The sequence below is a fragment of the Bos taurus genome, chromosome 15 (assembly GCF_002263795.3).
Source record: "Bos taurus isolate L1 Dominette 01449 registration number 42190680 breed Hereford chromosome 15, ARS-UCD2.0, whole genome shotgun sequence".
Lineage (NCBI taxonomy): Eukaryota > Metazoa > Chordata > Mammalia > Artiodactyla > Bovidae > Bos > Bos taurus.
Window position 1 is genome coordinate 27,463,527 of NC_037342.1, and position 407,687 is coordinate 27,871,213.

Consider the following 407,687-nt stretch of genomic DNA (forward strand, 5'->3'; position numbering starts at 1 on the left):
ACTACTTCTGGATTTAAAGTCATAATTAGTGTGTCACTACTCTCAAGGTATAAAGTGAATCACTTGTATTTTCTCTTTAGTACTTGTATGTACTTGTATGTATCTCTCATGCATTTGAAGTTTATTCATCTCATTTATCTTTCATGCTTTGGGAGTATATGGTATGAGGAATGAATCCAACTTTATCTTTTCCCAAATAGCTATTTAGTTGTTTCAATGCTGTCTCCCCATTAATCAAGATCTAATGTTTCTCACATACTACATTTCCATTTGTTCTTGGACCTACTTCTGGACTCATCAGTCTGTTCTATTTGTTTGCCTCTTCATATGCCAATACCAGACTGTTTGACTTTAGAACTTTGTAGTATGTTCTATGAGCTCTGTAAGAGTTTCCCACTTACAAGCAGACCATCAAGAATCATAGTACATCTAAAGAGAGTCTCTCATATGAAAAACGTGGGCCAAAATAAAAAGTAGAAAACAGCAATGTACAGAAAGAGAGTCTTTACAGGGAGAAGAAAAGAAAAAAGGAAAAATGCAGAGAGATGTAAGAAGAGATATTTTAACCATAAAACCAGAAAAGAGTTTTTCTTTAAATGACAACATGGATGGTCAGGGGGAAAAAATAGCTCTTGGAAATTTAAAAAATTACAGAAATAAAATAAATCAAAATAAACAAGCCAAAACACAATAGGAGGATTACAACATAAATAAAGTTGGTAAAGATGAAAATTTAGAATGTGAGAGAACCAATCCTGGAGCTGCAACTTTCAGACAATAAGAGTTCCAGTAAGAGACGGATTAAGGGAAACTATCAAAGAAGTTACTCAGGAAACTTTCTCTGAACCGCAGGAAATGAGTTGCTAAATGGAAAGGGCCCATTGAGTACTCTCATGCCTAGTGCAGGAATTGCAAACAGACCCACACCAGAGCATGACCACAAAAAGAAAGAGAAGATGTTATGGGACGCAAGTTCCTGGGCCTGACTCACAGTGAGGCCAAACAGATGGAAACGATGGAGTCTGGAGCAGCGGAAGATTTATCGCAAGAGCCAAGCTGAGAGAATGTGTGGCTCATGCTCAGAAACCTCAAAATCCCCAATGCTTTGGGGGGACAAGCTTTTAAAAGCAAAATAAGAGTTAGGGGCTGCAGGGTGTGACTTTCTTCTGATTGGTTGGTGGCAGGGTAACAAGGGCAGTGTTCCAGGAATCTCATGCTCCGCCTGAAGTTACCATCCTCCACCTGGGAGCTGACTGTGGCTCAGATCATGAACTCCTTATTGCCAAATTCAGACTTAAATTGAAGAAAGTAGGGAAAGCCACTAAACCATTCAGGTATGATCTAAATCAAATCCCTTATGACTATACAGTGGAAGTGACAAACAGATTCAAGGAATTAGATCTGATAGACAGAGTCCCTGAAGAACTATGGATGGAGGTTCATGACATGGTACAGGAGGCAGTGCTCAAGACCATCCCCAAGAAAAAGAAATTCAAAAAAGCAAAATGGTTGTCTGAGGAGGCCTTACAAATAGCTGAGAAGAGAAGCTAAAGGCAAAGGAGAAAAGGAAAGATATATCCATTTGAATGCAGATTTCCAGAGAATAGCAAGGAAAGATAAGAAAGCTTCCTCCATAATCAGTGCAAAGAAAAAGAGGGAAACAATAGAATGGAAAAGACTAGAGATGTCTTCAAGAAAATTAGAGATACCAAGGGAACATTTCATGCAAAGATGGGCACAGTAAAGGACAGAAACGGTATGGACCTAACAGAAGCAGAAGATATTAAGAAGAGGTAGCAAGAATACACAGAAGAACTATACAAAAAAGATCTTCATGACCCAGATAATCATGATGGTGTGATCACTCACCTAGAGCCAGACCTCCTGGAATGTGAAGTCAAGTGGGCCTTAGGAAGCATCACTACGAACAAAGCTAGTGGAGGTGATGGAATTCCAGTTGAGCTATTCCAAATCCTGAAAGATGATGCTGTGAAAGTGCTGCACTCAATATGCCAGCAAATTTGGAAAACTCAGCAGTGGCCACAGGATGGAAAAGGTCAGTTTTCATTCCAATCCCAAAGAAAGGCCATGCCAAAGGATGTTCAAACTACCACACAATTGCACTCATCTCACATGCTAGTAAAGTAATGCTCAAAATTCTCCAAGCCAGGCTTCAACAGTACATGAACTTCCAGATGTTCAAGCTGGATTTAGAAAAGGCAGAGGAACCAGAGATCAAATTGCCAATATCTGTTGGATTTTCAAAAAAGCAAGAGAGTTCCAGAAAAACATCTATTTCTGCTTTATTGACTATGCCAAAGCCTTTGACTGTGTGGATCACAACAAAGTGTGGAAAATTCTTCAAGAGATAGGAATACCAGACCACCTGACCTGCCTCCTGAGAAATCTGTATGCAGGTCAGGAAGCAACAGTTTGAACTGAACATGGAACAACAGACTGGTTCCAAATAGGGAAAGGAATACATCAAGGCTGTATATTGTCACCCTGCTTATTTCACTTCTGTGCAGAGTACATCATGCAAAATGCTGGGCTGGATGAAGCACAAGCTGGAATCAATATTGCCAGGAGAAATATCAATAACCTCAGATATGCAGATGATACCACCCTTATGGCAGAAAATGAAGAAGAAGTAACGAGCCTCTTGATGAAAGTGAAAGAGGAGAGAGAAAAAGTTGGCTTAAAACTCAACATTCAGAAAACTAAGATTATGGCATCTGGTCCCATCACTTCATGGCAGATAGATGGGGAAACAATGGAAACAGTGAGAGACTTTATTTTCTCAGGCTCCAAAATCACTGCAGTTGGTGACTGCAGCCTTGAAATTAAAAGACGCTTGCTCCTTGGAAGAAAAGCTATGACCAGCATATTAAAGCATATTAAAAAGCTGAGACATTACTTTGCCAACAAAGATCCGCCTAGTCAAAGCTATAGTTTTTCCAGTAGTCATGTATGAATGTGAGAGTTGGACTATAAAAAAAGCTGAGCACCAAAGAATTGATGATTTTAAACTGTGGTGTTGGAGAAAAACTCTTGGGAGTCCCTTGGACTGCAAAGAGATTAAACCAGTCCATCCTAAAGGAAATCAGTCCTGAATATTCATTGGAAGGACTGATGCTGAAGCTGAAACTCCAATACTTTGGCCACCTGATGCGAAGAACTGACTCACTAGAAAAGACCCTGATGCTGGGAAAGATTGAAGGCAGAAGGAGAAGGGGATGACAGAGGATGAGATGGTTGGATGGCATCACCAACTCAATGGACATGAGTTTGAATAAGCTCAGGGAGTTGGTGATGGACAGGGAAACCTGGTGTGCTGCAGTCCGTGGGGTCGCAAAGAGTCAGACACTACTGAGCAACTGAACTGAACTGAACTGAACTGAACTTGGAACTCAGGAAAGGTCTAGAAAGCTGAAACCTTTTTCCTACAAAAAAGAAACAGGAGACAAAGAAAGGATTTGAACCCAGGAGGGCCCCACAGAGTTCTGCTTGGTTTCAGAAAAGCAGGGATAGAAAGTATGTGTGTGTACAAGATATGTATATATGGAAAAGAACCCAATTTCCATTAACAATTAATGGATAATCATAAACCTGTAGCTAAAATAAACCCAAAACTGAAAGGTCAAGAGTAATAACAGGATTTTCTAAGAGCCAAAATTTATTTTTGCACAGTAGAAAATGGAGATAAGCTTGAGAGACTTCTGTCATTTCACATTAACTTGTAGACTTGTTGGACATTTAAAACTCTGGTGAAGTAAAAACATTTTAAAGTCCATAAAAAAATGTTTTAAAGAAATACAATACAACCAGGAGAAGTACATGCAGAAAGATAAAAGAAACAAAGTAGTACCATGGTAAATAAAAATATAAAATAATATGATAGAAATCAGTCAATAATCACAATAAAAGGAAACAGATTAAACCAGCCCATGAAGTATCAAATCTAGAACTAGACTGACTGGGTTAAAATGCTGACATAGATTAGCTCTGGGACCTTGGGCAAGTTAACTTCTCTGTGCATCAGTTTCCTTATAAATAAAATGGAGACAACTATAGTATATAGTATAGTTGATAGATTCTGTGGGAAATAAATGCTTTAATACATTAAAAAATAAAGGCACATATAGCAATCCTTGGCATGTAGTAAGTTCTGTGTAAGAATTTATTATGGTAATTATTATTATTTTCACATCAGATTTTACCAAAATTCCAGTCATTTGCTATTTAAATAGGCAAACTTACATCACAGAAGGGCTTCCCTTGTAGCTCAGTTGGTAAAGAATCTGCCTGCAGTTCAGGGACCCGGGTTCGATCCCTGGGTCAGGAAGATCCTCTGCAGAAGGAAAGGGCAACCCACTCCAGTATCCTTGTCTGGAAAACCTCATGGACACAGGAGCCTGGTGAGCTGCAGTACATGGGGTTGCAAAGAGTCAGGCACAACTAAGCAACTAACACTTACTTACTGTATCAGAGAAAGTAACCTTTAGCAAAGGGGAGGAGGAGGGTGGTAGGCTTTAAAAAGACATTACAGACAAAAATTAATCAAAAGAAAGCAGGTGTAACAATATAATATCCGAACACATAAGCTTTGGAGCAACAAGGATTAGTTGAAAGAAAAAATCACCAGGAAAAAATGTAATCTAACAGTATAGCCTCAAAGGACAGAAGCAAAAAACTGCCAAGTCTCATGGGGAGCTTGACAAATTTGATAGGTGATTTTAGTTCCATTTTCTCAAAATTGATAGACTCATGGTAAAAAGATGTGAACAGCAGTCAAAAAACTTGATGTTTAGGGACTTCCCCAGCCATCTAGGGTTAAGACTCTGCCTTCCAATGCAGAGGGCTCAGGTTTGATCTTTGGTCAAGGAACCAAGGTCCCACATGCTGTAGGGTGTGGCCAAAAATTAAAAACAAAAACAGCAATATATAAAGAACCCTGGACACCCCAGAAAACAGAGAATCTTTATCATCACAAGTACACACCTCAAGGGAAATCCAAGCATTATTTGTAATAGCAATAAAGAAAAAATTTTAAAAAACATGTACAAGATCTTGGTGAAGACAGCCATTGACACTGAGACCAATGTGGTTGGGAGCTGGAAGGGTGGGATCACTTCCTGTGTTCCAGACACTCTGCTAGTTCCTGGAGGCGAACTCGGCACCACCTGAAACTCACCTGCATAACACTGTGGGCCCCGGGATGTTCCAGGTGCTACACAGCAAAGGACAAGTGCTCTGGGTGACGAAGGGAGGAGGCGCAACGCCCAGCGTGAGAGCGGGCATGGAAGCCAGAAGCCATGCAACCCATGACTTGTTGGGAAAACAGCGGAGTGCTCAGTATGGCCAGAGCGTGGTGGTAGGAAGCAACCCTTGAGGGTAGCCTGGGCACATCTGCACATCTCAGTGCCCCTCAGAGTCTGGCCCAGTAGGATCTGAAAAGCCTTGATAACAATAATCCCTCTATTGAGAACTTCCCGTGGGCCTGGTGTTTCCCTTTACTGCCTGTAATGCTCAAGTCAACATTCTGAAATAGGTATTGTTATCCTCATTTTACTTACAGAAAAACTGAGGCTCCAAGAGATTTAGGAACTTGCTCGGGGTCTTGCCCTGGGCCCATCCTCAATCTGTCTGACTCTGAAGTCCATGCCGAATACATCATCTCACGTTCAGGGATAAGACACAACCTTGCTCTTGGGACCAGAACCACACAGAGCCTCTATATACCTTACTGGGGGGCCCAGGCACCTATGAACTTAGTAGATGGTCAACTAGGTGTCAGGGATTTATGATTCAGTTGAAAGAGGGCTGTTGACATGCAGGGAAGCCAGGCTCCACGTGTAAGCTGATGTGGGCACAGGAACAGTAGCTCAGGGCCAGCCAGGAGAGGGACAGCCAAGCCTAGGGACAGCTGTCAAGTCACCACAGGGAGAGGAGTCCCCCCTCCCTGCTTGTTCCATCCCACACTTAAATATGCCGCCTTCAGTGCCCCCTGCTTTCCTGTCTCCTCCAGAGGTAGAAGCAGCTCTGGTTATGGCTAGAACAGCAGGTTCTTGGGTCTTTAGTCTTGTCACCATGGTCTCCACAGGCTGTGATCCATCGTGCCTGAGAAATGCCCTGCTAAATGTTTGTGTCAGGAAAGCCTGCTGGTGATGCAACAGATAGGTGGGGGCAGTGACGAGGACTCTGATACCACAAAATGTACTCAGCACATTTTGAGTCAACACAGAGATGGGAGCCAAGAAAGATAAGGATTTTAGTTGTTTGAGTGTTGTTTATGTAAACCCTCCTTCATCACCAAAGATTTGAGGCTGCTGGCAATGCAAACTGAAATGATGATGATGGTGAGAGAGGGAGAAGACTCTTAGGATCAGAAAATAAAAATTGTGGAAGAAAAGCATGACGTGATAAAGCACAAGACCTGAAGACACAGGCATGGGCAATAAGGGATGACAAAGCTGCAACAGTTGACTTTCACGCTGGCTTTGGGTTTCCTGGAAATCCATGCAGAGGGAAACTCAGCCAGTTACATAAAATTGTGGTAAGCAGAAGAAGGAAACAGGTCAGAATCACAGGGAAAATAAAGCTTTTCCAAACAGTGAGCAGCAAAATAAACATCTCGATGAAACTTTATACACGCAGACTTGGAATCATATTAAAAAGTCACTGAGAAATGGCAATTTTGCATAACGTCAAGGTGAGGTAGTTCAAATATCTAAGCATCTGGTGACAAGATCTATGGATAGAATAAAAAGTGCCTTAAAATTTTTCGTAGGAATTCTTATCTTTTAAAATATTAGCTAACATTAATACATAGCTTTTTATTAATATTTAAGAGTATATTATAGAGAAAGCATGCATTATAGAAAAGTAAATATATCATCTTGGACTCCCTGGTGGCTCAGTGGTAAAGAATTCACCTGTAATGCAGGAGCTGCAGGAAATGCAGTTTTGATCCTTGAGTCAGGAAGATCCCCTGAAGGAGGGAATGGCATCTGCTCCAGTATTCTTGCCTGGAGAATTCCATGGACAGAGAAGCCTGGCGGGCTACAGTCCATAGGGTTGCAGAGTGGGACGTGACTGAAATGACTTAGCATGCACATATGTATAATCACCTGTATTCCCACCATGAGCGTGTGTATATTTTCCAATTTTTTATCTAGGCATATTTTTAGATATTTTTTACAAATTTATTTTTATGCAGCCAGACTGTTTAGTAACCTGATTTATTGTTTAACGAGTACATCTTACTTATAATCCATGTCAATGAATGTTCATTCACAATGTGATTTTTAATGGAAATTAATGTGGATGTATCATAATTTATATGGTTCAGATGGTAAAGAATCCACCTGTAATACAGGAGACCTGGGTTCGATCCCTGGGTTGGGAAGATCCCCTGGAGGAGGGCATGGCAACCCACTCCAGTATTCTTACCTGGAGAATCCCCATGAACAGAGGAGCCTGGTGGGCTACTGTCTATGGGTCGCAAAGAATCGGACACGACTGAGCGACTAAGCACAGCACAGCATATTATAATTTAACAATCTCGCCTTGTACATTGTGTTTTTCTTTAATTTCTAAAATTATAACCACTGTAATGAACATCTTTATAGCAAAATGCATGCATTCTATAGTTATTTGTTTTATGTTAAATTTTAAATGGAATAAAATTTTCTGAACAGGTACATCCCTATTCACAAATCCTTTGTTGTAATACTGAGACCTCCCAGTATTAGGACCAGGTTAAAACCAGTGGTTTAGACTGTAAAGGAAAGATGTACAACAAAGCCTTCAGCCATTTTCTGTCTCTGTCATGGACTTCCAGATATACATGGCAAATTGAGTGCATACATCTAATATATTTTTCTCTGAAATTTTCCTCAAAATATGGTAAAGAGAGTTTTTTTTCTTTTTTAGAAAAAAAAAATCCATGAGGACAAAAAGAATGAGGAAAAAAAAAGACCATAGCAAAATTTTAAAAGCTAGAAATCAGGCAGACAAGTTGCAACTAATTTAGTAGGACTGAGCAAACTGATCTGAAGTTGGCAATGGGGAAAGATAAGTGCCAACCTGATTTATTGCACTGAATTCTCAAAGGCTGCTGCTGCTGCTGCTGCTAAGTCACTTCAGTTGTGTCCAACTCTGTGCAACCCCATGGACTGCAGCCTACCAGGCTTCCATCCATGGGATTCTCCAGGCAAGAACACTGGAGTGGGTTGCCATTTCCTTCTCCATCTCAAAGGCTAAGGAATTGTAATAAATCTGCTGTTAACCAATGTTACACCCATGTATGAACTAGTAATAGCCCCCCTTTTTTCAAGACACTCTACAGCCATCTACCAGAAGTTTGTCATAATAAATATACAATTCCATTATGCCTACAGTGTGGGAAAGGTGCTCTCAGAATTGTGCAGTACACAGCTTGCCCAGCTGTACATACCAGCCCTGACATGGAGGCACCAGGGAGCACTAAAAATAGAATGAATGAAGAGACTGATGTACAATATGGAAGAATGGTTAAAACTACTTCAAAAGAAAAGTTAGCATTTCTTTCTAACCTTGGCAGAAGCCTGGAGTTTTATCCTCTGAAAAGGGGAAGACTGAATATTTGTGGAAGGAGAATGCCAGGCAGTGTTGAGGACAGAGGTTATTGTACCAGAAATATAAAGTGTGCCCTGTAAATGCTGAGTCCTATCCTGCTCCTTCCACTTGGCCACAGGAACACTGGAACCCAGGCCTTTACTTTGCAGGCAGGAGAGAAGAGGAAACTGCCTAGGAAAACAAAACCAGCTCAAAGGAAAATACGTAAATATTTTTACATTGGGGGGTCCCCCAACTAAACATTCCAGTGGATCACCCAACAGAGAAGCTCATAGTACATGGAGCTCCAAATCAGCTTTTAAATCCCCACTTTGCAGTAAGCAGACAAGCAAAAATTACCAGTCATTTGAGGAACAAGCCTAACATGAAAGATAGAGACCAAAACAAACAGATGTTAAAAAAGAAACTTGAGGGGACTTGCCTGGTGGTCCAGTGGTTAAGAATCCACCTGCCCGTGTAGGAGACACAGGTTTAATCCCTGGTCCAGGAAGATTCCAGATGCTTGGGGCACCTAAGCCTGTGCTCCACCACTACTGAAGCCCCTGAGCCCTGGAGCCCAGGCTCCACAACAGAAGCCATTGCAATGAGAAATGCCCGCACCTCAACTAGAGAATAGCCCCTGTTTGCTGCAACTAGAGAAAGTCTGCATGTAGCAATGAAGACCCAGCACAGCCAAAAATAAATAAATAAATACAGGTTTAAAAAAAAGGAACTTGGGGAAAAGGAGACTATACAGGCAGAAGAATTTTTAAATATACCATTCATATCATTAGAGAGTTAAAAGAATATATTACATTGATGAAACAAGAACATACCATAAAAAATTCACAGAATTGAAAAATAAAAGTAACTCTTGCAAATTAAAAACACAGTTGCATAAACGGAAAACTGAATAAAGAGTGAAGCTGTCTCCCAGAAAGGAGAGCATGCAGAGATGGAAGAAATGAAAGAAAAGAAAATTAGAAGACCTTGTTCAAGAAGTTCCTATTATTAAAAGGATAGGGAAAAAAGTGGCATAATCACCTTAGAAAACAATTCAGCATGATAAAGATGAACATACACATGCTGGACAATTGAACACGAACAAATAGTTGTTAAATTCATTCATTTATTCAACAAGTGTTTACTAAGCACCTACTAATTGGGGAGGGATTGGGGGCAGGAGGAGAAGGGGACGACAGAGGATGAGATGGCTGGATGGCATCACTGACTCGATGGATGTGAGTTTGAATGAACTCCGGGAGTTGGTGATGGACAGGGAGGCCTGGTGTGCTGCAATTCATGGGGTTGCAAAGAGTCAGACACGACTGAGCAACTGAACTGAACTGAACTGAACTAAGTCATTGTGCTGGGCACTGACTATACAAGAATAATAAACAGACAAGATATAAATAAAGACAAGGTATAAGACAGATTATAAATAAAGACAAGATATAAAATCAGACAAGACCTCTGCTGTCTCAGAAACTAACCAAGATTCTTCATCCCAAGGCAGCTGTGGATTATGGCAGATCTCAGACTCAATTTTGTCTACAAAGTTTGATGTTTCATGCAAGGAGTCTCTGGATAGATAATCTGTAGGCAGAACATGTGTTTGAAGGAATTATAATCATTCTGTAACTCAAAAGAGGAGTAAAAATTAGAACAAAGCTGTGTTTAGGAAGAACCAATTTAATTTTGGTAGTCTTGAACAGAGTTGTCCAAAGATAGAATCAATTGTTTCACGAGGTGGTAAGTTGGCTATCAGTGGAGGTGTTTGGTGCTAAGCAGCAGGGACTTCCCTGGTGGTCCAATGGTTGGGAGTCTGCCTGCCAATGCAGAAGATACAGGTTGGATCCCTGGCCCAGGAAAATCCCATATGCCTCAGAGCAACAAAGCCAATGAGCCACAGCTACTGATTGCACACTCTAGACCCCATGAGCTGCAACTACTGAGCCCTCTAGAGTCCATGCTCTGTAACAAGAGAAGCCACCACAACGAGAAGCCCATGCACGCAACAAAAAGAAGCCTTCATTCACCACAACTGGAGAAAGCCCACTAGCAGCAACAAAGACTCAGCGCAGCCATAAATAAATAAAAATTAAAAAATTACGAAGCAGCATTCATTCACTCAACGATTGCATGATGGCCTTGTTCCAGGCACTGGGGTATGCACTGTGTATTCATTAGCTATTGCTGCAAAGCAAATCACCCCCAAATCTAGTGTCTTATGATGTCTCACGATTTCTGCAAGCCAGTGGCTTGACTGTGTGGTTCTGACTCAGGATGCGTCATGAGTTGCAGGCAGGACGTTGTCTGGGTCTGTGGTCATCTGAAGGCTCCACCAAGGCTGGAGGATCTCTTCCAAGGAGGCTCACCCACACAGCTGGCAAGTCGGTGCTGGCTGTTGAGGAGGGGCGGTAGTACCTTCCTATGTGGACCCTCCATGGGGCTTCCTATGATGTCCCTCATCACAACATTACAACGTGGTGACTGCCTCCCCTCAGAGTCCAAGAGAAAGCAGGATGGAAGCTGCTGTGGCCTTTATGCTCCACATTTGGGAGTTACGTACCATGACTTTCGCAATAACCTGTTGATCACGTTGGTCAGCCCTCTTTAATATGAGAGGGACCACATGAGGTTATGAGTGTCAGAGATGAGGATCAATCTCAGAGGCTGGCTACCACACTGTAGACACAATAACAAATGAACAAGTGGGGTGCCTAACCTCAAGAGACTGTTAGTGTAGAGTTAGGATACTTGTTATAGATGATGTCAAAGGAACTAGACTGAGAGGTGGATTCCTTCAATCTTAACATCCTGTGATTTTGTTCTTCTAGGTCTTAATCCTTTCCTCACTGTATCACTAGGCAACCATCTCAGAACCAGCAGTCCATGTCCTCATGCCTCTGACATGGGCAGCTCTGAGGTCTCCATTATTAGCTGCTTGTCACTACACAGCAAGATAACCAGGGTCCCACCCTTGGGCTCCCAGATACAAAAGTTCCCAGATAACCCCACGCTTGTTGTTTCTGTCCGCAGAATCTGTCACTGTCTGTGTCCCTCCTCCCAGAGCACAGCATGTCCTATGATGATGCCTGGAGGACAATGTGTCCTTATGTGGGAGCTGCTTTTGACCAGCCCAGCCAGCCCTCAACAGCAGCTACGCCCTGTGGTTTCAAGAGGAGAGAGCCCCACCCACCTTTCCCCTGTTGTGCTCTTTTCTCACCAATCAGAGCCATGCCAGCCACCAGACAGTGGCATGTGACCCCTTGGACGTTCTCAGAGTACTTTTGACCTTTGCGCTTTGGGAATGGACGCAGGGGTATGGTTAAAATGTCTCAGCCTGGTCCACACCAGTCCTGGCTGCTGCTCCTTTCTGGGGCACTGACCCATGTGCACAGAGTAGTCTATTATCTTTAGGTCACCCAAGGAGCCAGAGGTAGCTGGGGGGGCTTCAGTCCTAAAAGTCTGGGGGTACTGCTGGGATATATTCATGTAGGCTGCACCAGAATCCAGAAAACGTCCTTCCATGATACTTGCAGGGGACTCTAAGTACACAGTTTGCCTGTGTATAAGTGCTGCAGTCTCACCAGGTGGTCAAAACTGGATTCTAGAGAAACGCTGGCGAATATTTATTAATATTTGTTTCTAGATAGCTAGTGGAAGTTGCTGTAACACAGCAAGTTCAACTTGGTGCTCTGTGACAACCTAGAGGGGTGGGATGGGCTGGGGGTGAGAGTGAGGTTCAAGAGAGATAGACATATGCGTACCTATGACTGATCCACATTGCTGTATGGCAGAAACCAACAGTGCAAAGCAATTATCCCCCAAATAAAAATAAAAAAGAAATGAAATGCTGATATATACCGTACAACACAGGAGTACCCTGAGAACGTTATGCCAAGTGGAAGAAGCCAGATACAAAAGTAAAACTATTGTATGATTTCACTTACATGGATTACCTAGAATAGGCAAAGTCTAAGAGACAGGAGAAGCCATCAGCAGAAACTGGAGTGGAGGAGTGGTAATGGGTAATTGCTTTACGGACACAGGGTTTCTGTTTGGGTCACAAAGAAATTTTGGAGATAGTGGTGGTGGTTGTACAATATTGTGAATGTAATTAATGCCTTTAAATTGTACACTTAAAATGGCAAATTTTGTGTTGTATATATATTATACCACAATAAAAATAATACTAAAACATCATAAAGTCCCAACACTACATAAATCTATGAAGTAGAAAGCAAAATCCCATTCTCCCGAAAACAGGCCTGTTGAATTTACCATCTAGGCCCAGTGATTTCTTTCTTCTGTGACAGCCCCTTGTTCAGAGTGCATCCCCCCTTCTCTCTGGGGTTCCGGGCAGAGCTCACTGTTCTCCTTATGCTGGGCTCCACACCTGGTACTTAAAAGCCAAACTCTCTAGCTGGATGGCGCAGGCTCCAATCTCATTCCCACCACTGCTAGATCACGTGCTTCACCATCCTGAACTTTTTCCTCACCTGCTTCATCTTTGAAGTCTCTGTCTGTTGTGAGGATTATATGAGTCGATGTGGTACAACAAATTTTTTTTTTTTGGTACGATTTTTAAAGGCACCTAGCATTAATGCCACTCCAGTGTTCTTGCCTGGAGAATCCCAGGGACGGGGGAGCCTGGTGGGCCCCCGTCTATGGGGTTGCACAGAGTCGGACACAACTGAAGCGACTTAGCAACAGCAGCAGCAGCATTAATGCATGTCAACTTTAGGGCCATCTCTGTATTTTAACGTTCTAGAAGCTTCTACCTTTGGTTGCTCCTCATTGGCCCCCATTTTGGGGGGTGGGGCAGGGCATAGCTTCCTCTTTCATTCCTTGATGTCCCTTGGTGTTGTTCCCTTGAAAGGCCTAAACTCCATTCTGGGAAGGAAAGAGCAGATGTCAGGTCATTTGGGACTAAAGGCTTGAACTGGCTGTTCTCTGGGGTTCCCTCCTGGGACAGCCCACCTCAGTCCACAGCTGGCTGTGCTGGTAAGACTGCTTGGGGCCTAATTCTTCTCTTCCCCTGCCTCCTGCCCCATTTATATTTTTTTACATTTAAAATCTCTCAGTCATGTCCGACTCTTTGAAACCCCATGGACTCTACAGTCCATGGACTTCTCCAGACCAAAATATTGGAGTGGGTAGCCTTTGCCTTCTCCAGGGGATCTTCCCAACCCAGTGGTTGGCAACTCCAGCCCCAGACCAACAGGCCCCTTTGCAGGAGGCTCCTGGGCAGAGTTCACCAGGGCCCCCAGGCACCTCCTCCTCCCCACCTCCCAGGACTCTGACACGTCTCTGGGCCCCATTCCTCGACTCTGGAGACCATGGGTTTAGTAGTCAAAAAAAACCAACCCTCTGAAATAAGCATGAATCAATTTTATAATAGAAGTGAGGTGGGGTGGGTGGAATAAACCAAAATTCACCCAAATAAGTCAGATTAAAGGCACAGAAGATCTTAGACAAGGAGGGACAGTCTTCCCCACTGTGTCGTGAGCTCCCCAGAGCCCAGGACCGCATCCTGACCACATTGGTGGCACCCTCAGGGTGAAGCCTGGTGTCAGATTCTTTACCACTGAGCCCCCTGGGAAGCCCACCGGACCACCAGGGAAGTCCAAAGCGTGACATCTTTATCCACCTCCCCTTAGGACTCTCTCCACACCTCTCAGCACATGCTGCCCCCCTAGTCTCTCCCAGCCCCCCAGTCCCTCTAAGCATCCCCTGCTGACCCATCTAAGCTTTGCTAATTGTGCTCCCTGCAGCCCTCAAGTCCCACAAAACCAAGAAGCCCCGCTGTAACCACACTGGGCTAGTTTCTCAGCAGCTTTATTGAGAAGTGAGAGGTAGCATCACTTTCCACTGGACATGTATCCACAGGTCTGTACAAGAACTGCTTTGGGACAGACAGAAAGACAGGGGGCAGGGCAGGGCAGGTGTCAGTGGTAGGGCGGGGGCACCAGGGGCAACTCAGCCCCCCAATGGGACGGGCATCTCCTCCTGCGCGGGGAGGGCGGGGGCCTGGCTCTCTTTCTCCTTGAGGGTGTTGAAGAAGCTGCTGACCTTGTCCCTCAGATCCTTCTCCAGGAAACTCAGGTGATCTTCCACGTCCCCCGCCAGGGGGCCCAGCTTCTGCCTGAGCGTGTCCAGCTGCTGCACCATGGCTTTGTTGAAGGTCTCGCCGTAGGGCCCCACGGTGCGGCGGAAGTCCTCCACCTGCTGGTCCAGGCGGCTGCTCAGCTCGGCCAGTGACTTCTGCAAGTCCTCGGCATTGCCCAGCTGACTTCCATGCACGCTGTTGACCAGGGGCACCAGCCCCTGCCGCAGCTCCTCGGCTTTGGCTGAGATCTTGGCCTTTAGCTCCTCGGCATGCTTCTTCATCTGAAAGGCCAGGCCCTCCAGCTGGTGGTTGAGCTTCCCCTGGACGTCCTGAGCATAAGGGGCCAGGCTGCGGCGCAGTTCCTCCACGTTCTCCTCGATCTTGGTCTGGAGCTGGTCCGCGTAGGGCGTCAGGCGCCCCTTGAGCTCTTCCACGCGCTGGTTGACCGTGGCCTGGAGCTCCTCGGCGTAGGGCGCCAGCGAGGCCTGCAGCTGGTCCAGGTTCTGCCGCATCACCTTCTCCATGCGCTCCGCATAGGGCGTCAGCTGGCGCCGCAGCTGCTGCGCCTGGGTGTCGACCTGGGTGCGCAGCTCCTCTGCGTATGGTCCCAGGCGCTGCTGTAGCTCGCGCACGTTGTCCCCGATCTTCTGGCTCACCTCCGTGGCGTGGGGCAGCAGCCGGGCCCGCAGGTCCTCCAGCTCCTTCCGAATCTCCTCCTTCAGCTTCTCGGAGTCCTTGGTCAGCCGTTCATGCAGTTCCGTGGCAAAGGGCACCAGCTTCTTCTGCAGGTCGTCCGTGTAGGTGCTCACTTCCCCAAGTTTATCTTGGAAGAGGGTGCTGCGGGGAAAGGACGCAAGGGGGCCACCGTGAGGCTTGGCATTCCTGCCTGCGTGCTAAGTCGCTTCGGTCCTGTCCGACTCTGCGACCCCGGGACTGTAAGCCCGCCAGGCTCCTCCACTGCGACCTTAGCTCCTTACATACCACTCACCTTCCACACACCTGCCTAAGACAGGTGAGCGTGCAGGGTACTGAATTCACCCATCTTATCCCCATGACTTTCCCTATGGTGGATGGTGATTTAAGCAAATGGATGTAATCGACTAAGGTAATACGTTGACCTTGTACCTCTGGATCTCCCCTGGAGCTTGAGTCACAGTATCAATTAATACCTATCATGTGAGCTGGAGCAGTGGGCTTGCCTCTCCTTATCTGTAAAGTAGAAAGACTGAACTTTGAGGTCCTTCTCAGCCCAGGTGTGCTGTGACAGAGATCACTTGTGATGTTCTGGACCTCTTTTAGCATCTTCTAGTCACATGGGATGCTGGTTTCCCTGCCGTGTGGACACCCCCAGAGGCTTCCCAAATATCCTCACCCCTCCCCTTCCCATGATTTCACAGAGGCCTGTCCTGAAATGTATTAGAAGCCAGCTCACATGACATTCTTTCCCTCCCTTTCGTCTGGGAGCCTCAGTACTAAGATGTGGCCATTTATTACACTCTGGAAAGTTAAAGTGGGAAATTCCCTGGTGGCCCAGTGTTTAGGACTCAGCAGTTTCAGGGCGGGGGTTTGATCCCTGGTCAGGGAACAAGATCCCACAAGCCACAGGGCATAACAAAAAGAAAAAAAGAAAAGTTAGAGCAGGGATTATTCAGTCCAGCCTTCCTTATTTGCAAACATGGATCCCAGGATCCAAGTCTGGAGAGCTCTGGTCACCCAGTGACTTGATGGCAGGGCAGTGGGTATCCTAAGCTCAGGTTTCCTGCCTCCGAGTCCAGCCCTTGCCCACACGTTGCATGGTCTTTAAGAAGCCCTTCCTGCAAGCTCTGCCCCTCTTACTTGAGCTGCTGGGTGAGCTCAGACTTCTGGATATGTTCCACCGCCTTCTTGGCATTGTTGCCCAGCTGGCTGAAGTAGTCCCAAATCACGGTGGCCACCTGGTCGGCATTGACCTCCGCCTCGGCTCCTGGGTGGGAAACAGCAAATTCATGAACACCGTCTCCTTCCTTGCCCCCCTGCCCCAGCCCTGAGCTGCAGACTGGATGTCGGGGGCGGGGCACAGCCACTGATTTTTCTCTCTGCGCTTGGCTAGTTAGAAGCCACAGGGGTAGGTAAAGCTGGGGTAGCACCCATGCCAGGGAGCCCAGCACTGTGAATGGACAGCACTCCTAAGAGCTGAGTGGCAGCTGGGGAACCACCTGCCTCCAGCTGTGGGCTGACAGGCACTCGGAACTGTCCTCTTGCCCTGGCCCCAGACTCGCCACCCTTCCTGCCTGACGCAGCAGATGGGTCCTGCCTAACAGTGCCATCTGAAGGCAGCTCCTACTCACCGGTGACAGCCACCAGGGCCAGGCTCAGGACCACAGCCTTCAGAAACATCCTGGGCTCCTCGCTGGGCTGGGAGAGTCTCTTACTGCACCAGATCCTTCCTGGATTCAGAGGGGCCAGAGGAGAGGGTCTCAGGCAGCTCACTGTACTGCTGTGGAACTGACTGAAGCTCAGAACCAGTCAGACATTTAAATCCTCACTGGGCTGCCCTCCCCACCTTCCTCCCCAGTGTGACTCCACGCTGGAAGGTGACACATTCCCAGGAGGCCTCTTGGACTTTTGTGACCCTTGGACAACGTGGAAGCTGATGGCAGACTGGGGCTCAGGCAGCGTTCAGAAGCAGCTGTTCTGATCGTGTGCCCCACCCATCGTGGAAGGGGCCGTGAGCCAAGGGAGGAATGAGGCTGAGGGAACACCTGAGCTCGGGACTGATAAACAGAAGCCCTGTGGCCGCTCCGGGTCTATGCTCGGCTTGGGGAGGGGGGCAAAGTTCACAGTTCCTCTGTCTGCCCCAGTGAGGAGGGGCCCCCACTCCCACATCCCCCAACCCTGACTCCATCTCAGAGCACCAGGCTCTGGACTGGGACACCCAGGGCCACAGATGGGATAATGAGACAAGATCTAGGGTTCTGGTCAAGGTGAGCCCGGGAGGAGGTGACCCCTGCAAGCCTGGGTGGAGTGGAGGGAGATCCTGTGCTAAAGGTATTAATTGTAAGTGTGCTGCATGTCCCACCATTGCCAAATGTGTCACCTTGGTCTAGTGATTCAACTTGGCCCAGCTCTGGCCTCATTTTCTCCTTTAAAAATGGGATTGTTGGGTGTATTAAATGAGATATTACTGGTGAAATGAGCAGTATCGTGCCTGGCAGAGTAAGCACTAAAAAATAGCCATTACTGTTGTTAATAAGAATATTAACTATTTTCTGGATTTGGACCAAGCAAGGAGTACAGTAGCATGCTTGCTGCTCCAATGAGAGTGGCAGAGGGAGACCCCACCCTCTGGGGGGCATCAGGCAGGCACAATGCAGGGTGAGGGGCAGACTGGCCCGAGGTCTGATTCCTGCCCACCTCCTCCCTGGACGGGAGCAGTCAGCTTGTGATGAATCACAAGACCTGAGGCTCTCAGGGAGCCTCTCATCAGGAGACAGGGAAGGGGGGTGGTGGTGGCATCCACATCTTCTACTGGGACTTCCAACGTCCTCTGCAAGTGAGGTCATACACAGAAAGACATCCACCAAGAAGGCGGTGCATCCTGACCAGTTTGTGCCCCTCCGCTGGACCACACAGATCACCTTGAGTGACAAGGAGACGACATCCATCATATTGCACTGTTGGCTGCCCTCCATGAATGCCATGCCCCGCACGTGGATGGGCTTCTGTAATCTGCCACTGGAAGAGTCCACAGCTGGGCTGATCCTGACTTCCCGTGTCTCCACTGTTTCATAGACCAGGAGTGACTTGATGTCTCTTGGGGTTGAAGATAGCTAAAAGGCCTTCCAGTGCTTGTATCCCTTCTGTAGAATCCCCACTACCTGGCAGTGTCCCACCCCACCGATCGCCACCCCCAGTGTCAGGGAGCTCCTCCTTCCAGGAGCAGCCTGGGCCATCTTGCAGTAGTTTATGAAGGCTTCTGATGCTGGAGTTGGACTCCTTGGCTTTGCATGTGGGCTCCGCACATGCTGACTGGGTGACCTCGGCCAAGTCTCTTAACCTCTCTGAGCCCCGTGTGCCTCAGTAGGGCATAAAACAGTGCATGCCTTCTGGGCTTCAGGGGGTCAGGGAGATAATCTGAGTAATGCTGGGAGACATGCCTAGTCCACAGTCAGCACTCATCAAGCACGAGCCATGTTTTGCCCCTGAAGACTTCACTGCACTGCGACACTCCCAAATCAGGCAGAGTCCTGCCTAGGTTGGGAGCAAAGGTAGTCCGCTCACCTCTGGCCTCATCCCTTTCCCCCTCAATGGGCCAGAGGTGAGCAGGCAACGAGTCACCAAGGACTCTCAGTTGAGTTTGCCCTCACTGAATGGGAGCATGTGTTTTTGTTTTTTGGCCACAATGTGTGGCATGCAGGATCTTAATTCCCCAACCAGAGCTCAAACTTGCGCCCCCTGCAGTGGAAGTGTGCAGTCTTATCCACAGGACAGCTGGGAAAGTACCAGAGAGCATGCTGTGTATCAGTCTGTGAACAGATTAGTTCTGGGCGGTGGGAGAGAATGAGAGGCCCCTGTGCCCTGTCTTAGATTGTTTGAACTGCTGATGGAAAGGACGTGAGTGCCAGCAGCTCCAGCAGACCCTGGCCCTATGAGTCAGGGCACGGCCACATGGGTGGGCGCAAAGGGCTGTGTGACGTTGGGTGAACCATATCCCTTTCTGAGCCTCCATCTCCTTATCTGTACAACAGACAGACCTAATGGTCAATGAGGTAATGAGGCTGAGAGTCTAGCATCACTTATGGCCACCCTCCTGCCCCATCAACAGAGATCAAACCGGTGGGCAGCCCGAGCCCAGAAGCAGGAGGGAAGGACTCAGGCCCAGCCAGGGACGGGCAAATCACACGGACACAGGTGCCCATGTTTGCTCCACACTGGCCGTCCACCCAGGGCAGAGCTCAAAGGGGGTGGCTCCTGGGTGGGAAGATCTGGGTGAGACACTAGGAGGAACTTCCAGTGCAGAAGGCCATGGTGAACCAGGGCCTCTGGCTGGAAGGGCTGAGTCAGCGCTGCCCAGTCCAGCCTTGTGGCAGGGGCATGGGTCACAGAGGCTCATAAGCTAAGCCTCACTCGCACACAAGTGGAAGCAGAGAGATTTAGTTTAACCCTAGAGGACCATTTTTGGCCCCAGCTGGTCAGACGTTCTCCTTCCCGCCCCTCCTCCCTGCCCGTTACCAGGTATGGGGGCCACGGCTGGAGCAGCGTCCTCATCCCAGGGGAGCTATGCTGGGGGGAGGGAGAGAAGAAGGGAAGGAGAGGCAGCTTAGGCTGGGCCACTGATCAGACCCTTCCTCAGATTGCCCTACTGAGACCCACCTGGAGCTCCTGGAAGGGGCACAGGCACACAGAGGCCAAACCCTTGGAATGAGATAAGGTCCCAGGCCCCAGGGCATGTCTCAACCCAGCTGCAGAGGCCCACACTCTCCGGTTCTCTACCCAGCTTGACACCATACCACTGGGTCTCTCTGCCTACATCTTCTGACCTCCCTGGGCTCACCGGCCCATTGCCACGCAGGAGAGAGAGGGCGGCCTCCTCCAGAGGCTCCACACACATGGAAGGAGAGTTGGAGGAACCAGGGCCAAGGGCTCCAGCCAGTCCAACCCAGCACGCCCCAGCCTAACCTGGAATCTGGATTCCCACTGTGACCCTCACTTCTGGGGAGAAGGAACAGATCAGAACGAAGAGGGAAGTGGACACAGCTGCCCTCTACCTTCCCCAAAGTCCAAATTCTTCAGGACCTCCCAATCACCTTCCTCTCCTCCCCACCCCATCACCACAGTCTGTGCTCAGGAAGAGACTGAAACGGATGCACTCTGAGTGCCTGATAAACCTCCAAGGGTCTCATCTCTGCCTGCGGTTTGGTCTCAGTGTGCGTATTAGAAGACCTGGATTCTGGCTCCCAACTCTGCCGTGGATAGAATATGAGCACCTGGGTATGTCTCCTGCCCTGCCTTAGGTTTCTACCGATAATGGGGTTAATAATGTCTGTGGTGGGCTGTGCTTAGTTGCTCAGTCATGTCTGACTCTTTGCAACCCCATGAACTGCAACTTGCCAGGCTCCTTTGTCCATGGGGATTTTCCAGGCAAGAATACTAGAGTGGGTTGCCATGCCCTCCTCCAGGGGATCTCCTCAACCCAGGCATCAAATCCAGGTCTCCCACATTGCAGGCAGACTATTTACCATCTGAGCCACCAGGGAAGCCTGTGAATACTAGAGCAGATAGCCTATCTCCTCAAGGGAATCTTTCCAACCCAGGAATCAAACTGAGGTCTCCTGTATTGCAGGCAGATTTTTTACCAGCTGAACTACCAGCGGAGCCCTAATAATGTCTACTTCGCAGGAATCATTTGCATTTTAACAGATAACCATGTCTAAGTGAAAGGAATAAATCTCTAAGGAGAAATTTCAAGTTTCAGCCACAGATAAAGAATTCTGAAGGTAGAGCTAGGTCACTTTCTTGGGCCTCTGACTTCCCATGGTGGGTTTAGTTGCTTCTTCCTGGTAAGATGGCCACCTGCCAAAAGCCCTAAGTCTACATTGGAGGCTCCTCCTGCCTTCAGACTATGCTGTCTAAGGAAAGACAAGTGTTTGGGAGAAAGGAGGAGAGATTTATCTAGCCCCCTTCATGGACCAGCTGCTTTTACATATCTCTTATATTTCACCACAATTCTGGAGTATCAGTGTTCTAGCCCCATTTTACAGAGGAGAATATTGAGGCACTGAGATGTTAGATCTGTGGCTCTGGGTCATATCTGTAGGTGCCAAAGGCACCATTTAAATCTAGAATTTCCTGGCTCTGAGACCTCACTGGAAGACAGAGCTCCCTAATGCTGCCTCCAGGCTGCAGCTCCTGGTGTGAGCCCAAAGGACACTTCACCACAGGAAGAGGCCGGACATCTCCTGGACAGCTGACTGGCCCCTCTCTCCACTACACCAGCCTCACCACAGCCTTGGTTGCCTCCCCAGCCACAGGACTATGAGGCCTGGTATTTCTAAGCTGAGGAAGTTGAGGTCTGAGATCGAGAGGTACTCAGCGCTGGCCTCAGTCCCAGCTGCACAGTCTGCCCCCTGGGGACGTTATCAGTGAGTCCAGAGGGCAAGATGAGGAGACGGTGTGGTAAAACAAAGGCCTTGCGCTCAGCAGCCTTTGACCATCTCCCACCATCTCCTGTAAGAGAGGGATCAGCTCAGGAAAATTTCTGGGTCAGCAGCACTCAGGACTGAAGCCCAGAGACGGAGATCCTGGGGAGGGGGCTGTGGGCACTCAACTGTGTCCCACCTCTGCACAAGCCCCTGCCCACATGCCTTCTGTGACTTCACTCTAGACACCCCAGCCCAGCCAGCTGAGTTGTGTCCAGTCTGAAGAAGCCAATCCCCCTCTCACATTACCCCCACTTTGCAAGCTATTGTCAGGGCTTAAAGTAGGGAAGGACCTGGAAACCAAGGGCAAAGGGATGGATGAGGTTTGTCCCCCAATCTGTTCACCCAACTCACCAGCCTCTCCCTGGGGAACCAGGCTGCTCAGAAGGAATGGGGTAACCCCAGGTCCAAGCCATAGGGGTAGCAGAGAGCCAGGTGGGCACCCTCAGCTTTCTAGAGATTTCCCAACTCCTAGCGGGCCTGGGTGCCTCTGGCTACCCTCTGTCAGGGCCTGGTCTAGATTGATCAGCAGGTGACCTTTGCCCGGCTGCCTGGGCCCTCACGCTGCCCTGTGTCCTGGGGATAATATAAAACAGGTCTGAACCCTCTTGCTTGCGTACACAGTTCATCCCAAGAAGCAGCCGCTCCAGGTAAGGCTCCCTGGGGGTTTGAGGGATAAGGAGAGCAGGATGGGGAGGGGCCGGTGGGGTTCTGTGCCCAGCCCAGCCAGCGAAGCCTGGAGAAGCACTTGTAGAGCTGAGGAAGCCTTAAGGCTTGATGGATGGGGAGACCGAGGTCCCTAGGGGAAGGTCACTTGCCCACGGCTACACAGAGCCTAGTGGTGGAGCTGGGACTACCACTGGCTCCATTTTCTGCTCACTCTGCATGTTTAGGATTAGAAGAAGACTCAGACACCCCAGTCGTGCCCCAGACAGAAAACCTGAGCCCTGGAGAGGGCAGAGAGAGTCACCCAGAGTCACTCAGCATGTTAGTGGCAGAAACCTGGCCAGAATCCACATGTCTTGATTCCTGGTCTGGGGGGTTCCTGCTCCATGCCCCGCCTCACTCTCTCTGCCCTGGGTCCCCCAGTCCCCTGTCTGAAAGCCCATAGCCTCCCCCATATTAGCCCTCTCTCCTCCCAACTTGAGCCGGCTCAGGCCCTGCTTTAGGGGCCACCGCATCTCCCCAGGGAGGGCCACCTGGTGGTGGTGGAAGGGGTGGGGACTTGAGGAACGGCTCACAGGACCCTTCCCTGCAGGAACCAAGGCGCCATGCAGCCCCGGCTGCTCCTTCTTGCTGCCTTCCTGGCGCTCCTGGTCTTGCCTGGTAAGCAGCCAGTGGGAACTGGGCTGGGCGTGGGAAGGGGATGGCTTGGCAAGTGGCTGGGGGATACCAAACCACAATGGGGGGCTGAGCAGGAGCCAAGGGCTCCCCAGAAGCTGATCCACGCCACTCAGTCCTGCTCTCCTCATAGAAGCTACCAAGGCCGAGGAGGGATCCCTTCTGGACAAGATGCAGGGCTATGTGAAGGAGGCCACCAAGACCGCCAAGGATGCCCTGAGCAGCGTTCAGGAGTCCCAGGTGGCCCAGCAGGCCAGGTAAACCCTCACTTTCCTGCCTTTGGTTGCTACCTGCCTGGGACTTGGTAAGAGCCCCCACAGGGGTCCCGTGTCTCTCCCACGCCCACCTAGGACCTGCACCTCGTTGAACCTGCTTTCTCTCTGTAAAACAGGCTCCCTCGCAGGGAGAGATGACGGAGAGGCACCGCATCCCACCACGCCTCTCTTTGTCATCCTCCTTTCTTCCTCCTTGCCCTCATTTCCATTTTCCTTTTCTGATAATCTGGAGGTTTGGATCCACCCAACGCAATTTCTGGGGCTTCTACCAACTGATAGCTCAGTTGGTAAAGAATCCACCTGCAATGCAGGAGACCCCAGTTTGATTCCTGGGTTAGAAAGATCTGCTGGAGAAGAGATAGGCCACCCACTCCAGTGTTCTTGGGCTTCCCTTGTGGCTCAGCTGGTAAAGAATCTGCCTGCAATGCAGGAGACCGGGGATCGATCCCTGGGTTGGGAAGATTCCCTGGAGAAGGGAAAGGCTACCCACTCCAGTATTCTGGCCTGGAGAATGCTATGGTCTGTACAGTCCATGGGGTCGCAAAGAGTTGGACACGACTGAGCAACTTTCACTTTCAAAGCAATTTCAGCCCAATGTGTGTGTGTCTGTGTTTCTGACTCGTTTCATGTCCTCGGGCGCATGTGAACAGACGTCAGTCCTTCTTCTCCCGCCTCGCCTCTGCCCACCGGTCCTCTGCTATCTCCACCCACCTTCCCCACCTCCACTCCACCCGCATTGGCATTTCCATAGCAGAGGTGATCACAAACACTTTTAGTCCTCAGGACCCACTTTAGAGTGGATATTATTTCCCCGTTTTGCAGATAAGAAAACCAAGGCTCACTTAACCAAGTGACCTGCCCCAGATCACACAGCTATCAACCCTCTGATGACTGTCCAAATGAGAGACTGCCTCGCTCTGCCCCCCACCACCTGGAGCCACCAGGATGTACAATTCTAGGGGGCATCACTCGCCTCCACTAGAATGGCAGTCCTGACCTTACACATCTCCCAAATCAGTCACTCCTCTCCAGCTTGCTTCAGATCCACCATCTGCCCGCACCTGGAGAAACTCGGGTTGACCTTGGTTGGGTTCCCATCATTACCCTTGGCATCCTTTCCTGGGGTGCAGCTATCAGGGGTCCCAGCCTGAGGTCTTAGGGCATTGCTGGGTGGGGTTGAGAGGGTGGGAGGAGTGCCAGTGGGGGGAGGGTGGGAGCCCCATAGTTGTCACTGCCCAGAGACAACTCTCACCCCCACCCCATCTGCTCCCCTCACTTTTTTGACCTCCAGAGACTGGATGACTGAGAGCTTCAGCTCCCTGAAAGACTACTGGAGCTCGTTCAAGGGCAAGTTCACTGACTTCTGGGAATCTGCCACCAGTCCCACACAGTCTCCACCCTGAGGCCATCTGAGATCTCAGTACCCCAAGTCCACCTGCCTGTCCATCCTACTAGCTCCTTGGGTCCAGCAGCCTCCCAGGGCTGCCCCCAAAGGTCACTTACAAGAACAGCATTCTCAGTGCCCTCCCACCCCACCCCAGACCTGGCCCACCCCAATGTGCTGGCCTTCCAATAAAGCTGGATGAGAAAATGCCATGAGTGGGGTGTCCTGCACGGGCCATGTATGTTTGGGCCGAGAATGCGCTGGGGTTCTTCTGTGGGCGGGCTCGGGACTGCCTCCAGCTCAAGCGGGCCTGGGGCTGGTGCCCCAGCCACCTCTTAGCAGCTGGGTGGAGCAAGGTAGGAATGACCATCCCTAGCCTGCCTGGTGGACAGTCTGGCGTGGGAGCAAAGGGATGCTAGGTCTGGCGAGACTTTGATAAAGCGTCGAGTGCTGTGTAGCACGATTGAGTGTGTGCTCTGTGCCAGGCCTTGCACCTGGCATTTTACGTCACTATCGGAGTTGAGACTGTGTGTGTTCATCAAAATTCTGGAGTGGACGGGCACTGCCTGGGCTGCATGCCCCCACCCCCACCGCAACCGCCCTTGGGGGAAGGAGGCCGAGGGTGGTGGTTAAACTAAGATACACCTGGGCTCTAGTCTTGGCTCTGTCGCTTCATACAGCCTCAGTTTCTTACCTGTAAAGTGGGCACAATGATACATGATCCATCGTAGGTCTGCTGAAAATGAAGGAAGGAATTGAGAGCGTGCACAGCACCTGGCACCTCCAAGGCACCTGGCAAATGGGTGCCCTTGTCACCACAGGCTGAGCTGACTGTCCCCTTGGGGCCAGGATTGGAGTGGGGGCCCGTATCCTGAGAATTGAGGAGGAGCCCGAGGTCACCCAACACAGGCTGCAGCCCTTGTGTCCCCACCACCCGTCAGATGTTCATGCAGGAGAGTTCCAGAACCACAGACTACCTGAGCAGCTCCCCTCCCTGCTCTTCCAGTGATAAGACTGAGGCTCCCAAGTGTGAAGGCACTTGCCCAGTGTCACTGAGTCAGTAAATTGCTTGACCTCAAGCCCAGGTGAGCTGCCATATTCTGCTCAACTGACTCAGAAAAAGGCGTAGTTACTCCTACTGTTGTTTAGCCGCTAAGTTGTGTCTAACTCTTGTGACCCCATGGACTGTAGCCTGCCAGGCTCCTTTGTCCATGGGGATTCTCTAGGCAAGAATACTGCAGTGGGTTGCCATGCCCACCTCCAGGGGATCTTCCTGTCCCAGGGATCAAACCTGTGTCTCCTACATTGGCAGGAGGATTCTTTACTGCTGAGACACCAGGGAAGCCTAGTTACTTCCATGCCTGACGTCAAAGGCTCCTTGACAGATCTTGGTGGCATCAGGACATCCAGCTGCCTCAGGAGACCTCTGCTCTCTTTTTGGAAATCCACCTGGACTTCTCTTTAGACCCAACATGGCCAGGGATCCCTGCACCCTTACCTGAAAAATGTCCTCACCCAAATATCTGGGCTTGACGTAGCTCAAATGGTTAGGAACTAAAAAAGCCCACTTCTTTATGCAGTTAAGATACACCGGAGATGGAGGAGGGGTAGATTATCCAGTACCAAGGACTAAAGGCCTTGAGAGGAGAGGGAAAGGGAAGCCCCTTGAGTGCACTGCCCAGATCTTTGCAGATCTTGAAGCCACAAGCATGCACATGGGGAGGGGGGCCGGGGGCAGGGCGGTGCGTACCTGAGTGTGAAAAGGGGCTGGCTGGGAACACTCAAGTCCATACAAACTAGAATGGATAGCAACGGTTTTCTAAAGAAAAATAATTACGGATGCTCAGGAGTACATAGGTCTAGAAAGGGCAACCTAGCCCATCCTGCTGTTCAATCATGGAAATGACCTTACATTTTCATGCTCTAACTCCTTCATCCATACCATTCATTTAATCTACCCAGGATCTGGGAAAGGATGCAGTGAAATGATGCATATAAAAGCCTCTTGGCGACTGGGATATGCTAGTTACTGCAAGAGGTGGTGATTGTTTTTCTGACTCAGGTCAGAAAAAAGGGGGCTGACAGGTCTGGAGCCCCAGGAATGGGGCTGGCACAGCAGGGCCTAAGGAAACTGCAGCTTTTCCTGAGCAGAGTGGGAGGGTGAATAGTGGCAAGAGGCCCTGGTGAAAAAGGAAAAGGTATGAGTTTTGTAAAGTGTATTTTGAATTAGTAAGGGAGGAAGGAGCAAGCACCAAGCCCTTCATTTGAACCTGCCCTAATCTTTCAAGTCCACAGGCTTACTGAAGTCCCTTCAACCTCAGCTGCCCTTGAGCAGGAGGGCTGGGGAGCGATGTCCTCTACCGGAGGGAAACGCTGGGGATAGGAAGCCCACTTCTCCCAGCAAAGCCAGTACTTCCTGCTTGAAGCTCTATCAGGGCACCTGCATTGGATCATCCGTCACTTGGCCTGGTTCTCTATTTCCTTCCTGTTTGAACCTTCCTGGCGGAGGTCCTCCAGCGCCGGCTTGGCCTTCTCGCCCAGCGCCTTCAGCTGCTCGCTGGCCTTGGCGTGGTACTCGGCTAGGCTGCCGCCGCCCTCCTTGAGCGCCTCCAGGCGCGCGGTCAGCCGGGGGCGCAGGTCGTCGCTGTAGGGCGCCAGCTGCTGCCGCAGCGTCTCCGCGTGGGCGCGCGCGCGGTCGCGGAGCTCCTGGGCCAGCGGGCTCAGCTTGTCCTGCAGCTCCTGCACCTTCTGGCGCGCGCCCTCGCGAAACTCCTCGCCCAGCGGCGCCACCTTCTGGCGGTAGATCTCCACCTCCTCGTGCCACTTCTGGAACTCGTCCAGGTAGGGCTGCACCTTCTGCTTCACCTCCTCCAGGTCCTTGTGCATCTCCTGCCTCAGCGACGCGGTCTCCTTTTCCAGATTGTCCCAGAACTCCTGGGTCACCGGGCCCAGCTGTTCACGCACTTTGGACAACGTGCTGGCCAGGGTGTCCCAGTTGTCCAGGAGTTTCAGGCTGAAAGGGGAGAGAGAGGAGGGCTCAGGCTAAACCTCCTGGGCCCCCTGGCTACCCCCAGAGCTGCAGCCCAGCGCCTGTGCTCGCCCCGTGTGAGACCTGGGCACACCTGTGCCTGAACGTGGGGTAGCTGGGGACAGATCCTTAGCCTGGCGTCTCCCATCCACGGTCTCCCCCCCCCCCCCCCCACTCCCCACTGCATCCCATTGACCAGATGGATGGAGGAGTTGGAAGGAGACAGAGCTGGTTTTGGTGCCTGATCCTGTCTGTCCCCAAAGGTGGGCCTTCTAAGGACCTAGTCTCTACTCTTCCAGCCCATTCTCCTCTCTGAAGACAGCCTCTCTTGCTGGCTGGAGCTGAGGAGGAAGTTAAGAATAGGAAGGGGAGGAGTGCATTGCAGAAAATACCGACCAGACAGCACTGGTCTGCCCCTGCCATCTCACAGTAGTTATTCAGGCTTCCAATGCTGGGATCAGACTCCTTGGGTTTGTGTGTGGGCTCCATACATACTGACTGTGTGACTTTAGGCAAGTTTCTAAACCTCTCTGAGCCCTGTGTGTGCCTCAGTAGGGGATAAACTAGTGCATGCCTCTTGACTACAGTGTCAGGAAGGTAATCTGAGTAATGCCAGGAGCCATACCTGGCCCACAGTCAGCGTTCATCAAGCATGAGCCATGTTTTGCCCCTGAAAACTCCACCGCCTTGTGACACTCCCAAATCAGGCACAGTGCAGTGTGGGCTGGGTGCAAGATAGGTGCTCACCTCTGGCCCCACACCTTCCCCACAACCAGGCCAGAGGTGAAGAGGGCAGTGAGTCACCAAGGACTCTCCGAGTTTGACCTCCTTGGTGGTGATCATGGGTTTTTTTGCTTGTGTTTTGGACACATTGTCCGGCATGCGGGCTCTTAGTTCCACAACCAGAGATGGAACCTGTGCTCCCTGGAGTGAAAGTGCAGAGTCTTGACCACTGGACAGCCGAGGAAGTCCCGGGGGGCATGCTGTGTATCAGTCTGTGAACAGGTTAGTTCTGGGGTGTGGCAGAGAATGAGAGGCCCCCGTGCCCCTTCATTTGAAAAGACCCTGATGCCGGGAAAGCTTTGAAGGTGGGAAGAGAAGGGGACAACGGAGGATGAGATGGTTGGATGGCATCACCGACTCAATGGACATGAGTTTGGGTAAACACCGGGAGTTGGTGGTGGACATGGAGGCCTGGCGTGCTGCAGTCCATGGGGTTGCAAAGAGTCAGACACGACTGAGTGACTGAATTGAACTGTGCCCTGTCTTAGATTGTTTGAGCTGCTGATGGAAAGGACGTGAGTGCCAGCAGCTCCAGCAGACCCTGGCCCTATGAGTCAGGGCACGGCCACATGGGTGGGCGCAAAGGGCTGTGTGACGTTGGGTGAACCATATCCCTTTCTGAGCCTCCATCTCCTTATCTGTATAACAGACAGCCCTAATGGTCAATGAGGTAATGAGGCTGAGAGTCTAGCATCACTTATGGCCACCCTCCTGCCCCATCAACAGAGATCAAACCGGTGGGCAGCCCGAGCCCAGAAGCAGGAGGGAAGGACTCAGGCCCAGCCAGGGACGGGCAAATCACATGGACACAGGTGCCCATGTTTGCTCCACGCTGGCCATCCACCCAGGGCAGAGCTCAAAGGGGGTGGCTCCTGGGTGGGAAGATCTGGGTGAGACACTAGGAGGAACTTCCAGCGCAGAAGGCCATGGTGAACCAGGGCCTCTGGCTGGCAGGGCTGAGTCAGTGCTGCCCAGTCCAGCCTTGTGGCAGGCGCATGGGCCACAGAGGCTCGTGAGCGAAGCCTCAGTCGCACACAAGTGGAAGCAGAGAGATTTAGTCTAACCCTGCTGCTAAGTCGCTTCAGTCGTGTCCGACTCTGTGCGACCCCATGGATGGCAGCCCACGAGGCTCCCCCGTCCCTGGGATTCTCCAGGCAAGAACACTGGAGTGGGTTGCCATTCCCTTCTCCAGAAGTTACCTCCTAGCATGGCTCAAAGGTTCACGGGCTGGGACACAGAGGAAGCACTTCAAAGCTACACAAATTCAGCTGGTCCAGAGGCCTGGTCACCTTCACCGTCAGCTGAAAAACCAAGAAAACTCATTCCAAGCATGCTCGCTCACAGCTCGCCTGTTTGGCAAGTTTGAGGACTCAATTTTAACATAAACTAAATCAGAACTAGAATGCAGCATTACAAAATGTTTTCACAACTAAACACACACACAAGTTAGAATATTGCATAGAAAAATGTCGTGTAATATGCTTTGTAAACCTAGGTCTTTAGTAACTTCAGAATAAAAAACAAAAACTTCCCTTCGTAGTGTAGAAGTCCATGATTACACACAGAATTATCAAGTCTCCAGATTTAACCCTAGAGGACCACTTTTGGCCCCAGCTGGTAAGACCTTCTCCTCCCTGCCCCTCCTCCCTGCCGGTTACCAGGTATGGGGGCCACGGCTGGAGCAGCATTCTCATCCCAGGGGAGCTATGCTGGAGGGAGGGAGAGAAGAAGGAAAGGAGAGGCAGCTTAGGCTGGGCCACTGATCAGACCCTTCCTCAGATTGCCCTACTGAGACCCACCTGGAGCTGCTGGGAGGGGCACAGGCACACAGAGGTCAAGCCCTTGGAATGAGATAAGGTCCCAGGCCCCAAGGCATGTCTCAACCCAGCTGCAGAGGCCCACACTCTCCTGTTCTCTACCCAGCTTGACACCACACCGCTGGGTCTCTCTGCCCACATCTTCTTACCTCCCTGGGCTCACTGGCCCATTGCCACCCAGGAGAGAGAGGGCGGCCTCCTCCAGAGGCTCCACACACATGGAAGGAGAGTTGGAGGAACCAGGGCCAAGGGCTCCAGCCAGTCCAACCCAGCATGCCCCAGCCCAGCCTGGAATCTGGATTCCCACTGTGACCCTCACTTCTGGGGAGAAGGAACAGATCAAAACGAAAAGGGAAGTGGACACAGCTGCCCTCTACCTTCCCCAAAGTCCAAATCCTTCAGTTCAGTTCAGTTCAGTCGTTCAGTCGTGTCTGACTCTTTGCGACCCCGTGAATCACAGCACGCCAGGCCTCCCTGTCCATCACCAACTCCCGGAGTTCACTCAGACTCATGTCCATCGAGTCAGTGATGCCATCCAGCCATCTCATCCTCTGTTGTCCCCTTCTCCTCCTGCCCCCAATCCCTCCCAGCATCAGGGTCTTTTCCAATGAGTCAACTCTTCACATGAGGTGGCCAAAGTACTGGAGTTTCAGCTTTAGCATCATTCCTTCCAGAGAAATCCCAGGGCTGATCTCCTTCAGAATGGACTGGTTGGATCTCCTTGCAGCCCAAGGGACTCTCAAGAGTCTTCTCCAACACCACAGTTCAAAAGCATCAATTCTTCAGTGCTCAGCCTTCTTCACAGTCCAACTCTCACATCCATACATGACCATAGGAAAAACCATAGCCTTGACTAGACAAACCTTTGTTGGCAAAGTAATGTCTCTGCTTTTGAATATGCTATCTAGGTTGGTTATAACTTTCCTTCCAAGGAGTAAGCATCTTTTAATTTCATGGCTGCAGTCACCATCTGCAGTGATTTTGGAGCCCCCAAAAATAAAGTCTGACACTGTTCCCACTGTTTCCCATCTATTTCCCATGAAGTGATGGAACCGGATGCCATGATCTTCGTTTTCTGAATGTTGGGCTTTAAGCCAACTTTTTCACTCTCCTCTTTCACTTTCAAGAGGCTTTTTAGTTCCTCTTCACTTTCTGCCATAAGGGTGGTGTCATCTGCATATCTGAGGTTATTGATATTTCTCCCGGCAATCTTGATTCCAGCTTGTGTTTCTTCCAGTCCAATGTTTCTCATGATGTACTCTGCATATAAGTTAAATAAGCAGGGTGAAAATATACAGCCTTGACGTACTCTGTTTCCTATCCATGTCCAGTTCTAACTGTTGCTTCCTGACCTGCATACAGATTTCTCAAGAGGCAGGTCAGGTGGTCTGGTATTCCCATCTCTTTAAGAATTTCCCACAGTTTATTGTGATCCACACAGTCAAAGGCTTTGGCATAAAGCAGAAATAAAGCAGAAATAGATGTTTTTCTGGAACTGTCTTGCTTTTTCCGTGATCCAGCGGATGTTGGCAATTTGATCTCTGGTTCCTCTGCCTTTTCTAAAACCAGCTTGAACATCAGGAATTTCACAGTTCACATATTGCTGAAGCCTGGCTTGGAGAATTTTGAGCATTACTTTACTAGCGTGTGAGATGACTGCAATTGTGCAGTAGTTTGAGCATTCTTTGGCATTGCCTTTCTTTGGGATTGGAATGAAAACTGACCTTTTCCAGTCCTGTGGCCACTGCTGAGTTTTCCAAATTTGCTGGCATATTGAGTGCAGCACTTTCACAGCATCATCTTTCAGGATTTGAAATAGCTCCACTGGAATTCCATCACCTCCACTAGCTTTGTTCGTAGTGATGCTTCCTAAGGCCCACTTGACTTTACATTCCAGGAGGTCTGGCTCTAGGTCAGTGATCACACCATCGTGATTATCTGGGACATGAAGATCTTTTTTGTACAGTTCTTCTGTGTATTCTTGCCACCTCTTCTTGATATCTTCTGCTTCTGTTAGCTCCGTACATTTTCTGTCCTTTATTGAGCCCATCTTTGCATGAAATGTTCCCTTGGTATCTCTAATTTTCTTGAAGAGATCTCTAGTCTTTCCCATTCTGTTGTTTCCCTCTATTTCTTTGCATTGATCACTGAGGAAGGCTTTCTTATCTCTTCTTGCTATTCTTTGGAACTCTGCATTCAGATGCTTATATCTTTCCTTTTCTCCTTTGCTTTTCGTGTCTCTTCTTTTCACATCTATTTGTAAGGCCTCCCCAGAGAGCCATTTTGCTTTTTTGCATTTCTTTTCCATGGGGATGGTCTTGATCCCTGTCTCCTGTACAGTGTCACGAACCTCATTCCATAGTTCATCAGGCACTCTATCTATCAGATCTAGGCCCTTAAATCTATTTCTCACTTCCACTGTATAATCATAAGGGATTTGATTTAGGTCATACCTGAATGGTCTAGTAGTTTTCCCTACTTTCTTCAATTTAAGTCTGAATTTGGCAATAAGGAGTTCATGATCTGAGCCACAGTCAGCTCCTGGTCTTGTTTTTGTTGACTGTATAGAGCTTCTCCATCTTTGGCTGCAAAGAATATAATCAATCTGATTTCCCCAAATCCTTCAGGACCTCCCAATCACCTTCCTCTCCTCCCCACCCCATCACCACAGTCTGTGCTCAGAGAGGCTGAAACGGATGCACTCTGAGTGCCTGATAAACCTCCAAGGGTCTCATCTCTGCCTGCGGTTTGGTCCAGTGTGCGTATTAGAAGACCTGGATTCTGGCTTCCCAACTCTGCCGTGGATGGAATATGAGCACCTGGGTATGTCTCCTGCCCTGCCTTAGGTTTCTACCTATAATGGGGTTAATAATATCTACTCACAGGAATCTATTCGCAGTTTTACAGATAATCAGGTCTCAGTCAAAGGAACAAATCTCTAAGGAGAAATTTCAAGTTCCAGCCACAGATAAAGAATTCTGAAGGTAGGGCCAGGTCACTTTATTGGGCCTCTGGTTTCACATGATGTGTTTAGTTCCTTCTTCTTGAGAAGAAGGCCACCTGCCAGAAGCCCTATTTCTACATTGGAGGCTTATCCTGACTTTAGACTATGCTGTCTGAGGAAGGAACAGGTGTTTGTAAGAAAGGAGAGATTTATTCAGTTCCCTTCATGGACTTTGTACCTATTTCATGTATATTTCACAAGAATTCTGGCCTTCCCTCTGGCTCGGCTGGTAAAGAATCCACCTACAATACAAGAGACCTGGATTCTATCTTCGGGTCGGGAAGATCCCCTGGAGGAGGAAATGGCCAACCATTCCAGTATTCTGCCTGGAGAATCTCATAGACAGAGAAGCCTGGTGATTTACAATCCACGTGGTCATAAAGAGTTGGACATGAGTGGCCGACTAACCCTTTCACTTTTACAATACTGGCATATCAGAGGTCTAAGCCCCATTTTACAGAGGAGAACATCAAGGCACTGAGATGTTAGCTTTCTGGCCCTGGGTCATATGAATAAGTGCCAAAAGCATCATTTAAACTGAGATTTTCTTGACTCTGAAGTCTTTACATCCAGAAGACAGAGCCCCCTGATCCTGCCATCCAGGCGACAGCTCCCAGTGTGGGCCCAGGGGACACTTCACCCTGGGAAGGACCCAGACCTATGCTGGACAGCCGACTGCTCCTTAGAGCTTGTCTGGCCCCTCTCTCCACTAGACCGGCCACACCACAAACTTGGTTGCTTCCAGTTGTCTGCCCAGCCAGGGCACTACGGGGACTGGTATCTCCAATCTGAGGAGGTTGAGGCCTGAGGTCGAGAGGTACTCAGTGCTGGCCTCAGGCCCAGCGGCACAGTTAGGGTAGGGCCTCAACCAGGAGCACAGATCCTGCCCCCTGGGGATGTTATCAGTGGGTCCAGAGGGCAAGGTGAGGAGATGGGGTGGTAGGATAAAGGCCTGGGGCTCAGCAGCCTTTGACCTTCCTCCACCACCCCCTGCTCTGGGATCAAACAGTTCAAGGAGGCTTCCGGGTCAGCTGCACTCAGGACTGAAGCCCAGAGACGGAGATCCTGGGGAGGGGGCTGTGGGCACTCAACTGTGTCCCACCTCTGCACAAGCCCCTGCCCACAGGCCTCAGCCAGCTGAGTTGTGCCTAGCCTGAAGAAGCCAATCCCTCTCTCACATCACCCCCACTTTGCAGGCTGTTGGCAGGGCTTAAAGTGGGGAAGGACCTGGAAACCAAGGGCAAAGGGATGGATGAGGTTTGTCCCCAATCCCTTCTCCCAACTCACCAGCCTTTCCCTGGGGAACCAGGCTGCTCAGAAGGAATGGGGTAACCCCAGTTCCAAGCCATAGGTGTAGTGGAGAGCAGGGTGGGCACCCTCAGCTTTCTAGAGATTTCCCAACTCCTAGCGGGCCTGGGTGCCTCTGGCTACCCTCTGTCAGGGCCTGGTCTAGATTGATCAGCAGGTGACCTTTGCCCAGCTGCCTGGGCCCTCACGCTGCCCTGTGTCCTGGGGATAATATAAAACAGGTCCGAACCCTCTTGCCTGCATACGCAGTTCGTCCCAAGAAGCAGCCACTCCAGGTAAGGCTCCCTGGGGGGCTAGGGGGAGAAGGAGAGCAGGATGGGGAGGGGCCGGTGGGGTTCTGTGCCCAGCCCAGCCAGCGAAGCCTGGAGAAGCACTTGTAGAGCTGAGGAAGCCTTAAGGCTTGATGAGTGCCTCTCCCCAGGCATTCTGGGGAGACCGAGGTCCCTAGGGGAAGGTCACTTGCCCACGGCTACACAGAGCCTAGTGGTGGAGCTGGGATTGCCACTGGCTCCATTTCCTGCTCACTCTGCATGTTTAGGATTAGAAGAAGACTCAGACACCCCAGTCGTGCCCCAGACAGAAAATCTGAGCCCTGGAGAGGGCAGAGAGTCACTCAGAGTCACTCAGCATGTTAGTGGCAGAAACCTGGCCAGAATCCACATGTCTTGATTCCTGGTCTGGGGGGTTCCTGCTCCATGCCCCGCCTCACTCTCTCTGCCCTGGGTCCCCCAGTCCCCTGTCTGAAAGCCCATAGCCTCCCCCATATCAGCCCTCTCTCCTCCCGACTTGACCCGGCTCAGGCCCTGCTTTAGGGGCCACCGCATCTCCCCAGGGAGGGCCGCCTGGTGGTGGTGGAAGGGGTGGGACTTGAGGAACGGCTCACAGGACCCTTCCCTGCAGGAACCAAGGTGCCATGCAGCCCCGGCTGCTCCTTGTGGCTGCCTTTCTGGCGCTCCTGGTCTTGCCTGGTAAGCAGCTGGAGGGGACGGGGCTGGGGGCAGGGACGGGGCAGTTTGGCAGGTGGCTGGGGAATGCAGGGCCCTGATGGGAGCTGGGCAGGAGCCAAAGGTTCCCCAGAGGCTGATCCACCCCACTCAGTCCTGCTCTCCTCATAGAAGCTACCAAGGCTGAGGAGGGATCCCTTCTGGACAAAATGAAGGGCTACATGAAGGAGGCCACCACAACTGCCAAGGATGTGGTTCAGAAGACCAGGTATGCCCTCACCAGGTATACCCCACCCCCAGCCCTACCTGCCCCGGCTTGGTGAGATGCTTGGCAGGGGGCTGTGCCTCTCTGAGCCTCCTTTCTCTCGTAAAGCAGGCTCCCTCGCAGGGAGAGATGACGGAGGGGCACTGCATCCTGCCTCTCCTCCCTCTGTCGTCCCTCTTTCTCCCTCTTTGCCCTCACTTCCATTTCCTTTCCTGATAATCTGGTTGGAGGTTAGGCCCCACCCAACTCAATTTCCAGAGAAGGCAATGGCACCCCACTCCAGTACTCTTGCCTGGAAAATCCATGGACGGAGGAGCCTGGTATGCAGTCCATGGGGTCGCTAAGAGTCAGGCACAACTGAGCGACTTCACTTTCACTTTTCACTTTCATGCATTGGAGAAGGAAATGGCAACCACTCCAGTGTTCTTGCCTGGAGAACCCCAGGGACGGGGGAGCCTGGTGGGTTGCAGTCTATGGGGTCGCACAGAGTCAGACACGACTGAAGTGACTTAGCAGAAACTCAATTTCAGCCCTGTGTGTGTGTGTGTGTGTGTGCGTGCGTGCCTGTGTGTGCGTGTGCGTGTGTGCCTGTGTGCATGTGTGTGCCTGTGTGTATGTGCGTTTCTGTGCCTGTGTGTGTGCGTGTGTGTGCCTGTGTGTGCGTATGCGTGCCTGTGTGTGCGTGTGCGTGTGTGCATGTGTGTGCCTGTGTGTGTGTGTGCCTGTGTGTGTATGTGTGTTTCTGTGCCTGTGTGTATGTGCCTGTGTGTGCGCGTGTGCATGCCTGTGTGTGCGTGTGCGTGTGTGCATGTGCCTGTGTGTGCCTGTGTATGTGCGTTTCTGTGCCTGTGTGTGTGTGCCTGTGTGCGTGTGTGTGTCTGACTTGTTTCAAGTCCTCGGGAACATGTGAGCAAAAGTCGGTCCTTCTTCTCCCGCCTTGCCCCTGCCCACCAGTCCTCTGCTATCCCCACCCACCTTCCCTGCCTCCACTCCACCCGCATTGGCATTTCCATAGCAGAGGTGATCACAAACACTTTTAGTCCTCTAGACCCACTGTGGAGTAGATATTATTTTCACCATTTTGCAGACAAGAAAACCAAGGCTCACTTAACCAAGTGACCTGCCCCAGATCACACAGCCATCAACCCTCTGATGACTGTCCAAATGAGAGACTGCCTCGCTCTGCCCCCCACCACCTGGAGCCACCAGGATGTACAATTCTAGGGGGCATCACTCGCCTCCACTAGAATGGCAGTCCTGACCTTACACATCTCCCAGATCAGTCACTCCTCTCCAGCTTGCTTCAGATCCACCATCTGCCCGCACCTGGAGAAAGTCCAGGTGACCTTGGTTGGGTTCTCATCATTACCCTTGGCATCCTTTCCTGGGGTGCAGTTATCGGGGGTCCCAGCCTGAGGTCTTAGGGCATTGCCGGGTAGGGTTGAGAGGGTGGGGGGAGTGCCAGTGGGGGAAGGGTGGGAGACCCATAGTTGTCACTGTCCAGAGACAACTCTCACCCCCACCCCACCTGCTCCCCTCACTTTTTTGACCTCCAGAGACTGGATGACTGAGAGCTTCAGCTCCCTGAAAGACTACTGGAGCTCGTTCAAGGGCAAGTTCACGTGACTTCTGGGAATCTGCCACCAGTCCCACACAGTCTCCACCCTGAGGCCGTCTGAGATCTCAGTACCCCAAGTCCACCTGTCTATCCATCCTACTAGCTTCTTGGGTCCAGCAGCCTCCCAGGGCTGCCCCCAAAGGTCACTTACAAGAACAGCATTCTCAGTGCCCTCCCACCCCACCCCAGACCTGGCCCACCCCAATGTGCTGGCCTTCCAATAAAGCTGGATGAGAAAATGCCATGAGTGGGGTGTCCTGCACGGGCCATGTATGTTTGGGCCGAGAATGCGCTGGGGTTCTTCTGTGGGCGGGCTCGGGACTGCCTCCAGCTCAAGCGGGCCTGGGGCTGGTGCCCCAGCCACCTCTTAGCAGCTGGGTGGAGCAAGGTAGGAATGACCATCCCTAGCCTGCCTGGTGGACAGTCTGGCGTGGGAGCAAAGGGATGCTAGGTCTGGCGAGACTTTGATAAAGCGTCGAGTGCTGTGTAGCACGATTGAGTGTGTGCTCTGTGCCAGGCCTTGCACCTGGCATTTTACGTCACTATCGGAGTTGAGACTGTGTGTGTTCATCAAAATTCTGGAGTGGACGGGCACTGCCTGGGCTGCATGCCCCCACCCCCACCGCAACCGCCCTTGGGGGAAGGAGGCCGAGGGTGGTGGTTAAACTAAGATACACCTGGGCTCTAGTCTTGGCTCTGTCGCTTCATACAGCCTCAGTTTCTTACCTGTAAAGTGGGCACAATGATACATGATCCATCGTAGGTCTGCTGAAAATGAAGGAAGGAATTGAGAGCGTGCACAGCACCTGGCACCTCCAAGGCACCTGGCAAATGGGTGCCCTTGTCACCACAGGCTGAGCTGACTGTCCCCTTGGGGCCAGGATTGGAGTGGGGGCCCGTATCCTGAGAATTGAGGAGGAGCCCGAGGTCACCCAACACAGGCTGCAGCCCTTGTGTCCTCACCACCCGTCAGATGTTCATGCAGGAGAGTTCCAGAACCACAGACTACCTGAGCAGCTCCCCTCCCTGCTCTTCCAGTAATAAGACTGAGGCTCCCAAGTGTGAAGGCACTTGCCCAGTGTCACTGAGTCAGCAAATAGCAGAGCTTGACCTCAAGCCCAGGTGAGCTGCCATATTCTGCTCAACTGACTCAGAAAAAGGCTTAGTTACTCCTATTGTTGTTACAACATAGCTCAAATGGTTAGGAACTAAAAAAGCCCACTCCTTTTGGCAGTTAAGATACACTAGAGATGGAGGAGGGGTAGATTATCCAGCATCAAGGGCAAAAGGCCCTGAGAAGAGAGAGAAAGAGAAGCCCCCTGAGTGCACTGCCCAGACCTTTGCAGATCTTAAAGGCACAAGCTGCTGGGAACACTCAATTACATACAAACTTGAATGCCTGGCCAAATTTTTTTTTTTATATAATCACGGATGCTCAGGAGCACATAGCTTTAGAAAGGGCAACCTAGCCCATCCTGCTGTTCAGTCTTCGAAATGAGTTTACATGTCCAAGCTCCAGCTTCTGCATCCATACCACCCATTTAATCTACCCAGGATCTGGGAAAGCATACAGTGAGATGATGGATATGAAAGCAACTTGGAGATTAGAATGGGCTTGTTACTTGCAAAAGGTGGTGATTATTTTTCTTAGGTCAGAAAATAGGGGCTGGCAGGCTTGGAGCCCCGAGGATGGGGCTAGCACTGCTGGGCCTGAGGAAACAGCAGCTGTTCCGGAGCTGGGTGGGGGTGGAGTGGCAAGAGGCCCTGGTGAAAAAGGATGTGTTTGTTAAAGTACATTTTGAATTAATAAGGGAGGAAGGAGCAAGCACCAAGCCCTTCATTTGAACCTGCCCTAGGAAGGAACCACAGGAAGGTTACTGTGGGAACCTTCAAGTCCATAGACTCATTGAGGTCCCTCCAACCTCAGCTGCCCTTGAGCAGGAGGGCCACGGAACTATGTCCCCTGCGGGGGAAACGCTGGGGACAGGGAGCCCACTTCTCCCAGCAAAGCCACGACTTCCTGCTTGAAGCTCTTTCAGGGTGCCTGCATTGGATCATCTGTCACTTTGCCTGGTCCTCTATTTCCTTCCTGTTTGGGCCTCCTAATGAAAGAGCATCTCCTAGCCCACTCTTCAGACCCCAGACAAGCAGGCCCTGTAACATCAAGGCCCCGAGAGGCCAGTGTTTGGAGCTCAGGACTCCACTGGGACATCATCAGGTGTCCCTGACCACCGCCCCCTGGAGGCCCCTCCAGGATCCCCCCATACCCATTCTCCCCAAACAGAATTTTTGGCTTTTGGAAAACTTATTGTTTAAAAATCATCATCGAATCTTCAAAAAAAAAAAAAAAATTACAACCCATCACACGCGTTCCACTCCGGAAATGTTTATTCTAAGAAACCGAAGTGATGGCCAGCGGGGCAGCCCGAGGCATCTCACTGGGCGTTCAGCTTCTTGGAGGCCTCGTCTATGGCGGCCAGGATGCTGACCTTGAGGCTCTCCAGCACGGGCAGCAGGCCCTGGCGGAGGTCCTCCAGCACCGGCTTGGCCTTCTCGCCCAGCGCCTTCAGCTGCTCGCTGGCCTTGGCGTGGTACTCGGCCAGGCTGCCGCCGCCCTCCTTGAGCGCCTCCAGGCGCGCGGTCAGCCGCTGGCGCAGGTCGTCGCTGTAGGGCGCCAGCTGCTGCCGCAGCGTCTCCACGTGGGCGCGCGCGCGGTCGCGGAGCTCCTGGGCCAGAGGGCTCAGCTTGTCCTGCAGCTCCTGCACCTTCTGGCGCGCGCCCTCGCGAAACTCCTCGCCCAGCGGCGCCACCTTCTGGCGGTAGATCTCCACCTCCTCGTGCCACTTCTTCTGGAACTCGTCCAGGTAGGGCTGCACCTTCTGCTTCACCTCCTCCAGGTCCTTGTGCATCTCCTGCCTCAGCGACGCGGTCTCCTTTTCCAGGTTGTCCCAGAACTCCTGGGTCACTGGGCCCAGCTGTTCACGCACTTTGGACAACGTGCTGGCCAGGGTGTCCCAGTTGTCCAGGAGTTTCAGGCTGAAAGGGGAGAGAGAGGAGGGCTCAGGCTAAACCTCCCAGGCCCCCGGCTACCCCCAGAGCTGCAGCCCAGCGCCTGTGCTTGCCCCGTGTGAGACCTGGGCACACCTGTGCCTGAACGTGGGGTAGCTGGAGACAGATCCTTAGCCTGGCGTCTCCCATCCACGGTCTCCGCCCCCCGCCCCCACTCCCCACTGCATCCCATTGACCAGATGGATGGAGGAGTTAGAAGGAGACAGAGCTGGAGCTGGTTTTGGTGCCCGATCCTGTCTGTCCCCAAAGGTGGGCCTTTTAAGGACCTAGTCTCTACTCTTCCAGCCCATTCTCCTCTCTGAAGACAGCCATCTCTGTTGCTGGCTGGAGCTGAGAAGGGAGTTAAGAACAGGCAGGGGCGGAGTGCAGCGCGGAAAATACTGACCAGACAGCGCTGGTCTGCCCCTTGCTGGGGGGCCCTGATCCTGCTTGTGGATCCCACTCCTTGCTTCTATGGGGCCCATCAGATAGGAGGTGGGGATTGGGCCAATCTGGCTGCTTCTTCCCACAGGCTTCTCCATCCCCCAGCACCGACACCCCCGACCCCTGCCCCAGGCACAAGCGGGTTCTTACTTGAGCTGTTTTCCCAAAGCGGAGGCTTCGAATTGGGCCACATAGTCTCTGCCACTATCCTTGATTGCTTCCACATACACGGTGGCAAAATCCTTCACCCGATCCCAGGATGACTGGGGGTCATCTTGCTGCCAGAAATGCCGAGCCTGGCTCCCTGGGAGGGAGAGGGGAGACCCAGATCAGACCCAGCTCTGGGCCAGGATCTGAGCAGAAGTGCTTGGCAGGGGAGAGGGCTGCGAGGGAGTAATTCTGCTCCCTGGGCCCAGGAGGGTGGTCTGCAGGGGTTCAGGGAGAAGGCTCCCCACAATGGTTGGCTCCCTAGGTTAGGGGCACCTACCCGTCAGGAAGAGCACAGCCAAGGTCAGCACCACGGCTTTCATCTTGAAGGGATGTGGGTGACCTGGAGGAGAAGAGGGGCCCAGCTGAGCAGGGCTTGAAGGAGCCCGTGCACCCTCTACTCACTCCATCCGGGGAGGAGGAGGCGGGGCACAGGGTGGGGAGGGCCAGGGGTCTAGAGCCCCCAGCCTGGGGTAGAGGCTCGGGCCAGCATCCCAGAGCCTCAAATGCCTAGAGCTGGGGAGCGGGTAGCAGCACTTACCTCAATGGCCAGCAGTCTAATCAGCCAGCTCTCCCCCGGCCTATTTATGTGTCCAGGCAGGGCTGGGCTCAGAGGCTGATAAGCCCAGCCCAGGCCTTGCCGCTGCTCACTGGTCCTGGCGATGTGGAACTCAGAGTTCAAGGATCAGCTCTGTCCCTGGGGCCAGACAAATAGAGCAGGCAAACAGGAAGCTCCGGGGGCTGCAGGGCCAGGGATCAAGAGTTCCAGCAGGGGTGGGAGGGGGTGTGTACAGGCGCGCAGGTCCCCAGAGTCGGGGGTCAGCGGTACCGGCCCGTCTCCTCCGTGGGGATTGTGTGCCTGCCATTGTCCATTGTGCCATCGCAGCGGGTGAGAGGAAGGAAGGAGGAAAAACACAGAGGCTGCCAAGGACGGCCGGGACTCCTGCACTCAAGAGGTATTCTCCCCTGCTGGCCCCTCGCATTCCAGGGTGATTATCTCACCCCCACCCTGCCCCAACTTCACAAAGGCAGCAGAGGTTGCTCCCATCAAGGCTGTCCCCTCTCTCTCTCATCCCCACCTCGCTCCAGGCCCTCGCAGACCTCCCAGACTGGAAAGCAAAGGGAACCTTGTGCTTGGAGGCTGCCTGGGGAGAGAGAGGACGGTACTCAGGGGCTCCCAGACTTTGAGACGTCTAACATTTCCAAACACATTCTAGAGACCAACACAGAGTTGCCAACTTTTCATTTTGTCATCTTACGCACCGCCACTCCCAGCCTGACCCAAACCCTACCATCAACTGTAACCAGCCGTAATCTCTTCCAAACCGATTTTTTTTCAAGTCTCTATTGAATTTGTTACAATATTGCTTCTGTTTTATGTTTTGGTTTTATGGCCATGAGGCGTGTGGAATCTTAGCTCCCTGACCAGAGATTGGTACACCCCCTACATTGGAAGGCGAAGTCATAACCACTTTTCCTCCCACGGAAATTCCAAGATTATTTTTTAAAGAACTTCCCTGGTGATCCAGTGGTTAGAATTAAGGGCTTTCCCTGCCAAGGGTCTGGATTCCATCTCTGGTTGGGGAACTAAGATCCCTCAAGTGGAGAGGCATGGACAAATAAAAAAGATTTTTTAACACCTAAAAAGGGCATAATCTCAGAATAAAGGACAGTTGCTTAAATAGGATACATAGATCTTTGCATTGTTCATTTTGACCTTGCATCCCACACAAGTGAGAATGGACACCATCCCTGAGGGATGGCTGATGTCGAGGAAGGACCTCTGGACTGCTAGCAGCAGGAGCCTGTTCTCTTATTTCATTCATTTTTGCCTTCAATTTGCAAAATCCTGGAGGAAGCTCATGAGCCCGGTATGCAATCTGAGTTTGGTTTCTTATCAGTAAAACGAAGACAAAAATGGGGGTGGTTGGAGGACAGACCCGGGGAAGTCAGTGCTGTGTGTTCATTGGTGTTTGCAGTGACATTTTCTAAGATTTCTCCTGGAAGGTGTGAGACCCCCAACACCAGGTTGCTGACAGGGCCTGGGTCATAGAACCTGTGAGCATGCAAGCGGAGAGGATTTTGAGATCAGCCTCTCTCCACCCCCATCTCCAGATGAGGAAACCGAAGAGTGGAGGAATTTGCCCAGTGTCCCTGATGTCCCAGGGCATCAGAGGCAGGGCTGCACTTAGAACCCAGGTCTCCGGACTGAGGACCCAGGGCAGAAATGTGCCCTGTGCCACCTACCCAGGAAACTCCCTAAGGTTCCAGAACTCAGCCAGGGGCTACCATCTGCCAGATGCCACAGTGGCGGGGCTCCAGGCCTCTCCCACTCTAGTAGCCTCATGCCTTTCTCCCCAGAGGGGAAAGCTCTGGAGCTGGGCTACCTTCAGTTCGAATCCCAGCTCTCCCACTTGTTAGCTGAACCTCCCCTACACCTCAGTCTCTTACCTGTTAAGCGAAGATAACAATAGTCATCTCCTAGAGTTATAGTAGGCGAAGCAAGTGGGTGGAGAATAATGTCCCTCCACCCCTGCCAACATGTCCATGTCCTGCTCTCTGGAACCTGTGACTGTTCCTTTAAGTTGCAGAAGAGACTTTGCAAAGGTGATTTTAAGTCCCTTGAGAGGGACTTCCCTAGTGGTTCAGTGGTTGAAGAATCTGCCTTCCAATGCAAAGGACGCTGGTTTGATCCCTGGTTACAGAACAAAGATCCCAAATGCCCTGCAACTACTTAGCCTGTGCATTCTGGTGCCACAACTAGAGAGTCTGCGCATGACAGCAAAAGATCCCATATGCCACAACTAATAAATAAATATTAAGGACCTTGAGATTAAGGACCTTGAGATGGGGTGACTCTCCAGGGTTACATAGGTGGCCATGTCATCACAAGGGTCCTTACATACACAAGAGGGAGGCGGGAGGGGCAGAGTCAGAGAAGATGGGAGATCAAAAGCAGAGGTCAGAGGGATGTGATTGTTGGAAGGGGGCCATGAGCCAAAAGATGCAGGCAGGCTCTAGAAGCCGGATGAGACCAAGAAGAGTTTCCTCGGAGCCTCCAGGAGGAATCAGCTCTGCTGATGCCATGCTCTAGACTTGCGTGACCCTTTGTGGACTTTTGACTTCCAGACCTGTGCTGTAAGATTATAGCACTAAATTAGAACATGCATGGCAAAACTGAAAGTGCCTGGCACTGAGTAGACAGTAACTGTTCTGCACCCCAGCACCCCAATTTCTGGCCTTGTGTCCCCTGCTCCCACTGAACACACTCACACCGGCAGACCAGAGCTATGAATGACTTCAGTCTCTGGTGGCAGTAGGGGAGGGGTAGGAATCACATTTTCTCCGTGTGGCCTTGACACGCAAATGCCCAGATGAGGGGGTGACCTACACCCAGGGGACCCAGCAGGGAGGAGGGCTGCCACTTAGCCAGCCTAGTTCCCAGCCTTTGGTTAGAGAGTGGGAGGGAAGCCGGTTCCCTGCTCAGGGCAGCTCAGGGATGTCTGGGGATGAGAGGTTCCTTTCTCAGCCTGCGTACAGAGGACCACAGAAGCTTACCACTTGGGTGCTGTTTTGCCCTGCTTTAACTGAAATGATTGTGGCAAATCTGACAGCTGCCAGTACTTCAGTGGCCAAAGCATTTTCACAATGAACTGAAAGGCCAGCAGGCCAGATATTCTCCTTGTTTGGCCCATGAGAAGCCTGCAGCTGAGAGCTGCTAAGAGTTGCCTTATGACCTTCAGCCATCAGTGTTCAGTGCTGGCAGGAAGGGAGTCAGGGGCCTGGCTTCTAGCTCTATGATGGTTGCCTGTTGGCCAGCAGCAGCTGGGCCTCCGACTCCCAAAGCCCTTTGGGAGTTTGATAATATCTTACCAAGCTGGAAGCTTTCTTTTTATTTATTTTTAAACTTTTTATATTGGAGTATAGCCAGTTAATGTTGTGATAGTTTCAGGTGAATAGCAAAGGGACTCAGCCATATATATACATGTATCGATTCTCTCCTAAACCCCCCTTCTACCCAGGCTGCCACATAACATTGAGAGTTCCCTGTGCTGTACAGTAGATCCTTGTTGGTTATCCATTTTAAATATAGCAGCGTGTACATGTTGGGCTTCCCTTGTGGCTCAGCCGGTAAAGAATCTGCCTGCAATGCAGGAGACCTGGGTTCAATCCCTGGGTTGGGAAGATCCCCTAGAGGAGGGAAAGGCTACCCACTCCAGTATTCTGGCCTGGAGAAGTCCATGGACTCTATAGTCCACGGGGTCGCAAAGAGTCAGACACAACTGAGCGACTTTCACTTCACTTCACCTGTTGATCCCAAACTCTCTCTCTTCCCCCAGTTCTTCCCCCTTCCCCGGCAACCATAAGTTCATTCTCTATGTTTGTTTCTGTGGAAGCTTCCTTTTTAAATATGTGGCTGTATTGTTAGTCACTCAGTCATGTCCGACTCTTTGCAATCCCATGGAGTGTAGCCCTCCAGGCTCTTCTGTCCATGGGATTTCCCAGGCAAGAATCCTGGAGTGGGTAGCCATTTCCTTATCCAAGGGATTTTCCCCACCCAGGGATCAAACCCAGGTCTCCCGTATCACAGGCCGGTTCTTTACCGTCTCAGCTTGTTCACTAGTGTGTCTGCTCCATCTCACTGTAAGGTGTTTGGCTTAAGTCAGCCCATGCCCCTCCGTTACTAATATTTTGGAATAAGAGAGACTTTCTGAAAAAAGGCGATGGGAAAACCACAGCCAACAGCAAATGGAGCACATCTCAGGACCAGACTTGGGGTCCATCCAGTCACTGTCAGAGGCACCAAGTACCTGGACTGGACTAGCTGTTAAGTGGCTGCAGGGCCCACCAGTGTCGGTCCTTAGTCTTACCACCCTGTTCCCCTGATGTGGGGGTCTCCCCAGTTACCTTACTGAAGTGGGTCCCCTGGTGTGTGTGGGAGTGTGGCTGGCTGGCTGCAGGAGTGGATTTTGCTCAGGACTGGCCACTCATTTTACAATTGGTGTCTCAATGCCATACTGGTCGGTCTGCGCTGGAAGGACTCTGTTCCCTGCTGGGTCTGGCACATAGCAGACACTCAGCAAATATTTGCCCAGTGAACTATTCTGCGCCCCAGAATCCGGAGGGTTACTTGAAAGAGCAGGCTTGCAGAGGAGACGCAGGAGTCTTGCACATACAGCCTGGATCGGGGGACCCTGCTCAGAACATTTACTCCGAGTGTTTAAGGTGCAGGTCAGGATGGGAGGCTTGAGGTTGGGAGGTCTGGATCAACTGGGGAGGGAGGAGATCCCCATCACCACCACCCCTGTTCACTGATAATCTTGTTGCAGCTCCTGGTGATAAACAGAGCCCCAGTTTAGACCCCAGCACTGGGCATCGTAACCAGAGAAGAGTCTCTCCTGCCCTCCTGCTTAGGAGACTAAGGTCATGGCAGAGCAGGAATGGAGGTCTAGCTCCTCGGTAGGTACACCAGCCTTCCGAATCCTTGATCTGTGCAGGTGGAGTGGGGTGGGTGTGGTGGGGAAGGAGGATACCTCAAAGTCAGAAAGATGAGCAAGGACCTGTCGGCAAGGCTTCCACCTTCACAACTCAGACCCCTGGGTCCCCATCTAGCAGGCAGGCCCGAGGCCTCTGACCTCATCTCCAAGGCATTTGGGCTGCCTGCGGCAGGGCGTGGCACCTTCCACAGAAGGTTCTTCCAGATTACTTGAAGGCATCTGGTTTATCTGTTTGGTTTCAGAGACACTCTCAGCCTTCCAAGGGAGTGTGTACAGACTAGAAGATTCCCCACCCCCTACCCCCAGCCCTTTTTAAAAAAACACTTTATTTTGTCTTGGGGTAGAGCCCATTGACGGAGAAGGCAATGGCAACCCACTCCAGTACTCTTGCCTGGAAAGTCCCATGGATGGAGGAGCCTGGTAGGCTGCAGTCCATGGGGTCGCTAAGAGTCGGACACGACTGAAGCGACGCAGCAGCAGCAGCAGCAGAACCCGTTGACAATGTTGTGGTAGTTTCAGGTGAACAAGGAAGGGACCCAGCCATACATCAGAAGACCCTTCTTGAGAAGGCTCTTTTCCGCTCTCAACAGTCCCACAGTGACCTTCTAGTCACAGGGACTCAAAATTGATTTTCTAAGTTCCCTCCTTTCCCTTGTCTTTCTATGAAGTGAGGTCGCTCAGTCGTGTCTGACTCTGCGACCCCATGGACTGTAGCCTACCATGCTCCTCCATCCATGGGATTTTCCAGGCAAGAGTATTGGAGTGGATTGCCATTTCCTTCTCCAGAGGACCTTCCTGACCCAGGGATCGAACCCAGGTCTCCTGCATTGTAGGCAGACGCTTTACCGTCTGAACCACAAGGGAAGTCCTTTCTATAAGCTCAGTATTTCCAGCTGCAGTGATCTTTCTTCATAGAAGGCTTCTAGCAGCTATTTGTGAGCCATGGCTGGGACCCTCCAAGAAATTCTACCCTGTCCTCTGGAGTCCAGGTATGGAAAAAGGGGAAAACTATAGCAAAAGTCCCCTTCTATCTTAACACTTAGTTGGTGTCCATATCACTGGGTTGACTGAGGTCACTCCACAGACGCCCCAGCCTCTGCCAGCTCTTTGAAGTTCTCCTTCTACTCCTTCAAAAGTATCTTCTCAAGGAATCTGTTTTCCATCAGACTCAGCAAACTGCAGTGTTCGCTTCTGAGGGGGCAGAGTCCAAGCCAGGTGTCCGATGACCCAGCGTGAGGTCCAGTTCAGGCTTCTGGAGAATGCTCCTCTCTCTAGGCAAGGTGAGATAAAGCAGAGCTCAGGGCCCCACCCTACACGTCCTTAGCCTCCCGCATTCCAGCTTCCAGCCTGAAAGTTTCTCCCAACTAGACTCCAAACACAAGGCGAGTAACATATCAGCGTAAGATCATAGTCAGGTGTTTTATTTTCACAATCCCCTACTGTCCAACCAAGTTACCAAGCTGTAACTGCCCAACAAAAAATGACTAAAGGTCTTACTGCAGCTTGGGTCTGGAGATTTTTTTTTAATCCTTTTTTAGTTCAACATAAATGAGAAAGAAAAAATACTCTGACATTTTCAAAGAACAGAAGTAGGAAAGTATATTCATATACGTTCAACATATACTGCGCATATTGGTTACTACAATACAAAGCAATGATTCTTTTAAAAGTGTAGTTTGCAAGATGGCACGGTTAATAGGCTCACTGGCTTTCGTCTGGGTGCTCGCTGGGGGCGGCAGTCTGCTCGTCCATCAGTTCCGTGAACAAAACAGGCTGAGTGTGTGGTCGTGGCCAGCAGGGGCGTCAGAGCAGCAACGAGCCCAGAGAAGTCAACAGTGGCTGTTCGGGCTCTCTCAGTTGCTTCCAGAAGGTGAGTAGCTGGTGGCTCCCACCAAGTAGAGGGGATGTGGGGACCATGGAAACACGGAGAAGTCCCAAGAACGGCTCTTGCACTGCAGAAACCCACTCGAGGGATACTGGGTCCAGGAGCTGAGCTGCCAACATCAGAGAGAAGGACAAGCTACATGGGGGATCCTGGCAGCAAAACCAGGATGGCCATGCTGGGCACCCGCTTTCTCCTGTGCAAATTCAGGATGAAAGATGAGGAGGGGCCAGGGGACCTGTTACTCTGCCTCCCCAGAAAAATGGATCAAGAGTATTTAATTAACATCTCTTCCTTGTTTTGAAGATCAGAAGGCGATAACCCAGATCTTCTGCCAGCCCCCCAGCCAGCAGAGAAGACTTTGGTTTCTAACGGTGAAGGAAAATAAAGATAATGACACAAACAATAGCTATTGCATATGCACTGCTTCAGCAGGGAGGCGGGGCGCGCAAGGAGGGCACTACATCTGTCACTGGCACGAGTGAGAACCGCCCACAATTACAAGGTCTAAATAAAATACTTTGAACAAAAGGTGCAAGTCACAATTCAAATAGAACAGAATCTGGTTAAACATTTCTCTTTTAAACAAAAATTTCTTTTGTTTGTATTTATTATTAATAATAATAACAATAATAACAATAATATCAACATTTACGAAAAACAATTCCTACATGATCAAGAATTAAAATAAGGGGCTGAGGATGCGCAGAGAGGAGGAGAAGGTTAGCAGGGTGGCAGGACCCAAGACAACCTCCTGTTCTTCTTGCCTGTGACAAAGAGGCTGAAAGGGAAAAGCATTATATATATATAGATATATATATATGTATGTATGTATTATGTATGTGTACAGATACATACATATATACATGGAGAAACAACCCTTGTTATATCACAATATACCATGAGAAGGGAAGGTGACACACACACAGTACCACCGTTGGGTGTTCAGTCCACGGGCAGAACCAGCAGGGTGATAAGGGCAACCAACTTTCTGAGTTACAAGAGGGGAGCCGAGTTACACACCAAAGAGATATTCCAATTGGCAACCCATCAGCGCCAGGCCACTCTCAGCCTCCATGCTGACATTCTTGTGTGATTTTGGCTTGGCCAGACATGTTTGTTAGTGGATCCCAGCAGAAAAGACCTCTCCAGGTTCCAGGCTTGGGGTGTCTCTTTTTGCTCTCCAAGGGCCAAAGGCTGCTGCCCCTTCCCTCTTGTCTCTTTCTCCAGCCACTACATTCCAGAGTATGTTGCCCTCCAGCTTTTGCTTCTGTGTAAAAGCAGTTCAGGCACTGAAGGGCACTCTGCAGACAGGCTGGGGAGGGGAATGGCTCTGGGCCCTGGCCACCATACGCTAACTGCTTTGCTCTTCTGTCTTAAAAGGTAAACAAAAGAAATAAGAAAGAAAATCACCTCCCAAAGAAAACATACCTAAAACCAAAACAACCAAAAATAACCCAAACCAAAAACCAAACCAAACCATCAACTCAAATACACCAAATACACTTTCACAAAAGGTGGCGAACATGGATTTCCTGTTTATTTCCTTGGTGACTTGGTCATACAGGCGAACATGGCAAAACCCCCCTCAGAACCCAAAAGAACAGCACACTGATGAACCAAATGGGAGGAAAGGAGCCGACATTCTGGGTGGAGGGAAAACAATGGCAATTTGGCGCAATGCTGCTAGATACTGTTGGTTTAAAATCAACCTTTTCATTCCCGCACTGTACATAAACCTGCAACAGAGCAGACACAGAGAATTAGTTTGAAAAGACAAAGACTCAAATATTCCATTGAAAACTTTCAAAAAAATGGTTCACTTTACCTCAGATATTTTAGGAGGATTTGCTGTACTGAGGCTCTAATACAGATTTGCCAGATGGCTTAACTTTCATCGAGTCTTGTCTGTCAATGAATTTTCAAAGACAGAACTGATACTACCTGTTGTGTATGTTTAGGCATTACTCCTGCAAAATCGGCCAGTTGACCTGTTTTCTACTGCTGGCCTCTGATCACAAATTTCTGGTATATTTTTCCACTTGCAGCACAGCCTTAGAAAAGATCTGGCTAGACATGTATTCTTGCTGAATTTCATCCTTTAGGACTGAGTTCAAGAACCACCTCCTTTTCCATTACTCTGGCCAGAAGTCCTGTCTGTCCTCTGAAGCTCACTTACTCTTTGAAGGCTATGGCACCTATAACGTGCCTTATCCTCAACAGTTCGACCAAGGGACCATGGCCAGTATTTCTTCTATATGCCCCCATCTACCCCTCAAACAATTAGCATGGTGCTTAATGAAGGAGCAGAAAGATGCAAAAACCTTGGCTGGAGGAGTGGTGTTGTCAAGGTCATTGGCTCAAAGTTCATGTGGAAGGAATCTCCTGATGGGATCAGGAGCTGACACTGAGCCAAAGGGCTGGTTTGGCTCCAGTCAGGGTGATACTCACTTTCCATCTTTTGCTACACGCCTGCCTGTTCCATGCTGAAGGAGACCTCGGGGTGCTTGTAGCTGAGCAGTATGTCTGTGATGCAAGTGGATGGGTAGCAAGAGGAGTTTAAATGCTGGCTGCCATCTGTCAGGTCTGGGTGCTCCTGACCTCCAAGACTCTCCCCACATTCTGCAAGACCAGAGAAAACTTGGGAGGTTTGCAGGGAGATTGGGTGGGGGGTGGGCAAGAGGTAGACAGAGGAAGAGAGCAGTCTGAAACTTCTGCAGCCCTGAGTTCTAGTTCAGAGCAGGCCCTCAGTTTGGTTAGCGACCATGGCTGGGGACCAGGCTTCTTCCTGTTGCCCCCACTGTCCATTTCCCCCTCTTCTTTACTGTCTCCCATTGTCAGGCTGTCAGCTCCGTGGTGTGGGATAAGACAGCCTCGTGCTGGCAGACCCTGACACCTGGGCACACTCTGTGCTCAGGGCATGGGCCTAAGCACTTTAAACTCCCAAGCACAGGCTTCCCAGGTGGTGCTAGTGGTAAAGAACCTGCTTGCCAATGCAGCAGACGTAAGAGACACGGGTTCAACCCCTGGTCAGTAAGATCCCCTGGAGAAGGAAACGGCAACCTGCTGCAGTATTCCTGCCTGGAGAATCTCATGGACAAAGGAGCCTGGTGGGCTATACAGTCCATACGGTCGCAAAGAATCAGACATGACTGAATGACTGGGCACGCATGCAGGAAGCTAGCAACTGCTCCCAGCACAATCGAGGACATGGGCTCTATTGTTTCTGTCACTTTACAGAGGGGGATCTTGGGGGTCAGAAAGGTTAAGTGCCTTAACCTGTGGAGCCAGTACAGAGCAGTCAGGATTAACTGCAGATCCATCCACTCCCGGGTCTGTGCTTTTATCAGCTAAGATCCCCTCCCTCTACTGGTTCTAACGGGAGGCAGACATTAGGACACGGTGCCTTCTCCTCAGAACCAGAACAAGAGTAACTGAAGGAGCATCTGAACATGCATTACAGACAGGACAGTGACGGCCCTGTGCTCAGTCAGGAGCGGGGCTCCTCCGTGCTCTCACACTCAGTGCAAGAGAACTGGGAAAAGGCGGTGTCCAGAAGCCCACGGGGATGCTGTGGCTTCCCATGGGCTCTTCCTACAAGAGGGGAGTGGTCACTGGTGAAGAGGGAAGGGGGGGGTCCCTTTAGAAACTTCTTTGGGGTGCCCATGCATAATGCCCCTTACCCTCATTTTCCCCGTCCTGGAACTGCTGGCTCCCCATGAGCGATGACTGACTGAGAACTGCATCTGACATCCGGGCAGAACTAAGTGCTTTCCCCGCCACGAGACTCATGCCAGGCAAGTTGTCCAGCTGCACCTGCAGAAAACAATTATTAAAAGAAGTAAAGAGAGCCGAGAACGCGCCTTAAGAGACCGCTGTGCCCTTCAAAGGAGCCCAGGCAGAGGGCGGCCTCAAGCACCGTCCCAAGCACCGCTCCCCAGGCCCCCTTCCTCTGCAGGGCTATCCAAAGGGGGATGCTGTGCGGGGAGCCAAGGCTGGGGCGGGGGTGCGCGTGGGGAGGGAGGGGCACAGGGAGTCTCAGCTGGCGCCCCAGACGTCTACATGGCGTTCCAGCACCAGGTTTCTGACCTGGCTCAAGGCCATGAGGAGTCTCTTAGGGCAGCAGTGTCCAACAGCACTCTGTTCAAGGACAGGGATGTTCTCTGTCTGCCCTGTCCAAATCGAAAGCCGCTAGCCACAAGTGGCTACTGAGCCCTGGAATGTGACTAGTCTGACTAAAGAACTGGGTTTTACGTTTTATTCTGTTTTAATTACATTTAAAATTGAAAGGTCGCATGTGGCTGGTTGTGGCTGTATTTGTGCCGCCGAAGAGTCTGCCCTAAGGCAATAAAGCCCTGCCAAGTGGACTAGCTCCCTTGAAGTCTGAATAAATTCAAGGCAGCTGCCAGAGTAATAACTGAGAGTCTGAAGGCGCATCTGCTGGGGCCTGTTTCAACTGTCTGGGGAGAAGTTCAATAACTAAGACTACAGGAAATGGATGCTCTTGATCCTCAGCTTCCAACGTGGAGCTCGGCGTCAGCAGAGATTCTCCTGGAATTTCAGGCTTGTTACAGTGATTCAGAGACATACTCCCTGAGTGCTCAGGGGCGCTGGACTCTGATTGAGAACAAGAGACACCACCCCACATTCCTAAGTTCTGCTTTCAAAGACCCCGCTTCCAAAAAGCAGGAGGGGCCGACGTACATAAGCATCGTCGCTGTTCTGGATGGTGTGATGTCTCTGGAGGGTGCGGGGCCTCTGGTGCTCGCTGACTGAGGGGTGAGCGGGGTACCCAAGTCCATTGTGATCTGGCAGCTCCATCGCTTGTCCAGGAGAACTTCTATCCATGCATTTCCCTAGGACGGACTCTGAGGAGACAGAGCAAAATAGGGTCAGTCAGCAGACCTAGCACTTCCCTCAGTCCACTCTCACCAAAGCAGCATCTTGCAAGGCACAGTGGGCCAGAGCGAGGACCCCCACTGGCGGGCCACTCGGCCAACCTCAGCTGGCTGGTGACGCTCGGAGGAGCCTGGACCAGCCTGCCAACTGTCGTCCTTCCTGGGCCTCTCTCTGCAGGGATCATTCCCTTACGAGAAAAAAATCCATGTATTAGTGGTTGGCTGAACCTTTTCTTTTCTCTTCATTTCTCTGTTGATTTGACAGTGCTATGTTCCCAAACCTAGATGCACAGGAGAATCATTCTTGGACCTTCAGGACCTCTAGCCTGGGAGAATAGCTTCCACCCTGTGGACACCTCTCTCTCTTCCCTTGGCTTCCCCTCCGTACCCTGCCCAGCCCTCTCCTCTCCTCCTCCGACTCCAGCCCCAACTCCTTTCAAGGGTCCTCCTCTCTTTACCTCTATCCTTGACCTTCTCACTCTCCCCACACTTACTTTGGCAATATCATCTATTTTCATGGCTTCAACTACACTGCTTCTATGTAAAGAATTACTAAACGCTCTTTTAAGCTCCAGATCCAAAATTCTAAACTATTTACTAGATATCTTTCCCTGGATGGCTGAACAACATCAAACACTTCACAGGTTCAATTCTGAACTCACCAGCTTCCCCACAACCAACACCTCCTTTCCTAATCTGGGTATGAGCTCATGGAGTCCCTGCTGATTCCTTACTCCTGGTTCCACATCACCTGAAGTCTGAAGAATCTGCCTCTCCAGTGTTGGTCACTTTAATCTCTTTCTTTCCAGTCTCATTGCTTTCATGCAAGTTTGGTTATCTCCTGCCTGGACCACTATAATAGGCTCCGAATCATTCCTCTTCCACGGCCCTACAAAGATGAACCTTTCTATAGTGGAGCCCAAACCCCTCATTTTCACTGGCCCAGCCTCTCTTCCAATGAGCATCCCACACAATTCACCCCTACATTCTAAGCTCCAGTCAAAGGGGACCACTCACGATTCAGTGCATTTGCTTTCACCTTTCTCTCTCCCTGGAAATGCTTAATCTTCTACTTCCATTCCTGCCAGTTCTAATCAATGTATCCTTGTAGGTCCATCTCAAATGTTATCATTTTTATGAACCTTTCCCTTTCAAACAGAAATAAATCATTCTTTCCTTTCATTGTCAGAAGACTTTATTAGACTCTGATTATGCTAACATTATTCCTGGCACCATCTTCAATTGTGTATTTGTGTTAATGTTTCATATTAAACTGTAAATTCTTTGAGGACAAGAATTATTACATGCATGTTTATGAGCCTTCAGTATTCCAGAACACTGTCCGATACCAGTGTTTAATAATATTCTAACTGATATCAATAAACTCTCTTAATATAGGTCAGTCACCTGTCAGAGTCACGATGGTCAAGAAGACAAGGATGGTCAAGAGTACCAAGGCCACACCAAGGTTGACAGGGTCCTCCTGTTGGCACGTCTGGCTCCAGTCCTTAAGAGTCTAGCACTTGAACATGTGTTTTCTTTGGTTGGTTGGTTTTTCTGGGTTAAAGTTCCCTGGCAACCACCGGGCTTATCTCACAATGAACGGTACCTTGGTGAGACCAAGTTTTTAAACAAATTTTAATGGGAAACACAGCCCTAACGCTAACTGCACCAACCCAGTATCTATGTGAATAATGAAAATAACACGGGCTGCTTGAGTGATGTGTAAAGTATTTCAGGTCTCTATATTCAAATGGTCTCCTTAACCATCACGGTGAGGCCAGGGCTTAGGGGCTGGGGCGGGACAGGAAGGGAGAGGAATGAAATGACATGCACCTTGCCGGTAATGCAACGGAGAGGAATGGGAGCTTCCAAATGACCGAGAGGAAGGCAACTGAGACTAAGCTGCTCTGTGGGATGAGGTCACACACCTGCCAACCAGCCCGATCCCCGTCAGTGGGCACAGTGTGTGTGCTGGCTGCAGGTCCAAATGAAGGCCAAGGGCAGGAAGTGGTGCAAGGTTGCCTCTGGTGATATGTAGGCTAAATCTCCCTCCCTACCATCTCTCTCTGTGAAATGTGTTTTTATTCCTGAGAATGGGGTTTCTCCACATCTGAACACCCGCCCTCCTTTTGGCCCTGCCTGCGGGAAGGTCCCATGGATTCCGTCCTCGCCTGCCCTCTTCACAGCCTTCAGGTCTGGTGTGCCACTGAGACAGATGGAATCTTTCTTGACAAATCTCATGACACGCCTTCCTGACTCCCCTGCCTGGGGCTCAGAAGCCCCAGGCCTGGATCCTGGCTTCACCAGAATCCCTGGGCGAGTTACCTGACTTTACTGGATCTCGCTCTCTTCATCTGCAAACAGGACTCACTCCACAGGTCTGTGGAGTGCTTACTTGAGTCTGGTCCTCTGTAAGAGCTCAGTAAAGACTAGTATTATTTATACTCATTTCAGAGATGTTATTTCTGAGAGGATGGGGCACAATGAACCAGTTGACAAAAACAAACAAGAAGATGATTTTATCACAGAATCCTACTTTGAGAATAATGGGGCTAGTTTACCACAGGTAAGTGAACAAGTGAGCCACTGAAAATTTAATTTCCAGAAAAGAAGCCTCTGGTTTAGGAGATATAAATACGAGTTAAAAACTAGATGAAAGGGAGTTCCCTGGTGGTTCAGTGGTTAAGACTTGGCGCTCTGGGGCCCGGGTTCAATCCCTGGTCAGGGAACTAAGATCCTGCAAGCCTCATGGCCGTGTGTGTGCTCAGTCACTCAGTCCTGTGCAACTCTTTGTGACCCCATGGACTGTAGCCACCAGGCTCCTCTGTCCCTGGGATTTTCAGACAAGAAAACTGGAGTGGGTTGCCACTTCCTCCTCCAGGGGATCCTCCTGACCCAGGGATTAAGGCCAGGTTTCCTGCACTGGTGGGTGGATTCTTTACCACTGAGCCACCTGGGAAGCCACACAGCACAGCCAAAAATAAACTTAGACAAAAAAGAAGCGTGTTAATGGGGTTGGGTAGCAAACCAGGGGTCTTTCTGTTCAAATTCAATATAATTCACAGGTCAAAGATCAGGAAGGGCTGGCACCTTTGGCTTGGCAGATATGCTTGGAAGGGGAAGAATGCGAGGCAAGGGGGCATAAAGAGAAGAACATAAGACTAAGAATTCAGGGGATTTGAAGTCAGGTTCCAGCTCCATCACAGTGTATGAAATTGGACAAGTCATTTAACCTAACCTCAATTTCCCTATCTGAAAAATGAGGGTTGTTTGGGGGCTCAAGAGATAACAGGTGTCAAAGGGCCTTTCATAAATTGGAAAGGACTACACAAGCAAAGTAATTATTTTTAGTAAGAATGCTGAGTTTAGAGGGCCCTTGTGGTGATGGACAGGGAGGCCTGGCGTGCTGCGATTCATGGGGTCCCAAAGAGTCGGACACGACTGAGCAACTGAACTGAACTGAATGTGACTCTACAGAGGAGATCCACTGACCAGTTTGGCAAGGGAGGCACTGCGTGTTAAACAGACTAACCCATTGAGCAAGGAACAGGAAATTGAGGCTCAAATCTTTGGCATTCTTTATGCCAATTCAGCAGCTGAAGGAACTGTCAAGCTCACCAAAGGATGCAGAAAGAGGATGCCAAGAGCAGGATTCTCAGGTATTTACCTAAGCAAAGCTGAGAAAGTACAGAGGAGGCGAAGACCATCTGATCAGGCAAGGGGAAAAAATACACAAACGGGCACAATGCACACCGCCCACCTACCTAGGGAACCGTGGGGCAGCTTGCATAACTCTCTGTGGAATCTGTCAATGTTGACTCGTCCTTACTCATTTACTGGGTCTTAAGAGAAAATGAGAGAAGTGCACGTGTGCATATCCCTCTCAAAGGTTCTGGAGGGTGAGCCCTCCCAATCTGCCACCATTTCACCCCTCTATGGGGCCTGAAGTCCTCCAGGGCTGCTGAAGCTGAGCAGGCTCAGGGAAAACGTGGTCTTCTCTGTGAGTTCAAGCTGGTACTCTCACTGCGTAAACTGTTATGCTATCATATTTAATTTCAAAGTTAAAAAAAAAATCAAGTGTATGTAATAACTTTCATAGGGGGAGATAAACCTATTTCTACTCCTGGGGAACAGAAAGGGAGATTACAGGCAGCATGGGGCATGTCTAGCCCTGACCTTCTACATATTTCAAACAGACCTCTGGCAGGCTGCCGGCTCAGCTCTCTGGCAGAGCCTGGCCCCACACTGATTGGTGGCAAGTGGCCATAAAATAAGTAACTATGGCCATTGATAGGATGGCATTTAATTCTCCTTGACTAACATCAGCAATCCCTGATAAGCTACCCTTAAGAAGTTTTAGAAGGACGACACTAGCTCTGCTTCTTATAATTACATCTTTTACAGCATTCATTACGCAGTGCTTCATGTTAAGGCTGTTTATGAGCTTGTCTGCCCCCATCCCCCCAGCATAAGCTCCCTGAGGGCAGGTTCTCTAGCTTTTCATCCCTGCCTTCCCCACTGGACCTAAAATACAGTCTTATGTGACCTAATCATTCAATAAATTTTGTTGACTTTGCTCTGTCATAGAAGCAACAGATGGAATGTTTGGGGGCTAGTGTGTGACTACACAGATAGAAGGGTATCATTAGAGAAAGCAGGAGGCATCCCCGCCACCCACAAAGATAAACAAGGATGAGCTGCCCCCACGTGCCTGCAGGGCGGTAGGGGGAGAGCATCACAACCCTTTCCTGGCAAAAGGAATGGCAAATTATCTGATGATTCTTTGTTGATGTCAAACTGCAAGTTCTCAAGTTCTTAAGAGTAGAAGCATCTGAGGTTAGGGCTTCCCAGGTGGCTCAGTGGTAAAGAACCTGTGTGCCAATGCAGGAGATGTGGGTTTGATCCCTGAGTTGGGATGACCCCCTAGAGGAGAAAATGGCAACCCACTGCAGTATTTCTGCCTGGGAAATCCAATGGACAGAGGAGCCTGGTGGGCTAAGTTCTTGGGGTCGCAGAGAGTTGGACACAACCGAGGGACTGAACAACAAGAGCATGTCAGGTTAAAGCGGGGAGAGGCTGTGGAGTCCGGTTTCTCCTGTAAAAGGGATCATGAAACACATGCCCAGGGTGGTTGTTAAAAATAAACGAGTAACTGACTGGAGCGCACCAAGCCCGGAACAGAGGTACTACAAACACCTTCTTGGAGCGGGCACCTGGCCAACATCCCTCACTACACAGATGAAGACGAAGGGAGGGGTTATGCGCCAGGGGGTCACAGAGGAAGCTCCTGTGCTTAAGGTAAGGACAGTGGGGACGCCTCAGTAGGCATGCAGACATACATTCCCGGAGGGTTTCTAACTCTGGAGCAGCTTTGGGCTTCCCTAGGCCATTTTTTCTCTATTGCATTATCTAACCGTACTGGATCCTAAACCCACGTGGTAATCAACTGGGGGCTTTATTCATTAAAGATAATTGTATATATGGTTCCAAAAGTCTCAAAACATAAGTGGAAAGAGGTTAGAAAGAGGCAAGGTAATAGTATTCAAGAAAAGGCATAAGCTAAGTTAAAGAGTAAACTAGGCAGACACAGGAAGGATTACCTCTAGCACACACTGGCAAGGGGGACAGGAGGTAAGATTATGGCCTCTAGGAAAGGTCTTATCAAAGGTTGGGTAAAGGAGATCTAAGAAAAAGGAGGATTTGGGGGCAAGCAAACCTGATCGTGGTAGTGGAGAATCCACCTGCAGTGCAGGAGACCCCAGTTTGATCTCTGGATCAGGAAGATCCCCTGGAGGAGGGAAAGGCTACCCACTCCAGTATTCTTGCCTGGAGAATCCCATGGACAGAGGAGCCAGGGGGGCTACAGTCCACGAGGTCACAAAGAGTCAGACGTGACAGTGTGACTAAGACTTTCAAACCTGATCATGAGGCAACAAGAACAGGGTATTTTTGAGCTGAAACCTTTAGGGGTGTATTTACAGCTGGATTCTTCCAGAAACCTAAAGAGAAAGAGACGCATGCAGAGAAGAGTGGTGGCGATGGCGGTGGGTCTAAGAAGGCAGGGAGAAGGGACAGGGAGAAGATCGCAGACACTCAGCTTGGGGAACGGTAGGAGGGATCTGTCAAGAGACTCCTGACTCATGTGTTGGTCTGAAGTGAACTGATTTAAAGCTGCTGGATCCAGATCAGACTCTGGGTTTCAGGAAGCCTTTGCCCTTAGCTTCTAATTCCTTCATGTAGACTGCACTTCAAGGAAGGCAGCTTGTCTCCCCCTAAAACATTCCTGAGACACTCTCACCCATGGCCTTTCCTCATGCTTCTCCCCTAAATCCAAACAGCAAAATCCTCTTCATCCACCAAGTCTGTGTGTGGTCAGTGGCTCAGACATGTTTGACTCTGAGACCCCATGGACTGAAGCTCGCCAGGCTTCTCTGTCCATGGGAATTCTCCAGGCGAGAATACTGGAAAGGGTTACAAGCCCTCCTCTAGGGGATCTTCCCGACCCAGGGCCTGAACCTGCATTTCCTTAGTCTCCTGCACTGGCAGGTGGATTCTTTACCACTGGGCCACCTGCGAGGTCACCAAGACCTCACTCAAATGTCACCCACTGGGGGAGACCTGGCTCTGCTCTGAAACAGAACTAGTCTCCCCTGGCTCTGGTGCTCCCACAGCACCTGAACTTGCCACGTTCTGCTTTCCTTTAGGCACTAAACAGACCCGCAAGCCAGCCAAAAGGGGCGGGGCTCCTCTGACAATCGGAGGACACGAGCACGTTCAAGCCTCCTGGTCTCTCTGTATATAGTCGTCACAGAGCAGGGAAAGTGAAAGGAATCAAGAGAGAATCATTTTGAAGAAAAATATTTCAAAAGGTTATTTCCACATACGGCAACGCAGGGTAAAGGGGTGGGGAGTGTGCACTGTGTGCTCACTTGCTCCTTCCTGGAGTCTTGCACACGCGGTGTGTGCTCAGGACACGTCTGCTGGAGTGGAGTGAGCAGCTCTCTGGTTCAGTGCCACTTCCTAGCTGTGGACCTTGGGGGTGAATTACTTAATCTGTGCCTCAGTTGTCTCACCGGTAAAATGGGGATGGGAAGAGCTGTGAGGATTAGGTGAATTTACGTGTGACCGGCCTCTGGTGTGTGGCATGTGAAACGCCCTAGGGAAATGTCAGCTCGCCTCCTTTTCCGATGAAAGCTGCCGTTCACACAGGGAGCTTTCCCAGCCTCCCTGATGCTGTCAAGCTGCCTCTGCTAGTACACTCCCAGCCACAGAAAGCTCCCAGTCTGCTCAGCAGCCTCTTCTGGAAAGTTCTTGTGAAGGCTTCCCTGGGGGTTGAAAGCTGCTGCAACTTCCATCCTGGTCTTGGCTCTGCCTCATAATATGAATCCAGAGAAATCTAATCCTTTTCCATATGACAAGTGTGATGGCTCTCCTGAGTTTTCCCCCCAAGCCTAAACATCCCCAAGTCTGTCAGCCAATCCACTTATGATTTGGTCCCAAAACCTCCCCCTAGCCTACGTCAACTCAAAAATACAGCAACTGCAGGTGGACACAATACGTCTGACTGGTGCAGACCTCAAACTGGATGGTACCCATCTGCTCAAAAGCCCAGATCTAACGGGAGCTTTATGGAACTGCATCCCTATTGGTGATTAATGAGCACCACCTGAAGGCACCACGCCCTCTTCACATAAACTGACTCAGGGTCAGGTCTTCCATCCTGCCCTGTGCCTGGGGACCCGACTGTCCCAGGAGCTGAGTCTGGTGTACTGACTTTAAAGTGCAGGGCAAGACAGGCTTCAAGAAGGGAGGGTGGGAAAAGTGCCCAGTTTCAGGGTTGAATATTTTATGGAGAAACTTGCTTTCAAGATCTGTGATGATGGGATGGATATCAGTCCAGATTTTGGGTAGGGTGAATGCTATGACATTAATGAAATGACATTTCCTGAGCATAACTTACTTATAGTGACTCCAATCTCCTTCCAAAGGAAAATGAATGCCCTCATTAATTATACAGTGATACTAAATGAAACAGCATGGCATCCCTTGTGATGCTGTAACATTCTGTACTTAGCTTATTAATGAAGTGATCAGAATAATAATACCTCAAATTGTTTAAATCATACATTCAGCTATCAAGTATGCCTCTCTCCCCCTGTGTCACACACACAAACATTATGTATCAACATAAACACATATGTGTATGTTTTAATCTTCACAAATACTCTGCAAAGGACTGTTATTCCTCCTGCCGTTTTTCAAGGATGGGGAAATAAGAACCTGAGGGTTAAGTGACAAGGTCACTGCACTCATAACAGAGGCAAATCCAGGACCGAGGGACCCTGACTTACTCCAAAACTGTTTACACTAAACCCTGTTTCCCTAGCACTGGCTGATTTTTTTCTATCACAGAGGTTAAAGCTAGCTATTTTGATGACAGCTGAGAAATTCTGGATTCTAAGGAACCACAGTCTGAATATGGGAAAACAGGTAATACATCCTGCTGACCATCATCTGTGTGTTCATTTTCTATCACTCTCTTTTAATTCTGAAAACAGATTCCCTTCCCCATCAGATACCCATTTCCTACGTGCTTCTCCCGTAAAAGGTCCTGCAGGTCTTCTCAGGAATTCTTTCTCTCTTAGCAACCCAGAGTACCAGCTGAAAAAGGTAAACACCGCTGAGTTCACTGAACGAGGGCAGGCTGGCCCAGAGATCGACCCTGCAGGGCTCTTACCTCGGCTGGACACCTTATTTCTAGTGAAGGCGGCAGCCGGCTGTCGGTACGGATGGATCCCCAACTCCTGTGCGTGATTCACGGTTCCCAGGAGAGATTCAGGGTCCCCGGGGCCGCCTGTACTCAAGAGCAGGGGGCTGTCATGGCAACCTTTGGTCAATGTGTTCCCGCTCTTCCTGTCCGGAAAGCCGTCCTTGGCCCCCTCGCACGAGCACTCCTCCTCCATGCTCTCCGAGTGCACAAGCGCCGCCTGGGGAGCATAACTGTGGGTCGGGGTCGGGGAGGAGACCTGCGAGATACATTCTTGAGCCCTGATCTGCAGAAGGTGCTGGGGGCTGGTGTGGTGGTGGTGGTAAGAGTCAGCGTTCTGATACGGCAAAGCCTGGCGCTCCGTCATGCTCTGTCCCCCAAGGCCAGGAGCCAGACTCCCGGCGTCCCCCTGGTTCATGTGCCGGAACAGCTCTTGGTATTCCTGCTGCTGCTGCTGCCGCTGCCGCCTTTTGATGAGCTGTGCAAACTCCGCCGGGGGCAGCCGCATGTCCGAGTGGCCGGTGAGTGAGTGCCGGGGGGAGAGCAGTCCCTGGAGGATGTGGGGCACCTGCTGGTGTCGCGTGTAGTCTGGCGGCGTGGGGGACAGCAGGGCCTGCTGCAGTGCCGATGTGGTATAGTGCGGTGGCTGCTGATGTGCACTGGGAGGGAAGGTGGGGAACTGGTCAAGCGGAGGGACTTTCAGGGCTTGGGTGGGAGGTAACCCCGCTCCTGATGAAGGGTTGTAGCTGCTGGGGGAACCCCGGGACTGGTCCGAAAACAGGTGGGGGTGTAAATGCGCCTGGTCGTAGTTAGCAGGGGAGAACCGATTCACGTTCAAGCTGCAGACACAAAAGGGAGTGAGTACCAGGCATCCGTGTGACAACTGTGCTAAACTCCCCGGGGAACGGCTACCACTCCTCCTCAGCAGTGAGTCTCTGCTGGTACAGAGAACCACGGGGCCACAGGGAGGATGGGGGTGTAGGCATTACCCCCACCACCCGCTCCGGCTTGAGGGTAGCAACATCACTTGAATTAAGATGTGCCCATCTCTTAGAATATGAGTGATGGAAAGAAACAATCCTAGAAGAACAGACAAGGAGGGTAACTGAAATTTTTACCTACTCCTCTAACTGGCCCTTTTCTTCTTTGCAGACCTATAGTAAGGTGGTAGTGGTGTTTAGTCGCTAAGTCCTGTCTGACTTTTTTGTGACCCTATGGACTACAGGCCACCAGGCTCCTCTGTCCATGGGACTCCCCAGGCAATAGTACTGGAGTGGGTTGCTGTTTCCTCCTCCAGGGAATCTTCCTGACCCAAGATCAAACCCACATCTCTTATATCTCCTGCATTGGCAAGCAGGTTCTTTATCACTGCACCGCCTGGGAAGCTATATAGTAAGGGAGCTGCGTCACTATCCTCCTGCATCTCACTAGCATTTTGATCCTGAGTCAGCATATAGGTTTCAAGTCCATCCCAAGCCCACTGCCTCACTTTTAGTCAGGCTGAAATGAGCACAGCCCAGTCAGAGCCCTTCTGTTCTCCTCTCCTCCTCCTAAGGGGCTTCCTCCCACCTGGGTCCCCCAGAGAGAGAGCCGGGAGACTCCAGGCAGCCTCACCTGTGGGCCTCTGCACTGTCGGCGCTCAGCTGCTTGGACAAAGGCCGGTGCCCATAGCTGAGGGCGGCCATCAGGCTGGTCCGGAGCTGCATCTGAACCTGACTGGTGTTGGGGCTGATGGAGACACCCCGGCCTGCAGAGGCGGCAGCGGCCCCAGGCATGCTGCTGAGCATGTCGACAGGCTCCTGGACTTGGATGGTCACCTGCTGTGACTGGGGAGGCTGCTGTATGCCCAGGCAGGTCAGTGCCACGCTGGGAGGAGGGGAACAGTTCTCAGGCTGCTGCTGGAAGATGGCACTGCGGGAGGGGAAGCCTTGAAACTGGGAGGAAGATGTAGCACCTGGGGAGAAAGGAGCCCCAGAGTGACCACATGCCCGGATTACCTGCGGCCAGAAGTCATGGGAGCCACTGAGGATGCTCAACTTGCATACCACCCAGAGCAGGGCTCCTCCAACTCCAGGGCATGGAAGGTTCCTCTGGGGGATTCGTGAAGACACACACTCCTGGGCCCAACACTCAGAACGCTGACTCAGTAGGTAAGGACGGGGCTCTAAGAATTTGCAATTCCAAGAAATTGCCCGTTGATTACTCTCTAAGTAGCTCTCATTCAGGGCAACACTTCTCAAACTCTAATGCACGTGTGAAGGGCCTGGGGATCTTGCTAAAACAGATTCTCATTCAGCAGGTCTGCGATAGGATCTGAGATTTTATTTTTCCTGCCGATGTTGCTGGTCAGGGACCCTACTCTGAGTAAGAAGGGCTTTGAGACCAACTCAGGCTCTTCAGGGGATCTAGACTGGGTGGCATTACTTAAGAGATTCTCAGTTTTCAGAACGCTAACCCCTCAGAGTGCTGGCCTCTGAAGGACTGTATAAATTAGGGCCCGCTCATCTTTGCCTCCATCTGAACACCCACAAGAGAGGAGCCACGTGCCCAGAGGACCACCAAACTCAGGAGTGACAAGAGGGCAGGTTCTGGTAGTAGCCCATTCGTTTGGTACAGTTGGAGGGGACTTTATGAAAACATCAATATAGTCAACCATTATCGAGAACTATATTGTTCCAGAGGCTATTCTAAGTATTATACCTAACATATATATCTCATAGTATTATTATCCCTGTCTTACATTTGAGAAAGCAGAGATGCCCGGAAGTTAAGTAGTTTACCTGAGATCTCACAGCTAAGGAGCTGGTTGCAGCAGGAGCCAAGCCAAGGCAGCCTGGCACTAGAACCACCCCCTTACACAGCATGTTGCTCCGTCACCGCAACCAGTGGCTTGAGGCAATCAAGACGAAGCCTCACTTCTCCTGTGGCTCACAGTTTGGAGAAAACCTCTCCACTCACCGTGAGACTGCATCATGGCGCTGCTCATGGGGGGAGGGCTGTTACTGGGCTGTCTGAAGAGATGGTTGTTGGGGTGGTTGGGAGGTGGGCTGGAAGGCTGAATCCTTAACCTTCAAAAACAACAGAACCAGATGAGTAAATACACTTCCTGAGGTGACAATATAACCTTGAAGTTAGTTTCAGCCATTTGATACCCACAGGCAGAAACTCCATTTTTAGTTTTCATAAGCTTCCAGGCTAGACACACACACACAGGCCACCCACCACAGTCTACTGAAAGCCTGTTTGCATCTTATTTTCCCAGACGGCCCAAGGAGGCAGGGGTCACTGCATCTGGCCTCCTGTATTAGGTGTCAGATTACATGGTTCATGGGGATAAGAAAATGAAGTGGCACAGGAAGTCAGGATTTTAGGAAGCTGCTGAAATTTAAATTGGTCTTCCTGCCTTTCAGATGGGTTTTTCCAAGATGAATGCTATCGTCAGTCCTGTCTCCCATGTGAGTTAGGCCAACAGCTTAGGCAAAGAACATGTTTCATTACCTCTGGAGCTGGTGGGTGAGGAGGGCGGGCTGATTTTCACATGCAGCCTGAAGAGGTGGAGAAGGTTGAGGAGGACAGATAGAGTCCTAAAATACATGCGGGAAAGGAGAAAAAAATACTCGTGAGCTTGAAGACTAACCAGAGGTATTCTCGGGAAGGGAAGAGACTATCTGTGACTGAGATTTATGCTCCCGTCGTTCATCAAAAGGCTTGATTACCTTGACTCAAACATGGCAACCACACAAATAACTCAACTCCACTCTGCCCTGCATGATCTCTTCCAGCACTGACAGGCCCATCAGCCTGAGAGCAAACTCCAGACAAGTTGGAGAAAGCGGAGAGGGAAGGCCTACTTGAATCTGCTGCTGGAGAATTTGGTGGTGCTGCTCCTGCTGGTATAACATATGCTGCTGCTGGGTCTTCTCCAGGGTTCTTTCATCAATCTGCCCCCCGTACATCTTCTGCAGCTGCTCACACTCCTGAAGGGAAAGCAGTTCATACAGAGGGGATACAGCCAGGCCTACCCCATGCAGTGCCATCAGCAGACGCAGAGCTGCTCTGGGTCTCATGGGCAGAAGGAGCCCACAGAGAACTGTGTCCTTGATGAGCAACTAACCCCTTTAGGTGGGCATTTGTGTACTAAATATATTCACGCTCTGTGCTGGCTGCATGAAGGGAAAAACACCAAGATGGCCTGGGTACGAGCGAAGGTTCCAGTGTGAAATCGGTGTACAAGGCACATGCCACTCGAAGCTTGGTCGTCAGGAAGGCAGAAAGGAAACCGGCCCTTTATAGAAGCCTGGAGGTACACTTCCTTCCTCTGGGAGCACCATTCCATACCAGCTGGAGAGTATGCCAGGTGGTAAGAACGCAGAGCAGGCTCCAACAAGACCCAGTGCCCATAAGTCATGAGGGGAACGCCAGGGTTGCTTCAAAAGACATTTCCGGGTGCTTCCCACTGAAACCCAAGCCCAGAAATTCCTCTCTAAGGAACCACAGAGACAGGAGGAAATTTAGTCCCTTCCTGGGGAAAGCTGGACGTAAGCAGAAGGAAGGAAAGCGTGTAAGGGACTGTCTGCTTTGGCACCTCTAAAACTGCAGTGCTGCTGTGAGGGGGCAGAGAGCTTAACACCCGTGTCCTCCTGCAACACCGGTCTGTTACCCATGCTGCTCTCTGCTACCCATGCTTCTCCAGAGCTGCCTGCCGTCTCTAACATTACCTGCTGCAACTGTTTGATGCTGCTGTTGTTGCCCATTTTTTCCAGGTGAGCTTTGAAGGCCTGGATGCTTGCAGCCCCATCTGAGAACCGGCGCACAGGGGAGAAACGCTCCGTAGGGAGGTGCAGGGTGTTGGAGTCCTTGTAGGTGGAGCTGAATATATGGGAAGAGAAGGTTAGGGGCTAGGACTGAGGGGTTTTGACCAAATCACCTAGGGACGCTGTTCCAGATGAACACAAAGCTGCTGGCTACACGCGCAGCCTGGCATATTATGCCATTTCCATGCCATCTCCAGAGGCCAGTCGTTTCCCTAGCCTGCCTTCCCTTTAGAGGCCTCCAAGTGACCATTTTCCATTTCCACTTACCTTGAGTTGGCTTAATGTCCAAGCCTGGGAAGGTCCTGGGATCATATACATCCAGTTCTTAAAAATACACTGGGTCAGAGAGAGGAGCTTCACAGTAGCCCTCAAGCCCAGCTGTACAGGAACTCCTCCTTTTACAGTCATGTCTCTATCTACTGCCTTTACAAACCTAGAACAAACCTACCCGTGTGACCTAAAGTTTTCCCTGAGTAGTAACCTCTGTATGACCGACCAGAGGGAAACTAGTCAACTTTGGGGTCAAAGGTCTGGCCTGGAATTCATAGGTTTTTTATGCTAGAAAACACAAGGTGGAGCTTAAAGTGGGGAAACTGGGGGTCTCTGATCCCCAGATGGAGACAGCCCATGCTTAAGTAACGTGGGCCTGAAGATCCTGCACATACCTGGTCAACGCAAATAAGGTTATCTGCTGTGAGAGGTAACTTCTCAGAGCAGTGGCACCCTCCCAACCTGCTAATGAAAGAGGAATTGTGTACCTTCAAAATGACCCCCACTGCTCAATAAGAACAAAGCCAGCGTCTTACAGAAAGAAAAGAACGAGCTATCAGTAAGGAATGCCTAAGACGACATGAGAGTTAGAAGCTAAGACCTATACTTGTTTACCTAATCAGAAAGAGATGTTTATGGGTTGAAGTAAGCAGATAAAAGACTGCCAAGGCAGCATTCCAGCAGCTGATGGAAAGGATCAGGGTTTCAGGTCCAGGGCAGAGATGACATCACACTGAGCTGTGGGTGAAATGATGTACCACCTTGCCAGTTACTCATTCTGGACAGAAGCGGAACCAAGGCTAAGAAAGCGGGTGAACAAGCGAATTCAAGTGCAGCAGACACGGAGGGTCTAGGAGGGGCTGATGAGTGTGCAGAGGAGTTAAAAGAGTTCTGGCAGCAGGGAAAAGCCCTCTACCCTCTAATGATGGCTCCTGTTTGAGACTCCACCTGAAGCTTGACACAGCAGTGAGCTGATGAAATGAACACAACGTGTATCTGGGTTCGGTAACACAAAAGACAAATGAGTTTGGAAGACACACTCCAGAAACAGTGATCATGGGAGCTGGTCTCAGGGGTATTTCCTCAATATTTATTTCTGTTTCTACTTCAGGTGTTTGGAGTTAAAGCAAGCAGGTACTATTTTCTCCTAGAATTTGATTCTTATACTTTCAGTATTTTCTGATGGTGGACACATTTCTGATTCACTCAGAAATCTGTGTTCTTCAAGGAGTTAATTATAGTCTGTCTGTACAAAACACATTCTCTCCCACCCCAGATCCAGGTATTTCATGACTTTCCCAGAAGATCGGGTTGTGAACAAACTGACAGCCTGGGCAGCCCAGCACAAGGAGCTTCAGAGGAATAGTTCTCATGTAGCTGCTCATTTTGGAAGCACTGAGAGTATCAATTGTGTTTTATTTTTATTAGCAATCACATTCAAACTCAGGACAGCCTCATGGCAGGCTGATATTCCCACTACACTCTTCAAACAGGGACTTGGCTCCCCACCTAAATAAAATCCATCTCGTATTAGTTAGGTTTTTTTTGGTGAATTACACTTAATTTTTCTTTTAATTTATAAATTACACAATTCCAGGATTACACACTCAGATACCGCTTCTGTCTTCATGTTGGACTTCATCTACAATACCCCAGAAGAATAGACATATCTGCTGTTCTTGTGTCATTTCCTCCAGCAAATGGAAGGAATTCAATAATCTCCCCAGGCCACCCATTCTCAGTGTTGGACAGCCTTGGAAAGTTTCCCTTTCGCCCTGAAGACTTGCTTCAGTCTCTTCTGTCACCATGCTTTTACAGCAACTCCATGGAGACGAGCTGAGTCTGCATAAACACCGCACCTTACACGATCCGTCACTCACAGAGTATTCATTCCAGTTCAAACTGGCTTGACCACAGGGAACCCTTGAAACACTCAACCAAGAGTGTTCACACAGAAACAGACAGTAGACAGATCTCCAGCAGGCAAGGCCTTGACAATGACCAGGCAGCGTGGAAACCACACAAACGGAGCTGTGGGCCAGTGTGGCCTTCCTTTAGTAACAGGACTAAACACAGTATCAGGTCAGCGATAAAGGCAGACTGTGGTGATGTGCTCATCTTCATGCTTGCCCCACAACAACATGGCCTGAGGAGCACCTGAATTAAACAAGGATTAAACCCAAAGGACTGAAACTAAACAACAGAGCCTGGCAAAGGCTGAAAATCCAAGTGTGGGGCTGTCAAGGAAGGAAAGACAGGAACAGGGAGAAATAAAGCAATAAAAGTCTATCAGGTTACAGTAGAGAGCTCAGAGTTATTGAGAAATCATAGAAAACGTACGGGCAGCTAGTGATCACCCAAAGTGGTGGAGAACTGTAACAGTGAGGTTCCTGAGAGATTCTCCTGAGAAAAATACTGTCTGTACCCCAGAGTTTTATTTGAGAAATGTCACTCATGCCACTCCTAACAGACCATTTGTACCATATTATTTATGATCACTTATGAAACCTTATCTTTCTTCTTTCCGAGTTCCAACGTGGCATTAATGTTGGTTCAGTTTGCTCAGAGGTCACCTGTCTCTGCTGATTACCTGTGATGCCCAGTGGGTCACAAGACACAATACAAACACTGTGTCAAGCTTGCCAGTGTGAGTCTGGCTGCAAGACTGAGTAACAGCACATTTATAAACTTAATTTCCTCAGAATCTGCTTTCCCAACTTCCCAAGTAAGGCTGCTCTTCACTGTCCTCCCAAAAAGACTGGGAAAAAAAAAAAACAAACAAGCTCTAGCGACTGGTGGTGGCTTTGAAACTGTGGCCTGTGAGCTTGGGGACAGCTTTGGAAAGGACTAAGCTTAGATTTTTGGTCATCACAGAGTTCACAGAAGATAACCACCTTCTTAATCTAGCAAGGTGTCACTCCCCTCATTCCCAGGCTTACTTGAACTCAATTTTGTGAAGTTCTCTTGGCAAGGAAGGCTACACTTGTTTTTATGTCTTTAAGAGAAAATGAATTATAAATTTACCAGAGACCTACTAGAAGATTTTTCCATCAGAATGCTGCAAGGATGACTTTCAAGCACAACACTCAAGAGGATGCAGTGTCTCCACTCTACCACTCACAAAGGAATGTGTTTTCCCCCATCCAAGCTCCTCATTCAGGGGTCACATGATAAGAAATGCTCATCCTTCTGATGGCGATGGGTTATTAAAAGTCAAGCCTACTGATGTGGTTACAAATCCTATCTCCAGCTGGTCTTCTGAGAGCTTCACCCACTTGCAGGTTTCAAGTTCAATTTCATCTATGAGTCAACGTCTAGAGTCATGAGGAGCAACTGCAGGCAATAAACATGTCTACGAGATAATGGGAAAGAAGCATCTCCTATGGCCCTGGGCACAGCTGAGTCAAGGAGCTGAGAAGATGCAAAGTTCAGGATGCTATTTAAAGCCATGATGCTAGTCACCACGTCTTAAGACTAGCCAGAAGGGGCCTGTCCGATGGGCCTCAAGGAGCTCCCACGGCTCACGTGGCTACTCACCGATGCTGATCAGGTACCAGGTGAGGGGGCCAGACCCGGGAACGGAAAGGCTGCTGTCCTAGCTGCCGCTGTAGGTCCGGTGGGATCTCAGCTGTAGGGTTGGTCATGGCCAGTGTGTGCCTTTTGGACCTATTTGCCAAGTACCTGCAACAAGCAGGAGCACATTTCATAGTAAAAAAGACAGACAGGAGTACTCCTCAGCAAGAAGCATTAGAAGTTAATCCAAAGCACTCAGAATGAAGTGGCGCCAGAGCACAGAAAGGGCTCAATGGCCAACAGACTCCTGACTGGATGGAAGTGAGACATGTCCCAGAAGGCCAACAAAAGCTGGCTTCCCACTGAAGTGGCTCAATGCTGGACCTAAGAGTAGCCGATAAGAGAAGAGAGAAAACAGATGTCGCTCATGAAGTGGATCAATTTTCCTGACTTTATTCCATTCAGGAGAAGAATGTATTTTCTGCTGGTTAATTTTGTTCCTTGGTTTCCCTCCACATTTCCAAAATACAAGTCAGAGGAAATGAGCCCTAAGGACTGTTCCTAGAGATGAGCTGAGAGAGAGATTCAGATGGGCTTTGCGTATGTCTCCTGAGGCCACTGCCCCCAGGGTTTGAGGCTGACCTTGCTACAAATCATGGAAAAAGATCCTTTTGCATGGGGCTAAGTTAGTTCCCACACCAACCCTTTCCTCATGCCCCAAGACTGTAACTCCACTGTCGGAGAAGAAAAACTGATGCTGTCCCCAGGAGACCAACATTCTCTAAAGGATGAAGAAATGAAACCACATGAAATGTTTAGAACTGTTTTTTAGGTGAAAAAAAAGGCAAGGCAAGAAAAGAGAAGTTTCAAAAGCTGAAGAGTTCACAAGCTGATGACTTTTATTCTGAAGGTCTTTCAGATCCACCACTAATACCATAACGCATTGGTCCCCCTTGGTCTGGACGATGACTTCCTTCACCACTGCTGCTCTTCTTGGGCATGAATAAAAGAAGCATCATTCCTTCCATGACATCAAAAGGGATGGGCATTTTACCCTTTAAATGTTGGTCTTTAAAGAAGAAAGGAGGAGCTGGAGGGGTAAAATGTAAGACAAAGAAGAGAAGATGAAATACTGCTATCTAATTCAAGTAGGAAGGCAGTAAGTTTCCTAATTTCTCTTCATGACTCCAGCAGGGCCCATATGCAACTTTATACACCCTGTGATCGGCAACCTATCGAAATAATAACATCAAGAAAGAAACAAAGTCAACGCAATTCTTCTATTGGCTATTCTGTAGAAGGAACTTGCCCACCTGCCAACACCCCTGTTCTCCACTGTTCTTTCCACACGGGACCAGCTTCTTTCTGGACAGCAGCTCTCATGCAGAGCTACTAGCGGGTAGAGAAAGGACACTTGCCAGCAACCATCCGGGTAAGAGGTCTTGTTTCATTCATTCTTAACTACTTTGCCCATTTCAGCTAAAACCAGTTAACAGGCTAGAGAGTAATTAGTGGTATGTAAACTTGCCAGAGGGTAGGTAAGCCATTAGCAGTTTAATATCCATTTGATAAAAACATTCAAAGTTTCCCCAAGAGCCCATGAAAACCATTTTATTTCAACTTCCCTCAAGGGAAAAAACATATAATCTTGAAGAACACCTGTATTTCTGGGAAAATACATGCTGGATTCTGGTCAACCCCCGCCCTCCCCGAAAAATAAGAAAATCAACTCCCACAAGGGATCATGCATGAAGCTGGAGGACCACGGCTAATGGAACTGAGGTCAAATGAACAGTACAGCATGCCTGATGGTCACTGCCGTTTTCTGTGAATTAGGCATCTCTGCAAACAATGGATATTTGCATCTGTCCCTGGACCGAATCCCATATTCTTTTTTCAATATCTCTTTGTTGATACAAGGGGATGGCAGAAACACAGCAAACAGTACAAGAGGTATTCATTCTCCTGGAAAGGAAGAGTCCATGCCAGCGGTCCATGGCCAGACTAGCTAGGATCACTGTCATCCCAAATCTCCAATTCCTTTTCAGTAACAGTTCTTGGCAGGTAGGAGCAGGCTTTGTGCCTTGTGAATACTATCGGAGTTGCAATATGAAGGCAGGGGGCAAGGAAGGAAGGAGGGAGGAGAGAAAAAGTTCTTATGGTTATTGCTGTCACTTAGGGGACTTCCAATGGTGCTTACAGAAATGACATTTTCTGGGTAGTCTTCCGTGACTTCCGTGTGGGGAGGAACATGCCATCTGGCTTGAGCAAAGAGACCACACAAATGTTGAAGCTGCACTGGACCACCTCCTTGGGCAGAGGTGACCTTTCGTTGGTCGCAGGGGGAGCCTGCCCAAGGACGCTCTGCAAGCACTGCCAGATGCCACATTACCTCTGCACAGCTTCCTGATCTGGCTCCCCATCCGAGCTCTCCTCGTCCACAGGGGTGACTGCTGGCACTGCCTGAGGAAAGACAGGAAGGAAAAGCTCAAAGCGGCGCTTCTTCCGCAGCAGTTCTTACTCTGGACACTGGGCTCGGGGCAGGCCTCTCAGGTACTTTATTTTTTTTAATCTGCAAAGCTTTTCTAGGATCCCTGGGTTATACAGAACATTCACAGACCTTTCAATTGTCCCACTTTTACCTTGCTCAGTTGATTTTAATTCCTCTGATTCATCTTCCTTCATTCATTTATTCATCCAATAAATAAGCTGAATGCCCACTATGTTCCAGAATATAATGTGAATTAATAAAGTTTTTGCCCCTGTTTTACAGTCCAGTGGAGGACAGAGATAGGCAAACAGACAAAAGGACAAAATAACATGACCCAGTCATGGGTGTGTGGGGACTGAGCAGGCATCTTAGAGGACGTGGCCCCGTACCCAAGGCCTGAAGGATGAGTAGGAATGAGTCCGGCCAAGAAGGAAAGAGGTTGCAAGCGTCTAAGGTTTCTTGGCCGAGAGAGAAGAGAAGGCCCACGGGTGTTTGAGGACCTGAGAATATAGTAGGAGTTTGTTTACCTGGAATGACTAGGAACTGATTTGTTGTTTCATGTTAAAGTTATTTCCAGATTTTAGATGTCCTTAACGCCAGAAAGTACTCTTGCCTGGAAAATCCCATGGACGGAGGAGCCTGGTGGGCTGCAGTCCATGGGACGGCTAAGAGTCGGACGCGACTGAGCGACTTCACTTTCACTTTTCACTTTCATGCACTGGAGAAGGAAATGGCAACCCACTCCAGTGTTCTTGCCTGGAGAATCCCAGGGACGGGGGAGCCTGGTGGGCTGCCGTCTATGGGGTCCCACAGAGTAGGACGCGACTGAGGCGACTTAGCAGCAGCAGCAGCAGCAACGCCAGAAAAGCATACTGGTTTTCTAAAAGTCCACTGTAGCACATAACATATAACTGTGAAGTTACAATTCAACGCTTTAAAATCACTGTCACTCGCCAAAACATGAGGACCGCCACAATATGCATGCATTATGGTGACTCTTCCCGGCTGCCTGTGGGCTGGGACATCGTACAGCCTTCACAGCTACTCAAACCCTGGGGCTCACGGAACCACCATGCCTCAAGCACTGAAGCAAAAATCACACTTTCATTATTACAAAAGAGCGTTTTTTAATGGCATCACCGACTTGATGGACGTGAGTTTGAGTGAACTCCGGGAGATGGTGATGGACAGGGAGGCCTGGTGTGCTGCGATTCATGGGGTCACAAAGAGTCAGGGAGGCCTGGTGTGCTGCGATTCATGGGGTCACAAAGAGTCGGACACGACTGAACTGAACTGAACTGAATTATAAAACAAAACAAACTTTTGGGATAATTCCACTGTCTGAATGCTTCTAGGGCTTCCAGAACCCTAACTATGGTTCTGTGAGGCTGGCGGGAACAGGGTTATACAGGAAGTGGCTACAGATGAGGCGGGAGAGGAGCCCTGTGGCCAGTTATAAACAGCCTTGAATACCACATGAAGAACTTTATTTTGAGGGAAGGCAGTGGTGAATCACTAAAGATTTTAAGCAGGGACATGATGTTACAAGATTTATATTTTAGAAAGCTGGCCTGCTTTAGTTGCAGCGTGAAAATGTCAGGTGACAAGGATGAGGAGACAAGCCTGGAACCAGGAAGCCCATTTGGCAGCCACTGTGTTAATCCAGGCAGAGGATGACAGTAGCTTGAGTGGGGAAAAAGGCAGTGGAGATGGGACAGAAGATAGACACTTACTTTACAGGCATGGCATAACTGCTTTGATGTGGGAAGTAAGGGACAGGGAAGAATTAAACAGAAAACCCAGGGGAGTGATGGTGCCGTTCCCTATCACCTGGAGGGAGACACAGGTTTCACCGCATCAGGACGTGTTCATCTGAGGACATGCTGAAATAAAATGGTGAGGACTTGCCAAGTAACCAACTGGATCTGTGTAGCTGGTAATCATATAGATAGAAGTGCAGGGCTCAGAAAAGCATTGTGGGCCAGAGAATCTCTCAGTGACAGAAATAGGGAAGTGGACAGGATCACTCAGAGAAAGTCTGTAAAATGAAATGGAAACAGGACCTCAGACAGAACTGTGGGTTTCTAGGAAAAAGAAGAAAGGGAACCTGAAAAGGGGAGCTAGGAGAAAAACACAAAAGAATAGGGTAAAAGAAGACCATTTTTCAAGGAGAAAAATGGTCAGCCATAACTAATACAACTGGGAAGTCCAAAAAGATAAAGATGAAAAATATCCACCAGAAGTTCATTAGTGACCTTGGCAAAAACAGTTACAGTGGACAAAGTCACTGCACCTCCCATAAAGCTGTTCTGGACCTTCCAAATCTACACTGACCTGGCCTTTTCCTAAGTGCCTCTGCCACCTACAGGCCCACGGTCTTCACTCCAGCACTTCATCACGTTGGTCTTTTACTGTTACTCCAATACTTCACATATGTGGATCGCATCTTCCTATTATAGTATAAGCTCAATGAGGCCAGAAACTGTAAATATGAATTCTTCCCTTTTCCCAGCAGCCATGTTACTGGCACAGTAGACCTGCATCAGTCTACAAACTGTTTCATTACTGATCTAAGATAAGGTAGGTAAAGTAACAGAGAGTAATATTTATAAACCTTTATAGCAACTTAACAGAGTAATTTTTTCTGTTGAACCAAATAAAATTTAGCCTTGTAGTTCATATGTTTTAAATTTTTAATTTTTCTGATAATAGGGAAAACAAGGTCCTCAAACTAGAGAGACACCTTAAGAAGCACCGCCCTGAAATACCCAGTGAAGGCTCTGGATATAATTAGCACTCAACCTTAATGTAGTATGAGATTTAATGGATGAATAAATGAATGAAGGAATGAATCTATCTATGGCAGGAAACTAATCAGAAATAAACAGAAACCAGGGGAAGAAAAGAATCTTTGTGACCATCATATTAAAAAACATGGGGTTGAGAGATGCCAACTGTCAGCTTAGAAGCCAAATCATCAAGGGATCCAGCTGGCACCAAAAGTGTGAGGTATGTTAATCAAAGGAGGAAGAGTTGGTGAGAAGGTAAATCTGGAAACCAGTCTAAAAAGCAATTAAGCCCAGAGAAAACTGTTAGTTTCCACTGCCCTCTGGCATGGAAATGTGATCTGCAGGAAGGTCGGGCCTGAGACTATGACTCCCTGACTTGAAGCAGGCAGGGCAGTAGCCGCCCTTTACTCGAGTGTCTACAAGAGGCTCCCCAAAGATGAATCCCTCCAGAAGCAGGATACAGTATGGAAATTATTTGGTTAAGTGAAGAAGCTAACCAAAAATTAAGTCTGGAAAATTCTACTAGCCTGAAAAAAATGGAAATGACACTGAGCATTGCATGTTGAGGGAAAGAAGAAATTCAGACGTTTAGGTTGGAGACCCTGAGTTCCAAAACCTCTTTACAAAAAGCCTCTGAGAAAGCAAGCAGGGCTTCATACTGCCACTCACTGGTGTCATGGTGACAAGAGGGGAGGGTCCCCGTGGGCGCTTCAGCAGCTGCTGGGCGTGAAGTTGGATGTTGGCACCTCCATCTGATGCCCTCCGGCCAAGGGGCCCCATTCCGTTCAGCAGCTGCAGGGTGGGCGGCTGTAACAGGGACTGCTCCTGCAGGAGGAGACGGGGAGGGATAGTTCGGTGAGGTGGGGAGAAAAGAGGAGAGAAGACAGCAGTACTCCAGTCTACTGAAAGGAAGGGATCCCATGATGGTGATGTAGGCGAGAGAAAGCACCCTTCTAAGGACACCCTGAAATCCTGGGGACGGTCTCTGCGTTTCTCAAAGGCAGCTCAGACGAGCTCTCTGGGGGCAAGCCCTCTCCCAGGTCGGATACCTTATATTCCAGCTGCCCGGTTGGCTGCAGATTTTGCATGGGCAACAGGTTGTGCATGAAGTTCACGTTCGGGGCCACCTGCAGGAAGGGAGCCTGCGGGTTGACTCCAGGAAAGCCAGGCAGCAGCTTCTGCAGATCTTCCATGACCTCCGTGCTGATGGGAAACAGGATGATGGAGAAGTCTGGTTACAATTCTCCCTCACAACCTAGAGCCCCAAACTGAGGACACTGCCAAATTCCGCACGGTTTAGTTTATCTTTCTACCTTCCTCTTAAATGTGTATTTCTCTCCAAGGTCCCAGAGCGAGCAGAAGTGTGTGGAGCCAGGTGTGTGGAATCTGGCTCTCTGCCATTTCACTATCTGTGGCTGGGGATCACCATTCTGCACTGACCACTCATGTAAAACCAACAGCTCTGTGCCAACAGGAAACACTGGCCCCCATCCAGTTCAGGTCTCTGAGGCCTGGAGGTGAACAGCAAGTAAGGGAGGACACGGCCATCCACTCAAACAATGGCTGCCCCAAAGTAGCAGCTGATTCACTGGGGAAAGAATGCTGTCAGCGCCATCAGGGCTGATGGGCAGATAAGCCGTGGATGGGCAGGGCTGTGGAGTTCCGACAGAGGGGTTTATAGCACACTTTAAAATAAGAGCTCTTTCCACTAACAGGGTGACACGGGACTCCACCCTCCGAAGCTGACATTGTCTGCGAAGCCAGAATGCTCCCCGATCGCCTGTTTCATTGTAGGCTGATAATGTGGAGCAAGCAAACCAGTAAGCAGGGGAGGCTCTTTTGGAAATGACTCAAAGAAAAAAGAAACCAGCTTTGCTCCGAGCTGAACTCTCAAGAGGACTCTTGCCACAACCTTCTCTTCCCTACTCAGGAGAAGAAATCGCCAGAAAAGTGGCATGGCTATTTTTAATGGTGAGAATCTTCAAGTGTTGAACAAAAACCAAGAGAGCTGGCCTTCAGTCCATTTCTCCAGTGTGCGGGCAAGCAGGGGACACAATGAAGGGCTGTTTTGGGAAAACACTTTGGGAAACCGGTACTTATCTGGCATATTTTTGGACTTTTGTTCACATAATTTTTTTTCACTGAATTTAATTTTTTTACATCTATAAATTCTATCCTGCTGTTTGTCCTCACTTCTTAGATTGAGTCTTCCATTAAAATATATGGCAAAAAGCATCTCTAAAAGTTGTCAAACACAGATGCATTTTCAGGGGTACTTTTATGTGGTACCTGAGGTATCTGAGGTCTTTGTGGGAAAAGACATGCTATGCTCTTCACCAAAGTACTGTCATTGCCTGGCTCGATGGCGGCTTTCAGCCCACCCTCCACTAGTGACAGGTCTGTGATCCTCAAGTCCAAGCAAGTCTGATCTACCAGGGAGCCTGAAGAGGTTAACCACGTGTCTTGGCCACTGTATCAGATCTCATCTGGGAGATACAACGAAGTATGGGAAATGTGCCACAGGAGGAACTCAAAGTCAGATGGGAATTTTCTGCCGGACACTCACCGGGGGTCGGCCACGCCCACTGTGTGCCTCCTCATGGACAGATAGCGGACCAGCGCTTCAGGGGAAGGCTCTTCACCCTCGTCACTGTCCACGTTCACCGCCCCGTCCGGCTGAGGTGAGGGAAGCACGGACAAATCAGAAACAAGAGAGAGTGAGAAACAAGAAAGAAGGGAAGGGGACTTCCCAGGTGGTCCAGTGGCTAAGAATCTGCCTGCCGGTGTAGGGGACACGGGTTAGATCCCTGGTCCAGGAAGATCTCACGTGCTGCGGGGCAACTGAGCCCCGTGTGCAGCACCTCCCGAGCTCGCACTCTAGACCCCGTGCTCCACAACAGAAGAAGCCACCACAACGAGAAGCCTGCCCACTGCCACGAAGAGCTCCCCGACTTGCCGCAACCAGAGAAAGCCCGAGAGGCAACGAAGACCCAGCACGGCCAAAAATAAATGGGGAAATGAATAAATAAGAAAATACATAGAAGTAGTAAAGAAAGGCAACGAGGCTACGGGAAAGAAAGTAGGTTCAGTTGACAGCCACCAGGGGCTGCTACTTGCCTCCACGATTTGATTCTCTGGGTTGATGAGCTGCACCTGGGGGACGCTGATGTTCATAGTGGTACCAGCCTGCTCCGCCTGGAAAGCAGCACACACACATACAGGCTTTTCAACACCAGAGGGAAATCATAGAGGCTTTCAAAACATTCTTGATGGCTAAAGTCTATGTTTCTACTTTTGAGTTTTTGGTTCCTCTGCTCTTAGAAGCTACAAGGAAGTATTCTTTAGCGAAGACAGTCTCTCACAATGATTTACGGTTTCTTAAAAAAAAAAACTCAACTATTGGTGTCCCTTCCAAGTGCTGGAATACTCTTCCACCCACTCTATCAAAGAAAGACTGAGTTCTTTGCTTGGCCTCTGACAAAGGAAGAGATGGCAGGTGGGAGGCGATGGGTAAGAAGAGCAGGTAAGCCGACGGATAAGCATGATCTGGCGTTAGAGAGCGATGGATAACCACCACCCCTCTCCACGTTACTAGTCCTGAATCTGATCACTGGAGTTATCACCCACCTGGAGGTTGACTGGCGGCTGGAAGCCCATGGTTCGGGGCATGCCAGGAGGTACTCCAACACGCAGGGTTTTATGTCTCTTATGCCGGTCACACAGCAGGCTGTAGATTGCACTATAGTGATCATAGGCATCTGATCTTAACGACTACCGAGACAAAAGGGGAAAGAGCAAAAAACCCTGGTGAAACAGCACATCAATGACCAAAACTCTTTTAAAAGTAATAGTAGAATAATAAAGCGCCTTCTTTTCAAGGGGCAGAGGAAGAATGGGAGGAAAATGAAAAGATCCAGGTTCCCAGGAAGAAGGATACATGGGAAAGACAGGGCAGAGGGAGAGCAGCCCCCACCCCGGCCTCTGCTCACTTAGGTACCTGCAGTGTCCGCTCTTTGTCCAGTCCCATGTTTTCCATGGCTAAGAGGACATCCTCATTCAGAGGGTCCATCTGCCTTTCTTCCTTCAGCTGCTGGCATTCGGCTATTAACTGTAACAAAAAAAGGCAAGCTATCAAACTCCCAATTAACTACGTCAAGATGGCAGATCATATATAATGAACAAGCTGTTCCATGCTCCCTAGCTTGTGATATTTTTGGCCTTAGATGAAGCCTAAGCAAGAAAGCCCTGGGTACTCAGCTAGGAGCAGATAAGATGGCTAGGCCACTATTTTCCTGAGCTCCTGGGGTACCTGGGATGGCTACGATGATTTAAATAAAGGAATGCTGCAGGATCTGTTGGACTGTGCACAGCGAGAGATAAGAGTAGGTGAACAATCCCGTGGGAAGAGGCTGTACTGTCCCAAGACCCGGGAAGGGACCCGGATGTGAGGACATGCGGTCAGGAACTGGTATCACTATTCCGCAACAGCTCAGCTGGTTGAGCTTCCTTCTTGCTGGCTTTACTTGCTTCAGGATTACACAACAGCCTGCATCCAGGCCTGCCCTTCTAGGTCCTGGCCTGGTTACAATCTTATGCAAAAGAGCCTGCAGCAGCCCGAACAGGCTTTCCTGGGGGCGAGTGGAGGCCCGCTCACCCTATCGAAGTTGGGGTCCGCATCCCCTAGCTTCATCCACTTGTGCTTGCAGATCTGCTCCATGGAGAGGCGCTTGTTGGGGTCCAACACCAGCATGTGGCGGATCAGGTGCTCACATTCTGCAAGAGACATGGAGCCGGCCATCAGTGCCGGTGGGGGAGGCGCTGCGGGGGCCGAGGAACACGGGCAGGGCGAGCAGGTGGACTTCCTACCTCCTGGCTTCTCATTTGTTTCTCTCACTTCGTGATCCTTACCTCTGCCATGGCTTACACCAGAAGGGGCCAGGCAAAGGCAGGAAGAGGTGGAGGAGAGGGAAATTCAACTCAGGGCTGGGGGTGGGGGGAGTGGGGTCCTGGTTAATACCTTCACTAAAAGTCGGATTAGAAAAAAATCTGGGATAATCCCTGGATTTCATTTACTTATATTTTGTAGGGCCCCATTTGCTGCAATTAAGGAAGAGTTTCAGTGTCTGAAGCTATTCAGTGCCTTACAAGATCCCCAAAATACAGTCAGCTCCTTCCTCCTCTCTGCATTCTGATGTGCACACTAACGCTTTCGGGTGTAGGGTCCCAGGTGTGGGGAGAAGACAGGCATGGAGCCTCCCTACCACACATGGTAACCTTTACTGATAATTTTCTCACATTCGCAGGGGCATACAACTGAGCTCTGAGCTAAAGAGATTCAGATCAGAGAGGTGTCACTCTGGGAGCTCATGTTGCAGAATACACTGCAAAAAGAATGATGGCTCCAAAATCAAGATGCCTATATTCTGATTTCAAAACCACCCTCTATTTCTAAGTGTTCTCATCTGTAACTTGAGGGTACTGATGATGACGTGGGGGTAGCACGTGTGATGGAACTGAACCTAGATACTGATGATAAAAAAACAGCAGCATGGAGACACTCTGCTGACTACTTCACACATATTTTGATATCATTTAATCCTCACAGCAATCCCAGGAGGAAGAAACGATCATTATTCTCACTTTGGAGACGTTAAAATTAGGCACAGAGAAGTCAAAAAACTTGTTGAAGACCACTCAATAGGTTAGATTTCAAACAAGTCTCTGCGGTTGGTGCTCTGAATCACACCCCAGCTCACCCAGAACCCGCAGAATAAAGTCCAAAGTCCTCTGACCTCACCTCCAGCCACGTGCCCTGGGCTCCCTGAGCTCCAGCAGCACAGGCCTTCTTTATAGTCTGTGCATATACTCATCACGTTCCCACCAATGCCATTTACACTCACTGTATCCCTTAGTCAGGACGGCTGCTCCCCAGCCCTCACGTGGCTGGCTCCTTCTCATTCAGGAAAGAACTTAAATGTCAACTTTCTCAGAAAGATCTCTCCTGACCACCTCATCAGCCTCAAGGAGGTGTCCAGTCGTGCCCTATGACATCACACTAATTTCCTTCACACTAATGACTTCTGTGTAAAATCACCTTATTTATTTACTGCTCATTGTCTAACCCCCTGCCCCACCCCCCGCCACGTGAGGCCTTTTTTATTGCTGTTTTCAGTATCAAACATGCAATGCCAAAGATGATGATTATACCTAATAGGAGTTGAATAAATAGCTGCTGAATATATGTGAATAAGTAAACATTTATTGAAACTAATCAAACAAGACTGTATGTGAGCAAATGCTTTTAAAAACTATAAAATTCTCCATAAGATACAAGATTGTTTCCATTTTACTACAGCTGTCCTGAAAAAAAAAAACAAAAAACAAAAACTGGCCAGTGATACTAACAACAGCAATATTAAAGAGACTTTAATAAATGAAAAGACTTTTTATATCCAAGGCACTGTGCTTACCAACTTTATTTCATTTAATCTTAACAACAACCCTATGTTAGATACTGTTATCAGCCCCATTTATAAAAGAATAAACAAGTTAACATGATCAACCATTGCCACATTACAGCAGAGTAAGGACTTGAGAGCTATGCTCTTAGCATATTTTCATGTGGATACAAATCGTCTGATATATTTTCCCTGAATAAATTCAACTCTGAAACCTCACAATTTCTGCACCATTTGGCGAACATCATTCTATGTCACCATCATGAAAGGACTACAAAGAGTAATTAAGACAAATTACTCAATTTTAAAATTTATTCTAACTTGAAAAAGAAATAAAACAAAGCCTCTATATCAAAATGATTTTATGGCAGTCATCAGTTTGTTCCAGCTTTATGATTAAAAGTACAATCAAATGCAGTATGACTCTCGAAGTCTGTAGTTCCTATATTCCTATAAAATGCATGCCATCTACAGCATTAAGCTTTTATGAACATTATGTCTCCAGAGTAAGCAAGGCTAGAATCCACAACTGCAGTATCTGTGTGGAAGACAAGTAGCATGACCACATACCTTTATGGTCTGCAATTACCTGAGAGGAAAAAAATGTTCTTGATTTAGAAAGCTGCTAAAACTAAAGACCCGGGTGTATGGAGAAGGCCTGGGCCTGATTCCAAAGCTGGGAAATTATCATTCGGACCACTAGATGGCACTCTAACTGTTCTGTTTTCTTTTGGTTTTCATATAGTATCTCGTGCATTAGTCCTGAATCAGATGACCAATGCTGAATGATGGCCAGTTATGGGCTTGCTTTAAAACAGAATTTTAAAGGCATTTTCTTAAAAACAAACAAAATTAACACCACTGTAATAAGTCCTGAGTGGAAGATCTATCTGGTTCAATTTCAGGATCTTGAAACCTCTTTTCAGTCATCCTTAACTATTAGTTGGTTTCAGATGCCTTGAAAAATCTCCAGAAAAATGCAAACAAGAATTTGTACACAAAATTTTGCATCTACCTTTTAGTCCATGCAAGGAGCCCACAGACCCTGAGTCACAGATTCCCTAGGTGTTTACAGGTCCCAGGCTGAGGGGCCTGCAGTCATCTTGTTGCAGTGGCAACAACTGAAGGACACAAGCCCACATCTGTGCTCCCGACATGCTGTCCAGCACCCAAAGGAGCAGAAACCTCACACTCTGCACCTGCTGCACAGATGGCGGAATATGACCAAATGCGGAAAGCCAGGGTATTGTTATCAACTCATGCTTCTTAAGCATCACATACAGCTCAGGAAAGGATGTTCAAACTAGAAGGCACCATTCTACATAAAACATGGAAAGAGGGTGAAAGAAAAGGGAATAAATGCTCTCACACCTAATAACACAACTAACCACCGGACAGTACATTAAAGTGAATGGAAAGAAAACAGGGCCCCAGATCAAAGAAGACAAACACCAACTTGCCCAGATGCCAGAGAAAACTGTATTTTAATGTCAAAAACAGCCCCATCGCTTGTTCCTCCTCAAAGGGCAGCCTTTGCTACTGAATGGAATGGAAGCACTGCAGCAGCACAGGCGGCTCCGCCTGTGCCAGGGGGTCTGCTCTCAGCGGCTCCTTGCAAGCTCAGGGCAGCGCCGGCCCCCTGGGAAACCCGATGCCGCCAGAAAGGGGACTCGAGGGCGCCCAGCTCGGGCCGCCCCATGGTGCTGACAGGCGTTTGGGTGGCTTTGTGGACAGCGGACTCCTGTATGGGCAGGGTCCTGAAATGGGAATTCAGTTCAGACCGCTTCCTAAGTTGTAATTCCTTCTGAGGCCGGGTCTTTAACATCTTTTTCCTTTTTTGACCTTGATGATAAACAGCTTTCTCTAAGAGGCTGAAAGTATTCAGTTTGAAGGGGAGAAAAAAATAAAGGATGAAGAAGGGGGAGTTTAAAACCAACTTGAAATTCACCTGAGATATTTAGTAGAGGCTCTGTCTCTATTTCCAAGACAGAAGAAGAGATATTAATAGAATCACGTAAGAGAAAAGTTCCTGATTAAAACTTTGAAAACACGCCAATGAAGGTTAAAAGCCACGAGGCTGATTTATCGGGGAGAAGAGAAGGTGCAGGCAGGAAGGGCACAGGGAGCGCTCATCAGCATCTGAAGGGCACACAGAAGACAGTGCGTTTATACTGCGCTGCTCCAGGGCCCGGAATCTGGAATAATTAGAAGTAACAATTTCAACGCAGGAAAAATCTTTTCAATTATTAGAACTGATCCAAAGTACTAGATTAAGGTCCTAGGGATTTAAGGAGGGGCCCCTGAGGGAAGTGAGGTGGGGGCGGGGGTAGTCAAGTAGGCGAGGCCACACCTGGAGCGCAGCTGATTTTACTCCTTTTATACATTTGTATTCTGAGTAAGGTTTCACTTTAAAAATTAAGTCCAGAAGCAACTGGATACGATAAACTCTTTGGTCCCTTTCAACTCGAAAAAAACCATGTAACTATGAAATGAGAACAATTTGACCTGTGAAATAGTATCTTTATTGTTACTAGAAATTTTCCATTTAATGATTTATTTATATTGTATTTACGTTACCTATGTAAAGTTTTAAAATGTATGGAGTCATCAGGATCCAACTCCTTATTTAATTTTGAATAATTAATGGGCGATGTTAAGCCCTTCTCAAGCCTGGCAAAAAAAACCCGCTTTTTCCCCTTGCTCTTCTAGTATATCCAATCCCAATCTGAGAACACTAGGATTGAGCTCAGAAACGACCATCTCACTGGCTTCTAAGCTGTCAATGCTCAAGAAGTTCCACTGCTCTTAAGAAAATGAATCCTTTCAGCAGACTCCTCTTCTATTTCCATAAAAGGCTGAGAGGTCTTCTTTGTTTTTGATTAGAAATGTCTAATCAGAGGCTGGCGTTTGCGAAGTTGTTAGAAAGGGCCCCCAGTATTGGTTTGAGGAAGACTGGGGGCCCCTGAACGTCTCACTGAGCTCTGCATCACCAGGGCCTGCACTGCACACGGTGTGAAATCAGTTCTCGGTGATGCCAGACGAAAGAAGCACTGGACAAGGCGACTACTACAATTCCTCCTAACAACTTTAATAATCTGACTCCAAGAACCCACAACAGAACAGGCATTCTCCGTGCTTCAAGCTGGAAAAACCAGACAACTGTCATTTTACAGAACATTAAAATGTGGCACTGTCTGGGGGCAAAAGCCTGGATCAGATGATTTCCAAGGTCTCCCATTGTAGCTTTAGAGTCCACTGTCTCATTCACACAGAGGGTACTTACCAATCGTTTCTGAGGCTGCCCAGAGTAATGTGTAAATCAGATTACCGTGTGAGGAGGCAGCTGCATGTGACACAGCCATAGCGTCTAGGTTATGATACAACAAACCCAAACAGCTCTTGGCAGATCAGATCTTCTCCATAAACCCTGTGGATGTGTCTGAGAATAGTATCAATATATGTCTTTACCCTCTTAAGAGAACGAAGTGAGAGAGAAGAGTGAAAAACAACATAAGGAAGGAGGGAATGGAGAAATTCTTTTAAAAATATTATTTAGTAATAATTACTAACATTTCTTGTGCACCATATAAGAGGGAGGCAGAGTGCTAATTAAAATAAATGAACCCTTGAAGTTAGCTTAAGTATGTAATTTACACACTAGTCCTTATTAGTACTATATCTATTATACAAATAGAGAAATGAAAAATCAGATAAGAAACTTGACCAGGTTAATATGAAGCAAAACTAGGATACAAATTCTGGTCAGTCTCAGGCCAAAGCCAGAGCTTTTAACGCATACAGTACCTAAATTAACTGCTGATATTTTAGGTAGCAGCCAGCATATCTTTATAAAAACATATCAGATCAATTTCATTCTTCCTCCAATAAATCAAATGCCATGTACTCTCCATAGTTTCCATCCCAACAGAGTCGCCTATAAGCCAAGTCCATGGAAAGCAGGCCAGGTAATAAATTCAGAAGGCTGTGAACTAGCTGGCGGACAGTGTCATGGCAAACAGCAAGTTGCATTAGGGTGAACTGAGAAGGCAGGGATGACGGTGAGGCTGAGATGCGCTACAGAAGAGCAAGCCTGGCTGACGCGCCCTGGTCGTCACATGGCGGTGGGGGTGGGGATGGAAGGCTGGCAACCACAGGCTTCCCCAGTCAAGGAATCAAGAGACAGGCAGAAGGGGCAGGCAAAACTTCAGGGAACCGGCCCTCAGAATCTTTAGGCTGGTTCTCTGATGGAGGAAATGCCAAGTGTCCCTAAGCCCTTCATGTGCTGCCAAAGAATGGGACATGACAAAGCAATCATTTTCAGCTCTGTGGGCAGAGGAGTGGTCTGAGAGGAACTGAGTCATAGATTCTTTCTGACCACACAAAACTGCTTGGAGCTGGGGGAAAAGAAGACATCTGTGTGCCAGGAGGCGCGGGGAGAATGCATGCAAGAAGCAGTTACCCAGGAAGCCGGTGTTTCTTACAGGTGCTGGAAGAGGGCATGGTGTGGTTTCTCACATCCTCTTTCCAGTCAGTGCTAGACTCCGCTGCTGTGTGCTCAGTCACGCATGACTCTTTAGCGACCCCACGGACTGCATGCAGCCCACCAGACTCCTCTGTCCACGGGATTTTTCTGGCAAAAATACTGGAGTGAGTTGCCATTTCCTCCTCCAGGGGATCTTCCTGACTCAGGGATCAAACCCATGTCTCCCTCGTCTCCTGCACTGGCTTCACCCACCTGGGAGGACCCTAGTCAGTCAACACTAGGTGTGTTCAAAGGTAATGCCAAAACATTTAGCCCGAGAGCTCTTTGTTTTCAATAATTTTAACCAATTTCTTAATAATGTTTAATTCTCCAGAGCAATTCAAATTTCAAAGAGGGCTCTATTTTTCTCAAATCTCAAAAATCCAAAAAAGAAACAAAAGTAAACTAGCTAAAATGTCTGTTTCCATGAAAATGACTTAACTTCATATTTTTTTTTAAAGTTAAATGGCACTAATTTCTTATGCTTTTCAGAACAAGAATACAATGTGATTCACAGCCTGATTCTATTATCCACTCACTTTGGCCAGCTCAAGTACCAGTCTGGGAGAGAACTGATATTATTATAACAAACAGAACAAGACCAATGACTGACCCACAGTGAAAAATTCTGTATGAAGCAACATGGCTGTGATAAGAGTTACATACTGAATTAATAAATTAAGGCTTAAAATTAAAAAGAAAATCATAAGTACTTGCGCCAAGATACATTTTTTTTGGTATGAAGCTGGCCAGAGTTAGGAATCCTCACTCTGCTAGTGGACTGAGTCCTAGAAATAACTTTTTTTAACATGCCCACGGAAACCCTTGCCACGTCTGGGAGTTCAGACGGTAAATAATCCTCCTGAAATGCAGGAGACTCAGGTTTGAACCCAGGGTTGGGAAGATCCCCTGGAGGAGGAAATGGCAACCCACTCCAGTATTCTTGGATGGATGACCCCATGGACAGAGGAGCTTGGCAGGCTGTAGTCCACGGGGTCACAAAGAGTCAGACACGACTGAGTGACTAACACACGCGGAAGGAAGCACCGCCATTGTCAGCTAAGGTCAAATCTATCTAATGAAGTGACTTATTTTAAAATCTAAACAATGTAGACCCATGGTCTTGCAGTAAGGCATTTGTATGTATAAAGAACATATATTCACGATGAATATGCTGTTCTATAGTTGCATTTATGCACTGCATAAATGTTAAGTACAATCATACAAAATACAGGGTTTTTTTGTTATTACAATGAAATTTTGTTATATTGGACAGTGCTAGAACAATGGTGCTGTAGGTATTAGAAGATTTTTAGTCCTTAAAAATTAAATTTTAATACTTTACTATCACAAGAGAAATACATAAACATTTCTAACTTTATTTAAAGTAACAGTCAATACCACAGTTTTACACAACAAAAGAAACTACATAATCTTGGAATTAACTCTAATGGAACTTACTTCACGATAACGTTGGCTGTTGGAAAACAGTTTACTCATAATAAACAAGCACTGAGATCAACTCCTCTAAGAGAAATGACACTGAGGAAAAAAATGTCCTGTTTTGAAACCAAACGTTTTTAGTTCTTTTGGGGAAAGAGAAGTGTGAGTCCCGGTACCAGAGCATTCAGTAAAATTCCTACAAGGATAGCCCACCAGTAAGAGATTAGACAAGGAAGTAGAGAGTCATTTAAATACAAATTCTACCCCAAAACACTGGTTTCTGCAAATTACTGGAATGTTCTGGAATAGAAGGAAACTTCCTTACATCTATATTCTATGATACCCTTTCTGTGGCTGAACAGAGTCAAAGGGAGATGACTTGGCACAATGTAGCAAATACTGGTGGGTGCAGATGGGGAAAGCTTCTGTTGGGAATCAGTAAATAGGCGGTGAGGCTCTCTCTTTGAGTTTAACAAGTTTATCAACCTGAGACAGACTGAGGAGAAAAGAAGTGTTTGACCCAAAGATCTCCATTTGTTAGAAAAATAACATCTATTTCTTGACATTTCCTTATTTTCAACTGTTCTTCTAGGTGGCTGAGACGCTGCCAGAATTAAGATTTAGAAATTAGGAGTCTCTGGCTTAAGGGCTGGGGGAGGCTTACATTTACCTGTAGCCCTGACCTTGAAAAGACCCCAGCATGTTCCACTGTTTACACTAGAGGCTGTCCAATGTGCAGGTCACATCTTTAAAATAAAACCTTGTCATTTATACTATCTTACTATTCAAATATATTTTAAGTCCTAATAGAACCATTATAGTGGAAGAAAACTCCGGCTCACTTATACAGAATCCAATACACAGTACTTGATACTAACACTTTTTTTTCCTCTGTAAGTAATTCAGATGGGCAAAGATATCCATCCCAGAACTCTCTTGATACCTGGAATCACTCGTCAGAAATGTACTCATTGAGGATTAAAATACAATCAAAGCATCTGGGTGGCTTCTGAAGCCAGCTTGCAAGGGCTCCAAGAGCTCTGTCGCTGCCTGACTGGGTGGTTCCGGGGGTGTTACTTAACCTTACCACGCCTCGATGCCTTGTCTGTCGGGTGACAATCGGAGCCTGCCTCATAGGGCTGTTTTAAACATGAGACATTGACAGGCTAACGCAACCGTGTCTAGTACTGGGAAAGTGCTCAGTGGCTGGCTGTTAGCTACTGTCCATCTAGGACATCTTCCCCGACTCTGTTTTCCTGTATCGGGACGCTGAAGCGAGGAGACAGTGTTGCTGAAAGGATAATAATAACAGGGCAGCACCCATATTTACCTCCTGGTTTTCTATTGTCTTAGGTGCAATCACAGGCAAGAATACTGGAGTGGGCTGTCATTTCCTCCTCCAGGGAATCTTCCAGACCCAGGGATCGAACCATGTCTCCTTCACCTCTTGCCTTGCAAGCAGATTCTTTACCTCTGAGCCACTGGGGAAGCCCCCCCTGAGTAGCAGAGTGTTCCTTAAAAAGGTATGGAAGAACCGCTCTGAGGACTCTGAGTCCTTGAGTATATGGAGACTGATGGGTGAGTTACTTTAATCTCCTGTCCCAATCCCTCTAAACAAAGTGCTTTTAGCCAAGCAAGATGTTGTGTGGTTCTTGATGAGTAAGCCCATCAGGGCCAAGCTGTTTGCATCTAAGTGGAAGCTTTTTGGCAGTAGCTGCACGGTAGCCTCCTTCAGAAGCATTATGTAAGCCTGGGTCTTGCGTTCTGAGTGATAAAATGCTTATGCAGTATTACAATTAATTAAGTCACAAATGACGTTTAATCAATACGGACGTAAAAATATTGTCCACAAGAGATCTCTACATACTTGCCGTCAGTACAGTTTATTCCACTGTAAATTAATTTTCCTTCAGCTAAATAAATGACTGATCTTACTATATTTGCTAATAGGTGGTATAACTGGTGAATAAGACAAACTAGGCTTTAATAAGTAGGCCTCTCACTGTTTTTAAAAATATACTGGTAGTGATTGAGCTTGATGCTCAAAATATTTACATTGCTGGCTTCTCTCAGCGGGAGCGGAAATCAGACAAAGAATTTGCAAACACACGTGGCCAGGTCAGGTCTCACCTTCTGCAGAAACTCAAAACAAACAGCAAGTTTTAACTTCTATAATTTAGGCTCAGGGTTTCATCAATACCTAACTGGTCTCTGGAACGCTCTGAGAAGTTTAACCCAAAAACACCAGTCTAGATCAAACATATTTTACTTAAGACACTGAAAGCCAACTCGATTGCAGATCAAATCCTTTTTGAACTAGAAGTCACTTGACCTGGTCATTTATATAATAACCTATATAACAAAAGTACATAAAGCCAGTTAATAATTCAGATCATCAGTGAATTACCTATCACTTTATCAACAATAATAAAATACAAGAGTCTGACAGAAGATTCTACAGGTAAGTGGTGATGATTCGATTTTTCATTAAAGAAAAACTTACTGAATGTTTACACCATGCCAGTCACCTTTAAACTTTATGGAGGATGCTGCTGTACCTGTGAAACACAGTCCTGATACAAAGGAGTCTGCATTCTAGGGGCGAGGAGAGGAAGACAGATACACAGTTACTGAACCGGGTGGTATGAAACCGATCTGCCCCAAATAAATCCTTGTAAATTTATACCCCTGTCATTCCAAATTGAAAGCATGTCTTCAGTATATCTCGAGATGTCCATGAAGGGAAGTTTGTATCAAACAAACAAGACCAGGCCCAGAAATATCCACTAACTGCAAGGGAACTTCATTCCACACATTACTGACAATAAAGAGATGCTTAGAATTCTTGAACTAACTATATCCATTTGTATAGTATGGCCTCCCACACAGCTGTACATATTCTGGAATTCAATTTGGCTAGAAGAAGCTAGACGATGGGGCCTTCCCTACTCTGCCACCCAAGTGCCCATTTAAAAAAATGACACTGGTTCAGCTGCAGTTTCTAGACCCTTTTGGCAGAAAAATGGATAAACTCAGTTCAGGTCTATGACAAACAGCCTGAGGGGAAAAAAAGGGCCCTGTTCTTTAGGACTCCCCCAACTACATAATCTTCCGTAGCACAGTAACAGCAGACCCGACAGGCTGCAAAGTGGCTGGCTCCAGCCTCCAGATAAAGAATTCACTTTGGGTCTAATGAAGTACAATTACGTCCAGAAACTAGAGATGTAAGGAGAAGAAGGACTCAGGGACGGACTCTAGGTTTCCTTTACATGAACTTGAACCTTTTTGGTACCTGAAGGACGTCTAAGCTGAGCAAAGACAAAAGCACCTGACGAGCTCCTTTTCTCCATGGCTTATCCCGCCAGAGGTCTCTGAGGGCCCGGGGTTTGGGCCTCTGGTGGCGGGCAAGGCCAAGCACACGCCTGTCCACGAGGGCAGAGGGAATGCGCTGGCAGCACGGCGATGGTCCGCTCATTTCCCAGACGGCGTTCTTGTTCCTCTCCATACTCAATTTTACCAAAAAATGTTATTCCTATTTAGGGAATTACTTGTCCAGGATTCAAGACTGATCACGTTTAGGATAATTATGTTGGTATTCTCTGAGTCTTTAAACTTTCCTGCTAACTTATACCATGCTATAAATATTAGTTCTTTCTAAGTAGTGAAGATGTTGTGCAGTTTATTTCTAAGCACTAACAGACTACGTGGCTGACGCTATGGTTAGCTATTCACCAGCATCCGCTGTCTGAAGCCACCTCTGGTAAGACTTGAGTGAAAATCTTCTGCCACGCTGTGGGGGTGGAGGGGAGAAGGGATCCAAGCTGCTCACAGGAAACGCTGTGGACATTGGAAAAGCAGAGGAAGCGGTTTGTTTATCTCGCCCTTTCTTTCTAACAGTGTGGTGCAGCAGAACAAACACTGAGTTTGAGAAATGACTTAGTCATTTATCACCTGTGTCTCTTCAGGCCAGTCAACTAAACTTCTTTAAACGCCAGCTTCTCAAACTTCATTGGCAAAATGATAACCACTATGTGCGAAGACCAACTCCAGAGGACAATTACCTAGCTCAAATTAGATCAAGTATAGGAAACACTTTGTAAACCTGAAAGCCCTAAAGCAATGTAAGTTATGGTTACTGATATTATTTGATTTATTTGGTAGTAAGAACCCCATGCATTCATGCCTGTATTCATTTATTTAACAGACATTTACTGAGTGCCTACCAGGACCCATGCACTGTCCTAAGCCCAGGGGATACAGCAGTGAACAAAAACAAAACCTTATTGCAGTCAACAGGCAGTGGGATGAGGGACGGGGACACAGTGAACAATGTCAGGTAGTGGTGAATGCCATGAACAAGCACGAGGCAGAGTAATGGCAAGGGAATGAGGAGGGCGTCAGGAGAGGCTTCTCTAAGGGGACGTTTAAGCAGAAACCTCAAGTGAGGTGAGGAAGCCATGCGAGTATCTGAGGAAACAAGAATGCGCGCGCTTGGCAACTGTGAGAAACAGCAAAGACGCCTCTGTGACTGGAGCTCGGGGCCTAGAGCAAAGAAGAGCAGGAAATGAGATTAAAGACTGGGGCCCACCGCAGTGTGCCTCATGTCGGCCATAATAATAATGACTTTTGGAATGGTTTTCCAAGTGTAAATGAAAGCCACTGGAGGGTTTTAAGCAGAATTCTATTTACTTACTGTTTACTAAATCCTACCACATGCCAGATACTCTGCTAGGCTAGACACAACTGTGAAAAAAAACATGTTTTGTCTTTACTTTCTCTAAGCTCCCAGTCTGGTGTGGAAGACACAGAAAGAAAGAAATTATTATAATGAAATGTTTGGGAAGGCCCATGAGACAAGAAAGAATCGTAGACTAGATTATCTAGATTCTTATTTCTATCACATCTAACTTCTTGCTCTGGAATACAGGAGTGGGTGGCATGGGGTTGGGGGAGAAGAAGCATCCCAGAAGCAAGGAATTGCTCCCGAAAACATAACTTGTTCGGGGAACTGGAAGGAACTTAGGGCGACCAGATATAGAATGGGGTCTGGGGCTGAAGAGACAGGCAGGAGCCAGGTCACAGAGGCATTTCCATGCCATTGTTTTTCAAACAGCACTCATGTGATCAACCTAGTAAGTAATAATCAGCATTTTTCATGTGATAGAATAAAATATGTTAGAGTGCACTGCCTATAGTAAAGACAAATTCTGCTTTTTCTTTTTTAAAAAAAGAAAACTTTGTTCAGTTGTATGTATATATGTATTTTCTAGGTCACAGTATAATATGTATTTTTTACTATGGTCACGGTCAAAAATGAAGCCAATGCTCTAGCCATGTTACGGAGTGAAAGTTAGCCTAGAGGAAATGATAAACTACTGCAAAGTGTAAGCTGGAAAGTGATATAAGCAGATTTGTGTGCAAGTGTGTACGTTGTTTGTTTTGACATATATATTTCAGAAATACTACTTGTGCAGCTGTGTGGAGACTGCATTAGAGAAGGATAAGGCTGGAGTCAGGCATCCATTTAATTGGCTATTATTTAATCCAGGCAAGAGCCACTACAGAAGTGTCTATAGGAATGGAGGGTTGGATGTTCAGGGTTTGGTAAGTGAGCAGCTGTGGTGAGGAGTCAAGGCTAGTTTCTGTCTTGGTCAGACAGTGACACCATTCACTAAGACAGGGAACACAGAATAGAGCAAATCTAAGGAGGAAGTTAGATTCAGTTTCCACTGATGTGAACTGAAGACATGCAAGTGAAGCTGATGGTAGCAACTGATTGCATATATAAGCCCCTCACTCCAGAGGAGAGGTCTGGGCCAGAGAGTTAACTGAGTGTTAACTGGGGACATCATTGCAATGACGAAAGCCATGGGAGTGAATAATATGCTCAGAAAGATGGTGTGAAGAGAAAAGATTTACAGGATGAGCAGAGAGACATCTGGCAGACAAGGTGCAGTCAGGGAGACAGGAGGAAAACGAGAAAGTCGTGTCTGAGAAGCAATGGAAAAAAAGGTATTTTAAAAAGCAAGGAGTGGCTGATTCATTTTGCTGTACAGTAGAAAGTAACAGAACACTGCAAAGCAACCATGCTCCAATAAAAATTAATAATAAAAAAAGGAGTGGCTCAACGATAAGAAAATAAACAACTCAATTAAAAAATAGGGAAAACATTTATACATATGCCAAACAAGACACACAGATGGTAAATATGCATATTAAATGTTAACCATCATACAGCATTAAGGAATTACAAATTAAAATAACAAAGATACCACTTTACACCTGTTAGGACAGCAAAGACCCAAAGCACTGACAACACTTGGCAAGAGGAGCTCTCACTCATCGCTGGTGGAGATGCAAAATGGTACAGGCACTCTGAAAGACAGTTTGGTGGTTTCTTACAAAACTAAACATACCCTTAGCGTATAATCCAGCAATCACACTCCCTGGTATTTATTCAGGTGAGCTGAAAACTTACATCCACACAAAATCCTGCACATGGACATTTACAGCAGTTTTGTTCATAACTGCCAAAACGTGGAAGCAACCAAGATGCTGATCAGTAGGTGAATCATAAATAGACTGTGTATGTCCAGGCAATGGAACATTATTGAACATTAAAAAGAAATGAGCTATTAATCCACGAAAAGACACAGAGGAACTTTATATGCATTACTAAGTGAAAGAAGCCAATCTGAAAAGGTCACGTACTACATGATTCCAACTATATGACATTCTGGAAGAGGTAAAACTGTGGAGACAGCGAAACGATCACTGATGGCCAGGGGTTAAGGGAGCGGGATGGGGTGAACAGGCGCAGAGGATTCTCTGTATGACACCAGAACCATAGTAAACAGTGGACTTCAGTGATAATTCAGTGTAGTGTTACTGCAGGCTGATCAACTGTAACAAACGTTCTACTTTGGTGCCAGATACTGACAGTGGAAGAAAGCTATGACAACCTAGACACCATATTAAAAAGCAAAGACATCATCTTGCCAACAAAAGTATAGTCAAAGCTATGGCTTTTCCAGTAGTCGTGTACAGATGTGAGAGCTAGACCATAAAATAGGCTGAGCATCAAAGAACTGATGCTTTCGAATTATGGTTCTGGAGAAGATTCTTGAGAGTCCCTTGGACTGCAAGGAGATCAAACTAGTCCATCCTAAAGGAAAGCAACCCTGAATATTCATCGGAAGGACTGATGTTAAAACTGAAGCTCCAAAACATTGGCTGCCTGATGCAAAGAGCTGACTCACTGGAAAAGACCCTGATGCTAGGAAAGATTGAAGGCAACGGGAGAAAAGGGCGGCAGAAGATGAGATGTTCAGACTGCATCATTGACTCAATGGACATGAATTTGAGCAAACTCTGGGAGACAGTGGAGGACAGGGAAGCCTGGCGAGCTGCAGTCCATGGAGTTGCAAAGAGCTGGGCTCGGCTTAGCGACTGAACAAGGAGCAAATGACTGTGCAGGAAGCTGAGTGTGAGGGGATGGGGCAGGGCGAACGCGGGCACTCTCTGTACTTTCCGCTTAATTTTGCTATAAACCCAAACTGTTCTCAAAAATAAAGTTTACTTTTAAGAAAGAAAGCAAGCAGTGGTGAATTTTTAGTGTTTAGCTCCAGCACTGCAATGCGGCCATTAAGATGAAGACTGAGGACATCTAGCAGATTAGGACAAGGTCACTGGTGATGCCGGTCGAGCAGTCCATTACGCCCTTCTCTGCTCCCTTGTAGGGTAAATCAGAAAGAGCTGTGCCTATTTCCTTTCTCCCCATTTCCCTTCTATTCTTTTTTGGTTGTATTGACATGAATTAGGGCTTTGCTCCTACTCCACCACCGAGTCTGTACTTCAAGATCATCAATGATCTCCCCATTTCTAAATACGATACTCAGTTCTGTGTGGCTGTTAGCATAACTGATGCTATCTTGGGCCCCTAACCATTCCTCCTGTCCTTCCACTGACTGTGCCCCATGTCTGTGCCGTGTTGCTTCTCTGTGTCAAGGACTGTGTAGTTAATGGACGCTGTTTCATGACCATGAGGTCCAGGTGGCCTCTATGCTCTGATATCTCCCAATAGTGATGAAGAGCTTGGCTGACATATTCCTGGTGCCCATGAGACCAGTCACCCATTCATAAATCTGGACTTAGGAATGTACTTCCTGTTTCTAAGCACATACCCTGATACTCAGGTTAACTAGAAAACTGTCCCCTTCACAGTGCAGAGTACCGCTGCAAATGCTTCTGGATCGCCGTCTGTCTGATCCCATGCTGTGAGTAAGTTACCCTATAAAAAACTGACCCTCTGATCAACACGAGGCTGCCTGCCTTGTCTTCCTGTCTTGATGCTTTCTTAGTATGATGGGCACTTTTCATCCTCTCTGTCCTCCAACAAGTTCTATCATTTGACCCGTCAGGGGCACTCCACACCATTTCTCATTCCCCTCTTGGAAACATCGTCTTCCCTTGTTTTCCAGGACACAAACGCTCTGGCTTACCTTACTAACCATTCCTATGCTGACCCCTGCTCACCTTCCTGATCTCTGAATGTTAGCGTGTCCCAGAGATTAATTCTTGGACCTTTTCTCATCTCTACATTCATGGCCTAAAATGTGATCTTATCTCAGAGCTTTAAATCTTATCTATACACTGATCATTCCCAAATGTGTATCCACAGCCCACCACTCCCAACCAAGTCCTACTAATTTCAACTGCCCATACCATAACTCAACTTAGATGTCTAATGGGCATCTCAAATGAACACAGCTAAAACCTCTCTCCAAAATGGAGGCAGTCTTCTCTAGCCATTCCCACCTCTATTAGCAGTAAATCCATCCTTCCAGTTGCTCAAGCCAAGAACCCAGGAGTTACCTTTAATTACTCTCTTTCTCGCAGATCAAATCCCACATAAATGTTGCTGGAGCCAGACTGCCTAGGTTCAAATTCTAGTTTAGTCACTTACTAGCTGTGTTATCTTGGGAAAATAGCTAAACGTCTCCTGGTTTCAGCTTTATCACCTGTAAAATGGGGGCTAATAGTCTCATGTATCTTATAGGGTTGTTAAAATAATTAAATGAGTTAATGTTTGCAAAACGCTCGGAACGGTGCCACGCAGTACGTATTATCTCTTGAATCTGAAGGCTTCTTACCACCCCAACCTCTACACTCCAGTCTGGGAACTAGCCACCAAAATCTCCTACTAATGGTCTCCTTCCTTCAGCCCTTGAACCTTTCAACCAAGAGAGTTGGCAGAGTGATTTTGTTTTTGAAGAACAAAGGTCACCATAAAATTCTTTCAATACTTTTGCATGCTTGAAACTTTTCATAATAAATAATAAAAGTTAAAGAAAACCCAAAAGTCAGTTAATGCCATTCCTTTGTTAAAATTCTCTGACTTTTCTCATTTCACTCAAGAGTGAAAACTAAGGTCTTTACTCTGACTGCACCTCTCCCGTCCTCTCTCTCATTTCTGTCTAGCACAGAGGCTTCCATCCTGTTCCTTAGATACAAGTGTGTGTTCTCTCCCCAAGGCCTTTGCCCTCTGGCTGTCCCCTCTGCATGCAAAGCCCTTCCTCAGACTGCACAGCTCACACCCTCCCCTCACCTTCTCCAAGTCTTCACCAAAACGTCTGTTTTTCAGGGAAGGGGTTCCCTGCCATACCTTTACAAATAACCACCCAACCACCATCCCTAACCTACCACCTGACTCTATTTTATTTTTCCCATGGGTTTTTTCTAAAATGCATTTTAGAAACAAAATTTCTGATGTTGATTTCAAATGCAATTCTTGTTTTCTTTCTAAAACGTAATTCCCATATGCTTACACTCTGCTCCCAACCCAGTTGACATATACGCTATAGGTTGTACCTTTAACTGAAACCATGATGGGGCAAAACTAAACAGACGGCTTAGAGCACTGCCCCAGAATGTCCCTTTCTTATGTGTGCATACAGATGGTGATGAAAGACTGTAGATTCTAGGTGCCTGTTTTCTTTCTTTTTGTTTTTATTTTTTTTGGGGGGGTGCCTGTTTTCAGTGATACTTTTTTCTAAGAGCTACTGCCCACTCATTCAAAAAGTACTTTTTTATTTGAGTTGGGGGGATAAATGTCACAGAAGCAGGAAATGTAATATCAGCAAGACTAAGATGCAAAGCCTGCTTTCCCCTTGCCATTTATTCCGCATCTCAATGGAGCCCCCAGTAAATCCTGGGTTGGCCAAACAATTTTACCATTTAAGTGTTATGGAAGCACCCAAAAGAACTTTTTGACCAACCCAACAGAAATATTATCCTGAAAAAGGGTGAGAGATAAAACAGAGATGAAACAGGACTATCATCTACTGCCCCGCTACTATGTGCTGGGCCTATTAACTCTCCATACATGATTTAATTTAGTTCTCATAGTAGTGGTCCTCACCAAACTGTCAGTCTTTTATTAATGAGGAGACTTAGTAATCTGCCCACCACACTAGCAGCCCTGTGTAGAGTCCAGAACCAAACTCGGGCAGGGTTATCTGAAGCTAAAACCTAGACACTCTGTTCCTATAGAATCATGCCTCCAGAGGTTCAATTCAGCAAACTGTTAAATGGGTCATTTATACCCCATCACTCAATTCTGGGATAACTTAGCATGTCTACTGTTCCATGAACCCAGTCATAGCCGTGTGCTGGCATTTCCCTTACCTGTGGACATAAAAAATGGGATGCGAAACTTTCCACTCAACACCCGGGCCCGCAGATTCTGCAGTGTGCTCCCATCAAACGGCAGGGCCCCGCACACAAGCACATAGAGGACGACTCCGAGGCTCTGCATTGCAAACAGAGAACGTTTGATTAAAATCGCATCAGAGAAACAAGAGAGGTCATTATAGTATGTGTATGAAGAATTGGTGATGGACCGGGAAGCCAGGCACGCTGTAGTCCATGGGGTCGCAAAGAATCAGACACAACTGAGCGACTGAACTGAACTGATGGAGAGAGTGGTGAGTCATGCACGAGATAATGGGACAAACATTTCCTTTTCTTCTTTTTTTTAATGAGAAATAATATGGGGCATTGTCAAGGCCAATCATCTTTAGAATAGTTAGCATTCTTCTTTGCTTCCAGACATTAGTTTTGGGGAACATATCTAGAATTTCTCTCAGTACTCATCCTAGGGAGAAGGCAAGGGGCAACAACAGAAAGAATTTCTGTTCTTAGCAAGGGCATCTGTCCAAGCTTGCCCTTGGGATTTTTTTTTTTTTTCTTTGCAGATACAAAGTGGGAGATGGAAACCTGTGGCTCAGTCCATATGACAAGGGCTGGAGAGCAGTCTTTGTACAAAGAATTGAAAATTCAAACAGGCGATCAAGATCTCAGTCTCATCCAGGATGAGGACAGCTGCCGTCAGACTAGGGTAACTAACGCTGCAGGGAGAAGAGGCAGCAGTCACATACCCAGATGTCCACCTTGGGTCCGTCATACTCCTTTCCTTCAAAGAGTTCAGGAGCAGCATAGGGAGGGCTGCCACACCAGGTCTTCAGTAGCTGCCCAGGGGTGAAGAGGTTACTGAAGCCAAAATCTAGAAAGACAAATGGACACCACTCATGTGATCTTGACCAGTGAAGACGAGTTTCTAGTCACTAGAATAAAGATTCTGGATCCTTAAGTGTGAATATCAAACACGAAAAGAGAACTTTTAGAAATTATATAACCAGCTGCTTAAATTTAAAATAACACTGAAACAGAGATACAGATGGGCTGGAAAGTAAAAGATATCTGGTTAACCAAAAGTAAACATGATTGGTTTACATCAGTACCAAAATCAGTACCATTTCCTTCACAAATCTGGACTGAGGTGAGTGGTACCTTTAAGAACAAAAACAAAATTGGATAAAGATTGATATCAAGACCACATCAGAATCAGGAAATACATGTTAAGTCTACTCAGCTGGACCCAGGATTTTCAGATTATTTTTACTTCTTGTGACAAACATATTTATGACCACGACAGGCACTGAACTTAAAAATTAGACAAAGTGACTTTATTACCATTAAGATGGCTTATTCAAGATGAAGAATATGCAATTTATTTGCCATCAAACCAAGAATGTTTACACTTTAACTTCAACTTCCTCTTTTTATTTCTCCCCCTCCCACTGTGTGAAGAGAGAGTAGACAGGAGACTGGAGGGGTAGAGAGTGGAGAGGAAGACTAAGAACTTAAATGAGACAAAGGACAGCGTCTCACTGACTCAGAAATACTTCTATGCACATAAATATTTCTATCAACGACTCCAGGTAAGGCAGGCTGAAGCTCCGTCCTTTCCCAGGCCTGCCATTTTCCCACATTCCCAGCACCTCTCAGGAGCTCCTCGCCCGCTCCTGGTTTTACTCCCAATGACAATTCTTCCTCCATTTGCTGTTTGCTCTTCCTCCTCCTCCTCCAGGTGTTTTCTAGTAAGGCATGTGCTGATTTTGACTGTTACTACTTCCTCTATGGTTCCTCAGGACCAGCTCTTCTGGGCCCATAGCTTCCACCATCATCAATCACCTGTTTGGTAATGATTCTCCAAATTTATAGCTCTGACCCTGGTACCACTCTTAAGTTGCTGATGTGGCCTTCCAGTACTTGCCTGGGAAGAAACATCTCAACTTTGCCATTTTCCAAAATCAAACTGCTCTTCCAACGATGTTCCCGTGTTCATTTATGGAGTTACCATCACAGTACTAGGAGCACTGGCTCTTCGTGCCTCGCTACCTCTCATTTCCATTTCAAACCGGGGATAACCTTGTACTGCTTCTACCCTGTGTGTCCTGAACTTACCTCCTTCTTTCCATTTCCATTCCCCCATCTCAGCTCATACTCTCATCTTCTCTCATCTTCTCGACTGGCACTCTTGCTTACTGCCCTCTGCTTGCCGCTAAGCTGCCCATTTAGAGCAGGGAGCAAGACACAAATCACGCCTCGCTCCTCCTCACTCAGAAACACCTGCTGGCTCCTTTCTGCTCACAGAAGAGCCCAGCTCTCTTCGCATTTAGGGTCCTTCACGACAAGCCAGCTCAACCCTCCATCTCCAGCCCAGCCCTGGGCATTCTGGCATGGCCAGACCATCCACATCCTGTATCTCTGTGCTTCTCTTACGCGGCTTCCTTTCTGTGCCATGCCTTTTCCTTTCCTTGCCACTTTAGAAATAGCACTTATTTTCAGTGCCCAGTCAAATATTACTTCCCGTACGAGGCCTTCACTGACTCCCGCCTTGACACCACGTCAGTGGCTTCCTCCTCTGTGCTCCCCTGGCCCTCTGTTTGTGCCTCTACAGCCCAATCACAAGCCTCATGTTATACTGAGTTGTATCGTGTGTTTATATCCTCCACTAGTTAGTAAACTAGGGACATTGTTCTATTTATATTATTCTCCAGACGGTGTTTTCATACATAGCAGGGACTCAAGAGAGGGCCACTAAACTAAACTGCAATACAACTGCAATGGGAGCGCTAGGCCAGTCCTCTTGTCACCTCCTGGCTACTGGAGCCTTATTAGACTGACTGGCAGCTGGCCAGCTCCTATGGCCTCTACCCGCTAGTCAGCCCTCCAAGATCACAAGGGGCTTAGAGGTGGGGCCATCATTAGAATCACTATAGCTACTTCGACAAGAGAAATCAAATACTCTCATTCATTAATGCAAAATAAATGCCTCATCTGTCAAGTCTTCCTGAATCTCCTGTAAGAAATGTCCTCTACCTTCTCTGCATTCCCTTATTACTTTGTATTCCTCCTTTATTTTTGTTAATTCCACATATAAATAACATACTATCCTATCTCTTTAGGCTTCCCAGGTGGCACTAGTGGTAAAGAACCTGCCTGTCAATGCAGGAGATGAAAGAGACATGGGTTCGATCCCTGGGTTGGGAAGATCCCCTGGAGAAGGAAATGGCAACCCATTGCAGTACTCTTGCTTGGGAAATCCCATTGTCAGAGGAGCCTGGTGGGCCACAGTCTGTGGGGTCACAGAGTCGGACAAGGCTGAGCATGCACACACACACACCTTTCTCTAGTAGAGGTCTCAGTTCAGTTCAGTTCAGTTCAGTCGCTCAGTCGTGTCTGACTCTTTGCGACCCCGTGAATCACAGCACGCCAGGCCTCCCTGTCCATCACCAACTCCCGGAGTTCACCCAGACTCACATCCATCGAGTCAGTGATGCCATCCAGCCATCTCATCCTCTGTCGTCCCCTTCTCCTCTTGCCCCCAATCCCTCCCAGCATCAGAGTCTTTTCCAATGAGTCAACTCTTCGCATGAGGTGGCCAAACTGGAGTTTCAGCTTTAGCATCATTCCTTCCAAAGAAATCCCAGGGCTGATCTCCTTCAGAATGGACTGGTGGGATCTCCTTGCAGTCCAAGGGACTCTCAAGAGTCTTCTCCAACACCACAGTTCAAAAGCATCAATTTTTTGGCACTCAGCCTTCTTCACAGTCCAACTCTCACATCCATACATGATGACAGGAAAAACCATAGCCTTGACTAGATGAACCTTTGTTGGCAAAGTAATGTCTTTGCTTTTGAATATGCTATCTAGGTTGGTCATAACTTTCCTTCCAAGGAGTAAGCGTCTTTTAATTTCATGGCTGCAGTCACCATCTACAGTGATTTTGGAGCCCCCCAAAATTACCCCCTCTCTAACTAATTCCTTAAAAATACTTTTTTTCATCTCTGACTCTCATATTACCTAACACACAGTTTAACTTAAACACAATAGGTGCTTAACAAATGTTGAGTTGAATGCAACTGCAATTAAAGCCCTACCAACTAATCTTTGACATTTGAAGCCCAATCATTTTATCAGTTGAAGTCTTTAACCTGTTTTTCTTAAGAGACTGGGGATAGGTTGCTAAAAATCCCAACAAAGGTGATTCAACAGAGCTGGTACTTTGGGGATTATTTAGAAAGAGGACTCTTGATGTATCTTTAATTGGTTGGCAAAGACCTTCACTGATCCTTTCCCCCGACTAGCCTTTCGCTGCACAGTGAGGAAGACATGTTGATGGAGACTGTAATAATTGATGGGCTCTGATGTTGGTGTGACTGGATAGCAAAGTCCAGAAGAGAAAGTCATGGAGTATTCTGCTCATGTTTTGAATGGAGAATGCCACAGGGCAAGCAATGAATTAATACCACTTGATTTTAAAACTTCCCAATAAGCAGCTTAAAGTATATAAGGGAAATTTGTCATTTTGAACTATGAATGCTCTATCTACAATTAATCACCTTTCTACTCTTTTACTCTGCTGAGGAGGAGAAGTTACAGAGCAAGAGCTTGTTTTCTTTTTGTTTTTAATCTACCAAACAGGAAACCTTTACAAAGGAAACAATATCAAAGGAAACCATCTTCAGCAATAGCTACAGGCTTAGATTGCTATTAGGTGTTTATATGAAAAATGAGTGTGCAAGAATGAATGACTGATCAGGGTCTGACATCTAAAGAGGCCATATGGGGGAAGCACCTGCTTCCACAGCAAGTTACAGCCACACAGCTGCTTCAACAGCTAGACCCAAAGACTGACAGCGATTCAAAAACCACCATCCCTCCACCAGCTTGCCTCTCTTTCCTATTAAAGAGCAAACAAAAACCCTTTAGTCTTGTAAATGTGTCATGGGGTCTCCTCTAATCACTCCATATATTACTCTTACTCCTAACCCTAAGGGTTTTGCACTTTTAAGCAAAATCTGCTTCACTGTGCTTGCTATGACACTTTCCCTGCCATGAACACTAGCTTCCTCCAATGAATGATCCTGGCAAAGGCCAATTCATCTTTTTCTTCTTTTTATTATTTTTTGTTGTGCTGGGTCTTCGTCACTGCTCATGGGCTTTCTCTGGTTGCTGTGCACAGGCTCTAGGCACACCGGTTTCAGTAGCTGTGGGTCATGGGCTCAACAGCTGTTGGTTTCAGCAGTTGCAGCACACAGACTCAGTTGTTGTGGCTTGAGGGTTCTAGACTGTGGGCTTGGTAGTTGTGGGTACACGGGTTTCGCTGCTCCATGGCCTGTGCAATCTTCCCAGACCAGGGATAGAACTCATGTCCCCTACATTGGCAGGCAGATTCTTATCCACTGGACCAGCAGGGAAGTCCCAAATCATTCTTTAACGTAACAAACCTAACAGAATCTGACCCACCCTCCCACTTCGATACACATATTATTACTATAAATTCAGTTTTACTGAAAGCATACTGGTGTCGTGTCTTCACTAGTGCCTCATCACAAGTGTTACACATTAATCTTCAATACAGCTATGCAGCCGATAAGTTAAAAATTCTGGCCAGCTCACTGTCCATTCAGCAAAACCATAACTTATTTTCTGAACACTTAACTTACTAAGAGAAATCTCCAATTAGTAACATATATGAAATTTGGAGCTCACTGTGAAAGTTTAATTCCTTCTAATCAACACTGCAGGGACTGAATAACTGAGAAGAAAAGAATTCCTCCTCTATTCTTTCAGTAGCTTACCTTCCTTGAGGGAGAGGGGTTTGCAACCCATAGTTAAGAAGACTGGCAGGGAAAAATGAAAGCACTTAAAATTCAAACCAGTCTATTTGGGGTTTTATTGGTAGTTTAGGGAAGGCTGAAGGGACTACTAGTGGGATGTGGAGGTATACTGGGATAGGCGGGGAACAGACAAGACATGGAACAGAATCATTAAGATTTGTGTTGGTTTTGAGTTATCTACACATGCAGGCAAATGAAAAAAACTGCAAAATGACCCAACCTGGAAGCAGAAATTCTCATGAAAAATTTAAAGCAATGGTTAAAAAAGAATGATGGAGAATTCTTGCTGGCTTGGATCAGAAACGTCAAAGAAGAAAGGAAAGAAAAGCTTTTAGAATTTAAGTTTGATCAGTTACCTTGATCCTAGAAAACCAAATTTCCCTTCAATGGAATGGGCATGTTCATCTTATTTTGGTTCAGTAGCAAGCTGGAATCAAGATTGATGGGAGAAATATCAATAACCTCAGATATGCAGATGACACCACCCTTATGGCAGAAAGCGAAGAAGAACTAAAGAGCCTCTTGATGAAAGTGAAAGAGGAGACTGAAAAAGTTGGCTTAAAGCTCAACATTCAGAAAACGAAGATCATGGCATCCAGTCCCATCACTTTATGGCAAATGATGAGGAAACAGTGGAAACAGTGGCTGACTTTATTTTTGGGGGCTCCAAAATCACTGCAGATGGTGATTGCAGCCATGAAATTAAAAGACGCTTACTTCTTGGAAGGAAAGTTATGACCAGCTAGACAGCATATTAAAAAGCAGAGACACTACTTTGTCAACAAAGGTCTGTCTAGTCAAGGCTATGATTTTTCCAGTGGTCATGTATGGATGTGAGAGTTGGACTATAAAGAAAGCTGAGCGCAGAAGAACTGATGCTTTTGAACTGTGGTATTGGAGAAGATTCTTGAGAGTCCCTTGGACTGCAAGGAGATCCAATCAATCAATCCTAAAGGAAATCAGTCCTGGCTGTTCATTGGAAGGACTGATATTGAAGCTTAAACTCTAATACTTTGGCCACCTCATGCAAAGAGCTGACTCATCTGAAAAGACCCTGATGCTGGGAAAGATTGAGGGCAGAAGAAGGGGACAACAGAGCATGAGATGGTTGAAGTGCATCACTGACTCAATGGACATGAGTTTGAGTAAACTCCACGAGTTGGTGATGGACAGGGAGGCCTGGTGTGCTGCAGTTCATGGGGTCACAAAGAGTCGGACACAACTAAGCAACTGAACTGTACTGAACTGAAAGCTGCTCTTAATCATAATGTCTTTCAGTGTTTCCTAAAGCTTTTTATTCTTAATGTCATCATCAGGGTCTCTAACTAAGTTCTTCCATTTCCTTCACTCATGTATCAGTAGAGCAATGTGTTGGTTCCTATGAAAGAAGCGAATGCAGAAAAGATATGTTCCTACTGAAGGACTCAAAAAAGAAAGCAGAACTTGAGTTGAGTGGACTGGATCTAGAAAAGCACAGGGGGACTATGGAAAGAGATTTTTCTAAGTGGTGGTTGGGGAAAAGCAGAGCAAAAGGCTAATCACTTGGAACTAGTACGCTAAGTTGAAGCAACAATAAAGAAAGTACCCTAGGTATGATGTAAGGTTCACAGAGGTATACGGCAAGAAACAACATTACACAGTAACAACAGGCCAGACTTCTCCGCGGTGCTAGAGAAGACTCTTGAGTCCCTTGGACTGCAAGGAGATCCAACCAGTCAATCTGAAGGAAAATCAACCGTGAATTTTCATTGGAAGGACTGATGGTGAAGCTGAAGCTCCAATTCTTTGGCCACGTGATGTGAAGAGCTGACTCATTGGAAAAGACCCTGATGCTGGGAAAGACTGAAGGCAGGAGGAGAAGGGATGACAGAGGACAAGATGGTTGGATGGGATCACTGACTCAATGGACATGAGTTTGAGCAAGCTCTGGAAGATGGTGAAGGACAGGAAAGCCTTGTGTGCTGCAGTCCATGGCGGTCACAAAGAATCAGACACGACTGAGCGACTGAACAACAAATACAATATGTGGTCTTTTGTGACTGGCTACTTTCAGATATGCAGATGACACCACCCTTATGGCAGAAAGTGAAGAGGAACTAAAAAGCCTCTTGATGAAAGTGAAAGAGGAGAGTGAAAAAGTTGGCTTAAAGCTCAACATTCAGAAAACTAAGATCATGGCATCTGGTCCCATCACTTCATGGCAAATAGATGGGGAAACAGTGGAAGTGTCAGACTTTATTATTTTGGGCTCCAAAATTACTGCAGATGGTGATTGCAGCCATGAAATTAAAAGATGCTTACTCCCTGGAAGCAAAGTTATGACCAACCTAGATAGCATATTGAAAAGCAGAGATACTACTTTGCCAACAAAGGTCTGTCTAGTTAAGGCTATGGTTTTTCCAGTAGTCATGTATGGATGTGAGTTGGACTGTGAAGAAAGCTGAGCGCCGAAGAATTGATGCTTTTGAACTATGGTGCTGGGGAAGACTTGCGAGCCCCTTGGACTGCGAGGAGATCCAACCAGTCCATCCTAAAGGAGATCAGCCCTGGGTGTTCATTGGAAGGACTGATGCTGAGGCTGAAACTCCAATACTTTGGCCACCTCATGCAAAGAGCTGATTCATTGGAGAAGACCCTGATGTTGGGAGGGATTGGAGGCAGGAGGAGAAGGGGATGACAGAGGATGAGATGGCTGGATGGCATCACCGACTAGATGCACATGAGTTTGGGTGAACTCCAGGAGTTGGTGATGGACAGGGAGGCCTGGCGTGCTGCGATTCATGGGGTCGCAAAGAGTCGGACACGACTGAGCGACTGACCTGACTGACTGACTGACTTTCAATTAGCATAATGCTTTCAAGGTTCATCCACATTGTAGCATCTATCAGTAGTTCACTCTTTTTTTTTTTTAATTATGAGTGATATTCTATGGTACGAACATACCACATTATGTATCCATTCATCACTTGATGGATATTTAGACTGATTCTTTTGGTAGGGGGTACCATAAATAATGTCGCTATGAACATTCATGTGACTTTTTTTGTGGATGTATGTTTTCATTTCTCTTACATATATACCTAGGAGTGGAACTGCGGGGTCATATGGTAACTCCATATTTAACCTTTTCAGAAACTGCATGGCTGTAACACTTTACATTCCCACCAACATCGTACAAGAGTTCTAATTTCTCCACATCCTCCCTGACACTTATTACTATCTTTTTATATTTTTTAAATTACAGCTCTTCTGGGGGGTGGGGTACCTTACCACGATTTTAATTTGCATTTTCCCTGATGGCTAATGATGCTGGGCATCATTTCATGTGCTAATTGGCCATTTGTGTATCTTCTTTGGACAAATACCTATTCAAATCTTTTGCCCATTTTTAGATTGCATTATCTTTTTTTTTTCCTGAGCAGCAGGCAACATGTAGGATCTTAGTTCCCTGACCAGGGATTGAACCTTGTCCTCTGCTATGGAAGCATGGAGCCTTAACCACTGGACCACCAGGTTCCCTGGATTATCTTTTTATTATTAAGTTGTAAAAATTATTTATATTCTCTGGATACAACTCCATAGATATGATTTGCAAATATTTTCTCCCATTCTGTGGATTATCTTTTCACTTTCTTGACAGTGTCCTTTGATGCACAGAGGTTTTTAAATTTTAATGTCCAATTTACCCAGATTTTCTTTTGTACTTATACTTTCAGTGTCATAGCTAAGAAATTACTACCTAACCTAAGGTCACACAGATTCACCCCTATGTTTTCTTCTACTTAGTTATGCAATGAGCACCTGTGAACCCACCACCCAAATAAAGTACTGGTATCTGAATAATTATTTATGTCAAATCATAAGCAGTACTCATTCCGTTTCCTATGTCCTCTTCCAACCATTGATTTTCAACCCTGTCAGCACATCAGGATTATCAATGTATTTAGAGTGATCCACAACTTCACCTCAGACCTACTGGATCTCCTGGAAATAATTTAGACATCTGAATGTAAACAAATAAAACAACTCTTCCTGAAAATGTGTGAGAACTCTTATGGCCATGAAATGGTTGGATGGCATCGCCAACTCGATGGACATGAGTTTGAGCCAGCTCCGGGAGTTGGTGATAGGAGGGAAGCCTGGTGTGCTTCAGTCCATGGGGTAGCAAAGGGCCGGACATGACTGAGCAACCGAACTGAAGTGATGGGCAGTGAGGAGTCACTGGGACTTCTGGCACAGGCAGATGTAGTAAAGTTAACCTGAAAGCAAGACTAGATTAAGTATGAGGCAGGACTTCTCTGGTGGTCCAGTGATTAAGACTCCATGCTTCCAATGCAGGGGATGTGGGTGATTCCTGATCAAGGAACTAAGATTTCACATGCCACGTGGCGTAGCCTAAAAACTAAAAAAAATTATAAAAAATGTATGAGGAGAAGTAGAAGGCCTGTGAGAAAGTAAAAACAGTGAAAATGAGACAACTCAGAAATTATTTTGACAAAAGCTAGGACAGTACTTGAGATAATACATAGGATAAAAAGGAGGGGAAGGCACAGAGTATTTGATTTGGGAAGAAAAAGATATGTTTTTATTTAAAAAGGTGCAAAGTTTGGTTTAAGAAGGTGAGAAGAAATTCAAGTGGAGATGTTCTAACAAATCAAGGTGTAGTAATGAATGGATAAAAGTTTTTTGAAAGAATAATGAAAAAGGAATGGCTGGGAGTTATGGCTTAGGACACCCAAAAGTACTTCCTATGCTATAGGTACAGGATCAGAAAGAGGATGGAACAAAAGCAAGAGAGAGATATCTTATCATTATAACAAAGAAGCTGAGAGGAGAAAAGCATGTCAAAGAAGGAAAAGGTAGTCTGCAGCAACCATACGATGTCATCCAAGTACTGTACAGGTACTTCTATCTGAGGGAAAACTGTGACCACATATAAATACTTGAGACTAGAAATCGTATAACTTCCCCTCAGAAGTTTTGTTAGTTAATTTGTCTTAAAAGAAATGCTAAGTCATAGGAATGAACTATGAACATAACTCAGATTCATTCTGAATCATCTAGAATGTCACACTATGAATAAGACAACGCATTTCTTACTAAGTTGGATGACAACCAATTAATAATTTTGTACTCAGAGTAAATTCATTCAGGGTGCTGAGAAATGAGCAATCTGGGCCATGCAGTGGAGCAGCGAGGACTCTGGCGAGTCAGGCATCCTGGGCTGCCCTGGATCTGTCTCTCCCAGTGCTGCAGTTTTCCCATTTGTGCAGCTCCTGGAATTCTATGGAATAAAGTAAACATATTTCTCAAGCGACTCTCCATCAAGTGCTGTTACAGAGTATGTGTGTCTGTGTGTGCTCAGTTGCTTAGTCGAGCCTGACGCTTCGCAACCCTATGGACCGCAGCCCACCAGGCTCCTCTGTCCTTGGGATTTTCCAGGTGAGAATACTGGAGATGGCTGTCATCTCCTCCTGCAGGGGATCTTTCTGACCCAGGGATTGAACCCTCCTCTCCTATGTCTCCTGCAGGCAGATTCTTTACCATTGAGCCACTGGGGATTAGATGAGCATTATTTTTATTTCACTTCTGGGAAAGTGAGGGTCATTAAGTATCATGTTCAAATTCAAAGGTTAAAAAAAAAAGACTTACTAAGAACACGGTTCAGCCTATAATGCCAGCCTGGACACCCTCAAAGCCCACACTGTGCTTTTAGCATCATGCATATGTTTATACTGAGGTAAATGTACATCCCAGAATTATTTTTATACTACTTCTAAATTCCTCAGTTATTATATACTACTGCTTTTCGTTTTATTCTTGACTGCCAATCCTTTGCTATACTTAACATAATTCCCAAAGGCATACAAGCCTTGAAACATATTGTTTCTCAACAAGTTGCTTGAAAAACAGTGCATTGAAAAGACATAGGCACTGTATAAAACTGGGGAAAGGATTAATTTCTCAATAAATGCCATAGGTACATCTGATTTTTCCTATGGGAAAAAATTAAATAGGACACTTTCCTCATATCATATTCTAAAATCAATTCTAGGTAGATCAACTTAATACAAATGGTAAAACTACAAAGTTTTTTTTAAATAAAGTAATAAAGGAAATTATAGCTTCAGGAGATGGAAGGATTTCTTAAACAAGAAACAAAAGGCACACGTCATAAAGGAAAAGATAGTAAATTCGGTTACATTAAAATTATACTAAAAGGTGTATTCATTAAAAGGTATTTTAAAGAGAATGAAATGAGAAATCTCGAAACAAAAGAAGCTATTTGTAACACATAAAACAAAAGACTCATGTTCTTATTATTGAAACAAAAACTCCTATAAATCAGTAAGACAGACAACCCAGTAGAAACATGGGCAGAAGACTTTTTTTTAGCAGACACTTAAAAAAAGCCAAAAGACATAAAAGGAGTTCAATCTCACTATTAAGACGAAATTAAAATCTAAATCCACAATGAGATAACCATTACGCACTCAGTGGCTTGGGAAATATTATAAAGTGTAATAATATCCAGCACTACTAAATATAAAGTAAATAGCTAATAGGGACCAACTGTATACAGCACAAGGAACTTGACTCAGGGTCCTGTAATGGCAAAATATCGGGAAAAAAATTTTAAGAGGAGTGCGTATGTGGATACGTATAGCTGATTCACTTTGCTGCATACCTGAAACTAGTCGAAACAACTAGAGTTGTAAATCAGTCAGTTCAGTCGCTCAGTTGTGTCTGACTCTTTGCGACCCCACAGACTGCAGCACACCAGGCCTCCTTGTCCATCACCAACTCCTGGAGTTTACTCAAACTCATGTCCATTGACTCGGTGATGCCATCCAACCATCTCATCCTCTGTTGTCTCCTTCTCCTTGTGCCTTCTATCTTTCCCAGCATTAGGGTCTTTTCCAATGAGTCAGCTCTTCGCATCAGGTGGCCAAAATACTGGAGTTTCCGCTTCAGAATAAGTCCTTCTAATGAATATTCAGGACTGATTTTCTTTACAATGGACTGGTTGGATCGCCTTTCAGTCCAAGGGACTCTCAAGAGTCTTCTCCAAAACCACAGTTCAAAAGCATCAATTCTTCAGCACTCAGCTTTCTTTATAGTCCAACTCTCACGTCCACACATGACTACAGGAAAAACCACAGCTTTGACTAGATGGAACTTTGTTAGCAAAGTAATGTCTCTGCTTTTTAATATGCTGTCTAGGTTGGTCATAACTTTTCTTCCAAGGAGCAAGCATCTTTTTATTTCATGGCTGCAGTCACCATCTGCAGTGATTTTGGAGCCCCAAAAAATACATTCTGTCACTGTTTCCACTGTTTCCTCATCTAGTTGCCATGAAGTGATGGGGCCAGATGTCATGATCTTAGTTTTCTGAATGTTGAGTTTTAAGCCAACTTTTTCACTCTCCTCTTTCACTTTCATTATGAGGCTCTTTAGTTCCTCTTTGCTTTCTGCCATAAGGATGGTGTCATCTGTATATCTGAGGTTATTGATATTTATCTTGATAATTTTGATTCCAGCTTGTGCTTCCTCCAGCCCAGCATTTCTCATGATGTACTCTGCATAGAAGTTACATAAGCAGGGTTACAATATACCGCCTTGATGTACTCCTTTCCCTATCTGGAACCAGTCTGTTGTTCCATGTCCAGTTCTAAGTATTGCTTCCTGACCTGCATATAGGTTTCTCAGGAGGCAGGTCAGGGGGTCTGGTATTCCCATCTCTTTCAGAATTTTCCAGAGTTTGTTGTAGTCCACAGAGTCAAAGGCTTTGGCATAGTCAACAAAGCAGAAGTAGATGTTTTTCTGGAACCCTCTTGCTTTTTTGATGATCCAATGGATGTTGGCAGTTTGATCTCTGGTTCTTCTGTCTTTTCTAAACCCAGCTTGAACATCTGGAAGTTCATGGTTCATGCACTGTTGAAGCCTGGCTTGGAGAATTCTGAGCATTATTTACCATCATGTGAGAAGAATGCAACTGTGCAGTAGTTTGAGTATTTTTTGGCATTGCCTTTCTTTGGGATTAGAATGAAAACTGACCTTTTCCAGTCCTGTGGCCACTGCTGAGTTTTCCAAATTTGCTGGCATATTGAGTGCAGCACTTTTATAGCATCATCCTTTAGGATTTGAAATCGCTCAATTGGAACTCCATCACCTCCACTAGCTTTGTTCATAGTGATGCTTCCTAAGGCCCACTTGACTTTGCATTCCAGGATGTCTAGCTCTAATTGAGTGATCACACCATTATGATTATCTGGGTCATGAAGATCTTTTTTGTATAGTTCTTCTGTGTATTCTTGCCACCTCTTCTTAATATCTTCTGCTTCTGTTAGGTCCATACCATTTCTGTCCTTTATTGTGCCCACCTTTGCATGAAATGTTCCCTTGGTATTTCTAATTTTCTTGAAGAGATTTCTATGATCACTGAAGAAGGCTTTCTTATCTCTCCTTGCTAGTCTTGGGAACTCTGCATTCTAATGGGTATATCTTTCCTTTTCTCCTTTGCCTTTCGATTCTCTCCTATTCACAACAATTTGTAAGGCCTCCTCAGACAGCCATTTGACCTTTCTGCATTTCTTTTCCTTGGGGATGGTCTTATCCCTGCTTCCTGTACAATGTCACGAACCTCTATCCACAGTTCTTCAGGCACTCTGTCCATCAGATCTAACCCCTTGAATCTATTTGTCACTTCCACTGTATAATCATAAAGGATTTTATTTAGTTCATACCTGAATGGTCTAGTGGTTTTGCCTACTTTCTTCAATTTAAGTCTGAATTTGGCAATAAGGAGTTCATGATCTGAGGCACCGTCAGCTTCTGGTCTTGTTTCTGCTGACTGTATGGAACTTCTCCATCTTTGACTGCAAAGAATTTAATCAGTCTGATTTCAATATTGACCATCTAGTGATGTCCATGTGTAGAGTCTTCTCTTGTGTTGTTGGAAGAAGGTATTTGCTATGACCAGTGTGTTCTCTTGGCAAAACTCTATCAGCCTTTGCCCTGCTTCATTCTGTACTCCAAGGCCAAATATGCCTATTAGTCCAGGTATCTCTTGACTTCTACTTTTGCATTCCAGTTCCCTATAATGAAAAGGATATCTTTCTTGGGTGTTAGTTCTAGAAGGTCTTGTGAATCAACTATGGTTCAATTAAAAAAAAAAAAAAAAAAGGCCTAGCACTGGTGAGGACAAATGCAGCAACGGGAACTCACACAAATTGACAGACTGGTTTAATAACACTCAGTGAAATCTGAAAACATTTATATAGTACAACCTGGAAACATTACTCCTTGGTCTAGACTCTTAGATGTTTAAAAATGCAATGGGATGTTTAAGAGTGCAATATTCATTGCAAGATTGCAACAGTAAGAGTTTCAAACTGAAAGCAATCCAAATATCCATCCAGGGATAAAATGGAAAACTAACTTGTGGTATACTTCTATCATGGAATACTAGATAGAAATAGAAAAGAATAAATCCTAGCTATACAGACATGGGTAAATCTTGCAAACAGTGTTGTGTGAAATAAAACACAAAGTCATATATTCAGCGTGATTCCACTGATACACAGTTCAAAAACAAGCAAACTATATTAAGGATGGGCCCACTGCACATTACATTCAATATAAATGGCACCTCTTGGAACAAAACTTCTGAAAGATATATTGCACAGGTGGTAAAAACTACTTTTAAAAAAACTATCAAGCAAAGAAGTGATTAACATGAATATCAAGACAGAGTTACCCCATGGGGGAAGAATGAGGTTGTGACGGGGTGCCCAGCTAATTACATTATCTATTTTCTGACCTATGTGGTAATTTGCACAGGTGTTTGCTTTATAGAGATTCATTAAAGTGTACACATGTGGTTAATGTACATTTCTGTTTATATACATGATATTTCATAATAAGCAAAGAAAACAATAGGATCCTTTTTTCTCCTCTACTTCTATTTTTTGCCCTTAGGGACCATTTCACTGGCTCTAAGCTCCATTATCCACATGGCTCAGGAGGGGAGGGATCAGGCTGTTTTTCTTACCTGAGTGTGAATCTCCAAGCCTTGAACTGTGAGCAGTAAATTTCTGTTGCTTATAAGCCACTTAGTCTGCAGTATTTTATTACTGCAGCCTAAATGGACTAAGACACATTACTTATAAATAGTTTAAAAATTCATTTTAAACATTTTTATCTATACTGTCACCAACTCCCTAACTGGACAAGAGCTGCCAACAAAGAACAACACTAAGGAGATTTACATTTTCCTTCTTTTCCTTCCATATGGCCAACTTTCCCTCCCCGCTGCATTTTCCCACTGGCAACCATAAATTTGTTTCCTGCATCTATAACTCTATTCTGTTTTGTAAATAGGTTCATTTGTCGCATTCTTTTAGATCCCGCATATAAGCAATATCATATCATGATACACATTCTTTTAGATCCCACATATAAGCAATGTCATGACACTTGGCTCTCCTCTGCCTGACCTACTTCACAATGACAATCTGACAGTCCACCCATGTTGCCGCAAATGACATTACTTCACTGTTTTATGGCTGAGTAATATTCTATTATATATACACACATATATATCATATCTTTTTTATCCATTCCTCTATCAATGGAAATTCAGGTTGCTTCCATGTCCTAGATATTGTAAATAGTGCTGTGTATTTTTTTTCTGAGGAAAAGGGGACAGAGGATGAGATGGCTGGATGGCATCACTGACTCAATGGACATGAGTTTGGGTAAACTCTGGGAGCTGGTGATGGACAGGGAGGCCTGGTGTGTTGCAGTCCATGAGGTTGCAAAGAGATGGACACGACTGAGTGACTAAATTGAACTGATTTTTTTTCTGACGATAACTTTTCAATTACTCAAGTCCCAGAGGTAAGAAGCAGTAGATGTGCAGAGCCTAGGCATTCTTTACCACCTCAGGCACTTTGTATTCAGCCACTACCTTATTTTAGCTTTTCAGAACTATCGTCCAATATGAAGTGCTGTACGGCCCCAGTTCATGTCAGCCTGGGAGTATTCTAACCCAGGGCACAAGTAAAATAAACCACAGCGTTGCAGGCTCTGTTCACACAGTGCAGGATGGAGAGCACGGGTGCGTCAGGCAGGGAGACGCAGCAGTGGGGCAATGTCCACAGGGATAAAAAACAACAACAGCAACAACAAAAGTAACACAGAGACTTAAGGCAAAGAAGAGAACACGTTCAGTGCACGTTCCAAGGTTCGTGAAGTTGTGAAGTCGTGTCCGACTCTTTGTGACCCACCCCATGGACTGTAGCCCACCACGCTCCTCCATCCATGCAATTTTCTAGGCAAGAGTACTGGAGTGGGTTGCCATTTCCTTCTCCAAGGAAAGTATATATACTTTCCTAGGTTAAGTATATATATTTTGCAGTTTTGAAGGTAAAAGTCGCTCAGTTGTGTCCGACTCTTTTCTCCAGGCCAGAATGCTGGAGTGGGTAGCCTTTCCCTTCTCCAGGGGATCTTCCCAACCCAAGGATCGAACCCAGGCCTCCAGTGCACTGACAAATGTCAAAGAAAGGAAGGGGGAGTGGACAAGAAAACCCTATCTGACTTTCTGTGCTGTCACAACAATATGGGAGAAATTAATTACAGAATACCTACTTGATACGCAAGCACTAAAAATGACTATAGGGAGCAGCATAGGGAAAATGTTTGACATAATATGAAAGATAAAAAACACATTTAAAATGGTACATACAGTAATTACAACTATTAAAAAATTCATAGGAAAAAAATGCATTCAAAATGACAATGATATTTTAAGGTAGGATTCTAGTTTGAAAACTTAAAAATCTTTTGTTGCTGTTTAAATTTTCTATAGTATACTTATATTATTGCTTTAGTACTCCACATTAAAAATTTTTTAGGGACTTCCCTGGTGGTTCTGTGGCTAAGACTCTGTGCTCCCAATGCAGGCAGTCCAGGTTCGATCCCTGGTCGGGGAACTAGATCCCACATGCAGCAGCTAAGAGTTTGTGTGCCACAACTAAGACCTGGCCCAGACTAATAAATAAGTAATATATTAAAAAAAATTTTTTTAATATAAAGCCTTTAATAATAAGAACTAAAACACTGAGCAGTTTTAGAAAATTCTCAGGTACAAAGATGCCATAAAGATACTTTTATGTCCTTTACTCTTTATTTACTAGCAACAGGAAGAAAATTATGACCTACAGATTCAATATTAAAATGATGAATATTCTAAAGAGTTACAGAAGGAAAGGGAGAAACAAGAGAAGAAACTGGTTAAATACTCACCCCCTAAATACTCACCCCCAACACAACAGAAGCCATATGGGTGGAGCTGTTCTCTTCATGTGGCCTATGGTCATTTATTTCTCCACTCACAAGTGGCCTCTAACATAATTGGTTAAGTCTCTTTTCCAAGCCCCGAACACCCTGGTTGGTTAGCATTTGTCTGCAGGCTGGAATGGTATCTTACATCCCCTTCTCTTAATACAGAGCAGCAGACTTTAATTTGAACCATATGCCTGTCTTCTAGGGATGGTTTAAATGCCAGAGCTTTACTATCCAGTCTGAGACTTGAAATCCTTTGTTCTAGGCAAGATCAGGAGCCTGGGGCTATATGGGGCAGTGATACTGTGGCCCTAAAAGGAAGTACATCATCAAAGGGGTGTGTCTGTGTGGTAAGGGGAAAGAGGCAACGGGTGGCATGAATTTAAAAATCAGGACAACTGACTGCAACAGGAAATCTTCTTATTTGGTCTACCACCTCAGAGCAATGCCCTTGACTTCTTTTCTGGCTAACCAAGGAGAAACCCAAAGCAGATGGGACAGATTAGGGCTAGCCTGCAGCCAGTCCCACAGGGTGGCAGTGTCTGTGAAGGTGGACGGCAGCACAGCTACAAGCGACAGCCAATGCCTCCCAGACTCACTCGTGCTTCATCTCATTCCCTCGCTGTGGGAAGTAAGTATGGGGCCGAGGAAAAAAGCGAAGTGGGAAAATAACTATGTAGTCTGAATAAACAACCTCACCAGAAAATACTGTGACTAAATCCTTCATGTTCTAAAATCTGAAAGTTTCTGAAAACTTATAACCCCAACGCTGCACTTACAACTAGAGACAAAGATCAAGAATATAAATAATTCTGGCCCTTGATTAACTTCTCAATGGACTAATAAGTGCAGGGTAGGGGCCACAAGCTGTCGAGTGTACAAGCTAAAAATGACTTGAAGAACCAAAGATCAAGAACTGTGAAAGAACACTTTATAAACGGGATTCAGACTGTTACATGGACTACTAAGATAGAAGTAAAGTGAAGTGAAGTCACTCAGTCGTGTCCAACTCTTTGCAACCCTGTGGACTGCAGCCTACCAGGCTCCTCCATCTGTGGGATTCTCCAGGCAAGAGCACTAGCGTGGGCCGCCATTTTCCTTCTGCACATGGCACGAATCACGCTTTTCCTGCACAACATCACTAGCCTAGGAATCATGTGGCCCAAACGCTTTATCTGGAATTGAACACAACAAGAGTCAACTGTGCAGATCTCAGAATATTGGTAGTGACCAAATTCTAAGTTCCCAGGAGTCTCCATATTAGTTTGCTCTTAAAAACGGGTCTTGGGAAGTCCTGTCTTTAGCAATCCCTCCAACCTCTGGCTGAACTTCCTAACTAGGAGCTAATAGGGAAGTAATGCCAAAAACTACTGACTCACAGCCTGAGCATTTATACTCAAGAGAAATTTCTTCATGGGAAAAAAAAAATCAAGTAATCAGCTTCTGGACGGGGGGTGGGCGTTGATTTAGTTTAAGAAACCAGAGAAGGTCAGAATTGAAGGAGGCGAGAGATAATTCTCAGGAGATTGAGAGAATATATGTACCTTCCTGGAACGTTTTAGAGAGCTATTAAAGGGCCATTCTGTGGCCGCTTCTAGATTACACCACATATGAGGCTCCTCTGCACCCATCACTTAACCTTAGGAATCTCCTGACGCTCTGCAACTTCCCAGCACTAGGTGTCTATGCCGTATGCTATCTCTGTGGAAAATTAAAGTTTAAAAACAAAATTGCTGGACCAACATTACATGGGTATTTTCAATGAATGACATGCATTTTCCCTCAAAGCGTTAAAATATCTCAGCAGTTAGGAAAACTGAACTTGGCTATTTTTAAATGAAATAACAAATAAACCCTCTCTACTCTATTATAGATAGCACTACCCTTCTCATGAAAAATAACCCTCCCCAAACAAAACATATGGATGTGAGAGTTGGACCATATGGATGTGAGAGTTGAGAACTGGACCATAAAGAAGGCTGAGTGCTGAAGAATTGATGCTTTTGAACTGTGGTATTGGAGAAGACTCTTGAGAGTCCCTTGGACTGCAAGGAGATCCAATCAATCAATCCTAAAGGAAATCAGTCCTGAATATTCACTGGAAGGACTGACGCTGAAGCTGAGACTCCAATACTTTGGCCACCTGATGCAGAGAACTGAATCATTTGAAAAGACTCTGATGCTGGGAAAGATTGAAGGCAGAAGGAGACAGCTGGATGGCATCACTGACTCAATGGACATTCGTTTGAGCAAGCTCCGGGAGATGGTAAAGGACAGGGAAGCCTGGCGTGCTGTAGTCTATGGGGTCGCAAAGAGTCGGACACAACCAAGTGACTAAACAACAATAACCCCACAAAACATAAGACCTTTTCATCAAACTCTAGTACAGAGTAGGCGTATATAGCAAAGAGTTGTACTAAGACACTTTCTGTAAGACCTACAAACAATATCCATTGGAATTCCTGGAAACATTTACGCATATTATTATAGTCATAATTCTAAATCATATCACTTAGAAAAATAAAAGTCCAATCATTCAATCAAGTAAGTTTCTAACACTGATAGGTGAGTACACTATACAAATTTTTAGCACCTTTTACAGACCATAATGAATTAAGGTCCCCTTAAATTCTCAACAAAAACTAAAGACACCAAATAGAAATATAGTATACAGGTACAAAAACAATATTTTCCAAATTAAAAGTTAAGACATATAATCTGATACACAGAAAGCTACTTTTGGAGAAAAGTTGGTATGATCACCTATAAGACTCTAAATTGTCACCTAGAAACTAAGTAGAATGGATTGGGAGTTTGGGATTCGAATTAGATGCACGCTATTATATACAGGATGGATAAACAATAAACTATGTTGTAAAGTAATCATCTTTCAATAAAAAAATAAAAGTTCACTATAATATTATTCAAGGAAAACTGTTTTGCCCATTTAACAAATGACTCATTAATGTATTTAAATTATGTAAAAAAAGTATTTATCTCAAATTGATACGTGTAGTTTGGAAGTCACCGATACACTGAGGTTGTGCATGCATGTGTGCTCAGTTGTGTCCGACTCTTTGCAACCCCATGGACTACAGCCCACCAGGCTCCTCTGTCCATGGGGTTTCCCAGGCAAGAATCCTGCAGTGGTTTGCCATTTTCTTCTCCAGGGGATCTTTGTGACTCAGGAATCGAAACCGTGTCTCTTGTGACTCCTCCACTGGCAACTGGATTTTACTGCTGAACTACCTGGGAAGCTCCATATGCTGAGATTACAAACTGAGATTACAAATGGTCAAAACTTGTCATGGTCTTGTATTCGGAATTCTTACACTTTTTAACCTAAGAACTAAACCCTATTATTTCCATAGTTTGTTTTTAAATGGTAAAATGGATAAGCAAGTTTAGCACTTCTTTGCAAATAATACACAATAATGTGGGCAGTCTTTATTCCCAATAAAGCAAACTGGATATTATATGTGTCCGTGTGTGTGTATATATATAAAAATTTTAGCTCTTGAATACCTAGAAACATCTGTAAAAGGTCTGTGATCAATGAAGATAATCCATGAATTAGGCAAGGTTTGTCTTGAGACATTGTAGAATTATCATTTCCATCCTCATTAAATTTTTAACATAAATGTTTCTTATACTTTATATACTATCCAATAGTCCATGTAAATCTAACAAAATTTGATGAAAAACCACACACTGGTCAACACTATCAAGGGTGCCCAACCACTCCAACTGAGCAATAATCATGACGGCTGGGTTACAGGCAGGCTCCTTAGCTCTGAGCCAGCAGGTGGACTCACTTGCTTTACTGTCAAAGGCTCTCAAACCATTCCACGTAAGAGTTGGGAGATCTAAACCACTACCCCATTTATTTACCACTAATGGTGGCTCAGTAAAGAATCTGCTTGCAGTGTAGGATATCTGGGTTCGATCCCTGGGTTGGGAAGATTCCCTGGAGAAGGGAATGGCAACCCTTTCCAGTACTTTTCCATGGGCAGAGGAGTCCTAGTGAGCTACAGTCAACAGAGTCCCAAAGAGTTGGACGTGACTGAGCATCTAACACACACACACAATTATCCCCCAAATGAATGATCTGCAATTAATAGGAGTTTGTATAAGAGGAACCTAAAGTTGGGGAAGAAATTCTTTATTCTCCATCTCTCAAACTGGTTCACGTCTGCGTGTTCTAGGCATAATGCTGAAGTATGCCAAGAGTTATGTGAAACTATAAGCCAAATAAAATACATCTTCTAGGAGTATCAATTTTTTCCCTATATTAAATAAAGTTGAATAATTTTAATATTAAAACAAATGTAGATACAACATTGAGGAGGATACAAAATGTGCATGAATTTAAAGATAAAGCATGTGATTTACAAAGTGAGCAATTTCAGACTATGTAACCAGCCCCCAACTTGCCCCCCAGCCTGTGTGAGTTCATTTCTGTGTTAGGAAAACCAGTGGGAAAATCTGAGAGGTAATGCTTTGTACTGGTAGCATAGCTGTTGTTAATAAAACCCCCAAAACAGAAAATTGGTTTTGATCCTAGCAAGGTGCAATCACTTTTCAAGATCAACAAGACCTTATACTTATAACCCAGAACTATGACTGACAAAAATCTGCTCACTTAAATTTTAACTTCACAGAGTTTTTGTCAAAAATCAACTACGTGTACCTGAAACACCTTTTGAATGAAAGTACATTAATATTTCATAGTGAAGTTCCAGTCTTAGGAATATGATTCAGAAGAGAGAATTCCCCCAACTGCATTTTCTCAAGGGTCAATATACATGACTGCTGCTTAGCCCTGCTAGTTGAGAGTCCTCACCACTTCAGGCTGTGAGTACCGGGTGAGGCCTTACGACTCCTAGGCTCCATTAGGACCCAAATTTGGGGAAGTTACATGGCCTGAGTCTCAATTTACTCCCTGTCAACCAGGGAGGTGTACTGAAAGATTACCGAAATAAAGGGTGTTAGTACCATGACATAAAATTTGGGAGTGATATGATGAATATTGCATAACTACTTTTTCTGACCTCTCGGGGATATTCTCAATCACCAGGCTATGGAAGGAGTCTCAGAAACCAAGGTTTCCAACCTTTATTTTTTCTTGTAGGACTATATCTCAGTATATTCATGCTGGGGGTGAAAGGTCAATGAAGTTATTACCAAATGTTTTCATTTCTCACTTTTAAAAAATGAAGTAGTCTAGATCTCACTGCATTAAAGGTCAAAAATTTCCACAGTACCTTAAATCCATGCACTGTGGAAATTCTTTCCAAAATATTGGCTTTGCTGTAGCTGAACTTCAGATCTTTGCTGTCTACTGATTGCCAACTAAAACAATAACACCGGAGTGGAAACCATCTCATGGAGGCCATTCTGGGAGTCGACATTTAAAGAAAAAAGTTTCCAACTTCCTTAGGTTAAAAAAAAAAAAAGTTTCCACAATTTTCAAAACATTCTCATAGCGTCTGAGTATTTCAAATAACTTTGCTTCATGGAATAAGCCAGCTACATTTAGGCAATCTTTTATAAATCTAGAAATTTCTCTTCTTAGTTTCTAGGGACAAGAATTAAAATTACTTTCAAACAGCAGTGCATCAACTGTTAAAAATAAGGCAACAGCAGACTTCTTTGATAGCTTAATATAATCTGTCAATAAGGAAATCTGATTTCTCTACTTCTAAACAAACACTGACTGTAAGCTCCCTCTTCCTGGCCCAGTTGTGACTGGTTACCCAGTCCCAGACTCTTCCTCTCTTGCATCGCTCGTGTTTGCTGCCCTTTTCTTCCTTCCCAGGTCCAGCACCACCACCTGCATGCGGAATCTTAACATTTCACAGGCCTTCCCCACCCCACCCACCCCCATTCAACAAACACTTATTTACTGAGCACCTGCTATGTTAGACCACTGAGGAACACGTAATAGAAACGAGTGTGGGAACTCCCCTGCTTACAGTCTAGGGGAGGAAATACACAAGAGCATGGATCTCTCCAGGAAAAGGCAGATACCTGAAGCGGCACCTTACAGACGAGGGATAATTAGATAAAGCTACATCCCACTGCCCCAGTATGAGCTTTTGCTTCCTCTTTTAAAATTTTATTTCTTTTTTAGAGTCCACTTTTACAGTGCTTTACGATGTTGTGTTAGTTTCTGCTGCACAGCAACATGAATCGGCTGTATGCATTGCACAGGCTTTGAAATGATCTTCCTATTGCCTTTCTGTCCCCTCTCCCTACTCTCACTTTTTTTCCCCTTATCCACCGCAGTCTGATTTATTAAGCCTAGAAGTCAAACAATCTCGCAATCCAGTATAAATACCGCCCCTCCCCACGTTCTCAGGATGCCTCCCCTCCTCAAGTCTTCCCTCTCGCCAAGCTTTTCTGCAGACACGCTGTGTGCGTCCTACTGCTATTCAGGCTGCTCCAGCTCAGGTTCCCACTGTAACCAAATAACCCCCCAATCCTCACCATGTGCACAGCACCCCACGTCAACTGGCCCGTGCCAGCTCTCTCACTTCATCCTTCCACTCCCCACCTTATTTATCATCTCCAGCCATGCAAACCTGTCTCTTATCCCCTAAACATGTTACCGTCACCTCACTCAGGCCTTGGCCTTGCTCTTCCTTCTGTTTGGAAGGCTGTGCCTGTCCTGGTTATCCTCCCACAAGTCATTTTACCACTTTCACAAGTCCTTATGAGAACTTTTTTATTTAATAAAAAAATTTTTTTTTGGCTGGGTCTCATGGTATGTGGTATCTCAGTTCCTAACCAAGGATCAACCAACCCCCACCCCCCTCCGCGCTGCACTGGCATCGTGGAGTCTTAAGCACTGGACCACCAGGGAAGCCCTAGGAGAGCTCATTTGTTCACGTGTTTACTGTCTATCTTCTGCCATCAGAATGTTAGTTCCGAGGGACTATTTTACCTGCTGCTGCATCCCCAAGATCCGCACACAGCATGTGCTCTATTAACATTTGCTGATCCTATTGGCATTCTCTCCTCAACACCTATCCTTAAAGAAGTCTGCTCATCCTTTAAGACTCACCTCAAGGGCTACATTCTCAAAAGGATGATTCTGTCCTCATCACTGCCATATAAAGTTCAGACCCACAGAGTTCTTGAGCACCCACTGCAGGACAGGTACGTGCAAGGCAGTGGGAGTCCAACAGTAAGCAGGAGCTGCTGACAGTCCCGGTGGCAGCTGTTATCTAATGGAATTTTGTAAACTCAAGTGGTTTCTTCATCCTCCGAACTCTGTGGTAATTGGACTATACAATTAACATGATAATGAATCACAACGTGCTATGTAACATCTCTCGCTATTGTATCAAACTGTAATTTGGTAGCTGTTGACCATGCCGTCACCCAGGGATATGAGGATGTGCTGAGGGAGCCATGCTGTGCCTCCCCCATCTGGCATCTGCTCCTCTGTGGTCCTCACACATCTGAGGCAAGAAACAGGAAAGATTAGAGACCAAGAAACCTACTCTTTTCCCAGCGATGAACTCTATACAAGAAAGGGCTTTGCATGAATGCTCTTTAAAAGAAATTCAAAGTTTTAGCAAGTTAAAGGTCTTTTGGAAACTCTAGTTTTCTAAACAAGCTATACTTGTATGCCAAATATGAAATTAAATGATATGTGTGAAAATGCCTTGCAAAGTACTTTTTATATGTGCTTGTCTTCAGTCCCTTAGTTGTGTCCAACTCTGCGACCCCATGGACTGTAGCCTGCCAGGTTCTTCTGTCCGCGGAATTCTCCAGGCAAGAATACTGGAGTGGGTTGCCATTCCCTTCCCCAGGGGATCTTCCCAATCTTCCCAACCCAGGGATCAAACCCACATCTCTTGCATCTCCTGCACTAGCAGGTGGATTCTTTACCACTGAGTCACCGGGAAAGCCCACTTTTTATATACATGAAGCAAAATCTCATTGTAGTCTACGCATTTGCTGCTCAAATAAGACTGTAAATTCTTGAGGGTGGGAGTATGTTCTCAGCCTTCTTTTCTCTGTTCCATGATAGTGGAACATAAAGCCTTTGTTAAGAACCGTGAAGATTTTAGATATCCACTAAAAATTCTTAGACTTGGCAGTTCTGTCTTTCAGAAATAAAATTCTTTATTCTGAAAACAATCAATGCTTATTCTGGATTGCTAATGATAGAAACATCTTTCAAATAATCTTACAGAAGATATAGGTTTGTGACCAGCATTAAGAAGAAGCCTTTTTAAATTCTAAAACCAGAAAGACAACAAAGTATTCACCTGGGCTTCATTCTCTCTAGAACTAGCGTAGAACAAAAATTCACAGCTAAGAATTTAATCACAAAAACTCTTAAACCATGGACTGAAGTTGAATCTTTTAATGCCTGTAACTGAAATTTACCTCTTGTGTCCAGGAAACACATATTCTGTTGAAGAGGGCAAATACGGGCTTTTATACTTACTACATTTTTACAGTAGTACCAAGAGTATTACGTGTAAACTGTCACATTACTTCATAGAAAAAGCAAACACATTCCTGCAAACACAAACAACCCTAGAACAACTTATTCATCTATTTTTGAACAGGATACATGACCTTTTCATCAAAACCACTAGGTATAAATAATGGACATGTGGACACAGGGCGGGAAGGGGAGGGCGGGGCAATCTGGGAGAGCAGCAATGACATACAGACACGGCCATGGACACACAGGCGTCGCCGCGTGCAGAACAGAGAATGGTGGGGAGCAGCGGCGCGGTGCAGGCAGCTCAGCTCTTTGATGACTTAGGGGGTGGAATGAGGGGGTGCGAGGGAGATTCAAGAGGGAGGGGATGTATGTATGCAAATGGCTGCTTCACTTCCTTATATAGCAGTAACTAACATAACATTGTAAAGCAATTATATGCCAATAAAAAAAATAAACCACTACATAAATATTGACATAAGGAAAACACACTCCTTAGATTTCCTAATCTGAACTTTTATTAATTCCATGTTAATTTGCTACTATAACATATATGATTCTTTTTAAATGAGGTGCCTAAGACTAACAATATTTTATATAAAACAAAAAAATCCTCCTTTCTTTCTCATGTACTTCTTTTTATATGGTAGTTCTTTCTTATCAAGACTTACAATAATTTGTCAAAAAGACTATTGAAAAGACCAAGGATCTGAAAGTTACTCTGGGCTTTGAGAATAAAAGCTGATTTCATTACTTACCTGACTGTGTCCTGTCACAACCATCCAACACACCTCTCTGAAACTAGTCATGCTGTGGTCAGCTTCAGTTAGCAGCATTTCTCCCCCTGGTTGACTGAACTCAGAGAAGGCTTGGGAGGTGAGAATGGGCATTCTATCTAACGTGTGTAGGGAGAGAAGCTTGGGCAACGACTGAGAAACTGAGCGGGGACGGCATGAAGGAAAGAACGCAAAGGCAACATCCGAGAGCTGTAAGAGCACAGAACCATCACGCTCATTGATTCTCTGCTTTGCGGCAAAAACAAACAACGAAAACAGAGACTTTAAGTGAACGAAGCAAAAATCCTGCGAAAATATATGGATTAATACACAGCCCAAAGCTGAATGCCAGCGTCCCTAGGAGTCCATAATTACACATCAGCAGGTAGAAACTCATATTGTGACTACATGGGTTTAACAAAGAAAGCTTTAAAAAATCTCCTTATCCAAATATTTGTCAGTAGAGACCCTAAATTCAGTTGTCACCAATCCCTGCTTTAACACCTAGCTTTTCAATGCGAAAATTAAAAACCATGCAAATTGCCCGTGTGTGTGTGTATGTTAGTCACACAGTTGTATCCAACTCTCTGTGATCCCAGGGACTGGGGCTCACCAGGCTCCTCTCTCCATGGAATTCTCCAGGCAAGAACACTGGAGTGGGTTGCCATTTCCTTCTCTAGGGCAAATTGCCCTTAACTAAACCAAAATGGTTCTAAATTCAAAATCAAGAACAAAAAAGCATAACAATTTTTTCTTGGTCTTTGGTCAGTAGAATAAGACTGGAGCACAAAATCTGGGCCTTTTTTTAAACTCACTACCTTAATTACCAATCCAAAGAGCCCTACAATGACATTTGTGGCTGGCTGAATGACAGCCCTTCAAAGATGTCCCTGTCCTAATCCGTGGAACTTGTGAATGTGTTATATATTTTTGCAGACATGATTAGGTCAAGGATCTTAAACTTCATTTATTAAAAAAAGGATCTTTTTTTAAAATTTCATTTATATACTCATTAAAAACTTTATTTATTTATCATTTATTTGGCTGTGCTGGCTCTTGGTTGTGGCGCTTGGGATCTTCCATGTCCGTTGCGACCTGTGGGATCTAGTTTCCCAGCCAGTGGGCCCCTGCACCGGGGTGTGAAGTCCTAGCCACTGGACTACCAGGGCGGTCACCAGGGTAAGGACCTTGAGCAGGAGAGACCATCCTGGAGGGCCCAGTATAGTCACAAGGTCCTTTCAAGAGGGAAAAAGGGGGAACAGTAAAGAGCGAAAGATGTGACAATGGAAACAGGAGGCGGAAGAGTGACGTGAGAAAAGGGCTGGAGCCCAGGAACGCAGAAGGACTCCAGAAGCTGACGAAGGGAAGGACACGAATCCCCCAAAAGCCTCTAGATGGAGCCAGCCCCACCCCACCGTGACTTCAGCCCCACGCGACTCACTCCAGATTTTGGACCTCCAGAGCTGTAAGACAATACACTTATATTGCTTCAAGCCACAAAGTGTGCGGTCATTTGTTACATCAGAATAGATAATTAACACAACATTTTATTATACTTTTAAGGATTGTGAAGCTTAGTAGGTATTGTTATCATTAATTCAACTGAAGCTACAATAATGACAAAAGAGGGTTTGAAACTGTGAGGCCTTTCCCCCTGCCCAGCCTCTGTGAGAAGTGTCAGCATCTAGAGAGCATTACAGAATATAAAACAGACATAAGGGCAAAGGAAAAACTGAATTTCATCTAAGAAAAAGAAAGTATCTAATTCCTGTCTACTGTATATTGAGCAAATCCAGGACTCAAAGAGCTCACAGCTGAAAAGTTCTAATCAGCCCAACTCAGATAAACATAAGGCTAGGTGAATTCCAAGGATGGGAAAGCAGAGCCTGGAATGTGGGCAGTTATGTCAGAAGAATCACCAACCTACACACAGGGACTCTGACCTCTCATGTATAATATAAACTTGAATTCTGAATTACCATCTGGTTAAGGAGGGCAATCTTTAGAACTGCTTCTTACTTAGGTTTTTCAAGACGGTTAAAGTCTAGCTACACTTCTGTTTTCTATATGAGACTCCCTTCCTTTTTCACCTGGGACATGAGGGACATAAAATGTAATGCCAAAAACTGTCAGAAAACAAAAATGGCTTATTTCCATATCTATAGTTTCCATATAGATTGCAGTCACTTTCTTCTATCAATAGGTGGTGAGCTTGCATTGGTTAGGCAAATGCTGGCAGTTTACTAAAACTGAAGTATGAGGAGACTGAGGCAGTGAAAAGTGCTTTTTCAGGCAGTCAGATGAGCAGATGAATGAAATTTGAGGATGAAAAGAGATGGACTGCCTTTAAACCACGATAAGATCTATTCTTAAAACCACAGTCTTAAGAATAAGTATGCTCTGTATCAGCAATGATACAAATCAACCTTCTCAAGTGAGGATGGGCATACAGTTTTATGAGATCTTTTTACTACTTTATTCTATGTTGTATTCCTTATTTAAAAATCACTTTTTCTTTCTTCTCCCCAACCTAGTTGCATCAGAAACTATGTGAAAAATGTACATAAGTGTATTCTGAAAGTTTATTCATTTTCAAGCCATGCACACACAAAATCCTTTTCACAATCCTTCTTTCTGAATAGATAGAAACAAGACAATCCCTCGCTTTAAGAACCTTGAAGGAAAAGCTCCTTTATTCCTATTGCACATCCTCAGCACACTTCTCACCTGCTATCTTGATATTCAGATTGGCGTCCAGGAGCAAATTTTCAGCTTTTAAATCACGATGAACAATGTTCCGACAGTGACAAAAATACACGGCTGCAACGATCTGTTTGAACTTGCGACGGGCCTCCTTTTCTGCCATCCTGCCGTGGGCCACCAGGTGGTCTGTGCCAAAGAAGAGTACCGTCAGTTCTTGTTGGGGACTGGTGTGACTTCAAAAGGTAGACAGGAGGAGGGCTGCTAGTGGGCCCAGCACAAGAGTGAGTCAAAGACGTGAAACAAACAGATGGAACACAATGCACTCACAGCCTTGATTTGTATCTATAAAATTCATTAGTAGTCAGCATCCAAACGCCATTAAGTATAAATCCCATTACATACATGTGCATACGAGTACACTCACCCTACCGTAAGAAAGGGAGAGTAGTGAGGGACACACGCAATGGTTTTCTTCAGGGATTGAAATACTCAACATCTTCCTGTTCATAGCTCCACTGTGAAAGTTTACATATACACAGCAAACGTGCACATGAGATAAGTATCAGTATCAGCAATATTTCCTGTGCTAAAGAGTGAGTCAAAAAGCAGAGTCCCGGTAATCAATCATTTTAGGAGAGAACAGACAGAAATCAGTCACTACTAAGGGGGGAAATCCTGCTTTATATAGGACTCTGTTCAGGCTAATCCCTTTTGCTCTCAAGTTTTACAACTTGACATAAAAATGTATGTATTTGGTGACTATTCTCTGGGATGTACAGCAATATGCCTGCATCTTTACATGTGCATTTATTGTGCTTACCAAATATTTTAAAACTGTGTTATGAAGCTTTACTGATAGAAAACCAAATGAAGTTTCTACCACTTTAAATGAAATAATCCCATTGGCTATGTTGCTAAGGTACAACAAAAGAATTTACATGTGATAAGCTTTGTATATCTCTAAATCAGGCTATCTACTATCTTTAAAAAGGAACTGGTTGATACATATCATAAGTTCTATAACTTTTTTCTAATCATAGCAGTAGGTTTATATTAAACCAATGACATGCATATCCTAACCCAGTTCTTCATCTAACAACAAATACGGGTCATGACAGCTGATAGGATTAGAAACGTTAGTGACACAGTTTGCTCCGTTTGAAATCTGTAATAGCCTCTCAGCACTATCCTTAAACCAACTGATCCAGCTTGGGAAAAGATGCATTTGCCATCATAAGCATCCTGAGATAGTGGGAAAGTGAAAAATTAGACAATATAAGTGACTATATTATTGTTTGTTTTCTAATAGTAGTTTCAGTAACACTACCCGATTGTTCTGGCACCATCTCAAACCCCCATGAGACCAGTCAGATATTTCTTTCTTTCACCACAGAGAAGAATTCTGAAATAAAATATATGCTCTAGTAAAGACTAACAAGATTAAGAGCTTAGGACAAGAAATGGGGGAAGAGGGTGTAAAGAAGAGGAGGAAAAATGATAATTCATCTACACAGCAGATTCTCAAACAATTCGAACAACATTCTGACCACAAAGAAAATAAAACTTTGGAGACCAAATACAACAGTAATTTAAAGAACAATGTTATAAGTAGATTATTTATTAAGAAAGACTCCTCAAAGAAGCTGCTATAATTGTTAAGAGTTATCAATGACCCCCAAACAAAATCTTTGACGCATTTCCCTCAAAAACAATCATTATTATGGCTACGATTACCAATTTGGTAGAAATAAAGAGAAAATAAGAAGACTTTAGCTTAGATATTAATAGGACTAGGATATAGCTTTCCACCAGAGTTTGGAGGTGGTGATAAATGAGCTCACACATTGGTATGTTTAGGCTTCTGGTATGACCTGTCAAATGAACTTCAAACAACATAAAAGCCTCAGAGAGGGACAAGGAGTGAACATAAGCTGCTGAAGAACTGGACATCCATCAGAAGTGGACACCGTGCACCACTGCAAGAGTCCATTCTCGAACAGTACCTGCTCCTTTGACCCACTACTGCTCTTAATCCAAGGCCTAATTATTCTAATAATGTGTTTTAGCTGCTAAACTCTGTCTAATTAAAGAGCTTTGAAGAGACAGCTATTCTTGAGAAACACAAAAATAAGCCCTTATGAAGGTTTACCATCAGAAGCTCATTTGGCCAAGCCACCCATTAATTAAAATGCCCAGGAGACATTCATCTGGCAGTAAATACTAATTACCAGAACACATCAAAGAGCTTCTTAAACACAACAGAATGATTAATTTAGCAATTTCCAAAATAAGTGATTTTCTTTTATTAAAAAAAAAAATCTTTATATTTTCCAAGTACTTTGTTTTCCTAAAATGATTGGAAAGTTCTCAAAAATGTTACACAGGCCAGGAGCTGGTGGAATGCAGACTAGTTCTGTTTTATCTCTAGAATGACACATTGGTTGTCCTTGGATGAATCATTTATACTGCCAATATCTCTATCTCTTGATCTGCTAAACAGAAATAAATTCTGTTACATGCTATGGCCAAAGAAAGGACAGCATATTTGGGAATATACTCGTACTTTGACTAAGAGTTATCATATATGACAAAATTTTAACTTCCAAAGACATTTTTTAAAAAGCTATTTAAAAAAAAAAGTTCCACTCAATACTACATAAATGCTATTTCAGCATTTGGTTAACAGATCGTAAGGCTCTTTGTTCAAGATACTGTAGTGCTCAAAATTGATCTTTATTATTATACACCAACTGTCAATGTTACATGGTTCTGGTTACAAGGTATTTGAGACAGCACACTGGGAAAAACAGCTTAAATTATATAGCACTTTCACAAAAGAAGGCTTCCCTGGCGGCTCAGATGGTAAAGAATCTGTCTGCAATGCAGGAGACCTGGTTCGATCCTTGGGTCGGGAAGATCCCTTGGAGAAGGAACTGGCAACCCACTCCAGTATTCTTACCTGGAGAATTCCATAGACAGAGAAGCCTGGCAGGCTATAGCTCATGGGGTGGCAAAGAGTTGGACACGACTAACCAACTAACACTTTCACTTTCCCTAAAGATATCTACAGTATCCCTATAGCTATGAATATAAAAAAGATACACACAATTTACTTTTTTTAAAATGTGTTAGCTGTAAACATCAGATGTTTTTTCTGAGCCATTGTGTTTGATGTTTAAGTTTTTTTGGGGAGTGTTGTGTTCTTCCCCACATACAGGACCTTCATACTGGCTCAATGTCATTCAGACTCCAGCCTCTGCTTTTATTTTTGCCCATCTTATTACCACCACTCCCCCCACCTACAGCCCACAGTCCTGTTAGTTTGCTTTCGGCGTAAACCTTAGGGTCTGGTGGGTGTGCCAGGAAGCCAACAGCCTGCAGTGGTTTGCAGTCCCTGCTGAAACTGCCTTTCAGCTGCCTGCTGACAAATGGCTGCTTTATGTTCATGAATGCTCCATAGGCAAGTAGCAAAAATTCTTCCAGTTCAAATATGATATTTAACTTCTAGTGAAGAAACCCAGAGCAGGAGGCCAGCCTGGACTTAACACAAAGTCCCAGTGCTGGAAAACACACTGGGGTAATTTCAGAAGGCAAATGATACGAAACAGCTCCTGAACCACTTTAACATTCAAAGTAAAACACATTTTGAAACTTGTCAGGAGACACCCAGTTGCAAGGAACTCTAAAGAGTTGTTCTGCTTCTTCTGGACAGCTTAGTGAGCTAGTTCTCCGAAATACTGGGCAAGATCCCACCCACATCACTAGTCCCAAGCAACCCACCCTGCTCGGACACTAGCTTCCTGTATTCCTAGACTCGTACCCCCACCCACTCACCCGAGTCTAGACAATATGCAATCCGTCACAGTAAACCCCTTTTCACCATCAATTAACTACTAATCTACTTAGTTCCCACTGTACCTGCAAATTTAAAGGTATCCTCTATCATAACTTCAACCATTTCAACCCTGACAAAGATGCAGTGACTCTCAATTAGAAGGAGAAAACAGTTCTCCTGTTTTCTAGCTCTTATTACAAGAAAACTATGAAATAAAAACTATAAAAACAAACAACAAAAAAGTAAGGAGTCCAAGTTCTCTTTCTCACTTTTCAATCACCATAAATCACTTGGCACCGGATTTCTATAATCTTTTTTATCTGTTTTTCCTTACAAAGTAAAAAAAAAAAAAAAAAAAGTTAGTGACACTAAGGGATTTATATATATATACCTCATGAAGAGTATATTATTAGAAGCAGAGGGAATGCATTCTGAAGTTTCAAAAGTATTCAGGCACCAGCATTTATAAAGTTTGCTTCAGAATTCACTGCTTGTAATTTTGTCCCAATCTGACTCAAGAAGAAATATCTTGTGGTACATTTAGATTCTAACCTTTCAAAGAGCAAAAATACACACAAGGCAGTCTTAACATCCTTAGCCCAGCTCACTGGAGTGTCAGAGGCATGCCACTAATGGGGTAGTGGTGGGGAGCCAACGCTTCTTAAAATAAGTCACTTTTCCACTATAAACAGACAGTGTCTCCATTTGTCTGCTAGGTCCACGACTCGTACCTGACCCAAACACGAGCTGAAAATGAACCTTCCCTGACAGCAGGTCAAGCAACAGGGCAGAGACTTTCCATTTTTCATGATGAAGAAATAACTCAGTCTAGAATGGGGAAAAGGCGGCTTGTGTGCTAAGCTAGGTGGCTACCTGCAAGCATCTCTGCCCCTTCCAGGCTAACCACAGCTAGCGGTTCTCTGCTGTGCCACGCGGTTCTATCATTTCGTCTTTCTACACCCATGGAAACAACTTCCTGTTTATCAAACACATGCTTCTTTCCAAAAGAGCCAAGGCGAGGCCAAGATAACCCAGCTGCCTGGTAGCAGGTTAACAAGAGTGCACTCACTTAAATATCACACTGTCCCTAACCCTTGGACGCCCCGAGCTGCCAGGCACTAGAGGAAGAGGGCTTGTTATTTGTTTTTCCTTGACAAGAATCCAACTACCTCATACCAGGCTTCTCTACTTGCTGCTGCTTCTTGTTACCATCTCTTTCTTTCATCCTTCCAGTGGTCCAGGCCCCAAACCCTGCTGTTGTCTTTCCTTCTCTTTCTCCCACATCTCGCATCCAGTCCATCAGCAGATTTTATAAACTCTGCTATCAAGACACATCCAGAACTCAACTATCCCCACCCCTCTCCCCGCCCTACTCCAGTGCCACCGATTTAGTCCAATAGCCATTTATCGGCCTTCTGGATTTCTGCAAAACCTCAGAATACTTCTCCTAACCAGTACCCCTGATTCTGCCCCTGGCCCACCACAATCTACTCTCAAAATGACAGCCAAAGTAGCAAGCTTTTCCCCTAACCTTTTCTTTTGAAATAATTACAGATTCACAGGAAGTTGCAGAGATAGTACAGAGAAATCCCATGTATCCTTCACCCCGTTTCCTCCAAGAGTCCAATCTTACATAATTACAGAACAATATCAAAAGCCAGAATTTGATATGGTTGGAATATGTGTATACTCCTATGTCATTTTATCATATGTATAGATTTGTGGAACTACCACTGCAACCAAGATAAATAATTATTCGGAGTTGCTCATAACTAAGCATTCTTGCAGGTATAAAAACAAAATGCATACTATTTTTTTCTGTCTATCCCAAATACTAAACCTTTTGCTTCAGTGTTCTGAGAAAACACATTTTTTTTGTGACACACAGCCACAAGATAAGCTTTAGTTCTAAAAGCTTTAGGCTAGAACAATTTCTATTTTTTCCTATGCCTCCCTACTGCATAGAAAAGAGACCTTTGCATGTGATGAATGCTCATTAATTATAGATTAACTCTAGGAATAACTATCAGAGGATAGACTATAAACTTTTATAAAAACTTTTTTTTTTTTACTCTTTAATTTACCACTAACAAAGTTTGTAAACTAAGCATAGTTTATGTTAAAAAATAGTTTATATTAAAAACATGCCATTCTTTTGATATGAGGTCTATTCACATTAATGTATAAAGGAGGATTTTTCTTATAGTTTCTTAAAAAAATACTTCTAGACTTAAGTATAAGCCCAGGCAGCCTGTGAAACAGAATCCCATATATCCTAAAATGCCTTTTAAGAATGTCATTCAGACTTCTCAGATGCAGTAAAAATGTTTTTCATGCTATATCAATATACTAGCCAAGGTGGGTTAGCTAATTTTGTCATACAGAGGTTCTTCTCTGATTCCTAGCATAATCTGCAGGCTCCAAGTCTAGCTCATTCTTTAAAATGATTCTTTAAAATCATGTCTCTGAAGCTTTCCCTAACATACTCATCTACCCTAGAAGAAAGTGAAAGTGACGTCGCTCAGTCATGTCCGACTCTTTGCGACCCCACAGACTGCAGCCTACCAAGTTCCTCAGTCCATGGGATTTTCCAGGCAAGAGCATTGGAGTGGGTTGCCATTTCCTTCTCCAGAGGATCTTCCCGACCCAGGGATGGAACCCAGGTCTCCTTCATTGTAGGCAGACGCTTTACCGCCTGAGCTACCAGGGAAGTCCTAGAAGAACTGGTCCATATTTTATATCGAATGGCATTTGGTCCATATACTTTGTAACATCAGTGAGCAACCGCATTGTAGTTGTTTCTCAACATGTATGCCTCTTCCTCTAGACCAGGGGTTCTTCTTTTTTTTTTAATCAGAGTATAATTGCTTTACAATGTTGTGTTAGGGTCTGCTGTACAAAATGTGAATCAGCCATAAGTATACATACCCTCTCTCTTGAGCCTCCCTCCTACCCCACCGCCACCCCTCTAGAGCACTGAGCTGAGTTTCCTGTGCTATACAGCAGCTTCCCACCTGCTACCTATTTTAGTAGTGTGTATATATATATATATATATATATATATATCTCAATGCTACTCTCAATCTGTCCCGTCCTTTCCTTCCCCCACTGTGTCCACAAGTCCCTTCTCTAGCTCTGAATCTCTATTCCTGCCCTGAAAATATGTTCATCAGTACCATTTTTCTAGATTCCATATATATGCATTAATATACAATATCTGTTTTTTTTTATTTCTGACCTACTTCACAGTCTGTATGACAGACTCTCAGTTCAGTTCAGTCGCTCAGTCGTGTCCGACTCTTTGCGACCCCATGAATTGCAGCACGCCAGGCCTCCCTGTCCATCACCAACTCCTGGAGTTCACTCAGACTCATGTCCATCGAGTCAGTGACACCATCCAGCCATCTCATCCTCTGTTGTCCCCTTCTCCTCCTGCCCCCAATCCCTCCCAGCATCAGAGTCTTTTCCAATGAGTCAACTCTTCGCATGAGGTGACATACTCTAGGTTCATCCATATCACTACAAATGATGTAGTTCCATTCCTTTTTATGGCTAAGTAATACTCCATTGTATATACATACCACATCTTCTTTATTCATTCATCTAGACCAGGGATTCTTAGTCCATGGATAGGTTTCCATCCACAATTCCATATAAGGTCTAGGATAATATGTATAGTGTGCTTCCGTTTGTGTGGTAAGGAAGAGGAAATACAAACATGTATAAGGGTATACATGTATATATTTATATTTCTGAAAAGAAGTAATATTAAATGGGAAACTTCTTAAAATGGTTACTTGTAAGGGAATGGTAGTTGCCAAGGGATGGGAGAGGGGTAAATGGGGAGTTGTTATTTAATGGGTACAAAGTTTCAGTTTTAGAAGATGAAAAGAATTCTGTGGATGGATGTTGCTGATGGTAGCACAATAATATCAACATAATTAATGCCACTGAACTATATACTTAAAACATGGTTACAATGGCGCTTCCCTGTTTGGTTCAGTGGTTAAGAATCCACCTCACAATGCCTGGGACACTGGTTCGATCCCTGGTCCAGGAAGATCTCACATGCCGTGGGGCAACTAAGCCTGTGTGACACAGCTACCGAAACCCGCATGCCCAGAGCCTGTGCTCTGCAGGGAGAAGCCACCGCAGAAGAAGCCCAAGCACTGCAGCTGGAGAGCAGCCTCCACTGGCCGCAGCTAGAGAAAGTCCGTGTGCAGCAACGAAGACCCAGGGCGGCCAGATCAAAAAAGTAAATACTTCTTAAAAAATGGTTACGATGAAAAAATGTATATATATTTAAAAAGTAAATATTTCTTAAAAATGGTTACAATGAAAAACTATATATATTTTACCAGGTTTTTTTTTTTTAATCTCTCTCCCCCTCCTTACCCCCATAAATGCGCGCGCACGCACACAGACACACACACACACACACACACACACACACATATCAGAACATCAAAGTTTGAAAGCACACTGAATTACTATGCCTTAATTTTAAAAATGAACTAAAAATCTCTTTATATAACTCAAATATTTTAAATATTATGATTAAAATATCTTTATTTTTCTAGTAGCTTCATTTTGTCAGAAAAAGTTCATTTTCCAAAGAAGGTTAACAATAAACAGTTCAGAAAACCCTCAAAAAATATTAATATAGGAGCCATGTAAAAATATACCTTTTGCTCATTCTCTGGGGCATTTATTTTTACGTCATGATAAAATCAGCAAGATAGCTAGACAACAACTATGAATGGATCTTTAGCAGTAAAGCGAAGTCATCAAACTGTAATTTTTTAAGCATTAAGCACAGGCAGCTCCCTCATATTTTGGGCAGGTTACAAATATAAATGCTAAAAAGTCTGATATTAAGAAAATAAAACAAAAGAATGAAGAACAATGAATAGAAAATTAATTAGAGAAGGAAATAGATTATTTTATGAAGTCAGTAATACTGACTTGTCAGTAAAGCCTTAAAAAACAGCTAGTTTTTCTAACCAAAGGGAGTAAATAATTTATATAACTAATATAAACTATAAACTAATTTATATAACTAAAATAGTATTTTAGTTATAAAAATATATAGAATGCTTTGAAGATTAAATAAGAAAAGCATGTTACAACAGCCACCACCCAGCACATAGCAGTGTATTCAAATAAACAATGTGATAGTGTTCTCAAACATGTGGGAGGCTGCAAGCTAACATATGTAACACCTAGTATCTAGTACATGTTGCTGTTTGGTGTTCAGTCACTAAGTCCTGTCCGACTCTTTATGACCCCATGCAAGCCAGGATTCCTTTTCTTCACTGTCTCTCAGAGTCTGCTCAAACTCATGTCCACTGAGTCGGTGATTGCAACCAACCATCTCATTCTCTGTTATTCCCTTCTCCTCTGGCCTTCAATCTTTCCCAGAATCAGGGTCTTTTCCAATGAGTCAGTTCTTCGCATCAGATGGCCAAAGTATTGCAGCTTCAGCTTCAGCATCAGTCCTTCCAATGAATATTAAGGGTTGATTTCCTATAGGATTGACTGGCTTGATCTCCTTGCAGTCCAAGGAACTCTAAGAGCCTTCTCCAGCACCACAGTTCAAAAGCATCAATTTTTCAGCGCTTAGCCTTCTTTATGGTCTAACTCTCATATCTGAACATAACTACTGGAAAAACCATAGTTTTGACCAGAGGGACCTTTGTCGGCAAAGTGATGTCTCTGCTTCTTAATACGCTGTCTCGCTTTGTCATAGCTTTCCTTCCAAGGAGCAAGCGCCTTTTTACTTCATGGCTTCAGTCACCACCTGCAGTGATTCTGGAGCCCAAGAAAATAAAATCTGCCACTGTTTTCATTTTTTCCCCATCTATTTGCCATGAAGTGATGAGACTGGATGCCATTAGTTTTTTGAATGTTGAAGTTTAAGCCAGTTTTTTCAGTCTCTTCTTTCACCTTCATCAAGAGGCTCTTTAGTTTCTCTTCACTTTCTGCCATAAGGGTGGTATCATCTGCATATCTGAGGTTGTTGATTTTCTTCCAGCAATCTTGATTCCAGCCTGGGACTCATCCAGTGTGGCATTTTGCATGATGTGCTCCGCATATAAGTTAAATAAGCAGGGTGACAATACACAGCATTGCATACTCCTTTCCCAATTCTGAACCAGTCAACAACCATTTTGTTTAATGTCCGGTTCTAACTGTTGCTTCTTAACTTTCATACAGGTTTCTCAGGAGGCAGGTAAAGCAGTCTGCTATTCCCATCTCTTTAAGAACTTTCCAGTTTGTTGTGATCCACACAGTCAAAAGCATTAGTGTAGTCAATGAAGCAGTAGATGTTTTCTAGAATTCTCTTGTTTTTTCAATGATCCAGTGGATGTTGGCAATTTGATCTCTGGTTCCTCTGCCTTTTCAAAACACAGCTTGTACATCTGAAAGTTCTCGGTTCACTTACTGCTGAAACCAAGTTTGAACGATTTTGAGCAATATCTTGCTAGCATATGAGATGAGCACAATTGTGTGGTAGTTTGGACATTCTTTGGCATTGCCCTTCTTTGGGACTGGAATGAGATCTGACCTTTTCCAGTCCTGTAGCCATTGCTGAGTTTTCCAAATTTGCTGGCATAATGAATGCAGCACTTTAACAGCGTCGTCTTTTAGGATTTGAAATAGCTCAACTGTAATTCCATCACCTACACTTGCTTTGTTTGCACTAATGCTTCCTAACACCCACTTGACTTCAAACTCCAGGATGTCTGGCTCTAGGTGAGTGACCACACTATCATGGTTATCCAGGTCATGAAGACCTTTCTTGTACAGTTCTTCTGTGTATTCTTACCACCTCATCTTAATCTCTTACGTCTCTGTTAGGTCCTTACCGTTTCTGTCCTTTATTGTGTCCATCTTTGCATGAAATGTTCCCTTGGTATCTATAATTTTCTTGAAGAGATCTCTAGTCTTTCCCATTGTATTGTTTCCTCTATTTCTTTGCATTGTTCATTTAAGAAGAAAATGAACAATGCATGTTATCTCCCCCTTGCTGCTATTCTTTGGAACTCAGCATTCAGTTGGGTATATCTTTTCCTTTCTTCTCTGCCTTGCACTTCTCTTCTTTTCTCAGCTATTTCTAAAGCCTCTAGTTACACAATTTGGTCTTTTCCATTTCTACTCTGTTGGTGTCTGAGAATCCCATGGCATAAATAAATGGCTGTGTGAGAACTTCTGGGTTCCATACATGTTGGCACCTTTAGGAAATGTTATTTTTAAGGCTCTGAGAATGTCCATAATAAATCATACACACTTCAACACAGTACTGTTAAGTTAATAATTTATTTTAAATGCCTATGAATTCTGCCTGGTATTCAGGAAACTTTTCTTGATAAAGTGCTGGATTTATGACTTCATGGTCTCAAATAGGAAGTCTGGGGATGTATATCTAAAGAAATCATTCTGTGGAAATTTAAAATTATGAGTTTAGTGGTTTACAAAACTAACCAGTTTCTCAGTTCTGTTTGTAAAGTTAAACAGACCCACATTGTCATGGCTGCCCCTTTATAATATAGTGTCAAACAGTATGCAATGATCATTTCAATAAATCAATTGAATGAGCAATAAATGCTCATTCAATAACCATTTATTGAAGAGTATTACATTGCTTCAGCACTTCCCTGTGGCTCAGCGGTAAAGAATCCGCCTGTCAATGCCGGAGACACAGGTTTGATCCCTGGGTCAGGAAGATCCCCTGGAGAAGGAAACGGCAACCCAAGTATTCTTGCCTGGAAAATCCCATAGACAAAGGAGCCTGGAGGGCTACAGTCCTTGGAGTTGCAAGGAGTCGGACCTGACTTAGTGACTGCAATGCAATGCCGATTACATTGCTTAGAATTCATAGTCTTTAATAAGTCTCTCTCTGTTGTTATCCAGAAAACAAAAAAGTATTTTTCCTTCCATGTCAAAAACTCCTTGAGCTAAAATGTGTATGGAATAACATGAAAATTCCATGTCTGACTTGGTTATCTTTGTGAAACAATGAAATAAATTTGTTAGACACTGCATTAAACACTTAACACACAGATAAGATTCAATCGTCACAATGCAATCTAGTGACATTCTTTCATTCACTCTGTCTTTCATTCAGCAGATCAATAAATATTTAATAAGCATATATTCTCTATGGGAACTATTCTAAGTACTGTTTATTAGCCAGGCTCAAAATTTACAAAGTCCTTACTCTTATGAGGCTTATAGTTTATGAGGCTTTATATATGTCTGTTGTCAATAAAAACCAAGAAGAAGAATAAAGCAGAAAAGGAACTAGAGAGTAGTGGGCCAATGGGAAGAGTGAGATTTCAGACAGTACGGCTAGCAAAGTGAAGTGAAGTCACTCAGTCGTGTCTGACTCTTTGCAACCCCATGGACTGACTGTAGCCTATCAGGCTCCTCCGTCCATGGGATTTTCCAGGCAAGAATACTGGAGTGGGTTGCTGTTTCCTTCTCCAGGGGATCTTCCCGACCCAGGGATTGAACCTGGGTCTCCCGCATTGTAGGCAGATGCTTTACCATCTGAGCCACCACGGAAGTCCTCTCTAATAAGGTAACATTTGATAGGAGACCTGAAGGAAATGGACGAGAGAGCCATGTAGATATCTGGGGAGAGTATTTTGGGAAGAAGAAATGGAATATATCAAGACCTTAAAGTGGGAACATATCCAGAGTTTAACAAACAAGAAAGAGATGTCAATATGAAAAGGCAGGAGCGTACTAGGTGCTGAGGTCACAGAGGCTGCTGGAGACCACATAACACAGAGGTTTATAGACTGTGCACTTATTCCCAACAGATGAAAAAGAGTGAAAGTGAAAGGCGCTCATTCATGTCCAACTCTTTGTGACCCCATGAACTATACAGTCCATGGAATTCTCCAGGCCAGCATACTGGCCTAGTATGGAGTGGGTAGCCTATTCCTTCTTCAGCACATCTTCCCAACCCAGGAATTGAACCAGGGTTTCCTGCATTGCAGGCAGATTCTTTACCAGCTGAGCTACCAGGGAAGCCCAAACAGAAGAGAAAGCTGATAGAAGTAGAGAGCTGAGTGGGAACATTCCACTTTTACTTTAAAAGAACCACTCTAGCTGCCATAGAGGAATCAGAGCAGATTCAGAGAGACTGGATAAAGGCTACTGCAGTAATCCTAGCAAGAGATGACTATGACTTCAATCAGGTTGGTATTGGTTGAGGTGATGATAAGTGACCAGATTCAGCAAATATTCTGAAGGCAGAGTCACCACGATTTACTGACGGCTTTGGTCTGAGGTATGAAAGTAAAAGAGAAATTAAGTATGACTCTGTAGAAGCTTCTGGTGTGAGGAGCTAGATGCACAGAGTTGTGGTTATTGAGAGAGGAAAGACTGGTGAAAAGAAAAAGTTGGTGAATGAAACCAAGAGTTCAGTCTGCACATGTTAAGACATATGGTCCATCAGACCAAGGGGAGATATTGAGCAAACAGCTAAGTATATAAACCAGGAATTCAGAGAACAAGTCAGACTGGAGTCTTAAAATTTGGAAGTCAGAAGCTGCATGGTCATAAAAATCAACAAGGGAGTAGATGTGCATAGAAGAAAAGAGGTCCAAGCAACTGAACCAGGCACACTCCAAAATGTAGATGTCAGGAAGATGAGGAGGGTCTGGCAAAAGAACCACCGAGAAAAGTGATCAGTCAAGACAGTACTGTCTGAATTACTCAGTCTAGTGTAAGTCAATGACACAGAAACATAAAAGAAAAAAGAAAAAGAAAAACTTACTGCAAACAGTGCTACAGTAAAGGTGTGCTCAGAGGAAGAAGGAAAAAGGCAATAAATCTCTAGCACAATCAGGGCAGAGTTCACAGAAAGCATAACATTTTGAGAAGGGTTATAAAAGTTGAGTAGCAACTAATGGGGCAAAGAAGCATGGCTGGGCTTTTGTATCTTGTGCTCTGACACCTCCCAAACAATTTCTCTGTGGACAACAAGCCCTTTAGAGACCTTGTGAAGAAAAAAAGGACAGTACTCTATATGGGATTAGGAAATTGAAGTCCCCACTAGCTTCATACTAGGAACATGTGAAGGCATCTGGTAAACCCCTTTCTGTCTCTTTTGCCTTCACATTTATCAATGTGTCTGACTCTTTGTGACCCCATGGACTACACAGTCCATGGAATTCTCCAAACCAGAATACTGGAGTGAGTAGCCATTCCCTTCTTCAGGGGATCTTCCCAACCCAGAAATCAAACCCAAATCTCCCACACTGCAGCTGAGCCACCAGGGAAACCCAAGAATATTGGAGTGGTTAGTCTATCCCTTTTCCAGCAGATCTTCCCCACCCAGGAACCGAACCAGGGTCTCCTGCATTGCAGGAGGATTCTTTACCAGCTGAGCTACCTGGGAACTCCCTTATCAAAGACAATGAAACTCATTTCACAGTCCACAGCTCCACACAGAGTCTGCCAGTTGCTTAGGCAATGTTCATAGCCTCGAGGATAATTTATCTGATAATTTAACCTGTTTGCCTGAACCTTGTCTACAGCGACCTATAACTCCACCAAAATTCAGCAGGTTTCTTACGGCCACACCTTGCACTTGTGTCTGCCTGATAGTTTTATACCTCTGAAATTCTAAACTTCAATAGTATATGCCCCTCTCTCTCAATATAACCTTCTAGATCAGCAATGTTGAATAGAAATAAAATGTGAGCCATTTACATAATTAAAGGTTTTCTAGTAGTCACATTTTAAAAAATGATTCATTTTGAAATTAACTTGAAGGATTTATTTTATTTTAACCAATATATCAAAAATATAATCACTGAAACATGTAAAACACATGCATACTGGCAATGAGAGGTTATCTTCTTTCTTTCATACTAAGTCTTCAAACTCCAGTGTGTATTTTACACTTACAGCATACATTTCAAGCCAGACATTGCTTATAGTCAAGGCAAAATGTAATTTTACAAAAATAAGAATTGGGTTCAATGGGAAAATGTTTTACACTATGTATAATAAAGAACTGGCCTTGCCCAACATGATAGCCTGGCTTTATCCTTTGGCTTCCAGAGGTCTGGGCCTTTGGAGTGTATGCTTCATGGGAGTGTCTCTGCCTGGGGACCTTGGATCATACCAGGTAGTCTAACAAGATGAGTTAGCAAGGGACTGGCCATACCCACATAGTCTTAGGGTGTGAGCCGGCCATACTAGAACAAAAAATGTGACTTAGGGTGGGAGCTTTGGGTCAGCTGGCCTGGAGACAGAGGTCAACCATGTAAGTATTTAATCAGTCAATCAACCTTTCCTATGTAAAACAGAAACTCTGAACACAGAGGCTCAGGTGAGCTTCTCTATGGACAAGACTCTGCATACTATCACATATCAACACCAGGAGAGTAAGACATTCTGTGGGGAGAGGAAAATAAAAGTTCTATGTTTGGTACTTCTCATGGACTCTGTGCTTCTTCCCTTAGATGATTTTAATCTGAATCCTTTCATTGTAATAAACTGTAACTGTGAGTTAAACAGCTTTCAGTGACTTCTATGAGTACTTTTAGCAAATCATCAAAGGTGACGGTGGTACTGGGAAATTCCTGAGCTTGCAGGTGGCGCCAGAAGAGAGGACAGACTTGGGTGCTCAGCTTTGAAGCTGGCTAACTCTCTGAGTTCTCCTAAAACTGCTTCGGTTTTTAAATGTTAATTCAATTCAAAATTCAGCTAGCTCCTCAGCTGCACTATCTATGAATACATTTCAAATGCACACGGTGGCTACAGTACTGGGTACACTTTCAGACTTTCATCTCTTTGATCTTGTTATGCCCAACACACTTGCTTTTTAACTTCATCTAAATCTCTAGCGTTTAAAATTCCTCCTATGTACGATCATTCATCCTGATCTCACTTGCCTTCCTTTGAGCCTAAGCCCAATGACCCACACATTATTTACTTTATTGCTAGTGGTTTGAATTTCTTTGCCAACTGTCTCTCAAATTATTGCACATGATTTTATGTCATGTTAGTTACATCTCATAAAAATGTTTAGAATATTGCCTGGTACATAATGATGCTGTGGACATGCTGTACAAGTCTTTAAACTGACTAGCACTTTACAAACACTCATATAATCCTCACAACAACCTTTGGAGATAAGCGGTGTCTTCATCATCATCATTAGTATTACTATTATTATCTTCATTTTAAAGACAGAGGCAGTGAAGTTAAAAATTTTGCCCACTATTACAAAGGCAGTAAGTAAAGGAACTGGGATTTGAATCAAGCAGTCGGACTCTATCCATACTCTTAACCACTAACAATCCCACTTTAACTCTATCTATAATCCATTTCTCTACCCCCATGGGCATTACTCATCAGACAATTCTCAGTTCTCATCTGTCTTACTGCAGTAGCCTTCTAAGTGCTCTTGCAGACCCCTCTCCTTCAAATATATCCTTATATTGCCATCAAAATACCGTTTCTTAAACAAGTCAAACTGAATTCTGGCCCTTGCTTAAAGCTCTCCCATAGCTCACTATCATCTAATAACAGAAGAAACTTTTAGTGGCCACAGAGTTATTTATTTAAATGAAATCTTATGTGGGAATCAATTTAATTTCTATTTAAATGAAATTTTATGTGGCATATTGGGTATAAAAGCAGAAATGCTCCTGTTGAATATGAGGGAAACATGGGAGTAGGCTGAATATATTTATGGGCACAGCATGACTCTCTAGCTGGGCCTCACATAACCTCTTTCTCAGAGATAGCACATTACACATTTCCAAATAACCCTCAGAACTTTTGGGATAACCTGAAAACCACTAGTCTATCACTTAATCCTCTGAGAAACCAGTTCTAGTTCTGTGAATACACCAACTTGTCACATGCTTTAGGGTCTTTATATATGTTATCCCACTGGAGAGGTCATTTCGACTCGGCAAACTTCTCATACATGAAAACTCTGTTCAAGCTTTACTTCCTTCACAAAGACTTCTCTAACCTACTCTTTACTCCAACAATTGCAAACAGTGCTCCCCATCTTCGTCACATTTCTAAATGAAGATGTCCTGATGACATACAACATAGTACTTGAAACTGAAGAAAATATTCCAGATATGGTGTGACTGCCACTAAAGGTAAGCTCACTACAACTCTTTTAGCAAATCTGAAACTGAACTTGGAATTAGGAGCCAACTACTATTTCAAGCAGTTTGGTGTTTTGATTAGCCAAGGACTCTGGGATAAAGTTCCTCACTAATATTTACACCTAGACCAGAAACTTCCAAGCATCATTATTCATCACTTCAAGCAACCATGCAAAACTCTGGATCAAACCAACCATCTATGTTCTTCACTCCGATATCTAAGCTGCCAAGAACTGCTAACAAACATGGAAGACAAGCCACAGCAGAGTTAATTAAGGTCAACAGCTGCCAGCCTGTTCGAGCTGCCTATAAATCCTTCCACTTGTCTCCTGTAGCTATCTGTTTCATTTCCTTTAGTTGCTGTTTCAAGATCTCATCTCACCATACAAGTGATTTTCTTCGTAAAAATTAGTGATTAGGTATTCAGATTCTAAATCTTAATCTCCCAACTATCGATTTCACACAAATACTTCAGCAAATTTACCAGCCTTCAACTCTATGTCTACCCACTTCCTCTCTTCACACAAAACTAATCCCTCACTGATGCACTAGAAAGTATCCCCTTGTATCTCCTTTGTGGTCATTACCAACTCTCTCTCATTCCTTCCCATTATAGCTGACTTTCTCAAGAGTCATTTGAGAAATGACTTCTAAGTACTAACCTTCAAAGTATGGGACTGATTTTTATCTCAGTAGATGCTCTAGGGATTATAACATGCATCTTAATTTATCACAGTCTACTTCAAATTAATGCTGGCTTGATTTAGGTAAAATACAGAACGTTACTCCAACAGAACTCCATTTCCTCAAACTTCCTCTAGATACTTACATCAATCTCTGCTAGAAATCCAGAAACAGTGTCATAGTTACTTTAAGTCATTTTATGCCTTTTAAAGAAATTAAGAGAATAAAAGAGGGAAAAGTTATATTTATATACTCCTTTATTTCCTATACATTCATCTTTCCTGATTTTCTTCATTTCCTCCTGTGGCTATGAGTTACTGTTTGGCATTACTTGCTTTCAGTCTGAGCATTTCCTTTGGGATGGCTTATAACAGCAGATCTGCTTATACAAGAAACTCTCTGTCTTTATAAATAGTTATTTAGAAATGACTTAATTTTGCCTTCATTTAAAAGGATATTTTTGCTAGATACAAAATTTATGGTTCAGTTTTTTATTTCGGCATTTTAAACATGTCAATCCACCGCCTCCATTTTTTCTGATGAGAATCCAGCTATAAATCATACTGCTTTTACCCCGTATGTGATGAGTCAATTTTCTCTTGCTGCTTCAAGATTCTTTTTGTCTTTTAGCAAACTGACAATGATGTATCTAGATGTAGATCTTTTTGCAATTATCCTACTTGAGATTCAATGAGCTTCTTGAGACTATAAATTGATGTTTTATAATACACTTTAAAAATCTCTGCCCACTATTTCTGCAAATATTCTTTCTGTCCCTTTCTCCTTTCCTTTTGGAATTCCCAATATAAATATGTTGGTAAACTTGATCTTGTTTCACAGATTTCAAAGGTTGTGATTATTTTTCTTCAATGGTCTTCTCTCCGTTCTTCAGATTGGATTATTTCTATTGATAGTTCCTCAGGGTTTTGTTTTTTGTTTTTTTTCCTGCCACCTAAAATCTGCTCTTGAACTCAACTAGTGTATTTTTCATCTCAGTTATTGTGCTTTTCTAGAATTTCCATTTCCTTCTTTTTTAATAGCTTCTAAATCCTTACTGAGATTCCTTATTTGTTAAGTCGTGGTCATCATATTTTCTGTTAGTTATTTAAACATGATTTCTTTGTTTGGACAAATTTAATAACTGCCAGAAGTTTTTGCTAAAAGCAACATCTAAGCTCACTCAGAGAAAATTTCCATTGACTATTTTTCTTTCTGATTTTGGATCACATGATCCCAGGTTTTCTTTTCTCCCTCTTTCAGGTTTTTTTAAGGAAATTATAAAATTCATTTATTTTCAATTGAAGAATAATTGCTCCACAATATTGTGATGGTTTCTGCCATACATTAACAGGAATCAGCCATAGTCTCTTTCAGTTTTATTGCAGTATAACTGACATAGAGCACTATATAAGTTTAAGGTGTGCAGCACCATGATTTGACTTACGTACATCATGAAATGATTACCACAATAATTTTAGTGAACACTCATCATCTCATATAGAGTCATATAGACACAAAGTTAAAAAACTAGAAAATAAAATGTTTTGTGATGAGAACTCAGGATTTACGGTCTTAACAACTTTCATACATAACATATAACAGTGTTATCATATTGCACATTTACATGTCTACTACTCACATACAACTGAAGTCTACTTTTTCATTGCCTTCAGTCAATTCCCACTCCCCTGAAACTTTTTTTAAATAAAAGTGAATATTATAGATAATATATTTAACCAATTCTAGATTATTACTTTTCCCCCTGAGGATTATTGTTCCTGTTGCTCATCCTTGTTTTTTTTAGTAACCCTCTAAGAAATAAGAGGGTTAATTTGAGAATCTGTCTCTCTGTGGTATGTAGCCATTGATACCTCTGCTAGTTTTTAAAGTTCTTGCTTTTATTTTTTAGGATGGCTTCCTAGAGCTCATTCCTATGTCTACATCACTTAGTCGTCAAGACAGCAGACCTTTCACTTTCTGCTGACAAATTTATTGGTGGATTCAGGAGTTCACTTAAAGTTCAGAAAGTTTCAAAGTCAGCCTCAGCTATAAACGTTGCTGGGCTCTCTCAGGACTTGCTAGTAGATGCCAGTCCCCTGGTAAACCAGAGATGAATGGAGAAGGGTATCCTACTCTGTTATGGTTCTCTCAGTAACAAGGTCTCCCTACTAGATTACTGGCTAGTGGACCATACTGCTGCTCACCCCCAGCAAGGCCACAACACTAGCTAGCAAGGCCTGAGCCCCCAACATTCGTTTTCTACCAAAATTACTATTTTCACTGACAACACAACTGAGTGTGCGTTTTTCATCTTTCATTTCAAATCAAGTCAGCTGCCTCTGGCAACAAAAATGCTGGTCTTAAGGCCAGCCCCACCTTGATCACACCGTTTCCCCTAGAGGAAGAGATGAAAGATGTAGGGGCTCAGGCAAGAAAGCCAAGCCTCCCACTGTTCTTATCACAAGCTAAAAGCTTTTCATAAATTAAGCTTCTCAATTTGATGTTTGCTATTCGTTCATTTACAGAACCCTATATGAGTGTTTCTGACAATTTAGTCTAGTTTTATATTTATTCTTTGGAGAGAAGGCATTCTTGACTCTGATACTGTCACTTTTCAGTTAAGTTCAGTTGCTCAGTCGTGCCCGACTCTGTGACCCCGTGGACTGCAATGCACCAGGCCTCCCTGTCCATCACCAAATCCCAAAGCTTGCTCAAACTCATGTCCATCAAGATGGTCATGCCATCCAACCATCTCATCCTGTCATCCCCTTCCCCTCCTGACTTCAGTCTTTCCCAGCATCGGGGTCTTTTCTAATGAGTCAGTTCTTCGCATCAGAAGGCCAAAGTATTGCAGCTTTAGCTTCAGCATCAGTCCCTCCAATGAATATTCAGGACAGATTTCCTTTAGGAGTGACTGGTTTGGTCACCTTGCAGTCCAAGGGCCTCTCAAAGAGTCTCCTCCAACACCACAGTTCAAAAGCATCAATTTTTTGGCATTCAGCTTTCTTTATGCTCCAACTCTCACATTCCATACACAACTACTGGAAAAACCACAGCTTTGGAGAAGGAAAGGCAACCCACTCCAGTACCCTTGCCCGGAAAATCCCATGGATGGAGGAGCCTGGTGGATGGGGTCAAAAAGAGTCAGACACAACTGAGCAACTTCACTCACTTAACTAGATGGACCTTTGTTGGCAAAGTAATGTCTCTGCTTTTGAATACGCTGTCTAGGTTGGTCATACCTTTTCTTCTAAGAAGCAAGCCTCTTTTAATTTCATTGCTGCAGTCACCACCTGCAGAGATTTTGGAGCTCAAGAAAATAAAGTCTGTCACTGTTTCCATTGTTTCCCCATCTATTTGCCATGAAGTGATGGGATGGGATGCCATGATTATAGTTTTTTGAATGTTGTTTTAAGCCAACTTTTTCACTTTCCTCTTTCACTTTCATCAAGAGGCTCTTTAGTTCTCTCTGCTTTCTACCATAAGGGTGGTGTCATCTGCATATCTGAGGTTATTGATATTTCTCCTGGCAATCTTGATTCTAGCTTGTGCTTCATCCAGCTTGGCATTTTGCATGATGTACTCTGCATGGAAGTTAAATAAGCAGGGTGACAATATACGGCCTTGACATACTCCTTTCCCAATTTGGAACCAGTCTGTTGTTCCAATTCTGGTTCTAACTGTTGCCTGCATACAGATTTCTCAAGAGGCAGGTCAGGTAGTCTGGTATTCCCATCTCTTTCAGAATTTTCCACAGTTTATTGTGATCCATATAGTCAAAGGCTTTGGCATAGTCAATAAAGCAGAAGTAGATATTTTTCTGAAACTCTCTTGCTTTCTTGATGATCCAGCAGATGTTGGCAACTTGACTGCACATCTGGAAGTTGTTGGTTCATGTACTGTTGAAGCCTCGCTTGGAGAATTTTGAGCATTACTTTGCTAGCCTGTGAGATGACTCCAATTGTGCAGTAGTTTGAACATTCTTTGGCATTCCCTTTCTTTGGGATTAGAATGAAAACTGACCTTTTCCAGTCCTGTGGCCACTGCTGAGTTTTCCAAATTTGCTGGCACATTGAGTGCAGCATTTTCACAGCATCATCTTTTAGGATTTAAAATAGCTCAACTGGAACTCCATCACCTCCACTAGCTTTGTTCGTAGTGATGCTTCCTAAGGCCCACTTGACTTCACATTCCAGGACATCTGGCTCTAGGTGAGTGATCACACCATCATGGTTATCTGGGTCTTTTTTGTATAGTTCTTCTGTGTATTCCTACCACCTCTTCTTAACATCTTTTGCTTCTGTTAGGTCCATACTGTTTCTGTCCTTTATTGTACCCATCTTTACAAGAAATGTTCGCGTGGTATCTCTAATTTTCTTGAAGAGATCTCTAGTCTTTCCCATTCTATTGTTTTCCTCTATTTTTCTCCATTGATCACTGAGGAAGGCTTAATATCTCTCCTTGCTATTCTTTGGAACTCTGCATTCAGATGGGTATATATTTCCTTTTCCCCTTTGCCTTTAGCTTCTCTTCTTCTCTCAGCTATCTATAAGTCCTCCTTAGACAACCATTTTGCCTTTTTGCATTTCTCTTTCTTGGGGATGGTCTTGATCATCACCTCCTGTACAATGTCATGAATCTCCATCCATAGTTCTTCAGGCACTCTGTCCATCAGATCTAACTCCTTGAATCTATTTGTCACTTCTATTGTATAATCGTAAGGGATTTGATTTAGGTCATACCTGAATGTTCTAGTGGTACTCCCTACTTTCTTCAATTTAAGTCTGAATTTTGCAATAAAGAGTTCATGATCTGAGCCACAGTAAGCTCCTGGTCTTGTTTTTGCTGACTGTATACAGCTTTGGCTGCAAAGAACATAATCAATCTCATTTCGGTATTGACCATATGGTGATGTCCAAGCTTAGAGTTCTCTCTTGTGCTGTTGGAAGAGGCTGTTTGCTATGACCAGTGCGTTCTCTTGGCAAAACTCAGTTAGCCTTTGCCCTGCTTCATTTAGTACTCCAAAGCCAAACTCGCCTGTTACTCCAGGTATTGCTTGACCTCCAACTTTTGCATTCCAGTCCCCTATGATGAAAAGGACATTTTTTTGATGTTAGTTCTAGAAGGTCTTGTAGGTGGTCATAGAACCATTCAACTTCAGCTTCTCTGGCATTAGTGATTGGGGCACAGACTTGAATTACTGTGATATTGAATGGTTTGCCTTGGAAACAAACAGAGTTCCTTCTGTCATTTTTGAGACTGCACCCAAGTACTGCATTTCAGACTCTTCTGTTGACCATCACTTTTATATATTTTCAATGATTATGTCAATATGTATTTTAGAATTGAGTTATTATATAACATTTATGCACTCATAGCTCACCCCATTACATTCTAATTTCTAATCTTACTGCACTGGTAAAACAGCTCTCTTTAAGAATACTGAAAACATCATTACAAAGTCAGAAGTTACTTTTCTGTCCTTATCGTAGTTGACTTTTCTACAGCATTTAACACTACTACTTTTTCAAATTTCTATTTTCCTTAGCTTTTTAAATATTAATTTATTTAAATTGGAGGATAATTACAATATTGTGGTGGTTTTTGCCATACCACAATTGTCTTTCATCAACAGTGGCTTTTTCATATTTTGTGGCCTCATTTTCAACTTAAATACTGATGGTATGAAGGGTTTCAACCTTAAACCTATTCTTTCATCCTTAAACATACTGATGACTAACCATTCATCCATGTTGCTACAAATGGCATTATTTCATTCTTTTTTATGGCTGAGTAATAGTCCACTGTATATGTGTACCACATCTTCTTTATCCACTCCTCCGCTGATGGACATTTATGTTGCTTCCATGTATTGTATTGTAACTAGTGCTGCGATAAGCACTGGGGTGCATGTATCCTTTCAGATTAGTTTTCTCTGGATATATGCCCAGGAGTGGGAGTGCTGGATTATACTGCAATTCTATTTTTAGATTTTTAAGGAACTTCCATCCTGTTCTCCATCGTGTTTGTACCAATTTACATCCCCAGCACATTGTAGGGGTGTTCCCTTTTCTCCACACCCTCTCCAGGTTTTACTGTTTATAGACTTTTTGATGATGGCCATTTTGACCAGTGTGAGGTGACATCTCACTGTAGTCTCAATGTGCATTTCTCTTATAATCAGTAATGTTGAGCATCTTTTCATGTGTTTTTTTGGCCATCTACATGTCTTCCTTGGAGAAATGTCCATTTAGATCTTCTGATCACTTTTTTTTTATTGGGTTGTTTAGTGTTTTTTGACATAGAGCTGCATGAGCTGTTTGTATATTTTGGAGATTAATCTCCTGTTGGTTGCTTTGTTTGCAAACATTTTCTCCCAGCCTGTGGGTTGTCTTTGTGTTTTGTGTATGGTTTCCTTTGCTGTCCAGAAGCTTTTCAATTTAATTAGGTCCTATTTGTTTATTTTTGTTTTTATTCTCATTACTCTAGGAGGGGGATCAAAAAAAAATTGCTATGATTTATGTCACAGAGTATACTGCCTATGTGTTCCTCTAAGAGTTTTATAGTGTATAGCCTTATATTTAGGTCTTTGATCTATTCTGAGTTTATTTTCGTGTAGGTTGTAAGAAGATGTTCTAATTACATTCTTTTACATGTAGCTGTCCAGTTTTCCCCAGCCTGACTTATTAAAAAGACTGTCTTTTCTCCATTGTATACTCTTGCCTCTTTTGACATAGGTTGGGCATAGATGCATGGGAGATGATCATGTTATCTTGTGTTTTCTTTTATTGATATATATTACATTCATGTATATCCAATAGTCGTGTATGGATGTGAGAGTTGGACCATAAAGAAAGTTGAGTGCCGAAGAACTGATGATTTTGACTGTGGTTGTTGAAGACTCTTGAGAGACCCTTGGATTGCAAGGAGATCAAACCAATCAATCCTAAAGAAATCAGTCCTGAATATTCATTTTGAAGGACTGATGTTGAAGCTGAAGCTCCAAAGCTTCGGCGATGTGAAGAACTAACCCTCTGGAAAAGGCCCTGATGCTAGGAAAGACTGAAGGCAGGAGGAGAAGAGGACGACAGAGGACAAGATGCTTGGATGGCATCACTAACTTGATGAACACGAGCTTGAGCAAGCTCCGGGAGTTGGTGATGGACAGGGAAGCCTGGCATGCTTCAGTCTATGGGGTCACAAAGAGTTGGACATGATGAGCAACTGAACTGAACTGATCATATTCATGAATTCTGATATGGTGAACCAACTTTGCATTCTTTGCAAGTAAATAAATTCCACTTGGTCATAGTGTATAATTCTTCTTATATGCTGCCAGATTTTGTTTGTAACTATCCTTTTGAAGAATTTTGCAACGATATTCATAAGAGATACTGGTCTGTAGTGTTGTTTTTCTTCCCCCTTGTGATGTCTTTGTCTGGTATTGGAATCAGGTATGTGTCAAGTATCAAGTATACATACATCACGTACATCTCCTCTTCTATTTTCAAGAAGAGTTTGTCAAAGTTTGCTGTTATTAGTAATTCTTTTTAAATATTTGGTAGAGTTCAGCAGTGATGCCCTCTGGACATGGACTTTTTTATGTGTGGTTTTTGATTACTGCTTCAATCTCTTCACTTGATATAGATATATTCAGATTATGTATCTATTGAGTCAGTTTCAACAGTTTGTATCTATCTAGGAATTTGTCCAGTTTATCTAAGTTAAATGATTTGTGGATATATAATTGCTCAAGTATTCCTTTACAACTGTTATTAATTTAGGATCATTAGTAATATCTCTTCTTTCATTTATGATTCTGGTAATTTGAGTGTTTCATTTTTTGCTTGGTCAATCTAACTAAAGATTTGCCAATTTTATTGACCATTTCAAAGAACCAGCTTTTGTTTTCATTGATTTTCTCTATTTTTTTCTATTCTTTCATTAACTTCTGCTATAATTATTTCCTTCCTTCAGTTTGTTTTAGTTTTGGGGTGCTCTTACTCTTTCATTGTCTTAAGGTAGAAGACTAGGTAATTGATCTTTCTTACTATGCACATTTTATGGTTATAAACTTATAATTTTACTGTTATAAACTTCCCTCTAAGAACCCTGGTAGTTGCAATCCACAGGTTTTGAAATATTGTCCTTACTTTCATTCATCTCAAAGTACTTTCTGAATTTGCTTTTGACTTATTCTTTGACTCATTGCTTACTTTAAAATACACTGTTTAAATTGCACATATTTGTGAGTTCCCCAAATTTTCCTACTATTCATTTCTAATTTCATTTCATTGTGGCTATAAAATATTTTGTATTACTACTAAAACTAAATAAGTTTAAATTTTATGGAGGTTTGTCTTACGGCCTAGTATATGGTCTATCCTTGAGAATGTTCTGTGTTTACTTGATAAGCATGTATGTTGTATTGCTATTAGATGAAGTATTCTATCAGTATCTGTTAGGTATAGTTGGGTATTGGTCGACCAAGTCTTATTTTTTCCTTGTTGATCTTCTGCCTAATTTTTCTATCCATTATTGCAAGAAGGGTGTTGAAGCTTTCAGTTGTTGTCACTGTCTATTTCTTCCTTCATTTCTGCCAGTTGTTGTTTGATATACTTTGGTGCCCTGTTATTAGAAACATATGTTTATAACTGTTACAGCTTACATACTAACGTATTACCTTCTCATCATATCCCTCTTTATCTCTAGACCAAGTGAAGTCGCTCAGTCGTGTCTGACTCTTTGCGACCCCGTGGACTGTAGCCTACTATGCTCTTCCATCCATGGGATTTTCCAGGCAAGAGTACTGGAGTGGGTTGCCATTTCCTTCTCCAGAGGACCTTCCGACCCAGGGATCGAACCCGGGTCCTCCTGCATTGTAGGCAGACGCTTTACTGTCTGAGCCACAAGGGAAGTAAGTAGAAAAAGAAAGTCTTTTGTGTTTAAAGTCTATTTTATCTGATATCAACATAGATATTCTAGCTTTCTTATCACTGCTATTTGCATGATGTAACATTTTCCATCCTTTTACTTTCAGTTTACTGGTATCTTTAAAGTATGTTTCTTGTAGACAGCATACAATCGACCACGTGTTTTTATTCAGTTCAACAATCATTGCCTTTGCATTACATTATCCCACCCATTTGCACTTAATATAATTACTGATAACGGATTTACATCTGCTGTTTCACCTTTTGTTTTCCATACAGTTTGTCTATTTTATTCTATTCTTCATTACTGCTTTCTTCTGCATTAAGTGAATATTTTCTAACAAAGCATTTCAATTTATTTAATGACTTTTGCATTGCAATTCTTGAGGGTATTTTTTTAAGAGACTACTTCAGTGTTTAGCATGTATATTTTATCTTACTCAAATGAGGTTCTGATTTATACCAGCTTAATTTTGATGATTATATAGAAGTGTTTCTCCTTTATAGTATCATTTCTTTTACCCTCTTTTCTAGTGTTTTTATAATAAAATTACATTGATTAATGCTACAAATCCAACAATACACCACTATAATTATTTCTGTATCATCTATAATGACTTCCTTAGCGTAATGCAGTTTTTCTCACACACATACCACCTCCATTGTGCTGCTACTGACAAATACATTATACTATAGCCTTAATAATGTATTTCATATTTATTTTTAAATACATTAAGAGAAAAAAGCAGAAAGTATGTATCACTTCTGTCTTTTATGATTACATGACATTTATTGGTGCCCTTTTTTCTTGCATGAACTCAAATTACCATGTGAAGTCATCTGCTTTTACCTTGAAGAACTTCCTTTAGCATTTCTTATAATGTGGATCTATTAGCAACAAAATCCCTCAGCACTTGATTATCTGAGAAACTACTTTGCCTTCATTTTTGAAATACAGGTTTACTGGATATAGGATTTTGGTTAACAGGTTTTTTTTTTTTTTCTTCTTTTCAGCACCTTACAAATGTTATCCTATTGCCTTCTGGCCTTCATCATTTCTGCTGAAAAGTTTACTACCAAAACTTAAGGAATTGCCTTTAAGTGTCACATCATTTTTCTCTTGATGCTTTCAGTATCTGTCTTTAACTTCCATTATATTTACTATGATATATCTGTTTGTGGACCTCTTTGTGTTTACTGCTAACTGGATTTTGAAGAAATTCCTAGATATGTAGGTTATTGTTTTTCAATGAATTTTTGAAGTTTACAGCCATTACTTTCTTGCATATTTTTTCTGCTCCTTTCTCTCTTCTTTTAGTGCTCCCATTATACATATATTGGAGCATTTGATTGTACCTCTTATTTCTCTGAGGGTCTGTTCATTGTTTTTAATTCAATTTTCTCTTTGTTCTGCAACCTGCATTAACAAGCCTGTGTACGTGCATGCCTGTGTGCGTGCATGCTAGGTCACTTCAGTCATGTCCACCTCTTTGCGACCCTATGGACTGTAGCCCACTAGGCTCCTGTGTCCAGGGGATTCTCCAGGCAAGAATACTGGAGTGGGTTACCACGCCCTCCTCCAGGGCGTCTTCCCGACCCTGGGATTGGGCCCGTGTCTCTTATCTCCTGCACGGCAAGTGGGTTCTTCACCACTAGTGCCACCTGGGAAGCCCCATAACATGCCTGCTGCTGCTGCTGCTAGGGCACTTCAGTCGTGTCCGACTCTGTATGACCCCACAGATGGCAGCCCATCAGGCTCCCCCATCCCTGGGATGCTCCAGGCAAGAACACTGGAGTGGGCTGCCATTTCCTTCTTCAATGCTTGAAAGTGAAAAGTGAAAGGGAAGTCACTCAGTCATGTCCGACTCTTTGGGACCCCATGGACTGCAGCCTACCAGGCTCCTCCGTCCATGGCATTTGTCAGGCAAGAGTACTGGAGTGGGGGTGCCATTGCCTTCTCCTATCTATCTACAAATTCATTTCCTGTTCTGCAAGTTCAAATCTATAGTTAAGTCTCTCTGATACATTTTAGTTATTTTACTGTTCAATTCCATAATTTCTTTCAATTATTTTTTATAATTTCTACCTTTTTACTGATATTCTTATTTGATGTGACCCTGCAATCGTATCCTTTTTCAGCACTTTAATTGTGAGTTCCTTTAAGTCTATGAACATTTCTATTATGGCTACTTTAAAGTCTTTTCTTGATAAATATGGTCACTCTGATAGGCAGTTTCTATGGCCTGCTTTTTTTTCAGTAAATGGGTCATACTTTCCTTTTCAGTATATGGGTCATACTTTCCTGTTTCTTTATATGCTCCACAGTTTGCTGTTGTTGGAATATAGATGTTTTACATAATACGTTCTGTCACCTCTAGGTGCTCCACCCTTCTGGAGCATGTTATTGTTCTCTGTGTATTTGTTTAGAGACGGACTGGACTGTTTTAGTGTTTATTCCCCTATACAAATCAAATCCCCTACATTTAGGGGAAGTTTATTCCCCTAAATCAAATCCCTTACGATTAGACAAGTGGAAGTGAGAAATAGATTTAAGGGACTAGATCTGATAGACAGAGTGCCTGATGAACTATGGACTGAGGTTCGTGACACTGTACAGGAGACAGGGATCAAGACCATCCCCATGGAAAAGAAATGCAGAAAAGCAAAATGGCTGTCTGAGGAGGCCTTACAAATAGCTGTGAAAAGAAGAAAAGCCAAAAGCAGAGGAGAAAAGGAAAGATTACCCATTTGAATGCAGAGTTCCAAAGAACAGCAAGGAGAGATAAGAAAGCCTTCCTCAGCGATCAGCGCAAAGAAAGAGAGGAAAACAGAATAGGAAAGACTAAAGAGAAAGACTTCAAGAAGATTAGAGCTACCAAGGGAACATTTCATGCAAAGATGGGCTCAATAAAGGACAGAAACGGTATGGACCTAACAGAAGCACAAAATATTAAGAAGAGGTGCCAAGAATACACAGAAGAACTGTACAAAAAAGATCTTCATGACCAAGATAATCACGACGGTGTGATCACTCACCTAGAGCCAGACGTCCTGGAATGTGAAGTCTAGTGGGCCTTAGGAAGCATCACTACGAACAAAGCTAGTGGAGGTGATGGAACTCCAGTTATTTCAAATCTTAAAGATGATGCTGTGAAAGTGCTGCACTCAATATGCCAGCAAATTTGGAAAACTCAGCAGTGGCCAAAGGACTGGAAAATGTCAGTTTTCATTCCAATTCCAAAGAAAGGCAATGCCAAAGAATGCTCAAACTACTGCACAATTGCACTCATCTCACATGCTAGTAAAATAATGCTCAAAATTCCCCAAGCCAGGCTCCAGCAATACGTGAACCGTGAACTTCTTGATGTTCAAGCTGGTTTTAGAAAAGGCAGAGGAACCAGAGATCAAATTGCCAACATCCGCTGGATCATGGAAAAAGCAAGAGAGTACCAGAAAAACATCTATTTCTGCTTTATTGACTATGCCAAAGCCTTTGACTATGTGGATCACAATAAACTGTGGAAAATTCTGAAGGAGATGGGAATACCAGACCACCTGACCTTTCTCTTGAGAAACCTATATCCAGGTCAGGAAGCAACAGTTAGAACTGGACATGGAACAACCGACTGGTTCCAAATAGGAAAAGGAGTACGTCAAGGCTGTATATTGTCACCCTACTTATTTAACTTATATGCATAGTACATCATGAGAAACGCTGGGCTGGATGAAGCACAAGCTGGAATCAAGATTGGCCGGAGAAATATCAATAACCTCACATATGCAGATGACACCACCCTTATGGCAGAGAGTGAAGAACTAAAGAGCCTCTTTATGAAAGTGAAAGAGGAGACTGAAAAAGTTGGCTTAAAGCTCAACATTCAGAAAACAAAGATCATGGCATCTGGTCCCATCACTTCATGGGAAATAGCTGGGGAAACAGTAGAAACAGAGGCAGACTTTATTCTGGGGGGCTCCAAAATCACTGCAGATGGTGACTGCAGCTATGAAATAAAAAGACGCTTACTCCTTGGGAGAAAAGTTATGACCAACTTAGACAGCATATTAACAAGCAGAGATGTTACTTTGCCAACAAAGGTCCGTCTAGCCAAGGCTATGGTTTTTCCAGTGGTCATGTATGGATGTGAGAGTGGGACTATAAAGAAAGCTGAGCGCTGAAGAATTGATGCTTTTGAACTGTGGTGTTGGAGAAGACTCAAGAGTCCCTTGGACTGCAAGGGACTCCAACCAGTGCATCCTAAAGGAGATCAGTCCTGAGTGTTCATTGGAAGGACTGATGCTGAAGCTGAAATACTTTGGCCACCTGATGCAAAGAGCGGACTCATTTGAAAAGACCCTGAGAAAGATTGGGAAAGACTGAAGGCAGGAGGAGAATGGGCTGACAGAGGATGAGATGATTGGATGGCATCACCGACTAGATGGACATGAGTTTGAGTAAACTCCGGCAGTTAGTGATGGACAGGGAGGCCTGGCGTGCTGCAGTCCATGGGGTCGCTAAGAGTCGGACACGACTAAGCTACTGAACTGAACTGAACTCCCCTATAAATAGTGATCAACTTCTGATGCTATTCCTCAGGGAGGCACATATCCTTGTTACATCCACAATTACCATCAGATCACTGGATCACCATGGTTTGGGTAGAGCTCTCTTCCTGTCTTTCTTTAACCATGCCCAGGTGTTAAAATCCAAAAATTTTGGCTGGTTGCTCTATTATTTTCAACAATGCCCTACAGCATGAACTGGTCTATAAACAATCTAATCAAATTCTCGTTCCTTTGAAGGAACAGTTTCTGAGATCAGTGTTTGATTTTTTTTCTGACCTTAGAAGGCTCTTGTGATGTTCTATTCCCTGGTTCTTGCCTGCAAACTAGCGGGCTTATATTTAGCCTGCTCAAATCTCCTCTGAAATGCCTTTTACCACAACCTCCACTGTTTTCATGAGTGCCTTCAGGCTTAAACTTCTTCATTCTCTGTTGCAAATGAAGTCAGTTCCTATGGGAAGAAATTAGGAGCTAAATGTGTTGTGGTCTGTTTCTCCCTCTGGACAAATCTCTGAGGCAGGACTCTGAAGCTAGGCGTGGGGACAATGGCAAAGCTTTCTTTGAGTAACGCTCCCTTCTCTAGGAGCAGAGTTCAGTGCAGAGAAAGGGCGCAGATTCTAAATTGTCCCTGCTTGCCTCTCTTGAGATGACCTACTAGTTTATAACATAAAGCAAGAATGAGCTGGGTCCCAGTATTCTCAGTGTGCCTCACTCAAACTCTACAAGTATGAGTTGGGCAGACAAAGGAGTCCTCACTGTTCAACTGCTCTAACCCACGACTTAGCAACAGCAATAGGTAGCTGGAGCAGGATGAGAAATGTTTATGTCCCGTTCCTCCGGGAAGAAATCCATTAGTCTAGGTGAAAAGGGAAGGCCAGAGGGCAGGCCTGTGGTCTTGGCTGGAGTAACCTTGCTGAGTTGGAATCTCCACCTTGCTGAGTTGGCTAGAGGGGAAGAAGGAAGTAGCACTGGCTTAAAGACCACAAGCTCTCTTACTTCTTACCAAATTTTCATAGATGTTCTTGAATAAATGTTTCTTCAGTTGCTGTTCACCCTCAGAACCATTTCCAGAGACTTGAAATGGCTGGAGTTTAGGGGTTTTTTAAAATTACTTTCACCAGTTTCACTGGGGAGGGCAGCACAGTGTCTCACATTCTCCTGCCAGCAGTCGATTGCACTTGTTCTATTACACGGAGGTAAAGGAGGTAAAGGAAGCAAAGTGCTAGGGCTCTCCATGCGCTTTCTCATTTAATCATCACAACTACAAGGGAGATGTTACAGATCTGACTTTATAGGCCATGAATGTGAGTCCTGGAATCCAAGTAAAAAAGCAAATAGGCAGCAACAATGTGATTCAAAACCAGGTATAGCTGCCTCCAAAGCGCATATTCTTGATTAAACCCATCCCTTCATCTTTGATACAGATACTTTTAAAACTAGACCTCATGAGACACTTCTCTCCTTGTGTAGGCACAGTCCTTTCTTTTGGTAACAGCAATTTCTTCCTCCTCCAGATCTTTTATAATAATACCATGAAAAGTACTATTCTATTTCCTCATGCCATGAGCTATATTCCCACAAAGAATCTACGAACAGGGCATTGTTATCTATTCTATACTTTTGAAATCTGTTTTCTAAGGAGCAAGGTAGATCTAATGTGCACTGTGCTTGGTTCTTTGATTGTTATGAATGTTAAGATGACAAGGTCTCTTTGCTCTCAAGATTACCATTATACATAAGTAGATACAAAGCCAAGTGAAAACGTCATTAGGAAATGATACCTCTTTTTAAAAAGACTCACACTTATTTTGAAGATTATTAGATATAAAATTGATCAGCTTTCAGTTTAACATATCAAAAAATCTTCGGTCACAACTCCCCAGTCACTAATTAGAAAATGCCACTTAATGGTGATTTCATGCTTTTTAATATATATTAGGCACTTAGCAAGTGCCAATATTTTAAAAATTAAAAAAGTTCTTACCATCCAGACTTAAACCAAATCAAAATCTAAAAAAACAAACTAGATAAACCTAAAATACATAAGAAACCCTTTTCTATATTCACATGCCAAAAAGAAAATTTAAAAATAAAAAGACATGTCAATCTAGGTTTGAAAGTTTAGTCTTTATTTGGCTCCATTTATCACAGCTACCAAAAGAAAAATTGAGGGGGGCCAGTTTTTACCACCTCAAAATGACATATTTCCTGGTAACAAATTCTCCAGCTTAATTCTAATGTTGTGCTAAGTGTTAGAGGAAAAAAAACCAACACACAGTTACTGAACACAAAACCTCCTAAATTATAAGAATCATCAAAGAAACTGTGAACACATGGTAAGGAATACAGTTACATGTCATATTTAAGTGAATGTTAAAGAATGAGTTAGGGTGAGACTGTTCACTCTGAGAGACTCTTTCATATACAACAGGGGCCCACCCACCACATTTGAAGGGGTTCTGTCACATACTGTCACCCCAACTAGAATCTGGCAATAGGAAAGACCCTCATGTTCACAGAAATGTTTTGTTTGTGAAGATCTTTAATCTCAACTGTCAACACCTGACCGAAACAAATAAACCACCTTTGCTAAGGAAACAAAGATGGTGAGAACTTTAAGAGGTGACTCAAAAATCATTAAAATTGCTTTGCTGGTAGAAGACGACAGCACTGAAGGGCAGCATCAAGTGACAGCTGTTCAAGTGAAAAGGCACTGAACAGCTATTTGAAGTTTGCCATGCTACGCTCAACTGCTGTTTAAAGAATGCAATAAATGTACTTACCAAATATTTCCCCTCCACTAGCATATTCTGTCACCAGATAAATCATCCGCTCTGTCTCCATGACCTGGTGCAAAGGCAGGAAAATGACAGTGACACAAGTGACAGGCTGACGGCACAGGGGCAGAGACTAACAGCTCTTTCTCTTGTCGTGTGAAGTGTTAACAACCATTCTACCTAAAGGAGACTTCAAACTTGCAGAGCTGGGAGGGAACAGATATAAATGCCATGAAGAAGGGGGGAAACAGGTATTCCTCCAAGTTCGTAAAAGTAGGAAATATTTACTACTTGAGGGAGTCAGTCCTTGCATTGTCCCAGCAGGCCTCGGCAATCTTTTAAGCTCCACAAAGAGACACAAAGACACTGCCAAGAACCAAAAAGTTCACATTTGGTCACTTGGAAGTTTTGGATCATTGATCACTTGAAGCTCAAAAATGTCCCTCCCAAAACCCAACCAAAATAAAACTCAGGGAGAACAACTGGAATCACTTAAGAACTACACAGATATTACATATAGCTGTGCTCTTTAAAAAATGGAAATGACAACTTTCCATTCAACAACCTCAAAGATATAAACTACTCATTTGTATTTTAATATTAGTCTTTATTTTACTACTTTTCTAAAAACTTGTGATGTGTTATCAGTTCCTTCCTCCTTTTTACTTTTGTCAAATATTTATTACAGTATTAATGTATAAGTATAAATGTTCATTATAAACATTTTAAATACCTAGTATATAAACAAAAGACCAAAGGGTTTCCTCTGTCTAAGCCCTTCCATTTTATTCCCCAGAGGACACTCTGTTAATAGTTTATTTTATATCATTCTACGGTAGTGGTATCCAACAGAAATACTATGTGAGTCTCACATACAATTTTAACTCTTCTAGTAGCACATTAAAAAAATAAAAAGGTGAAATTAATTCTAATATTATATTTTATTATCAATATTATTTCACACACTTTTAATTGTAAACAGCTCCAGTTTTTATATTTAAATTAATATTAAATAAAAGTAAAAATCCAGTTCCTCATTCACGCGAGCCACATGTTAACACACAACCACGTGTGGCCAGTGACTATCAAAGTGGGCAATACAGTTCTACACTTCACTACACTTGACAGTTAATTATTTCGTCAAATCATTCCCTAGTCATTTTGACATCTCTATACATTAATACCATTATAACAATAGATCTAGCTCTTCTTTTAAATGGTTTCATAGTACTCCAATGTATGTATACAAATTATTTTAATTTTTCAATGTAACAACTGTCATTTTTCTCACTTTAACTTAAAAACTCTCTACAGACTGGTGATACTAGCCCACTGTTACATGTATTGCTTCCAAGCTCTCTATATGTTGGCTCATGTAACAAAAAGTAAGTATCCTGAACATAAGTGTTAAGGAAAAATGAAACAAAAAAAAAATGTCATATTGTATATCTCCTTTGTACCAGGCCTTTTATGGACTTCCCTGGTGGTTCAGACAGTAAAGTGTCTGTCTACAACGCGGGAGACCTGGGTTGGATCCCTGGGTGGGGAAGATTCCCTAGAGAAGGAAGTGGCAACCCACTCCAGTGCTCTTGCCTAGAAAATCCCATGGATGGAGGAGCCTGGTGCAGGCTACTGTCCACGGGGTCACAAAGAGTTGGACATGACTTCACTTTCACTTTATTGACTGTAAATTTTTAAATTTTTTAAAATTTTGTTGAAGTAGAGTTGATTTACAATGTTGTGTTTAACTTTAGACTATTATTTTTTTTATTTTTAAGCTTTTCAGGAGTTCAAAAACTTCCCTATATAGTTATCTAAATTTGGTTCACTCTGGAAGCCCAAGGAGACTGAAGCTTTAGCAAATGACATAAAAACTACCTTAATACACACTCACCTTGGCAGCTCAGAATCTCCCATTAACAATATTAGCTGCCAGACAGCAAAATTAAAGCCTAAAAGAGGGCAATGTTCAAAGCCAGGGTTGAAAGTCTCCAAATCTGAAAGGCTAATGAAATCCTGGGTAATAAAGGTAAACCTGCAGATTTCAGTGATAAGGTTAATACCTGTAAGTCAACCTCTTAAGGAAAGTCAGCCTTTATAATGAGCTCTACAACTATTAAAAGATGACTTATTTTAAAAAGTGAGGTCAAGAAGTTTACTGTCTGTCAGGATAGGAAGGAAGCATCAGCTCTGAACTTGCAGACACAGCTCTTCAGGCAACCCCAGGAAGCTTTCATGGGTTTCCTTCTCAGGCACAACAGAGGTGTTGCTCAATCTAACTTTGTGTGATAAACTTTCAACAATCCTGCTCCTGCTGATCTAATTCATTTCATGATGTGAGCAGGTGACGCCAGACAAGAGCCCTAATGCTATGGTCTTAAACATACATTAATATCACTACATGCTTTCTTTTCCATAAAAGCAGCAGACTGAAAGTTTGCCTGTTGTGCCTCAGATGTACTCTTTCCACTTTTACACATGATCCCAGGTCTGGGCCAGTAACCATTTACTGCAGACTAACAGCAGCAAACGAACTGAGTGGGTGGCCACTTCCTGCAGAACGAGGTGTTGGCTGTTCTGGTAGAGAGCAGTGAGCAGGGCTGGCCTCATACACAGGCAGGGCTCATGGTTGCCAACACACTGCAATTTGAGAAGCATCCCAAAGCCCCACCTCTCCCAAAATATCTCTTCCACCCGCCTGCTAAGGCAAGGTCCTCCTCTCCTATCTGGCTTAAAATTCCAGCCATTAGATACACTGCTTTTGCAGTAAGGCTAGGGAATCACTTTTGATGATGGCATGAAATATGCATGCCTCCTGGGAAGCTAAGTAAAGTAGAATAGAAAATTCTGCCATTACGCGGAGTCAATCTGATGGTTGGGCTTCCGGGGTGGCTCAGATGGTAAAGAATCCGCCTGCAATGTGGGAGACCTGGGTTCAATACCTGGGTTGAGAAGCCCCTGAAGGAGGGCATGGCAACCCACTTCAGTATTCTTGCTTGGAGAATCCCCATGGACAGAGCAGTCTGGCAGGCTACAGTCCACGGGGTTGCAAAGAGTCGGACATGACTGAGGGACTAAGCACACAAACACAATCTCCTGGTTATCAAAGTAATCAAGTGCAACCTTAGAAAAACTATGTCTGGGACCCTATTAGAGTTGAAAGGAGATAGGTTCGACTGGTACAACAAGCCACACTGAAAATATCCTTTGTGATAATTCATAAAATGATCACAGACATTGGTATTTCAATAATGCTGTGAAAGTTAATATTATTTTAGTCTCTTTAAATTCTCTGTTCCTTTTGGGTTTCCCATTCTGCTTTAGGATTCTGATCTAAATAAATAGGTTCTCATCATCTTCTAAATAATCTTTTTGGGTAACTCTAAGAATGGCATCCAAGCTTACCTAGGTAAGCTAGAGCTTACTAGTAAATCCCCAGGGGAAACTGAAGTACTGAGTTGGGGGATAATAGGGTGGGGAAATAGTAGGATGAACATATGAACATAGAAAAAAAAAAGTTGCAGATGTTCACCCACCCACCTTCTCTTCAAAAGTAACCACAGACACAAGTGACCACCCTGGGTTCTTTGTTGCCCTGCACCACACCACTAGGGATCCTACCTGGTAAAGCCTGATAATGTGGGGGTGGCAAAGCATCTTCATAATTTGAACTTCTCGGAAAATCTTCTTCAAGTTTTCTTCATCCAGCTGGGTCTTATCAATGATCTTGATAGCAACCTGACAACAGAGAAAGAAAATTCACTCATGCATTATTAAAAAGCATTTACTAAGGAAAATTAAATCCACTTTAAAACATATTCCACAAAATACAAATTGCCATTATCTTGTTTACAGGATGTCAATGAAGAAAATAAATTTACTCTTTTTAAACAGACAGGAAATGGATTCCTAGCAAGTTGGTCTCAAAGGAACAGACTCCAAAAGCTAATGGGTCTTCTGCCATTTCTTAAATTGCTCCTATAGTAAAACCCCAGAACAAAATACTTCATTACCCTACAGATGCGGTTGCAATCTAGGCAAATCATGCTTTGGTGCAGAGAATGATATGCAGGGCTTCTTATTAAAACAAGAAGCTTATATGATAAGTAAATGATGACTTGGTAAGGTCTGACTAGAAGTTCCACAGGCACATCCCACATCTCAGGAGGTGCTTCTATAATCCAGTAACAGTGAGAGTAGTAAGGGCGGTGGTGGCGATGGCAACAGCAATTACTATACACTGAACTATATACTATATATATACTCTACATTATATATAGACAATTACTATATACTATATAAGTATATACTACATGTATACTCTATATTACATATAGACAATTACTATATACTATATAACTATATACTATATGTATACTCTATATTGCATATAGACAATTACTATATACTATATAACTATATACTATATGTATACTCTATATTACATATAGACAATTACTATAGACTATATAACTATATACTATATGTATACTCTATATTGCATATAGACAATTACTATATACTATATAACTATATACTATATGTATACTCTATATTACATATAGACAATTACTATATACTATTTATTACTATATATATATACACACACACACACTATATACTGAACACTTACTATATGCCAGTATATATATATACTATATAATCTTTAGTGCTTTGTAAATACTAACTCATTCAAACCTTACAACACTCCATATTATTATCAACCCTGTTTTACAAATATGGAACCTGAGACACATAGAGATTCAGTAATTACCCAGGACTAAGTAATGGAAGGACTGATGCTGAAGCTGAAACTCCAATACTTTGGCCACCTCATGCAAAGAGTTGACTCATTGGAAAAGAACCTGATGCTAGGAGGGATTGGGGGCAGGAGGAGAAGGGGACGACAGAGGATAAGATGGCTGGATGGCATCACTGACTTGATGGACCTGAGTCTGAATGAACTCCGGGAGTTGGTGATGGACAGGGAGGCCTGGCGTGCTGCGATTCATGGGGTCGCACAGAGTCGGACACGACTGAGCGACTGAACTGAACTGAAGTAATTTATAGCTAGTATGAGGTAGACCGAAGAATGAAGCCCAGGTAGCTCAGCTTTAGAATCAAATTCTTGATGATAATCCTAAAAAAATCTTTAGGAGATCTTTCTATGCTGTATATATACAGCTTCAGCATAAAACATCTTTCTACTTTGCTCGTAATTCTTAAGTTACTCAGCAGCACACATTTAAAAACAGAATAAATGATGAAAGACATTTTTAATCTACTAAATCTAAACTTCCTCATTATTCTTAAATATTCAAAATATTGGGTTGCCCCCAAATATCTCTATGTCTTTTTCAACTACTCAATCAGGATGTACTCAACAAATATTAGCTGGATGAAGGATAAGGGCTACGCAAATTTAGCACTTTCAATTCCTAAAATTACATGGGTCTATACACTGGGGGAGGAAAAGAAAATTTACACTTATTGAGAAAAAAAAGATAAAGAAAACCAGGGAAGCAAAGATGTCAATAATAAAAAAGTTCAGCCCAAATAAATAAAGACAGAATGGAACCATACATAGTAAGTGATTCAAATGTAAGAAAGACAGCACAACAGTAACTTTGTTTGGGGTTGTTTCTGCTGTTAGGTGAAGGACTAATGGAAGGAAGGCACAAGCAGAGCAATTCCAGCTCAACTCTGAGTTAAGCTCTGCCTTGAACATGGAATGTGATAAAATGAGGTGGATGTCGCTTGAGCTACGAAGATTAACCAGACACAGCCTTCACTTCAGGTACCTCACAATCGAGTAGAGAAGACAGACATATGTGAAACAGCCAACCACACAGCACTGGAAATACAATAAATAAAGCTTTGTACATGGTATAAGTAGAACAGAGGACAAAGTATGACCTTCACCTGGGGGAGAAAAAGTAAACACAGGTAAAGACTTCACAAAGAAGAGAGAACCTGAGAAGACACAGAATTGAGATGGGCAGAAAAGAGGGAAAAGAATTTTATAAGGAGCAATAGCACAAACATTAACAAATCTCACCAGCTAACTGATCTTCTAATAAGTTGTCCTGAATCCTACGGCCCCTAACCACTAGCATTTCTTCTTCCCATCACTGTGCAAGACCACATATAGGACCTTAATGCCAGCAATTAGTCTGGCATCTGCAGCTGGTTCTCTAAGAACAATTCCCAAAACAACAGCAACAAAAATCACAGTAGAGACAGGAGCCTGGCAGGCTACAGGCCATAGGTTCGCAACAGTCAGTCACAACTGAGTGACTAACACATTCACTTTGTTCACAATCTTAGAAGTAAATTCAGAGAGATTTTAATATATAAAAGCATCAAGTCCCTGCCTACTTTATAGTGAGATTTAAGCTTCCACAAGACACAGGGAGGCGAAGTTTTGCCTAGCAGCTAAACATGGTGTCAAGCTGACTGGGATCAAAATCTTGGATTTGTCTGGTAACATATAACCAAGTTATTTAATTTTCCCATGGCTCCTTATCTATAAAGTGTAGGCAACAGTAGAAGCCACTTTAAAGGTTACTGATGATTAACTAAGCTAATGAATGCAACCTTCTTATATAACGCCTGGCATGCAATATACATTCGTTACAGGTACTGCTTTTGTTATTATTTCCTTTTTTTCTGGAATCAAGCCTTAAATGTTAGGCATTTTTTGGCAAGGATTAGATTTGCTTCACTAAGTGACCATAGTCCTGGATCTGCAACACATCAACTCCTTTCTTAAGGGATGAGTTGGGGGACCTAGTAGCAAAATAGCTAACAATTTGTGGGCAGCATTTAGAACAGGCTGCTTCCAGCTGATGTGGGAAGAACATGGAAGAAATAGAACTGGGAAGAAAATGCATTTCATTCAGCAAAGTCAGACTGAGCCACAAGACGGAACCCACAGCAAGACCTGATCCTGAAGGCTATGTCAAAGAGAGGGAGGGAGCTGCTTCCTCAAGGCAGGTTGGGCCCCCTTCCATCCATGCTAAGTAGCTAACACAAGAGAGGAGGCCACAGGACTACTCTGCACGGGCACCTAATGGGACCACTTACTAACAGAGACGGCAACTTCCTCTCACTTAGCTCCTACCTTAGCTGCAAACTGAGGAGTAGAAGTTTTCTACATAGCAATACCTTAAAAAAAAATACCAGTGAAACAGAGAAACTACCAAGTCAGAGAGCAGGTAGCTGGCAAGCAGGTAGTTCTAATTATTTCAAGACTACTTGAAGAGACCAATGACCATAAATTTTCACTGTTACAGATTATTGGAGGCTATATAATAAAGGCTTTAAAAGTAGTACATACTAGTTACTTGAAAAATAAAGTGTGTCAATAACAAAAGGTAAATGGGCAGGTAAACAGAAGATAAGACTCTCAAAGAATGTTTTTAGATCAGTGTTAAAAATCTATGAATCACATACTTGCACATACATATGAAAAGCATAACAAATAAAGAGGGAAACTTCCAACACATTACCAGCAGACCAGATATTTCTTAAGTTTGACTACTCTACACAGAATCCTTTCATCCTGCAAAGAGCATGATCTTGTGAATTGACAATAGTAATTATTAAACATGGTATTATATCAAATATGTTGCTAAAGAGATACAGATTATTGGGAGTCCTTAAGAATTTCCTTACCCAATATATTTCCATTCAACAAATTTCTTTTTTAATACACAGGTGGTATAAGAAAAAGTTAAACTTATAATGTGCCAAATTTAAAGTCCTAGTTCTTTATTCATTCTAGAAGGGGAAAACAGCCATTTCCTCCTGTTCTCACTTCTAAACCACAGTTCCTTTAACTCTTACCTAATTTTTCTAAGTGCAGTAATGCTCTTAGGGAATGAAGTTCAAGAAAACAGTGTTTTCCTCACAACAGGCAATAATTCACTCACATACCCTGATGTCATATTCACAGGCAAGATAAGGTGACAATAAAAGCCAATGAGCCATGAAAAGGTTCAGTGTTAAGGTCAAAACAAATCACCTTTCCTCCTTACCCATCAGAAATAAGCAGGTCTCTTCACTCAGGGACATGCTACAACTAATGAGCAGCTTAAAAAAAAAGAAACTACTTAGGAAGAAAACACAAAGACCACAGTTGCTAAAATTCCTCCAAAAAGAGAAAGAGCACTCTCTCAAACTAGTACACAGACGCACGCGTAATCATTTCACAGGATACAGTAAAAAACTGAACGCTTTTAAGAAGGTAAGAGAAAACATTATAACAGTGCAGAGAAAGATTTTTTTAATTTTTATTTTTTTCTGTATTCTTTTATGAAAAGAAGTCTCCTCTCATTGAAATGCACTAACATTTAGGCATTTTGCCATTGTTAATTATTTTTAAGAGGCTGTCTTTATATTAACTTCTATAGCTAAGTTTGTATTCTCTTATTTACACAACAAAGCTTATCTAGTATCTAGATTACTCTCAGCTCAGGTCTAGAATCATTTTATGGTTTAGATTAGTGCTGTGCAATGGAGTAGACACCAGTCACATGTAACTACTGAGCACTTGAAATGTGGCTAGTTCAAACTGATATGCTATACATGCAAAAATACATATCAGATTTCAAAGTCTTAACAATAAAAAGGGAATGAAACTATCTCACTGATAATTTTTACATTGATTACATGTAGAAAGAATATTTTGGATATACCAGGCTAAATAAAATATATTATTAAACCTAATTTCAATAAAAAGGCAACCCTATGGAATGGGAAATATATTTACAAGTCACATATCTGATAAGGAGTTAATATCCAAAATATAGAAGGAATTCATACAACTCAGGTAAAGAAAAAAAAAATCCAATTTAAAGATAGGCAAAGGACCTAAACAGATATCCTTTCAACGAAGACATACAAATGGCCAACAGGTACATGAAAAGGGATTCAACATCACTAGTCATCAGGGAAATGCAAATCAAAACCACAATGATACCACTTCCTGCCTGTTAGGACGTCTACCATCAAAAAGGACAAGATAACAAACGCCAGCAAGGAAATGGAGAAAAGGGAACACTTATACACTGTTGGTGGGAATATAAACTGGTACAGCCACTATGAAAACAGTATGGAGGTTCCTCAAGAATAAAAAGTAAAACTACCAGCAATCCAACTTCCGAGTATATATCCAAAGAAAACAAAATCATTATTTCAAAGAGATTGTCTTGCAATGTTCACTCAATACCCAAAGTATTAAAATTACCTAAGTGTCCATCAACAGATGAATGATTTAATAAAATCTGGTGTATGTATACCACAGAATATTATCGGGCCTTAGAAAAGAAGAAAATATCTGTCATTTGCAACAAATGGATGAACCTGGGAGGCCATTATGCCAAGTGCCATTATGCCATTTGCCAAAGCCAAACACCACATTATCGCACAGGATCACTTATGTGTAAAATCTTTAAAAAGGAAGAAAGAGCCAAAGTCATAGAAACAGCAAGTAGAAAAGTGGCTGCCAGAGGCTGAGGAGTGAGGAAAATAGGGAGAGGTTGGTAAAAGGGTGCAATCTTTCAGTTATAAAATGAATAAGGTCTGAGGATCTAATGTAAAAAATGGTGACTACAGCTGATACTATGGTATTGTATAACTGAAATTTGTTGAGAGTAGAACTTAAATATTCCCACCTATTAGGAAGAAAAGATAACTATGTCAGATGATAGATATGGTAATTAACTCAACTGGAGTAAATCCTTTCACAATATATACATTTCAAAACATCATATTGTATACTTTGTCAATTATACTTCAATAAAACTGAAGGGAACCTAATTAATATCACAAGTCTTTAGTTTTGAAAATATGATTACTCTAAAATTAAAATTATATAGGTGGCTTTCATTTCATTGGACAGCACTGCTCTAGATAATGCCAATAAGCCATCAGTTAAAGCAGATATTCTACGAAAATGACTTCTGAAATACTTGACCCAATACTGAGACTTGCCAGTCACCCATCTCGAAGAAACTTGGCAGGCTACAAGGAACTCAATGCTCCAACACCACCCTGGGCAGAATCTTAAATAAGGTCTCAAAAGCTGCATTCCAAGAACCCAATTTAATTCCATTAAAAGATGTTTACTGAATAACTGCCTGGCTTAAGGCAACACACTTGCACAGCTCACCAGCAGCTACTGATACTCCCAACTGGGATTCTGTGAGAGAAGGGAAGTCCCACACTCAGCTGCACAGCAGTTCTCAAAGTTTTTGGTCTCAGGATTCCTTCTTTTAAATATTACTGAGAACCTTCAAAGAAGGGTTGTTCATATGTGTAGTATCTATTAATATTTACTTAGAAATTGGGTTAAAATTAAAATCAGAAATTAGAACAGAAAATTTTAAGACAGAAGAATACCCAAACACACATTTCACCAGCCGTCAGGGTAATCAGATCATCAAACATCATGTAGTCTTTTGAAATCTCCACTATGTAACTGTAAGAGAATGACAGTGAAAAATAAAAATAATGTTTGAATATTTATAAAACAGTTTTGACCTTGGGGACTCACTAAAAGAATTTGGGGACTCACTGAAAGAATTTTGGAAACTCTGGGGTCCTTGGATCAAATACTGAGAACAATAAGGCATTGTATGTAATGAATTAACTTCTCTCCTATAAACCTAGAATGGTACCACCTTTGGGAAAACTGAGAAAATCGTCAATTTTTTTTTTTTTCCTGTTGGACTTAATTCTTTCCATAAGGCCTAATTCATTCCCAGTTGAAATGGCTCTAGAAAAGGAATTTATTAAATGTCTTTACAATCAGCCTTGATAAAAAGCTTTTTTTCTTTTAAACTTACTAGAAAATAGAACTGTCATCAGGAAAACAGGTTTAAAGAAACCCCAAACCACCACAGACTACAGAAATCAGACTAAAAGGTTAAACCCACAAGGGGTTCCCTTGTGGCTCAGCTAGTAAAAATCGGCCTGCAATGTGGGAGACCTGGGTTCAGTCCCTGGGTTGGGAAGATTGCCTGGTGAAGGGAAAGGCTACCCATGCCAGTATTCTGGCCTGGAGAATTCCTGGACTGTATAGCCCATGGGGTCTCAAAGAGTCGGACACGACTGAGCAACTTTCACTTCTCTTTATAGTCTAGTGCTAGGCACTAAAGGGCCAGGATTAAAGATGTACCACGTGGCCACATTGAGGATATAGGCTGTTCATATTCTTGGGGAGACCCTCACCTTTACACTGGAACCAATCAAGGATTTCGTATTTTAGTTTATAAGAAAGAAATCAAGTACTAAGGGGCAAAGCAAAGATATGCATTTGAAAAGAACTCGTTACTCTATCCATTTCACACATCATCACAACTGTTTTAGAGAAAATATGCAGCTGTCAAGCCTAAGAATGGTTGAGCCATCAGGATTCCAGCCAACTCCAGATAGGAGGGCTCGACAGGACCACTGAAGATAAGATTTTAGTCAGTTCTCAATGAACTGCAAAGGAAATACAGTTGACCCTCGAACAATGTGGCTTTGAACTGCTCAGGACCACTTATACATGAATTTTTTTTCAACAGTAAAAACTACAGTTCTAAACAATAAACTGTGGGAAATTCTAAAAGAGATGGGAATACCAGACCACCTGACCTGCCTCTTGAGAAACCTATATGGAGGTCAGGAAGCAACAGTTAGAACTGGACATGGAACAACCGACTGGTTCCAAATAGGAAAAGGAGTACGTCAAGGCTGTATATTGTCACCCTGCTTATTTAACTTACATACACAGTACATCATGAGAAACGCTGGGCTGGAAGAAGCACAAGCTGGAATCAAGATTGCCCGGAGAAATATCAATAACCTCAGATATGCAGATGACACCACCGTTATGGCAGAAAGTGAAGAGGAACTAAAAAGCCTCTTGATAAAAGTGAAAGAGGAGAGTGAAAAAGTTGGCTTAAAGCTCAACATTCAGAAAACGAAGATCATGGCATCCGTTCCCATCACTTCATGGGAAATAGATGGGGAAACAGTGGAAACAGTGTCAGACTTTATTTTTCTGGGTTCCAAAATCACTGCAGATGGTGACTGCAGCCATGAAATTAAAAGACACTTACTCCTTGGAAGGAAAGTTATGATCAACCTAGACCAACCAACCATATTCAAAAGCAGAGACATTACTTTGTCAACAAAGGTCCGTCTAGTCAAGGCTATGGTTATTCCTGTGGTCATGTATGGATGTGAGAGTTGGACTGTGAAGAAAGCTGAGTGCTGAAGAATTGATGCTTTTGAACTGTGGTGTTGGAGAAGACGCTTGAGAGTCCCTTGGACTGCAAGGAGATCCAACCAGTCCATCCTACAGGAGATCAGTCCTGGGTGTTCATTGGAAGGACTGATGCTGAAGCTGAAATACTTTGGCCACCTGATGTGAAGAGCTGACTCACTGGAAAAGACCCTGATGCTGGGAAGGATTGGGGGCAGAGAAGGGGACAACAGAGGATGAGATGGCTGCATGGCATCACCAACTCGACAGACATGAGTTTGGGTAAACTCCGGGAGTTGGTAATGGTGCTGTGATTCATGGGGTTGCAAAGAGTCAGACACGACTGAGCAACTGAACTAAACTGAACTGAACAGTTCTAAATGTTCCATGGTTGGTTGACTCCTCAGATGTAGAGGAAACAGGGATGCAGAAAGCCAACTGTTAGTTACATGTGGATTAACCCCCACAATGTTCAAGAGTTGATTAAAGTTTTAATAAAAGAAACAAAAAAGAGTCAATTATAGTTTAAAATATCTAGCAGGTCTTTTAGGTGATTTTTTATTTTTCTATACTTCTTTGTTTGGGCTATACTAAATAGTGAAAATAAAACAGTTCATCGATGCAGAATGTCCGGGAGATACAGAAGTGACAGCTTACCTGAAGAGACAAAACATCCCTGAAGTAAGAAAATGAAACATGCATCCTTCTTGGAAACATTTCTAAGTTAGAACTGCGTGCTTGTATGCTCAGTCATGTCTAACCCTTTGGGACCGTAGCCCACCAGGCTCCTCTATCTATGGAATTTTCCAGACAAGTATACTGGAGTGGTTTGCATTTCCTACTCCAAGAGATCTTCCTGACCCAGAGATAGAACCTGCATCTTCCGCACTGCAGATTCTTTACCACCATGCCACCTGGGAAGCCCCAAAACATGGTGTGTTGGCATAAAAATAATTAATAAGTGGAAATTTTCTGGTGATAACTTGGAATTCAAGGCATAGAAGAAAAAATTTTAAGGCAAAAAGAAAATAATTTCTCAGTTTCAATGACTCCCATCTGGTTAATATTTACCCTCTCAGAAAAAAGAAGTCCTAGGAGTGTCTCTAACACAATGGGCAACCTTCTCAGACTAACTGACATTATTATTACTGTTATTTAAACATTTAACATCGTGCCAAAAACACTTTGTATGTTTTTGTTGTTTGTCGTTCACTCGCCATGTCCAACTCTTTGCAACCCCATGGACTGCAGCACGCCAGGCTTCCCTGTCCTTCACTACCTCCCGGAGTTTGCCCAAGTTCATGTCCATTGAATCAGTAATGCCATCTAACCATCTCATCCTCTGTTACCCTCTTCTCCTGCCTTCAATCGTTCCCAGCATCAGAGTCTTTTCCAATGAATCAGTTCTTTGGATCAGGTGGCCAAAGTATTAGAGCTTCAGCTTCAGCATTAATCCTTCCAATGAGTATTCAGGGCTGATTTCCTTTAAGATTGACTAGTTTGATCTCCCTGGACTATCTCCAGAGTCCTCTCCAGCACCACAGTTCAAAAGCATCAATTCTTTGGCACTCTAGAACAATAAACCAACTTCTGGGCTATAGGTTTACCACTTAAGCGAATGGAATATAAAGATTTTTAAAAATATTTATTTGTTTACTTGGCTGCGTCAGGTCTTATTTCCCCGTGGCATGTGAGAGCTTAGTTCCACAACCAGGGCACCACTTGCACTGGAAGTGCGGAGTCTTGACCACTGAAATGCCAGGAAAGTCCCTAGGAGGGGGATTTAGAATGAGACTGATGATTTAATTCTAAACTAGCTATTTTTTAAAATGCCCTGAAGGCTTATTTAAAGGAAGGGCAGAAAAGAGGGAGAGGCCCAAAGAAGACTGGAGGGCAAACTGGAACTTTGAGAAGAGGGAAGGGGCTGGGCAGTAAGAGCTAAATGGTTGAACAAAGAAGTTCTAATAGTTTAGTGGCTACCAAAAAAGAAGACTGCAGAAAACGGCACAGTGAAACAATAGTAACTGTCACAGAAAAGTTTTGAAATAAAAGAAAAATAGGGAGCAGCAGTTATCCCAAAGAGAAATTTAAAGTTATGGTGAGAAGTTAAGCTACAAAAGACGAAATTTTCATCCCGGAGAAGAAGGATGGGACATGTAGGTAAAGAACTTGGCAATGGCCTGGACTATGAGGTTAGAAGGAAGCAGAAAGCTGAATGGATTTCAAGATGAATTTTCTTAATGGAGTACATGCTACTCTTTCCTGGAGTGCCAGCTCATAGGTAAAAATAACACAGACTCACAGAAGGACTGCGCTCTTCCCAAGAATGGCATTTGTCAAGGAGTCTGTGTACTGTTAGGCACATTCAGATGTAGCACCTAGAACACGCAAATCTTTTTAAAGCACTGGCTGGAAAGAGAGCTAAACTCAACTGGCAGAGCATAACTTTTTAAACTTCCCCAGCGGAGATTTATTAGGTTGAATATCTTGCTAACCTTACAATGAACAGCAGTGTTGTTTCCAGCGCACAAAGTTAGCAACAGTTCATATTTTAAATTGTTTCAAATTATATTAATATGCCCCCAAGGCCTAACAACATAGCCTGCAGTAGCAGGAGGTTGAGTGAACCAAGGGAACACAACAACAGTTGAAAACCACTCTAAATCCTTCATCTCTTTACATGTCCCAATTATTTGGCAAAGAAGACTAAAGGAAAATAGGAAGCAATCTCCATTATCAGGGGGCATTTTACCCTATTTCTGAAACTCTTACCTGTCACATATCCTTAGATGTCGGTACTGTGAACTATTTGTCAAAATGTAGATCTTCGAAAAGCCAGGCATTTCTAGTCTGAATGGTTCTAACTCTGGGCTGTCTGTCTTCCCTGCTGCAGCCCAGAGTTGAAGGGCCAGCTCCCTTGTGCCCATCAGGAATACTGCACCCAGTATCTTCTGAAGGGCTTTCCTAATGCCAGCTGCAAACCATCAGTGCTGGCAGGAAATGCCCTCCTGGGATTCCACCAAAATGGGAATGTTTTGTGTGATGGCTTCTGGCATATATGCTGACTTCAATGAGTTCCTTATATTAAGTAGTCATCACATTTTCAAATCAAACAGATTTTATTTCCATAATGAAGGTTTGTGTTTCATGTGCTGAACAGTGAAGTTCTGGTAACTTAAATCTCTCCCTCTGGATAGTCTAATGGGAACATTGGTAAATTGTCAAATTTCTGATATTTATTTTAAAGGCAGGAGGAGTAATGTTGATAACAATGCCATAAAAAAATTGAAAAACGGTTTCAGCAGAATATAACTCATTATTATACAGGTTATAATTACTATTTGATATATCACATACATGTTAACATCACTGTGCGTGTGTGCGTGCCAAGTAGCTTCAGTCATGTCTGACTCTGTGCAACCCTATTAACTGCAGCCCGCCAGGCTTTTCTGTCCGTGGGATTCTCTAGGAGTGGGTTGCCATGCCCTCCTCCAGGGGATCTTCCAGATCCAAGGAGAAAAACTGCGTCTCTTACGTCTCCTGCATTGGCAGGAGGGTTCTTAACCACTAACGCCACCTGGGAAGCCCAAGATACTGGAGTGGGTTGCCATGCCCTCCTCGAGGGGAATCTGCACCCACATTAAATGTAAAAACACAACTACATGAAGCATGTTACCATTTAATAAGACTGCTCATCCTTTCCCTTAGCAAGAGCATTCATCCTAAATTCTGACTTTCTAAAACAGTCCTAAATTGACATTACAGTATAAGTCTGGAATTCTGAAAAGCTGCTACAAGTAACGGCAAGGATTTTACTATTAAATAAGTTATCATAATTGTGTATTGACTAAAACACTGAGAAGTTAATAACAGTGAGGATTTTTAAAATCATTAAAAGTATCTACAGTTTAAGCAAAAACCAACCTATTTATCACACTGTCTACAAGGCCCTCTTTTGATCTTATGACAACACTGTGTTTAAGCAAATGGAGATGTCTCCTAATTCACTGCCAAAGAGACCCAAAAGAATCTCCAGACACCAGAAATAGTTTCATTTAAGATAGACATATTTGCATAAATACCTTTTTAGAAAAATAACAGACCATGGAAAACTCCATCCAAAAAATCACAAAGAATAAGATCTATGAGATGAGAAAAATGAAGGGAAAATAGAGGGGAGAGGGAATAAAATGTTAACTGATAATAACTTCACTCTAAAAATAATTATCCCTTCCTATTTAGAAGTCTGTTTGAGATCTCTGGGTCACAGATTTCTTTAGACAGCACACTGGCATTCTCTGAAACAAAGTCAAAGAAAGCTCTAATAAGTCAAATTTACTTATCTGAGTAGAAGATAGCACAAAATAAAGAGTTCTATGTAGCAAAGACATAAAACTAACATACAGAAGCAGAATCTTTTCCTCTCTGAACAAAATCTCATAGAAATTCTAATACAGGAAGACAAGGAGTGGGAGAAACGCCTACTCTGGTTAACTCAGGGTAAAAGGTTCAGAGACAGACAAAACTCGTCAGAACCCTAGGGCTCTGGAGAAATATTTAGAAATTTCTGGGACAGCAAAAAGAGCAATGGACTGAGAACTGGGATCTAGAGCTCAATTCCCAACTCCATCTCTAAGAAACGTTTGGGACTTTGGGCAAATTACTTTACCTTTACAGTCCTCAAGGTCCTCAATGACTAAATGAAAGGTGTAACTTGTAACACTGTAAGTGACTTGCAAACAGAGTTATCAAGACAAGGTCTCACCATGCCAATTTCTAATTAGATCTCTGAGAGACTTTGGTATTGCTTCTTTAAAATTTTCATTTTACTGTTTTTAATTTCAAAGTTCATTCACATAAAATAAATCAGAATCACTACACAGTTCTCAATCTTGAACACTCAAGTCATCTAGTTTTATAGTGCTAATACAGTGTAGGACCATATGATAAGCAGGAAGATGCATTTACCACATGGGAGATAACCTCAGTGAGTAAACTCGTATTACCTTTCTCACTTAAATAGCAATTTAATACATTAAATCACAGCACCACTGCCCAACTAGAAAAGTCTTGGCATTTTTGTTGCTAATATTTTCACTATTGGTAAACTCAATATCTCCTACCATTAATACCAGTAACACTGATAATCAGTAATACAATTTCCATTCCACTTATACAACAAATAATGGTAGACTAGATGAAAGGGAATGTGTCACAATTAAGTCAAATTAATTAAACCATAAATTATAGCCAAATTAGGAAGATCCAAATATAGAAACCAAAAATCCAAGTCTAAGAATCTTATCCAAATTTGAATGTTCAAAGGTCACAAAAATAGAAGCACACCAAACAAAGATTGAAAGAAAAACCAGTGTTGTTAGAACAAAGTAAAGAAGGGAGACCAGACAGGAAGGCCTCACAGACCATGGAAAAGACATTGATTTGGAGAACTTTACCCTGAAAGTTACAATTAAAAAGTTTTAAGCAGTGGATAATGTAACACCTGAATGTCCTAGAGACATCTTTAACACATAAAAAAATCTAATTTCATTATCCCTCTTTCTCATTTCCTGATTTCCATAAATGGCACTATCCTTTTTCCAGTTAGGGAATGACAAAGAGGTTACATTATATCACATTCCCACCAGTAAAGCAAGAGAAGGTTCTAATTTGTCCACTTCCTCACCAAGACTTATTATTGTCCATCTTTTTAAATTAAAGCCATCCTAATGGATATGAAGTGATATTTCATTGTGGTTTTAATTCTCATTTTCCTAATGACCAGTAATACTGAGCATCTTTTTAGTGTGTTTTTTGGCTAGTTGTACACCTTTGTTCATTATTTATGTAGCAATTATTAATTATCCATAGTAACTACTAACAAACCAAACCAAAAAGAGTTCTGCTTTAGATTTAGGGGGCACTTTTTTATTATTTACAAAAAACATCAATGGATAAAGCAAATATTAAAAACTGAGATGATAATAAGCTACCAACTTAGCAAAACAACAACAGGAAATAGAACTAAGAACTAGAGTAACAGCTACTGGGCAACCCCAACAACTACTAAAGGGGATGACTAGTCCAAATTTTTGTTCCAGTTGATTCATTCATTAACTTAAGTACATATGTGAGATCCTAGCTACTACTTTTAAAAAGGAATAAAAGGACTGAGGTGTTCACAAAATCAAATATATAAGATAAGACAAATTAAAAACAAATCATACATTCTTTCCTCCTTAGTTCTCAAAGCTATAGCACCCTTAGGAAATGACCAAACATTTCCAGATCAACAGATACACAAAGAATTCATTGGTGTCAATTCCCCTAGTCTACAACCAACACTCATGGGGAAACTTCTAATGTATAAGACAGGCACAAACTGTGTTAGATTTTTCAAAGGATGGATATAGGAAGTTCTGGCCCTCACCTCCCCAAATCTCTGCTTTTTTAACGAAAAAAGGATAAAGAAAAGTGAGGGTTTCTTTGTCCTCTGGTTCCTCCAAAGTAGGTCAGGTCTGTGCATAATTATTGGCTTTCGCATTCCTTTAGAACAGGAAGAGAAGTCAACGAACGCATGGAGATTTTTAAAACTACAGACTCAGGCTTGATGTAGAGGCAAAAGAGTCCCTCTGTTGCTCACCAAAAAAATAAAGAACAGTCACTTGCTTTTAAAAAATAACATGCCAATTTTAAGACAAGTAGGATAAGAGGCCCAATTTCTCATTCTAAGGCTACAACCAACTGAAACTGAACTTGTGGATAAATCCTCCTGGTTTCATCTTCTTCTAGTTATGTTCCCTACTGGGCAAGATTAACATGAAGAAACTTTGAAAAATAAATTCAAAGTGTATTTACTGGGGGATTTTATATGCAAGAACACCTACCAAAGATCAATAGAGAACTAGCACTTGCATTACCAAATATTTCTTAGAAAAATAATCATTCTGGGGTTCTTTTTAACAATATACTCATAAAAATTCTTATTGTGAAATATGTCACACACAAACCACATTTCCTTGTGTGCTCTTCTATTATAGGCCTTATCCCAAGGTAATGACCATCATACAATTTTATTATTCTTCTGCTTTTCTTTACAATTTTACTTTGTATGTATCATGAAACAACATGTTAGATTTGCCTGCCTTTAAATTTTATATGAAGAGCATCATCTTATCATTTTTAACTACCTTCTCTGATCCTTATAATGTATTTACAATATTCCTCTGTGAAGATGCATGCAGTGATACCTAATTAACATTATGCTAAATAGTCATCCTTTGACAAATATACCATGTTTATTTACTACTTTACAGTTGCTGGATGTTTGGGCTGCTTATGTTTTTAGCTATTATGAACGGTACTTTAAATACTCATACTTAAATGCGAAAGTTCACTAGGGTATATATAGATTTAGGAACCATTAAGTAAAGCCTAACTGTTTTCCAAAATGGTCACACCCAACAACAGTGGGACTGTTCCCACTGCTCCATATCATCACCAATAATTCTTATTTCTCATTTTTCCTAGTCTGGTAGGGGGTGGGGAACAAAGAGTTCCTCTTTGTTTTAATTTGCATTTCCTTGATTATTGAAAATGTTGAGGATCTTTTCATATGTTCACAGATCATTTATTTCTGCTTCTGTGAAATACATTTGTTCATGACTTTCCTAATTCCTTTTTTTGAAAATATCTGAAAAGTTCTTTAATACTTCTCTCAAGTTGTGGCTTATTTCTTTATGGTGTCTTTTTTTCAGTAAAATTTTTATTGAACTATGTAACAGGTATACAGAAACGTCTCCACATTACAAGTATAACCCACGCATGAAAAAGCAACTTGGCCCTTTTGGCTCTCTGAGCAGCACCAGAGCTGTCAGCAAGAAGAAGCGCCTTACAAAAGCTGGCAAAACGGGAGTCAAGAAGAAAGTGGTTGATCCATTGGCTAAGGAAGACTGGTATGATGTAAAAGCAGTATGTTCAATATAATATAAACCAGGAAACACTGGTTACAAGGAACTCAAAGAGCACAAATCCCATCTGATGGCCTCAAAGGCAGTGCTTTTGAGGTGAGCCTTACTGATCTGCAGAAGGATGAAGCTAACATTTAGCAAAGTCAAGCTGATTACTGAGGATTTTCAAGGCAAAAACTGCCTAATTTCCATAAAATGGATCTTACCTAACAAAAATGTAATGCCATTACATTGCAAAATGTCATGCCATGGTCAACATGGCAGACCATGACTGAAGCTGGTGTTGATGTCAGGACTACAGATGGTTACTTGCTTCATCTGTTCTGTGCTGGTTTTACTTAAAAACACAAGAATTTGATTCAGAAGACCTCTCACACTCAGCATCAACAGGTCCACCAAATTTGGAAGATGATGGAAATCATGACCGGAGAGGTACAGAAAAATGTCCTTAAGGCTTCTCACAAGGCTGGTAAGCTCGCATTGGCTGACAGCTTAGGCCTCAGTCCATCTCCCCATGGGTCCCTCCATGGACGGCATGGGCTTCTTCATAGCATGGTGAGGGGTTGCAAGAATATGCATCCCAAGAGAGCAAGGGAAAAATGTGTGGCATTTCTAGGACTTAGCCTCAGAATTCACACAGCCACACAGTATCACTTCCGTTGTATGTTTTGTTGACTGACTTTGGTCAAAGCAGTTGGAAAGGCCTGGCTAGGTTTAGGTTTAGTGGAATGAGACAGACACTACTTCTTTTTTTTTTTTTTAACTTTTAGACACTACTTCTTGACGGCAGACTATAAAGGTTCTAGAAGGGCACACTGGTCAGGAAGTGTTGTGGCAGCCATCTTTGGAAAGTATAAACCTGCTATACCTGCCTAACTCACAGTGGTTGTTTTCTTGTGCAAGCTCACACTCTTACAACTTTATCCATTAAAATGTTTTTGAGGTCTACAGAGATTTAAATTTGATTCTCCCAAGGCAAATATTATATAATTAACGCATGCATATGGAATACAGAAAGATGGTGCTGATAAATCTATTTGCAAGGCAGCAAGAGAGATGCAGACAGAAAACAGACCTGTGGACACAGCGGGGAAAGAAGAGGGTGGGGCAAATTGAGAGAATAGCATGGAAACAAACACATTACCATATGTAAAATAGAGAGCAAGTGGGAAAAAACTTCTTGATTTTCCCAGACACAGAGACTCACAGCCAAAGGGGAGTGCTATCAACATGGTTACCAGTTGAGAGATTTTCAGGCCTCACAGACAGTACAAATTCCTGGTTGCAAATCCATGTGAGTGCAAGCTTCCGTTCAGGCGGTTTTTGGGGATACTATTCCCGCTTCTCCATTCAGATCCAAGACATTAACAAGCAAGTCTCTGTATGCAGGTCATTTTCTCTCCTACTTATCTACTGAGAAGTCACCTTTCTGGGGTGACTTTTACACAGTGCTGTCTCCAGTATGACCTCCCATTCTGCCTGGGCACTATTTTTTCCTCTTGTCCCTCCCTTTTGGTCTAATTTTCTAAGAAACCTTCGGCACAAACATCACCGCCAGTCCTCACTCTACATTGTGAAATCATGCTTTCCAGTCCTCTCAGGGATTTCCATTGTTTTTCTCACATGAGCTCCAATATTTTACATATATTTTTCCTTTAAAATGGTCACTTCAAAATGTTCTGGCCAGAAGGCAATTCTCTGCACATCTAATCTACCATGTAACTGTCAAAGAAATCACTCATTGTTCATTTTAAGCTATTTCACTTATTAAAAAATGATAAATAATGTCAGGAATGCATTTCTATTTTTAAAAGACAGCTATGTAAAAATATTGTATTTACTTGGATGGAAATGCTTTGGGAAATGTCCTTAATGAATACACTTCCCATAAAGCAAATCAGAGGGGAACTCACACTTATTAGAAGTGGTAACTTATGTCCCAGATTCTTCATATCTTTTAAATTCTTACTGAGGTTTATGTCCCTGTACATTGTTTTTTATTTTTTCACCACTCTGCAACATGTAGGATCTTAGTTCTCTGACCAGGGACTGAACCCTCTGCATTGGAAGCATGGAATCTTAACCACTGGACCACCATGGAATTTCCCCCGGCCCCGCCCCACACCATACATATTTTAAACATGGTTTAGAACTGTACTACAACCCAAGGTAAATGAAACTGTACTTATTTCAAGGAAAAAACAAACTATTTCTAGAGCCAATGTCCTAAGGTTAAAAAAAAAAAAATGAGGTTCTCTTTGGCAAAATAAATTAACCGAATTTAATATTCACATACATTTTTTGAAACATATTCTTAAAACTAAAAGAAGCAGCTGTTTATGAAACAAAGGAGATGTAAGCCACTGGAATAAAGCCTTAGCATGTTAGATCTCCCTACCATGCTGAAAGCAATGGCTACAAATTACCATATTCCTCCCAAAGATGACAGCCAAACGCTTATATCCCTGAGGAGAAATAGCCATTACAACCCTTAGTCGGCATTGGCAGGAGGCTTAACAGCTAATCGCTGAACAGACCATTTATTGTTCTTCATCTTGTGCAATATGACCTTTCCAGCTCAGCCTGCTAAACATCACAGTGGTCCACAGGAGAAAATCCACATGGAAGCAAATTCCGAAATGCGATTTACCCTATAGGCAGCATGCTTCTCCAAATTCTCCGTCCCACTTTGCTCTACTCCCCTCTGGGTCATAACAGAACTTGGCAAATGTTAGAATTTGCTATGTATAAACTCTGGAGCCCAGATTAGAAAATTCAGCAAAGTATGCATTTGGCACCAGCAAAAATGGGTTGCTTTGTGCACCGCTTCGGATTTGCTAACTTAGGATAGCTACAGTTTCAAAAATGTGTCTACAACTGTTGAAATCAAAAAGAATCACTTAAGAGGCACGTGTCACACACATCCCAACACAGGCTTGCAAGTCTTCTGAGATCATCCTATCCACACCAACAAAATACCAAGGCCGTTACACAATCTGTGGTTTCTTCTCATAGTTGAAGAAATTAATAGCTTTGAATGAAAAACTCAGATAGCTTTACTCTGAGATATTCTCTCAGCCTTGGAGCTCTGTGTATAGAATCCCACATTACCAGTTACCAGACTCCCCAGTAGAGGTCTACAAAAGGTTCTTTTCATTCACTAGCAATCTTTCTTCACAGCAAAACTTCAAAAATGTCTTTTGGAAGAGTTTTCCATTTACAAAAAGAGTCTCCCAACAAACCCCTATTGTATAGTACTTTGTGCTTACCAAGTTGACAAAATCCATCTACACTATATTTTGTCTCATAGTTCATAGTTCTCTTCATTATATTAAAACTAAAGTTAGCATTCTAATAAGGTGGAGAGTACGCAGGATATACTAAGCATATAACATACCAAGTTTAAAAGGGTTAAACTTGGAAGAGATAATTGCTCAGCCTGAATTATAAGTAATCTGACATACTGATCTGGAGAGCAAAACTATATTCTAAAGTTTTAGGCAATGTAAATCTAATCCATAACACAGTAATGAATTTTCCCATCTGAGTATTAAGGGCATTCATATAAACGAATTACAGTCTAGAAATTAATTAACTGATCATATTAGAAGAGTTAATAAGAGCCTGCTTGTCCATCTGCACATGAAAATGCTAGTCGGTAGACATTTGGTTAGAACCTAATCTGTTTTGATTTGTTTCACCATCAAATTATTTGGGCCTCTATTTGTTCACCTTCATCTTTGGACGTTCCTTCACACATGTCACATAAAAACAAACAAGTAAACTTGCACATGTGATTTTAAGGGGCTATCTTTTTAAGAAATGTTGCATTTATTTAGAGCAATAATGTACATGCATAGAGACACTGTTGTTCAAAAAAATAATATTTTTTAATCCAATTCCTTAATGCAAAAAAATCAGTGCCACTAATACCTATTCAGTGAATAGTGTAACTGCAAATAAAAAGGTCTTCATTTACCGCTACATAGCCTGGGTTGGGAAGATCCCCTGGAGAGGATATGGCAATCCACTCCAGTATCCTTGCCTGAGAAAGCCCATGAACAGAGGAGCCCGGCAGGCTACAATACTTGGGGTCACAAAAGAATCAGACACGACTGAGCGACTGAGCAACTGAACAGCAGCAACAACAACAAGAAACCAAAGGACTTCCTAGCATTAACCTCAATCCAGTATTTCAGACACAGGGATTAGGAAGGAAACTGTCAACCAGGTCTGGGTGTCTACAGGGCCATGGCAGCTCACTTCACTGAGTGACGCAATCCACCATTCTGGTGGGTAAAAACAAGCATTGACCTATTTATTATATTTTGGATATACGGTGTTTCTTTTTTTTGCTTCCTCCTTTTTCCAGAGAACAAATTTTTAGTTACACTCTAAACTTCTGGCTTTTGAGGAGACATTCTCAATGTTATTAACGATGTGGAAAGAAGAAAAGAGCCTGGTTTTGAGGCAGGAGACTGCAACTGGAATCTCAACTCTACCACTTATTTCTTATCTGTAGAACAACCACTTGAATAAAGTTGCTATTAAGGTTAAAAAGTAAATCACACAGAACAGTAACTGGTATAGAAGAGATCACTGATATGGTTGAGGTAACTATTATTGTTGTTATTAGTAACAACACCATTACTATTATTCTACTTATCCCTGATTGAGTCCTTACCCTGTATTCCAGCAATTCCAACCTTCCATCACTTTCTTTAAGTCCTCTAGCCAAACTCAAATTCCTAACTTTCAGCAAATGACTCACTTTTGTGCTTGACAGAGAAACAGACACTAAGAATTCCTTCAATCTCTTTTATATCCCTAGACATTCTCATGCACCCAAACTTGCCTTTTCTTTTTCAGTCTAGAAGAAGCAAGTCTTTCCTCTAACCTCAGGCGAGTAATAAGTGCCAATAATTGCCAATCACTATCATCCTCTCTTCCTCAATAAAAGGAATAGGAATTTCCAAACTCTACATTACAGAAATTAGTTGATGCTCCAATTTTAGGGTGAGCAACTACCAACACTCACGTGATTATGGAGAATGGCTATTGGTTTTACAGGAATCGATTACTCTCTTCTTCATCCTCAAAGTCCCTTTAGCTGACATAACGGAGATCAAGCTCTCATAAAATAACTACTGGTTCAAACTCACAGAAACAGGAAGTAGAATGGTGGTTGCCAGAGGCTGAGGGGAAGGGGAAACAGGGAATTTTTTAATGGGTAAAGAGTTTCGATTTTACAAGATAAAAAAGTTTTGGAGTCTGTTTGCACAACGATATGAATATACTCAACAGTACTTAACTGTATACTGAAAAACAGGTAAAATGATGTTTTATGTTATGTGGTAATTTTACCACCACAAATTATATATATACATTGGAGAAGGAAATGGCAATCCACTCCAGTATTCTTGCCTGAAGGATTCCAAGGACAAAAGAGCCTGGCAAACTACAGAGCATGGGGTCACAAAGAGTCGGACACAAATGAGCAACTAATGCTACACTACTATATATACACATACAGACTGGTTCCAGCTCAGGGCCCCCCGACCAGGACCTCTGACAACCACTGCCTTGAATTCATTTTCTGGACCCCTGTTCAAATTAGGGTGAAAGTTCATTTAGCCATTTCAGTTTGTTCAAGCAAATTCCTGGCCAACATCTAGACAGAAACTTATATAACCTGTGTTTTTATGAAACATTAAAAAGATGGCATGTACGGATGCATGAGTTGGATCATCAAGACAACAGCACCTAAGAATTAATGCTTTATGAACTGTGGTGCTGGAGAAGACTCTTGAGGGTCCCTTGGACAGCAAAGAGATCAAATCAGTTAATCCTAAAGGAAATCAACTCTGAATACTCATTCAATACTGAAGGACTGATGCTAAAGCTGAAGCTCCAAAACTCTGGCCACCTGATGCGAAGAGCTGACTGACCCTGATACTGGGAAAGACTGAAGGCAAAACGAGAAAAGGGTGGCAGAGGATGAGATGGTTATAGCATCACTGACTCAATGGACATGAATTTGAGCAAATTTTGGGCAACAGTGAAGGACAGGAAAGCCTGGAGTGCTGCAGTCCACGGGGTCACAAAGAGTCAGACAGGACTTAGCGACTGACTGAACAACAACAAAAAAGATGCCATGTTGTTGAGGTATATTTGGGGTGGGGGGTCAGGATTGGATTCACAGAGATAACAAGTACAACATCTGCATCCATCCACCCAGCAGAAATAAGTATTAAAATAATTCTCCAAGAACACTACTCATACTCCCAGTGGAATGATCCAACGTCGACGTATAGGATGCTTGGGACAGAGGTATGGAAGAGAATAAACCTGTGGTAGAAAGCTCTCTGAGCATACCCTGCTTCAGTGAAACTCATCAAATATGACTCATGTTGTAGGAAAAAACCTGACTTGAGATGCAAATATTTATAAAAACTATGGCTTAAAAGACCATCTATTTTTAGGAGGGAAAATATGCAGTAAATCTAATAGCAACAAACTCAAATACAGGGTGAAAAGATAATAGTAAACCATTCAACCAGGATGAGAACCTGTACTTCTGAGGGCTATTTTTAAAATGTAAAGTATTTGCTCTTTACCTCAAGATGTTCAAGAACCACTATATAGAGAACAGAGAGTGTTAAACACATGCAAACACATACGAACAGAGCTAAGTTTGGCTGTAGTCACAGAACCTACCTGTAGTTTCGGTGGTACATCTCCCACTCACCTCATGAAGTAAGGGACATTCTCTCAACACAGAGCTATGCAATGGTAACACTAGAAAGGTCTTTGGAGATACATTATTCTAACACACACCCCTTGTTTCACAGATGCAGAAACTGAAGCACTGAAAAGATAAGTGAAACCTAAGTACAAAAGAAACTATGAGATCCCAGCATTCAGTAACTTTCTAATATATCAACATCAATTTATAAAAAGATATGATGGTGATACTCTTTAAAAGAACACATTCACAATAGCCACAAACCACCATAAGCCCTGGGGAAAAAATTACAAAACTGTGTGATAATTTTATGGAGAAAACTACAAACGTTAGTAAAGGTCCTAAAAGAAGATACACATTATGTCCTTAGGCCTCAGTGCCTAATTTTGAAAAGACCTCCCTTCTCCCCCTCGCCCCTAAATAAGCCACACTGCAGTCTCCCTTCCAAATACAGTAAACAAAAGAATATTCTTCTACGTTGTGGTGATAATGCCAAGGGCGCACAGGGGAAAAAACATGAGGATAAGCCAGGAAAATAAGTGATCTTACCCAAGCAGTTTAAACTTTAAATGCAAGTTTCTAGTTTATAACGCCTAGACAGCAGCACCCCTCCTTCCACACACATTATTTCTGCAAGTTCAAAGGTCCCTCAGATGATCTGTGTAGTCATGCAATTCTCTATATTTGCTTTTAAAATCAGTAAAGGTTTTTAAAATGGGAAAGTGAACTTTGGAAACAATGAGGGCAGGCCAGTAACTATTTAACATTGTAACTTCACAGCTCACCACATACTTAAAAGTCTGCACAGACCTGCACTTGAGCTTTCCGCCAGGGTGCTTCTTGAAAACACCAGCAATACAAACTCTCCTTCTTAGCCCCTGAAGATCAAGACTAACAAGATCAGCACTGCCCCCCACCCCCACCCCCACCCCCAGAGCCAGGATCAAAAAGATACAGATTATAAAATCCTAATAAAAGTTACATACTAAAAGAAAGGCAACTCAAGTTATTTTCCTTTAGTAGTCTAAAGATAAAGAAGGGACTGAGTAAATTAAAATGAAAATTCAACCTGACCCTGTGGAATTAACTTTAGATTACTGTGGGTTTTCAACGAAAAATTCCATGTACAGATTTTGACATATAAAGAAAGAAGAGGCAGGACCATTAACAACTAAATCTTTAACCTAAGCAAGATAGTATCTGACAGTTTAACTCAAAAAGGTAACTAAACACACACAAAGGGCTTAAGGTTTAAACCTTACTGCAAACTGGGAAGTAAGCAATTGAAACTTCTAATAACTTCCAAGTTTCTTTAATATTTTATTACATCAGATTCAAAGATGCTGAAATTTAAATTTCAGTTTGAAGACGGGGCAAAGGTTTTTTTCACCCCTCACTCAGAAAAACAGAAAAAAATGGAAACAGTAGACGTTCTCTGAGAAGGCAGTTAAGTCTACATTTTAATGGTGCAGTCATGTAAAGAAAAGTCTGTGGCTGGATGCTTGGCAAGCAAGACAACACAGTGTTTACTATTAACAATTCCAATCACTATAGGACTCTGGACCAGCCAAGGAACAACACATCTGCACGGACTCTACGAGTCAGAGGGGAGCTTTCCTGAGTAAAAAACTACTACAGAGGCCAAGTGTCTAGACTTGAGAAGGTGGAAACCTGCCAAAATCAGAGAGCTTCCCCGGATCAAAGAATGAACATTTTCCCCTCTTTGAGAGAGAACTGGAGAAAATGCTATGAATGAGACCCAACAGTCAGAAAGCTAACCAAAGTTGGGTATGTCCTCTATACATGAAAGAGTAGAGCAACAAGTCTAAAACTCATGGGCCTTCAGAATACAGATTTGAATATTTCAGTGTAACAGGACAGATTATTTTACTAAAACAAATATTTAAAAGTACATTAAAAAAAAAAACAACATTATTTCTCTAGTTTCTTCAAGAACATAGGCAAAAGCCCAGTGAACTATATCCCTAGAATCAAATAGGAATAATCTCTTTGACAGGCTCCCAATTCTTAAGCCTTAGTTTTTCCTTAAGGCTCTCTCTGATTAGGTTGCTATTCAATCACTCCTCCCAGACCCAGATATTTCCAATCACACTGTAACAGCTTCCATGTCTGTATCTCCAGGCTTCACATTTCCAACCATTACTCCCTGGATATCACTCTCATGTTCTCCATCATAATGTAAAGTTCAGTCCATCCATAACTGATGACATTTTTTTCTTCCCCTGTCAAACCTCCTCTTCTGCTCTGAATTCCCTTGTCACCTAAAAGCATTGTTTGGATAAAGCAATAATTAATCTACTTACCAAAAGTCTCCTGCTTCACCTCCCCAAACTGTTAATCCCTCACTTCCAAAAATGATAGAAAAGTGTTTCTATCATGAAAACAGTATCACAAAATAATCACTACTATTCAACAGGTAAGTCTTCTGTGTGAAGTACTGGGCTTTATATATATTATCTCATTCAATCTAATCCTCAAATGATTAGTACTCATACTATGCGTACTACTACTACTAGAACATAGTAGGCATTACTATGCTTGTTTTACCAATGAATTATCCAAAGCCAGAGAAACAGCTAATAAGTGGAAGACTAGGAGTTCAATATCAGATACTAACTTAATCACTATATAAAACTACCTCAGTACAGATTTTAAATTGAGGTAAGTGGAAAAACCAAGTATAATTTGACCACCCTAATAACTAATTCATCACTTACCATACAGTTTCAGTCATGAAGTACATATAATTTTATATTATTAGAGATGTACTCTCAAAACACGAATCTAATCTAAAAGACCAAATAAAAAATTATATTTTGGTGACTGCTTATTGCTTAAGTGATAAAGTCAAATAGTAGTTCACAATGTGCCTCCAACCTGCATTTCAATTATATCATCCAATACTCTCAGCTACTTACTGCCCGCTTCTGCACCCCCCATACTTTTTGGCACTAAATAACGTACACAGAAATTCTCAATCTCCTAAGACCAGGTCTGTGATCAGTTTTTAATGCTTTAGTGCCTGACTTCTTCAGGCAAAATTAATTCCTCTCTCTCCTTGCTTCTACAGCAGATCTGTTATTCCTAACTTATAGCACACACATCTATGTACATATCCACGCATACACATACAGCATCAAGTTATTACAGATCCCAAAATAGGGAGTCATCTTATCTTTTCACATATTTAGACACACATACAGAAACTTCATTTATTTTGTACCTATAGGGAGAGGCATTTGTGTAGTAATTTTCACTATTTCTTTCTTTCTTATCCACTCCTTACCTACATACACTCTGTACACTCGTGTTTTTCACTTATATTACATTGAGGCCAAGGTGAAATATTTCCAAATGTAAAAAGTAAATGACAGAGCAACTACCACTACAGTTAGGATCACCCATGTAGCACCTAATACATATTAACTGTACAAACTGTTTTGTTTGTATTTAAAGAAGCAGGGCTCTCCATTGTGTGTTAGGTAGCAGAAATGGACACTTCTGCGCAGGACAGGGAGGTGACAGGGTCAAGGAACTGGGATTCAATAAGTGTCACTAAGAGACCAAATGGGAACAATAGATTTTTAGATCTTTACTTCCTTTCCCTTCCCAACAGTAAAAGAAATGCTTTTCATAGGCACAAGTTGATTATAAACAACAGAATATCCTATAGTAACCAAACTATGCACATTATTTCCACATTATTTTCCCTCCACAACTCCTTGCATTACTAAAAAACTTCATTATAAAATGTCTAGTTTAACTGGAAAACATTTACATTTCTTTATTACTGTTTAACAACACCACAAAGAAGACACTATGGACAAAAGAATAAATGTTGCCTTTTTTGGCAGAAACCCTGAAACCCAAAACACATGTTACTTAGCTTCTATAAGCAATTTCTTTTCTCTCTCTATCCTTCTAGTATATTCTGAGAAGCATCAGGAATGGAGACTTAAGAAAACATATATATTCTTCCAGTGCAGACCTGAAGCAATGGGGAAAAAATAAATAAACCCAAGTGATGGAGGGGATGGGAGAGAAGGGGAGTAGAAGACATCAGCAGGGTGCTTGGGAGGCCAGGTTGCAAAAGAAACCAAACAGTACAGAATAAGAGGGAGAAACCTTTAGTAGGAAAACATCTGAAACGCTTTTACAGGGGCTCAAACCCTTGTCCTAAAAGATGTACTGCAGAGACCAACTGCCATGAAGGACAAAGCGACCTACAGAAAGCACTCCAAACGCCAAGCGACAGCCTCTTGTTAATTACGCAGCAACGTCAACAAGAGTGACTGTGAATGAATTTGGAATCCACCATCAATCTTTCGACTACCAAAACCCAAAATGTGTGTGTGTGTTATTTTTTTAAAGAGCTTCTGTCAGCTTAGCATTTAATTAAGTATAAATGGTATATTTAAATAGATATAAAAACCATTACTGCTCATATAATCTGAGCCAGGTAAAGAAACTCAGCAAACCAGAAACACGAATTTTACGAGCCTCCCCTCTCCCTTAAAGTCCAGTCTACAGTTGTTTTGACTTGTCACAGTTTAGAAGGAAAAAAGTGAAATTACAAAGTATTATTTACAAGCCTCCAGTAATTTACTGGTTTTGAAAGAGTCTTAAATGTGTGAACCTACTTGAAATCTCCAAGCCAAACCTTTGTTCTAAGGCCACTCAATTGTGTTGTAGTTAAGGAGATATGGAATTAATAAGGGAAAAAGTTACACAGAAGAAAAGAATGTTCAGTTTCTTTTCTCTGGAAAACATAACACTTTAGAGAGCATGGTGGCTACGATCATGGTTTCTGAAGCCAGATTGGCTGCTCTGCTCCTTATTAGTTTTGTGACCTTAAGAAAGTTTCCTGCCCTTCCTGTGCTTCCATTTTCTCACCTGTTAAGGTAAAGACAGGAATAATATCTAACTCACAGGATAGCTGTGAGGTTTAAATGTAATACTGATTAAAGCATTTAGGACAAACAGTGGTTGGTAAAGATTCAATAAATGACCACAAATTCCTTTGCGCTTGTCTAATGAAGCTCGTCATCTTGATCATGGTTATGTATACTGGAAACCTGTACTATCACTGTGAAACTACACCTCCTAAAACCCTCCTTTCACAGCGCCTCAGGAACTGTGTTCACTCACAGCCTCAAACTATGGATCTGGCTTTCAATACCCTCTGACACCTGTCCCCACAACTTCTCCAGTTACTGCCCCCAAACACTCAGTTTTAGTCCAAGCTACTCTTCACTTGGCTTCATAGAGAAGACTCCTTTTTGCTTCTGCCTTTGCAGCAACTAGAGTCTTTTTAAAAGATCTACTTTCCAGGCACCTCTTACCACTACTTTCTACTTGTGCAAATATTAACCTTTTTTTTTTTTTCATTTTTGGAAAGCTCTTTAAATGACTGGCTAGAGAAAGGGTGCTGGATTCTCATTTCTGCTTCTGAAAATATTAACTGCTAATACCCTTCCAGAACACAGTTCAAATTCTTTGAGAAGACTACAGTACTTTGACCTCCAAGTGATCATTCCTAACCCTCTCAACAACCTAACTCCTGAGAATACACTGTGACTGCTCTCTACTTGTATCTGGTCAGTTCCAACTATACAAGGTAATAATCTTAAGGGCAGAGACTAGGTCTTCCCTCAAACGTCATCCACAGGATCCAGCAAAATGCTGTGCACCTTGATAAGTCTTTCATTCACTTGTTTTCAAATTGAAAATAAGGAACAAAATCTTGTTCAATAAACAGTAAATCTCCTAATTCCACAGTATAGCTTAACTCTAAGAAATTGGAAAATATTCTTTTAAATACATTTAGGATCAGAAAAAGATCAATTTATATATACAACTTGCCCAAACCCAGTGGCATGAGAAGAGGCAGATTCAATGGGATGAAAATAATGGCATTTCTCTCTTCTGGATTAAAAAAAAAAAAAAAAAAAGGCTCAGAGATCTATTTCACTATTCTTAAGTTGCTAATGGAAGTGTGCAAGTCTGTGTTCTCTGATCAATACCACATTTATTCACAGCTACATCATGGATGATCATTTCACTTTAATTCATTATCAAAATGAAATCCAGGATCTATCCTAATGCAAGCAATCTTATTTCTCCCTGAAGTTAACAACTTGAGGAAACAAGATTCAGAAGAACCACTGGCCACTATTACTAGATCACTTATCCTGAGACTTCTTTGCCACCAGTATTTCTTCGTTTTGCCATGCACTCAACTCCCTGGCATCTAGTCTGGGAATGACATAAATCCATACAAACGAGGAGATGTGCTGAGCAAAACACTGGTGATACACTCATCTGGATCTAATGGAGCAGTCAGTTTACTAGATAAGCAAACCAGATCCAGGCAAAGAAGACCCTAACCAGCAAAGTTTCTCATACTTACATCAATAATTCATTCAACAAACATGCAAGGCACTCAATGCATACTGACTTCAATGTACTATATGTAAGGCACTTTGCTCAGTACTACGGGATGAAAAGTACTTAAATCACAGACTCTATACTGGCTCAAATTTTTAATAAAAGGCATATGACATATACTACTAAAAAGGCAAATATGTCATGTATCAATTTATATTTCACTTTGATTCAGAAAATGTTTAAGGTAGCTTACACAAATTCACATTGGGTAAAACATAAAATGATGAAGGGAAAAAAGAGAAAATGAGATTAGAAAGACAAAATAAAGAAAAAGTAAGAAGTCTGGAATTAAAATGAGAACATTAAGACTTTTAATATTTTTTTCCAGAGTTGGGCAAATGTACAATGTAAAGAAAATAGAATACTATGAGTCTGAAGGAGCAACAGACCTCATCCAGCCAGGTCAGTTAGGGAAGGCTGGCACTCAAAAGAGCATGCAGAGCCACTGCTGACTGAGAATGCTGACTACTTTTTTAAATAACAAAGCAAAATTGTACACTGTTACCCTAAAAAAACGGTTTATGCCAGAGGCTTTTCTAGACAACTCCCAAACAGAACTGATCATCTCCCACATGTACCCTTTAGTACTTTATGTAACTATTCTTCCAGGTTTTTTCACTTTCTTTGTAACGCCAAAGCTTAGACCAATGTACCAAGTGCATAGTAGGTGCTTAATGAATGAATTAATTTAACAAACCAATTACTTTCACGGTTCCACTAACCTCTGGGGTCAATTAAAAGTTCTTCCCCCTTTTACAGTTTTAGAAATGCCCAGGAGACACAGAATAGATTAAGACAGTGGTACCTCATTAGCGTTCAGTGGTAGTATCCTAGGAGGGTACTATATATAATAACCCAAAGATGAGCCCAGGGGCTCAAGGGAAGGAAAGTAAAGACTGACAATAATTGGTTGAAACATATCTGGAATTCTTCCTCTTACCTAGGATCCATTTTGGATGTAAAGAAAAGCAAATGTTTAAAATCTCAATTTCATCATAATGAGAGTCAGGAACTTCAATCATGACCTTATAGATAAAGAAACAAAATGGCAGAACAAAGGTATGGTTTTCATCATTTCCTCAACAAACCTGAGCCTCAGAAAAGCCCCAGCCTGGCACACAGAAGTCTTATAACCTAGGGCTTTGCTCTTCCACAACCCCAAGATCACTAGACTTTTTCAGAAATGGTCACAGAATGATAAACTTTTATGTGTGCAGTTACAAGAAGTTTTTGCTTGATAAATACAGTAAAAAGATAAATTACTGGCCATATAAAAAGAGAAATTTAGCCATAATCCCAAAGTAGTCCAAAAAGTTGCTTTTAATGAAACTAAAAGTGGACAGCTAGAGACCTAATTTTATTACTGATCCATTTTGAACAAATCAAAGAGAATACTGACACCTATATAGACACTACTACCCTCAAGAACAAAGGGAAATGAAATCAAGGAACATTTCAAATCAGATTCCAGATTTATATATCTAACAGTTCTTAGCTTTTACTTCAAAAGATTTATGAAAAAAAAATATATTTTCACAAACATAAGGGAATCAAAATTGCCTGGAGTTTGACCATAGAGATAAAAACGTTAGAAAAGTCCTGCAGTCGTAGGTTCAGATGCAAAGTTTCAAGTGCTTTGGTGTTTGTTCTTTAACTGGTAGATACAGTTGACTTTTAGGGCTATCACTTCTTTTACAGGAAATTGCAATAACAGCACAAGTGTTTGATAATTAAGCCACAGACAGATGTCCGTGTTCCAATTATAGTTCTGAAAAGTGTGTGTCCACAACTTTTTCTGAAACTGCAACTTCAATTCCTCTAAGATTCTTTACAATCTGTACTTCTTCCAACTTCGGGGTAGATCAGCAATCGCAAATAAATTACAGTCCTAACTGCTATCTAGTCAATCCTGATGAACACTTGTTTTTATATCAGTTTGAAGTTCAACATATTTGTAGGTCTTATATTAAACCAGTAAGACTATAATCTTGTGAGACAGAGGAGCCAACTGAATCTCTAAGAAGGTCTCTCTTTGAAAAACATTCTCTTTTTTTGGCTGCTCTGGGTCTTCGTTGCTTTGCGCAGGCTTCCTCTAGTTGTGGTAAATGGGGGCTGCTCTCCATCTGTGGCGCACAGGCTTCTCACTATGGTGCCTTTTCTTGTGGAGCACAGGTTCTAGGCTTGTAGGCTGGGCAGTGGTGGCACGTGGGCCCAGCAGTTGTGGCATGTGGAGTCTTCCTGGACTAGGGATTGAACCCACACCCCCTGAATTGACAGGTAGATTCTTATCCACTGTGCCTCCAGGAAAGTTCCCGAAAAATAATCTTGATCTGAGGAAGCAATTCAGTAACATGCTTCACTTTTCCATGATCTAGTAATCTGGTTTTAAATACAAATCATCTTAGCACACTTTGCTTTAATTTAATGTTTTGCCAAAAGAATCCCATAAACTGGCCATGGCTAAATAAAAATGAGGAAAATTAGTAATCATTTTTATCATTGTCACATCATGCGCCCTTAGCTTGCTTGCTAACTTCACAACATAAACTCTTCTGCCAATTCATCAAAAGCTGAGCATCCAATCTCTTTTCCATGTTTTTTAAAATACTATTTTATTTTTTCATTACAAAGTAATATGGGAAGGAAGGTGAAGTCTTTTAGTTCTGTCCTACTCTTTGCAACCCCATGGACTGTAGCCTACCAGGCTCCTCTGTCCATGGGATTTTCCAGGCAGGAGTATTGGAGTGGGTTGCCATTTCCTTCTCCTGGGGATCGGGGATGTTCCCGACCCAGGGATTGAACTCAGGTCCCCCGCATTGTAGGCAGACACTTTTACTGTCTATGTATATTGTATAAAATTTTAGAAAATGCGTACCAAAAAAGAAGAAAACAATCACTAATGTTACTACTCATGGAATGCAATCACTGGCATTTTTGTGAACAGTAGTCTGTCACCTGCTCAATGTTCTCCACCTCAAGCACAGCTCCAGCATCTCCCCAACTTCTTCCAGGTCCACCTGGATTACCTATACAACACTTCACCCTAAATTCCTTGATTATGCCTGCAGTTTTTTCCTACATGTATAGCTACCAACACAAAAGTGAAACTATATTATACATACTTACCATATGGAATATGCTTTTCCACTTAAGAACACATATTGTTTATCTTTCAATGTCTTTAAATAGTTTTCGACAACATTTGAAAATGTGTCATAATCTAAAATTGTTCTTCCAAGATCAGACTTCTCCAGTTTTGTTTTGTTTCATTTTGTTGCTATTCCAAACAATGTTGCAGTAAATATTCTTATGGGTACATTTTTGTTTTGACCTACAAGTAGTTTTATGGGCTTCTCTGGTGGCTCAGCCTTAGGGAATCCACCTGCAATATAGGAGTTGCAAGAGACAGTTTTGATTCTTGGGTTGGAAAGATCCCTTGGAGGAGGGCATGGCAACCCACTCCAGTATCCTTGTTTGGAGAATCCCATGGACAGAGGAGCCTGGCGGGCTATGGTCCATAGGGTCACAAAGACTCCGACACGACTGAAGGGACTTAGCACACATACACTTAGTTCTATAAGACAAACTTCTAAAAATAAAACTGCTAAATCAAAGAGAAAGCTGAGCGCCAAGAAACTGATGCTTTTGAACTGTGATGTTGGAGAAGACTCTTGAGAGTCCCATGGACTGCTAGGAGATCCAACCAGTCCATCCTAAAGGAAATCAGTCCTGAATATTCATTGGAAGGACTGATGCTGAAGCTGAAACTCCAACACTCTGGCCACCTGATGCAAAAAACTGACTCATTAGAAAAGACCCTGATGCTGGGAAAGATTGAAGGCGGGAGAAGAAGGGGATGACAGAGGATGAGATGGTTGGACGGCATCATGGACTCAATGGACATGAGTTTGGGTAAACTCTGGGAGTTGGTGATGGACAGGGAGGCCTGGTGTGCTGCGATCCATGGGGTTGCAAAGAGTCAGACACGACTGAGAGACTGAACTGAACTGAAAACAAAAAGAATTTACTTTTAAAGTTGTTGACATATTGTGGGTATGTACTATACTGTCCTGTTCCCACAGCAACACTGAGTATGAAGTCTTGCCATTTGGGGAAATAAAAATGAGTATCATTGTAACTGGCATTTCTTTGATTATGGGTGATATGCCTTAGAAAGCATCACTATGAACAAAGCTAGTGGAGGTGATGGAATTCCAGTGGAGCTATTCCGAATCCTGAAAGATGATGCTGTGAAAGTGCTGCACTCAATATGCCAGCAAATTTGGAAAACTCAGCAGTGGCCGCAGGACTGGAAAAGGTCAGTTTTCATTCCAATCCCAAAGAAAGGCAATGCCAAAGAATGCTCAAACTACCACACAATTGCACTCATCTCACACACTAGTAATGCTCAAAATTCTCCAAGCCAGGCTTCAGCAATATGTGAACCGTGAACTTCCTGATGTTCAAGCTGGTTTTAGAAAAGGCAGAGGAACCAGAGATCAAATTGCCAACATCCACTGGATCATGGAAAAAGCAAGAGAGTTCCAGAAAAACATCTATTTCTGCTTTATTGACTATGCCAAAGCCTTTGACTGTGTGGATCACGATAAACTGTGGAAAATTCTCAAAGAGATGGGAATACCAGACCACCTGATCTGCCTCTTGAGAAACCTGTATGCAGGTCAGGAACCAACAGTTAGAACTGGACATGGAACAACAGACTGGTTCTAAATAGGAAAAGGAGTACATCAAGGCTGTATATTGTCACCCTGCTTATTTAACTTCTATGCAGAGTACATCATGAGAAACGCTGGGCTGGCAGAAGCACAAGCTGGAATCAAGACTGCCAGGAGAAATATCAAAAACCTCAGATATGCAGATGACACCACCCTTATGGCAGAAAGTGAAGAGGAACTAAAGAGCCTCTTTATGGAAGTGAAAAAGGAGAGTGAAAAAGTTGGCTTAAAGCTCAACATTCAGAAAATGAAGACCATGGCATCCAGTCCCATCACTTGATGGGAAATAGATGGGGAAACAGTGGAAACAGTGTCAGACTTTATTTTTCTGGGCTCCAAAATCACTGCAGATGGTGATTGCAGCCATGAAATTAAAAGACGCTTACTCCTTGGAAGGAAAGTTATGACCAACCTAGATAGCATATTCAAAAGCAGAGACATTACTTTGCCAACAAAGGTCCGTCTAGCCAAGGCTATGGTTTTTCCTGTGGTTATGTATGGATGTGAGAGTTGGACTGTGAAGAAAGCTGAGAGCCAAAGGATTGATGCTTTTGAACTGTGGTGTTGGAGAAGACTCTTGAGAGTCCCTTGGACTGCAAGGAGATCCAACCAGTCCATCCTAAAGGAGATTGGTCCTGAATATTCATTGGAAGGACTGATGCTGAAGCTGAAACTCCAATACTTTGGCCACCTCATGCAAAGAGTTGACTCATTGGAAAAAACCCTGATGCTGGGAGGGATTGGGGGCAGGAGGAGAAGGGGATGACAGAGGATGACATGGTTGGATGGCATCACCGACTTGATGGACATGAGTGTGAGTAGACTCCGGGAGCTGGTGATGGACAGGGAGGCCTGGCGTGCTGCAATTCATGGGGTCGCAAAGAGTCAGACACGACTGAGCGACTGAACTGAACTGAACTGATATGTATGTAAGGTATTTCTAATATTAGATGATTGTATTTTCTCATTGCTGTTAAAAATTTCTATCAACTCACTTTTAGTTGAAAAGCCTCTTTGCCCGACCTCTGAATTTTAGCAGACTTACACAAAAGGGGAAAGTACAGCATAAAATAACACTTCTGCTATTCTTGTCCTTGAAACTATTTCCTCAAACCTAATGTTGGGAAAGATAATGTCTATGCTCCAATATAGAAGGCATACACAAGAGAGCTGACATAATACCTTAAAAAATAAAATCTATCTGCAATTAGCTACACACTGTTAGAGTTTATAAATCAGATCAAGCCACTTGGGGATTTGTTTTTTAACTACTTTCCTAGACATTCCTTTCAAAATCTTAAGTGCATTTTAATGCATAATCCTGTCATGGAGCCAATAAATAAAAAAACAGAAGTATCAACTCTCTTTAAGGCTGTCAAATTACTAAAACATTAATGACAAAGCATCACATTAAAGTGATATATCTTATAAAAGTAATATCAAACCCCATTACATTACAACTTGTTACTTTGCCCAAACCAACCTGAAAGACAAAGTCATTTTCAGGCTCATGATTTTCTCTAACTTGTCCGACTCATTTAGACACTGAATGAGCTGGCCAAGGCCAACTCCAAAGTGATTGCTTGGTTTTTAATGAATGCATTTCTTAACATTTATTAATGTACTTACTTGATGCCAGCATGGCTGGAGGGAAGATAACAAGTCCAATGAGATCATTAGGCATTGACACCAGATTATAGTAACATTAGGAAATGACAACAGGTTGCTTAGCAGTTTTCCAAATATATTCATATGAAAAAAAAATGACAGTAATCTTCTCCACAGAGAATCACAGACTAAAATCTATTCACAAAACAGCATTCATTGATCTTTCAGCAAAGGAGCTCAACTAAAGAAGTCTACCTTCTTGGCAAATTTTCCTATAAATAGGAACTAGAATATGGGATATCACCATTCCCTCTCCCCAAAGTTCTGCTACCATCAGATGGGTCTGGGAAACAGCAGGGAAACCTTCTTGTCCACATAGGTTCATGTCACTCAAATATACTACTATCTAAGTCCATGTCATAACTCATTTCCAGGTCATCTTTCAGTGTATGGAGAATGCAAAAATTAATCAAGGAAAACCTCACTAAAATGGAGTCAGGAGGCCAGAAGAGGGAGCTCTCATGCACGTCCCGCTTGCTCCCAGTCCTGAAGGCAGCAGAAAGAGATGTATTCTGCATCTCCAACAGGAGGTGCCACGACCACTGCCAGCAGGAGGAAAAAAGATTTTCCGCTCAGCAGGCAACAGCTCAGGCAGTGAGGGACTCACAACTCAGCAAATGAAAAGCCATTATACTGCAAATTCCTAGTTTCCTCCAATGGATTTTTTTGTATATAACCAGCCCCTCCCAACTTCCCCTTCTCCTCTATAAAAGAGTTCCCTCTCCTTTGCTTTACCAGCCTATCATTTGTGGTTCGCCACAGTTGCATGTTCCGAATTGCCGTTCTTTGCTGCTCCCAAATAAACCAGTTTCGCTGGTAAAATAACTGGCTGTTCTATTCTTTTAGGTTAACAAGAAGAATTTGGCGTCTGTCTCTGCCTTTTCCATCCTAGTTACAACCATTCTAGGCAACTTCCCATAACTATGACCATACTGCCAAGGACTTTTATCTCCATTCTGCTTTGTTGCCCAGTCCCATTCCTGGATCAGTCATAATCCATAACTACTCCAAGTCTTGAAATCTGAAAGTCCAATATCTGCATCAAGTTAGGCAGACTTTTCTAATTTCTAACAATCATAATACTTGTCCTGCAAAATTATGAGAAACAACTAACAAGCCTTCAAACAGGTACTCAAAAAACTTAATTATCCTCCCCTACCTCACTGTTCCCCTTACAGATATTCTTCAATCTCATTAGCAACTTCAATCGTTATTTGGCCCTTCCTCTTCCCTTTTCTCCCAACCGCAGTTTATCTTCTCACAGAAAAGTTCCTATGACAAGTGCCACCTCCTCACCTAGCTAACACCCAACTCCCTGGAATCAACCTCCCACCCCAACTACTCCACTGAAATTCTCCTCACAAAGGTCACCAACTAATACCAAATTCAGCAGATACTTCTCAGTCTCTATCTTAATGACTTGCCAGTGTTATCTGACAAAAATGACCACTTCCTTCTTTGAAGTCTTCCTTCTGCTTCAAAAAATCAAACAAACAAACAAACAAAAAAACCTCCCCCACCTCTCTGGCACCTCCTTATTATCTCCTCTATCCCTCCTCCTCTCCCAGTCCTCCACACAGCAGTCAGAGGGATTTTTCTGAAGATCTAATTTGATCATGACACTCTCCAGCTTAAAACAGTTCACTTGCTCTTAAGCAAACTCCTCCACATAATTTATAAGGTGACTGTTTAATTCCCCGGCCTCATTTCTGACAACCCACTTCCTTGCCGTCTACAAATCAGCCACACTAAGTGATCCATAGTTCCCCAAACAAGCTAGTTTTTCCCTCGCCCACTCCAGCCACTTTCAGATACTGTTTCCTCAACTGAAACACTTTGTCTTTCCAACACCCCAAATCACCACTCCTACATCTTGCACAACTTTACTTAGCTTCTACTTAAACTTTCCTAAAAAAGGTTTCCCTGATCCTTGAGGCTGGGTTAAGGTCTCAAGCTATCATAAGCTCCCTGTTACAGGATCTGACAACTGCAATTGCCTGTTATTTGTCAAATCTCCCCCTAGATTGGAAGCTCCCTGAAGGCATTATCTTGTTCACCCTGTTAACCCAAAGTACAACTAACTCTATGTCTGATATACAACAGGGACTTAAGAAACATTTCTCAAGTAATGAAGGAATACAGTGCACCTTTCTCTGCACCCTTAGGACAATTCCCTTATTCAGGTCCTTATTTCTTGTTTGAATGATTACAACAGCCTCCTAATAATGAATGCATCTCCTAATTTATAGTCTCCCTACTTTCAATCTACCTTCCATGTTGCCACATGAATTAATAAAAGCAAATTTGATTCTATCTGCCCACTTCTCAAGAGATATCAGCAGTTTTCCCATCATGCTAGCTTCCAGAACTAGCATGCTTTTGCAAACCTGCCTTTGCATCTATCCTAAATTCCCCTCCCCTCTTTGTAAAGCCTACAGTTTGAACATGATAGTAACATCTAAAAACTTCCTGTCTCCAGAGTAGATGCTGACTGTAAGCTGCAAATATAGGGATGAAGTATTAGTCTCCCAAGGCGGGGGTGTGGTGGGGGGGGGGTGGGAATAGCATCTATCTTAGATCATTTCCCCAGACAGAAGCAGAATCTATTTACACACTTAAGTTACTTTCACTGGGGTCCATCTGGGCAACAACTTTTTCACAATGCACATGCAACTTAGTTCATTACTGAGAAAAAAATGCCACATTCCGGAAGAAGAAAACGAGAACATTTCACAATACTGGCTTCATGATAAATACACTTTAACCTAAAACAGTATGAAGCAGAATTCTCAATATAATAAAATGCTTGTCACTAGCAGTTCTTTTATGGAGAACATGTGGGAGGAAGGCTTGTCATCTGACAGTATCTACCAGGTTAGCATTATGCAAGTATCAGAAATAACAAGCAGAAAGTACCAGCTACTGTCACCAAAAAGTCTGTATCCCTAAGTGAACTCTACTGTGAAATGAGATGGAAGTTGTGTTTGTCCTGTTCTAAAACCCAGCATGTTCACATTCCTCACAGGTAGCCAGTACTGGTAAAGAACAAATTTGCCAGCATGAAAAGCAGTCAGTGTTCTGCCTTAAGTACACATGACTTGTCGAGTAAATGCTGCCTTTGTAGTAGTTGCTAGAGCAATAACCAACAACAACAACCAAAAAAAAAAAAGAAGAAGAAGAAGAATTAATCTGACTACTACATTAACATCTCCTTCCCCATGATATTGATTTTAGGTATAATGAATCTCCCGGAATGATGAGAAATTCACAAAGATTTTATCAAGTCTACACTATTCAAAATATGACAAGATTTACATAGAATCACCAAGTTGTATGTGCCCAAAACTCATTCCTCTGTTTAATGAGTCTTTCATGAATAAGAACATAAAAGAAAGGCTTGACTCAGGGATATCTACTTCAGAACTCAAGCTCTATGACTTAACTAGTTTTACATTTTGTAAAATTTGCTTAATATCTCTAAGCGGTTTCTTTTAACGTAAAATGAATATAACAAAAGTACCCAGCTTATGGGCTTCCCTGGTGGCTCATGTGGTAAAGAATCCAACTGAAATGCAGGCAATCCCAATCAGATTCTTGGGTCAGGAAGATCCCCTGGAGAAGGGATAGGCCACCCACTCCAGTATTCATGGGTTTCCCTGGTGGCTCAGATGGTAAAGAACCTGCCTGCAATGTGGGAGACCTGGGTTTGATCCCTGGGTTGGGAAGATTCCCTGGAGAAGGGAACGTCTACCCACTTCAGTATTCTTGCCTGGAGAATCTCCATAGACAGAGAAGCCTGGCTACAATCCATGGGGTCACAAAGAGTCAGACACAAATGAGCAACTAAGCACAGCACAGCACAGCACCCAGCTTATAGGGTTGTTATTATTAGGATTAAACACATGTCTGACTCTTTGCAAACCCGTGGACTGTAGCCCACCAGGCTCCTCTGTCCATGGAATTCTCCAGGCAAGAATACTGGAGTGGGTTGCTATTTTCTTCTCCAGAGGATCTTCCCGACCCAGGGATCAAATTCAGGTCTCCTGCATGGAAGGCAGATTCTTTTACCATCTGAGCCACCAGGGAAGTCCATATTCAACACAATGCCATGTATAATAGTAAGTACTCTGTGTGTGTGTGCACGGGTGTGTGTTAGTCACTCAGTCATGTCAGACTCTTTGCAACCCCACAGACTATAGCCCGCCAGGCTCCTCTGTCCATGGGCTTTCCCAGGCAAGAATACCAGAGAGGGTAGCCATTCCCTCCTCCAGGGGATATTCTCAAACTAGGGATCAAACCCTGCTCTCCTGCACCACAGGCAGATTCTTTACTGTCTGAGCCACCAGGGAAGGATACAGCTATTCTTAATATTATTTAAATTTTGTCGATATATCTATTCTATTGCTTTAGGTAGGTAAACATCACAGGAGGTTATAAATTTCCTCTTTTTGGAGAATTTATATTTTGGGAAATTGAACTGAAACAATCCAAGCTGAGAGTCTAATGCTCAAAATGATAAATTGTGGTTAAATGTTATATTGTCTTCATCTGGGCATCTAGAGAAATGGTGGAGAAGGAAAAGTAAATGAAGAAATCAGACTAAGGTATTTATTAAATAACAAAATGCTACCATAGGAGTTGTATATATTAAAACTCCTCTCCAAACAACTTCCTATCATCCACTGATTAGAAACAAATTGATGGGCTTCCCTGGTGGCTCAGTGGTAAACAATCTGCCTGCCAATGCAGGGGACATGGGTTTGATCCCTGATCCAGGAAGATGCCACATGTCACGGAGCAACTCAGCCCGTGCACCACAACTATGGAGCCCACGCTCTAAGAGCCCAGAGCCACAGCCACTGAAGCCCTCAAACCTACAGCCCGAGCTCCACAAAAGAAGTCACCCCAATGAGAAGCCTGTGCACCACAAATAGAGTAGCTCCTGCCCGCCAAGACTAGAGAAAAGCTTGAGCAGCAACAAAGACCCAGCAGAGCCATAAATAAATTAAAAAAAAATTTTTTTAAGGAAGAAAATTGATAAAATACAACCTGAATTAAGCTGCTGCTGCTGCTAAGTCACTTCAGTCATGTCCGACTCTGTGCGACCCCATAGACGGCAGCCCACCAGGCTCCCCCGTCCCTGAGATTCTCCAGGCAAGAATACTGGAGTGGGTTGCCATTTCCTTCTCCAATGCATGAAAGTGAAAAATGAAAGTGAAGTCGCTCAGTCGTGTCCGGCTTTTAGCGACCCCATGGACTGAAGCCTACCAGGCTCCTCCATCCCTGGAATTTTCCAGGCAAGAGTACTGGAGTGGGGTGCCATTGCCTTCTCCATGAATTAAGCTAGTCTGAACTAATAAAGACTGGAGCTTGTCCTCAGGTAAGCTTTGACAGGTAAGTTCACTGAATTATGGTTGCCTAGGGTCCAAGGGGAGGGGAGAGGTAAGGGAACAGGCACTGACACACACTGACAAGTGAGAGTGAGGTCATTCAGCCGTGTCCTGCTCTTTGCGGGCCCAGGGACTGTAGCCTGCCAGCCTCCTCTGTCTGTAGATTTCGCCAGGCCAGAATACCGGAGTGGGTAGCTATTCCCTTTTCCAGGGGCTCTTCCCAACCCAGGGACTGAACGAAGGTCTCCCACATCGCAGGCAGATTCTTTACCGTCTGAGCCACACTACTAGATATAAAATAGATAATGAATAAGAACCTGATGTATATAGCACTGGGAACTCCACTCATACTCTGTAATGGCCTAGATGGGAAAAGAATTAAAGAAAAAAAAAAGAATGCATATATGTATAACTGACTCACTTTGCCGTATACCTGAAACTAACACAACACTGTAAATCAACTATGCTCCAATAAAAAAATTTTTTAAAAAGGACACTATCATACAGTCCACGTTTTCTCTCTTCCTTTCCTCTGCTCCATTTGCCTTTCTTTCATTGATGTGTTTCTTGGCCAACAAACATAAAGACTGGTAGAAAGCTAAAACAAACAAGATCATTGAAAAACCTCAAGACTCTCCAAAAACTGTCCAGTTTTTGAGTCTACTCAACTCAGAGAAATGCCTGTTCCATTTAGGAAACTCTCCTTTAAAAGTGGACATTTTCAGATACCACAGCCCAATGGTAAGGAACACAGCCCTCCACACACTAACCTTCATGAGCCAATACTGGAATCCCAGAGAAATGCAACTTCAGCCAGCTAGATAGTGAAATGGGTTTCAAGTTCAAAATACCCTTTAAAATAAAATGCAAGTACTCAATGAAAGGGTGCAAGTTTGCAAGGAAAAAGACATAAATGACTATCATCCCCGCCATATAGAAATCTGCTGTTACTCATACTGGCTTAAAGATCCTATTTTCCAGTCTCATTAAATTAGTGACTTTGAAACCTCATGAAGTTACTACTTCCTCCAGGAAACAGTGAGTACATATCAGGTGAAATATCAATTTCAGAGAAGCAAAACTATGCTCAGTGAAAACAAGGTAGCATCTTCTCAAGACAACAGGAAGAATGAGAAATATTTGAAAGAACAGGGAAACCTCCTTAATTCAGAAAGAGCAATCTTGTAATCTGAGATGAAACTAAGTTTAAAAATCAAGTAAGCTCTGCTTTCTTGTACTAATATTTTTAGAGGATCTCTTAGATATTTGCATTAATAGAGTATTTAATGTTTCTACAATAGCATCTTTGGAGCAAGTTTTCTAGTTTTCAGTTTTCTTACCAATTCTAACACAGAGATCTTCATTAATGGAAGAGATTCATTTTCAAACTACGAAAGTCTCCGGTACCACCAGCCCTAGTTCTATTATATTAATATTAAGAACTACTACCAATATTATAACTTGTAAATGGGAAAACTAAGCACCAAGTGGTTCAGAAATTAACCTTAAACTACAAAAGATAATAAGGAACCCTATGAGGGCCAGAACCTGAATGTTTCTTATAAACAGACAGTGGCAAGTTCAGAGTCAGTATCCTACAGACTCGACAGTGGTCAGCGCATTGATTCTGAAGTCCAAACCACTTGAGTTTGAGTCCAGCTATGTCAGTCACTAAAACTGGGAATTCTGGGGCAACCACCTTGATTTAATTATCTCTAAAATGGGTATAGTAACCTTTACTTCACAAACTGACAGAAGAATAAACAAGAGCATGTACTTTATGTGGTACATATTAAAAATCTTATTTTATATTATTATTTTTTGCTGCTTTTGATAACACAAAGTATCATAACCCCAAGAACATGATACTTATACAACCATCACATCTAAAATGGCCCTAGGAACGATGTTTAATCAGGATCAGTCAGGATACCTGACACGGTATGCATGCCATTCATCCCTATTGTGGGGTTAGGATGAGGCAATAAGGGAATGAAAATGCATTCAGCAAGGAAGCATCATGATGCCACAATAAAGTAGAGGAGGAAGGAAGGGGAGCAGAAAGCAGAGGCTGATTAATGAGTAAATACAGTGTTTCTTGAACTTTGCTCAAGCTAAAGTACTTAGGTCTGTACTTTCATTTAGAGTCAACTACTAACACAGACATGCACACACACACACTCATGCAGAGGACCAATGAATTAGAACACAGAACCCTCTCTTGTTCTTTGGCACAACTGGGTTAGTATCTATAAAAACTAGAATATAAAATGTAAAACCAGCATGACATGAAACTAACAGAACTTCATTAAGTAAAGGTAAAGGAGAAGACTCAACGGATGCTTCTTATGGACTGTTAGATTTGATCATAAATGGGCAGACACTCCATTCCAAGCCAGAAGCAGAATCCAGTGAGCTCTTCTATCAAGTGTCGTGGTCAAACTTGCGGGAGGACTGATTTGAAGTCTCTCCTAAGTACTCCACTCAAAGTGTACTCAAGACAAAGAAAGCCTCTTTAATTATATTAAACAATGAAGGAGGGAGGCGAGTGAAAGTGGGAAGTAATAAGAGAGACCAGAGTTAAAAGAATAGAACCCAAGATCTTCACAATGTGAAACAATAAAATGTAAAACACTTCGGTGGGGTAGCTACTGCTGTTTTTGCAAATACAAAGTATTTTGGTTCAGGCTACCCTAACCCCTCACCTGGAGACTGGATAAGAAAAATGCACAGTTGGCATTCTGTTCTACTTTTTCCCCCAAAATGAAAACAGCAACTTTCACAGAAAAGCCCTTGTCTCTGATTAATCTTGTTATGGAACATTACACAATTACCATAAAGGAAAATGAACTGATTTGAAAGGAGTCCTAGCAAAGCCATCAACAAGGGTAGACCAATGAATTCACCGAAAGAACGAACCTGGAACTGGGTTCTTTTCATAAGCCTCAACACTGGATTATCATCCATAATTTACCACCCCCCTGTCAAACCTACAGCGTTCCCTTTGGCACATCTTCTGTTATATTATACCACTGGCTTCCTACTGAAACCAAAAGGATGAAAAATAATAATCTGGTAAACTAAATATTCTGACATGCTGCTAAGTCACTTCAGTCGTGTCCGACTCTGTGCGACCCCATAGACGGCAGCCCACCAGGCTCCCCTGTCCCTGGGATTCTCCAGGCAAGAGCACTGGAGTGGGTTGCCATTTCCTTCTCCAGTGCATGAAAGTGAAAAGTAAAAGTGAAGTCGCTCAGTCAACTGACATTTAATATAAGCCTGCTAGCTTTCTCTTCACCAAAACTACTCTCCCATTGCTCATCAATCAGAATCAATAAATCGTACTGAATACTCAGGGTTGAGGGAGAGGATATATGTAAGTAGGGCACATGCCAGTGTACATCCAATCACAGTGATCGTGTGGGTCCTAAGCAACTGGTTTTTCCAGTAGTCATGTATGAATGTGAGAGTTGGACTATAAAGTTGAGGGCTGAAGCGCTGATGCTTTTGAAATGTGGTGTTAGAAAAGACTCTTGAGAGTCCCTTGGCCAGCTAGGAGATCAAACTAGTCAATCCTAAAGGAAATCAGTCCTGAATATTCTTTGGAAGGACTGATGCTGAAGCTGAAACTCCAATACTTTGGCCACCTGATGTGAAGAACTGACTCCTTGGAAAAGACCCTGACGCTGGGAAAGATTGAAGGTGGGAGGAGAAGGGGACGACAGAGGATGAGATGGTTGGACGGCATCACTGACTCGACGGGCATGAGTTTGACTAAGCTCTGGGAGCTCGTGATGGACAGGGAAGCCTGGCGTGCTGCAGTCCATGGGGTCACAAAGAGTCAGACACTAGGGAGCTACTGAACCAAGCAACATTATCTGTACAGCTCCCTGCACCCCCAGGACTCAAAATTCTGTTGTGGTGTATCATAATAATTCTCAGACTATGAGAGTTTGTCCTAGAAATTTAACTTTAGGCAAACTCTAAGAGTTTAGAATATGGGTTCAATGTACTGTCAAGTTGTTCAGTCTTCCTCACTAAAAAAAACACATGCCTTCTTCTTTCCAATAACTAATCTATCACTTATGGAAAACATTTTAGAAAGAAACATGTTTACAACATTGTAAAGCAGCTATACCCCAACAGAAAGAAAGATGTTTGGCAGACAGAAAACCCAGTTTTATAAGTTGGGAGGGAGAAAGACATTAAAAAAAAAAAAAAAAAAAAAGCCTTGACTTTGAAAAAAAATCCTGAAATATAATCATAAAAATTGGGTTTATTCCAAAACAAGTAGAAAATTCAAACCTTAAGCCTAAACGATTGCCAAAGGAAAATAAACTGACATTTACTGCTATGCACTTTTTTTTTTTTCTGGCTTAATCCCTACAAAAGTCCCAAGAGATGAGTAAATTATCCCATTTTACAGCTGAGGAATCTGAGGCTGAGAAAGGTTAAATAACTGGCCTAACATTAAGCTAGAATTTTGAACCCAGTACTTTCTGACTCCAAACTCTATGTTTTCTACTTGCAAACTCATGTTAATAAAGAAGCAAAGGAAGAAAAGGCAAAACTATAAAAAATCAATTCAAATTCTCTATGAGAAGTCAAAATCTGGGATTCAGTTAAGCACACTAAACATGTATGCAATATGTATATTTCCCTAAGAGCCTTTTCTATAGAAAATGACACTACTGTTTCTTTAAAAAGTCTGTCAGTCTCGGAAATTCCCTTGTGGTCCAGTAGTTAAAACTCCACCATTTCAATGTAAGTGGTACAGGTTCAACCCCTAATCAAGGAACTAAGATCCCACATGCCATGGGGTGTGGCCAAAATATATGTGCGTGTTTGTGTGTGTGTGTATGTATACACACACTTCAAGTTTCAGAATTACTTCAAAATCCTGTTGGCAAGGGGCTTAATTCTATACAGTTAACACACAAAGTAAGGAAATAAAATGTTTGATTAAATAAACAAAAAACCAAATCCATCAAGTTGTTATGGCTTCTGAACCAGAAAACTTAATTACAAAAGGTTTAAACTTTTAGCAAAATTACTTTCCTGAAGCATGTTATTAGTCTGCAATTATACCAAGTCCACACAAAGCAACCCCAAAATAATCTATTCCAAAATCAGACCAACTAAGGGTAGGAAGACAAAGATATGAGTCGGTATTTTTAAGAAACTATAAAGGATAAAATTAAAATTTATTGTAGAAAATGTACCTTTACATAAACACCATAAGAGTCACAACTGCTTTATAGGCCATCAATCTCAGTATACTTATCGAAAATTTTATCCAAATGGATGTTCAACTACTCCTCAAGAATGTTTTACTCAGTTGTTGTGTTTTAATGCTGAAGCGGTGCCACTTTTGTTTATTTCTCAACTTCTATATCAGTATTAATCAATCCTACAAAACTTTATTTGGGCTTCCCTGGTGACTCGGTGGTAAACAATCTGCCTGCAATGGAGGAAAAGCAGAAAATGCGGGTTCTATCCCTGGGTCGGGAAGATCCCCTGGAGGAGGGCATGGCAACCCAGTCCAGTATTCTTGCCTGGAGAATTCCATGGACAGAGGAGCCTGGCGGGCTACAGTCCACAGTGTCTGGAAGAGTCAGACACAACTAACGTGACTGAGCGTGCGTGCGTGCATGTAAAGTCCATAAATTGAAGATGCATTTGGGGGAAAAATTTATATTAAAATCATGAAAATTTTAGAATAATGCTAATGACAACAGCTGCTATTAGTTTATTCCAAAAGAGGCTGATTCTGGCTGCCCTGAGAAAAGGCCACACCAACATCAAGGGGACAGGGCAGAGAGCCTTCTACCATGGAAGCCTGGTCTCCAAAAAGCCTCTCCCAGACAGGCTGCCCCTCTTCCTTGCTCTGATGGGCCCCTATTTCTGAAGATTAGAGAAGGAAGGAAAGAAAGGGAAGCAAAATAAGGCTTCACTGCACTTGGAATTTACTCTTTCCCTTCCCCTTTCCAAACACCTACAGTACACTCAGCATCCGTACAGAAAGTTTAGAGATTCTTCTCCACAACAGGATGGTGGGATGGGAAATCTAACTTCTCCAATCCTGTAGCAAAAGCTGGGACAGGTGTGCCCTTCACAGAGAGAGCTGATAAACCAGAGACAAGAAGGTTAGGCTGCTATGTTCTCATGGGTACTGGAGGTGAAGTGTGCAAGACCTGCTGAGAGAATGCCAAAACCTTAATTTTCTCTCCACCTAGACACCCTCTTCCTGTCCCCAAGGACTGTGCCTGTGACATCACCGGGCGTTGTTTCCATTTACTGTCAGACTCCTCTCTCTTCTCGGGTGGCTTATTGATTGGGTCATATGCCAACCATGCTTCCACTCCCTGTCCCCAAAGCCCCTGTCCTGCTGAATTTTTCCTTAAGTGTTTAAACACTATGCCTATGGAGAAAGCTCAAGGTTATCTAACCCCACTTCATTAAATTATATGAGTCAACCTGAAAAATGACTGCTATGTTTTTTAAAGAAATATATCTATAAACTTTGGAGATGAAATCTAAAATCCCCGCTCACTCCGCCCCCTTTTCCAAGTTGAGGCTGTCTGTATAAGTTTTGTACTAAGATTGCAGATGTGTTGCAAATAGATTAGTCAGGCTAAACCACAATGAGGGGAGAAGGAGTAATGAAAAGGAAGGCTGAATGGGACTGTTTAAACACACTTATGTGAGTATTTACGGGTGTATTATGATTACATTATTAATTCCAAGAGAGAGTTTTGGGTGAGTCATTGTTTTGTACTGTTCAGAGAAGAATTTCTTTCCAACGTTACACAAAATTGAGAGTGGACTATTCCTAAGGGGTTATTTTCTACAGAAATTAAACAGAGAAAATTCTTGTTACCCAGAATCAGAAATTCTGTTGAGACTGGTGAGATTCACAAAGAATTCAACATCATTTATCAGCCACTTTTTGGCATTGAGAGAAGCTACAGAGGCTGCATCCATACATAAAATTCCGAAAGGTATAACTGAACAAGTACCACAGAATTAGGTTTCCTGCTTAGTAGTTTGACTGTCAACACAACCCCAATGTGGATATCTCTCAAATTCTTAAAGAACTTTCTTATGCTGTCAAGAGCCAAACAACATCATTTATTAAATTAGAGCATAGAGTCAATGGCCTCTATACAGGCCTACAGAAGAGCTAGAATCCTCACTATACAATCAAACTTGCAAGAGTTAACTTTTCCAAAATCGTCTGTGTCTAGTCTTATGTTTGAAAGCCTTTTATACTCTGTTCTGTGCTTAGTCACTCAGTCGTGTCCAACTCTTTGTGACCCCGTGGACTGTAGCCTGCCAAGCACCTCTGTAACCTATTTTTTCATCCTTTTTTAATGCTAAGCTGATACATTTGCTGTCCCTAAAGATGACCTGTACTTGCCTATCTTTCTTTCATTACCCTGTCTGGAATTCCGTCCCCAAGTCTCTTCCCATATGTACACAGAATCCTCACAGCTCAATCCTAGCTCATCCTGGAAGCCCTTCTTCTCTGACTATTACTGTCAACCAAAGGTTCTCTGTCCCTCCTCACAAATCCTGCAAAGGTCATTACCTAGATCACTCATTTGGATACTGAGTAATACAAAGCAGTCAATATTATATTTTCAATGGAAAAAATTTTGGAATGAGAAAAGCCCTTAAAAATGATTAGACTAGCAGATACCCAACTTTTTCATCATCAACAATATTTTTTGTTATTTCACACCTTCCCCCTACCCTTGTTTATTATCATTCTTTGGCCTCTTAGTTGACATCTGAAGGTTGGGTTTTTTTAAACTGTCTACTAAACTACAATTATTAACAAACTAAGAGTTTACTTTTTTTTTTAAGGGTATTAAAGGCTTTTATCATAAATCAGAACTTCTTTATGTTCAACTCAGTTCTCACACAGAAAGGATATATAGGAGTTTGGAATTAACAGATACACACTACTATATAAAATATACACTATATATAAAATAGATAACCAACAAGGACTGTATAGCAGAGGGAACTATACTCAGTATCTTGTAATAACCTATGATGGAAAAGAATCTAAAAAAGAAATACATATGGTTTTCCCTGGTGGTTCGGCAGTAAAGAATTCAACTGCAATAGAAGAGACATGGGTTCACTTCCTGGGTCAGGAAGATCCCCTGGGGAAGGAAATGGCAACCCACTCCAGTATTCTTGCCTGAAGAATCCCATGGACAGAGGAGCCTGGTGGGCTACAGTCCATAGGGTCGCTCGAGTCAGACATGACTTAGTGACTAACCACCACCAACCGTGTGTGTGTGTGTGTGTGTGTGTGTGTGTGTGTATGTGTGTATGTATATATTTTTCACCTGAAACTAACACAGCATTGTAAATCACCTATATTTCAGCTAAAAATTTTAATTAATTAAAAAAAAAAAGACAGGATATAAAACACCAGTTAAAAACAAGATACCTGATACTTTGGTTAACTCACACAGCTTAAACATGGCTAAAAAGGCATAGTTTCTCTCAGCTCTAAAAGAAAAAAACAGCTGCCAATGCTATTTACCAGATTTTGAGGAACCAAAATCAAGAGCCAGTGACTTAGGCCAATCCCCTTATTTTTTCACAGGTAAGTGAAAACGTACATTTCAAGAAGGAAAACAGCAGCCTAAAGTTATAAAGAGAATGTTGCACTAGGCCTATAGAATGAAATACAAGTCACTAGATTCTCAGTCCAGTGTTCTGTTTATTATATGATACTGACTGTTAAGGGCCTCATCTACACAAACAGAATGCAGATTATTTTAGGGAAGCATCCCTGCCCTACATATTTTTGTATCTTCCACTGACTTTTCTATATCACTGAAGTTACAATGACTGCTTGCTTAGTCACTCAAAAATCAAAAAGTGAAAAAAGCCTAAAGTGAAGTCACTCGGTTGTGTCCAACTCTTTGTGACCCCATGGACTAGAGTCTGGCAGGCTCCTCCATCCACGGGATTTCCCAGGCAAGAATACTGGAGTAGGTACCCATTTCCTTCTCCACAGGATCTTCCCAACCCAGAGATCGAACCCAGGTCTCCTGCACTGGGGGAGACTCTACCATCTGAGCCACCAGAGAAGATATCACTAATGATATCTAATCAACTAATACATAATGATCTAATCATTTCAACTCTTAAATAATTTAAATGCTAAAAACGAAGCAATAAAACATTTAGAAGATATTAGAGGTTATCCTCATGACTTTATGTCACAAACAAGACAGAAAGCACTAATCATAAAGGAAAATACTACTAAATTTCATTACATTAAAATTAACAACTTGTTTATCAAAAGATACCATTAAGAGTAAAAGGTCAAGTCTCAAAAAGGAAAAAAGATCTGTTTCAGGTACAAACAAAAAAAGGGCTCATATCCAAAATATATAAAGAACCATCACAAGCCAAGAGAAAAAAGACAAAAATAAACAAACAGAAAAATCTACAAGAGACTCAGACATCATAAATGACCTATAAACTCATGAAGAGGTGCTCCTATTATTGACCAAGGAAATACAAACTAAAGCCACAGTGAGATACTACAACATTCCCATTATACTAGCCAAAGTTTTTAAGTCTGATAATAACAAGTGTTGAAGAAGATGTAGAGAAACAGGAACTCTCTTATATCATTGGTGAGAATATGAACTATTACAACTATCTTAGAAAAAAGCTGGACAGTACCTAGTAAAGCTGAAAATAAGGCAATCCCATGACCTAGTTAGTAATAACTCCATTTCTGGGTATTTGTCCCAAAGAAACAATGATGATATGTACCAGAATACATATATGAGAATGTGCTTCCCAGCAAATTCAAAATAGCTACAAACCAGAAACAACTTGAAACGTCCACCAACAGTAGAATGAATAAACTGTGATATAGTCATGCAATGATATACTACACAGCAAAAGAATAAACCACTGCTATAAATATAGCAATATACACAAAATCTAAAACTGGATGAAAGAAGCATACATATTTTGTAATTCCAATTATATAAAGCCAGAAACTAGGAAAACTACGTTGTGCAAAGATGCACATTTAGGAGGCAAAACCATGAAAAAAAAAAAATGAATATCAAAAGTTAACATGTTTACTGGAAGCAGTACACAAGAAACTCGTTTCTGACATGCTAGGAATGTTCTATTTCTTGGTCTGTGTGTTGTATACATGAATATTTGTATTATAGCAGTTCATGAAGCTGTCTTTTTTTTTTTTTTTTTGTACTTTTCAGTATGTCTATTTTCCTTTCCTTCCACAAAAATAGGTTTTAAAAGAGCTAAACATAGGCTAAGTACATAGTAAGCACCCAGCAGAACAATATTATAAGATTTCTTTTTAAGGCAAAATACTCTTGAATTGATGTGACACACCCTGGGAGAATCAAAGTACATGTGAGCATGAAGTAGTCACATACAAAGCAAAAGTGTTTGACTCCTGACTGAATATGTCAATATCCCATGGAAAATAAACTGGTTGTATAGCTCCTTTACAGCTAAAGGAGGTAGAACCTATTAAAGTCCATATATGAGAAAGCACACAGTTCTTGCAGGCAGATAATATGGATTTCAATGTTAGCTACTTGGCCTTGAGCAAATTACTTAATCTCTCCCAATCTCAGTTCCTCCATCTGTCAAAGTAAGAAAATACTTGACTACCTAGGTAGCATATCATGAAATTCAAACAAAACAATGTTTGTAAAAGCACTTCCTGAGTGGTAATATACTAAATATATGGTTTTATTAAGCTATTGCACAGTATTGTTTTAGGTATGGGTAAATCAAACATAAAGATGAAAATATCATGGAATCAAAAATATGAGTACTTCATATCCTACCTTTCATTGAGGATGTAGGAAAAGATGATGCCTCTAAGTTGGCATAAAACATGAGAGGAGAGGAGAAGGAAGGATGAAATCCCAGATACTGTGAAACTGAATAGCACCTTAGAGAAAACTGCAGCTGATACCTAAACACAACAGTATTCACTAATTCTGACCAAACAACAATTTTAAAAGAGAACGCCACTCATCAAATACCGAGTCCTAAAATATAGGATCTTTGATGGCAGGAATTCATCTTTTTAGAAGCTTTAGATGTAACACAAATAGAACAGGAAGGAAAGAACCCCCTGCCAGTCCAATCAACTCCAATCCTCAGAAAGTAGGCAAATGTTGCTGGGAAGAAGGCAAGAAGAAAAAGAAATGCTGGGACCGTATTGTCCAGAGGACAGCAATTTTGAAAATGTGAAAGACTGGATTATTATACATTTTAAAGGACATGAGTCAATCACAGATTTTCAGAAATGGAATGGACACTAGCCTTCGTAATAGAAGTCCTAATTTTACAAATGGAAAAATATGATGCCTCAAAAGAATGCAAAGACAAACCACAGACTGGGAAAAAAATATTTGCAAAGACACAACTGACAAAGGACTGTTATCTAAAACACACACACAAAGAACTCTTCAAACTCAACAGTTTTTTAAAAATCTGACTTAAAAGTGGGCTGAAGACCTCAACAGACACCTCACCAAAGAAGACACACAAATGGCAAATTACCATGTGAAAAGACACTCTACATAATATTTCATCAGGAAAACCCAAATTACAACAGCAATGAATTACCACTACACGCCAATTCAAGTGGCAGAAGTCCAGAACACAGTCATCAAACGCTGACAAGGATGTGAAGCAACAGGAACTTTTTTTCATTGCTGATGGGAATGCAAAATGGTATAGCCAACTCTGGAAGACAGTTTGGCAGTTTTTACAAAACTAAACATAGTCTTACTATACAATCAACAATCGTGCTTCTTGGTATTTACCCAAATCAGTTAAAAATTTAGATCCACATAAAAAACTGCACATGGGTGGTTATAGCAGCCTTATTCACAACTGCCAAAACTTGGAAGCAACCAAGATGTCCATCAGCGGGTAAATGGATAAGTAAATTCTGGTGTATCTATACAGTAGAATATTAGTAATAAAAAGAAATGAGCTATCAAGCCATAAAATACATGGAGGAAACTTAAATACATACTGCGAAGTGAAAGAAGCCAATCTAAACAGGCTACTTACTCCTTTATTCCAATTATATAGCATTCTGGAAAAGGCAAAATTATGGAGATAATAAAATGATTTGTAGTTGTTGGAGTTAGGGAGAGGGAGCAATAAATAGGTGGGTCCAGAGGATTTTTAGGGCAGTGAAACTATTCTGCATGATACAATCTATAATGCTGAATACAAGTCATTGTATGTTTGTCCAAACCCATAGAACGTACAACACCAAGAGGAATCTCTACAAAGCAAACCATGGAACTTTGGGCAATAATGATGTGTCAGTGTAGGTTCATCAACTATAACAAACGTATCACTCTGGTGGGGGATATTGACAATGGGAGAGGCAATTCATGAGCTGGGATAAAAGGCTATAGGAAATATCTGTAGTACCTTCCACTCGGTCATGCTTTAAACCCAAAACTGCTCTAAAAAATAAAGTCTATTAAATGACTTTAATTAATGTCTATTAAACAGAAAAACAACAACAACAACAACAAAAGAAAACAGTTCAAAGAGTAGAACTGACCTACTGAAGGTCACAGTAAGGGGCAGTTTTGCTAATAAATAACTATAAAGCGAATTCAAAAAACAAAGTTCCCATAACAAAGTTAAGACTTATTCACAATTAACAAAGCTCTTAGAAATCAAAATCTCCCCCTCTCCTCTTCTCCTTTCACTACTGAAACTAAGAAATCAAGTTTTTATAACAAACTGCAAAATGTTGATTTTAGCCCCTTTAGGGCCAAATTCTCATTCATTCTGACTCTGTTCACTACTAAGAAATAAAGCTTGACTTTAGGGAAGCCAACAGCAAAATCCTGCAGTTACAAAACTTTCTAAATGATAATGGCAGATACTGGAAATGACATTTTCCAAAAATCTGATACTATTAATCATTGAGGTTCTAAGTGGAAAGTGTATCAGGAAAATATTCTTTTTTTTTTTTTAAGGAATCTTAATATTCTTGAAGCTGCCCAATAGGTGATCAAATGGGGTAAGAATGAAGCTAATTTAATTGGGAAATTATATTAATTGTCTATTGACGTCCTTTTAAGAATGAGAAACTACTTAAAAAGACGGAGGTAAACTTTAGACTTTAGGTTTGGACAAATCCAGAAACTGTAAGTAATTGTGAATAATAATTATTAAGAGTCACAATCACAAGACTGAACAAATAGAACAGGTTTAAAAAAAAAAAACAAACACCTGAAATCACTGGAACAGTATTTTAAATGATTTTTTTTCTTCTTCCCTTAATAATCCTTTCAAAGAATAAAGGGAAACTTGCTATTTTGAATCTAAGTGGTACAGCAGTTTCCAACAGGCACACCTCAAACCAATTAAACAGAAGCCTCATATGCCCCACACAATTTCAGGAGCAGTGAAACTGTAGATCAGCGGCCTTATGTAAAGGCACAGTGACGTAAATTCCATCTCCCTTGACACAAGATAGGGGCTGGATTAAGAAGCCTGCAGGAATTTCATATCACATTTCCATTCTGCAGGACTCATTCATTTGTATTATTTTGCTGTGACCTTGCTCTCCAGAGACATACATTACCAGGACAAGACACACAATCTCTATTGATCTGAAACTACTCTACTAACAGGACTTTAGGCCTAGCAGAACTGAAGGCCAATGTTGTCTCTTCTTTGCTTAATATGAAATAAAACTACTTTTTCCAGAAGGTACATGGATAGTACTAATAAACATTGTATTCAATATCAGGAAAAGAAATCATTGTTAACTAACAGCAGGACTACAAAACAAAATCACTTCCTGCCCCTGTATTTTCCTTAATAAAAGAGACTACAAAACAAGTGTTTACAGATACTACTGAACCATAAGGGGTGACGCTATTTCTACTTGAAAGGGAAAAGAAATTCAAAGTGACACCTTCCCCCAAAGAAAAGCCCCATCTCAACCACATCGATCACTACTAGCTAAAACAAAAACAAATACACAAAAAAGAAAAACAACCTCCCAAACCAGAGGCCTGACTACATGAGCCAGATGAAACCATATATTCGTTTGTTCAGAAAAAGTAAGTCTAACAGCCAACTTGGCCAGTTCTCCCAAAGCACACACCCTTGAGAAGAGCCTGGGTCGCTCCCGGTCGTTTGGGCAGTTTCTCCCCAAGAAGATCAAGCACAGTGCATGTGTAGTGAAAAATCAACACTAAACCTCCAGAACCATTTGCACAAAAGAAAAAGGGGATCAATCTGGGTTGAGAAGGAGTGGTGCTTATCAAAGGTTAACCACGTAGTACAAGTCTGCTCAGTCTCCTTGGTAAAGAGCAAATGGACAAAAGAACCCACTCCTTACCCAGAATTTTCCAAACATTAACCAATGCCCATAGCAGCTTAGTAAGGTCAATGAGGTTTTACAAATAGGGAAATATGTTCTGAGGATACCAAAAAAGAGAGGACCAGGCCCCTGGGCCAATGTCCTCTGTGCTTTTGACCTGGTATACAGATTACTCCAAAAAAAAAAAAAAAAAAAACCTGTCCAAGGCCTGTTTACCACTTCAGTATAGAAAGCGGCTCTCAGTTCTCAATTTCATATATAAGAGACTATGTTTTAAGATACAAAGTCTATATCAAAGGTGGCAGGACTGCTTTGCTTATCACTTTGTCAATTATTCTCAAAAATTTCAGTAATTAGTTAAGGAAGATTTTCTGTATATATATATATATATATATATATATATATATAGTGACTATAACATTTCTCAAATCTCACTGAATAGTATACTGAAGATCTGTGCATTCCCCAGTATGCAAATTTAACCTACAAAATAGGTTTTGTAGGTTAAAGCATCAAAGATCATTATTTAATAACCCAACAAGGAAGCACCAAGGGGAAGCCCCATATCATACCACAAAAAGACAAAAATCCCAGTTAATAAGCTCGCTCTTTTTTCCTTCAGCCCATATCTCCAACTTCTGGGCACTAATTAATCCTTAGGAATCAAATGGCCACAGGGCCTTCACAGCCTCCACTAAGCAGAGAGGAGAGGGTCTCAGGGCAGAGTGCAGACTTTCATCTGCCTGTGAGCATGTAGACCACACTCATCAACTAGAGTTGCCTCAGATATCAGGCAAAGTAACACACACCATCCCTGTGTCAAAGGCATCATGGAAAAAAGCAAGTATCTCCTCTGAGCCAGATTAAGAAGAAATGAATTGAAATTTCATTGATAATCACATGGCCCAAATTAGTCTCTCATAATTGTCAGTGAGATTCTTATCAGACTGTGCAGAGTAAGCTGAGGAATGTAAAACGGTACAAATGTAAATAAGTTGTATACCAATGGAAATTGCCACTTTCATCGGCAAGTAGCTAAAAGAATATTTCAGCTGAAAAGCCAAGTCTATTTTGTTCAGAAGTAAACACAGAAATGAAATACATAAGATGATCTCTTTGAAGGGTTAATAAAAGCACCTTTTACTATAGATTTTAAAAGGGGGGGGTGGAGTACCTTCTTGACAGAAATGCCAGCTTTAACCATTGGCAGGCTGGAGAAAACACAAATGACACCTAAGATAACTGGTATAAGCTAAAGTGTATGTTTATTTTTTAAAATAACTCTTTAAAAGAACTCCAGTGCAATTCCAAAGTCAGTCATTCTTACTAGCAGTCTTAAAAAAAAGCATTATCAACACTGGCTCTATAAACATTAATTACTCATGCTCATTTCTGACATGTGCCTCCCTCCCCTAAAGACTATTAAATACAGCCACTTCAGCATGTAAGGGGATTGCCCTTGTGGCTCAGCTGGTAAAGAATCTGCCTGCAAAGTGGGAAACTTGGGTTCAATCCCTGGGTTGGGAAGATCCCTTGAGAAGGGAAAGGCTATCCACTCCAGTATTCTGGCCCGGAGAACTCCATGGACTGTATAGTCCACGGGTTCACAAAGAGTCGAACATGACTAAGCAACTTTCACTTTCACTCAGTGTGTAAGAACGGACTATCTTGGAAGATAAACTGCTGCTGCTAAGTCACTTCATTCGTGTCCGACTCTGTGCGACCCCATAATGGTAGCCCGCCAGGCTCCCCCGTCCCTGGGATTCTCCAGGCAAGAACACTGGAGTGGGTTGCCATTTCCTTCTCCAATGCGTGAAAGTGAAAAGTGAAAGTGAAGTCGCTCAGTCATGTCCGACCCTTAGCGACCCCATGGACTGCAGCCCACCAGGCTCCTCCGTCCATGGGATTTTCCAGGCAAGAGTACTGGAGTGGGGTGCCATTGCCTTCTCCATGGAAGATAAACAGGGCTTCTATAACGCTTTATAACACTAAACTGATGTAAGGCTGCAATGTCCCCATGGGCTCATCTGGTGACACTACCAAAGTCAAAGTTTCAATATTTTTCAGTCTCCTAGGCTGAAACATGGTCTTAGAAATCATCTAATACAGTTGTTTTCAAACTTTAAAAAAACTGTGGAATCCTTCCTCTTTTTAATAAAAAAAAAAGTTCCCATCAGATGTCCTTCTACCTTCTTTTTGCCTCATCCTACTAAAAAGATACAAAATCATCCATCAATAATAACAGATACAGAAAGAGACTTGCAGGTCAGGTCACTGCACCCCACATGTCTACTCTGTGCCCAGTCGAAACAGCTTTCCCCACATTTCTATTCTTATTCACAAGCAAACCAGGAGGCTACTCTACAGAATCCTGGGACTCCAGGTAAGTAGAGCTTGAAAAAAAAAAAAAAAAATCACTGATCTGGTTCAATCTTTCACTTTACAATTAAAAGCAAAATGAGAGGCAGTATGGGATAACTAAAAAGGAGACCATGGTAAAAACATCAGTTCTGTTCCAAGCCCTTGCTAGGTATGTGACCTTGAGCAAATCTCTTAAACTCTTTAAACTTCCTCATTATAAAATGGGAGTAATCATATCTTTGCCCAGTATTTTTTGCAAAATCATTTTGTGAACAGCAAAGCACTGCTCTGTGCACCCACGATATATGGTAAATGCTCACTAACGCGTGACTAAACAATGCTGACCATTCTGAGCTTGTGTGCTGTTGATGTGCTGAAGGGAAAAAGAAGCCCGCAATAGGGCTGAATAATAACTTGAGGGCATATATGCTGCTCAGCACCCAACCATTAATTTTTTATGGTTAAGAATGTCCCCAAGCAATCCATGGTTGAACTCCAGGTCAAATGTAAATACAACCCGATGAAACAATCTAGCCTACAAACTGTACACTAATAAAAGACTGTTTGGGTACATCTCTGCTATGAGCCTTATACTTGGGTGCTGGCCATTTAGCGCTCGGGCTTCTCTCTGGTCACTGAACGCCCCACTAGTAAGTTTAAAACGAGTCACTGCCATTTCAACTGCTTAAAGGGTAAGGAGGCAACAGTGAATTTAAGAAACCAGTTAAAAAGAAGGATGGAGAAAATAAAGCCAGAGATACCATTAAAACGGAGCATGAATGGAAAGAAAATATATGCATATGTGTGTGTGTGTGTGTATTATTCAAAGAATTTCTAAGAGCAATGGAAAGGCTCTTCTCACCAGAAAAAAGAAAAGTTGGAAAATACTACCAATGTAATTCTTTTTTCAGAACACAAAAATATCTTTTTAAAAGTTGTGTTTATAAGCTCATGCATATTCATAAAATGATTCATTTGGTAGGAACATATAGTCATCCAGAAGCAGTGAAAAAGCTACAGCTTTAAATGCTCAATCTACTCATCTAGACTTAAAGGTTATAGTAGCATTTCTGGAGAACATATTACTCATCACTGCTCTAACTATACATCTCTGTATAGAAAACATGGAAAACAGGGTGGACTAGTAGTACACAAGTTTGTCACTGACGACGGTTAAAAAAGTCAAACCACATTAGAAAATAGCATGGAACTCTGTTACCATCTGTATAGTTCATCATCCTGGAAATTTCACATCACAGACCATAAGCACACGGACTACTTTCAGGGAAGGCTGTTTTCTGGCAGCCTGACTCACCCTACCCCATCTTCAGTGTCTAAACATGTGACGAGACAATGCAAAAATTAAGCAACAGGTCAATAATGCAACCAAATTAGAGCAAAGCAAGGTAAACTGATCCTGTAATTGATGGGTATGTCATTCCTAAGTTCTGAGTAATCCTCCTCTTATTTCAACGAAGATAGCACACTACACACATGCAACCTGAATATACAGGATGCTACTACCGATAATAATATTAACTAAAATTTAGAGAATTTACTGTTTAGAAAGCACAAATATTAAAGAACTGAAACCCAAAGAAAGGAAATGACTTGCTTAAAATTATGAAGACACTAAGAAATAATGGTAGGACTCAAAGTCAAGGGCTATGACTCTAAATTCTGTAATTTTCCTTCAACCTTTTTTCATTTATCAACATGAAATCTTTCATTCATGAAACCTTTCATTCACTCATTCATTCATTCCTTTATCTAGTGAAGAAATAGTTATTCAACATCTGTATGTTGCACACTATTCTCTTCCTAAGGAAACAAAAAGGGTACGCCTGCTTTAGGTGGTAAGGAAGTATATGCTGCAACCTAGCATAATGGTCCAGGAAAGATTAACCCGTTAAAAAAAGATGCCAGGGTAGGAAGTGGCAAACAGAAATGGATATGTGGCACAATGGGAACACAAATGAGGAAGCCCTTAACTCTTCCTACAGAGAGCAAGACAGAGGCCCATAGGGAGTTCTAATACTGCCGGAATCTTGGACCATGAAAGAAATCTAGCAAGCAGATAGAGGAGAGAGGGGACATGTCAGAAAATAAAAATACAATGGGCAAAGGCATAAAGGCCAGAAAATTCACACATAATATCGTGAGGGAACCAGCTCAGCACGTGTGTGTCTGTGGTCCTCAGTTGTGTCCCATCCTTTGTGACCCCATGGACTGCAGCCCACCAGGCTCCTCTGTCCTTGGAATTTTTCAGGCAAGAATACTGGAGTGGGTTGCCATACTCAAGGGGATCTCCCCGACTCAGGGACAGAACTTGCCTCTCCTGCATCTCCTGCATGGGCAGGCAGATTCTTCACCTCTACATCATCAGCTCAGCATGACTGGGAGCCATATCAGGCACCACTAGCAAAGAAAATGGAAAACAGGTAAGGGCCATGGCAATCAAGACCAAGCTCACTGATGGAATGCTAAGGAAAATGGGCTTTGTTTTACCGGAAATAGAAGACAGTGAAGGTGAGTAACATGCTGAAACATAGGCTTTAAAAAGATCTAACTAGTTTTAGTGTAGCGGATGGAACTGAGGGATTAAAGGCCAGAAACAAGCAAATCAGTTAAAACTCTACTGCAGTGGTACAAAAATTGAGTGCACATATTAAGGCAGTAAGGAAAATGAAGAACAGGTAACAAATTAGAGATCTAATTTAGAAACAGAATCTTAAAATTTAGTGACTTGCAAGAAGTGGCCAGGCAAGGCTCCAGAAGTAATCTAGGCTAACTCTCAGATTTCTGGCTTATCCTTTTGATGAAGAAGTTGTTTTGGTTAGATAAATAATGAGTTCTGCTTTAGATAACTGAATTAAGTCTGTGATATCTATGTAGCATAAGATCAAAATGTCCAGGATACAGGTAGAAACTGGGCCCTAAAACTCAGAAGACATACAGGATTTAGGGTTAGGGTTAGGGTTAGGGTTAGTCATTTGGGAGTAAGTTGCTCTTGAAGACATGGACCTATTGCCAGTTAGCCTGGAAAGATATAGAGAGAAGAGACCAAGAAGAGAACGTTAAGGAACTCTACAAAGAAGAGCGGAATATGAGGGGACATACACTGAAACAATATTTCTGTAAAGTATTCTGCATTTGGTAATGTGTAGTTTTCAAAGGCCTCTTAAGATGCACACACCTGATGACCCAGTAATTTCACATCAAAGAGCTTAAGGAAGGAATCAGAAATCCTGACAGTGGTTCAGGCAAAAAAAGTTCATCATAGGATTATTTATAATAGCAAAAGAACGAAAATATTTGAGGGCTTCATAAAAAGATAGATTTATTATAAAGCAAAACATGGATACAGAAAGAAAAAGTAAAAGCTTGATGAGCTAATAAGGTGACCGTTCTTGTAACTGACACCTGGTCAAGAAACAGAAGGCTGCCAGCCGGCCCAGGAGCTTCTCTTTGTGCATCAGCCCAATCATAACCTTCCTCTGTCCTCCAAAGTGCCCACTACTCTGACTCCTGATGTTCACTGTCACAGAAGTGGGTACTTTGTATCCGCTCCTTATCTCCTAACAGTTTAATTACTCAAATGTGCATTTCTAGACAATATTGTTTAATTTGGCAAAATATTTTAAATGTATAAGAGAGGAATGGTCAAGTACATTGTAGTACATCCATATAATGAGTGTGAAAGCTATTTAAAATTATATTCATAGATACTTTTCAGTGATACAAAAAAAAATTCACATTGGTCGAAAAGAGCAGGACACAGCCCCTATATTCAGTTAACTATGTAAAATTAAAATGCACAGAATAAAAAAAGAAAAGGGTATAAAATACAACAAAATGTTAGGGGAAGTTACATACGGGGAGCAAGATCACTTGTGTTTTTTGCTTTCTTCTTTAGCCTTCTTTTTTGCATGTACCAAATTAAATAATGTTCATGGATTACTTTTTTCTTCTTTTTAAATGAACTCTTTTTTTAGCATATCTCACTGAGGCTCTACTTTGCAAATCCTGAATGACTAATAATGCTGAACATCTCTTCCAGTGCTTATGCGCCATCTGCATATCCTTGTCAGTCAAATGTCTCTTCATGTCTTTTGTCATTTACTAATTGGATTGCTTTTTACTACTGAGTTTTCGAGTTCTTTACATATTGTAGACACTAGTCTTTGTTGGACATGTGGTTCACAAACATTTTCTCCCAGTCTGTAGTTTATCTTTTCTTTTTTTTTTTTTCGGACAGTCTTTAGCAGAGCAAAAGTTTTTTGGTTTTCATGAAATCCAATTTGTCAAATTTTCTTTTTATGAATTCTGCTTTTGATATCAAATCTGAGAAGTCATTGCCTAGCTCTAGATGCCAAAGTTTCCTCCTGTTCTTTTCCTAAGTTTTTTTAGTTTTACGCTTGCATTTAAATCTATGATCCATTTTGAGCTAATTTTTACATAATAGATGAAGTTTAAGGCAAAGTTCCTTTTTTTGCTTATGATGTCCAATTGGTTCAGCATCATGACTGAAAATGCTTTCTTTCCTCTGTTGAACTGCTTCTGTATATTTGTCAAAAATCAATTGGACAATGGGTAACAGGCAATGTTCTAGAATTAGACAGTTCTAGAATTAGATCGGAGAAGGCAATGGCAACCCACTCCAGTACTCTTGCCTGACAAATCCCGTGGACGGAGGAGCCTCGTAGGTCGCTAGGAGTCGGACACAACTGAGCAACTTCACTTTCACTTTTCACTTTCATGCATTGGAGAAGTAAATGGCAACCCACTCCAGTGTTCTTGCCTGGAGGATCCCAGGGACGGGGGAGCCTGGTGGGCTGCCATCTATGGGGTCACACAGAGTCGGACACGACTGAAGCGACTTAGCAGCAGCAGCAGCAGCAGACTAGATAGTGGTGAATGTTGTACAACTCAGTGAATATACTAAGAATCACTGAACTGTACACTTTAAAAGGGAAGATTTTTCTGGTTTGTGAATTATACCTCAATTTAAAAAAAACCCCACTGAAGATAGAGGTATAGGTCCCTATTCCGTAACTCCTTGTTCTCTATTCTTTCCACTGATCTATGTCTGTCCCTCCCCCAATATCACACAAAGGTAATTACTCTGTAAGAAGTCCTGAAATCAGATAGACTGATTCTTCCTAGTTTTTCTTATATTTAGCTAATCCAGTTTTTCTGTCTTTCCACAGATATTTTATAATAATCTTGTCTATATCTACAAAAAAAATCCTGCCGAAGTTTTATAGGAATTGTTGTAAACTTGTATGTCAATCTGAGAAGAACTGACATCTTTATTGTGCTGAGCCTTCCAATCCATAAACACAGTATATCTCTTCATTTATACAGAACTTTGATTTGTCTCATCAGATTTTGCAGTTTTCAGCATACAAGCTTCATTAAATATACAGTTAAACATTATTTTTAATTTGAGAAACTATAAATGATATTGTATTTACTTAGTTTTTTAGTAAACTAAACACGTTCTCTATGAGTATAGAGAAGTGCAACTGATTTTTGTATGTTTAACTTATATCCTGTGACTTTGCTAACACACACATTATTTCTAGGAATTTATCAGATTGTTTTCTACATAGCCAATCATGACATCGGTAGATACAAAGATTTTATTTCTTCCTTCCTGCCCAATATGTCCTTTATTTCTTTTTCTTGCCTTATTGCACTAGGTAGAACTTCCAGCAATATGCTGACTAAGAGTAATGAGAACAGACATCCTTGACTTATTCCCAATCTTAGGAGAAAAGCACTCCATTTTCACTGTTAAATACAATGGTAGATATACAGTTTTTTGTAAAAGTTTTCTATCAAGTTGAGAAAGCTGTGCTCAAAAAGGCTAGATCCTTCTAAGATTATATATATATAAAAAAGAGCCTGCAACTCATCAAGGGAAAGGTAACTACTTATTTCTCTCTCTCCCTCTCTTATGTGTATATATCCAAATAGCACTCTATTAACTTCACAAGGCAAAACAGGTACTGTCTAAGTAATCCACTCTATGGTAAATTATCTACACTTGACTCTTTACCAATGCTAATTAAATTAAACCATGCTGTTTCCTATCAGGCATTTCCTACCAGCATAGCCCTGTCATAAAGATAAGATAATAACTTTCTGTTTTAAACTGGTAACCTAGATAACTTGAAAAATTAGATTATTAAATATAGTAATGGCAGAAACTATGCCACACACTGCTTATATTCCTACTGTGCCTTTGTAAGACCCAGCAATAAATAAAGCTATTGATTTAAGTCACTATTTTATGGCATCATTATATAGTTTTTCAAAAAGAAAAGGTCAAATGTTTCAACCTCTTCAGTATGAATTATCATACACTACATCACCATTTAAGTATGCTAGATATTTACAACCTACAGAGAAACAGAGTTTGTTTCCCACTTCTCAAATATCTCATCCAAATAGTAGAAATGGGTTTCTTTTTCACATTTGGTAACAGGAGGCTAGTTGAAAAGGAGAAAAAGCCCCTTTCAAGTTATAACAACTAAAGTCTTAAGACAGAGCAAAAACAATAATAAAAATCACTTGTCTACTTTTTGTAGATTCCTTAGGAATCTTTCCATTGACTAATATTCTATTAATAGTCTGAAGCATTTAAAATATTCTCTATCCCATGGCTATCATAAAGTGAGGTGGGGAAGGCTCAAAATGAGCAGACTGGCCTCTACTCAGGGAGTGTGTATGTGTGTGTGTGCATCCCTTATGCTTTGTACACACAAGCTATAAAATAAAAAAATAAATGTACACAAAGTCAGGTCCACGTTACAAAACTTCTTACATTCATTGTTTATTCTGGAAGTCAGGCTAAGCCACAAATTAAAGCATTTTTCAAAGACTGTATTTTCAAGCCACTAACTTAGAAATGTTGCGTTATATAAAAGAACTCACCCTGTATATGTCAATATGACTGAAAGCAATAAGTATCTATCATTTCAAGTAGGATAGAAGTTATAAATTCCCACCCCAGTGCCAATAACTGGTTAAGTGCTTACTCTTAGTTTGTGTTCTTCTAGGCCTAGAACCCCACTGACCCCAACTAATATGCTAAGTAAACAATGGGCCTAAAGCTTTACTAGTTCTTCATCACCAAAAAGAAAAAGCTGTATCTACTCCCCAAGTTTCATTTTACTTCTAACTGGAACACAAACAAAACCCAAAAGGTAAATTCAAAAAAGGGAAGGGAGCAGGGAATGGCTTTGAGCAATTAAAAAAAATCAGAAAGTTCACGTAACTAAGCTCATGAATTAATTTTACATAACAATTATTATCACATTTCATTTCCAACTCACAGCATATTAAAAGAGGAAAAGTAGAAAAGGGAACCAGGAGAGAAAAATATCTGTTAAGAGTATCAGCGAGGAAACAGACAGCAGAAGTATTACAAAACAGAATTCAACGAAACATTTAGTTCATTCAATTCATGGGAAAGAGCCCTATACACTTTAGCACAAAATATCATGTTCATAGTGATGAACCTAAGTTATCAAATAAACTTAAATTATACTCAGTATGTTCTGTTTTTTTAAAAAAAGAAAATATTAAATATACATATTAGGAAAGTGTCACTATTAAGCTCATGAGTTAAACAGATCTTTAGATTAAAGCATGTACTACTGGCTCTGTAACCTTAGACAAGTTACCTAAATTTGCTAAGACTCAGTTTCCTTATATGTGAAATGGAGCTAATAAAACATACCTTACTGAGTTGTTGTCTGGTACTAAGAGCAGGACAATTGCTAGTCATTCCAGCTACTACTGCTATCACTATCACTACCACTATTACTCGCATTAGAAGGAGTTCTGTTACAAATGGTTTTTATTGAGGGAGATATGCTCAGTCGTGTCTGACTCTTTGTGACCCCACAGACTGTAGTTCACCAGGCTTCTCTGTTCATGGGATTTTCCTGGTACAAATACTGGAGTGAATTGCCATTTCCTCTTCCAGGGGACCTTTCTGGTCCAGGGATCGAAACTGTGTCTCCTGTGTCTCCTGCATCACAGGTGGATTCTTGACCACTGAGCCCCTGGGAGTTGCAGGAGGGATAATTACACACAATAAAACACACATATCAGTACACCTTTTGATGACTTTTGACAAATGAATGCACCCATGTAACCATCATTTCGATCAAGATCTAGGGTATTTCCTCTAGAAAGTTCTCTCCTACTCTTTTCTACTCAATTCCATCCATCTACCCAGAGACAACCACTATTCTGATTTCTGTGACCATCACTTAGTTTTACCTGTTCTATTATAGGGAGAAATGGAATCATAGAGCATGCAGTTTTTGTGTCTGCGTTCTTTTATTCAACATAAAGTTTTTGAGATTCATTTCAAGTTTTCTTTTAATTTACTTTACTAAAATCATTAAAAATTATTTGCTATGAATATGCCAAAACTTATTTATCTGTTGGCTGTTTCAATTTTGAGGCTATGATCCACATTTTTTTTAAACCATCAGTTCAGTTCAGTTCAGTTGCTCAGTCACGTCTGACTCTTTGCGAGTCCATGGACTGCAGCACGGAGGCTTCCCTGTCCTTCACCAACTCCCAGAGCTTGTTCAAACTCATGTCCATCCAGTTGATGATGCCATCCAACCACCTCATCCTCTGTCATCCCCTTCTCCTCCTGCCTTCAATCTTTTCCAGCATCAGGGTCTTTTCCAATGAGTCAGTTCTTCACATCAGGTGGCCAAAGTATTGGAGTTTCAGCTTTAGCATCAGTCTTTCCAATGAATATTGAGGACTGATTTCCTTCAGGATTGACTGGTTTGATCTCCTAGCTGGCCAAGGGAGTCTCAAGAATCTTCTCCAACACCACAGTTCAAAATCATCAATTCTTCAGTGCTCAGTTTTCTTTATGGTCCAACTTTCACATCCATACATGACTACTGGAAAAACCACAGCTTTGACTAGATGGATCCTCGTTGGCAAAGTAATAATGTCTCTGCTTTTTAACATGCTGTCTAGGCTGGTCAGAGCTTTTTTTCCAAGGAGCAAGTATCTTTTAATTTCATGGCTGCAGTCAGCATTTGCAGCAATTTTGGAGCCCAAGAAAATAAAGTCTGTCATTGTTTCCATTGTTTCCCCATCTATTTGCCATGAAGAGATGGGACCAAATGCCATGATCTCATGTTTTTTTGAATGTTGAGTTTGAAGCCAGTTTTTTCACTCTCCTCTTTCACTTTCATCAAGAGGCTCTTTAGTTCCTCTTTGCTTTCTGCCATGCGGGTGGTGTATGTGCCTATCTGAGGTTATTGTTATTTCTCCCTGCAATCTTGATTCCAGCCTGTGCTTCATCGAGTCCAGCTTTCACAAGATAGGGTATATAATTAAGATTCATTTACCAGTAGTATTCACTGTACAAAATATCTTACCGATAATAAGAGAAACATTAAAATATAAAATGCAGATATTTTAAGGCTTGTAGAGGGCTCTGAAATGATTAAATCATATTTCTCAATAAATATATAATTGAGATTTCATTTACTCACACAGCAATCTTTCATCATATATGATGGATAATTTTTAATTCGGCATATGATAAAATCCTCAACACTACAAATAAATTAAAATCCTATACTAAACAGGAGGAACTTTCTGTTCCTGTCAACTCAGGTTGATCCATCTGATGGAGAACTTCAGCAAACAGTCTTATATGATATTCAAACTCCTGATACAGATCTAAATGATTTTCTACCCAAAAAAGGATGGTTCCCACCCATGCCTAGTACTGCTGACTGCAGCTATGTATTTTTGCCAGTGTCCTTTAATGCTGGTTTACAAGAATGAACCTTATTTCATGGGATGAAAAAGAAGCCCATGTTTAAAGAATTCATCTCTTTAGTCATTCTTAAATAATTAACTTTACTCTTCCTTAAATAATTTTTGTACAGCGAAAACCCATGTTCTGGCTGATAATAATAATGCAATTTCTCTCAACACAATACATTCTAAGTCAACTCAGGGAAGAAATTCTGCCACTTTAGTGAAGACCCTATCCTCCCTGAATTTAGACAATGACTAGGGCTTCCCAGGTGGCTCAGTGGTAAAGAATCCACCTGCCAATGCAGGAGATGAGGAGACAAGGATTTGATCCCTGGGTTGGGACGATCTCCAGGAGGAGGAAAAGGGAACCCACTCCAGTATTCTCACCTGCAAAATTCCATGGATAAAGGAGCCTGGCAGGCTATATAGTCCAGGGGGTCGCAGAGTCAGACACAACTGACACTCACGCACACGGCCTTGGAACTAGTTATCTGAAGAGAGTGGTTTTCAAAATATGTCCAAAAAATATCAGGGTTTAGCAAACATTTACATTACTTTCACTTACTAAATAAACTTTAACTATGGGCTTCCCTTGTGGCTCAGATGGTAAAGAATCTGTCTGCAATGTGGGAGACCCGTGTTCAACCCTGAGTTAGGAAGAACCCCTGGAGAAGGGCATGGCAATCTACTCCAGCATTCTTGCTTGGAGAATCCCATGGACAGAAAAGTCTAGCAGGCTACAGTCCATGCGGTCGCAGAGTCGAACACAACTGAAGTGACTTAGCACACACAGCACAACTATTTCTTCAATAACAAAGATGCACACAGATGTGTTATATGCCAATTATAATAAAACAGAAACAAGTTCCAGGCAATTTCACCTTCCAGGTTAACTTGCTTTTGTGAAGGACTCAAAAAAAGGCTTCTCCAGCCATTTCTGTCAACTGAATGTTCTTCTTCTTCTTACTCAGGACTGTATACACCCGCTTACGTAAAGTGATTCTAGCACACACAGAGGCTGCACTCCTAACTGTCAGGCAACACTGCCTCAGCACATGCTCTACATGACGTAACACAACTGTTACAAAATAAGTGAATCTATAATGTAAAGGTTTGGGTCCTTGTGTCCTACTTTTGTATTTATGATAGCATTATCATAAGTTTTTGGGCTATCCCAGTGGCTCAGTGGTAAAGAATCTGCCTGCAATGCAGGAGACTCATGTTTGATCCTTGGTTCGAGAAGATCCCCTGGAGAAGGAAATGGCAACCCACCCTAGTACTCTTTGCCTGGCAAATTCCACGGACAGAGGAGTCTGGAAGGCTACAGTCCATGGGGTAGCAAAAGAGGCAGACACGACTTAGCAACTAAACAACATCATCATAAGCTCCTAATCCTTCTTCAATCACTTAATGTTTGCAGTAAGGTAAAATGATTAATCAACCATATCAATGAGCCATATCTAAATATGATTCAAATTTTGGGATTTAAGAAAAATAATAATGGATGTAACAAGACTGATCATATTCAAGCCAAGTTTGACAACTGGTATTAGAAACCAATGCCAACCAATTCTTCAATCACTATCAAATACATTGATAACATATCATTATGAAATGATAAAGTCTCATATCAATAAATAAGGTAATAGCAATTTGTCACTGAAAATCACCTTTTACAGCAAGAAAAAGTATATATCTCAGCTTCTTGATATATTTAATGAAACCAAATCTTATAAAATCAATTTGTGATCCCTGTTAAGTTATGACATAGTTGGAGGGTGGGGAGCAGGGAAAAGTAAGCATAAAAAGAAAGCTTGATGTTATTGAGAGGCAGAGAAAGCATTCAAATAAAATTTAATTCTAACAATGAAAATATCACACCATTGTTCAAGATAAGTTTTTACAAAGAACAGGAATAACTAGTACACACTCTGAAGGAAAAGCTTATCAAATCCTAGGTGGCGCTAGTGGTAAAGAACCCGCCTGCCAATGCAGGAGACATTAAGAGACGCAGGTGGGATCCCCGGGTCAGGAAGAAACCCTGGAGAAGGGCACGGCAACCCACACCAGTATTCTTGCCTGGAGAATCCCACGGACAGAGGGGCCGGGGTGCTAGAGTCCATGGGGTCGCACAGAGCTGGACACGACTGAAGTGACTTAGCTGCACACGTGCCACTAACACTGTAAAGAAGTTTATTTGATGACTACACTACTGTTTAAATATGATTATAACCATTATTAGAAAATAAGATATTAGAGAAAAACATCTACAATATCTGAACAACTGAAAGGCTAAAATTAGGTGAAATTTTTACACTTTAACTAAACAAGGACATGAGAAATGTTGGAAATTTCTAATTTTTTAAATAATAGGTTCATGCAACAAGCAATGATGAAAACAGCTTATCTGTAAAACATCACATACAATAGGAAGGAAAAACTTAAGCAGTAGTTAGATAACTTTTTACTATGCCCTCAAATAAGTTGGTTAAAACATAATGAGAATGTACTAGTGGTAATAAAATAATGGCAGGGAAAACTGTAGTAGTGGCTCTTATAAAAAGCTATTACCTAAATATAGTTTAAGAACGAACGGCATGCTCCATAGACCAGCATGAGCTGTTAAGAAAATGCCAGTATGTTCAAACTATTGATTTATTAAGGCATGGTCTTTACACTGCAGATTTCACAGTTATTTGTAAGTATATAATGAGTTCTAGAATCTCTTTTTTCATTTTGAGAAACTGGTTAGTTCTATTATATATAGTTCAAATAAAGTCCCCTCCTCAAAACAAATTAAGGGTAGGAAGAGAAGGGGACGACCGAGGATGAGATGGTTGGATGGCATTGCCGACGTAATGGACATGAGCTTGAGCAAACTTCGGGAGACAGTGAAGGACTGGGAAACCCAGCGTGCTGCAGTCCATGGGGTCCGAAGAGTTGGACATGACTGAGCTACTGGAACAACAACAATGATTTCAGAGCAACATAAGCACAGTAATGGTGAAGGGCACAGATGTGAGCCTAGCTCTGTCACTCACTCACCAGCTGTAAACTCGGTACTGGAGACTTTAACTCACTGTGCCTCAGTTTTTTCATTTGTAAACTAGAGATGAAATGTTTGTTGTTTGGAAATCAATACATGTAAAGCTCCCACCAGGAGTCTAGGGCTTAGGTGCTCAAAAACATTAGATGTTGCTGTTGCTGTTAACCAAAGTGCTCTAAATTTTTTTTTTTTTTTTTACCATTTACAAGGACTTTTCTGTGTAAATCAGGATTACTCTTGATACTGTGCAACAACAAAAAAATAAATAACCTAGAGCTCCACAAAGGGCAAGGCATTGGTGGTTTGATGGCTAACAGAATTCTCGCTTCCCCTAGTAGAGCTCATCAAACACAGACTGACTTTCTTAAACATTCAGCAAACTTATAAATAGATTTATACTAATTTATCAGTTTCACACTCATTAGGGCTCCAGATAAAAATTCATTTACAAAACCTCAGACTAGATCAAGGAGCTCAGGATAGAAATTTTGGCTATAAAAATGTTTTTTGAGAAAGCAACCCAATCAGAAGTAGTCTTACACTCAGCTTTTAAAATATCTGATATAGATAACAGTGCTAATTCATCCAAACTCAAAACTGCAGGCTCCAAGGTGAACCTATTTTCAAAAGAATAAAAACACTTCAAAAAATGTTTTGGAGAAAAAAAAAGAAAACAATGAATTATTTTCCTCTCTGGTCTGTGTAGTAAGGAAGGTGTGTGAGGCTCGAATAAGAGAATTGTTTTCAGTGAGAAAAGAGAAACAATAAAGAAAAAATACAAAATTAAAAGGGAAAATAAAAGTTAAAGCAATGTTATGTGTATTTACCACAATTTAAATTTTTAATTAAATAAAAACAAATTATCTTCCATGACACCATGCAGAGCAGACAACTGTACTTCCCTAAAATCCAAAAATCCATTGTTTTTGTATAATATGCTGCTGCTAAGTCACTTCAGTCGTGTCTGACTCTGTGTGATCCCGCAGACGGCAGCCACCAGGCTCCCCCGTCCCTGGGATTCTCCAGGCAAGAACACTGGAGTGGGTTGCCATTTCCTTCTCCAGTGCATGAAAGTGAAAAGTGAAAGTGAAGTCGCTCAGCCGTGTCCAACTCTTCGGGACCCCATGGACTGCAGCCTACCAGGCTCCTCCATCCATGGGATTTTCCAGGCAAAGTAATGGAGTGGGGTGCCATTGCCTTCTCCATTGTATAATACAGAAACAGGAAATAAAATTTTCAAAAATAATAAGGTAATAAATTGCTCCTCATAAAAACACAAAGAATATGTAAGTTGTGTTTTGCTGAAAGTTGAGATACTTTGGTAAGAAGACATTTTGCAAACTGTTCTCAGAAAAAAATAACTGTAACAAAAGGAAACATGGATGCTATGGGGACTATCCGTGGGTTCATGGGCTCTTACAAAGCTTTGGAAGGTCTACTCTATAGAGCTAGCATTCTGACTCTACTTATAGAAGATCCAGAGCTCCTGAAGGAAGAAAAGCCTTAAAAACTAAGGTAGCAATCATCATGGGAAATACTTTAGGAAATAACTTGAGGCTTGTGTTCTCCCCACAATTTTTTAGAGGGAAGAAAAAAAAAAATGAAGATCTAACTATATCTTCTCAAGAGCTCAAAATAGTTTCTTTAAAGTAGAATTTTGGATTTTTCTCCCCTAACAAAAATATCATATTTTGTCATTATGCCATCACAGGCAACTTGTATTAATGTAGCATTAGTTCCTTCAGAATTGTTACATGCCACCAAGCCAAAGTCAGCACAGAAAATACACTAAATGATTGTTTGGCAAAATAGTTAGAGCTCCCAACAAGGCAATGACGAACAAAAAAATAATTCTTACGAAAGTTGGGGTATTACATAAAGTATGCAGATTCCTTTTAAATGTGAAACCCCAATTCATTAAGAAATAAATCCCTTAGAAGAAAATTCAGAGCACCACATCAACCAGGTCATTCATTTCTAACGTTACAAGATGAGTGCAGCAAAATTAAAATGTGTTTTATACAATATTAACCAATCATGGCACCCGACTCCAATACTCTTGCCTGGAAAATCCCATGGGCAGAGGAGCCTGGTAGGCTGCAGTCCATGGGGTCGCTGAGGATTGGACGTGACTGAGTGATTTCACTTTCTCTTTTCACTTTCATGCACTGGAGGAGGAAATGGCAACCCACTCCAGTGTTCTTGCCTGGAGAATCCCAGGGAACAGGGGAGCCTGGTGGGCTGCCGTCTATGGGGTCACATAGAGTCGGACACGACTGAAGCGACTTAGCAGCAGCAGCAGCAACCAGTCATGTAAAATCTTCATTTTAAATGTCTGCTTGTTTACCTGCTTCTGTCTTTAAAATATTTGGTGATAAAAATTAAAGCAAAGTAAAGAATACAATCTTTTTCTCTCCAAACCAAAAAACCACTCAAGTACTTATCTAGGAAGACTTTGGTGCCCAGAATCTTGGTTGTGTCTGTGGCAAAGGGGATAACTGCTTTTATCAAGGCCATAGGCAAACACCATGTGGCCCGAAAAGTCTGAAAGATTCTAAGGGTTCTTATGAAATGTTCTAAAGGATGTTCTTGCCATCTGAGACGCAAGAAAACTTCCCAGGGTAAATCCAGGGAAAAATAAGAGTCACTATAAAATGTATGCTATAGTTGTTGTTGTTTAGTTGCTAAGTCAAGCCCCATGGACCCCATGGACTGTAGCTCACCAGGCTCCTCTGTCCATGGAATTTCCCCAGCAAGAATACTGGAGTGGATGCCATTTCCTTCTCCAGGGGATCTTCCCAACTCAGGGATTGAACCTGCATCTTCTGCATTGGCAAGTGGATTCTTTACCACTGAAACACCAGAGAAGCCCCATAAAATGTATAGGGAAAAATAAATTAGTAACAGCTCTCGTCCTCAAGCAGCTTAACATTAACAATAAAAGTCAACTACAAGAGACAACACAAAGCAAAACAAGATTAATTGCCACATGACTCAGAGACAATTAAGCGAGTTCAAAGGAGAGAACAGATCACCTGAGCCAGAATAAACAGAAAGCTCCCCTAAGGCTGAGAAGTGTTTAAGCAAGGCGATGGGCAGAAGTTCTTAGAAGGAGGAAGGCCACTGAGGCACTGCCTCCACTCCCATCCTGACAGAGGAGGCTACATTCAATGTGGATCTGACACCTTTTATCACCGTAAGTAACTAATATGAATGACGATGGAAAAGACACCTAACTGATTTCCAGGTTCCTGCCACTCCCAAATAATACAGCAAGCGTCAAGACCTAAAGTGGGTACAACAAACTTCAATGACTCAGCTTAGGACCAGCTGTAAATGAAGTTCTGGTTAAACAAAACAACTGCTTGCTTTGAACTTGAATCCTGTGTCAGTAGGGTAATTGCCCTAGAGACAGAGACATCTTCCAAGGCAGAAACTGACAAAGACAAGACAATCAAGCAAAAGAAAAAAAAAGCACGAGAAACAACAGAACCACCACAGAGTAGTAATTCAAACGCTGCCTTGGTTGCTTTGCCAAGAAACAAGTTAATTCCTATGCTAAATATCTTTCCTCTGTTTTCACGTGGTTTCTCAAATGCTGAATGCATCAAGAAATCATGCCACTTCAGAAGTTCTAAAAAGTTTTATGATTTCTCTTTTTTGTTGTGTATTCTGTGACTGAGATCTGTTTTGTTTTAAATTCTGAATCAAAAGAAAGCAGTAAACCTTAGCCAGAATAATTTATACCAGATATGTGAATTTACATTTCAGACAAAATTTTTTAAAACAGAAACATCCTGTCTGGGGACGCTTCTTATAAGATTATTGACCTGACTTGGCCTTTAAAGACCACCTTTTCCCTTTCCAAGCACAATCTTCCTGTTTTCTCAGCCTCATCTGAACCTGCTCAACTAAACAAAGAACCACTCAAAGTAAACTACACAGAACACCAACTTCAATAATTTATAGCCAAACCAACACACCCCTGGCTCAAGTCGAGAATAAATTACTACAAGATTCTTTATTTGCAATGACTCTCCATTCCTCTTATCTTTGCTAATAATCTCATATTTCTTCCCTATACATGAATCAAGTCTAAGATGCTTTGAAATATCTCACACATTCACACACAATCACTCAGGTCAGAATCACCTAGGCTCTACATTGACACTACAGCAATTCTCGGCACAGGAAGGTGACTCTTGAGAGTATAGTTTAAAAGAAAAAGCATAATCGACAAAATAAATCTTATTTGATAAATAAAAAGATACCCATCGTCTTCATATTACAGACACCAAAAATATAGCTCAACAATGAGAAAATATTCAGAACAAACTCAATTTAAGACAGGCTTGCCATCAATATATGATATTTGTAGGTATAATGTACACTAGAATTTTTAATATATGTCATAAATAGAAATGTTTCCTCTTCTCAGCAGTTTAATTTTGATAATTTTTATTGTAAGACAGTATTTTTATTTAAGAAGGAAGGCCATTTTGGGCTTCCCTGGTGGTCCAGTGGCTAAAAATCCACCCTGCAATGCAAGGGACACTTGGACCCCTGGTCTAAGATCTCATGTACAGCAGGGCAGCTGGGCCTGTGGGTACTACTACTGAAACCTGAGGACCAGAGAGCCCGTGCTCTGCAACAACAGAAGCCACTGCCATGAGTAGACCACACTGCAATAGAGAGTGACCCCTGCTTGACACAACCAGAGAACGCCTGCGTGCAGCAATGAATACCCAGCACAGCCAAAAATAAAATATTTTTTTAAAAAACAAGGCCATTTTTTAATTACTTCAAAATACTCATGGAATTTTCCAGGCAAGAATACTGGAGTGGGTTGGCATTTCCTACTCCAGAGGATATTCCCAACCCAGGAATCAAACCCCACACCTCGTGTCCCCTGCACTGGCAGGCGGATGCTTCACCACTGAGACACCTGGGAAGCCTAAAAAGGCAGTAAGGCAGGAGATCTTCATGTCTGTCAAAAGGGCTGACGAAAGCTCTGCAAACTGCTGATCAATAACTAGAGCCACAAGCTGAGTAACACAGCCCAGTATCTCCTACAAAAAGTGAATTCACTGAATATGAAAACTGCTGGAATCTAATACTTTGAGCTCTTAATCTAGTGCTCACTTATTTGCCCTGAGATAGAGAACAAATAACTTAAATGTTGGGCTACCAGCTTCCCCAAATCAGAAAATAAAACAGTGTGAAGTAAAAAAGAAAAAAGAAAATCATAAAAGACAGATCTATTTACTACTTTGAAATCTGAAGGTCTAAGTTCAAAGGGACTTTTTTTTTTTTTTTTTTTTAAGAGAGAAGCAGCTAGTTTTACATTAAGTAAAACTTCCTGTTTTATAACTAGTATCAGTTGACAATATGTTCTGGGCACCAGGCTAAGTGTTTTCCATGATTATCTGGTTTAATTCTCATTAAAACACTAAGGAAGTAGCTACTGCTATTTTACAGAGGAGAAAAATGAGGTTTAGAATGGTTAAGAAACTTGCTAAACTAATAAATTAGGAAGTTGAAACTCCCATGCAGGTATCCAGACTCCAAAGCCAGGACTCACCACTATTCAGTTCACAAAGAAAGCAGCAGTCTCTAGCATAGCAATGAATCTTCTTGACTATAAATAACATCCTGCATCTCCCCACACACTCATTTCTACCACTCCCTTGACCCATCTAACTCTTGCTAACTGTTCTTAGTCATTTAGAACTTCTTACATGGCTAGATAAATGTCAACTTCAAAAAGGCAATAACGAAAGTAACTTAACAATTTTGAAACACAGCTGATGGGACTCTTTTCATCAGCTTGCACATTCATTCATTCAAATATTCACTGAGGACCTACTTACTACAGGATGCAGTGTTATGTTGTGATTAAGGGCATGAGATTGCTTTAGGGCATTAGATTCCTGGCTCTATCACTAACTTAATATGTGATTTTGAGTAACTTACCCTATCTCTCACTGTCTTAGCTGCCTCATCTATAAAATGAGGATACCTACAGGACTGTAGTAAAGATTGATCACATAACGTTAGCTTGTATTATCACACTCTGTGTGTGGGATAGTTAAGCTAGGAGCTATGGACGATATAGGTGGTATAGAATGGCATGCCCTCTGTTCTCAAGCTTGCAAAATATCTGCATAAATAACCACAGACCAATCTGTAAATATCACTACAGGTATTAATAAATAAATGCTGTCCGAGGAAGGGGAGATTATTTCTAGCTAAAGAGATCAGGGGAGGTCTAATGGAAGAGCTGGCACTTTGGGCTAGACCTTAATATAAAGGTGGAGAACATTCCAAGCACACAATATAATCATGCAACAGTAAAGAAATTGAGCTTCAGTGAGGAATTATCATGGGTGAGTAGTGGTGAATAAACCTCAAAATGTAGGTAAGTTCAGGGTCCAATTATCAAGAGACCTGAAGCTCAAATAAGGAGTTCAAGTAAATACTATCATATTTTAAAATGTAAACTAGCATTAATATTCCCTTCAAGTGGAATACACAAATGGAAATGAGAGAGCAGAGAATTTATTCCCCTAATTGAGGGGTCAGGGGGTGATGTTGGAGGAATGGGAAAGAGGAAAAAAATTACCAAAGTAAGAGGAGCTATACAAACTCAGGCTTACAGGTAGCACAATTATATACATACACCAGCTTTTTTCAAACTGTATTGTGGTCAACCAAATTTGAGAAAAGCCACACACTCCACCCCATTTCTCTCTTCAGTGATTCACAAGGCACACTAGTATTTTAAGAACTCTCAGATGTCCTACAGTAAAAAAGCAGACTAACTTTGTTCACTATTATATTTTGTTGTGGAACCCTACTAGTCCTCCAACTTACCTAATGATTCTTTTCCTCCTCCAACATGTATTTAAACATTGAGGGACACTAATGCTCTCCTGAACTTATTTTGGAAAACCTGGATACTAAGTATCTGGTAAAGTGGGGTGTGATCACAAGAGAAGATAAAGAAGACATCTTGCAGCTCCACAATCACACACTATTCTGGAAGTCTCCCTTACTTGTTTTATCTTAAGTGGCAAATAAACCAACTCAAGAAGTCCCATGAGCATCATACTTTTTTTTTTCCTACCTTGAGAACAACAAAAATTTTTACTATAACCCAACAACAGTACAACTCAAATTAACTTTTAATTTCCTTGCCCCTAGAATTTTACAGACGTATTTTCCTTTCTCAACCCCCACCCCCCCAAAAAAGAAAGACTGTTCATGCCTACTGTCAGGTCTTTTTAAGCTTTCTCTTTCCAATTTACCATTCTCTAGTCTTTCATCCACAAGTGATTTTCCCTTTACAGGCCCACTTCTGTCCTATATACCTCTCTCCTCTTTATTTCGCCCAGGTAACTGTTGAAATTATTATCTTGTGCCTTTGGGCTCTCAATATGATCAGAGAATGTGTTCAACATAGGACTTCCCAGATAGCACAAGTAGTAAAAAAGCTGCCTGCAGGAGATGCAAGAGATAAGGGATTGATCCCAGGGTTGGGAAGATCCCCTGAAATAGGAAATGGCAACCCACTCCAGTATTCTTGCTGAGAAAATTCCACGGATAGAGGAGCCTGGTGGGCTACAGTCCATGGGCTTGCATAAGAGCTGGACATGACTGAGCACACAGGCATGGCAGGGATGACAGACAGAAGAAGCAGATACTCCAGTTTCACCATTCCAACCCCGAGTAGGCACTGCCCACCCACCACAGCACTCCTTCCCACTAAATCCACAGTGCTCTCCACAGCTATTTCCAATCTCCTGAAAGTGAAACTGATTTACAGACAGGTTCCACAGTTTCCATCTGTATGCTTTAGATTCTATCTGCTGAAGTGTGAAATGCACAACTTACAGGTTAGAAAAGAAACACAGATTGTCTTGAGGCTGGAGTGGTGTCTTACTGCACAACTACATGAGTCTGGGTTTTAAAAGTCAGTATGTGCATCAGAAGTGCTTAAGACACAACACAGGGCCTTACCAGAACAGTACCACAACCTGGAACCTCCCTCCACTCAACACCCATAAGGATGAATAAAAACAACTGAGGATAAACTTTGAAACAATTTTGAAACATTTTACCTTCTAGGAGGCTTTTCTCTACCATGACTGCTAAGTCACTTTAGCCATGTCCAACTCTGTAGGACCCCGAAGACAGCAGCCCACCAGGCTCCCCTGTCCCTGGGATTCTCCAGGCAAGAACACTGGAGTGGGTTGCCATTTCCTTCTCCACTACCATGACTAACTGAATGTTTTCCATAGTATGTATTTCATTATCATTTCTCCCTGAGTTGAAGTTCATCTAAACATGTAATTAAGGAAAGCCAGTTGGCAAATATGGCAAGCCCTCTTTTAAAATAATTAACATCAGTCTCTGTTCAACTAAAAATGTGGAGTGCAACAGCATGAAGGAAAACATAAGATTCCTTCAATGATGGCACATAACTAAGCTAATTAAGATAAGTTAAAAAAAAACTGTTTACTTAGTAGCCACCAAATTCTATAAGGAAAATAACTATTGGTGTAATTATGCAGTTTTGTATCTCATTAACTATCAGTGGAAGATTACCTATTGTGCAGCAATTATATCTGGTAAACCTATGAAATCTGAAGCTACCATCATAAAGTCATGTTTATACAGCTCTTTCGAACAGTAAATCTTTTTTCCCTTTTAAAACTAAGATATGCCCACAAGAGTCCATCAAACAGACTCTATATTCAAATCAAAAATTACTTCCTTGATCAGAGCTTCTCTCACCTGGGAAACTGGAGAAACAGGAGTAGCTTTTGATTCAGCAAAAAGCCTTACATCCTGCCTCACCAAGATGCCCTGAAACAACTCTAGAAACTAAGGAAAGGGAAAGTTTAATAACTTTACTAAAAGAAAAACAGAAGGGAAAAGGGAAACAGGGCAGTTTCTGAACTGCAATCCACTTCTACTTTTTCTATCTCAATATTAAATCCATACTTATCATATGAACAAAAACCTATTACCAAGTAACAGTAAAGTGAAACATCAGTCCTTAGCACCTCAGCCTGGGTTCCTACACTGTCCCCTCAACATGGTGACGTTTAATTAACATTTAAAAATAATACTCAAATCTATCTTATATTCAACTCTTATAACCAAGAGTAATAACACTACCACTCAGCCAGCCAACTCCAAGTGACATTTTCATGGGAGTTCCCCAAAATGCCTGAAGTCTTCATAATCCTGCTAAACATACATATCACGTCTTTAACACAACTCAAACACAACAAAGCTGAGCTTCTCTATCATGTCACTAGTAGGATGAACACTAAACTAAGCTTCTCAATCACAGGGCCAATGTCTTACTGTTCAACTATACTCTTGCCTACAAATCTAGTTTCTGTTTTCCTAGGTTCCAAACTTCAGTCTTACCTTACAGTATTATTATACTTACTTCCTGTCAGGACTTCTAATCCTTCGTAGAACAAAACCCAGTATGCTGCTGCTGCTGCTAAGTCACTTGAGTCGTGTCCGACTCTGTGTGACCCCATAGATGGCAGCCCACCAGGCTCCCCTGTCCCTGGGATTCTCCAGGCAAGAACACTGGAGTGGGTTGCCATTTCCTTCTCCAATGCATAAAAGTGAAAAGTGAAAGTGAAGTCGCTCAGTCGTGTCCGACTCTTTGGGACCCCATGGACTGCGGCCTACCAGGCTCCTCCATCCATGGGATTTTCCAGGCAAGAGTACTGGAGTGGGGTGCCATCGCCTTCTCCAAAACCCAGTATAAATAATGCCTTATTCACCTTTGTGTCCTCAGTATTTAGTGCAGCGCCTGGCACATAAGTTCTTAATTCATGTTTACTGACGTGAAGACGACCGCTGCAGTGCTGCGCTAGCTCAGTAACATACCTACGTCCAATGGCCTAGCACACCATAGCAATGTTACTGACTGACTGGAATCGGAAGCCACACGCCCTCAGCGGGTATACTAGACAATGTTTTTGTCAATGAACAAAAGGAACATCAAAACTGTTTTTTAAAACTGTTCTAATCCTCAAATCTTTTCAAAGAAAAAGTAATCATTTCATTTTTAAGTAATAAATACAAAAACTCAGACAGAGACTTTCAGATTTTGATTTGAATAACTATTACATTTACTTACTTTTCTGCTTATTTTCACTTTCAAGGCTTTTTTCCTTTGAGTAGATGACAAACCTATTTAAATGCTTACAAAATAATTTAGCACTTATAAAAACCCACCTCAGTGATCACAGCAGACCTGTATCAGTCTAATTCCGTACGTGACAAGGATGAGTATACCTCTAAAATATAATTCCTGTTTGGATAAGATTATGAGTCCTGGTGACTATATTTTAATTATGACTCATTCAGACAAGCCAAGACATCCTACAAAACAAAAAGTAAACTGCTGACTTGGAGATGTGATGAGACAAAGCACAGTAGATTCTGCCAGGTAACAACAGTGTTTCCCTCTGCAGCAGCAACAGGCTCCAAGCCTGCTCAGTTTACAGACTTCTCTGCTCCATATTTCGTACTGGAAAAAAAAAACAGAAGAAGCTAAAAAGTTTAGGTTCCAATCTAAGTATCTATCCAACCAAGGCAAATCAATCGAACTGTCCAATATTGAGGATAATAAACGACAATAACATCCGCAAATCAGCCATAAGAATTTACTCAAACAATGGAGATGATGTTAAGAACAAATACAAGAGATAAAGACTGGTGACAGGAGTTAAACAGATAATATTTCTATATGCTATCCTAAAGGAAATCAACCCTGAATATTCATTACAAGGACTGATGCTAAAGTTGAAGCTCCAATACTTTGGCCACCTGAAGAGAAAAGCCAACTCACTGGAAAAGACCCTGATGCAGGGAGAGACAAAAGGCAAAAGGAAAAGCAGGCAGCAGAGGATGAGATGGGTAGACAGCATCACCGACTCAATGGACGTGAATCTGAGCAAACTCCAGGAGATAGTGAAGGACAGGGAAGCCTGGCGTGCTGCAGTTCATGGGGTCACAAAGAGTCAGACATAACTTAGTGACTGAACAACAACAAATCTGTATATGTTAAAACTACCACAAGTTAATTCTACCTACTTTATTATTCTTAACATCCAAAGACACAAAACAGTAGCAATGTCTTCTATTCCAAAAGTTGTTTAGAAAGAATCTGTCAATATATAATCAAATATCTGCTTACTGATGGGAAAAATCTCTGTTCACCAGCCAAGGGATTTTGGGGAATAAGAACTGCATGTGGCATCTCCCCTCCACAGCCTACAAATCCCACACCAGTTTGTAGTTATTCTTGTACTACAAGAGTATCGGTTTCAGCATGTAAGCCTTATAAGCCCCCAGGAAAGCCATTCTAGTGGAGCTCTTCCAGAAAGTTTCACTTTAGTTCCATAAAGAACCCAAGAGGCCCAGTCCATGACAAGAGTGAACTGTAATTGCTCTCTTGGTTTCCGCCTCTGACCCTTAAGAGCAAAGCTTGGAGCTGTCTGTAATCCATAATCCACTTTAATATGCTGCTAGAGCATTACAAAAAAGTGGCTTTCAATAAAGGCCCTGCTATGAGCTTGAGTGAACTCCGGGAGTTGGTGATGGACAGGGAGGCCTGGCGTGCTGTGATTCATGGGGTCACAGAGTCGGACACGACTGAGCGACTGAACTGAATTGACGAAGCTAAAATTGGGATTCTCGGTTACTAATTTTGTGTACAATTTTTCTAATTCTTAAAAAAGTAGAGGAAATTCTCCTTCCCCCCCTCCCAGAAAAAAAGGGCGGGGGGACGGGGTGGATGACCCACAACACTTCTGACAGGCTGCATAACACACTGTCTTAATCACACTTCAGATAAATGACAAGTAGTAGGTTATTCTTCTCTATATTACGTTAAGCAAGTAATCTGTTCCAGTATTTTGGGCATTTAAAGTCTGCTACTGTTATCACTTCCAAAATTAAGGCACTGTGTGAAAATGTATGAAGTGGCTGGTTCTTAATTTCTGAGCTAGATCATTACCCAGTTTAAAGCTTTTTTTATAAAGGAAACGAGTTCAAATGTGTTTAAAGTGATTTGGCCAAGGTCACAAGGCCTAGGGTAGTAAGGGCATGAACTGGGATCTCCTGACTCTGGTCTCATGTTCTTCATGACCACAGGGACCAGACAATGAGAGACAGCTCCACTATGCATCAGTGCTGAGTGCAGTGGGCACTTTTCCTATCCATCTGTCTCTTAAGAGATACAGTCCCTCTCTGTTCTGTACAACAGCGTATGTGGAAACAGAGCACATATGAGCTACATCACTATTCAAGGGTCATTTTAACAAGCATGATGCAACACTGAGGCACAATGTCCATACTAAATAAGCAGCAAAATACAACCAAATAAAGGCTTTATTTAAGCCAAATGTGTATAGGCCCCCATTCTATCATTCCACTAAAAAGTTTCTTTAGGGCAGATACATGCCCTAAAGACACATGGTTTCTTCTTGATCTCTATATTCTTTGGAGTATTATCTTACAAAAGTTTTCCTTATGCACCCCCTAAAATAAAACTGGGAGGAAAAAAATCCTTGAATATTTTTAAGTTGATACCAAAAATCTTTTTATAAGAAGTTTAAATAATTGCAAACGCTGTACTTTCCTTTATAGATCACCATGCTGCTCCTGCTGTTGCTGCTAAGTCACTTCAGTCATGTCCGACTCTGTGCGACCCCATAGACGGCAGCCCACCAGGCTCCCCCGTCCCTGGGATTCTCCAGGCAAGGACACTGGAGTGGGTTGCCATTTCCTTCTCCAATAGATCACCATAGGCCAATTTAAAACCGACATTAAAAAAAAAAGATTATGTCGTTAATTTAAATACATCCAATGAAATCTAAACATTTGAACAATCTGATAACCACTATCCTCCGTTTCAAAACTATAATAGAATCCTCATTTCTTATATGAAATGTTACTTCTTTCTCTCCTTGAAATTATATTTCTATTCTTCTTCTTCCACAGTATTTCATTTTAATATAATTTCTTTTATCATACTTTCCTATAACAAAAATATGAGTATTGTTTTTTATTTAAAGTATTTCTTTGGGATTCAGTTCCCAAAGTATATATTGTATAGTAGTTACAATTGGTGAAAACAAGGCAAATATATATAGCTCAGTCACGTTCGATTCTTTGTGAGCCCATGGACTGTAGCCCTCCAGGCGCCTCTGTCTATGGGATTCTCCAGGCAAGAATACTGGAGTGAATTGCTATTCCCTTCTCCAGGGGATCTTCCCGACCCAGGGATCAAACCCTGATCTGTACTGTAGGCAGGTTCTTTACTGTCTGAGCCACCAGTTCAGTTCAGTTCAGTCGCTCAGTCATGTCCGACTCTGTGCAACCCCATGAATTGCAGCACGCCAGGCCTCCCTGTCCATCATCAACTCCCGGAGTTCACTCAGACTCACATCCATTGAGTTGGTGATGCCATCCAGCCATCTCATCCTCTGTCGTCCCCTTTTCCTCCTGCACGCAATCCCTCCCAGCATCAGAGTCTTTTCCAATGAGTCAACTCTTAACATGAGGTGGCCAAAGTATGGGAGTTTCAGCTTCAGCATCAGTCCTTCCAATGAACACTCAGGACTGATCGATCTCCTTTAGAATGGACTGGCTGGATCTCCTTGCAGTCCAAGGGACTCTCAAGAGTCTTCTCCAACACCACAGTTCAAAAGCATCAATTCTTTGGCGCTCAGCCTTCTTCACAGTCCATATATAACTACGGAAAACCATAACCTTGACTAGACGGACCTTTGTTGGCAAAGTAATGTCTCTGCTTTTGAATATGCTATCTAGTTTGGTCATAACTTTCCTTCCAAGGAGTAAGCATCTTTTAATTTCATGGCTGCAGTCACCATCTGCAGTGATTTTGGAGCCCCTAAAAATAAAGTCTGACACTGTTTCCACTGCTTCCCCATATAGTTGCCATGAAGTGATGGGACCAGATGCCATGATCTTTGTTTTCTGAATGTTGAGCTTTAAGCCAACTTTTTCACTCTCCTGTTTCACTTTCATCAGGAGGCTTTTTAGTTCCTCTTCACTCTCTGCCATAAGGGTGGTGTCATCTGCATATCTGAGGTTATTGATATTTCTCCTGGTAATCTTGATTCCAGCTTGTACTTCCTCCAGCCCAGCGTTTCTCATGATGTACTCTGCATATAAGTTAAATAAGCAGGGTGACAATATACAGCCTTGAAGTACTCCTTTTCCTATTTGGAACCAGTCTGTTGTTCCATGTCCAGTTCTAACTGCTGCTTCCTGACCTGCATATAGGGTTAGAAAATGAAGTCACTCAGTCCTGTCCGATTCTTTGGGACCCCATGGACTGTAGCCTATCAGGCTCCTCCGTCCATGGGATTTTCCAGGCAAGAGTCCTGGAATGGATTGCCATTTCCTTCTCCAGGGGATCTTCCCAACCCAGGAATTGAACCCAGGTCTCCCGCATTTCAGGCAGATGCTTTACCATCTGAGCCACGAGGGAAGTGTATATAGGGCTAGAGAAGTCCATAAATTTTGATAACTAACCATAAAAATTAATTCCTTTTTTGGAGATTCAGCTCTTACTCAGATGTATGGAGAAGGGTATATACCTTGATAAATGGAAGTTGCATACTTGACATCAGAAGTTTCATACTTGACATCAGTGTCACAATTATCCTTTTGTTGGAACCCTGGAGAATTTTACACCTCAGAGAAACATACATTGGGGAGATTCAAGATGAGTGAAAGGTAAGGCTTTTTCTTTTGTAAATCAGAAGAGCCGGAGATCAAACCAGTCAACCCTAAGGGAATTCGAACCTCAACATTCATTGGTAGGATTGATGCTGAAGCTAAAGCTCCAATACTTTGGCCACCTGATGGGAAGAACTGACTCACTTGAAAAGACCCTGATGCTGGGAAAGATTGAAGGCAGGAGGAGAAGGGGGCCACAGAGGATGAGATGGTTGGATGGCATCACCGACTCAGTGGACATGAGCAAACTCCAGGAGATAGTGAAAGACAAGGAAGCCTGGCGTGCTGCAGTCCATGAGGGTCACAAAAAGTCAGGCACAACTTAGTAATTGAACAACAACAAAGGGAGGATAAGAAAAGAGAGTGAGGATTATGCCAGTACTGTCTTCAGACAAATCAATTTCAGGGAAGAGTATAAAACATGAACACTGGGGGGAGGAGCTAAGATGGCGGAGGAGTAGGACGGGGAGAACACTTTTTCCCCCACAAATTCATCAAAAGAACATTTAAACGCCGAGTAAATTCCACAAAACAACTTCTGAATGCTGGCAGAGGACATCAGGCACCCAGAAAAGCAACCCAAGTCTTCGAAAGAAGATGTTTTATCAATGGTGCTGTATAGAAGGAGAAGTTTTGAAACTACTGTAAAAATAAGACCAATAACTAGAAGCAGGAGGCTTAAGTCCAAACCCTGACTCCAGGGAACACTAATTGACAGGAGCTCATCAAATGCCTCTATACCTAAACTGAAACCAAGCACCACACAAAGGCCAACAAGTTCCAGGGCAAGACATACCAAGCAAATTCTCCAGCAACACAGGAACACAGCCCTGAACTCCAAGATACAGGCTGCCCAAAGTCACCCCAAAACCATCGACATCTCATAACTCATTACTGGACACTTCATTGCACTCCAGAGAGAAGAAATACAGCTCCACCCACCAGAACACCGACACAAGCTTCCCTAACCAAGAAATCTTGACAAGCCACCTGTACAAACCCACACACAGCGAGGAAACGCCACAATAAAGAGAACTCCACAAACTGCCAGAATATAGAAAGGACACCCCAAACTCAGCAATTTAAACAAGATGAAGAGACAGAGGAATACCCAGCAGATAAAGGAACAGGATAAATGCCCACCAAACCAAACAAAAGAGGAAGAGATAGGGAATCTACCTGATAAAGAATTCTGAATAATGATAGTGAAATTGATCCAAAATCTTGAAATCAAAATGGAATCACAAATAAATAGCCTGGAGACAAGGATTGAGAAGATGCAAGAAAGGTTTAACAAGGACCTAGAAGAAATAAAAGTCAATATATAATGAATAATGCAATAAATGAAATCAAAAACACTCTGGAGGCAACAAATAGTAGAATAATAGAGGCAGAAGATAGGATTAGTGAATTAGAAGATAGAATGGTAGAAATAAATGAATCAGAGAGGGAAAAAGAAAAACGAATTAAAAGAAATGAGGACAATCTCAGAGACCTCCAGGACAATATTAAACGCTACAACATTCGAATCATAGGGGTCCCAGAAGACGACAAAAAGAAAGACCATGAGAAAATACTTGAGGAGATAATAGTTGAAAACTTCCCTAAAATGGGGAAGGAAATAATCACTCAAGTCCAAGAAACCCAGAGAGTCCCAAATAGGATAAATCCAAGGCGAAACACTCCAAGACACATATTAATCAAATTAACAAAGATCAAACACAAAGAACAAATATTAAAAGCAGCAAGGGAAAAACAACAAATAACACACAAGGGAATTCCCATCAGGATAACAGCAGATCTTTCAATAGAAACTCTTCAAGCCAGGAGGGAATGGCAAGACATACTTAAAGTGATGAAAGAAAATAACCTACAGCCCAGATTATTGTACCCAGCAAGGATCTCATTCAAATATGAAGGAGAAATCAAAAGCTTATTTACAGACAAGCAAAAGCTGAGAGAATTCAGCACCACCAAACCAGCTCTCCAACAAATACTAAAGGCTATTCTCTAGACAGGAAACACAAAAACGGTGTATAAATTCAAACCCAAAACAATAAAGTAAATGGCAACGGGATCATACTTATCAATAATTACCTTAAACGTAAATGGGTTGAATGCCCCAATCAAAAGACAAAGACTGGCTGAATGGATACAAAAACAAGATCCCTACATATGCTGTCTACAAGAGACCCACCTCAAAACAGGGGACACACACAGACTGAAAGTGAAGGGCTGGAAAAAGATTTTCCATGCAAATAGGAACCAAAAGAAAGCAGGAGGAGCAATACTCATATCAGATAAAATAGACTTTAAAACAAAGGCTGTGAAAAGAGACAAAGATGGTCACTACATAATGATCAAAGGATCAATCCAAGAAGAAGATATAACAATTATAAATAGATATGCACCCAACACAGGAGCACCGCAATATGTAAGACAAATGCTAACAAGTATGAAAGGAGAAATTAACAATAACACAATAATAGTGGGAGACTTTAATACCCCACTCACACCTATGGATAGATCAACTAAACAGAAAATTAACAAGGAAACACACACTTTAAATGATACAATAGACCAGTTAGACCTAATTGATATCTATAGGTCATTTCATCCCAAAACAATGAATTTCACCTTTTTCTCAAGCGCACATGGAACCTTCTCCAGGATAGATCACATCCTGGGCCATAAATCTAGCCTTGGTAAATTCAAAAAAATTGAAATCATTCCAAGCATCTTTTCTGACCACAATGCAGTAAGATTAGATCTCAATTACAGGAGAAAAACTATTAAAAATTCCAACATGTGGAGGCTGAACAACATGCTGCTGAATAACCAACAAATCACAGAAGAAATCAAAAAAGAAATCAAAATTTGCATAGAAAAGAATGAAAATGAAAACACAGCAACCCAAAACCTGTGGGACACTGTAAAAGCAGTCCTAAGGGGAAAGTTCATAGCAATACAGGCATACCTCAAGAAACAAGAAAAAAGTCAAATAAATAACCTAACTCTACACCTAAAGCAACTAGAAAAGGAAGAAATGAAGAACCCCAGCGTTAGTAGAAGGAAAGAAATCTTAAAAATTAGGGCAGAAATAAATGCAAAAGAAACAAAAGAGACCATAGCAAAAATCAACAAAGCCAAAAGCTGGTTCTTTGAAAGGATAAATAAAATTGACAAACCATTAGCCAGACTCAAGAAACAAAGGGAGAAAAATCAAATCAATAAAATTAGAAATGAAAATGGAGAGATCACAACAGACAACACAGAAATACAAAGGATCATAAGAGACTACTATGAGCAATTATATGCCAATAAAATGGACAACGTGGAAGAAATGGACAAATTCTTAGCAAAGTACAACTTTCCAAAACTGGACCAGGAAGAAATAGAAAATCTTAACAGACCCATCACAAGCTCGGAAATTGAAACTGTAATCAAAAAACTTCCAGCAAACAAAGCCCAGGTCCAGATGGCTTCACAGCTGAATTCTACCAAAAATTTAGAGAAAAGCTAACACCTATCCTACTGAAACTCTTCCAGAAAATTGCAGAGGAAGGTAAACTTCCAAACTCATTCTATGAGGCCACCATCACCCTAATACCAAAACCTGACAAAGATCCCACAAAAAAAGAAAACTACAGGCCAATATCACTGATGAACATAGATGTAAAAATCCTTAACAAAATTCTAGCAATCAGAATCCAACAACACATTAAAAAGATCATACACCATGACCAAGTGGGCTTTATCCCAGGGATGCAAGGATTCTTCTATATCCGCAAATCAATCAATGTAATACACCACATTAACAAATTGAAAAATAAAAACCATATGATTATCTCAAAAGACGCAGAGAAAGCCTTTGACAAAATTCAACATCCATTTATGATAAAAACTCTCCAGAAAGCAGGAATAGAAGGAACATACCTCAACATAATAAAAGCTATATATGACAAACCCACAGCAAACATTATCCTCAATGGTGAAAAATTGAAAGCATTTCCTCTAAAGTCAGGAACAAGACAAGGGTGCCCACTTTCACCATTACTATTCAACATAGTTTTGGAAGTTTTGGCCACCTCAATCAGAGCAGAAAAAGAAATAAAAGGAACCCAAATTGGAAAAGAAGAAGTAAAACACTCACTATTTGCAGATGACATGATCCTCTACATAGAAAACCCTAAAGACTCCACCAGAAAATTACTAGAACTAATCAATGATTACAGTAAAGTTGCAGGATATAAAATCAACACACAGAAATCCCTTGCATTCCTATACACTAATAATGAGAAAACAGAACGAGAAATTAAGGAAACAATTCCATTCACCATTGCAATGGAAAGAATAAAATACTTAGGAATATATCTACCTAAAGAAACTAAAGACCTATATATAGAAAACTATAAAACACTGGTGAAAGAAATCAAAGAGGACACTAATAGATGGAGAAATATACCATGTTATGGATTGGAAGAATCAATATAGTGAAAATGAGTATACTACCCAAAGCAATTTATAGATTCAATGCAATCCCTATCAAGCTACCAACAGTATTCTTCACAGAGCTAGAACAAATAATTTCACAATTCGTATGGAAATACAAAAAAACCTCAAATAGCCAAAGCTATCTTGAGAAAGAAGAATGGAACTGGAGGAATCAACCTACCTGACTTCAGGCTCTACTACAAAGCCACAGTCATCAAGACAGTATGGTACTGGCACAAAGACAGAAATATAGATCAATGGAACAAAATAGAAAGCCCAGAGATAAATCCACGCACATATGGACACCTTATCTTTGACAAAGGACACAAGAATATACAATGGATTAAAGACAATCTCTTTAACAAGTGGTGCTGGGAAAACTGGTCAACCACTTGTAAAAGAATGAAACTAGAGCACTTTCTAACACCATACACAAAAATAAACGCAAAATGGATTAAAGATCTAAATGTAAGACCAGAAACTATAAAACTCCTAGAGGAAAACATAGGAAAAACACTCTCTGACATACATCACAGCAGGATCCTCTATGACCCACCTCCCAGAATATTGGAAATAAAAGCAAAAATAAACAAATGGGACCTAATTAAACTTAAAAGCTTCTGCACAACAAAGGAAACTACAAGCAAGGTGAAAAGACAGCCTTCAGAATGGGAGAAAATAATAGCAAATGAAGCAACTGACAAACAACTAATCTCAAAAATATACAAGCAACTCCTACAGCTCAATTCCAGAAAAATAAATGACCCAATCAAAAAATGGGCCAAAGAACTAAATAGACATTTCTCCAAAAAAGACATACAGATGGATAACAAACACATGAAAAGATGCTCAACATCACTCATTATCAGAGAAATGCAAATCAAAACCACTATGAGGTACCATTTCACGCCAGTCAGAATGGCTGCAACCCAAAAGTCTACAAGCAATAAATGCTGGAGAGGGTGTGGAGAAAAGGGAACCCTCTTACACCGTTGGTGGGAATGCAAACTAGTACAGCCACTATGGAGAACAGTGTGGAGATTCCTTAAAAAACTGGATAGAACTGCCTTATGATCCAGCAATCCCACTGCTGGGCATACACACTGAGGAAACCAGAATTGAAAGAGACACGTGTACCCCAATGTTCATCGCAGCACTGTTTATAATAGCCAGGACATGGAAGGAACCTAGATGTCCATCAGCAGATGAATGGATAAGAAAGCTGTGGTACATATACACAATGGAGTATTACTCAGCCATTAAAAAGAATACATTTGAATCAGTTCTAATGAGGTGGATCAAACTGGAGCCTATTATACAGAGTGAAGTAAGCCGCAAAGAAAAACACCAATACAGCATACTAACGCATATATATGGAATTTAGAAAGATGGTAACAATAACCCTGTATACGAGACAGCAAAAGAGACACTGATGTATAGAACAGTCTTTTGGACTCTGTGGGAGAAGGAGAGGGTGGGAGGATTTGGGAGAATGGCATTGAAATACGTATAATATCATATATGAAACGAGTCGCCAGTCCAGGTTCGATGCACAATACTGGATGCTTGGGGCTGGTGCACTGCGATGACCCAAAGGGAGGGTATGGGGAGGGAGGAGGGAGGAGGGTTCAGGATGGGGAACACATGTATACCTATGGCAGATTCATTTCAATATTTGGCAAAACCAATACAATATTGTAAAGTTTAAAAATAAAATAAAATTTAAAAAAAAAAAAAACACTGTGAACTCTCAAAACTATCCAGCCTAGATACCTTTAGACTCCAATTTGAAGATCACTGCTCTAAAGCACTCAGCTAGGTTCATTTATTGGAACTCACTAAAATGACAACCATGCCTGACAGACAAGAAGACTCACTGCACATTACCTGCTATTAGGCAAATTTTATTATTTTTCCACATCTCTCATACATTTATTTAAATAAGACTAAAGTCTTATTCAGATATGGCAGTGTGATTTATTTTTAAAACATACATATAGTTCAGTCTGCCAAAGAATAACTGATCAAGATGGCTACCATGTGGTACCCTTTCTACCCATATAATGGTTTTTATACCACAAACACACAGATTACTTATGTGTTTGTGGTATAAAAAACTAGAAAGTGAGAAAAACTAGAAAGTGCTTTTAAGCAAATATGAGAAAAAGTATGTCACTGATAAAAATTATATTTTTGACTTTTATGAAAACCCAAACTTATTTAATTTTAAGAATTAATAAAAATATTTTTGAATACATAAGGCCTATTTCCTTATAGTTCACAATGAGACATATTTCTCAAGATCTGTGAGGTACACATCCAAGACAAAATGGCAAGAACCTTAGCCTAAATTTAACAGGACAGAACCTGCTCTGTTTAAAACACTTCTTGATCTCTCTACATGTTAAGATATTTGTCTGGATTCTAACAGAAGGTAATTCCATCCTTATCTGATCTGCTCCTACTTCTACTCTGCCCACTGGTGTCACAGGGCACAGAGCAGCTACCAGGCTTAGGTCTGACAGTCACCCACTCCCTGTTCCCACTAACCTCTGGCCTTACTTGGAGCTCAAATGTAAGTAATCTTACACTCATGTTCCATCACACCAGGCAAACAAGACCCTAAACCAGATCACAATTTAATACAGGAAGTTGAGACTGTATTTTTGAGATACAATTCACATACTGTGAAATTCACCCTTTTAAAGTATATAATTCACTGGGTTTGTGTGTGTGTGTGTGTGTGTGTGTGTGTGTGTCTGGAAGACTGTGCAACTATCTCCGCTGTCTAATTCCAGAATGTTTACATCACTCACAAAAGAAGTTCTATACCCACTAGCAGCCACTCTCCATTTGCTCCTCTCTCATCCCCTGCAGCTCCTAACAACCACCATGTACTTTCCGTCTCTGTCGATCTGCCTGTTCTGGATATTTCATATAAAGGGTATCACACAGTAAGGGGCCTTTTGTGCCTGGCTTCTTTCACTTAGCAAAATGTTTTCAAGCTTCATCCATGTTGCTGTGTTATCAGTACTTCATCACTTTTTATGGCTGAAATATATTCCACTGCATGGAAATACCTCATTTTGTTTTTTCATTCATCAGCTGATGGGTATTTGGGTTGCTTCCACTTTGGGGCTATTATGAATACTGCTGCTATGAACATTTGTGTACATGTTTTTGTGTGAACATATGTTTCAGATTTCTTGGGTATATACCTAGGAGTAGAATTGCTGGGTCATATGGTAACTCTATGTTTAACTTTTTGAGAACCTGCCAAATTGTTTTCCAAAGTGGCTGTACTGTTTTATATTCCCACCAACAATGTATAAGGGTTCCAATTTGGAAAATAAACTTTGTTTTCCAAAATCTCTTCCTTTACAAGCCTTCTGCCTTCTTTAAAAAAATGAGCCTGAGGATAACACAACATTGTAAATCAACTCTACTTCAATTTTGAGGAAAACAAACTCTTTTTTTCACAATGCACTGTGTGTTTTAACACTGGTTTATTTTTAAAAATAATCTCTGTAAGAATATAAGCATTAAAGGAGAATATAAATGGTATGGCTAAAAAAATATTGAGAGTATCTTAACAAATACATTAGAATATTCACATCTAAATGAGAACTGTGCTTCCTTTAATTACTTAAGGAGGTTATTCATCCATTCCCTCTATGGAAACTCTTTTGAAATCAATTTCAAGGTCGGTTCATAAAAGCAAATAAAAATCAGCCTTACAATATCATATAGCCATACCTTTTCACTGTTAAGGACCACATACCATACTACCCAGTTTGATCACCCACCTAGTTTGTTTCACAGACATAAGTTCAAATGACTTTTGGCCACTTCCACAAGTCCAATACAGCCCTTAAAAAAAAAAAAGGTGGGGGAGAAAGAAGGAAGGAGGAGACAGATAAAAAGAAAAAAAGAAAGGAAAGAAAGAGAAGTTTTTTCCTACCACTGAGAATATTCTTCAAAATGGAATTTCAAAATGGTTCTTGTATTATACTACAATTACATATTATCATTGGGGGAGGCTGGCAGAAAGGTACACAGTACTTTATGTATTACTCTGAGATTTCTTGTAAGTCTATAATTATTTCAAAACAAAAGGGTTTCAAAATATATATCTTAAAAGAAGGGCAGAATTTCAAAAGAAAAATGGGAAAAAAATGGAAAACACTCCCAGTAGGTAAAAAGGGAAAACGTAATTCACATTACGCAAATCACAACTAGCCCAGATAACCTACAAAGTTTATTCTAGAGTACAGTGGAATACAAGGTAGAAAAGATAATAGGAGCCAGACTGTAGAGCAACCTGAATGGTAAAGAGTTTAGAATTCACCTTGTATACAAGGGGGTACCCTTGGAGGATTTTTTTTAATGCATGAGAAAAATCAGAACAGGACTTCTGAAAGATTAACATGGCAGCACTATAAAGAACAGACTGGAGAGAAAAGCATAAAGGTAGAAAGACCAGTTACTATTGCAATAGCCCAGACATGCTAAGGTGTCAAGGGCTGGCAATGGAATCAGACCACATGGGACTTAATGACTTAATATTCCAGAATCATCTATAAAGAGCCCAAATCCAGCATTCATTATAAGCTCTATATTATGTTTACAATAAAGAAATCTCTTCTCTGAATCATTAAAAGGGAAAAGTTTTAACATTTCAATAAGAATAAGGTTGAAAAAGTAGAAACAGCTCTACTCAACAAAACAAACAAACAAAAAGGTGTAACAGAAATTCTAGCCTTGAACTGTGTCCCTTTAAACAAAAAACATTAGAGGTTCTCTCACACTCTGGAGAAACTTCTGCGAAGACCACACGCCATCAGTTGCATTCTGCCTGCTATAGGTAGGAAGCTTCATTGTAATACCAAATTTCTGGTCAAAGAGCTCACTGAGGTTAGGAGCAAACAGTTTCGTGTCTCTAATGCCACACTTGCAGAAGCAGTCATTTCCAGAAGAGGTAAGATGCTGATGGCTAAAACATGGGAGGCTCCAGCGCTTTATTACGAGTCAAGCAAACAGTGCGACAGGTTCAATGTTTGTTGGGGGCTCCTGTGTACTAGATGCCAAAGACACAGAGATGACTAAAACACAAGTTTCACCTTCAAAGAAGCCACAATCTACTGGGAAAAACACAACAAAAAAGTAACTGTAATAAAGAGGGAAATGCTGTTGTGAGGAATGTAAGAGATGTCTTGAGAACAATAATAATAATAGCCAATATTTAAGAAGTACTTCGTATGTGCAGGTTCTATTCAAAGCATTTTTCCCATATTAATTCACTTAATCCTCACAGTGAGAGCAACATTATCCACTTTTTATAGATTAGGGACACAGATAGGTTAAATAGTTTTATTCCTGTTCTACAGCTGCATTATTAACCAAGACAGACTGACTCATGCACTTTAACTACCCACTGTAAGGCCTGGCAACCCACTCCAGTGTTCTTGCCTGGAGAATCCCAGGGAGGGGGAGCCTGGTGGGCTGCCGTCTATGGGGTCGCACAGAGTCGGACACGACTGAAGTGACTTAGCAGCATAAGGCCTCTTTAAAAAGGGCCAATTAATGTTGCCTGGAAGGTTAGACTAAAGAGAAGAAAAAGAGTAGATTAACGTATTTATCAATGTATCCACCCACCACTGAAGGATGACCAAGAATTCACCAGATGGCTGAGGAGTTTGGGGAGGAGCTATGGGCAGTTATTCACAGGGAGTGGTTGAGGGGACAGCAGCCCAAGCAAAAAGGGGCAGCCCCAGCCGGGGAAGGACAAAGGCATGAGAGTTGAGAGTGCGTGGGGCACTGGCCCAAGTGTCAGCAGACAGCGCAGGGCCCACGGGTTCCAGGAACGAGGGATGAGGCTACAAAGACTGGGAGGTCGCAGGCCTTGCAGGTCCACACGTCACGTAAGGACACATCTGAGTCCTTTACTGCTGAGTGATATGAGCAGATCTGCCTTCAATAAAGATAAATGCTGGTGAAAGGTGGGAGGTAGCCTGGAGACCAGGAGACCAATTAGGAGGTTACACAATAATTCTGTGAGAAATGATAAGGAGTGGATGAATGCAAGCAGAGGCTTCTGAAGTACTGATAGAATCAACAGTAGTTGCTGACTAACTGCAGGTGGAGGTTAAGGAAGAGGAGGCAGAACAAAAAAGGCATTTCTCAGGCTTTTGCTCTGGGCAGCACAGGGCAAAATTCGACTTTTAAGATGAATAGTAATAATTAATAAATAATAAAGTCCTTTTATTTATCATCTTTTCAAAAATGGAGAAGTTGAGGCTTAAATAAGTAATTTATTTAAGGTCACAGTCACTAAGCATTGAAGCCAGAGAACAACTAAAGACTTCAAACAGAGTTTAAGTTTGGCATGGTATCCAGTGAAAAAATGAAAGTGCTAGTCACTCAGTTGCCTCTGACTCTTTGCAACCCTATGGACAACAGGCCACCAGGCTCCTCTGTCTGTGGAATTCTCCAGGTAAGAATACTGGAATAGGTAGCCATTTCCTCCTCCAGGGGATCTTTCCAACCCAGAGATTAAATGCATGTCTTCTGCACTGCAGGAGAATTCTTTACCATCTGACTCATGAGGTGTCCAAATATGAGTCTCCAGTAGGCAGCTAAGTATCTTTGTATGGACCTCAGGAAAGCTGGCAATCCTAGAGGTTTGTTGTTGTTGTTCAGTCGCTAAGTTGAGTTCGACTCTTTGTGACCCCCTGGACTGCAGCATGCCAGGCTCCCTTGTCTTTCACTATCTCCTGGAGTTTGCTCAATGTCATGCCCATCGAGTCAGTGATGCCATCCAACCATCTCATCCTCTGTCACCCTCTTCTTCTCTTGCCCTCAATCTTTCCCAGCATCAGGGTCTTTTCCAATGACTTGGCTCTTCACATCAGGTGACCAAAATATTGCAGCTTCAGCATCAGTCCTTCCAGTGAATATTCAGGGTTGATTTCCTGTGGGACTGACTGGTTTGATCTCCCTGCAGTCCTAAGGACTCTCAAGAGTCTTCTCCAGCACCAGTTTGAAAGCATCAATTCTTCAGCACTCAGCCTTGTTTATGGTCCAACTCTCACATCCATACATGACCACTGGGAATACATAGCTTTGACTACATGGACCTACGTTGGCAAAGTGATGTCTCTGCTTTTGAATATGTTGTTTAGGTTTGTCATAGCTTTCCTTCCAAGGAGCACGCACCTTTTAATTTCATGGCTGAAGTCACCAGCCACAGTGATTTTAGAGCCCAAGAAAATAAAATCTGTCACCACTTCCACTTTTTCCCCTTTTATTTGCCATGAAATGACAGGACTAGATGCCATGATCTTCATTTTTTAAATGCTGCATTTTAAGCCAGCTTTTTCACTCTCCTCTCTCACCCTCATCAAGAGCTCTTTAGTTCCTCTTCACTTTCTGCCATTAGAGTGGTATCATCTGCATATGTGAGGTTAGAAAGAGTTAATAACATTAACTGTTATTAATAACAGTTATTAAATAACAACAGAACTACATTATTATCACTATTCTACTACTAGTATTTATTGAGCACTTGCTGTAAATGAGACACAGTTTAAGTGTTTCATATAGATTATTTCATCTACTCTACATTGATACTACATTGATAGTAGATACCACTATCCTCAGAGGAAAAAAGAGAAGTGAAGTAAACTCTTCTGACCTCTCAGACAGAAAATAATGGAATCGGATTCAAATGTAGGTCTTTCTGATCCGGAGGAGGCAGAGACGGGAAAGAGAGCCTGAACGTGAGTGGGGAGGAAGAGCAAAGGACTGAACCCAGAATTTAATCACTGAAAAAGCAAGTAGAGAAACAGAGTGGCAATGGGGCTTAAGAAGTAGTACTCTCAGTGAAGGAAGTGAGAAATCAGAAGGCACTTCTGTTTTGGAAAACGAAAGGAAGGGAATTTTTAAAAAGAACCCGCCTCCTCTGTCCATGGGATTCTCCAGGCAAGAATATTGGAGTGGGTTGCCATTTCCTCCTCCGGGGGTCTTCTGGACCCAGGGATTGAACCTGCACCTCTTATGTCTCCTGCACTGGTAGGTGTGTTCTTCACCACCACCACCACCTGGGATGCCCTTAAAAACGAACACGGTAGTTAACAGTGTCAAATGATACAAAGAGCTGAAGAAAAGCCCTATAGATGCAGAGGATCTGTTAGCGCAGGAGTCCCCAACCTCTGAGGATGAGATGGTTAGATAACATCACCAACTCAATGGACATGAATTTGAGCAAACTCCAGGAGACAGTAGGGCTTCCTGGTGGCTCAGACGGTGAAGAATCTGTCTGCAATCAATGCAGAAGACCCAGGTTCGATCCCTGGGTTGGGAAGATGCCCTGGAGAAGGGAACAGCTACCCACTCCAGTATTCTTGTCTGGACAGAGAAGCCTGGCATATTGCAGTCTATTTGGTCACAAAGAGTGGGACACGATTTAGCAGCTAAACAACAACCACCCCAGCCTCTGAGATCTAATGCCTGATGATCTGAGGTGGAGCTGATGTAATAATAATAAAGTACACAATACATGTAATGGGCTTGAATCATCCCGAAACCATCCCCTAACTTCTGGTCTGTGGAAAAATTGTCTTCCACAAAACCGGTCCCTGGTGCCAAAAAGGTTGGAGACTGCTGTGTTACAGAATGGGCAGAGAGAAGAGAGCCAGCAGAGAAGGAGAGATATTAAGTGGGAAATGACTCATTTTTAAAAGTCCCACAGAAGCAGCAGAGAGACAGGAGGAGGCCAGTGACGGTGCCTGCACAGAGCACAGGCTCCTCCCAGCTGCTGCTCAGAGCAGAAACCAGATGCAGAGTAACCTGCCAGCTCTCATCAGAAGTCCAAATGCACACACCTTCCAACCAGTTCTGCTCTTCTAAAACTTGTCTGTGCATTCATATCCAAGCAAGTATAAAGCTATGAATGCAAGGATGTTTCCCGTTCCGTAGTTTTGGGAAAGTGAAAAAACAGAAATAAAAGTTCATCAGTTAAGGTACACTGCCGAGGGCATGGGTTCAATCCCTGCAAGGGGAACTAAGATCCTACAAGCCATGCAGCAGAGCCAAAAAATAGAAGAAATAATACAGAGATATCCCTTACACTCTTTACCTAATTTCCCTCAATAGTGATATCTTCCAAAACTACAGTTCAGTATAAAACAGTAGCTCTTAATATAAAAACAAACTTACAATGGTATGGTATTTAAAGTGTCCATACAGTTTGTGTATGTATAGGAGGAGACATACATGTGACTGCTAATAGTTGATACCTCTGAAAAAATGGTAATGGTTAAGCAAGAAAGAAAATGGAGGAATACAGTTACACTAATTGTTCTTACTTACCAAGTGCACATATTGCTTTTAGGATATCAAAGGTAAACAGGTAGAGGGGTTAACTTTTGAAATAAATAGGGCACGTCTTCTTTCGATCAAAGGAATTTTTCATTTTTAAGCAGAAGGGGAGGAAACTGAGGACCTTCACACTGAAAGCCTCTGTTTACTCACTCATTGTGTCCTAGCCTCCTCACTTCCGGCTCTGTTCTAGGCCCCTGGAGAATCCAAAACTAACCAGACAGGTGCCATCTCTGAATTCAAGGAACTCAACAGCTACCAAGGAAGGTGGACATTAGTCAGAAACGACACAGCACAGCACAGGAGTTCAGAACACAGGCTCTGGGGACTGACTGCTGGGGTTCAAATCCCAGTGCTCCTACCAAATGGCTATGTGACTTTGGACAAGCGACTTAACACTCTCCACTTCAGTTTCCCCATCTGAAGTGGGGACAATTCTAGGTCCTATGTACTTACCCATCTCTCTAGCCTATCAGATTGCTGTGAAAACTAAAAAAGTCCACATGTATAAAGTGCTTGGAAGGGTGTCTGACATACAAACACTCAAACGTCTACTGTTATTGTTACTCTCCTGACCATTAACTATTTCAGGGAGAATTTAATCTATCTTCAGGCCAATGGAAGGTTAGGAATAAGCCTTTCCAAGGAACTGACATATATGTCTCAAAGAGGAGTCTGAATTAAACACCAAAAGAGAAAACCTGTCTGGCCGAGGAAAGAACATATATAACTACCCTACGCTAAGAATGAGCTTGGTATGTGACGGATCTGAAAAAAAGCCCGTGAAACAGGAGCTCTGAGAGGAGAGAGATGAGGCTGGAAAACCAGAAAGGGCATGTTAAACTTAACATTTTATCTTTATCTGAATAACAAAAGGGATCACACAAGAAATAATAGATTTGCTGGATTTCCTTCTTTTTATAAAGATCACTTTGCTGGAGTATATGGAATCTTCTGTGGCAGAGGGAGGTGAACCTGAGTTCTGTTTAGAAAAAGCAGTCATTCTGGTGAAGGAGAAATGAAATCAACCACAGACAAGTAAGAAGACTACTAAAGAGAATAACAAGCATATATGGGAGGGGGGTGCCTCATGAGTCAGTAAGAGAACAAATGAATACGATTCAGTCATTTCTTGAAGCTCTATGGCAGCAACACAGAAAATGGGCAGCACTGTTCACCCACAGCTGGAGACCTGCCTGACCCACGGGAGAGAAGAGCAAGGGTGCGAGGGAACCCAGGGCACCCATGACTCATCGCAAGTGATCAGCTATGGTGTCCATATGGGCTACAATCCCAGGAGCAACAGTACAGATCTGGGGACAGAGAAGATTTAAGGAGCTGGAGGCCTCGGTGAAATGAGAGAATAAGTTCAGCAAATGGCAACCTGAGAAGGCAGGAAACCATGTTCAGAGAGCCAAATTTCCAAACTTATGATTTCAGAGGTGGAAGTCTGACTGGCCGCAGGAAAAGACTGCTACAGACCAGTGGAGGGACAGATAGTTGCAAAGAGAAGATCCAGCCAGAATGAGATTAGGATCCTGGACAAGCAAACAAGTTGGACATGAAAGGCACATGAGATCATGGAAGGAGTAAGAATAAGCTATTTACAAGGATAAGAATTAAATTTTCAATTACATTCTTAAATATAATACCACAAGGAATGTGTTTTAAAGTATCTGGAATACAACAAGGATGCCTTCTGAAAAACAAAGCTTCATCTATTCATTCAGCCAAATCATCTTCAAAGATGTCCATGCTATAAGGCATTCCTGATAAAAAGCTCTTAGGCAAACACAGAAGGAAACTTGCTTGATTATTTGTCACAACTGGAGAGCAAGCCTCAAAAACTGGAAGGAAATCTTTGCAAAACATAAATCTAATGAAGGACTGGTATCCAAAATATACAAAGAACTCTTAAAACTCAATAGAAAAAAAAAAAAACTTTTTTTAATGGGCAAAAGATCTCAACCTCATCAAAGAAGATACACAGACATATGAAAAGATACATGCTTCAAATGTTATTAGTGAACTGCAAATTAAAAAAAAAAGATTATCACTATGACCTATTAGAATGGCCAAAATCCAAAACACTGGTAACACCAAATGCTAGCGAAAATGGGAAATAGGAACTCTATTTCATTGCTGGTAGGAATGCAAGATGGTACAGTCACTTTGGAAGACAATTTGGCAGTTCCTGACAAAACTAAACATACTCTTACCATATAATCTAGCCATGTAATCACGCTCCAAGATATTTACCCCAATGAGTTGATAACTTAAGTCCACACAAAAATCTTCATGTGGATGTTTATAATAGTTTTATTCATAATTGCCCAAACTTGGAAGTAGATGAGATAGCTTCAGTAAATGGATAAACTATGGTATATCCAGACAATGAAATATTTAGTTATAAAAAGATATAAGCTACCAAGCCTCAAAAAGACACAGAAGAATCTTAAATGCATACTGCTAAGTGAAAGAAGCCAACTCGAACAAGCTACATACTCTTATGATTCCAACTATGATTCCAGAAATCTGGAAAAGGCAAAATTATGGAGACAGTAAAAAAGGCCAATATTTGCCAGGATTGAGGCCTGGAGGAGAGAGGGAGAGAGGAATAAGTGGAGTATGGGGTATTTTTAGGGCAGAGAAAGTATTCTGTGTGATACCACAATTGTATGTACATGACATTACACATTAGTCCAAATCCACAGAATGTACAAGATAAAATGTGGACCCTAAGGTAAACTATGGACTTTAGTCTAAAATAATGTTATCAGTATTGGCTCATTAGTTATAGCAAATGTACCACACTAACACAAAGATGCTAATATTAGGGGAGGGAAGGGAAGGAGGTACATGGAATTCTCTACATTCTGCCTAATTTTTCTGTAAATCTAAAACTGTTTCCAAAATTAAAGCCTATTAATTTAAAACAAAAACTAAACTAAGAGCATTACCATGTGAGTCACACAGAGAAAATAATATCTGCTATTGAAGAAATATATCCAAGAGCTGAAGGCTACAAACTGCCTGAGCTTGGGCCGGCTCGTCCACTTAGTGGCTGTGTCGTTGTGGGCAGTCATTAACTTGTCTAAGTCTCGGTTTCTTCACCGGTAAAGGGGATGCTAATCATCAAGGAGTTAAGACTGCGTCTACACATGTACAGCACTCAGCACGGTGACCAGAACACGTCAAGTATTCAATAAATATTAGCTCCTTGTTACTCAAAACAAGGTCTGTAAGCTTGTAAACCAGCATTACCCGGGGGCTCATCAGAAACGCAGCCGCTCAGGCACGCCCAGACTTACTGAGTTTGCTTTCTGGTAAGATCTCCCGGATGATTTCTGTGCCTAATAAGGTTGAGGAGCACAGCATCTCAGGTGGTATTACTGGCATCATGGCTCTTCTTCAACGTCACTAAAAAAGGAGTATAAATACTGGAAGAACCCAAATTATTGTTTGCTGATGATTATGAAAGTCTAAAAAGGGAGAATTAATTGTAATACTTAATAAATTTTGAAATATATGCTAAAGTGACTAATTAAAACATGTAGCACAGGTACACAGTAAGTAGGCTTTATTAAGACTATATGTTAACGAGACCATTTCAAACATGCAAGTAAGTGATAAATTACGAGAAGTTGGTTATTAATATTTTTAAAGTCAGATCTTTATCTCATATTATACTGAAAATATATTCCAAGTGGATTAAAAACCTAAATATTAAAAATAAGTTTATAAAGCACTGGAAGAAAATATAGGACATTTACATTCCTAAGCACACATAAAACCCAAAAATCATACTAGAACTATAGTTTTTTAAAAAACTTTTATATGACAAAAGATACTACAAAAGTTGAAAATTAAATAATAAGCTGAGAGAAAATACACCATACATAACACAGGATTAAAAACTATATATGATTTTTTAAAAGTCCTATACATGAACAAAAAAAGTCTTTCAAAAACCCAACAACAAAAAAATGGGGGTGGAGGAATAAAGTAGGCTTCACGTGCAAAGAGAGTAAACAACAAAAGCTGCAGTAGAACAAAACAAAGAAATTTACCTACAAATATTTTTATGTGCACAGAAAAAGACATGGAAGTACATATATCAAACTGTTCAGTTCAGTTCAGTCGCTCAGTCGTGTCCAACTCTTTGCGACCCCATGAATCGCAGCACGCCAGGCCTCCCTGTCCATCACCAACTCCTGGAGTTCACTCAGACTCACGTCCATCGAGTTGGTGATGCCATCCAGTCATCTCATCCTCTGTCGTCCCCTTCTCCTCCTGCCCCCAATCCCTCCCAGCATCAGGGTCTTTTCCAATGAGTCAACTCTTCGCATGAGGTGGCCAAAGTACTGGAGTTTCAGCTTTAGCATCAGTCCTGCCAATGAACACCCAGGACTGATCTCTTTTAGTAGTTAAATCTAGAGAACAAAACGTGAGAATGGGGGACTTTCTTTTTCTTTATAAACTTCTGCACAGACTGACATTTTTACATTACAATGAATTTTTTAAAAACTTAAAAAAAAAATAAATAAAAACTTATCATTGTTTAGTTATAAAAGAACAAATACTGAGTGTTGGAAGTTTTAGCATAAAAGGCAAATACTTTCAAGAAGAAAGCTTCCTGGCTTTCCCTACAGCTACTTAACCTCAAAATCATATGACATTTGGAAAATATATCTTCACATTATCAAAATTTTCCTAAGAATTCTTAAGCAAAAATATGCCAATTTTTTGTCCTCCCCACATAGACCACTATATTCAATTTCCAGTGGCCCTCTGTTCAAAGCCGGTTCCAACCTAACTTCAAAAGTGAAGTGTCTAAACCAGACAAGAAATTTAGCAACATAACATCAAATATTGATATGGAACCCACATGTCCAAAATATGCCTAACAGTAACAGACAGCAACTGTTTAAGAGTAACTGCAAGTAACTCCATATCCACTTCAGTTTCAATTCTGAATCAGTTCTCACTAAACTGGAAAGAAGTTTTTTGAACCATTTGTCACCTCTGACTAAACGCAGGCTTCAGCCCCTAAATCGTTAAGTGTGGAAAAAGTACATGCCCTCAAGAACTGCCAGTGGAAGGGTTTTTCCAGAAAAAGCAGTTCGCACACACAGCAGGAAAATCTTGTACAGAGGGAACTTAGCTACCACTTTAATTCCCTCAACCAATTTAGAAACTACTGGAAGTAAATGACTAAGAAGTAAAACATATGAGAAAAGGTGAAAAAAAAATTTTTACATATTAAAAACACACAAAGTGGTTCAAATTTGTTTGTTTTTAAAAGTTGTCTTTTGCTGAAATTAGAATATTACCTTCTTCTGCTCTGGATGAAATGGAAATTAGTTTTCCTAGTTTTCTATAATGCACTTAGAAGTCTGTAGCTGCTATCATGAATTACATTAATATGACTACCCAGAGGTTTTCTTACTACTATACTTAGCAAAATGTATTACACGTAGGTTCGCCTAACTATTCTTCACATCATTAGACCTGAATTTAATAAATATATACTACTAGTTGTTGGAATCCAGCACCCTCACCTTTCCCTAATACTGTCGCTCAAACAAGTTGAAGCTAAAATAATCAGCATCTTTGTCTCAGAAGATATGACCATGACCACAATGAAACCTTAAACTGGTGAGGTTGGAATCCTTGCACAAAGCAAAGCAAAGATTCACTACCTTTCACCATTTATGTATAATAATAACTGGCACAGCACCTTGGTTTCTACAGCGTCCAGACACAGAACCCCTAAGCACGGCAGCACCCTCTGCTCAATCTAAATTCAGCTGCCAGGCTATCTGCAACCAAAACAAACTGTAGGACCTGGTTTCCCTTTTTCAAAAGGTAAACAATCCCTTTGGCCTGACTTATCAATAAAGATGTGAGTAAAAAGAATTATCAGGAGGAGAGCATTCCCAGGTTTTAAGTTCTTAAGTTCTCAGTGAAGTTTCTTAAGATTCCTCACTTAGAAGATAAAGACAAGCCTTGTCAAGTAACACTAGAAAGGCACACTCTACTCCAAGAAAAACAAAACAAAAACCTCTTCAGGTACACTGATAACTTTATTATACACCAATGGGCATATCATCAGAAAGATCTAGGGGGGAAAAATGTGCCTGTAAAAGTACAGCATTAAACATTCGGACTGGTCAAGAGAAAACAGGCTCAAAACTAAAGTCAAAATTCCTCAGTATTTTTAAGTTTGGGCTTGCTCCTGTCCCAAACAAGCTCCTAAGCTTGCTCTTGAGTGTAATTTGTCAGTAACTGCCAAGAAAAAAAATTTAAACAACACAGAGTGCTTGTTTTATCCAATTTATAACATACTTCTTTATCATCAGAGAAACACTAAAAGTTACATAACCCTACATCTTTTGTAATTATCTTCTAAAGACAATTACAAAGATAATTTATTTTCTAGAGACAATTATCTTTTCATTTTATTTTAAATAAAAACAGCATACAAATTTATGGTCTCCCTTTCTTAACTGCTTTTTCTTTATTTTTTGAGATTCAGTTCAGTCACTCAGTCGTGTCTGACTCTTTGCAACCCCATGGACTATAGCACGCGAGGCTTCCCTGTCCATCACCAACTCCCAGAGCTTCCTCAAACTCATGTCCATCGAGTCAGTGATGCCATCCAACCATCTCATCCTCTGTCCTCCCCTTCTCCTCCTGCCTTCAATCTTTCTGAGATTACTGACTCTCAAAACTGGATAACAGAGACTGCGGAGAAATTTATTTTCTTCCAATTCAACTACCAGGCATTTTACCTTCAGCAGTAGTTTCGTGTTTAACCATCATTCACATTTCTTCTCTATGATAAATACTGCCACAGGTTAGGAGGAACAATACAATTTAGCTCAGTGGGTAAAGAATCTAACGGCAATGCTGGAGATACAGGAGGCATGGATTTGATCCTTGGGTCAGGAAGATCCCCTGGAGGAGGAAATGGCAACCTACTCCAGTACTCTTGCCTGAAAAATCCCATGGACAGAGGAGTCTGGCAGGGCACAGTTTGTGGAGTCACAAAGAGCAGGATATGTCCGAGCAACTAAGCACACAATATAACTGAGCATGTTATCTTTTTAGATTTTGTACTTATAATTTCTGGCTGCTACTCAGATCTTGATTGTCTACTCATAAATCTACAACAGCCTTTTTTGGAAAAGGCACAGAACTTCAACTTAAGTTCTTTCTACTTAGAAAAGGCAGAGTAATTAATAACTAAATGCCCTACAAATTGAGTTCTCTTAAAACACTCAAAATATTACTTATAGTTAATTAATAGATCTTAGGGGACAGCAGAGGATGAGATGGTTAGATAGCACCACTGATTCAATGGACACAAATTTGAGCAAACTCCAGGAGATGGTGGAGGACAGAGGAGCCTGGCGTGCTACAGTCCATGAGGTTACAAAGAGTCGGACACAATTTAGTAATAGATCATAAGTGCATTTGCCTTTTAATTGCTAAAAATCTTGTACTGTAGAGAAATTAGATGGATCCCATAGAAAGTAACTTGTCTCTTACCAATCCCTGGTGGCTCAATGGAAAAGAATCCTCCTGCAAGGCAGGAGCAATGGGAGGAAATGAATATTCCATTTTACTTACAGCAAGTCAGACAAGCTATAAACTTTTGAAAATCATGAGAAACAAATTTTAAAGCTTATACTGAAGTTCATTCAAGAGCATGGAAACTTAAGTATGCTATAAGGTAAACTATTGTTTGTAAAGGAGTTTATCAAAATTTATTATCTGTTTCATCAACAAAGGGGCTATTTTCACACAAATCTAGCACCTTTCTTCAATATCTTCAAATCTTTTGAAATCTTCACAAATTGATTTTAGTAAACTTTATCCCTTGAACTAAGATGGATTAATTTTTTTTTTTTTAACTTGTATCAATCTAAGATTCCTGACATCTTTACACTAAGGAGGGAATCTGGTCTTCACTAGAAAACATGATCTTTCTATAAACCATGTTAGATACGGATGGGTATTACTGCACAGAAATTATTTTCTTTAATATTATTAAAATCTGATGATTAATAAACAAGACATTGCCACTGACCTGGGTACCTGAGAAGTAGCTGGAAGACAGTTTTCATGTGCTTCAGTTATGGGTTAAAGGCAAAGATTTCTTAGAAATGATACCAAAAGCACAATTCATAAGAGAACAAATGGATAAGCTGGAACTCAAAATAAAAACTCTTGCTCCTAAAAGACACTGTTGATACATGTATAACTGATTCACTTTGCTGTACACCTGAAATTAACACTGTAAACCAACCTTCCCTTGTGGCTCAGACGGTAAAGAATCCACCTGCAATGCAGGAGACCTGTGTTCAATCCCTGCATTGGGAAAATCCCCTGGAGGAGGAAACGGCAACTCACTCGAGTATTCTTGTCTGGAGAATTCCACAGACGGGGAGCCTGGCTGGCTTCCGGCCCATGGTGTTGCAAAGAATCAGACATGACTGAGCAACAAATCAACCACACTCCAATAAAAATTTTTAATTAAAAAAAAAAAGACACTGTTAAAAGGATGAAGAGATAAATCAAAGGAAGACAATCTTTGCGAAGCATTTATCAGATAAAGGACTTGTTTCAAGAATATATAAAGAATGCTCGAAACTCAACACTAAGAAAACAACCCAATTTTTTTAAATGGGCAAAAGATCTGAACAAGTATTACTACACTTCACCAAAGAAGAGAAACAGCTAGAAAGTAAGTAAGATGTCAATATCATTAGTTATTAGGAAAATGTAAATTAAAACCACAAGATAGCACTCCACAATGATTAGAACGGGAGTGGCCAAAACTTTATCATCCTAGTGTTGGTGAGGATAAGAAGAAACAAGAACTCTCATACACTGCTAGACAGAATGTAAGACAGTACAGCTGCTCTGGAAGACAATTTGGCAGTTTCTTAAAAAGTTAAGCACACACCTACCAACCATATGATCCAGCCATTCCACTCCAAGGTGTTTACCCAAGAGGATAAAATATAAGTCTACCCAATATTTCACATCAAGTTCATAGCAGCTTTATTCATAATAGCCAAAATCTACAAACAATTCAAGTGTTAGATACAGATGAATGCATAAGCAAATCCTCTTACAGTCCTTACAATGCAACAGTGCTCCCACATACCACTCAGCAATAAAAAGCAACAAACCACAGATAAAGGCAGCAACAATGAAGGATCCTAAACACAGCATGCTAATGAAAGAAGAGCACATCCTGGATAAGACTGTTTACACGAGAGTCCAGAAAAGGAAAAGCTAACCTATGATGACAGCAAATCAGTGAATTTCTAGGGGTAAAGAGGGGTGAGAATGAATGCAAAGGGCACAGAAGGAACCTCTGGGAATAACAGAAAAGTTCTTACATCTTGATTATATGACCACTATTTGGATGAGTTTGTCTGTCAAAATGCAAATCATATAAAACAGTTCAATTTTACTGAATGCAAATTATACATCAATCAAGTTGATTAAGAATATTAAAATTTTATTTGGGAGAAAAAAATCTATAAAATTATCATGTTTCCTAAGGTGTTTATAGTACTTTCCACTCGATACTTTCAGATCATTGACACAAAAAAAAAATCTCAGAAAAGGCTGGGATTATCATCCCATTCTATAAACCACAGGGCGTTGGGGAAGTAAGATACGTAGTGATAGCAGTCAGAGAGTGAGTTAGGGGCATAACATTACAACGGGCAGGTTTATCAATGGTAACGAAACAACTACCACCAAACAGACAGGACGGGATAAACAAAGTGTTGGGTCCTGATCTGCTGAAAAAACTGCCAAGAACCACATTTAAAACCTAAGGGTTGGGAATTCCCTGGAGGTCCACTGGTTAGGACGCCACACTTCTATTGCAGGGAGCACTGGTTTGATCCCTGGTTGAGAAACAGGATTCCGCATGCAGGATGTGGGATGTGGCTGAAAAAATAAAGAAAGAAAAAGAGAAAAAGGAAAAAAAAATAATAAGGGCAAAGAAAAATATATAGTCCCAAGAAGAAGGTGGGGCAAGAAAATGCAGAAAATGCCTAAAGTCAACATTGAGCACTACACAACTCAAAACAAATACCTTTAATATAAAGTGAAGGGAGAAGCGGAGTTCAACACCCAAGATACTGATCTGAACCCAGATCTGCCACTGTGTCACACTTTATTAAGGTTACTGACCCTGGGAGATAATGAAAGACAGGGAAGCCTGGCATGCTGCAGTCCATAGGGTCGCCGAGTCGGACAAGACTTAGCAACTGATTGACAAAACCTCTGGGCACCCCAGTGTCCCTCCCCTTTTTGAAACAGAATAAATTATGGTCTCTGAATAACCCTTTTGAGACACTGCAAAAAATAAAGAATTTTTGTGAAAACAAATTTAAGTTACACAGGAAAGTTATATTCTCCATGCAAAAAGCATGCAGCTAAGAATATCTAAAATATCATCAAACCAAATTAATAACTAGGTATATTAAGAGTCAAAAATGGTACTGCACCGCAAAATGGCTCCCTATAGACTACAAAAGCAAGCCCAACTGCCTCAGCTAAAAAGTCATGTCTTTCATGAAAGTGACCCAATCTCATCTATCTAAAACATCTCATATATCAATCCAAATTCATTTACTTTCCCCAAACGTAGTATCTTCCCTCCCTGGACACACTGTGCCCCTACTTCTGTCAGCAATCCAACTCTTCTACTGTGTTTAAAGGTGATCCCAAAGTCGCTGCCCTAATAAAAACTGCTTATCCTTCCCTGGTGGCTCAGACGGTAAAGCGTCTGTCTACAATGCAGGAGACCCAGGTTCGATCCCTGGGTTGGGAAGATCCCCTGGAGAAGGAAATGGCAATCCACTCCAGGACTATTGCCTGGAAAATCCCATGGACAGAGGAGCCTGGTAGGCTACAGTCCACGGGGTCCCAAAGAGTTGGACACAACTGAGCGACTAAACTGAACTGAAATGATCCCTGGGGGGAAGATAAATTAGGAGGCTAAGATTAACATCTTAGTGAACAAAAACGTTCACTCCTTTTTCTTAATTTCTTAATTTCTTAATGCTCAGAACTATAAAATGTGGCATTTAATTTTAAACCATATTTTCCTGTTCTCTAATCTTGTACTGCTTTTTAAATCAGTATTTCTTCACCTACAGAAAGGAAGAGACTTGGAGATGGACAGTATGACTTCCATCCTGGGGTAAGTCACCCCACTGTTGGAAAGACGAAAGTAGAGCTTGTTGCTTTCTCAATGATACTGTATTACAGACAGTTTCCCAACTCGAGGGGATGAAAATCTTAAACCAAATTCCATTTCGGCAACATCAGCAAGAATCTATAGTTTTACTTGCTCTATCTGGAGTTAGTTAGTAATGCTCAAAATTCTCCAAGCGAGGCTTCTACAGTGCTTGAACCAAGAACTTCCAGATGTTCAAGTTGGATTTAGAAAAGGCAGAGGAACCAGAGATCAAATTGCCAAGATCTATTGGATCACAGAAAAAGCAAGAAAGTTCCAGAAAAACATCTGCTTCACTGACTACTCCAAAGCCTTTGACTCTGGATCACAACAAACCCTGGAAAATTCTTAAGGAGATGGGAACATCAGACCACCTTACCTGCCTCCTGAGAAAACTGTATGCAGGTCAAGAAGCAGACTTTTGGACATGGGGAGGGTGAGATGGTATGTAAAGAGTAACATGGAAACTTACATTCAGTTCAGTTCAGTTCAGTTCAGTTGCTCAGTCGTGTCCGACTCTTAGCGACCCCATGAATCGCAGCATGCCAGGCCTCCCTGTCCCTCACCAACTCCCAGAGTTCACCCAAACTCATGTGCATCGAGTCGGTGATGCCACCCAACCATCTCATCCTCTGTCATCCCCTTCTCCTCCTGCCCCCAATCCCTCCCAGCATCAGGGTCTTTTCCAACGAGTCAACTCTTCTCCTGAGGTAGCCAAAGTTTCAGCCTCAACATCAGCCCTTCCAATGAACACCCAGGACTGGTCTCCTTTAGGAAACTTACATTACCGTATGTAAAATAGATAGCCAACGGGAATTTGCTGTACGTCTCAGGAAACTCAAATGGGGCTGGGGGGCGGGGCGGGCGGGGCTCTGTATCAACCTAGAGGGGTGGGATCGGGAGGGAGATGGGAAGGAGTTTCAAAAGGGAGGGGATATATGTATACCTATGGCTGATTTATGTTGAGGTCTGACAGAAAACAGCAAAATTCTGTAAAGCAATTATCCTTCAATAAGAAATAATTAATTTTAATTTTAAAAAATTAAGAAAAAAAGAAGCAACAGTTAGAACCAGACATGGAACAATGGACTGGTTTCAAATTGGGAAAGGAGTCCATCAAGGCTGTATACTGTCACCCTGCTTATTTAACTTATATGTAGAATACATCATGCCAAATGCCGGGCTGGACAAAGCACAAGCTGGAATCAAGACTGACAGGAGAAATATCAATAACCTCAGATATGCAGATGACACCACCCACATGGCAGAAAGTGAAGAACTAAAGAACCTCTTGATGAAAGTGAAAGAGGAGAGTGAAAAAGCTGGCTTAAAAGTCAACATTCAAAAAACTAAGATCATGGCATCCGGTCCCATTACTCCATGGCAAATAGATGGAGAAACAATGGAAACACTGACAGACTTTATTTTCTTGGGCTCCAAAATCTCTGCAGATGGTAATTGCAGCCATGAAATTAAAAGACGTTTATTCCGTGGGAGAAAAACTATGACCAACCTAGACAGCATATTAAAACACAGAAACATTACTGGCCAACAAAGGTCCGTCTAGTCAAAGCTATATGGTTTTTCCAGTATTCATGTATGGACATGAGAGTTGGACCATAAAGAAAGCTGAGCGAGACTCTTGAGAGTCCATTGGACTACAACATCCAACCAGTCAATCCTAAAGGAAATGAGTCCTGAATAGTCATTGGAAGGACTGATGCTGAAGCTGCAATACTTTGGCCACCTGATGCAAAGAACCGACTCATTGGAAAGCATCACCCTGATGCTGGAAAAGATTGAAGGCGGGAAGAGGAGGGGATGACAGAGGATGAGATGGTTGGATGGCATCACTGACTCAATGGACATGAGTTTCTGCAAGCTCTGGGAGTTGGTGATGGACACGGAAGAATAGTGTGCTGCAGTCCATGGGGTTTCAAAGAGTCGGACACGACTGAGGGACAGAACTGAACTGAACTCATCTGGAGTTAAGCTGGAAGAAGCCAGAAGTGTGGTTGTGGTGGTGGTTGACTCGCTAAGTCATGTTCGACTCTTGCGACCCCATGGACTGTAGCCCACCAGGCTCCTCTGTCCATGGGATTTTTCAGGCAAGAATACTAGAGTGGATTGCCATTTCCTTCTCCAAGGAATCTTCCCAACCCAGGAATCGAATCCAGGTCTCCTGCATTGTTGACAGATTCTTTACTGACTGAGCAATGAGGGAAGCCCAGAAGTGTAGGTTTGACAATTCTATATCTAAGTTGTTAGGCTTTTTGGTTTTTTTGTGGATTTCTTTTGCTTTTTTTTTTTTTAGTTGTCATTATAATGAGAATTTTCAAATACACACATAAGTAGAAAGAAAGAAACTGTATAGTGACCCTCCTGTACCCATCAGACAGCTACAACAACTATAAACACATAGCCATTTGTACCTATATTCCTGACCTCTTTTTCCTTCCTCTCCCCAGCAGATCCCAGACACCATATAATGTCATCCACATTACATGAGTATAAATTTCTAAAAGGTAAGTACTTTTTTCTTTTGAACACAACTATAACATTACTATTCTACCTAAAAAGATAATAATTCCTTAGCATTAAATATCTAGTCAATGTTCAAATCTCTTTATTGTCATATAATAATTGTTAAATATTTTGGGCACAAATTGTAAAAATAACATAATGTACCTCTATGTACCCAATATTAAATAATAAAACATTACATAAACAATTGAAACTCATTTAAAGTACTTCTCATACAATTTTTTAATCAAATGGTCTGTTTAAGTCAGGATCTCAGATTACCTCAGGAGAAAAAAATGGTTTCTTCTCTCCTGCTCTTTGGCCTTCCTTCAATTTCACAGCCAAACTCTCTTAATTTTTAGGAGTATGCAGAAGGGCATTTCCATCTCTCAGGACCCACTACTCTCCTTCTCAATCAAGAAAACAGCCCTTCTCAGGCCTTATACTGAAGTCTGCCATTACCTCAGAGCTTTCAGCACAGTCAGAAAAACATTTAGTCCAATGGCACAGCCTCCTTCCTCCACAGGTAAGCTGCCACATTTCATTTACTACTCCATGGAATTTTTTTAAACATTTTATTTATTTTTAATTGAAGGACAATTGCTTTATAATTATTGTGTTGGTTTCTGCCATCGAAAAAGTTTTGAACTCCACTGTCTTATAAATGTAAATAATGCAAGCCCCATTAAATGATTACTTTTCCGTTTCTATGACTATCTCAGGAGCTCAATTTTAAGTTCTTATATTGTCAGCTTCCCATTTTAAGTTAAGCTACTATTAAGTTAAGTAACTTACTTAAAATGACTATTAAGTTACTTTGTGAACTAAGGCACAGTACGTAGGGCATTTAAACCCAGAAAATTATAGGCACAATGCAGACAGGTCAACACTGGGTTGGCTCTCTTCCTTAGTCGTGAAATTCATCACTCACTAGCCACAAAGGGAACCAAGGAAGACACTATATAATAATCAGCTCAAAAACAAACTCTTCACTAGAAAATAATATAAATGCAGACAGCGAATCATTGGGGTTATTTTCTTTCATTGTGACTACAGCTTAATACAAGTAGATAGCAAACGTTAGGTGAACAACTGGGAGATAAGAGGGGGAAAAAGCATAATCTTTCTAACTACTTCTAAACTCCAAGAGCTAGTAACTTGGACATTCAGCAGGGACTGATGAATCAAAACCCCTTTATTATCCACATGCTTGGACTTAGCATTGTGCAGGACAAAAATCAACATGGCAGTCTCTGTCTTTGAGGAACTTACACTTGCAACACTTGCAAAAAACTTACTTGCAAAAGTAGGGAGTCAAGAAATACCTGGAATAACAGGCAAATTTGGCCTTGGAGTACAGAATGAAGCAGGCAAAGGCATTAATAATAGAGTTTTGCCAAGAGAACACACTGGTCATAGCAAACACCCTCTTCCAACAACACAAGAGACGACTCTACATATGGTTATCACCAGGTGGTCCACACCGAAATCAGACTGATTATATTATTTGCAGCCAACAATGGAGAAGCAAAAACAAGACCAGGAGCTGACTGTGGCTCAGATCATGAACTCCTTATTGCCAAATTCAGACTTAAACTGAAGAAAGTAGGGAAAACCACCAGACCATTCAGATATGACCTAAATCAAATCCCTTACGATTATACAGTGGAAATGACAAATAGATGCAAGGGATCAGAGCTGATAAACAGAGTACCTGAGAACTATGGATGGAGGTTCGTGACATTGTTTGCACAGGAGGCAGGGATGAATACCATCCCCAAGAAAAAGAAATTTAAAAAGGCAAAATGGTTGTCTGAGGAGGCCTTACAAATAGCTGTGAAAAGAGAAGCTAAAGGCAAAGGAGAAAAGGAAAGATACACCCATTTGAATGCAGAGTTCCAAAGAATAGCAAGGAGAGATAAGAAAGCCTTCCTCAGTGATCAGTGCAAAGAAATAGAGGAAAACAATAGAATGGGAAAGACTAGAGATCTCATCAAGAAAATTAGAGATACCAAGGGAACGTTTCATGCAAAGATGGGCACAATAAAGGACAGAAATGGTATGACCTAACAAAAGCAGAAGATATTAAGAAGTGGCAAGAATATACAGAAGAACTATACAAAATAGATCTTCACGACCCAGATAACCACAATGGTGTGATCACTCACCTAGAGCCAGACATCCTGGAATGCAAAGTCAAGTGGGCCTTAGGAAGCATCACTATGCACAAAGCTAGTGGAGGTGACAGAATTCCAGTTGAGCTATTTCAAATCCTAAAAGATGATGCTGTGAAAGTGCTACACTCCATATGCCAGCAAATTTGGAAAACTCAGCAGTGGCCAGAGGACTGGAAAACGTCAGTTTTCATTCCAATCCCAAAGAAAGGCAATGCCAAAGAATGTTCAAACTACCACACAACTGCACTCATCTCACACACTAGTAAAGTAATGCTCAAAATTCTCCAAGCCAGGCTTCACCAGCACATGAACCGAGAACTCCCAGATGTTCAAGCTGGATTTAGAAAAGGCAGAGGAACCAGAAATCAAATTGCCAACATCCGCTGGATCATCAAAAAAGCAAGAAAGTTCCAGAAAAACATCTACTGCTTTATTGACTATGTCAAAGCCTTTGTGTGGATCACAATAAACTCTGGAAAATTCTTAAAGAGATGGGAATACCAGACCACCTGACCGGCCTCTTGAGAAATCTGTATACAGGTCACGAAGCAACAGTTAGAACTGGACATGGAACAACAGACTGGTTCCAAATAGGAAAAGGAGTATGTCAAGGCTGTATATTGTCACCCTGATTGTTTAACTTATATGCGGAGTACATCATGAGAAACGCGGGGCTGGATGAAGCACAAGCTGGAATCAAGATTGCCGGGAGAAATATCAATAACCTCAGATATGCAGATGACACCACCCTTATAGCAGAAAGCGAAGAAGAACTAAAGAGCCTCTTTATGAAAGTGAAAGAGGAGAGTGAAAAAGGTGGCTTAAAGCTCAACATTCAGAAAACTAAGATCATGGCATCCGGTCCCATTACTTCATGGCAAATAGATGGGGAAACAGTGACAGACTTTATCTTTTTGGGCTCCAAAATCTCTGCAGATGGTGACTGCAGCCATGAAATTAAAAGACGCTTGCCCCTTGGAAGAAAAGTTATGACCAACCTAGACAGCATATTAAAAAGCAGAGACATTACTTTGCCAACAAATGTCCGTCTAGTCAAAGCTATTGTTTTTCCAGTATTCATGTATGGATGTGAGAGTTGGATTATAAAGAAAGCTGAGCGCCAGAGATTGATGCTTTTGAATCGTGGTTTCAAAAGCACAAGAAGAAGACTCTTGTGAGAGTCTCCACAAGAAGATTCTTGTGGAGAAGACTCTTGAGAGTCCCTTGGACTGCAAGGAGATCTGACCAGTCCATCCTAAACGAGATCAGTCCTGAATATTCACTGGAAGGACTGATGCTGAAGCTGAAACTCTAATACCTTAGCCACCTAATGTGAAGAACTGACTCATTTGAAAAGACCCTGATGCTGGGAAAGATTGAAGGTGGGAGGAGAAGGGGACGACAGAGGATGAGATGGCTGGATGGCATCACCGACTCAATGGACCTAAGTTTGAGTAAACTCCAGGAGTTGGTGACGGACAGGGAGGCCTGGCGTGCTGCAGTCCATAGGGTGGCGAAGAGTCAGACGCGACTGAACTGAACTGAACTGACACTCTGGTAAAACTAGATTAATGTATGTTTATAAGCACTAAATTGTGTAAAGCAGATTTAAAGCAGTGGAGTTCATAAAAGGGATGGGTCAACAGAGGTTAAAGAAAGTCAAAGAAAATGATGTGAAGGTCAGAAGAGCTGAACCTTGAAGGCAGGGCATAGCAGGATCAGCAACACTAGGATACACTGTAAAGTCATGAGGGTACAGACCGTAAGCCCGGCACACAGCCTGGAACGTTTAAATATGTGTGGATGAATAGGACAAGGAAAAATGGAAAAGAAAAGGAGAAGAAGAAAAGAATAGGCATTCCAGATAAGAGATTATTTTATAAATAAGATTAAACATGGCAATTTCATGAGGCAATAAGGAAACACAGAATGGTAAGAAATTAGGTAAAAATAGGTAAAATGAACCCTACCCATTCACGATTTTAAAAGTCAAAGACCAAAAAGATACATGCACACCAATGTTCACTGCTGCACTGTTTATAATAGCCAAGACATGGAAACAACCTAAATGTCCATCCACAGAGGAATGGATAAGGAAGATGTGATGTGTGTACACACACACAGACATACACACACTAGAATATTACTCAGCCATTAAAAAGAATGAAATAAGGCCATTTGCAGCAACATGGATGGAGGTAGAGACTGTCAAACTGAGTCAAGTAAGTCAGACAAAGAAGGAGAAATATCATATGGCATCCCTTATATGTGGAATCTAAAAAGAAATGATACAAATGAACTTACAAAACAGAAAGAGACTCACAAACTTAGAAAACAAACTATGGTTGCTGGTTAAGGACTTTGGGAAGGCCATCTACACACTGCTATATCTAAAATGGATAACCAACAAAAACCTATTGTGTAGCACAGGGAACTGTGCTCAGTGTTATGTGGCAGCCTGGATGGGAGGGGGTTTGGGGGAGAATGGATGCAGGCATACGTGTGGCTGAGTCCCTTCCCTGTTCACCAGAAACTATCACAGCATTGTTAATCAGCTACACCCCAACACAGAATGTTTTTGGTGTTAAAAAATAAACTTAAATTTTAAAAAGTCAATGAAAGAGACATAAAACTGATCTCATATTACATACCAAAATGAATATGTCCAGAAAGCACATTCTGTTATGTCTCCACTTTTCAAGAACACTAATAAAAAGCGTAAATAGCCATTTTTCCTTAAATGGTCATTCATCTTTGTCATATTATTGGGCATAACCTAGAAACCATGTTAATATTTCCCCAGAGAAGAACTAATAGCACTAGCTGGTACAGATGAGTACTTTTTTCCTGAGTATTTTTACTATCTGGAAATGTGACTGGGTTATCACTAAGGTCAGCCTCTTTGGTAGCTGTGTGATCAAATGTCGGAGACACACCACAATTAAAGCAAGAGACGGCTGAGGGCAACCCAGCACAAAAGCCAGTGACTAATGCTGAATCACAGCTTCCAAGTGCTGCTTCACCATAATGTCAACCCCACATACTAACATCCCCTTCAGTGGTCCTTGGAAGTACATCAAAAGTATCATCCAGTAACTCTTCTCCAATATTTTGCACGATAATGCTAAAGAATTAAGAGTAATAAAATCTAGTAGAGTCTTCAGCCTATAAGCCAAACTTTGTTAAGCGAAGGAAATTCTTACCTCCTCAAACTTCACAATTGGAGAAGAATTCATGATTATGGCATACACTCTGTGTATATAATAGATCCCCCAGATATTCCTCCCCGACAAAAATTCCAGGTCCTGGCTACCTACCACCAGCTATGGTCTTCAGCATGTGTGTGTGTGTGTGTGTGTGTTAGTCGCTCAGTCATGCCCAACTCTGTGACCCCATGGACTGTAGCCTGCCAAGTTCCTCTGTCTGTGGAATTCACCAGGCAAGAATACTGGAGGGGGTTGCCATTTCCTTCTCCAGGATGGTCTTCAGTGGCAGCTGTATAATCTCTGTAGAAGGACTTCAGAAACTGAAGTCTAATGAGGGAAGGGGACGGTGGCAATTACATGATAAAGCTACATACGCATGGTAAGTGCACTACTTTCATTCACATTATAAGCATATTTAGAGTGAGTCTGGCAGCTGTTAACATCGCCAGTCATTTTCCTTAGCATTCCTTCTACTCCTCCAGCCTGAATCATGCAAAACAGGCAAGCTGTCTGGTTATACATTAACACTGTTACAATGACAGTGATAGAATTCCGGTTATTTTTAATTTCACTTTTCAATTTGGGTGCCTAACACCTGGCATAATGGAAAGAACAAGAGCCTTGGAGTCATACTGACCTACTTATAAATCTCAGCTCTACCGCTTAAAAGATATGTGACCTTGAACAAGTTACACAACTGAACCTCAGTTTCCTTTATGGAAACTAGGTATAACAACAGCCTCTTTGCAAAACTGTTGAGAGGTTAAGCATGAAATTACGTGTAGTATCCAGAACACAATAGGCACTTAGCTTATGGTAATTATGACAGAAGGCTGGTGAACACGCCTATACTCAGGTTTCCAAATAGTATTAACTCTATAATGAAAGCCTTTTCAGCCTCATTCTCTCTAGTCCACTTGTGAGATGACTTACCTACCCTTTTATAATCTCATCTGGTCTCCAGAGGAAAAAGGCTCCCTTCCAGAAATCAGTCTTGAGGTCAAAACTGGCTTGACCTCACAGCCAACTCCTTGCAATGCTATCATGTCCTGCCCGGCTCTGGGGCCTCTAGAAAATCTCTATTGCCTATTTCTGTTTCATTGCCTTAGGCTACATGCATTCTCTTACCAGATTTCGAATTTCAGTTTTGTCCCCCAGTCTATTCTAGGGCACTCTGAAGTATCCAGTGTCTCAAGAAGTACCACGTTTTGGACTGCTATACTACTATACTCCAAGAGGGCAGTCAACCCAGCATGTTCTGCCAGTGCCTAAAACCTCTATCTCTGTCACAGGCGGAATGCCAGCTCTTCTCTCCCAGCAAATGGGATCCCGACTTCTAGAACAACAGGTGCATCCCTCTCTCTCTACTTCATCTTATTCTCCCACCATTCCCCTATATCCCACAACAGGAGGGAAAAGTGGAAAGATAATTCAAATCAGAGTCAAAAGACCTTGATTCTTCTACTTTATCTCTGTTACTCAAATTTGTTCTTCTTTGTAAAATTCTGTGCTTATCTCACAAGATCGAAGTAAGGCTCAAATAAGATATTTGTGAATACGTTATGCAGATCTAGGATATTACTATAACTATTACAAGTCTCTATTATGACTTAACATTTATTTTTTTTTTAATATAAAACCCTAACATTTATCTCCTCTAGCATTATTTATATTAGCAAAGGATAAGAAGTAACTCAAATAGCCATCCATTAGGGGACTAACCAAAAAAATACGTGATACATCCTTTCATAGGAATACTATATAGCTTTTTTTTTAATTAGAAAGCTTCTTATATAGCTACAGGTCATAATCCTGAAGATATAATAGTGAAAAAAGATGCAGATCAGTAAGTATAATTTACTACAATTTTTTTTAAAAGAGGGGGTACAGTAAACAGATACACACATTTACTTGTAAACACATAAAATATCAGAATATAGATAAGACACTTCCCTGATGGCTCAGTGGTAAAGAATCTGCCTGGCAATGCAGAAGATGTGGGTTGGATCCCTCAGTCAGGAAGATCCCCTAGAGAAGGAAATGGCAACCCATTCCAGAATCTTGCATGGGAAATCCCAAGGACAGAGGAGCCTGGCAAGCTACAGTCCATGGCACTACAAAAGAGTCAGACACAACTTAGCAACTCAACAAGCAATCTAAGACACCAATAATACTGACTGTATCTGGATCCAGATAGCCACGGCGTATGTGCAAGAAGAAAACTTTTCTGTGTATTTCTCTCTTTTGTAGCTCTTAAATTTTTGAACCCCTAGCCTGTGGATGGGACAGGAAAACCATCTCTTCATACAACTATAAGCCTAAGAAACAATATGACCATTAGGGAGGATGACAGCGTATCTGACAACTCATTTCCAGGGCCAGCCTCAACTTCACAATTACTACCACCTAAAATAAACTACATACCCTTCCATGATCTCAGTCCTTAAAGTGACCAGAGATAATTTATTCCTTCCAGTCAAACTTCCTGACTACGTTATTGTGTGCCCACGTACTATGCACTTCCACACTCAACGCTATTTATAAAACTTATTGTCTTAAGGGATCTACTGCAAACTCTTTGAAGGGCCCTCTGAACCATAACATTTTCCACCTTCAAGTCTGGTTAGGAATCATTCCAATGCCAACTTTACTGAACCAAAGACTGAGTTCTTCCTCTTAATTACTCCAGGTTCACCACAGGATCCAAGTAAGTCATTCATCTGAGTCTCCATGGTTAAACGACTCTACTGCAGATCATCCCCTGACTTAGAGAAGAGTGAATTCTGTTCATTTCCTCTAATCTGGTGGAAAAACACTCCTTCCAAATCGTGCAAAATAACTCTTCCAGGAGGATAAATGAAATGTACTGAGGCAACATACCTCCCAAATGTAAACTATAAACAATACTGCCTTAAACATGACTTTAATCAGGAATGACATCCCAGGAGCTGAAACAAAACAGCGGCAGATACTGCCTCCATTCTCGCTGTCCTGCGGCATGCAGGGTATTCTTGAACCTGGATTATGAAGAGCACATCACTGAATATGAGCTTCATCCTTTGAATATTCCTTTCACATTCAACTCTCATTCTCACTTTCTGGCATGGAGATCCAAAACCTCAATGCAATACAGAATGAAATGCTGGATTACTTTAGTGCAAAAAGGTGAAGCCTCCAAAAGCGTTCTAATTAGGATATCTCTTCAATGAAAGCATATAGAAATGTGCCGGCTCCTTCTCCCTTCTTTTTCCAACAGCTATTTGCTTTCTCAGGAGCAAATCTTCAGTCAAACACAAAAGCCAACCACCTAGCAAAGCTCAAATACAGACAGGCGTTTTCCAAGCACAGTTAAATCTCAGGAGTAACTAGTCACGATGAGTAACATCTACTAACAAGGTGCTTATTGGTGTGCTGGGACAGTTAACAGCCTAAAAATCTCTCAGTTATGACCAGCGTTGATAAAAATGAGAAATAAAACTAAAAGAAAAGCAAGCCCACTTTCCACCAACAGAAAACTTACAAAAGGAAGAATCACACAAATCATCTAGTCCTGCCACACAAAACCTCTTTTATTCTAGGGTGGAGACTAAGGGCCCCAAACGAACCTATTTGAGTATTTTGCTACTTTAACCCTACTGAAGCCCATGGATAGGCTTATTAAGAAAAAGTCTGAGAGAACTGGACAAAACAGTTTTAAAAAAAAAAAAATGAGTAATCATCTGCTACTGCTGTCATTTCAGTCATGTCCGACTCTGTGCGATCCCATAGACTGCAGCCCACCTGGCTCCCCCATCCCTGGGATTCTCCAGGCGAGAACACTGGAGTGGGTTGCCATTTCTTTCTCCAATGCATGAAAGTGAAAAGTGAAGGGGAAGTCGCTCAGTCGTGTCCAACTCTTAGCGACCCCATGGACTGCAGCCCACCAGGCTCCTCCATCCATGGGATTTTCCAGGCAAGAGTACTGGAGTGGGGTGCCATTGCCTTCTCCAAATCATCTGAAAATATACTTATAAATAAGCAGTTATTTAAAATCAAGAATTTCATTGAAGCACTCTAGAATACTGTTCCACACAATAAGTATGCCCTGCTAGATCAGCTCCATTCACCAGACTTGAAGTTTCTCTGCTTTACATTTCTTTAATACTCACAAGATCCTAAAGTTGGTTCCTGCATGAGACAGACATGACAGAAAATCCCAATGCTAATATCAGACTATAAGAATTTTTAATGTTACCAGAGATGAGGTTATTCAGCCATGTTACCTGGACTTCACCCAAGTCATATCCTTTGAATCGATCTACTATTGCATGACACAGGAGGCAAACAAGTCAAGTGCAGGTGAGAAATCAAGGTAACTAAACTGAATTCCATTACAGCACTTTTAGGTAGTATCTTTCTCACTATCTGCTTGGACTTCAGCTGGGTGCCAGCATGATTTCTTGATGCCTTTTCTACCACCTACCATCTCTCTGTGTTTTCTGCATTAAAAGACTGTGAGGAAAATGCTATGCTTTTCTAGAGATATCCAAGACTATAAAATGAGAGGGTTTTTTTTATGACATTTAGTATGTCAAGTCAGAACTAGACATAATAAGTATGTCATATCCTAGGAAAAGCTCTTTAGCAAGTAATACTCCCAAATCATCTCTACTTTGCAGGCTCTTAGAATGCATTAAATGTTTAATAAGTTAAATGAATGTTCTTTACAGGATAGCAAGGACTTTTACTAAAGGAGATTACAAGGCTTCCCAAACTGGTATTATATTTAAGAATGTTCAACACTGGCCTTCCAAATGTACTTTAAGTACTATAAAGCTATAATAATTAAAGCTATACAGTATCAAAGAAAGTAAAGAGAGCACAATCAAACTGAAGTATCTGGAGATTTTGTAGACAAAGTAGCTTTTTAAATCAAAAGGGAAAAGATAGATTATTTAATAAATTTTATTGGGACAACAAACTACTTGTTCAGTCGGGAAGTCGTGCCGGACTCTACAGCCCCATGGACTGCAGTACACCAGGCTTCCCTGTCCTCCACTATCTCCTGGAGTTTGCTCCAATTCATGTCCACTGAGTGGACTAAAAGAAAAGCAAGCCCACTTTCCACCAACAGAAAACTTACAAAAGGAAGAATCACACAAATCAGCTAGTCCTGCCACACAAAACCCCTTTTATTCTAGGGTGGAGACGAAGGGCCCCAAACGAACCTATTTGAGTATTTTGCTACTTTAACCCTACTGAAGCCCATGGATAGGCTTATTATCACACAGCTTATCACTGAGTGATGCTATCTAACAATCTCATCCTCTGCCACCCTCAAACTAGACATGTGGGGGAGAAAAAGATAGATTCACTCATTCAATAAGTGGAGGGCCTATCACTGGCAAGCATGGTGCTGGATACTGAAAATAAGAACAAGGGAAAAAACTGCACACTCCATCACCCTCAAGGAGCTCCCAGTCAAGGGAAAGAAGAAAGTCAATAATAACAACAAAAACGAATGTAAAATCACAACTCCAATAAATTCCACAACTGATTCCCTTTTCACTTGGTTTAAACCAAAATGCATTCCAGATGAAGCAAAGATCTAAATTTAAAAACAAAACCATAAAAGTAGTTGAAGAAAACATGGGTAAATATTTTCACAAGATTAGGATGAGAAAGAAAATGAGAAGCCAGAAAGTATAAAACATAAAAATCTCATGTACTGTAAAATGTAAACATGAAAATATTTATATTTTACAGTAAAAAAAAAAAAAAATACACACACGTACACACTGTCAAGACAAACATAGAAACATCAGTATCAGTTCAGTCACTCAGTTGTGTCCAACTCTTTTCGACCCCATGGACTGCATCATGCCAGGCTTCCCTGTCCATCAACAAATCCCAGAGCTTGCTCAAACTCTTGTCCACTGAGTCAGTGATATCGTCCCCTTCTCCTCCTGCCTTCAATCTTTCCCAGCATCAGGGTCTTATAGGTAACTAATTTCCCTAATATTCAAAAAGTTATGCACATTTTCTTTAAATATTTATTTTTATTTATTTATTTGGCTGCTGCAGGTCTTAGCTGCAGCACATGGGATCTGGTTCCCTGACCAGGGATGAAACCTGGGAGAACTCCCTACCTGGAGAGCTCAGAGTCTTAGCCACTGGATCACCAGGGAAGCCCAGCTATGCACATTAACAAGAAAAAGCCAAAAGCCCAACAGAAAACTAACCAAAGGATACAAATAATTCCAAGAAAAAATATGAAGAGCAAATAGACAAATGATAGTCAAATTTAGTAATAATAAATAACTCTTACAAACTAAGATGACATTTTCTTACCTGTTAGACTGACTCCCTAAAAAATGGCTGGTTGCCAGGGTTTAAAGAGGATAGCAGAAGCACTTCATACATACTCTCCATTGAGTGAATTAGCCTGGCCTTTCTTGGGCAATTTGGTAACACTAATAAAATTTTAAGCTCTCATACTTTGACTCAGGCACTCCACCTCTAGTGACTTATTCTATTCAACTACTGAGAAAATGAAGAACTTAGTTTCTAACATTGTATATATCATAATGGAAAAGAACACACAACTTTTGGGAAGTTTAGTACAAAACTCTTGATTTTTAAAAACTAAACTAAATCTGAGATATGAGTCTTTTGGAAAATAAATAGTGCAAATAAACGGAATGGAAAAGAAACACTAGTACAAGTGCACAAATATAAATGTGCAAAAACGGTTAAGTGACATATACTTTATATTTAAAAAAAAAAAGCTGGAAACAACCCCAAACCTATCAAATAGGATACTACTTAAATATAGTACATCCATAAAATGGAACACTCTGCAGCCATTAAAAAGATTGTGTCTAGGACAAAATGCACTGACATGACAAGATGTGGGAGATATTAACTTTAAAAATGAGTAGTAAAACCACTATATAGAAAATAAACAACAAAGACATGCTGTACAGCACAGGGAACTATAGTCAGTAGTTTGTGATAACCTGTAATGGAAAAGAATCTGAAAAACTGGAATCAAGATTGCCGGGAGAAATATCAATAACCTCAGATATGCAGATGACACCACCCTTATGGCAGAGAGTGAAGAGGAACTCAAAAGCCTCTTGATGAAAGTGAAAGTGGAGAGTGAAAAAGTTGGCTTAAAGCTCAACATTCAGAAAACGAAGATCATAGCATCCAGTCCCACCACTTCATGGGAAATAGATGGGGAAACAGTGGAAACAGTGTCAGACTTTATTTTTCGGGGCTCCAAAATCACTACAGATGGTGACTGCAGCCATGAAATTAAAAGACGCTTACTCCTTGGAAGGAAAGTTATGACCAACCTAGATAGCATATTCAAAAGCAGAGACATTACTTTGCCAACAAAGGTTCGTCTAGTCAAGGCTATGGTTTTTCCTGTGGTCATGTATGGATGTGAGAGTTGGACTGTGAAGAAGGCTGAGCGCCGAAGAATTGATGCTTTTGAACTGTGGTGTTGGAGAAGACTCTTGAGAGTCCCTTGGACTGCAAGGAGATCCAACCAGTCCATTCTGAAGGAGATCAGCCCTGGGATTTCTTTGGAAGGAATGATGCTAAAGCTGAAACTCCAGTACTTTGGCCACCTCATGCGAAGAGTTGACTCATTGGAAAAGACCCTGATGCTGGGAGGGATTGGAGGCAGGAGGGAAGGGGACGACAGAGGATGAGATGGTTGGATGGCATCGCTGACTCGATGGACGTGAGTCTGAGTGAACTCCGGGAGTTGGTGACAGACAGGGAGGCCTGGAGTGCTGCGATTCATGGGGTCGCAAAGAGTCGGACACGACTGAGCGACTGATCTGATCTGATATTACTAAATCACTCTGCTCTACGCCTGAAACTAACACTACATGTAAATGAACTACACTGCAATGTAAAAGACAAAAAGTCCAAAGAAAACACAGGCAGTACATACTCTGACATCAGTCCTAGAAATATTTTTTGAATATGTCTTTTCAGGCAAACGATATACTTGATAAGGGGTTAATATCCAAAATATACAAAAACTCATACAATGCAACAGAAAGAAAACAAACAACCCAATCTAAAAATGGGCAGAGGATCTGAATAGAAATTTTTCCAAAAAAGACATACAGAAAGCCAACAGGTACATGAAAAGATGCTCAATGTCACTTATCATCACGGAAATGGAAAACAAAATCTCAATGAGATTTCACTTCACACCTGTCAAAATGGCACAACAAAAAGACAAAAAATATTAATAACAAGTGCTGATGGGGATGGGAAGAAAAGGGAACCCTCATTAACTGTTTATGGGGACACAAATGATACAGTCACTATGAAAAATAGTATGGAGATTTCTCAAAAAAATTAAGAGAACTCTACCATATGATCCAGCAATTCCACTTCTGGGTACTTATTTATCCAAAGAAAACAAAACCACTAGTTAGAAAAGATATAGGCACCTTTATATTCACTGCAGCATTATTTACAATAGCCAAGATATAGAAGCAACCTAAGTGCCCATCAACAGATGAATGGAAAAAGACACAGTGTATATATATATATAGGAATATTATTATTCAGCTAAAGGAAAGGATGAAATACTGCTGTTTACAACATGGACAGACCAGAAGGTATTATGCCAAGTGAAATAAGACAGAGAAAGACAAGTACTATATGATTTCACTTATAAATGGAATCTAAAACCTAAAACAAATGAATAAACATAACAAAACAGAAACAGACTCATAGATACAGAGAACAAATAGGTGGTTGCCAGAGAGGAAAAGGAGTAAAGGAAGAAGTAAAGCAAGAAGACAAGAAGGAGATCAAGAGGTACAAGCTTCCTGCTGCAAAATAAATGAGTCAAGAGTATGTAACGTACAGCGTGGGAGATACTGTCTGTCAATAATTATGTAATACCTTTTGTATGGTGACAGATCTTACCTACACGGTGATCATGGTGATCATTTTGATATGTATAGTAATAATGAGTCACTATGCTGTGTAACAAGAATTACCATGGTATTTTAGGTCAATTATATTAATACTTCAAAAACAAACTCACAGAAAAAGACATCAGACCTGTGATTAGCAAAGGTAGGGGTAGGGAGAGGAGGAACTGGATGAAGGAAGTCAAAAGCTAAAAACTTCCAAGTACAAGATAAGTAAGTACTATGGATGTAATGTATAACATGATAAATATAACTAACACTGTTATACATTACATATGAAAGTTATTAAGAGAGTATATCTTAAGTGGGCCTTAGGAAGCATTACTACAAACAAATCCAGCGGAGGTGATGGAATTCCAGCTGAGCTATTTCAAATCCTAAAAGATGATGCTGTTAAAATGCTGCACTCTTTATCCAACAAATTTGGAAAACTCAGCAATGGCCACAGGACTGGAAAAGGTCGGTTTTCACTTCAATCCCAAAGAAAGGCAATGCCAAAGAATGCTCAAACTACCTTACAATTGCACTCCTTTCACATGCTAGCAAAGTAATGCTCAAAGTCCTTCAAGCTAAGCATCACCAGTAAATGAACCAAGAACTTTCAGATGTACAAGCTGGATTTAGAAAAGGCAGAGGAACCAGAGATCAAATTGCCAATATATGCTGGATCATAGAAAAACCAAGGGAATTTAAAAAAAACATCTGCTTCACTGACTATGCTAAAGCCTTTAACTGTGTGGGTCACAGCAAACTGTGGAATATTGTTAATGAGATGGGAATACCAGACCACCTTATCTGCCTCCTGAGAACCTGTATGAAGGACAAGAAGCAACAGTTAGAAATGGACATGCAACAAAGGACTGGTTCAAAACTGGAAAAGGAGTACATCAAGGCTGTCTACTGTCACCCTGCATATTTAACTTCTATGCAGAGTACATTGTACAAAATGCTGGGCTGGATGAATCACAAGCTGGAATCAAGATTGCCAGCAGAAATTTTAACAACCTCAGATATTCAGATGACACCACCCTTATGGCAGAAATTGAAGAGCAACTAGATGAAGGCGAAAGACAAGACTGAAAAAGTTGGCTTAAAACTCAACATTTAAAAAATGAAGATCATGGTATACAGTCCTGTCATTTCATGGCAAATAGATGGGGAAAATGTGGTAACAGTGTCAGATTTCATTTTCTTGGGTTCCAAAATCACTGCGGACAGTGACTGCAGCCACAAAATTAAAAGACACTTGCTCCTTGGAAGAATCAGTTCAGTCACTCAGTCATGTCTGACTCTTTGAGACCCCATGGACTGCAGCACGCCATTCTTCCCTGTCCATCACCAACTCCCAGAGCTTACTCAAGAACCCATGTCCATCGAGTCAGTGATGCCATCCAACCATCTCATCCTCTGTCGTCCCCTTCTCCTCCTGCCTTCAATCTTTCCCAGCATCAGGGTCTTTTCAAATGAGTCAGTTCTTCGCATCAGGTGGCCAAAGTACTGGAGCTTCAGCTTCAGCGTAAGTCCTTCCAGTGAATATTTAAGGACTGATTTCCTTTAGGATGGACTGGTTTGATCTCCTTGCAGTCCAAGGGACTCTCAAGAGTCTTCTCTAGAACCACCAGTTCAAAAGCATCAATTCTTTGGTGCTCAGCTTTCTTTATAGTCCAACTCTCATATCCATACATGACCACTGGAGAAACAATAGCTTTGACTAGACGGGCCTTTGCTGGCACAGTAATGCCAATGCTTTTTAATCTGCTGTCTAGGTTAGTCATAGCTTTTCTTCCAAGGAGCAAGTGTCTTTTAATTTCATGGCTTCGGTCACCATCTGCAGTGATTTTGGAGCCCAAGAAAATAAAGTCTCTCACTGTTTCCACTGTTTCTCCATCTATTTGCCATGGAGTGATGGGACGGGATGCCATGATCTTAGTTTTTTGAATGCTGAATTTTAACCAAGCTTTTTCACTCTCCTCTTTCACTTTTATCAAGAGGCTCTTCAGTTCCTCATCACTTTCTACCATAAGGGTGGTGTCATCTGCATATCTGAGGTTATTGATATTTCTCCCAGCAATCTTGATTCCAGCTTGTGCTTCATTCAGCCCAGCATTTCGAATGATGTACTCTGCATATAAGTTAAATAAGCAGGGTGACAATATATAGCCTTGACGTACTTCTTTCTCAATTTGGAACCAGTCTGTTGTTCCATGTCCGTTTCTAACTGTTGTTTCTTGACCTGCATACAGATTTCTCAGGAGGCAGGTAGGATGGTCTGGTATTCCCATCTCTTTAAGAATTTTCCACAGTTTGTTATGATCTACAAAGGCTTTGGCGTAATCAATACAGCAGAAGTAGATGTTTTTCTGGAACTCTCTTGCTTTTTCTATGATCCAACGGATATTTGGAAGGATAGCTATGACAAAAAAAGCAGAGACATCACTTTGCCAACAAAGGTCTGTATAGTCAAAGCCACAGTTTCTCCAGTAGTCGTATATGGATTCGAGAGTGGGACTATCAAGAAGGCTGAGCACTGAAGAATTGATGCTTTTGAACTGTGGTGTTGGAGAACACTCTTGAGAGCCCCTTGGACAGCAAGGAGATCAAACCAGTCAATCCTAAAAGAAATCAACCCTGAATATTCACTGGAAGGACTGGTGCTGAAGCTGAAGCTCTAATACTTTGGCCACCTGATGTGAAAAGCTTACTCACTGGAAAAGACCCTGATGCTGGGGAAGTTTGAGAGTAAGAGAAGGGGGCAGCAGACAATGAGATGGTTGGATGGCATCACTGACTCAATGGACATGAGTTTGAGTAAATTCTGGGAGATAGTGAAGGACAAGGACGCCTAGCGTGCTGCAGTTCATGGGATCACAAAGTGTCAGACACAATTTACAACTGAACAACAATATCCTAAGAGAAAGGATTTCACAAGGAAAAAAACTTTTCCATTTCTTTAACTTTTTTTCTTTAACTTTTTAATCTATATGAGATGATGGATGTTCACTAAACTCATGGTGGTAATCATTTCACTAGGTACATAAATCAATTATGCTGTTCACCTTAAATTTACACAGCAATGCATGTCCATTAAATCTCAATAAAACTGTAACACTAAGTAAAAATTAAAAATAACCAGAAGAGTATGTGGCATGATCCCTTTTCAATGAAAAACATAAAATTCTAACATATGAATAGAAAAAATCTGGTTATAAAATGTGAACAATATTCTCTCTAGAGAGAAGGAATGTTCACTTTCAACATTATACATTTTGGGTAGAGTCTGATTATTTCATAAGACACATATATCAGAGAGATACAAAGATTTTTTTTTGAAGAGACTCTGCAGCTGGGACTTCCCTGGCGGTCCAGTGGTTAAGACTCTGTGCGTCCACTGCAGGTGGCATGGGTTCTATCCCTGGTCAGGGAACTAAGATCCCACATGCCCTGAAACCAAAAAAAGAAAAAACAGAGTACCATACCAAAGTGAGAAAATGGTTCAGAATGAACACAAACACATTCATAATAGAACACATAATTTCAGAGTTAGAATAACTTTACAAATAAAGAAACAAGAATATCAAAATTTTAAACTTTTGTGCTGCAAACAAAACCATCACGAAATTGAAAAGACAACCTACGAGATGGGAAGGGATATCTGCATGTCATATATCTGATAAAGGACTTGTATCCAGAATACACAGACGTCTTACAACTCAACAATAAAAACAACAAATAACCCAACTAAAAACTGGGCAAGGAATCTAAACAGACACTTCAAAGATCTACAAATGGTCACTTAGCACATGAAAAGATGATCAACACTAGGAGTCATAAGAGAAATGCAAATCAGAAACCACAAGGAGCAGCCACTTCACATCAACGCGGATGATTAGATAAAAAAGAAAGAAAATAACAAGTTTCGGTATGCATGTGGAAAAACTGGAAGCTTCATACATTCCTAGTGGGAATGCAAAATGGTGCACCCATTTTAGACAACAGTTTGGCAATTCCTCAAAAAGATAAACATGGAATGTTTATGATACAGAAATTCCACTCCTTGGGCATATATGACCAAAGTATATGTCCAAGAGAAATGAAAACATATGTTCACACAAAAATTTGTACACAAATGTTCGTAACAGCACTGTTCATATTAGTCAAAAAGTGGAAAAATGCATATGTCATCCATTCATGAATGTACAGAATGCAATATATTCATACAATGGAATATCATTCAGCCATAAAAAGGAAGGAAATTCTGACATATGCTACAACATTGATGAAACTTGAAGACATGTTATATGAAAGCAGCCAGACACAAAAGGCCATATGTGATAAGATTCTATTTATATGACATGTCCAGAATGGGCAAATCTATAGAGACTGATTAGTGATTGATTAGGGCATGGGGAGAGAGGTTGAAGAGATAACAGTGACTACTAATGGGTGGCTTCTTCTAAGGGGAGTGAAAATGTTCTAAAATGGCTTGTGATGATGATTACACAACTTTGTGAATAGGCTAAAAGCAATGAATTGGGTGAACTGTACAGTATGTGAATTATATCTCAATAAAGCCATAGAAAACATATATACATTAAAAAGAAACTGGAAGCCCCGTGAGGTTAAGTGATGTGCCCAAAGAAAACTGCCAGGCTAGTAAAAACTGAAACTGGAAACACATGGGCTGACTCCTACAGCAATGGACAGTTTCCTTACTGCAACTGATTGGCCAAAAAGGTTCCCCCAAAGAGCTGGAAAAGCAGAAAATGCAACCCACTCCAGTGTTCTTACCTGGAGAATCCCAGGGACAGGGGAGCCTGGTGGGCTGCTGTCTATGGGGTCACACAGAGTCGGACACGACTGAAGCGACTTAGCAGCAGCATAAGGAAAGGAAGAGTTTAGGTAACACAACTGAAATGTTGTTTTCAAATTTTAATGTGAATCCAAAATGGGTTCTTGGGCTAAAAAAATCTAACAACCACTGATAGAAGAGGTTGTGACTCAGTATAACAGTGCCCCTTTTACTGGGAGCTCAATTAGAGCAGGGCACGGGATGCAGCTGCTGGCTGAAAAGGAAGAAGGAAAATGAGATCAGAAGAGGCACGAGAGGCTGAAATCACCGGCCACTCTTGTGCATATGTCAAAGAGGTTAGTGAGTAACAATGCTTCAAACAAGTTTTATTATGGGGGGGGAGGGAAGAGGGGCTGTAAAATCCTATACAGAGATCTGAAAGTATCATCTGAAAATTGAATTACCTCCCCGAATTACTATACACATATAAGGTATTTAGGTATAATGAACAGGGTCTCTCTGCAGCTGACTTGGACACAAAGATCATTGCTGGAATACAACTGCCCCATTTGACAAGAATAACAATATCACTGTTGATGTAGAAATGGAAAGTAAGCCAAGAACATACCATCACTAAAAACATTATTTCAAGGGTTTAAAAAAAAAAAGAGCTACCAAAAAAAAATCATCTATTGTCAGAACACTGCTTATGCAACATTAGAACATTCTGACAGAAGGAAAGGACAACAGGAGGCAGGAAGCAGAAAGAAGGAAGAAATCCTGCAGGTGCCCAACTAATCCTAACAAGAAACAGCTCTGAGCCTGCCTTCCACAATAACAATCTTGTTCCCGTGGTATATGAACCAAGATTTCTCTTGCCAGGAACAGAAAACAACTGACTACATGAAAATGTCAGCTTGTTCCATGAACACTACACTGGCAATGAACAGATACAAACCTTTCAAAAGACAAAGTTTTGGCTGTTTCCTCACCAAATTTTTAACATCGCTGGCCCACAGTCAAATTCAGTCCAGTTTATGCAAACTCTTAACACAAGTGGACAAAAATACCACGCTGCAGAATACACTATAAATAAAAGATTCTATAAAATATCTTGTCTTCAGATTTCTAACAATTTGGCTCATTTATAATTATAAAATTTGTATAGAAGCTCTCTTAACCCACCACCATCTCTCAACCAACCTGAAAAAAATAACTGATGCTTCCCCTTCCCTCTGTAAAATAACAAGCCCCAGCAATGCAAACCAGCCTCAAATTAACAGCCACTCATTCTAATCCTGGATATTCTTCCTGCTTCCATCCACTAAATTGCATGCTTACCAAGAATTAATTGTTTTCTTCCCAAATCTATTTATACCAGTTGCTCTTATTATTATAGGTATGCAATTTAATTAGCTATATAAACTGATGAGAAACCCAGGAGAAAAGAAAGACATGCTTCTTTGAAAATTAAGCTGAATGTTTAAAATGACTTGGTAAAGTCACATTACACGTGGATGCACGTGTGTTCAGTTGCTAAGTCATGTCCAACTCTTTGCAACCCCATGGACTGCAACACGCCAGGCTTCCCTGTCCTTCACTGTCTCCCGGAGTTTGCTCAAACTCCATTAAGTAGATGATGCCATCCAACCATCTCGCTCTCAATCTTCCCCAGCATCACAGTCTTTTCCAATGAAACAGCTCTTTACATCAGGTGGCCAAAGTACTAGAGCTTCAGCATCAATCCTTTCAATGAATATTCAAGGTTGAATCCCTTTAGGATTGACTGGTTTGATCTCCTTGCTGTCCAAGGGACTCTCAAGAGTCTTCTCCAGCACCACAGTTCAAAAGCATCAATTCTTCAACACTCAGCCTTCTTTACGGTTCAACTCTCACATCTGTACATGACTAATGGAAAAACCATAGCTTTGACTACCCGGTTCCTTATCAGTAAAGTGACGTCTCTGCTTTTTAATACACTGTCTAGGTTTGTCATAGCTTTTCTTTCAAGGAGCAAGCATCTTTTAATTTCATGGCTGCAGTCACCATCTGCAGAGATTTTGGAGCCTAAGAAAATAAAGTCTGTCACTTTTTCCATTGTTTCTCATTTCTTAGTCATGAAGTGATAGGACCAGATGCCATGATCTTTGTTTTTTGAATGTTGAGTTTTAAGCCAGCTTTTTCATTCCCCTCTTTCACATTCATCAAGAGGCTCTTTAGTTCCTTTTCACTTTCTGTCATTAGAGTGGTGACATCTGCATATCTGAAGTTGTTGACATTTCTCCTGGCAATCTTGATTCCAGCTTGTGATTCATCCAGCCTGGCAATTAGCACTATGTACTCCACATAGAAGTTAAATAGAAGATACACAGCCTTGATGTACTCCTTTCCCAATTTTGAACCAGTCCATTGTTCCATGTCTGGTTGTTGCTTCTTGATCTGCATCCTGGTTTCTCAAGAGGCAGGTAAGGTGGTCTGGTATTCCCATCTCTTTAAGAATTTTCCAGTTTGTTGTGATCCACACAGTCATAGGCTTTAGCGTAGTCAATGAAGCAGAAGCAGATGTTTTTCTGGAACTCTCTTGCCTTTTCTATGATCCAACAGATCTTGGCAATTTGATCTCTGGTTCCTCTGCCCTTTCTAAATCCAGCTTGTACATCCGGAAGTTCTCAGTTCACGTACTGTCAAAGCCTAGCTTGAAGGATTTTGAGCATTACCTTGTGTTTTTTTAATGCAACAAGCGTAAAATATGGGGACAAGAGGGAGAGAGAATCAAAAACTCAAGAGTCTATGTTCAAAATGCTTCATAAAATGCCTTTAAATTGCTACTCTGCTTTAAAAAAGCAAAATAAAACTGGAAATCATAAATGATGAACTATGGGTATGTTTAATACAAATAAGATGGCAGAACTCTAATCAAGATATCAATATACACAGAAAGGCCTATAGCAAAAGATTAGCAAACATGTTTCTTAGACAAACTGCAAAGAAAAAGAGGGGAAATCTATAAAGTAAAACAAATAATTCTTTTTAAAAATATAAAACTTAAGGGACATCAATCAATTATAAAGTATGGACTTTATTTAGACCCTGATTCAAACAAACGAGTGGTTAAAAAAGAAAAAAAACTAAATGTGTGTGTATATATATTGTATATATATGACAATCAGAGAAATTTAACACTAATTTGATACTTAATGACACCAGGGAATTATTAATTGTTTTAGGTAGGATAATAGTACTGGGGTTATATTTTTTTGGAAAAAAAAAAACCTCCTCTACTTAGAGATACATGCCAAAACATTTACAGATGAAATAAGATTTTGGGAATTGCTTCAAAATAAACTAGGGAGAAAAGAGAGGCTGGAAGTGATATGTGCGAAAGACTGACTGTGAGGTGATTAACTGCTTTTAGTGGGTGGTAGGTTAATGAGGGGTTCATCATATGATTCTTTTTACTTTTGCTTACGTTTAAAATTTTGCATAATGAACACTTTTTAAAAAAGACTAGTGGATTAATGCATATTTACATTTTAAATAAAATATTAAAAGTATATATATCATTATTTCTGACTTCCTTGCTTCATTCATTTCTTTCCCCTAATTAAGATAATCATAACCCAAACTTATTGTATTAAAGGCCTTCTACTGGAGATAAAAGGGCACATTGTCAGATGCTCAAAATACAGCAGTGGGTACACCCAAACACTGTAAGAACAATAGTCCATATGGCCCAATTACCACTGAAAACCTCTTAAATAACATATAAAGTACAGTAAGTACAACAAATCCAGACATCATGAGACTGGTGCATCACCACATTTATTTACATAATTATTTCCTTAATCATTTCCTTTATCATCTTTTTACCATTAAAAAAAAGAGAGGAGTAATTTACAATTTTCATCAATCTCAGAAATTCTCCCTCAGGTCTACCAAAAAAGTTATTTAAAAATCAAAGATTCAGGTAATCAGAATCTCTTTCTCATCAACCTTTCTTTTTGCCTTCAACAGCTCCTCCAATTTAAGTTTATACCTTTTTGTGAAAGATTAGGAGAGAATGATGATTCATAAAAAACAACTTAAAAGATTAGAGTCACAGTTTTTTCCTTCCTCGTCCAGGTTTGGTTCAGAACAACGACGAGGCAGTAGCTCCAGCCCTCTTTTAATGGGTTCCACATCTATCGCCCAAGGTTTACAGGTGCAGCAGGGAGTAACAGTCCTGCCTTCCAAGAAAACAAACGCAGAAGAGGAGACAATAAAGAAAAAAAAACTTCTGGTGGGCTAACCCTGGCACAGCCTTTCTGGAAAGCAATGTGCCAATATATGTATCAGCGTATTCTCTCGCCAGTAATTTCACATCCAACCATCTATCCTGAGCAAAAAATCAGAAATGCATCAAAGATTCATACACAAAAATGGTCACCACAGCAAATTTCTGAAGTGAAAAACTGGGAAGAATCTTAAAATATGAAAAAGGTCAAAAAATAACAGCAATCATACAATGGCAAAGGTCCGTATACAAAGGTCTCTCTAGTCAAAGCTGTGGTTTTTCCAGTAGTCATGTACGGATGTGGGAACTGGACCACAAAGAAGGCTGAGCACTGAAGAACTGATGCTTTCAAACTGTGGTACTAGAGAAGACTCACTGGAAGGACTGATGCTGAAGCTGAAGCTCCAATACTTTGGCCACTTGATGCAAAGAGCCGACTCACTGGAAAAGACCCTGATGCTGGGAAAGATTGAGGGCAGGAGAAGAAGGGAGCAACAGAGGTTGAGATGGTTGAATGACATCATCAACTCAATGGACATGAGTTTGAGCAAATTCCAGGAGATGGTGAAGGACAGGGAAGCCTCGTGTGCCGCAGTCCATGAGGTCGAAAAGAGTTGGACACAACCGAGGGACTGAACAACAACAACAATACAATGGCAAAGTGCACATCCATTAAAATTGATGTTTACAAATAGTTTCGAATGATGAGAAAATACCTATAATGATAAGGGGGAGGAATAAAATAGAGTATCAGTATGATCCTAATTATATTCTGCAAAAAATTAATAACTATTGCCTGTGGGTGACAGGATGATGGGTGATTTTTTTCCTTCTGCTTCTTATAAGTTTCCCCAATTATAAATGGAAAAAAAATAGAGCAAGGTGGTAGAAGAGAGCCCATAATAATAAGTAATTGGGTTGAAATAAGACAATTTACACTCCAGACCTCTTGTAGTCCACCTCTATCAGGTCTGAGCTGCAAGCATTCAACTGCTCCTTTACCTGAACACTTTGCCCACTCCAAGAAGAATAACATCCTCTTGTCTTCTAGTATCAGTAGTTGCTACTTTTTGCCTACAGATAACACAAAAAGTACTACAAATATCATATATTAATGCATATATATGGAATCTAGGAAGACCGTATGGATGAACCTATTTGCAGGGCAGCAATGGAGACGCAGACATAGAGAAAAGTCTTATGGACACGGGCAGCGGGGAGGAAGGAGAGGGTGGGACAAAAGGAGAGAGTAACATGGAAGCATATACACTACCATATGGAAAACAGGTAACGAATGGAAATTTGCTGTATGACTCAGGGAACTCAAACCAGGGCTCTGTGACAACCTACATGGATGGGAAAGGATGGGAGGTGGGAGGGAGGTTCAAAAGGGAGGGGACATATATATACCAATGGCTGACTCATGTTGATGTATTTTGAAAGTCGCTCAGTCGTGTCCAACTCTTTGTGACCCCATGGACTTATACAGTCCATGGAATTCTCTAGGCCAGAATACTGGAGTGGGTAGCCTTTCCCTTCTCCAGGAGATCTTCCCAATCCACATTACAAGCGGATTCTTTACCAGCTGAGCCACAAGGGGAGCCCAAGAATACTGGAGTAGGTAGCTGATCCCTTCTCCAGTGGATCTTCCCAACCCAGGAAATGAACCGGGGTTTCCTGCATTGCAGGTGGATTCTTTACCAACTGAGCTATCAGGGAAGCCCGACGGTGATGTATGGCAGAGGCCAACACAATACAGTGAAGCAATTATCCTTCAATTCAAAATAAATAAATTTTTTTTAAATACTACTTGAATTAATTCATTAAAGGTAAGGCCCAATAAAAGTAACTCCCTGAAATTAAGGACCAGTGACAGAAAAATACCAGTTGCTTTAATCAGATCACCTAGTATACAGAACAAGTGGGAACCCCAGCAAACAGTACGAAGTTACTTCAGGAAACGCCAGCAGGAGAAGGCAGACAGGAGGGCCTGCAAAGAAAAGCTCCGAGGCAGAAGAGGAAAAACAAGGTGCTGGCCGACTACGCTGACTGCCCCTGTGCGACCCTCGCAAGGCGGTGACCCACGGGGAGCCTGGGTATGAAAGAACTTTCCCCTTCAAATACGGGACTTGAATGTAAATTGCAGGATTTAGTGAACTTAGACTGAACTTATTAATAATGAAAGTTTGAAATATGCCAAAAATAACTTGCCCAGAAAGGCGGTAAAATCTCTTTACCTAGAGATTTGTGAGAAAAAAGTAGAAAATTACTTTCCTTTAACATCTTAACTGGAGATAGAAAATTTCAGTAATAAAACTCTAAGATGCATTAAGAGTATTAAAAAAATTAAGTCAGCTCTCTCTTGTTTTTAATCCTTACATTTATTCCCTAAATGAATATTTACCAGCATCATAGTAGGCACTGGGCACACAGCAGCAAACACCACCTTAAAACGCCTGCCTCGTGGAAGTGACGTTCAGTTACCACAGTGTGTGCCTCCTGACAAGCCCTAAAAGTTAGATATTTTCTTCTTTTAATTTTTAAGTAAAATGATTTTTAGAAATTTCAAGCATGTGACAACACTGCCAGAAAACAAACAGCACCTAGCATTTGGACTGATCGAGAGAAGCCCTTAATAAATACTAGAGACATAAAACTAACAAAACTGTGTGGATGAGGCACTGAGGCGGCAGGAAGACAACTTCACTACATACAAGTCTGCACTTTTTTAATTTTGTGCCATCTATCATTCATTCCTAGTTTTTGATAAACAATTTTTTAAAAGTTTATTGGCTGGGTGGATGGAATGAATTAAATGAAACTCTCCTTCTCCAAAAATTCAGTCTCAAGAAATGTGCTAAGGAAGCCTAAAATTTTGCATTCAAGTTTTCTGGAGGGAGCAAAGAGAAGTAAAGCATACTACTGGTAAGTACAGACTGAAACTAGCTGAAACGAGGCAGAAATTTGAGGATTTCTCAGAAATTCCAAACCAAAACCTAAATATAGTTTAAGATAACTGGCCAAAAGTATCCAACTGAGTGAGCCCAGCCTACACAGTGGAGCTTACACAGGCGATGGGTTTGAGTCTCCTTCCTTTTCAGTTTCTGGGAAACGAGGCTGAGTATTTGCAACCTGATTCCTAAGTCTCTGAGACAGTAAATTCTGAGATGAAATACTTACCAGTGTGGCTAAAGACTCCTGGTCTACTGTGGATCACACACCTCCTAAACAGAAATATGACATAACTATGCCACAGTTCATCCAACAGTTTTGTCCTCAGCTGATGGAATTTTTAACTCTAAACAGATCCAAAAGAAACTCTTTCAAGCTAATACATCCAAAACTATTGAGGGCTTTTCAAAGACACTGCCAAAGCCATTTACTTAACAGTATTTATTACATTGGAACAAAAGTCCATGAGAATGTGTCTAATTTTCACCCTCTGGATGCTATCAGTCATCCATAGCCAGCATGACTATACTATTATGCCAGAAGGGACCAGTCTATTCACTGTTAGAAAGTAGAAGGCAGGGACTCACCTGATGGGTGAGATCATTCACCTGCGGAGCAGGCCAGAGCTTTCAGCTCAGAAACTAGAACCACGTAAGGGCAGCTCTACATAAATGGTCCTCTTGGCCCTCACCTGTATCATCAATGTATGTATCTTGGTGACCAGTTCTCTTCATGAGTTATAAGATGGCACCATCCCCTGGAAACTGGTAGTGATTTGGTAAATAGAGAGTCCATCTGAGAAAGGTACCTTCAAAGACAGACCAGACCAACCCAACACAGCAAAAGTATAATTACTCATATTCCCTGGGTGTGAGCTAGATATAGTGGCAAAAGAAAACTATATAAGGCAGACTGTGTTTATGGTCATTGCTTTTTCTGTGCTTATTTCTCTCTTTTTACTTCTTCAGCATTTTTTAAGTCTTTACTGAATTTGTTACAATACTGTTTCTATGTTTATTGGTTGTGAGGTATGTAGGATCCTAGCTCCCTGACCAGAGACTGAACCCACATCTCCTGTGTCTCCTGCATGGCAGGTGGATTCTTTACTGGCTGAGCAAAGTCTGAGATTTTAAGTTCATCTTTCCAGACTCTGAAAAAAAGAGGAGAGGGAAATGGCAACCCACTCCAGTGTTCTTGCCTGGAGAATCCCAGGGACGAGGGAGCCTGGTGGGCTGCCGTCTATGGGGTCGCACAGAGTCGGACACGACTGAAGCGACTTAGCAGCAGCAAGATCTTTTTTTAGTGCTCCCCAAATAGACAACTATTTGTTGGCTGATCACGTTTACTTTGTATGTAAAATGTATGCCATTCTCTTATAGTGTGAAAGAACAGAAGTTGTTAAAATTTAACACCTCCCCTATCTGAAGAAATGAATCAGAAGAAGCTTTTTTACCCTAAGCCATAAATACCCAAAATGACTTTTTAAAGACATAAGTCAGATAACGTCAGTGCTCTGCCTTGATATCCCCTGAGGTCAATCCCTTATTTCATACCAATTCCATAAAATGGCCTGTAAGACCCGTATGATCTGGCCCCTATCTAACCTCCTGATCTCAATTCCTTACCATCCCTTCTCTCACTGGTTAAGCTCTTAGGCATCCTGACCTTGGGTCTAATCTTTAGACAAACCAAGTTCATTTCTACCCAAAGGCCTCTGCACGTGCCATTCCTTCTTCCTAATCTTCCCAAACTGGCTCTTTCTCATTATTCAGGTGATCAGCTCAAATATCACCACCCTGGAAAGGCCCTCCCTGACACTGGATGTGAAGCAGCACCCTGCCCCAGACACTCTCTAGCCCATTTATTTTTTTCATAGTATTTGTCACTATATAAAGTTATTTGTTTACATGCTTCTCATCTGTCTCCTCCCATAAGAAAATAAGTTCCAAGAAGGCAATAGCTTTTTTTCTCTCTCATTCATGGGGTATTCAAGAGCCAGAGCAGAACCCTGGCACAAAATTTGCATTCAGTAAATACTTGCTGAATGAATGAATGGATAACAGAAAAGTTCCATTACTATGCAGAGAGGTTTTAGGTGTTTTTTAGACTTACAGAGACACTGGTAGAAAGAACGCATATCTTTTTCTTTCCAGAGCATCCATTTTGTTCTCTTTTATGCCACGAACTAGAAAACATTAGCCAGACTGATGCCTGGAAAATGAAAACAGCACTTCTGGCACAGAAATAACTAGTCTGGGCACCTCTGGCTTGAGCCAGATCTCTGACTTTCTAGGGAGCTGGCACCAAAGTCAAAATGTTAAACAGCTTTGATGCTGAAAAGTGGAATGCTGGTATTTTGACTCTGGAGAAACTAGTCCAAATCATTCTTAGCTCTTCACAAAGTTTCAACACATCTCTATCAAAATGAAGTTAGTCATCTTTCAACAGTCATTTCTAGATTATCCAGAGATGGAACTATTCTCCTCCAACGTAACTAATATTCATCTTTAATTTCAATTTCTTTTTGACATAATTCTCTTTTCTATTTACTAATGAATCTTGTTTTCAGCCTGCTGACGAGCACAAGCATCATCCTTAGAGTAAAAACAATACTATTAGCCCGCTTTGAGCTGCTCTTCTCATGGAAATGAGTGCGCTAAACCACATGGCACACAAATGCGTCCTGGCTGATCAGTATTTGGAATGGGGTCATGGGGCAAAATGTTTCCTCTGCGTAATATCTAAAGTTAAGAATCCTGACCTTGGCCTTCTAAGTAGCACACCCTGCACCCAAGTGCAAATGTGTCCTTAGGCTTGTAGGAATATTTCTTCATACTCTCCATGAAATTTAAGGAGTTCTCTGGAAAAAACACTGCAAACTCTGCTCTATCACCAATGTGACAAAGTGTAGCTATACAAACACCCTGAGTATTCAAGGCAAACCAAATAAAAGCCAGTATTAGTCACAGTTTTCATTAGACAAGTCTCCTAAGTGTCTGAAAAATTTAATGGGAAATTATGTTTTTAAATGTCAATTTCATGAAATTAGCCCAAAGTCCACAGGAATTAAATCTACTCTCTCAAAGAGGCACCTGAAATAATAGCAAACTATTTTTTTACCCTGAAATCACATCATCAGGATAACATCTACCTACAAAACTGTTCCAAAGGGGGTGAAAAGCAAACAAGGGGAACCATGTCTTACTCATCTTTGTTCCAACAGTATCTGAGGATGAAGATGAAGAAGATGGTGATAACATTTACCATATGCCTACTAGGTGCCAGGCACATTTGTTCTCAAAGTTTCACATATATTATTTTATCTTCAGAACACCCTAATTTGTGAGCAAAGTATTGATACTATTGTCATCTCACTTTATACATGAAGAAATCCAAGCACAGACAGGTTAAATTACCTGTAAGTAGCAGAAGAGCCAAACCCAGTCAGTCCCATCCAAAGCTCAAGCTCTTCCCACGAACCAATAAACACGCAAGTGATGTACATTTATTGAAATACATTTTTAAAGTATTTGACCAATGGCTTTTATAGTCATGGATACTTTCTTTTTAATGCATACAAAATATACCTACTCTCTGTTCCCATTCATTCACCCAGTGAAGGTATAATTAGGCACAGGCAACCCACTATAAACAACTGACAATAGAAAATCTTTTTTTTTTCAATCTTCTAAATACTTCATAGTGTCCTACCAAAAGAAGAGGACCAGAGAATCTCAAACCAAGGCTCCTCCACAAAAGGGAACTCAAAGAAGGTGGGACAAAGACAGCCAGGGTGAGCTGCTGACCAAAGTATGTCACAGACGCACATTCTCTCCTGGTAACTGCTCTGCAGTGGCGCTGTAAGCACTGCAGTGCTGCCAATATTAAGTCTGAGCTCATGAATGCCGTGCTGCAAAAGTCACCAACAACAGAACAGGAAAATACTTCCCGTTCTCTACTTGTTTTATTCATCCCAGGGTCCTGATCTAGGAGGTTGGAGAGTTAACAGAATTTGGGAAAGGGCCAGCTTTACCACTTACTGTTGGACGGAGCATGGTAGCTTGGTCAATAAATAAAGTTTACTTTAGCCTCTTAGTCTGTGGAATAGGTAGTGTGTGTGAGAAAAGATGACCATAAATATCTCTCTAATGTTCAGAAAACACCTACTACCTAACCTCTTTCAAACACCACAAATATCATCTGAATTACCTGAGTCTGATGGTTATATATGGTTATAGGAAAAACCCAGACCATTCAGTGGCTGACAGGGAGCAGAAAGAAAAAAAAAAATCACATACCTCTAAAAGACAAACAAATGAACAAAAAGATACATCCTGAAAACAGAAGAGGAAAAAAAATAGGTGAAAATAGGTGATTCTCTTTGGTTCCAAGTTACCTGACTACAGAAGTAAGATAAACGCTGCAGTGCACAGGAGAAAAATCTCTCTACCTGAGTAACTGAACAGCAGCTTCTGCAACTGCCAATACCCAGGCACCTTCCTCGCCATTATATAACCAAACCCTGGCCTTAATAGGCCATCATACCGTACGTCAACAGTTGTTAGACACATCTGAGCTGCAAGCATCTGAGAAACCTTTCCAAAGTGGATTCAGATAAGCAAGAAGCAGGCCAAAATATGTTCATCATTTACCCAGAGCACATGACAACTCCTTGTGAATTAAGCTTCACGCGTGTCGGCAGAGTAATTTAAGAAGCGAGAGAGAGGGTGCCTGTAACTAGGAAATTGCACACTGCTACAGAAACACAAATGAGTGCTGGTGTGGTCCCGTCACACATGCAACTCATTGTCCAAGCCATTTCAGCCTCATTCAAGATTTTGAATATTTCCATACATAGGAATTGCATAACTGCCGACCACAAATGATCAAAGATAAAACCCAACATAAACAGTGACGCCGGTTTATAAACAAGCTGATGTTTAAAATGCTGCAGTCCTAAAGGATACCAACAACTTAGAGAAAAACTTAGACACACACACACACTGGAAAATTAGAAAGCGGGCAGACCAGCCATAATTAGCCACTGGCTTTGCTGACTACTGAAGATAGAAATGTCTCCATTATGTATAAAGCCAAGAATCAACTGTTTGCAATTACATTTACAAAAACATTGAACCCTCTGTCCCAGATTTTTTTAATCATTATTTTGGTGTATCCAAGGGCTGGGCGATACAGAATTCTTTAAATCATAGATACCATAAACCAGGCAGCCAATTAAGTTCATAGAGTCCATCCCCCAGAGGTCAGAGCAAAATAATCACAGAAGCCCAAGTGATTACTTAGGTGGGAGGGGGAGGGTGTGGAAAAGGAAATACCAAAACAAGGAACAAGGCTGGAACAATTAGAGTTGTTTGTAAATATAGATTTGTCTTGGCTAACTGTAAATGCAATAGGAAACATTCAGAGGGGCAGGGATGCACCAGAGTCTTGGTTAAGTCTACTCCGTGTCAGGGTCTGAGGGTAGCATCAGGAAACCTTGGACTCTGGTATCTCATTCAGCTCAGACCTGCAGACTTGAGGCCTTCTGATAAAAACTGAAAAAAAAAAAGGCTGAAGGGGGCCCCCCCCAAAAGGAAGTGAAACTGACCAATCAATTTTCCACAGCCACCCACCCACCCCACAACCCTGGTAAAAAGGGCCCTTTAGAGTCTGACAGAAAGGAGGGAAAAAGGAACTTCAGGTCATAAGTAAGAGGGAGAGAAGGCAGAGATAAGTCACTGCCTTCTGAAAACAACAGACTGCCATACAAGCGAAAACAAGGACCAAAGACTGGGCTGAGGAGGTGAGGGGAATTGATGTGGCTTTGGTAGGAAGCAGCAGCAGCTGTAAGGGTTCTTCATCGAGCTGAGGGAAACACAAATTGCAGTTTTAAATATAATGAATGACTTCACCGAAAGTGTTCATTCAAGTGAGAGATGGAGCAAAGAAAGAAATCTGAAGTATAAATGGGTTTTGGGAGTCCTATCAAAACCAAGCAGTTCCTCCTGGTGTCTTCACTGCCAAGACTCCCAATGAAGAAGGCCACAGGAAAGAACTAACCATATTTCCTCCAAAAACGAATTTTGTAGGTAAAATTTTAAACGTGTACGATATGGCTTCCTAATTGACCTTGCCAATTTCACCACCACTGCTCCACAAATCCCTTGGGAACCAAAGGGCCCAATGAGTGTCCGGATTCTTCACACACCTCCCCAGTCTCCAGGCGCCCCCCTGCCACCACCACTGACAGCCCACCCTAGGTTCTGTAAACTGTATGGTTCTGGACCCTCCGACAACTAAATATAACCAGCAATCCAGCTCTCCCGAATTGTTTAACCCCTGATTACCTAGGGCCACTACAAAGCAGGGGTACCCCTGGGTCTCTGTTCCCTGACCCCTTTCCTGTGGAAAAGCAAAGTAATTTTTTTCCTCCTTATTTCCCCATTTTTTTCATCGCCGGCTCCAATAATGTTCTCTGTCCTGTCTCTCATTCCCACCATCTAGCAGTCTTGGGCGACCAAATGCTGCCTGGTGCCGCTGTCATAAGGTACCAGGTCCCTCAAACCTTCCAGTACCTTGTACCCCCACTCAAGACCCCAGCCATCCTTCTTCCCCTCAAAAGCCCACCCGTGTCAGTTTCACCCTTGTTTTCCCCCATCCTCCTGGTCCATATTTCCTATTCCCCTGCCCTCATTCCCGCAGGATTTCCTAATTTCTGGTTTCAGAGGCTTCTTAGCTTACTGTCTCCTGGCTCCGGGAGAGTTCCAAACGTCTTTCTCATCACCCCTGCTACGACCCTCCGCACAGCCCGGGGAGCCCCCTGCCCATCCCCGGCTCTCTAGTTCCCCAGGTCCCGGCGCTCAGTGGCCGCTTTGCGCCCCCTCTGCTGTGCAGTTACCCTCTCCCGGGCCCCACGGTGCCCCCCGCCTCCTGCTCTCTCTCTCCTCACTCTTGCCCGATAACCCCCTACCCGCTTCCCTGTTCCCAACGCACTCCCGAGCCCCGCTCGCGGCGCCGACCCCTCCACCTCGGTGTCGCGGGGCTCCCCTTCCCCCGCCACACTCGGACGGTCCCGGGCCGCGCAGCCCCGCCGCCGCCGGGTCCCGCCGCGCCACTACCTTGGCCTTAGTGACGAGGTGCGTGGCCCGCTTGACCACCGCGAAGTTGCCCTTGCCGATGGTGCGGTCGATCTCGTAGTAGCCGATGCGGGCAGGCACCGGCCCGCGGGAGGCCGGGGCTGGGGGACGCGGCGGGCCAGCCGCCGGGGGGACAGCAGCGGGGGCGGCCGGGGGTCCCGGGGCGGGCGGAGGCAGCAGGCGGCCGGCCGGCCCGGCTCCCCCCGCTCCGGCCCCGGCAGCCCCGCCAGCTCCGCTCGCCGCCGCCGCCGCCATCTTGTTGTGCAGTGAAACCTCCGGGGCCGCGGGGAGCCGGCGGTGGGGGGGGGGGGGGGGGGGGGGGGAGGGGGGGCGGGGGGGGCGGGAAAAGAGGTGGGGGGGCGGCGGACGTCACTCCAGGAGGCGGAGCGCCCGCGCCGCCGGGGCCGGGAGCCATGGCAACCTGTCGTCACGTGCCGACGCGCGTCACTGCCCGGAGCCATGGCAACCATGACCTCACCGGCTAGCTCGACCTTCCCGCGTGGGCCCGGTTCCTCCGGCGCCGGCTCCCGGGTGCCCCCCTCCGGGGAGGAGACAGTGGGTACCGCAAGTGTGCCAGCCAGTTCCAAGCCATCGCAACATTGCCCAAGTCGGGGGGTGCTTGTGCCTGACCCAAAACCTGCCCTCGATCCTCCCAGGAACTGCTAATGTCACCTCCTACTGTGACCTCTGTCCCAGTTCGGCAATCACCCAGCCTCCTTTAAAGCAAAGTATTTCCTCATCATCAAAAATATTAGCACTGTCCCACTTTAGCCCTTGAGGCCCCAAAGGCAGGAACAACTACATTACTGAAGCAACTGTAACCAAGTCGGTAGCGAGGCAGGGGAATTCTTCAGTAAAATTCCTTCCTCTTACCACCTGGTACAACCAATCTAATTGTCACCGAATGTAGAAGAATAGGGAAAGTAAGACTTGCGTGTTCAAGGGCGGAGAAAGCAGCCCAAACACGCATTTCAGTCATTGGGTGGGTGAGGGCCAGAGCAGGGACGTCATTTTCCTTCCTCCCACCCCTTCTCTGAACAATTCTATAGCTAGGTGATTGTCAAAGTGCCTGCATCCTATTTCTGTCACTTGTAAAAGCCTGGTGAAGCAATGTGCACATTGTCCAGTGAGTCACCTCATGGTTCAGGACGATCGGTCTGTTGGGCAAAATAAATAAGTAAATAATAAAATAAAAATTCCACCCCTACCAGCGACTCTCCAAGGACATTAAAGGTGATCAAATCAAATTCCAACAATAAATCTCATATCCCTTTTCTCTTCTCTGTTATCTGCTCTTCTGCACCCTCCAGCTCCCAGGTTTCCCCCCTCCTTTCTCTCCTCCCTCTATTAAGCAGATTGGCTTTAACAGCTTCAGGTAAGGCTGGGGAGAGGTAGGCTACTTGGCTATCAATAACAAGATGTTCTGGGCAGGCAAGGGCTCCCCAGTGGCTCAGGGGTAAAGAATCTGCCTGCAATGCAGGAGACGGGAGATGCGGTTTGATCCCTGGGTAGGGAAGATCCCCTGGAGAAGGAAATGGCAACCTATTTCAGTATTCTTGCCTGGGAAATCCTGTGGACAGAGGAGCTTGGTGGGCTATATCCAAAGGATCACAAAAAGTCGGACACAACTGAGCTTGCAGACATACTGGGGTGGCAAGTGGGGAGGAGGGAAGGCCATGAAGAGGCCAATGTTGAAACGTATTGCACTTTCCAATCCTGATTCCTCTATATCTATGTCTCTCTCAATGGCAGAACTGTGTTGTCAGGTCACTACATGTACAATACTAAAGACTGACACCCAGTGCACTGTGCATGTGTGAGAAGCAGAGCACCTATTTACTCTCTCTGACCAAAAGGTATTTATTAGCTCTCTGATTCCTCAACTGACTGTGAGTAATCGCTTGGACTAGGACAGGACAGGGAGGTCATTCCACAATTGCCTTGAATCAATCCCCTGGTGGCTGTTCCAAATTGCCAACACAATTAACATTAATTGGCTTCTTTACTAGCAAATGAGGATAAGGATGAAGTGGTCCTCAGCTTCTGGCACTGGTTAAGCCCTTTCACTGGTTGAGCTCATTCAGTCCCAGATAAATGATGGTGTGCAGCCAGCCTCTTTTACCACTTTGACCCTAGTCACCTGCCTATAACAGGAACTGTGCATTAACTTTGGTGCCGGGCCCAAGGGTCCTAGTTTTACCATCTTCTCTAAGGAAAGGAAGAGGAGGAGGGTCTCAACAGGAAACTTACGAGAAATAAAGCAAGGGGGAAAAAAATCTTTTGCTCTGAGGGCTGCAGGAGCAGCACTGAAACCATTAGCTTAACAGCTTTTCCTTTACTTGTAGAGATGGTTTGAACATCAAGCACAGCAACTTTTGCTGCTCCCTGGAGGGTGTCAAAAACAAAGAAGCCTCTGGGGAGAAACTAGAAAATGGAGCATTGGTCTAACTCCCCAGGAAAAGAGGCAGATAACTCTTGTCTCTAATAACGGCCAGACTGTGTGTTAAGTGATTTACCCCCTTTGCCTGTATGGACAGAGGCCAGTAACTGTGCCCTATTGACACTTGGACAAAGACTTGCTGGAGATTTCCCTGAAGAGTCTTTGGTGAGAAGAATATAGAAAATTAGGGAGGGGATTGATCAACGAAGATCATCAGGGAAAAAGGAACTGTTTAAATGTACGCATTTAATAATTATTTATTGAATACCAAGACTGAGTTAAGTCTGAGGAGGAACTCAGAGTCAGTGTGTGGTTCAGTTGCTCAGCAGAGTCCAACTCTTTACGACCCCACAAACTATAGCCCACCAGGCTCCTCTGTCCGTGGAATTTTCCACGGAAGAATACTGGAACAAGTTGCCATTCCCTCCTCCAGGGGTTCTTCCCAACCCAAAAATCAAACCCACATCTTTTATGTCTCTTGCATTGGCAGGCAGATTCTTTACCAACTAGCGCCATTTGGAAAGTCCACTCACAGTCAACAACAACAATTTGCCAGGCACTATGCTGAGCAGTTTTACTTAAATGAACTTAATCCTCAACAACCCTGTGAGACAGGATATATTATTATCCCCATTATGCAGATAAGGAAAATGAGGCACAGAAGGATTAAGGGAGTTGACCACAGTCATAGAGATAGAAAGTGTGTCCCAGAATTAGGATTCAACCCCAGGCAACTTACCTTTGAAACAGAGATCCTCCCCCACAGGATTATGACTAGTAGCTAAAGGAAAGCAGCTAGTAAGAAAACGCAGTAGCTTGTAGGAAAAGCAGTTTCCTCCCCAAACTCAGTTTAGACCCATGGGAGAAGAAGACTTGAGAGTTCTGGAGAAAAGGACAGAGCAGGCACCAGATCATATCAATGAAGAATGACAGGGACTTCCCTGGTGGTCCAGTGGCTAAGACTCCATGCTCCCAATGCATAGGGCCTGGGTTCGATCCCACGTGCCATAGCTAAGACCTGGCACTGCCAAATAAATAAATAAATAAAAATATTTTTTAAAAATAGATTAAAAAAAAATAGCAGATTGCAAAACTTATTGACATGCTGCTTCACTTGCAAGTAGATCCGTGAAGAGATTCACTGCTTACTGTACCAGTGTTTTGCTATCCTAGAAAATAGATGGGAAAGTGTGTTCCTGCCCTGCTGCAGATTCAGAGGGGTGGCTTGGGGGCTGAAATTCTTGGAGCCCTGCAGTCCAGGGTGAAGGCAGAAACTCCGCCACCCGGCTCCCAATCCACCTCCATAACCAACACACTCTTTTCTGCAAAAGCAAAAGTAGACGCAAAGATGAAAGTGAGACATTTTCTTCATGATGTCATTGTGTTTTGTTTCTAAAACTTGAAAAGGGCAAGCCAAGGCATTCTTGATGGATAGGATAGGCCCTTAGGAACTTCTGGAAGCGGTGCAAAACCTCAGAGGACTTAAGTTCTGAGCGGGGAGTGATATAAGCCTCGGGAAGGAATATGTTAACTCTTTTGGGTTCGACCCCTGGGTCGGGAAATCACCTGCAGGAGGGAAAGGCTACCCACTCCAGTATTCTGGCCTGGAGAATTCCACGGACTGTATAGTCCATTAGGTCTCGAAGAGTCGAACACGACTGAGTGACTTTCACTTTCACTTTTATGATTTTAAAGGCCCTCCAAGCCTGTCTGCAGAGCAATTTACCAGCAACCCAGAAGGAAACTGCAGCCTCACCACATAGCTCCAAAGTCTCAGAGGCATCAGGACCTTGAAGAAAATCTAAGCCCTTACTTTTCATTGTCTCAGCTCATTACCGCTCAGAAAGAAGTGAAGCAGTATTCAGAAATTCTGTAGGCCAAAAGACAACATTGTGCAATGTTTGCATGCCACATATTGCCAAACAAGGCAATCATTAGCCAATTTTTAAAAATACTTATTTATTTGGCCGTGCCGGGTCTTTGTTGCAGCGTGTGGACTCTTTAGTTGTGGCATGTAGGATCTATTCCCTGACCAAAGATGGAACCCGGTTCCCTGCACTGGGAGCACAGAGTCTAAGCCCCTGGATCCCCAGGGAAGTCCCTCTTCACCAATTTGTAATCTATAATTCTGCCATCACGTAGAAAGCCGGGCACTGTTGTATACACGTTGTTGAGATGTTCAGTGTGCCCTGGTGCGCTGAACGTGTGTCTTCTCTCTATCACGGCAGTGCGCTGAGTTACCACCTCAGCTACGTGACTCTTACCTTGCCTTTCCTGTCCCAGACCAACCCAGTCATGTCCAAGTGCTTCCTCTGGGTGCCCAGAAACAGGTCTGAGCAAAATAAGTACATACTCTCCTGCTGTAAAATGTCCTGGGCAGGGGGCTTGAGAACAGCTAATATGCTTTCGATCTAGGATTTTCTGTTCAACTTGCTCACATTTTTCTTCTTAATGGAACCATTTGAGCTAAATGAAACAAAAAATTACCCTTACTACTTCGCATATGTTCTAGGATACAATTTAAGCATTTTTAGATTATTATTAGTTATCCCATAGATCATCCAAAAGATCTCTAAAGATGACTTTTTTTAAAGATTTTCTGCATTCTCAGATGTGACTATATTATCATTTGGGATTGATGTTTTCCTCAGGTAAATACACCTGTTGTTTTATAAGGAAAATCAGTGGAAAAACATATTTAGTAGAGAAAAAGAGTTCATTCAGAACAACTTTCTTTACAAAAGGATATGCTCCTTAATGCAAGTTACACTTAGTTACCCTATAATCAACTCCCAAATATTTATACTAATTTAGAAAGAAGTGTTTAATGATTTGTTTCTCTCAAGTGAAAAGTGTGATATTCAACAAACATTAAGATTTTGGCGTTATGTGGATCCTTTTTTCCTCCTTGAATATAGAAGTGTATCTCAAATCTAGGAATTCACCATATTTCATAGAAAATAAACGTGTGCTTCCAACGTCTATCTCAGACAGAAGTTCTTTATTTCCCTACTTCTAAACTGCATCTTTCCTCTTTTTCCTTATTCTTTTAAAAAAATATTTATTTATTTATTTGGCTGTGCCAGGTCTTGGTTACAGAACATGGGATCTTAAGTTGCAGCATGCAGGCTCTTTCTTAGTTGCAGTATGTGGGATCTAGTTCCCTGACCAGGGATGGAACCCAGGCTCCCTGCATGGAGAGCATGGAGTCTTAACTACTGGGCCACCAGGAAGTCCCTTTCCCTTCATCTTCACATCTCTCCTAAGAGGCCATCCTCTCTGCTGCACCTGCCTTGGGAATTGCCTCTGAGTTTTTAGTGCTTACCTTCAAACAGACTTGCAGTGTTTTGGAAAACAGTGCAAGAGACACAACCTTTATTGCAGTTTCCCTACATTATAATTGGGGTTTGCTTAAGTTTTCTACCAGCCTTTCCAGCTACTGGCTAAGAAAAATGTGTACTATTGGGATTGAAATCTTCATCCATCTTCATCTCTAAACCAGAAAGAAACCCTTTCCCTTGTCTGCAGAGACACCTGCTGGCCAAAGTTCTAAACTACATGATGCCTAGCAGGACTCCTTCATGCCGCTACAGCCTTCTAGTCCTTTCTGTTTCAACTGCAGGCAGTTGAAAACCACAAACCCACAGCAGGAGCCAGGAAGTTGGAATCCAAATGGAAGCTGGCTCCAAGAAGCTGGATGTCTTTATGGCCAAATAGAAAGTACAGTGGGCTAAAGTTACAGTGGTACTTTGGGCTGGGATAACAGTCCACAACCGCGGTTTTATGCCACCCAATGATGTCTCCAATTATCCTTAGAGTCCTCATGGCATCTTAAAAGACTTACTTCTTAAGGGTGGAATTATTTCTGTTGGTTCTTATTTTCAAAATAATTTCATACTCCTTTGACTTTTTTAAAGGGCAGCCTTGAATAATGAGTGGAAAGAGCAAGGGTTAGACCATGCTTAGACAGTTAGACCTAAGTTTTCCGAAGGGCTTTTCCATTTACAGACTCATCTCTGAGCATCAGTTTCCTTTCGTGGAAAATCACTCCTAATTCATGGGGTTTTTAGGAGAATCAACTATCATAAATACATAGAGGGAAACTTCCCTGGTGGTCCAGTGGCTAAGACTCTAAGCTCCCAATGCAGGGGGCACAGGGTTTGATTCCTGGTCGGGGAACTAGATCCCACATGCCACAGCTAAATGATACCACATGCTGCAACTTAAGACCCGGTGCAGCCAAATAAATAATTTTTAAAAATAAATACATACATACATAGAGGAACCTGGATTAAAGTCTGTACATAATATGCATTCAAGTATTAATTTTCTCCCTTGCAGCACTAAAAGCATATAAATAATAACATGCTGCTTTCCAAATCACTTTCACAAGATTAGGAGGATTGAGAATAGAATTAGGGTTTCAAAAAATGGATTAACTTCAGAGTTAAAAAGAGAAAATTATAGTTTTAAATGTTTCAGTTGGTTGACTAAGCATGTACAGTTCAGTCTCTGGAAGTTGGACTTATCTGTGTTTATGGTTCAAACCTACGTGTCCAATGACAACCGTCTCACCACTTCATAAAGCAGTTATTATCCCACTTTACAGATGGTCAGTTTACTTGACCAGTCTGATGACCGGCTCACACAGCTAGCACGTGGTGAATCTGAAAGCAAATCCAGGCCTTTTGATCTCCAAATCAAGTTTCCCAAACTTTAGAGTATCCCAATGTCTATGGTCTGTTTGTTTGTTTGTTTAAGATACTAATCCTTCTAAAATTTAAAGTATATATGTAAGAAAAATACTAAAATATTTATACCATTGCTACGCAACAGTCTGCTTGAGAAATTGTGTGCATTCCCAAGCTTTCTGCAGAATGCCAGCACTCTTTGAGAACACTGTAGGAGCTCACCGAGAAAGAAAACTTATTCCAAGTAGCATTTTTTTCTTCTAAAATTCATTTCAAACCATATAGGGGGGACTTCCCTGGTGGTTCACTGGTTAAGAATCTGCCTGTCAACACAGGAGACACAGGTTGGATCCCTGATCTGGGAAGATCCCACATGCCTCGGCGCAACTAAGCCTGTGTGCCACAACTACCGAACCTGTGCTCTGGAGCCCAGGAATTGCGACTGAACCCGCGTGCAGCAACTGCTGAATCCCATGTGTCCTAGAGCCCGGCTCCACCACAAAATAAGCCACTGCAATGAGAAGCCAGCACACGGTAATGAAGAGTAGCCCCTGCTCACTGTATCTAGAGAAAGCCCTCGAGGCAACAAAGACCCAGCACAGCCATAAAAAAACAAAGACAAAGAACCTTGCAATAGTGACAATTGGCGCTCTATGAATAATTGCTACAATTATTATTATTAATCTATTGTAGCGTTTTTTAATAATCTAACCTACTTTACTTGAATGGGTGTATAATTAGATAGCAATCCCCAGATAGGCAGGAACATATTTGTTTAGTTCACCATTATCCAGGTTTTAATGCTGTGCCTGGGATATCATAAATGCTCAGTAGATATTTCTTAAATAAATTAATGCCTCCCCACTAATTGTGGTTTCCTTGAGGCCAAGGACTTCTGTATGTTCAGAGCATTTCTTCAGCACTTTATTTCAACATGTTCAGAACCTAATACAGTGCTGGTACCTTGTAGCACTCAGCATATACTGGCAAAAGTAAAGCAAGAGAAAGACAGGAAAGTTTTATCCAAAAGTGTGTATTCTCTATTCTGAGCATTCAGGCAAACATAACTGGTTCTCTAGGGCTGCCATCCAAAATCTAAGTTTGTTCTGAGCAGTTTATCTTGCAGAAATGTGATGATCCCAAGGCGCTTCTTAAGAAGCCAAAAGAAAAGTGAAGGGTTTGCTGAGCCATCAAGCACCCTCCAGAAACTTGAGCACATAGGACTCTGTGCCTGCCAGGAAACAGAAGGCTGGGAGAAGGGCATGGGAAGGGGTAGCTGGCAAAGATCTCGTTTGGACCTCGATACAAGAGAAAGGAAAGATGAAAGAGTCCAAACTATCCTTAAATCATGACCCCAAGACTGCATAAGAGTTAAAAATATTTTCTCCAAAGAGGTAGTTTAATCTCATTCTGTCGCCAGGACAAGTGGGAAGCCATTGATTCTATTTTTTCACTACTATTATAATAAATAATGAGACGCAAATAACAAGACGTCTAACAAGTCGCTTTGTAACCAAGTTTCCAGGGAAAATAAAGCCTTTTAAAAACGCTCCCGTCCCCTCTTTCTACTTCTTTTAACCTTGTGTACCAGAGGTTTCAGAAAGGGTAATTAAGCAAGAAAAAAAGAAATAAAAGGCATCCAAATTAGAAAGGAAGAAGTAAAACTATCTCAGTTTGCAGATAACATGGTCTTGTATATAGAAAATCCTAAGGAATCCACTAGAAAACCATCTGATCTCATGAGTTGAGCAAGGTTGCAAGCTCCAAGACAAATATACAAAAATCAATTAGATTTCCATCCGCCAGCAATGAAAATTCTGGAAATGAAATTAAGATAACAGGCCCATTTATAATAGCATCCAGAGGAATAAAATACTTATACATTTAAGGAAAGAAATGCAAGACAAAAAGTCACATATTGTATGATTCCATATACGTATTCCATATAAGTGTTCAGAAGAGGCAAATCAATAGGGACAGAAAGAAGAGGAGTGGTTGACTAGGGCTGGCCACGTCAGGCCAGAGAGAGGAATGGGCTATGGTTGCCACTACATGTGCATTCCCCTTTAGGGTGATGAAAATAGTCGAAATGTAGGTTGTGATGACGAGTGCACAAGTCTGAGAATATTCTAAAAACCCACACATTGTACGCTTTCAATAGGTTAATGTTATGGTATGTCAACTATATCTCAATAAAGGTGTTCATTTTTTTTATTAAAGGAAAACTCAACTGGAAGAGATTCTCTACCAATGGTTACTCGCTAAAAGGAGTTCAATAAAGAGGGGTGGGGGTGGAATCAAGCTCTTCATGCAATCACCAAGGTCTCTGTAAGAAGAGCTGCTTCCAGGGAAGCCAGTGGGAAGGGTTAGTTAGTCTGAACTACTCTCTAGAATACTCTAGCTGTAGAATCCGGATTCAGAGTCAGTTTTATTTCTATAAAGAACACACACTGCTGGGGAAAGGATTGTATGAGAAATAGCTCAGGGAGGGAGACTTTCACAAGAGAAAGAAAAAAAATGTCTATTTCCATTCATCTCTTCTATTAAACAAGAGCTCTCAAAGAAGACTTCCTTAGAGGTCCAGTGGCTAAGAATCAGCCTGACAATGCAGGGAACACAGGTTTGATCCCTGGTCCAGGAGGACTCCCCATGCCACAGAGCAACTAAGCCTGTGCACCGCAACTCCTGAGCCTGTACTCTCGAGCACATGCTCTGCAACAAGCCACCGCAATGAGAAGCCTGAGCACCGCAACTGGAGAGGAGCCCCCACTCACCACTCTAGAGAAAGCCCACACGCAGCAATGAACACCCAGCACAGCCACAAATAAATAAATAAAAACCAAAAAAATAACCTACCGTAAAAAATAAAGAGTCCTCAAAGATTAAAAAAAAAAAAAACCCACTTCATAGGCAATGATTGAAATGGGCCACACAGCTGAGCCCGCTGATTCTTGAGAAAACTGGCAAAGTTGCCCTAAAGTCCCTGAAGAATTCCTCATGGTTATAAAAAGCGCAGCTGATTCAGTGGCAGTAACAATGTCTGCCTGTTTCTGTCTATCCTTTGTAGATAGACCCCAAGGGTTGTTGATTGCAGTCTCATTTGGAGGTAGTCTCGTGGGCTGAATTATGCTCAGCTATCATGCGTTTACATAATACCCTATATGTTGGAGGAGATCATCAAAAAGATGTGACTGCTGGTTGACCCTCCAAGTGGGCAACTGGAGGCTTCTTGCTCCCTCCCCTGTCCTTGGAATGCACACTCTGCCTACTGTTCCTACTGTAGGAGCTGCTCCAAGGACGCAGCCTTAAGAGAGAGGGGTGTTGTTGAGACTGGACTGAACATGTAACTGAACCCGGTTAAGGCTTCTATGCAAACTTTTAAGGTTCTGGTGTGGAAGTATGGAAATCTAGTCTTTTTTTTTTTTTTCAGAAATTACTTGGTTCTTTGTTATTTTTATTTATTTATTTTTATTATTTGGTAGTGCTGGGTCTTTGTTGTGGCACACCGGCTTCTCTCTAGTTGCCATAGGACATGTGGGATGTTAGTTCCCAGGCCAGGGATCAGACTGGTGTTCCCTGCATTGAAAGGCAGATTCTTAACCACTGGACCACCAGGGAAGTCCCAGATCTATTTATCTTGCCTCCACCCAAGACAAGCATGATAAGTTTCCTTGCTTATTAAACCTACCACCTACTTGGAGAGGTTTGCTTCTTTCTTCAGTCTCCCTTGCCCTCTGTGTAAGGGGGCCGATTATTAAACCAACCTTGTCGACTTTGGGGGAGTTGAATATGCATACAGCTAAAGCTGGGGTTTCATAGAGGCAAAGATGCAGCCACAGGACCAGCTGTTCCAAGTATTTGATGGACCTAAGGAGATCATGAATTACAACTCCTCCAGGATGGGGTTTGAGGTATGAACTGGGCAAAGAACTAGAGTAATATTCACTTACCTCGCCAAAATAATGTAAAGAGGTTAGCAGATTTTTCATAGAAGACAGTACAGCAAGGCTGTGCAAAGTTGATCAAAAGTAGTGGGATGAAGAAAAGATTTAAAAATACAGAGCAGACCCCTTAACTTCAAGTTATAGAAACCAACAAGCCATAAACACCTCCAACATTGTGTACATAACTAGCTTCAGTGAAATGAACTCCTTGCCTTTGAGAAGCTGGTCTAAATTTGTTTCCTGTACTTTGCAAAGACAATACTATGCTGTAGTTGGTTCTGTAGCAAAAATTCCCTTTCCCAGGGAAATAACCAGGGCATACTTTAGCATCTGATAATAAGAAATTTATGATAAGCACTTAGGAAGAAGGACAGATGGAATTTTATGGCTGATAAAAATGAATGCTAGGTAGTAGAGAGACTGAAAGCAACAGAGAAAGAAGCTAGGATGCCAGTTCAAATTGATGAAAGGAGAACATTTTATACCAGAAAGGATCTGGATCTTGTTTTTCAATCCCCTTACGCTGCAGATGAGAAAACGGAGCCTTAAAGGGATGAAGCTATGAAAGGACTTGTCTAAGCTCACACAGTGATTAGCAGGCTTGGAGTCTGAAACTACATCTTCTGACTCTCTCCTTATGAAGCCAGTACTTTTGCCTTACGATGTTTCCTCCCACGAGCAGGTCAAGAAAAGCCTAGAAACCAAAGGACCCAAGCAGCAACAAGGAAAACCCTCTCCTTACAATGATTATGGCAGGCCAGGTAGCTGAGAATCCAAGGCAAAGCTAGAGTGGGCTATGAGGTCTGCATTGGTTAGCTCAGGTTGCCAGAACAAAATAGATTGGGTGACTGACACAACATCAATTTATTCCTCATAATTCTGGAAGCTGAGGAGTCCAAGGTTAAGATTCCAGCAGATTCTGTTCCAGGAGGAAGGGTTTCTTCCTGGCTTGGAAACAGCAACCAGCTTGCTGTGTCCTCATTTCTCAGAAAAAGAGAGAGTGTGCTCTGGCCCCTCTTCCTGCTCTTACAAGGACACTACTCCCATTCTCAGGTACACATCTGAACCTAATTACCTCTCAAAGGCATCACACTGGGGGTTGGGGCTTCAACATATAAATATAGAGGCGGGGGACACAAGCATTCAGCCCTTAACAAGGTCTCAGAGGTCCAAGTGAGAAATGACCCCAAACGCGAGACAGCAAGTTGGAAAAGGAAGGGAAAAGGATGAAGTGAAAACAGGTTGTCTTTGGTCCTCTTTCACACTTTCTGCTGAGATGGAGAGGATACAGAGAGGTCACATAAAGGGAAAGTTGAACCTAGATCAAGAGTATGAGCACTGTGTGTGTGTTAGTCGCTCAGTCGTGTCTGACTCTTTGCGGCCCCATGGACTGGAGCCTGCCAGGCTCCTCTGTCCATGGAATTCTTCAGGCAAGAATACTGGAGTGGGTAGACATCCCCCACTCCAGGGGATCTTCCCAACCCAGGGATCAAACCCAGGTCTCAGGCATTGCAGGCAGATTTGTTACAGTTTGAGCCCCCAGGGAAGCCCTGTGAGTGCTGTGGGTGTTCCCAATGCACCAGCAGTGCAGTGATGGAAGAGACTGGAGTCAGTAAACAGAGGTCAAGGCTCAGCTTCACGGCTGAGTATCTTGGTGACCTTGGACAGCATGGAGCATCTCGGCTGCAAAATGAGGCTACTAATACCCTAGCCACAGGGTGGTTGTAAAAACTAAATGAGATAATGTTTTAAAACTGCTTTGTAAATTATGAAGAGTTGTGTGGGTTTGTTTTGCTTAAGGTTCAGATAGTTGTGAGACTGTGCTAATGTTACAGATGGGAAAGAATCGGAAAACATGGTCTCTGGTCTCCAGTATCTTGTGATCTTATAAATATAGATAAGGCGTGTGTGTGTGTATGTGCATGCACGCTCAGTCACATCTGAACCTTTGCGACCCTATGGACTGTAGCCCGCCAGGCTCCTCTGTCCATGGGATTCTCCAGGTAAGAATACTGGAGTGGCTTGCCGTGCCCTCCTCCAGGGGATCCTTCCAACCCAAGGATTGAACCTGTGTCTCCTGTGTCTTCCACGTTGCCAGGTAGATTCTTTACCGCTGAGCCACCTGGGAAGCCTATAAATAAGGCTCACAAACTTGAAAGGCTGCACAGGATTAATTGGGTTCTCGTCTCTTCTGCTGCAGGTGTCTCAGATACAGCTGGATGTGTCTGGTTAGCATGTAAGGTGGCTTTGAGGAAGTCTTTCTGTGAGAAGCCTGTGGTGCCTCATTTGAGAGACCTCCTCCTAGGGGACTATGGAGTCAGGTGTGATAGGCTCACCAAGAATTAGTGCCTTGGTCACCTAGGTGGAGTCTGATTGTTGTTACTCAGATGCAACATTGCCCTAAACACTTAAATGAAAACCCAGGCCTCAGAGAAATGACAAGTCTGTAGACATTTAAAAAGCTGTTTCCTTATCTCTATAACACACTGGGGTTCACACAGTTTGAGGACCCCTCTCTGAGTACATAACACAGAGAGCGGTAGAAATTACTCCCCACTCCGCTACGGACCAGGTGCTGCTTTGATACTTAGTAGGTGCCCAGCGGAGCAATGGGAAAGACCCAGAGAACCCAGAAGAAAGAGCAGGGTCGTGGCAGTGCCAGCCTGCAGAGGTGTCAGTTTCCAGCAAGGGCTGCTGCAACAGTGTGTGTACTGTTCCCTTCAGAGCAGTGACAGTCCCCAGCAGAAACTGCCATGCCAGGCGGCATGGTAGGAGGCGGTGTTCATAGACCAGCTCAGAGCAGCTGCAGCTCTTGATCGAGCATTGTGGATATTTTGGGGATGGAGGATGTTAGCCTATGGAGTGTCCAGGAACATTGGAATGAAGTGGGATTTGTAGAGTGCTGGGGTCCCTGTATTATCAAGTGAGCCATAAAAGGCCAGCAGAAAGTTCACCTAATACAGAGTCATTTCAGATAATGACAAGTTCAGTAGACTGGATTCACTGGCATCACAGAGGAGGTGGCCACTGGCCCTTGAAGTTGTTCACCAGGCCTGTTTAAATACTGAAAGATGCCTCTTAGCCCACAAGTCAGAGAGTAAACATTCAAGGAGCAATTCTCCGACACCCAAAGTGCCAATTGAGTTTAAAAAGAGCCCTTTTTAACACCTCTGTGCCAGACTAAGGGCTGGGTAGGGAGACTTCCTCCCAGGTAATTCTTGCCATTTGCCTATACCCAGAGCAGCTGTTGCCTCTGCTTTTTCCAAAGAAAGCCTTCTCTGTGTTCTATCTTGCCCCAGGGACCTAAAGGAGACAGAGGTCCCTTAGCTCTTTCTCTGATGAATAGGTTGGTTGAGTCCCTTATGGCTCCCGGGAAATTCAGAAACAAGTGGTAGCCCATGATGCGGTAGATCTAGATTATCCGTGGCCCTGGCCCGCTGAAGAGTCCCTGCAAAGATGGCTGCCAGGGTTGCTTAGGGAACCTGCAGCAGTAAATCTCAAGCGGTCTGTTGGTTGCCATAGGCAACACTTATCTTCTCTGAAAACAAGAGACAGGTGTTCTCTTTGCATCTTTAATACAGTGGGGATGAAGCTATGGGGGTAGGGAGAAAAATTGATTGTCCTTAATCCTGAATTCACCTTAATGAATTGGAAACTGAATCTCCTTTAGGATTTCCTATGGTGGAAAGGATTTTTCAGTCTCCTGTTTTGGAAGAGACACAATAACCAGCAATCTAGCTAAGTGACAAGTAAATCAAAGGAAACTTAATGATGATAAAAACTTCAAGGTTTATAAGCTTGTGGCCTGGATGTAACCAAAGAAAAGGGTGTAAATCAGTACAAAGGTTCTTCATCTTTAGTGCCTGTAATGATAGGTGTAATAATCGCTCAGGAAATTCGCCTCAGGGATTCTAATTCAATAAGTCTGAGTTGAGGCAAAGACAGCAGCAGCCTTATCTACCCTTCTTTCCACCACTGTTAAGAGTGTTCAGGCAATTTATTCAACTGAAACTTTGGAGCCTTCACCAAACTTGTTGACATGATTGAGGAAAAGCTAAGAAATTCACAGGGCCATAGGAGCCTGAAGACTTGATTTCCTCCTTGACTGCTGGTCCTTACCCCTGATAAACGCTTTCCCTGTCCCAGATATCATTTCCATCCACCACTGCTGAGGCTATGGGAAGTTTTGTATACACCTAGAACAAAAGGTATGAAACAGCTGTTAGCGGGATTTACCAGGGCATTCTTCCTGTTGCTACAGAATAACTACACTCTAGACTACAGATCCTAGAAATGGTGACAAGGAGAAAATTAGAGTAGCAAGTAAATTCAGAAAACTCAGGTAGCAGGCCTCCTCTAAGTACGTAAGGGTGAACTTCAGGCTTCTGGTGACTGTGTATATACTGCCCTCATGGCCTTCAAATCACAAAGCCCTTGATTAAATTCTTATAAGATTAATTCTGACCACATCCTCTACTTAGTTCTGGTTACTGGTTATCTTAGCTCAGACTGCCATAACAAAACACCATAGAGTGGATGACTTATACAACAGAATTTTTTTAAAATTTAGTTGTAGTTGATTTACGATGGTTCAGGTACACAGCAAAGTGATTCATATATATATGTTTTTATTCTTAAGATTTTTTTCCATTATAGCTTATATAATATATTGAGTATAGTTCCCTGTGCTATACAGAAGGTCCTTGTTTTTTATCTCTTTTATATATAGCAATGTGTAAATGTTAATCCCCAATTCCCAATTTACCCCTCCCCCTTCCTTTCCCCTTTGGTAACCCTAAATTTGTTTTCTGTGTCTGTGGGTCTATTTCTGTTTTGTAAATAACTTCATTGGTAACATTTTTCTAGCTTCTACATAAAAGTGATATCAATAGTCACTAAGTGCGACTCTTACGACCCCAAGACCTGTCAGGCTGCTCTGTCCATGGGATTTCCCAGGCAAGAATACTGGAGTGAGGGAGTGGGTTACCATTTCCTTCTCCAGGGGATCTTCCTGACCCCGGGATTGAACCCATGTTTCCTGCATTGGCAGGGGGATTCTTTACAGACTGAGCCACATACATACAACAAAAATTTATTTCTTACAGTTCTTGAGACTGGAAGTCCAAGATCAAGTTACTAGCATGGTAAAGTTCTGGTGGGAGCTCTCTTCCTGGTTTGGAGAAGGCAACCTTCTGGCTGTGTCCTCAGATGGCAGAAAGCCAGCGAGCTCTAGTCTCTTCCTCTTCTTATAAGGACACTAATCCAATCACAAGAGTTCTAGGCACAAGACTTCATCTGAACCTAATTACTTCCTGAAAGCCTAGTCTCCAAATATTACACTGGGAGTCAGGGCTTCAACGTGTGGGAAACACATCAGTTAATTGCTTTATTTATTTAAATTCTGAGTCCCATTCTGCCCAGGACACTTTCCCCAGGCTCTACCTTTTAAAACTTATTATTGTGGAAATTTTCAAACACAGAAATGTAAAGAGATAATGCAATGACACCCTGTTTGCCTATAATCCAACTCAATTATCACCTCTCTGCCATTTTTTTCATGGGTCCCAACTCCCAGTACAAAACAAGGGATTTCTTTGAAGGCAGAAGCTGTTTGCATGGCATTTCTAGCATCAGGTAAAATGCCTGGCTCATGGGCACTTAAGAAGTTGTTGCTGAATCAGTCCACTATGGAAATGACACTGTACTACTGTGCTAGATGTTACAGGATGTACCAAGATAAATTAGATCCCTGTTCCTGCCCTCAGGAGTTTATATTCTAGAGAGGAGCTAATGGAGTCTACCTCATGGTGGGTCAGAAGCACCTGCCAGAAAGAGGGTGCTGATTGCTCTGACACCGAAAGTACCTAGGTGTCTATTCACTGGGGCACAATCAGACTTTAATCAAGGAGTTACTTTCCTACCAAAGGAAAAGACTCTTGTTTTCCTCTTCTCTACCAGAGAGGTGGCAGGAACACCAAGGGCTCAGATAAGCAGTCAGAACAGAAACCTGCAAGGTCAGATGAAAAGAGAACTCATTCCTGGGAAACAGGCATTTCACAAGAAGTGATAATATGAGCAAACGTCTTCTGAAAGAAGGTGGCCAGAGGCTGGGTCCTTAAAAGGACACGTAAGCAATGGCAGATAAGGAGCTGGAGAACTGTCCACTAACAATAAGGGCCCTGATGCCAGAGGTCACATCCTAGCCTAGATCGGATAGAACAGGAATAGCAGGTTAAAATAGAAAGTGAAGTCAGAGAATCTGAAAGAGATGGGAGACAGGCAGAAGAGACGAGAAGTTTTCAGGCCATATAAGCTTAAAGGGGCTTCCCTGATGGTTCAAATGATAAAGAGTTTGCCTGCAATGCAGAAGACCTGAGTTCGATCCCTGGATTGGGAATATCCCCTGGAGAAAGAAACGGCAACCCACTCCAGCATCCTTGCCTGGAGAATTCCAAGGACAGAGAAGCCATGCAGGCTATAGTTCATGGATGTGAGAGTTGGACCATAAAGAAAAACTGAGCACCGAAGAATTGATGCTTTTGAACTATGGTATTGGAGAAGACTCTTAAGAATCCTTGGACAGAAAGAAGATAAAATTAGTCAATCCTAAAGAAAATTAGTCCTGAATATTCATTGGAAGGACTGATGCTGTAGCTCCAATACTCTGGCCATCTGATGTGAAGAACTGACTCGTTAGAAAAGACCTTGATTCTGAAAAAGACTGAAGGCAGGAGGAGAAGGGGACGACAGAAGATTAGATGGTTGGATGGCATCACCGACTCGATGGACATGTGTTTGAGCAAGCTCTGAGAATTGGTGATGGACAGGGAAGCCTGGCATGTTGCAGTCTACGGGGTCACAAAGAGTCGGACATAACTGATCCTCTGAACTGAACTGATTGACTTTGTGGAAATCCCTTCAAATCAAGGTATAGATCTAATACATCCTTTGCTATGGTCGGGTAATATTTCATATATGAATGGTCCACAGTTTATTCAAACATTCCCTGTGGACAGTTATTCTGCTCGCATCTGGTTTTTGCCATTATAAACAATGCTGCCGAGCACACCCTTCTGCTTATTTCCTCCCACACTGGTGCTTTTATTTCTGTTATGAAAGGAGGATTCAGTTGGTGGCTAGGAGTACAAGCCCTGAATTCAGACAGCCTAGATTTGAAACCCAGCTCTGCGCTTGCGAAGTGTGTCTCCTTGAGTGAGTCACATGACCTCTCTGTGCCAGCAGTTTCTCATCATTCCCCACCAAAAAGAAGGATAATAATAGTACCTACCTCACAGGGTTGTTGTGAGGATTAACTGAGATAATGCATTATTGTGCACGAAACAGAACCTGGCACTAATAAGTACTCAGTAATTGTCACCTTTACCTGTTATGAGATAGATCCCTGGCAGTGATATTGCTTGCTCAAAGGGTGCATACATGAAATTTTTTTAATGTTTTTTAATTCAATCTTCCTATTTTAAAATATATTTTATTGATGTATAGCTATTTACAATGATGTGTTAATTTCTACTGTACAGCAAAGTGACTCAGTTATACATTTGTTGTTGTTGTTTAGTCCTTAAGTCGTGTCCAACTCTTTGAGACCCCATGGACTGTAGCCCACCAGGCTCCTCTGTCCATGGGATTTCCCAGGCAAGAATACTGGAGTGGGTTGCCGTTTCCTTCTCCAGGAGATCTTCTTAACTCAGGGATAGAACTCGTAACTCCTGCGTTAGCAGGCAGATTCTTTACCGATGAGCCACCAGGGAAGCCTCAGTTATATATATATATATATAATATATATATACACACACATAATTTTTCACATCCTTCAAGATATTGAATCTAGTTCCCTGTGCTATTCAGGAGGACTTTGTTGTTTATCCAGCATTTTAAATTTTAATAGCTGCTTCCAGATTGCTTTCAAAAAGTCAACAGGGTCCATGTTTCAACCACTATGAGAGTCCTTCCCTTTCTACTCACTGTCAGCAGTAGGCATTATTACTCTTTTTTAGTTCTCACCAGTTTGATAGGTATAAATGACAGCATTGTACTTGAATTTGCATTTCTCTGACTGCTGAGAAAATGAGCATCAGTTTATATGCTTTCTTGTCATTTGTATTTGATCTTCTGTGAATTGTCCATTCATATCTTTTGTCCACTTTTCTATGTGCTGTCTTTTTGTTACCAAATTGTAGAAGTTCTTTACATTTATGCTTCATGGTCCTTATATGTTCTTTCTACTGCAAAAACTTTTATTAAAATATTAACAGTGTCTCTTTGTTTAGGTAATCTTTTCCACAGTTTTCGAAGGGTTTTTGGTATTATTAAATCTATCCTTTTTTTAGCTCCTATACCTTCTGTCTTGATTTACTGGTTATGTAATATTTAGCAGGTAGGTGTGCGTGTGTGTGTGTGTGTGTGTGTCTAGGTGCCTAAATTTTCTCCTATAACTTTTATTATTGTTTACTTTTAAGTGGAATTTACTTGCACATGATGTGAAGTAATGTCTTTGTTTTCCCACTAGACCATTTATTAAACAGGCCACTTTTCTCCAATAAATTCAACTAGCATTTTAATGTGTAACATTATCATATATTTTGGATTTATTTCTGAGTACTCTCTACTGTTCTCATATATTTTATTACCAAGGTTTTATAACAAAATTTCTGTTGTAGCTAGTTTATCATTGTTGCTCTTTTTCATGATTTTCTTGGCTATTTTATTATTATTTTTTTGGCCACATCATGCAGCATGAAGGCTCTTAGTTCCAGCCAGGGACTGAACCCATGCCCCCTGCATTGGAAGCACAGAGTCTTAATTACTGGACTGCCAGAGAAGTCTGTCAGCTATTTTTAAATATTTTTTCTCCCACATAAATTTTAAGATAATCAAATTAAAATTAAAAACTCTGTTATAAAATGTCATGAAATTTGCAACTATCTCCAACAAAGTATGCAAATTCATACATATAGTACCTTCCAAAGGTATAGACACAAACACACGCTTTTTCACTGCACCATTTGCAGTACAATCTAATATATTCTAATACACAAGCAATTTTATTTTCATATGGGAAGCAGAAGAGGATGTATTTATTTTAATATGTAAATAAGACAAAATATTAACAATTGTTGAATCTAGGGTGCATTTTTTTTGTTTGAACTATTCTTGCAACTTTTCTGTAAGTTTGAATTCTTCTAAATAAACAACTTGGGAGGAATAAAATAATAAATCATCTGGGGATGTAGATGGGGAGATAATACAAATAAAATACAACCAAAAGTTGATAATTACTTAAGCTGGATGATAGGGACATAAGGGCTCACTGTATTATTCTCTCAATTTTGTGTATTTTTATAAGAAGTTAATTTTTTAATTGTAGTGGGATTTTCATTGGAACTCCATTTAATTTATGTAGTGAGTTGGTGACATCTTAGTTGTGTTAATTCTTCCCATCCAAGAGCATAGTAGATCTCTTCTTTTATTTGAGTCTGTTTTTTTTGTCCTTTGGTAAGCTTTATCTTGGGCTTCATATTGGTCATTCGCTGCTCCAATTAGTATTTGCTAATATTCTTACCACAGGTCAGGCACCATTCTCGAGGCCTGGCATCCATCAGTGAGCAAAAAGAAAGATCTCTGTCTTTTTGAAGCTTAATACTAATGAGGGGAATCCAACAATAAGCTATAAAAGTAATAAAGAAATTAACAATATAATATGGTAAAAGATGTCAAATGTGATGGGTAAAAATAATTACAGCAGGATAAAGGATTCAGTAGTACCAGGAGTGGGTGGTCAGCAAAAGCTTTATTGATGGTGGTGACATTAAATAAAGACTTGAAGGATGACGAGGAAGAATGGATAAATGTATATGTAAGGCTGAGTCGCTCTGCTGTCCACCCCAAACTATCACAACATTGTTAAGTAGCTATACTCCAATACAAAATAAAAAGTTGTTTTTTTTTCTTAATAAAAGATTTGAAGAAGGTGAGGGAGTGAGCCAAACAGAAAATGGAAGAAAAATATTTGAGGAAGAGGAAAATGTTTGTATGCTGAGAAGACCTATTAATAAAGAGTGGAAAATGATGACTTTTAGGACAGAGAAGGGACAATTGCTGGAGTAATGTCCTCCAGTAGATGACAGGGAGGGTATCTGGGATGCAGGTGGAGGGATTGGTTTATGGCAGGAAAACTGATAGTTTACCTGTGATCATAGGTAGAAAGATATGTTATGATGTTGGAAGTCTATGAAAGTCTTCTGTTTGCTTAAATTTTCTCAGTAAAATAGGAGGTAAGATCATGATGTGGATGGGAGTTAACATGTTTTGAGAAGAGAGAAGCTGTGACATTCTCATCAAGAAGAGTGGATAAGTGAATGAGATAGGGGCATATACCATCGTTCCTTGCAACATTAGCACCCACTTGAAGTTCATGGGACTAGTAAGCTTTGCTGTATCTTTTCTCCAGTCACTTTTAGCTGCTCAGAGCAAGTGAAAAGCTTTTATGTATTCAGAGTTGTGGTTTTGCCAAATAAATATGACAAATTAAGAAAGAGGCAAGACGAACATGGAACAGCATATGAAGGTTGCGACAGTCGTTTAGAATGCAGTCCGGTGTCACCATGGGATCTGTGCCAAGAAAAAAAAAAGCTACTACCCAGACATCACTGGAAGGTTTTTTCAAGAGGGTAGATAGAACGGAATCGGCAAGGAACCAGAACCTGAGCCATCAACGTCAGATATGAATGAAATTGCAGCTTGCCTTCCATCTCCTATTGCTGATGATCCTTCAGCTCTACCATCTCCCAACTCCTCTCCATCCTCCAGTCGGTAACTCTTCTTGCCTGTTCACTCGATGCCAGCCCCTGTATGCCAGCTGTTGTACAGTAGTACAATAGTGCTGTATTAGAAGATTAAAAATATGTTCTACAAAAAAAGAGAAAGGAGTAAGAGAGTTTTAAGTATACACAGGGATTTGAATACAGCAGCTGATCATGGAATTTAAGCTGAGTAAGTAAAGGAGAAAGGCCACTGAGGGAATAAGGTATAGTGAAAAGGTAATAGGAGGACAGGAGTTCTGGGGGATTGAAAATTTATGTGTCAGGGAACTGAAATGAGTATGGGGAAAGAAAAGAGTGACAGTTGGTTAGAATTGCATGGCACTGATGAAAGGCTTTAGTTATTGGTAAAATGAGGTGGAAATAAGGTGGAAGACAATATTAATGGAGGAAAGGGTGCCAAGGAATTGAGAGGCAGGATATTAGACGGATCATTTACAGGTGTACTGAGATTACCAGGAATTGAGGTGAGGAGTTCTAGAGAGTAGGGAGTAGTAGCAGTGTTGGTCACTCAGTCTTGTCCCCACGGACCGTATCCTGCCAGGCTCCTCTGTCCATGGGATTCTCCAGGCAAGAATACTGGAGTGGATAGCCATTCTCTTCTCCAGGGGATCTTCCTGACCCAAGGATTGAACCCAGGTCTCCTGCACTGCAGGCAGATTCTTTACCATCTGCGCCACCAGGGAACCTCTCTAAGAGAGTAAGCCAGGAGCTCAGAGAGAAAATAGATGATATGGGTGTATTGAGATGAGGAGAATATCTGAAGGTATCTGAAGCTACCAGGGAGAGTGGGTGATGGTGGAATACAAGATTCTGAGCTTGGGTTTATCCTGGAGGAAAGACTGAGAATAATCTGAAAATAGCAGGACACCTAACCCATGTCCAGATCTAAGAATATAAGTCACAGGTGTATATGCAGCCACCACTCTAAATGCAAAAAGATGAAGGCAATGTTTAAGAGATATTTGTGAATATAGGTGATTTTGCTGATAATGGATCACAAAATTTAAGGTAAATAGTGAAAGCATTTTAGAAGTTTGGAAGGGTGAGAGGGGACAGAGTAGGGGATATGCCACTCTTTATGTGGTGTCATGGAAGAACCCCATCTCAGAGAGGAAAATAAGAAGTAACAAAACTCCAAAGGTGATAACTAGGCAAGCAAGCAGGTTAGTTTGCTACAACTCCTTGGTAGCTAAAGGTCAAAAATGAAAGTTAATAGATCAGGGCAAAACAGTTTACTATAGCATGGCAAACAGCAGGAGTATCAGCCTCATTGTGCTGACTGCCCTTGCCCTTGGGCCCCACAGGATGATACAATAGGCCCAGACGGATGCTACACACTCTACACAGGTTGTACCTCAGCTGAGAACTGCAGGGCCAGGTCTCAGTATCTTTTGTAGTAAGCAGCAGACAAGCCAGTCCCTCTCCCCTAGGAGGGCACCGTGAGCAAACAGACAGCAGTCATAGCATGGCCACCTTGAGCTACTTCATTGCTCATTGGCTATGGAAACTGCTCAATATCAGGGGATAAGTCTCACAGTTTGGTACCCTCTGTAGGGCTTCCCAGGTGACTCAGTGGTAAAGAATCTGCCAGGCAATGCAGGAGATGCAGGAGACACAGGTTTGATACCTGGACTGGGAAGATACCCTGGAGGAGGAAACGGCAGCTCACACCAGTATTCCTGCCTGGAAACTCCCAAGGACAGAGGAACCTGGTAGGCTACAGTCCACGGGTTCGCAAAGAGTCAGCCATGACTGAGTGCACGCATATGCGTGTGTACACACACACACACACACTCATATTTCCAGAGCAGACATAATAGACATAATGGGATTAGTTCCATGGGATTCAAGGCAGAAGTTCAAGTCTGTTCACTGTTGTCAGGAAATAGGGAGTAGCTGGTGTCTAGCTATCATTTTTTGCTCCTGTTTGCTCCTGTCTAGAATTTCTAGATCTCGGTCCCAGTTTGTGGACCCTGCTTGTTGTCTGATGATGTAGGTACAAAGCCTGATGGAGGGGAAAGGTGATGATCAAGTTCTCAGGAGTTCAGGTTCACTCTTGGCTCTGTTCGTGGAGGGGCACATTTACACCAGATGCGGAGTCCGCTTTGATACCTGCTGCAGGAGCTGGGATTTCTCAGGAAACCAGGGGTTGGTCTGAGGTTAGAGATCCCCTCTTTGATCCTGTGATATGGAAACAAGATGTGAGAGTTGTGTGGTGTTAGTTCAGTGCGCAAATGAGTTACACAGGCCCCCTCGCCACTTTATTTATTTATTTTTTGCTTATAGGGTCTTCGTTCCCCAACTAGGGATTGAATCTGGGCCATGGCAGTGAAACCCAGTGAAAGCACAGAGTCCTAACCACTGGACTTCCAGGGAATTCCATCCCCTCCACTCTCTTGATGATGGGGTAAAAGAACGCGAGGAGACATGGTCTTGACCCCGATGTACACGTTCACTTGGGTTAAAGGCAAACTTGTTTCTTCAGTCTGTCTTTTTAAAAAAATTACGTATATAATTATATACATACATATATAACAAAATGCATCATTTTAGCCATTTTTAATTGCACAGTTCAGTTGCGTTAAGTACACTCATATTGTTGTGCAACTGTCACCACCATCCCTCCCCAGAACTTTTTCACCTTCTCCAACTGAAATTTTGTACTCATTAAACACTAACACCCCATTCCCCCTTCCTAGCCCCTGGTGACATCATTCTAATTCCTGTCTCTATAAATGCGACTACCCAATGTAACTCATGTAAGTCGAATCATACAGTGTTTTCCTATCATGATTAGCTAATTTCACTGAGTATAATGTACCCCAGGTTCATCCATGCTGTAGCCTGTGACAGAATTTCCTTACTTATTTTTGGCCTTGTCACCTGGCTTGTGGGATTTTAGTTCCCCGACCAGGGATTGAACCCAAGCCCTCAGCAGTGAGAGCATGGAGTCCTAACCACGGGATCTCAAGGGAATTCCAGAGAATTTCCTTACCTTTGAAGGCTGAATACTATTGCATTGTACAGAGACTGCATTCTGTTTGTCCATTTATCCATCAAGGAAGGTTTGGATAGTTTCTGATCCTTTTGATTAAAATACTGGGGAAAATAGAAGGCCCATTTTCCACCCTGATGGGGATAGGATGTCCTTACAATCTGCTTATAATCACAATTCATAATCTTTGGTATGTATGTACTACTAATATTGGTCTATGTATGGTTTTATTTATTTATATGTATTAATGTAATGAACTCAGTGCCTAACTTGAAAAATGGAACTTTGTCAATAATTTGCATCTATGTCTTTGCTTCTTCGTTATCTTCTTCCCTTGCCCACCCTCAGAGGATTCTTTTCTTATATTTCATCACACTTTATGCCTGAAATACATATTGTTTCTGACACAACCCATTTGTAAAATCTGGTAGAACTTTATAGCACCAAGAGTGAATCTTCATTTATGCAAATTTAAAAAAATCAACCAGGAGGATAAAAGATTCTAAGACGGAATATAAACTATTACGAAAGAATCTAACTATGTTATACATGACATAATTTCACTGAAGCAGGTGGGAAAAAAGAGGTGCTGCCTTAAGTAACTTCGGCAACTCTGGAAACTGTAAGACTGAAAAGAAACTATGCTTAAGCTTTGTCATCTAGTTGGTAAAGTAGTTTTCCTTGGAGGTGAGGGTTAACAATTCTAAAACCACTCTACAAGAAGACTGGGAATGAAAAAATAAGTAAATGAATGGCAGATGGTGTGAGCCTGGTTTCTCACTATTGGAATGAGCAGGGACGGTTAGGAAAGGAGGGAGAGCTAGAACAAACCATGTGATACTGGGTTATAGTCAGCGCTATCAGTAAGAACTCATGCTTAGTTCAATTCAGATATGAGAGATGATGACAGTGTGGTGTATACACAAACAGGTACAGGTATGGCTGTTTCCTAGCTCTGTCCTTTGAGAAGCCTGCGAGCAATATTACCCAGTAGCAATGAGGACACATTAGATCTTGCTGTCCATTATCTCCATATCATTGTCCAGTAAAATATTTTAAGTGGTCTTTACCTTATAGATTCTCTCTTTCTCTTTTTTTTTTTTTTTTTTGCCATGATACTTTTTTTCTTTCTTTCTTTCTTTTTTTTTTTTTTTGGTTTTATTTGGTTGTCTACACTGAGTGGCTTATGAGATCTTAGTTCCACGGGCCCTCTGCCATGAAAGATGGGCCCTGGACTGCCAAGGAATTCCTTACCATGATATCTTTCTGAGATATCATAAAACTCACATTTTTTTCCATGAAAATATCATGGGAAAAAATTGCGTTTTGTTTTCTTGTTTTTTCCTCCATTTTCAATATTAGGAGCTTTTCTCAGATACCTGGTAACTTTGGCTTCTGCTTTGCTCTTGGTTAAGAGTGAGGGAGTAAATATCTGTTGAAATCTCTGAGTACATCCATGGGGCTTGTTGACTTTGAGCTTCACCATAGGGGTGAGCTGCATAGGTCATTTGTTGGAAACAAGATTCCCTAGAGAGGCGGCTTCCTTGGTAATCCCCTGGTTAAGAATCCATCTGCCAGTGCAGGGAACATGGATTCGGTCCCTGGTCCGGGAAGGTTCCACATGCCACAGGGTGACTAAGCCTGTGGGCCGCAACTACTGAACCATGTGCCCCAGAGGTCATGCCCGGCAACAAGGGAAGCCACCACAGTGAGAAGCCTGCTCACCCCACTAGGAAGTAGCCCCACTCACCACAGCTAGAGAAAGACCCAGCAGCCAAGACCCAGTTCCGCCAGAAGTAAATACATAAATCTTAAAAAAAAAAAGATTCCCCAGAGAAATTTCTTTCAACCACCTGCTTTGGTAAAGGTGTGTGTTCTGGGAGTCAAGTGGAAAATGGGTTCAGGGCTCTGCATCCAGCATTCAGCACACACACAGAGTCACTTCATCCTCCTGTGCTAAAGTACCTCCCATCCTCCAGGCCAGAACCTCTCTGTTCTACCTTCTCTAGAGAATGTAACTCAAATCTTCTCCTGGGAAGAAGGATGGGATCAACCAGTGGAATGGAATGGGGTGGGAAATCTGACTTCCTCACTTAGCTTTTACACAAAACTCCTCGTCTGAGCCCAACCCCGTTCCCTTCCCACCCTTACACCCAGTTCCAGAGGGATTGGGTTGGCCAATACTGGAAAACCCAAATTTTTTGGCCAACTGAATACCTAGTGCCACCAACTCTTGTGACTTTGGAAGATTTTGTGATGTAGTTCAGGTTTGTTTTCAAATTTCACCACTGCCAGTTAGGGATTGAGCTTTCTCAGTTGTGTCAAACTAATAACTCTTTGGTTATTATCTTTCAATTCTAGTGGTTTTATTTTCTTTTAAAAACACCATTATCATAGTTATAGTGGTGCTTTGAGAGGGAGTGGAATTACATAAATGTGCTAAGCTTGCCAAATTAATGCCAAACTTTCATACCTCCAGTCTTTTATCCGTCAAAAGTGAAAAATTCAAATTGTTAGTCATTCAGTCATGTCTGACTGACACTTTTTGACCCCATGGACTGTAGCCCACCAGGCTCCTCTGTCCATGGAATTCTTCAGGCAAGAATGCTGGAGTGGGTAGCCACTCCATTCTCCAGGGGATACTTCCTGACTCAGGAATTGAACCTGGGTCTCCCACTTTACAGGCAGATTCTTTATCATTTCTACCACCAGGGAAGCCCCATCAAATCCTACCTACAAATTCTTACCTCATCTCTTGCCAGAAACAAGTGGGATCAAGGTGAGGACATCTACATAGACTCCCTGTGGAGGGTGACCAGTCATTCAGGTCAGTGTCAACAAAGGCATGGCAAACCCTGTCTTTCTCTGGGTCAACTTACAGATCCAAGAGGCTCTATCTTGTGATAGAGGGGTGATACATGATAGTAGGCACCATCTCACCATGACAAGGTTAGTAATCAAACCATTGGGACTTGCCCAATGGTCCAATGGCTAAGACTTCATGCTCCCAATGCAGGAGGCCCAGGTTCAATCCATGGTCAGGGAACTAGACCCTGCATGCTGCTACTGAGAGCTTGCATGCCACAACAGAAAGATTCTGTGTATTGAAACAAAAGATGAAGATCCTGCCTTCCGCAACTAAGACCCAGTACAGCCACATCAATAAATATTTTAAAAAATCAACCCACTAGTTTGAAATGTAACCTAATAGGGAGGAACAGGGATGGAGACCTGTCCCTAGAAAGAGTAGTCTGGAAAGAATTATGTAGGTTGTCACACAACCCAATGATAAAGTTTAGGGTAGGTCTATAGTTTCAGTGAGGAGAACTAGAGGACTAATCCAGAAATCACATATGGCAAGAATGGTAGACTTCAGCTCAAGGGACTCACCCTTGCAGCAAGACTGATACCAAAGAGACTGACTATAGCCTCTGGGTTTGTCTAGGTCCTTGCTACTCAGAATATGGAGTCAAGGACCAACAACTGGGATATTATCTAGTAGCCTGTTAGAAATGCTACTCTAAGCCTATTGTATCAGAGCTTATATTTTAACAAGACACCCAGCTGACGTGAGTCTGCCCATAGTTTGCAAGTCTTTCCTACCTACCATTGGGGCAAGCTTGAGGGCAACAGGTGCTACCATTAGGAATACTCTTACAGACTTGCAGAAAATACATCAAATTGAACTGACACTATTTCATTCATAGTGAGTAAATGGATTTTCCGGTGCTTGATCTGCTCAAATAAAATCCAAGATTACTATTATGATGGGATTACAAGGTCAGTATAATGTGTAATACGGTCATAGTTGCTCAATTAATACAACAGGGCCCATCATACTCTTAGTATTAAGTTAATTTTGTGAAGCCACTAAAAACAAAGCAGAGAAACATGTGTCTTGTGTTTCAATAATTGCTAAAAGTTTAGAAAAACAAGTCAACAAAAATATGAGGACCTTTGGGGTTCTAGAAGATTAAATGTAGGATTTGTGTAGCTTCATATTCTTGGTATAACAGAAACAGCATGAAAGGGAAAGTGTCAGTCGCTCAGTCGGGTCCGACTCTCTGCAACCCCATGGACTGTAGCCCACCAGGCTCCTCTGTCCATGGGATTCTCCAGGCAAGAATGCTGAAGTGGGGTTCCATTTCCCCCTCCAATGGATCTTCCCGACCCAGGGATCAAACCTGGGTATTTCAAGTCAACAGACCTGGTTTGAATCCCAGATCTATCGCTTACTGACTAATAGTGTCCAAGTTATTCAACCTCTGGGAACTGACTTTTCTCATCTGAACATGAGGAATAATAATACCAAATCATAGGGATAAGTGAGTATTAAATAAGACGGTGAAGGGACTTTATAAGGTTGTGGAGAAATTAGCTGACAACACGGCCTCAGCCAGGCCCTCTTGCCCCTCTCTGTCATGCCCCCTCACCCCGTGTGCAAACAATGACATTGCTGACCATGCAAGGTTGTGTAACAGCTGTAGCACTGAGCATGCATGTCACGTTGTACCCGCTTGGCCACAAGCTACTTTTGTTCTGTCTTAGTTTATTACACGTCCTACCTGAGGACCCCTGGTTGCTGTTGCCCAGAGAGAATAAACATGTCTGCAGTCCCCATGGCTCCTCGAGTGTTTTTCCCAGCTTCTTTGGTCATCCCTTGTCTACCCTAGGTTCAGTGCACAGTGCAAGAAGCAAGATAGAAGTACTGTGCGAATGTGTTTTTTGTTATTATTAAGCCCCTAGTTCAATTATAATTCTGTAAGTAGAGTGATGATCAAATTGTATGACTGAGAAGTCTGGAAACCACCTACATGTGATTTTAGGAACACAGGAAAAGGTCTTTGCTCGAATGAGAACTGTAGAATCCAAAATTCCACCATAATTGCTATTACTTCTCGAGGTTAAGTCTATTAGCCCCATGAATCCCTCATTAAAAGAATTAAAAAGCAAATTCTATAGTGAAAATACAATCAGCCCTTACTTATGTTATTGCTTTAATTCTTCAAAATTTTTTCATATTTATTATCTCGTTTTATCCTTTCAACTGTGTGATATGGTAGAGTTGATATGTTTACTATTTTTGCCATTTTGCAAATAACTAACTGAGGCTCAGACAGCTGACGTGACTTAATCAAGTTCACACAGTCACCTCCATCCCTCTTCAAACTGAAGTCAAAGATTAAAGCAATTCTTGATTCTCTCTTTCCCTGCATCTTATATTCAAGTCAGGAGAAGATTCTATCAGTTCTACCTTCAAAATATTCCTAAATCCATTTTCTCTTCTCCATGAATACTTCTGTTTACTTAATCCACCATATTTCTACATCACTAGACTGAACGAACTGAACTGAATCATCTCTATACCATCATCTCTCACCTGACTACTGTAATACCCTTCTGACCCCTCCCTGCTTCTACCTTTACCTCTCACAGTGCATCCTCATAAAGAGATTAGAATGACTTCTTAAAAACAGAAAGTGGATTTTTAACAAATGGTGCTGGATGTACATGTATGCATGTGTAGTCGCTTCAGTTCAATACCAGCTCTGTGCAACCCTGTGGACTGCAGTCCGCCAGGATCCTCTGTCCATGGGATTCCTCAGGCAAGAATGCTGGAGTGGCTTATGGTGCTGGATATCCACATGCAGAAGAATGAACCTGGACTCTTACCATTCACCTTATACAAAAATTAACTCAAAATGGACAAAAGATCTGAATGTAGAGGCTAGAACTATAAATCTCTTGAAATAAAACGTAAAAGAAAAGCTTTATAACTTTGGATTTGGCAAAGATTTCTTGGATACACCAAAACTACAGGCAACAAAAGAAAAAATAAGTGAATTGGACTTCATCAAAATTGAAAACACTTTGTGCATCAAAGGACACTATCAACAGAGTGAAAAGGCAACCTATGGAGTGGGAGAAAGTACTTGCAAATATCTCATAAGGGATTAATACCCAAAATACAAAGAACTCCTGTAACTCAACAGCAAAACAAACAAATCAATTAAAAATGAGTAGAGGACTTGAATGCACTTTCCTCCAAAGAAGACATGCAGGTAGTCAATAAGCACATGAAAAGATGCTCAAATCACTAATCATTAAGGAAATGCAAGTCAAAACCATAAAGAGATAATACTTCACATTCATTAGGATGATGAAAAAAGAGAGAGAAAAGGAAAAGAAAAGAAAGATGGAAGGAAGAAAGTGAAAGAGTAGGGAAGGAGGGAGGGGGGTGGAAAGGAAGAGATAGAAAGAAAAAGGAAGGAAGGAAGAAATAAACAAGAACAGAAAACAGCAAGTGTTAACAAAGATGTGGTGAAATTGAAGCTTGTGTGTGTGCATAGCTGATGGGAAAGGGAAATGGTGCAGCCACTGTGCAAGATAGCATGGCAGTCCCTCAAAAAATTAAAGAATGACCGTACAATCCGGCAATTCTACCTGTCAGTATATATTTAAAAGAACTGAAAGCAAGGACTCGGATATTTGCAAATTCATGGCAGCATTATTCACAATAGCCAAAGATGGAAACAGTTAAAATATCCATTGATTTCTTGAATGGATAAACAAAACATGAGTTTTATGCATATATATGCAATAGAATATTATTCAGATTTAAAAATGAAGGATTCTACCACATGCTACACTTAGATGTCTCAAGACACTCAAATGTCTTTAAGTGATGAGCCTTAAAGACATTATATTAGGCTGAGTGAAATAAGCCAGACACAAAAGGACAAATACCGTATGATTCCACTCATGTGACGTACCTAGAACAGTCAATTTCATAGAGACAGAAAATAAAATGTGGGGACCAGGAGGTAGGGGAAGAGGAGAATGCAGAGCTATTTTTTAACAGATATTAAATTTCAGTTTCAGTTCAGTTTAGTCTCTCAGTTGTGTCTGACTCTTTGCGACCCCAGGGACCGCAACAGGCCAGGCCTCCCTGTCTATCACCAACTCCCAGAGCTTGCTCAAACTCATGCCCATCGAGTTGGTGATGCCATTCAACCACCTCATCCTCTGTTCTCCTCCTGCCTTCAATCTTTCCCAGCATCAGGATGTTTTCCAGTGAGTCAGTTCTTCACATCAGGTGATCAAAGTATTGTAGCTTCAGCTTCAGCATCAGTCCCTCCAGTGAATATTCAGGACTGATTTTCTTTAGGATTAACTGGTTTGATATCCTTGCTGTCCAAGTGATTCTCAAGAGTCTTCTCCAAAACCACAGTTCAAAAGCATCAGTTCTTTGGCACTGAACTTTCTTTATGGTCCAACTCTCACATCCATACATAGCTACTGGAAAACCCATAGCTTTAACTAGATGGACCTTTGTCAGCAAAGCAACATCTCTGCTTTTTAATATGCTGTCTGGGTTTGTCATAGCTTTTCTTCCAAGGAGCAAGCATATTTTAATTTCATGGCTTCAGTCACCTTCTGCAGTGATTTTGGAGCCCAAGAAAATAAAGTCTCTCACTGTTTCCATTGTTTCCCCATCTATTTGCCATAAAGTGATGGGACTGTATGCCATGATCTTAGTTTCTGAATGTGAGTTTTAAACCTATTTTTCATCTCCTCTTTCACTCTCATCAAGAGGCTTCAGTTCCTCTTTGCTTTTTTGCCAAAAGGATGGTGTCATCTGCATATCTGAGGTTATTTCTCTTGGCAATCTTGATTCCAGCTTGTGCTGCATCCAGCCCAGGATGATGTACTCTGCATATTAAGTTAAATAAGCAGGGTGAAAATATATAGCCTAGATATACTCCTTTCCCAATTTGGAACCAGTCTGTTGTTTCATGTCTGGTTATAACTGTTGCTTCTTGACCTGCGTACAGATTTCTTAGGAGGCAGGTTAGGTGGTCTGGTATTCCCATCTCTTTCAGAATTTTCCACAGTTTCTTGCGATCCACACAGTCAAAGGCTTTGGCATAGTCAATAAAGCAAAAGTAGATATTTTTCTGGAACTCTCTTGCTTCTTCTGTGATCTAACGGATGTTGGCAATTTGATCTCTGGTTCCTCTGTCTTTTCTAAATGCAGCTTGAACACCTGGAAGCTCTCGCTTCACATACTGTTGAAGCCTGGCTTGGAGAATTTTGAGCATTACTTTGCTAGCCTGTGAGATGAGTGCGATTGTGCGGTAGTTTGAGCATTCTTTGGCATTGCCTTTCTTTGGGATTGGAATGAAAACTGACCTTTTCCAGTCCTGTGGCCATTGCTGAGTTTTCCAAATTTGCTGGCATATGGAGTGTAGCACTTTCACAGCATCATCTTTTAGGATTTGAAATAGCTCAACTGGAATTCCATCACCTCCACTAGCTTTGTTCATAGTCATGCTTCCTAAGGCCCACTTGACTTCACAATCCAGGATATCTGGGTCTAGGTGAGTGATCACAACATCATGGGTATCTGGGTCATGAAGATCTTTTTTGTATAGTTCTTCTGTGTATTCTTGCCACCTCTTCTTAATATCTTCTGCTTCTGTTAGGTCCTTACCATTTCTGTCCTTTATTGAGCCCGTCTTTGCATGAAATGTTCCCTTGGTATCTCTAATTTTCTTGAAGAGATCTCTAGTCTTTTCCATTCTGTTGTTTTCCTCTATTTCTTTGCATTGATCACTGAGGCAGGCTTTCTTATCTCTCCTTGCTATTCTTTGGACCTCTGCATTCAGATAGGTATATCTTTCCTTTTCTCCTTTGCCTTTCACTTCTCTTCTTTTCTCAGCTATTTGTAAGGCTTCCTCAGACAACCATTTTGCCAACCAAACAGGAGATGGCAAGAGTGAACATCAACATTTTAGGAATCAGTGAACTAAAATGGACTGGAATGGGCAAATTTCATTCAGATGACCATTATATCTACTACTGTGGGCAAGAATCCCTTAGAACAAGTGGAGTAGCCCTAATAGTCAACAAAAGAGTCCAAAATGCAGTAGTTGGGTGCAATCTAAAAAATGACATAATGATCTCTGTTTGTTTCCAAGGCAAACCATTCAATATCACAGTAATCCAAATCAATGCCCCAACCACTAATGCTGAAGAAGCTGAACGATTTTATGATGACCTATAAGACCACCCTTATGGCAGAAAGTGAAGAGGAACTAAAAGGCCTCTCAATGAAAGTGAAAGAGGACAGTGAAAAAGTTGGCTTAAAGCTCAACATTCAGAAAACTAAGATCATGGCATCTCGTTCCATCACTTCATGGCAAATAGATGGGGAAACAGTGGAAACAGTGTCAGACTTTATTTTTGGGGGCTCCAAAATCACTGCAGATGGTGACTGCAGCATGAAATTAAAAGACGCTTACTCCTTGGAAGGAAAGTTATAACCAACCTTAGATAGCATATTCAAAAGCAGAGACATTACTTTGCCAACAAAGGTCCGTCTAGTCAAGGCTATGGTTTTTCCAGTAGTCATGTATGGATGTGAGAGTTGGACTGTGAAGAAAGCTGAGCACCGAAGAATTGATGCTTTTGAACTGTGGTGTTGGAGAAGACTCTTGAGAATCCCTTGGACTGCAAGGAGATCCAACCAGTTCATTCTAAAAGAGATCAGTCCTGGGTGTTCTTTGGAAGGAATGATGCTAAAGCTGAAACTCCAGTACTTTGGCCACCTCATGTGAAGAGCTGACTCATTGGAAAAAACCCTGATGCTGGGAGGGATTGGGGGCAGGAGGAGAAGGGGACGACAGAGGATGAGATGGCTGGATGGCATCACTGACTCGATGGACGTGAGTTTGAGTAAACTCTGGGAGTTGGTGATGGACAGGGAGGCCTGGCGTGCTGCAATTCATGGGGTCACAAAGAGTCAGACACGACTGAGCGACTGAACTGAATAAGACCTTCTAACACCAAAAAAAGATGTCCTTTTCATCACAAGGAACTGGAATGCAAAAGTAGGAAGTCAAGAGATACCTGGAATAGCAGGCAAGTTTGGCCTTGGAGTACAAAATGAAGCAGGGCAAAGGCTAACAGAGTTTTACCAAGAGAACGCACTGGTCATAGCAAACACCCCCTTCCAACAGTACAAGAGACGACTCTACACATGGACATCACCAGATGGTTAACACTGAAATCAGATTGACTATATTCTTTGTAGTAGAAGATATAGAAGCTCTATACAGTCAGCAGAAACAAGACCAGGAGCTGACTGTGGCTCAGATCATGAACTCCTTATTGCCAAATTCAGACTTAAATTGAAGAAAGTAGGGAAAACCACTAGACCATTCAGGTATGACCTAAATCAAATCCCTTACGATTATACAGTGGAAATGACAAATAGATTCAAGAGATTATATCTGATAGACAAAGTGCCTGAAGAACTATGGATGGAGGTTCGTGACATTGTACAGGAAGCAGGGATCAAGACCATCCCCAAGAAAAAGAAATGCAAAAAAGCAAAATGGTTGACTGATATTTCAGTTTAAGATGAAAAAGTTCTGGAGATGGATAGTGTTGATAGGTTCACAACAATGTGAATGGAGTTAATGCCACTGCACTGTACCCATGAAAATGATTAAAACAGTATATGTTAAGCTTTTTCACAAAAACAAACAAACGAAAAAGCCCCTCCCAAACAGAAACTGGGTCTTCTCAATCCACTCCTTAAGATCTTTTAATGAAATTTTCTTGACATGTGCACACTGCTTTATTTATTCATTTTTGGTTACACTGGGTCTTCATTTCCGCACATGGGCTTTCTCTAGTTGTAGAGATCGGGGTGGGGGTGGGCAGCTCCCTAGCTGTGGTGCACGGGCTTCTCAGTGTGGTGGCTTCTCTTGTTGCAGGACACAGGCTCTTGCTGGGCGGCTTCAGTAGTTGTGGTGTGCAGGCTCGGGCTCCGCAGCATGTGGAATCTTCACAGACCAGGGACTGAACCCGGGTCCCCTGCACTGGCAGGCGGATTCTTATCCACTCCGCCACCAGCGAAGTCCATGATCTTTTAATGATCTCTGCTTACACTTACCGTGGACTCCAAGGCCCTGCATTATCTGACTCATGTGTACTTCGCCAGCCTCATTTTGGGAAGGAAGAAGGGGAGGGAGGGAAAAAGGGAGAAGTCAGAACGGAGGTCTGACTTTCAACGATATGGTCTGCGTCCTGTAACCACCTGCCTCCTATATTTGTAAGTTAAACTTTATCAGCTAATTAACCTCTGAGGTCAAATATTTCAGCAAATTGTTTTCCAGTGTGACATCTTGCTGAGAATCCAGTTCTTAACTACATAACACGATAACTTCTTCAAGAAGAAAGAGACCCTGGGCAGGTAGCACCGGAAAGAAAAGCAGAATGGGAAACTGCAGTCACTTCTGACTTGTTCTAACTGAGGAAAATGGGGAAGCTTTACAGAGGAAGAGCTGTTAGAACTCTGCAAAGCTTTAAGAAGTCATCGAATTTCCACAGGTCGAGGACTGTAAAAAGGACACTGAAGGCAGAGGACAGCCAGGGCAAAGACAAGGAAAACTGCCTGGGGAAAGTTAGGTAGATGGAGGTGTGGAGGTAATGAAGTGTGCCCTGGAGGGGTGGGAGATGAAGCTGGGGAGGCAGCTCAGGACCTGAAAGGGAGGAGGGAATTAGAGCCACAATAAGGAAACTGGACTTTAAGAGAAAAAGAGGGCGAGTCACTGCAGTGCAGAAACAGAATCAAGGAGCAGCGGGAGTTTTTGGTGGAGAGAAAGGGAAAGGACTACATCGTGGGCAAGTACCTGGCACCTGAGCATGTGGGACTGAGGATGGGGAAGAGGGAAAGATGGCAAAGAAGGAGGAAGGTCTCTTCCTGGCCTGTGCTCAGACAGGGAAATTAAGAGACAGGGACCAAGGAGGAATTGATAATAGCACTGACCTATGTACACCACCCTGTGTGAAATAGACAGCTGGGAGAAGCTGCTGTAGAGTGCAGGGAGCTCAGCTCAGTGTTCTGTGATGGCCTATAGGGGTGGGATGGGGGTGGTGGGAGGGAGGCTCCAAAGGGAGGGGATGTATATATGCATATAGCTGATTCACTCAGAGAAGGCAATGGCACCCCACTCCAGTACTCTTGCCTGGAAAATCCCATGGACAGAGGAGCCTGGTAGGCTGCAGTCCATGGGGTCACTAAGAGTCAGACACGACTGAGCGACTTCACTTTCACTTTTCACTTTCATGCATTGGAGAAGGAAATGGAAACCCACTCCAGTCTTCTTGCCTGGAGAATTCCAGGGACGGGGAATCCTGGTGGGCTGCCGTCCATGGGGTCGCACAGAGTTGGACACGACTGAAGCGACTTAGCAGCAGCAGCTGATTCACTTTGTTATACAGCAGAAACTAACACAACATTGTAAAGCTATTATATTCCCATAAAAAAGAAAAAAAAAGAGTAAGGGACCAGAGACAGATGTTAAACAATGGTGATAATGTTGGATGAACTCTAAAGAGCATAATCTGAACAGGGAATTATATTTAATATCTTGTGATAAACCATAATAGAAAAGCATAAGAAAAAGAATGTATGTATGTATAACTGAATCACTGCTGTACAGCAGAACTATAACACAACATTGTTAATCAACTATACTTCAATAAAACAAAACATTTTTAAAAAGAGTGTAGTTTGAACTTGGAATCAAGAGACCTTAATGAAAAAAGTAAGGGTGGGAGGGATCCCAGAGACCTTCAATAAGGACAGAGGTAAGAGGGCAGGCTTCTCTGGTAGCTCAGACAGTAAAGAATCTGCCTCCAATGCAGGAGACCAGGGTTCGATCCCTGCGTCGGGAAGAGCCCATGGAGAAGGGAATGGCAACCCATTGCAGTATTCTTGCCAGCCTTGCCAGGCAGACTATGGGATCGCAAAGAGGCAGACATGACTGAGCCACACACACACACACACACACACACACACACGACAGCAGATTGAAGTTCCCAAAGGGCAGAAATTTCTGTATCCCAAACTGATAGAAAGTGACCACGTGGGAATACTAGGTTAGTATGGTAAAAGAATGAATGGATGCAAATAAATGGATCATTGGCTTTGTTTCAACCTAGAAGTTCTCCAGCAGTGAGATAATACAAAGCTCCGACCTTGGTCCTGTGCTGTTTTGTTCTCTTGGCTGAAGAAATACAAAGTATGCTTACCAAAGAGCTGTCAATAATTAGGGCTAGGGAGAAAAACGCTGGCCTTAGAAGAAGTAAGTTCCCTGTTAAGTGATTACTTAAATCAGAATTTAAGGGACTTCCCTGGCGGTCAAGTGGTTAACACTTTGACTTCCAATGCAGGAGGTATGGGTTTGATCCCTGGTGGGAGAGCTAAGATCCCACATGCCTCCCAGTCAAAAAACCAAAATATAAAACAGAAGAAATATTGTAATAAATTCAGTAAGACTTTTAAAATGATCCACATCAAAAAAAATTCTAAAAAAAAAAATTTGAGTAAATATCTATAAGTTGTGCTATTTAATACAAAAAGATTTCTACAGACTTCTCACCTGAGACGCCTTCTAACTTCAAGTTCCCCAATAATGGTTATGTTACTCCTTATACTTAAGCACCTAAAAAGGTTCTCTATTGCCTTTCTAAGTACACTTTCCTCTTTGCAAGGCCCTGCTTACTTTGATCTTACTCTCTCTTTTTTTCCCCAGCACTTTTGAAAAGCTTTTCTCATTGCACACAGAGGCCATGACTGCTCTACTTCAGTGGTTTGAAGTTTAAATAACCTAAGAGCTGGATTTATAAGGAAATGGCTCTGAATTCCAGATCCACCACTTGCTGTGGGGTCTGTGGTAAGTTACTTGACTTGTTTCAGCTTTAATTTTATTGTAAAGTGAGGATGATGATGTGTTTTTTGAGGACTGTGCATGTGTGCGTGGGTGCTCAGCCACTTCAGTTGTGTCCAACTCTCTGTAACCCCATGTACTGTAGCCCTCCAGGCTCCTCTGTCCATGGGATTCTCCAGGCAAGAATACTGGAGTAGCTTGCCATGCCCTCCTCCAGGGGATCTTCCTGACCCAGGGACTGAACTCACATCTCTAACATCTTCTGCATTGGCAGGTGGGTTCTTTTACCACTGAGCCACCTGGGAAGCCCTTTTTGAGGATTAAAAATATCATATAAAAGTTCCCAGGGCTGCACCTGATACTTAGGCCCGTTACCTTTCTTCCACATGAATCTTATCCCCTTCTGTCAGGACCATACTAATTGCTTTTGAACTGTTTCATGCATTTTCATTTTCTCTTTACCACTAGATTGTTGTAGAATCCTGGAGTCTACCAGCAGGGGCCAAAAAGCTAGACTTCCTGTACCTATGGCGTTTGTCTATAAAATGAGAGAGCTGGACCAAATAACCCTTTATCATCAATGCTGTCATTTCAATTTGCCTTTTGTATCCCTGAGGTGGCTAGCACAGTCTGACACATAAATGTTTGTCAATTGAATGACTAAAATCTCTTTGCTGTTACTTCTCTCTTTTCTGTATATAGTAGCCATAAACAATATAGTAGCATTACGGTCAGTATAGCAGGATCAACCAGGGTAATGTATATGAAAGTAAGTTCAAAATGTGAAGTTGTAATTATTATATGTGCATGCATGCATGCTCAATGGCGTCACTTCAGTCTATCCGACTCTTTGAGACCCAGTGGACTGTAGCCTGCCAGGCTACGTCTGTCCATTGGATTCTCCAGGCAAGAATCCTGGAGTGGGTTGCCATACCCTTCTCCAGGGGATCTTCCCAACCCAGGAATCAAACTTGTGTCTCTTAAGTCTCCTGCATTGGCAGGCAGGTTCTTTACCACTAGTGCCACCTGGGAAGCCCAATTATTTTATATGTGTGTACATAAACTATATATTTATGACATTATAATATATGTATTTACAAGCAGTATGCATACCGAGTGCTAAGTTGCTTCATTTGTGGCCAACTCTGCGACGCTATGGACTATAGCCTGCCAGGCTCCTCTGTTCATGGGATTCTCCATGCAAGAATACTGAAGTGGGTTCCCATGCCCTCATCCAGGGCATCTTCCTGACCCAGGGATTGATACAATCAGCATATATAGTATATATAAAGTACCATCCATATATATTATATATAAACTACCACATATATATGTATATATATATACAGTATATTTAAACTACCATCCATCTCTATGTTGTGGTAGTTGTAATATAGAAAGAATGGTGGTAATAGAATAGAATTTGAGGCAATTCTAATTTATTCACCAGTATAATAATGAGGCTGGACTTGTGCTTGTCCAGGGTGATTCTCTGACAGCAGAAAGGTCCCTTGTCATTGGGAAATTATTATTTATTAATTTTACAGTGCATTGTACACAGAGTCCATGCTAGTCAATGTGTTAGTCAATGTGAAGAATATAAAGCTGATTTGGGCATGATCCCAATCTGGTGAGGGAGACAGCTAATATGAAGTTATCACCATAGTATTTAACCCTGAGAGATATTAAGCAGGGGAGGTTTTGCTCCTGCTGCCTCTTCTGCTTCAAGCCTTTAATCTGGCTATCCCCTTACCTCTCTCCTCTACCCTTTCTGCTTTATACCTGGAAACTCTTATTTATTCTTTAAGACAGTTGAGGTACAGAATGCTTCTACCCCAACGCACACCTTACAATCACGTTACTAAAGGCCTGTATATAGCACTTCCTTTTACCTTGTACATCATGTGCAGCAATTAAAAAAAGTGTAAGGCATATTAAAAAGCAAAACAATCCACAATTTGAAGAGACAGTGCAAGCACCAGAAACAGATATCTAACCAGAGTTGTTAGAATGATCATACCAGGAATTCAGAACAACTGTGATTAATATGCTAAGGGCTCGAAGGGATAAAGTAGACATCATGCAAGAATGGATGGGTGATGTAAGAAAAGAGATGAAAATTCTAAGAAAGAATCAAAAATAAATGCTAGAGATCAAAAGCACTGTAACAGAAATGAAGAATGTCTTTTGTGGTGCTTTAGTAGACTGGTCATGACTCTCTGAGTTTGGGGATATGTCAATAGAAACTTCCAAAACCAAAGAGCAAAGGGAATAAAGACTGAAAAGAATAGAATAGAATATCCGAGGATTGTGAGACAACTACAAGAGATGTAAGATATGCAAAATAGAAATACAAAAAGAGAAGACAAAGAGAAAGGAACAAGAGAAATTTTGAAACAATAATGACCAGGAATTTCTCCAAATTAAGGTCAGACACAAAATCATAGATCCAATAAGATGAGAGAACAACAAGAAGAATAAATGTAAAAAACCCCTAGGTATACCACTTTAAAACTATAGAAAACCAAAAACAAAGAAAATACAAAAGAATAAAACTTCTGGAAAATAACAGATGAAAATACCTTGGGTATGTCAAAGACACAGCACCAAAGTCACAGTCCATGAAGGAAATAATTGATAAACTGGACTCCATTAAAAATAAAAAAACTTTTGTACCCAAAAGATAATATCAAGAGAATAAAAAGACGAGGCAGTAAATATTTGCAAAAGACCCACCTGATAAAGGACTGTTATCCTAAATATACAAAGAACTCTTAACTCAATAAGAAAACAGCCTCATTTTTAAAATGGGCCAAAGAGTTTCATAGACTCCTTACCAAAGAAAATACACAGATGGCAAATATGCATATGAAAAATGCTCCACATCATACGTCACTGCTGCTGCTGCTGCTGCTGCTGCTAAGTCGCTTCAGTCGTGTCCGACTCTGTGCGACCCCATAGACAGCAGCCCACCAGGCTCTGCCGTCCCTGGGATTCTCCAGGCAAGAACACTGGAGTGGGCTGCCATTTCCTTCTCCAATGTATGAAAGTGAAAAGTGAAAGCGAAGTTGCTCAGTCTTGTCCGACTCTTAGCAACCCCATGGACTGCAGCCCACCAGGCTCCTCTGTCCATGGAATTTTCCAGGCAAGAGTATCACTAGGGTATTGCAAATAAAACAAAAATGAGATATCATTACACATCTATTAGAATAGTCAAAATCCAGCAAGTGCTGATAAGGATGTGCCATAGGCTGGTGGGAATGCTAAATGGTTTAGCTACTTTGGAATATAGTTTGGTGTTTTCCTGCAAAAGTAAGCATACTTTTACTGTTATCATATAATCTAGCAATCAAGCTTCTTGATATTTACCCAAATGAGTTGAAAACTTTGGTCCACATGAAAACCTGCACTTATATTTAAGACAACTTCATTCATAACTGCCAGAACTTGGAAGCACCAAGATATTCTTTAACAGGTGAATGGTATATCCATTGAGTAGAATATTGCTTAGCACTGAAAAGCAATAATCTACCAAGCTACAAAAAGACATGGAGGAATCTTGAATGCATGTTACTAAGTAAAAGAAGCTAATCTGAAAAGACTATATACTGTATGATTCCAACCACATGACATTTGGAAAAGGCAAAATTATGACAGCATTAAAAAAAATCAGTGATTGCCAGGGTTTGGAGAGAGAAGGGGAGGGAGGAATAGGTGGAACACAGTGAATTTTTAGGGCAGTGAAAATATTGTGTAATATTATAATGATGGATACAAATCATTATACATTTTTCCAAACCCACAGAATGTACAATGCTAAGAGTAAACCCTAATAAAAGTAATTATGGGTAATTATGATATGTCAATGTAGGTTCATCAATTATAACAAAGGTGCCATTCTGTTACAATAGGGATGAGGCTGTCCATGTGGGTGGGCAAGAGGGGTATGGGAAATCTCTGTACCTTCTTCTCATGTTGCTGGGAACATAAAACTGCTCTTTAAAAGTTGTTTTTTTTTTTTCAAAGATTCAGATGAGGCATCATTTTCTCCTAGAGACCCTATCTAATCAGCCCACCTCCTCCTTTCATTTCTTAGGCCATGAAATGCTCTCCTCTATTGTTGTGTATTTTATCAGAATAAATATGGTCCTGTGTCCATATCTATCACTAGATAGCGAGTTCCTTGAGGAGAGAAATGTTACCTTACTCATCTTTTCTCCCCATCAATTAGCAGAACACCTGGCTCATAGTAAGAATTAAATAAATTAAATAAACTGAAATGAAATAAACAAACAGAAATGAAAAGAAACTCAATGGGACTAAGATCACTTTGTCAATTACTTATTTAGACATTGCCTTTAGGAATACTCAGCTTTTTAAGGTATACAAGAAGATGCAAGAAATTGTCTGCCGAAACTAATGTGGACAATGTCAAGTTACCTCCTGAGTTCCAACTTCCCACTGCATAGCAGCCTCTTAGGATTCTGGTTGCTGATTCCTATTCTTGACTGGGTCCAGCATCTGCTCTCCTCTGGTTTCATGGTTTTCTTTGTTGAGACCTGAAAATTATCCTTGACTATTCATCCATATTTATTTTCTATAAGACTATTTTCTTGGGACCCAAAATCACTATGTACAGTGACTGCAGCCATGAAATTAAAAGACACTTGCTCCTTGGAAGAAAAGCTATGACAAACTAGACAGAGACATTACTTTGCTGACAAAGGTCCATATAGTCAAAGCTGTGGTTTTTCCAGTTGTCATGTATGGATGTGAGAGTTGGACCAGAAAGAAGGCTGAGCATTGAAGAATTGATGCTTTCAAACTGTGGCGCTGGAGGAGACTCTTCAGAGTCTCTCGGACAGTAAGGAGATCAAACCAGTCAATCCTAAATGAAATCAACCCCGAATATTCATTGGAAGCACTCATGCTCTGGGAGACAGTAAAGGACAGGAAGCCTGACATGCTGCAGTTCACTGGGTTGCAAAGAGTTGGACACAAGTAAGCAGCTGAACAACAACAGTCTTCAAAGTTGGTGAGCAATGAAAGCAAAGCACGTAGCCAGTGAGTTAGCTATCTAGACGGGTGTGTATTTAGGCCTAGCACTGAGGCTCTTAACTCCTCAAGCACATTGTTACACTTATTATAGACATCAAGTTGATTGTTTAAATTTTTTGGGTACATTTAGTCAGAAATTAAACACTTTACTGTGGGGTTCCCCAAAATGGGGTGTTTGCTACAAACTCAAGAAAAATGTTCTTATGAATGTGAAGAATATATATATGTATACTTAAGGATACATTTATTAAATATATAGACCTTTCCAATGAAAGTTCCAAAGTATTGCTTAAAGATGATCTAAAATGATGGCAGTGGGACTTCCCTAGTAGTCCAGGAGTTAAGACTGCACTTCCACAGCTCATGCAGCTCAATATCAAAGAAACAAACAACATGATGACAAAGTGGGCAGAAGACTTAAACGGGTCTTCTTTCGCCAAAGAAGACATACAGATGGCCAAGAAACACATGGAAAGATCTTCAACATTACTCATCATTAGAGAAATGCAAATCAAAACTACAGTGAGGTATCACCTCACATGGTCAGGGTGGCCATCATCAAAAAATCCACAAACAATAAATGCTGGAGAAAAGGGAACCCTCTTGCACTGTTGGTGGGAATGTAAATTGACATAGTCACTACGAAGAACAGTATGGAGATTTCTTAAAAAACTAGGAATAAAACTACCATATGACTCAGCAATCCCACTACTGGGCATATACCCTGAGAAAACCAAAATTCAAAAAGACACACGTACGCTAATGTTCATTGCAGCACTATTTACAATAGTCAGGACTGGAAGCAACCTAGATGCCCACCAACAGATGAATGGATAAAAATGTGGTAAATATATACAATGGAATATTAGCCCTAAAAAGGAATGCATTTGAGTCAGTTAAACTGAGGTCGATGAACCTAAAGTCTATTATACAGAGTGAAGTAAGTCAGAAAAACAAGTCTCGCATATTAACAATCTAATATATGGAATCTAGAAAAATGGTACTGATGAATCTATTTGCAGGGCAGGAATAGAAACATAAAGAACAGACACAACTGGGGAAGGAGAGGGTGAGACGCATTGAGAGAGTAGCATTGAAACATATACATTACCACACGTGAAACAGCTAGCTAGTGGGAAGTTATTGCATGACACAGGGAGCTCAGGCCCCACAGGGAGCTACGCTGCTCTGTGGACAGCCTAGAGGGGTGGTTGGGAAGGATAAGAGGAAGGTTCAAGAGGAAGGGGATATATGTATACTTATGACTGATTCACATTGTTGTACAGCAGAAACTAGCAAAACATTGTAAAGCAATTATCCTCCGATTAAAAAAAAGAAAAAAAAGACTCTGTGCTTCCACTTCAGGGGCACAGGCTCAGTCCCTGGTTGGGGAACTAAGATCACGCATACCACATGGCAAGGCCAAAAAAGATAAAATAAAATAATGGGACAATAAACAGTATTCATGAATCAGAAGACTCAATGTTGTTGCCATTTCTCCCTAAACATGTATGCAATGCATCTTAATCAAAATTATAAAAAGCTTTTTGAGGAAATCAAGAGCTTCATCCTAAAATTTATATGGAGGGAATTCTCTGGTGGTCCAGTGGTTAGGACTTGTGTGTTTTCACTACCAGGGCCTGGATTCAGGCCTGATCTGGGAACTAACATCCTGCAAGCCATGAGGCAGAGCCAATAAATAAATAAATACAATTTATATGGAAATGCAAATTATCTAGGTTTTCAAAACAGTTTTGAAAAAGAAGATAGCTAGAAGACTTACACTGACTGATTTTAAGAGTTACTATATAGTTATAGTAATTAAGATAGTCTGGTATTGCTGTAAAGATAGACATAAAGATAAATGGAAAAGTATAAAAGTCTGAAATTGAATCAACTGTATTTAAATCTCATGGGTGGAGGAGCCTGGTAGGCTGCAGTCCATGGGGTCGAGAAGAGTCGGACATGACTGAGCGACTTCCCTTTCAGTTTTCACTTTCATGCATTGGAGAAGGAAATGGCAACCCACTCCAGTGTTCTTGCCTGGAGAATCCCAGGGACAGGGGAGCCTGCTGGGCTGCCGTCTATGGGGTCGCACAGGGTCAGACACGACTGAAGTGACTTAGCAGCAGCAGCAGCAGTATTTAAATAAAGTGGCCACGGTAATTCAATGGAAAAAAGAAAAACCTCTTGAACAAATAGTGCTGGGAAAATTGGATATCCATATGCAAAAAACTTGACTTTACTTCATACAACACACAAAAATTACCTTAAATAGGATTACTAATTGAAATGTAAAACTTAAAGCTATAAAACTTTAAAAACATAGGAGAAACTCTATTGTAATTAATAGTAGATAAAGATTTCTTAAAAAGAACTCAAAAATCACACACCATAAATGAAAGAATGATAAACTGTACCTTACCAAAGTTAGACTGTCTAAGGAAATGGCAACCCACTCCAGTATTCTTGCCTGGAGAATCCCACGGACAAAGAAGCCTGGTGGGCTACAGTCCATGGGGTCACAGAGTCGGACACGACTGAGCGACTAACACAACTAACACACATACCAAAGTTAAAAAATGCCTGTTCTTTGAAAGATACTGTTAAGAAAATGAAAACACAAGCCACAGATTGGGGGAAAAATGTTCCAAGTATATATATTGACAAAGGACTTTTATTATAAATATAAAAGAACTTTTACTACTCAGTAATAAGAAGACAGTCTAATATTTCTCTAAAAAGAGTTGAACAGGCACTTTGAAAAAGAAGATATATAAATGGCCTAAAAGAATATGAAAAGATGCTTAATATCATCAGTTCAGTTCAGTTCAGTCGCTCAGTCGCGTCTGACTCTTTGCAACCCCATGAATCTCAGCATGCCAGGCCTCCCTGTCCATCACCAACTCCCGGAGTTCACTCAGACTCACCTCCATCGAGTCAGTGATGCCATCCAGCCATCTCATCCTCTGTCGTCCCCTTCTCCTCCTGCCCCCAATCCCTCCCAACATCAGAGTCTTTTCCAGTGAGTCAACTCTTCGCATGAGGTGGCCAAAGTACTGGAGTTTCAGCTTTAGCATCATTCCCTCCAAAGAAATTCCAGGGCTGATCTCCTTCAGAATGGACTGGTTGGATCTCTTTGCAGTCCAAGGGACTCTCAAGAGTCTTCAACACCACAGTTTAAAAGCATCAATTCTTCAGCACTCAGCCTTCTTCACAGTCCAACTCTCACATCCATACATGACCACTGGAAAAACCATAGCCTTGACTAGACAGATCTTTGTTGGCAAAGTAATGTCTCTGCTTTTGAATATGCTATCTAGGTTGGACATAACTTTCCTTCCAAGGAGTAAGCGTCTTTTAATTTCATGGTTGCAGTCACCATCTGCTGTGATTTTGGAGCCCCAAAAAATAAAGTCTGACACTGTTTCCACTGTTTCCCCATCTATTTCCCATGAAGTGATGGGAACGGATGCCATGATCTTCGTTTTCTGAATGTTGAGCTTTAAGCCAACTTTTTCACTCTCCACTTTCACTTTCATCAAGAGGCCTTTTAGATCCTCTTCACTTTCTGCCGTAAGGGTGGTGTCATCTGCATATCTGAGGTTATTGATATTTCTCCTGGCAAGCTTGATTCCAGCTTGTGCTTCTTCCAATCCAGCGTTTCTCATGATGTACTCTGCATAGAAGTTAAATAAACAGGGTGACAATACACAGCCTTGACGTACTCCTTTTCCTATTTGGAACCAGTCTGTTGTTCCATGTCCAGTTCTAACTGTTGCTTCCTGACCTGCATGCCGATTTCTCAAGAGGCAGGTCAGGTGGTCTGGTATTCCCATCTCTTTCAGAATTTTCCACAGTTTATTGTGATCCACACAGTCAAAGGCTTTGGCATAGTCAATAAAGCAGAAATAGATGTTTTTCTGGAACTCTCTTGCTTTTTCCATGATCCAGCAGATGTTGGCAATTTGATCTCTGGTTCCTCTGCCTTTTCTAAAACCAGCTTGAACATCAGGAAGTTCACGGTTCACGTATTGCTGAAGCCTGGCTTGGAGAATTTTGAGCATTACTTTATTAGCATGTGAGATGAGTGCAATTGTGCGGTACTTTGAGCATTCTTTGGCATTGCCTTTCTTTGGGATTGGAATGAAAACTGACCTTCATCAGGGAAATGAAAATTGAAACCACCATGAGATATCATTACAGAACAACTAGAATGGCTAGGTGGCTCAGCTGGTAAAGAATCTGCCTGCAATGCGGGAGACCTGGGTTTGATCCCTTGATTGGAAAGATCTCCTGGAGAAAGGAAAGGCTACTCACTCCAGTATTCTGGGCTGGAGAATTCCATGGACTACAGTCCATGGGATCACAAAGAGTCAGACATGACTGAGCAACTTTCACCAATTCTTTAACTGATAATAGTATGCATTGTCAAGGATTTGGAGCAACTGGAACCCTCACACTGCTGATGGGGTGTAAAATGATCAACGCCTTTGGAAAACAGATGGGCTGTTTATTATAATGCTAAACATACACCTAGATCCAAGAGACCCAAGAAAGGAAAACACATGTCCATGCAAAGATTTATGACATGAACTTTTATCTTCATTTTATTTATAACAAGCAAAACCAGAAACAACCCAAATGTTCATTAACTATTGACTGGATAAACAAACTGTAAAATATACATCAACAGAATATTACCAGAAAATAAAAAGGAGTGAATTTCTGATACAGGATGTGAATGAATCTTAATGTATCATGTCAAACAGAAGAAGCCAGAAACAAAGGTTGATACTATTTATTGAAATTGAAGAAAGAACAAAACTAAAGTGACAGAAAGCAGATCAATGTTTGGTTATGTCAAAATGACTCAGGAGCCAACTGAAATAAGATCACTTGGGAACAATCTGGTTATCAATCAGTGTAATGATTGTAATGAATGAAACATCAAATGTGTTTCAATTTGTGCATTTATAATGATTTTAAACCATATACACACACAATGTTAAAAAATAGATAAAAATGTGACTAACAACTTTCAGTTGGGAAGACAAAAATGCTGTTATAATATGTTATTTCTAACAATATCTTGACTTAATCACAAAGATCTTAAAACTGAGAAATAAAATATATATTGACATTATGGCTACCGATGGAAAGAAATTGAGACGAATGTGTTAATGAAAACCTGTCAATTTGTGAGAATTGGAGTAAAATTTGTATTCTCTTAAAATATTTCTTAATGTTGTTTTAACAATAAATATAACTTTGAAACTTTTCTGTAAACCATCTGACCTTGCTTTCTACCCACAGAAATTTCCTGGATTCACACTGCGTGTCCATTCTCAGACCACATAGCTTTCCTTCTTTCCTTTCATATCTGAAATGCCAGGGTCCCCAGAAGTCTCCCAGTTTAATGACTGTAAGTGGTGAAATGTCAAGTAGTCTCCTAAATTCAGGCCACTTGGGTGGTATTTTGACACATCTCATTCTCAAAGTCCTAGGCAGTCCCCTGATGGCTCAGTGGTAAAGAATCCACCTGCCGATGCAGGAGATGCAAGTCCAATGCCTGGGTAGGGAAGATCCCCTGGAGAAGGAAATGCAGGATTCTTGCCTAGGAAATTCCATGGGCAGAGGACGTGACAGGCTACAGTCCATGGGGGTCTCAAAAGAGCCACGCGTGAGTTAGCAACTAAACAGCACCAGTCAGTCCACAGACCTTTTGTCAGGGTTTCTATATTCTCCTCCTTTGGGTTGGCATTCAGTTGTGGGAAACCAGACTAAAGAATCCAGGTAGAATCATTAAACCTATCATCATTAATGGAAAAACAACTTGAAGGGCAAGCTCTCCTGGTAGCTTTCAATTTGTTTCATAGTCGAAAACAGCTATTTTTACCTATCACCAATTGTATGGTGATACGGAAAACTATGGAAAACACAGATCCTGAATGGGGCCCAGGGGAAGGGGAGGTTGTGTGTGGGAAGTGAGAAGTGAGATAGGGTTGCATACCCCAGAGTTATGTTCCTTCAGGGAACTGAGGGGACAGTGGAGGCTTAGAGCCAAAAAAGAATTTTGCAATGACCTAGTCCATCCTTAGGAGAAGGCAACGGCACCCCACTCCAGTACTCTTGCCTGGAAAATCCCATGGACGGAGGAGCCTGGTAGGCTGCAGTCCATGCAGTCTCTAGGAGTCGGACACGACTGAGGGACTTCCCTTTCACTTTCCACTTTCATGCATTGGAGAAGGAAATGGCATCCCACTCCAGTGTTCTTGCCTGGACAATCCCGGGGACGGCAGAGCCTGGTGGGCTGCCGTCTATGGGGTTTCACAGAGTCGGACATGACTGACATGACTTAGCAGTAGCAGTAGTCCATCCTTCTCATCTTACAGACTAAGAAACAAAGGTTCAAGAGAGTAAAGTGACCAGTAACCTTCAGACAAGAATCCAGGGTATTCTGAAGCCTAATTTATGGTCCTTGTCATGCTACCACCTGCATTTTTTAAATGCATTATTTAGAAAGCCAAAACAGACCTATTAGGAGACAACCTCTTCATGAATTTCAGGGTTTGGTGACATTGAGATTTTTGCCTTATTAAACACTAAAAAGAAGGTCAGTTTTCATTCCAATCCCAAAGAAAGGCAATGCCAAAGAATGCTCAAAGTACCGCACAATTGCACTCATCTCACATGCTAATAAAGTAATGCTCAAAATTCTCCAAGCCAGGCTTCAGCAATACGTGAACCGTGAACTTCCTGATGTTCAAGCTGGTTTTAGAAAAGGCAGAGGAACCAGAGATCAAATTGCCAACATCTGCTGGATCATGGAAAAAGCAAGAGAGTTCCAGAAAAACATCTATTTCTGCTTTATTGACTATGCCAAAGCCTTTGACTGTGTGGATCACAATAAACTGTGGAAAATTCTGAAAGAGATGGGAATACCAGACCACCTGACCTGCCTCTTGAGAAATCGGCATGCAGGTCAGGAAGCAACAGTTAGAACTGGACATGGAACAACAGACTGGTTCCAAATAGGAAAAGGAGTACGTCAAGGCTGTGTATTGTCACCCTGTTTATTTAACTTCTATGCAGAGTACATCATGAGAAACGCTGGATTGGAAGAAGCACAAGCTGGAATCAAGCTTGCCAGGAGAAATATCAATAACCTCAGATATGCAGATGACACCACCCTTACGGCAGAAAGTGAAGAGGATCTAAAAGGCCTCTTGATGAAAGTGAAAGTGGAGAGTGAAAAAGTTGGCTTAAAGCTCAACATTCAGAAAACGAAGATCATGGCATCCGTTCCCATCACTTCATGGGAAATAGATGGGGAAACAGTGGAAACAGTGTCAGACTTTATTTTTTGGGGCTCCAAAATCACTGCAGATGGTGACTGCAACCATGAAATTAAAAGACGCTTACTCCTTGGAAGGAAAGTTATGTCCAACCTAGATAGCATATTCAAAAGCAGAGACATTACTTTGCCAACAAAGATCTGTCTAGTCAAGGCTATGGTTTTTCCAGTGGTCATGTATGGATGTGAGAGTTGGACTGTGAAGAAGGCTGAGTGCTGAAGAATTGATGCTTTTGAACTGTGGTGTTGGAGAAGACTCTTGAGAGTCCCTTGGACTGCAAGGAGATCCAACCAGTCCATTCTGAAGGAGATCAGCCCTGGGATTTCTTTGGAGGGAATGATGCTAAGGCTGAAACTCCAGTACTTTGGCCACCTCATGCGAAGAGTTGACTCATTGGAAAAGACTCTGATGTTGGGAGGGATTGGAGGCAGGAGGAGAAGGGGACGACAGAGGATGAGATGGCTGGATGGCATCACTGACTCGATGGACGTGAGTCTGAGTGAACTCCAGGAGTTGGTGATGGACAGGGAGGCCTGGCGTGCTGCCATTCATGGGGTCGCACAGAGTCGGATGCGACTGAGCGACTGAACTGAGCTGAACTGAAACACTAAAAACTGCCTGAGCCATGTGTGTATGCTAAGTGGCTTCAGTTGTGTTCAACTCTTTGCAACTCCATTAACTGTAGCTGGCCAGGCTCCCCTGTTCATGGGACTCTCTAGGCAAGTATATTCGAGTGGGTTGCCATGCCCTCTTCCAACAGATCTTCCTGACCCAGTAATCCAACCTGCATCTCTTATGTCTTCTGCATTGCCACGCAGGTTCTTTACTACTAGTGACAGATGGGAAGCCTGTCTGAGCCATAGAGGTCTTCAAATATTTGCAGAGGCTAGTTTAACTAGTGTTCCCTGGGGGGCACACTTCCCTTGTTTGTATTTCTTAATTAAAAAGTTGAAAACAAGAAAATACACAGATAGGTCATAGCTATCACATAGGCACAAATTCAACCCTTGATCATTTATTCCTGGTTGAGCAACATTTAATAAGTATCTGCTATTCATTGGGCATCATGCCAGGTACTGGGAATCCACAGTCTCTGCTCCCTCAGAGCTTAGAATATAGCAGGGGAGACAGTATATTAAAGTAGTAATTACATTATAATGTGTTGAGTGTTAAAACTGAGGAAATTCAGGATTCCATGGATTTATCCCTGGAGAATAATTCAAGCTCTGTCTTCTGTTATCAATACATTTCCAGATTGCTTTTTATACCATTGTCAGATTGGTATACCCCTCTCCCTTGGTTCTTGTCTTCGCATAGCAAAGATTTGCAATGACCAGCCACTTATAGCTCAAACAGATCAGATTTTATTAAGCAGGCAGTATTTTTAAGAAACTAGCTACAGCTGTTACAGCTCAAGTGGGAAACGAGCAGTAAGCTCCCAAGACCCAAGAGAGGGCAGACCCTGAAGAAGCCCCATTCCTCTTGGCTTCCCTTTTTATGCTTTCTGTCTCCTCTTCCTGGAGCCCGACTGGTCACGCCCAGGACAGGAGGTTCTGGCTCTGGTCCTCCACTTCCCCTTTTGTGGACTTAACCCCAACCCCCCACCACAGCCGACCCAGTGGTCTGCCATCTTGGGCTCCTTTTTCTATTCTACCTGACACCATCATTTGAGTTCCCCAAACACAAATTCTTTTCAATAAAACATTTAAATCAACAATTTACCTACTGGTGTGCTATATATTGTGTGAACATTTGCAAGAGAATTCTAAGGTAAGTTAGTATTTTTTAGGAGGACAAATTATTTTGGATTCTATATGCCTGATAAATCACTTGACAGCACAGGTCATCTGAAAAATAATTTGATACACCTTGAAACTTTAGGCTTCCAGATTTTCACAGCAATCCTTAACGGGTTTTGTCTGCAAAAACAAGCCCCCTGATCATTTTCAGAGCTCTGGAAGGCTCTAGCAATTCAAACAAGGGTCTGAATTGATCCCATTCATTTTTAAAGGGCCAGCTCTGGATGTTGCTCAACCAAACGTTTTGCTAACTATAGCCTGCGTTCATCTTTTGCCCCACCTCTTTGCTGTTACAGATCCTGCATTTATATAGCATTTAGCACAGGTCTTTTCATATTGACTCTACGTGTGTGCGCGTGACGCGCGCGCACACACACAAACACACACGTCTTCCCTGAAACTGGATGGATCTCTAAAAGAAAAAGACTCTGGCTCTCCATACCCCTGCTATGGTATTAGTTTAAGAGGCGGTCATCCAAAATCCGTACATTCATCACAGAAACAGAAATTCCACCCATGAATGTGAGGCACTGCCTCATTAACCTCGGGGCCCTATTTCCCTCCCTCTGGCAGCAATCTGGTTTATTCCACGGGGTGGAGAAGGAAGCCAGGTTGGCGGGGTGGGAAGGGAATGGCGTCAGCGTGAGGTCACCACACATTGTCCTGAATGCCATCTCCACGCTGCGGTGATATGAACGCAGGATTGAGGGATGCAGCGGAAAGAAAGATAGAGGCCCAAGTCGCGCAGACTACATGCAAAACAAGGGCAGGGCAGAGAATAAAGCAGAGAACTCGGAAGCGCCCCGCAGGACACCTGGGGGCTAGTACCAAGCGCCCGCAGAAAGGGAGAGCAAGCAGAAGCAAGCAAAGGCCGGGCAGGATAGGGCGGGACTTCCGGAATCCATTTGCCTGAGTGGCAGGGGAACCGGAAGTGGGGGCGCTGCAGCGGGTGCTGGGGCCGGAGGAGGGACGCGCCGGAGCGGGGCCGCCGGGACTGAGCGAGCGACAGACGCGCCACCCGCCGACGCCGCAGCCGCTGGGGGCCCGCACGGACCCTGTGCCTGAGTGAGTGCATCTCGAGGCGCGGGAAACGGGCGGCTGAGAGGCGGGGGTCGGAAAGGGCTGCGGTTTGTTATTGTGCGAGGCCCCGACCTCGCGTCCCCTCCCCCACCCCGCCGGGCCCCTCCCCCCGCGCCTCCCCCCCGCCCGCGACCCTCGGGGGGCCTTCGCACGCACGCGCAGTCTCGGCGGGCCCGGCGGCGGTTCGCCCGCACAGGCCACCGGGCCTCCGGACCGCTCGCCGCGCTCCTCGGAGCCCTGCCCCAGCGCCCCACCCCCAGGCCTGCGGCTTCCTCGGCCGCCCCGCCTCCCCTCCGCTTCCCGCGGCCGAGCCCCGTGGCGGGGCGCGCCGCCCTGACCGGCCCCCCGGAGGAGGCCGCCCTGCGTCCTCCGCCGCTCCCCGGGCTCGCCGCCGCCTGCCCCGTTTCCAGCCACATTTCTGCCCCGGCGTCTCGGCCGCAGCCTTTCCCTCTGTCCCCGAGGTTGAATCTCTGACCCTTTTCTCCCCTTTCCTCTGTCTTGAGAGGCTCTTGGCGCGGACCCAGACCAGTTGCTCTTGCTTTTAGACGGACCACCTTTTTCCCCCAGACCTTTTTTTGAAAAATTTCAACTGTGCAGAAACTTACTCGTTGCCTCCTTTAATATATTCAAAAATAGACTGCCACGACTCAGAAGAGCTTATTTCTTAGAGGGTTGTCCAGTCCATTATCACCTCATTTTAAAGATGAGGCCCAGCGAGGCTGGTGATTTGCCCAAGGTCAACCAACTTAGGTAAACCTATTGGTGGACAGGTTTTCTTAGATGCTTTTTATCTGGTCCGGGTCCATGTACCAGATCAGGATCTTCTGGCCTTCAGGTTTGTGATGTACCCGTGGCACAGTGACTCACTGTTTTGCTTTCCATGACTCCCAAGCCAGCGTTGCTTTTCATAATGTGTATACAAACATTTAGGAAACCAAACACATGAAGCTTCGGACTCTTTTTAGAGCTTACCCACGGAGAAAGGGAAGACCGCCCGGACCCACTATGAGCTCTCATTTCGTTCAGCCTTAAGTGAGGGGTATGATGGGGGAGGGGGGGTGATGTGGGGGAAGTGCTAAAGGTGTGGAGAGAACATGGGTATTGTCCCCCTAAGCATTCCAATATGCCTTGCCTAGGATATGCCTTGTGTCTTTAGATTCTTCTCCTGGGCACATTGTTCTGATATAAAGGTTGCCTCCTTGTGGGGCAGCAGGGAAGGAGTATGAAATCGTCTTGCTTTAATGTGTTGGCTTGGGCATTTGATAATAAATTATGGATGTGCTGAAACCCGGGGACCCATCCACCAGTCCACTGAGGCAGGGTACTCCGGATGAGGCCTGTCTTCTCCTTTAGAGAAAGCCTGCCAGCTCTCTCTGAAAATGAGGAGTCTTAGGTCAGAGTGGAAACATTCTAAATCTTTTTAATTCTTAGTGCGACTTTCCCTCTCCATCTGTTTCCTGACTCAAGAAGCATCCAGCTCAGCTTGAGGGTTTATAATTCTTTGTTGTTGGAACTAGACACACTACACCACTCTGGTACAAGCATTTGGAAATTCTGGTACTATATTTTCATAGTCTGAGTTAAATAGAGAAGACGGAAAATTGGGAAATGCTGTGCAAGTCTCATCTTCCCAGAGAATTCATTTTAATGGACAGTTAAAGTTTGCCTGGAATAGAGTCTACTGATAAGTTAATTTCCTCGGACCTTTATCTCCATTCTGCTGGGCTTTTGTAACTGAACTTGCTGTTTGTGATCGCAGAAGCTAATGGCTTGCTGCATGAGGGCAGTTAATTACGAATCAGTGAGGTGAGATGGGAGTCACATCCCTCTCTAGTGGTGTTTTTTTCCTGTTGTTACTAATTACAGCTTTCAGAATAACTTCCATGCACTGCCCTGGGTTGCATAAGGTGATCCATTAGACTATAGGAAAAAATTTAGAACCTCTTTCTACATGCATTTTTTAGGAATGAAGTTTTTATTACCTTTAGTAATATTTAATACACAGGTTAACAGCAATTCACAACTGATTTATAACTATACATATATCAAGGAGCATTTCAAAAAGTTTCTAAAACATTAAAAAAATGCTGGAACCCCACTAATCTGGGCCAATCTTTACTCACATGCTTTAGTTCTTTTTATGCTTTTCTAATAGATGTTCACCTCATCTCTGAGTTGCCTTTGGAGGAATCTGCTTTGAGAGACAGATGATGTCATTTGCAGTTCTCTGTGTTAGAAATTTGTCTCTCTACATGATATCCACTGGCCTTGTCTTCCCATTTGGAGACACTGTAGAATAAGCCTTAAGTCCCTTCCTAGTAATCTTCAAGTACTTTGACAGCCATTTGTCTTGTGATCTCCTCTTCCCCAACTAGTTTTTCTACAGATTATAAATGTACCTATTTCTTTCAACTATGTCTGATATGATGGTTTTTAAATTTCTCCTTGGCTCCTTTCCTTGAGACACCTTCTGGTTTGTCAAAAAAATTCTTCTTAGGTTCTTAACAAGATCTGAAAATGGTATCCCAAGAACTGAAATGTAGGTGAAGTGCCTGCATTGTGTTTTTAAGTGATAAGGGATGTATTTGGATATATTTTATTAGGGAGGCACCTCATATGCACAGTTCGTCATCCTTGTTTCTTTAACCATCCCTAGGAAAATGGTTTCAATTGTGTAATCATAGAGTGTTTGCTCTTGTTCAGTTGCTAAATTGTGTCTGACTGCATCCCCGTGAACCTGCAGCACTCCAGGATTCCCTGTCCTTTATTATCTCCCAGAGTTTGCTCAAACTCAAGTCGGTTGAAGCTGTGATACTGTCTAACCATCTCAGCCTCTGCCACCCCTTTCTCCTCTTGTCCTCAGTCTTTCCCAGCGTCAGGGTCTTTTCCAGTGAATCGGCTCTTCACAAAAGGTGACCAAAGTATTGGAGCTTCAGTGTCGGTCCCTCCAATGAATATTCAGGGTTAATTTCGTTTAGGATTGACTGGTTTGACCTCCTTGCAGTCCGAAAGACTCTTCTACAGCACCACAATTCAAAAGCATCGATTCTTCCACACTCAACCTTCTTTGTGGTCCAACTCTCACATCCATCCGTGACTACTGGAAAAACCAGTAGTTGGACCTTTGTTGGCAAAGTGATGCCTCTGCTTTTTAACACACTGTCTAGGTTTGTCATAGCTTTTCTTTCAAGAAGCAAGTATCTTTTAATTTCCTGGCTGCAGTCACTCTCCACAGTGATTTTTGGCACCCAAGAAAATAAAGTCTGTCATCACTGTTTCCATTTTTTTCCCATCTCTTTGACATGAGTGATGGGACTGGATGCCATGATCTTAGTTTTTTAATGTTGACGTTCAAGCCAGCTTTTTCACTCTCCTCTTTCACTTTCATCAAGAGGCTCTTTGGTTCTTTCTTCACTTTCTACCATAAGGGTGGTATCATCTGAATATCTGAGGTTGTTGATACTTGTCTGGGCAACCTTGATTCCAGCTTGTGATTCATCCAGCCTGACATTTCACGTGATGTACTTGGCATGTAAGTTAAATAAGCAGGATGATAATATATAGCCTTGATGTACTCCTTTCCCAATTTTGAATCAGTCCCGTTGTTCCACTTCTGTTCTCACTGTTGCTTCTTGACCTGCATATAGATGTCTCAGCAGACAGGTAAGGTAGTCTGGTATTCCCATCTCTTTAGACTTTTCCAGTTTGTTGTGATCCACACAGTTAAAGGCTTTAGCATAGTCATTGAAGCAGAAGTAGATGTTTTTCTGGAATTCTCTTGGTTTTTCTAATATCCAAACAAATGTTGGCAATTTGATCTCTAGTTTCTCTGCCTTTTCTAAATCCAGCTTGTGCATCTGGAAGTTCTCAGTTCACGTGCTGTTGAAGCCTAACTTGAAGGATTTTGATCATACCTTGGTAGAGTGTGAAATGAGCACAATTGTATGGTAGTTTGAACCTTCTTTGGCATTTCCTTTCTTTGGGATTGGAATGAAAACTGACCTTTTCCAGTCCTGTGGCCATTGCTGAGTTTTCCAGATTTGCTGGCATATTGATTGCAGCTCTTTCACAGCATCGTCTTTTAGGATTTGAAATAGCTCAGTTGGAATTCCATCACCTCCACTAGCTTTGTTCAAAGTAATGCTTCCTAAGGCCCAATTGACTTCACATTCCAGGATATTTGGCTCTAGGTTAGTGGCCAAACCTTTGTGGTTATCTGAGTCATTAAGACCTTTTTTGTATAGTTCTGTGTATTCTTGCCACGTCTTAATATCTTCTGCTTCTGTTAGGTCTTTACTGTTTCTGTCCTTTATCGTGCCTATCTTTGCATGAAATGTTCCCCTGGTATCTCCAGTTTTCTTGAAGAGATCTCTAGTCTTTCCCATTCAAGTAGAACAAATTATTTTTCTCCATTTTAGTAGTGATCTCTCAGTTAACCCTGTGTCAGTTAAGTTTTGCGTCAGAAACACCTAACATCCAGGTGGGGAAATAAATGAGAAATAGTTGGGTGTTATATTAAAAGCTGGGCAATAGGTTTTTTCCATTAGTGAGTGGAAAATGGAGCTGTTTTGTTGCTATGTATTTCTTTACATTGTATTTAAAGAATAAATACATATCTACTTTTTTTTTAACTTATTTAATTTTGGTTGCACTTGGTCTTCATTGCTGCGTGCAGGTTTCTCTAGCTGCGGGGCTACTCTTTGTTGCAGTGCATGGGCTTCTGTATGGACCACAGGCTCTAAACACACAGGCTTCAGTGGTTGTAGCACACAGGCTCAGTAGCTGCGGCTCATGGGCCCTAGAGTGCTCAGACTCCAGTAGTTGTGGTGCATGGGCTTAGTTGCTCCGAAGCATTTGGAATCTTTGTGAACCAGGGCTCGAACCTGTGTCCCCTGCATTAGCAGGCAGATGCTTATCCACTGTACCACTAGGGAAGTCCTCGGTATCCAATTTTGAAATCTAGAAAATGGGATTGCTCCTTGTCAGTCTCAAGAGAAGTAGGGCTTTTTGACTAGCAGGAAAGAAAGTTACTTTTAAAATTAAAACAATTATTAAGTGCCATATCAGATTTCACTTGAATAGCCAAACTTAAATCAAGAATTGAATGTAGACCCCCCCCCCCAAGAAATGAATATGGAAGGTTTAAAATGTTTTATTGGTTAAAAACAGAAGGAGAACCTCAAAAATAAACATTTTTATATAGCTGTTTGTTTTAACTTTGTAATCTTTTTTTTAATGTATTTTAATTTTTCCATACTTTTCTTAGACAATGAAACCCCCAAACAGATATCATAGTCTTATTAGATCTATACAGGTTCATCTTGTAGTTCTTCCTTATTCTTGAAATGATATAGGTTCCCTTTAGGGAATCAGCATGAACTGGTTTTTGATCAGTGGGCCAGATATGATGTAATTGGGGTCAGGCAAACCTCTTTTCAGTTACTTACTGCACAAATTACCTAAATTATCTGATCCTCATTTTCTTCATCTTGCAGTACTTTCGTGAGGATTGCAGGTGGTATGTAGAAAGCGTAGCATTGATACTAGTCTTTCTGTTGTTTTCAATAGTGCATAGTTTAGTAGTCTGAAGAAATACAGATTGTGAATAATATTTCACATATTTAGTCAGATATGGGCTAAATCCTGAGCCCAGTTGTTTTTAGACCTAGGGTCATTTAGAGCTGAGTGAGTTTGGTTGCATAATTAGTGTTAAAATTGTTTTGTTGTAATTTCTTTTTTATGAATGAAAGTTTGTTTTTATGTTTAGGGCTTGTTACTTTCTGATCCTCAAAAGCTGCTACCTTGGCAATCCAAGGCATTTTATTAACTCAGGGAATACTTACTGAAAAGCTGTAACTCAGTCCTCTTTCTGAGACAGTTTAGTTTTATTTGAGGATGCAAAGGAAGGAAATAGAGAGTATGGCCTCGTTTTCTGTAAGCCACAAAACCCAGCCTTTTCTCTTTCATCATCCTTTGCATTTGCCCAGAGCCCTCTTGAGCCTAATGTGTATGTATTATATATTCTCCAGAGCTGGTTGAAAACACTCTGGTTTCTTACTTGTCTTTCTTGAAGAGTAGCATTTCTAATTTTTCTGAATTTCACTTATTCGTTCTTCTGCACTGTGCTGTGCGGTGCTAAGTCGCTTCAGTATGGACTGTAACCTGCCAGGTTCCTGGGTCCGTGGGATTCACCAGGCAAGAACACTGAAGTGGGTTGCCACGCCTTTCTCCAGGGTCTCCTCTACTATCAGATGCCATATTTAGGCTCATCGTTAATCACATTTTATCAGTGGAGACCTGTCAAAAATAAAAGTACCTAGTAAACATTTGTCAAAAATCAGTGCCAAAGCCCACAACTAATTTTATTATAATCTGTAGTACAGGTATATACTGTACTATAGATTATATAGTATAGTATATTATAATCTGTTTAGTAATCAGTGATTTCTAATCATTGATGTATTAATTCTTAAGTGTATGACTCTAGTTCTCTAATACAGATATCTAGAAAATATCTAATATATATATTATTATATAGATATGTGGTCCACTGGAGAAGGGAATGGCAAACCGCTTCAGTATTCTTGCCTTGAGAACCCCATGAACAGTATGAAAAGGCAAAAAGATAGGATACTGAAAGAGGAACTCCTCAGGTCAGTAGGTGCCCAAATATGCTACTGGAGATCAGTGGAGAAATAACTCCAGAAAGAATGAAGGAATGGAACCAAAGCAAAAACAACACCCAGTTGTGGATGTGACTGGTGATAGAAGCAAGGTTTGATGCTGTAAAGAGCATTATTGCATAGGAACCTGAAATGTTAGGTCCATGAATCAAGGCAAATTGGAAGTGGTCAAACAGGAGATGGCAGGAGTGAACATCAACATTCTAGGAATCATTGAACTAAGATGGACTGGACTGAGTGAATTTAACTCAGATGACCATTATATCTACTACTGTGAGCAGGAATCCCTTAGAAGAAATGGAGTAGCCATCATGGTCAACAAAAGGTTCCGAAATGCAGTACTTGGATGCAGTCTCAAAAACAACAGAATGATCTGTTTGTTTCCAAGGCAAACCATTCAATATCACGGTAATCCAAGTCTATGCCCCGACCAGTAACGCTGAAGAAGCTGAATTTGAATGGTTTTATGAAGACCTACAAGACCATCTAGAACTAACACCCAAAAAAGATATCCTTTTCATTATAGGGACTGGAATGCAAAAGTAGGAAGTCACCAAACACCTGGAGTAACAGGCAGATTTGGCCTTGGAATACAGAACGAAGCAGGGCAAAGGCTAATAGAGTTCTGCCAAGAGAACTCACTGGTCGTAACAAACACCCTCTTCCAACAACACAAGAGAAGACTCTACACGTGGACATCACCAGATGGTCAACACCGAAATCAGATTGATTATATTCTTTGCAGCCAAAGATGGAGAAGCTCTATACAGTCAGCAAAAATAAGACCAGGAGCTGACTGTGGCTCAGATCATGAATTCCTTATTGCCAAATTCAGACTTAAATTGAAGAAAGTAGGGAAAACCACTAGGCCATTCAGGTATGACCTAAATCAAATCCTTTATGACTATACAGTGGAAGTGAGAAATAGATTTAAGGGACTAGATCTGATAGATTTGAGTGCCTGATGAACTATGGACGGAGGTTCGTGACATTGTACAGGAGATAGGAAACAGGACCATCCCCAAGAAAAAGAAATGCAAAACAGCAAAATGGCTGTCTGAGGAGGCCTTACAAATAACTGAGAAAAGAAGAGAAGTGAAAAGCAAAGGAGAAAAGGAAAGATACACCCATCTGAATGCAGAGTTCCAAAGAATAGCAAGGAGAGATAAGAAGGCCTTCCTCAGCGATCAGTGCAAAGAAATAGAGGCAAACAACAGAATGGGAAAGACTAGAGATCTCTTCAAGAAAATTAGAGATACCAAGGGAACATTTCATGCAAAGATGGTCTCAATAAAGGACAGAAATGGTAAGGACCTAACAGAAGCAGAAGATATTAAGGAGAGGTGGCAAGAATACACAGAAGAACTATACAAAAAAGATCTTTACGACCTAGATAATCACGATGGTGTGATCACTCATCTAGAGCCAGACATCCTGGAATGTGAAGTCAGGTGGGCCTTAGGAAGCATCACTATGAACAAAACTAGTTGAGGTGATGGAATTCCAGTTGAGCTATTTCAGATTCTAAAAGATGATGCTGTGGAAGTGCTGCACTCAATGTGCCAGCAAATTTGGAAAACTCAGCAGTGGCCACAGGACTGGAAAAGGTCAATTTTCATTCCAAAAGAAAAGCAGTGCCAAAGAATGCTCAAACTACCACACAGTTGCACTCATCTCACACGCTAGTAAAGTAATGCTCAAAATTCTCCAAGCCAGCCTTCAGTAATACGTGAACCATGAACTTCCAGATGTTCAAACTGGTTTTAGAAAAGGCAGAGGAACCAGAGATCAAATTGCCAACATCTGCTGGATCATCGAAAAAGCAAGAAAGTTCCAGAAAAACATCTATTTCTGCTTTCTTGACTATGGCAAAGCCTTTGTGTGGATGACAATAAACTGTGGAATTTAAAGAGATGGGAATACCAGACCACCTGACCTGCCTCTTGAGAAACCTGTATGCAGGTCAGGAAGCAACAGTTAGAACTGGACATGGAACAACAGACTGGTTCCAAATAGGAAAAGGAGTACGTCAAGGCTGTATATTGTCAACCTGCTTATTTAACTTCTATGCAGAGTATATCATGAGAAACGCTGGGCCAGAAGAAGCACAAGCTGGAATCAAGACTGCCGGGAGAAATATCAATAACCTCAGATATGCAGATGACACCACCCTATGGCAGAAAGTGAAAAAGAACTAAATGGCCTCTTGATGAAAGTGAAAGAGGAGAGTGAAAAAGTTGGCTTAAAGCTCAACATCCAGAAAATGAAGATCATGGCATCCGTTCCCATCACTTAATGGCAAATAGATGGGGAAACAGTGGCTGTCTTTATTTTTCTGGGCTCCAAAATCACTGCCGATGGTGATTACAGCCATAAAATTAAAAGACGCTTACTCCTTGGAAGGAAAGTTATGACCAACCTAGATAGCATATTAAAAAGCAGAGAGGCATTGCTTTGTCAACAAAGGTCCGTCTAGTCAAGGCTATGGTTTTTCCTGTGGTCATGTATGGATGTGAGAGTTGGTCTATAAAGAAAGCTGAGTGCTGAAGAATTGATGCTTTTGAACTGTGGTGTTGGAGAAGACTCTTGAGAGTCCCTTGGACTGCAAGGAGATCCAGCCAGTCCATCCTAAAGGAGATCAGTCCTGGGTGTTCATTGGAAGGACTGATGTTGAAGCTGAAACTCTAATACTTTGGCCACCTGTTTGTGAAGAGCTGACTCATTTGAAAAGACCCTGATGCTGGGAAAGATTGAGGGCAGGAGGAGAAGGGGACGACAGAAGATGAGATGGTTGGATGGCATCACTGATTCAATAGACATGGGTTTGGGTGAACTCCGGGAGTCGGTGATGGACAGGGAGGCCTGGCGTGCTGCAATTCATGGGGTCGCAAAGAGTCGCACACTACTGAGCGACTGAACTGATACAGATATGTAATTATATATCTGTAATATAGATATCTAATATATTTATGTAAGATATCTTTGAACCGTACGAGTTCAGCTCCTTGTCATTTGGTTGTTACATTAACATGTATTCATGAAAAGTGAATGTAAGTGTAAGGTATATACTTGGAGCAGACTTTTAAAATGTAATGCACTGTTCCTGAATGGTATTCAAACCTGTCTGGAAGTCTAATAGTGCTGGAATATTTATGGAACTTGTGCAGTCATGTCCTGGAACCCATCTGCTGAAAATAAACTCCAGTTGCATCGTTCCTAGGCAAAACCACGATGAAATTTATTTAATTCTTATTCTTATTTAAAGCCTGACATGTAATATTTAAGTAAGTGATAACAGACATTCCTGTCAGTGAACAAAACATGACATAGACCTTTTTTCCCTCAGGTGTAGAATGAGCCAAGGAGACTCAAACCCAGCAGCCATTCCACATGCAGCAGAAGATATTCAAGGAGACGACAGATGGATGTCTCAGGTAAAGGAGGTGCACGTGTTATTATTCACAGAGATGAATCTCTTCAGTTTTTAGAGTCTTGACCAAAGCTACGAAAGGGTGTTTTTAATGGCCAACAAGAACTAATTACTGTAAATAAAAATTTTATGTTAGAGATGTCATTCTAATCACCATCTGATGTTGGAACTGAGGAATATTTTAAAGCATGTTCATTCCCCTTTGTTAATTTTAGTAGATAGCGAGGTTTCTATTTTTTTTAAGCTTTTTTAAATTTCAAAGTAAGTTCATAAGTATGCAACAAGAATTACAAACAGTTCAGAAAGAACTTCCTATATCCTTCCTCTAGATTTGCCACTTGTTAACATTTTGCTGTATCTGCATAATTATTCTGTCTGTATCAGTTTATACTATTTACCAACTTACTGTTTTTTCCAAATCATTTGAAACTATGTTGCAGTCTTCATGATGCTCCTTTACCCTTAAATATTTGAGTGTTTTCTAAGAAAAAGAATATTCTCTCACATAACTGCAGTATAGTTATTAAAATCAGGAAATTTTACACTGACAGTATACTGTTACCTCTGGAGAAGGAAATAGCAACCCACTCCAGTATTCTTGCCTGGAGAATCCCATGGACAGATAGATGAGCCTGGCGGGCTATAGTCCATGGGGTTGTAAGAGTCGAACCCGACTCAGCAGCTAGCCCACCATACTGTTACCTAACGCAAAGACCACATTCAGGTTTCTTCAGTTGTCTGTTGTTGCTATCAGTTTTCTTCCCAGTCTTGGATCACACATTGTGTTTGCTTGTCATATATCTCTTTATTCTCCTTTAATCAGAAACGTTTCTTAGCCTTTGTTTTTTATGACTTGACCATTTGTATAGGCTGTTTATTTTGTGGTGTGTCCCTCAGTTTGAGTTTGTCGTCTTTTCTCGTAATCAGAGTTCGGATTATACATTTTTGGCAGGAATATCAGGGAAGTAATGTCTTCCGTGCATCACATAGAAGGCATTTTGACGTTGGTTTGTCTCATTGGTGATACTAACTTGGATCACTTAGTTAAGATAGTGTTGCCCTAAACCAGTCCTAATTTGTTGTAATATAGATTTGCAGGTTCTTCCTTTATTCAAGTGGGTTATAATCCACTGTAATTTTGAAAGTCAGGTTGTCCCAGGTTTAGCAAGTGGGAATCCCTTCAGTCTCTGGTGCCGTTGCCTTCTTAATATGTCCTATTATTTTGTTTTTGGGGTTTTTTTTTCCCCCCTTTTTTTTGCCCACTGGGTTTTTTTAGCACCCTTTTTTTAAATCAGTATTTGTAGCTTGCTTCTAATAAAGTGTTATCACTTAAATATATTTACCCTTTATCTATTTTGAACCGTACTACCTCTTGAACTAACAAGTTCTATATGATTTGAAGTCTCCAAAGTTTACTGTTTAAGTATTTCATGATTATTTTTGTACTCTTCATAGTTGTATTCTCTTTCTATTTTTGTCTTCTTGGGCTTAAAAATCAGCCTTTAGCTATTATATTTTGAGTGGTAGTTTTTTATTTTGAGTGTTCCCCTATGGATCAGTTACTTGGTTATTCTTTCTTAATCTTTCTCATTTGTTTATATCTTTCAGAAAGTATTATGGGGACTTCCCTGGTGGTCCAGTAGTTAAGACTTTGCGCTCCCAAAGCACGGGGCTTAGGTTTGATCCCTGGTCAGGGAACTAGATCCCACATGCTGCAACTAAGACCCATTTTAGCCAAATAAATACATACATATTATGAAATATTTTGAGCATCTGTGTGTTTGCTTCTCACTCTAAAAAAATACAGCATTGCTGAAAGAATTGTGTTCCCCATATATGCCTCATTGATCACATTTCTTTCTCTTTCTTACCTCCCCAGTATCCTAAATTTTTTTCACATATTTAAATACTACATATATAATCTCTAAACAGTGTATTTAGTATTTTTGCGTGTTTTTAAACTATGTAAATAGTATCTTCCTACTTATTTTTCAGCATCTTTCTGAAGGTGTTTTTTCTGCAGTATATCATACAGGTTAAAAGTATAGCTATAGTTGATTCTTTTTTTTTCCTCTTTAGTATTTTGTTGCTTTATGTGAAAATACCGCAGTGGGTTATTCATTTTCTCATTGATGGGCACTTAGGTCATTTATAAGTTTACTGAAAAGTAGTAATAAAGCTAGATTTATTTGTGTGTGTGTGTGTGTGTGTGTAGCTGGCATAAATTTAGCAGACGTTAAATAATTAGCACTGACTGGGAAAAAAGATAGTCAAATGAAAGAAGAACATGACTTTAATTTTTTTAAAAAAGCTTGTATAATATGGAAGGACTAATTTGTATTAAAATATATTGTGCACCTAGATCTTGGCTTTTAGATACAGTTCTCCAGCGAAAGGAACCAGGGCTCTTTGGAGAAATTGTTGATTTTATAGCCAAAGCAAAGAAAATAAAAAGATGGGCCTGGAACATCTTACAGTGAAAGAAAACAAGGAACTGCTCAAGAAAGAAAAGGGAAGGGGGAAGAAAAAAAAAAAAGGTGGCCAGTAGAAATAGCACTGAAGTCATGGGTCCCCATGCAGCACATGGAACACACACCGTATTGGTGGAAGACACACCGTATTGGTGGAAGACACACCGTATTGGTTTCTCTCATTGATGACATTAGCTTTGACCACCTGGAGCAGACCTTAAAGAGCGCCCAAAGTGCAGTGCTAAACAGTTTGAGCAAAATGATAATTGATAATATTGGTTTATAACTAAGAATAAGTATTCATTAATCCATTCCCTGTAAATAAATGAATGGATGAATAAATAGGAGAGGAGGGCAAAATCTTCTTTACAGAATGAATAAATATAGAAGGAAGGAGGAAAAAGAAAACCATGGATAGGACACTGCAGTACTGTAGGCAAGATCCATTGAGGAATACTAACATTAGTGAACACAGCTTTAAGGAGAAACAATATATTTGCTTAGTATCTCCTTGTAAATTACTTTGGTAGCTTTAACATATGACTGCACATTTTTTGATACCCTTCCCTCTAGGAACTGGTGCTGAATTTAGTGTTTTGCTTCTAACAGAGTGTGGAACAGAAAATAGTGACTTGGTAGTGGAGAAAACTGGCAAACACCACCTTACCTAAGTGATCAGTGTTAACATCACCAGTAGTAGGTCATGTTGGTATCATGTACCCACTGATATGATAAAGAGGGGCACATTACCTCTGTCATCGTATTCCCCCAAAATCCATAACCTCAGTCTGTTCATGGGAAGACATCAGACCCAAGTTGAAGGACCATCTGCAGAACACCCGAGCACAGCTGAATGTGTTGAAGTTATGAAAGGAAAAATCAAGAGACTGTCCCATGTTGGAACAGACTAAAAGAGATATGAGATTAAATACAGCGTAATATCCCACATTGACTCTGGAAATGGGCATTAGTGGAAAAATTAGTGAGATGTGAGTGCAGTTTATTTTGGTTGCTAGTATTCCCTAATGTAAATGTCTTATGTTTGACGGATGTACCATGCATATGTACAAATACTGTACAATGGTTGCAAATCTTCTGTAGATCTAAAATTATTTCAAAACAAAACATTAAAAAAACAATCATGATTAAAACAAGTATTAAAGTGATACTCATGGAGTGTTGCCAAACTATCCAGCCCTAATCTAGACTTAAGTACCACATATCAAGAAGTAGCTGGAACCAACGAACATGTCCTCCAGCACCACAGGAATGCAGTCAACAGAGTCCAGACTGTGGAGATTAGACTATGACCTAAGATTCTGCAGGTCAGACAGTCATAGTCCTTAAAAAATAAGTTTGGAAGGTGGTGACTGAGGAAGATGGAACCTGTACATTAAAAGGGATTTTTTTTTTAATTTAAATTTATTTATTTTAATTGGAGGCTAATTACAATATTGTATTGGTTTTGCCATACATCAGCATGAATCCGCCATGGGTGTACATGTGTTCCCCATCCTGAACCCACTTCCCTCCCTGTACCATCCCTCTGGGTCATCCCAGTGCACCAGCCCCAAGCATCCTGTATCCTGCATTGAACCCCGGACTGGCGATTCATTTCTTATATGATATTATACATGTTTCAATGCCATTCTCCCAAATCATCCCACCTTCTCCCTCTCCCACAGAGTCCAAAAGACTGTTCTATACATCTGTGTCTCTTTTGCTGTTTCACATACAGGGTTATCGTTACCATCTTTCTAAATTCCATGTATATGTGTTAGTATACTGTATTGGTGTTTTTCTTTCTGTCTTACTTCACTCTGTATAATAGGCTCCAGTTTCATCTGCTCATTAGAACTGATTCAAATGTATTCTTTCTAATGGCTGAGTAATACTCCATTGTGTATATGTACCACAGCTTTCTTATCCATTCATCTGCTGATGGACATGTAGGTTGCTTCCATGTCCTGGCTATTATAAACAGTGCTGCGATGAACATTGGGGTACACGTGTCTCTTTCAATTCTGGTTTCCTCGGTGTGTATGCCCAGCAGTGGGATTGCTGGGTCATAAGGCAGTTCTATCCAGTTTTTTAAGGAATCTCCACACTGTTCTCCATAGTGGCTGTACTAGTTTGCATTCCCACCAACGGTGTAAGCGGGTTCCCTTTTCTCCACACCCTCTCCAGCATTTATTGCTTGTAGACTTTGGGATCGCAGCCATTCTGACTGGCGTGAAATGGTACCTCATAGTGGTATTGATTTGCATTTCTCTGATAATGAGTGATGTTGAGCATCTTTTCATGTGTTTGTTAGCCATCTGTATGTCTTCTTTGGAGAAATGTCTGTTTAGTTCTTTGGCCCATTTTTTGATTGGGTTGTTTATTTTTCTGGAATTGAGCTGCAGGAGTTGCTTGTATATTTTTGAGAGTTGTTTGTCAGTTGCTTCATTTGCTATTATTTTCTCCCATTCTAAAGGGATTTTAAGAGACAAATTGTCTGGATCCTGATTTTAAAAAACATAAAATTTTGTAACATTGAGTTTGAACACTAGTTGTTTGTTGATATTAAAGAGTTGCTATTAATTTTAGAAGAGTAGAACTGGTATTTTGGTAGTGAATTTTTTAAATCTTTTAAGAGTTACATATTGAAATTTTTATACATGAAGTGCTCCATCCTTGGTTTGCTTCAAAGTAACTTGAGAATGAGATGGGGCAGTAGTTGCTGAAATGTTGAATTAATAATGCCCATAGTTAGATGATTGCTGTAACTGGTGATGGATATATGCAGATCCATTGTATTGTCCTGCTTTCCTGTATGCTTGACATTTTCCATAGTAAAAATTTTTTTTCAGGGTGATACTAAAAGACTTGACTGTAGACAAATTTAATAGCAAATCATATCAAAACAGTAACCAGCTAAAAAAGGTTTAGCAGCAGACAGAAGTATTTGCAATAAATATTACAGATGACACACTGATGTTTTTGTTGTATCATCAGTAAAAATATCCTCAGATATACTAGATAAATATCTCAATGAGCATGACAAGAACTGTTTAACTTTTTGTTTCCAAAAGGTACAGATTAAAACAATGAGGAGAAGAAGAAGGAGGGAGAGGGAAATATTAATGACCAGTACAGGTGTGACTATTGGAGAAGGCGATAGCACCCCACTCCAGTACTCTTGCCTGGAAAAGCCCATGGACGGAGGAGCCTGGTGGGCTGCGGTCCATGAGGCCGCTAAGAGTCGGACACGACTGAGCAACTTCACTTTCACTTTTCATTTTCCTGCATTGGAGAAGGAAATGGCAACCCACTCCAGTGTTGTTGCCTGGAGAATCCCAGGGACGGGGGAGCCTGTTGGACTGCTGTCTGTGGGGTCGCACAGAGTCGGACACGACTGAAGCGACTTAGCAGCACAGGTGTGACTATGGTAAAATGAGTTCTTATACACACACGCTGGAGTCAGTATAGATACAGCCAATAGCCATTTTGTTAAGAATTTGGAAATATCTCTAAGACCCATAAAAGTGTTAATCTTTGACCTAAAAACCTACCAACATGTAAAAAAAAAAAGTAAATTTCTTCATCTCAGTCAATAGGAGGTTCCTGGCAAATTTTCACTAGGAAAAGAGCTAAACAAATGTACGTCTCACTGGATGCATCAGTAGGATATTAAGTAGTGTTAGAAAGTATGGTTATAGGGGATTCCCTGGCAGTTCAGTGGTTAGGACTCCATGCTCTCACTGCAAAGGCCCTGGATTCAATCCCTGATCAGTAACTAAAGTCCCACAAACTGTGTGGCCTGGCCAAATAAGTAAATGAATATTCTTTTTAATTTATGTGATAAAATTTTTTTAAAATTATGATTATGGAAATCATGTAGCCACATAGAAAAATGTTTTTAATATAATATTATATGTAATTATAATGGCCCTATTTATTGAGTGCCTATTGGGTGCTAGCAAAAAGCTGGGTCTCTTTTATGGAACTCTCATTTTTACAACTCAAACAGAATTGTCAGAAGATGTGGAAGCCTTGGGTTATGTACCTGCTTAAGGTCGCTGATCCGAAAGTAGTTAAGCTGGAATTGGCACATAGGTTTTTCTGCCCCCAAAGCTGTGTTGCCGGAAGGAGATGTGCATATATTTCAACTATTTTAAGGCGGGGGAGGAATGGGGAATGTGTGAAAAAATGATGAGAAAAGGTACCCCAAAACATTAATAGGTACTGGTTAAGATGGTAGGGCTATAGGTATTTTGCTTTGATCTTTTCTGTTTTTCGAAGCTCATTGCAACTATTTAAAAAGAAAATGTAAAGGACTGAAACCATTAGAACAGCAGAGCTTAAATTCCATGATGTTCTTTAAAAGTGAGCTGTTTTTGTTGGTATTGAGAAGTAGTTGATACCTGAGTACCCACAGAGAGATGACATGATGTGAAAGAGCACTACTTAGTGAAATTAAAGTTTTATTCTTGCTCATCTTATCCCTTAAGTTTAAAAACACTGTTGAAATAATAGTAATTTTTTAAAAATGATTGAACCCTGGTTGGGGATCTAAGATCCCACTGCATTGTGCAGCCAAAAAAAAAAAAACACTCTAAAGTGCTTGCTTTGGCAACATATATGCAAAAAAAAAATTGTTTACACAAGAAAAAAGAAAAAGCTATCCCAAATCCTGTCAAATTAAGAAGAGATGTCTTAATTGTCAAATTATTTCCAGAAATGTTTTTGTATTTTCACCAGTCTCAGTGGAATATCTCAGTTTCAGCACAGTGTCATCTCCACTTGTATTACCAGCAGAAACACTTAAGTAGCATCTCCACCTTAGGGGAAGCATAATTGAATGTAGCGTTTAAGAAGAAACTGCATTTGGACCTTTCTATAGAACTGGGTTAGAGAACTGCTAAAGCATTGTGTTAATTTGTTTTGGGGATGAATATAAAAACTTAAACTGTGTCTTCTGGTTTAACATCAATGAATAAAATCTTTTTACCTTAAGAGCAGAGAGAAGCATACCTGGGCTAGGTCACCCCAGCCTAGAAACTTGGATTAGACTGAAAAAGCCTGATTTTTAGTTTGCCAACATCTCACATTGAGAGGTTAGCAGACATTTTCAAAGACCATACTAAAATCATTCAAATAAAATGCATGCCTTTTGATTGGATCCTAGTTTTAAAAATAGATAATATAAAATACTTTATTCAATTCTTAGAACCATTGTAAAGATTGAATATTAGTTGTGGGATTATTGTTCATTTTCTTAGATGTATTGATAATAGTTCTATGGCTTTACAGTAGACTGCCCTTATGCTTAGGAGATGCTTGTGAAATTTTTTTTTTTTTTGATGTGTCTAGCTGCGCCAGGTCTTGGTTGCGGCGTGTGGGTTCTTCAGCCTTCATTGTGGCGTGTGAGCTCTTAGTTGCAGCCTGTGGAATCTAGTTCCATGAACAGAAATCGAACCTGGACCCCCTGCATTGGGAGCACAGATTCTTAGCCACTGGACCACCAGGGAAGTCCTTGCATTTGGAATATTTAAAGGTGAAGAAACAGAGTGTGGCAGCTTACCCTCAGATGATTCACCAAACACACAGATAAAGCAAATATGGGAAAATGTTGAATGTAGGTGGAGTGTGTACAGGTAGTCATTGTATTACTTCAGCTTTTCATATGTCTAAGTGTTCTTCATAAGAGTTGGAGGAAAAGATAAGCTTTATTTAAATATATATATGTGCGTGTGTGTGTGTGTGAGAATGCATTTTTCTGTTCCGGTTTCTGCAGCGTTCCAGTTTTCTCGAGCACATGAGAATGATCAGTTTGGTAGGACCCAACAGTTAATTGCAGTTGAGAGGAATCAGCTTTAGGGACAGACCAAAGAGAACGTTTAATAACAGAGTAACTGGTTGGACAACTGTTCTAAGCCAAGAAGTCTCACAGGGAAAGAAATGCCAGCTTCTGATTGTTCTTTCTTCTTCACACCAGCACAACAGATTTGTCCTGGACTGCAAAGACAAAGAGCCGGATGTCCTGTTCGTGGGGGACTCCATGGTACAGTTGATGCAGCAGTATGAGGTAAAGTGAAGGGGCGCGGGTGGTCCTGGGCTGCTAATGTCAACACATCCGTCAATAACAGACTTTCATCCATTCTGCTCTAATTCAGAGTTAGAAGGGAAATCAGACCTACTTGATGGGATTCTTGGTGCCATCAAGCACAAGACAGAAAATGTAGCATTTTTATTAGTACACTCCCCTTTTTCCATTGGCTTCCAAGAAGCCTCACATTATATTTGTCCTAGTCATGACTTTCAGTTCTTACTTGCATTTTACTATTTCTTTGCTTGTATTTGCCCATTTTTGTCCTAGCTGTGATTCTCAATTCTTACTATTTGTGTTTTACCATTTTAAAATGTTACGTATTTTTGGGGTGAACTTTTGAATCTGTTCAGGCATTCTCCCAAGGGAAATTTAAAAGAAAAGATAGGTTTCTTTTTGTGTTTAGCACTCTTGCTGCTGCTGCTAAGTTGCTTCAGTCGTGTCCGACTCTGTGCGACCCCATAGATGGCAGCCCACCAGGCTCCCCGTCCCTGGGATTCTCCAGGCAAGAACACTGGAGTGGGTTGCCATTTCCTTCTCCAATTAAGCACTCTTAAGTTTTTTCATCTCATGTTTCTACTTCCCCTCATTTCTTTTAAGTGATTTAATAAAGGGAAAGATGAATATATTGAGTTGACTGCTTAATTATAAATGTTGGTACCTATTAAGTGCACAACCTCTGCGTTGTGACTCAAGTCCTGAGCTGAGGCCTAATGCTGCACTGAGAGCTGAGTTCCAAAGCGCTTTCGGCAGTTGGGAGCATACCACTTGGGGTGTTAATATTTGAATACAGAAAAAGGAAGCTGTTATTTCAAATGCCTCACAATACATTGCAGTTGAGGGATTTTATTTCCCAATAATTTTAGCTTAAATAAATGAATTTTTCTCTTTTTAGATATGGCGAGAGCTTTTTTCTCCACTTCATGCACTGAATTTTGGAATTGGGGGAGATACAACAAGACATGTTTTATGGAGACTTAAGAATGGAGAACTGGAGAATATTAAACCTAAGGTGAAATGAAGCTTTTTTTTTAAAAAAAAAACCTTAATCTTAAGTCTTTTGCAGAGAGTTAAATTGTCAGAAACTGGTAGTTTTTAAGAAAAATTTCTTCTGGGACTTCCCTGGTGGTCCAGTGGCTAAGATTTCATGCTCCCAATGCAGGGGGCATGAGTTTGATAGTCAAGGAACTAGATCCCACATGCCACAACTAAGACCTGGCTCAGCCAAATAAGTAAAAAAAAGTGTTTAAAATTTTTTTTTCAGTTGCTTCTTTAAACCATTATTTCATTGTTGTTCTTGGCTTCATGCCTTTTTAATATAGATGATTTTATCATTGTTTAAGAACATTCCAAATACATGCTTAATTACGGATCAGTGTATTGCTTGTGTGGCTCATACTTGAAATTGTTATAATTATCTTCGTCTGCTGTTGGAAGAGATTTGATGCTAATGAGGTTTGCTATTCTATGGTCCCGAGGCAGTAAGGGGAGGAAAGTCCTCAGAGGTGGGCCATTGGAGCAGGGCTATGATTCACTTGAGGAAGTAATTTTGGATTCACTTAACACACAAACAGATTGGTATTCACGGCCTGCAAGTTCTTCTAAAGGAAATTTGAAGCAGATGTGAACAAATGTTCAGCACAAACATGTACCCAGTGCCTTATCAAATTATCAGTGTCCTGAGTTGGCATGCTGCATATAAGTTTTTCCAACCCCAGACAACGAAAAGAGAACAAAACTGAGGCACTGATAACAGTTGCCGTAGTAGAAAGTGTTTTATTTTTGCCTAATAGAAAAACTCATGCATATTCTTTTTGTGCTAGGTGGAAATTACTTCGTTGGGTTACATGGTAAGATGTATGTCTATAGATGATAGTCACCATGTAAAAATTTTTGTTAAAGCAGAAAAACTTCAGAAAACTATAACCAGCCTCCATGCCACTGACTTTACCTTAAGTAGAACTGTGTATTTATACCCACTACCCTCCCTTGGGTACTTTTATTTTTATTTTTTCTAGAAGGTTACATCTACTAGAGTCCAATTAAATGGGGTTGTTTTTTTTTTTTTTGGTATAGTTTCTGGATTTTAAGAGATTAACTACCAATTCCACAATGATAAAGAAGTTTTCCTGTCTCTTCCTAGCACAACTTTACCACTTAAGTATTGCTTTGTTTGGAATTTATCCTGATATTAATATATATGAGCCCTATATTACTGTTTTAAGATGGCCTGCCCTGTTGAAGTTAACCATTTGAGAAGTTCATCTTTCCTTTTTTGATTTTTGAAATAAGATTTTCAACTAACTAGTGGACATTCCTTTATTCCTGAGTGTCTTTTCTTCCTTCCCTCAATTACAGGTCATCGTTGTCTGGGTAGGAACAAACAACCATGAAAATACAGCAGAGGAAGTAGCAGGTGGAATCGAGGCCATCGTACAGCTTATCAACACAAGGCAGCCACAGGCCAAAATCATTGTATTGGTATGTGGTCTTTGGGTGGGTGGAGACCTCAGTATCTTAAAGTAAAGGTGAGGTGTCTTTTTAGAAATGGGATCACTCATGAATATAGAGAATCTTTAGGTTGGAAGCAGCTTATGATGCTCCTGAGAAGCTCTTGTCTGATATGTGCCATTGTCTTATGGGTCTCATCATTTCCTAGAATCAGCTGTGGGGATTATCTTTTTTCTGCTCATCCTTATTTAGAATTATAAGTTCTCTTTATTGCCTAAGGTAGACTTCGTTTTTTTCTTCCCTTAACTTTAAGTTTTCTGATCTTCTGATAATTTTTTAAATGCACATGACATTTTTTCTAGTCCTGAGTTCTCTTTTCTTATTAGTTTGTTTATTTGATTGCACGGAATCTTAATTAAGGCATTTAGAATCTTCAATTTTTGTTGTAGCATGAGGGATCTTTTTTTCTGGTAAGTTGCAAGCATGTGGGATCTAATTTCCTCACCAGGGATCAAACCCAGGACCCCTGCATCAGGAGCGTGGAGTCTTAGCCACTGGACCACTAGGGAAGTCCCCTGAATGCTCTTTTCATTAGACCTGGGTTTAGATTAGCCTAGATCTGTTGTTTTATTCCATTGTTAATATAGTAAAGGTGGTGTATTTATCAGGATCTCTGAATTCTTTATCAGAGATTCCATCAGGAAGAAAATAGGTACTTCATAACCTTACCCCATGAGGAAATGTTACCCTCCGTACAATTAAAAGCATTGTCTTTATTATCTCAGGGGTAAACAGCTGTTTATTTCAGTGTTAAAGTTTACCTGTAGGCATTCTTAGCCAGCTAAAAACATGTTTTTGAGAAATCTCGTATATATTCAGTGTTTTAATGAGATAAGTGTTATTAAGGTAGTCATTTGTTCAAAAAAAGTGTGAGAATCACTATGTACGAGGCACTCTTCTAGGTCCTGAGCATGTAGAGATGAGTAAGACGTAGTCCCTCTCAGGGAGCTGGTAGATGGACATGGCAGGATAAATACGTAAAAGTTGACATCTGAGTTTAGTTTTAAAAAATTCATTGGTCTCCAGATAAATGGAGAAATGAAAGAAGAGAAAGTATTACAGAGAAGAAAGAGAGGAGAAAGAGGGAGGAAGAAAGGAAGGAAATGATCACAGACTTCTTCATATATGTGTTTGTTGGGTGAGTGAAGGAGGGTACTAGAAGAATTGAAGGTTATCCTGGAATAAAGTTCAGGTCTGGGGTAGTTCGGAGAAAGAGGCCACAGTTCCCATGTTAGGAGTTTGGATATTATAGCAGAGTTCTGGGGAGCCAGGTCTTGTTTTTTTTATTACATGGTATTTAATTAACTTACTTGTTTAGATCCTGCCTTATTCCAGAAAGGATTACATTATGGTTAAGAGTCCCATCTCTGAAGTACAGTGGCTGGTACATTGTACTTGCTTAGGACATACTTGTTGCCTGAGTGTTGCTAAATAAATCCTCCGTAAATATTCTTTGTTTCAGCCAGGCTTTTGAGTTTGATATACAGTGGTGTTATCTATAATACTAAAACATTGGAAGTAACCTAAATAATCAACCCCATGGGAGAATGATTACACGTCATTGAATGTAATAGCACTAATCATGTGACAATTACAAAGTCTGTGTGCAAACAAAATTTACAGTATTATTTAATCGAAAGGTCTGAATCCTAAACAATGTATATTATATTTGGAATTGCTTGAAGTGAATATGCAAATTAGAAAAGGAAATGAATTTAAAATCGTTGTTACATGGTAAAGAAATTAGGATTGTAATTTTTTGTCTCCTGTAACATTAGCAATTACCACTTACTACAGAGAAAAATCACAGATCACATGGCGTACCCTTGATACGTATTTATTAAGGAAAATGTTCGGCAAAACATACAATACTTTTCTCATCCTTGCTTGACAGTCCCAGTAGGCGTGGCGCTTTGCTTTTGCAGCTTAACATTTTTATGGCTTTAACTGCTGTGACATTCTCTGAAAGTCAGAACAGCATATTTGTTTGTTGGTGGCTGACCATCTTTCCTAGTCGTTCATTATATCTCAGCCAAGCTTTGATGTGCCAACAGTGAGGGCTGCTTTTCTTTGTTAACTGTTAGATGCAAAACCTTGCACTTTTTAACTGTCATATAAACTAGGATTTAGGGTTGACCTCATTTGCACTTAACAGGGATAGAAGGAAATGTTGGTGTACCATATTCATAGTTCTGTAGCTCTTTTTGGAACTGTACAGTCACACAGCAAATTGAAAATAAAAGCCCAATGTTTTGCTGAAATAATATAAAGTAGACATGAATAAGTACTTCCTTTGGGCATAAAACTTTTCTTGTTCTTTTGGTAGAATGCCTACAGAAAACCCATTTTTATGAAATAAGACCTCTTACCAAACCCAGTAGGAGAAACAGGTGGCAGCATTTTTGCCTGAATAACAGCAACTTGCTGTCGTGACATCCTGAGCTGCAGTGGTGTTGGTTGGGGGTTTCTGACAGTCTTATGATAGGGTCAGTTATCTGTAAAGCCATTTCTAGTTTGAGATGATAAAACCTTCTCTTGGCATATAAGAGCCAGCTTTTATTTACTATAGGAGAAGGACAGACACCTGATTTAGCTGAAAAATACATTAGATCATTAACAAGTAAGTTAAAAACATATTTAGGATACATCTCTGTTTTGTTTATTGTTTTGAACTTTTTGTTGGTCTTGGAGCATAGCCGATTAACAATGGTATGATAGTTTCAGTGAACACCAAAGAAACTCAGCCACACAGAGCCTTGTATCCACTCTCCCCCAAACTCTCCTTCCATCCCGGCTGCCACATAACATTGAGCAGAGTTCCCTCATGTATGTATTTTGGTGGGAGAATACTATACATTTGAAATTTGGTACGTGTTTTATACTTAGAGCACACCTCAAATTATCTTGGATTTGGCCATTTGGAAGTCCCTTTTACCTGGCTGCTGAATGCTTGTGACTGTGCCCCATCATTTTGGGGGGGGATACTTCTTTACTTTCTGTCATTCAGGATATTCCAAACTCATCTTGTACCTGCCACATCTCTCTTCGTACTACCAGGTAGTACGTGGCTCTGATTCATCAAGACAGCACTTGTTCCAGCTCCGTTTCTCATGTGTGGTAGTGAGGTGTCAGGTGGCATTGAGGAATAGATGTGTGTTTGAGCCAGATATTCTAGCTATATGGTGGACTGTTTGGAGAATAAATTGAAGGGAAGATACTACTGAAGGGAGGATGGTCAGTCAGGAGATTTTTACATTAATTGAGATGAGTAGTGATAGATAACAATGTTGTTTATAATCAGAAAAGAATGGATTAGAAAAATATTTAGGATGTAAAAGCTGAGTGATTTAACAATAAATAGACAAGGTTTATGGGATGAGAGACTTGGGGATGTTGAAAGGACAGTTGCCATAGAGAAGGTGGAAGGAATACAGTCCCGGGGAGATGATAAATGGTTTTTGGACATGTTGAGTTAGAAGTACCTGAGAGACATTCAGGTTTGGTTCTATACCTGGACGTTCAGTAGGAGTTCTGAAGCCGTGGAAGTGATCTGGGCTAAAGTGTGTAGAATGGGAAGAGTACTGGCCCAAGGACAAGACCCTGAGGAATACCAGCAATTAAGGAACAGGAGGAGGAAGAGGAACCTGAGAAGAAACCAAGCAGGAATAGTCAGAGAACTTTTCATTAAAATGGGCCTAGTCCAGTGTTTCAGAAATCAAAGGTATAAAAAATGCTAAATGGAGAGTCCCAGGGATATTTGAAATCACAAGTAAGTAGAGGAAAACAGTGTGTCTTCTCATATTCTTCTCTGCTCTTCCCCAGGGTTTGTTACCTCGAGGTGAGAAGCCCAACCCCTTGAGGCAAAAGAATGCCAAGGTGAACCAGCTCCTCAAGGTCTCCCTGCCGAAGCTCGCCAACGTTCAGCTCCTGGACACAGACGGGGGCTTCGTGCACTCGGACGGTGCCATCTCCTGCCACGACATGTTTGATTTTCTGCATCTCACAGGAGGTGGCTATGCAAAGATCTGCAAACCCCTCCATGAACTGATCATGCAGTTGTTGGAGGAAACACCTGAGGAAAAACAAACCACCATTGCCTGACTGGCTCCCGTCAGTGTTACTAGCATCCCAGCCTCCTCAGATCAGTTCTCTCACTGGCACTACAGAATCCTTCTCTTTCTTAAGGCACTTTGCATTGTCGAATGTTCCTATCTAGTGTTTGAAGGGGAGGAGGGATCTAAACTGGTCCTGTACATAGAAGGTTTGTTTTACACAGGAAAAAAATTAGCCAAGGAAGATGGTTGTTTAAATTCATTTGAAACCAGAAGGGGACTTTTTAGTTATATGTGTGACACAGTCATTGAATTATCACTGTTTTTCCTAGGACAACATCAAGCCTAAGTACTGAACAAAATGAAGATGCTTGGCCTTTCTTTGTATGGATTATGTCATATATAATAATGATTAGAATCACACCTACTTGGCTTTAAAACAGATGTTTTTCCAGTTGTTAAAGTTCATTATTTAGTCTTTTTTGTTTTGCTTTACTCATACATATTCTCAATGTTGTAGCAACATATAGCATCAGATTGAACGTGCTTGTCATTCATATATGGGAGATGCTATAGTCACTAGTGAATTTGTTCCACTCTTAATCCTTCCCATGCTTAGCAGTGAAAAATAGGTTTGGCCCCATTTGGGGGACTCTGTTGAGGGTATTATTTTTATGCTGCTGAATATCATGTCTGTAATAGACCCATGCATGCAGCCTTTCCTCTATTCCCCCTCATCCCCTCTCTTTTCTGGGGGTCCTTGTTGACATTACAAGCTTTTAACACATTTTTAACCTAGGAGCTCTGTTGCTGGAAGTGTGAGTCCCCAGCCAGTTACTCTTATGATGATATTACTGGTGTGTAACTCATTCCTGTGTGGTGTTCTGTGCTATAGTCTGTGTAGTGCTGTCCATATTCAGAGTTCTGATTGGTTATGTTTTGTTTCTCCCTTAAAACCTGTTAACAGTTTTTCGTCTTTTAGGGGGAAAAAATTGGAACTCTGTTTCCAACTCCATAAGACCTGGCTTTTTTTCTTGGCTTAGTTTTTAAATTATCAGTCCAGAAAAATTTGGCCTCTTCTCATGGGGAAACAGTGAAACTGCTCTTCAGAATATACACTCTACTTGATCCCCCCTATTTTAGTAAAAAAAAAAAAAAAAAAAATAGGTTTGTGTAACCTTAAGGACTTCTCCTTAATGTATCTTCATCTGTGAATTTCTTTCAAGAGAGCTCTTTGTAATCTTAATGGTTTGATGAGCTACAAGAACTGCCGTTTAAAAAATAATAGGAGCAGGTGGTTTATTATTTAATATACCAATGGAATATATACAAACTGGATCTACAAACGAATACTTTAAACTGGACCAGGTGGATATTGAAGTAACCCATCCAGATGGGCTCTGCAGAGATTCAGCTTAACGTTCAAGTTCAGTAACTAAGGCGTATGTTTCATACTTGGCTTGCAAGGTTCATGGCATTGCTGTTGTGTGTTGGAGGGGGATTTGTGGTTTGTGCTAAGAGCCACATCTGATTGAAAGGGATAGAACTTGGGCAGATTTTTTTTTTTTCTCGTCAAGGCTTTTTCTAGGTATTTTGTGGGGGTTTTTTTTTTGTTTGTTTTTGTTTTGGTCTTTAAAAAAAAACAATTTTTGAATGTATCATGTCTTCATTAACAACTGAAAATATATGTGATGTTTACTAAACTTGTTTAGTATATTAAATTTTCCTTTTTATTTTTAGTAGCCCAGGCTCTTGAGTTTTTCAGGACAGATTTTTTTTCTTAGCTGAGGTATAATTATAGGGAGGAGAATTAATTAAGCCACAGTTTTATGTGTGAAAAGACTGTTTCCTCTCCAGGTCTTTTTCTGTTGTCAGAGGTGGGGGTACGGTCCAAACCCCATTAGGTCACTCCGGCAGCATGTGCTTTTAGCTTCTCTCTTGACTAGGAGTCACATATCCCTTTGTCAGCTGGCCTTCAGCTCCTTTGCTTCTGTGTATAAACCTTGGATATTACTGCATTTTATATTTACCAGAGCTATTCGAGCAATAGTATTTGAACCACTAGCCTTTGAAATAAAAGTCAGCCCCGTTATTAACAGTGCAGATACTGAGTCCACTTGGATTTCTTGCAGCTTTCTTTGCACTGCTTTAGGCAAAAAGTGTTCATCTGGTTTTTTTCATTTGACACCCCAGTTTGCTGCAGTGACAGAACTTAATGCCTAATCTGTAGAGTTCATATATATATATATAAAATATATATACCCACACAAACACATATATATATGAAGTTTAATGAACTGTCCAAGTGAAACATCCTAACTGTCCTTGTGATTAAGGAGCCAGTTTTGCAGGCAGCCAGCGCGGTGTTTTTCTGTTGGTCTCCCAGCACATGCCCATTCCTTTGCCCGCCCATTCCTGCTACACTCGATGGCAGCTGGTGACACCACTGTGAAGGTTTCTGCGGTCCTGTCTTGAGTGTGGCAGGCTGGAGGTGTACTGCCAGAGGTGAGCTGGGGCGTGTTCTGTTCCCCACACATTTCTAAACTGCTACAGGCAGTGTACTGGCTACCACCTCAAGTCCAGACACAAGTCTAAAGCTGAATTTTGTGTCAGTAACCTTAACCCACCGAAACAAATCTTGAGTAGCTCGTATCCTGCTCTTAGGAATTCTGTTGTCATTTAAAAGTAATGTTCAACTTTCTTTTCCTTTTTCATTTGTTTAACCTAGTCACTGTTTACAGCTGTATGCTAAAGCCTGAGATATTGTCTGTGCTGTGGTGTATGAGCATTGCCAATTTTATATTTATTGCAGCAAAAAAGAAACTAAAGATATATGAAAATGAGGAGCATGGCTTTGCTCCTAAATCTGTGTGGGTGCATGTGGGAGAAGTGAATTGGGGTCTCTTCAAAGGAGGCTTTTGGGGGTGGGGTCACCCAGGCTTCTCCTTGGTGTTCCTGCTTGGGGATCACTGCTGCTAGCTGACTGGACCTCCCCAACGGAAGTTTTGTGATTCTGCTTTGGCAAAGTTTCATTGACCAGTAGAACTCATTCTGTTTTAGTGCATATTTCAATATAAATGTAAACATTTCACTCGAACTCACTGTCTTTCTGTCTCCTTTATCATAGCTTGAATTCCAGTGGCAAAAGAAGGGATGGTTTTTTTTTTCCTAATCACAATTAATTAGATACTTTAGTCATCTTGTTTCTTTTCTGTGGAACTGAATGTTCCAGGCTGACCCTCGTCAGGGATCTCCTTGGGGGTGTAGAATGGTCAGCGGGGTGGGATGAGCAGATAGAAGGAATCTTAAGTAGATAAATGGAAACAACTGTCAAATAAAATGTTTCAGATTTGTTAGTACTATCTGGTAGTTAAAAACAATTAACTCTAAAAATTATTAAATTGACCTTTTGATGCTTTTTCCTAATTTCAGTCTTTAGAATTTTATTCACGTTAACTGCCCCAGCTTCCACGGTTTCTCCATTCCTCACGCTAATAATCACCAGTTTTTCTTGTTTACACTTTGGCATATTTCTTTATTGTTGCCCCCAGCTTAAACTTAAGTGTTTCAAATTAATTGGACTATTCTGAGTTTCTGTGCCATCTAGGGAGAAAAGATTCAAGATAGTATTTCCCATATATTAACCACCTAAGCACTTTAGGTGGGTGCATTCCCACTTGACTGTTTGGCCTGGGGAGTTTTCTGTCCTGTCAGAGGTGAGTCATCTAAGTGGTTTGGCTGGGCCTTGAACCCCACTTTGCCTGACTTCAAAGTCCTTGCCCTTGGATTACTCATTCAACCTGGGGTATCTTTTTAGCTCTAGATCCTGATTCACAGTTCATGACAGACAGATTCCTAGTTTCCTTTCAGCTGAAAGTCCTGGGGGGCAGTCTTCTCACCTGCAGCAAGGCAACAGCTTCATCCAGTCTTTCTGCAGCCAATTATACTCCTTTTTGATTCCATTCTCCATTGGCCACAAAATTATTAAAATTTATTTTAAGTGCATTCCCTGGCTATCTGTTTCCCACCTTAAAAACCAGCAGTAGATCTAAATTGTGTTTATGGAGCTAAGCATTTATAGTGGTCCACGTGAAGGTGGTCCACCTGGCTACTGTATGAACATGTCAGTAAGTTCAGATTGGCAGGAAGATATTACTTGGAGTAGTTAAGTGAAATAAGATTTAAAATCGAAAGAAAGGTGTCCCTGGTGGTCCAGTGGTTAAGAATCTGCCTTGTAATGCAGGGGACACTGGTTCGATCCCTGGTCCAGGAAGATCCCACATGCCTCAAAGCTGCTAAACCTGTGCCCCTCCACTACCGAGCCCACGTTGCAGAGCACGAGAGCCAGCTGAGCCCATGTGCCTGCTGAAGCCCACTAACCTTAGAGCCTGTGCTCCGCAACAAGAGAAACAACCACGACGTGATGCCCTCACGCTGCACTTGCCCAAACTAGAGAAAACTAAGGCGTGGCAACGAAGACCCAGCGCAGCCAATAAATAACTATTTTTGAAGAAATCTAAAGGAGGCCTTCCCTTGTGGTCCAGTGGTTAAGAATCTGCCTGCCAGTGCAGGGTCACGAAGCTCTCTCATGCCTTGAGGCAGCTATGGCCGTGTGCCACAACTACTGAGCCCGTGCTGCAGTCCCTGAGAGCCGCAGCTACAAAAGCTCCGGTGCCCTGGAGCCCATGTTCCACGAGAGAAGCCACCACAATGAGAAGCACAACTGGAGAGTAGCCCTCTCACAGCAACTTAGACCCGGCACAGCCAATAAACAAGTTCATAAAAAATTCTAAAGGATATAAAGGGGAAGTACAGCCAATAATAAATGGCAGAATGATGAGTTTCCCAGTGGTCCAGTGGTTAAGACACCGTGTTTCCATTGGAGAGGGCACAGGTTCATCCCTGGTTGGGGAGGTAAGATCTCACATGCTGCCCAGCATGGCCCCCACAAAAAATTGTGTAATACAGTAGGAGTTGCCAGCTTCCACATGCTGAGGGATACGGGTGGGGACCACAATTGCGGGTGAAAATACAGAATGAGAGTTCATGTGAGACCAGGAAGCACAGCCGCGTCCCTTAAGTCCACTGTTGAGCTGGTGTGCGGGTGTATGCTATGGACCACCTCACCCGACTGGGTGAATGGCCTCGGTCTAACAGGGTGGCTGCTGAGTGACGGCATGGACACAGTTCTTTATCACCCTCGCCTCCCCAGGTACTACCTCTTCAGAGCTGTGTGACCAGAACAGGGGTCACTCAGCCCTAAAGGGCCTATCCAATGATTAACACCACCAAGCATGCCAGCGATGATTACAGCGAACTGATAAGCCAATATGATGTTTCTCAGCAACTAAAAGCTTCTATGTTTTTTGTAACATTCACTTTGTCACTTCTAACCACGGTGAGGCTACGATATTGAAATGATTTACTATAAAGGGATGAATATGGAGATACTAAGCTGAGGTGTTTTTTTCTCCTTGGTCTCGTCAAACCACGCTCCTCTCCACCCACCCCCAGAGGCACTATCTTGTGAGTAGCTTACAGGTTCCTCTTAAATCACAGCAATGAGAGCCGCTGGAGGCCTGGGGCTTTGTTGATTGTGTCACAGCTACCCCACTGAACCTCTTCAGTGGTCCAGAAGTGGGAGAGAGGGTGGTGTGGGGGAAGGGCAAGCTCCCTCACCAGCATCTGCTTGGGAAAGGAGCCAGCAAGGGAATCCATCCTTGTTTTCCTCCAGCCACGGGGTAGCTGCCTCAAGGCACGTGGGATCTTCCGGAATCCGTGTCCCCTGCATCGGCAGGCAGATTTCTTAACCACTGAACCATGTGTTTGTTCGTTTTTGGCCACACTGGGTCCTCATTGCTCTCTGTGGTTGTGGTGAGCGGGGTCTACTCTTTGTTGCTGTACACGGTCTTCTCATCGCGATAGCATCTGTCACTGCAGAGCATGGGCTCTAGGCGCGGAGGCTCTCACAGTTGCAGCTCGGGGATTAGTAGTTGTGGCTCTCGGACACTAGAGCACAGGCTCAATTGTGGTATGTGGGGTTAGTTGCTTCACAGCTGTGGGATCTTTCCAGAACAGGGATTGAATCTGCATTCCCTGCATTGACAGGTGGATTCTTACCCCCTTTGCCACCAGGGAAGTCCAGCTACAAAGACCTTAAATGTTTGCTAAACACATAGTCTTTCTTTGACCTCATTTTATGCTTTACCTCTTGCTTATTTGCTGGCTTATTTTAGCGTAACTAATCACATCAAAAATATGTATGTATCAAAAAAACATTTTATGCACTGATAAAGCTTTGACAGCACCCCTGTCAAAAGCAAATGACACGTCAGTGTACTGCGGCATATTCTTTGATAAGCACTGATAGTCCCAGTTGTTAAATGTAACATCCAATGTGCTTCTTGACCTGGTCCTCTTCAGTTCATGTCCTCCCACCACGTTGAACTTTGATGTCAGTAACATTGAACTTTGAGTCCATGCCTTTGCCCAAAGTTGAGACCCTCTGTCTGGAATATGCTCCTGCCCCTTTTGCTAAGCTAGCTCCTTGTGGTGGTTTAGTTGCTCAATCATGTCTGGCTCTTTACAACCCCATGGACTGTAGCCCACCAGGAAGGCTCCTTTGCCCATGGGATTTTCCAGGCAAGCATACTAGAGGGGGTTGCCATTCCTCCTCCAGGGGATCTTCCTGACCCAGGAGTCAAACCCGCATCTCCTGCATTGGCAGGCAGATGCTTTACTGCTGAGCCACTAGGAAAGCTCCCGGCTACCTCCTACTCATCTTTTGAAAATCCCTGAGATTCCTGTAATGTATCTGATTTCTATTTCCAGCTCCCATATGTATTACGTGTCTCATCTCTGAATCCTCATAATATGTTTTATAAATCTTTTATCATTGCATTTACCACTTTTCTACACTGCTAGATATGAATTCCTTATGAACAGAAAATGTATCTTAAGTATCTTTGTGTTCACAGCACCTAGCTTGGTGACTAGTACAAATTAGGCACTGAATGAATGAATAGGAGATTGAGTGATTTCTTCATGATCATCACACCAATAACAGCCAGAATTAAAACTGGAATACAAATCTTTTGACTTCATTTCCTGTTCTTTCAATAGTATCTTGCTGCTGCCTGTAAGATACAATAGACATTATTCTAGCTAGTGATAAATTCACTTAAGAACAACAAAAACCAAGAGGCAGTATGTACCTATTACAATAAATCTTGAGACATTTTCTGGAGTTATTTGATTATAGCTAGATGGAATTGTGAAAAGATATATGGACTCCAATATTCATAGCAGCATCATTTACAGTTGCCAAGATATGGAAGCAACAAATGAATAGATAAAGAAGATGTGGCATTATATATATAATGAAATACCACTCGGCCATAAAAAAGGAATGAAATTTTGCCATTTGCAGCAATATGGATGGACTTGGAGAGTATTATTCTAAGTGAATTAAGTCAGAGAAAGACAAATACTGTATATCACTTATATGTGAAATCTAAAAAATAGAAGTAGTGAATATAACAAAAAGTAAAAGCAGACTTAGAGATACAGAGAACAAATTAATGGTTATTAGTGGGGAGAAGAAAGGGGGGCAATGTAGGGGTAGGGAATTTAGAGGTACAAACTATTATGTGTAAAATAAGTTACAAGGATATATTGTACAACATGGGAAATATAGCTAATACTTTATAATAACTATAAATGGAGAATAACTGTTAAAAATTGTGAATCACTATATTGGACACCTGTAACACATCATATTTTCATTGTTGTTCAGTCTCTAAGTCGTGTCTGACTCTTTGCGACCTCATGGACTGCAGCACGCCAGGTTCCTCTGTCCTCCACCATCTCCTGGAGTTTGGTCAAACTCATGTCCTTTGTCATGATGCTATCTAACCATCTCATCCACTTCCACCCCCTTTCCCTTTTGCCTTCAATCTTTCCCAGTGTCAAGGTCTTTTCCAATGAGTCACCTCTTTGCATCAGCTTGCCAAAGTATTGGAGCTTCAGTATCATATAATATTGTATATTAGTATAATATAAGCACACTTCAATGAAAAAATTAAAAAAAAACTAAATGGAATGAATACATTTTTTTTTCTTCTGACTATGCCACACAACACGTGGGATCTTAGTTCCCCTACCAGGGATGGAACTCGTGCTCCCTGCAGCAGAAGCACGGACTCTTAGCCACTGGACCGCCAGGGATGTCTCAATAAAGATTGTTTTTATAAGAAAAATGAAACTAGAAGAAAAAGCTGGATTGGTTCAGAGGAACAAAGGTATCATGAATAAGAAAATAACTTTTGTGAAGGCTCCAGGGACCAATGAAATAACAGAAGCAGCTATGGGGTCCCAGCTAGAATGTAAAGAGAGGGAATCTGTTCTATGAGGAACAATTTGGGAGCTGCATGCAATCTTTAGATACAGTCAGAAGTGAAATGTTCTTTAGTTGCATTTTCTGATTTCTTAGCCAGAGACCCAAGCTTTCTTGAAATAGGATGACGGCCGGCTCAATTTTATCAGTGATCTTTGGAGACACGGATTTGAGTTGATCAATTATTCATCTGCTTGTTTTCAGCAACCTGATGACCAGACTCATTTCCTGGAAAGCCCTGAGGTTTCGTTCCATTACATGGTCACGGGGAACCAGATGCAGGGCCTGAACTCATTTCCCCATCAGAATGGTGAAAGCCCAGGTTTAGGAAATGCAAAGAGGCTGATGTGTCTCTGGCAGAAAGTCCTGCTCACACAATCAAAGCTGCTCTCCCTTGACTCTCCTCCTACTCTTTAGACAATAGTTTAGGATGATGAATGCAGTCAAGCCCAGCTCCACTGTGCGGCATTTAGGAGCACATGATTGACATGAGAGGTAGATCCTGAAGGCTCAGAAACTGTAATTTGTCTAAGATGGACAATGCAGGGAATTAAACATAGAACTTTATATCATCAAAGTCCTTGCTTTTCCTACAACACCATGAAGCTGTGGGACGGGTCTGAGACCTTATCTCCAGAACAGAGTTAATACTGTATTTTTAACTGATTCCTAATCTAATGTGCACAGTCTTTTTATAGTCCTTGAAGGAGAGATAGACAGACAGGAAGGCAGCCCTGGGAAAGAACAGAAATTGCATGATAGTGAAAGTTGTTCAGTCGTGTCTGACTCTTTGTGAGCCCCATGGACTGTAGCCAGCCAGGCTCCTCTGTCTGTGGGATTCTCCAGGCAAGGATACTGGAGTGGGTACACTTTTCCCTTCTCTGGGGGATCTTCCCAACCTGGGGATCAAACCCAGGTCTCCTGCATTGCAGGCAGATTCTTTACTGTCTGAGCCACCAGGGAAACCTGATAGAAAGAAGAGCTATATACCCTTGTTTCCAGGACTGCCTGTGTCCAGGATGATTCCAACAGAGTTCTGAGTAGATAAACTGAGCCCTTTCTACAGTCACAATGGAAATAGGGAAATTCAAGTTCGTTTCCTTCAGGAGGGTTGGTTTTGCAACTTTTTCTTCTGGGTTAAAGTTATACCATTACTTTATTCTAAAGTCTGATGTGAGTCTGCCACCTACCCACAGGGACCTACCCACGGCTACCACCTACCCCTAGATTCCTCAATTATTTGATTGAATTCAGCTGATCTGTTTATTGGGCTTCCTACAGCATCCTGCTCTTGGTGAATCTTAAGGTCATTTTAACAATACCCTTGAGCCAGCTGAAGTTTCCTCCCTGTCCTCTTGCTCCAAACTTTGAAAATCCTGTGACAGACAATGGAGCTGGACTCATGGAAAGCTGGGGACCTGGTCAGCTGTCTGGTGAATGGTCCCATTTCCCAGGTCCTTTGTACATTTAGGCTGAAAAGGATGGCCCATAGGGAAATTAAAGTCTTCCAGCCTTGTGACCCCACCCTGCCCCTCCTTCATCACCAGGGCTGGGGTTGGGCTTTTTATAAAACATGGCAGAGAATACAGTGGCTGGACCTATACAGAAGGTCAGGGGGTCTGCCCTCAGGACTTGATGTCTCTTTGCACTCCGAAGTCTGGCTTTGAGACCCAGTGACTGAACTGAACTGAACTGAACTAAACTGCCCTTCTTTTATGCTGACTGCTGCAGCCAACAAAAAAAGTCTTCTCTCCACTTGGGGCTGCCAGACGTCAGAAAGGACCTATTCATAACAAGCTTGTGCTGACTCTCCCCTACCCCCCACCTCCAAACCTCCTACCAGCCGTGGGTGGGGCAGAAGGGCGGAGGAAAATTCTGCAGACCTGAAAACAGCAAGAAAATACAGGGCTGCGCCCTGCCTCCACCCCCAACCCTGTCTCAAGGCTCAAGCCCTGGAGACCTTGAAAAAGGGAAGACTCCCTTCTGGGTTTATTTGAATAGATTTCTCCCAAGATGTTGTCCAGAGAAAGGGAACAAACAGGAATATTGATTGGCCAAGGCTGTTTGGCCCCCAGGGCAGTAGTTCTCAAAATTTATTGTGCAGAGCAAACTTGTGGAGTGCTTCTTAAAATGCACATTCCTGAGTTGCACCTCTTGGCGGTGGTGTTCAGTCAGTCATGTCAGACTCTTTGTGACCCCATGGACTGCAGCACTCCATGTTTCCCTGTCCTTCACCATCTCCTGGAGTTTGCTCAAACTCGTGTCTATTGAGTCAGTGATGCCATCCAACCATCACATCCTCTGTTGACCCCTTCTCCTCCTGTCCTCCTCCACCTCTAGAAGCTGGGATTCAAGAACTGTATGTAGGGATTTCCCTGGTGGTCCAGTGGCTAAGACTGCGCTCATAATGCAGGAGGCCTGGGTTTGAGCCCTGGTCGGGGAACTAGATCCCACGTACTGCAACTAAAAGATTCTGTATGCTGCAGTGAAGACTGAAGATCCCACGTGCCGCAACTAAGACTTGGCACAGCCAAATAAATAAATATTTAAAAAAAAAACTGTATGTAGGGTCTCCATGTGCATTTTAGAAGGCCGAGGGGCACATGTTGCCCCCAAACCTGAGGCAGAGTTGAGACATTTCTCCCCATCCCAAGCACAGTTCAGTTGCTCAATCCTGTCCGACTGTTTGCAGCCCCATGAATTGCAGCATGCCCGGCTTCCCTGTCCATCACCAACTCCCAGAGATTGCTCAACTCATGTCCATTGAGTTGGTGATGCCATCCAGCCATCTCATCCTCTGTCATCCCCTTCTCCTCCAGCCTTCAATCTTTCCCAGCATCAGGGTCTTTTCCAATGAGTCAATTCTTCACTTCAGGTGGCCAAAGTATTGGAGTCTCAGCTTCAGCATCAGTCCTTCCAATGAATATTCAGGACTGACTTCCTTTAGATGGACTAGTTTGATCTCTTTGCAGTCCAAGGGACTCTCAAGAGTCTTTCTTCTCCAACACCACAGTTCAAAAGCATCAATTAGTGGGCTCTCAGCTTTCTTTATCACCCAACTCTCACATCCATACATGACCTCTGGAAAAACCACAGCTTTGACTAGACGGACCTTTGTCGGCAAAGTAATGTCTCTGTTTTTTAACATGCTGTCTAGGTTGGTCATAGCTTTTCTTCCAAGGAACAAGCGTCTTTTAATTTCATGGCTGCAGTCACCATCCATAGTGTATTTGGAGCCCAAGAAAATAAAGTCTGTCACTGTTTCCCCAAGCACAGCCTGGGCTTATTCAATATAGCTACAGCACCAACCGGCCTGTGGCAAAGATGCTCCGGTCCTCAACTTGTGATCCTCACAGCACCCAGGAAATTTCCTGGCCCAGGTAGACTAGTTAAGTCACATCAGGCTCAGTGGAGAGCTCAAGCTCAGGGTGACAGTATTTCTTAGAGTCCCAGATTTACTTGGGGGCCAGGGGGGTTGCAATGAGAGAAAAGGTGAAGCCTGGTTGGAATATGGAAATCTACACTGACTCTCCACACTGGGCTGTGAACAGCAAGTAGCCGGGAGCTACTCTTTAGTTGCAGTGCCCAGGCTTTGCATTGTGGTGGCTTCTCGTTGCAGAGCATGGGAGCACATGGGCTGCGGTAGTTGAAGCTCCCAGACTCTAGAGTGTGCGGCTCAGTAATTATGGTGCACAGGCTAATTGCCCTGCGGCATGTGTAATCTTCCCGGACCAGGGATTGAACCTATAACCCCTGCATTGGTAGGCAGATTCTTAACCACTGGACCACCAGGGAAGTCCACCTTTCTATTGACTTAAAAAATAGTCACAACCTAAAAGTTGAGAGTTATGTTTTATTCGGAGGAAATTTTTAGGACTTAAACCAAGGAGGCAGTAACTCAAGTAATCCTGAGAGAACTGCTTCAAGGAGGCGAGCGGAGGAGCCAGGTTATATAGAAGCTTTGCAACAAAGGGTAGGTAGTCTGAACATCAAAAGATTATTTTTACTTATTTATTTTAATTGGATAGATTATTGTTAATTAAAGAAAACCAGACATCCCAAGTTAAGGAATTCAGTGCTTTTCTGTGTATGGGAAGATGCAAGAGTCTGGGCTCATTGCTTTCATATGCATCTCAGCTATCCTGGGCCAGTATTCTGCGTTTTTCACATCCTAAATTCCTCAGGATGCTTTTGAACTCTGGTGTTGGAGAAGACTCTTGAGAGTCCCTTGGACTGCAAGGAGATCCAACCAGTCCATCCTAAAGGAAATCAGTCCTGAATATTCATTGGAAGGACTGATGCTGAAGCTGAGACTCCAACACTTTGGCCACCTGAAGCGAAAAATTGACTCATTGGAAAAGACCCTGATGCTGGGAAAGATTGAAGGCTGGAGGAGAAGGGGATGACAGAGGATGAGATGGTTGGATGGCATCACTAACTCGATGAACATGAATTTGAGCAAGCTCTGGGACTTGGTGATAGGGAAGCCTGGCATGCTACAGTCCATGGGGTTGCAAAGAGTCAGACACGACTGAGCAACTGCTGCTGCTGCTGCTAAGTCACTTCAGTTGTGTCCGACTCTGTGCGACCCCATAGACGGCAGCCCACCAAGGCTCCCCTGTCCCTGGGATTCTCCAGGCAAGAACACTGGAGTGGGTTGCCATTTCCTTCTCCAATGCGTGAAAGTGGAAAGTGAAAGTGGAAAGTGAAAGTGAAGTCGCTCAGTTGTGTCTGACTCTTAGCGACCCCACGATCCCACGGACTGTAGTCCACCAGGCTCCTCCGTCCATGGGATTTTCCAGGCAAGAGTACTGGAGTGGGGTGCCATTGCCTTCTCCAACTGAGCAACTAAATTGACTGAAATTCCTCAGCGCTCACTGTAGAGTGGCTACAGCCTAAGGGCTGCCAAATCGTGCAGGTATTCTTCTTGAATGCCCTTAGGGCTCAGGAATTAGCTTTTGGAGGTCCTGAATCGATGATGACAATGGCATCCTTGTTTACTGACAGGACAGGAAATATTCCATTTCTCATTTCTTTCTTTCCCTCTTTCTTTTTGGTATTTGTCTATATTCTGGAATTAGAGGGAAATGATATGTTATTTAAAAGGCCACCTGTAGTTCAGAGATGTGTGTGTGAATTGTTCAGTCATGTCTGACTCTTTGTGACCCATAAACTATAGCCTGCCAAGCTCCTCTGTCTGGAATTCTCTGGCAGGAATACTGGAGTGGGTTGCCATTCCCTTCTCCAGGGAATTTTCCCAATCTAGAGATCAAACCCAGATCTCCCACACTGCGGGCAAATTCTTTACCATGTGAGCTACCTGGGAAGCCTGTAATTCAAAGATACTCATTACTAAATTTCATGTATTTGTCAATGTTTTTCTATGTATTTGGAAAACTTACTGTTTATATAGTGTCATATCTTGAATTCTTTGCTTGCATATTCCTAAAAGTCTTAGGCGTCACTTTCCATGGCTTCATGATAATAGAACACTTAACCACTCCTTCATTGTGGACATTTAAGCTGTTTCCTTTATGCTTTATGTAAATATCACAGTGATAAGCATATTTGCCCACACAATTTTTTTTAATCTGTATTTCTTATTTCTTTAGAATAGTGCCCCAGAAGTGGAATTACTGGGTCAAAGAGTGTAAAGCTCTTTAAGCTTCCTAAGACATGGTGCAAAAATAATTTGTAGAAAAGGTTTCACCAATTTACAAAGTCACTGTCTTTCAATGAGCCTTGTAGCTGCCTCATCATAGAAAAAGGCAAGCTTTGAAGGCATCCTTGAAGCTATG

At 42.1% G+C, this 407,687-nt stretch overlaps 6 protein-coding genes, 1 long non-coding RNA gene and 1 other non-coding gene across 20 annotated transcripts; 5 read left to right on the forward strand and 3 right to left on the reverse strand.

The window, feature by feature from the left end:
• Positions 1-14,426: 14,426 nt before the first annotated feature.
• On the reverse strand, positions 14,427-27,379 carry APOA4 (apolipoprotein A4). Of its 6 annotated transcripts, none has more exons than XM_005215852.5 (5): positions 27,332-27,379; positions 25,586-25,624; positions 17,041-17,139; positions 16,550-16,676; positions 14,427-15,550 (listed from the first exon to the last, which is right to left on the reverse strand). In XM_005215852.5, the coding sequence occupies exons 2-5, from the start codon at positions 25,608-25,610 to the stop codon at positions 14,584-14,586; spliced, it is 1,218 nt and encodes a 405-aa protein (XP_005215909.1). In that variant the 5' UTR covers positions 25,611-25,624; positions 27,332-27,379; the 3' UTR covers positions 14,427-14,583.
• Positions 22,508-25,098, forward strand: APOC3 (apolipoprotein C3). The gene is given in 4 exon segments (NM_001001175.2): positions 22,508-22,541; positions 23,150-23,217; positions 23,366-23,489; positions 24,799-25,098. Coding segments are annotated over 3 exon segments (291 nt in total). The 5' UTR covers positions 22,508-22,541; positions 23,150-23,162; the 3' UTR covers positions 24,911-25,098.
• APOA1 (apolipoprotein A1) lies at positions 27,093-41,952 on the reverse strand. 2 transcript variants are annotated; one of them, XM_059874553.1, is made up of 4 exons: positions 41,899-41,952; positions 41,638-41,700; positions 41,301-41,454; positions 27,093-27,904 (listed from the first exon to the last, which is right to left on the reverse strand). In XM_059874553.1, exons 2-4 carry the CDS (start codon positions 41,678-41,680, stop codon positions 27,349-27,351), a joined length of 753 nt encoding a protein of 250 aa, XP_059730536.1. In that variant the 5' UTR covers positions 41,681-41,700; positions 41,899-41,952; the 3' UTR covers positions 27,093-27,348.
• LOC107133155 (apolipoprotein C-III) lies at positions 35,073-37,902 on the forward strand. The gene is made up of 4 exons (XM_059875093.1): positions 35,073-35,106; positions 35,732-35,799; positions 35,947-36,058; positions 37,597-37,902. Exons 2-4 carry the CDS (start codon positions 35,745-35,747, stop codon positions 37,664-37,666), a joined length of 237 nt encoding a protein of 78 aa, XP_059731076.1. The 5' UTR covers positions 35,073-35,106; positions 35,732-35,744; the 3' UTR covers positions 37,667-37,902.
• A 94-nt stretch (positions 41,953-42,046) lies between the features above and the next one.
• LOC104974207 (uncharacterized) lies at positions 42,047-49,143 on the forward strand. 2 transcript variants are annotated; one of them, XR_003029442.2, is made up of 3 exons: positions 42,047-42,313; positions 46,688-46,817; positions 48,022-49,143. It is a non-coding gene; the product is annotated as an uncharacterized lncRNA (long non-coding RNA). The 2 variants fall into 2 exon arrangements; XR_009490639.1 differs by having other exon boundaries at positions 46,688-49,143.
• SIK3 (SIK family kinase 3) lies at positions 48,256-314,582 on the reverse strand. 5 transcript variants are annotated; one of them, XM_010812394.3, is made up of 25 exons: positions 314,288-314,582; positions 167,093-167,209; positions 163,478-163,541; positions 129,553-129,714; positions 100,144-100,268; positions 99,392-99,515; positions 80,937-81,055; positions 80,280-80,390; positions 79,910-80,053; positions 79,400-79,477; positions 78,849-78,958; positions 77,332-77,485; positions 76,952-77,107; positions 73,395-73,465; positions 71,027-71,170; positions 67,124-67,274; positions 66,257-66,382; positions 65,904-65,989; positions 65,364-65,473; positions 64,020-64,359; positions 62,376-63,064; positions 53,442-53,605; positions 52,421-52,553; positions 51,189-51,359; positions 48,256-50,476 (listed from the first exon to the last, which is right to left on the reverse strand). In XM_010812394.3, the coding sequence occupies exons 1-24, from the start codon at positions 314,558-314,560 to the stop codon at positions 51,202-51,204; spliced, it is 3,909 nt and encodes a 1,302-aa protein (XP_010810696.1). In that variant the 5' UTR covers positions 314,561-314,582; the 3' UTR covers positions 48,256-50,476; positions 51,189-51,201. The 5 variants fall into 5 exon arrangements, with proteins under 5 accessions (XP_010810696.1, XP_002693070.2, XP_010810697.1 ...); XM_002693024.6 differs by having other exon boundaries at positions 62,376-63,244; XM_010812395.3 differs by lacking the exon at positions 71,027-71,170.
• Positions 277,816-277,887, forward strand: TRNAC-ACA (transfer RNA cysteine (anticodon ACA)). Its single transcript has one exon. It is a non-coding gene; the product is annotated as a tRNA-Cys (tRNA).
• Positions 314,583-367,847: 53,265 nt separating the features above from the next.
• Positions 367,848-396,591, forward strand: PAFAH1B2 (platelet activating factor acetylhydrolase 1b catalytic subunit 2). Of its 2 annotated transcripts, none has more exon segments than NM_174664.2 (6): positions 367,848-368,241; positions 378,286-378,373; positions 386,821-386,910; positions 387,827-387,943; positions 389,290-389,412; positions 393,265-394,638. In NM_174664.2, coding segments are annotated over 5 exon segments (690 nt in total). In that variant the 5' UTR covers positions 367,848-368,241; positions 378,286-378,292; the 3' UTR covers positions 393,544-394,638.
• Positions 396,592-407,687: the final 11,096 nt, after the last annotated feature.

What these genes read in the sequence shown, in the direction of transcription:
- PAFAH1B2 (XM_059874571.1), top strand. Translation starts at nt 378,293, where the DNA reads ATGAGCCAAGGAGACTCAAACCCAGCAGCCATTCCACATGCAGCAGAA. An exon ending in ACGACAGATGGATGTCTCAG is followed by an intron (nt 378,374 to 386,820) that starts GTAAAGGAGGTG and finishes TCTTCACACCAG; the next exon opens with CACAACAGATTTGTCCTGGA. An exon ending in TGGAGAATATTAAACCTAAG is followed by an intron (nt 387,944 to 389,289) that starts GTGAAATGAAGC and finishes CCTCAATTACAG; the next exon opens with GTCATCGTTGTCTGGGTAGG.
- APOA4 (XM_005215852.5), bottom strand. Translation starts at nt 25,610, where the DNA reads ATGTATCATTGTGCCCACTTTACAG. An exon ending in TCATTGTGCCCACTTTACAG is followed by an intron (nt 17,140 to 25,585) that starts GTAAGAAACTGA and finishes CTCTGAATCCAG; the next exon opens with GAAGGATCTGGTGCAGTAAG. An exon ending in GGCCCTGGTGGCTGTCACCG is followed by an intron (nt 16,677 to 17,040) that starts GTGAGTAGGAGC and finishes TTTCCCACCCAG; the next exon opens with GAGCCGAGGCGGAGGTCAAT.
- LOC107133155 (XM_059875093.1), top strand. Translation starts at nt 35,745, where the DNA reads ATGCAGCCCCGGCTGCTCCTTGTGGCTGCCTTTCTGGCGCTCCTGGTC. An exon ending in GGCGCTCCTGGTCTTGCCTG is followed by an intron (nt 35,800 to 35,946) that starts GTAAGCAGCTGG and finishes CTCTCCTCATAG; the next exon opens with AAGCTACCAAGGCTGAGGAG. An exon ending in ACCAGGTATGCCCTCACCAG is followed by an intron (nt 36,059 to 37,596) that starts GTATACCCCACC and finishes TTTGACCTCCAG; the next exon opens with AGACTGGATGACTGAGAGCT.
- SIK3 (XM_002693024.6), bottom strand. Translation starts at nt 314,560, where the DNA reads ATGGCGGCGGCGGCGGCGAGCGGAGCTGGCGGGGCTGCCGGGGCCGGA. An exon ending in CCCATTTTTTATGTCCACAG is followed by an intron (nt 81,056 to 99,391) that starts GTAAGGGAAATG and finishes TGTCTCTTGCAG; the next exon opens with AATGTGAGCACCTGATCCGC. An exon ending in CCGGGCAGCTGGAATATAAG is followed by an intron (nt 77,108 to 77,331) that starts GTATCCGACCTG and finishes CTCCTCCTGCAG; the next exon opens with GAGCAGTCCCTGTTACAGCC.
- APOA1 (XM_059874553.1), bottom strand. Translation starts at nt 41,680, where the DNA reads ATGAAAGCCGTGGTGCTGACCTTGGCTGTGCTCTTCCTGACGG. An exon ending in GGCTGTGCTCTTCCTGACGG is followed by an intron (nt 41,455 to 41,637) that starts GTAGGTGCCCCT and finishes TCTCCCTCCCAG; the next exon opens with GGAGCCAGGCTCGGCATTTC. An exon ending in GCTTTGGGAAAACAGCTCAA is followed by an intron (nt 27,905 to 41,300) that starts GTAAGAACCCGC and finishes CTCCCCTTTCAG; the next exon opens with CCTGAAACTCCTGGACAACT.